At 46.5% G+C, this 463,303-nt stretch overlaps 7 protein-coding genes and 3 pseudogenes across 30 annotated transcripts; 6 read left to right on the plus strand and 4 right to left on the minus strand.

The window, feature by feature from the left end:
* Positions 1-7,617: 7,617 nt before the first annotated feature.
* LOC102141093 (ornithine decarboxylase-like) lies at positions 7,618-49,278 on the minus strand. Of its 7 annotated transcripts, XM_074012904.1 has the most exons (15): positions 49,229-49,278; positions 48,954-49,001; positions 47,795-47,969; positions 46,128-46,301; positions 45,023-45,195; positions 43,762-43,896; positions 42,953-43,118; positions 41,796-41,943; positions 40,400-40,567; positions 39,715-39,778; positions 28,042-28,164; positions 26,898-27,008; positions 20,620-20,675; positions 14,673-14,714; positions 7,618-14,226 (listed from the first exon to the last, which is right to left on the minus strand). In XM_074012904.1, the coding sequence occupies exons 3-11, from the start codon at positions 47,966-47,968 to the stop codon at positions 28,158-28,160; spliced, it is 1,209 nt and encodes a 402-aa protein (XP_073869005.1). In that variant the 5' UTR covers position 47,969; positions 48,954-49,001; positions 49,229-49,278; the 3' UTR covers positions 7,618-14,226; positions 14,673-14,714; positions 20,620-20,675; positions 26,898-27,008; positions 28,042-28,157. The 7 variants fall into 7 exon arrangements, with proteins under 7 accessions (XP_073869005.1, XP_073869012.1, XP_073869016.1 ...); XM_074012911.1 differs by lacking the exons at positions 7,618-14,226; positions 14,673-14,714; positions 20,620-20,675; ... (1 more) ...; positions 28,042-28,164; positions 40,400-40,567 and adding exons at positions 34,432-34,679; positions 40,122-40,339; positions 41,560-41,660; XM_074012915.1 differs by lacking the exons at positions 7,618-14,226; positions 14,673-14,714; positions 20,620-20,675; positions 26,898-27,008; positions 28,042-28,164 and adding exons at positions 34,432-34,679; positions 41,560-41,660 and having other exon boundaries at positions 40,122-40,567.
* Positions 49,279-54,842: 5,564 nt separating this feature from the next.
* LOC102141755 (elongation factor 1-alpha 1-like) lies at positions 54,843-58,221 on the plus strand (annotated as a pseudogene).
* A 4,760-nt stretch (positions 58,222-62,981) lies between these two features.
* Positions 62,982-63,761, minus strand: LOC141408461 (uncharacterized; annotated as a pseudogene).
* A 984-nt stretch (positions 63,762-64,745) lies between these two features.
* On the minus strand, positions 64,746-233,189 carry ZCCHC17 (zinc finger CCHC-type containing 17). 6 transcript variants are annotated; one of them, XM_065526051.1, is made up of 9 exons: positions 233,112-233,189; positions 221,597-221,717; positions 211,703-211,760; positions 194,314-194,431; positions 193,275-193,375; positions 191,487-191,578; positions 183,785-183,885; positions 181,528-181,673; positions 64,746-64,829 (listed from the first exon to the last, which is right to left on the minus strand). In XM_065526051.1, exons 3-9 carry the CDS (start codon positions 211,739-211,741, stop codon positions 64,761-64,763), a joined length of 666 nt encoding a protein of 221 aa, XP_065382123.1. In that variant the 5' UTR covers positions 211,742-211,760; positions 221,597-221,717; positions 233,112-233,189; the 3' UTR covers positions 64,746-64,760. The 6 variants fall into 6 exon arrangements, with proteins under 6 accessions (XP_065382123.1, XP_065382113.1, XP_073870059.1 ...); XM_065526041.1 differs by lacking the exon at positions 64,746-64,829 and adding an exon at positions 164,745-165,650; XM_074013958.1 differs by lacking the exon at positions 64,746-64,829 and adding an exon at positions 164,745-165,650 and having other exon boundaries at positions 232,973-233,189.
* SERINC2 (serine incorporator 2) lies at positions 89,782-113,642 on the minus strand. Of its 8 annotated transcripts, none has more exons than XM_065526012.1 (11): positions 113,551-113,642; positions 110,725-110,759; positions 102,725-102,886; positions 101,388-101,578; positions 100,890-100,969; positions 100,387-100,524; positions 99,467-99,636; positions 97,213-97,303; positions 96,745-96,886; positions 91,268-91,489; positions 89,782-90,397 (listed from the first exon to the last, which is right to left on the minus strand). In XM_065526012.1, exons 3-11 carry the CDS (start codon positions 102,758-102,760, stop codon positions 90,262-90,264), a joined length of 1,206 nt encoding a protein of 401 aa, XP_065382084.1. In that variant the 5' UTR covers positions 102,761-102,886; positions 110,725-110,759; positions 113,551-113,642; the 3' UTR covers positions 89,782-90,261. The 8 variants fall into 8 exon arrangements, with proteins under 8 accessions (XP_065382084.1, XP_065382092.1, XP_045232041.2 ...); XM_065526020.1 differs by having other exon boundaries at positions 110,701-110,759; XM_045376106.2 differs by having other exon boundaries at positions 110,725-110,790.
* FABP3 (fatty acid binding protein 3) lies at positions 156,743-164,020 on the plus strand. Its single transcript, XM_005544157.4, has 4 exons — positions 156,743-156,877; positions 160,199-160,371; positions 162,253-162,354; positions 163,749-164,020. The coding sequence occupies exons 1-4, from the start codon at positions 156,805-156,807 to the stop codon at positions 163,800-163,802; spliced, it is 402 nt and encodes a 133-aa protein (XP_005544214.1). The 5' UTR covers positions 156,743-156,804; the 3' UTR covers positions 163,803-164,020.
* Positions 233,190-233,398: 209 nt separating the features above from the next.
* SNRNP40 (small nuclear ribonucleoprotein U5 subunit 40) lies at positions 233,399-273,104 on the plus strand. Its single transcript, XM_045376119.2, has 10 exons — positions 233,399-233,576; positions 236,829-236,958; positions 238,483-238,576; positions 240,625-240,790; positions 249,355-249,477; positions 260,358-260,478; positions 262,593-262,675; positions 263,921-263,982; positions 270,544-270,647; positions 272,647-273,104. The coding sequence occupies exons 1-10, from the start codon at positions 233,436-233,438 to the stop codon at positions 272,694-272,696; spliced, it is 1,074 nt and encodes a 357-aa protein (XP_045232054.1). The 5' UTR covers positions 233,399-233,435; the 3' UTR covers positions 272,697-273,104.
* LOC102143834 (transcription initiation factor IIA subunit 2-like) lies at positions 268,312-269,099 on the plus strand (annotated as a pseudogene).
* A 20,580-nt stretch (positions 273,105-293,684) lies between the features above and the next one.
* Positions 293,685-354,554, plus strand: NKAIN1 (sodium/potassium transporting ATPase interacting 1). Of its 6 annotated transcripts, XM_045376155.2 has the most exons (8): positions 293,816-294,107; positions 313,413-313,524; positions 346,060-346,197; positions 348,900-348,980; positions 350,230-350,427; positions 351,729-351,789; positions 352,378-352,459; positions 352,607-354,554. In XM_045376155.2, the coding sequence occupies exons 3-8, from the start codon at positions 346,138-346,140 to the stop codon at positions 352,614-352,616; spliced, it is 492 nt and encodes a 163-aa protein (XP_045232090.1). In that variant the 5' UTR covers positions 293,816-294,107; positions 313,413-313,524; positions 346,060-346,137; the 3' UTR covers positions 352,617-354,554. The 6 variants fall into 6 exon arrangements, with proteins under 6 accessions (XP_045232079.1, XP_045232081.1, XP_065382139.1 ...); XM_045376144.2 differs by lacking the exon at positions 313,413-313,524 and having other exon boundaries at positions 293,685-294,107; XM_045376150.2 differs by lacking the exon at positions 313,413-313,524 and having other exon boundaries at positions 293,959-294,107; positions 346,044-346,197.
* A 78,748-nt stretch (positions 354,555-433,302) lies between these two features.
* On the plus strand, positions 433,303-433,939 carry SELENOW (selenoprotein W). Its single transcript, XM_065519655.1, has 2 exons — positions 433,303-433,388; positions 433,726-433,939. The coding sequence occupies exons 1-2, from the start codon at positions 433,303-433,305 to the stop codon at positions 433,895-433,897; spliced, it is 258 nt and encodes an 85-aa protein (XP_065375727.1). The 3' UTR covers positions 433,898-433,939.
* The last annotated feature ends 29,364 nt before the right edge of the window (positions 433,940-463,303 follow it).

A 463,303-nucleotide genomic window follows, 5' to 3' on the forward strand; every position in this document is an offset into this window, starting at 1 on the left:
CTCACTGTCAGCCAGACTGGTCTCAAACTTCTGACCTCAAGTGATATGCCCGCCTTAGCCTCCCAAAGTCCAAAGTGCTGGGATTACAGGTGTGAGGCACCACACCCAGCCAGTTCTTGCATTGTTAAAACCATGGGAAACATTAATTTAATATGACAATATATCTGTAATAGGTCAAAGATGCATATTTAAATATCTAGAGTTAAAACTTTTTGTAAAAATGTATGAATAGAAATAGTGAAAGCAATTTGATTATCCAAAAGAAGAAAATAAGGAAGGAATAAATGAGCAAAGAACAAATGAGACAGAAAAACAAATAGCAAGATGGTAGCTCTAAATCCATCTATATCAGTAATTACATTAAATGTACATGATGTAAACAAACTGAATGACACATATTGTTAGAATGGATTTTTTAAAACCCCAATTACATTTTATTTTTAAGCAACACAATTTTAATGTAAAAACACAGACAGGTGAAACAAAAAGATGAAAAAGTATATGCCATTCAAATACTAATTTTTAGTAAGTTGGTATTACTACATTAATATCAAATAAAACAGGCTTAAGACAAACGGTATTACTAGAGGTAAGATGGACATTAAATAATGGTAACAGATCCTTCCAACAGGAAAATATAACAATTCTAAACTTGTGTGCACCAAATAACACAGCTTAAAAACATCCAAAGTAAGAATTATTGAGACTGAAAGGAAAAAATAGACAAATGTGCAGCCACCGCTGGAGATTTTAACACACTTTTTTTTTTTTTGAGACGGAGTCTTGCCCTGTCGTCCAGGCTGGAGTGCAGCGGCAGTGGTGTGATCTTGGCTCACTGCAACCTCCGTTTCCTGGGTTCAAATGATTCTTCTGCCTCAGCCTCCTGAGTAGCTGGGATTACAGGTGCCCGCCACCACGCCCAGCTAATTGTTGTATTTTTAGTAGAGACAGGGTTTCATCATGTTGGCCGGGCTGGTTTAACACACTTTTTTAAAGAAACTCAAACAAAAAATCAGTGAGGAAATGTATTATTTGAATAAAGTGGTTAGCCAACTTAACTCAATTGATACATATAGAATATATATGGAGAATACACAATTTTTAAGTTCATATGGATGATTTACAAAAATTGACCCTATGCTGGGCCATAAAGCAAGTTTCAACAAATTCCAAAGGATTGAAATCATACAGACTATGTTACTGATCACAATTAAACCAAAAAACAATAAAAGAGAGATACTAAAAAATCACTAAATGCTTGGAAATTAAGGAACATGCTGCTAAATAATCCACAAGTCAATGAAGTCAGAAGAGAAATTGGAAAATGTATTGAATTGAATAAGAGGAAATGTATTAAAATGTATGAATACAGCTAAAACAGAACTTGTAGAGAATTGTTTAGGTTTACATTATATTAGGAAACAATAAATATTTTAAAAATTAACGAAAAGGCTAAAGCAAAGAACAAATTAAAGAACAAATTAAACCCAGCGTAGGTAGTAAAAAGGAAGTAATAAAAATAGAAAACAAACAGTAGAGAATAATAAAAAGTCTAAAGGTGGTTCTTTAAAAAGATTAAGAAAATAAATACACCTCTAACAAGAATGAAGAGAGAGAAAACTATCACCAATATCTGGATGTACAAGAGAACATCACTTCAGATTCTGCACATAAAAAGGATAATAAATATTATGGGCTGGGCATGGTGGCTCATGCCTCTAATCCCATCACTTTGGGAGGCTGAGGTGGGTGGATCACTTGAGGCCAGGAGTTTGAGACCAGTCTGGCCAACATGGTGAAACCCTGTTGCTATTAAAAACACAACAATTAGCCGGGTGTGGTAGCGCATGCCTGTAATCCCAGCTACTTGGGAAACTGAGGCAGGAGACTCGCTTGAACCCAGGAGGTAGAGGTTGCAGTGAGCTGAGATCGTGCTACTGCACTCCAGCTTGGGCAACAAAGCGAGACTCTGTCTAAAAAAAAATAAAATAAAATAAAACAGAAGAAATATTACGAACTACTTTATGTTAACAGTTTCAACAACCTAGATAAAATGACCAAATTCCTTGAAATAAACAATTTAGCAAAACTAATGCAGAAAGAAATAGGAAATCTAAATAGCCCTGTATCAACAACAACAAAAAATCCAGAATATGAAGTAAAAAAAAAAAAAAAAAAAAGTTCTAACAAAGATTATTCCAGTTCAACTCAAATGGCTTTACTGGTAAATACTAGCTAACATTTAAGGAAAAAAATAACAACAGTCTTACACAAACTGTTTCAGGAAAGAAAGAAGAAAGACTTCCCAACATATTTTGTAAGGCGAGCATAAACTTAATACCGAAATCAGATAAAGACATTACCAAAAAACCACAGACCAATTAACATAGTCACAGAAATTCTTAACAAAATATTAGCAAATGGATGTAGCAACATATAAAAAAGATAAAACCTAATGACAAAATGAGGTTTATCCCAGAAATATAAGACTGATTTAACATTCAAAAATAAATTATGATTCACTATGTTAACAAAGAGAACTACAAAAATCACAAAATAACCTCAAGCAAATCCAGAAAAAAAAATTTTACAAAAATTAACACCCATTCTTTATTTCAAAACGAAAACCAAACAACACACACACACACACACACACACACACACAACCTTAGTCATCTAAGAATAGAAGATAACTTATTCATTAAAGGCATTTATTAAAAAAATCTACAGCTCACATCATACTTAATGGAGAAACATTTAATAGGTTTTTGTTAAGATTCTCTACAGCAAATATTTTGCTCTTACCACTTCTATTCAACATTGTACTAGAAAGTTCCAGCCAGTTCCATAAAGCAAGAAAGGGCATAAAGAGTTGGGGGGGGTGGAGGGAGTAAAATTGTCATTGTTCCATACCACATGATTGTGTACATGGTGAACCCTATGGGATCTACCCTCTCCACCTCACCACCCCCTCCAAAATCCTACTAAAATTAAAAGTGAAGTTATCAAGGTTGCAGGCTATAAAATTAATAGGTGAAAGTTCATTTTTGATACATTAGTCACAATCAATTGGAAAATTAAATAAAAATACTATTTACAACAGTAAATATAGAGTCGATTTTTTTTTCTAAGATGCGAAGTTAATTCAATGGAGGAAGAAAAAGATTTTTAATATATGGTGCTGAAACCACTGGCTATCCATATGGAAAACAATGAACCTCAATCCCTGTCCTTTTCCATAAATAGAAATTAATTTGTCATGGATGATAAACCCAAATGAAGAAAACTAGAACCATGAAGTCTAGGAGAAAATAGATAGAATATTTTTATGACAGAATATCTTTATAACCTTGGGGTTAGCAAAAGTTCATTAGAACACAAAAAGCACTACCCACAGAAGAGAAAAATACACATACTGGACTTCATCAAAATTAAACATTTCTTCTCCCAAGAGACACATTTAAGAAAACAAATAGGCAAGACATGGATTTGGAAAAAAAATTTCCACAACACTTGTGTCTAACAAAAGACTTGTATTCAGAGCATAAAGAGCTAAGGAAGGCCGGGTGCAGTAGCTCACGCCTGGAATCCCAACATTTTGGGAGACTGAGGTGGGCGGATCACCTGAGGTCAGGAGTTCAAGACCATCCTGGCCAATGTGGTGAAACACTGTCTCTACTAAAAAATACAAAAATTAGCCAGGCATGGAGGCAGGCTTCTGTAATCCCAGTTACTCAGGAGGCCAAGCCAAGAGAACTGCTTGAACCTGAGAGGCGGAGGTTGCCGTGAGTCGAGATCGTGCCATTACACTCTAGCCTGGGCTTTTTGTCTCAAAAAAAAAAAAAAAAAAAAAAAAAAAAAAAAAAACAGGAAGAGCTAAAGCAATTTGGAAAAGACAGTGCAATTGGAAATGGACAAAAGATTGTGGTAAGCTTATGTGGGTGGTCCGCAATGAGCTATGCCTCCTAGTATTCATGCTTCTGTATGGTCCCTTCCCACCTTGCCTTTGGGCTCAGACATGTGATTTATCTCGGCCTGTGGAGCATTAGCTTGCATGATGCAAGAAGAGAAAGCGTTGCCATTGGGTATCATCCTCTTTGAAGGCTCTATTTTGGAACCCTGCACCACCGTGTAAAGTGACCTGGCTACCTTGATGGGGGACCATGAGGAGAGAGATGCCTGGCCAGCCTCCAGCTGCTTCAGCCATCCCAGCAGAGGCACCAGACGTGTGTGTTAGGCCATCTGGATGCTAAGTCACTGGAGCCACGGACCTTCCAGATGATCACAGTCAATATCACGTGGAGCAAAAGACCTGCCCAGATATGGCCCAGCCAGATCATAGAAGAATGAGCAAATAAATGGTTTTGTCTTAAGTCACTAATTTTTGTGGTGGTGTGTTACATAGTAATGGAGAATTTAAATAAGATATGGAAAACATTTCACAAAAGAAGATATGCAAACGGCCAATAAGCACATGAAAAGGTGTTCGACATCATTAGTTATTAGGAAATTTCAAATTAAATTCAAATTAAAAGCACAATGAAATAGCATTTCATGCCACTAGAATGGCTAAAATTTTTCTAAAAAAAAAGATTAACAATACTAAATGTTGGTGAAGACTTGGAGCAGTTGGAACTTTTCTGCATTGCTGGTGGGAGTGTAAGTAAGTACACCACTCAGAAAACTGTTTAACAGATTCTTAGTAAGTTAAACATTTATCTGCCTTAGGAACTAGCAATTCTACTCCTAGGTATTTCCCCAAGAAATCTGAGCTGATTTTTGATCTGGTTTCACTAACGAATGAATTATAAGAGTGAAAAAGATGGAAAGGGAACCAAAGATAAAACAATATTTAAAGACACATCAAGACAAACAAAAAACAGGCAAAACAAAGCCATATGTAAAAAAACCATACAAAAAATAACAATAATAATAATACAGCCAAGCCTGGTGGCTCATGCCTGTAATCCCAGCACTTTGGGAGGCTGAGGCAGGAGGATTGCTTGAGCCCAGGAGTTTCAGACCAGCCTGGTGAAATCCCGTCTCTACAAAACCCACAAAAATTAGCCAGGCGGGGTGGCATGCACCTGTAGTCCCAGCTACTTGGGAGGCTGAGATGGGAGGATCACCTGAACCCCAGGAGATTGAGGCTGCCATGACCTGTGATTGAGCCACTGCACTCCAGCCTGGACAACAGAGTGAAATCCTTCCTGAACAGAAGGAAAAAAAAAAAAAGCCTAAAAGACACCAATCTTTGGGATTTGAGTACAAGAAATCAGAATCCCAGGAAATTCCAAGAATTCCTAAAAATTACACACTATTCTGTATTTTTCCCAGCAGCTTATGTGTTTTGAAAAGATAATGACTGACCATAAAAACAAATAGTGAACATTTTTCTGTGACAGGGATACACTAAAACTGTCAGAGGTTTTCTGTTTAGTGCATGGTTTTTATTTGTTTTATTATTTTGTTTTAATATACTATGACTCGATGATGTATTTCAAGGACATACAGAAATGAGCTCTACCTTATGCATTTAATAATAGAAAACATTAAAAGAAGGCGACACTAACTCAAAGTAAATGCCAAATAAAAGTTATTTTTAAAAATGGAACAATAGTATCACAAATGTTTACTTTTGTTGTTGTTGTTGTTTTTGAGACGGAGTCTCGCTGTTGTCACCCAGGCTGGAGTGCAATGGCGCGATCTTGGCTCACTGCAACATCCGCCTCCTGGGTTCAAGCGATTCTCCTGCCTCAGCCTCCCGTGTAGCTGGGATTACAGGCACCTGCCACCACATCCGGCTAATATTTCTATTTTTAGTAGGGACAGGGTTTCACCATGTTATCCAGGCTGGTCTCAAACTCCTGACCTCAGGTGATCACCCGCCCTGGCCTCCCAAAGTGCTGGGATTACAGGCGTGAGCCACCGCACCTGGCACTTTTTTTTTTTTTTAAGTTACTCTTTTTTGAACACCTATCAGAAAAAAGTATTATTCTTGCAATGAAAATTTAAAACACTCAAAGTATTAACTGCCCCATCCAATAGTCTTGATCTTTGTTTTTATGACAAATAATTCAAACATAGGCAATTTTATTTCATTTTGCATTGATGTTAGTTGAATTTGTAAGACTGTGTCTAATCACAACTTCAGGGTACATGTTGCTTCATATAACTTTCTCTCTCTCTCTCTCCTTTTATTTTTTTTTGGAGACACGGTCATGCTCTGTTACCCAGGCTGGAGTGCAGTGGAGCAATCATGGCTCCCCCCAACCTCTGAACTTTCAGGATCACGATGTTGCTGCCTCAGCCTCCTGAGTAGTTGGGGTTACAGGCATGCGTGACTATGCCAGGCTAATTTTTTCTTATTTTTTGTACAAATGGGGTCTCACTATGTTGTCCAGGCTTAACTTTCTCCTTTTTAAAGATAAAAATATTTTGCATTACAAAGAACCATAGCCTATAGCAAATATTTACACACTGGAAAATACCAGCTAATTGCATAGCATTTGAGTAACATGTGGGAATTGCCAATGGACTTACTGAATCATAGACTTATTTTACTTTCACAACTTATTTCTTGAACACTACTCATAGGATTTGAACAAAGCATACTCCTACCATATCTATATATCTATATATCTATACACCGTATCTATAAACTTAAAAATAGTCACTTTATTTGCAAGAATGACTCACCACTAGCAGCAGACAGGGCCATCATCACGTTTATAACATGGCGACAGCTGCAAGCAAGACTGACTCTGTCCTGACCTACCTTCCCTGCCCCAGTCTGAGAAATGTTGACTTTGACCTTTGACACTGCATGCCACTGTTTTCTGCTCTAGCCTTTGACACAGTGTCAATGGCTTCCGTCAAATCAGTAACAGCTCTATGTTGATGGTTAAGTTTGAATTTTCACAAGAGAATAATAATAGTTTTTCCTGCCACCGGAGGTTGGTGTTGCACAAGCTGAGAGAGGAGAGAATTTCAAGGAGGGAGTGGTCAGCTGTCTGGGGACTGGCAGGAGGCTGTGGGCTGACTGACAGGTCAGTGGCATGGCCCTCTGAGAGAACGTTCTACACGGATCTACACGGATCGCTCCACGTTCTTCACGGGTAGCTGTGTGTTGAGGTGTGGGCTCCACCTCCCTGGCCGCCTGTGTTCCTGGAACCCGCCCAAACCTTTCAGCTTCTCAAGGCCTTTGTGACGCTGCTCCCTCTTCCCAGGGCGTCTTTCCCCGTTGCTCTCACCCTTCAGGTCTCCTCTCCACTGGCAACTCCTGACCACCCTCTCCAGTAGTTCTCTCCTTGTTCCTTTCCGGCACCCATCGCCATCGTTCATCCTCTCACGGATTTACTTGTTAATGGTGTGTCCCTCCCTCCCACTCCCCCACAGGGCATGTCAGCTATACAGAGCTGTGCTCTCTGCTGTCTCATTCCCTGCAGAGCCCCAGCGCCTAGCACATAGTAGGTTTCCAAGAAATATTTATTGAATGAATGAACAACTGAAGAGATGGCGTAAGCAAGTGCAAAAAAAGCTTAAAAAAAAAAAAGTGCAAAAAAAAAAAAAAAAGCTTAAAAAAAAAGCTTAAAAAAAAGCAAAAAAAAAAAAAAAAAAAAAAAAAAAAAAAAAAAAAAAAAAAAAAAGCTTAAACTCGCCTCTGTGGACCTCTATTTCCTGGTTTGTCTGATTTGTCAAAGAGCTAAGGGCTCCCGTCCTCCCCTTTGAACCATGGTTAGACACAGACCGTGAGCAAATACTACGTGGGTGCAACACTGAGAATGGCCAGTAGGTGGCAGTAAGTCACTGTGGTCGAACCGGGACAAAGCCTGGCCCAACCAGGACGCAAAATACCTAAAGTTTAATCCACCAAAGTTTATTTCCACCACTAGGGATGCAAGTCTTTTTTCTTAAACACAGCACGCGTGCCCCTGCTGCCCTGAATGGAGAACAATGAACCTCCATTTGGATTCAAATCCCAGCTCTGCCACCGACTGCTAGGTGGCCAGGGTACATGGCCTCTATAAAGTGGGATCATTATGAGCACGCAGTGGGTAACGGATATGGAAGGACAGCATGCCGGGGCAGGCGAGGCTCCGAGGACAGCAGGCAGCTGGCCATAGGTAGAGCCTGGGCCCGCAGGGAGCCCACGGCCACCTTATACTCCAAGCCACGCCCCGCGCCCCCGTTGGCTCTTCCCCAAAGCCCTCCACCCACTCTGCTCCTGCACCCACGCAGCTGCATGTGGCTGAGGACAAGGTACATCAGATGACTGGCCTCACTCCAAGGTGACCCCGCAAACCTGGAATGGGCCCCTGTGCTTCCGGCAACCCAACCAGGCTTCACCGGCCCGTTAACTCTCCCACGCCCATGCCTCTTCTTCTCCAGTCATCACCAAGACCCCCTCCTGCCCCGTGGCTATTGGCTGTGATTGGTTCTTATCTCACTGAGAAAAGAGAATCAGACGAAAATGCCGCATTCTGACCATGCCAAATCTTCCACCAGCCAGCATCACTCAGGTACCATAGAGGCACCCACTGAGAGCATGCCCTCCCTCATGCAGAGGGTGCCAAGCCCTCTCACCACTCTGGGTTTTGCCCTGGCAATTCTCACCTCTCTGTTCTGCATCCTTTTTTTTTTTTTTTTAGATGGAGTCTCAATTTGTTGTCCAGGCTGGGATGCAGTGGCACAATCTCAGCTTACTGAAGCCTCCGCCTCCAGGATTCAAGCGATTCTGTTACCTCAGCCTCCTGAGGAGCTGGGGCTACAGGTGCCTGCCACCACACCCGGCTAATTTTTTAATTTTTATTTTTAGTAGAGGCGTGGTTTCACCATGTTGGCCAGGCTGGTCTCGAACTCCTGTCCTCAAATAATCCACCCACCTCGGCCTCCCAAAGTGCTGGGATTACAGGCATGAGCCACCACACCCAGCCTCTCTTCTGCATCTTACTTTCCCCTCTATGGATCATTCCCATCAGCCTAAAAACAAACTGTGATCTCTCTCATTCAGAATAAACTCTCCCTTGGCCCTACGTTCCCTCCCTTTAGCTGCACTCCCGTGTGTCTGCCCTCTTTTACAGCACAACTCTCTGGGAGAGGGGCCCATGCTCCCCCGATCCCCACTGGGCCCCACTGCAGTCCACCTGCCCTTGCCACTGAAACCCTCAGGTTAAGATCACCAGTGACGTCGGTTCTTCCCAATTCCATTCTCAGCCCTCAGCTCACTTCTCAGTAACATTTGAGAGTTGAGTGTTCCCTCCTTCTTGCAACATTTCTTCTCTTAGTTTCTGTGACTTTGTCTCTTCTCTATCCCTGGTCACTTCCTAGCTGTCTCATCGGCCTAGGGAATATAAAGTCCACCCAATGCCAATCACTCCCACGGGTGTCTCTCTCATCCTGACCTCTCTCTGGAAACCAGATTCTTCTATCTGGCCCCAGTTGGAGGTCTAATAGGCTGCTCAAACTTAACTTGAACTCTTGATTTTAATCCCACCTAACCTGCTTCTCGCCCAGTGTCCCTGTCTGTTCTGGCCCCAAATCCTGAAGTTGCCCTTGACTCCTCTCTGCCTTACACCCCACATCTGATTCTGCAGCAAATTCTCTGGGTCCAACCTTTAAAATCTGTGCTGAACCTGACTGCTTTCACCATCTCCACCACAACCAGCCTACTCCTTGCCCCCTTATTTTTGCCAGGAGTGGCATAAGTGGCACAGCCTCCTCCTTGGTCCGGCCACATTCTCTCTCTCTCTCTCTCTTGCATGCACCGCATTCACCTGCTTAGAATAAAGTTCAAGTCCTGACACCACAAGGCTTGACAGGAGCAGCGGGGACCCTTCTCCTGCCTCATCTCCTTACACCTCCCTCTGACTCACTCTGCTCACCCACTCAGGACTCTTGGACTCGCACCCCCCCTTTTTTGGGTACAGTCTCCATTCCAGCCTTGGAACTTGCTGTTTCAATGTCTGTAACTGCGACCCAGCCAACCGCACAGCCCCTCCCTCTTCCCTTCAAGTCTCTGCTCCTCAGAGAAGCCTCCCGGACCCCTCCACCTAAAATAGCCCTGCCCTCTACCATTCACTATCCCCTCATCCTGTTTCATTTCTCTTCACAGCACCAATGCTTCCACTTCATTTCATCATTTTCTTACATGTTTTTTATACCATCTTCTCCCAACTGGAAGGCAAGTTGCACACGTGTGAGTTCTCACCCATCTTGTTCACCATGTGTCACCTGTGTCTGGAACAGTGCCAGGAAGACTAGGACCTCACACTTTTATCGAGTAGATGGATGGATGGATGAATAGATGTATGCATGAATGGATGGATGGATGATGGATGGATTCACGGATGGATGGGTGGATGCATGGATGGATGGATGAATGCATGCATGGATGGATAGATGCATGGATGGATAAATGGATACATGGATGGATGGATGGATGGATGGATGGATGGATGGATGGATGGATAGATGAATGCATGCATGCATAGATGAATGGATAGATAGATGGATGCATGGATATGTGGATGAATGAATGGATGTATGGATGGACAGATAGATGGATGGATGCATGTATGGATGGATTGATGGATGCATGGATATATGTATGAATGGATGGATGGATGGATGGATGCATGGATGGATAAATGGATGCATGAATGCATGGATGGATAAATGGATGCATGGATGGATAAATGAATGGATAGATGGATGGATGGATGGATGGATGGATGGATGGATGAATGGATGGATGGATGTATGCAAAGATGAATGGATGATGCATGGATCCATGGATGGATGCATGGATGTATGTGTGGATGGATAAATGGATGCATGGCTGGCTGGCTGGCTGGATGGATGGATGGATGGATGGATGGATGCATGTGTGGATGGATGAATGGGTGGATGGATGCATGGGTGGATGGATGGATGCATGGATGGATAAATGGATGCATGGGGGTATGTATGTATGTGTGTATGGATGGATGGATGGATGGATGAATGCATGCATGGAGGTATGTATGTATGTGTGTATGGATGGATGGATGAATGCATGCATGCATAGATGAATGGATGGATGGATAAATGGATGGATGGATGGATGGGTGGATGCATGCAGACATGGATGGATGGATGGATGGATGGATGGATGGATGGATGGATAGATGAATGCATGCATGCATAGATGAATGGATAGATGGATGAATGCATGGATACATGGATGGATGAATGGATGCATGGATGGACAGATGGATGGATGGATGCATGTATGGATGGATTGATGGATGCATGGATATATGTATGAATGGATGGATGGATGGATGGATGCATGGATGGATAAATGGATGCATGGATGGATAAATGAATGGATGGATGGATGGATGGATGGATGCATGGATGGATAAATGGATGCATGGATGGATAAATGAATGGATGGATGGATGGATGCATGCATGCAAAGATGAATGGATAATGCATGGATCCATGGATGGATGCATGGATGTATGTGTGGATGGATAAATGGATGCATGGCTGGCTGGCTGGCTGGCTGGATGGATGGATGGATGAATGCATGCATGCATAGATGAATGGATGGATGGATAAATGGATGCATGGATGGATGGGTGGATGGATGGATGGATGGATGAATGAATGGATATCCACAGTCTCATAAGACAGTACCCATAGGGCAAACAAAACACACCAGAATCTCTTGCATCTGAATAAAACATTATGTTTTCCCTTGAGTCCACTCATATCTGTACTTCCAAACACTTCTGAGGGGGTAAGGGTGGATGTTTCTACCTGTAATTTGCAGGCTCTGGGAGGATACAGATGAGTAATTGACCTAAAGGCCCCTCTGGCTTCTATGGGTGGTATCTGCAGTTCACCCCTGCTCCTAAGATGTCTGAGGGAGAATTCTCTTCATCCCAAGGGTGCTGGATGATTCCTTCTGGCCTTGACTCAGCTAAGGAGGTAGCGGCAAGATTGGTGGGGCTGACTCTGGCAGATGGGGAGGACTGCTTGCAGAGGCTGTCATTCAGATAACTCCTTCAGCAGGTGAAGTTTATAAAGGGGACAGGTTGGAGGTGGTCTTGGCCTCCAGGGCCTACTGCCCTCCCCGCACTGCAGGGATGTGGCTGGTCATCCTAATGTGCACCTACCCCCATCTCTGTCAATGTCCATCCTTGTAGGACGTTCTCTTTCTGAGCTCAGAAGTCACCAACATAGTGGTTTTGAAGTTTTAAAGCACCTGGGAGACATACAGTAGCATCTGCTCTATTTTAGAGTTGGCCGGATCCACACCTCATTCATGCCACCTTCCAACCTGGGGACTTCTCAAGGCCAAGGTGAGTTCTGAGGCACACTCTGCACCTGGCCCATTGGCTATGGCCAGATCCTGTGTGTGCTCTCTGAGGACAGCCAGACCATGGGGCAGTGGCGGCCAGGTCAGGCCAGGATCAGGACCAGCCAGAGGCAGGGCCCTGGACACGGACTGACGTTCACCAAGGATTTGCATTATCTGCATTACCCTCTCAACAACCTGGGAGGGGGATACTCACATCATCCTCACTTCATGGGGGGGAAAAGTGAGGCTCTGACTGCACTGCTAGTTTGTGGCAGAGCCTGGATTTATTCCAGGTCTGTCTGACTACCAAAAGCCAGAGCTCTCACCACCAGAACAAGCACTGTTCAACAGATAACATACTTGGCAGAATTCCAGCAGGATCTGCAGACAACTAGAACTCATTCTTGGCACTTGGTGCTTGATATCAGCACAAACTGACTGTGTTCAAATGGACTCCGGAGGAGCCACTGAGTGCACGGCGTGAGTTACCTGGAGTCCAAAGCTCCCTCTCTTCTGTAGAGGTCCAGATCCACTGTATTCTGAGCTGTTTCTAGGACCACAAAAGGGAGAAATAAAGTCTGAGTTTGCTAGATTCTTCCTATGGTTGTTCTTGCCTGTTGTTCTCAACCGCTAGAAAGGAAGGAAAAGGTCAACCAAGCATTGCCATGGTTAGAGCGGTGGTTTCTTTCATCAGCTGAGTGTTTCTCTTTTTAAAAGCTTTTTTTGGGGCCCAGCACGGTGGCTCATGCCTATAATCCCAGCACTTTGGAGGCTGAGGCGGGCGGATCACGAGGTCAGGAGATCGAGACCATCCTGGCTAACATGGTGAAACCCTGTCTCTACTAAAAATACAAAAAAATTAGCCGGGAGTGGGAGGCTGAGGCAGGAGAATGGCGTGAACCTGGGAGGCGGAGCTTGCAGTGAGCCGAGATGGCGCCACTGCACTGCAGCCTGTGCGGCAAAAAAGCTTTTTTGTCTGCAGCAACCCTTGACCTTCTATATGAGGGCAATTGAGATAGAATTGCTCCCTCCAGCCCAAATCTCAGGTATTCTTAGGTGACTCAGAACCTTGTGGAGGTGTTGGAGGAAATCCCTCATGGCTTGCAGCAGTCCCAAAGGACGTCACCATCAACACTCAAATTGCAATAGTTCCTCTGGGAACCTCTCATAAAGGTTAGTCACCTAGTGCTTGGAATAGCACGCGGCTTTAGCAGCAGAGCTTCTCCTGAGACATGCAAGAGAGCAGACCCCCTCGGGGGTAAGAGCCCGACGAGTGAGGCTCATATGCAGCACCCTTTTATTTTTGAGACAGGGTCTCACTCTGCCACTCAGGCTGGAGTGCAGTGGTGTGATCATGGCTCACTCCAGCCTCAACCTCCTGGGCCCAAGTGATCCTCCCACCTCAGCCTCCTGAGTAGCTGGAACTACAAGCACACGCCACCATGCCCGGCTCATTTCTTTCTTCTTTTTTGTAGAGATAGGGTTTCACTATTTGTCTGTCTTCTTTCAGATTGGCCTTGAACTCCTGGGCTCAATTAATTCTCCTGACTCAGCCTCACGATGTGCTGGGATTACAGGCATGAACCACTGCACCCCAGCCCACAGCACACTTTTGACCCTGAATACAACCTTAGTTTGGTGCAGACAAGGGAGAAGTGGGAAGAAACAAGGGAAACAAGACATCTAAAGTTGACAGAGGGTCACCACCTTCCAAGACACCAGTTGGATTTATAATTAAAAGTTATGGTGCCTTATTTTGTAAATTTCTGACTCATTAGACCAACATCACTAAAAACGAAATTAACTTGGCCAAAATGGGGCTCATTCAAGATTCTGAAGTTGGTTTATTTATATGCACAATTGGAAGGAGCCAGCTGAAAAATTAAACAGAAAGAATGAGATAGTTATTTCAAATGGTATTTAGATGCTTCTAAAAGAGGGAATGATAAAGTTGCTTCCTCTCAGGAGGTGAACCACAAGATCTTGGAAACTGTTTCTTGGCTGGAAACATCATCTGAAGTCTCTACCGTCTCACCACCTCCACTTACCACTCCTTCTCCTATTGCCCCAGAACCCTTGTACCCTTTGCTTTCAGAACTGCCTTGCCCAGATCTTCCTTTACTCCTTTCTCCACCACCCACAGAAGTTTTGACAGCATCTTTTTTAAATAAAAAGCCTAACCCAAGGGGAGAACCTTTAGTGGCTTATACTCCTGGACCAAGGCAGAACTTATAGCTCTTACTAAGAAATTTCCAGATCCTACCCAGGATCCTATAGGTTTCACTAAGGGGTTTAGTCTAAATTGTAAGAACTTATGAACCTGGCAATTCAGATGTGTATCAGCTGGTTCACATGTTAGTATCTGAAAAAAAAAAAAAAAGTGAGGGAATCATTATCAAAGGCTGACTGGAAAGAGTCATCAAGCAATTTTCCATAAAGAAAAAGCCAAAGACCAAGAAAGAACTCAGGAACTAGCAAATCGTTTAGCACAAGTAATTTCCCAGATATTTCCTAACACCACTGACTCGTCTAAAGACCAGCAATGTAAACAAAGAGCAAATGAGACTGTGCTGGACTATTCTGAAATATGTGAGAGGGATTTTAAATAATATTTGGGAATGAATAAAGAAGTCTAAGGGATTATCTGAATGATTCTTTCTTAAATTCAATCTTCTTTCATGGACTGGATGAGCAATTGGCCAAGATGATCAAATTGCATCAAATAAATTGGGATTCTGTGCACACTTCAGAACTAGTGAATCTTGCTGATAAGTTGGCCAGAGCTATACAGCAGAAGAAAGATTAGAAAGCCACTAAAATCACGAATTTACAGCATCAACAACTTACCGGTCAATTTATCCGATCTAAACAGAAGTCTCCCTTTCAAAAGGGAGTCCCATAGACCTCTAAAGATGTCTACTATTATTGCAAGAAAATAAGACGTCTAAAGAAAACTTGCAGAAAGTTGAAATGGGTACAGAAACAAAAAGAAAAAGAGAAAGGAGACGAGGAATAGGAGGGCTCTGAGGAGATAAAGAGGGCTTTCCCCTGTCTTTTAAGCAGCACTCTGGGGGAAGTGGAGCTACACGTAAATGGAGAAAAAACAGAGGCATTAGTTGACACAGGATCTACCCTTTCTGTTCTAAACCCTACCTTTGTGAAGAGCCCTCTTCCTTGGAGTAATCAAACCGTTCAAATGATAGGGGTATCTAATCAACCAATGACTATATACGAATAAAAACTTTTCCCTTTCCAATTACGTCATATAGATGGACATTCTTTTCCTTTCTTTCTTTCTTTCTTTTTTTTTTTTTTTTTTGTGACAGAGTCTCACTCTGTGGCCCAGGCTGGAGTGCAGTGGCACAATCTCGGCTCACTGCAAGCTCCGCCTCCCAGGTTTACGTCATTCTCTTGCCTCAGCCTCCCGAGTTAGCTGGGACTACAGGTGCCCGCCACCACGCCCGGCTAATTTTTTGAATTTTTAGTACAGACAGGGTTTCACCTTGTTAGCCAGGACAGTATCAATCTGACCTCGTGATCCACCCGCCTCGGTCTCTCAAAGTGCTGGGATTACAGGCGTGAGCCACTGCACCTGGTTGGACATTCTTTTCTTTTGGTGCCTTCTGCACCAGTACATCTTATAGGGAGAGATTTTCTGGAGCTTTATAATGTTCATATTTCCTTCTCAAAAAGAGGATAAATGTTTTTGAAAATGGCTGAAAGAGCATTGACTGAAAATGATAAATCATGAAGTTTAGATCAAATGATCATCAAAATTCAATAAAGCAGTAAGACAAAAAAGAACTTGATGCTTTATTACACCAAATCCCTGACTGTTTATGATCCCAGCTGTCTACTGACATAGGGAAAAATTTAACAGCGACTCCAATATGGATACAGGTGGATCCGAATAAGCCACTTCCCAATATTAAATCATATTCATTAAAACAGGAAACCATAATAGGAATAAAACCAATAATCAAAGACTTCATTGATTAAAAAATGATTATTCTTTGAACCAGTCCTTCTTTGCACTCCCATCCTTCTAGTGCCAAAACCTAATGGGAAAGGATGGAGATTCATACAAGATTTGAGAGCCATTAAAAATATTGTCATTCCTTGTCACCCAGTAGTTGCAAACCCCCACACTCTTTTATCTAATATATGTGTAAGCAGTAAATATTTCACTGCAATTGATTTATGCAGTGCTTTTAAAAATATCAGTTGATCCTGACAGTCAATATTTTTTTGCCTTTACCTGGGACACCAGTACATCTAGACTGTTATGCCTCAAGGTGATACTAAAAGCCCAACTTACTTTCCACAAATGTTAAGGGCTGGCCTGGATGAGCTAAATGTTTAAGGAAATGCCACTCTCCTTCAGTGTGTGGATAAGCTCTTATTATGCTCCTCTAGTCTGCATGATTGTAAAAACAACTCCCTTCACTCGCTGAAACAATTCGCAAACAGAGAACACAAGGTGTGTACAGAAAAGTTCCACTTGTGCTTAATGGAAGTAAAATGTTTGGGACATTTAATTTCTAAAGAGGGACAACATATAAATCTGGATTGAGTTACTGGAATTCTTGCATACCTCCCTCCAAAAACTAAAAGGTAGCTCTGGGATTCTTAAGCTTAACTGGCTACTGCTGTAGGTGGATCCCCAATTTTTCTCTCATGGCACAGCCTTTGTATACATTGTTAAAAGAAGACCAACTTGATTCTATACAGTGGACATCAGAAGGAGAAATAGCAATTCAAGAAATAAAGGAAAATTTTACAAGGGCCCCTGCTTTGAGCCATCCAAATTATCAGCTGTCATTTTTCCTTTTTGTTTATAAAAAACATGATAGCACCCTGGGTATTCTGACCCCAAAACACAAGATATTCTATCTTGTCTATCTGACAAGATAGACCTATTGACCACTCTAGTCAGCAGTGACACACCTTAGCGCATGTGCTGCCCCCTTGTCTGAGGTCTATTTCCGTAGCTGCCAGCTCCTGAAGGCCACTCAGGCAATTGTAATGCAGGCTCCTTTGACTGTATATGTACCTCATTCTGTAGAACCTCTTTTAAATTCACAATATATGCAACACTTTTCTGTTAACAGGTTAGCTTCTTATAAAGTACTTTTACTCTCTGCTCCACATATTATCCTCCCTTACTGTAATACTCTTAATCTCACAACATTACTTCCTGAAACAACTGATGAGATGCCTCATGACTGTATTTTACTAACAGAATAGCTTTTGATGCCCAGACAGGATTTACAGGAGACACTGCTGTAAAATGCTGATGTTATCTTGTTCACAGATGGATTGTATCTAAAGGATGAATTTGGAAAATAATGAGCAGGCTGGGCCATTGTGTCTCTTGTGGACATTATAGACAGCAATCCCTTGCCTAAAGTAGAATCAGCACAGTTAGCTGAGTTAATAGTGCTTGCCAGAGCTTGTCAAGTGGCCAAAAATCAAATGGCTAATGTTTACATTGACAGCTATTCCGCTTTGGGTGTAGCCCATGATTTTGGAATGTTGTGGAAATAGTAACCTCCTCCAGACATCCATATTAACATGACTCTCAAGTTTCTGATCATTTAGAAGCCATCCAATTAATAACAACAACAAAAATAATGGACTATTATCAAGCCCTTTTACAATAGCCCTGGACATTTCCAACTTCACTCTCCGGAGAGTAAAGGAAATCATTTTGCTGCTTCAACAGCAAGAAAGTCTGCATTAACACTGATATCAAATAAAACTAGAGAGGTGGCTATATTTAAAATGCACTCCATTGAAAAGGAACTCCAAGGGGCTCAAGAAAAGGCTTCAGAGAGGGAAAAGCAAATATAACTAACAAAAATGGGGGTGCCTTTTCTCCACTTGCAAATTATGGTATGGACCCAAGGACAGACCAGTTTTGCCTTTGGGATTTCAGTTTTCTATGTCACAACATGTCTATGAGCTCACTCACTGGGGAACTGAAAACATGATTGCCCAGGAAAAACAATTATCATTGGGAATTCTCACCCACAGTAGCTCATAGACTTTATGGCTGAATGTCCAGTTTATCCTAAACCTAATCCAGGAAAGTGTCCTCACAGATTTCAAGGGCATTTCCCTTTGCCCACTGGCAATACTTGGCAAATGAATTTTATCCAATTACCTCCAGCCCAGGGTTATAAATATGTGCTGGTTATGATTTGTATGTTCACTCATCAGATTGAAGCATTTCCTTGCAGAAGAGTCATGGCACAAGCAGTAGAAAAATATGTGTTGCAGTGGATAATTCCCTCTTGGGAAATTCCTTCCAAATTACATCACAATAGGGGAACTCATTTTACTGGAAAGAGAGTCCACTCCATTTGTAAAATCTGGCTCATTTTTCAACATTTTCATTTTGCATACCCTCCATAGTCTTCTGAATTGGTGGAATGAAGAAATGAAATAATAATAACCCAGATGGCAAAATTAATGAAAGCTTTTCATATTATGTGGCCCAAGGCTCTTCCATTGGTTTCACTCAACCTAAAAGCAACTCCTTTCAGAAAACATCAATTATCTCATAAGATAATTACAGGGTGACCTATGAAATTGGATGGTGGTTTATATAAACCAACTTTACTGAAAGGAGATATACTTCATTATTGTCAAGGCTTAACTAAACGTCTTTTCAAAAAAAAAAAATCAATAAAACTTATTTTAACAGTGTGCTCTCAGGTGCTGAAGATCTCAAATACCACCATCTCCAGCCAGGTGACTCTGTTTATTGAAAAAGACATCAACTAAAAGTCTCACTTCAACCTCATTGGAAAGGAGCTTATCAGGTATTGTTGACTAATCACTGTGAAGCTAAACTTGAAGGAGTTAACTCCTGGATTCACATTTCTCAGTTAAGAAAAGCTCCAACAGCTAAATGGACTTCTAAGTCCACCAGAGACTTCCAATTAAAGATCTCTAAGATTTCCGACTCCTCCAAAGGTGGGAAGGAGACGACATCTGAATAGACAGCATTTCCCAAGATACCAGACCAGGTCTGTGTTCACGATGATTTTCCTCTGCATATACCTTTTGTTTCTGCATTTTCCTGTCATGATGATGAGTATCTAGTAACATCCTCTCCTTTGTTTGATCCCTATTTCTCTTACTGGGAAATCACTCATCTAACTTATATGGAAGTAGAACAAACCTTTCTTTTTTAACATCAGGAGGATATTGGAACGCTGATGTTGACTTCTTGGAATCAGATCCTATAGTCTATGGCACCTTCTTTTCAGGCATAATATACTACTAGGAACCCTATTTAAAGTAATACTTCCAGAAAATTCTTCTCAATTCGATGCCTGGTTGGACAGTTTTTAATACTTTACTAATAGCTCACTGTATGACTATGAATCTAGATGATCAATTACTACCCGATGTCCTTGAGATAATTGAAAACAGCTGCAGCTTGTGTGCCTTGCCGCAGTATCTCTTGCCCTAGAGGTCAGAGGCTTTGTTTTTGTGGCTGTAGGTCTATGAAACATTCTAATGAAACTGGGAATCATACAATGGGAATTACTCGGTGATATGGTTTGGCCTGTGTCCCCACCCCAATCTCATCTTGAACAGTAATCCCCACCTGTGGAGGGAGGGACCTGATGGGAGGTGATTGGATCATGGCGGTGGTTTCCCCATGCTGTTCTCGTGATAGTGAGGGAGTTCTCAAGATTGCTAATGGGTTTAAGTGTGGCACTTCCTCACTCTTTCTCTCTCTCTGTCTCCTACCACCATGTAAGATGTGCCTTGCTTTCCCTTTGGCTTCTGTCATGATTACAAGTTTCCCGAGGCCTCCACAGTCATGTGGAACCATGAGTCAATTAAACCTCTTTTCTTTATAAGTTACCCAGTCTCAGGTATTCTTTATAGCACTGTGGAAATGGTATTCTCCAGTGGTATCCTCACCCAATTGGAGGATAATTTGGGAATTCAACCAGGGAAAATGTGAAAAGCCTTATGGTATATCCAAACTAAACTATATCTAGGGGTAACTGCTACCTATCTCACCCTAACTTGGAACACCCAACATATTTGGGTTCACAACCTGTACCTAAAATGCACTTCTGCTATAATTGTTCCATAGCAACAACATGTTTGGTGGATAAAACAGCACTGGCCAACTAAGGTAAAAGAAACTTAGGTGCAACAGGGGAATGACTTGTGATATTAAGACAAGTTAAAAATGTATTTTATGAAAAAAGATATTCACAAGAAAAGTTGATACTTACCAATCAAAATAGATTAGAAGAAATACTCTTTCATGAGGAAAGTAAGGATCAGGAAGCTGCATGGAAAGATAATGACACTGTTGTTAAGTGGATAAGTCAAACTGCTCAACTAATGAGGGACCACACCAAAAACTAGCGATGAGAAAGAGCATGCATCCAAACTCAGCAAGGTTTATTGACCATGTTAATCCAAATGGAAGCAAAAGCCTCTAAAACATGGCCAACCATTTCGGATACAGAAACACGAGGTGTGCATTTGTGGAAAAAACAAATCCTCTTCTTCCTGGAAAATTACTACCAGGGTGTGTAGCCTAAACTGCTGCACTCTACAGCTTTAGCACCAGATATGGCTTGGCTGTGTCCCCACCCAAATCTCATCCTGAATTGTCATTCCCATAATCCTCACAGGTCCTGAGACGGAGCTAGTGAGAGGTAATTCAATCACGGGTATTGGGGAAACCAGCCCCTGGGTAGGTTTCCCCCGTACTGTTCTCGTGATAGTGAATAAGTCTCATGAGATCTGATGGCTTTATAAATGGGAGTTCCCCTGCACAAGCCCTCTTGCCTGCCACCACGTGAGATGTCACTTTGCTCTTCCTTTGTCTTCTGCCATGATTATGAGGTCTCCCCAGCCATGTGGAACTGTGAGTCCATTAAACCACTTTTTCTTTATAAATTACCCAGTCTTGGGTATGTCTTTATTAGCAATGTGAGAACAGACTAATACAGCACCCCATATATATAGTCACCAGACATATTACATAGTACACCTAGTACGAATAGGGATTATTTTAACAATACTTACATTCTCCCAATGGGCAATTCATGGATCATATTAAATAATAATACTTGGAATCCAATTTCAGTTCTAGATTGTAAACACATTCAGAGAGACTAGTGCTGTCCTGTTAGATTTGGAATCCCTAAATCATGGAAACATGACCTCTAATCTCTACCCCTGATCAAAATAATATATGGAGCCCAGGTGACATAATAAGACCTCATCTCTAAAAAAAAAAAAAAAAAAAAAAAAAAATTAGCTGGGGATGGTGGCCCATGCCTGTAGTCTTAGCTACTCGGGAAGCTGAGACCTGAGGTGGTAGGATCACTTGAGCCTGGGAGGTCGAGGCTGCAGTAAGCTGTGATCACACCACTGCACTCCAGCCTGGGCAACAGAGCAAGACCCTGTCTCAAAAACAAAACAAAATAATATGTGGTATATGGGAAAATAATGCTTTTTTCTGGGAAAGGAAAAAAATGAGATTGTAACCATTCTCATTTTTACCTTAGTTGGCCAGTGCTGTTTTATCCACCAAACACGTTGTTGCCATTAAACAATTATAGCAGGAGTGCAATTTAGGTACAGGTTGTGAATCCAAATATGTTGGGTGTTCCAAGTTAGGGTGAGATAGGTAGCAGCAAATGAGTTTGCAACCAAACAATATTTGATTTAAATTATGCTACCATTTGGTGCAATATGAGGTTCATAGAGAAGTTACTTTTAGGATCATGATGTGTGACATTATTATGATGTTGATAATAAAAAATTTTGAAAATTGAAACTCAGTTCACCTCAAGTTTATTTCCAGCAAAAGAAAAAAAAAAAAGAATGGCTAGAAGAGCAATTAGATAAATCATCAATTAATTACAGTTCTAAGTGAATACACCAAAAAAATCATTAAGTACAAATACAAAAAAACAAAGGGGGGAGGAAAATTATTAGATTAGTCATAAGACTATCAAAATAGAAGTTCCAGGTTTTTTTCTATGATGGATTGTTGCCTTTCTTCATTGTTGTTACCTGAAAGGACTCTCAGTTGTTCACACTATTATTAATTATTTTTCCAGTATGTCTATGTTACAAATGTTATAAATGCTGCAAAAATTGCAAATGTCACTGAAAGAACAGAACTCCAGCCCAAATTAAGTTAGTTCATTGATCTGAACTAATGGCTGTAGCATGTATGTAAGAGTGGTCTTCTGATGACTGTCCAACACATTATTTCCCTTTTTCTGATCAACTGAGGAAGGGCTTTCTATTTTAAATTTTTTCTTTCTTTCTTTCTTTCTTTTTTATTGAGACAGAGTTTCGTTCTTGTTGTGCAGGCTGGAGTGCAGTGGTGTGATCTTGGCCCACTGCAACCTCCACCTCCTGGGTTCAAGTGATTCTCCTGCCTCAGCCTCCTAAGTAACTGGGATTACAGACGCCCACCACCACGCCCAGCTAATTTTTGTATTTTTAGTAGCTACAGGGTTTCACCATATTGACCAGGCTGGTCTTGAACTCCTGACCTCGTGATCCACCCGCCTCTGCCTCCCAAAGTGCTGGGATTACAGGCATGAGCCACTACGCCGGGTCTTATTTTAAATTTTTTCCATCCTGAACTCCCCAGGTTTTAAAAACACATCAAATTGCATATTCTTCCTCCCAACTCCTCAAGGCTCTTCAGCAATATGGTTGACCATGCAACACATCATTGCATCTGAGGAGCATTCTAAGGAAATAATTCTAATTGCAATGATCACCTCTTCTCTCCATAACATGAGGAGATATTAGCATGACAGGAGAGCCTCTCGCATTCTGAAAGGAAATACAGGAATTTTCGCATCCCCACTGACAAACCAAATGACAGAACTTCATATAGGAGTGAAAAACAGAACAAGGGCATTTAAAAATTCCAATTTGATCCCCTATGCTCTAAAATTCCAAGCAAAGGGGACCTGTCCTCTTCAAATCCTTCACATATATTACTTGGTTTTCAAAGTCCTCTTTTGGAGAATTTTAACCAGAAGGGAAACATTGTCAGAAAAAAGAAAATATGAAAGAAAAAGCTTTAAAACACAGCCCAAGATGGCTGCAGGTTGGACAAATGGGTACTAATATAAGGCCTGTGAACTAAAGCTGAAGTCTCATCTGCTAGGGTGGAGTCTGACAAATATTTCACTGGCATTACTGATTGTAACCTTGCCTATCAGATGAAGCACAAAGGCAGGGTAGAATCAATCACCCCTCTCCAGACCCTAAGACCCCTACGTACTCCACAACTTTTTACCCTATATATGTTAACTGCATATTTCTTTATTTATGCATAATGTCACTAAGCACCAATCAGAATTGTGTCACCTTTCCTTCAAGGCCCCTGTGGAGACAGGAAGTGACTCCATCTTGGATGTGAATGTGCCATGTTGTATTCTAATTAGCTCCAGTCTTGCAAATGCCTTCTGATTCTTAAGTTATTTACTATCCCTAGTGTAAGAAGATGACAACCTTGATGTCATCACACAAATCATAGGCTATGATGCATACAACATTCTTGCCTGTTCTGGAGGCTGCCTGTTATTGTCTTGCTGGGCACACACGCCCTTTCCCTACGGTACATAAGCCCTGGGTCTGGGGAGTAGCAGTGTGGAGATCTATCTTTTGTCTTGCAGCTAAAATCCCAAGACCAGGCTTCTGCCTGTAAGTTCTTCCCCCAGTAAAACACACTAAACCAAACTGAATTTGTCTCCCTGCTTTTCTGGTTTCCAGCTCCTTTGGCATTTGGGGGTCGTTTTGGATATAAGGCCCTTTCATGGAACAGACCCTTCTCTCATTTTCTTTCTTTCTTTGTTTTGTTTTGTTTGTTTTGCTTTGTTTTGAGACAGGGTCTCATTCTGTCGCCCAGGCTGGAGTGCAGTGGCACAATCTTGGCTTACTGCAACCTCCGCCTCCCAGTTCAAGCAATTCTCCTGCCTCAGCCTCCTGAGTACCTGTGATTACAGGCATATGCCAATTATCCCAAATAATTTTTTTTTTTTTGTAGGGATGGGGTTTCACCATGTTGGCCAGGCTGGTCTCAAACTCTTGATCTCAGGTGATCTGCCCGCCCCGGCCTCCCAAAGGGATAGGATTACAGGCATGAGCCACCACATCCAGCCTAAATTTTTAAAACATATATTGGGAGAACTGAAAAGAGGAAGCAGGGAGATATAACAGAAACAAGGACCATCCCTCATATGGAAAGTCAATACATGACGTTTGAAGCAAGGGTTGTGAAATCGCATCACAAGCTTGTTATTTGGAACTATTGAGATAAATGCCAGAAGAAATGCCTAACGGAATTCAAAGTATTGGCCTCAGACGTCAGGAGTCTGGGAGCCGGGAGCTGAGGAGACGCACTCGTGAGTCCGTTTCTGAGAAACCTCAACTGTGCCACGCCTCCTTTAAATTTGAAATTTTTGAAAAGTTAAAGGTTAAAACAAATCAAAAGGGCCTTGCGGAGCTGTGTTCTCCTCACCAGTCCCCACGGTAGCCCCTTGGCAATTCACAGATAGGGCTCCCACTACCATGGGTTAGCTCAGGCCACAAGCCCGGGTGCCCCCTCCTTCTCACGTGGGAGGTTATGTAACCCATCCAACATCACAAAGGCAGCGGGTGTCAGTCCACAGTCACGGCTCAGGGCTTCTGTCAGAACAGGGATCTCCTTAGGGTGGGGCCTGTGAGTGCCCTTGTGCTGTGACTCAACCCAGTTCACCGTGTGACTCCACAGGGAGCTCAGAGAAAGTCAGCCCACACTCACTTTCACCTAAGGACACCCCAGTGGGGCAGAGCGGGCCTTCCCTGCTCCACCCCAAGCAGGACTCATGCCCTGGCCTTTCTGGGGCACATTGCTGCATCTTTCAAAATGAGCAAATAAGTACTTTTATGAACATGGCCAGTGGGAGTAAAGATTATTGCCCTCGTTTTGTGGATGAGAAAACTGAAGTTAAAAGAGGGTAATGGGCCGGGTGTGGTGCTCACACCTGTAATCCTAGTGCTTTGGGAGGCGGAGGCAGGTGGATCACCTGAGCTCAGGAGTTCAAGACCAGCCTAGGCAACATGGTGAAACCCCGTCTCTACAAAAACACAAAAATTAGCCGAGCGTGGTGGCATGCACCTGTAGTCCCAGCTACTTGGGAGGCTGAGGCAGGAGGATCACTTGAACCCGGGAGAGAGAGGTTGCTGTGAGCTGAGACTACACCACTGCACTGCAGCCTGGGTGACAGAGTGAGACTCCGTCTCCAAAAAATAAAACAAAAAAGAGGATAACGACTTGTTTAGGGCACACCACTGATCCCAACCCTGATTTGGATGCAGGCCTGACTCTAGCCCCTGGGTTCTTGGGTCACTGACGTAAAGCACACTGACTCAGGTTTGTAAAACGAGGGCCAAATAGCAGCTGAGTCCCTGGGTTGCTGTGAAGGTCAAATGAGGGACTCTCGGGAAGGTTGTTGGTACATCCCAATGACCTCACACTTTCAGCCACTAATGGTGATGATGATGTCAGAGCTGGGAGGGCTGGAGACATGCCCCAAACCTGGGGTTCAGGTGTAGCCTGTTGAGGCTGCCTTGAGAATCTAATGAAAGCAGATGACCCTCTGTTCTGCAGGCAGCCCCAAGACAGTGTTTTGCACGTTAAGCCCCTCCTAGGTGCTCTAACATCTTCCATTTCCACAGATGATAAAATGCAGCCTCGGGCTGATATTTCCTTGGATCTGTTTCCCAGCTCGGGAAGGTGTTCTTGAATCTGAAGCAGACATCTGGAGCCTGCGACTGAGCAGCAGCCCCCCTAGGAAAGGGGAAAGACCTCTGGTTACCTTCCAGAAAGAAGAGAGAAGGTGCCTGTCTCCTCCATGACCTAACTGTACACAGCAGGATAAAGTTACCTCTAGAAGCCACCGAGGAAGCAGAGAGTAAACTGGACATCCATCTGTCCTAAGGCATACAAATATTTGCAGGCACGAAAATACTTGCAGGCACCTCCCCTGTCTGGATTCAGACTGGGCCCCTCTACCACACCAGTCCCCACAGCTAGGTGGAAGCCTAGAGGTCAGGAAAGAGGAGCGCTGGTTGCTTTCAACAGTTTCATGGTGAAACCATGCAGAGAAGCACTTCTCATGTTAATTCATCTCACATACATTCCAAGAGCACCTACTATGTGTAAGGCACACAGTGGAACAAGCAGATGAACAAACAGAATCTCTATCGAAAGTGGTGAGTGATGTTCTAGCAGTTCTCATACGATGCTGCAGGACAGAAAACACACTCTAACTGGGGGAAATGACCAGGAAGGAACACTGGGGCTTGTTGAAACACATGATATTGGAAGTGCCTATATCACGGTGCCCCAAAGTCAACTCATGATTTTTACCACCAACCTGACCTTTCACCGCCCAGCGAAACTTGCCATCATCCGAATCAGTTACATGTCACACTTCCCACACTCTCACTCTCCACAGACACCTCGGGTCTTGCTGACCTTTCCTCCTCTATGTCCCTGCCGTCCACTTCTCTCCATCTTTAACATCTACTTCAGCAGCTTCTCCTTTGGTCCACTCTCCAATCCAACTTCCGGTCTGGATGACCTCATCTAAGAACAGATGTGATCATGGTTAATCCCTTTTGAAAATCTTTCAATGGGCCAGGCACGGTAGCTCACGCCTGCAATCCCAGCACTTTGGGAGGACGAGGTGGGTGGATCACCTGAGGCCAAGAGTTCAAGACCAGCCTGGCCAACATGGTGAAACCCCATCTCTAGAAAAATACAAAAATTAGCTGGGTGTGTTGGCACGCACCTGTAATCCCAGCTACTCAGGAGGCTGAGGCAGGAGAATTGCTTGAACCCAGGAGGCAGAGGTTGCAGTGAGCCAAGACCATGCCATTCCACTCCAGTCTGGGAGAATGAGACTCCGTCTTAAAAAAAAAAAAAAAATATATATATATATATATATATGTATATGATATATATAAATATATATATATGATATATATAAATATAAATATATGATATATATCATATATATATATATATCAATGGCGCTTCTATTGTTATCTGTTTGTTTGTCTGTTTGAGATGGAGTCTCACTCTGTTGCCAGGCTGGAGTGCAGTGGTACGATCTTGGCTCACTGCAAGCTCCACCTCCTGGGTTCAAGCAATTCCCCTGCCTCAGCCTCCTGAGTAGCTGGGACTACAGGCATGCACCACCAAGCTTGGCTAATTTTTTTTTTTTTTTTTTTGTATTTTAGTAGAGACAGGGTTCACCATGTTAGCCAGGATGGTCTCGATCTCCTGACCTTGTGATCCACCCACCCTGGCCTCCCAAAGTGCCGGGATTACAGGCGTGAGCCACCGGGTCTGGCCTATTATCTGTTTTAACAAGTCCCAGTCTTCCTTCCAGGCCTGGTTCAAGAGGAACTTCTCTCCAGTTTCCCAGTACGGTGTGTTCTCTCTCCCGCAGTATTTCATGAGAACTTCAAGAACAGGGCCTAGGATGCCCTGCTTAGTCTGGCCTGGATCTTTCTTTCTGCCTCACCTTGCATCGTAGCCCTCCTCATTATCCACCCCTCTGCAGAGCTGCTCTGCGTGTAATAAGTCATATTCCCCAGGCTCCCTCTCGTCGCACCTTTTTGCATACATTCTTCCCCTCTCTGGCCAAGTCCGTTTTTCTTCCCTCTTTGCCTGGATGATCCCCTTCATTATTTATTTTTTGGCTGCCCAGGTGCTCATTCATAAGAGGTGCTAAAACCTGAGAAAATAAAGGAAGTGTTGGAAGGATTGTTTGATAAGCTACTTGGAACATGAGTGAGTTCTCTAATCGCATGCCTCAATCACAATGGCTGGAAGTCCATTGCCTTCCTAGAAGATTGCCTCTGGGTAAATACTAGGCTCTTGCTTTGCTAGTAATTAGGGTGAGCAAATGTGGGCCACAGCTGAATTGTTTAGGACAGGAAAGAGAAACCAAGGACTGTCAAAAGAAACCTTCCATTTTCTAAACCTTCCTCCACGTAATGCTGTTTCTCCTCCAAATAAATGTTAAACTAGTTTTAGTTGAAATTGAGAGCAAAACCCACAAACAATAAAAAGGAAGTCAGGAGAGGCAGAAAAAATGCACAGAACATAAGAATGTGTCATTAAGAGTTAAATATCATCAGAAAAAGAAGAGATAAGCATGCAACAAGAACACTATGCTATGGAAAAGAAACAATCAGAGAACAAGATAGAGCTCTTAGAAATTAAAAATGTAGGCCGGGCACAGTGGTTCACGTGTAATCTCAGAACTTTGGGAGGCCAAGGCAGGTGGATCACCTGAGGCCAGGAGTTCAAGACTAGCCTGGACAACATGGTGAAACCCCGTCTCTACTAAAAATACAAAAAATTAGTTGGGCTTGGTGGTGGGCGCCTGTAATCCCAGCTATTTGGGAGGCTGAGGCAGAAGAATTGCTTGAACCTGGGAAGCTGAGGTTGCAGTGAGCTGAGATCATACCATTGCACTCCAGCCTGGGCAACAAGAGGGAAACTCTGTCTCAAAAAAAACTAAAAATGTAATAGCTGTTTGGTCAGGATAGGGTCAATGCTGTAACAAACCATCACAATCTCAGTGGGTTGTGACTATGAAAGCTTATTTCTTGTTCCCAGGACAGTCTCATTCTTCCCCAAGTCACAGGAACGAATCAGCTCCATGTAGTCATTCAGGGACCCAGGGAACTTCCTTCATGAGGTCTTACCATCTCCTAGGGTATTAAAGTACCCTGCTTCTAACCAGCAGGTGAAAGAGAGCAGGAAAAGAAAAGAAGATAAAGAGAGAAAACAAAAGTTATTGGGCACCACTGGGGAAGCTGGGGCACCAGCTTATTTCTCTAAAAATAGTTAATTAAAGGAGAATAATTAAGCATTTTTTATCCCTAACTGCATTTTCTGGTAATTAAATAGTCAAAATGAATGAAAGAAAGCTCTTCTATGCAGAGGAATTTCAGCTACTCATGCAGGAAAAAATAGAATTAGAAAATTATCATTTTTTAAGCCCCTAATAAAATAACTGATTCAAGCAATGGTTTTCAATGGATGCCAAAATCACTCAGTGAAAGGTTGATGGAGAACTTTTCAGTGAAGGGTAAGGTTGCCATTGCCTGAAACTAAAGATAGATCTTAGCATCATTAAAAGCAAGATCACCGGACATGATATGCCTCCAGGTGTGATGCACTGGAGACTTACAAGGTACCCCATGAAGTATAAAGAAGCAAGTGACTGTATCCCTAGTGTAAAAACTCTACACGAGAATTGACCCAGTTTCTTCAGGAAGTCAATAGCACTGAGGAAAAATACAGGGAGAAGAATTAATTTATGTTAAAAGAGTTAGAGGCTGGGCACAGTGGCTCATGCCTGTAATCCCAGCACTTTGGGAGGCTAAGACAGCTAGATCATTTGAGGTCAGGAGTTTGAGACCAGCCTGGTCAACATGGTGAAACCCCATCTCTATTAAAAATACAAAAATTAGCCAGGCATGGTAGCCCACACCTGTTGTCCCAGCTACTCAGGAGGCTAAGGGGATAAGGGAACTTTTCCCATTTCACTTGCGCTGTGATTCAGCTCCCTTGGTGACCCTGCAGGGAGGCTGGAGGGAGAGAGTTCTCCCAGAGGGACCATCCCACACCCACTTCCACCTAAGAACACCCCAGTGGAGCAGAGCAGGCCCTCCCTGCTCCACCCCAAGCAGGGCTTGTGCCCTGGCCTTTCTGGGGTGTGCTCCTGCATACTTCAAGCTCAGCCAACATGAGATACTCTGACTCAGGTGTAGGGTCAGGTGAGGAGAAATGAATGAGACCGGATCAAGCCTACCCAAGCCTATGCACCGCGTTAAGGGTATACACACTCACTGGGCAATGGGGCAGGGTATTATCGTCCCCATTTTACAGATGAGGATATTAAAGTTCTCAGAGGGGTTGGGGCCAAGCCCTGAGGCCTTGAATGGCAGAGGGAGGCAGACAGAGTCCTGGGCAGAAGGGAGCAGGTCCCCAGTAAGACCCCACTTTCAGGTCAGGGAAGGCCTGAAGGCTCCGGGCCAGGCTGCCAGTGGGGACTCATGGTGCCTCTTCCAGCCCGCCCATGGCCACCCATGGACCAATTGGCACGGACTTCCTCCCCCATAAAAGGTCCATAAAAGCCCTGGGTTCAGCCAGAGCAGATGAGAGGATGGCCAGAGAATGAGGAGAGCAGAGAGACGATGGGACAACCAGTTTCAGAGAGGCGTACTCTCTGCTGATAGCTGGAGACGATGGGATGGCTAGCTGCAGAGAGGAGCTACCTTCTCCACTGACATCTACAGAGACAACCTGCTGGCAGGGAGAAGCCACCCTCTCCAGGGCCTCCTCTCCACTGAGAACTGAACACTGGACAGATGACCTGCCTACAAAGAGGAGCTACCCACTGCCAGTCTCTGAGCTGTTGTAACACTAAATAAAACTCTTCTTCATCTTGTTCACTCTTCACTTGTCTGCATACCTCGTTCTTCCTGGACACAGGACAAGAACTTGGGCAAAGGTGCTGTGGCCACAGACGCTTCCAGTCAAAAATTTGACACCCCAAAGATCCCATAACACTAGGGCACTTGGACTTTATCCTGCACATATGGGCTGCCACGAATAGTATTACACAGTGGGCAGCAGGTTCAGGAGAGCACGTTGGAAGGGGCTCTGTGGTGGCCAAGTGTGGTGGCTCATGCCTGTAATCCCAGCACTTTGGGAGGCCAAGGCAGGCCGATCACCTGAGGTCAGGAGTTTGAGACTAGCCTGGCTAACATGGTGAAACCCCGTTCTACTAAAAATACAAAAATTAGCCAGGCATGGTGGTGCATGCCTATAGTCCCTGCTACTCAGGAAGCTGAGGCATGAGAATCACTTGAACCCAGGAAGCAGAGGTTGCAGTGAGCCAAGATCATGCCACTGCACTCCAGCCTGGGGAATAGAGCGAGACTGTCTCCAAAAAAAAAGAAAAAAGAAGGGGCTCTGTGAGGTCGTGTGGTCAGTGGATTAGAGAAAATGAGACCACAGCAGGGAAGTCACTAGGCTGTTATGCTGGCTCTGGAGAGAACCAGTGAGGGGCTGGAACCTGGCAGTGACCTGGGAGAGAGGGAAGAAGAGAGGGGCTGTGTGCATGAGACATTCTGGGGGTAGAACAGGAAGGATTAAAAAAAAAAAAAAAAAAAAAAAAACGATGTTAGCACACAGTAGGCTTTCTCTACCATCTCCAGTGTGAATGATGAGGGAGGTGATGAAGAAGTTCAAAATGGAGGACAAAGCCCAGATTTCTAGCTGAGAAGTGAGGTGCACTCTGGCTAAGGGAAGCAGCCCTTCCCCTAGATGGGGGCCCACAGGGGGCTCCCTTTGGGATGTGTTGAATCTGAGTGATCTGTGGTACATCCTTGGGTCAGTGATCAAGAGGCTGTGAGATTTTCAGGTCTGGAGTGTGGGAGAGAGGTCACAGCTGGAGAGAGAACCTGGGAACCACCAGCAGAGGTGTATCCTGCTGCTATGGAAAGTAGACACAGATGACCCTGGGCTGAGAAGTGAGCTCCAGCCTCAAGACTTGGAGGCCATAAGGGCCAAAGGGTGACCTGTGGCAGGGGGTTGGAGGTTGAAGTTAAATCGTGCCCCCACAAAATTTGTGTCCACTGGACGACTGGTGTCCTTATGAGAAGATGAGAGGTCACAGAGACAAAGAGAAGAATGTTGTGAGGCAGAGACTGGAGTTATGCTGCCAGAAGCCAGAAAAGGCCTGGAGCTACTGGAAGATGCAAGAGGCAAGGAAACATTCTTCCCTGAAGCCTTCAGAGGGAGCATGACCTTGCCAACACCTTGACTTCAGACTTCTAACCTCCAAAACTATGAGAGAATACATTTCTGTCATTTTTAAAATTTTATTTTTAAAAATAAGACAGGGTCTTCTATGTTGCCCAGGCTAGCCTTAAACTCCTGGGCTCAAGTGATCCTCCTGTTGGATACAATGAGTTCTAAATTTCTCTTCAAAGAATCAGTAAGTCAATATGTTCAGTTCTTTGTCCTCCATTTTAAAGTTTGACTTCCTTGTAGTTTCAGTAAACAACCTTTCTCACCAGTTTTAATCAGTAGTTCACATCTGTTCCCCTGGTTACCTGCTCTGTGTCCTGACTCATCCTGGTCATCTGCTTTGATCTGAATCACCCCTAGTCACTTGCTCTGACCTAAGTCACCTTTAGTTACCTGTTCCTAACTGTCCTTCCCACAAAACTACTCACCCTGCCACTCTGGCTCATACCCCTGCTCTCTTTAAAATAGCCAATTGGAATTAGCTTAGACTGTGTGGTCCAACCCTAGCCAATAGGGCAATGACACAGCAGTAGGGGGTACCTGTGTCAGGAATAAGAACCCCTTCCCCTCCCTCATTCAGGTGTGCTTTCACCATTACTCCATTCGTGAGTCACACCCTTCTATAGAAGTAAAAATTGCCTTGCTGAGAAAATTAATGTTCGAGTGCTATTTCTCTGTGGCACCAAGGAACAAGCATTTTGTTTCTAACACTCCCACCTCAGCCTCCCAAAGTGCTGGGAATGCAGGCATGAGTTTGTCATTTTTAAGCCACCAGTTTGTGGCAGTTTTTTGCAGAAGCCTTTGGAAACTAACACAGGGTACTTGAAGCTGCAGGTCTCTACCTACAAAATGTACAAGATGTTCTTTCTGTGCTCTGCTTGCTGTGCCATTGTGACACACATCCCATCCCCCACCACCATTCTGACCCAAGCAACCCTCACCTCTCAACTGCACTGCAGCAGTAGCCTCCCCAGCACACAGACCAAGCCAGTTTTTCAGTCATCTTTCTACCACACTCTGTGCTTCTCCTTCACACTTCTGTGCAATTAAATTACTGATTTTTATGCATTCTATTATCTAAGGGTTTCTGCAAGGTTGAGTTGTCTGTATCTTGTCATTTGCATTGCATTGTTTCTGTGTGTTTTGTAATTTGGGATTGTGAGCTCATCTTTATCTGTGGGTTGAGGGTGTGACTATGCAGAGCAGATCTCATTTGCTTCTACCAGGCATCCCTGGGGTATTACCAGCCACAGACCACTTTGTAAATTAATTTCTCAGCTTCACGGTTCCTCAGACTACAAAGAAAATGTAAGCACAAATTCTCAACCTTTGGAAGGGTTGGCCTATAGTTATAAATTCTCAAAGGAGAACTTTTTTCTTTTCCAATCCAAAGCATAAGTCAAGACAAACAAGCTTCACTATTATCTTTCTATGCCAGTGGGCAAGGGGATGGATGTTTTTTCTAGTCCACTCTTTTACTGAAAGTGTAACTTTATAATGGTTTTGGATTTGTGTGTGTTTGGGGTGATTAGATCCAAACACCTATTTCTCTTTTGCCAGGCCTCTCATATCTTGTCCCTAGATGGCTATTTAAAGCCAACCCCCTTAGTTACCCCTAGGACATCCCAAAGATCAGCTCCACACTTACCGTTCCTTTTTGTTTTTGGTTCCTGAATTTTTTTTTTCTTTTTTGAGACGAAGTCTCATTCTGTTGCCCAGGCTAGAGTGCAGTGGCACAATCTCAGCTCACTGCAACCTCTGTGTCCCGGGTTCAAGTGATTCTACTGCCTCAGTCTCCTGAGTAGCTGGATTTACAGGCACCCACCACCAGGCCTGGCTAATTTTTGTATTTTTAGTAGAAACAGGGTTTCACCATGTTGCCCAGGCTGGTCTCAAACTCCTGACCTCAGGTGATCTGCCCACCTTGGCCTCCCAAAGTGCTAGGATTACAGGTGTGAGCCACCGTGCCTGGCCTATTTGTCTTTCTTATGAGTCCAACTATGCATCTAAAAGGAAGTTGGTTATACATTATCTGACAAATCTAGGTGTTTTGTTGAGAAGGTTTTCAGGTTATCTTCTCTGTCATTGTACGGAAACTGTTACCAAAACACTGGGAGTTCTGTTAGATCTTACTGCTCGCTGCACAGAAAGCTAATCACTGAGATGAGTATTGCCAGGGAAGGTTTTAATTGGGTGCTGTAGCCAAGGAGATGGGAGATTAGTATCAAATCAAATAAAATCAGGGGTTTACATAGCAAGGAAGAAATGTAACCATGTGTGGGAAAACAGGAATTTGGAAGGGATAAGGAAGAAAAGTTGGTCAACAGGAAGCAGGTGGTCAGTTAGGCCATCAACAGGTGACAGGTCTGGTCAGTTTCAGCTTCTTGATACTATCTGGGAGCCTGGTTGGTTGGTTTCCTGAGAAAGGAACTCAGATAAGACAACTGTAACCTTCTCATTTCAAGACTGGGAGGGTCAATTTCTATGTTTATTCAAAATAAACCAGAAACATTAGTTCTATGGGACAATTGGGCCAGTTTAAAAACCATGAATCCTAATGATTTCTTTCTTGTCCATCTCCCTCTGCCAGATATTGTCTATTGTATTGAGCCCCACACTCACTCTTGCTTGCCTTTCCTTAACCTCCTCTTTGCCACCAGGCTGGAAGCTTACAAACTACATTTCCCAGATTCCCTTGCCAGTTGGGTTTCTGTGATGGTCTGCCAATGGGAGGTACTCATGCCAGAAAAGAAGATGGGAGGAAGACAGCAGCCATTTAGCTCCTGGCATTGGTTCCTACGGTGGCCATAAAGGAGCTCCTGCGAAGGAGCAGTGGTGGTAGGGGGTGGCCCTGGGCTCCTGTCTGGGAACTGGTGAATCATGCAGAGACAGCAGAGGGGCCAGGCAGCCAGCCATTCTGATAGTGACCGTGTCAGCCTCAGGGGAGTGTATCTTCCCACAGAGTGGTGGCCTTAGGAACAGTTGCATGATAGTGCAGGACAAAGGAATGTAGGCTCAGATGAGCAGCGGTTTCTACAGACAGTAGAGGCTTCCCCTGGTTCCCAATCGCTTCATATCGAGGATGCTCTCAGAGGTCCACCCAGAGCCCTCTGACTTGGTTACTTCAGAGTACACCTGCCCACTTCCAACTGCCAGTATCTGCATCCCTGTTCCTAGGGGCAGACATAGGCTCTGTGCTCAAGGGTGGCCATAAATGCTCACAGAATGAAGCTCCTTCCCCAGGAGATCCCAAGCAGTGACCCCTGAGATTTGGTGTGAAATACTCCAGTTCCCTTACTCCTCATGTGCGGTGACTGAGGCAAATGTTTCATATCCCTGTGTTTCCCAGGGAATGAAGCTCTAGGCAGCCACTGTGGTGAACCAGATGTTTGCCCTTGTTGGGTGCTCTCCCTTCCCAGTCTCCCTTTTCCGTTTTCCCGTTCCCCGCAGCTCCAAAAGTAACAACATGTGCTCAAATCCTTGTCTCAGGGTCAGCTCCTGGGGGAGCTGAAACCCTGAGTAACATCTCTTCCCTACTTCTTTGCACTTCCAGCCTTCTCTTTTTATTTTTGAGACAGCGTCTTGCTCTGTCACCCAGGCTGGAGTTCAGTGGCGGATCTCAACTCACTGCAGCATCGCCTCCTGGGTTCAAGCAATTCTCGTACTTTAGCCACCCCAGTAGCTGGGATTGCAGGCATATGCCATCACGCCCAGCTACATTTTGTATTTTTAGTAGAGATAGGGTTTTGGCATGTTGGCCAGGCTGGTCTCAAACTCCTGACATCAGGTGATCTGCCTGCCTTGGCCTCCCAAAGTGTTGGGATTACAGGTGTGAGCCATCATGCCTGGCCACTTCTAGTCTTCTCTATGCTGACTTCCTCTATTGGATCCCTCACTGTGAAATCCCTGGAGTCCTTTCTCTTTTCCTGATCAGATCCCAACTGATGCACTTCTTAAACAGACTATAAACTGGAAAAGGGAAGCCTTAGTCACCACTCTATCTCAATGCTCAGCACAGGGCCCAGCACACAGTAGGTGCATAATAAACACTAGTTGACTGACATGCATGTGGAATGAAGTGCCTTTTTTTTTTTTTTTTTTTTTTTTGAGACGGAGTCTCACATTGTTGCCCAGGCTGGAGTGCAGTGGCGCGATCTCGGCTCACCGCAACCTCCACCTGGCGAGTTCAAGCAATTCTCCTGCCTCAGCCTCCTGAGTAGCTGAGATTATAGACGCTTGCAACCAGGCCCAGCTAATTTTTGTATTTTTAGTAGAGACGGGGTTTCATTATGTTAGCCAGGATGGTCTCAATCTCTTGACCTCGTGATCCGCACACCTCAGCCTCCCAAAGTACTGGGATTACAGGCATGAGCCACTGCGCTCGGCCGAAGTGCTCTGACGCTTACTGAGTGCTCATTACACTTGCTGTGCATGCTCTCATTTGTTTCTCACGTCCTCCTGATGAGGAAGGAACCGGCATTGCTTTCATTTTGCAGATGAAGAAACAGAAGCTCAGAAAAATTGAGCGCCTTGCCTGCGAAACCTAATGTAAGTTTTCATCTCTATGTTGTAATTCCGTTTATCACCAAACTTTCAGAAAAGGCCTGTGAGACACCATAGTGTGGTCTGAGCATCACTCTGGATATTAGAGAAAGGCTCAGAGTGGTGGAATTCAGGAAACCGGAGCAGCCTGGAGGGAGCAGTTAGGAGATGGGGACTAAGGGATGCCCTTGCAGTGCCTAGAGCCGCAGCAGTCCAGCGGCCGAGGGCTGGCAGAGACAAGAGATGACAATGGATGTGTGACACTGATCCTAGATTCCCAGTATTTTCTAGTTTTTTTTTTTTTTTTTTTTTTAATGTCCCATGATTCAAGTGATGGAGGCTTCTTATGTATCATAAACAGCAAACATCGGCCGGGCGTGGTGACTCATGCCTATAATCCCAGCACTTTAGGAGGCCAAGGTGGGTGAATCACGAGGTCAGGAGTTTGAAACCAGCCTGGCCAACATGGTGAAAGCCCGTCTCTACTAAAGATGCAAAAAATTAGCTGGGCATGGTGGCACGCACCTGTAATCCCAGCTACTCAGGAGGCTGAGGCAGGAGAATCACTTGAACCTGGGAAGCAGAGGTTGCAGTGAGCCAAGATCGTGCCATTGCACCACTCCAACCTGGGTGACAGGGAGAGACTCTATCTCAAAAACAAACAAATAAACAAACCCAGCAAACATCATCTTGTTTATGGTCTGTCACTGATGGGTTAGACCTGGAGACCTGTGCTTACATACCCAGACCCACTCACCCTCTCCCACCCGCCAGGGGCAAAGAAAACTCACTGGAATGTCTTCCATCTGGATAGAGTTCACATTTCCCAAAGCCTGCTCACACCGCTAAGTATCATACCCATAATCCGTGCCTCTTACATCCTGAGTGTTTGGGCATAAGCAAGACCATTTTGCAGGCGGGGAATTTGATATTCTGGGATGCCCGCGTGAGATGCACCTGATTGGATGGGCTGTTGAGCTCCTCTAGCTTCTCTGAGTGGCCTCTGTTACCCCAATCTGCTCTTTGCATCCTACGTGTCAGGGGAAATTCCTCTTCAGCTCCAGGGACTCTGGGATCCCTGAGGACCTGGCTGAGTTGAGTGGTAGCAGAGAGGGTGGGAGAGGTCCTGCTGAAGGCAGGGAGACACTTTCCTTGGCTGAGCCAGAAGCTGAGAAATCAGTGGCTGTACCCACTATAGCTGCAGGAATGTGGCCTTGGGGTATGACGACCTTCTCCCCTCCCTCCCCAACCATCTGGTTTGCCTAAGACTCAGGAGCTTCCTAGGACTCAGGATTTACAGTGCTAGCACCAGGAATGTTCCAGACAAACCCAGGCAAACTGGTCACCCTGTGTCCTGAGGCTCTGCCATCTCTGTTTCTCATCTCCAATCCTGGTCACTCACTGTTCTCTGAGCAGAGGCTCATTCCCATGCCTGGGCCAAGTTGTCCCACACCTGAGCCACGCTTCTTGCCTGCTTTACCTACTGATTCTGCTCTGCCTCCAGGTGCCACCACTCTCCTTCCAAGAAGCCACTCACTCCTCCGAATGGATGGCTTCCACCTGAACTGTCCTCAGAGTATGTCCCATGGTCCTCCCTGTGCTGCAGCCAGCTGCGCCTGCCTTTAGCTTTCCACGGGCCTCAGGACTTCTCAAGGACTGGGTCTGCGCCTGCCTCACCTGTCCCCCTAGCATCAGGCACACACCCTGGCTTGGCCTGAGTGGGACACCCTACCAACACTCTATGAAAAGACCCAGGATGCAAGATGGGGTCTCTGTGACATCTGGACTCCAGGAGGAGAGCCAGCAAGAACAGGGTGGCCGAAGGAAAAGCTGGCCCTAAATGATACATTCATCCCTCTCTTAATCCCATCAACCCTACGGGGAAGTTATTATTCTTACCACCATTTTACAAGGAAAACTAGAGTTCAACTAAGTTAGTTGACCTGCCCAAGTTCACAGCTAGTATCAGTGGTGCCTAAATTTGAGCCCAGTTCTCACTTATTCCAGTGACATGCTCTTAACCACTATGATACGTTGATGCATTTTATAGAAACCCTTTCTGGGACAAGGCAAGGGCATGAGTAAATAAAAAGCAGGGAGGAGCGGCAGGATGAATTTAAGGTTGTAAACTGACACGTTAGGTATGAATTGAGCAGGTGTGTGGGCTGCATTATTTAACATAAAAGGTCAATAGCCCATTTTTTGTAGTCACTCTGAGAAGAAGTAGCTTCTAATGTGTCCCCTTCAGCCACCGTTCAAGAGGGTGGGAAAGGAGGGATGGCGAGGCAGATGACAAGGAGGATGGGCAGGGCAGTCTGCTGCTAAGAAAAGTCAGTGTAAGACCTGACTGAAGACACAGGCATGTGGTGGCTCACACCTGTAATGCCAGCACTTTGGGAGGCTGAGGCAGGCGGATTGCTCGAGCCCAGAAGCTCGAGACTAGCCTGAGCAACATGGCAAAACCCCATCTCTACCAAAAATACAAAAATTAGCTGAGTGTGGTGGTATACACCTATAACCCCAGCTACTCAGGAGGCTGAGATCACCTGAGCCCTGAGAGGTCGAGGCTGCAGTGAGCTGAGATCATGCCACTGCACTCCGCCTGGGGGACAGAGTAAGACTCTGTCTCAAAAAGGAAGGAAAGAAAGAAAAAGGGAAGGAAAGAGAAGGGAGGGAGGAAAGAAAGAAAAGAAAGGAAAATGAAAATGAAAGAAAGAAAAGAAAAAAGAAAAGAAAAGAAAGAGAAGAAAATAAAAGAAAAGAGAAGAAAAGAAAAAAGACAAAAGGAAAGAACTGACCCAAAATGATAGCAAGATGTTTTTGGAAGGTTCGCATAGGATTTCATAGTTACCCAAACCTCTGCCTCCTCCCTGCCATCCCAACTCCCAACAGTTCCCAGGGGCCTACCTACCAGAGTGTTTTAAAGTCCTCCAGCCTAGCCGACTCTGGGTTCAGGCTCTGCCTCCAGAAGGCTCCTGGGGAAAGGGCATGGGATGCAGGGTGGGTATCAAGGCCTTTGTCTACAGCCCTGAGGCTGCACACACAGCAGCAGAGCTGGGGCCTGGAGGCAGAGCTGGGGCAGTGGGCGTCTGAAGCAGGAGTGGGGTCAGACAGTGGCTAGAGGGCCTGGGGATCTCTTTGCAATTCTCCACCTCCCTGGGAGGGGGGCCAGAGGCAGATCAGAGCCCAAAGGTCAGATGGACACTTTGACTTCAGTGAGTCAACAGGGAAAGGGAGATTCCCTGGGACCAGTTCCCACCCCAAACTCAAATGAGTGTGAGGTTTCCTGCTTCCTCTTCAACCCCAACCCCCAGGCACCTGAGCTGGGGGCCCATGGTGTAGCAGATGGTAGCGGGCAGGAAGCCATTGAAGCTGCAGCTCATGGAGGATGTGTAGGCACCCATGGAGGGGAAGACCAGCCAATCGCCTACATCAAGCTCGGGCAGCCGCACATCCTCCAAGAAGAGCCTGTCAGAGGCATCGCATGTGGGACCATAGAGTGTGCAGGGGAAGAGGGGCGGCTCTGAGCAGAACTCCTGTGTGACATAGGAAAGGGGGTCAGAAAAGACAGCAGGCTGGCCTATCCCACCCCTTACCTGGAAGCCACTGAAAGACCCGGAAGGGCACTCCCAGGGGCACACGGATGTACACTGGCTGGGACCCATCCCTCTGTGGCCGCTGCCCAGCCTGGCCAGGTCTGATGTGCCTACAGGTAAGGGCTCGGATTCCTCCTCTGTAAATGGGGCTGTTGTCTTCATTCATTGCTATAAGGCAGCAGTTGAAAACTCAGTTACCTAGAGGTCCAGCAGGTAACACAAATGAGTGAAATGTACCAGGTAAGTCTGACAACAAACTGGAAAGTCACTGTCTGTCTAAAGGGGAAAGCCACTGCTGGAAGTCCGTTCCAGCAGATCACAGCCCCTGACGTGCTAGACTAATTTGTTGAATTATTTGTTGCCTTGTTTTTCTGCAGGCCATGTATCATCAGATCTCTCAAATGTTTGAGAGGAGCTGAGAAAATCCAGGCTTTTATGAAATATGTCTTGATTTTTTAATATGGGCAACTAAAATTGAAAACTATTGTGCGAACCAAACAAACACAGGGTCTCCTACTGATTCCTCCATATCCAGTACTCACTCCACCCAATGGGAAGAGAGGCAAATACACACATGAAGACACACACCCAGAAACACTTCACACTCATACGCACTCGCACATGCATGCAGACACACATCATATACATGACCAAATGTGTGCACACACCAAGACGTTCACTGGCCAGGAGAAACAGTCAAGATATTTACAAAGCAGCGTGGCCCGGATACCAACCCATCACATCAGGAGACAACTGCCCTGGAGCTGGAGGAAGATCCTGTTGGCCCTACAGGGTCAGGTATCCCAGCTTTGTTGCCAGATCATGGGTGGGACTGAGCAGCAAGGGCGTCGGCAGGGAGGCCCCTGGTGGACTCGGGGGAATAGCTCTTTAACCACCAGGGAGAAGAACGTCAATATTTTGGAAAACATCCCACGCCTTTGTGTTCTGGTGACTGTCCCTTTGCCTGACAAGGCCCCCATAGCCAGCTGCTGCCCATGCTCTGACCTGTGAGCACGCATCATGTACGTGTCCATGTGTGCTCTAAGCAGCAGGCCAGGACCTGCCTCAGGGGTCCAGCACAGCCACTGTTCCCAATGGGGGAGGCACAAGGCACCTCAAGGTAAGGGACTAGACTCTTGGGGCTGGAGTGGCCCCCTTACCTTCACCACGATGGGAACCCTTGGGACAGGCTCTCAGTGGCCAAGGCGGAAGGAGCCATAGTGGCCATCATTGAGATAATACATCAGCTTCCGGCTGCCTCCTGGGGAGAGCTCAGTCACTACTCTGACCCCCAGCTCCTGGGACAGAGCCCCAACCCTCTGCCCTTCCTCTCTTCCAGGGCCTGGGGATGCCTGGACAGTGGCCTCCCCACCCAGTGCCATCCTGGCCCACCCACCGGGCTCCAGCACAGCCTTCTTGGCAATGATGTTGACAGCAGCCGTGCAGACAGACTCCATATAGAAGCGGCCTGGCTCTGCGATGACCTTGACACCACGCTCCTCAGGGAAGTCCTGGGCCAGGGCCGCACTGATCACTCTCGCCATCTGGAATGGGGTGGAGGGACAGCAGGAAGAGGTTAACTCATCCAACACTTGTTGATGTGCCAGTGCCTGTGCCAGCGCCTTACCTGCGTCAGTCCTTTCATCCCCAAGGCACCCTGCAGGGTAGGCATTAGAATTATCCCTGTTTACCAAAGAGGAAACAGAAGCTGAGAGACAGGAGGTCACTTGTGTGGGGTTGCTAGCCACCAGGCTCCCTGAGAAGTCCCAAGATGCAGCGATTTAATCCGATGCAAAGAAAGAAGATGAGTGTCTTGTGGACCCAGGGAATGTAAACTCCCAACTATAACTGTATTGGTGATGCTAACAAGAATTCTACAAGGAAACATACACACATACAGACACACAGAGAGGCATAGCCCCCAGAACCCTTGCTGCAGCTGCAGTGGACACCCTGTGCCACCTTCCCGCAGCCTATCTTAGCTCATCTGCCCTGTGCAAGATGATTTCCAGCCTCCAGTGCCTGCCCCCCTTTGCTTCTCGCTCTGTGGGCTTTCTCCAGCACCCTCAGAAACTAGCTGCAATGTGGGGAAATTAACACCCCCAGACCACAGCCTTCAACCAAAGAGGGACAGGAGTTGGTGAATAAAGGACCCAGCCCCTTGTCATCTAGTGGGATGATTCTGAGGTTCTACATTGTCCCCAGGGGGACAGGTGCAGGGGCCCACAGTGGTAACCAGCTCATAGATGAATTCTCTTTGACTTTTCTCCCTTCTGTCTCACTTTCCTGACTTCCTCACTGGCGCTTCCATGGATCATCTCCAAAAAAGCTACTTGTATCTAAGTGTTTGTCTCAGAGTCTGCTTTTGGGGGATATCAAAGCCAAGACATGCACGTACACAGTTACCCACCTGTGCACACAGAGCACACCCAGAGACACACCAGAGAGACCTAAACACAGAGGTACATGGATGAACACAGACTCCCCCACACACACATGCCTGGGCACACACACGGACCTCCCTGAACACCCCCAGCACCCCTGCCAGCTCACCTCCTCAAACTTGGGCCCGGAGTCCTCCGTTCCGGGGAAGCCCCCTCCGATGTCCAGGCAGCTCATATCATGCCCAGCCCCGCGGCCCTTTTCAAACACGCACCGGCAGTCAGCGATGGCCTGTGTGAAGCTCTGGGGTGTCTGGCAGTTGGAGCCCACGTGGAAGCTAGCACAGCCAGTGCATGTGACATGGTGAGAGATACGTACAGAAACACATGAAACACAGTTCCGAACCACAAAGCCACACGGACTGTGGATAACTGCGACAGAGACAGAGAGACACAGTCACACATAAGGCACAAAACCACCGGGGCCAAATGCAGAAACAAACAGCTGGAAACATAACTGATTACACGGGCGTAAGTGTGTGCTTTTAGACACCTGCACACTCAGGCCAACGAGGCACCCACGAAGAGGCACTCACCCGAGTGTTCACATGCACACACACTCAGACACACACTGCCGTGGAGCCCGTGATCCCAGCACTGCCACGTGGGCTCCCCTTCCCCTCATGGATCCTTCACAACAAGACCCCAAACCCCCCAGGGCCTCAGAGCAGGGAGGCCCTGAGTAACCTTCACATTACATCCTGCCCCTTTAGACAGATGGGGTCTCACAGGCCCCAGAGAGGGGCCACAGCTTGCCATGGGCCCCAACTGATGACACTTACGCCAGTGTAATCAGTTATGTTTCCAGCTGTTTGTTTCTGCGTTTGGCCCCAGTGGCTTATGTGTGACTGTGTCTCTCTGTCTCTGTCGTAGTTATCCACAGCAAGGGAAGGGCTCCTGGAGTCCTCAGGCATCGCTCACCTGGCTCCGACCACGGCCAACCCCAGGTCTCTGGCAGACGTTAGCAGGTGCCCACATGCCTCCAGGCTGGCCCCGAACTTGGTACTCAGAGGGAAGGTGCTCTGGCTGTCCTGAGTCCTCAGCCGGAGGAGCAGTCTGGAGGAGGGACACCGAGGATAGGGAAGAGTGAGAGAGCACTCAGCCAGAGACGCCAAGGGCTGCTTATACCACCCCCACCTGTGCCCAGCTGATTCCCAGATCTGGGATGTTTTCCAATGCCACCAAATCCATGTGGCCATCACCCCAGCCCAACACACTTGTGTATACATCTACTTTTCCCTAGGTACACCCAGAGAAGGGAGTGTAGAAAACTGATAGTACTGGTAAGCACCTACTATGTGACAGGCAACATGCCCCCATGTTGTAAATGAAGGAACCAAGTTTTAGAAATGTTAAAAGAGACTTGCCTAGGCTGGACGCAGTGGCTCACGCATGTAATTCCAGAATATTCAGAGGCTGAGGCAGGTGGATCACCTGTGGTCAGGAATTCGAGACCAGCCTGGCCAACACAGTGAAACCCCATCTCTACTAAAAATACAAAAATCAGCCAGATGTGGTTGCGGGCGCCTGTAATCCCAGCTACTCTGGAGGCTGAGACAGGAGAATCACTTGAACTCAGGAGGAAGAGGTTGTGGTGAGTTGAGATTGCACCACTGCGCTCCAGCCTGAGCAACAAGAGCAAAACTCTGTCTCAAAAAAAAAGAGACTTGACTGGGCACGGTGGCTCACACCTGTAATCCCAGTACTTTGGGAGGCCAAGGCAGGCGGATCACAAGGTTAGAGTTCAAGACCAGCCTGACCAACATGGTGAAGCCCTGTCTTTACTAAATACACAAAAATTAGCTGGGCATGGTGGCACGAGCCTGTAATCCCAGTTACTCAGGAGGCTGAGGCAGGAGAATGGTGTGAACCTGGGAGGCAGAGGTTTCAGTGAGCTGAGATCGGGCCACTGCACTCCAGCCTGGGCAACAGAGCAAGACTCCGTCTCAAAAAAAAAAGAGACGTGCCCAATGCATACATCAGGTAAGCAACAATGCCAGGATTTGAACCTGGGTTGTCTCACTCCAAAGGCAGCTGCCAGACCGTCTTAAAATGGCTGGGCTTTGAGGGTCCTCCCCTTCACTTGTCTCAGGCCAGCGTTTGTCAGGGGTGTGCTGTGTTGGGTGATACGTTCTTTACTGCTGACTCTCACCCTACCTGCCTGCACCCCTGCTGGTCTCACCTGGCCCCAGGATGGTGCTGGGCCACCTTGGTGAGCTCCTCCTCGCTGTCGAAGGTCAGGAGTTGCACCCCGTGCCGGGCAGCATACCGGATGTGGGAGGCAGGCTTGCAGGGGTTGGCATAGATGATGCGCAAGGGGGCCACGCCCAGGCCCAGCACCTGCTCCAGTTCCACCTGGAGTGGCCAAGAGCCAGGGTTGGGGGCTGCCTCACTGCCCCCCTCCAACTATGTGGGGACAGGAACTCTGTGCATGAGCCAAAGAGGTTGCCCTGATGGAACCCTTGGTTTGGGTCCCATCTCCGGCTCCCCCACTTTTAGGCAGGAGCCCTGGGTGGGGTTGACAGGGTGCTCATTATGGAGTCCCTGCCAGGCAGGGCAGGGTGGGGCTCATAGTCTCAACGTGCCCTGTGCTCTAGGTGCTCATAGTCTCAGCTTAGAACCAACCCCCCTCCCATCAATTTCAGCCCCATAGAGAGGAGATGGGCTGGCTTCCTAGAGGCAGCTGGTGCACTTAATCCTGCTTAGTGGAGGGTTCCTCAGAAAGGGAGGAAGGGCTGGTCCGAAAGTGGTGAGTTATCTCAATTGATTGTAACAGTCAGTTACAGATGAACTCCTTGTTCTACTCTTCCCCACTTCTCACTACTACATTTGACTAGTCTTAAAAAGAAAGGAAGGAAGGAAAGAGGCTCAGCAAAATACTCCCATCCTGGGTTCTCCCACTTCCCACCCTTGGGCTTTGGCTCTAACCTCCCTCAACGTTGCTGAATCCCCTTCTGCTAAAAACCCCTTGGAATGTTGCACCCCTGGTGTAAGAAAAAAATGCCAGCTTTGGATGGATCATCTCTGTCTCTTACCATATGTTGGCCCATGGGCAAGTGATTCCCCCTAAGGCTGTCTCCTCCTCTATGAAATGCAGATCCCCTGGCTGCCTTGCAGAGCGGATGGGAGGATCAAGGAGAATGCATGTTAGGCCCCCTGCAGTGTGCTTAGCGCATTTCAAGTGCTCCTTGGGACAGGGGACACGTATTCATGACCTCAGCAGCAGCAGCCTGGGACTCCCCCCCTTCCAGCTGGCCTGGCCTAATCCTCGGCGGGCACAGGCTCACCTGGCTGGCACAGTCAAAGCCGGTGCCCAGGGCGGCCAGGACACGCAGCACCCAAGGGCTACTGTTGCACTTCACTGCATAGAAGGGTGAGACCTGTGGCAGGGCTTGGCAGAAGGCCTGATGGCGACTGGCCAGCATGTCCAGGTCAGCCAGCATGAAGGGGTCTTGCTGGTCCTACGGGATAGGGAGACAGGGAGGAAAGGCTGAGGGGGTGGATTATCTCATTTAATCCTCATAACAGCTCTATGAAGTAAGGGCTGCTGTTATCCCCATTTTGGAGATGGGGAAGCAAAGGCTCAAAAAGGTGGTCACTGGCTCAAGGTCCTACAGCAAAAGCATGGCAAAGACAGGGTCTAAACCCAGGTCTCCTAAGTCTAGGGAGACCACCCTTGACACTGTTCCATTCTGCCTTGTGACGTGTGCCACGGTCCTGGGTAGGAGAGAGGAGCCTGCTGGGCTGGGGCAGCTCCAGGCTCTTTGTTCTACAGTCATTCAACAGAGTTCTCCAGCACCTACTCTGTACCAGGCTCTAATCTGGGTACTGGGGAAAGAGCAGTGAAGAAAACAGATCAAAAATCCCTGTCCCTGTGGAGCTTCCATCCAACTGAGCCACAGAGAAAAAGGCGTGGACTCAGGCAGCATGAGCTGATCAATCAACTCTCAGGAGCCACACACTGTGCTGGGGGAAGGGACGGAGATACTCTATAAATAATTCCATTGCACAGATGCAGTCACTGAGGTGCAGAGGACTGGAGTGCCTCACCCACGTTCTTACTGCCAGACAGCAGCACAGTTGACATTCAATCCCAAAAAGAAATGGGTTAAGGGACACCTGTAGGCCAGGATATTTTGAGATATCTATTTTTTTCCCTTCTGATTTTCTCTCTTCTTCTCCCCCTCATTGATGCCAGTGTCTGGCTCTATAATGTCCCTGGGAAGAGATGTGGCCAGGCAGGAGGCGGCTGTAAGACTTTCTGGCCTTCTTAGGGAAGCTTAGCCCTTGGGAGAAAAGGATGCCAGGGCGCAAGAAAAATGTCATAGTGACACCGATAGAAGGCCTTCCCTCAGACCAGGAAAAGGGTCCGCTGACTGGCAGGGATGGGGTGGTGAAGAAGGTAAGAGAGCTGAGACTTTGTGTCCTAAGTGAGTCTGAGGGGAGGTAGGATGGAGTCCCTGGAAGCCAGTGGGGAAATGGTAAGTCACCGGGTGAGTCTAGAGCAGGTCTTCCCAGCCTTCATGTGCAGGCAAATCCCCCAGATCCTGTCAACTCTATGCTCCGTGCAGTCAGTCTAGGGTGGACAAAGAGTCTGCACTGCCAACAGCTTCTCCAGTGATGGTGACAATCAGGTCCAGACGAGATTATGCACGGAGGCAGCATAGCCCTAAAAACCCAGGGAGCTGGGGAAGCCAGGAGGACAAGCAGGCAATCGTCTTTGTAGACCAAAGCTGGAGGACCCCACAGCTTGGCACTGGGTAAAACCCCAAGTGGTGGAAACAGGCATGGCAGGAAGAACAAAAGTCAAGCTTTCCCATTAGCCCCAGCACAAGAGAGCCTTGAGAGAGACGGCCTAACAGCGTTACAGAACGGTGAAACAGAAAGCCTTATTTCTTGCCACTAAGGAAGACCTTAGTCTTCCCAGCTCCCCGTCTTTCCCCTCCCTCCATACCGAATCAGAAAGTTCCTGGATCCTCCGCAGGACCATCTGCTGGGCAGATTCTTCCGGCCCCAGGGCGATGAGCTCCTTTGGCCATGGCCTTCCATGGGCTTCCTTCAGGCCCTCCAGGCAGGTGCTCATCCCTGAAACTCCAACTGAGCCCTCTACCGGGTGTGGTCCTGGCATCCTGGAAAAGACTTGCTCTTGTGACCCAGCCTCCTCCTAGCTCCCAGCTCCCCACTCCCCACAGGCCCTGGGAGCCAGAGCTCCCAAGTAAGTTTTTTTTTGGTGTGTTTTTGTTTGTTTGTTTTTTTGTTTTTGAGATGGAGTCTTGCTCTGTTGCCCAGGCTGGAGTGCAGTGGTGCAATCTCGGCTCACTGCAACCTCCACCTCCTGGGTTCTAGCAATTCTTCTGCCTCAGCCTCCCTCGTAGCTAGGACTACAGGTACCTGCCACCACACCTGGCTAATTTTTATATTTTTACTAGGAACAAGGTTTCGCCATGTTGGCCAGGCTGGTCTCCAACTCCTGACCTCAAGTGATCTGCCCGCCTTGGCCTCCCAAAGTGCTGGGATTATTATAGGCATGAACCACCATGCGCAGCCTGGAGGCCAGTATTCTAAGTGAGGTAACACGGAAGTGGAAAACCCAAAACCGTATGTTCTCACGTGTAAGTGGGAGCTAAGCTATGAATATACAAAGACAAACAGAGTAATATAATGGATTTCAGAGACTTAGAAAGTGGAGGCTGGAGGGGTGCTAGGGATAAAAAAAAAAACTACACATTAGGTACAATTAACCCTACTCAGATGATGGGTGCACTAAAATCTCAGAATTCACCACTGTATAATTCATCCATATAACAAAAAACAAAACAAAACAAAGCAAAAAACAAACAAAAAAAAACACTTGTACACCAAAAGCTAATTTTTTTTTTTAAAGCAGCAGGAGGGAGTCAGCTGTGTTAGATTTCTCTCAGTGTTTTAATTTTGCAAAGGCAGTTTCAGGAGTCAGATCTACGGTGTTCCTGGGCTTCAGGTAAATCCCTATGGGAAGAGCGGAGTCCAGCCCAGATCTTAAGGGATAGGGGAAGTACTTCCCTAGCTGTCCCCTCTAAACCTCGGCCACCCTGGACTGCTCAGCCCAAATCTCCCAAGCCAGGAAAATGTACCTTCTTAGGTCTGTCCGCAGGACAGGTGCACAGAGAGGAGTCCGACCCCTGTTATAAGCGAATGCCGGCAATGATGAGAAGTGGAGGGAACCTAGAAACCTCCCATCCACTCTTTCCACTCTGCAGATGGAAAGCTGTGAGGCCCAGAGGTCTCCAGATCATTCAGCAAACCAGGAGTGAAACTGGGAATAGGACCAAGGCCTCAGACTCCAACAGGGAGCTGGTTCCAGTGCCTCGGAGCACCAGTTGCTGTCTCCTGGGGTCATGTCTCTTACCCTCCACTGCAGATTTAAGCATCTCACTGGAAGTGTCTTCGAATGGAAGTGGGAGCCTGTGTGCGTCACTCAGGGTCTAGTCATCTCCCCTCCCTCTCCCCATCCTCCCTCTCCACGTGGACTGCTGAGGTCTCGCCTGAGCCCCGCCCTCCCTCTCCACGTGGACTGCTGAGGTCTCGCCTGAGCCCCGCCCTCCCTCTCCACGTGGACTGCTGAGGTCTCGCCTGAGCCCCGCCCTCCCTCTCCACGTGGACTGCTGAGGTCTCGCCTGAGCCCCGCCCTCCCTCTCCACGTGGACTGCTGAGGTCTCGCCTGAGCCCCGCCCTCCCTCTCCACGTGGACTGCTGAGGTCTCGCCTGAGCCCCGCCCTCCCTCTCCACGTGGACTGCTGAGGTCTCGCCTGAGCCCCGCCCTCCCTCTCCACGTGGACTGCTGAGGTCTCGCCTGAGCTCCGCCCTCCCTCTCCACGTGGACTGCTGAGGTCTCGCCTGAGCTCCGCCCTCCCTCTCCACGTGGACTGCTGAGGTCTCGCCTGAGCTCCTCTGGCCCTCCCAGGCTGAAGCCACCACCTTGGGGCAGGCCCACCTCAGGGATCAGCTGTAATCTCCTGCAGGCTTACAGCCCACCTCTGTGTTGTGACCCAGAACCTCCTCTGCCTGTTCCAGTGAAGGACAATCAGCAGGGAGTGGGCTGCTCTCCAGGTTTTTGTCTACCAGCCATGCCCAGGGCAGAAGGTGGGAAGGAGGGCAGAGATGGCAGGGCTGTGAACCCCAAATATTTGAGACAGATCTCAGTCAATGTAGAAAGTTTATTTTGCCAAACTTAAGGATGCACCCATCACACAGCCTCAGGAGGTCCGGACGTGTGCCTGAGGTGGTCAGGGCACAGCTTGCTTTTATTCACAGGGAGCCAGGAGACATCAATCAATGTGTGTAAGATGTACATTGGTTCAGTCTGGCAATGTGGGACAACTTGAAGGCAGCAGGGGTGCTTCCAGGTCATAAGAGACAAAAGGTTGATAAGAGATGAAAGATTGCATTGAGTCCTTGATGAGCCTTTCACTGAACACACAATTTAGTCTGACTCAGTGAATCTGCATTTTTACATAAACAATAGGGCAGAGGAAACAATCAGATATGCATGTGTCTCAGGTGAGCAGAAGGATGACTTTCTGTCCGCACCCCTGAAGACCAGTTATTGGTTTACACTGCCAGAGTGAAATTCAACAGAACTCTTTTAGGATAAAGATCTTGAGGCCCACAATGACTTTTCTTGTGGGCAGTTTGTGAGGGAGGTATGTAGCTATTTAGGAATAAAATGGGAGGTAGGTTTGCCTGACATAGTTCCCAGCTTGATTTTTCCCTTGGCTTAGTGATTTGGGGATCCCGAAGTTTTATTTTCCTTTCAAAGGGCCCAAGTCTTCCTCCGCCTGGGGGAAGCAGAGATAGGGGCCTTTCCCCAGAAACGAACCTGCTCTGAGACCTTGGACCAGCTGTTCTTCCTTTCTCTCGGCCTGCCTCTCACTCGCTGGCCCTCCATAGCCCTTTCTCCTTGATATAGCAGAGGGCTTAATCCCAAGGGCTTGACATCGGCCTGATTTGCCACTTACCAAGCCTGGTGTGCCACTTGCAACGAATTTGCTATGGGAAAGTTAGTTGACTGCTTTGAACCTCAGTTTTTTCAACTGGAAAATGGGGCTTTGAGGCCAGTTATAAGATTAAGATATAAAAAGAAAAGATATACAAAGTGCCTCACTCTCACCGCTGCTGTTTATGTCTGTATTTTTATCCATAGGAACTTTCCCTGCCAGATTATGTTGGTCCCTCTGCTTAAAACAGGGACCAAATCTGCATTTCTTGGGTCCCCAGTGCCTAGGATAAGACTTGGGCTAGGGCGTGGTGACTCACACCTGTAATCCCAACACTTCGGGAGGCCAAGGTGGGTGGATAGATTGAGCCCAGCAGTTGGAGACCAGCCTAGGCAACATGACAAAATCCTGTCTCTACGAAAAAATACAAAAGTTAGGCGGCTGTGGTGGCACACACCTGTGGTCCCAGCTACTTGGGAGACTGAGCAGGAGGATGGCTCGAGCCCAGGAGGTTGGGGCTACAGTGAGCTGTGATCATGTTACTTCATTCCAGCACTCCAGCCTGGGCAATAGAGACCCTGTCCAAAAAAAAAAAAAAAAAAAAGACTTGGCACAGAATTCAGTAAATATTTGTAGGATAAATTAATAAATGGATGTCACAGCTAACATATGAGATCTGGGATTTAGATCAGCTCCCATCTGACTTCACATCCTATAGGGATCCTGAACAGAAACATCAATGAGGCAGAATTGAGGGCTCAGAAACAAAGCTGATAGCAAAGACTGGAACATGTCACCAATCACCAAAGAAGGTGAAAGGGACAGAGAAGTGGTGCTGGGACAACAGGTAAACAGTTTGGAAAGTAAAGTCTGTTTGGAACCTCACTTAACAGAATAAAGGTGAAATGGTTTAAAAAATTAAATAAATAAATGTATATATGATCATATGATTCCGTTTATATAAAATATCCAGAACACACAAATCCACACAGATAGAGAATAGATCTGTGGTTGCCTATGGCTGGGGAAAGGGGAGAGAGGAATGGGGAGGGCCTGCTAATGGGGACAGGGTTTCCTTTTGCGTTGGTAAAAATAGTCTGCAATTAGATAGAGATGATGGTTGCTCAACTTGGCAAACATGCTAAAAACCACTGAATTGTATGCTTTGAAAGGTCAAATTTTATGGTATATGAATCATATCTCAACAAAGTTGTTTAAAAAACACAGATTATCCAATCTCTGCATCCATCCAGGGAGGTCCAGGATCACCAGTTATTCTCTTATTAAAAAGTTAAATATATATATTTATATAAAAATATATATGTATTATATACAATATATATAAAACATTAGTTTTATATATATATATATATATATATATATATATATTTTTTTTTTTTTTTTTTCTTTTGAGACAGAGTCTTGCTCAGTCGCCCAGGCTGGAGTGCAATGGCATGATCTCGGCTCACCATAACCTCCGCCTCCTTGGTTCAAGCGATTCTCCTGTCTCAGCCTCCTGAGTACCTGGGATTATAGGCACCCGCCACCACACCCAGCTAATTTTTTGTATTTTAGTAGAGACAGGGTTTCACCGTATTGCCCAGGCTGATCTCGAACTCCTGAGCTCAGGCAATCTACCTACCTCCGCCTCCTGAAGGGCTAGGATTCCAGGCGTGAGCCACTGCACCAGGCCAAAAAGTTAAACATATATATTTTTAAACAAGCCTTTTAAAAATCTTTTAAAAATCAGCCGGGCGCAGTGGCACATGCCTGTAATCCCAGCACCTTGGGAAGCCGAGGAGGGCAGATCACTTGAGGCCAGGAGTTTGAGACCAGCCTGTCCAACATGGCGAAATCCCATCTCTACTAAAAATACAAAAAATTAGCCAGGCATGGTGGCACACGCCTATAGTCCCAACTACTCGAGGAGCTAAGGCAGAAGAATTGCTTGAACCCAGGGAACAGAGGTGGCAGTGAGCAGAGATCACGCCACCACATTCCAGCCTGGGTGACAGAACAAGACATTGTCTCAAAGAAAACAAAAATCTTTAAAAAAGAGAATTGACGGCTGGGCGCGGTGGCTTATGCCTGTAATTCCACCACTTTGGGAGGCCAAGGTGAGTGGATCACATTGTCAGGAGATTGAGACCATCCTGCTAACACAGTGAAACCCCGTCTCTACTAAAAATACAAAAAATTAACCGGGCATAGTGGCACGTGCCTGTAGTCCCAGCTACTCGGGAGGCTGAGGCTGGAGAATTGCTTAAACCCAGGAGGCGGAGGTTGCAGTGAGCCAAGATCCCGCCTGCACTCCAGACTGGGTGACAGAGCAATACTCCGTCTCAAAAAAAGAGAGAATCTACTAAAGTATATTTAAAAGAGTTACTTTCTAAGCTTGGATGTGACACAAGAGATCACACTTGTGAAAGATCAACAGGCTTGGGGGCACCTGATTTATAACTTGTGTATATTCATAAATATAAACCTCAGCTCTTCCTGGGAGTTAAAACACCTGGGGATTAACTAACAGGATAGTGTGGCCTGAATAAGTCATTCAGGTTTTTGTTCCCTTGACTATAAAACCTTAATAAGTAATTTAATGCAGTGATTATGTTCTTCTTCTGAATCCCAGCTTCTAATAAAATTTTGTCACCTTTCCTGATCCTCCATTTCCTTATCTGAAAAATGGAATTAATATATTAGTATTTGATACCAGCATTGTTTTGAGGATTAAATGAGATAATCTAAGTAAACATCTTAGCTTAACCCCTGTTAATTGAAATCCCTGGGGTTAGAGGACTGTTCCTGGCCTCTGATACACATGTTAGCAGGAAGTTCTTAGCAAATGGCTCTGACAGCTGTCTTTCTCAGAGGGCTGTGACCAGCCTGTGCAGAGCTCTGGTGGGTAGCTTTCAGCTCAGTCTTCCTGATTATATTTTCATTTCTTCTGGAACATCACTACAAACAAAGCAACAAGTTTGATCCTATGAACTAAGCATGGAGTTGGAATTCAAGGGTGACTAGCCAACAATGGGGGTTAGACCCTTTAGACCCTGGGATGGCCATGCGAATAAAGTAAAAAATACTTCAGTTTCTCTTTAACTATGCTATTAAAGATATTTATGTGCAATATCTGAAGCTTCACCTTAAGGGAGATATTTCACATAAAGAAGATGCCAATATTATTTTGCCTTAAATGTATAAAAACTATCATCTGTTTTGTAGCAAGAATCAGAAGAAAGATAAACCAAGCCCAAGAAAGATAAACCAAGACAGCAAACATTCTGGCAATAATAAGGTCTATTATACTCCTCCCCCTTGAAATGGGATATGGCCATGTGGCTTGCTTTGGCTGATGAAATGTGAGTAAAGTGATGTTACCGCCAGTAGGAAGCTTTAAGAGCCAGTGTTAATTCACCACACACTCTGTCCCTTTGCAGAAGCAGTCAGCAGCCGGTGGCTACTCTATCAGCCTGGTTCCTAGAGTGAGGATAGCATAGAGCAGGGCCCCCAGCTCTCCCTTCATAGGGATATAGTTTGAGGCAATCACAACCTTATAAGTTTAAGTACTGAAATATGAGGGTTGTTTGTTACTGCAGCATCAGTTAACCCATTCAGCTCAATACATGCCTCCTTTGGAAAAGTTCACTTTACTTACAGAGGACAGTGGGAAGTGATCAGAACTAGACCCAGTAGCCAGGCATGGTGGCGCACACCTGTAATCCCAGCTACTCTGGAGGATGAGGCAGGAGAATCACTTGAACCTGGGAGGTGGAGACTGCAGTGAGCCAAGGTCGCGCGACTACACTCCAGCCTGGGAAATAGAGCAAGACTCCATCTCGAAAAAAATAAATAAATAAAATAACTGGACCCAGGCATTTGTCAGTCAGGAAGCTGCCTGAAGCACTGAGTTTTAAGGAGGATTAAAGCATCATAGGGTGGGGAAAATCTTCAGGACATTATTCTGGGCAAAAATTTCTTGAGCAATACCCCACAAGCCCAGGCAACCAAAGCAAAAATGGGCAAATGGGAAAACAGGTTAAAAAGCTTCTGCACAGCAAAGGATACAATCAGCAAGGTGCAGAGACAACCCACAGAATGGGAAAAATATTTACAAACTATGCATCTGACAAGAGATTAATAACCAGAATACATAAGGATCTCAAACAACTCTATAGGAAAAAAAAATCAAATCTAGTCAAAAAGGGCGAAATATCTGAATAGACATTTCTCAAAAGATGACATACAAATGGCAAACAGACATATGAAAAGGTGCTCAACGTCACTGGTCATCAGAGAAATGCAAATCAAAACTACAATGAGATATCCTCTCACCCCAGTTAAGATGGCTTATATCCAAAAGACAGGCAACAACAAATGCTGACACGGATGTAGAGAAAAGAGAGCCCTGGTACACTGTTGGTGGGAATGTAAACTTATGCAATTACTATGAAGAACAGTTTGGAGGTTCCTCAAAAAACTAAAAATTGAGCTATCACGATCCAGCAATCCCACTGTGGGATATATACCCAAAAGAAAGGAAGTCAGTATATTATTGTATAGCTATCTGCACTCCCACGTTTATTGCAGCATTGTTCACAACAGCCAAGATTTGGAAACAACCTAAGTGTCCAACAGATGAAAGGAAAAAGAAAATGTGGTACATATACACAATGGAGTACTATTTAGCCATAAAAAAGAATGAGATTGTGTCATTTGCAACAACATAGATGGAACTGAAGATCATTATGTTAAGTGAAATAAGCTAGGCACAGAAAGACAAACTCCTCATGTTCTCACTTATTTGTGAGATCTAAACAAAAATAAAAAACAATTGAACTCATGGACATAGAGAGTAAAAGGATGGTTACCAGAGACTGATAAGGGTAATGGAGGACTGGCGGGGGAGGTGGGTATGGTTGATGGGTATAAAAAAATAGTTAGACAAACAACCCCATCAAAAAGTGGGCAAAGGATATGAATGGACGCTTCTCAAAAGAAGACATCTATGCGGCCAAGAAACATGAATAAAAGCTCAACATCACTGATTGTTAGAGAAATGCAAATCAAAACCACAACGAGATACCATCTCACACCAGTCAGAATGGCAATTATTAAAAAGTCAAGAAACAACAGATGCTAGTGAGGCTGTGGAGAAATAGGAATGCTTGTACACTGTTGGTGGGAACGTAAGTTAGTTCAAACATTGAGGAAGATGAATGAGGAGCAAAGTCACATCTTACATGGCGGCAGGCAAGACAGCATGTGCAGGGTAATGCCCCTTTATAAAACCATCAGGTCTCATGAGACTTATTTACTATCATGAGAACAGCATAGGAAAGACCCGCCCCCATGATTCAATTACCTCCCACTGGATCCCTCCCGTGACACGTGGGAATTATGGAATCTATAATTCAAGATGACATTTGGGTGGGGATACAGCCAAATCATATCATAAAGGAAACATTGAAAAGTCACTTGGAGGTAGAGTGGGTCCCTTGAGGGCCTACTTGAGTGATGGCAATGCAGGCTTTCACTCTACTAAATGGGATGTGCAAGGGTGGGGGGGAGCTGGACTGTTCTGAACAGGGGAGGAAGGGCTTCCAGGAACCCCAGAGAAGGCAGAGAACAAGAACACCTAGTGTCACAAATAGTCTCCATGCACTAGATATGTAGAGAACAATAATAAAAGGAAAAAATAAAGACAAAGATCTGCTTCTGAAGTTTTCTCTAAAAGTTTCCTTCAGTTCTAGCCCCATGGAGAGGCTGAAAATACCTGTCTAGCTTTCTTTATCTCAGTCCCACTATTTGAACTACTTGAAGCTTATGTTTATAAATTTCCTTTTAATAATGCCATTATTTATTCTTTTGTTATAAGTCATTTCAGAGGTGAACTCTAGTCTTCTAGAGGCTTCAGAAACACACAATATGCGTTACCTCGGTGTTGTAAAGCCCTACCCACCTGAAACCACTCAAGAATGTCAGAGAAGAACTTTCTTGCAATGGGTGTACTGCCAGAACACAGGTATCATGAAAACCGCTCCTAAAAGCCAAAATGGGAAAGGAAGAAGATGCATGTCAACATTGTCATCATTGGACACACAGATTCAGGGAAGTCCACCACTACTGGCCATCTGATCTCCAAATGTGGCAGAGTTGATAAAAGAACGGTAGAAAAACTTATGTCTTCTCTTGGTCACAGAGGAGGCTGCTGAGATGGAAAAAGGCTCCTTAAAGTAAGCCTGGGTCTTGGACACACTGAAAGCTAAGCAAGAGTGTGATGTCACCATTGATGTCACCATCTCTCCATGGAAAGTTGAGACCAGCGAGTCTACGTGACTACCATTGATGCCCCAAGAGACACAGACTTTATCAAAAATGTCATTACAGGCACATCTTAGGCTGACTGTGCTGTCCTGATTGTTGCTGCCGGTGTTGGTGAATTTGAAGCTGGTGTCTCCAAGAATGAGCAGACTCATGAGTGTGCCCTTCTAACTTACACCCTGGGTGTGAAACAACTAATTGTTGGTGTTAAAACGGATTCCATTGAGCCACCCTACAGCCAGAAAAGACACAAGGAAGTCATTAAGAAAATCAGCACTCACATTAAGAAAATTGACTACAATCCCTATCCCCTAAGTAGTAGCATTTGCGTCAATTTCTGTTTGGAACAGTGAGAGCATGCTGGTGCCAAGGGTTCAGATGCCTGGGTTAAAGGGATGGAAAGTCACCCGTAATGATGGCAATGGCAGTGGAACCATGCTGCCTGAAGCTCTGAATTACATCCTGCCACCAGCTCGTCCTACTGACAAGTCCTTGCATCTGCCTCTCCAGGATGTCTACAGCATTGGTGGTATCGATACCATCCCTAAGGGCTGAGCAGAGGCTGGTGTTCTCAAGCCTGGCACAGTAGTCACCTTTGCTCCAGTCAACAATTGGTTACAATTGAAGGAAAGTTTGTTGAAATGCATCATGAAGCTTTGAGTGAAGCTCTTCCTGAGGACAATGTGGGCTTCAATGTCAAGAATGTGTCTGTCAAAGATGTTCATTGTGGCAATGTTGCTGGTGACAGCATAAATGATCCACCTGTGGAAGCAGTTGACTTCACTGCTCAGGTGATTATCCTGAACCACTCAGGCCAGATCAGTACTGATTGTGGCCCTGTTCTGAATTGTCAGACAGCTCACATTGCTTTTAAGTTTGCTGGACTGAAGAAGACTGATTGCTGTTCTGGTAAGAAGCTGGAAGATTTAAATTCTTAAAATCAGGTGATGCTTCCACCATGGATATGGTTTCTAGCAACTCCATGTGTGTTGAAAGCTTTTCTGACCAGCTCCCCTGAGTCCTTTTGCTGTTTGTTGGTTTCATCAAAGCAGTGGACAAGAAGGGTGCTGGAGGTGGCAAGGTCACCAAGTCTACCCAGAAAGCTTGGAAGGCTAAATGAATATTATCCCTAGTACCTGCCACCCCAGCCTTAATCAGTCATGGAAGAACTGTCTAGAACTGTTTGTTTCAATTGGCCATTTAAGTTTAATAGTACAAGACTAGTTAATGATAATAATGCATCATAAAAGATTCAGAAGGAAAGCAGAATATTTTGTGAATCGTTCTTGTTTTGTATTCGTGTGACAATTTTCAGTAATCAGATGTTTTTGTTTTGGTTTTGGTTTTTTGTTTTGTTCTGTTTTTTGTTTTTTGAGACACAGTTTCACTCTGTTGCCCAGGCTGGAGTACAGTGGCACCATCTCGGCTCACTGCAACCTCCGCCTCCTGGGTTCAAGCAATTCTCCCACCTCAACCTTCTGAGTACCTGGAATTACAGGCACGCCGCTGCACCTGGCAAGTCATTAGTTTTCAAAATCAGTAATTTTTAATGGAGACAACTTGACCAAAAATCTGTCACAGAATTTCGAGACTCATTAAGACAAAGTTTAATGAGAAACCTGTGTCTTATTTTGGTCAACACTGAAACTTTTATAGAAGTGCTTAGGCAAAAGGCTTCATAATCTATTTCTGGTGTTGAGCAGCTGTGAAACCTTATGAGAATATAATTCTGAGTTACCATTTTTTTTCTGGGTTAATTTGAGGATTTTTCCCCCCACCTATTTATTTATTTTTTATTTTTTATTTTTTTGAGACGGAATCTTGCTCTGTTATCCAGGCTGGAGTGCAGTGGTGTGATTGCGGCTCACTGCAACCTCTGCCTGCAAGGTTCAAGCTATTCTTCTCCCTCAGGCTCCTGAGTAGCTGGGATTACAGGCGCACACCAACACGCCCCGCTAATTTTTGTATTTTTAGTAGAAACGGGGTTTTACCATGTTGGCCAAGCTGGTCTCAAACTCCTGACCTCAGGTGATCTGCCCACCTCGACTTCCCAAAGTGCTGGAGTTACAGGCATGAGCCACCATGCCCAGCCTCCACCTATTTCTAAGCAGGAGGAATCTTGCTTCAGGTACCTAGTGAAAAGCTACGGAAGGGCTCTGTTGAATTATGTATTAGTTCGTTGTTATATTGCTATAAAGATTTACAAACAAAGGAGGTTTAATTGACTCACAGTTCCGCATGGCTGAGAAGGCCTCAGGAAACTTACAATCATGGTAGAAGGGGAAGCAGGCACCTTCTTTACAAGACCTCAGGAGAGAGTGTGAGCAGAGAGGAAAGAGCCCCTTATGAAACCATCAGATCTCGTGCAAACTCACTCACTATCATGAGAACGCATGAGGGAACTGCTTCCATTATCCAATCACCTCCCTCTCTCGACACAGATTACAATTGAAGATGAGATTTGGGTGGGAACACAGAGCCAAGCCATATTAGATTGCAACACTGTTGGTTAGTACAGAAATGCAGCATGCTTTTGTTTACCTGTGATTTACTTCAGAAGGCCAAATCCTGTGATACTAAAGGCCATGTGTTACATATAAAATTTCATGTATTTACATCAATATTGAGTAAATTTGTTGAAATCTCAAAAAAAGGAAATGACAGAAAAGAGAGCCAATATTCAAAATTATTTTTAAAATATTGTTATAATGTGATATCACATTATATGATATCAAATTCCACCTTGAAAATTTATGTGAAACTCTTTCTATAGTTTGTCATTTTCACAGTACTACTTGGATGTTATTTAAATATACAATTTTAAAGTCGCCTAGAGCCCTTCTCCTTTTTCTCTTTCAAGATTTCCACATTCTCCAGTAACAATTGTCCTTAGTGTTTTCATTGAAGAATCTCTCATTTTATTTTAGTTTTTGGTGTTGACCTGCTCTAACACCTCAAGGAAAAACCTTTTCTGAAGAAGAACTGTGTAACACAATTCTTACAATACAAAACATGTGATTTTAAAACACTTGCATTTCTAATAACATGAATTATTTGGAGTCATTTTGCATTGTCCTACTTGGGAACCCCCGCCCAGGGCACACAGAGGCGCCACATTCCACTTTTCCAAGGGGTAGTCATGTTTCAAGGTGAAGTTCATCGCCACCCATGGAGTATTTATTCTTGCCAAGGCTGTTCTGCTTAAATCAAATCAAGCTTACAGACATTTATCTCAGTTTGTAGAAGATACGGGAGATGAAGGAACATCAAGTGGAAATAATTAGACCAATTCAGAAAGTGGGATGTTATGCAATTTAACCCTCCCAGCCTCGTAGAAGCAAGCAGAAGGGGAAACCATTCAAGAGAATTCAGACACATGACTAATAACTACAATGTGTGGTTAGTGATTAGAGCATAGTTTGAAAACATCAGCTATACAAGACATTTGGGGGGAAATTGAGGAAATTTGCATTGGAATTTATATGACATTAGGGAATTGCTGTTACTTTTCTGGGGGGGATAATAACCATGTGGTTATGAAGGACAGCGTCCTTTTTTTTAAAGAGATGCTTGCTGAAATAATTAGAGGTTGTGTGACAGGATGTCCTTACTCTGAAATGTTCTTTTTATTTATTTATTTGAGACAAAGTCTCCCCCGTCACCCAGGTTGGAGTGTAATGGTGCGATCTCAGCTCACTGCAACCTTCGCCTTCCGGGTTCAAGCGATTCTCCTGCTTCATCCTCCAGAGTAGCTGGGATTACAGGTACTCACCCCCACACCTGGCTAATTTTTAGTAGAGATGAGGTTTTGCCATGTTGGTGAGGCTGGTCTGGAACTCCTGACCTCACGTGATCCACCCACCTCGGCCTCCCAAAGTGCTGGAATTACAGGCATGAGCCACCACGCCCCAAATAATTCAGACCAGGAGCAGTGGCTCACACCTGTAATCCCAGCACTTTGGGAGGCTGAGGTGGGCGGATCACAAGGTCAGGAGATCGAGACCATCCTGGTGAAACCCCGTCACTACTGAAAATACAAAAAAAAATTAGCTGGGTGTGGTGGCAGGCGCCTGTAGTCCTAGCTACTCGGGAGGCTGAGGCACGAGAATGGCGTGAACCCAGGAGGCGGAGCTTGCAGTGAGCCGAGATCATGCCACTGCACAACAGCCTGGGCGACAGAGCAAGATTCCATCTCAAAAAAAAAAAAAAAAAAAAAAATTCTGTTGATGGGTAGTGGTGATGGGTGCACAACAACATGAATGTACTTAATACCACATAGTAATACACTCAAAAAGGGTTAAAATGGTAAATTTTATGTTATGTATATTTTACCACAGTAAAAAACAAAATACTTGTCCACTTGGGGCTGCTGGGCAGAGACAAGATCTTACTGAGGACAGCCTCTTGTGGACCAGTGACTTGCTGCCTCTGCCTGCCGGACTCTTGGGTTCTTCTTCCCCAACACCAGCCTCAGTTGTTGGTGACAGCAGAAAGGGATTGGGGGAGCCCCATTCCCCATGGATCAAGCCTAGCATGCCATCAAGAATCTGAGTTTGGTGGCTTCCCACCCCATGGTTCAAAATCTCTTGGGATCCCAGATCCAGCAAATCTAATTGCAAATGTTTTGGGGTCAACCAAACAGGGACTGACTCTCCCTCAGTACTAGACCTTACTTTGTTTTCAATTCCAGTGAACCAGAAATCATGAAGCACTTAGAGTCTTTTATTCCCTACTAATTACAATGCAAACTGTTACACACATTTTCTTGCTTTTGTCTGAGGGTGGGATCTGTCAGTTATCAGAGCTGATGTGTAGTCAGTCTGTTTGGCAGTAGGAGCCAACAGGGATTCATTAACCACCACCCATAGCCAACCCCCTACCCTGCAGCAACCAGGCAGCTGGGGAAGATGAGAGTATGGTCACCCCTTTTCATTGTTTCACTCAAGGTAGAAATTCAGAGTCTATGGGGACATTGCAAATTCCTTTAACCTGGACAGGGATACTGATGTGCAAGTTCCTAGAAAGCAGCATGGACATTAACAGAACATTAAGCAAGCATGATGACTAAACCAAAGGGACTTGACGCAGAGCATTTCAACACCACGTAATTAATTACCCAGCAGAAAGACATTTCAGCAAAGGGCCTGGAGACCACATGATTCTACTTCCTCATCATAGGTCTGCAACTGACTTCACAGATGGTGTGCAGCAGCCGTTGCATGAGGTGCTTAAGAATAATCACAATGTTTTAATTCCATCTGCTTCCCCTGGGGAGAGAAATTCTTGACAGTGAAGCCACACAGTACAAGGCAGTCTAGATTATCTTTCCCATTTGCTTCTGACAATGTGAATGTTGACACTGAGTCTGCCATTCTCCAGGGCAAATATCTTTAGTTCGTTTCACAGATGGGTTGACCAAGGTCCAGACATTGTGGGTTGTGCCCAAGATCACAAGCTCAAATTCATGTGTGACGGACAGCAGAGTAAGGGTTGCCTCGGAATCTGATTAACACCCTGTGGCTACTCCCAACTAGGTGTGAAGGAATCTTCCCACTCTCAGTACCCAGTCCTGATTAGGGTTAGAGTGGCATTAGTGGTCCCATGGGCAGGAGTCCTTCCTTTATCCCTTATTCCCCACAGGAAAAATGTTTAATTGATGAGTATCATTGCCATACATGGGTTTGTATTTCTACCACCTATGTAGGTGTCCATAGACAAAGTATTATTTTGTAAAGGGGTGGCCTGCCCCTCCACACCTGTGGGTATATCACGTCAGGTGGTATGAGAGACTGAGAAAAGAAATAAGACACAGAGACAAAGTATAGAGAAACAACAGTGGGCCCAGGAGACTGGTACTCAGCATACCAAGGACCTGCACCGGCACCAGTCTCTGAGTTCCCTCAGTTTTTATTGATTATTATTTTCATTATCTCAGCAAGAGGAATGCGGTAGGAAAGCAGGGTGATAATAGGGAGAAGGTCAGCAAGAAAACATGTGAACAAAATAATCTATGTCATAATTAAGTTCAATGGGAGGTACTATGCCTGGATATACACGTAGGCCAGATTTATGTTTCTCTCCGCCCAAACATCTCAGTGGAGTAAAGAATAACAAAGGAGCATTGCTGCCAACATGTCTCGCCTCTCACCATAGGCAGTTTTTCTCCTGTCTCAGAATTGAACAAATGTACGATCGGGTTTTATACCGAGACATTCAGTTCCCAGGGGCAGGCAGGAGACAGTGGCCTTCCCCTATCTCAGCTGCAAGGGGCTTTCCTCTTTTACTAATCTACCTCAGCACAGACCCTTTACGGGTGTCAGGCTGGGGGATGGTCAGGTCTTTCTCATCCCACAAGGCCATATTTCAGACTACCATATGGGAAGAAACCTCGGACAGTACCCGGATTTCCAAGGAAGAGGTCCCTGCAGCTTTTCACAATGCATTGTGCACCTGGTTTATTGAGACTAGAGAATGGCGATGACTTTTACCAAGCATACTGCTTGTAAACATTTTGTTAACAAGGCATGTCCTGCACAGCCCTAGATCCCTTAAACCTTGATTCCATACAACACATGTTTCTGTAAGCACAAGGTTAGGGCAAAGTGACTGGGGCAAAGTTACAAATTAACAGCATCTCAGCAAAGCAATTTTTCAAGGTACAGGTCAAAATGGAATTTCTTATGTCTTCCCTTTCTACATAGACACAGTAACAGTCTGATCTTTCTTTTCCCTACAATTTTGTGTGTTTTTAAAAATTTAAAATAAATGGTATCATACCATATCATTTTGCAACCTGATTTTTTTTCAGTTTTTAGTGTGTTTAAGTTTTATCCTTATTGGTTCATGTAACTCTACTTAAATTTATTTCAAATATTATAAAGTAGTCCACTGTTTGAATAAACCTCAGGTTATCTACCCATTCTTTTTTTGTATATTATATGTATCATACAGTGAATTCTTACAATAACATGAGCTAGAGAAAAGAAAATGTTATTAAGAAAATCACAAGGAAGAGAATATATATTTACTGTTTATTAAGAGGAAGTGGGGTCATCATAAATGCCTTCATCCTCATTGTGTTCATGCTGCATAGGCTGAGGCGGAGGAGGAAGAGGGAGAAAGAGAGAAGGGTTGGTATTGCCATCTCAGGGGTAGCAGAGGCAGCAGAAAAGTAACATATAAGTGAACCAACAGAGTTCAAACACAAACTCGTGTTGTTCAAAGGTCAATTTTTCTTCTTTTCTTGTATAATGTATTGGATGCAGTGTTCTAAAGATATCTTTTAGGTATAGTTGGTTTATAGTGTTGTTTAAGTCTTCTATTTCGTTGTTGGTCTTCTGCCAACATATTGTATTCATTATTGAAAGTATTCAACTGCTATTGTTGAATTGCCTATTTCTCCCTTCATTTGTCAGTTTTTACTTCACTTATTTTTGGGCTCTGTTGTTAAGTGCATATATGTTTATGATTGTTATATCTTCCTGGCACATTGACCCTTTTATGATTATAAAATGTCTCTCTTTATTAACATTTTTTGTTTTCAAGTCTATTCTGTAATATTAGTAGAGCAACACCAGCTTTCTTGTGATTTCTGTTTGCATGATACATTTTTCCATTTTTTCACTTTCTTCTTCTTCTTCTCCTCCTCCTCTTCCTTCTCCTCTTCCTCCTCCTCCTTTTCTTCTTCTCCTTCTTCCTCTTCCTCTTCTCCTCCTTCCTCTTCCTCTTCTCCTCCTCCTCCATCATCGTCACTGTTGTCGTTTCACTATATCACCCAGGCTGGTCTCAAACTTCTGGGCTCAAGGAATTCTCCTGCCTCAGCCTCTAGAGTAGCTGGGACTACAAGTGCACACCACTGCACTCGGCTCAAATTACCCATCCTTAATTGAGTGCTGATTAGCTTTTTGGACTTTTTGCTATTATGAGCAGAGCTGCAATGTCTCCTTGTGCACATGGGTGAGTTGGGTGAGTTTTCTCCCCGATAAACATCTATCAGTGGAATTGCTGAATCATAGATGTGCTCATCTTAAAATTTCCCAGATAGTGCCACATTTCCTTTCAAAATAATAGCGCTAGATATATATGAATTCCTGTTTTCCCAGGAATCTTGCCAGCACAAAATGTCATTAGCCTTACTAATTTTTTTTTTTAGTAGAGATGAGGTTTCACCATATTGGCTGGTCTCAAACTGCTGACCTCGTGATCCACCTGCCTCAGCCTCCCAAAGTGCTGGGATTACAAGTGTGAGCCACAGCACCCTAGTAGCCTTACTAATTTTTAAGGTTTCTATTTCCCTGTTTCTCTATATGTCATTCACTGTTGAAAATGTCATTCAAATTTCTCTATTGTTACCCATTTTGTCTATTTGATATCATTTACTGAGAGAGGCACATCTAAATTTCTCATTCAAATTGTAGATTTGCTGATTTCTCCTTGTGCATCTGTCAATTTTTGCTCTATATAATTTATCACCAGGGTAAGTGGAAGTTCACATGGATAAAATTCATGAACTCATGGATGCCCAGAGATCACAGAGAAGGCTGTATGACTAGGGAGATGAACTTTCCTGGTTTGCTCAAGACAGATGGGTTTCCTGAGATGTGGGACTTTCACTGCTAAAACAAGGGAAGTACAAATGACCAATTCTAACACTTTCATGAATGACCCACAGAAGTGGAATGTGGGGGAGGAATCCTGCTTTGGGGCCTCCCCAGCATCCATCCTCCATGTTGTTGTTTCTTCCCATACCAGAATTTTCCAGCCATTAGAAGTTGGATAACACTGATCTCACCTCTGGGTGGGCTGGTAATGAATGACTTATATTCTTGACCTGCAGACCACTGGCAGAATTCAAGGAGGTGCATGAACTCATATAGGAAAGTAATTGCATCTTTATTTTCACCAGGGTCCCACTAAAATTTGTCATTTTCTTTGATTATGAATACAAGAAGCATCCACAGTCACATTAGCAATATGACTAATTGTGACCCAGAGGAAATTATGGATATTCATATTACATGACAGTTGTTGCAGACATCTCAGAAGTAAGGTAATTATTACATTTGCTGCTGCATACAGGTGATCAAAGTCTTTTCATCTGATGCCTCTGCAGCGTTGCTAGCCAATATCAGACAATTCTTTGCCATGGGACAACGATGTCTCACATTCTCACACTGGTGACCCAAACATATTAATTGCTTTCGAGGATCCCCTATTCACATTAGTTTATCAATCAGTGGAAGGAGGTGAGTCAAAGAGCACTTCACAGTTTAACACTCTCATTAAAGCTTAGTAATAACCACCCTCACTGATGTGTCATTTTAAAATAAAATTAAAACTTTGACTTGCCTATATTTGTAATATACTGTCTCATTAAGTAATGTATTAATTCAAAAATGTATATTACTCTATTGGAAGTTTGTTTATTCATTATTTTGGTAGCTATATTTTAATATATTTTTTTTCCTCTGTGATTTTTTTCTGAGACAGAGTCCCTCTCTGTCATCCAGGCTGGAGTGCAGCGGCACAATCTCCATCACTGCAACCTTCACCTCCCGAGTTCAAGTGATTCTCCTGCCTCAGCCTCCCTAGTAGCTGGGACTACAGGTGTGTGCCACCATGCTTCGCTTATTTTTGTATTTGGGGTAGAGACAAGGTTTTGCCATATTGGCCAGGCTGGTCTTGAACTCCTGGCCTCAAGTGATTCGTCCATCTCGGCCTCCCAAAGTGCTGGGATTACAGGCATGAGCCACCATACCCAGCCTCCTCTGTGATTTTATACATTTTACTTTGTGCATTTAAAAACATTCTGAGGCCTGGTGTGGTGGCTTATGCCTGAAATCCCAATATTTTAAGAGGCCAAGATGGGAGGATCACTTGAGGCCAGAGGTTCAAGACCACCCTGGGAAATATAGTGAGAACCTAACTCTAATAATAATAATAATAATAACAACAATAATAAATTTTAATTTAATTTAATTCAAAAATAAAAGCACTCTGAGAAGGGATCCTTGGGCTTCCCCAGGTGGCCAGAGGCCTATGGCACAGAAAAGATGAAGAACCACTGGCTCGCTCCAACCCCCAGTTTGTTTTATTTTTATTATTTTTATTTTATTATTTATTATTTTATTGTTTTGTTTATATTTCAAGCATTTTCACCTTTTAATATACTATATAGTCTCATTTTAAAATTATCTGTGCATCTCTACTAGAAAATGAAATCAATGGAAACAGAAATTTTGGTCTGTTTTGTTCACTGCCATACTCCCTCAGACATGGGAAAATGATACGTCGGCATTTAAGAAGTACTTGTTGGTTTTCAAGAACATCATGGCGGACGGCAGGCAGGACCAGATTGCAGCTCCCACTTGGACAGACAGAACAGTGTGTGGAGACTCGCATCATGAACTTTTGCTCCAGAACTACTGCAGGAATAAACCAGAAAAGCTGAGATAACCCACAGACCCTCTGAAGGAAGCAGATTGCTCCTACGTGACCCGGGAGACACTTCAAATACTGTCAGTGCACAAGTTGTGGAACTGGGAACGGGGGATCATCTGGCCCGAACACACACCCTCACTGGGGAACCGGAAGGTCTAGATAACGGGAGAAGCCTCCGACCTTACCCGGGGCTAAGTCAATTTGGAGAGCTCAGCAAAATACAGGGGTAGAGGAAGCAGTGGAAAAGCCCTGTGGGCTCTCTGGGTCCCCTGGGAAGCCATTTCTGCCGTTGTCTCACAGGGGTTCTTGGGGAGGGCTGCCAGAGGTACTAGGAAAAGACTACAGGAAGAAGGAAACCTTCAGCTGAACTTTGTAACAATTCCAACCAAACGCAAAGTCTCCTGGCCAGATCTTGGGGGAGGACATGAATCCGGTGGGCAGACTGCACAGGTTGGGGAGGCAGAAAGCCCTGTTTGCTTTCGCAGCTGGGAATCTGGTAGCCTGGGGCACATTCTCAGCCCTGCTCGCCCACTGCCTGGAAACAGACTCAGTGCTGTTGGGGGTGGAGCATGGTGTGAGTGAGACTGGCCTTTTGGGTTGTGTGGGAGCTGCGTAAGGCCTGTGACTGCTGGCTTTCCCCTACTTCCCTAACAACCTGCAAGACACAGCAGAGGCAGCCATAATCCTCCTGGGAACATAACTCCATTGACCTAGGAACCACACTCCCATCTCCCACAGCAGCCACAGCAAGACCCATCCAAGGAGAATCTGAACCCAGACACGCCTAGCCCTGCCCCTTCGTGATGGTCCTTCCATGCCCACCCTGGCAGTTAAAGACAAAGGGCATATACTCTTGGGAGTTCTAGGGCCCTGCCCACCACCTGATCCTCCCTATACTACCACATCTGATGCTCTCTTGAAAGTACCACCTCCTGGCAGGAGACCAAACAGCACAAAAATAGTACATTAAACAACCAAAACTAAGGAACCTCACAGAGTCCATTTCACCCCCTGCCACTCCACTAGAGCAGGTGCTGGTATCTACAGCTGAGAGAACTACAGATGGTTTACCTCACAGGACTCTGTGCAGACAACCCCCAGTACCAGCCTGGAGCCTGGTAGACCTGCTGGGTGGCTAGATCCAAAAGAGAGATAACAATCACTACATCTCAGCTCTCAGGAAGCCACATCCCTAGGAAAAGAGGGAGTACTACATTAAGGGAACACCCCATGGGACAAAAGAATATGAACAGCAGCCTTGAGCCCCAGATCTTCCCTCTGACATAGCCTACCCAAATGAGAAGGAACCAGAAAAACAACTCTGGTAATATGACAAAGCAAAGTTCTTTAACACCCCCCAAAAAATCACACTTGCTCACCAGCAATGGATCCAAACCAAGAAGAAATCCCTGATTTACCTGAAAAATAATTCAGAAGGTCAGTTACTAAGCTAACCAAGGAGGCACCAGAGAAAGGTGAAGTCCAATTTAAGGAAATCAAAAAAATGATACAAGAAACAACGGGAGAAATCTTCAGTGAAATAGATAGCATAAATGAAAAACAATCAAAACTTCAGGAAATAACAAATGCAGTTAGAGAAAGCAAAATGTTCTGGAAAGTCTCAGGGATAGAATCAAACAAGAAGAAGAAAGAACTTCAGAGCTCAAAGACAAGGTTCTCAAATTAAACCAATCCAACAAAGACAAAGAAAAAAGAATAGGAAAAAATAAAGCCTCCGAGAGTTTGGGATTGTGTCAAACAACCAAACCTAAGAATAATTGGCGTTTCTGAGGAAGAAGAGAAATCTAAAAGTTTGAAAAAAACATATTTGGGGGAATAATCGACGAAAACCCTCAGTCTTGCTAGAGACCTAGACACTCAAATACAAGAAGCTCAAAGAACACCTGGTAAAATTAATCACAAAAAGATCATCACCTGGGCACGTTATCATCAGGTTGTCTAAAGTCAAGACAAAGGAAAGAATCTTAAGGGCTGTGAGGCAAAAGCACCAGGTAACCTATAAAGGAAAACATATCAAATTAACAGCAGATTTCTCAGCAGAAACTCCACAATCCCTATAAGGGACTGGGGGCCTATATTCAGCTCTTAAAGTAATTATTGGTCAAGAATTTTGTATCTAGCAAAAGTAAGCTTCATACATAAAGGAAAGATAAAGTCTTTTTCAGACAAACAAATGCTGAGAGAATTCACCGACTGAGCCAGCACAAGAACTGCTAAAAGGAGCTCTAATTCTTGGAACAAATCCTGGAAACACATCAAAACAGAACCCTTTTACAGCATAAATCTCACAGGACCTATAAAACAAAAATACAATTTAAAAGAAGTATACAGGCAACAAATAGCAAGATGAATGGAATAGTCCCTCACATCACAATACTGACATTGAATGTAAATGGCCTAAATGCTTCACTTAAAAGATACAGAATTGCAGAATGGGTAAGAATTCACCAACCAGCTATCTGCTGCCTTCAAGAGACTCCCCTAACACATAAGGTCTGTTCTTGAACACTTAAGGACTCACATAAACTTAAGTTAAAGGGGTGGAAAATACATTGCATGTAAATTGACACCAAAAGCGAGCAGGAGTAGCTAGCTATTCTTTTATCAGACAAAACAAACTTTAAGACAACAGCAGTTTGAAAAGACAAAGAGGGACATTATATAATGATAAAAGGTCTTGTCCAACAGGAAAATATTACAATCCTAAATATATATACGCCTAACACTGGCGCTTCCAAATTTATAAAACAGCTACTACTATACCTAAGAAATCAGATTGACAGCAACACAATAATAGTAGGGGACTTCAATACTCCACTGACAGCACTAGATAGGTCACCAAGACAGAAAGTCAACAAAGAAACAATGGATTTAAACTATACCCTGGAACAAATGGACTTAACAAGCATTTACAGAACATTCTACCCAACAACCACAGAATATACATTCTATTCATCAGTGCATGGAACTTTCTCCAAGATAGACCCTATGACAGGCCACAAAACAAGTCTCAATAAATTTAAGAAAATTGAAATTATATCAAGTGCTCTCTCAGACCACAGTAGAATAAAACTGGAAACCAACTCCAAAAGGAACCTTCAAAACCATGTAAATTCATGGAAATTAAATAACCTACTCCTGAACATTGGGTCAACAATGAAATCAAAATGGAAATTTAAAAATTCTTCAAACTGAACAATAACAGTGACACAACCTATCAATACCTCTGGGATACAGCAAAGGCAGTTGATATGATTTGGCTGTGACCCCACCGAAAGCTCAACTTGAATTGTATCTCCCAGAATTCTCATGTGTTTTGGGAGGGACCCAGGGGGAGGTAATCAAATCATGGGGGCCAGTCTTTCCCGTGCTATTCTTGTGATAGTGAATAAGTCTCACAAGATCTGATGGGTTTATCAGGGGTTCCTGTGTTTGCTTCTTCCTCATTTTTCTCTTGCTGCTGCCATGTAAGAAGTGCCTTTCACCTCCCACCATGATCACAAGGCCTCCCCAGCCATGTGGAACTGTGTACGTCCAATTAAATCTGTTTTTGTTCCCTGTTTCACGTGTGTCCTTTTTTTTTTTTTTCTCGAGGCAGAGTCTTGCTCTGTGCCTTAGGCTGGAATGCAATGGCATGTTCTCAGCTCACTGCAACTTCTGCCTCCTGGGTTCAAGCGATTCTCCTGCCTGAGCCTCCCGAGTACCTGGGATTACAGGTGCATGCCACCACTCCTAGCTAATTTTTTGAATTTTTAGTAGAGACAGGGTTTCACCATGTTGGCCAGGCTGGTCTCGAACTCCTGACCTCATGATCCACCTGCCTTGGCCTCCCAAAGTGCTGAGATTACAGGTGTAAGCCACCGCACCTGGCTCAGGTGTGTCTTTATCAGCAGCATGAAAATGAACTTACATAGTAAATTGGTACCAGTAGAGTGGGCGTTGTTGAAAAGATATCTGAAAATGTGGAAGCAACTTTGGAACTGGGTAACAGGCAGAGATTGGAACAGTTTTGAGAGCTCAGAAAACAGGAAAATGTGGGAAATGTTGGAATTTCCTAGAGATTTGTTGAATGACTTTGCCCAAAATGCTGATAGCAATATGGACAATAAAATCCAGGCTGAGATGGTCTTAGATGAAAAACTTGCTGGGAACTGGAGTTAATGTGACTTTACTATGTTTTAGCGAAAAGACCGGTGGTATTTTGCCCCTGTCTTAGAGATTTGTGGAACTTTGAACTTGAGAAAGATGATTTAGGGTATCTGGCAGGAGAAACTTATAAGCAGCAAAGCATTCAAGAGGTGACTTGGGTACTGGTAAAGGCATTCAGTTTTATAAGGGAAGCAGAGCATAGAAGTTTGGAAAATTTGCAGACTGACTATGCAATAGAAAAGAAAAACTCATTTTCTGGGGAGAAATTCAAGCCAGCTGCAGAAATTTGCGTAAGTAACAAGGAGCATAATGTTAATCCCTAAGACCATGGGGAAAATGTCTCCAGGCCATGTCAGAGATGGCCCCTCCCATCACAGGCCCAGAAGCCCAGGAAGAAAAGGTGGTTTCATGAGCCACGCCCAGGGTCCCCATGCTGTGTGAAGCATAGGGACTTGGTGCCTTGTGTCCTACCCACTCCAGCCATAGCTGAAGGGGGCCAATGTATAGCTCAAGCTGTGACTTCAGAGGGTGGAAGCCCCAAGTCTTGGCAGCTTCCATGTGGTGTTGAGCCTGTGGGTACACAGAAGTCAAGAATTGAGATTTGAGAACCTCTGCCTAGATTTCAGAAGATGTATGGAAACGCCTGGATGCCCATGCAAAAGTTTGTGGCAGGGGCAGGGCCCTCACGGAGAACCTCTACTAGGGTAGTGCCAGAGGGAAATGTGGGGTCGGAGCCCCCATGAAGAGTTCCTACTGAGACACTGCCTAGTGGAGCTGTCTGCCCTCCAGACCCCAGAATGGTACATCCACCAATAGCTTGCACCATGCACCTGGAAAAGCTGTAGACACTCAATGTCAGCCCTTGAAAGCAGCTGGGAGGGAGGTTGTAACCTACGAAGTCACAGGGGTGGAGCTGCCCAAGACCATGGGAACCCACCTTTTGCATCAGTATGACCTGGATGTGAGACCTGAAGTCAAAGGTGATCACTTTGGAGCTTTAAAATTTGGCCCTCTGGATTTCAGACTTGCATGGGCCCTGTAACCTCTTTGTTTTGGCCAAATTCTCCCATTTGGAACACTTGTATTTACTCAATATCTATACCCACATTGTGTCTAGGAAGTGACTAGTTTGTTTTTTATTTTACAGGCTCATAGGCAGAAGGGACTTGCCTTGTCTCAGATGAGACTTTGGACCATGGACTTTTGGGTTAATGCTGAAATGAGCTAAGGCTTTGGGGGACTGTTGGGAAGGCATGATTGGTTTTGAAATGTGAGGACATGAGATTTGGAGGGGCCAGAGGCAGAATGATATGGTTTGCCTGTGACTCTACCCAAATCTCAACTTGAATTGCATCTCCCAGAATTCTCACATGTTTTGGGAGGGACCCAGGAGGAGGTAATCAAATCGTGGGGGCTGGTCTTTCCCGTGCTATTCTTGTGATAGTGAGTAAGTCTCATGAGATCTGATGGGTTTATCACTTTTGCTTCTTCCTCATTTTTTCTCTTGCCATCACTATGTAAGAAGTGCCTTTTGCCACCCCCCATGATTCTGAGGCCTCCCCAGCCATGTGTAACTGTGTAAGTCCAATTAAACCTCTTTTGGTTCCCAGTTTCAGGTATGTTTTTATCAGCAGCATCAAAACAAACTAATACAGCAGTGCTAAGAGAAAAGTTCAAAGCCCTAAATGCCTAAATCAAAATGCCTGAAAGAACACAAATAGACAATCTAAGGTCACACCTCAAGGAACTAGAGAAACAAGAACAAACCAAACCCAAATCCAGCAAAAGAAAGGAAATAACCAAGATCAGAGCAGAACTAAATGAAATGCAAATAACAACAACAACAAAATACAGAAGATAAATGAAACAAGAAGCTGGTTCTTTGAAAAGATAAATCAAATTGATAGACCATTAGCAAGATTAACCAAGAAAAGAAGAGAAAAATCCAAATAAGCTCAATTAGAAATAAAACAGGAGGTATTACAACTGACACCACAGAAATATAAAAATCATTCAAGGCTGCTATGAACACCTTTACACACATAAACTAGAAAACCTAGTGGAGATGGATAAATTCCTGGAAAGATACAACCCTCCTAGCTTAAATCAGGAAGAACTAGATACCCTTGTTAAAGGTAGTGAACTCCAAGTTTTCTTTTCAAAGAATCAGTATGTCTGTATGTTCAGCTCTCTTATTCTTTGTTCTCCGTTTTAAAGTCTAACTTCCCGGTTCTCTTGCCCCTCTTGCCCCTAGTTTCAGTAAACAACTTTCCTGCCAGTTCTAATCAGTAGTTCACATCTGTTCCACAGGTCACCTGCTCTGACCTGAATCATCCTGAGTCACCTGTTCTGTAACCGCCTTTCCGGCCAAACTACTCACCCCGCCACTCTGGCTCCTACCCTTGCTCTCTTTAAAATAGCCCATTGGAATTAGCTGAGACTGTGCGGTCCAATCCTAGCCAATAGTGGAATGACACAACAGCAGGGGCTACCTGCATCAGGAATAAGAACTGCTTCCCTTACCTTGTTCAGGCATGCTTTCACCATCACTCCATCTGCGAGTCACACCCTTCTATAGAAGTAAAAATTGCCTTGCTGAGAAAATAAAATTTATGTTCAAGTGCTATTTCTTTGTGTCATTGAGGAACAAGCATTTGTTTCTAACACTACCTGAACAGACAATAACAAGCAACAGGATTGAAATGGTAATAAAAAGTTACCTACAAAAAACAGTCTAGGATCAGACAGATTCACAGATGAATTCTACCAGACTTTCAAAGAAGAATTGGTACCAATCTTATTGACACTATTCCACAAGATAATGAGGGAATCCTACCTAAATCATTCTATGAAGCCAGTATCACCCTAATACTAAAACCAAGGAAGGACATAACCAAAAAAGAAAACTACAGACCAATATCCCTGATGAACATAGATGCATAAATCCTTAATGAAATACTAGCTAACTGAATCCAATAACATATCAAAAAGATAATCCACCATGATCAAGTAGGTTTCATACCACAGATGCAGGGATGGTTTAAAATACGCAAGTCAATAAATATGATACACCACATAAACAAAATTTAAAACAAAAATCACATGATCATCTCAATAAATGCAGAAAAAGCATTTAACAAAATCCAGTATCACTTTATGATTAAAACCCTCAGCAAAATCAGCATACAAGAGCCATACCTCAATGTAATAAAAGCCATCTATGACAAACCCACAGCCAACATAATACGGAATGGGGAAAAGTTTAAAGCATTCCTTCTGAGAACTGGAACAAGACAAAATGCCCACTCTCAGCACTTTTCTATTTAACATAGTACTGGAAGTGCTAGCCAGAGCAATCAGACAAGAGAAAGAAATAAAGGGCATCCAAATTGGTAAAGAGGAAGTCAAACTGTGCCTGTTTCCTGATGATATGATTATATACCTAGAAAACCCTAAAGACTCCTCCAAAAAGCTCCTAGATAAATGAATTCAGCAAAGATTCAGGTTACAAAATTAATGTACACAAATCAGTAGTTCTCTTATACACCAACAGCGTCTAAGCTGAGAATGAAATCAATAACTCAACCCCTTTTACAACAGCTGAAAAAAAACTCAGGAATATACCTAACCAAGGAGGTGAAAGACCTCTACAAGGAAAACTACAAAACACTACTGGAAGAAATCATAGATGACACAAACAAATGGAAATACATTCCATGTTCATGGATGGGCAGAATCAATATTGTGAAAATGACCATACTGCCAAAAACCATCTACAAATTCAATGTAATTTTCATCAAAATACCACCATCATTCTTCACAGAACTAGAAAAAAATTTTTTTAATTCACGTGGAACCAAAATTCATTTATAGCCAAAGCAAGACTAAACAAAAAGAACAAATCTGGAGGCATCACATTACCTGATTTTAAACTATTCTATAAGGCCATTGTCACTAAAACAGCATGGTACTAGTATAAAAATAGGCACTTAGACAATAGAACAAAATAGAGAACCCAGAAATAAACCCAAATGCTTACAGCCAACTGATCTTCAACAAAGCAAACAAAATCAAAAAGTGAGGAAAGGACTCTCTATTCAACAAATGATGCTGGGATAATTGGCAAGCCACATGTAGGAAAATGAAACTGGATCCTTATCTCTCACCTTATACAAAAATCAACTCAAGATGGATCAAGGAGTTAAATCTAAAACCTGAAATTATGAAAATTCTAGAAGATAACATCAGAAAAATCTCTGTAGACATTGGCTTAGGCAAAGATTTAATGACCACAAACCCAAAAGCAAATGCTATAAAAACAATGAAAATAGGTTGGACTTAATTGAACTAAAGAGCTTTAGCACAGCAAGAGGAAGAGCCAACAAAGTAAACAGACAACCCACAGAGTGAGAGAAAATCTTTACAATCTATACATCTGACAAAGGACTAACACCCAGAATCTACAACAAACTCAAACAAATTATCAAGAAAAAAACAAACAATCCCATCAAAAAGTGGGCTAAGGACATGAATAGACAATTCTCAAAAGAAGATATACAAATACCCAACAAACATATGAAAAAATGCTCAACAACACTAATGGTCAGAGAAATGCAAATCAAAACCACAATGCAATACCACCTTACTTCTGCAAGAATGGCCATAGTAAAAAAATAATAGATGTTGGTGCGGATGCAGTGAAAAGTAAGCACTTCTACATTGTTGATGATAATGGAAACTAGTACAACCATTATAGAAAACAGTGTGGAGCTTTCTTAAAGAACTAAAAGTAGAACTACCATTTGGTCCAGCAATCCCACAACTGGGTATCTACCCGAGGAAAATAAGTCATTATATGAAAAAGATAACTTGCACATGCATGTTTATAGCAGCACAATTGCAAAAATGTGGAACCTACCCAAATGCCCACCAATCCATGAGTGGATAAAGAAACTGTGGTATATGGTATATATATATATGATGGAATACTACTCAGCCATATAGGAATGAATTAATGGCATTCATAGCAACCTGGATGGGATTGGAGACTATTATTTTAAGTGAAGTAACTCAGGAATGGAAAACCAAACATAGTGTGTTCTCACTCATAAGTGGGAGCTAAGCTATGAGGATGCAAAGGTGGAAGAATGACACAAGGACTTTGGGGACTCAGTGGGAAAGTGTTGGAAGTGGGTGAGGGATAAAAGACTACAAATTAGATTCAGCATATACTGTTCAGGTTATGGGTGCACCAAAATCTCACAAATCACCACTAAAGAACTTGCTCATGTAACCAAATACCACCTGCTCCCCAAAATCCTATGGAAATAAAAAACTAAAAAAAAAAAAAAAAAAAAATACTTGTCAAAAAAATGAATGAGTGAATGAATGAACATGTATAACAGACATATTAGCTCTCCTGGGTAGCTTCCTCTGTAAGGAGGACCTGAAGCCTGATAAAACACTGGCGTTTTGTAATCATGAATATTCTTTAAAGCCTCAGTTCCCTTGCCTATAAAAGAGAAAATTGTATAGTACCTACTTAACAGAATTATGTGAGGATTTAATGAGACATGTCACATAAAGAGATTATCACAGTGTCTGAAACTTAGAAGTTACTCAAATAATGGTATTGATTATTATGTAGAATCATATGTGGTATGTGGTGTTTGTTATAAGTCTATAGATTTAGTCATAAAGTTCCGAATTTGAAATTAAGAAGAAGAAAAATAAAGCCAACATCAGAGATGTCAGAACAGGGAGATGACAAGAAATCAGGCTCTTGGTGACACTGTCAAACAGCTTAATCAAGTCGCATCTGATGCCAGACCTACCTCTGACCTTCTTAGTCATATGAATCCATAAATTGTCTTTATTTTTTAAAGCAGTGTGAATTGGGATTTCTGTTGGCTATACTTCAAGGCGTCCTAAATGATACACAAGGTCATGAGCCAAAACACATGTTTAATCAATCCATACAACAAACATTTACTCAGCACCTACACTATACCAAGTCATTAGACAAACTCAAAGGTTAATAGAGGCCAGATGCAGTAGCTCCTGCCTGTAATCCCAGCACTTTGGGAGGCCAAGGTGGGTAGATCACTTGAGGTCAAGAGTTTGAGACCAGCCTGGCCAACATGGTGAAACTGTCTCTACTAAAAATACAAAAATTAGCCAGGCGTGGTGGTGCATGCCTGTAGTCCCAGCTACTCAGGAGGCTGAGGCAGAATTGCTTGAACCTGGAAAGTGGAGGTTGCAGTGAGCCAAGATCGTGCCACTGCACTCTAGCCTGGGTGACAGAGCGAGACTGTCTTAAAAAAAAAAAAGTTAATATGATAGAACTCTGCCCTCCTGGAACCCACTCCATCCAGTAAGAAAGACAGAAAAGAACATAGTGTCACTCTACTTTGTGTGGTGTGGTGTGATGTGATGGATATATTGAGTCAGAACCTCCTTCCAGCATGCTATGCCACGGTCCCTAGCAGCCAGGACTCTGGCAATTAAGATTCAGCCAATCAGATTCAGTTACACAAGATGTAGAAAATGGAAGGAAGGTGAAGGTCATCTTCCTGTTGCTTTTGCCGTTTCTGCTAACTACACAGTTGTGGAGACATCTGGTTTTTCTGCCGTACAGTTGGTAAAGATGTGGTTTTCCTAGCTTAGTGGACATAAAGAATAAGACAAGAACACCCATTTATTCTGCTGCCAAGGACTGTGGCAGGCACAGTGACGGTGTGGCACATCAGTGGCAGCCTCCTGATAATGGCGGCTCCCTGGTGGTAGCTGTGATGCATTCTGGAGCCAGTGACTTTCTGATTACAGCAGTTATCTTGATGGCCTAGTCCTGGGAGTTGTTCCTGAAACTTCAACTCAAAGTCTGTTTCTTCAGCCTTTGGTGAAGTCTTTATTTTTTAAACCAGTTTGAATTGTGTTTTCTGTTGGCTATACTTCAAAGCATCCTAAATGATACACAAAGCCATGAGCCAAAATACGTGTTTAATCATTTAACACCCTAATAAACTCCTTTCTACTTAAACCAGCTAATATGGATCATGTTGTACGACACCACTATTTTACCTTTCAAAGCCACACTATTGATAAACTGTTGAAACTCCCTTTCACCAGCTTACCTCCACTCATTTCCAATCCATCACCAAGCCCTGTTGATTTCACCTCCATCTTCTCCCTCCACCACCACTACCCTCATCCAGGCCACCATCATCTCCTCTTGGACTGCCAATATTCTCCTACCTATTCACCTAGATCCACTCCACCACCAATCCACTGTCCACAATGCATCCAGAGTGAGCATTTCTGAAGGAAAGTCTGAGGCTTGTTTAAAACCCTCCAATAACCAGAACAGAGAGCCCAGACACAGTAATACGTATACAACCACTTGATTGATGACAGTTCTCCTGTGGGAGGGAAGGGATTGTCTTTTCAATAAGTAGCGCTGGGTCGATATGGAAAAATATGAACTTTGATTTCTACTTTGTCCGGAGCTGCACGCCCCGGCCATAGAGAATAATAATTGAGGATTAAACGCCTGAGCTATATTCATTTCCACCCCACACCTTCTCCCTATCTTTGCCTTTTTTCCCCTGTACTAATACCTTATTAAAGATGGCGCTCTTCCTGCTGCTTCTTCACTCACTTTTCCCGCGCCCGGGAAAATTGTTACTTAATAGCGCAAGCGCAACATGACGTCCGACCGGAGAAACCGAAACTAACCTGGCCACGCCCTCGGCAATGAGATCATTTCCGCCTTAGCCCAACCCCTTCCCTTCCAAGTGTATATAAGGCAGTGCATTACCGCTATTAAACGAGACTTGATCAGAGCACTGTCTTGTGTCCATTACTCGTGTCTCTTGTTCCCCAAATTCCCACCCCCTCTTCCAGGGCCTGCTCTGACTATCCCGCGGGCCGGGATACTACTTCACACTATAACAAGAAGTAATGAGATAGATCATAATCATATCTCTAAATGTAAAAAGCAAAACAATAAAGATTCCAGAAGAAAAAATAAAATAATATCCGACCTTGGAGGGAGGCAAAATTTTCTTAATAAGGGCAAAATAAGCATCATAAAAGAAAAGATTTAGGCTGGGTGTGGTGGCTCACGCCTGTAATCCCAGCACTTCGGGAGGCTGAGGCGGGCAGATCACCTGCGGTCAGAAGTTCAAAATCAGCCTGGCCAACATGGCAAAACCCCGTCTCTACTAAAAATATAAAAATCAGCTGGGCGTGGTGGCACACGCCTCTAATCCCAGCTACTCGGGAGGCTGAGGCTGGAGAATTGCTTGAACCTGGGAGGCAGAGGTTTCAGTGAGCCAAGATCGCGCCGTTGCTCTCCAGCCTGGGCGACAAGAGCAAAACTCCATCTCAAAAAATAATAAATAAATAATTTTAAAAATAAAAGATTTAAAAATTAGACTTCATTGAAATTAAGAATCACTGTTCATCAGAAGACAACATTAAGAGGGTAAAAAGATAAGACAGAGACTAGGAGAAGATATTTGCAAAATATATATACATCAAGGACTCACTTCCCACATATCTGCTACAAATCAGCAGGGAGAAAACCTCCCAATTTAAAAATGGACTAAAGAGTTAAATAGGCACTTTACACACAGCAAAAAAGAATATTCAGTAGTCCAATAAGCATATGAAACAGTGTCCAACGTCAGTGATCATGAAGGAGATGCAAAATAAAATCACAAGATACTTCTATACCCCTGCTTTGGACCCCAGCTCACCTGTTATGCAAGTGCGTAACATTGGCTGTCTTTCTATCATGGCCCTTAACACATTTACAACGTACACGTTTGTGTGGCTACTGGGTCCACACAAACTCCATCATATCTCTAAATGTAAAAAGCATCTCCTCCACCATCTCCTCCACCAGATCTCAGTCCCACAATGGCAGGCGTGACATCTGCTGCAGACCCTTGTGTAAACAAGGCCTGCTGTAGAATAGGTGTGTGACACACAGCTAGTGGATGAATGAACGAATGAAGGAAGGATGAAGGAACGAAAAAGGCACTATCATTGCATTTTACAGGTCAGGAAACTGAGTCTCCTTTGTTTGAGAAATTTGTCCAAAGTCCCATTACTCGCGGGTGGTTACTAATGCACTTCAGGGTTCAGATCTTACTAGGGAGTAGATGAGTTGTCCTGCCTTGGTTACTGAAAGTTCTAAGACTCTCAGTGGGGGAGGCATCTTATTCAGATGTTCCTAGGTGATCTGAACAGAAAAGCCTTGTAAATATAGTAAGATGAGGGCATGGCTCAAGCTGATCTGTCCTAGGCACAAGCCAAGTTAAGATTTTGTTGTTGTGGTCCAATTCAGGAAGAGACCTGCTTAGCGGACATTCTGGTTTTCTGCTCAGGGGAGAGTCAGGGTGAAGGAAGTCACAGTGTCCTCCCTTGCACCTCTCTGAGCAGCCAGTGGCATGGTGTAGCCCGATTTCCATGTGAGACATCCACACATTCACAAACACAATGTTAAATGCCACTTCTAGGTGTACACCCAAGAGATATCAAATAAAAACCTGTGCATGCATGTGTACAGCAGCATTTTTCATAACAGTTAAAAAGTGCAACAACCCAATAATTTATCAATGGATGATGAGTAGACAAACAAAATGTGAATATTCATACAATGGAATATTATGCAGCCATAGAAAGGAATGAAGTAGGCTGGGCACAGTGGCTCACGCCTGTAATCCCAGCACTTTGGGAGGCTGAGGAGGGCAAGTCACGAGGTCAGGAGATCGAGGCCATCCTGGCTAACACGGTGAAACCCTGTCTCTACTAAAAATACAAAAAAAAAAAAAAAAAAATTAGCCTGGTGTGGTGGCGGGCGCCTATAATCTCAGCTACTCAGGAGGCTGAGGCGGGAGAATGGAGTGAACCCAGGAGGCAGAGCTTGCAGTGAGCTGAGATCACACCATTGCACTCCAGCCTGGGCAACAGAGTGAGACTCTGTCTCAAAAAAGAAAGAAAGAAAAACAAAGAAAGAAAGAAAGAGAGAAAAGAAAGAAAGAAAGAAAGAAAGAAAGAAAGAAAGAAAGAAAGAAAGAAAGAAAGAAAGAAAGAAAGAAAGAAAGAAAGAAAGGGAGAGAGAGAGGGAGGGAGGGAAGGAAGGAAGGAAGGAAGGAAGGAAGGAAGGAAGGAAGGAAGGAAGGAAGGAAGGAAGGGAGGGAGGGAGTACAATATGGATGAACCTTAAAAACATTATGCTAAGTGCAAGAAGCCAGACACAAAAGGTCACAGAGTGTATGATTCCATTCGTATAAAATATCCAGAATAGGCAAACCCACAGAAACAGGAAGCAGATTAGTGGCTGCAAAAACTGAGGGGAGGAGGAAAGGGGAGTGATTGCTTCTTGGGTATGAGGTTTCCTTCTGCGGTGATGAGAATGTTTTGGAACTGGATAGAGGCTGTGGTTGCTTAACATTATGAATGTACTCAATACCACTGAATTGTATCTTTAAAATGGTTAATTTTGTTATGTGAGGGGAACCCTGGCTCTAACTGAGAAACCCCTGCAGCACAGGACAAAGGCACAGAAAAGTGGGGTGAATGATATTGAATGTCAGTCTGTTGAATGCATTGCTGTGTGCAAGTATGCTCATGTCCATGTGTGTACATATGCAATGTGCACATGTGTGCATATGTGCATGCATGCATGTGTATGTGAATCTGTGTGTGTGTGTGTGATGGGAGGACACTTGGGCCAGTAATAGGCCATTGAGACCAGACGGAAAGAGGCATTCTCAAAGAGACCACCACAGACTCTTCTGTGAGGACCTGGACCAGAGATCCTAAGGGCCATTGGGCCAAGACAGGAAATAGATGTTAGCTGTCAAATCGCCTAAAACTACCCCTTATTTTACTAATGAAAAAAGCCAGGCCAGAAGAGTTCTACCTCTTTCCCAGGGCCACACTACAAGTCAGTGGCACTGACTTAAACCCCAGCCAGGTCTCCAGGATTAGGGTCCATGTTTTCTACTTGAGGTGTGACGAGGGTCTTAGGTTTTACCTGGGGTATCCTTCTACTTTGGGCACCCAGCCCTGAGGACACCCAAAAGTTCTGGGCCTCCACCACCCCCTGACTGCTCAGCAGTTTCTGGATCCTGGTGGTTCAGGGGCGTGTTCCAATGTACTTCAACAACAGCAAACATTTACAGAAGTCTGCTCTCTGCCAGGCCCTGGGGAGTGGAAGGTGACAGAATGCATCAGTTATGATTCCTCCCCCCAACTTGAGCAATCCCTAGGCTTGTGGGGGCATTAGGTAAACAATCTCAACAGAGTCAGGAGGCCAACAAGGAGGCAAGGGCCCCTGAGAGGGCATCTTGACTGCTATCAAAGAGGAAACTGAGGCTCAGAGGATCCCTGACCTGGCTGAGGCCACCCAACCCAGATGCAGCTAAGCCTAGAATTTGAACCTGATAACCTACAGGTCACATTTGGCAGGCTTCCCAATCCACCTCCAGGGAAAGGTCTTGTGATTCATGGCAATATCCTGTCCCTGAATAAAGAATCTTATCACAAGTCCCTCAAATCTTACGTGACTTCCTCCAACTGTTGACGTGCTGATTAATATGTAACCTACTGACATGGAAAAGGACACTGATTTGTGTCTGAATCATGAAGTTTACTGCCTTACATGTAGAGCATTTTCATCTGTGTGATATAACCTGTGGTCAATGATTGTAACCTCTGTATCGTGCCCTCCAACGAGAAAGGAAAAATCTGAAATGAGGAGCCCCCTGCCCCTTCTCCTAAACTTTCTTATAAAAGCAATCCCACTTGTTACAGACTTGGGAAGATGCCTAATGGTGTTGGTGTGTCTTCCAGGTCAATCCTCACATTTGGTTTCTGACAAACTTTTATCAAATTACTTCTGCCTCAACAGCCTTAATTTTGGTCAACAAACTCAATATATTTGAGTCCGAACCCATGCTTTTAGAATATAGGCCGGGCGCGGTGGCTCAAGCCTGTAATCCCAGCACTTTGGGAGGCCGAGGCGGGCGGATCACAAGGTCAGGAGATCGAGACCACAGTGAAACCCCGTCTCTACTAAAAATACAAAAAATTAGCTGGGCGCGGTGGCGGGCGCCTGTAGTCCCAGCTACTCAGGAGGCTGAGGCAGGAGAATGGTGGGAACCCGGGAGGCGGAGCTTGCAGTGAGCTGAGATCGCGCCACTGCACTCCAGCCTGGGCAACAGCGTGAGACTCCATCTCAAAAAAAAAAAAAAAAAAAGAATATAGAAGGTAGCAGAGCAGAGAGTGTGGACTTAGGTGTCACCTCGACTTGTGTCCAAATCCAAGGCTCAGCACCTTATTGACTATGTGCCTTGGATGACACTTCTCCTTGCCTTAGTTTTCTCATACATGAAATAGAAGCATGAATATGTCTACTTCAGGGAGTGGGTGGGAGAGTTAGTTGACATGATGCATGGAAATGGTGGAGCCACTGTCTGGCACATAACAAGTGCTCAGTAAGTATGAACTGTTTACCTTATGCCCTTAACCTGCCAGCCCCAGACTTTTCAGGCTGTAAGAGAGGGTAGAGGCCAGGTGGCTCCTCTGGGATCTTCCAAGGGGCACAAGTCAGGTCCCTCTTCCAGGCTGACCTTGTGTACAGTAAAGACTTTAAGCTTGCCAAAAAGAGGTCTGGCCTTTGTCCTTGGTAAGTAATCTCTGTTTGTCTGGGGGTCTTGGGCTAGCCAGATAGCAACACTTGGATGTAGCATTGGAAGACCAACCACATGATTTAGGGGAGGAGCTCTGGGTCACACTATCTCAGTTGATCTGGAGACTGAAATCAACCACATGGGCAATCAATCAATGCTGCCTGTGTAATGGAGGCCCAATAAAAACTCTGAACTCCAGAGCTCAGGCGAGCCTCCATGCAATACTCCATGCACATCGTCATATGTGGATGCTGGGAAGTAACACATCCTGGCTTCAGAGAGAGAGGACAGTGGGAACTCCACATCTGATACTTCCCTAGACTCTGCTCTATGCACAGCTTCCCTTAACTGACCTTAATCTTTATCCTTTCCCTGTAATAAACCATAACCCTGAGCCCAATAACTTTCAGTGGATTCTGTGAGTCCTAGTGAATAACAAAATTTAAGGATGGTTTTGGAAATTCCTGGACTTGCAATTGATGTCAGAAGTGAGGGTGGGCCTGGCCAACATGGTGAAACCCCGTCTCTACTAAAGATACAAAAAATTAGCTGGGTGTGGTGGTGGACGCCTGTAATCCCAGCTACTCAGGAGGCTGAGGCAGGAGAATCGCTTGGAACCGGAAGGCAGAGGTTACAGTGAGCTGAGATCACGCCATTGCACTCCAGCCTGGGTGACAGGGTGAGACTCTGTCTCAAAAAAAAAAAAAAAAAAAAAGAAGTGAGGGTGGTTGCCTGGGCACGGTGGCTTATGCCCATAATCCTAGCATTTGGGGAGGCCAAGGCAGGTGGATTGCTTGAGCCCAGGAGTTGGGGACCAGCCTAGGCAACATGGCAGAACTTCATCTCTAGCTAAAAAAAAAAAAAACGAGGAGAAGAAGAAGTGAGGGTGATCTTGTGGACTGTGTTCCATCTCAGCTATAGTTGGCCAAACCCTCACACCCTGGCATGTTAAACAAATGAGAAAGTGATCGAGTTTTCCAGAACAGCTCATAGTCAAAGAAGATGCATCCAAACCCTGCACGGAGTGCTTTAATGCAAAGAGAGGCTGGGCGTGGCGGCTCATGCCTGTAATCCCAGCAGTTTGGGGAGCTGAGGCAGGTGGATTGCTTCAGCTCAGGGGTTTGAGATCAGCCTGGCCAACATGGTGAAACCCTGTCTCTACTAAAAATACAAAAATATTAGCTGAGTGTGGTGGCACATGCCTGTAATCCCCGCTACTCAGGAGGCTGAGGCATAAGAATCGCTTGAACCCGGGAGGCAGAGGTTGCAGTGAGCCAAGATTGCACCATTGCGCCCCAGCCTAGGCAACAAGAGTGAGACTCTGTCTCAAAAAGAAAAAGTAAAAACAAACAAACAAACCATAACCTTGCATTATATCTAAAATTATTTTAGAGTGGATTTGAGGTCTGGTGCAGTGGCTCATGCCTGTAATCCCAGCACTTTGGGAGGCTGATGTGGGCGGATCACTTGAGGTTAGCAGTTTGAGACCAGTACTTTTTTTCCTTTTCCTTTTTTGTTTTTTGAGACAGGGTCCGGCTGTGTTGCCCAGGCTGGAGTGTAATGGTGCCATCTTGGCTCACTGCAAGCTCCACCTCCCGGGTTCACGCCATTCTCCTGCCTCAGCCTCCCGAGTAGCTGGGACTACAGGCGCCCGCCACCACGCCCAGCTAATTTTTTGTATTTTTAGTAGAGACGGGGTTTCACAGTTTTAGCCAGGATGGTCTCGATCTCCTGACCTCGTGATCCACCCACCTTGGCCTCCCAAAGTGCTGGGATTACAAGTGTTTTGTTTGTGTTTGTGTGTGCATGTGTGTGTGTGTGTGGTTTTTTTTTTGAGACGGAGTCTCGCTCTGTTGCCAGGCTAGAGTGCAGTAGCGCAATCTCAGATCACTACAACCTCCGCCTCCTGAGGTAGATTCTCCTACCTCAGCCTCCTGAGTAGCTGGCATTACAGGTGCACACAACCACACCCAGCTAATTTTTGTATTTTTAGTAGAGACGGGGTTTCACCATGTTGGTCAGGCTGGTTTCAAACTCCTGACCTCGTGATCCTCCCGCCTTGGCCTCCCAAAGTGCTGGGATTACAGGCACGAGCCACCGTGACCAGCCCAAATTTTTTATTTTTTGTAGAGATGGGACCTCACAGTTGTCCAGGCTGGTCTTGAACTCCTGAACTCAAGTGATCCTCCTGCCTCTGCCCCGCAAAGTGTTGGGGTTATAGGCATGAGCCACCGCGCCCGGCCAACTTCCTATTTTTCTGAACAGCATCTTCTCCAGGTTGGTTTCTCATCCTCAGACTTGTTGCCTCATTGTCCCAAGACAGCTGCTGCAGCCCCAGGCACTGTGGTTGTGTCCAAAGAGGAGAAGGAAGAAGCAGTGCTGTGTAACAGGAAAGCAAAAACTCCTGGAAATGTCCATGAACATTTCCACTTAGATCTAATTAGCCTGAAGGCTCCTAACTCTGAGGGAAGCTGCAAAGTGACCACCTGGCTTTTCCAGCCTTGGTGATGGAGGCAGAAAAGGGCACAGGGATTGGGAATGGCAGGCTCCTCGCATGCACCACACTGCCTCTGTTCCTGACATGACCTATAAGCTTTGCACTCACTCTGCCCAGATACTCATTCCACAGCCTGGGTCCAAAGATGCGCCAGGACAGGCAGAGCTGCGGCTGCCACTGGTATTTCTGCAGTGATAGCTGCCCAGGCCTGGGGACTGTGGCACAGTGTCCAGGGGCAGAGCATGGGCCCTCAGGGCCGAGGGCGGTGTTTTCCCCATTACCAGTCCAGCAGCGAAGCCCAATGTGTCAGGGGCTGGCAGACAAAAAGAGCAGAATCCTATGGGCCTCTCCCATCTACTGACAAAGGAGGGGAGGTGACAAAGGAGAGTAAGAGGAAAAAGAAGTGACAGAGAGGATGATGGAGAAGAGGAGGTGACTGAGAAAGAAAAGGTGATGGAGAACAGGAGGTGGAGGAAAGATGAGGGTTATGGAGGAGAAGGGAAGACAGGAGGGTATGTGGAAACCACGATGCTGGGCAGCAGGAGACAAGGGGGCACCCAGCAGACAGGCTAGGTGGACGTCCTGGGTCCTAGGTGGGCAGCTGGTCAGGCCTGACATCGACCAGCAGGTTCACGAGCATAGCCAATGCCTGGAGGGAAGAACAGGGGCTGAGGAGACACAGGGGTAAGCCCTACCTGGGGGATTAGAGGTGACTTCCCAAAGGTGGTGACCTCCACACTGGGGACCTGCAGCTCCCTAGCCAGGCTCCTCAGCCTGGCCCCTGCCCCTTCCCAGCCAGTCCCACTCCAGCCCAGCCCAGCAAAGAACTCATGCTCAGTACATTTGTTGAATGAATAATTTAAAACCTATAGAGCAAGCAACAAGGCTACAAAAGCTGGACAAAATTGCCCACTTAAGCCGGGCGTGGTGACTCACGTCTGTAATCCTAGCACTTTGGGAGGCTGAGACAGGTGGCTCACCTGAGGTCAAGAGTTCAAGACCAGCCTGGCCAATATGATGAACCCGTCTCTACTAAAAATACAAATATATATATATATAGCTGGGCGTGGAGGTGTGTGCCTGTAATCCCAGCTGCCCAGGAGGATGAGGCAGGAGAATTACTGAAACGTGGGAGGCGGAGGTTGCAGTGAATTGAGATCGTGCCACCACACTCGGGCCTTGGTGACAGAGTGAGACTCAGTCTCAAAAAAAAAAAAAAAAAAAAAAAAAAGGTCCACTTGCACAAATGCAAAGAAAAGGTTATCAAGAGCACAATGTGGGCTTTTTCTCCCAAGGGTGAAATAAGAAAAGCAGCAAAATCTGTGATTGGGGGAAGGAGGTTCAGGCTGCTCTGAAGAGAGGGGTCTCTGTTAGCTGAAAGGCATCAGGGACAAGAACATCTGCAAGATCCATTCCAGCAGCGACAGAAGCCCTCTCGGCCCCTGCCCCAGCAGGTCCCAACTCCCTCTGCCCTGAGCCCTGGCACCTGCCTCCAGCTGCTGCACTCCCCTCCATCTCATCCAGGAAAACCTTTCTAAAACGGCAATCTTAAAATGACATGCCCCTGCTGTGCTCCAAATCATGTAGGATCTTTCCATGGTCAGCCCACACCTTCACCACTTCTCCCATGCTCTAAAACCCTCCATGGCTCCCCACTACCAGCATGTCTCCCCACCATGACTCTCAAGGGCCTGTGTGATTTGGCCTGGCCCATGTCTCCAAGCTCATACTAACCTCCCCACCTCACCCATCTCTGTGCTCTGGCCACCTTGGCTTCTCCCTGGTCCTTGAACCCCATACCCTCAGCTCCTGTGTTGTCCCCCTGCCCTCAGCGCTGTGGCTCCTCTTGGCCCAGCTGACTCCTACACATCCTCCAGATGCCTGTCCTGCCTCCTCGGTGACCCTACAGGTCCCTGTGCAGCCCCACCAGTGCACTCACCCCAGAACCCAGGAGAGCCTTAGAGGCAGGCTGTGTCCCCAGCACCCATCCCCAGCACCTTCATACCTATTTTTTATCCCCACAAATGGAAGAGATGAATGGCCTGCGGTCCATCGTCGTAACAAGACCAGGCCTTGGGGCCCTAGCCAGGAACCTGTCAGTCGCCCTCACATCTCTCTGCCCTTGCGAGATGGGGGCTGATGTTATTTCTCAAGAACCCGCTGTGCCAGGCAGTTTGCATGGGCTGCTTCCTCTGATCCTCACAACAGCCTAGGAGTGGGTGGCATCGTTCCCAATGAATGGCCCAGGGAAGAGAAGGACCCATCTGGAGCTGGACAGCAGCCCCACGGCTTCCGTGGTACAGAGGGATTGGGGCCAGCCTGGCTGACTCAAGAGCTCCTCCCCACGGCACCCCAAGGCCTGGGGTTTGACTCATCAGGGCAGGTACCAAAGGTGGTAATGATTCCAGGCAGGTCAGAGGTGGGCAGGACCTTGAGGCAGGCCCTGGTGAGAGGGGCCCTGAAGACCACCTTCTGGCCCTGTCATCGCCCCCTCCACGCCCCGTGACTCGCTCTCACTGCTCTTCCTCGGATGATCAGATGGTTGGGCAGCCTCCTGCTGGCCCCACTGCCTCCAGGGTCTCCTTTTCTGACCACCAGACACATCCCTTTCCCAAAACCCTGGTTTGCCCCTCCTTCCTCATTGGCCCCCTCCCCTCAGGCGCTCCATGACCCAGAAGACAGAGCCCAGGCCATTCTGTCTGCCTTTGAGGCTCCTCCTGGTCTGGCCCTGATGTCCCAGCCCCCTCTGCCCTAACATTCCATTCCCAAACCCCACACCGGCCCCCATGCAGTGGGGCTCCATGCTGAGGGTGAGGGGCACAGAACATGGTACATGCACTGGCTTGTTTATTAGACAAAGTCTTAGAGACACAGTAAGGCACGAAGTCCAGGAAGGGGGCAGGGTCCCCTGGGGGATGTGACCAGGAACACCATGGCCTCAGTGCCGGATGCCTCACTGTGGTGGGAGCTCTCTGCCCTCCAGCGGCTCTGAGCGGCTGTCTCCAGCAGCCTGGCTCCCATGGAGCCTGAGGACAAGGGAGCCCTTTCATCCCGAGATGCTGAGTATGGGCAACAGCGGGGAGGGGAAGGAAGAGGCAGCTCCACCACGTGGGTGTGGCAGGGGGATGGGGCTCCTTGGACCCTGAAGGCACTAAGACTAGAGGGCCTGGCTCAGGGGCAGGTCCTGGAGCTGGGGCAGGAGTCGGGGCTCAGCCTGGCTGATTGGTGCAGGGAGGGGGCAGGTTGGCTGTCACTGAGCCAAGAGGCACCAGGTGGCAGGAGGCACCAGGTGGCAGGCTGTGAGGCTGCCTCAACTGAAGTCGCGGTTGCGCAGGAGGAGTGGGGCTACCAGGGTCCACAGGTAGAGGAGCAGCCCCGCCCAGCTGGCACAGATCTTCACCCACACGGCGGTCCACGTGCTGATCATCTTCCGGGTCTCGCCCGGCCTGGAACACACCATCTTCCCCATGAGCCCGGTGCCCAGTCTGGTGACTTCCGTCTTGGCCCCTGGCCTTATGACCCAGTTGTGACCCCGGACTTCAACTCTGGCTCTTCCACTGTAACTCCAATCCGTCTCTGATATTTTTAACACCTGGCCTTGTGACTGTGGACAGAGCTCCTGACCTCGACTCCCATCTTGAGTCCAGTGTTAGTCCGTGAGATCGTGACTTGCCTCCTGGTCTCCAACTTTGTGATCCTAATTCTGGGACCTCAATCCTAGCCTCTGAACTTCAGACCCTGGAGCTCCTGACCTTAGTCCTGACCGTTACCCTTGATTCTGACCTTTGATCCTGTAACTTAAGAGTAGCTCCTGACCTCATTACCGTCATTTAGCTCCTTGACCCTGCCACTTCAATCCTGGCTTTATGGCCTCCTACTATCAATTTTAACTTTAACCAAATGACCAAATTTTTGACACTAAATGACCACAATCCCAGCCCTAGAACCTCATGACTTCTATCCTTGACTTGTAACTTTGGTTCTGAACTCCACATCCTCATCCTAACCTTCCAACCATGAAGCCCAAATCTGACCCCATGACCCCTGATTTTTAAACCCCACCTGCCCTGCACAGGCCCAGCACCAGCTGCTGTGCCTTCCCCGGTTCAGTCTCCTAGTGAAGGTGCGGGAGCTGAGCAGATGAAGGCACTGGTGGGGAAACTGGAGCAGGGAAGGGGCAGGCTCTATGGAGGGTCCTCAATACACACCCCCACCCCCAAGCCTTAAGCAGACATCAGGAAAACCCAGTGAGGAGAGATGTGTAGACCTGCACCCCGCACCCCTGGGTTCTGTCCATGCCCCACCGGGCTACGCACTTGTACCAGTTGGTGAGCGTCATCATGATGTGCAGTGAGGCCAGCACCAGGCAGAAGTGGAAGAAGGAGTAGCTGTAGGTGACGCCATCCTGCTCGTTGTCAAAGGCCCGGCCCTCACAGGCTGCCACCTGCTGCTGCTGCTGCTGTGTGGCCTCTAGCATAGGTGGGCCCTCCTCAGTCTGCATCAGGCTGTTCACCTGCCGGTGGTCTGAGGAGCGCAGACTGCAGGGGAGGGAGGAAGGTGGGCAAATAGATAGCCCTGGCGTTGGTCATAACACTGGACACAAATGGTCCCAGAGCCTCAGAGGCCAGCGACCCGGTTACTGGGCCCGGGAGTTAACAAACTGCTTTGCCTCTCAACTCTACCCCTACCCCCACTCCCATTTTCTGTGTGACCTTGAGCAAAACAATTAACCTCTCTGAGCCTCTGATTCCTTGTCTGTAAAATAAGGGATAATCGTAACTGCTCTAGAGGACTGCTGGGGGGACTAGATGGAATAATGACATAAGGTCTCTAGCATAGTGTTTGGCACAGAATATAAATTCAATCAACAGTCACTGTTGTTAGGATTGTGCCTTTGCCATTTCCATAAACACGTATCGAGTACCTAATACTACAAAGCACCATACCAGGTACTACATCCATTAAGAATGTTAATAATTAATCACACTCGTTTGCCATTAAGTTTCCATTTTATTAGTGTCAGGTGGTTTTACCAATGACCTCCCTTCCCTTCGTGCTTACACTAAAAAGAACAGCAGTAATGATTGTATGTCATGCTTTCTGCGATAAGCCTTGATGTTTTCAACAGAATTTGATAGTTTGAGACATAAAAATTTTTGAAAAACCAACTCCCATTTCCAAAAAAAGTGAAAAGAAGGAGAGCTGGATTCTAGTCCCACCACACCAGCAAATTGAGAAATCACCCCTTGCTGTGCATCAGTGCGTCCCTACCCAACCTACCTACCCTATTCACCCTACCCACCCTACATACCCTCTCCACCCTGCCTACCCTACACACCCTATCCACCCTACCCACCCTATCTACCCTACAACCACCCTATCCACCCTCTCCACCCTGCCTACCCTACATACCCTATCTACCCTACCCACCCTATCCACCCTATTCACCCCACCTACCCTACACATCCTATCCACCCTAACCACCCTACCCACCCTACCCACCCTATCCACCCTCTCCGCCCTACCCACCCTATTCACTCTCTCCACCCTACCTACCCTACATACCCTATCCACCCCACCTACCCTACACACCCTATCCACCCTACCTACCCTATACACCCTATCCACCATATCCACCCTACCTACCCTATACACCCTATCCACCATATCCACCCTACCTACCCTATACACCCTATCCACCATATCCACCCTACCTACCCTACACACCCTACTCACCCTAACCACCCTGCCTACCCTACACACCCTAACCACCCTATCCACCCTACCTACCCTACACACCCTAACCACCCTATCCACCCTACCCACCCTATCCACCCTACCTACCCTACCTACCCTACCCACCCTACCCACCCTACCCACCCTAACCACCCTACCCACCCTACCCACCCTAACCACCCTATCCACCCTACCTACCCTACACACCCTACCCACCCTACCCACCCTATCCACCCTACTACCCTACACACCCTATCCACCCTACCTACCCTACCTACCCTACCCACCCTACCCACCCTAACCACCCTAACCACCCTATCCACCCTACCTACCCTACCTACCCTACCTACCCTACCCACCCTACCCACCCTAACCACCCTATCCACCCTACTACCCTACCCACCCTATCCACCCTACTACCCTACACACCCTATCCACCCTACCTACCCTACCTACCCTACCCACCCTACCCACCCTAACCACCCTAACCACCCTATCCACCCTACCTACCCTACCTACCCTACCTACCCTACCCACCCTACCCACCCTAACCACCCTATCCACCCTACCTACCCTACACACCCTACCCACCCTACCCACCCTATCCACCCTACTACCCTACACACCCTATCCACCCTACCTACCCTACACACCCTATCCACCCTACCCACCCTATCCACCCTATCCACCCTATCCACCCTACCCACCCTAACCACCCTACCCACCCTAACCACCCTATCCACCCTAACCACCCTATCCACCCTACCTACCCTATCCACCCTACCTACCCTACACACCCTATCCACCCTAACCACCCTACCCACCCTATCCACCCTACCCACCCTACCCACCCTAACCACCCTATCCACCCTATCCACCCTACCCACCCTACACACCCTATCCACCCTACCCACCCTACCCACCCTATCCACCCTACCCACCCTATCCACCCTACCTACCCTACACACCCTAACCACCCTACCCACCCTATCCACCCTACCTACCCTACACACCCTAACTACCCTACCCACCCTATCCACCCTACCTACCCTACACACCCTACCCACCCTACCCACCCTATCCACCCTACCTACCCTACACACCCTACCCACCCTACCCACCCTATCCACCCTACCTACCCTACACACCCTAACTACCCTATCCACCCTATCCATCCTACACACCCTATCCACCCTATCCACCCTATCCACCCTACCCACCCTATCCACCCTATCCAACCTAACCACCCTATCCACCCTACCCACCCTATCCACCCTATCCACCCTAACCACCCTATCCACCCTATCCACCCTATCCACCCTATCCAACCTAACCACCCTATCCACCCTACCCACCCTATCCACCCTATCCACCCTAACCACCCTATCCACCCTATCCACCCTATCCACCCTATCCACCCTACCCACCCTATCCACCCTATCCACCCTAACCACCCTATCCACCCTACCCACCCTAACCACCCTATCCACCCTACCCACCCTACCTACCCTATCTACCAAATACCATATGGATATCTCACGCATGAGCCCAGATTGGGTGGTCCTGGCCCTCATGGGTTACATACGCTTCTTTGCTGCCTGTGCTGTAAGAACCATGCTAAGAACAGACCTGTGCCCCAGGCTCTCAGCAGTGCATGTGCCAGGAGCTGTGGGTGTGGAAGCGGCAGGAAAAACAGCTGTGCCAGGTCAGGGAGGGGAAGGGACAAAGAACCAGGGGCAGGGAAAGATTTCCAAGCTCTTCAGCCACCGGCCACTGTGTGCTCATGGCCTCCTCCCTGGGTCTCAGTTTCCCTATCTGTAAAATCAAGGTAATCAGGCCAGGAGTGGTCCACTCCTGTAATCCAAATACTTTGGTAGGCTATGGTAGGAGGATTGCTAGGGCCAGGAGTTAAAGGCCATCCTGGGCAACATAGTGTCTCTACAAAAGAAAAAAAAAAAAAGTTTGTTTTTTTTTTTTTTTTTTTGAGACGGAGTCTCGCTCTGCTGCCCAGGTTGGAGTACAGTGGCCGGATCTCAGCTCACTGCAAGCTCCGCCTCCCAGGTTTACGCCATTCTCCTGCCTCAGTCTCCCGAGTAGCTGGGACTACAGGCGCCCGCCACCTCGCCCGGCTAGTTTTTTCTATTTTTTTAGTAGAGACGGGGTTTCACCGTGTTAACCAGGATGGTCTCGATCTCCTGACCTCGTGATTCGCCCGTCTCTGCCTCCCAAAGTGCTGGGATTACAGGCTTGAGCCACCGCGCCCGGCCAAAAAAAAAGTTTTTTAAGTAGCCAGGCATGGTGGTATGCACCTGTAGTCTCAGAGACTCAGGAGGCTAAGGTGGGAGGATCACTTGAGCCCAGGAGTTTGAGGCGACAGTGAGCTGTGATCGTGCCATTGCACTCCAGCCTGGGTGACAGGAAGACCCTGTCTCAAAAAAGAAAAGGGAGAGGAATGGGGAGGGGAGGGGAGGGGAGGGGAGGGAAAGGTAGAGGAGAGGACACAGAGGTACTTCAAGCCTTTCCAGCTTGAAAAGGAATCAAATGTGACAAAGAAGATACATGTTTATGAACTGTACAGAACTGACTTAGAGAAAATGTTTTGAAAAAGGCCAAAACAGAACAAAATGTGAAAGAGTCTTAAAATGATCTAGCCCAGGGGCCTGGAGGCAGGGGTGCTGTTGGAACTGGGATGGATGGATGGGGAAAGATCAGGGGAGCAGAGCCAAGATTCCCTCTAGAGTTAAGGGCAGATGGAAAGTGGCGCCTGGAGAAATGCAGGGTCACAGGGAAGCAAACTCAGGGTCTGCCAGATGCAGTGTAAACAATAATTAAACCTAATCTTATGATCTAGTGACTCATAAGAACAGCCACCCACAGCTACCTAGTTGTGCAAATGTTCACAATATTATGTTCATACTAATATACAAATGTTAACAATATTATGCAAATGTTCACAATAATATGCAACACTTAATCTGGCAAACTCCTAGGCTCAAGCAATCCTCCCACCTCAGCCTCTTCAGTCACTGGAACTACAAGGTGCACACCACCATGCCTGACTAATTACAAAACTTTTTTTTTCTAGAGACACTATGTTGCCTAGGCTGGCCTTAAACTCCTGGGCCCAAGCAATCCTCCTGCTTCAGCGTGGCAAAGTGTTTGGATTACAAATAACTTACTACTTGCCAAGTTCCTTTCTAAGTGTTTTTGTTTTGTTTTGTTAATTTTTTTAAAAAAGACAGGGTCTCACTATGTTGCCCAGGCTGGTCTCAATCTCCTGGGCCCAAGAGATCCTCCCACTTTGGCCTCCCAAAGTGCTGGGATTACAAGTGTGAGACACCACGCCTGGCCCCTTTATATGTGTTTTACACATACTGATTCATCTATAGCCCTTCAACAATCCAATGAGGGAGGTACTATTTTTATCTCTATTTTACAGACAAGGAAATTGAGGCTAGAGAGGTTAAGTGACTTGCCCAGGATCACATAGCCAGTAAGTGGCAATGCTAGGCTCAAATGCAGGCAGTCTGGCTGCGGAGTCCACACGGATAAACACCTACTAAGATGTTAAGCCCTTTGAAAAGAGCCGCTATGTGACCTTCAGCATGAGCTGCCTTGTCTCAGGGGAGCGTGTTGGGTCACAGACACATCCACTACAATGGAGGTTGTCATCCTCTTCTTACTGAGGAGGAAACAGGAGCTCAGAAAGGTTTAGCCACTTACCCCAAGCCACACAGCAGATGAGAAACAGTCCCTGGATCCACCGACCCCAGTCCATGCTCCTTCCCTGACCCCACAGCTGTCTGTACCGAACTGAACTGGCCCAGTATGCAGGAAAGGGCCATGAGCCAGAAGGCAAGGTCACGCCCACCTCTGTTGCCCATTCAAGCCGTGTCCTCTGAGGGACTCAGTTTCTCCTCCCGCACAATGCAAGAGTGGGACACATTGAATTCGAAGAGCACCTTCCAGCTTGGTATCCTGGCTCCCACACCCTCCCCTCACTCTGGCTCAGGGCCCCGAATCATGATCCTTCCCCAGAATCCAGACCTGGCCATACCTGATGAAGAGGGTGCACAGGAGGAAGATGATGAGGCCCACAATGCTCGGGGCATCCCACCACTGGGTCTCATAGCCCTCAGGGCCTGCCATGACCGTCTCATTGCCCAGCTGGGTTGGCAAGTGGGGGTTGCATTTCTGTTCTGGGGATGAGAGCACAATCACCCTCAGTCCATGTAGGCCAGGCCTAGGTAGCCAAGTGGCCCTGAGGATGGCTAGAGAGCCACCCCAATAGACAGACAGATGCACAGCCAACCACCCCACTCCCAGCAACAGAGTGCTCAGCAGTCACAAGGGCAGAGAGACAACTCAGGAACAGACGGGCCCTCCCATCTCATGGGAGGACTGAGTCTCAGAATGGGCTGGAGCAGGGATGTCCCTGTCACTTGTGAGGGTCCCCAGCCCCACAGCAGGCCGATGCTGACCCAGGAACGAGGCCAGGCCTCCTTGAGCCTGGGCCCATACTCACCAGGGACACTGGATAGGGCTGACCAGGTGACAAACATGGTATAGAGGGTGATGACTGAGGCCTGCAGCAGACCCGAGTTGGGCTGGGCGTCCTGGCAAGAGTCGTTCACTGATAAGATCCCTGCCGGACCAGAGACATCCCACCCCACCCAGCCCACTCACACCAGCCAAGGGACCTCAGAAGCTCCCACCCACCTAGGATACCCCACCACACCCCACTTAGGGAAAACACCAGCCAGGCCACCTACCACCCACCTCACTAACCAAAGGCTGAGTCCTAATTCTTCTTTCTCTTAACACCCCTCAGATTACCCGCCCTCCTCCCCTGCTGAAAACCCATCTCATCACACTCTGAATTCCTTCATCTCTGCCTGGCCCGCTGCCCGGCTCCTCCCTGCTCTCTATCTGGAGAGTCTGCCCAGCCTCTCCCACTGCAGGGCCTTTGCCTTCGCTGTGCCCTCCCTCTGACATATTCCTTCCCAGCATCTCCGCACAGGCAGCCTCTCTTCAGTATGCAGACAGGACTCCCATGGAGCCCTAGGAACCCTGACTACAGCAGCCCTGTACCTGCCAGCCACCTACCTTTCAGCCCACACCCTCTCTCATGTCCACATTGCACATATTACCCAAAATCACCTCACTGGGCCTAGTCCCCTGTTGCCTGTCCTTCCCCACCCCTCACCACACATGCACTTAAAAACATGGACCTAAACTCTGTGATTAAGAGCACAGGCGGCTGGGCATGGCAGCTCATGCCTGTAATCCCAGCGCTTTGGGAGGCTGAGGCGGGCAGATTGTTTGAAACCAGAAGTTCAGAAGTTCAAGACCAGCCTGGCCAACATGGCAAGACCCTGTCTACTAAAAATACAAAAATTAGCTGGGTGTGGTGGCGGGCACCTGTAATCCAAGTTACTTGGGAGGCTGAGGCATGAGAATCACTTGAACCTGGGAGGCGGAGGTTGGTGGCAGTGAGCCAAGATCACACCACTGAACTCCAGCCTAAGTGACAGGCAAGATTCTGTCTCAAAAAACCAAAAACAAAAAAAATTTTAGGCCAGGTGTGGTGGCTCATGCCTGTAATCCCAGCACTTTGGGAGGCTGAGGTGGGCAGATCACTGGTTACTTGGGAGGCTGAAGCACGAGAATAGCTTGAACCTGGGAGGCAGAGGTTGCAGTGAGCCAAGATTACACCACTGCACTCCAGCCTGGGCAACAGAGCCAGACCCTTTCTCCAAAAAAAAAAAAAAGAAAAGAAAAGAAAAAGAAAAAAGAAAACCAGAGCACAGACTCTGGAGCCAGTCCGCCTGGGTTCGAATCCCAGTTCCCCATGTGACCTTGGCTAGGCCTCTTCTCTAAGCCTTCGTTTCCTCACCTGTAAAGTGAGGATGAGGATGGCGTGAGGATCAAATAACAAGTCCGAGGCCACTAACTACTGGCTATCATCATTATTGCTTCCTCCCTTCCTCACAGCCATATCTCCAACATCTAGAAGAGGGCCTGGTACACAGAAGTGCTCGAGAGGTATCTGCTGCATAAATACTGATTGCTGTGTGACCTGGGATACAGATATTACCTTCTCTGGGCTTCAACTTTTCTTACTGGGAAATAAGAGTCTGACCAGAAGGAAGGTTCCTAGCCTTTCTGCTAAAGACCCCCGAAGACTACCTAAGCCCCTTGAAGCTGCTGGTGTGCTGAGATCTCAAACCGCAAAGCACCACTGGACTCACAAGGGGCTCCAGCGGTACTTTCTGAAGAACACGCAGTTCCTCTGGGAGCTCCTGCCCATTATTCCAGATGGTCTTGGATTGGAAATGTGAAATTGCACCTTCCTACGCTACTTCCAGAGGTGTCTAGGAATCATCACCCAGGGACTCCCTGTAATGTTCTACTGATTTGCATAAAAACAAAAATGACAACAATAATAACTACAATAATAGCTAATGTCTGAGGGAAATCTACAGGCCAGGCATGGAGTGTTTACAAATAGGATCTCAATCCTGAGAATAACTCCAACAGTAGGTCTTATTATCTCCATTTTATATTTGAGAGGCAGAGAGAGGTTAGGGCACCTCCTAAAGACACCCAGCATGAAGCCATGAGAGCCTGTCTGTAACCTGGGGAGGCTGACCTGGGAGCCCACACACTCAGGCCGAGCCTCTGTGATGACAGCCCTGGCCCCAGGACCCGGGTTCCTACAAGAAGTCCCACCCACCAAGGGGCTGGGCCTCAAGCCGGGGAGGGACAGGCAGGCTAACCTGGACCTTGGGCAGGACAGCAGCAATGGACACGCAGACACAGAAGGTGAGGTTGAGACTGATGAAGACCTTGCCCTCGTGGCAGCCGCTGGGCTTAGTGTAGTAGATGAACATCAGCACCACGGCCGCGATCGACAGCAAGTAGAAGAGGAGAGTGAAGAAGAGGAGGCCTGGGCCAGAGGGTTAGTGAGAGGGTAGGTGTGGGGTGGGGCAGGAGGAATAAGCACTCCCACTCCTTCAAGGGGCCTTGTTGGCAGCTCTCCCCCTCTCCAGCTCTTGGTTTCCCCATCTGAAGAATGATGTCACTACCTTTCACCAACACCTTTGTGAGTCATTGCCCCACCCTGAGCTAACATGGTTCACCTGCTACCTTGTAATAAGGGAACTGTGACAATAAATACAATGAACTCAAAACAGTCTTGCAAAAACTGAACCAGGTACAGAGCGGTCTGCTGTTGACCCGCCCTCCCTGTCCAAGAGAGACCGGCAAGTTTAGGGAGATGTGGAAACCAAACAGCGCCCAGGTGAGCCTTTCTCCTCGTTGTGTTCAGAACTGAAAGAGAACCAGGGACTCACCCTGCTACTGGGGTTTCAGGGACCAGGTGTCACTTGAAGTTCAGCCTGGGCACTACCAAAAGGGCTTCACACGCTGCTGGCTGTGCATGGCCCACCCTGCAGGAACCCCCAAACAAGACCCCTCCAAGGCCTCTCCAGGTCGGCTCTCCTCGGATCCCCCAGAAGTCACCCGGGATCAGCTGGCTCCCCCCATCTGCCTGAGACAATTAGAATCTTGCCCTAAGGCAGTGGCTGCTGGGGATGCCCCCCAGTTTTATCTAGCTTCAGAGACCCTCAATTTCTCAGGCGGCCCCAGCCCTGTCCAGGCTCGAGTCCCCGTACAGAGGCAGGGTGGCAGCACTGACCTGTGTACCAGGCGCGGGAGTCGCACTCCTCAGCCTTGCCCAGCCACCGCTGGTTCCAGGAGTGTGCAAAGTCGATGAGCAGCACCAGCTGGATGAGGATGAAGAGGAAGGAGCCCACGACGCCAAAGTAGAACCAGACTGGGTGGGGAGAGGCGAGTGAGGCGAGGAGAGTCCCTCTCTCACATCTACTCATTCAACAAGTGTTTCTGCTACGCCCTGCATTGGGGACACTGAGAAGAACAGAGTCCCTGCCCTCAGGGAGCCCCTAGCTATGCACAGAGGGAAGGATATGGGTCACGGCAAGGCAGCTCCCCCTACCCCTGGGTTGCACAAAGGCCGTGTGGCCAGGCACCACAGTGCTGTCTCATGGGTGGGGAGTAAGGACCCAGCCAGCAGCCTGGGGTTCGTGTGTCCCAGCAAAGAGCAGTCCCACCACATTCCTCCAACCTGCTGCCCTGCCTCCCTCCCCAGAGCCCCCCATGCCTCCTGCCAAGCCCGCCTACTGTTGGAGAAGGAGCCGTCAGGGATGTAGAAGGCACCCACGGTGAGGCCCACCAGGATCAGGAACTTAAAGAACCAAAACCTATGGAAAGGGTGGGGGATGGACAAGGAAGCTGAGTGCAGGCAGGGAAACTGGAAGTCAGATTGGGCCTGCCCCAGAGCCCCCTCCCACAAAGAGCAGGTGCTGGGAGGGGTGAGGATAGGCTGTCTGATGGTCTGATGGGCACAGGAAGTCTCTCCTGGCCCTGGAAAAATGCTAAAGGGCAGGAGGAAGGACCAAGCAGCGGTGAGGGTGGTCACCCAGGTCCAGCCCCAGCTGTGTCACTGAAGTGCTGCAGGGCCTGAGGCTTGCTGCCACCCTTTCTGAGCCTTACTCTTCATCTGAGAAATGGATATAACTCAGAGTTGTTCTGCATGCTGTGCAGATCCGTGAACAGGCAGAGGAGCAGGCAAGGCACTGGGGGAAGGTCCCAGGGTGCAGGCAGGGACCCCTCTCTCACCCATTCTGGATGGCAGCCCGGGGGTCCCGGCTGCTGCTCACGCAGAGCATGACCAGGGTGAAAAAGAAGAAGAAGGCTGCCGTGGCGAAGCACATGCGGTAGACAGCGCGGTAGCCAAGCAGGGAGCCACAGTCGATGTGGCCCTGCAGGACGGTGGGGATCCCAGCCCCCTCCTCACACACCCAGGGCAGCTGTGGAGACAGACAGAGCAGCGTCAAGGCCCCACCCCACACAGAACCCTGGCAGCTCCCTTTATAAACCAAAGCCCTGATCTCCCAAGGCTGGCCAGGAAAGAGGCTCTCCCAGCAGGGGCTGGACCAGGCAGGGAGGGGAGCCCCCCACCTCTGTCTCCACTGCCTCCACCTCCATTCCTAGCCCTCTCTGGGGCTGAAGCCCTGGGAGGCAGCTCCCCAATTACATCGTTAATGTTTATTTCCCATAGCCTCAGTAACTATTGCGCTGTCTAAAGCAGGGGTTCCCGCCGGGCATGGTGGCTCACGCCTGTAATCCCAGCACTTTGGGAAGCCGAGGTGGGCAGATCACGAGGTCAGGAAATCGAGACCATCCTGGCTCACATGGTGAAAGCCCATCTCTACCAAAAATTTAAAAAAAAAAAAAAAATTAGCCGGGCTTGGTGGCGGGTGCCTGTAGTCCCAGCTACTTAGGAGGCTGAGGCAGGAGAATGGCGTCAACCCAGGAGGCGGAGCTTCCAGAGAGATCGCGCCAACGCACTCCAGCCTGGGTGATAGAACGAGACTCCACCTCAATCAATCAATCAATCAATAAAGCAGGGGTTCCCAAAGTGTTCTCCACCCACCACCTATATCAGAACCACCTGAGATGCTTGGGAAAACAGAGATTCTGAGGCCCCTCTCCCATGGAATAGAGCCTCAAGGTGGGGTCTGAGAACCTGCATTTCTACAAACTCCTCAGGGAGTCTCATCTTTATATAAACTAAAATGTGTATAAGGCATGCATGGTGATGCCCACGTCCCCCTGGGTCTGTGCTTGGCTGTAAAACACTGAGATGAAGGGAAGAGTTAGGAGCCCCAACCTGGGCTTGAGCACTAAGCGGGAGAAAAGCATCCACTAGGCCAGTGTCCAGGGGGCCAATAATGATCAATAAGACTTTCCAAGGAGACTGTGGCCTAAGAGAAAGAAGAATCCCCACAAGAGGCTCAAGCCCTCCTCCCCTCATTTCCAACCTCAGATCATCAGTGCACCCAAACACCCTGCCTCCTCTTCTGGATGAGCTGTGACCCCAAGCCTGGACCCTCTATCCTGGAGCCACTGAGGCCCCTCACTGGAGGCCGCCCTGCCACCCCTGGGGCACTCACCTTGTAGAGCTGACTCTCCACGCCTGGGCTCAGCATAATGATGCACACCAGCACCCCCAGGAAGAGGAAGAACGTGAAGATGAGGCGGCTCACGGTGGAGTTGCGACTGGCAGGGCAGCAGCTGCACAGGATGCAGGGGGCAGAGCCGCAGAGGCAGGACGCCTGCAAGACAGCACTGTCACTCTCCCCTCTCCTCTTCACTGCCCAAGCGCACACCTCCCACCACCTGCCCAGAGGTCAGCGGATCTGTGCTGCGCTAGGCAGGAGCACACTGTTCCCCAGACACCAGCCCATTGAACTTCAGGTCCGAGAGGGAGGCTGGGTCATATAGGGCTACACAGCCAGTAACCACAGAACCCAGACTCAAACCTGGGTCTATCTCAAGTGATACTGTGGCTTGAGAGAGAGAGCCAGCAGGTCACACTGTTTCTTATGAAGGGAGAGTGGTTTTTAAAAAAAAAAATCACAAAGCCAGCCATCACTGATTACCTTTGTGACCTTATACAAGTCACTCAACCTCTCTGTACCTCAGTGTCCTCTTCCGTAACATAGTGGTATGTACTCCTCACAAAGCAGTTGTGAGAATGAAATGGAAATTCCATATTGTAGCCCCCATGGGCTCCCTTTCCCCTTCCCCACTTAATTTCCCCCCCTACCCCCGGGACTTCCTGCCGTCAGCGAGGCTTTATGTTTTGTCAGCCTCCGCTTTCCAGCAGGGCAGGAATTTTTGTGTTTTGTTCATTGTAATATTCCTAGAAATTGGAACAGTGCCTGTCACACAGCAGGAGCTTACAGGCTATCTGTTGAAGGAACGTGAAGTGTTTAGCATAGTACCAGTCACATGCTAAGACCTCAGAAAACAGCAAGTGCATAATAAACATCAGTCCGATGAATGGAATGATTTTCGGCTCTGAGGCTGTACCAGCACTAGACAGCAGGTGGCGGTCTAACCCTTTCCCTCTCCAGGGTCCTTTGCCCCAGTTGCGGTCAGCCCTTCCCCTGGGCTGGCTGAAATCATTCAGGGGCTGGTGATGCCACACTACACCACACCTGAAATGGAGACTCTCCCTCCTGGGAGCCCAGTCCACAGCCCAGCCTTTGAGGAAACAAGCCCCACATCCAGATACCTCTGATAAACTTTATCTTCCCCTAAACAGCCCCTACTCCTCACTCAGGGATTTAAGAGCCTAGAGAGCAAGAGACATAGGCCCCGCCCTCCTGGAGCCTACACAAGCAGGAAAAACACTAAAATCGTGACTCACATCGTGACAAGTGCTAAGAAGGACGTGTGCCCACTGCCAGAAGAGTGCTAACACGGCCTAGGTTTGATTGAGGGTGGCTTGTCAGGGAAGCCCTCCTTGAAGAAGTGACTTTTAAGCTGAGAGCAGGCCAGGCGCGGTGGCTCACACCTGTAATCCCAGCATTTTGGGAGGCCAAGGCAGGAGGATCGCTTGAGCCCAGGAGTTGGAGAATAGCCTGGGCAGCATAGCGAGACCGGATATTTTAAAAAGAAGGTTTTTCTTGTTTGCTTTTGTTTTGTTGTTGTTGTTGTTTGAGACAGGGTCTTGCCCTGTCACCCAGGCCGGAGTGCAGTGGCACAATCTCAGTTCACTACAACCTCTGCCTCCTGGGCTGAAGCCATCCTCCCACCTCAGCCTCCCGAGTAACTGGGACAACAAGCACCACCATGCCTGGTTAATTTTTGTATTTTTTGTAGAGATGGAGTTTCACCACGTTGCCCAGACTGATCTTAAACTCCTGGGCTCAAGCAATCTGCCCACTCAGCCTCCCAAAGTGCTAGGATTACAGCCGTGAGCCACTGCACCTGGCCTTTTAGAAAGAAATATTTTTAAATAAAATAATAATCTGAGAGCAGAGGGATGAGGAGACACTGCCAGACCAAAGGGAGGAAAGAAAGTTTCAGACAGGTGGCTTTGGGGTGGGTAGGGGCTGGGCATTTGAGGAATAGAAAGAAGGCCCTTGTGGCCAAAGCTTGGTGTGCAGACAGTCAGCGGTGAGTATGAGGTTAGACAGGCTGGCAAGGCCAGACCACATAGGCACCAGCAGTCAGGAACAGGACCCTGGTTTTCATCCTAAGAGCAGTGGGCACCCACTCGAGGGGCTGGAGCCAAGGGTCAGGAATTGAAAGATGAGCTTTGAAGAGAGCAGGCTGGCAGGGGCCCCTTGCTCCTCACAGACCTCCGCCCTTCTTTCTGGACTGGTCACAAGGCACACAGCATGCCCTGCTGGGAGGTATCTGCCTCCCCTCCTACTCTCCCCCAGACTAGAAATGCTCCTAGCCTCTCTCTCGCTCACACAGATGCTAAACAAAATGCTTTGGAAACGAAACTATTCCTCATGGTCTAAATCAAAACAGTCTACCTGTCCAGCAACTTCTGTTTACATCTTGCAGCTGCCACCCCAAGACCTGCCTCCTATCCGTGGCTGTTTTGGTGGGTGAGAGGATAAGAAACGCCTGAAAAATATTTTATAGCCATAAAGCAGTGGTCCCAAACCTTTCTAGCACCAGGAACCAGTTTCAGGGAAGACACTTTTCCACAGATGGCAGCAGGGGTGCTGGCAGGGGGCAAATATGGTTTTGGGATGATATTATTCCACCTCTGATCATCAGGCATTAGATTCTCATAAGGAGCACGCAATTTAGATCCCTAGAATGCACAGTTCACAACCGGGTTCGCACTCCTATAAGAATCTAAAGCTGCCACTGATCTGACAGGAGGCAGAGCTCAGGCAGTAATGCTTGTTCACCTGCTGTTCACTTCCTGCTGTGTGGCCCAGTTCTTAACAGGCCATGGATAGATACTGGTCCATGGCCCAGGGGTTGGGGACCCCTGCTATAAAGAACATTCTGGTTATCAGATAGAGCGGGTTATTAGTCCCATTTTATAGATGTGGAAATTGAGACCAGAGGGGCTAAGAGACTTACCAGAGGCCACACAGCAAGTTGATAACAGCACTGAGATTCAAGTAGTATTAGTGACAGCTGCCATTTACAGAGGGTTACTCAGTCTCAGGCTCTCTAATAAGCACTTTATCTACATTAAGCTTCACTGATGCTATGAATTTTGTGGTAACTTCCCATTTTCAAATGAGAAAACTGAGACAGATAGGTGGCATGACCAAGGTCACATAGCAAGTAGGCTGAGGAGCTGGGATGCAAATTCAGATCTGTGTGCACCAAGGGCCAGGCTCTGCCTATAGGACTACGCTGGTTCCCAGCTTGCTAATTCACTGATGGTCATCTCATTGAATTTAAATACATTCCAGTGATGAAAAAACAAAAAAGCAACACACACACACACACAAAAACCCCAAGACCAGAAAACCAAGGGAGGCCAGTGGGTACTGATCTCAGGAGCCAGGTGCCCGGGTGCCCCGTCAGGTCCTGACTCTGGCTTGTTACCATTTAATTTCAATTTGAGACATCTAAGACACAAGAAAGCTGTTCCGCTTTCAGAGCGCGTGGCCTTTCAGTTCGCTCTGGTTCTTAAAGATCAAACCTCCAGGTGTTCCTGATGCCTGAAACCTCAGGATTTCCAAGGGCCTGATCAGCAGTCAGAGAGACCAGGTCAAAGAGAAAAACACACACTGCTTCCAGAGCATCCTTGGAAATGTTCATCCACCTTGGTGCATTCACTCCACCCCGGAATGGTTCCTACAAGAACCTCTTCCATTTGACCAAAATGTCATTTTATATATATTTAAATCTCTTCCTACAGAAATGCCAGACCATGGGAGTAAGGGTAGATGTGTGCACATAAACACAAACACACGGAAATTCATTGTGGCACTGATCATAATAGGAAAATAATAGGGGAAAAAATTGTTTTTGAGGCAGGGCCGCATTCTGTCACCCAGACTAAAGTGTAGTGGTGCCATCTCAGTTCACTGCAACCTCCACCTCTGGGGCTCGAGCAATCCTCTCACCTCAGCCTCCCGAGTAACTGGGACCATAGGCACCAGCCACCATGCCCAGCTAATTTTTGGTTTTGGTTTCTTGGGTTTTGTTTCAAGAAAGGGTCTGGCTCTGTCACCCAGGCTGGAGTGTAGTGGTGTGATCTCAGCTCACTGAAGCCTCAACCTCCTGGGCTCCAAAGTGGCCCTCCACTTCTGGATATCTATCCTCCGACCTCAGCCTCCCAAGCAGCTGGGACCACAGGCATGCACCACCACACCTGGCTAATTTTTGTATTTTTCGGTAGAGACAGGGTTTTCTCATGTTGACCAGGCTGGTCTCGAACTCCTGGGCTCAAGGGATCCTCCCACTTTGGCCTTCCAAAGTGCTGGGATTATAGGCATGAGCTACCATGCCTGGCCACTAGGGGAAAATTGAAAATAACAAAACACCCATCAATACACCATGGTACGCCATAAAACGGACGTCTCTGCTGAATGGGGCAAATATGTAGGTAAATTAAATGTATATAAATTGTATATAATTAATTGTATATAAATAATACTTGTATATAAATAATACTTCAATTAAGTTAAATTTACAAATATAAAGATTTTATATAAAGAAAAAACTTAAATAAGTTTTAGGTTTTGTGAGCCTATTGGAGTCTCAAGAAACTACAAATAACCTAAATGTCTAACACCTGGGGACAGCTGTGGCCCTTTCACTCCACGGAACGCTACAGAGCCAGAAAGACGGAGTCCCTGGCTCCAGAGCAACATGGAATAATGCTTGTGATGCAGCGTGAAAGGCAGGCAGACTGGAAAACGGTTCCCACACTACGATTCCAACCACTCCCCTCTTCCTGCAGATGCGCTCAAGGGCAGCAACGGAAAAGCCCCAGAACACTTACAGTGGCTGAATCTTAGCACCAGCCCAGGTTCTCAGAACGGAGAACTCAGAATTTAAGAAGCCCCGGGCCTTAGAGTCTTACAGCTGCAAGGTTCCTTGGCATTCAACGAATCCATTCTCTTTCCAATGAAGAACCACACAGAAAGCATCTGGCCATGCTCTGCTGCTTGCACACTGCCAGTGACAAGGAGCTCACTACCTCCCAAGGCAAGGCAGGTAGCTCTGGGGAAGTAAGTGGTTTGGCATTATGTGAACAGTCTGTCACTGAGTCATTCACATTGTCTCCTGATTGTCCTTAGAGTCAGGGACAGAAGTTCTTAGAACCACTCATGGGGCGCTGGGTGGGGAGAAGAGGCAGCTGAGGACTGGATGACAGTTTTGAATTTTTCTATTTAAAACAAACTGGCCGTCTGGGCATGGTGGTTCATGCCTGTAATCCCAGCACTTTGAAAAGCCAACATGGGCAGATTACTTGAGGTCAGGAGTTTGAGACCATCCCGCCAACATGGTGAAACCTTATCTCTACTAAAGACACAAAAATTAGCCAGGCATGGTGACAGGCACTTGTAATCCCAGCTACTCAGGAGGTTGAGGCAGGAGACTTGCTTGAACCCAGGAGGCAGAAGTTGCAGTGAGCTGAATCACACCATTGCACTCCAGCCTGGGTGACAGAGCAAGAACTTGTCTCAAAAAATAAAATAAAATAAAATAAAATATAAAACAAAGTGGCCCTCCACTTCTGGATATATATCCAAAAGAAATGAAGCAGGGACTCACATATTTACACACCCATGTTCATAGCAGAATTATTCACAGTAGCCACAAGGTGAAAACAAGCTAAATGTCCATTGGTGGATGAGATGAATGGATAAACAAAATGTGGTATATCCATACCCATACAATGGAATATTATTTGTTCTTAAAAAAGAATGAGGCTGGCCGTGGAGGCTCACGCCTGCAATCCCAGCACTTCGGGAGGCCAAGGCAGGTGGATCACCTGAGGTCAGGAATTTGAGAGCAGCCTGGCCAACATGGTGAAACCCTATCTCTACTAAAAATATAAAAAAATTAGCCAGGCATGGTGGTGCATGCCTGTAGTCCCAGCTACTCGGGAGGCTGAGGCAAGAGAATTGTCTGAACCCGGGAGGTGGAAGTTGCAGTGAGCCAAGATTGCACCACTGCACTCCAGCCTGGGTAACAGAGCAGGACTCCGTCTCCAAAGAAAAAAAAAAAAAGGGAATGAAATTTTGACACATGCTATAACATGGATAAACCCTCAAGGCATTATGCTAAGTGAAATAAGCCAGACATCAAAGAACAAATATTGTATGACTCCACTTAGATGGAGAGAGTAGCCAAACTCAGAGAGAAAAGCAGTGAGTGAATTGGTGGTTATGAGGGGCTGCGGAGTTACTGTTTAGTGGGAGTTTCAGTCTGGCAATACAAAAAAGTTCTGTAGAAGGATGGTGCTGATGGTTGCAAAACAGTGTCAGTATACTTAACGCTACACTTAAAAATTGTTAAAATGGTACATTTTACATTATGCATCTTTTACCTCAATTTTTTTTAAGGGAGGGGGCAGGGAGTTTTCAAAGAAGAGCAGGAAGAGGGGAAAGGGTATTCCCAGCAAAGAGAATGACACGTGCAGAGCTACAGGGACACTGTATTTTCAGGGCAGCTGAAAGGGTGAGAAAACCTGCAGAGGTCATGGAAGTGGTGGCCAGTGTCCCTGTATGCCATGCCAGGGAGTCTGGACTTCACCCTGAAAGCAACGGGGAATGATTGCGAAAGAAGAGGAATGGCAGCAAATTTGCATTGTAGAAATCTCACTTTGACCACAAAAAGACAGGCCACGGGGTGGTGTGTGGTACCTTTGGGGGAAGGGAAGAGTCAGGGGCTGTTGTCAGTAATCCAGATGAGGGATGACAGTAAGAAGATGTCCTGGAGTTACTGTGTGCCTATTGTGTGCTGGCACTACTCCTTCTGATAATGCCATTCATTCGGGATTTATTTTTATTACGGTTGTATTTATTAGATCTCCATTTTAATATACGAGTCTTCTAAAATAAATTACAAGCCGGGTGTGGTGGCTCATGCCTGTAATCCCAGCACTTTGGGAGGCCAAGGCTGGTGGATAACTTGAGGTCAGGAGTTCGAGACCAGCCTGGCCAACATGGTGAAACCCTGTCTCTATTAAAAACACAAAAATTAGCTGGGCATGGTGGCGCATGCCTGTAATCCCAGCTACTCGGGAGGTTGAGGCAGGAGAATCACTTGAACCTGGAGGCAGAGGTTGCAGTGAACTGGAATGGTGCCACTGCACTCCAGTCTGGACAACAGAGCAAGACTTCATCTCAAAAAAATAAAGTAAAGTAAAATAAAATAACACACAAACTCCTTGAAGACTAAAATAAAAGGTTAAAAGAGTAAATTTTTAAACATATATTTCATCATAATTTAAAAAATGCAAAACTGGCCCCAGCAAGCGTGCACCTTGCCGCTTTCATGAACAACTCCATAACTGGCTGAGCCACCCCAGGGCTAGTCAAAACACAGCAGAGAAGAGGTCAGCTGGAAATGTCCCAAGGTACACTTACTTCCCCTATGCAGTGCCAAGAATGCAGGTCCTAATGCTGGCTCTGCCACAACTTGTAGTCTGACCTCAAGCAAGTCTCTCCTCCCCTCCATGGGACTTAGTTTCCTCGTCTATAAAATGATCTCCTGGGGCAGGAGAGGACAGTGGCTCAGAGCCCAGGCTCTACAGTTAGGCAGCCCTGGGTCTCACTGGCTTCAGCACTTCCTTGCATGTGGTCTTGAGTCATATACCACTGCGGGGTGTTTATGGACTGGCCACTGCACACCAGCTTGGTGCTAACTATGCAGCTGTACTAACCTCAGTCCCATTTAATCCTCACAACAGGCTAAGGGGCAGACACCATTGTTCTCTCCACTTTACAGACAAGCGGATGGGCAAAGTGACTGCCCACAGTCACAGAGATGCGAAGAGGCAAAGCTAGAATCCGAGTCCAGTGGTCTGACCCAAAGGCCTTTCACACTCCCTAGGATGTACAAGACCCTCTTTGCAGACTGGCCAAGTCATCATGTGCTGACTTGCCTGGTGGCCCCATCCCCTGTGGACCCATCTTACCTCCCCATCCAAAGCAGGACCCACCTTCAGCCCAGTTCACCTTCAGCCCAGTTCCAATGCTGAGAAGCACAATCAGAAGATGAGTCACACCTGGGAGGGTACAAAAGTCTTCCCCACTGACCCATGCATGCAAAAAAGTCCCTCCTAAAGTTGCCCAGAAATGCCACATAGAACTTCACTCCTGTGCAGCAAGTCTTCACTGCAACAGGATGGTACTGGTGTCCAGAAGTGCCCAACTGCGCCACTTAATGCTGTGTGGCTGTGAAGAAGTCACCTTCACTCTCTGAGCCAGTTTCCTCATCTGTGAAACAGGAACAATATTAACTGACCCGGTGGGGTTGTTGTGAGGATTAAATGGAGATATATATACACACACACACACACACACACACACACACACACACACATACATACTGCTCACTGCAGTGTGGGGCCTAGGCCACTGCTGGACAGCTCCATGCCACGAGTGTTGGGATAGTTATCTGTAAAATGGGCTAACGATTTCATAGGGTGGAGGAGGTGGGGAGAGCCAATGAGATGGCATGGTGAGGGGCTTGGAACAGTACCTGGCTCAGTAAATGTCAGAAGCCAGAACCTCAGTAAATGACAGAGGCCAGAACCCCAAGGGGATGGCACTGAAGGGAGGGCCAGGTCCCTTGCTGATATTACTCACTAAGTTACCTCCCAATTCTTCCCTGGACCAACCCTATGCCTCAGGCAGCCAGGATGTGGGGAAAGGAGGGAAGGTGTGGGCAGAAGCCTGGACCAGGAATCAGATGTTGACCCTAACTATGCAGTTCTCCATCCTTTCCCTGTGCAACCTTTGGCAAGTCAGCTAACTTCTCTGGGCCACAGCCTTCTCATCTGTAAACAGACGGTTTGAGCCAGCCTATCTGCTCTCAGCATTGTAGAATGCTGTGACTCAGAGACCAGCACTTGGCTTTGCATTGTCTCCAAATGGAAATCTCCACCCACCTTTCCTTGATATTAGCAATAATTCCCACAGGGAGCACTTACGATGTGCCAGGAGCTGTGCCTCATCTCCTAACAGCATTGTGAGAAAGGTCCTGTTACTGTCAACTGCCAGATGGGGTGACCAAGGCACACAGGGCTGGCAGGCTGCCCCTCAACATCTCCACCGCCAGCCCAGCCCAGCAGGGCCTGTGCCTCACCAGGTGCAATCATAGCTCACTGCATCCTCCATCTCCTGGGCTCAAGTGATCCTCCTGCCTCAGGCTCCTGAGTAGCTGGGACTACAGGGTGCATGCCACTATGCCCACCTACTGCTTCTTCTAAGACCCCAGCCTCTCACTCTAAACCCATCCTCCCTTCTCTCCATCTGTTCTTCAAACTCCACTGACTCCCAACAGCCTGCTGGGAGCAACAGATGGAAATCAGGTCCACTGTGGAAGCTCTGCCTCCCTCACCAGGAAGCAAACCTTTGTGGGCAGAGACCTGGCCCAAACCTTGAATTCTTTGGGCTGGGAGGGATTTCAGGCACCAGCTTGATTCCTTCTCCCGCACACGCACACGCACGCACACACACACACGAAAAATGGAGGCCTAGTGAGGCAAGAGGCTCTCTTGCCTCTCTGTCCTGTCTATGCTGATCTCATTCTCAGAAAATGGCTGTGAAGTAAATCTCTAGACCCCCAGCTCTCCCCTACATCCCCTCCTCTCTCTCTCTCTGTCTCTCTCTCTCTCTCTCTCTCACACACACACACACACACACACACACACACACACACCCGTCAGGGACAAAGGAAAGCGAGTCCCGAGATTCAGCAGCCGCTGGAGCCCCTTCTCCCTCTCAGGGCCTCTTTGTGTGGGGCCAGAGGGGGAGGGGGCTGCCTGAATGAACCTCAGATTTAATGAGGGGAAGAGGGAAGGAGGGGGCCGGGGAAAGGGAGGGGAGAACGGGCCTCCCAGCCGGGGTCTTGCTGGAGCCCCTCCCCTCTGTGGCTGCAGCCACAGAACAGAGGCTGGCCTCCCCCCAGGTCCCGAACCCGCGACCGGGCACTCCCCGCGCACACCTGAACCTCCCTCGATTCCTGCTGTCCCAACCCAGAGTTCTGCCCGGTGGTCCGTGACGACCTGCACCCTCCTCACTCGAGGGCAGCTAAGAAAGTCCGGGGCTCCCTCCCCTCCCATCCCAGTCTCCGCGCTGGGGCCCAGAGGGTCCGCGGCGAGCTGGGGAAGTGCCTGGGAGGCAGCGCGAGCCAGACTGAGGACGGCGGACGGGACCGCAGAGACTGAGGGACGGACGGACTGACGGACAGAAGACAGTAGACGGACAAAGACAGTCGGAGGAACGACGGACAGAGACACGAACCAGACAAGTACGAAAGGACAGGCGGAGCCCGAGCGACAGGAACAGAATGACTGGCAGGCGGCCAGAGGGGCAGGGCAGGGCACTCGCCAGGAGGGACGGGGCCCGGCCGACCCACACACAGAACCAGGGGGTCGGGGACGGGGACAGAGGCCACCCCGAGGACCGTCCCAAGTGGGGCGACGAGGGCCCACAGAGCTGCCCAGACCCCGGGCTCCAGACTCAATCTCTCCAGGTCCCAGGAGGGCGCCCGCCGAGGGCACTCGCCTCCTGCCCGCGGAAACCCGAGCCGGGACCGCAGCTGCCCGGCGCCTGCCGGTCGGGACTGAGCAGGGGGACGCGGGCAGCGGGATCGGGGTGCCGAGTGAGGGTCCGGAGGGCGAGCAGGCGGGGCACCGGCCCAGAAAGACAAGTTTGCAGGAAGGAAAAAGAAGAAACTACTCGAAGCACAACAGAAGAAAGTGAGGGCCCGCAGCAGGAACGGGCGGCGCGCGCGGGCGGGCGCCGGGGTTGGGACTCACGCAGCTGAGCAGGGAGCAGGCTCCCAGGCAGGCCCCCATGGCGGCGGCTCCAGGCTCCGGGCGCCCGGCGCTAGGCGCGGGGCGCGGACCTCGGGATCCGGGTGCCGGGCCAGGCCCCTCCTCGGTCCCGGCCCCGCCCCGGCCCCGCCCCAGCTACCGAAGCCGCTCGACGCTTTCCGGCGGCGCTCGGGGCCTCCCCAGACTCACCTGGGGCAGGTGCCCGGGAGGAGGGACCCTAGACAAAGGGGGCGGTCGGGGATTCCCGCGGCCACGCGAGCCGCGCAACCTGACCCAACCCTGGCCCGAGCTCGCATCCTGCTCCAAAGCGAGCATTCGCAAAGCGACCTCGGTTTGAGCCCGTGTGACCTCAGGCCACTGTCACTCTTGGGGACAGAAGCCAAGAGGTGGTCACCGCTGACTCCTCAGTGCTTGGTGCAGAGCCTCTGCTCAATAAATAAGTGCTGAGGTTGAATGCTGAATGACTGGAAAAAGAAACTTCGGCAAGTCACTGCACCTCTCTGAGCCTCAGTTTCCTGGTCTGTAAAGTGAGGATACATACCTCATAGGATGGTTACAACACATGGTAGGTGCTTGACAAATGTAAGCCCCCATCGTCACTGTTTTCTTCTTCTTCTTTTTTAAGTGACAGGGTCTTGCTGTGTCACCCAGGCTGGAGTGCAGTGGTGCAATCATAGCACCTGGGCTCAAGTGATCCTCCTGCCTGAGGCTCCTGAGTAGCTAGGACAACAGGTGCATGCCACCATGCCCACCTACCGCTTCTTCTAAGACCCCAGCCTCTCACTCTAAACCCATCCTCCCTTCTCTCCATCTGCTCTTCAAACTCCACTGACTCCCAACAGCCTGCCGGGAGCTACACACTCCCTACAGCCACCCCTGCTTGGTGGCTTATCACTCCCTAGGGATGCCCAAACTCTGGTCCCTAGCTAAGGGGGTCAGAAGGCCGGGAGGGGCAGCCACATTCCTGGCAGATGACTCTCCAGGGGTAGGTGTGAGAGACCCAGAAGTAGAGCTCTGTAATTACTCTCCCTTCACCCTTAGCCCTGTCCTCAGCCACCTCTGGACGAGACAATGTTAGGGAAAGAAGTCTCTGGGCCTCAAAGCTGGCCCCAGGGCCAAGGAGCTGGTTGACTGCATCCTTGGGTGATTCACTGGATGCCAGGCTTAGCCATTAATTGCACCAGGACTGTTCCACAAACACACCCTACACTTTCCCTCCTCCGCACTTTTGCCCACACAATGCCCTCCTCTTTTTTTTTTTTTTTTTTTTTTTTTTTTTGGAGACAGGGTCTCACTCTGTCACCCAGACTGGAACACAGTGGCCCAATCATGGCTCACTGCAGCTTCAACCTCCTGGACCCAAGTGATCCTCCCACCTCAGCCTCCCAAGTAGCTGGGACCAGCAGTGTGTACTACCACGACCAGCTAATTTTTTTAAAATTTTTTGTAGAGGTGAGGTCTCCTTACATTGCCCAGGCTGGTCTCAAACTCCTGGGCTTAAGCAATCCTCCTGCCTTGGCCTCCCAAATTGCTGGTACTACAGATGTGAGGCACTGCACCTGGCAGATGCCCTCCTCTTGAAGATCCTTCTCCTTATCCCTCTTTCTCCCTTTTGAAGCTTGCTCACATGCCATACCTCTCAGTGAAGAGAGCCACCACCATCACCCCCCCAACCCACTACCTGGCTCCATTAGGAATGTACATTCTCCTGATTTCCCCAAGCTTCCAAACAATATGGACCTCCCTTATGGCCTCACAAACAACCTGAGCACATGCTCAACTTTCCCCATGGTACCATTTGAGCCCCACAACAGCCCTGAGAAGTTGATTAATTCCCCACCCACTCCAATTTACAGATGAGGAAACCGAGGAACAAAGAAGTAGTGACATGCTAAATGTAAACCAAGCATTGAATAAACGTTGACTGTGATCACAGTGGTGGTTGTCACTGTTGCTCAAGGCCACACGGCTCAGAAGAAGCAGAGCTGGAAGGCCACCTGGCCTGGCTTTCACCCTGATGTCCTACTGCTTCCCTTGAAAAAGTAGAGGTGACAATATCTAGTCTTCCTATTTTTCTGTCCAGTAATATTTCAGTGCTTCCCTAACCGAAGGCCTTTAGGAGACTGTGAGCCACCCAACAACAGTCTGCTATCTAGCCATCCCCTCTCCTACCCAGAGCACAGTACAGGGCCTGGCAGTGAACGCTTGCTGGATGAATGTCTGACCTTTTACCTTAAGTCCACTTTCCTCCTTCTGCTGTGACTGACAGTCTGATCCAAAAACAGCCCTACACAGTCATCTTCTGCACAGAAATCCTTTAGGCTGAAATGCCACCAAGCAGTCTCAAGTGAGCCCCCCTCACTCCCATCCCAGGGTCAGCTCCCTTGGACACTTCTGCTCCAAGAGCTGAATTTTTCATCCCACAACCCCTCCCTATCCATGACCTAGAACAGTAGAAAGCACCCAAGACCAAGAGGAACGACCCCTGGGATTCTTGTTCTGCCACAGATGACCATGCCCTATGCCATCCTTGGGGGGCCACTTCACCCCACAAGGGGTGTCCGTCCATCCCTTTCCCTGAAATAGGGAGGGTTGTTCTGTTTAACCTCATCGAACAAGTGTGAGCATCTGAGAAAGCATTCTCAGAAATAAGCAGTTATCTGCAAGGAACGAGGGATTAAGATGACTGTATGTGTAAAGGGACAGCCACTCTGGCTTCAGGCTAAAATTTTCCAGAGCAAGGTAATGTGCTGCCACTGTCCTGGCCTCCCGCCTGCCCAAGACCAAGGCCAGCTGGGCTCTCACATGCCCGGCATGGAGGGCATAACTCACTGTGTGGCTGGGTCCCGGTGACTCCTCCTCTCTCAGCCTCATGCTTCTCATCTGGAAAATAAAGATATGGTTTTTTTTGCCCCAGCTATCTCAGGGGACTACTGAGGAGATGAAATGAGGACATAGATAAAGAGCTTCATTTCTTGGTGTCCTGGCCAGCCCATCAGCCTTTACTCCCAGCTTTGAACCTCCTGCATGGGGCCAGAATAGCTCTGTCTCTTGCACCCCCAAAAGCACGGTCACAGTCAGCAGCTATGTGATACTGGCAAATCACCCAACCACTCGGAGCCTCACTGAAGGGCTGGAATTCAGGATTCAGCTTCTCCACCCAATGCCATGTAAACCATGTCCCTTGAAATAAACATGTAGGGGTCATTTGGTCCATTGCCCTGTGCCCATCACCCAGCCCAGACAGATGCTCAACTCCAGTTCCCAAAGGAAGCAGGCTCTGACTTCTTGGACCACCCATCCCAAGGTTCCCTAATCTGATCTCACTGGGCCTGAGTTTTTAAGTCTGCAACATAGGAACGAACTCCTGCCCCGGCCCCAGTGCCCCCAATTCATTCTCACCCCATCCCTTCTTACCATCCTCCCATCCATGAGGACTCAGATGTGTGCCGGCTTTGAGGCCTCCTATCCCTTGGGCTTCACTGTCTGTACTGGCCTCTATTTCCTGCTTCTGACCCATTTACAGAGCAGGGCTGAGGCCATCCCTTATGAATATGCATATAGGATAATGAGAGCTTGGGATTGGGGGAGCATCTGGGGAGAGGTATTCACGTAGGCACCATCCACTCTGCTCTCCCCATAAACACCCCCCAGCCAAGGCTGTCCTTCCTCACAAAGTGTGCATGGGATTTTGGAGCAAAGGCTAAAGTAACAATAATCATATTCACAGCATGCATTTTTAAGAGCTTACAACATGCCAGGCACTCTGCTGGGATTATCTCCTTTAAGATGCATTTAAGGTAGGAACTATTGCCCCCATTTAGCAAATAAGGAAATTGATGCTCCAAGCAGTTAGGTAACTTGTACATAAATCATATGGGGAACATGCACAGTAATCATGTGCCGAGCCAGGGTGGAACCCAGGTTTTCTCAGGAGAATGGAATTCCAAAGTTGGTGCTCTAAACCCCTGCTGCCCAGATGTTCAGGGCCAAGCCAGGAGCCCTGAGCTGTCATGGGGCCACATCTGGATCTCACATGCCAGCAGATGAGCCCCCAGTGGTCTTAGGTGATCTTGTGAAAGGACCCAGGTCCTGGCAGGGACTCTATCTGGAAAGTATGGAGACAGGCAGACACAATGTGTGTTCACACACGTGCAGGCACACAGTGATGCAAACTTGAGCATGCACACACACACACAGGGTGTTCTGTGTGCATGGATGTAACTGTGTGGGGTGGGAGTACCCCTGTGGCTGCCCAGTGTATGTGCCTCTGTGCTGCTCTGGTGACTTTTTTCCAATCAACACTTAGAGAGGGCCACAGTGGGCCAGGAGCTGGGAATACAGTGTGAATAGGGCAGACACAGTCCCAGCCTGTGTGGAGTGGATGGTCTGTGGGATCTGCTTCCCATGCGCAGTAACACTCTGGAAGGAATCCGTTTCCTTCGTGGGAAGCTACTAGGGGTTGAGAGAGAAGATGGGTAAGAGTGGAAAAGGTAGGACATCTGAGGTAGGTAGCTCAAGGGAGCCTCTGGCACTTGCCAGAAATGTGTGGAGGAGAGAGCCAGGGCCTGGCACCAGCTCCACGAGAGTCACAGGTCTGAGGATTCCCAAAGGTCTCCAGACGCTTTCCTTACAGATGTCCAGGGTCTTCTGTGAAAGCACATGTGGGCTGTGTGTGTGTTGGGGAGCGGGGGTGTTTAGGTATATGTGCACAGGTGAGCGTGTGTGGTTATGTGGATATGTGCATGGAATGTACATGTATAAATGTGGGGACATGGGTAAGTCATATGTGGTGTGTACACATGTAGGGTTTACATGTAGAGGTAGGGGTATGCCTATGTGTGTGGCAGGGCCTGTTACTGCAAAGGAGAGAAGAGAGGGCCATTTGGCCCAGGTCTCACATTCAGAAGCCTCAAAAATGCATCCAAAAATGAGATGGAATGAAAGAAGGGAGAGAGGGATGGATAGCTAGGTAGATGGATAGGCAGAGGGCTGGCTGTGCAGAAAGATGGATAGAGGGTTGGACAGGGGAATGGATATGTGATAAAGCAGATGCTGCAAAATGTTCATTGTAGCCCCCAGGTGCTGAGTGTACGGGTGCTCACTGTACCATTCTTTCAACCCTTCTGGAGGCTTGACACTTTTCATAATACAAGGTGCACCCAAAGTGGGCTGGATGTCTAGCCCCGGAGAATCATGGATGAGATGGGAAAAACAGAATGCTCTTCATGCCATTTGAAACTTACATCTAATCACTGGACCACACAGCAATGTGAAATCACATTTTTTATAATTCTTGTGATGATCTTGTGAGTGCCAATTGCATTGCATTGGATGTGTGTGGGTGCATGTGAGTGTTAAAAAACATTAATTTGCTAAATAAAAACATACCACATTGTGAACATCCTATTTAGGCATTTCTTCATTTTTAAATTACCAGGAGACTTAAAAGACAGAAGTGGTCTGGCTCGGCCAGGCGTGGTGGCTCATGCCTGTAATCCCAGAACTTTGGGAGGCCAAGGTGGGCAGATCACCTGAGGTTGGGAGTTCAAGACCAGCCTGACCAACATGGAGAAACCCCACCTCTACTAAAAAATACAAAATTAGCCAGGCATGGTGGCACATGCCTGTAATGCCAGCTACTCGGGAGGCTGAGGCAGGAGAATAGCTTGAACCCAGGAGGTGGAGGTTGCAGTGAGCTGAGATCGGACTATTGCACTTTAGCCTGGGCAACAACAGCGAAACTCCATCTCAAAAAAAAAAAAAAAAGGAAGTGGCCTGGCTCTTTCCGTCTGTGAGCTCCTGCTATGTAGCATGTGTGTATGGGTTTGCATGTATGTGCACGTGTCAGGGATGTGAGCACACGTGGGTGGGTCAGACTGACACCCATGTGAGTGCCCACACAGAGAGCTCAGCCTCCTCCAAGCCCCACTGGGGCCAGCACCACTCTGAGGTGAGGAGGATGTCTTAGGACTGAAGAAGGGCAGCCACTAGCCCCAGGGCAGCATAGGGGACCAGGAACTCTGTCATCTGAGGCTTGGACACGCTCAGGCCAAGCGGCGTCCTCCGGCCAGCAGCGAGAGTGTGGGAGGTTGTTTCCTGGAGGAGGAGGATGGGGCAAAGGCAGGATGTCCATAGCCCTCCTGGGCCCAGTGACTCCTTTCTTCCTCCCCATACATTTATATCTCCTGTCGAGACCATTCATCCTCCCCTGCTCAGTGCCTGTGGGCCCAAGCGGTCAATACCCCGTCATTGGATAGATGGAGAAATGGAGGCCTGGAGATAATGCAGCCACTCAGGCCACACAGCAAGTCAGCCCAGAGCCAGCCTGAGATCCAGCCTGGGTCCTAATCTCTGCCCCTACTCCCTGCCATCTCTGCATCTCCCTCCTTCAGTCATTTGTCCACCAGCCAAGGCCTACAGGGGTCCTACAGAATGGGCTCCAGGCCCAGCAGACCTAGCAGGGGAGGCCCCAGAGTGCCCTCCTGCCTGAGGAGGTCACATACAAAATCCAGGAAGACAGATGGGCACCAAAAACAGCAGGTGGCTGAGAGGTAGGTCCTGGCTCAGCCACCAACCCTGTTAGAGTGACCCTAGATAGCCCCCTGCCCCTCTCTAGGCCTCAGTTTCTCCATCTGTAAATAAATGGGTTGAGGCCGGGAGCAGTGTCTCACACCTGAAATCCCAGCACTTTGGGAGGCCTAGGTAGGCAGATCACTTGAGCTCAGGAGTTGGAGACCAGACTGGGCAACATGGCAAGACTCCCATCTCTATTAAAAACACAAAGAAATAGTCAGGCATGGTGGTGCACACCTGTGGTCTCGGCTACTCAGAAGGCTGAAGTGGGAGCATCGCTTGAGCCTGGGGAGTAGAGGTTGCAGTGCGCCAAGATTGCACCACTGCACTCCAGCCTGGGCAACAGAGTGACACCCTATCTCACACACACAAAAAAGATACATAAATTAAAAAAAATTGGTTGAACTACTAACAGTGGCTTTCAAATAATGTTTTGAAGCAGAATCCCTAAGTAGCTATAAGAGGAGCTCTCCTGGCCCACATGGGGAAGGCAGGTGGATCTTGGCCCCTCACCCACTCTCCACTAAGAAGCTGGCCAAAGAATGTCCCACCAAATCACAGAAGGAGTGGACAAAAAACCAGCCTTCAGCACATAACCAGGGCCCAATTCCAGATGGGCTATTTACCAACTGCATAGACCTAGGCAAGGCTCTCCAAGCCTCAGCTTGCTCATCTGTAAAATGGGGGCAACGATACCAACGTCCTACAGCTGTGTGACAATTAACTGAGATAATTCATGCCCAGTGCTTGGTATGTGGTGAACATATTAAAACTTGAAGCAACAGTGACAGTTACTACTAGTTAGCCCTCAGATGAGAACCAGCGTGAACTCGCCGACTTCACCATGAGTTGTATCTCTTGTGCCAGACCCCAAAGCCAGTGTATTTTGGCAGCTACTATCCCAAATTCCTCAGCTCTGCCTACCTCTGCAGCTGCTCCAGAACAGCTGGGCATGCAGGGGCTGCTGCAAGGCCAGGCCTGGGCCCTGGGGAGGGCAAGCACAGGGTTCCCTGTAATCAGGCCAGGCCTCAGAGCAAGGCCCGTTTCATCTGGACAACCAAGCCCCTGGCAGGCCATCATTAACTCCCCGCCTCCCTTGCTCAGCACTCAACCCTGACCCAGCTGCTGAAGCCTCAGAGAGAAGGCAGCAGGCGTTTAGCCAAAGCCTTTCATTCCTAGGATCCCTCCCCAGGGTCTCCCAGGACCACTGGACTCAGGGAAGGTTCTGGTGACATAAGCAGGAAGGAAAGTCTGTCTGAAGCCAGGACCTCCACTCGCCCTACAGGCAGCAGTCCACCCTGAGGAACAACGGAGACCTGGCATTGAGACTCCTACAACCTCAAAGCTGAAGAAAGCTCTAAAGCCATCTCACGTATATATGTACAATACTATACTATTCAGCCTTAAAAAGACAGGAAACTCTGACATATGCTGCAACATGGCTGAACTTTGAGGATGTTATGCTAAGTAAATAAGCCAGACACAAAAGGACAAAAACTGTATGATTTCACTTATACAAGGTACCCAGAGTACTCTAATTTGTAGAGACAGAAAGTACAGTGGTAGTTGCAGGGACTGGGAAGACAGCAGAATGGAGAGTTATTTTTTTAAAAAAAAAAGCAAGATGGGCCGGGCACGGTGGCTCAAGCCTGTAATCCCAGCACTTTGGGAGGCCGAGACGGGTGGATCATGAGGTCAGGAGATCGAGACCATCCTGGCTAACACGGTGAAACCCCGTCTCTACTAAAAAATACAAAAAAAACTAGCCGGGTGAGGTGGCGGGCGCCTGTAGTCCCAGCTACTCGGGAGGCTGAGGCAGGAGAATGGCGTGAACCCGGGAGGCGGAGCTTGCAGTGAGCTGAGATCCAGCCACTGCACTCCAGCCTGGGAGACAGAGCGAGACTCCGTCTCAAAAAAAAAAAGCAAGATGGGCCGGGCGCAGTGGCTCATGCCTGTAATCCCAGGTACTCTGGAGGCTGAGGCAGGAGAATTGCTTGAACCCAGGAGGCAGAGGTTGCAGTGAGTTGAGGTCTCGCCATTGCACTCCAGCCTAGGCAACAAGAGTGAAACTCCATCTCAAAAAAAAAAAAGAAAAAGAAAAGAAAAGATGAAAGACAAGTGTTGGCTGGGTGTAGTGGCTCATGCCTGTAACCCTAGCACTTTGGGAGGCTGAGGCAGGAGGACTGCTTGAGCCCAGGAGTTCAAGACCAGCCTGGACAACATGGCGAGGCCTCTATCTCTACAAAACATATATATATTTTTTTGTTTTGTTTTGTTTTGTTTTGAGATGGAGTTTCACTCCTGTCACCCAGACTGGAGTGCAATGGCACAATCTTGGCTCACTGCAACCTCCATCTCTGAGGTTCAAGCAACTCTTCTGCCTCAACTTCCCGAGTAGCTGGGATTACAGGCACCCGTCATCATGCCCGGCCAATTTTTGTATTTTTAGTAGAGATGGGGTTTCACCATGTTGGCCAGGCTGGTCTTGAACTCCTGATCTGAGGTGATCCACCTGCCTCAGCCTCCCAAAATGCTGGGATTACAGGTATGAAAACACCACACCCAGCCTCATAAAAAGTAATTTTTTAAAAAAATGTTTAAAAAGAAAGACAAATGTTGGTGAGGATGTAGAGAAAAGAAAACACTTGTACACTTCTGGTGGGACTGTGAACTGGTACAACCATTATGGAAAATGGTATGAAAGTTCCTAAAAAAACTAAAAATAGAACTACCACATGATCCAGCAATCCCACTTTTGGTTATACATCCAAAATAAATGAAATCAGTAAGTCAAAGAAGTATCTGCACTCCCATGTTCACTGCAGTATTATCCACAATAGCCAAGATATGGAAACAGCCTAACTGTCCATCACGGGATGAATGGATAAAGAAATTGTGATGCCAGACACGGTGGCATCACATCACGCCTATAATCCCAGCACTCTGGGAGGCCGAGGTGGGTGGATCACCTCAGGTCAGGAGTTCAAGACCAGCCTGGCCAACATGGTGAAACCCTGTCTCTACTAAAAACACAAAAATTAGCCGAGCATGGTGGCAGATGTCTGTAATCCCCGCTACTTGGGAGGCTGAGAGAGAAGGACTGCTTGAACCCGGGAAGTGGAGGTTGCAGTGAGCCAAGACCACACCATTGCGCTTCAGCCTGGGGAACAAGAGCAAAACTCTGTCTCAAACAAAGAACAACAACAAAAAATTGTGATATACACACAATAGAATACTATACAGCCTTTAAAAAGAAGGACATCCTGTCATTTGCGACAACATAGATGAACCTGGAGAACATTATGTAAAGTGAAGTAAGCCAGTCACAGGGAGATTAATACTGCATGATCTCACTTATGTGAAATTTAAGAAGTTGGACTCATAGAAGCAGAGAGCACAACAGTGGTTAACAGGGGCTGGGGCCAGGCCCAGGAGAAGGGATTGAGGAGATGTCAGTCAATGGATACAAAATTTCAGTTAGACAGGAGGAATAAATTCAAGATATTTATTGTACAACATAGTCACTATAGTTATTAACAATGTATTATATACTTCAAAATCACTAAGTAAATTTTAACTGTTCTCTTTGCAAAAAAATTAGTATGTGAGGTAATGCAACTTAGCCCAATTAGCCATTCCACAATGTATACATATTTATTTTTTTTTATTTTTTTATTTTTGACAGGGTCTTACTCTGTCACCTAGAATGTAGTGGTGTGATCCCAGCTAACTTCAACCTCCGCCTCCTGGGCTCAAGCCATCCTCCCACCTCAGCCTCCCGAGTAGCTGGGACTACAGGTGTGCACCACCACACCCAGATAATCTTTGTATTTTTTGTAGAGAGGGGGTCGCATCATGTTGCCCAGGCTGGTCTCGAACTCCTGGGCTCACGTGATCTGCCCACGTCAGCCTCACAAAGTGCTGCGATTACAGGCATGCACTGCCGTGCCTGGCCAATATATACATATTTCAAAACATTATATTGCACACTATAAATGTATAAATTTGTATTTGTCAATTAAATTTTTTAAAGTTCTCTGATTTGAATAATAAAGAAATAAACACACACATCTAGTGCCTTCTCTCAGTTAACAGATGGAGAAACTGAGGCCAAGACAGAAGAAGGGACTTACCAGAGCACACACAATGGGTGTGCGTTGAGAGGCATTCTCTGGCTTCCTGCTTCTTCCTAAACAAGCCCTCACCCCCACACCCCAGTCTGCCCTGCCGCTGGAACAGCCCCTAACTACAAGCTTCCAGCTGGTTCTTCAGCACATCCAGAATTTCATCAGTCTTTTTAAAAAGTAACTTTGCTCCTTTACTCTGGGTTTCATTCCCTCCAGTTATAAAATCCTACCTGTTCCACGATAGCAGGGATCTTGTCTGCCTGGTTCACCACAGGATCTCAACTCCCAGAATTGCATCTGGCAGGGCATCGCAGAGGCTGAATAAAAAATGAATTTTAGGCCAGGTGTGGTGGCTCACACCTGTAATTCCAGCACTTTGGGAGGCTGAGGTGGGTGAATCACTTGAGGTCAGGAGTTCCAGACCAGCCTGGCCAACATGGTGAAATGCTGCCTCTACTAAAAATGAAAAAATTAGCCTGACATGGTGGTGCACACCTATTAGCCCAGCTCCTTGGGAAGCTGAGGTGGGAGAACCGTATGAACCCAGGAGGTGGAAGTTGCAGTGAGCTGAGATCACGCCATTGCACTCCAGCCTGGGCAACAAAGCGAGACTACATCTCACAAAAAAAAAAAAGAAAAGAATTTAAAAATTCAAAAGAATTCACCAATGGATTCCCACCCTCGACATACTTTGATATGTCCCATTCTCGTCTATTCTAATGCTTAAACGCTTTTTAAATAAAAATCAATTTAAAAAATTTTTTTCGAGACAGAATCTTGCTCTGTCAACCAGGCCAGAGTACAGTGAGACGATCTAGGCTCACTGCAACCTCCGCCTCCCAGGGTTCAAGCGATTCTCACGCCTCAGCCTCCTGAGTAGTGGGGATTACAGGTGTGTACCACCAACCCAAGCTTCTTTTTGTGTTTTTAGTAGAGACGGGGGTTTCACCATGTTGGCCAGGCTGGTGTTGAACTCCTGACCTCAAGTGATCCACCCACCTCGGCCTCCCAACATGCTGAGATTACAGGTGTGAGCCACAGTGCCTGGCCACTTAAACACTATTAAACAATCTGGACTCACACTACCTACATAATTTCATGTCCTGTCTTTTTCACATAACATTCCATCATGAGCATTTTTCCTTGCCATTAAAATATTTTCTTAACAGCACTGAGATGGCTCCATACTCGCTGTCAGTAGATGTCCTCCACCCAGAAGCCACTTTTTTAGCCAGACTTCTGGGAACACTCAGGATGAGGCAGTTAAGAACAATGTACTGCTCACTTCCAGAACACAGTCCCCCTCCACAAACATCTACAGAATATCTGATGTGCCAGGCACAATTCTAGGCCCTGGGAGGACAGCAGTGAAACAAACAGACAAAAGTCCTTGCTTTCACAGAGCTTGCACTATAATGGGGAGTGAATGAATGAATGAACCAACGAAACTACTTCCTGTGGTTGGACATTGAGGTCAGTGCTCCTTAAACGTTCCCTCTGCAATAGCACTAGTGAACTGTAAGCAAGAAATCCCTTTTAAGTCTTATATGTTGTTGTTGTTGTTATTATTATTATTATTATTATTATTATTTTGAGATGGAGTCTCGCTCTGTCACCCAGGCTGGAGTGCAGTGGACGGATCTCAGCTCACTGCAAGCTCTGCCTCCCGAGTTTATGCCATTCTCCTGCCTCAGCCTCCCGAGTAGCTGGGACTACAGGCGCCCGCCACCTCGCCCAGCTAGTTTTTTGTATTTTTTAGTAGAGATGGGGTTTCACCGTGTTAGCCAGGATGGTCTCGATCTCCTGACCTCGTGATCCGCCCGTCTCGGCCTCCCAAAGTGCTGGGATTACAGGCTTGAGCCACTGCGCCCGGCCTATATGTTATTATTAACATGAATGTAAAGTCTGCATTCTATGTGGGGTGGCCAACTCATCCTGCTTTGTCTGGGACCTTTCTTGTTTGGGTACTGAAAGTCTCATGTCCTGGAAAAACTTTTTTTTTGAAATCAAGTTTCGTTCTTGTTGCCCAGGCTGGAGTGCAACAGCACTATCTCAGCTCACTGCAACCTCTGCCTCACAAGTTCAGGTGATTCTCCCACCTCAGCCTCCCAAGTAGCTGGGACTGCAGACATGCACCACCATGCCCAGCTAATTTTGCATTTTTAGTAAAGACAGGGTTTCACCATGTTGGCCTCTGCCTCCCAGGTTCAGGTGATTCTCCTGCCTCAGCCTCCCAAGTAACTGGGACTGCAGGCATTCACCACCATGCCCGGCTAATTTTGTATTTTTAGTAGAGACAGGGTTTGGCCATGTTGGTCTTGAACCCCTGATCTCAGGTGATCCAGCCACCTCGGCCTCCCAAAGTGCTGGGATTACACGCATGAGCCATCATGCCTGGCCCCTGGGAAAACTTTTAGTACTGGGCAAACTAGAACAATTGGTCACCCTAATTCTATGCCATATCATATCCATTTAAAAAAAAAAAACAGCTTTATTGAAATATATTTCATATACCATAAAATCCACCTATGTTAAGAAACCATTCAGTGGTTTTTAGTACATTCACAAGGTTGTGCAATCGCCACCACTAATTCCAGAACATTTTCATCACCCCAGAAGGAAACCCCATGCTCGTTTAGCAGTCACCCCTCAATCACACTCCTCCTAGGTTCCAGCAACCACTCATCTACTTCCTGTCTCTATGGATTTGCCTATTCTAGCCATTTCTTTTATGACCGTCTCCTTCACTTAACATAATGTTTTCAAGGCTCATCCATGTTGCAGCAGGTATCACTGTATCAGTGCCCCATTCTTTTTACTTGCCAAACAAGACTCCATTGTACAAATGCAAATCATACTTTGTTTATCTACTCATCAATTGTTAGACATTTAGGTTGCTTCCACTTTTTGACTCTTAGGAATAATGCTGCTATGAACATTCATATGCAAGTTTTTATATGAACATCTATTTTCATTTCTCTTGGGTATATACCTTGGAGTTTAATTACTGGGTCATATGGTAATTCAATGTTTAACTTTTTGAGGAACTCCCAAACTGTTTTCCAAAGTAACCACACCATTTTACATTCTTACCAGCAATGTAAGAGGGCTTCAATTTCTCCACATCCTTAGCTATACTTGCTATCATCTGTCTTTTTTATTTTGGTCATTCTAGTGGTGTGACCTGCTATATTGGTTTTAATACAAAGTTTCTGTTCTAAATTAGTCACCATCAAGTAAAACCAACTTCCTTTGAATGTGCACCATGTCTACCATATTGCTTAGAGCACCCTAACACACGACTCAGTACCTCTGAGGGCAAGGGTGCCAGCCTGAAGTATGTGGATTAAAGTCATTTGTAATGTTTTTATATTATAAACGACACTGTGATAACCAGCCTTGTACAGATTTGTGCACCTGTTATTTTTTTCCTTAAGAAAAATGCATAGAGATGGAACGATTTGGTTGAAGGATACACATTGAAAATGTAAACACGTTGCACAAAATTTCAAAGGGTGTACAGAGAAAAGTAAAGTTTATTTCTTCCCCTGCCCTCAGGTCCCCTCCCCAGAAACAACCACAGGCACCAGTTTCTTAAGTATCCTTCCCAAAACATCTTAGGGTGCATATTTTTGAGGTTTTCCAAACAAATCGCCACCAGAAATTTGCACTATGATACACCCACTGCTGGTGGGAAAGTTTTCTTTTCACCATTTTGCCTACATTTTTTTTTCTCTTGAGACGAAGTCTCGCTCTTGTTGCTCAGGCTGGAGTGCAGTGGCATGATCTCAGCTCACTGCAGCCTCTGCCTCCCAAGTTCAATTGATTCTCCTGCCTCAGCCTCCTGAGTAGCTGGGATTACAGGCACACACCACCATGCCCAGCTAATTTTTATATTTTTAGTAGAGATAGGGTTTCACCATGTTGATCAGGCTGGTCTCGAATCCATGACCTCAAGTGATCCACCCACCTTGGCCTCCCAGAGTGCTGGGATTACAGGTGTGAGCCACCGCACCCGGCCTTGCCTACATTGTTCTTATGTTTTTCTTCTTGCCACATTATTCTTTAATTTTTTTAATTGTTAATGAAGTTGAACTTCTTTCCATTGTATTTTATTTGTTGTATTATTCATATATATTATTTGTATTTTTCATATGCTTATTATTTGTAATTCATATCTGGTGCCAGAATGATCTTTAAAAAAAAAAATCTGGCCAGGCACGGTGGCTCACATCTGTAATCCCAGCACTCTGGGAGGCCGAGGAGGGTGGATCACTTGAGGTCAGGGGTTCGAGACCAGCCTGGCCAACATGGTGAAACCCCGTTTCTACTAAAAATACAAAAATTAGCCGGGCATGGTAGCATACACCTGTAGTCCCAGCTACTCGGGAGGGTGAGGCAGGAGAATTGCTTGAACCTGGGAGGCAGAGGTTGCAGTGAGCCTAAATCGCGCCACTCCACTCCAGTCTGGGCAACAGAGAGAGACTCGGTCTCAATAAATAAATAAATAAATAAATAAATAAAATTTTTAAAAATATCTAATCATGCTCTTGGTTAACACTTTTAGAGCTTCTCCACTGCCTGAGAATAAAGACCCAGCTCCCTAACTGGTCCACAAAGTCCCACACAGTCTGACTCCAGCTGCTTCTGGCCCTTTTGTTTGGACAACTCAGTTTCCAGAAACAGCCATGTGACTTCTCTCCTCCTGGCTCTGGCAGTTATAAACATCACCTCCTCTCTGATGACTTTCAGGCTCACCTCCACCACGCATCCCTCATGAAATCACTTGCTTATAGGGCCAGCTTTGTGGGTGTATGACCTTGCAGAGGAACCCTACGGTTAAGAAGGGCCTGGACTGGTTTGATGCTCTGCTGTCACTGTTTTGAAATTCATATTAAATTTTGGACAAGGGGTTCTGCATTTTCATCTGCACTGGGACCTGCCAATTATGTAGCAGGTCCTGCTGGTTTACCTTGTGCTTCTCACAGAGGATGAGACACCCCTTGACCTCAGGGTCAGTCCCACCCCCTCTTGTATCCCCAGTGCCTGGCAGGAACCACGTGAAAGCCTAAATTTTATGAATGAAATGAATGAATGAATGAAAACAAAGAAAGAATGATGGCATGAATTAAAGGGAGGAGTCTGTTATTCCTTGAAGAGTAAGGTAGGTGGAATTGCCAATGTAAACAAAAGTCAAAAAGGCATTCCAAGTAGAAGGAACGGCACCCATGGGCAAGAATTCACTGTGGGCAGGGCTAGGAGGCCCTGGGATTGTGGTTGTACCAGCCTCAGTGGAACAGCCAGAATCTGGAGGAAGTGGGAGGGGTGGGGCCATGACTGATCTCTGGAAGGAGCTGTTTCCCTGACCCCTGTCAGGGAGAAAGCCCTGGAATCTAGAAGAGGAAGTTCTAATTAGTGCCCTCAAAGGGACTTCTCCTGTCACTGGGGGTAGCAAGCAGTCAGGCCAGGAAGTTAAGGGGGGTCAACGGGACGGCTTGACTCAGGGTTGGGGCATCAAAGCTTGGTGATCTTAATGACCCCAATTAAAGTGCCTTTGCACTACCTGGCCTCTGACTTGGGGTCAATGCCTCCTGCCCACCCCGCATTTAGTTTAAAGGGTTTCGCTGGGCCCTAGGCCCTTCCTTGGTGTCCTCCCCAACATTCCAGAAAGTGGATGGTCATCAGGGTCCCAGGACCAGTGAGACTAGTGGGAGATTAGAGGCAGCCCCTCAATGGGTGCCCTAGCCACCCATGGAGATAGAAAGATAATGACCCCTTGGGGTTTATGGGCATAGGGCTTGGCCTTCCCCAAGCAAGGGAAGAAGCCCAATGGCTGCAAACCCCTTAAGGGGTTTTAGATTGCCAACCTGGGTCCATCCACCCTTCCCCTCACCTCCTTCCACTCTCTCCTCTTCATTCCTGCCCTCCTAGCCATAGAGGCTTCCTTTCCATCTCTTGACCACATCAAGTTCATTCTTGTCTCAGCCTTTGCACATGCTGTTTCTTACTGCTTGCAACACTCATCCCCCAGATCTAGGCATGGCTGCTTCTCATTAGGCAGGTCTCAGCTAGAAGACCAATTCCTCCCTGAAGAAGTCAACCCTTCTGCACCCCACGGCCTTGCTTAATTTTCAGACTGAGTTGGAATCCTACCTCTATTAGCTACTAGCTTGGGCAAGTTACAGAGCCTCCCTGTGCCTCTGTTTCGTCACCTATATAATGACAATAACAGCAGCATTTATATCATTATGCTGTTGGAAGTACTAAATGAGATGACACAGGGCCTGGCACATAGTAGGGCTCCATGCATATTAAGTACTATGACAATCACTGTCTGCCCCCTGGAGGTCACTTTGGGAGAAGAGACTGTGTCAGCCTGCACAGAGCTATAACCCCAGGGCCTAAAACAGTACTACATAAAAGGCACTCCAGAAATAGGTATCTAAATCATTGATGCATTTGTTTCTCTCTCGGTATTTTCCCTTTTGCTACTCTCTCTCGCCCAATTCAAGCAGATTGTCTGTTAGGCAAACAAGAGGCTTCCCAGGCTGGAAGGGGAGGAAAGATGGAGTGAATGGTAACTGCAGACACACCTCTGGCTCTGCAGATGGTGGCCAGAGCCCAGTGACCAAATGACCCTGAGCTGTACTGTGAACCCAACTCCGCAGAACAATTCCTGCCTTTCTAGTAATGCCCAGAAGAAGCAGAGAGAGAGAGATGTCAGCCCCAGAAGAGCCACTCAGAGCAAAAAGGACAATGGGTGTTGCAAGGTGACCCATTTAGAAAACATGCCTGAGAACACATATGGACCTACCAAGCCTTAGCTGCACACAAATTTATCTCTCATCCCAGCTTAGACACAGCTCCGGATTGAAAAGAAAGAAAGTTCTACCTCTTATACCCATAAGTCAATCACACCTGGCGCTCAAATAAAAAGTTCCCATATGGCTCCTCACTGAGAGCCTCTCAGAGCCTCAGTTCTGCCAGTGTAAGGTGAAGGCAGTTCCATCTCTCTCCTACGATGCTTGTGCAGGTTTCAATCATGAAAAAAGTTCCCAAGGGCCAGGCGAGTAGGCTCACACCTGTAATCCCAGCACTTTGGGAGGATGAGATGGGAGGATCGCTTGAGCCCAGGAGTTGGAGACCAGCCTGGGTAACAAAGTAAAACCCTGCCTCTATAAAACAATAAAAAATTAGCCATTATGGAGCCGCATGTGGTCCCAGCTACTTGGAGGCTGACGCAGGAGGATTGCTTGAAGCCAGGAAGTGGAGGCTGTAGTGAGCAACGATCGCGGTACTGCACTTCAGCCTGGGACACAGAGCAAGGCCCTGTCTCAAAAAGAAAAGTTCCCAAGGACTTGCTGTGCTACCTTTTTTAATCCTTTCAACAACCCTGTGAAATAAGAACTATGATCTCTGCTTTAAAATAAGGAAACCAAGGCACAAAGTGATTGTGTAACCAGGTGAGTTTGAGTAGCTGGTCCAAGACTGAAGCTCAGGTCTAACCCCAGGCCGCGCCACCCTTCCTCTCTACGCAGAAAAAGAGGGTAATCAGATGTGTGACGATGTTTGGTAAATGGCAAAGACGCTGATATGGGGTGACAGAAGGCCGGGCAGGCACGGTGGCTCACGCCTGTAATCCCAGCACTTTGAGAGGCCGAGGCAGGCGGATCACTTGAGGTCAGGAGTTCAAGACCAGCCTGGCCAACATCGTGAAAACCCATCTCTAATAAAAATACAAAAATTAGCTGGGCGTGGTGGCGGGAGCCTGTAATCCCAGGTACTCTCGAGAGGCTGAGGCAGGAGAATGGCTTGAATCCCGGAGGCAGAGGTTGCGGTGAGCCGAGGTCGCACCACTGCACTCCAGCCTGGGTAAGACAGCGAGACAGCGAGACTTTTTTTTAAGACAGCGAGACTCCGTCTTACAAAAAAAAAAAAAAAGAAGAAAGAAAGGAGGAGAAGGAGGAGAAGGAGGAGAAGGAGGAGAAGGAGGAGAAGGAGAAGGAGAAGGAGAAGGAGAAGGAGAAGGAGAAGGAGAAGGAGAAGGAGAAGGAGAAGGAGAAGGAGAAGGAGAAGGAGAAGGAGAAGGAGAAGGAGAAGGAGAAGGAGAAGGAGAAGGAGAAGGAGAAGGAGAAGGAGAAGGAGAAGAAGAAGAAGAAGAAGAAGAAGAAGAAGAAGAAGAAGAAGAAGAAGAAGAAGAAGAAGAAGAAGAAAAGAAGAAGAAGAAGAAGAAGTAGTAGTCAGGGCGGGGAGCGGCCCTGGACAGAGAGGGAATTAAGCATGTGTTGCTCAGCACCGGCCACCGTCCAGTGGAGGTGCAATGCCATGCCAGACAGAGCTGTGGCTCTGCACAGCCTGGCTCAGGGGGGCCTTCGCTGACACCAGTTGACAGGAAAAGAAGGAGGAGCCCGGCCCCCAGAGGTGGGGGAGGGACGCGCTCAGACGCCGGAAGAGTGCACATGACTGGTGTCAGGAGGTCTGCGTCAAGTGCCAGCTCTGTTTCTAGTTCTCAGGGTGACCTCCGGCTAGTTCCTCTCCTCTCGGGACACCTGTTTTCCCATCTCAAGTGCGGATGAATCAGGGCTGGGAGACTCCGGGAGCCCGCGCTCTCTCCTAGCTCGGCTCCGTAGTGCCCCCCGGTGGACAAACTAGTGCGTGCCAACCTCAGCTCCGAGAAGAAGACCCGCAGGAATTGCCCCTTCCGTCTTCACGCCTGGAAATGCCTCATTTCCAGGGCCCAAGAGGAAGGTGAAGGTTCCGAGGAGATCTGGGCGGGCGAGGAGAATCCCCAGGCTCTGGCTCTGACGCTTGTTTGCTGTGTGAATTTGCACTCACCTTCCTCTCTCTGGGCCGGCTTCCTTATCCCTAAGAAAGGAGTTAATAGGATGAGTCCTGACCTGGGAGCCATAAGACTTGGTTTTCAACCAAGTGAGTGAGCTTGTTAGTGAGCTTAAGCAAGTCCCTGCCCTACCCCGGGCCTTGGTTTCCCCATGTTCACAAGTTGAAGGCACCAAATGGCCTCAGGACCCTTCTGGCTCTGACATTCAGTAGTCCAAATGGGAACAATGTGTTTAGAGGATAAGAGGAGGTGCAAGGGACCCCAAGAAGAGTTTCTTGAGGTCTGGGAGATGATTTTGACTGGGTCAAAAATTATTAATATTTATAATTATAAATATTATATCATGGGGCCTCTGCTGTTGACAATGCCCCATGGGATGCCTTTGGCTGGGGACAAGTCCATCAGTGTATAACAGCCGTTCGCACCAGCTAGCAAGAACAAATTGCTAAAGTTTCAGGCATTTTGCAAGTGGGCTGTTGAACAGTCATTGTTAAAATTAAATTGTAGGCCGGGCGTGGTGGCTCACGCCTGTAATCCCAGCACTTTGGGAGGCCGAGGTGGGCGGATCACAAGGTCAGGAGATCGAGACCATGGTGAAACCCCGTCTCCACTAAAAATAGAAAAAATTAGCCGGGCGCAGGGGCGGGCGCCTGTAGTCCCAGCTACTCGGGAGGCTGAGGCAGGAGAATGGCGTGAACCCGGGAGGCGGAGCTTGCAGTGAGCCGAGATTGCGACACTGCACTCCAGCCTGGGCGACAGAGCAAGACTCCGTCTCAAAAAAAAAAAAAAAAAAAAAAAAAAAAAAAAAAAAATTAAATTGTATACTGGGCACAGCAGCTCACGCCAGTAATCCCAGCACTTTGGGAGGCTGAGGTGAGAGGAGGATCACTTGAGGCCAGGAGTTCCAGACCAGCCTGGGCAAAATAGCAAGACTTCCACTCTATTAAAAAATCATAATACCAGGTTGGGCAACATAGTGAGACCCTGTCTCTACAAAAAATTTTAAACATTAACAGGGTGTGGTGGTGCATGCCTATATTCTCAGCTACTCAGGAGGCTGAAGTGGGAGGATTGCTTGAGCCCAGGAGGTCAAGGCTGCAGTGAGCTGTGATCATGCCACTGCACTCCAGCCTGGATGACAAAGTGAGACCCTGTCCCCAAAAAATATATATCATAATAAAAATTTTTAAATTAAATTGCATACATTTATAATTAAATGAATTATATTAAAACAAAGATATTAAAAATCATCACTTCCTAATTATTTTACTATATTTCACTATCATCTATTCTCTTGAGGTTACCTACATCTTTTTTTTTTTCATTTTTATTTATTTATTTATTTTTGAGACAGAGTCTTGCTATTATACAGGCTGGAGTACAGTGGCACCATCTCAACTCACTGCAACCTCTGCCTCCCAGGTTCAAGCAATTCTCCTACCTCAGCTTCCCGAGTAGCTGGGATTACAGGTGCACACCACCACGCTGGGTTAATTTTTGTATTTTTAGTAGAGAAGGGGTGTCACCATGTTGGCCAGGCTGGTCTCGAACTCCTGACCTCAAGTGATCTACCCGCCTCAGCCTCCTAAGGTGCTGGGATTACAGGCATGAGCCCCTGCGCCCAGCCCTACATCTGTCGTTATCTGTATAGTGGAACTATGACATAATGATGTGCTTCTGCACATCTCTTCCTAACTTTTGGCTCCATGACATCATCACAGCAGCCTGAATCAGCCAAGTGGGGGTATTTACAACACAGAAATTGGTAAACAGTATATGGGGGCCAGGGGAAAATTTTCCCCTTTGCCCTCTGAAGGTTCATGGAAAAATCAGCTCACAAAAGGCAGAAAATTGGAGACAAGGCATACAAAAGTAATTATTAACATGTACATGGGAGCCTGCAGCATGAAGACCTGAAGAAAAACAGAAAATTGTTTGTTTTTATGCTTAGGTTCAACAAAGTCTAGACAGCCATGTAGAAATATGAGTGGATGAAAAGGCTACGATCAAATGCTAATAGACTGAGTGAGGAAGCCCGGCAAGAACTTCTGCCTAGATTCTTCCTGGCCTCTCTAAGTGTTCATTCCTTCCTTCTGAATACGGGGCAGGATCCACTGTGGAATAAGGATCTTACCAGCTACAGTCAAGGTAGGTAAGATAACTTCTTTTCACACAGAAAGGTGGAGGAAAATCCAGAGTAATGTTTTTAGGTTTTATGGCTGGCTTTGGGGGAAAAGGGTTTTGTTTTCCATGAACTGTCTTGGGGAAAAGGGATACTAGCCTTGGGGAAAAGGGATTCTAGTTTCTACGGCTAGCCTTGAGGGAGAATGGGACAGAAAGACAAGAGGACAGGAGAAGGTCAAAGAAAAACTTTTGCTTCTGAGGCCTTCATTTTGGAGTATTGTTGTCTGAGTCCTGATAGGTACAAATAAGGAACTGATTTGTTGTTTTGCTGACTTGCAAGACTAAAGAAAGTGATAGACAAAATGTTAAAAGTGCAAATTAAACTTAATAGTTTGTCAAGTCTGGTGCTACAGCTGAAAGAAGTTTCTGTTTAATGAATATATTTATAGAAGGGTGAAAAATATTATAACAGTAGGTTGGGTGCAGTGGCTCATGCCTGTAATCCCAACATTTTGGGAGGACGAGGCGGGTGGATCACTTGAGTTCAGGAGTTTGAGAGCAGCCTGGTCAAGATGGTGAAACCCTATCTCTACTAAAAATACAAAAAAATTAGCCAGGCATGGTGATGCGCGCCTATAATCCCAGCTACTTGGGAGGCTGAGGCATGAGAATCACTTGAACCCAGGAGGCGGAGATTGCAGTGAGCCGAGATAAAGCCATTGCATTCCAGCCTGGGCAACAGAGCGAGACTCCTCTCAAAAAAACAAAAGGAAAAGAAAAATATTATAACAGTAGATCCTGTAGCACATTTAATGACAATAAATTTATTAGGAAAATAATTAGCAGATTGGTATGCAATTCAATTTCAAATTCTGGTTGAATTGCAACCATAGGTTGGCTACAGATATGAGTTCAGCAAAAATTAATGAAAGCATTCTGCAAGAATCAATTGGCTGTATGGAATTTACTATCAAGTGTTTGTATATGGACCAGCATGGTACCTCCCATTCATAATGCTAGTGCTTTGGGAGACCCATGCGAGAGGTTTGCTTGGGGTTAGGAGTTTGAGGACAGCCTGGGCAACATAGCAAGACCTTGTCTAAAAAAAAACCAAAACAAACAAACAAACAAAAACTGTTTAAGTGATCTGGGTGTCATGGTATGAGCCTACAGTCCCAGCACTCAAGAGGCTGAGGCCTGCTTGGATCAGGTAGGCATTCCTGGATCAGTCGGTCTCAGTTGCTTCTGAGGCCTTCATTTTGGGGTATCCCCTCCCGGAAGCTGGAGGGGCAGGAGTCAAAGCATACAAACATGGCCTCAGGGGCCACACCTAGTGGGGAGCAGCAACCCTCAGAGAAGGAGGGTGGGGCTCCCGAAGGTTTGTAATATTGAACTAAGTCATAAATGAGGCCCGCTGCATGCCCAGAACACACTGGCAGAGCAGGTTTCCTTGCATTCCCATCATTGAGAAAGCCCTCTGTCTAGGTTGGGTAACCAGCCGCCATGTGGACTGTCCATTATCTGACGGCGTACGCTATCAGTGGAAATGCCTTTATTACATATTTGACAATTTTGTTTGTAAAAAGGTAAAAAAGACTATGTCTCTCATGCAGACATCTTCCAAATATTGTGACTGTAGTGAAAGAAAATCATCTGTGTTCCTCCAGCCAAGTGACCATCCTGGGGACTCCTGGGACTCACCATGGACCCCAGTCAAAAAGACGCTGCATCATAATCATCTTTTTTCATCATTTCACAGAGGACCTGAGCTCCTCAGGGGCAGACCCTGGAACCACTGGGTTCACAGTGCCTGACATGCCCAGTACAGTCACATCAACAACTGACAGAGCATGCTGTCTGTAGCAGGTTAAAATCCCAGCTTCCTCTCCTACTAGCTGTGATCTTGCTCAAGTTACTTAACTTTTCTGTGCCTCAGCTTCCTTACCTATAAAATGGGGATAAAAAAATATTACCTACTTCAGGGCCGGGCGCGATGGTTCACGCCTATAATCCCAGCACTTTGGGAAGCCAAGGAGGGTGGATCGCCTGAGGTCAGGAGTTCGAGACCAGCCTGGCCAACATAATGAAACCCTGTCTCTACTAAAAATACATAAAATTAGCCAGGCATGGTGGCAGGCACCTGTAATTCCAGCTACTCTGGAGGCTGAGGCAGGAGAATCGCTTGAACCTGAGAGATGGAAGTTGCAGTGAGCCGAGATCGTGCCACTGCACTCCAGCCTGGGCAACAAGAGCAAAACTCTGTCTCAAAAAAAAATAAAAATTACCTACTTCATAGGGTTGTGGGATTAAATGAGTTAGTATTTATAAAGTGTTGGAACAGTGCCTGGCACATGGTAAATGTTCAACAAGTGTTAGGTGTTTTTTTTTGTTGTTGTTTGTTTTGAGACAGAGTTTCACTCTTATTGCCCAGGCTGGAGTGCAATGGCGTGATTTTGGCTCACTGCAACCTCCCTGCCTCCCAAGTTCAAGCAATTCTCCTGCCTCAGCCTCCTCAGTAGCTGGGATTACAGGCACCCACCACCACGCCTGGCTAATTTTTGTATTTTTAGTAGAGATGGGGTTTCACCATGTTGGTCAGGCTGGTCTCAAACTCCCGACCTCGGGTAATCCACCCACCTCGGCCTCCCAAAGTGTTGGGATTACAGGTGTGAGCCACTGCGCCCAGCCAGGTATTATTATTGGCATCTTATCCTCAGCTGGGTCCCTGCACACACCCGGCCAGGTATTATTATTGGCATCTTATCCTCAGCTGGGTCCCTGCAGGCTGACTGGGTGGGTGGAAGAGCTGGCATTCCCCTCTCCTCTGTCCTCCATGGCCAGCCCAGCAGGTAGGCTAATGTGCATTTGGGGGAGGGACTGTTTGGAGCAGGAGAGTGGAGGAGACCCCGGCAGCCCGAGGGAGGAGCGAGTGAAACAGCCCTGTGCCCTGGTGGGATGCCTGGACCCATGCAGCCGGGAGGAACTCTGGCTCTAGGTGAGGCTCCGTGGTACTGGAGCTGATGTGAATGTATGTGTCTGGGGTGGAGAGGTGGGTGTGCCCTCAGTGGTGATGGGTCTAGGGGAGTGAATATTTGTCCCTGGGTGAGTGTGTCTCTCTAGCAGGATGGTGTCTGTGGGACTGTGAGTCTCCAGGGGAATGGTTGGAATGTGTTAGGAGCAGAGCTAGCATCATTGGTGTGAAACCAACCTGTGTGGTCAAACAGAGCCCTCAGAATGGCCCTGCTCTTGGTTTAATAATCTGCTGTCATCATCTTGAAATTTTTTTTTTTTTTGAGATGGAGTCTTGCTCTGTAGCCCAGGCTGGAGTGCAGTGGCGTGATCTCAGTTCACTGCAAGCTCCGCCTCCCAGGTTCAAGCAATTCTTCTGCCTCAGCCTCCCGACTAGCTGGGATTACAGGCTCAGCGCTATGCCCGGCTAATTTGTGTATTTTTAGTAGAGACGGGGTTTCACCATGTTGGCCGGGCTGGTTTCGAACTCCTGACCTCAAGTGATCCACCGACCTCAGCTTCCCAAAGTGCTGGGATTACAGGTGTGGGCCACGGCCCCCGGCCTTATCTTGAAATTCTTAATAATTGTTGAACAGGGGCTCGCATTTTCACTTTGCACTGGATCCTGCCAATTTTGTAGCCAGTTTTGTGTAGGGGCTGTGTGTGGATGGTCCACCCTGGGCCAGCTGCAGGCCTCTGCCCCAGTCTCTAATGCCAGGTATGTGGTGAGGGTATGTGGGTGAGGTCGTCCGTGTGGATGGTGTCTGGAGGTGTCTGGAGGTCTGTGTGGATGTGCCTGGGGGTGTGGGTGAGGTCATCTGTGTGGATGTATCTGGGGGTGTGCATGGTGAGGTCGTCTGTGTAGATGTGTCTGGGGCTGTGGATGGTGAGGCATCTGTGTAGATGTGTCTGGGGCTGTGGATGGTGAGGTCGTCTGTGTGGATGTGTCTGGGGCTGTGGGTGAGGTCGTCTGTGTGGATGTGTCTGGGGGGGTGTGGGTGAGGTCGTCTGTGTGGATGTGTCTGGGGCTGTGGGTGAGGTCGTCTGTGTGGATGTGTCTGGGGGGGTGTGGGTGAGGTCGTCTGTGTGGATGTGTCTGGGGGGGTGTGGGTGAGGTCGTCTGTGTGGATGTGTCTGGGGCTGTGGGTGAGGTCGTCTGTGTGGATGTGTCTGGGGGGGTGTGGGTGAGGTCGTCTGTGTGGATGTGTCTGGGGCTGTGGGTGAGGTCGTCTGTGTGGATGTGTCTGGGGGGGTGTGGGTGAGGTCGTCTGTGTGGATGTGTCTGGGGGGGTGTGGGTGAGGTCGTCTGTGTGGATGTGTCTGGGGCTGTGGGTGAGGTCGTCTGTGTGGATGTGTCTGGGGGGGTGTGGGTGAGGTCGTCTGTGTGGATGTGTCTGGGGCTGTGGGTGAGGTCGTCTGTGTAGATGTGTCTGGGGGTGTGGATGGTGAGGTCGTCTGTGTGGATGTGTCTGGGGGTGTGGATGGTGAGGTCGTCTGTGTGGATGTGTCTGGGGCTGTGGATGGTGAGGTCATCTGTGTGGATGTATCTGGGGGTGTGCATGGTGAGGTCGTCTGTGTAGATGTGTCTGGGGCTGTGGATGGTGAGGCATCTGTGTAGATGTGTCTGGGGCTGTGGATGGTGAGGCATCTGTGTAGATGTGTCTGGGGCTGTGGATGGTGAGGTCGTCTGTGTGGATGTGTCTGGGGCTGTGGGTGAGGTCGTCTGTGTAGATGTGTCTGGGGCTGTGGATGGTGAGGTCGTCTGTGTGGATGTGTCTGGGGGTGTGGGTGGTGAGGTCGTCTGTGTAGATGTGTCTGGGGCTGTGGGTGAGGTCGTCTGTGTAGATGTGTCTGGGGGTGTGGATGGTGAGGTCGTCTGTGTGGATGTGTCTGGGGGTGTGGATGGTGAGGTCATCTGTGTGGATGTGTCTGGGGCTGTGGGTGAGGTCGTCTGTGTGGATGTGTCTGGGGGTGTGGGTGAGGTCGTCTGTGTGGATGTGTCTGGGGCTGTGGATGGTGAGGTCGTCTGTGTGGATGTGTCTGGGGGTGTGGATGGTGAGGTCGTCTGTGTGGATGTGTCTGGGGGTGTGGATGGTGAGGTCGTCTGTGCGGATGTGTCTGGGGGGGTGGATGGTGAGGTCGTCTGTGTGGATGTGTCTGGGGGTGTGGATGGTGAGGTCGTCTGTGTGGATGTGTCTGGGGGGGTGTGGGTGAGGTCGTCTGTGTGGATGTGTCTGGGGGTGTGGGTGAGGTCGTCTGTGTGGATGTGTCTGGGGGGGTGTGGGTGAGGTCGTCTGTGTGGATGTGTCTGGGGGTGTGGGTGAGGTCGTCTGTGTGGATGTGTCTGGGGGTGTGGGAGAGGTCATCTGTGTGGATGTGTCTGGGGGGGTGGATGGTGAGGTCGTCTGTGTGGATGTGTCTGGGGGGGTGTGGGTGAGGTCGTCTGTGTGGATGTGTCTGGGGGTATGGGTGAGGTCGTCTGTGTGGATGTGTCTGGGGGTGTGGGTGAGGTCGTCTGTGTGGATGTGTCTGGGGGGGTGGATGGTGAGGTCGTCTGTGTGGATGTGTCTGGGGGTGTAGGTGAGGTCGTCTGTGTGGATGTGTCTGGGGGGGGTAGATGGTGAGGTCGTCTGTGTGGATGTGTCTGGGGGGGGTAGATGGTGAGGTCGTCTGTGTGGATGTGTCTGGGCGGGTGGATGGTGAGGTCGTCTGTGTGGATGTGTCTGGGGGTGTGGGTGAGGTCGTCTGTGTGGATGTGTCTGGGGGTGTGGGTGAGGTCGTCTGTGTGGATGTGTCTGGGGGGGTGGATGGTGAGGTCGTCTGTGTGGATGTGTCTGGGGGTGTGGGTGAGGTCGTCTGTGTAGATGTGTCTGGGGGTGTGGATGGTGAGGTCGTCTGTGTGGATGTGTCTGGGGGTGTGGATGGTGAGGTCGTCTGTGTGGATGTGTCTGGGGCTGTGGGTGAGGTCGTCTGTGTGGATGTGTCTGGGGGTGTGGGTGAGGTCGTCTGTGTGGATGTGTCTGGGGCTGTGGATGGTGAGGTCGTCTGTGTGGATGTGTCTGGGGGTGTGGATGGTGAGGTCGTCTGTGTGGATGTGTCTGGGGGTGTGGATGGTGAGGTCGTCTGTGCGGATGTGTCTGGGGGGGTGGATGGTGAGGTCGTCTGTGTGGATGTGTCTGGGGGTGTGGATGGTGAGGTCGTCTGTGTGGATGTGTCTGGGGGGGTGTGGGTGAGGTCGTCTGTGTGGATGTGTCTGGGGCTGTGGGTGAGGTCGTCTGTGTGGATGTGTCTGGGGGGGTGTGGGTGAGGTCGTCTGTGTGGATGTGTCTGGGGGTGTGGGTGAGGTCGTCTGTGTGGATGTGTCTGGGGGTGTGGGAGAGGTCATCTGTGTGGATGTGTCTGGGGGGGTGGATGGTGAGGTCGTCTGTGTGGATGTGTCTGGGGGGGTGTGGGTGAGGTCGTCTGTGTGGATGTGTCTGGGGGTGTGGGTGAGGTCGTCTGTGTGGATGTGTCTGGGGGTGTGGGTGAGGTCGTCTGTGTGGATGTGTCTGGGGGGGTGGATGGTGAGGTCGTCTGTGTGGATGTGTCTGGGGGTGTAGGTGAGGTCGTCTGTGTGGATGTGTCTGGTGGGGGTAGATGGTGAGGTCGTCTGTGTGGATGTGTCTGGGGGTGTGGGTGAGGTCGTCTGTGTGGATGTGTCTGGGGGTGTGGGAGAGGTCGTCTGTGTGGATGTGTCTGGGGGTGTGGGTGAGGTCGTCTGTGTGGATGTGTCTGGGGGTGTGGGTGAGGTCGTCTGTGTGGATGTGTCTGGGGGTGTGGGTGAGGTCGTCTGTGTGGATGTGTCTGGGGGTGTGGGTGAGGTCGTCTGTGTGGATGTGTCTGGGGGTGTGGGAGAGGTCATCTGTGTGGATGTGCCTGGGTGTGTGCATGTCTGAGATGTCTCTTCTGGACTTGGGAACCAGAAAACCATGGTCTCTGAAGGGGTTCCCGAAATCATTAGAGAAACCTTACCTCACCCCCGCCGCTCCAGACACAGGGGAAAGCTCTGTGCTCAGTTCCTCCCTGCACACCCTAACCTAATCTCATGCCCCTACTGCTGGACCTCTTTGTTACTGCGGAATTCCAACCCCCTTATCTGCTGCTCCTGTCCGACTGCACCCCTATCCTGTGTGGAAAAGATGGAATGGTTAACTGGAGACTTCTGAGATTAACAAATCCTGAGCAGAGCGCAAGATAAGCAGAGAGAAAAAAGGAAAGGGAATACAAGCTGGCTAAGCTCCCATTGTGTTATCTGTTTCCACACCTTGCAGGGATGTGGAAGGGCCATCTCCCTGCTCCCCAGACAAAGCTACTCCCTGTACCTTCTATTAGAGCTTCCTGTGAGGAGAAGCTGGAATAGATGGTCAGCAGTCCCAGTTTTCATCCCGTCTGTGTCCCCAACCCATTCTGGGACCCTGGACAACTATTTCCCCATCTATAAACCAAAAAAGTTGGAGGTTCCTTCAGCACTCCCACCTGACTTTTGGTTTTCTACACCATCTTTGACAACCACTCCTGGCTCTGCACAACAGGACTGTGACCCTCACCCTGGGCCAGCTGCAGGCCTCTGCCCCAGTCTCTGATGCCAGGTGCAGTCACTGACTCCTGGGTCTGGGAGCATTTAGTCCCATTAGACAGATGGAGAAAATGTGGCCCCAGGAGGGGACCACACGCAGTAACTTAGTGGCAGGGCCCAGGTTCAACCAATCTTCCTACCAACCCTCCCTCCAAGGCTTGGCTGCTGCGGCCACCATCACTGGCTCTGAACTATAAGCAAGATGCTGTCTCTTGGGAAACTCAGCACCCACAACACAATCTCTGCCCCTATGCCCACTCCTATCATTCTACTAGTCACAAATGAGAAAGGGCATTCATCCCTCACTGTACTGATGGAGAGACTGAGATCCGAATGGAGAAACTGAGATCCAGAGAGATGCAGTGGCTACTCTAGATCATTTAGCCAGGAGCCTCCTGGCTCCAATCTCGTGGCTCCCCAGAAACGCATTTCTTCTTTTCCCAACCCCCTACTAAAGACCTCAATCCCTGCTAAGCATCCAGAGGCTCTGGAATCTGAGGGCTCTCTCTGGGCCCCTCCCCCATCCCAAGGGATCCAGGGCGAGACCACTGTGTCTGTGTGGGGTGGGGCTGGGGTGAGTGGTGCTATTTCCCAGGGATTGAAAGAAAACCTCAAGAGGGGCACTGCTTGCTCTTTGCAAGTTGACTGGACACCCATTCCCACCCAGGCTGCAGAAAGGACATGCGGAGGTAGTGGGGACGGGACAGCAGGCAAGGGAGGGATAGCCAAACCTGCTTGAGGCCCAGAGAGCAGGGCTTCCATTCTTTAAATTGGCCTCCCCAGACCCTCCAGGACCATATAAGTGGGTTCCAGCACCCTTCCTGGCTTCCACCAGTGAAGATCCCTTTTATTTCCTGGACTTCCACCTAAGAATTTGGGTTTGTTTTTTTTTTTTTTTTGAGATGGAATCTCGCTTTGTCGCCCAGGCTGAAGCGCAGTGGCACGATCTCGGCTCACTGCAAGCTCCGCCTCCCCGGTTCACACCATTCTCCTGCCTCAGCCTCCCGAATAGCTGGGACTACAGGCGCCTGCCACCATGTCCGGCTAATTTTTTTGTATTTTTTTAGTAGAGACGGGGTTTCACTGTGTTAGCTAGGATGGTCTCAGTCTCCTGACCTCATGATCTGTCCGCCTCGGCCTCCCAAAGTGCTGGGATTACAGATATGAGCCACTGTGCCCGGCCAGAATTTGTGGTTTTTTGAGACAGAGTCTCACTCTGCTGCCCAGGCTGGAGTGCAGTGGCATGATCATGGTTCACTGCAACCTCGACCTGGGCTCAAGTGATCCTCCCACTCAGCCTCCCAAGTAGCTACAACTACAGGCACGTGCCACCATGCCCAGCTAATTACTTAACTTTTTTTTTGTAGAGATGAGGGTCTCACTTTGTTGCCCAGGTGGGTCTCAAACTCCTGGGCTCAAGCGATCCTCCCACCTCAGCCTTCCAAAGTGTTGGAAATACAGCCATCAGCCACCACACCTGGCCTAAGAATTTGTTTGAAGATAGGGTTTAATGGAGTAAAAATAGCCCTCAAACCACAGCCATGAACTCATTTTACTCAGATGGGGAAAGAGTTTTAGAGGATAAGTGGTTTGTCCCAGGTAGCACAGCAAGGCACTGAGGGAGCCCTAATGGGACCCACACTCCTGTCTCCCAGCTGCCCCTCCTTCTTCTCAAGGCTGCCTTTCAGATCCTCCTGTAAGCAGGGCCTGGGTGGGGAGGCTTCATGAAGGCTCAGTGGGGGACCAAGTCTGGGGTTCAGACAACAAACTGACAGCAGACCTGTTTTCGGTGGAGGCTTACACTGTGGTCTGCCCTGAGAAGAGGACAGAGAGATGAATAAGGCACAGCACCTACCCTCAGCAAGCTCCCCATCTGCGCCTGAATATGGGGAGAGTGGGTTCCCACAAAGCTAATTCTAGACACCTCCCCTTTCACTCTAAGTTTTCATTTTCCTTAGCCATGAGCCCTCAATCTTACCATTCTGCCTTTCTCCTGATGTCGCTATCCTCCTCCCTCTTGTTTCCTTCCACCCGTCCTTTACCTCCCACATTACTCTCTTATCCCACCCTGTTTTACAACCAGTAGCCTGGGGAAAAGAGCATAGCTCAAATGAGGAAGAAGGCAGAACAGTCAGTCATGGCTCAGCTGGACTGAGCTGCAGTGCTTCTCCTTCTGGGGAAGGGGTGCACTGTCATCTGTTACTGACACATCCCTCCAAGGCACTCAGCCCTGCAGGGAGCAACCTGATTCTATGACTGACATCTAATCTTCACACTCACTTTGCAGGAAGGCAAGGAGAAGTAATCCCAGCCTCCAGATGGAAAGATCAAAGTCCAGAGAAGGTCAGTGGTGGTTGGAGGCCTGAGATCACACAGCAGCCAAGTCTGGAGTCACTAGTCAAGGCGACCTTGACTAGTCACCCAATCTCCCCTTCCCTTCTCTTCCAAGTGACCTTGACTAGCCACCCCACCTCCCCTTCCCTGCCCCACCATGGCCCTGGGAGATCTGTTGTCCTGTGAGGGAAAGGGGCTCCAGGCTGGGCTGCATCTGAAGCCCCTAGATCCAGAGACATCATTTCTTGGGCCATCTATCCTTGAATTATCTCTAAAATCCACCTTCCTTTCTTTTCCCAGGACCCCCATACCCTGCTCCCAGCATTCTCTGCCTCAGCTAGCCATGGGGATTGAGAGAATTGGGCTAAAGGGCACAGCTCATAGTCCTGGATGCCCTAGCCAGACATCTGCCCCACTGTGGATACCTTAGTGATTCCTGGGGAGTCAGGCAACACCTGTTCCCAGAGCCCCCACTTCTCTTAGAAACAGAAACCAGCTCTGGGCCTCACTATGTGCCAGGATCTATGTAAGCACTTGCTGTGTGTTAGCTCACTGTACCCTCAGAGGAGGCAACTGAGGCACGAGAGAGGGCGAGTAATCTGCCTGAACAGATGGTAAGTGGTTAAGGCAGGACTTAAACTCAGAAATCTGATTTCAGAGACTTTTTTTTTTTTTTTTTTTTTTTTGAGACAGAGTCTTGCTCTGTCACCCAGACTGGAGTGCAGTGGTGCGATCTTAGCTCACTGTATAGCCTCTGCCCTCTGGGTTCAAGTGATTCTCCTGCCTTAGCCTCTCAAGTAGCTGGGATTACAGGCATGCACCACCATGCCCAGCTAATTTTTGTATTTTTAGTAGAGACGGGGTTTCACCACGTTGGCCAGGCTGGTCTCGAACTCCTAATCTCAAGTGATCCACCTGCCTCGGCCTCCCAAATTGCTGGGATTACAGGTGTGAGTCACCACGCCTGGCTCAGAAACTTTTAACCACTGTATCAGAGACCTCCAGTACCCTGATATCTACTCTCTCCCTTTTCTAGAGTAAAAAGCAGTCCAGAATAATCACTGTATTTCCTAGTCTCACTTGCATCTAGATGTAGCCGAGAGAGAAGAGATGTGTGCAGTGGCCAGGCCATGCCTTTAATTAGGAGTGTGTCCTCTTCCCTTTCCCCCTCTCTCTAGTTGCAGTGTGGGCATGGGTGAGCCCTGCTGGACCGTGCAGTCTGGATAGCTGCCACAGCCTCCTAACCGAAATCTTCCATGCAGCCTCCACACAGCAGACAGGGAACTCTTCCCATAATACAAATCAGATCATGAAGGTCCCCTGCCCGAAACCCTCCATTACTCTCAACTGCTTTCCGAAGGAAGGCCAGACTCCTGGATGATGAGCAAGATCTTCTCCTGTGTGACCTACATTATCTTTCCATTCTCATCACTTGCTATTTTTATCTTCTGCCGTCACCCCAGGGCAATCATCAGGAAAATCTCATCCTCTCTCAACAAATCCTTCTCCTCTGCCTTCCCAATTCCCCTCCCCACATGTGGTGGACGCCTATGTGCCTATCCTTCAAGACCCAGTCCAAAGAGTGCCTCCTGTATGAAGCCTTTCCTGACTTTCCTGGCAGAGTGGGGGGCTCCCTCCTCTGGTATTCCATGGTATAGAGACAGCCCCATGTGATAGTAATAGCCTTTCTGTATTGTCACAGTCTGTAGAAAAGTCCATCTCTCCCATGGGCGGGGACCAAGTCTAGGTCATCTGTCGGTTATCCTCCGTACTCACCATGAGGCCAGGCATCAGACTAGTGACAGTCAAGTTCAATGAGTGACTGACAGAGAGAGAAAATGTGTGTGAATGACCCAATCTGGCTAGAGACCCAGGCCAAGGAGACAGAGGACATCTATAAATAGTCCCATCCCCGGGCCCCAGATCAGGCCTGGTGCCCAGATAAACTGATCCTGGGTGAGGGGACAGGGGCCCAGAATGGGCGGGTACAGACTGAAGACTGAAGAAGAGTCCTCTGGAGTCTGTTAGGAGGAGGAGATGGGCCTTGCCTGACTATTGGCAGGCGGACCTGGTGGTCAGACCTCAGTGATCCTCAGGGACCAGTGAATATTCCAGGCTGGGGCTGAGCATCACCTGCTCCCTTGGCCCCACTTATAGGGCAAAGGGGAGCCTGCCAGCCTACTCACTGATGAAAAGGCAGAGACACTGGAAAAGTTTATCCTCTCTCTGCTCTGGTCCCACCTCACCCTCTCCCCTACTTGGAAGTTCCTTTCCTGAACCAGCAACTGCCAAAGCTTGAGGGATTAAATAGATCATCTGGCCCAACCTCGTAACATAGAGTTGGGAACACTGAAGAAAAGAGACTGGCCCAAGGTCACAGAGAAGGCAGGGTGAACACTGTCACAGGGAGAGCCAGTGTAGAATAATGGTTAAGCCATGAGCTCTAGAGCCAGTCTACCTGAGTCCAAATCCTGGCTGTCACCTGTACATCAGGGATGAGAATAGTACCTGCCTCACTAGGTTTTATTGTCAGGGTGACGCGAGTTGAAAGACAAAAAGCTGCTAAGTCCGGTGCAGTGCTCAGGGAGTGATGCACCAATGTTAGCCACAATTTTCTGCACCACGCTCATAGCACACAAAGCTTCTCTATACCCACAATCTCGTTTATTCTCTTGAAAGGTTAGACATTACTATCCTTATCACACAGAGGAGGAAACAGGCACAGAGAGACTGACTTGCCCAAGTTCACTCAGGTGTCATGTCTCCCAATTTTCCTTGGTGGTCTTTAAACCTCCTCCCCATTTCCTCTAACAGATCATAAACTGGCTCACCAGTGGTGGGAGAAGAATTGGTAGCCAGACCTATACCAGCCTATGATTCCTGGTGCTGTCTGGGCTTTTTTTTTTTTTTTTTTTTTTGAGACAGAGTCTTGCTCTGTCGCCTAGGCTGGAGTATAGTGTCATGATCTTGGCTCACTGCAACCTCCGCCTCTCGGATTCAAGTGATTCTCCTGCCTCAGCCTCCCGAGTAGCTGGGATTACAGGTGCCCGCCACCACGCCTGGCTAATTTTTTTGTATTTTTAGTAGAGTCAGGGTTTCACCATGTTAGCCAGACTGGTCTTGAACTCCTGACCTCAACTGATCTGCCCCCCTTGGCCTCCCAAAGTGCTAGGATTACAGGCGTGACCTGGACTATGTTTACTCCTGCACAGGGTGATCCCATGCTAAGAAGGACAGCCTTCTCCATCTGACTTTATCTCTTCCTGACTCTGATCCTATCCCTCTAACCTCATGGTCCTCCCATTGCCAACCTTTACAAGGAGAAATCTTTCACCCTGGGCTCCAGTCCTGGTCACCCCCAGCCCACCCAGTCCTTCCTGCAAATGGGCTCCTTCCTTTTCCTGTCCGGTGTCTTTGTTTACTACAGAGTCCTGGGTTGCTGCCCCATCAACCAACCCGGACAACTCCCAAGATCTCAGCCCACGCCAGGCTGACAGTATTGGCTTTGTACTTGCTTCCTGGAACACATCTGGCCTCAGACTCCTGAGGCCAAGATAACACTCTCTGCCAGCCACTCTGCCATGGCTTGCCAGCTCTCCTCACCCAGGGACAACAGTGGTCATCTGTCCACACCAGCCAGGCTCGTCAGGCCTCTGGGAGCTGCTTGAATCCTTCCACAATCTTGGGTAAGCTGTTCCTGAATATAATGCACTATGAGGCATGACTACTGGTCCATCTGTTTGGTGCCAAAAGAGGAGATGGAGGCCAGGCCACATGGCACATAAGCATGCTTGAGACCTCATGGTGATGTGAGGTGCCATTTTATAAACCTAAGGTTTACCTTTCTAATTATACTTTACCTAATCCAATATTAGAGACTATTTAGATTTTTGCAGAGGCAACCTTTTTTCATTTGAGAGAAAAGGAAACTGAAGTTTGAGGAGGGAGCCAGGATCAGCCCCAGGTATGGGGCCTGGTTTAATGACTCTCTGGGAATAGCCCTAGCCCTGTGCCTGCAAAAAAGCTGCTGTTGAGATCCAGACTACACTCATGCTTTCCAAAGCGCAATTCTCACTTGGGAGTACTTGGGGCCCCACCACACACAGGAAATGTCCCAGGCTACTAGCCCTCAGGGATGGAGTGAGAAAGAGGACACAAAACAGGATACTTTGGCAGGAGGAAAGTTGAGAGTAGTAGAGAAGGAGATGGTGATGGTGTCAGAATTTCAAAACAGAGAACACTGCAAGAACAAGTGACTTTCTTTTCTCCGGAGAGACTGTTTGTCCACTCCACAAATACGTACCAGGTCCTGTGCACAGCAGGGAGCAACACAGACTGGGTCTCAGCCCTCTAAGGGCCTCCGGTGTAATCGCAAAGACAGACTCTGAAACAAACATCAAAGCAGGATAGGAAAGGTCAGGGAAGATGGGGCTACCCAGAAGCAGGATAGTTACGCTGAAAGCTGAAAAATGAGTAGGAGTTGACCGGGCATGGTGGTTCATGCCTGTAAACCTAGCACTTTGGGAGGCTGAGGCAGGTGGATCACTTGAGGTCAGGAGTTGGAGACCACACTGGTTAACATGGTGAAACCCCATCTCTACTAAAAATACAAAAATTAGCTGGGTGTGGTGGCAGGTGCCTGTAATCCCAGCTACTCAGGGGACTGAGGCATGAGCATCGCTTGAACCTGGGAGGCACAGGTTGCAATGAGCTGAGATTGCACCATAGAACTCCAGCCTGGGTGACAGAGCGAGACTGTCTAAAAAAAAAAAAATTATTTTAAAAAGATTTTTTGAAAAAGAAAAAAGGAGTTAATGAAAAGACTGTAGGGGTGAGGAAGAGCACTGTTGGCAAACATAAAGAGAGAAACATGGTGCCCCCTCAATGTACAAAAAGGTCAGAGTGGCTGCAGTGTGTGTGGAAAGCTGGGAGAGCCAGGTAGGGGCTAGAGTATGTGGGCTGTGAGGCTGTGGGTTTTGGCTATGGGTTTTGGCTATGGCATCATGTCAAAGAAAGTGGGTCTGGTGCCAAGGACCACAGGCAGCCAAGGAAGGAGGCTGGAAGAGAGAAAACATAAACCAGGTACACCTGTCCCAGCTACTGGAGAGGCTGAGGCAGGAGGATCACTTGAGGCCAGGAGTTGGAGAAACATCCTTTGTGCTGCATTCCTCAATTTGTCTTTCCCTAGCTTCACAGAGTCCTTGGGAGGCTGGCTAGGTAAGGATAGTGATAATGCTCTTTGCAGATTCAGAAACTGAGACCCAGTGAGATCACGACTTGCCCAAGGTCACACAGCTGTTGTATACATATGGCAAGATTGGAACCCAAGTCTCACTCCAGAGCCGCTAAAGCTAGAGGGGTAGATTCTCTCCTTCACTCACTCATTTGTTCATTCATTCAATATACTGTACCTGTCTACAGCCATAGCACCCTGAATGCGCCCCATCGTGTCAATATACTATACCTTAGTCTCCGCCAGGAACTTTTCTTAAAAAGGATTCAGTAACAAATTAGACCAAGGAAATAGATGAGACCAGCTATAGAGTCTCGTCTTCCTTCTGTCAGCAACAGGGAGAGGCTGGTTTCTGAGAAGACAGATTGCCCCTCCCCACTGAGGTACCCCCCTCTCCCCCAGGGCAGGAAGGGTCATTGTTCTCATTTCAGAGAGCATTCTGCCACAGGCAGCAGTTTCTTAGAAGCAAATTGGTGTTGAGTAAACCTCTGCCATCATTTGTTCTCTCCAGCCCACAGTATCTAGAACTCTTGGGGAACAAGGAAGCAGATTTCCTAGTGGCAGAAAGAACACTCCACTCCACCCACTGTGGCTCCAGCCCTCCTGCACTGTGAGCTAAGTGAGAGCAGGGCGCTCTCCTGTTCACCCTGGATCCCCACTGAGCCCAGCACAGTGCCTGGCCATAGGAGGTGCTCAATTAAGATTGGTAGAATGAATGAATATTTAAAGAGCGAGAAAGGGTAATATGAGGAAACTCATGTCCAAGATCTGAAGGCCACTCTGTGACCTCAATGAGGAGGAGTTGGCCATATACTTGAATCCTATCCTACTGATTCAGGGTCTCAAAGGGCCTTGGCTTACTCATATATCCTAGGGAAAAGAACTGGAAGAAGGAAAGGAGAAAGGAGTTACCATTCCTTCAATATTAGTGCATGGTAAGCTTTCCATTTGTTATCTCTTTTAATCCTCCTGACAACGCTGAGAAGTTGATGGCCTTCCTCTATTTGGGAGAAAACGAGACTCAGAAGGGGGAAAGGGAGCTTGTTCTAGGTCTCTAGCTAGTAAGTGCAGCCCCTGGAATTTAGAATCAGGGCTCCTTCCAAAGACATTGAATCTGAAGATGTCAGAGGCATTCTTCCTTTTTTTTTTTTTTTTGAGATGGAGTCTTGCTCTGCTGCCCAGGATGGAGTGCAGTGGCGCTATCTCGGCTCACTGAAAGCTCCGCCTCCTGGGTTCACACCATTCTCCTGCCTCAGCCTCCCGAGTAGCTGGAACTACAGGCGCCCACCACCACACCCGGCTAATTTTTGTATTTTTTTTTTTTAAGGAGAGACGGGGTTTCACCATGTTAGCCAGGATGGTCTCAATCTCCTGACCTCGTGATCCACCCACCTCGGCCTCCCAAAGTGCTGGGATTACAGGCGTGAGCCACCATGTTTGGCCTATGTCAGAGGCATTCTAACCAGAGTGACTCCATCTTGAATAGAGGCTGGGTAAAATGAAGCTGAGACCTGGTTGGGATGCATTCCCACATGGTGAAACATTCTTAGTCACAAAATGTTTACAGTTAAGGGAACAGGTTAATAATGTTTACTAAACAGACATTTCTTTGCTTCTCTAATAAACTTGCTTTTACTTTATTCTGTGGATTTGCCCCAAATTCTTTCTTGTGTGAGATGCAAGAACTCTCTCTTGGGGTCTGGATTGGGACCCCTTTCTGGTAAACAAAGACACATGGACCAAGGGCATAAAAAGAAGGGATGTCTAAGACTTGCTGGTCCCATGGCAGGCAGAGGCAGAAAGAGCCCTACCATCATTACCAGCAAATGGGAAAAGTTCCCAGTTGCAGATACTAGGGGTGGGATGGGGCGGGGGTAGTCAGCATCCATAGACTTAGACCCTGAAGAGGCAAAAAAGGAGGGCCATGTGCTTGGGTCAGCAAAGCTTCTAGCTCAGCTTCTTCAGCCTCTAGCTCTTTCCTGGTGCCAGTAGCACATTCTCTAGTGGAGGCATCCAGATGGCAGGAGGGTCCAGGAAACAGCTGAACATGCTGAGCAGGCCTCCCTTGTGCCCGCTCCCCATGGCCCCATGGATCATCCGGTGCTGCAGCTCATCTCATTGGCTGGCTTCTGGTTACTCATCTCTCCTCTTCTCCATCTTCCCAGCCTGTGGTTGCCGTGGAAACATAGAACAGTGACCTCACTATAGGATGAGGGCTGGGGAGATGCTGCTTTTGGCAGGCACTGGTCTTGCTGCCTGCCAGATGTTATATCCACATCTGAATCTGCTGAGGGCAAGACAGAGGAGCACAAAAAGGGACAAGGCTCACATTCTCCCCCAAATGTAGTCAGCATAACAGAGGAAGAGGATGCAGGTAACTCAGAGGGATGAGGAGAGAACTGTACATACTTAGAAGGGAGAAGGATGTAAACCAGGAGGAAAGGAGATGGGGTGTGGCTTATGGGTTAACTTGGGTGACCCAGGTCTGAGCACGGAGGTGAGGTGGGGGAAGGGTAGTGAGGGTAGTTGGTCTGAGGCTTGTCTGGTAGAGCTCCTCAAAGCCCCATGCTGCTCAATTTGGACAGGCCCAAGAGAGGGAGCAAATGGATTTTCGGGCAGTGCCTCCCACCCCAACCCATCCTGAAAAACGTCTATAGCCCCTTTTTCACAGTTGCAGCAGTTTCCAATCCTGTCCCAGAAATAAGAAAACTGAGGATTAAAGAAGCAAAGCAATCTGCCTTGGGTAAGTAACTCAGCAGGTAGTGGCAGAGCTCAGACTAGGTCTTAGGTGTCTGCACCATCCCTGGAGACAATAAGAATAGCAGCAAGAGGAGCAGCAGCAGTGAACTTTAGTAAGTCAACCATGTTCAGCATTTAAATGTATTATCTTGGGCCAGGTGTCATGGCTCACACCTGTAGTCTCAGCACTTTGGAAGCCAAGGCAAGCAGATTGCTTGAGGCCAGGAGTCCAAGACCAGCCTGGGCAACATGGCAAAACCCTGTCTCTACCAAAAAAACACACAAAAAATTAGCCAGGTGTGGAGCCATGTGCCTGTAGTCCTAACTACTCAGGAGGCTGAGGTGGGAGGATCCCTTGAGTCTGGGAGGTCAAGGCTGCCATGAGCTGAGATCATGCCATTGCACTCCAGCCTGAGTGACAGAGTGAGACTCTCTCCAAATAAATAAATAGGCCGGGCGCAGTGGCTCATGCCTGTAATCCCAGCACTTTGGGAGGCCGAGGCAGGCGGATCACTTGAGGTCAGGAGTTCAAGGCCAGCCTGGTCAATATGGTGAAACCCCATCTTTACTAAAAATACAAAAATTAGCCAGGCGTGGTGGCCCGCGCCTGTAGTCCCAGCTACTTGGGAGGCTGAGGCAGAAGAATCACTTGAACCCGGGAGGCAGAGGTTGCAGCGAGCTGAGATAATGCCATTGCACTCCAGCCTGGGCAACAGAGTGCAAGACTCCATCTCCAAAAAAAATCCTTCTTTTTTTTTTTGTTTTTTTTTTGTTTTTGAGACGTAGTCTTGCTCTGTCACCCAGGCTGGATTGCAGTGGCGGGATCTCAGCTCACTGCAAGCTCCGCCTCCCGGGTTTACGCCATTCTCCTGCCTCAGCCTCCGGAGTAGCTGGGACTACAGGCGCCCGCCACCTCGCCCGGCTAAGTTTTTGTATTTTTAGTAGAGACGGGGTTTCACTGTGTTAGCCAGGATGGTCTCGATCTCCTGACCTCGTGATCCGCCCGTCTCGGCCTCCCAAAGTGCTGGGATTACAGGCTTGAGCCACCGCGCCCGGCCAAAAAATCCTTCATTTTAAAGATGAAACTGAAGCCGGCGTGGTAGGGCACACCTGTAATTCCAGAACTTTAGGAGGCCGAGGCAGGCAGATCACCTGAGGTCAGGAGTTTAAGACCAGCCTGGCCAACGTGGTGAAACCCCGTCTCTACTAAAAATACAAATATTATCCGGGGTGGTGGCAGTTGCCTGTAATCCCAGCTACTCGGCAGGCTGAGGCAGGAGAATTACTTGAACCCAGGAGGTGGAGATTGCAGTGAGCCAAAACAGGTCATTGCACTTAAGCCTGGGCGATGAGAATCCTTCTTAAAATAAAAAAAAGAAAGAAAGAAAAAAAAGAATTGGAGACTCAGAGTGGCTTAAGTGAATTGCCCAAGGCCACACAGCTAGTACCCAACAAATTTCAGATCAGAACGCAGATCTGCCAGCAGTCATTAGCCCAGCCCCAGCTCTCCATCATTGCATTATATGGGCCACGTAAAGAGACAGTTCTGGTTCCTGGCCACACAGTCCTTGAGAGGAGGCCCTGTGTGTGAAGGCTGTGACCTTGAGTCAGAAATCATCTTTTCCCCCTCCTTCTCTCCTGGCACCTGTTCCAACAGTGAGATCACCAAGGTTCCATGCCCAGCCCTGAGGCCTGTCCCTATAGCTTTGGCAGAAATAAGCCTCTGAGTCTTCTGGCAACCGGACTGTCCAAAGGAATCAAGATCTTAGGGTGGGGAGAGGGCTCTTCCTCCCTGGCCTTGTTCCCAGAACAGTCCAGGGAAGGGAGGCAGGGTTTGCACATGGAGAAACAGAGTCCCAGGAAGAAGGGCCTGCCATACTATACGCACGTGGCAGGCTTAGGGCTCCTGTGTTGGCTTCTGCAGGCCCACCCTGGACAGGCTGCTGCTGGCTGAAATTCAGTTCGGCACTACTCCTTGATGTGCAGAGCCTCCTGCCATCCCTCAGAAACTCATTTATTCCTCACTTCCTCCGAGAGGCCTACATTGGGCCCCCAGGTCAGGACAGGACAGGATTCCCTTTAGAACCACCACACTAGTTTTGTGTCTGGCTGCCCAGAGGTGTGTGTCTTGTTCCCTGTTGTCTCTCTCCAAAGCAGGGCCTGACACAAAGTAGATGCTTTATTAACTGCTGAATTAATGAGTGAGCTCCTCAGAGATTCAACATGTTCATCTTTTTAAAAAGAGAAAATAACACAGTAACACCTACATCATGGATTTTGCTTTAAAAGTTCAATGAGGCCAGGTGTGGTGGCGTGTGCCTATAGTCCCAGCTACTGGGGAGGCTAAGGTGGGAGGATCCCTTGAGCCCAGGAGTTTGAGGCTGCAGTGACCTATGATGGCGTCACAGCACTCCAGCCTAGGGGACACAGCGAGAGACCTTGTTTCTAAAAAATAATAATAAAATTAAAAGTTCAATGAAATAATACACCTAAAGCCCTCAGCATGCAATAAAGAGCAATACAAGGCGGGTCTTATTTTTACTGAAAGTGCTTAGTAAACTATACAGTGACAAACCACGCACAGCAGGCTCTCAAAAGGAGGCAGCAAATTACCCAAAAGTGCAGGCGGCTTGCTAGTGTGCACAGGTCAAAGAAAGGGCGGCAGGTGGGGAAGGCAGCCGTGGGCCCTGAAGAGCTGACCGAATTGGCAGAATTTCTGAAGGAGGGGAACTGGGAACGACCTGAGCTAAAGCTCGGAGCTGTGAGAAGAAACCGGAAAAGCCCGGAGCACTTGCAGGGGCGGGTGGGGAGTTGGATGGTGGTGTGGGGTAGGGTGGGGAGGGAGGAGGGCTAGTAGGAGACATTCCGCAGGGAGGGGCAAGCACGTGTGAGGCGGGCGGGGCGCGAAGGGTCAGGCTTTTGCTCAAAACAGGCGGAGGACAAGGTCAGCTCAGCCGCAGACCGAGCCCCTGCTGATTGTCTCCGCCACCGGGCAGTGAGAGTGAAGGGAGAGCGCGAGCTCTGAAGCCTGCTAGACCAAGCTTGCAATCTGAGCCCCATTCACCCCCTCCTATTTCTTGAGACCATGTCAGTTCCCCTCTCAGCCTCGGGCTCCTCACTTGTAAAACGAGGAGAGATGCCTGTGCCAGAAGTCAACCAGAGTTTTTCTCGGCATGGGCACCAGCCCAAGGGCGTTTTCCTTTTCTAGTCTCATCTCTGCTCTGAACCCAAGCTCAAAGAGGGACTGGGGGACGGAAGATATCCATGCCATGCGCCCTAGCTCTCGGGCTGGTGCCGGCTGCTGCCTTCTCAGATTCCAGAGTGCCTAGAGGCCAGGAAAGGGAGAAGGTCCTGCCAGACTAGGGTAGGGACTCGGGGGCCAGGCACTGGCGCTGACGCAGGCAAGCAGGGCGCCACTGGCTGGTCCCCACCCACCTCAGTGGGTTGGGGGATGGGCGGACCAGCCCCTCCTGGGTGAGCCCTAGCCTGGGGCTTCCTATTTCGGGAGCTGGGGGCGTGGGCCACGTCTCCTCATGTGATGCGAGGGCTATTTAAAGCGGCAGCCCGGCCAGGGAGCCGCCGTCGGAGCCCTTGCACGCCTGCTCTCTTGTAGCTTTTCTCAGCCTAGCCCAGCATCACTATGGTGGACGCTTTCCTGGGCACCTGGAAGCTAGTGGACAGCAAGAATTTCGATGACTACATGAAGTCAATCGGTGAGCAAGCCGCGGGGCTCAGGATGCTGGCTTGGGCTGGTAGCATGCCTAGCCCCATGCAGCACTCCTGCTGCATCCCTCCTGGTTAAGACTGGGGAATACGGGAGCGCGGAGATGGCAGCCTGGGCTAGGGCAGATAGGGCCTGTAGGGAGGGGGCTTTGGTGGTCCAAATCTGGTTAGAGACCACGGTAGGGAGGTGGAGGAAGGAGGCAGCTGTGTGGGAGGCTCTTTCTAGGAAGAGGGATATATGAATTGGAGGAAGGAGGACGGTTTGGAAAAAGAACACTGATCACAGGAAGGGGAGTCTAGCCAGGGGAGAAAAAGAACACGGGCATGGGTAGTTTAGAAATTGGAGGAGACTGAACCCAGAAAGGGAATGGGGCAGCTAGGGCGTGTACTATGACCTTAAACAAGTAGGAAATACCTAGGAGGAAAAAGATTAGTGGGGAAAAAACCGTGGATCAGTGAATCAGATATGAGAAGGACATAAGACAGGAACCTGCAGTAAGCAGCAATCCCCATCTCTCCATGTTGGATTTGGGGAAAGAATTGTTGTAGGAGAATGCCCTCTTTTCTCACCAGCCAGTCTGACCTTGCCCTGCAGTCTATGTAACCAGGCCTTAATCACTGTCTGCGAGCCTTGGGGTAGGGTGGGGCAAGAGGCCCATCACCAGCTGGGCCTTTCCTGCAACCCAAAGCTCACCCACCTGTGCAAGGGGTAGGCAGAGAAAGCCGTTGGACTTCTGATGTGCAGTAGAGGGTCCCAGAGCAAGGTCAAGACCTGGGAGGGAGGGTCACTGGTTTAGGAGGATGTGGAAAACTGCTGTGGTGTTGGGATGGAGAAGAATAAGGATTTAAAGAATCTTACAGGTGAGGAATTTGGAGATTCCCATACTATCTAGTTCAGCAGGGAAACTGAAACCAGGAGAGTAGAAATGTATAACAATTCCACAGCAGAGCCAATATGAAAACCTAAGGTTTCTAGATCTGTAACTCAGAGCTCTTCCCACTACCCTACAGGCCCTGGGAGTGGGAAAAGTAGGAACTGCTTAGCTAATTATTGACCTCAGCCCTTCTTCTACTGCTTTGGGCTTAGATGGAGAGGTCAAAGCTCTCAACAGCCCCTACCCTATCCTGGGCGCTATGCCCAGTAATTCCAGGTAGGCAGTCATTCTTAGAGGACCACCCCCCAACCCCCACGAACACAGCCCAGCAGCTACTGGGAAGTTGGAATGACCAGATTTAGTTCCTCCTTCTAAAGCTGGGCCAGAGCTGAGTCCTTGAACTGAGCTGCAACAACTTTACCATTCTTGTTCTCTTATTCTGCCCTAAGTTGGGTAGGCAGGCTGGTCTCCCTGAAGTCCTGTTACCTTTCAGAAGCTTCTGTTAAGGCAGCCTGCATTCTTATCGTAGGAATGGAAAGCCTGGGAAAATACCCTCCTCAGCTCTCAGTAAATAGTGCTGGCTTCATTTCTAAGTAGAACCCAGATCTCCCTGAGTCTCCTAAATTCTGTCAGCTCAATATTCTTAGTTTCTCTTGGTTCAGACCCTCACTCATACCGCAGTGGTTTCCTTTTCAAACACTCCATACCTCTGGGTAGGTCCTAAGTGAACAGAGCTCCCAGTGCTGTGACAAGGTCCTGCTCTATGCAGGGGAGCGTGATTGGCCTGACTCATCCTGATACCAAGGGGCAAGGCCAAGTTCCTCATTGGCCAAACAAAGGTGGGCTGATAGCATAATGGCAGAGGCAGCCCCTGCCCCTCCTGCTATAGACCTAGGGCTCTCAAGGGGCAAAGAGGTCCCGTCTAGTACCAGTGACCACAGGCACAACTGGTGGCCTGGACTGAGTATGTGCTGGGCAGAGTCGCCCAGTGAAAATAGTCAACAGTTTTGGAGCCTAGATTCAAATCTATGTCAGTTTATTCTGTTTGAATTTAGACAAGACACTTCACTCTCTTCATTGTAAATTGGGGATAATCTACGCTTCTGGGCTGTTACAAGCATTAAGTAAAACCCATGTAGGGCATGTGCAGAGTACCTAGCTTCCAGCAAGCACTATGTAGCCAGGTACATTTGGAGACTTTACACACACCACTTCACTACACTGGGCTGCCTCCTGCCTCACCTCTGCCTTGGAGGACAGCTCAGTGTAAACTGCTGTGGGGAGAGGGGGCAGTCATGATTAGTTCTTTGTTCTTTACTTGTTTGCAGGGCACTTAGGACTTTGCCCAGTACCCAGGGAAGCCATGCTTGGGTCAGGAAGAGAGTCTCCGTAGAGCCTTAGACAGGGAGTCAGGAGACGGGTTTGAGTCTAACTCATTGTTGCTACCGCTTTAGGCTCCTCCTCAATCTGTACAATAGTACAAATACTTCCTTTGTACCTAACTCCTAGATCATAGATAACAGGCTTTGAAAATGATGGGTTGCCATATATAAGGGACAAGAGCACTAACACTTCTTAGTTTCAGGATAAAAACTTCCAAAGTTGGAAAACTCTTATGCCTAAGGCTTTGGAAGGGAAAGTCTACGTTTCTCTTCTTTCCTCAGCCTTATGCTCTAGCCTTGGGAGGTAGTATAGCTGAGCACTTAAGCAAGCTCTGGAGTCAGACAATTCTGGGCTTCAATATCAGATTTGTGACCCTGGGCTTTACCTCTCTTTTTGCATCTGTAACGTGGAAATAGTCTTCAGAGGAACAGGAAGAACTAAATGAGATAACATGTACAGTTCTTACTACACAAAAAGTTCATAGTACTTTTTTTTTTTTTTGAGATGGAGTCTCACTCTGTCGGCCAGGCTGGAGTGCAGTGGCACAATCTCGACTCACTGCAACCTCCACCTCCTAGGTTCACGCAGTTCTCAGCCTCAACCTCCTGAGTAGCTGGAATTACAGGCACATACCACCACATCTGGCTAATTTTTTGCATTTTCAGTGGAGACAGGGTTTCACCATATTGGCCAGACTGGTCTTGAACTCCTGGCCTCATGTGATTCACCTGCCTTGGCTTCCCAAAGTGTTGTGATTACAGGCGTGAGCCACCACGCTCAGCCCAATAGTAACTTATTCTAATCCCAGCTCTCCCACTGACTTGCTATGGCACCGCTGTTCCTTAAGTATCTCATCTGTCTAATGGGATCAGTAATCTGTGTTCACCAAACAGAACAAAGGGCAAGACTGAATTTTAAAATTCCCATGCAAAGGCTTTGAAAGATACAGTCCTCCACTTCCCCATACCCAGGCCTGAGAGTTATGCATTGAGTTTCTTGTACACTGCTTCTCTACCCGAGCTCATATACTCCCAATCTTCCCCCTACCCTCAGGAGTGGGTTTTGCTACCAGGCAGGTGGCCAACATGACCAAGCCTACCACGATCATCGAAAAGAATGGGGACATTCTCACCCTAAAAACACACAGCACCTTCAAGAACACAGAGATCAACTTCAAGCTGGGGGTGGAGTTTGATGAGACAACAGCAGATGACAGGAAGGTCAAGGTAAGTCACGGAAACAGGGGTTGGGAATGAAGAGTGCTGAGACTCTAAAAGAGAATAGGCTGGTAGTCTTGGCTCCCTGGTATTGCACCCTGAGGGGCAGACTATCATGGGGAATTTAAATGAAACAAGGTTCATAAAGCCTGTGTAGTGCTAGAATGCCACTGCTGCTAAATACATGTCAGTTCTGTCCTCTTGTTTTCTTCCCTCCCTTCTTGGGATTCATCTATTGTCTGCCTCAGAATGGGCAGCACAGAGCCAGGATGTTCTTCTGACCTCAGTATCTACTCCAGCTCCAGCTGGGTGACCCTGTGCAAGGTATGCAGTAGCTCTAGGTTTCTTTCCCCTTCCATAGATGGCGGAGTTATGTGGCCATGGCTGTGACCTGAAGTGCTTTAGGAATGATGCCCAGAAGTCAGGGCCCTCCACTGAGTGAGGTCATTGTAGCCTCCAGCAGCAAAAAAGGCAGCCAGGAACAAGAAGCCACCTACTCAGATGCCACTTCAACTTCTAATTCTCAGACATGGCCAATGACCCTGACAAACTATTTCCGATGTTGCCAGCGGACAGGCAGGAAGAGCTATGTTCCATGATAGGGCATTCACCTTGTCATGAATGTGTTTGCAGTGTCTTTCCACCAAACCTTAGCCCCCTCTCCCAGGGTTCTGTCACCCTGCAGTGACTGTCTTGGCAGCTTGCCTCAGCCTTCCAGGCCAGGCACGGGAGTGAGAGAACTTAGGGGCTTTGATCTCTATAGGGTGTCCCTATAGCAGTGTTCTATCATGACACTATCATTCAGCCCCGTCAGCTATTTCCTCTTCCTCATAGCTGTCCCCAGAAAGCACAGCTGGGGATGGTGCCCAAAGATGGCAGTCTACTTGGGATAAAGGTGGCTGCCCCACCACATGCCCCTGCCTCCTTGGACTTGCCTACTTTCTCAAGGGGCAAGAACCCCAATTAAACACAATAGCCCTCTGGAATGCCTAGGGCAAAAATATCTACTCTGAGTAGGCAAAAAAAAAAAAAAACAAAAAAAAACCTAGGGGAATGAGAACAAGGAGTAAGGTAAGGATAAAAAAGAGCACACTAAGAGACAGGCCCCATACTCCTTATCACCCAAACAATACACAGAACCTTCTCAGATTCTCCTACTGAACCACCTTGCTCATCAGGATCCCTTAGCCTGGCCTTGTGGCCCCCAAACTCCTAGGAAAGAGAGACCTGGAAGAGCTGCCAAATGAGAACCAGCTGATGTATGTATGGCAGCACCCAGAGCTAAGGAACACTTCAAGGGCATCCAGTCACAGGACTCTGTGGTTGCTGCCCTCTTGTCAGCTAAAGAGATTACATGATATGGACCAAGAAAAGGTGTAGGAATACAGGCCAGGAAGTCTAATTATCCAATACTTCCTATTGCTAAGGGTCTTTTAGACATTATGTAGACTAACCACAAGGCTGGAAAAAGATTCTCAGGACTATTCCTCCTCCTCAGTCAGTCTTTCCCAGGGGTAGACTAGTAAATCCCACCTGTATCTGAGGGGACTAGGCTGCGGGCGTCACCTAGAGTACAGATAACTGTCTTTCTTGAAGGCTTGTGGTGCCTCTCAGAGCCAGGCTCTCTGGCTCCACCATACTGCCTGCCTCTCCCTCCTTGCCTAGTATCTGAAGGCCTCTTCCCTAGCAAGGCAGTAGTGGAGCAGAGGCTGGAGGTGAACTAGATGTCCTGCGGGGTTAGCTGGGAGGTGGATTGCCTGAGCTCTCATCCTCACACCATCACTAGTTTGGGTCAAAGGCTGTGTCCTCTGGGGCCCCAGTGTCCAGACCCCACCCTGCCAATCAATCCTGACTAAGATCACAGCTCAGGCCTATACTCTCTTTCCGCAGTCCATTGTGACACTGGATGGAGGGAAACTCATTCACCTGCAGAAATGGGATGGGCAAGAGACGACACTTGTGCGGGAGCTAATTGATGGAAAACTCATACTGGTAAGATGGGCAACTTTGGAGCCATATCTGATTGGTTATTACTACTGCTCTTTCAGCCAAGCCTGTTCTAAAAAGCCAAGTCCTCCCCTGAGAGCCATAGAAGCTGGGACAAGAGAGTGGTTGCAGGGTCAGGGTGGTATAAGGTGGGAATTTTCTGTGTAGTGGTTTTGGACTCACACTGGCTGGGACTCAAATCTTACCTTATAGGCTACATGACTGTGGGCAAATCACCTTCTCCAAGTGCAACTGTAAAATGGGTATAATACCAACCTTGTAGGGCTGCTGGAAGCCTGTAAGAGACAGTGTATGCACAGCACAAAGCATCACTGATTGAGGAACACAGCACGTGCTCCATGTCCTTTGTTTGCTCTTCCTGTGTTTCTACCTTGACTCGCCTCAGGAAGAAGTAGAAAACAGGGCCAAACCTGATCCCAGGCCCTCTAGGAGGGGCTCCCATTGCCTATCTCAGCATTCCCTTTCCTCTCCTCCCTAGGACTGCATTGTCACTTGCAGGGACAGGCTCGTGACTGGTGGGGAAACTGAATGACAGTACAGTCCTTTCTTCCCCATTCTAGTCCTACCCCATTTTCATGCTTTCTATGTCTGGCCTACTGCAACTACTTCACTACTGCCTGGGTAGGAAGTACCACAGCCAGGCTGGCAGATCTGTTCAAGCCTTGACTGAATTCCCCCCAGACCCAGGGAGAACAGCCAACTGTAGATTCTGCCTAACTGCAGGGCCTCAGGTTTTTCACCTAGGCATCTTCACTGCACACCTTCTTGGGTCAGCATAACCTCTTAACTGCATTCTTGCACTCACGTGGGACAGGGGTCCCCTTGAAGTTTGGAATGAGGTGCCTAGTTTTGGTGGGGATGTGATATGCAGGACCAAATTCTCAGGGGGCAACTGAACTATGGTGAGGCCATGGGTCTGGCTCTATGATGCCAGACTGGACAGTGGGAGGTACAGGGCTCTGGCCCTGGCACTACTCTAAGTTAGGGAAGGAATGGAGTTGGTAGCCAAATACGGTCCTTTCCTGAGTCTCTGGATATTTTTCCTATTTGTCGACTACAAGCCAGGCACCATCTTAGACACTAAGGATGAAGGAAGCCAAATGGTATAAGGGAAGGAGAAACACTCAGGATCTTGACCAAATTACTTCCTCTCTAAAGGCTCGTTTTTTCCAAGTCTCTAAAATAACAATTACAATGCCTGTCTTAAGGATTTGCTGTACATTATCAGAAAAAAAATTTACACACACACACACACACACACACGTACAACCGGCACATAGTAGGTACTCAAGTGACAATTATCAGCAGGAAGGGAGGGTAGAATGCTGGCAATGGCCTTCCTGGCTCCACCCCCCATCTCACTCTGTCTTTCCTTCCAGACACTCACCCACGGCACTGCAGTTTGCACTCGCACTTATGAGAAAGAGGCATGACCCGACTGCACTGTTGCTGACTACTCTGCCAATCGGCTACCCCTCGACTCAGCACCACATTGCCTCATTTCTTCCTCTGCATTTTGTACAAATCCACGAATTCTTCTGAGGTCAGGTGCCACTGGCCGGGATCCAGTTCCCATTGTGTATGTGTGTGTTTTTTTTTTTTAACTGCACTCACAGGGTGCTCTGAGGTCAATAAAGCAGAGCCAAGACCACCTGGTTGCCTTTTTGCCTTTGGTAACGTAACTCTGAGAGTCTTGGTTTATCCTGTGTGTCAGAGAGTGGGCAGAAATAACTGCCTGAAGGTTACTCAGGAAGAAGCACTGGATGGGAGACTGAAATGGACAATCTTGGAGCCTGTTAATCAGCTGATCACCTTACACATTCAATAATAAAACAGCTGTACCTACACTTTGCCTTTACACTGCCCCCCCTCAACATGGTCAAATGACCTAGTTCAGTCAGTGATGGGGCTTCCCCAGGTTTGGCTACTGAACTGTCACTTCAGGCCCATCCTACACTGAAAGCTCCTGGGTCTGGCTGTTCTCTGTGAAACGCTGTAGTCTCTCCCTTTCCAGAATTCAGTTTCAGGGCACAGAACCCAGGCTTGTACCATGGTGGTGGGAGAAAATGACCACTGGCCAAGAGGAATGCTGACCTCTGCACCAGGCTAGTACTCATGACTACAAATTCTTACTGCTTCTCTAATCAACTCTGAGGGAAGAGGGCATCTGATCATTACAAAAGGGAGGGCTTATAAGTGATCTCCCAAGAAGGCTGTGATCTGCTAGTGCCTTTGGCTCTGTACCTCTGCTGGGCATCTCTCCAAGGTCTAAGGTAACATATTAAATGTTTTTGTCAGCTAATGCAGGCTCAGTGACTTTAAGTCTGTAAGTTACCCAGGAAGAAGGATTATAGGAAAAATAACTTTCGGTAAGCTTAAAACCAAACACATTTCCATTTAGTGACAGGAATTTAAGCAAGGACCTGAAGTAGAATCAACTGATTCACACAGTAGTAAATACAAAGTAGAACAATGATCTTGGCTTCGCTGTCTGGTTCAGTCATCTGCTGGAATGCAATACACAAGTTAAGTCACACTGCAGACTTTTCTAGCTGTGGCCGCTGGGTGCCACTTCTAGCATAGAACTATGTTAGGAGGAATGGGAAAAGTGAGCACCACTTCTCACCATGTTCCCCCTCCTGCTGCCAGTCTCTCTCTGCTCCCATGTTGGATGCAGGAGAGATCACCCACCAATCGGCCCAGGACAGACCAATAGGAAGGGTCCAATCACTCTTCTCTAACTACAGTCGAACTCACCTCCACAACAGTCTCTGTGGCTCTAGCCTGGACTCCTTTACAGGAATCCAGCTCTGGCAGTGGCAGCTGGAGAGGGTAATAGGACCTCCTGCTGAATGAAGAAGTTGGGCAAATGAATGGGTGAGCTGCAGGGTTCACTTGCAAAGGGACCAGGAGTGACAAGGAAACAACAACTCATTCAGGCAGCTGCTTTTGACCTCTAACTCCCAAACCTGCCTGTTGCATGAGGGGAAGCCATCTCCCATGGAAGCAAAGTTAATGGGGTGGGAGGCTATATTCTCACTATTGAGTCTTTCCAGGAGTCTCAAGGAACAAGGCTCCTGGTTCCTTACTCTCAACCACCCCCTACACTCTTTCTGCTCTCACTCCTTGTGCTTCTTCTTGTGCTTCTTCTTCTTTTTCTTCTTCTTTGCTGCCTTGCTGTCTTTTGATGTGTGCCTTGCCCTCTTGCCTGTATCACTCTCAGAGTCTGAGCTGTCAGAGTCAGATGACTTCCTATCTCTATGTTTCTTTTTCTTCTTCTCCTGAAAAGAAAATTTTAAAAATCAACATTGTAGTGTATATTTGCTTTAAACAATCATAGCACATAATTAGGTGCAATGGCTCACACCTGCAATCCTAGCACTTTGGGAGGCCGAGGTGGGAGGAATGCTTGAGGCCAGGAGTTCAAGATCAACCTGGCTAACATAGTGAGATCTCATCTCTAAAAAAGGAAAAATTATAGCACATAATCAACAGGGGACCACTTGATTTTCTTTTAGACAGTCTCGCTCTGTTGCCCAGGCTGGAGTGCAGTGCAGTGGCACAATCACAGCTCACTGCAACCTCAATCTCTTGGGCTCAAGCAATCCTCCCACCTCAGCCTCCCAAGTAGCTGGGAGGGACCACAGGTGTGCATCACCACACCCTGCTAATTTTTATGGAGATGGGGTTTCTCTATGTTGCCCAGGCTGGCCTCAAACTCCTAAACTCAAGCAATCTGCCCACCTTGGCCTCCCAAAGTGCTGGGATTACAGGTGTGAGATACCATGCCCAGCCAACACTTAATAAAGTATAAGACATTGAAAACAATAAAGTAAATCTTTAAGTACCAACAAGAAAAAAATAGCTAAAACATGTTAAGTAAAAGAACCAAGACATAATATGTATTGTAGGTTCCAGTGTGTGTAACACATACATGTGTATTTATATATACATGCATATGATATAAAGTGTGTATGTTACACATACTTGTGTATATTTAGTGTACACAGAGAACACTGAAAAGGATACATCAAACTGGTAATAAGAGTTACATGTTGGGAATGAATTGAATGGGGGAAAGGATATGGGTCTTTCACTATTTCCTTCAAATACTTCTGTCCAATTTGATTTTTTTTAAAACAAGCATCTTATTACTTTTATTTTTTAAAGTGCAGGATATTAAAGCTGAAAGGGGTCCCTAAAGACTAGCCAGTCTATCTAGAAACAGTGACTCACATATCCAAGGTCAAAGAATAGGAGTAAAAAATTTAGAACTCCTGACTCCTATTCTGGTTTCTATTAGATCCTGGTGCCAGGGGAAATAACTGCCATCAAATAATAAGCCTGTACTTTCTACCCTTGAATATTCATCATCTCTAACTTTATAGCCACCTCGCAAGATTATATTCATAAAGAAAAGAGCTGAGAAAGAACTTTCCCAAAACTATACCCACCACACCATGCTACCAAAGTAACAGTACAAACCCATACAAAGGACGAGAGGCAGATTCCCAGGTGTCTAATGGGGCAGCATGAGCAGATTTTAAGCACAGCATAAATCTCTTCTTTGAATTTCAAATACCTATATTGCCTCTGTAAGGTTTCTAAGAAGCGGGAGAAAGTGTGGGAGGAGAAAGAGCAGAAAAGGATGCCAGCTTCCAACCAGCACACTCAGAGCTATAAATCTAGCTGAATGATACACCAGGTCTTAGGAGCTGGCTGTGAAGAATGGTGGAAAGAACACTGAAGCAGATGTCAGACAGACCTGGACCTGAGTTCTGGCTCTGCCATTTACTATTCTGCATCCGTGGGCAAGTCATCTCAACTCACTGAGGCCTGTTCCCTTCAAATGTAAATTGGAGATAAGAATAACATCTATTGGCCAGGCGCGGTGGCTCATGCCTGTAATCCCAGCACTTTGGGAGGCCAACGCAGGTGGATCATGAGGTCAGGAGATTGAGACGATCCTGGCCAACATGGTGAAACCCTGTCTCTACTAAAAATACAAAAATTGGCCGGGTGTGGTCCCGCAAGCCTGTAGTCCCAGCTACTCAGGAAGCTGAGGTAGGAGGATCGCTTGAGCCCGAGAGCTGGAAGTTGCAGCTAATCCCACCACTGCACTCCAGCTTGGGCAACTGAGCAAGACCCTGCCTCAAATAAATAAATAACCCCCTGCCAAAAAAAACAAACAAACAAACAAGCAAAAAAAAAAAAAAAAAACCACCTATGGTGACAAGTTAATGAGATAGTATCTAAGGCTTGGAAAAGTTGAAAGCCGCTTGTCCCAGATCGCATAGGTACAGTTGGGATCTTCATGTAGATCATATGAATGGAAATCTCCTGAGTTTTCCTATGTAGTACGTGGCCCCTCTTTCTGTATAGCAACAGGAGGCCTCATGGTATGGTCATTAGAACAACAAATTTTGGAATAAGATAGAATTAAGTTCAAATTCTAGCTCTGCAACTTAACTCACTATGTGACCTAGAACAAGAGATTTAACTTTTTTGAACCTCAGTTTTCTTTTCAGTAAACTGGAAATAGTAAGTACCTATTTCAAAGGATGCTATCAGGTTTAAACAAGATAAGCACTAACTATAGTGCCTGACACATTATAGTCACTTAGTGGGAGCTATATGTATTTTTCTCTCATTAACTCCCAGGATGTTCTGACAGCCTGGCCAAGCATCTACAGGAGATAAGTCAATGTTTTTTCTTTTTGTTTTTTTTTTTTTGTTTTTTTTTTTTGAGACGGAGTCTCGCTCTGTCACCCAGGCTGGAGTCCAGTGGCCGGATCTCAGCTCACTGCAAGCTCCGCCTCCCGGGTTCACGCCATTCTCATGCCTCAGCCTCCTGAGTAGCTGGGACTACAGGCGCCCGCCACCTCGCCCGGCTAGTTTTTTGTATCTAGTAGAGACGGGGTTTCACCGTGTTAACCAGGATGGTCTCCATCTCCCGACCTCGTGATCCGCCCGTCTCGGCCTCCCAAAGTGCTGGGACCACAGGCTTGAGCCACCGCGCCCGGCCTAGTCAATGTTTTAAGAGGAGATGAAATAACAATTCTTCCTTGGCATCTCCAATGGAGTAGAGAGAAGGGAACAAAGCTTCTCAGACCCACATTACCAAGCTATAACCAACCATGGCTCGGGGGAGCTGAGAGTTGGCAAATCAAGTTTAGCTATGTTGCTGAACCTTCCTGGATGGCAAGACCATGGAAGTCCACGGTCTTGGATATTATGGGGTCAGGAGCCTCACTGGGTTCTGCCCCTTACATAGGGGAAGATACTGGGAAAGTAAAAATGAAAATACAGAGTCTGGCACCAGTTCCCTGCAAGCCTGGTCCAGTCTGGATAAAGAAGTGAGGAGAGTAATAATATTGCCTTACACCTAAACAGTGCTTTAGTTTATCAAGCTTTTTGCATCCTTATCTTACACTAATAGTCTGTAGAGTCAAAATTCATGAGTTATTATTCCCATTTTACAGATGGAAAAACTGCAACTCAGAAATGTAAAGTGAGTCGACCAAGGTTAAAGCGGCAAAACCACTATACTTTCTAACACAAGAGTTTGGCACTATTTCCACTTTGTTCTTTCTCAACGAGGAAGGCTCAGGAGGAGGGAAGATAAAAAACAAATCACTACAGAGTCCTGGCATGCTGGAACATGTACTCTAGCTAGCACGAAGGGCTCAAGGAGATGGCCTTCTCTAGACCTCAACTTTGATGCAAAAGCTGGTTTGCAGCCTGAACAAAGACAATCCAATCCTCCAGCAAATGGTGTCATTCTCCCTGTGTGTCTAGCCTTGAGCTACAGAACAAAAGAACAATCACATCCGAAGTTATAATTCGGCTGGTTGCCATGGCTCATGCCTGTAATCCCACCACTTTGGGAGGCCAAGGTGGGTGGATCACCTGAGGTCAGGAGGTCGAGACCAGCCTGACCAACATAGAGAAACCCTGTCTCTACTAAAAATACAAAATTAGCTGGGTGTGGTGGCGCATGCCTGTAATCCCAGCTACTCGGGAGGCTGAGGCAGGAGAATCGCTTGAGCCTCGGAGGCGGAGGCTGCAGTGAGCCGAGATCACGCCACTGCACTCCAGCCTGGGCAAGAAGAGCGAAACTCTGTCTCAAAACAAAAAACAAAACACACACACACACAAAAACAAAATTAGCCGGGTGTGGTGGCGCATGCCTGTAATCCCAGCTACTCGGGAGGCTGAGGCAGGAGAATCGCTTGAACCCAGGAGGCAGAGGTTGGGGTGAGCTGAGATTGTGCCATTGCACTCCAGCCTGGGCAACAAGATCGAAACTCCGTCTCAAAAAAAAAAAAAAAAAAAAACCCAAAAAGTTATAGTTCAAAAGCAAAGTTGGGAGTTGGGGTGGTGGAACACAGAGCCAGAAGATGAACCAAGCTTCTGCTCTCTCAACTTCATTCACGTGAGAAGGGAAACAGAAGACAATGGGTAAAAAAATGACATGGATTCAAGTATCAGATGGAAATAGAAAATTAAAAATAAAAAAATTTTTAAATGGCATAGGGGTATGAGCCCATGTTGCAGGTCAAGAGGGTCACTGGGAAGAAGCCACTGCTCAAACATCTCAAAGACTGCTCTCTAGGAAAAGCATATATCCCTTGCTAGGGCAGCTAATCTACCCATTTTCACCATATTTCTAAAACAGGATAGCAGCAGCTCAGTGTGAGAGAAAAACAAAAATAAAAGCAAAAACTAAAAAAAGAATATAGCAGTGAACATTTACTGAGTACTTAATTTTCTATTTTATTTATTTACTTATTTTTAGGATGGAGTCTTGCTTTGTCACTCAGGCTGGAGTGCAGTAGTGTCATCTCGGCTCACTGCAGCATCTGGCTCCTGGGTTCAGGCAATTCTCCTTGAATCACTTGTCATCCCAAGTAGCTCGGACTATAGGCGCATGCCACCACACCCGGCTAAGTTTTGTATTTTTTTTTTTTTTTTAAATACAGTTGGGGTTTCACCATGTTAGCCAGGCTGGTCTCAAACTCCTGACCTCAAGTGATCCACCTGCCTCAGCCTCCCAAAGTGCTGGGATTACAGGCATGAGCCATCACACCCAGCCAGTACTTAATTTTCTAAAGGCATGTGCATCTCTTGAGCCCAGGAGTTTGAGACCAGCCTGGAAAACATAGTGAGACCCTGTCTCTACAAAAACAAACAAACAAACAAAATGACCAATAACCTCCACGTGGCTGAATCTAGTGGTCAATTATTGGGTCTTATTTACTTGGTCAGTCAAGATGGATACAGACCATCTTACCTAGAACACATTCCTCATGTTATTTCTACCACACTCTCTTACTTTTCTACAAACTTCCTTGGCTATTCCTTTCCAGTCTTCTTTGCTAGTTCTTTGCTAGTTCATCCTCATCTCAATAACCTCTAAGTGTTGAGCCCTCTGGGGCTCGGTCCTTTAATCCCTTCTCTTCCCTATATTTACTATGCAGGTGATCTCATGACCATAAATACCATCTATGTGTAGATGACTCCCAAATTTATATATCTTACCTGGGCCTCTCCCTTGAACTCCAAACTATATATCCATTGTCTACTCTACGGTCTACTTGAATATCTGATAGGCATCTCAATTTCTATGCCCCGCCCCCTCCCAAACCTAGACTCTCCCAGCTTTCTTTCCATCTGTGTAGATAGCAACTCAAACTAAACTCCTGACTGCTCCCTACTCCGACACTTACTTCTCCTGCATTTCTTCTCTTAACTCAAATCTTCCAGTTACTCAGTCCAAAAATTTTGATGCCATCCTCACTCGCTCTTGTATCTTCAAAATATATACACACTTCAACTCCTTTCTCATCATTTTTACCACTGTCATTCTAGTCCAAGTCACCATCATCTCTCACCTGGATTATTATCTATCAACTCACTGCTTCTACTCTTGCTTTCTGAGCATCTAAGTTTCCACACAGCAGCCAGAATAATTCTCTTAAAAAGAAGTCAGATCATGTCATTCCTCTGCTCAAAACCTCTAATAATATCCATCTCACTCAAGTGAAAGATGAAATCCTCCCAATCACCTATAAGACCCCAATGACCTGGGTTCCTTCTGATCTAACTTCCTCTCCTACCACTCTCTTTTCATTCATTACACTGTAGCCACACTGGCATCCTTAATGTTCCTTAATCATGCCATACTCTTTCCCAACATCAGCTGTTACATTTGCTGAAATGCTCTCTCTCCACTTACCTGAATAGCCTGTGTCCTCACTTCCTTCTGATATCCACTCAAACAACACGAGAAAGACCTGGCCTAGGCCGGGCACAGTGGCTCACGCCTGTAATCCCAGCACTTTGGGAGGCCGAGGCAGGTGGATCACCTGAGGTCGGGAGTTCAAGACCAGCCTGAACAACATGGAGAAACCCTGTCTCTACTAAAAATACAAAATTAGCTGGGCACAGTGGCGCATGCCTGTAATCCCAGCTACTCGGGAGGCTGAGGCAGGAGAATCACTTGAACCCAGGAGGCAGAGGTTGCGGTGAGCCGAGATCGCACCATTAATTGCACTCCAGCCTGGGCAACGAGAGCAAAACTCCATCTCAAATGAAAAAAGAAAAAAAAAAAGGAAAGAAAGGCCTGGCCTTACCATCCTATCGAAAATGAAAGTCACCTGCTCCCCACATCCTCATTCTAGGACTCCCTATCTCCCATAATCAAATTAATTTTTCTCTATAGCACTTATCACTACTTGATACATTATTTTTACTATTTTGTATTTGCTTACCAGTTTATTATCTGTATCAGTCGACTCCATCCATTAGAATCTAAGTGCCATGAAGATAGGGATTTTACCTGTTTTGCTCAGTACTTTACCTGCAGTGGCCAGAACAGAGCTTAGCACACAGTAGAAGCTCTATTAATGAATGAAGCTGGAGTATAGTGTGTGGGAAGAAATTGGTGGGAAACAATGCTAGGAAGCTGGGCAGACTGTGAAGAGTCTTAAAGGAACTTAGACTTTATGCCATAGAAGAAAGGGAACCACTGAAGGCTTCTGAGTAGGCAACACTGGGCAACGCTCTCTACTCTATCTGAATAGGCAGAGAACGTGTCCCTGAGTGGGCTCAGGACTGGCAACCTTTCTCTGTATAGGCACCACAAGAAGTTCTCTGGACAGCAGGACAGAGCTAACACTGCAGCCAAAGAATGACATTCCTATTTCTTGTTCTTCTATATATGATACAGCAGAAAACCATATAGTAAAATCAAAAGAAAATTATATTCTGAATCAAATAAATCTAAAGTTTACTATAATCAGTGGGCAGCTTGGTCCCCAAGGCATATGCTTCCTCATAACATAACACTGATACAGAAAGACCTACGATGGCATATGATTAATGAAAGACGCCAGTAAAGCACAGACCACAAGTTCATCGGAAGATTATCCAGGGATTTACTACAAAACCTCCATTTCTATTTTACCAACCACTTCATAGCCCATTTCCAATTGCAACACACAGTTTCCTTTTATTCTAATTATGCCCAAGAAAAATTACTTATAACATTCAGTCCCTGGGACAAAAATTGTTCATGATGCCAGATGCACACAACTAAACCAATGCATCCTGGACTTTGGGAAAAGGCATTCAATACACGTACGTTTTAATGAAAACAGGTGGGAAGGCTCAAGTTTAGGAAGATGTGCTATTCTTACTCCTGCCCCTGCTCCCTTCACTATCGCTCACTGCCAGCAGCAGGAGTCAATACCTAATTGACTCTGCAATCTGAGGGCAGGTCTCACTGAGTGAAGACACCCAAGGAATGACAGAGAGCACAGATTATGAAGTCTATCTATTCACAGGTAGTTAGTGCATGTATTCCTATTAAGTACCAGGCATTATTTGTAAAAGGTGACATCCTTTCCTTATCCTCGGCTATTTCTGGTGGTTCCTCAACAGGTCTACCATTTTCTGTCTTAGAGGCTTTGCACTGTCTTCCACCAGACTACAAAAAGTGAGGCAATGAAACAGACTTGTGAAGAAACAGAGATGAGAACCTAATGAGACTTTCCAGGTCTAGTCCTAGGTGGCCTGACTACACTGCATTTCCTGTCCTTGGATGTCCATAAGATCAAATAACCTCCTTGGAATGTGTTTCTATCCTTTACCACCACACATACCTTGGCTGCTTATCTTTCTCCTTATGTGATTAGCTGCTTGAGTGTAGGTACTATATGATCTTTATTTCATGAGTTACTTTTTTGACTGTTAGAAATGCATTAACTGAACTTCACGAGTTACTATTATATATGCTCTTCCACATGCCAGGCATTCCTCCTCTCCACTGTCCAACTCAGGATCATGGACTGCTAAAGGCATGTTCCTTCACAAATCTACTCAGTTCCATATTTGGCTCCCAGAGCTGACTAGCCCTGAAACAAGTGTACAAATCTGCCACTTACACACCAAAAAAGCTATCTCAGGCAGAAGATTTTACTGGTAAGGAAAACCAACCTCCTACTGGAATCCAATATTTAGAAGGTAAAAGGAAACAGTCAGGAGGGCTGGAATCTTGATTTACAGTTGTGAACAGAAACAAATCAATAGATAACATCACATGGCTGCTAACGGTAGCTGGGAACAAAACAAAAATGCACCAAAAACTGACCTGATGAATCCTGATATGTCAAGTACCTAACATAATGCTAGATACCTATGAAGCAGATAATACATATTTGTTCAGTAAATGAATAACTGAAGAGTTAAATAAATGGCTGAAGTGTGATACACAGAAAAGAATATTGTTAGTAATCTGAAGACATGGTTCTTTTTACAGCATTATCTCTTATATTTGTGTGACTTCCGGTGAGTTACGTCAATTTCTCTGAAGCTCCATTTTACTCATGTGTAAAATGGTGGCCAACATGGCCAACAATAATACCTGTTCTGGCTATCTCATAGGATTGTATAATGATAAAAAGAAACAAAAAATGAAGGTATTTTATAAACTGTAAGTACTAAACAAATATGAGGCATAAAAGATAATGACAGGATTAACAATGAGGTGAAAGGACAATGATGCTAGATGCTATCTTGGTAGAAATAGTGGGCATCAAGAGGAAAATTATACCCTTCTAAACTCCCTAGGAAACTTTTTAAACAAAGAGGGCTCATGAGTTAGAAGTTCATATACACAAATATACTTTTTTTTGAGATGGAGTCTCACTCTGTCGCCCAGGCTGGAGTACAGTGGCGCAATCCCGGCTCACTGCAACCTCCGCCTCCTGGGTTCAAGCAATTCTCCTGCCTCAGCCTCCCAAGTAGCTAGGATTACAGGCCCTCACCACCACGCCTAGCTAATTTCTGTATTTTTAGTAGAGACGGGGTTTTGCCACATTGGTCAGGCTGGTCTCAAACTCCTGACCTCAAGTGATCCATCGCCTTGGCCTCCCAAAGTGCTGGGATTACAGGCATAAGCCACCGTGCCCAGCCAAAGATACTTTTACAAAATAATAATGTATAATGATTATTACTGTCATTGTTCATCAGACAATTCCTCTACTAAGTGAAAGGCAATGGAGGGCTGGGTAGTAGATTGACTAAGCAGGTCGTAAAGAGCCTCATACCTAGCAGATCCTCAATAATTGGCTTGGTGAACTGAAATACATCTTTCAAAGCAGCTTTAGAAACAAAGGAATAAAAAATTGTACTCAATATATTCAGCAAAAATAACTCAACCAAACACCCACAGAAGTGAGATATCCATATAACCACTTTAGGAATGTAACAAGTACCATTTACCTCTAAAAGGTTAAAAGAGAAAGAATAATGTTTGGAACCTCTAAAAGGTTAAAAGAGAAAGAATAATGCTTAGAACATACAAATAGAATCACAGTTAAAAATCTAGATCTGGGCCGGGCGCGGTGGCTCACATCTGTAATCTCAGCACTTTGGGAGGCTGAGGTGGGCGGATCACAAGGTCAGGAGGTTGAGATCATCCTGGCTAACACGGTGAAACCCCGTCTCTACTAAAAATACAAAAAAATTAGCCGGGTGTGGTGGTGGGCGCCTGTAGTCCCAGCTACGTGGGAGGCTGAGGCAGGAGAATGGTGTGAATCCAGGAGGCAGAGCTTGCAGTGAGCCAAGATCCCACCACTGCACTCCAACCTGGGTGACAGGGCGAGACTCTAACTCAAAAAAAAAAAAAAAAAAAAAATCTAGATCTGGCTTGAGCCCAGGACATCAAGGCAGCAGTGAGCCACGATCATGTGACTGTACTCCAGCCTGGGCGATACAGCAAGACTCTGCCTCAAAAGAAAAAAAAAAAACTAAATCTGCAAGAAAATTCTCTCTGTTTACAGATGACATGATCTTCTATGTAGAAAACCCTAAAAATTCCACAAAAAAATCCTGTTAGAATGAATAAATGAATTTAGCAAAGTTGCAGAATACAAAACCAACATGCTAAAATCAGTTGTTTCTTACAGTAACAAGGAGCAATCAGAAAAAAAATTAAGAAAACAATTCATGCAGTAGCATCAAAAAGAATAAAATACTTAGGAAGAAACTTAACCAAGGAGATGAAAGACATGTATACAGAAAATTACAAAATGTTGCTGAAATTAAAGAAGATATAAATCAACAGAAAGATATCCAATTTTCATGGATTGGAAGATTTAGTACAGTTGAAATGTCCATACTATCCAAAGCAATCTACAGATTAAATGCAATCACTATCAAAATTTGCAAAAATATAAAAATCTATCTTAAAATTCATAAGAAATCTTTCAAAGGACCCCAAGTAGCCTAAACAATCTTGAAAAAGAACAAAGCTGGAGGATCCACAATTCCCAACTTCAAAGTGTACTAAAAAGCTACAGTAATCAAAAGTGTGGTACTGACACAAAGACAGACATATAGACTAGTGATAGAATAAATCCTCACTTATTTGGTCAAATGATTTTCAACAGGGTGCCAAGACCATTCAGTGGGGAAAAGCACAGTCTTTTCAACCTATGGTGTTTTAAAAACTAGAGATCTACGTGCAAAGTGTTTCTGTACATACATACAAAAATAAACTCAAAATGGATCAAAGGCCTAAACATAAGAGCTAAAGCTACAAAACTCTTAGAAAAAATATAAGGGAAAAGCTTCATGACATTGGATTTGGCAATGATTTCTTGAATATGACACTAAGAGCATCAGCAAAGAGGGAAAAAAGGTAAGTTTAACTTAACCAAGATTAAATTTTTTTTGTGCAATGAATACTATCATGAATATACTCAACATTACTGAACCGTACACTTAAAAATAGTTAAGATGGTAAATGTTATATGTTCTTTACCACTATTTTAAAAAATCTAAATCTGATGGGGTAAAAAGGGACACTATCAACAGAGTAAAAAGACAATCCACAGACTAGGAGAAAATATTTGCAAACCATGTATCTCTGATGGGATTGATATCCAGAACATATAAAAATTCCTACATATCGGCCGGGCGCGGTGGCTCAAGCCTGTAATCCCAGCACTTTGGGAGGCCGAGACGGGCGGATCACGAGGTCAGGAGATCGAGACCATCCTGGCGAACACGGTGAAACCCCGTCTCTACTAAAAAAATACAAAAAACTAGCCGGGCAAGGTGGCGGGCGCCTGTAGTCCCAGCTACACAGGAGGCTGAGGCAGGAGAATGGCGTAAACCCGGGAGGCGGAGCTTGCAGTGAGCTGAGATCCGGCCACTGCGCTCCAGCCCCGGCGACAGAGCGAGACTCCGTCTCAAAAAAAAAAAAAAAAAAAAAAAAAATTCCTACATATCAACAACAAAAAAATAAACAACCTTATGCAAAATAGGCAAAGAACTTAAATAGCCATTTTTCCAAAGAAAATAAACATATGGCCAATAAGCACATGAAAAGATATTCAATATCACTAATCATTAGGGAAATGCAAATAAAAACGATAATGAGATGTCACTTTACACGCATTAGGATGGCTACTCTCCAAAACACAAAACCCAGAAAATAAGTGTTGGCAAGGATGTAGAGACACTGGAACCCTTGTGCATTATTGATGGGAATGTACAATGGGAAATAGAGGGGTTCCTCAAAATATTAAAAACAGAATATATGATCCAGTAATTCTACTACTGGGTATATACCAAAAAGAAAGAAGAGTCGGGTCTCAGAGATATTTATATATCCATGTTCACAGCAGCATTATTTACAATAGCCAGAATATGGAAGCAGCCCAAGTGTTCACCACAAATAAATGGATAAGCAAAACGTGGTATATACATAAAATGTGGCCGGATGTGGTGGCTCATGCCTGTAATCCCCGCACTTTGGGAGGCCAAGGTGGGAAGACTGCTTGAGGCCAGGAGTTGAAGATCAGCCTGAGCAATACAGCAAGACCCCATCTCTACAAAAACTAAATTAGCTGGGTGTGGTGGCACACTCCTGGATCACTTGAGCCCGGGAAGTTGAGGCTGCAGTGAGACATGATTGTGCCACTGCACTCCAACCTGGGCAACAGCACAAGATCCTGCTTCAAAAAATAAATATACAGAGCAGAATATTATTTGGGCTTAAAAAGGAAGAAAATTCTGACATACGCTACGACGCAAATGAACTTTAAGGACATTATGCTAAGTAAAATATTCCAGTCACAAAAAGACAAATACCATATGGTTCCGAGACAGAAAGTAGAACAGTGGTTGCAGGTGCAGGGAGGAGGGGTAAATGGGGGGACGTTACTGTTTAATGATTATAGAGAGGTCTTGAGATGAAAGACGGTGATGGCTGTACAAGAATATGAATGTATTTAATGCCAATGAACAGTACACTTCTATAATGGCAAATTTTATGTTGTGTCTATTTTACCACAAAAACAAACAAAAAACTCTATACAAAAAGGCTGCAGATTTTGGCTTATCAAATGGGTCAATGAGTTCCAATCACTGAGACAGGGCCAAATGTGAAAAGAGCAGCTTTGGCTAGGAAAACTAAGTTTTGCGGGTGTGTTAAGCTTAATGCTAACTAGACAACCAGATGTAGACATCAAGTAGGTAGTCTATTAACTAAATTTGGAGTTCCAGAGAAAAAGTCAAGAATAGCAATGCAGATTTGGATAAAATACAGATACAAGCACTTAATTTGGGGGTTATGAGTATAGGGATGATATTTAAAACCATAGGATAGGATGAGATTACTTTGGAACACTCCAACATTCAGAGTTAAAGCATAAGGTGAGAAATCAACAATGAATGGAAGTGGGCAGTGACATAAAGTAGGTGGTTTTGTTGTTGTTGTTTTGAGGCAGAGTCTCGTTCTATTGCCCAGGCAGAGTACAGTGGCATAATCACAGCTCACTGCTGCCTTATCCCCTGGGTCCAAGCGATCCTCCCCTCTCAGCCTCCTGAGTAGCTGAGACCACAGGCCATGCCCCACCACGCCCAGCTAATTTTCTCTATGTTTTATAGAGACATGGTCTCCCTATGTTGCCTAGGTTGGTCTCAAACTCCTGGACTCGGGCTATCCTCCAGCCTCAGCTGGGATTACAGGCATGAGCCACCATGCCCAGCCAAAATAGGTGCTTCAAAAAAAAAAAAAAAAAAAAAAAAAAAAAAGCCCAGACCTAGGCCCTGTAAACATGGTACCTAAGAGGTAGAGGTAAAATACAAATATGTATTTTAAATACATATTTTAAAATATTTAGAATATTTAAAATATTCTAAAATACATATTTTAAATAAATATTTACAAACACAAATATGTATTTGTAAAAAAAAATAAAAATATGTATTTTTTTAAACTCCCTAGGCTACAGCATTCAATAGTCTGAATGTAAGAGAAGTGAGGGGATAAACTGTACAGTAGCACTGGGAATGCGAATGGGATAAAGAATTTTGAGATATGTACTAAAAAGGCACCACTGCCAGGACTTGGTGACTGACTAGATGTGGGATGGAAAAGGAGAAGAAAATAAATGACATTAGTTTCTTTTTTGGGAGACTGGAAGAGTATTTCTGCCATTAATAGGTAATATATGATAGAAAGATAGAAACAAGGGTTTTGGTGGTAGTGGTGATGGTGGTAGTGTGTATGTGTATGTTTAGGAAGGAGGACTAAAAAAGATAATTAGGGCTGTCACAACAGCCAACGCTAATTAGGTACTTACTTGTCAGTGCTTTATATCTATTTTTGGGAGCCGGGCATCCCTCTGCAAGAATTGAAAATGAAAAAACGGGTTTGCTGGGCATGGTGGCTCACACCTGTAATCCCAACACTTTGGGAAGTCAAGGCAGGCGGATCACTTGAGGTCAGGATTTTGAGACCAGCCTGGCCAACATGGTGAAACCCTGTCTCTACTAAAAAAAATACAAAAATTAGCCAGGCATGGTGGCTTGCGCCTGTAGTCCCAGCTACTCAGGAGGCTGAGGCAGGAGAATTGCTGGAACCTGGGAGGCGGAAGCTGCAGTGAGCTGACATCACACCACTGCACTCCAACCTGGGAGACAGAGTGACACTTCATCTCAAAAAAGAAAAAAAAATCAAAAATAAAGGCCCAAATTAATAGCTAGTAAATAGCACAGAAGAGCCTCAAGTCTGGATTTGACTGACTCCAGCCAAAGTTTGAGGTACCCATGGCATCCTAGTTAAGGATGTGGAAGTCAGTAATGCAGCTAAAGTCTCAGTAAGGAGAGGGTCACCCAGAAAGAGAATATATAAATTGGGAAATTATTATTCATGCACTTGGCTAATTCTTGTAATGGTATAATGAGACCTTTTCCTCACCCAGAAAATTAAGATAATACTTAATCTATAGATAATAACCACTGAGGGCAAGAACCTCATCACAGTTTTTGTATTCCTAGAGTTACAATGCCTGGTACAAAATGACCCCTCAACAAAAGTTTGCCAAAGATTTAAAAACGAAACAAGTTAATATACTGGCCATAGTTAGAAAAATCCTGCGTGATAGAAGAAATATTTCCTGATCAACCTACAGAATAGTTTTTATTTCCTGTGTAGCATGTTACAAATGCACTCTTTCTTTCTGGACACAATAGTATCTGTTTTATGAATTGCTCTGCCAAAAGTAGTAGATATAGGAGATGGAATTCAGTGAGACAGGTGCTCTGATATACTGCTGGGGACAGATAAGTATCTTCTGGGAAGGCAATCTGATAAAATGTATCAAGAGCCTTAAAGCCCTAACTCAGTAATCTTACTTAGGAATTTATCCAAGAAAACAATAAGAGATGTGGCCAAAACTTTAGGTTGGAAGTAATAAAAAATATCCAGTAATAGGAAAATAATTTAAAATATCATCACACAGCCATAGGGTAGAATATTATGTTGCTCTTAAATCAAGTTTTTGAATACTTAAGGATACTAGGAAATTCTTTTGATAAGTGAAATGAAAAAAAGGTATAAACTATACCTAGTATGACCACAATTTTGTATTTACATGTATGTGTAGCTATATATATCTCCATTTATTATTACCTAGAAAAAAGTGGATGGGTGTCGTGGCTCATGCCTGTAATCCCAGCACTTTCAGAGGCCAAGGCGGGTGGGTCACTTGAGGCCAGAAGTTTGAGATCAGCCTGGCCCACAAGGCAAAACTCTCATCTCTACTAAAAATACAAAAATTAGCCGGGCATGGTGGCGCATGCCTGTAGTCCAGCTACTCAGGTGGCTGAGGCATGAGAATCACTTGAACCTGGGAGGCAGAGGTTACAGTGAGCCAAGATCGTGCCACTGCAAGATACCCTGTCTCAAAAAAAGAAAAAAGATTAGAATATACCACAAAATGCTATAAGAGTTTCTTTGGGTGGAAAGATTAAAGAAGATCTTGGTTTGCTTCATCATGTTTTTCAGTATTTCTAAAATTTCTGCAAAAAGCACATTTTCATTTTTCATTTTTTTTAAATAAAAAAAAAATTATTCTTAGAGATTAGGTCTCACTACGCTGCTCAGAGTGGAACGCAGTGGCTATTCACAGGCATAATCATAGCTCACTGCAGCCTTAAACTTCTGGCCTCCAGCAATCCTCCCACCTTATCCTCCCAAGTAGCTGGGACTACAGGTGTGTACTGCTGCATGAGGCTTTTCAGATTTTCCTCTTAAAACCTGAAAAAGACAAGATAAAACAAAAGCAAAGTAGAATTCACCTTCTTCCTTTTTCTAGAAGGATTCCTTGTGGGGACAGGCTTCTCAAATTCTGCTGACTTTGCCTCTTCCTTTTCCTCTTCCTCATCAGGTATCAGAGAGTATTTGGTCCCACCTGGTTGCATGAAACAATCTTTTGCAAAGTGGCCTGTAGCAGAGAAGTAGAAAAGGTATAGAAGAAGTAAGTAGTCTCTCCTCTCAGCAAGTGAATCTTCCCCCAAGGCTCCTGAAATGGGCTAGCTGGCTCAGGAAATATTGTTGGGTTCATTCAAAGCAGCTGTTTGATTCAGAGTAGACTTTCCACTACCTCAACATGGCACTGCTCACTCAACCACAGTCACACTAGCAGCTGTTCTTAGGGCTGTGGGGAACACTGGTACTGTTCTCAAAATGGCAGGGGATATGAGGATGCAGGTTTGTACTGCCCTCCATTGGCAATGGGGCTTATTAATTTCCTAAGATCTATTTTGGAACATATTCCTGACAATCAAAGACTGCTCCAGAGAGCAGGATGCTTAGCAGAGGGAGCTGAGTGGCAGGCCAAGCCCTAAAGGAAGATAGCTTGTAGGTAGCTGGCAGCAAGTGGGCACTGACATCTAAGCTAACACACAGAGAAATAGGCACAGTCACCTAGGGGCACTGAACATTTACAGACTGTCAGGTCTGGCAAGCACCTTAGAGATCATCAAATCCATCCTACATTTGTGGAAGATGAAAGCCCAGAGTTGAGAAGTAGCTCAAGGTCACATAGACAGAAGCAGAGTTCAAACTTACCTTGGGTCTCATGCCTCCCTGCCCTGTGCTTTCTGTTGCACCAAAACCAACTACCTTTGACCTGACCTTTAGTAACTGGGACAAATTCCACCTCTCATTATTCTTCTCTTCTTTATGTAATGCCTGTTGGATATGGTTAAGGTTAAAGGACCCTCACCTTCCCTGAGCCTATAGTGGTATTGAGGGGCCCTTTAACAGACACTATGCTCTACACTGCTAGTTGTGTCTGAGTTTGTGGTAGATCCTGTCTTAGGGGCACAGAGGAATTGTATGAGATAATCAAAAAGCTATGCGTGGGCTGGGCACAGTGGCTTATGCCTGTAATCTCAGTACTTTGGCAGGCTGAGACAGGAGGACCATTGGAGCCCAGGGAGACAAGCCTGGGCAACACAGGGAAACCCTGTCTCTACAAAAAATTTTTTAAAAATTAGCTGGACATGGTGGTATACACCTGTGGTCCCAGCTACTCAGGAGGCTGAGATAGGACTGCTTGAGCCCAGGAGGTCAAAGATGCAGTGAGCCATGATCATACCACTACACTTCAGGCTGGGTCACCCTATCTTTTAAAAAAAAAAAAAAAAAGAAAGAAAAGAAAAGCTATGTGTAAAGTACTCTGTACCTCTGGGTCCAGCAGCTGGGTGGCACCTGGAAGGGAAATATAGCAGAGTTTTCCAAATACCTGGAATGTTCCCACAGTTTTCCTGAGGAGGTATTCTTTCTCTCAATTTTATTTTTTCCTTCTCCCCTCTACGCTAATGATAAGCAGGGGTTTAAAACCCCACAACTTCAACCAGGGCACAAATCTGCTACCAGTTATTGTAGAAAAATCAACACAGCAGGATACATGGAAGTCTAGGGAGAAAGGATGACAACTGAGGTCACCCTGAAAATGAGAAGCTGGCAATCTCTCTCATTATAGCTCCAACTAGGGAAATCAGGCCAAAAGACCTTTTAATATTTGAGTAAGAGTAGAGGAAACCTGAGGAAACAGAGCTAAAAAGAAGTGAGTATCCTGTATTCCCTATTCAATATTCTGTAAAAGGGTATTGTATTCAGAACTCTGACATTAAAGAGATAAAAAGGTAAAAGTCTGATGTGGTTCTTTAAGTTATATATTTCCAAGTTGCTTAATTTTTGCAGAATCATCATCCTTGGAGATAAAATTAGAATGTTAATCATAATCCAACACTCTTACCCCTCCTGGCATAGTTCATGGGGGTCTTGCCCAGACAAGGCATAAGCTGTGGGTGGGATGGGAGGAGTAGTGGTAGTGGTATAGTATCTGATAGGGCCAGCACTCAGAAAAGAAAACAGGAAATGCATCACCCCATGAACTCTGATGTGAGTCTGATGGAAATAACAGCAAAGGCCATCACTTGGCTAAAAAACGGGGTGAACTAAACTCACACTGAGCTGCCTCCTTCTTCCAGAAAAGGGTCCATCCACAAGGAGAGAAACGTGGAAAAGGCAGAGGCTTCACCCTACCTTTACAGCCACACTTCTTGCAGGTAGTGTTCAAGACAGCCTCAAGGGTGATCTTCTGCCCAGTGTAATCCTGGAAGGATCGCCTCCGCCTCTCTTCTTGCCTATAATGAAAAAGATACTGACTGCTGGCCCCCTTAAGAGATATGGCCAGAGACACTACAAGGTAAGGTTGTATGTTGGTTTTTTGTTTTTGGCAGGGAAAGTGGAGAAAGAAAGAAAGTTTTCGGCAGAACAAGACAGGCAGTAAATGCAGTTATGTGAAATAGCCCTAAATTAACAATTATAAATGAGACTAACCCTCATCTCACTAATGCACAGAGGGTGAAAATATATAATTACTCACTATGCTAAACACCCTACAACCTTTACCAGGTCACTCATAGCTTTAAAAGACCTTCAAAGGCTTTCTAGAAAATCAGCTCCAAATTCTTTACCCTGGCATTCAAGGCCTTTCAGAGTCTGTCTCTAAACTACTTTTCCAACCTTATCTTTACTTACACAATATGCTCTGGCCAAAGAAGTCTATTTTCTCTTCTCCATATGGTTCAGTGCTTTTGCTCAAGCAGTTCTCTCTCTCTCTGAAATGCTGTTTCCCCACTTGACTCCCACCTCACCACTTCACTATACCTAGACATCTCACAGCTCAGTTGTTACTAGCTCTCCTTCTATCAAGTCTTTTCCTCTGAGACCCCCAGACAGAATTAATCTCTTTGTTGCCTTTCTCATAGCCTTTTAAAAATTATTTAAACTTCTCACCAAAACATAATATACATGTTGATATGGTTTGGCCCTGTGTTCCCGCACACACAAAAATCTCATGTTAAATTGTAATTCCCAGTGTTGGGGGAGGGACCTTGTGGGAGGTGATTGGATAATGGGGTCGGATTTCCCCCACGTGATAGTGAGGGAGTTCTCACGAGATCTGATGGTTTAAAAGTGTGTAGCACTTTCCCCCTTGCTCTCTCTTTCTCTCCTGCTGCCATATGAAGATATACTTGCTTCCCCTTCACCCTTCTGCCATGATTGTAAGTTTCCTGAGGCCTCCCCAGCCATGCCTCCTATACAGCCAGTGGAACTATAAGTCAATTAAACCTCTTTTCTTTATAAATTACCCAGTCTCAGGTAGTTCTTTATAGCAGTGTGAGAACAAACTAATATATATATATATAGAAAAATGTTTATCATAAATATATAGCTCACTTGATTTTTCACAATTTGAACATACCAAAGTACCCAGTACTCAGATAAAAAAACAGAACATTAAAGCCAGGCACGGAGGCTCACGCCTGTAATCCCAGCACTTTGCGAGGCCGAGGTGGGTGGATCACGAGGTCAGGAGATTGAGACCCTACTGGCTAACACGGTGAAACCCCGTCTCTACTAAAAAGACAAAAAATTAGCCAGGTGAGGTGGCCGGTGCCTTTAGTCCAGCTACTTGGGAAGCTGAGGCAGGAGAATGGCGTGAACCCAGGAAGCAGAGCTAGTAGTGAGCCAAGATTGCACCACTGCACTCCAGCCTGGGCAACAGAGTGAGACAGAGTCAAAGAAAAAGACCAAAAAAAACCAGAACATTGCCAGCATCTCAGAAGCCCATCTTATGCTCCTTTCTAGTCACCTGCCTCCCCCAAGGGTAATCACTATTCTAATTTCTAACAGTACAGATTCCTTTCACTTAAAAAAAAAAAAAAAAAAAATTAGCCAGGCATGGTGGCTTGTGTTTGTAGCCCCAGCAACCCAAGAGGGTGAGGCAGGAGGATCACTTGAGCCTGCAGATCGAGGTTGCAGTGAGCGGATTGCACCACTGTACTCCAGCCTGGGTGACAGAGCAAGAGACCCTGTCTCCAAAAACAAGCAAACAAACAACAACAACAAAAAACCATTATGAAGCTTGAGTAACAAAAACCAAGGCAGAAACTTGAGAACATAACTCAAGCAACTCACAAATGTGGTTTTCGCTTTCACATATCTTTATGTGTAGAGATGAGTTTCAAGTGGCTGTGAGTTGCAGCTTAAGCAACCTCCATCACAATCAATTCCAATACTCTGTGCCTTCTAACAGACTACAAACCAAATCATACTTCCCACTTAACACTCAATTCAACAAATGTGCCACTCACCCACGTCTCTCTTTTTGTCCTCATTGCCATCATTCTAGTTTAGTTAGGCTCCCATCATGTTCCATCTAGAGTAATAACTCCCTGCCTCCAGTTTTCTTCCTCCAATCCATCCCAGCACAGATTCTGAGATTAATCTCATTTTTTCAGTACAGCTAGTAAGTGGATAGTGCCAGTACTAATACTAGTGATAGTAGTAAGTATGTACACCAAAAAGAACAAAACATGATTCTTGTCTGGAAGGAACTAACACTCTGGCAATGGAGGGAGATATACAAATGAATAATTTTAACATAGTCAAATCATATGTGCTTTTTCTAAAGACTACCCTATGGGTCAGGAGTTGTGGCTCACACCTATAATCTCTCAGCAATTTGTAAGGCCAAGGTGGGAGTATCACTTGAGACCAGGAGTTCAAGATCAGCCTGGGCAACACAGCAAGATGTCATCTCTACAAAAAATTTAAAAATTAGGCCAGGCGTGGTGGCTCACGTCTGTAATCCCAGCACTTTGGGAGGCCGAGACAGGCAGATCACCTGAAGTCAGGAGTTCAAGACCAACCTGACCAACATGGAGAAACCCCGTCTCTACTAAAAATACAAAAATTAGCCGGGCATGGTGGTACATGCCTGTAATCCCAGCTACTCGGGAGGCTGAGGCAGGAGAATTGCTTGAACCCGGGAGCTGGAGGTTGCAGTGAGCTGAGATCGTGCCACCACCTCCAGCCTGGGCAACAAGAGTGAAACTCTGTCTCAAAAAAAAAAAAATAAAAAAAATAAAAAATCAGTGGGGCATGGTGGCATGGACATATAGTCTTAGCTACTTGGGAGGCTGAGGGAGGAGGATCACTTGAGCCCAGGAATTTGAGGTTGCAGTGAGCTATGATCACTATACTCCATCCTGGGAAAGAAAGACCCTCTCTGAAAAATAAAAATAAAAATAAAAATTCTATACTACTCTCAATTCTGATCTTGATCGTAATAAAAAAAAAAAAAGACTATACTTTGCGGGCTATGCCTAATTGGAAACTGCTTTTAGCCCCTTTCCATTTACAGAGTCACTTATTAGATTATTTCATTAACACTTTGGGACCTGAGGGGATGACTATAAGAGTTAGATTTTTATGAAAAATGAAAGGTGGCTAACAAACTGTGTGTGGCTGAAGACAGGATGAGAATACTGAGCATAATAGGGCAAGGCCAGACAATGGGATTCCTGGGGAGGTTAATCTGACCACAAGCCTCTCTGTTCAAAGGCTTTTTTAAAAAAATTCATGGGCTGGGTGCTTTGGCTCATGCCTGTAATCCTAGCACTTTGGGAGGCCAAGGCAGGAGGATCACTTAAGGCCAGGAGTTCAAGACCAGCCTGGCCAACATGGTGAAACCCCATCTCTACTAAAAATACAAAAATTAGCTGGGCGCAGTGGTGGGTGCCTGTAATCCCAGCTACTCAGGAGGCTGAGGCAGGAGAATTGCTTGAACCTGGGAGGTGGAGGTTGCAGTGAGCAGAGATCATGCCACTGCACTCTAGCCTGGGTGACAGAGCGAGAGTCCATCTCAAAAAATAAATAAATAAAAATTCATATTCTTTAACTGATATTCATGGCTCTCCACAATGTGACCCTAACTTATCTTTCAAGTCTTCCATTCTAGTACTTGACCATATCCTCTTCTTTCCTTAAACAACGTTCCCAAATGTACTATGTGCTTTCCTGCCTCATTCCTTTCCTCAAACCATTTCTTTCACCTGAAATACCATTCCTTCTCCTGCTGTCTGACAAGATCTTATCTGTTTTTCAAAACCTAGCTCAAATACCACCTACTCTCTGACCATGAAGGCCTGAAGTAAACTATTCCTCTTCAAGTGAATTCCTAGAACCCTTTCTTTAAACACAGAGTCCCTAATCCCCAGGCCACAGACTGCTATTGGTCCACAGCCTGTTAGGAACCAAGCTGCACAGCAGGAGATGAGCAGCAGGTGAAGGAGCATTACCACCCGAGCTCCGCCTCCTATCAGCTCAGTGGCAGCATTAGATTCTCATAGGATTGCAAACCCTATTGTGACCTGCACATGTGAGGGATCCAGGTTGTGAACTCCCTATGAGAATTTAATGCCTGATGATCTAAGGTGGAACAGTTTCATCCCAAAACCATTCCAGCCCCTAATCCATGGAAAAATTGTCTTCTACAAAACTAGTCCTTGGTGACAAAAAGTTTGGGGACCACTGCTTTAAACTACTCTTTTAGTATTTATTACATGTTGCCTTATATTTGTTGAATAAATGAGTAAATGAAGGTACTAACTAGGGCCAGGCAGCAGTGGCTCATGCCTGTAATCCCGGAACTTTGGGAGGCCGAGGCGGGGGATCACTTGAGGTCAGGAGTTTGACACCTGCCTGGTCAACATGGTGAAACCCCGTCTCTACTAAAAATACAAAAATTAGCCAGGCATGGTGGTCGACGCCTGTAATCCCAGCTACTCTGGAGGCTGAGGCATGAGAATTGCTTGAACCCAGGAGGCAGAGGTTCCAGTGAGCCAAGACTGTACCACTATGCTCCAGCCTGGGTGACAGGGCAAGCTCCATCTCAAAAAAACTAAATGAATACTATGAATGCTATACATCAGGCATGACGGCAGACAAGTCATGGTCTCTGTTTTTGCGGGTCTTACACATTCTTTCAAAAGCAAAGGTGTAGTTCTGCACACCATAGTATGAGGAAAAAAGAAAAGGTGCTATGATCTCAGATATTAGAGGAAAAAACAAAGCGGCATTTAAAATAACTACAAGTAGCTACATAAATGTCTACCATAGACTAGACATGAAGCTGGCTCCTTACAAATAAGATTTTACTTAAATCACTCAAGCATTCCTGAGATATATGTTACTATCTCCTTTTTATAGCAAAGAAGCTAAGATTCAGAGAGACTAATCTGCTCCAAGTCATATACTAGTTTGGAGCAGAACTAGTACTCTTTCTGATTCAAGTCTAGCTCTAAATCCTCTAATCATTCCATTATGTCATGCTTCTTTCCTGGATGCAGCTATAGACATAATTTACAACAAAAGTTACTGTTTCAGCCACTTGATTGTCACTAAAAATAGTTTTACACAGAGACAGCCCAAAACTAGGGAGCCCTTTCCCTTCCCTACCCTTTTTCTGAGAAACAGGGTTAGCTCTTTTATCTTACATGTTCTATATTTTATCATTGTAAGGGTGGCTTCGGGAAATTTCACTACTTTTTAATGAGTCCGTATAGCATCGGATTCTTTCGAGCAGAAGCAATTTATTACAATGCAATCATCAGAATTTTTTCTTTTTTCTTTTCCAAACACTAACTTGAACCACAGCCAGATTTAAACACTTCTGCACTCTGAGTTATAAAAGATTTCTACTATTACTGACAGTGTTGTGTCAGTAATCAGCCTTACAAACATGTTAGTATTTAGCAACCTACAGAAATATGAAAAGTTCTGTAAGTCACACGCAAGAGTGAGAAGCATTATGTGGTGAAAAGGGCATTAGCTTTAAGGTCAGAGAGTCCCTGATAATTTGCTATGCATCCACAGGTAAGTTACTTATCACCAGGCACCAAGCTATAAAGTAGGAATACAAGGTAAAATGGAGATAATGTCCACTTTGCAGGTTGTTATGTACACAAGAATGTACATAAAATGCCTGGCACTGCCATATGTATTCAATATCATTTCCCTTACTTCCAGATAAGATTCCTTCAAATTCAAAGTGATTTTGCTCAGAACTGTAAACATAAGACTTTCCAAACTTTTCACCAATAAGATCCCACTCAAATAACATTCTATCATTTTTCTTGTCTTTTAAATTCATCAATGACATAATTGCCATTGAGAGTACCTAATTAACATAAGACAAACAATGTGATATTTTATCATCAAAAGCAACAAAATAACAGCATGGTTAACCTGAGGATACACACACAATTTTGGATAGCTTTCTAAGACACTAAAAACAGTTAATAAACCCTCCAACGGTGGTGGTGGCTCCCGCCTGTAATCCCAGCACTTTGGGAGGCTGAGACAGGCAGATCACCTAAGGTGAGGAGTTCAAGATCAGTCTGACCAATGTGGAGAAACCCGGTCTCTACTAAAAGTACAAAATTAGCCAGGCGTGGTTGCACATGCCTGTAATCCCAGCTACTATGGAAGCTGAGGTAGGAGAATCACTTGAATCTGGGAGGCGGAGGTTACGGTGAGCCGAGATTGTGCCATTGCACTCCAACCTAGGCAATAAGAGTAAAACTCGTCTCAAAAAAAAAAAAAAAACAAAAAAAAAAACCCTCCAAGATCCCCCTTTAAGGGACTTTAGGGATCCAAGAACCTCCAACGAGAAATTTAAGAAAGAAGCCTAGGCATTGTGGCTCACACTTGTAATCCCAGCACTTTGGAGACCAAAGTGGGAGGATCGCTTGAATCTAGGTGTCCAAGAACAACCTGGGCAACATAAGGAGACCCTGTCTCTACAAAATAAAAATTAGGTGTGGTGGCACATGCCTGTAGTCCCAGCTACTCGGTAGGCTGAGGTGGGAGGATAGCTTAGGCTCGGGAGGTCAAGGCTGCAGTGAGCTGTGATCACGGCACTGCACTCCAACCTGGGCGACCCCGTCTCAAAAAAAAAAAAAAAAAAAGAAAAGAAAATAAATTCAAGAAAGACTTGAGACAAACAGAAAATTCCTTGTATTGCCAGATGTTATCCTACATAGATAATTTCCCATTCCTAAATGAAAGGTAAGAAGAGCCAATGAAAGTAAGATGTTGTTTTCAGAGCACAGTGTATCCCAAGATATGGGAGTCTAAACCCTGCTGGAGTTGCTCCTGGATTACTCTACCCTTACACATGGTCTCTATATGGAAGAGACCCACGTAACCCCAATGCAGAAATCACTGGGAGACAGATAAAGAATAGTTCTTCATGAATGCTTATTAGCTAACTTGTTAAACGGCAGAAACAGAAAGAGATTAAGGGAAAGGAAACAAAACCATGAATGGAGCACTCCAATGCCAGGAGTTTGGTATGTTAGCATTTCATCTTAGAATGCTATGCAGCAAGGTGTTAACTATTTTATTTTTATTTTATTACTTTATTTTATTTTTTGAGACTGAGTCTTACTCTGTCACTCAGGCTGGAGTGCAGTGGCACGATCTCAGCTCACTGCAACCTCTGCCTCCTGGGTTCAAGAGATTCTCATGCATGCCTCAGTCTCCCGAGTAACTGGGACTAGAGGTGCGCACTACCACACCCAGCAAATTTCTAATTTTGTATTTTTAGTAGAGACAGGGTTTTGCCATGTTGGCCAGGCTGGTCTCAAACTCCTGACCTCTCAGGTGATCTGCCTGCCTCAGCTTCCCAAAGTGTTGGGATTACAGGCGTGAGCCACCGTGCCTGGTCTAACTTCATTTTACATTTCTAAAACCCAAAGATTGCAAAGGTTATGTAACTCATCAATATCACAAAGTCCATAAATGGTAGAGTTACCAGTTCAGTCTGATTTACTAAAGCATTTTATGCTTTGGGAGGCAGAAGAATTTTCACCTTTCCAAACCTTTTACTTACTCAATGATAACATTGTTGGGATCAAGGTCTTTCCCAGTCCCTTGGTTGACAACTTTCATGGAGAGGGATACTTTTATCCTATCATTTTTCATCTGAAAGAGACGAAAAAAAGTCACCAAAAACTTCAGATACATCATTTAGATGGCCAGTCTAAAATTAAGAGTCAATGTTTTCATCATCATAATATTGAGCTTCTTTAATGGACCAGGTACTGTGCGAGGAACACTGCGGATACAAATAAGCATAACAGGTAGACCCTATGGCAGAAGAATTTTAGGAAACCGTCTTAATCTCATTCCTCTCCCTCTGGGGAAAGACAAAAATGGTAGCTCAAAAAATCCAAGGCCTGTGGAAGTAACCAGGCAGAAAATAAAAGCTTTTCCTCCAGGTAAGTTCAGCATAGTGATTTGTTCAGAGATCCCTAAGTCCAGAATAGGTTTTTGAACATTTCAGGAGACTAGATCTTCTTCTGGACTTGGTCTAGAGCTTCTTTAAGCATGAAGACATTTGTCACATTGGTCTTCTTTTGCTTCCCACAGCAAATGAAGCATTTCTTCACTTCAGGGTCTTTGCATCAGTTATTCTCTCTGCCTGAAATGTTCCTATCCCAAGTCTTCCATGACTAGTTCCTTTTCTTTAAGGTCTCAGCTCATATACTATCTCCTCAAAGAGTCCTTTCCTGACAACTAGAAATCTTCCTGCAATAGTGTTTGAACCCCATATAGCACTTAATATAACTTACAATTATTTTATGTATATTTGTCTCGGCCAGGCATGGAAATTCATGCCTGCAATTCCAGCACTTTGGGAGGCAAAGGCAGGAGGATCACTTGAGCCCAGGAGTTTGAACCAGCCTGGGTAGTAACACAGTGAGATCCCGTCTTGAAAAAAAAAATTAAAAAAAAAAAAAAAAAAAAAAAAAAGCCAGGTTTAGTGGTGTGTGCCTGTAGTCCCAGATACTCAGGAGGCTGAGGTGGGAGGATCAGTTGAGCCCAGGAGGCTGAGGTTGCAGTGAGCCGTGATGGCGCCACTCTACTCCAGCCTGGGTGACAAAGAGAGACCCTGTCTCAAAAAAGAAAGAAAAATTGTGTCTTCTACTTATATTCTATATAAGCTCCATAATAGCTGGGATCATTTATGTCTGGTTCGCTCTTATATCTCCCAAACCTAGCACATATTAAGCACTTAATTATTATTGAATAATAGCTCTTTCATGCCTATCTCCCATGCCTTGCTCTGGTAGAAGAACAGGACTCAGTGTATACTCTTACTTCTCCTGTGGTCTGCCCACACCCACAGCCCTCATACCCTCAAGTGAGTAACAGGGTCCTTCAGATTTTTTTCACTTTCTGCACATTGAATGGTGCCAGATATTAGGGAAAATGACTGTAAACTATCTGCGTTCTTTTTGTTTTGTCCCAAATTGAAGTGTATCTGGCAGGTATTCTTTGAAGTTTGTTATAAACACTTGTCCCATAGATCAAATTTCCTTCTCTCTTTTTGGTTCTTTTTTTTCTCCTCCTGCCCACCCTCTGGGTAAACTTCAGGGAGGGAAGTTTTACAAACATGCACTTATTGCACCACACTTTTATAGCTCATATCGTTCCTTCTGAGTTTGCAGGACAGTCTGCCAGAAGGTTTGAATTCCAAATAGATTCTAGTGGCAGGATTTAAAAATAAGATTATCAGCCACAATTAACAAAATTTACACACTCACTATCATAAAATACAAAAATCCCAGCTCTTCTTAAACCTTTCTAACCACATGGGAGCCGCACAGAACTTTACCTCTCGGCCAATAAGCTTCACCCACACTTTATCTCCAACATCTACTATCTCAGAGGGCTTATCCACCCGACAGGATGACATATGAGTTCGATGGACCAGACCTGGGCACAAGAAGAAGAAATAACATAAAGCAGAGGGCACATCTGGTATTTATACTCTAAACTGGGTAAGAAGGTAAGAGTTGGGGAATGCAAGTAGAAAATGAAATTTTTCACTGAAAAGTGTGAAACTTAAAACTGCACATTGAGACTGCTTTTTATAAAACCCAATCAACCAACAAACATTATTAAGATAATGCTCAAAGTGGCTGGGCACAGTGGCTCATGCCTGTAATCACAGCACTTTGGGAGGCTGAGCTCAGGAGTTCAAGACCAGCCTGGGCAACACGGCAAAACCCAGTCTCTACAAAAAATACAAAAAAAAAAAAAAAAAAAAAAAAAAAAAACCTGGCTGGGTATGGTGGCACATGCCTGTAGCTCCAGCTACTCAGGAGGCTGAGATGGGAGGATCGCATGAGCCCAGGAGGTTGAAACTGCAGTGAGCTGCAACTGCGCCACTGCACTCCAGCCCAGGTGACAGAGCAAGACCTTGGCTCAAAAAAATAAGTAAATAAAATAGGCTGGGCGCAGTGGCTCATGCCTGTAATCCCAACACTTTGTGAGGCCAAGATGGGAGAATACCTTGAGGTAAGGAGTTTGAGACCAGCCTGGTCAACATAACGAGACCCTATCTCTATTTTTTAAATATTATAAATCTTATTTTAAAAATAAAAAATTAAAAAAATTTAATGCTCCATATTAGTAAAGATGTGATAAAATAACTGTAGTTACACAATACTGATAGAAATGTAAGCTGGTAAAATTATTTGAAAGTAAAAAGATAAAGATGTTTACATCTTTGATGCAAGAATATCGTCAATAGAATTTTTCTCCAAAGGAAAAACTCAAAAGAGCCAAAAAATTGACAGAGCTGAAATAACTTGCAGTCTAGCCTGGGCAACATGGAAAAGCCCCATTTTTACCCAAAATACAAAAATTACCTGGCCGTGGTGGTGCGAACCTGTGATCCCAGCTACTCAAGAGGTTGAGGTGGGAGGACTGCTTGAGCCCAGGAGGCAGAGGTTGCAGTGAGCTGAGATTGCGCCACTGCACTCCAGCCTGGGTGACAGAGCAAGACCCCTGTCTCACAAATAAATACATACATACATACATACATACCTACCTACCTACCTTGCAGTATTATTACCTACAGAGGTTAAAAAATATGTAAGAATCATAAAACAACCGTAATGAATAATAAGTGGAAAATAGCATGGCAAACATGGTAAATCTGTTGAATAAAAGAGTAAACAGCCATTTAAATTAATTACAAAAAATAATTATGATAGACATTAAGTTAAAAAAGGAAATATAAGCATGCTACTATTTTTAATCCATTAAATTAGCAAAATATTTAGAAAATAATATTCAATGTGCTGAAAGGATAGTAAAATAAGAACTATTACTAAGGCTAGAATAAACTTTTGGAAGTCACTATCAATGGCTATCAAGAATGATAAAATACTCATAAACTATTACACATTTAATAAAAATAATTTAAAATCAAATAATTGCTGGGCATGGAAGCTCAGGCCTGTAATCCCAGCACTTTGGGAGGATTGCTCGAGCCTAGGTATTCAAGACTAGGCTGGGCAATATAGTGAGACCCCATCTCTACAAAAATTACAGAAAAATTAATAGGATGTGGTGGTGCATGCTTGTAGTTCTAGATACTCAGGAGGCTGAGGTGGGAGGATGGCTTGAGCCCAGGAAGTCAAGGCTACAGTAAGCTGTGATGATGCCACTGCACTCCAGCCTAGGTGACAGGGCGAGACTCTGTCTCAAAAATAAATCAAATCAAATAATAATTTAAAAACATTTAATAAAACACTTATAGCAGATATCCTTTTCCTGTCTGTCCAAAATCCTTTGCTTGGGAGAACCACCTTGCTTATTACATTTTACATATACAAATCAGGATTATAAACTACAAAAAGTTGCCAATGCCAATCTTTACCACCAGATGGCAAGAGTCTGCCAGAGAAAAGCAAAGAAGAGCACTGGTAAACAAGAAACAAAGCCCTGGGAGTGTAAACTGAGCAACCAATACAGCAAAGGCTGAAGTCTCAGTAATAGAGGAAAGAGATGCAAGGGGTAGAAACATAATTGAGAAACCTAACTGAGATTTATCCTGGAAGTCTCTGACAAGATTGGCCAAAATGTTTCCCAATTAAGTTTCTGCCCCTTGCAACCAAGAGTTCTAATACTTTATTTGACCCCTAATTGCTTCTGGGAACCTGTCCTAAGAAAATAACTTTATACATAGGAAAAACTATATGCTTCAGGAAAAGTGATATACATCAAAATACGCAAAGTATTTTTAAGACAGGAAAATTTAGAAACAACCCAATTTCCAACAAAAGGGTAACAATTAGGTCAATTATGGTATAGTCGCTTGACGGTCCATTCAAAAGATATTTAAACAAGTCAATAATTCTTTCTTTAGTAAATATTTATTGAGTGCCTATTATGTATCAAGTACTGTAGATATCTAGCATTTTCCCATGCTAAATAACAAAAGTATAATGCAAAATTATACAGTATGATTACAAATGCTTTAAAAACATTTTAAAAATTAGAAAGAAATGGCTTGAAATGCTAACAATGGTTATAGTATTATGTTAATCTTTTCATTTATTTTTGATAAGAAATAATAAAGAGGATTACTTCAATTCTGGAGGAAATTAACATAAATAATTACTCTGAATGAATACAAATCAGGCATCCTGTCTGAAATAACTGCCCTCCCTAAAGTTGCTTGGGAAATTTACCCACCTCCATTCTCATTCTCCCACTCTCTCTTTCACACACACACACACACACACACACACACACACAGAGAGAGAGAGAGACAGAGAGAGAGAGAGAGAAGAAAGAGAGAAAGACGGAGATGCACATGGATGCCTGCACATGCCTGCAACTCAAAGTACCTGCCCTTTCTGTTTAGAGCTCCTCCTGGGAGCCACTACTTTCTCTATCCATCATCACTACATCTCTCATACCTACATAAGCTGATTCTGGAGGCTGATAGCCTACCTATCTAAACAATTCTGGGGCCTCTAAAACGTTTTATATACATTATGTTTTTAATTTTAGATCAACACATAATCTCCAAATTGGGTGAAATTCATGCAAATGGGGTTTTTACTTTTTTTCCCCTATGATGTAATGAGCCGACTAGCCTAATTTTAAAGTTTGAAGAGGAAATTCAGATCCCATAAAGGGGAAACCCTTCACTTTGACTTGTTTTGGGCTGCAACCGTCCTCTACTGGTTAAAATTCATCTTTTTCCTCTATTGCTAATGAAAGTTATGAAGCAAATTAATGTTGAACCTAATATACTTGAGGGAACACTATCCTTCTTCCCTAAAACAGAAAGTCTATTTACTAGAGTACCACACAGAAATAATGGCATCAAAACTTGTCCTTCTCTCACTTGATTCCAAAGTGTGTATGTATGTGTATGTATGTTATGTGGTTTTTCACATAACCAGTGAAAAAATGACAAAATATTTCAAATGAACTTTGTCTTTAAGTAGTTTAAGCAAGTTAATTTGAAATATTTTGCTCTTTTATGCTATAAATGTGTTTTATGCTACAACTGAATTTTCATGGGTGTTCAGAGTACATGTAAGTTAGTGAGAGTAAACTATATACACACACATACACACATACATATGTATTTTATTTTATTATTTATCTTTTTGAGATGGAGTCTCACTCTGTCGCCCAGGCTGGAGTGCAATGGCGCAATCTCTGCTCACTGCAACCTCCACCCCCCGGGTTCAAGTGATTCTCCTGCCTCAGCCTCCCGAGTAGCTGGGATTACAGGTGCCTGTCACCACACCTGGTTAATTTTTTGTATTTTTAGTAGAGATGGGGTTTCACTGTGTTGGTCAGGCTGGTCTTGTATTCCTGACCTCATGATCCATCCATCTCGGCCTCCCAAAGTGCTGGGATTACAGGCATGAGCCACTGCGCCCGGCATTTTATTTTTTTATTCTACTTTATTATTTTATTTTTTATTTTATTTTACTTATTTTATTTTTGGTACTGGTAGCTGTCTCCTGGATAAACATGACAAGTCTAGAAGCACTAACAGTGAAAAACTGGGAACAACTTAAAACGATTATGTGGTACATCTGAATGACAGAATAAAGCTATTAAATGTTCATAGAAAATATTTTTTTAATGGGGAAATGTTTAAGGTCCATTACGTGCAAAAAACTACAAATTTTAAATATACAGTATAATCTTAATCTCAACACATTAAATTGTGTACACATATGTAAATACACAGAAATACAACAAAATGTTGGCCAGGCATGGTGGCTCATGCTTGTGATCCCAGCACTTTCGGAGGCTGAGCCAGGCAGATCACTTGAGGTCAGGAGTGACCAGCCTGGCCAACATGGTGAAACCCCATCTCTACTAAAAATACAAAAATTAGCCAGGTGTGGTGGCAGGCACCTGTAGTCTCAGCTACTTGGGAGGCTAAGGCAGGAGAATAACTTGAACTCAGGATCGTGCTACTACACTCCAGTGTGGGTGACAAAGCAAGACTCCATCTCAAAAAAAAAAAAAAGAGAAATACACCAAAATGTTAACAGTGCCTATCTCCATACGGTAGTAATAGCACATAATGATCATTTTCTGTTGTATTTTTTTCCCTCTATTTTTCTATGGTGAGCATGCATTATTTCTGACCATAAAAATTATAATTAAATAATACATACACTATGAAATAATGTGAAACTATGTCTCATATGGACATAGACCAAAAGGAAACATAAAAATAGTTACAACAGGGTACAGGATTATTAAAGATGAGACATTAATGGCTTATTACCAAAAGGCCTTAGCTTATACAGCTTTATACAGAATTAAACAAAAGACACAGTCTAGCCCTCGCCCTCGATCTTGAATGCAAATGTCAGGTAGGCAGTTGCATATCCAAGTCTGTAGCTCAGGGGAAGGGTATGAACTGTAGATATAAGTGCAGGAGTCTTTAGCATGCAGATGCTTATATACTAAAATACATTAACCAGATTTGTCAGTTTAGTAACTGGTTCAGAGAGAGACACATACCAGCTTATTAATTTACAATACAAGATATAGTTTCCTTATACCTGGAAGGTTCTCAGTTCTCATCTAGGTAAACCAGCTGCTGCCTTCAGTATTAAATACCTGAACAATTACATTAGTGATCAGAAATTGCTTCCACATGGAATCAGAACAAAAGGGAGACAACTATCTTGAGATACTTTTTTTGTCCATGAAGGTTTAGTGGACACTCACTTCCTAAAAAAAAAAAAAAAAAAAATCCATCTCAGCTGGGCGTCGTGGCTCACACTTGTAATCCCAGCACTTTGGGAGGCTGAGGCAGGCAGATCATGAGGTCAAGAGATCGAGACCATCCTGCCCAACATGGTGAAACCCCATCTCTACTAAGAATACAAAAATTAGCTGGGCATGGTGGCGGGCACCTGTAGTCCCAGCTATTTGGGAGGCTGAGGCAGGAGAATTGCCTGAAGCCGGGAGGCAGAGGTTACAGTGAGCCAAGATCGAGCCATTGCACTCCAGCCTGGCGACAGAGCAAGACTCTGTCTCAAAGAAAAAAAAAAAATCTGTACAGTTCATATCATCAGATTCATTTCTGCCCTCAGTAAGGCAAGATAAACTCTGCCAACTTCAAGCACTCAGTCTTTCTTTTACTATGTTTACTACATTTTAAGCTGACAACCCCCTGCTTATTCCTGTAATCTCTCCCTCAGTAGAATATTATGATACAGAACGGGCACGGTGGCTCACACCTGTAATCCCAGCACTTTGGGAGGCTGAGGTGGGTGAATCACTTAAAGTCAGGAGTTCAAGACCAGTCTGACCAACATGGTGAAACCCTGTCTCTACTAAAAAAATACAAAAATTAGCCAGGTGTTGGTGGCACTTGTCTGTAGTCCCAGCTACTCAGGAGGCTGAGGCACGAGAATCACTTGAACCCAGGAGACGGAGACTGCAGTGAGCTGAGATCGTGCAATTGCACCCCAGCCAGGGTGACAGAACGAGGAAAAAAAAAAAAAAAGAATATTATGATACAATCAACTAGATTTCAGTCTCCTAAATTACAATTTCGTTCCAATCCCTTTTCCCTGGAATTACACCCAGATTGTCTTAAGTCTTGAGTGCTCCCATCTCTTCAGTCAGTTTTATAGGCAATTACCTGGTTTATTTCTATCTATGGCTGAAACGATACTCTGTATGGGGGGATTCATGACTAGATTCATTCTCAGAAAGCAGTCTGAATTCTTGGGAGAGACTTCATTGTTAACATGGACACACCACCAAAAGTCAGATGATGTGTATGTGGTAGAGGACACCATATAAAATATTTGAGGCCCCTTCCCTTTGTGCTGAATACCTCACTATATATACTACATCTATCCATTCATTTAATCCTCTTTGACAAAGGTTCATAGGAAAAAATAGTCTAGAAATCATATAAATTATCCAGGATCACAAGGCTGATAACAGAAGTGCAATTCAAATATGAGTTTATCAGGTCTCCTACATCATACCAATATTTTCCCCATTTTTTCTTTATTATTAATCTGTATTATCCTTTCAATTAAAAAAAAAGGAGAAAGATGAACTTACCTACAAATAGAGGAAAGCACATCTAATTCTATTCCAGCATATGCTCCAAAATCAAACAGAAACAAACAAAAATGCTTTGCTTGCCATGCCACACCAAAGGGAGCTCTTCAGAGCAGTCTGTGCTTGGATTTCTCACATCAAGCCATAAATAAATGCCCAAGAGGCATATCAAGTCCATTATCAAGTTCAATAAACCCAACATGACACTTAAAGACAATGAGTCCCATCTGAATGCCTACTGGTAAAAACAGAAAAAAACCCAAACCTGACAACTTGGAAAGGGCTAGCTCCTCAATCACCATATGAGAGTAGCAGAGAGAGCCCATTATAGTCCCCTTAAAACCGCTGCCCCAACTGCGTTAGGTTCAACATTAATTTCTTTCACAACTCCCACTGGCAATAAAGGAAAGAAGTGAAAATCTCAAATTAGAGGACAGCTACAGCCCGAACAATGTCAAAACAAAAGGTCATTGTTACCTTTGGGGAATCTTAATTCCCTCTCCACATTTTTCAAGTCAATTCATCTCCCAATCAATGGTATATGACAATAACATAAGCACATTAGTGAAAGTGTTTTAACATCCTTTATCTTGTTGGGATTAAGGAGTCACTAAAACATTTACTAAACGCTTACTATATTATAGGCAAAAATATATCCAAGGGTTAATGAAACATGGTTCTCCCAGTCGAAAAACTCAAGACCCTAAAATATGCATATCATTCCCATTTCAGAGATAAGGAAATTAAGGCTCAAAGACTAGGCGACTTGCCAAGAAGCCAGTTAATGGTAGAGCTGAGGCTATAATTCATTCATTCATTCATTCAGTGAGTTTTACTGAACACCCACCCACTATACCTCAGGTATTGTACTATGCCCTGACTCATCCAAACAGCCTAACCATTCCACAATTCCATGGACTAAGTGCAACAACACTCATTTTTATTACACGCCACTCTAATTCATTTACATCACTAGACTATAAGCAATCTGAGGGCAGCAAGGGATTATGTTTCTCTTACCTCTGTGTTCCCACCAAAAAAGCTAATCAGAAAATAGAACTCAATAATTATTTGCTAAACTGAATCCACTGCTAAATATATTTGAACGTCTATCATAAGCAAGAAACTCTGAAAGTATAATGTTGAAAAATGTCTATTCTCAAAATTTCACAGTTTAGTGCTGGAGGGCAGAAGACAGTAGAAAAAAAAAAGAACTTTATAATTGTATAGGGTTGCACTGCCTAATCACTAGTCATGTAGCTGTTTTAACTTTCAACTTCAATTAGTTGAAATAAATAAAATGAAAAAGTCATTTATCAGCACAGATATAGTATAATACAAAAATACATTTGTCCCCCTTCCTGGCAAAGAACTTCTAAAACTCCTGGGATTTACTAAGTGATAGGAGTGTATTCTGTTATTCATAATAAGCCCCTTTGATTACACCTGCGTTTACGTTAATGAGGTGACAGAGTGGGATCCCTAGATAGCCTTAGGATGGACTAGTCACCAGAAAGACCAAGTGATTAGAAGGCTGGAACTTTCTTTTTCTGTTTTGAGACAGGATCTTGCTATGTTGCCCAGGCTAGACTCAAACTCCTGGAGGGCTCAACTTCCCCGTCTCAGTCTCCCGAGTAGCTGGAACTATAGGTGCTCACCACCACGCTGGCTTAGAGGACTGGAATTTTCAGTCCCACCCACCAATGTTTTACTTCTAGGAAGAGGAGGGTTGGGAGCTAGAGACTGAGTTCTATAAAAACTCCCATACATGAGATTTGTAGAGTTTCTGGGTTGGTGAACACATCCTAGTGCTGGGAGGGTGGCATACAAGAGAGCATGAAAGCTCCCCACCACACCTTACCTGACCCCACTCCACTCCAGCCATACCCTGCCCTATGTATCTCTTCAATTATTTGGCTGTTCCTAAGTTGTATCCCTTATAATAAACTGGCAAAGAATAGTATCGAATCCTATATATACTATGGTTTTCCTGTACATACACAACTAAGATAAAGTTTAATTTTTTTTTTCTTTTTCTTGAGACAGGGTTTGTTCTGTCACCCAGGCTGGAGTGCAATGGCATGATCTCGGCTCACTGTAACCTCTGCCTCCCAGGCTCAAACAATCCTACCCCCTCAAGTCGCCTGGACTATAGGCACACACCACCATGACCAGTAAATTTTTGTATTTTTGTAGAGATGGGGTTTCACCATGTTACCCAGGCTGGTCTCGAACTCCTGAGCTCAAGCGATCTGCCCACCTTGCCTCCCAAAGTGCTGAAATTACATGTGTGAGCCACCATGCCTGGCTGTGAAGTTTAATTTATAAATTAAGCACAGAAATAGATTAACAATAATAATAACAGCATAATGTAATAACAGTTATCACACACTGTTGCTGTAACTTCTGCAGTTAGAAATTCGACAGCAAAACTAGTATGAATTTTTCCTTCTTCACAATTTCACACATAGAAGATTCATTCTTAGGATAGATCTTAGCAACCACAGGATAGGATTACGTTTTCTTTCCTTAATTTTAGATTCCAGGGGTACATGTTCAAGTTTGTTATCTGTGTATACTACATGATGCTGAGGTTTGGGATATGAATCATCACGTTACAGAAGTACTGAGCATAGTACTCAAAGTTAAATTTTTCAACTGTTGTACTCCCCCTTCCCTCAGTTTCCCCTCTAGGGGTCCCCGTTTTTTCCTTATTAAGTTGAGAACTTTTACCTTTTGACTTAAAGGAAGCACTTTATGGCTTCTCTCAGGCATATCAAAATTGCCAGCGTCACTATTACACTTTGGGGCCATTAAGTAAAATAAGGGTAACCTGGAACACAAGCACTGCAAGAGCAGACAGTCGATGTGATCACTGAGAAAGCTACTAAGTGACTAATGGGCGGGTAGCATAACACAGTGTGGATAAACAAAGGGACGATTCATGTACCAGATGGAATGGGGCAGGACAGCGCAAGATTTCATCACACTGCAACTGCAACTTAAAGCTTATGAATTGTTTCTAGAATTCTCTCTTCAATATTTTCAAACCTCAGTTGACCTAAGGTAACTGAAACCGTGGAAAGTAAAGGCACAGATGAAGGGGGACTACTGTAAAGTGTTTTCCTGACTTCTGTAAGCCATTCTGGCAAAGTCTCAAATCTAAGGAGGTGGTCATGGAACCCCTGTTTACAGCTGATTGGTCAGAAGTACAAGTGGCCCAGGACTTGCAGCTGGCATCTGAAGAGGGGCAATTTTGTGGGACTGAGTCCCTTTAATTTGAGAGATCTAACACAAGCTCCAGATAAATAATGTCAGAATTGAACTGAGTCGTTGGATACCCAGTTGGTGTCCAGAGAATTGGGGAGTTGGTTGGTGTCAGAAAACAAATCAGAGAACATAAAGAATATTTTCATCATCACAGAAAGTTATCTTGGAATGAGAGGGGAAAGAAAATCTAGCTTAGGTTTGAATATTAGGAAGGGCTCTTCAACTCAGTGGTGGCTGAAGTATTCTGAGAACAGGACATCTGGGAAACTAGCTCAAATTAGAATCTACCTACCTGAGCCAAAGATGTTAAGATCTGATCAGACCAGAGTTATTTTCTAACTCAGTCCTTTCAGGCTGAGACTTAATGATCTTCCCTCTTTATGGGCAGAGAAACTAAGATACACTGTAAGGAAGTCAATTGCTCAGTTATACAATAAACCTATAGATCTCAGGATTAAAACTCACAGTTTCCACCTAATTGTTTGGCTCCCTGAGCTTTCCCTCTGAGGCTTGTCTCAGCCCAGCTGTCAGACTGACAGATTCACTTGTAAGCTGTCAGTCACAATCAGAGGCATCACCTGACAGGGTATGGATAAAGTGAGTTAAAGATTGACTGCTGGAAGGTCACAGGCCTTTAATTCCACACAGTCCCCAAAGTGTCACATACGCCCAAGTTAGAATGGGACTTTCAGGCACTGGCAGCTATGGTAAGTATATTAACAAGAAAACCTGTGCTCAGACAGAAAGAGGTGAATGTCCTATGGGGTGAGGAAGAGTTCGATGTCATTCAATCCAAACCAACATAAAATGAGAAACTTAATTACAGACTGCTGACTGCCAGCTTGAAAACTGCTGGTAAACCATTTCTAAAGCAAAGATGCAATTTGCAGAAGAGTAGTCTACAAGGTTAGAGGCAAGGATTTATTATCCAAAGATCACCTCTTGGATTTTAATAGAAAACACTTTAAAAAAAAAAATTCCAAAACTCAAAGTCCTTCTTCCATGTACATCCCTTCCTTAGCAAAACCAACTCCCCAGAGGTGACCAGTGTTAATCTGTTAAATATTCCTCCTGCCTTTCTTCTAAACATAGGCAATAATTTAAAATATATAAAGAAAAAAAGATATATAAAGTACACTTGCTTTAAAAGGGTAGGGAAGGGAGATGCTACACAAAGTCTTCTGGAACATGTTTTCAAATTTTATTATCTTGGACTTCGTTCCATGTCAGTAATTTTTTTTTTTTTTTTTTTTTAAGGGACAGGGTCTCACTCTGTTACCCAGGGCTAGGGTGCAGTGGCACAATCATAGCTCACTGCAGCCTCTAACTTCTGGGCCCAAGTGATCCTCCTGCTGCCACACCCAGCTAACTTTTTTGTAAAGATGGTGTCACAAGATTCTTCAGGTGTCATTTTTCCAGCCAGAAGCTGCTGTGGCCAGCAGCACCTTTGCCCGAGTTTTTGCTTGGGCCTGCCGGGCTCGTTCGGCCCACTTGGCCCGGCAGGCTGCACTCAGTTTTGCTTGGGGCCACTAGGCCTGTTCCATCCACTTGGTCTAGCGGGCTGCGCTCTGTTCATGCTACTGTCCCAGATCCCACTCCTGCCAAGGGCGAGCCAGGCTCGGAGTGGCAAGGGGTGCATAAGTGAGTGAGCACGGGGTCCAGCCACTGCGCACAGCCAGGCACGCTGGCTGCTGTGGCTGGGCAGGCAGCTCCAGATGCTGGCACAGGCACCAGCTCCATTTGAGGCTGTGGCTGGACCAGGCATACTACAAGCGGCTTCCACTGTGGACTATGGGGAACATGGTGGTGCCCAGAAGTGTGGAGATGCCAGGAACCGCAAAGCCCCAAAGAGGGTGTCACAGCTCTGGCTCAGGGAGCCCTTGGGTCTGTTATAGCTCTTCAGTCCCGCCATTCAGCGAGTCCCAAGTTCTTGTCTTGCATCCAGGAAGAATGAGGTACGCAGACAACTGGAGGGTGAGCAAGGCAAAGAGTTGCTTTATTACGTGATGGTACAGCTCTCAGGAGACCCAAAGTAGGTAGCTCCTTTCCACAGGCAGGTCAACCTGTTGAGTGCAGCTCTCAGCAGAGAGGAGACCCAGAATGGGCAGCTCTTATCTGCAGGCAGGTCATCCCAACATCTGCAGCCCTCGACAGAGAGGAGACCCATTGTGGGTAACCCATTTCCACAGGCAGTTTCTCCCAGTGTCTGCCCAAGTCTGGCTAAGTCCAGGGTTTTTACAGTCTTCAGAAGTGTATGCTGACTGGTCCATGGGCTCCCTGGGCAGGCCCAGAAAAAGCACCTTAAGTTCTCACTCTGGGCCACAGACTCCACCTGGAACTGAGAGCCTGGCCCCTATGCTTCAGGCCATCCCTGGCTTGAAGGTGGGGCTTCACCGAAAGAGACCTGCCCCTTTCCACCCAGGAGCCTGTCTGCCAGGGGCACCTGCAGGCCCATGATGAGTCACCCTCATAACCCCTTTGGCCTCCCTCTTGTGCTCACTGGCACCCAAAGTCTGGAGGGGGTCGAGGTGGTAGGAAGCTGGCATGTCAGCACTACCCCAAGGCACGCAAACCCAGCCAGGCTGCAATAGTGCCCACGCTAGGCTTCAACTTTGCTCCAAAATCAGAGCAGGAGCCAGGAACTGGAAGAGGCCAGGCAGTGGGAGCAGGCACTTCTGAGCCTGTGGGGGAAAGGGGTCTTCCCGGACCTCCAAGAGCGCAGGGATGCCTGGGTCTGCAGCTAGGGCTGAGTGATTGCAGATGCACCCGTGAGGGTGGGCTCCCACCCCACTAACTCATAAGGGGGCAGGGATCCCGCTGTTCCTGGCTCCTGCCAGCTCCATGGAACATGCAGCCCTGGCTGCACGGCCCCCACTATGGCTGGCATTTTTGAAGCAGCTGCTCTAGACAGGCCTCCATTGCCATCAATGGGGTCTTGCTATGTTGCCCAGTCTGGCCTTGAACTCTTGGCCTCAAGTGATCTTACTGCTTCAGCCTCCCAAGTAGCTGGGATTACAGGTGCATGCCACCACTCCCGGCTCATGTCAGTAAACTGACATCTATTCTGTTTCATTGATTATAAGAGGCACTAAATTGGAGTGCTTCTTATAATCAATGATGTTTTACAACTGTTATCAGTCAGGTAGCAGTGTGATGGAATTGTGTGAAAACCTTCCATTGCATCTTTCTGGTAAGATGAGGCGTAAGGGTGTCTTAGAAATACAGTCATTCTTTTAATCATCTGCATAGTCTACAGAACAGATGCACATAATTTATGTAATTCTCCACTCACACTAAATTATCTAAAGAATTTCTGGATTAAAGGGTAATAAGCACACTAAAAATGTTAATAGGCGGCCGGGCGCGGTGGCTCAAGCCTGTAATCCCAGCACTTTGGGAGGCCAAGACGGGCGGATCACGAGGTCAGGAGATCGAGAGCACCCTGGCTAACGTGGTGAAACCTCATCTCTACTAAAAAAAATACAAAAAACTAGCCGGGCGAGGTAGCGGGCACCTGTAGTCCCAGCTACTCGGGAGGCTGAGGCAGGAGAATGGCGTGAACCCAGGAGGTGGAGCTTGCAGTGAGCCGAGATCGCGCCACTGCACTCCAGCCTGGGCCACAGAGCGAGACTTCGTCTCAAAAAAAAAAAAAAAAAAAAAATGTTAATAGGCATTGCCAAAGTCTGTGAAATTATGCTCCTGATAGTGAGTAAAAGTGTCCATGTCTAACACTGGGTATTAACAGCAATCTTTTAAAATATTTGTTAATCTCAAAGATTTCAGGAGTGTTTTAAATCATTTTTTAAAAACATTTGATAACTTTGCTGCCCTATGTGAAAAAAAATTTTTTGAGATAATTGTACATTCATCTGCACTCAAAAGAAATAATACAGAGGTGAGGCCGGGTGCAGTGGCTCAGGCACGTAATCCCAGCTGACTTCGGGAGGCCGAGGCAGGTGGATCACGAAGTCAGAAGATTGAGACCATCCTGGCTAACATGGTGAAACCCCGTCTCTACTAAAAATACAAAAAATTAGCCGGGCGTGGTGGTAGGTGCCTGTAGTCCCAGTTACTAGGGAGGCTGAGGCAGGAGAATGGTGTGAACCCGGGAGGCGGAGCTTGCAGTGAGCTGAGATTGTGCCACTGCCCACTCCAGCCTGGGCAACAGAGCAAGACTCCGTCTCAAAAAAAAAAGAATACAGAGGTTTTATGTACACTTTATCCAGTTTTCTCTAATGGTGACATTTTGGAAAACTATAGTACACTATCACAACCAAGATGCTGGCATTGATACTGTGGTATAAGAAATACATATACGATCTTTGTCCCTAGTTCCTGGCAGAGTTCCTAAAACCCTTGGACTACTCCGAGTGATAGAAGTGTCTTTTGTTATTCATTAAGTCCCTTAATGAGGTGACTATTGGTGGGTCCCTAGATAGCTTCAGAAACAGAGGAATCAAGGATGTGATTAGATAGGGTTATCCCAGCTACTTGGGAGGCTGAGGCAGGAGAAATGCTGGAACCCAGGAGGCAGACATTGCGGTGAGCTGGTATCGCACCACTGCATTCCAGCCTGGGCAACAGAGCTAGATTCCCTCTCAAAAGAAAAAAAGAAATTTCAGCCCTACCCTCTGACTTCTGGGAAGGGGAGAGGGGCTGGAGACTGAGCTCTATCACTGAAGGCCAATAATTTAATCAACCATGTCTATGTAACAGATCCTCCATATAAACCCCTAAGCAATGGAGTTTGGAGAGTTGGTGAATACATCCCTGTGCCAAGAGGGTGACACACCCCAACTCCATGGGGACAAAAGCTTTGTATTCGGAACGCTTTGGGTCTCACCCTGTGTACTTCCTCATCTGACTGTTCATTTTTATCCTTTAAAATAAACTAATAGTAACTATAGCTTTTTTTTTAGTTCTGTGAGTCACTCTAGCAAATTACCAACTTTGGGGTGAAGTACTGGGAATCCCAAAAATTGTAGCCAAGTGAGACAAAAGTGTAGGTAATCTGAGGATCCAATGTTGGGGTTGGCATCTGAAGTGAGGACAGTCATGTGGGACTGAGGCCTTAACCATGTGGAATCTGACACTAACTCCCAGGTAATTAGTGTCAGAATTGAATTGAATTGTTGGACATCCAGTTGATGTTAGAGAATCAGAGAACCGGAGAATTGGTTGGTGTAGGAAAAAACATCTCAGATAAAATCGACTGGCTCTTGTTCAGATTTCCCCAGTTTTACCTGTACTCATTTGTGTTTGTGTATGTGTATGTACTTAGTTCCACGTAATTTTACCACATGTGCAGATTCATGTATACACTGCCACAGTTAAGATACAGAACAGGTCCCTCACCACAAGGATCCTTCCTATTGCTACTTCCTTCCCCTCCTTAATCCTTGTCAACCATTAAATAATTTGTTCTCCACTTAGATAATTTTGTCATTTCAAGTATGTTACATAAAAATCTTTGCAAATCATATATTTGATATGGTACTAGTATCCAGAATATATGAGAAACACCTAACTCAACAATAAAAACAAAAATAACCAGGCAGGTGTGGTGGCTCCCACCTTTAATCCCAGCACTCTGGGAGGCTGAGGAGAGCAGATCACTGGAGGACAGGAGTTCAAGACCAGTCTGGCCAACATGGCAAAACCCTGTCTCTACTAAAATGTAGCGGGGAGTGGTGGCACATGCTTGTAATCCCAGCTACTCAAGAAGCTGAGGCATGAAAATCACTTGAACTCAGGAGGCAGAGGTTGCAGTGAGCCAAGACTGCACCATTACACTCTAGCCTGGGCAATAGAGCGAGACTCTGTCTCAAAAAGAGAAAAGGATTTTGTATTAGTCTGTTCTTACACTGCTAATAAAGACATACGAGACTGGGTAATTTATCAAGGAAAGAGATTTAACTGACTCACAGTTCCGCATGGCTAGGGAAGTCTCAAGAAACTTAACGACCACAGAGAAAGGGGAAGCAAACACGTCACAGGGCAGCAGGAAGGAGAATAAGTGCCCAGCGAATGATGGTTTTATGTCACTATGATGAGAACAGGATGGGGCAAACCACCCCCATGATTCAATTCTCTCCACCTGGTCCCTCCCACAACACATGGGGATTACGGGAACTACAATTCAAGATGAGATTCGGGTGGGGACACGGTCAAAATGTATCAGATTTGAATAGACATTTTCCCAGAAAAGATATACAAATGGCCAATAAACCCAAGAAAGAGACTTAACATCATTAGCCATTAGGGAAATTCAAACCACAATGAGATGTCCCTGCACATCCATTAGGATGGCCATACCCAAAAAGATAATAACAAGTGTTAACAAAGATGTAAAGAAAGTAGAACTCTCATACATTGCTGGTAGGAATGTAAAATGGTGTGGTCACTTTGGAAAAACAGTTTGGCAGTTTCTCAAAAAGTTGAACACAGAGTTACCATATGACCCAGTATTTCTACTCCTAGGAATATATCCAATGAAAGCAAATATCCACACAAAAAGTTGTACACAAATATTTATAGAAACATTATTCATAATACTAAAGAAGTGGAAACAACCCAAATATCCATCAACTGATGGAATTGCAACAAATTAATTTGTAATGGCAATAAAAAAGAATGAAGTACCTATTATAAAACAGATGAACCTTGAAAACACGCTAAGTAAAAGAAGTCAGTCACGAAAGACTATATACTGCATTATTCCATTTATAAGAAATGTACAAAATAAGCAAATATACAGAGATAAAATAGAATAATGGTTGCCTAAAGCTGGGGGCATACAGAGAATCTGGAGTGATGGCTAATGGGTACAGGGTTTTTTTTTATGGTGACAACAATGTTCTCAAAGTAGATCGTGGTGATGGTCACAAAACTCTGAATATACCAAAAAACCACTGAATTGTACACTTTAAGCAGGTGAAATGTGTGGTATGTGAATCATATCTCAAGTAAAACATAAGAATGCTATATAAATGGAATCATAAAGTGTATAACCTTTTGAAAGTAGCTTTTTTCACTCAGTATAATTTCTGGAGATTGATTCAGGTTGTTGCATGTATGAATATTTTATTCTCATTCCTTTGTATTGTTGAGTAATATCGCATTATATGAATCTACTAAAGTTACTTTTTAATCATACTGAGAATGAGTATCTTTTACTATAGTACCAAGTAATATTCTTTTCTCCTGCGAGTTGTTTTTTCATATCCTTGGCACCTTTTCCTAATACCCCCTTTGTATTAGTTCTTTATCATATGTACTACAAATTCTTTTTCCCAACTTAACTCTGCTTACAATGATTTTTGCAATTAAGTTTTTAATTTTTATGTAGTGAAATATTCTTCTAGATTTTCTTCTAGTACTCTTAATGGCTTTTAAAAAAATTAAAATCTTTAATTAAATCTTAACTTATTTTAGCATAAGAAGTTAGCAAGTAGAATCTTTGGATCCACCAGCAGTGTGATATAGTAGAAAGATCCAGGGGCTAGGAATCAGAAGGATTGGGTTCTAGTCTTGGCTATGCCACTACCTAGCCCACTCTGGGCAGACAACCAGTCTGTGGAACCTGCCTTTTATGCTTACCATAGTTTTGGTAAATAAATAAGATTATAGACTTATAACAGGATTCTCAAAAAATGTTCAACAGATGCCTCTTTATGAAAAAAACTTAAAACATTATATATATATATGCTTGTATCACTTACAATACTATTCTCATTTCATGCGCTATCTACTAGAAAACTCACACTGTCAGCCTCAGACAGAGGTAGCTTGCCCTCCCGCAAATCCTGTGTCTAAAGAAGTCAAGTGGGCCGGGCATGGTGGCTCAAGCCTGTAATCCCAGCACTTTGGGAGGCCGAGACGGGTGGATCACGAGGTCAGGAGATCGAGACCATCCTGGCTAACCCGGTGAAACCCCGTCTCTACTAAAAAATACAAAAAACTAGCCGGGCGAGGTGGCGGGCGCCTGTAGTCCCAGCTACTAGGGAGACTGAGGCAGGAGAACGGCATAAACCCGGGAGGCGGAGCTTGCAGTGAGCTAAGATCCGGCCACTGCACTCCAGCCTGGGCGACAGAGCGAGACTCCGTCTCAAAAAAAAAAAAAAAAAAAAGAAGTGATTTGCCTAGGGTCACAGGTGAAGTCTAAAGAGAAGCTGGTTTCAGAAGTAAACCCAATTAGCTATACCCCAGCCTTCCTCCTGAGTCAGAGACCACCATTCTTCTGCCCGCTAAAAATGAACTGTCATCTTGTATTCATATCTATATTAAAAAGAAAACAAATGAATGAAAAACTACTGTCTGAAAAATGTACAGCCTATAATTAGGAGGTGGTGGGGTGTTAGCAGAGAGTAGAATCAGAGGGCTGAATTTCAAGTTATAGGCTCCTACCTTGCTTCCGACAGCCTGGGATTTTGATAAAGGCCCCATAGTCTGTCACCATAGCAACCTATAAAGATGGGGGAAAAAATCAATGTCACATAAATAAGAATCTTTCTTTTGTAGCATTTAACCTAATCTCCCCAAATTTGTACTTCATATTGACTGCCTCTGTATGCTACAAAACTGCCTAAAAATGATGCTCTGTCAAACATTCTTTCTGGGTTTTTTTGAAATTTAGACTGACAGGTATGTGTGTACACATTAAATACACTGGTGAGATTAGAGTGTTGTCACATGGTGTGATGATACTGAGGAATACCCAAATCTTATACCCAGTAAAATCAACAACGGAGTTTCATGAACAAAGGGAACATACTGATATTACCAAAGGAGTTTCATGAACAAAAGGAACAAAAAGCAAAAAACCAGGTAATAAAGTTATGCTTTATATTAGCTAGGACTGAGGCCTCCAAACCCAATACAGAGAACTTTAACAAATTTGGGATGGATCACGCAGGGCATTCTTCCCCTCATACCTGAACTTCAAATCAAACTACAGCATACAATCTGTTATATTTAACTCCAAGTCTGAGTCTTGGGTTTCATCAAGACAACTAGATAAAAAGTCAATACATACACATCTGACAGAACCTGATCTAATCAGAGAGAAAGAGTTGTCCCCCCAGTCTTCTGCAGAGTTGTCTAAGATGAAGAAGTTAGAGGCTTGATGGGTCGATGTAACAGGCAACCAATAAATGTTCGTGATGAAAGGCCCAGAACCCTTGCCAGATAAATCATTAACCCAAGCTCTAGCTCTCTCTTCCCTCTGTAGCCTACCCCATCCCCCCACCTGTGGATTGAGGGTAATATTGTCACTATATACTGAATTTAACACTAAATGTTTATTTGTAAAATATTCAATATAATCTTACATATATAAACTTTATTCTTTTCAGTGGCTTTAATTAGCTGCTTCATCTTGAGCACTGTTTCAGCTTCACCATAACTAAAACAAGGGGAGTAAATAAAACAATCCCAACTACACTGCTATTTACTAATATAAACTGAATACTCACTATATGCAAAATAATATTAAAAATGCTTTGCATAGTCCTCATGTCATTGTGTGGAGTTGGTACTATTATTCCCATTCAATAGATGACAAAAAGATGCATGAAGAGATTAAGTAACTTATCGGAGGTCCAAAGCTAAATAAGTAGCAGAGCTGAGATTTGAATCCGGAATCTTAAATACACTAGAGTTGCTCACGGGTTCTCTCTAACTATAAAATTCTAATGGCCAAAAGCAATGTGGTATCTGATATCCAATCTGTTCCTAGCAACAATCCTAGAAAGCATATACAGTAGATCTTATGCTGCAAATGAAGTGGAATAGTATAGGTGTATCTGGGTGCTATGCCATGTGCCTATAGTCCCAGCTACTCCAGAGGTTGAGGCCAGAGGGTGGCCTGAGCCCAGGAGTTAAGTCCAGCCTGGATAACATAGCAAGACTCCATCTCCAAAAAAGCATTTAAAAAAATAAAAGAAAAAATAACAGTATAGGTAAAGAAAGTGAACAGGCTTTGGAGTGAAAGATGTGGCTTCTAATCCTAGCTCTGCCATTTCCCACCTGTGGGATCTTGCACATGACTTTCCTTTCAGGGCCTAAGTTCCCATTTGTTCTCACTTTGCTGCTGCAGGTAACAAATGATGTACATAAAGTGATTGACATAGGTATATGGCACATAATGGACATTCAACAAAGTGTAGCTTTTCAATAATTTACAGTCTAAGACACTGAAGCACAAAAAGATTAGTGACTGGTAGGAAGGCACACAACTACTTAAGAGTTAGGGAGGCCAGGCACGGTGGCTCATGCCTGTAATCCTAGCACTTTGAAAGGGCGAGGCAGGTGGATCACCTGAGGTCAGGAGCTCGAGACCAGCCTGGCCAACATGGTGAAACCCCGTCTCTACTGAAAAAATACAAAAATTAGCTGGGTCTGGTGGTGGTGTCTGTAATCCCAGCTACTTGGGAGGCTGAGGCAGAAGAATCACTTGAACCTGGGAAGCAGAGGTTGCAGTGAGCCAAGATGGCGCCACTGTACTCCAGCCTGGGCAAGAAGAACAATACTTCATCTCAAAAAAAAAAAAGTTAGGAATAGAACCTAGAACCTCGGTCCCTTGACTACCTAGTCCAGTGCCTTATACTTCACCAAATATCATCATTACCCACTTCAATGTTAGGATGGAAATAGATAAAAACTTTCATTCTCATTTTTTAATGGAGACATTGGGACTGAGCACTTGAATTAACTCTCCAAGACACAACATGAAGAATGGGTTACGAACCAAAAGTTCTAAACTCATGTTTTATACTGATGAACATGTTATGCTGGGTTAAGAACCAGAGAGTCCCAAAGAAACAGTACAATCACACAGACACTTAAAATCAAGGCAAGGTACAGCCAATGAAATGACTTTAGAGATTAGCTGGTCCAGTTCTACCATGTTTCAAATGAGGAACGTAGAGATCAGAGATACAAAGTGCTTACCTGAGTTTACAAAGCAATTTGTTCTTTGTAAGAGAGGGCCACATAATAAAGAGAAGTCTCCCAATTTTTAATTGAAATAAAAGCAAATCCCTTCTTTCTGGACCAAATGAAGGCACTTTGGTTTTTGTTCCACAGTTCTAGAAAGCGGACTGAAAAGTCTCATACTGTGTAACAACATTATTAAAGAACATAATCATCCAACAAACTTAAAAATAGCATCTGAGTCAGGCACAGTGGCTCACACCTATAATCCCAGCACTGTGAGAGGCTGAGGCAGGTGGATTACTTGATGCAAGGAGTTCAAGACCAGCCTGGCCAACATGGCAAAACCCCATCTCTACTAAAAATACAAAATTTAGCTGGGCATGGTGGCACATGCCTGTAATCCCAGCTACTTGGGTAGTTGAGGCACAAGAATCGTTTGAACCCAGGATGTCACGGTTGCAGTGAGCCAAGATCATGCTACTGCACTTCAGCCTGGGTGATAGAGCAAGACTCTGTCAATAAATAAATAAATAAGTGAATAAATAAATAAATAAATCTGGAAGTTAGAGCCAAAATCCCCTCGTTGCTGTAAATTAAGACAATCTCACTTTTCAATCCTGAAGCTCCAGTGTCACATTACGGTCTTTAGAGGTAATGTAACAGACCTTAATTTGGCCTCTCCCAAAAGGAAAGGTTAATATGCTCCAGAATGGATGCACTCAACTGTTCAGGCATTGTTTCAGATTTCTAGCGCCAGGTGTTTTCATCACTGTGTCTCCTAGAGTGCAGTCACACCTGCCATAGATGATCATGCAGTCTGCCTGGTGTCCCAACAATAATTAGTCAAATAGCTCAGGGGAAAAAATTCAATAACTATCTCAACTGAACTCATCAGAGCTTGGGTAAAATAAATTTCCCATCTTCAGATTATAGGTGGCAAACGGCCTTGAAACTTGTTATCACCATAATCTAAATGAAGAATTTGAGGCTCAGGGGCATAAGTTACTTGTCAAAAGTCACTAAGTTAAATAGTAGCACAGCCAACTACAACACAGACTTTTTTTTTTTTTACTTGTAGTCCAATGCTATTTCGACCCTATCAACATGAATCTCCCCTCAGCATTTCTTTGGCTATGGGAAGCCTAAGCCAAATCCCAAGTCTCACTGTTATGCTTGTACCCCCTACCATGTATTAATATAATGCACTCTGCTACCAACATGCTTCTCAGAGAATGAGAGGATGAATATTGGCTTCTCAGCTACTTAATTACTAGGTCCCAAATCCCTGCTGAGTTCACCAAGAGAAGTGCTGGGACATGGGCTGAAACACCACCTTCTTCAAGGACAACTAGTCCTATGAGGCTTGGGCTCCACTTTAAGCACCTACCTACTATGTACAAGACACCATGTCAGGTACTGTGAAATAAAGACAACTTTAAAAAAGGGATGCCCAGTCATTTTAAATGAATTTGAAGTAGTTACCAAGACATATGAGACAATCATGGCCTCTGCTCTACAGTAACTCACAATATAGTAGTGGTGAGAGACACATACAAGTAATAATAATACAAGACAAACTAGGATAAATGCTGTAACAGAAGTGTACAAACAAATGACCGTAGAACCACCAAATTTATCTATATTCCTCCTATAACTCAATTCAGTCAAAAGAATTCTCTTGGTTGGGTGCGGTGCCTCATGCCTATAATCCCAGCACTCTGGGAGGCCAAGGCAGATGGATCACTTGAGGTCAGGAGTTCGAGACCAGCCTGGTCAACATGGTGAAAACCCATCTCTACTAAAAATACAAAAATTAGCTAGATGTGGTGGCATGCGCCTGTAATTCCAGCACTTTGCGAGGCCGAGGTGGACGGATCACGAGGTCAGGAGATTGAGACCATCCTGGCTAACACGGTGAAACCCCGTCTCTACTAAAAAATGCAAAAAATTAGCTTGGCATGGCGGCGGGCGCCTGTAGTCCCAGCTACTTGGGAGGCTGAGGCAGGAGAATGGAGTGAACCCGGGAGGCGGAGCTTGCAGTGAGCCGAGATCGCACCACTGCACTCCAGCCTGGGCGACTGAGACTCCATCTCAAAAAAAAAAAAAAAAAAAAAGAATTATCTCATGGGTCTTTTTGGTTCCTCCATACATTTATGTAAAATTGGACAACCCCAGCTGCAGTTTAGCAGAAAGTAAACTTGGAAAGAGGATCTGATTTAGAATCCTAGCTTTGCCATTTATTAATCAATGGACGATTACTTAACTTCTGAGAACAGTCTCTTTATCTATCAAACAGAGTTAACAATTTCTTTAGGGAGATTCAATAACACAGAATGTGTGAAAGTGCTAGCATAGATTAGGCTTACACATTTTTTTTTTCAATTTTAATGTAACTCCTCTTCTTTGTAAATATTGGATACTCATTAAATGTTCATTGGATGAATATTCTGAAAAGTTTCTTCATTCCAATTTATCATATTTCTCTTTCCCTAACTCCAAGTCACTTCTAAACCATCCCTTTTCAAAATATGCTACTGAAATAGTAAGTTAGAACTATAAAGTTCTCTCTGAACATTCCTAAAGACCATCCAACCTTGATAGTAATATATAAAACCTACACTAATTCAAGCTCCATCTCATATAAGAAAAAGCTGTAGGTGGCCGGGCACAGTGGCTCACACCTGTAATCCCAGCACTTTGGAAGGCTGAGGTGGGCAGATCATCTGAGGTCAGGAGTTTGAAATCAGCCTGGCCAATATGGCAAAACTCTAAAATACAAAAAATTAGCTGGGCGTGGTGGCTGATGCCTGTAGTCCCAGCTACTCTGGAGGCTGAGGCAGGAGAATCACTTGAACCCGGGAGGTGGAGGTTGCAGTGAGCCAAGATTGCATCACGCCACTGCACTCCAGCCTGGGCAACAGGGCGAGACTCTATCAAAAAAAAAAAAAAAAAAAAAAGGGAGGGAGGGAGGAGAGGAAAGGAAGGAAGAAAGGGAGGGAAGGGAGGGGAGGGGAGGGAAGGGAGGGGAGGGGAGGGGAGGGGAGGGGAGGAGGGAGGGGAGGGGAGGAGGGAAGGGAGGGGAGGGGAGGAGGGAAGGAAGGGGAGGGGAGGAGGGAAGGGCGAGCTGTACGTTAGGATCCACTTTAGAAATCCGAGTTATTCTGTGGAGAGCAGAGTGTTCTTCCCCTTCTTTTGTGCAGCACCTGATGAGTGAGGGCTTCATGATCAGAAAAATCAGTTTCACCTCCAGTGCTACACTTCCTTCTTCTGAGCTCTGGTACCTTACTAACCTCTGGGGATACCATGAGCCATAAAGAAAAAGGACAGCGGCTTTAAAGAGCAGAGTTGTTTGCTATTTGTTAAAATGGTATTATCCTTTGTATCTTGACTATTATATTACAAGTTGGGATCAACTTAACAGAAGTCAAGAGCCACAATTATCTATAACTGACTGACAGTTACAAAGTCTATCCTCCAAGACCTCACATTATTAGGAGGTAAAACTTCTGTCAACCATACAAAGCAAGTATGAATGCAAAGTATGAATATCAAGCACAAATGATACCATTAAAATACTACCGGCTCAGGCCAGTTGTGATGGCTTACGCCTGATCCCAGCACTTTGGGAGGCTGAGGCGGGCAGATCGCTTGAGCTCAGTTCAAGACCAGCCTGGACAACATAGTGAGACCTTGTCTCTACAGAAAAATTAGCCAGGTGTGGTGGTGTGTACCTGTAGTCCCAGCTACCTCGGGGGCTGAGTGGGAGGATCACTTAAAACCCAGGAGGGGGAGGTTGCAGTGAGCCAAATCACACCACTGCAGTCCAGTCTGGGCAACGAAGTGAGACCTTGTCTTAAAAAAAAAAAAAAAAAAAAAAGAGGCCCAGTGGCTCACATCTGTAATCTCAGCACTTTGGGAGGCCGAGGAGGGTGGATCACCTGAGCTCAGGAGACTCGCCTGGCCAACATGGTGAAACCCTATCTCTAATAAAAGTACAAAATTTAGCTGGGTGTGGTGGCGGGCGCCTGTAATCCCAGCTACTTAGGAGGCTGAGGCAGGAGAACTGCTTGAACCCGGGAGGCAGAGGCTGCAGTGAGCAGTTGCAGTGAGCCAAGATCGCACCATTGCACTTCAACCTGGGCAACAAGAGCAAAACTCCCTCTCAAAAAAAAAAAAACTACATGCTCTTATAAGACACTGAAAACAATTTTTTGGCTTTACTTTCACTTCAAGAGGAGGGAGCCAACATTAATTAATTCCTACTATGTCTCAGGCATTGTATTTTTATAGATGATAGCTTATTTAACCATCACAGTAATTCTATGGAAGAGAATTACTGTGAATAAATGGAATCTCCATTTAACAAACAAGAAAACTGAGGCTCAAAGACATCAAGTGACACCTTAAAGGCTCACATAGTAAGCAAAAGAGCTGGGACTAGAATCCTGATTTTGTCTGGTTTCAAAGCCTCTGCTCTTGAAACAAATATAATGCCTTCTCTACCAAAGGTTGATAATTCATTCAGTCATCAAAGATGTATCAAACACTTAGTATTTTCTACCCATCCACCTAAGACTGAGATATACAACAAAACAGACAGAACTCTGCCCTCACGGAGCTTAGCGTCTTGTGAGGAAGATAGACATTAAACAAGTATATAATTAAATACAGTGTGAACCTATTTATTTACGATGGGTAAAAAAATTTCTGAGGAGACAATATTAGGGCTGAGACCTAAAGGATGAATACAAGATGATGGAAAAGTGGGTAGTTAAAAGGAAGAATGTCTTAGTCTGTTTGTGCTGCTATAACAAAATACCATAGAAATTTATTTCTCACAGTTCTGGAGGCTGGGAAGTTCAAGATCAAGGTGCCAGCAGATTCTGTGTTTGATAAGGGCTCACTGTCTGCTTCCAAGATGGCACCTTATCCCTGTGTCCTTTGGAGGTGATAAATGTTGTCTTCCCACAGTAGAAGGAATGGAGGGGCCAGGCAGCTCTCTGTAGCCTCTTCTATAAGGGCATTAATCACATTTACAAGCGCAGAGCCTTCATGACTTAACCACTTCCCAAGTGATTAATACTTCTTAATACCACCTCTTAATACCCTCACGCTGGGGACTAAAGTTCAATATGAACTTTGCTATTTCTCCAATATTCACTTTGAAGCCTAATCCCCAAATTCAATGGTATCAAGAGGTGGGGCCTTTAGGCTCTGCCCTCATGAATGGATGAATGCCTCATAAAAGGGCTCAAAAGGGTGAGTTCACTCCTTCTGTCCCTTCCGTCATGTGAGGACACAGCATTTCTTCCCTCCAGAGGATACAGCAGAAAGATGCCATTTTGGAAACAGAGAGTAGTCTTCATTAGACACCAAATCTGCTGAGAACTTGATCTTAGATTTCCCAGCCTCCAGAACCGTGAGAAATAAATTTCTGTTCTTTATAAATTACCCGATCTCAGGTATTTTGTTATAGCAGCACAGACTAAAAAAAAAAAAAAGAAAAAAAACAGCATGTGCAAAAATCCTAAAGAGACAGCAAGAATTCAGACTGTTCAAAGCTATTAAGGAGGCCAGTGTGTCTTGACTATGAGCAGGGTAGCACAAACGACATTGTGAGAGCACGCAGTGGTAAGCTGTGGAAGGTCCATGTCTGTATTCAATTGTAATGAGAAGCTTCTGAAGGGCTGTGAGAAAGCAAAATGTCCAACCTACTTTAAAAATCTTATTCTAGGCCAAGCACAGTGGCTCATGCGTATAACCCCAGGACTTTGGGAGGCTGAAGTGGGAGTATCACTTAAGCCCAGGAGTTTGAGACCAGCCTGGGCAACATAGTGAGACCCCATCTCAATTTTTTCTTTTTTGAGACAGAGTCTCACTGTGTCGCCCAGGCTGGAGTGCAGGGGCACAATCTCGGCTCACAGCAAGCTCCGCCTCCCGGGTTCATGCCATTCTCCTGCCTCAGCCTCCCGAGTAGCTGGGACTACAGGCGCCCACCACCTCGCCCGGCTAATTTTTTTGTATATTTAGTAGAGACGGGGTTTCACTATGTTAGCCAGGATGGTCTCAATCTCCTGACCTCGTGATCCGCCCACCTCGGCCTCCCAAAGTGCTGGGATTACAGGCGTGAGCCACCGTGCCCCATCTCAATTTTTTAAAAAGAATTAAAAAAAAAAAAAAATCTTATGCTAGCTGCAATGTGAAGAACAGATTGGAGAGGAGCTACAATGAAGCAGGGATCCTAGTAAAGATGAGGCAAAAGACGGAGAGTTTTAACTAATAGGGTGCCAAGGGGATAAAGAAGTACACAGACCACAGATATAATTAGGACTTGCAAACAGACTAGAGTGGGAGGGAAAATCAAAATCAAATCAAGAAGAGAACTCAAGGATGATGGCCATATGTGTAGTCTGGGAACCTGCAGGATAGTGGTTCTATTTGTTGAAGTGAAAACGTCTAGAAGAGAAACAATTTGTTGAGTGTCTTGGTATGTTCTGTGTTACTTTAACAGAATACCAGAGACTTGATAATTTATAAAGAACTGAAATTTATTTGGCTCATAGTTCTGAAGGTTGGAAAGTCCAAGAGCAAGGTGCCAGCATCTGGCAAGAATCTTCTTGTTGTGTCATCCTATGGTGGAAGGTAAGAGGGTAAGGAGAGAAAGAAATCCCAGCACTTTGGGAGGCCGAGAAGGGTGGATCACGAGGTCAGGAGATTGAGACCATCCTGGCCAACACGGTGAAACCCCGTCTCTACTAAAAAATACAAAAAACTAGCCGGGCAAGGTGGCGGGCGCCTGTAGTCCCAGCTACTCGGGAGGCTGAGGCAGGAGAATGGTGTGAACCCAGGAGGCGGAGTTGCAGTGAGCTGACATCCGGCCACTGCACTCCAGCCTGGGCGACAGAGCGAGACTCCATCTCAAAAAAAAAAAAAAAAAAAGGAGAGAAAGAGATCAAACTCACAGCCTCACGTCTTTCAATAATTGGCATTAATCCATTCAGGAGGTGGAGCCCTCATGACCTAAATACCTCCTACTAGGCCCTACCTCCCAAAGTTGATGCACTGGAGATTAAGTTTCCAAAACATGCTTTTTAGGGTACACATCCAAACCACAGCAGTGAAAAAATAAATTAATTTTAAAACATAAATTAGACATGCTGGTATTCCACTGACGATGTCAACTACACACTTAAATATCTGGAGCTTAGAGAAGGCACATGTGATTGCCACATGTTCCATTGGCCCTTCCCATTTAAGCTGTAATACTCGAGACAGACTTAAGTGGACAGGAACATCAAACCCAGTTGTCACCCTCAATCTATTCTTAACATAAATGGTGAGTTTTCAAAGCACAAAAGAATATACCTCTCCTTGGAAAATAGTGTAGAGAGCAGGCAAGTTTTCCATGGTCTCAGGCCTTCCCGAATTCATCCTTAATATTCTATGGCTCCTCCATTTCTCTTCTATTAAAGCTAACACAAGTGTCCTGTCATAAAGAAATTAGACACCAATTAGATATCTGCGTTAAAGAAATGAATATGCACATAATCCACAGCTATTCTCTACAGAATAATACCACTAGGTTTAATACCATACACTTTTATCCAAATCTCTTTTGTTTATTCTAATTGTGGGGAATTTTGGAAACCTTGATCCTATTTCTTAACAATTTATTACTTACCCAAGGCTATTAGGCTACTAATTTTGCTGTGTTTGTTTTTTTAAATTGCTATTTTTGCTATTTTTTTGCCAGGGGAAGAATTTTGGGGGAGGGTGGGAAAAGAAGGTAAGTATGTTTGACCAGATCTCAAAAAAATGGAATAACAGAAATAAAAACATTAATGGAGCACTTACTATGTCCAGGCACTGTGCTAAGCACTAGACATGCAATCTCATTTAATTCTCAAAACTCAGGCTGGGTATGGTGGCTCACACCTGTAATCCCAGCACTGTGAGAGCTGAGGTGGGAGGATCCCCTGAGGTCAGCAGTTCCAGACCAGCCTGGCCAACATGGCAAAATCCCATCTCTACTAAAAATACAAAAATTAGCCAGGCATGGTGGTGGGTGCCTGTAGTCCCAGCTACTTGGGAGGCTGAGGCAGGAGAATCACTTAAACTGGGGAGGCGGAAGCTGCAGTGAGCTGAGATCACGCCACGGCACTCCAGCCTGGGGAATAGAGTGAACTCCATCTCAAAAACAAAACAAAACAAAACAAAAAAATTCTCAAAACTCTTAAAATGTAGGTTATATTACTATTATATTATACAGATGAGAGAACAAAGGCTCCAAAAGTCAAATTACTAAGCATGTCAAAAAGCCAGGAAATGGGGAGTCAAACTGGCTGACACCAGAGTCCACTCTCTTAACTACTATGCTAGGTGTTAAATCTGAAATGACTTCAAAGAGAAAAGGTCTTAAATTTTTTTCTTGATAAAATTGAAACACACATACACACTGTAAAACTTCAGATAATAAAAAAAATTCAGCTAATACATTAATAATAAAGAAAATGAAAGAAAATTAAATCATCTGTAATTCAATTTGATTTATATTCTTAGTTTTTTTTAATATGTAGAAGTGGTTTTTTAATGGAATCATGAAATCATTAACATTTTCTTATGGCAATTCATATACATCCACAACTTTTTGTTAACACCTACCTAATAATCCATTGTTAGATGTACCAAATTTATTTAACTATATCTAAATTATGTGAAAATGCAGATCGCAGTTCAGTCTGAGGTGTTACCTGAGATAATGCATTTTCAACCAGCTACTAGGTGATGCTGATGCTGCCTAAGTAGCAAAACTTATAGCTTTGGATACTTACCTTAGAGATAATCTTGCTCAGTCTCCTGATTTTAAACAGAGAGGAAACCAGCAATCTAGTAGCTCTTAAACATGCCTCTTTACTCTGTTGGATAAATCACTGCCAAGATAAATCTAATGGTACTATCCTAAGTTCTCTTTCCTCCCAATTACACTTGACACCAGTAAAACCTGAAATTATTTTTCTTGTGTTTTCACAGGTAAATACTTTCTTCTCTCCTCAACCCTCACTGCTTCCTTTCACTTTCAGAGGATGACTTGATGTGCTGCTTTTGGTAAGTATTCCTGATTGACAATGACCATCCATTAAGTAGACAGCTTCACTTGAAACAGAAATGAAAGAAAATCCTGTCAGGACATCCAAACCCTTGTTCTAGTATTATTCCATAGCTCAGGAACACCCTTGTCCTCAAGTTCCATAAGACAATCTTATATCCTTATAATAAACTTGCCCTTTTCTGCTTAGGTCAGCCAAAGTGTCTTTTTATTACTTTACTAAAGTACACAGAGATAATACAGGCAGATTCGTCAGTTCTTGAGAAATAGCTCATGAACAGGTTAATTCCAAGTTTTACATTCTGGTTAAATCCTGCCTCTTCCATTTCATAGCAATACAATCTCATCTCTAGCCTGTCCCTTCCCTCTGTCCAGTATCCCTTATCTCACATGCTAGAATAGGAGTTATTAATCTATCAGGTTCTATTAGGAGATGTTTATTATCCCTCCAATACTTGAAACATACAGAATCCACAGGGGCACCAGCAGCTGAAACATCTAAATTAACTTCAAACATCTTAATCTATCATCTGTTCCTTTGCACACAAAGGTCATAGGCCAGATGCAGTGGCTCACGCCTGTAATCCCAGCACTTTGGGAGGCCAAGGCAAGTGGATCATCTGAGGTCAGGAGTTCGAGACCAGCCTAGCCAACATGGTGAAACCCCATCTCTACTAAAACACAAAAAATGAGCCAGGTATGGTGGTGCACACCTGTGGTCCCAGCTACTTGGGAGGCTGAGGCAGGGGAATTGCTTGAACCTGGGTGGCAGACGTTGCAGTGAGCCGAGATTGCGCCACTGCACTCCAGCCTGGTGACACAGTGAGACTCCATCTCAAAAAAATAAATAAATAAATAAAAATTAGCCAGGCATGATGGCGGGCACCTGTAATCCCAGCTACGCTGGAGGCTGAGGCAGGAGAATCGCTTGAACCGGGGAGGCGGACGCTGCAGTGAGCCAAGATTGGGCCACTGCACTCCAGCCTAGGCAACAGAGCAAGATTCCGTCTCAAAAAAAAAAAAGAAAAAAGAAAGGTCAAAAGCAGAAATGAATTTACATTGTTGCTTACAGACTTCTGCTGTGATCAGTATATAAAAAGCGAGACGGGCGGATCACAAGGTCAGGAGATCGAGACCATCCTGGCTAACACGGTTAAACCCCTGTGTTTCACACAAAAAACTAGCCGGGCGAGGTGGCGGGCGCCTGTAGTCCCAGCTACTCAGGAGGCTGAGGCAGGAGAATGGCGTGAACCCGGGAGGCGGAGCTTGCAGTGAGCTGAGATCGTGCCACTGCACTCCAGCCTGGGCGACAGAGGGAGACTCCGTCTCAAAAAAAAAAAAAAAAAAAGCTAGGTTTAGTGCTCCCAGATTTGCACCTCCTGCAGAACAGTGGCCTAAGAAACCCTGTGCAATTCTTCAAGAAGGAAACTGGGGCCAGGTGCAGTGGCTCAGGCGTGTAATCCCAGCACTTTGGGAGGCTAAGGCAGGAGGATCACTTGAGGCCAGGAGTTCAAGACCAGCCTGGACAACATGGCGAGATTTTATCTCCACTTTAAAAAAGAAAAAATCAGCCAGGCATGGTGGCTCATGCCTGTAATCCCAGTACTTTGGGAGGCCAAGGTGGGTGGATCACAAGGTCAAGAGATCGAGACCAACCATGGTGAAACTCCGTCTCTACTAAAAATACAAAAATTAGCTGGGTGTAGTGGCACGCGCCTGTAGTCTCAGGTACTTGGGAAGCTGAGGCAGGAGAATTGCTTGAACCCAGGAGGCAGAGACTGCAATGAGCGAAGATCGTGCCAAGATCGTGCCAAGATCGTGCCAAGATCGTCCGGCCTGGCGACAAAGCGAGACTCCGTCTCCAAAAAGAAAAAAAAGAAAAAAATCAGCCAGGTGTGGTGACATCAGCCTAAAATCCCAGCTACTTTGGAAGCTGAAGCAAGAGGATCACTTGAGCCAAGGAGATCAAGGCTGCAGTGAGGTACGATTATGCCAATGCAATCCAGCCTGGGCGACACAGTGAGACCTTATCTCAAAAAAACTGGCATGCATTTTTGAGGGAAAGCCTGAAATACAACAGTACAGTACTCCCCCCATCCACAGCTGTACTTTCCACAGTTGCCGTTACTCACAGTCTACCACGGTCCAAAAACACCAAATGAAAAATTCCAGAAATAAACAATTCATAAGTTTAATACTATTATGTTGCTCTTATTAGTGTGATGAAATCTTGTGCCATCCCACTCTGTTCCATCTGGGATTTGAATCATCCCCTTTGTCCAGCGTATCCATGCTGCATACACTAGTCACTTAGTGTATATTAAGTGCCCATTAGTCACATAGTAGCTATCTTGGTTATCAGACTGTTGAAGTATCTCTGCTTGTGTTCAAATAATCCTTTCTTTACTTAATAATGGCCACAAAGCAGAGTAGTAATGCTGGCAATTTCGGTATGCCAAAGAGAAGCTGTAAAGTGATTCCTTTAAGTGAAAAAGTGAAAGTTCTCAAGGAGAAAAAAATTGTATGCTAAGGTTGCTAAGATCTATAGTAACAATGAATCCTCCATGTCTGAAATTGTGAGGAAGAAAAAAACATTCATGTTAGTTTTGCTGTTACACCTTAAACTGCTAAAGTTACAGCCACAGTGTATGATAAATGCTTAGTTAAGATGGAGAGGCATTAAATTTGTGGGTAGAAAATACAAACAGAAACGTCTTCCAATTGATAGCAACTGGGTTCAGCAGTGGCCACAATTTCAGGGATCCAATGAGGGTCTTAGAATGTATCCCCCATGAACAAGGGGGTATAACTATAACAGGTGTACAATTTCAGGAAAGTAAATGGTTGTCATTTTTTAAACATGGAATATAAAACTTTTTTTCAAATTCTGTAGAAACCTAGGGTTCTACCGTGGTTACCCAGAGGCTCCTTAGTTAATCCAAATTTATTCTAAAAAAGTCAACTTCCAGGCTAGGCACAGTAACTCACGCCTGTAATCCCAGCACTTTCGAAGGCCAAGGTGGAAGGAATGCTTGAGCCCAGAAGTTTGAGGCCAGCCTGGTCAACATAGCTACACCCCATCTACACAAATTTTTTTTAAAAAAAAAATTATGGCTGGGCATGGTGGCTCACGCCTGTATTCCAGCACTTTGGAAGGCCAAGGTGGGTGGATCACTTGAGGTCATGAGTTCAAGACCAGCCTGGACAACACGGTGAAACCCTATCTCTACTAAAAATACAAAAAATAAAATAAATTAGCTCAGCATGGTGGCACATGCCTATAGTCCCAGCTACTCAGGAGGCTGAGGCAGGAGGATCACTTGAGCCCAAGAGATGGAGGCCGCACTGAGCAGTGATCATACCACTGTACTCTAGCCTAGACGACAAAATGAAACCCTGTCTCAAAAAGATTTAAAAAAAAAAAAAAAGTCAACTCTGAGGTATCTAGGTCACCACAAGGTCCGAGACCAATGAGGCTGGCTCTAAGTCAACCAACCAGAGGTGAGCCTCCATACCAAAGGCTGGGGGAGTAGAACCCCTAAAGAAACTAGAGCTGGGGGAAGTCCCACTCAGAGCAGTTGGGTAGAAGCTTCTCCTCAGTAATTAGGCAAAGGCCAATTATTACTGATTCACAGTTAATATCCCAGCCTTTTGGTGGGCGACAGTGAAAGGGGGAGTGAGTGAGAATTACTGGAAGGGTGCCTGCTGTAACAATGTATTCTGCTTTGATCCAGTTTACACATTAAAATGCTGTGTAAGATTTCACTTGGAAAAAAAAAGAGTTCTGCTATTTTTTTTAAAGAGTATACAGCCGGGCATGGTGGATCATGCCTGTAATCCTAGCACTTTGGGAGGCCAAGGCAGGTGGATCACAAGGTCAGGAGATCGAGACCATCCTGACTAACATAGTGAAACCCCATCTCTACTAAAAATGCAAAAAATTAGCTGGGCATTGTGACAAGCGCCTGTAATCCCAGCTACTCGGGAGGCTGAGGCAGGAGAATGGCATGAACCCAGGAGGCGGAGCTTGCAGTGAGCCGAGATGGCACCACTGCACTCCAGCCTGGGCGAAAGAGCGAGACTCTGTCTCAAAAAAAAAAAAAAAGAGTATATAACATTAAGTCAGGCATGGTGGCTCACACCTGTTAATACCAGTACTTTGGGAGGCCAAGGCAGGTAGATCACTAGAGCCCAGGAGTTCAAGAACAGCCTGGGCAACATGATGAAACCCCATCTGTATTAAAAAATACAAAAATTAGCCGGGCATTGTGGTGGGCACCTGTAATCCCAGCCACTCGGGAGGCTGAGGCAGGAGAACCGCTTGAACATGGGAGGTGGAGGTTGCAGTGAGTCGAAATTATAAATTATAAATTTCCTTTATAATTACCCAGTCTCAGGGAGTTCTTTAGAGCAGTGTAAAAATGGGCTAATACACGGTCTAAATCTAAATTTTGTAGAATATAGCTCTAACACTAACTAGGTCCCAACATTAGAGGAATCAATGTGGATATCATTCATGGAAGAGGCTAGGATGAGCAAGGTCCGGATCCATTCATTCAAACATGAAACTAAGGACCATTTCTTATTTGATTTTGTGTTCCTGATATACTACAAGTACTCAGTTTTTCTAAATGAGTGAAATGAGCCTTACTATATGCCAAGCACAGGTAGAGAAAGAGGGGGGAACACTTTATGGTCTAAAGGATATAGAAGGAGAAGGAGCTAGGTCCCATTTAATATGTTGGACAGATCAACAGATGGAACACTTTCTTTTTTATTTTTTTAAGACACAGTCTTGCTCTGTTGCCCAGGCTGGAGTGCAGTGGTGCAATCTTGACTCACTGCAACCTCCACCTCCCGGGTTCAAGTGATTCTCTCACCTCTGCCTCCTGAGTAGCAGGGACTACAGGCATGTACCACCATGCCCGGCTAATCTGTGTACTTTTAGTAGAGACGGGGTTTCACCATGTTGGCCAGGCTGGTCTCAAACTCCTGACCTCAAGTGATCCGCTAGCCTCAGCCTCCCAAAGTGTTAGGATTACAGGTGTGAGCCACCGCGCCCGACCGGGACACTTCCAAATGTCAAACTGGTGGTCCAAGTTTTCTCCCTCCCACCAAACTCTAGAGTGACCATGTAAGATAGATGCTTCTTCCTTTCAAATTCCAGTTATGGACCTGTTGAGAAAATAGCCAAAAGCAGGAAAGAGGAATAGTAAAATGCTAGGAAATACACAAAAGATGAACTCAGAAAATGTAAAAGCTTAAAGGAATTACGGAAATAATTAAATCTACTACTCTTATGCAACTGAAAATGAAGCCAAGTGATGTGACAAAGGCTGCTCACAGTTAGCAACATTGGTACAAGACCCCAGGATCAGCACTTATTCTACCACCCAACACTACTCTTTCAGTCAATTATTCCTAAGATCTCTTCAAAGCCTTATAATAGCTAATATTTGAGTGCGTCATATCTGCCATGTATTAATCTAAGAGCTTTACTTCTCTTAATTTTCTTTTTAAAATTTTATCTTCATGACATTCAATAATTCTCTTCTTGACTATCCCATAAAACAGGCAATTATCATTGCCATTTTAAAAATGAGGACACAAGAGAAGCTAAGTAAACTTGTTCAAGATTGCAAAATATGAATGATGGAGATGGGATTCAAATCATTTTTAGGGACATTTTTTTCCTCCCTTTGCAGAATGTGGAATTCTTGTAAGCATGCCCTTGTCTTGCACATCATATCCTTCCTCCCCAAATCTCCAGTGCCTAGCACAGTGTAAGATATGGAAATTGTCTACTGAAATAGTGAAGTATTTAATTTTACCCCATTTAAATTGTTAATTGATCAATTCAGTATGCTATTGATTGTTGTTTATATATAAGATACTTTATAAACGTGCTTTCAATCCTTAAAACTCCTCTACAAAGCAAGTAATTCTACTTTATAGGAATGAAATAACTTGTCCAAAACCACATAGCAAGAAAGAGACAAATCTTAGGCCATTCCAAGAGCCACACACACCTGCCACTAAACCACCCTTTTATTCTTTTTTTTTTTTTTTTTTTGAGATGGAGTTTCACTCTTGTCACCCAGGCTGGAGTGCAATGGTGCGATCTTAGCTCACTGCAACCTCCTCCCAGGTTCAAGCAATTCTCCTGCTTCAGCCTCCCAAGTAGCTGGGATTATAGGCACACACCACCATGCTCAGCTAATTTTTGTATTTTTAGTAGAAACAGGGTTTCACCATGTTGGTCAGGATGTCTTAAACTTCTGACCTCAGGTGATCCACCTGCCTCGGCCTCCCAAAGTGCTGGGATTACAGGAGTGAGCCACCGCACCCGGCCTAAACCACCCTTTTCAACACCGTCCCTGTTCTCAAAGACCTCTTAGTCTGATAGGGATAATGGTGACCAATTATACTGCAATGTGATAAGTGCTAAAGCAGAAGCTCGGAGGCCAGGCATGGCGGCTTATGCCTATAATCGTAGCACTATTGGGAGACCAAGGCGGCAAGATCGCTTGAGGCCAGAAGTTTGAGACCGGCCTGGACAACATGGCAAGACCTTATCTCTACAAAAAATACAACAATTAGCCAGGCATGGTGGTGCATACCTGTAGTCCCACCTACTGGAGAGGCTGAGGTGGGAGGATCACTGGAGCCTGGGAGGTCAAGGCTACAGTGAGCCATAATCACGCCACTGTAATCAGCCTGGACAACAGAGTGAGACCCTGTCTCAAAACAAACAAACAAAAGTAGTAGCTAGGAAGAAAAAGAGGGTCTGGGGGAAATAGGGAAGTTAAACAGATAACTGAGTAAGCCTTTTAGGATAAACAGAAATCCTCTAGCAGAGAATACTGTTCTTTGACCTCATTAGAACCTGATTTATTGGCCTCTATTTTCTTCCAATCTATCAGCCCTCCCCTTTTTCTTCAGTTTTCTTCCAAACCAGCTTAGATTCCATAGCCCATCATTTGAACAACACCCTAAACTCCCTTTAACTCTGTCTTTATAGTTAACTGTCTGGCAGTACCTCTAACCTGGTCAGGGACAGTTGCAGACAACAGAACCCATTTAAGCAGAAAGGGATGTACTGCAATAACAGACTTTGGCAGAACTTCCAGGAACAACACCTAACCCACAAAATAACACCACCTTTGCCACAATCCAAGAAAGTTATGGCTATTACTGCAGCAAGTCACCAAACCAGGGAGCTGTTGACTGGAGAACTTACTGCCATGACTGGCAGCAAAACTGGATGACTCATACCCTCCTTCTCTCCACATTTAACTCGGTTCCAAACTCAATTTTCACCTTAGATGCAAAGGAGTCTAGAAAATGGTTTTTAGTTTTCCAGATTTTTCAGTAAGAGAAGACATATTAGAGGTTAGAATGTGTCTTGAGCAAGCGATGTCCTTGCCATACCCAGACAGGTTTTCTCCATGTATGCACTAAACCACTGAATATGCTGGAAAAAAGTTTTTAATTTTTTTTTCCTTGCATCCTACTATTTCTCTAGTAACCTCATTCTCCCACACTCCACAATGACTTTCAAATCTTCTACAATATTCTCAAATTTCTCACAATTGTATCCTCAATTGGATCCTGGATAATCCCTTATCTCCATCGGTTAGCGCATCCTCTCCTCCTCTTTACAATCATATCTATGAAACATACTGTGTAGGTTCACTACCTACATTTTCTTGTCCAAATCCTTGCCTCATATCTGGCTTTTTGCCCAATCACACCAACAAAATAACTCTTGCTAACGTTACCATGACCTCCACAATGATAAAAGCCAAAATATATTTTTCAATCTTCATGTTATTTAAATTCTAGAAGTTTCTATCACAAATCATTCTTTTGCTTCTGAAACATTCCTCCAGTCTTCCTTCCTTCCTTCTGTATCTCCTGTAGGTTGATCCACCTGTTCTTCACCATTAAATGTTGGAACTAGTCAAGGTTCTGACTTAGGTGACCTTATCCACACCTATGGCTCAATTCACATACATACAAATTATCCCCAATTTTATATTCCCAACACAAATCTCTCTTCTGAGCACAAAGCTGTGTTTCAAACTGCCTCCTGGATATCATGAATGACCCCACACAATCAATCAATCAGTCAAAACTGGTCTCAGCTGGGAGCAGTGGCTCAAGCCTGTAACCCCAGAATTTTGGGAGGCCGAGGCATGTGGATACTTGAGGCCAGGAGTTGGAGACCAGCCTGGCCAATACGGTGGAACCCCATCTCCAATAAAAATACAAAAATTGGCCGGGCATAGCGGTGGCGACTGTAATCCCAGCTACTGGGGAGGCTAAGGCAGGAGAATTGCTTGAACCTGGGAGGTGGAGGTTGCAGTGAGCCGAGATTGTGCCACCGCACTCCAGCCTGGGCGACAGAGCAAGAACCTGTCCCCCACAAAAAAAAAAAAAAAAAAAAAAAAAAACACAAAAAAAACTGGTCTCTAGTCGTCTTCTAGTGTTCCCTATCCAGCTTGGGGGATTCCGTGATAGTGAGTAAATGGTACCACCATCTATCTATTCAACTACATTAGCCAGAAACCTATGAGTTACCTTTGATTCCTGTCTTCACTCACTAAAATCAACCCTTCACCAAGTTCCGCCCATTTTACCTCCTACATACCTCTAGAATCTGTCCAATTCTCTGCAGTTCCACCCACTTCTCAGTCCTCACTGACATCTCTGACCAGGATTACTGTATATCCTAAGTGGTCCACATGTATCGACTAGGGCTTCCCCAGCCCCAATCTGTTCACACCACTGAGCCTGAGAAATCAAGCCCCCTCCTCCACCACACCCCACCGGGGGAAGACGGCTCAGTGGTATCCCATCCGTTTTAAAATAAAGCTACAAATTCCTGCAAGGTCTGACCGCTATCACGTACAGCTTCATCTTGTACCATACTCCCCTTCATTCTCTTTGTATCAGTCACACTGGCTCTTTGTGCTTTTAGTCATTTTTCCTCCCAAGTGCCTCAGGGCTCTGAACAAGTAGTTCTCTACGGAAGGTTCTGCCTTTACCTCTTCACTTAATTAATTACAATTCTTCCTGCAGCTACCAGAGCAGGCATCTTTTCCTCTGAAAAACCTTCCTGCTTATTTCAGGCACTCAGCATCAAACAGCACTAGGAGGCATTTCCATGTATTAGTGAGGTCATTGTTTAACGTTTTCCCCACCAGACTTAAACGCCCTGAGAGTAGGGACCGTGTCTGGTTCACGACGTACCCCCAACGCGCTGCTAAATAAATATCAGCTGGACGACTGACGCAATGACCACGTTCATGGGCATGAGTCTCAAATTTCTCAACAAGACTGCGCTCTGGAGAAGGAGTCGGACATTTCCTTCATCATTGTCTCTCTCAGGGGGGCAGAGACTAGGCCCTAATCAAAAACTGCAAAATCAGTGGCAGAAACAAGTCAGCCTCCTCGGCCAAACGGGGCGCCGGAGGAAGTTGGAACACAGGCCTTTCTCCCTGGGAATGCCCGGCACAGGACTGGCCACGACGGGCGCTCTTGAAGAAGGGAGCCGCAGGGACTGGGTCTTGCCGCCAGAGACCCCCAAGGCTCCGCTCCCGCCCGGAAAGGGAGCCCATGCTACTACTTACCACAGCTGGGGACTCGGGGCCCCGCCTCCCACCCCTTGCTATCGGCACCCTCAGCTGAGAAGGGCAGCTTCAGACTGCACAACCGAGGCGTCGCCTTCAGACTCAGGCTGCCACCCACCCAGCTCTTCCTCATACGTACTAGGCGTCAGCTCCAGGCCCCCGAGTCCCGGCGCTGAACTAAACGCCGAGCCCAGTCAGCCAGCGCGTTTCCACCCACAAGACCCAGCGCGCCTAGGGAGGTCGCCAGCTCCGTCCACCAATCCTGGAATCGCACTCTCATGACGTCAGAAAGATATGCCCAATAACAAGAGACTATCCGAGGGCAGTGCAAATGGGTATATTGAAAACCGATTGGTTCTTCCAAGCTGGAAGTTGTGGAGGAAGGACTAAGCTGGAACCAATTGCGTGGCGCCTGAGGGGGGCAGCGCGGTCAGTGGCGGCGCTGAAGAGACCGGTTGCCGCCATGATAGAACAACAGAAGCGTAAGGGCCCAGAGTTGCCGCTGGTTCCAGTCAAGCGGCAGCGGCATGAGTTGCTACTGGGAGCGGGGTCGGGCCCGGGAGCCGGGCAGCAGCAGGCGACGCCGGGAGCTTTGCTGCAAGCGGTAAGTGAAGAAGCAGGCGGCCTTTGGCCCTCAGCTCATCTTCCTCCCCTCAGAGCGCTGTATCTGGTGACCCGGCACCGACCCTTCCCGCATTGCGGGGGGCAGAACGAGAGTTTCTACCTAGAGTTAAAGCACACCAACATTGTAAAAGCGCCTCATAGCCTGCGGATGCTCAGTACTTGTTCGCCCGTTTGGCGCTGGTTTTCAGCCTCTCGACTGCCTTGTGAGGTAGCGTTAGAATTAGCGTTGAGAACCTTGGGCTCACAACCCGGACCCGGGCTTAAGCATCCTGACTCTAACATGGATCTAGCGTAGAACAGAAATTCCGAAGACTTTGTAGAATGAATGAATGAGGGAGGGAGGAAAAGAGGGAAATGATTGGTGTTGGCTCGTTTTGGGACTTTGGGCAAGTTGCTTTTCCCTTTATTTCTCTGCACTAGTATTATTAACAACTGAATAGCAGCTAACATTCGTTGACTCTTGTACTAAGGTGTTTCGTATATGAAATTTCCATTGATCTTGGTAGCAGCCTGTTAGGAACGTTATTAACCCATTTTGCAGATGGAAAAGCAGACTTATCAAGCACGTGATAGAAACAGATGTTGAACTGAGAAACCATGCTCCTAACTATATTTTTTGTAAGATGGAAATAGTGATCACACTTCTAATGCCCTGTTTAGGCTCAGACGAGGAAATACGAGTGTCCTCTCATCTCCTCAATAAATCCTGCTGGCACCGTTCTCAAAATAGATCTAGAATTGCTACTTCTACCATTTCCATCACTGCCTCATGGCCTAAGCCGTTATTATCTCATCTGGCATTTTTGTAGTGGGACCCTAACTGGTCTTCCACTTTCTGCCTTTGTAGCAGCACCTGTTACCAAGCCAATAACCAAAGGAATCCTTCTAAACAACGGATCACATTACATTCTGCAGAAAACTTTCTGGTGGCTTTCTACTTCATCCAGAGTAAAAACCAAAATTCTTATAATTATTTGTCCTCTTTCCCTTTACCTCTCTGACCAATTTCTCATTGCTCACCCGGCTTCAGTTACACTCTCTTCCAAACCTCTGCCTCTGGACCTTTGCATTTGCTGTCCTCCCTATGGGATTGCTCTTCCCAAATGTTCACATGGTTTATTATTCAGCTCCTGCGAATATTTGCCCAAATGTAATTTTTTCAGTGAGGGTTTTCCTGACCACCCTGTTTTAAATTGCAGTGCCACATAATGTGGAACCCACATTGCTTCTCTCTCTCTCTCTCTCTCTCTCTCTTTTTTCTTTTGAGATAGAATCTCTCTGTGTTGACCACTGGCTCGCTGCATCCTCCGCCACCAGGGATCAAGTAATCCTTCTGCCTCAGCCTCCTGAATAGCTAGGACCACAGACACATACCACCACACCTAATTGTATTGTATTTTTTTGTAGAGACAGGATTTCACTCCTGAGCTCAAGCAATCTGCACACCTTGGCCTCCCAAAGTGCTGAGATTACAGGCATGAGCCACCTTGCCCATCCCTTCTTTTTTTCTATAGCACATGACACCAAGTATATATTTTGCTTGTTTTCTCTCACCTTCTCTCCTCCCTTCCCCCTTTCCCACTGGAACAGCAAGCTCCATTGTTTATTTTGTTCATAGCTGTTTGCCCAGTGCCTAGCACATAACTTTTTATTTTTAAGATGGGATTTTGCTTTTGTCACCCAGGCTGGAGTGGAATGGCGCGATCTCAGCGCACTACAACCTCCGCCTCCAGGGTTCAAACGATTCTCCTGCCTCAGCCTCCCGAGTGGCTGGAATTACAGGCGCCCACCACCACGCCTGGCTAGTTTTTGTGTTTTTTTTTAAGTACAGATGGGGTTTCACCATGTTGGTCAGGCTGGTCTCAAACTCTTAACCTCAAGTGATCTGCCCACCTCAGCCTCCCCAAGTGCTGGGATTATAGGTGTGAGCCACCGTGCCCAGCCTGCACATAACATTTTTTAAAACTAAATGAATGTGGCGGGGCTTGGTGGCGGGCACCTGTAATCCCAGCCACTCAGGAGGCTGATGCAGGAGAATCGCCTGAACCCAGGAGGCAGAGTTTGCAATGAGATGAGATCATGCCATTGTACTCCAGCCTGGGCAACAGAGCAAGACTCCTTCCCAATAAATAAATAAGTAAGAATGTGCTGGAAAGTGCTGAAGAGATTTGGGGATTATGGGTAGTATACTTCTCCCATTTGACAAGTGAGCATATCAGCCCATGTTTAGATGAATTGCCCAAGTGTCATCTTAGTGTCCAAGACCATAATCAAAACTACTTCACCCGTGCTGAGGATCCCTTCGCTATGAAAAAAATAAGAAAAATAGGCCATGTGCAGTGGCTCATGCCTGTAATCTCAGCACTCTGGGAGGCCAAGGCAGGCAGATCACTTGAGGCTGGGAGTTTGAGACCAGCCTGGCCAACATGGTGAAACCCCATCTCTACTAAAAATGCAAAAACTAGCTGGGCATGGTTGTGCATGCCTGTAATCTTGGCTGCTCGGGAGGCTGAGGCACCAGATCCCTTGAACCCAGAAAGCAGAGGTTGCAGTGAGCCGAGATCACGCCACTGCATGCCAACCTGGGTGACAGAGCAAGACTGTGTCTCAAAACACACACACAAAAAATAAAACAAAACTATTTCACCCAGTACTCCGTACCATGCAGGGTTGTTGGGAAAGTCAGTTCTGTCATTCATTAAATGAGCCAGGCCAAATGTGGTGGCTCATTCCTATAATCTTAGTGCTTTGGGAGGCCAAGGAGGGAGGCCAGGAGTTTGAAACCAGCCTGGGCAATGTAGCAAGACCTCATCTCCACAAAAACTAAAAAAATTAGCACATTATGCTAGTGCATGCCTGTAGACCTAGATCCTCAGGAGGCTGAGGCAGGAGGATCACTTGAGCCAAGGAGTTTGAAGCTGCAGTGAACCATGATCACACCAATGCAGTCCAGCCTAGGTGACAGAATGAGACCCTATCTCCAAAAAAAAGTTCGTCATACAACAAGAGCCGAGAGAGTGAACAAAAGAGTCATTATAACAGGTAGATGATGGAAAGTTTCAGGGAGTATCAAGTTAGAGGCATTCATGTGAGAAGAGGTACCATTCTCTGAGTCAGATGAAACCCACCTAATCATTGTTTTCCTGGTCTTTTCCTTCCACTCCCCACCCCCTAATTTTGTAGTCTCCTTTGCCTGTATGCAGTAGTTACCTTGTGCTTCTCTTTTGTTTAGGGACCTCCAAGGTGTTCCTCCCTTCAAGCCCCAATCATGCTGCTCTCTGGACATGAAGGGGAAGTATACTGCTGCAAGTTCCACCCCAACGGATCCACCTTAGCATCTGCAGGATTTGACCGACTGATACGTGAGGCATAGTTTTTGAATCTGGAATAATTGTTCCTGCCAGAGAGTGATATTTTTTTTTAAATCTTGGGTGCCACAGAAGGTATCACTCTATGTTGGCAACATAACAGGCCACATGGCTAATATGCTAAAATTGGGGCGTGAACATGCTGAATGATCTTGGGTGTAGAACTTGGAGTCCATGGGGTAAATACAGAAGCCATTATTTTACTAGTTGGAAAGTGAGTTCTGGTTTGAGAATATCTTCCTCATAGAGGCAAATCTCCAGCTAATTTACCAAGACACTTAGCAATCTAGACATAACAGGTTAATGGCAGTAATGAAGAGAGAAATAACTTTTATTTTCCCAAAGGTATAAGGTCCTCTTAATTCACACCCAGAATCCTAGCTAGCATATGGGAAAGAAGGAATCCTAAAGTGGTAACTCCCTTAAATAATCTATGTACATCATTAGGATCTACGACCAGATTTCCGTTTTTGAGAAATAAGTAGAACTTCTCATACCCATTTAGAAAAAGTCATTTTATTTATATTCTAGCAAATGAAGCCAAAGGGCAAAAAAAAATTAGATGCTTCTGTTAGCTACTCTCTTGCCAGATTATGAGATGAAATGAGTTCTTTGGCTCTTTTCTTTTTTTTTTCTTTTTTTTTTTTTTTTTTTTTTTTTGAGACGGAGTCTCACTCTGTCGCCCAGACTGGAGTGCAGTGGCGCGATCTCGGCTCACTGCAAGCTCCGCCTCCCGGGTTCATGCCATTCTCCTGCCTCAGCCTCCGGAGTAGCTGGGACTACAGGCGCCCGCCACCACGCCCGGCTAATTTCTTTTTGTATTTTTAGTAGAGACGGGGTTTCACCGTGTTAGCCAGGATGGTCTCGATCTCCTGACCTCGTGATCCACCCGCCTCGGCCTCCTAAAGTGCTGGGATTACAGGCTTGAGCCACCGCGCCCGGCCATTTTGGCCCTTTTCTGTTAACTCTTTGCCTCGGTGGCGAGTGGATGATACCCATCTTCACTGCCCATTTTGATTTGGATGTTCTGGCTCTGTGATCCTTAAGCTTACTGGTAGCCAAACGTCTGGATGGCTTAGGGATCTTTGCAGAACATATACGAATTATTGATATGCTTAATTTCATCAGACAAACTACATAGTTTTTTTTTGTTTGGTTGGTCGGTTGGTTTTTTAGAAACGGAGTCTCACTCTGTCACCCAGGTTGGAGTGTGGTGGTGCGATCTCAGCTCACTGCATCCTCCGTCTCCCAGGTTCAAGTGATTCTCCTGCCTCAGCATCCCGAGAGCTGGGATTATAGGCGTCTGCCACCACACCCGGCTAATTTCTGTATTTTTAGTAGAGACGGGGTTTCGCTGGTCTCGGACTCCTGACCTCAAGTGATCCACCCGCCTTGGCCTCCCAAAGTGCTGGGATTACAGGCGTAAGCCACCATGCCCAGCCTGAGATCTGTTGTTTTGATAAATTTATAAGTACCCTTTGCCTGGTAATGCTCACAGAACCCCCGTCTCCCTAACAGTATTGTGGAATGTCTATGGTGACTGTGATAACTATGCCACACTGAAAGGACACAGTGGAGCAGTGATGGAATTGCATTACAACACAGATGGCAGGTGAGTATTCTGCATAATGGAATGACAGCTTCTCATACTAATTCTTCTTGGTGTCCTTTCACCTTTCATCTTTTCTCAGGAGACCCTGCCATCAAAAAGTACTAATTTTGGGTAGCTACTTTAGTATCTGATTTATCACTGTCACCCCAAGTGAGGTGTTTATTGTCTGTGTATGCGAATATAAAGATGTTATATCTGTCATTTCAACAACCCAGACAAATTTGTTTTCTCTTTTTAAGACATAAAGTGAATGTGATTTTTGTATGTAGGCTGGAGTGCAGTGACACAAACATAGCTCACTGCAGCCTCAACCTCCTGCTCGAGGGATCCTCCCACTTCAGCCTCCCAAATAGCTGGGGCCACAAGTCCATGCCTCCATGCCCAGATAATTTTTAAAATTCATTCTTGCTATATTACTCCTGAGCTCAAGCAGTCCACCTGCCTCAGTCTGCCAGAAATGCTGTGATTATAAGCATTAACCACCATGCCTGGTCTGAAATCAGCTATTTTTATTATAAATATCATTTCTTTTGAGAAACCAAAAAAAGCAGAAAGATGAAAAAATAGTCTATATTTCTACCACTCCAAAGATAATCACTTAATTTTTTTTTTTTTTAATCTGAGACAGAATCTTGCTCTGTTGCCCAGGCTGGAGTGCAGTGGCGCAATCTTGGCTCATTGCAAACTCCGTCTCCTGGGTTCACACCATTCTCCTGCCTCAGCTTCCTGAGTAGCTGGGATTACAGGTGCCTGCCACCACAACTGGCTAATTTTTTTGTATTTTTAGTAGAGATGGGGTTTCACTGTGTTAGCCAGGATGATCTCGATCTCCTGACCTTGTCATCTGCCTGCCTCGGCCTCCCACAGTGCTGGGATTACAGGCATGAGCCACCGCACCCGGCCAGAACTATGTGTGCAATCTTACTTGCTGCTTTTTTCTCTTAACATTGCTCAGCCAACATCTGATGTCATAAACATTATTTTAATGACTATATTATTTTATAATATATTATAGATAATATGGAAATCTGGCTATGCAAATTTAATTCCATTGTTAGATAGTCTGGTAAACATTCATTGTTTTACATTTCTGACCTCTAAAATCTTAGGGTGCTCCATAGCATTGTATACATTTTAAATAAAGCATTAGAAAGCTGGGCCCAGTGGCATGTGCTTATAATCCCAGCTATTTGGGATCCTAAGGCAGGAGGATTCCTGGAGCCCAAGAGTTCAAAACCAGCCTGGGCAACACAGTGAGACTCCATCTCAAAAAAAATGAAAAAAGAAAGCATTATAAGATCAGTTATAACTTAGAAATCATCCTCAGAGGCTGGGCGTGGTTGCTTACGCCTGTAACCCTATCACTGTAGGAGGCTGAGACAGGAAGATTGCTTGAGCCCAGTTGAAGACCAGCCTGGGCAACATAGTGAGACCTTGCCTCTACAAATGATTTTTAAAAATTAGCTGGGCATAGTGGCACCGACCTGTGGTCTCAGCTACTCAGGAGGCTGAATTGGGAGGATCACTTGAGCCCAGGAGGTCGAGGCTGCAGTGAGCCATGATTCCAGCCTGGGTGACAGAGCAAGATCTCATCTCAAAATAAAAAAAAAAAGAAAGAAAGAAATTGTCCTCAGAGACAAAAGAAAAAGTTTGGTAAAGAGAGAAGATTGGAGTAACTCAGCTGTCGGGTCCAGAGTACCACAGTCTCTCTGATCTCTGCAGCACCAGGGAGTTATTAAACATTTCCAAGTGAGAGGGTGTCTTGTGTTTAAAATGTTACCTATCACAAAAGTGGAAAAGACAGAGCGAACTGCTACATTAGATGTATGTCATGGGGACTCAAAGAAGGGTCCCCCTTTTTTAAACTTCACAGGGTCAGATCTTATATCTGGACCTGAAGCACAAATAGGATTTTGGTAGGGTGAGGCATTTCAGCATCATGGGCAAACTGGCAAATCTTGAAAAATTTGGCACCTTTTGGCAAGTAGGAAAGATAGATTGTTACTGTTTATCTTCACTTCTTTTGTGTTCTTTCTCTTACTTTCTAGTATGCTCTTCTCAGCATCCACAGATAAAACTGTGGCTGTGTGGGATAGTGAAACAGGCGAGAGGGTTAAAAGGCTAAAGGGACATACCTCCTTTGTGAATTCCTGTTATCCAGCCAGGAGAGGCCCTCAGCTTGTCTGCACTGGCAGTGACGATGGCACAGTTAAGGTGGGTATTGTCTGTCTGTGTTCCAGTTTCTGAGGTGATGTAGTGTGAACCTTATCTTGCCTTTCCACTTATACTCTACCTTCCTCTGCAAAACTTAATTTTAGCAGTCATTTCCCATAACAGACACTTGAAATTTTTCCCCATTTAAAATAAAACATTTAATACGTGTTTTAATTACCCTACAGAATAATAATAGACCCATAGAATAAATTGTTACTCGAAATAGGCCTGGCGCGGTGTCTCACACCTGTAATCCCAGCACTTCGGGAGGCCGAGGCAAGCGAATCATGAGGTCAGGAGGTCGAGACCATCCTGGCTAACATGGTGAAACCCCGTCTCTACTAAAAATACAAAAAATAAGCCAGGCGCGATGGCGGGCGTCTGTAGTCCCAGCTACTCGGAAGACTGAGGCAGGAGAATGGTGTGAACCCAGGAGGCTGAACTTGCAGTGAGCCGAGATTACACCACTGCATTCCAGCGTGAGCGACAGAGCGAGACTCCGTCTCAAAAAAAAAAAGAACAGCGACAGTAATATGCGTGTCTTTTCAAGGCTGTTGTGAGTATCCCCACCAACAGGGAGGCAGCAAAAAAAAGAAAAAAAAAAAAAAGGCTGTTGTGAGATTACAGACAATATATAAAAAGTTCAGTGAATGGTTTTAGTATAGCAGAAGATGGGAACTTAAGCATCATTTAGTCAGATGGTTTCCAGCCTCTCTTTGTATGGTCATCACCTGAAGAACCTGTTAAAAATACCCAAAGAATCTAGTTCAGTGGATCTGCAATGGGAATCAGATATTTTAATGTGTCCTTCAAGTGATTCAGTGTAGCCAGTCTGACATTCTGGGAGCCACTGATCTCACTGAGCATCCTCATTTTATAAATAAGGAAACTGAGACCTAGAAATAATAACTTATCTCAGAGGCACACAAGGACACAGTACATCATAGTACCAACCATTTGATTATTTCTTTGACACGAATTTTGGACTCTGGTTGACATTTTAATTATTAAACAGTGAGGGACTTCAAAAGAGTACATCTGGGAGGCTGCAGCCCCATACTTATTGCTTTTTAAATGAATTAATGAATTTGCTTTTTTTTTTTCTTTGAGACAGGGTCTCGCTCTGTCGCCCAGGCTGGAGTACAGTGGCACGATCTTGGCTCACTGTAGCCTCTACCTCCCAGGTTCAAGTGATTCCCCAGCCTCAGCCTCTTGAGTAGCTGGGATTACAGGTGTGCACCACCATACCTGCCTAATTTTTGTATTTTCAGTAGAGATAGGGTTTCAGCATATTGCCCAGGCTCATCTCGAACTCCTGAGTCAGAGCAATCACCTGCCTAGGTCTCCCAAAGTGCTGAGATTACAGGTGTAAGCCACCACACCCAGCCAAATTGCTTTTTTTTTTTTTTTTTTCCTTTGGAGATGGAGTCTTGCTCTGTCGACCAGTACAGTGGCGCAATCTCGGCTCACTGCAACTTCTGCTTCCCGGGTTCAAGCAGTTCCCCTTCCTCAGCCTCCTTAGTAGCTGGGACTACAGGCACCACACCACGCCCGGCTAATTTTTGTATTTTTAGTAGGGATGGGTTCACCATATTGGCCAGGCTGGTCTCGAACTCCTCACCTTGTGATCTGCCGCCCCACCCTCTCCCCGGCCTCCCAAAGTGCTGGGATTACAGGTGTGAGCCACGACACTTGGCCGAGATGTTTTTCTACTGAGTGATTTTCTTATACCTAATCACTTGGGCCCCTTGATGGTTGCATGGGAGGAGAGTCTGTGGTTTAAGATTGGTTTCTAAACCAGAGCTCTTACCTAGATGTCACTGTAGTTGGAGAGTCTTAACAGTAGCTGATTTGCTAATTGTCATTTCAGAAGATAGTAAGAGGTGGAAATGCCCGAGTGAATTTTGTTAACATTATTATTGAGGGCCTGCTATAATAAACATCTAGGAACTATTTAGGGAGTAGAAAAAGAGTGTATGTCCTTCCTGTCTTCCTTCTTTTGGTTTTTTGCTTCTCTTCTGCCTTAATTAAACATGATTTGGAATAGTTATTTTTACCGTGTTACTCAAGTTAATACTTTTTTTAATGAGCAATATGTCACATCACCTAAAGATGACTGCTTTTTAACCAGCTCCTATTTTTAATGTCAGTATATTTAAGACATCATTTAACAGCTTTTTGCAATGTACTTTTCAGTTACTTGTGAAGTTGGAATGCTTTGTGTTACTGTTTTTTTTTGTTACTAGGTTGCAAGTACAGGAATTGAATAACTTCATTTTAAGAGAAAGAAAAGTCATGTTGCTTTTTACATGTCAGAGTGCTTAACAGAAAGCAAAGGTTTCCAACAGCACTTGCATTTTTAGTCTAAAAGTAGCGGTCTGGGCATTATTCATACAGATCGTTTTCAAACTTCTTATCAAGTACATTCTTCTAATAAAGTTAAGTGAAATACTGTGTGTATGTGTGTATGTACTCATATATATATATATATATATATATTTCCCTTTCATGAGCAGTTCAGTCCTAAAGCCAGTTATGTAGGCCAAAGCAGGGAAGGTGCTCTGGTTAGAGATGGGCCAAGGTGGCTCAGAGTGGAGTGTCAGAGCACAAGTGTGGTAAGGAGAGCATCCACACAGGGCAGGGCAGTACATTGTAGGGAGTAGTTAGAGAGTGAGGAAGGCATCCATACAACACAGGGTAGGTAACCAGTGTGGAGAATTTGAGGGTGAGGGAGGGACAGCAGCCCAACATGGAGAGTCAGTGCCCTAATTGGGTGAAAGGGTCGTCAGTACATCAAGCAGTACAGGGAGAGTGTGGATGTCAAAGCCTGAATTGAGGGCATCCACACAGGGTAGAAATGATTTGGTGTAGGGAGTCTGAGACTGAGCAAGATGACGACAGCATTCCTGGAGAAGTGCAGACTGGAAAGGAGCCGTAGCAGAGTGATGAGGGTGTTCACACAGAGGAATGACCCAAGTTGGGTAAAGAAGGGTCCCACATGGGTTCAACCAAGAATTGGAATCACAATTCAAGTAGGGAAAGGAGGATAATTATGCAGGAGAAGGGTGGAAGAGAATATGAGAAATTGGTTGCATGCAGGAAGCGTAATCAAATAAGTGAATATATTGAGTTTAATGGGAGGCTGTCCAAGAATGGAGTTACCAGTACAAAAGAGAAGACTAAACTGAATGTTGTGTGAGGTATAAGTGTGAACTCACAACATTCAATATAGAAACAGATACATATAGAAAAAAATAAATATAAATGTGTGAGTGTGTAGTTGTGTGTGTACCTAAATATATATTGCCTGACTGTCCACTGAAAAGGTTTAGGAGCAACAAGACCCCAATAGCATGAGCACCCCTTATTGCACAGGTCTTGGCCTTTAAATACTGTTTTCCACTAAAAGGAACCAGGGCTCCTATTTCAGCCCCGAGGCAGTGAAAGTACAAGATAAGCCCTATGCTTGTCAAGGCTTATCTTGTCAAAAGAAAATTCTAACTAAATTATCAAATCGACCTAATTAGTAATGGGACAAGTCAAAATCATGAGCCATTTGCTAGGATACAACAAAGATGTAGCATCATTTCTGTGATATTCCTACCAAAGATGTATAACTTAAGTCTAATCAAGAGGAAACAAGATAAACCTAAATCGGGGATGATAACTATCCTGTAGCTTTCAGAAGTGTTGAGTTCATAAAACTCAAGAAAAGTTTGAGAGAGTCTTCCAGGCTGGAGTCTAAATTTAACACGATTCCAGACTGAATCCTTGTGTAATAAGACATTTGGGATAACTGGGATAAAACTTGAGTGGGATTTGAGGATAAAATGGTGATAGTGTATCTGTATTTTTTGATTTTGATGGTTATGTTGAGATGATGTAGGAGAACATCTTTGTAGGACAAACACTATTTAGGAGTGATAAGGGGCCAGGCGCAGTGGCTCATGCCTGTAATCCTAGCACTTTGGGAGGCCTAGGCAGGTGGATCACTTGAGGTCAGGAGTTCGAAACCAGCCTGGCCAACATGATGAAACCCTGTCTCTACTAAAAATACAAAAAAGCTGGGCGTGGTGGCAGATGCCTGTAATACCAGCTACTTGGGAGGCTGAGGCAGGAGAACTGCTTGAACCCGGGAGGTGGAGGTTGCAGTGATTGGAGATCACGCCACTGCTCTCCAGCCTGAGCAACAGAGCGAGACTCCATCTCCAAAAAAAAAAAAAAAAAAAAAGTGATAAGGCATTGGGTAAGCAACTTACTCTCAAATTATTTAAACCAAAAAAAGTGCTCTTTTTACTCCCAAGTTTTCTATAAATTTATGATTGTTTCAAAATAAAATATTAAAAGTGGTAGTTATGTGGAAGTAAAATTCTAAATTATTTTAGACAAACTTTGACTACCATGACTTTTAGGAGAAAGACAAAGATAGATTTGACTTGAGTGAAAGATCTATTGAGACAAAGATTGTAATACAGTTTATAAAATATATAGGATCTAAATTATTAAGGCCCTGAATTCTGAGTTAAGAAGTTTGGACTTGGACCACAGGAGTTGGGGGAGGGGGAGATGTTGGGCATGTAGGACAGGAGTAAAGCATTGTTTTTGGACCATTTATCTGAGTAATGAACTGATTTTTAGTTCATATTTACGTGAACAAAGAAGAAACTACTTTCCATCCTAAACCATGAAAATTGGGAGGAAGAGGCATCTTGGCACAGATCCTACTCAAGACTGTCCTTGTTGACTACAGGATTGAATTTAAGCCTGTGACCTTCACTAAGGTTCCATGGCTGATTCCTTTGTTTTTGATGCCAGCCCTTTAAAACTTGGAACAGTCACCCCAAAGTCTCTTTCTGCTGAATGAAATGACCCATACTCTTAAACATTTATTGTGGTTCATCTTCAGAAGTGTGTCATTCATTTATTGAAACATCTCTGAGCCCTCTCTGTGTTATCCACGCTTTAAAAATGTAGAGCTATAAGGGTTTGTTTGTTTAAAAGATGGGGTCTTGGCCGGGTGCAGTGGCTCACACCTGTAATCCCACCACTTTGGGAGGCCGGGGCAGGCATATCACCTGAGGTCAGGAGTTTGAGACCAGCCTGGCCGACATGGTGAAACCCGTCTCTACTAAAAATACAAAAATTAGCTGGGCGTGGTGGCGCATACCTGTAATCCCAGTTACCCAGGAGGCTGAAGCAGGAGAATTGCTGGAACATGGAAGCAGAGGTTTCAGTGGCCAAGATCCCGCCAGTCTCACCCAAGCTGGAGTACAGAGCCGCAATCACAGCTCACTGCAGCCTCAACCTCCCTGGCCCAAGTGGTCCTCCCATCTCAGCCTCCCAAGTAGCTGGGACTACAGGCATATACAACCACACGCAACTTTTTGTTTTTATTGTGTAGAAACGAGGAATCACCATGTTGCTCAGGCTGGTCACTAACTCCTGGGCTAAAGCCATCCTCCTGTCTCGGCCTCCGAAAGTGCTGGGGTTACAGGCATGAGCCACCACACCTGGCCCTCTAAGAATTTTACAGTTTTAGCTCTTACATTTAGGTCCTTGATCCATGTTGAATTAATTTTTGTGTATCATGTTAGGCAGGGGCTTACCTTCATTCTTTGGCATGTGGTTAGCCAGTTGTCTTAGCACAATTTGTTGAGAAGACTACTTTTTCCTTCTATGTGGACCATAGTTACTTGCTTCTTTGCATGCCTTATATTTTTTGAAAACTAGGTATTTAAGTATTATAGCGTGGCAACTCTGGAAATTAGGTCCCCAGAGCTGCTTGTTGTAGTTGTTTGTTTAGTGACTTTCTATGGGTTGGGGCAGGGTGAGGGTGGTTGGTTGGTTGGTTGGTTGGTTGGTTTTTGAGACGAAGTCTCGCTCTGTAGCTCTGAGTGCAGTGGTGTGATCTCAGCTCACTGCAGCCTCCACTCTCTGGGTTCAAGTGATTCTTGTGCCTCAGCTTCCTGAGTAGCTGGGGTTACAGGGGCACACCACCATGACCAGCTAATTTTTGTATTTTTAGTAGAAATAGGGTTTTATCATGTTGGCCACGCTGGTCTCAAACTCCTGACCTCAAGTGATCCATCCACCTCGGCCTCCCAAAATGCTGGGATTACAGGTGTGAGCTGTCACACCTGGCCTGTTTAGTGAATTTTTGAACTAATTTTGTAAAGTTTGTATTCTTTGTCCTGTGTTACCACTGAATTCTTTTTTTTTGTTAGCTTAGTGGTCAGCTAGTGAATGACAGAAGTTTCCTAAATTACCTACAACAACAAGAACAAAAGCTCTCCCAGTCTTTGCAGATTGTCTTTTGGTATGTTGGAGCCTGCCTTCAACTCCTTGCTGTGCAGTTTACATCTCTCCTTAGCTTTCACTTCCTGCTTGTGCAGAGCCTGAAGGTCAACCAGAGAGCTTATGGCCTTCTCAGATCTTTTCTAAGTATGTGCCCAGCCCTGGACATGCAAGTGGTCTAGATTGCCAGGGATGGGCCAGGCATGGTGGCTCATGCCTGTAATCTTAGCACTTTGGGAGGGCGAGGCAGACAGATCACTTGAGGCCAGGAGTGTGAGACCAGCCTGGTCAACATGGCGAAACCCTGTCTCTACTAAAAATACAAAAATTAGCTGGGTATAGTGGCACGCGCCTATAATCCCACCTACTCGGGAGGCTGAGACAGGAGAATTGCTTGAGCCTGTGAGGTGGAGGTTGCAGTGAGCCGAGATCGCACCACTGCACTCCGGCCTGGGTGACAGAGGGAGACTCTGTAGGTAGGTAGGTAGGTAGGTAGATAGATAGATAGATAGGTAGGTAGGTAGGTAGGTAGGTAGGTAGGTAGGTAGGTAGGTAGATAGATAGATAGATAGATAGATAGATAGATAGATAGATAGATAGATAAGATAAGATAGATAGATAAGATAGATAGCCAGGAATATGTCAGTGCTTTTCAAAACTCTTACTCCCCAAATTGTCTCCTTCCCCAGCCCTTCCTCCCAAGGTTTTTGGTTTGTATTTTTGCCCCAACTGTTTTTCCTTGCCCCCAGGCACCAGAGGCTAATAATATCCTTTCCTTTAAATGTTTTCTTTTTTTTTTTTTTTTTTTTTTTTTTTTTTTGAGACGGAGTCTTGCTCTGTCACCCAGGCTGGAGTGCTGTGGCCGGATCTCAGCTCACTGCAAGCTCCGCCTCCCGGGTTCCCGCCATTCTCCTGCCTCAGCCTCCCGAGTAGCTGGGACTACAGGCGCCCGCCACCTCGCCCGGCTAGTTTTTTTTTTTTTTTTTTTTTTTTGTATTTTTTAGTAGAGATGGGGTTTCACCGTGTTAGTCAGGATGGTCTCGATCTCCTGACCTCGTGATCCGCCCGTCTCGGCCTCCCAAAGTGCTGGGATTACAGGCTTGAGCCACCGCGCCCGGCCTAAATGTTTTCAAGGAAAGTTCCAAGTTAGACAAAATAAATGTAAGTCCTGGCCGGGCGCGGTGGCTCACGCCTGTAATCCCAGCACTTTGGGAGGCCGAGACAGGCGGATCACGAGGTCTGGAGATCGAGACCATCTTGGCTAACACGGTGAAACCCCGTCTCTACTAAAAGTACAAAAAACCAGCCGGGCGAGGTGGCGGGTGCCTGTAGTCCCAGCTACTCGGGAGGCTGAGGCAGGAGAATGGCGTAAACCCAGGAGGCGGAGCTTGTAGTGAGCCGAGTTGGCGCCACTGCACTCCAGCCTGGGCGACAGAGCAAAGACTCCGTCTCAAAAAAATAAATAAATAAATAAATAAATGTAAGTCCTTTGAGCTTATCCTTCAGGGAGCCACCAGACAAGTAAAAATAAACAATTTTTATTGTTTATTCTTTGACAATAAGAAATAGGCCCCCCTTTGCTTCCTCAGTACTAGGAAACCATACTGGGAATATGGGTTATCTTCAAAGCTGTTGCTGAGCGGGAGACAGAGCCAGCACAAGTTAAAACACTACAAAACCCTTTTACTGGGACTCAGGGGTTTTTTTGTTTCCTTTTTCCTCATTAAGGGTTTGCCTGGTTACTATAAACTTTTGATTAGTTATGAGAGTTCCGACAGTTGATTCTGACAGGTTTTTGCTGGTTCATTTGTTGTTTTGTGGAAGGACAAGCTTTTGTCATTGTTTATTATACTATTTTCACTGACGTACCCGCTCTCTATTTTTTTAAATGTGGGTTGCAGCCCACTAATGAATTAGTATCTACAGTTTGAAAAAATTGTCTGATATCCTTGTTGTCCTAAAAAATATATGAACCAAGTAATTAGTGGAATTCCATTCTAAGAGTATGTTGATTTAACTCTGTTTATTCACTTTAACAAAGAAGTCTGAAAATATAACTGAAGTTTTGTTTCACCAGCCTTCAAATGTCTTAGCAAAATTGAGGACACTGCTTACCATGTGTGTTATTAGGATATCCAGGAGTTAGTGAAATGGGATCCCAATTATAGATGTGTTCATGTTCACAAAGTCCTTGTACTTAGGGATATTTGTACTGTGCAGTTACTTCTTAGAATGATATTAATGATAGACCCTGTTGTCCTTTGCTTCAGCTTTGGGACATCCGGAAGAAAGCAGCCATCCAGACATTTCAGAACACGTACCAGGTGTTAGCTGTGACCTTCAATGACACAAGTGATCAGATTATTTCTGGTGGAATAGACAATGATATCAAGGTATGTTTGATGTTTATGATATATTTCCATTTCACCCATCTGCACTTAGAAACAAATTTTTTCAAACTTCTGAAATTGTGGTAGCTTTGCACTTAATACCAACTGAAAGGAAAATAGTAATTTGGAACTTATTTTCTTTTTCTCCTGTCTTCATTGACTTCCTAAATTAAAGGTTGCACTGCAGATCTTATAAATGCTGTCAGGGACCAGGCACTTAATGTGAAGTGTGAAGTCTCTGTAGGGGGACTATGTAAAAAATAAAGAGTGCATTTCCTTTTAAAGACATTCAGAATCTTTTTTTAACCATCTTAGTTTAATGGGAGCAGTGAATCAGTTTGTGATTCTGTATCCTCATCTCTCACTGTGTTTTTCTTTTTGACACTATGGAAAGGGAGTTTTCTAAGTTTCTCTAAGAATGAGAGAAGGTAATGATATTAAAGAGGCAATAGACCATATGGCAGTACAGTGTAGCTCAAACTTTCAAGTAATTGACTTGAGTTCTAATCCCAGTTTCACCATTTTCTAGTTTTGTGACTTCAACACCTTCTTTAAGCCTCTTTTTCTTGTGTGAATGCTGAGGGGGTAGTGATAACAAAAACTACCACATGGCATCTACCACATACCATTGTAGCGATTAAATGAGCCTGATTAGAGCACTTAGCAGAATTCCTGGACATAACAAGTGCCAGGAAATGTGTTATTTTGGTCCTGCACGGCTTCTGTCTTCCTTTCCTATTGGCTTCCTTGGGGATCTTAACGACTTTGACCTTACCTTCTGCTTTATAGTGAGAATAGTAACTGTCAGATAAATACTCAACTTTCTGTGTTGTCCTTTCCTAGAAGTTGTACTGTATTTCCATCCCTCGTTGTTTCCTTTGCTGTTACTTTGGATGAAATATCCTTGCTTTTGGCCAGGTGCGGTGGCTCACACCTGTAATCCCAACACTTCGGGAGGCTGAGGCAGGAGGATCACAGGGTCGGGAGACCAAGACCATCCTGGCCAACATGGTGAAACCCCGTCTCTACTAAAAATACAAAAATTAGCCGAGTGTGGTGGTGTGTGCCTGTAATCCCAGCTACTCGGGAGGCTGAGGCAGGAGAATTACTTGAACCTGGGAGTCGGAGGTTGCAGTGAGCAGAGATCACGCCACTGCGCTCCAGCCTGGCCACGGAGCAAGACTCCATCTCCAGAAATAAAGATAGTTTTTTTTGTTGTTGTTGTTGTTTTGAGTCTGTAGGCCAGGCTGGAGTGCAGTGGGGCTATCTCAGTTCGCTGCAACCTCTGCCTCCTGTGTCCCAGTTCAAGCAATTCTCCTTCCTCAGCCTCCTGAGTAGCTGGGATTACAGGCATGTGCCACCATGTCCAGCTAATTTTTGTATTTTTAGTAGAGACAGGGTTTTACCATGTTGGCCAGGCTTATCTTGAACTCCTGACCTCGTGATCCACCTGCCTCAGCCTCCCAAAGTGCTGGAATTACAGGTGTGAGCCACTGCTCCCGGCCTAAAGGTAGTCCTTTAAATGTGAGGGTTTCAATCATTCGTCCCTTCTTTCAACCTCTTCTACTTTTCTTTTTTTTGAGACAGAGTCTCACTCTGTCACCCAGGCTTGAATGCAGTGGCGTAATCTCGGCTCACTGCAACTTCCGCCTCCTGGGTTCAAGCAGTTCTCTTGCCTCAGCCTCCTGAGTAGCTGGGACTACAGGCGTGTGCTACCACACCTGGCTAATTTTTTGTATTTTTAGTAGAGACGTGGTTTCACCAAGTTAGCCAGGATCGTCTCGATCTCCTGACCTCGTGATCCACCCGCCTCGGCGTCCCAAAGTGCTGGGATTACAGGCATGAGCTACTGCATCCGGCCTTTCTTTTCTACTTTTCTACTTTCTTATGAGTATTTCATCATGCTTAGGTGTCTTCTCTGGGTGGCAAAAAAAAAAAAAATTCTTCCTTTGATCCCACATCCCCTCCTCATATTGCCCTGTGAATCTTTCCCTTCACAACCAAACTATTTTATTTATTTATTTAAGATAGAGTTTCACTCTTGTTGCCCAGGCTGAAGTGCGATGGCACGATCTCGGCTTACCGCATCCTCCGCCTCCTGGGTTCAAGTGATTATCCTGCCTTAGCCTCCTGTAGTTGGGATTACAGGCATGCGCCACCATGCCTGGCTAATTTTGTATTTTTGGTAGAGACAGGGTTTCTCCATGTTGGTCAGGCTGGTCTGGAACTCCTGACCTCAGGTGATCCACCCGCCTCAGCTTCCCGAAATGCTGGGATTACAGGCGTGAGCCACCCTGCCTGGCCCAAAACTTCTTAAAAAGGATGATGATGGTGGTGGTGATAATATTGCTATCACCATCATCTAACACATAGTGCTTACTTTCTGCCAGTTGTTGTTCTCAGAGCTTTACATCATTAATTCATTTAAGCTTCACTATTGGCCTCCTCATGGATCTTAAAGACTTTGATCTTACAACCTCATGAAATAAATCCTACTGATGCGATTGTACAGATGAGGAAACTAAGTTAAAGAGGCACAACAGCTTAACCCCAGGTTACACAGCTAGTAAGTGATGGAACCTCAGTTCAAATTCCAGAGTTTCTTTCTAGAGTTATGCTCTTTTTTTTTTTTTTTTTTTTTTTGAGACGGAGTCTCGCTCTGCCGCCCAGGCTGGAGTGCAGTGGCCGGATCTCAGCTCACTGCAAGCTCCGCCTCCCGGGTTCACGCCATTCTCCTGCCTCAGCCTCCCGAGTAGCTGGGACTACAGGCGCCGCCACCTCGCCCGGCTAGTTTTTTGTATTTTTAAAGTAGAGACGGGGTTTCACCGTGTCAGCCAGGATGGTCTCGATCTCCTGACCTCGTGATCCGCCCGTCTCGGCCTCCCAAAGTGCTGGGATTACAGGCTTGAGCCACCGCGCCCGGCCGAGTTATACTCTTAAATACTTAGAGGAATCCCCTGGAGATGTTTCTGCACTCACTGTCTTCAGTTCCTCACATACCATTCATTCTTCATTCCTAATAGTCTGGGTTTTTTTGTTTGTGTGTGTGTGTGTGTGTGTGTTTTAACATAATCGCTCTGTACCATAGACCTGGTCTTCTCTCTTCCCTGAGTTCTGTGACAACAAACTGTCCTATCCATCTGGTAGGTCCTTCTCCTTCTCTACATACCATTATGAGCACTCTGTCTGTGGAGTCTTGAAACATCATTATTCGCCAAGGGCCCTTTGCTTTTCTCACTGTGTACATTCCCCAAGACAAATCTCATCTACTTCCATGACTCCATACCTCTGCCGATGACAGTTTTCCCACCCCAGATCTTAAGCTTCAGGTCCCTGTGTACAACTAGCTGTTCAGTATCCCCCACTTGAATGTCTCATAGGTACCTAAGAATTTAGGTTTTCCAAAATTGAACTTCCCATCCCTTTTCCATCATATAAATATTTGGAGAATGAAGAATCAGAACATGGAAACTTAGATCAACTTTAATAGCTATGCACAATATTTCCCAGAATGGAGATGGGAGCTCATTGGCATCAGAATCACTAGAAGAAGGCTTCTTGTGCACATGAAAATAGGTTAGTGTCATCAAGCTATGATAACTTTTATACTTTTCAAGATATGTAAATTTACATACAGTGAAATAAACATTTTTGGTGTACAGTTATAAGAATTTTAATGTTTGCATAGATTCACTATCACCAACAGAGTACCAAATTTGATTGATGCCCACTGTGGGGATACACTAACCTAACAATAATACTCTTGTGCTAGTAAAGTCTTCCTGCTACCAATAGTATGGCTTACTTTGGACTCTTTATCTGGACTGTTCCTGGACCTTCTAAAGACAATAGTGCTATATAGCACAAATTCTCACAGCTTAAATAAAAGAAGCTAGCCTCAAAAGGTTATATATATATAGGATTTCTTATATGATATTCTCAAAAAAAAATTATAGGTCAAAGAAGAGATCAGTAATCAGCAAGTGTTAGGGATGAAGAGGTTTGACACAAAGGAGAGTAGTTAGGAAATTCTTGGGGTGATGAAAATTGTTTGGTACTCTGTTGGTGATAGTAAACTAAAAAGTGTTTGCTGGGCGTGCTGGCTCACGCCTGTAATCCCAACATTTTGAGAGGCCAAGGCAGGCGGATCACTTAAGGTCAGGAGTTCTAGACCAGCCTGGCTAACATGGCGACACCCTGTCTCTACTAAAAATACGAACATTAGCCAGGCATGGTGGCATACGCCTGTAATCCCAGCTACTCAAGAGGCTGAGGGACGGGACTGGCTTGAACCAGGGAGGCAGGGGTTGTGATGAGCCAAGATTGCACCACTGCACTGCAGCCTGGGCGACAGAGAGAGACCCTGTCTCAAAAAATAAAAATTTTTTAAAAAGCTAAAAAGCATTTAATCTGTCCACAAACATTCAAATTTTTCTGCCAATGCTTCATTTTTGGGAAAATTTTTAAATTAGAAGTGCACCTAGCACTGAGAGTCCCCTTGTTTGTGTACTGCATATATTATATTCTCTTTTTTTTTTTTTTTTTTTTTTTTGAGGCGGAGTCTCACTCTGTCGCCCAGGCTGGAGTGCAGTGGGACGATCTCGGCTCACTGCAAACTCTGCCTCCCAGGTTTACGCCATTCTCCTGCCTCGGCCTCCCGAGTAGCTGGGACCACAAGCTGCGCCATCACACCTGGCTAATTTTTTTGTATTTTTTAGTGGAGACGGGGTTTCACCGTTTTAGCCAGGATGGTCTCCATCTCCTGACCTCGTGATCCACCCACCTTGGCCTCCCAAAGTGCTGGGCTTACAGTGTGAGCCACCGCGCCTGGCCTGCATTCTCTTTTCTAAACAAAAAATCATTATAGACTTTTCCTAATTTGTCTTCTTATTTACCTTAAATGTTTTATGGAGATACAAAAATTGCATTCAAATATATGTTTAACAAATCAACTTTATTGGGAATAACATTATTAAAAACTAATTACAAGTATAATAGATTTAGTAATAAAAGTGATACTTTGTATATTAAAGTGCAGAAAATGTAAAAAGAAAAATTGTAAAAATAGGTAAGTCACTAGTTTCATCATCCAAATTCAGTCACTGTTACTATTTCACAGTGTACTTCCTTCAAGTCTTTTCTGTAACACAATGTTTTGTGTGTAAACATCATGATATTCACTCTTTAGATAATGCTTTTTTTTTTTTTTCCCGAGAGAGAGTCTTGCTCTGCCGCGGCTGGAGTGCAGTGGTGCAGTCATGGCTCACTGCTGCCATGACCTTCTGGGCTCAAGCAATTCTCTCACCTCAGCCTCCCAAGTAGCTGGGACTAAATGTGTATGCCACTATGCCCAGCTAAATTTTTTTTTTTTTTTGAGACAGAGTTTCACTCTTGTTGCCCAGGCTGGAGTGCAATGGCACGACAGCTCACTGCAACCTCCACCTCCTGGACTCAAGTGATTCTCCTGCCTCAGCTTCCCGAGTAGCTGGAATTACAGGCACCCGCCACCACGTCCAGCTAATATTTTGTATTTTTAGTAGAGACGTGGTTTCACCATGTTGACCAGTCTGTTCTAGAACTGCTGACCTCAGGTGATCCGCCTGCCTCGGCCTCCCAAAGTGCTGAGATTACAGGCATGAGCCACCATGCCTGGCCAGCTTGGTTTGTTTTCGTTTTTGTTTTTTTAGAAATGGGATCTCAACACATTGCCCAGGCTGGTCTCGAACTCCTGGCCTCAAGCAGTCCTCCCTCCTTGGCCTCCCAAAGTGTTGGGATTACAGGCATGAGCCACTGTGCCCAACCATGATCTCTTTTCACTTATTATCACATAGCTGATCCTTTGTAAGGAATCCCCCACCCCCATCTTTGATGCATTGCTGTGACTTGCTCTCTTACCTTCAGATCACAGCATAGATATCTCTTCTAGAAAGTATTTCCTAAACTAAGCCCGCCTCTAGTTGCTGTCTATCAAATCATTCTTATTTTCTTGGAATTGTAGTTAGAATCATTTTCCTTTCCATTTTTTGGTTTTATTTTGAGGTCTCACTCACGTTGCCCAGGCTGCAATGTGGTGGTAGAATCATAGCTCACTGTAACCTTGAATTCCTGTGCTTAAGCGAACTTGGGATCATTTTTTGATTTGCCACTTAATTGCTAGCTTTGTGATCTTAAAGTTGTTTTAACCTCATCATCTCCATTACTTATCTCTGAGTGGGAATTGTCAGCTCACCTCATGTAATTGTTACATTAATTAAATGAAGTAAGGATATGATATTCCTAGCACCATGGCAGGGACATAGTGTGTTCAGTATATGTCAGTTGCCATTATCATCATCATTTTTATTTTTGTTATTACAATATTAAATAATTTAGTGACAACCATGTCATTGGACATTTAGGCTGTGTCATGTGAATCACTATCACAGATTATGCTGCTCTGGACATATTTGTGCGTGAAAGTTTTTCTGTATTTGTTTTCTTAGAATAGATTTCCAGGTGAAAAATTAATGTGTTTTAACAAGTATAAGGATGTTTCATATTTGGGATACAGGCTGCCATATTGTTTTCGGGCAGCAGCAGTTAATACAATATTTGAAACCAAGTTGCTAGAATTATTTCTTTATTTTTGCTCTTGTATAACAGAGATGGACTGGAGAGAGTTGTGTGTGTGTTAGAATTTAGTTAGAAGGTAGTCTTCTCCCTATTAAAAATACCCTGCTGATGGCCAGGCACGGTGGGTCATGCCTGTAATCCCAGCACTCTGGGAGGCCAAGGCGGGCAGATCACTTGAGGCTAGGAGTTCCAGACCAGCCTGGCCAACATGGCAAAACCCTGTCTCTACTAAAAATACAAAAATTAGCCGGGCGTGGTGGCACGTGCCTGTAGTCCCAGCTACTCGGGAACCTGAGGCACGAGAATCGCTTGAACCTGGGAGGGGGAGGTTGCAGCTAGCCAAGATAGCACCACTGCCCTCCAGCCTGGACGACAGAGTGAGACTCTATCCTGATTTAAAAAAAAAAAAAAGCCTTTTGTTAGATGCAGAGGGGAGAGTAATTGCTCTCTCAAACTCAGGAAGATTCTTAGTTGTCCTAAAGACCTCATACATTTCTTTAAACGTGCAAAAGAGAGGCTCCTTTTCAATCAGAAGGACTCAGGAAATGTCAAACCTGAAAAGAACCTTAGACATCACCTCCATCCCTCACTTTATAGGTGACTGAAGTGAGTCCCTAAGAGGTTAAGTGATCTGGCCAAGATCAAATAGTCATCACTTAGTCAGTGGTAGAGACAGGACCAGAGCTCTATCTCTACAGGGCTAATAGTCTTACCACTCTGTCTTGTTACCTGTAGTCGATTAACAAGTACCTTTTAAGCACCTAGAGGCTTGCCGGTCTTGAGCCCTAGCACGACAAATGACCACACTGCCTCACTACATTAGGAGATGCTTCTCAGAGAGCCTGGTTTTTGTTTGTTTCTCAGTCTATCTTAGGTAGCACTGCCTGTTCTAAGAAAGAGAAACACATAAGGAATGGGAACCCTTTTTAAAATCTGAGGTGAACAAATTCTGTGTATATTTATGAGCAGATAGACTGTTCCCACCAATCTCTTGGAACTTCCTACCTGGTGATAGGATTGGGGAGTAAGAGGAAAATGAAGAAAGAAGAAAATGTGTCACTTGAGAGCCTGATGGTCTGGCTGGCAATCTGGCATTTCTTATAACCCTGAGCTCTAGTTAGGATGGGAGTTCAGTTTGTAATTTTTTTTTTTTAATGTAATGGTTAAAAGGATAGATTAGGCCAGGCATAGTGGCTCATGTTTGTAATCCCTGCACTTTATGAGGTTTCATCCCTTCAGTTATTAAATATATGGGCCAGGCCAGGCGCAGTGACTCACGCCTGTAATCCCAGCACTTTGGGAGGCTGAGGTGGACAGATCACAAGGTCAGTAGATCGAGACCATCCTGGCCATGGCCAACATGGTGAAACCCGTCTCTGCTGAAAACACAAAAATTAGCTGGGTGTGGCAGTGCGCACCTGTAGTTCCAGCTACTTGGGAGGCTGAGGCAGGAGAATCACTTGAACCCAGGAGGCAGAGGTTGCAGTGAGCCAAGATTGCACCATTGCACTCCAACCTGGCGACAGAGGGAGATTCGGTCTCAATCAATCAGTGGGCCAGAAGGATCTTTCCAGAATATACATCTGAATGACTCATTTTTCTATTTTGAACCCTTCTGTGACTCCCCAGTGAAGGAAATAAAGTGCAAGCCAGGCATTCAAAACCTTTCATGAGCTGGCCTCTGCTTGTCTACCTCATCATCTGCTGCCTCTGGGTGCCTAATTTCCTACAATCCAGCAGTTTTTTTCATGCCCCTCTACTTCCACAAATTATCTTCTCCTAGTAAATACCCTTCCACTTTGTCTAAGTTAAAAAAAAAAAAAACTTTCAGACCCTGCTCAGGCACTTCATTTTCTGTGAAAGCTTCCCTTTCTCACTCTCGTCTCTGTTCCACCAGGGTTAACCCCTCTGCCCACTTTGCAACTGTACCTTGCATAGGCCTCTCGTTACTTGCTTAAACGTCTTAAGTTTTCCTTGTTATACTGAACACTCCTTGAGAGCAGGGGCCATGTCTTTTTTTGTCATCTCCAGCAGTACCTGCCACTAATCAGATGCACAGATTTTCATTGAACAGCTGATTAGGATACTTGCAAAATGTTTTGCTTAAATTCTTGCTGTAGATTTTTTTTTTTTTTTTTTTTTTTTTTTGAGACAGAGTTTTGTTCTTGTTGCCCAGGCTGGAGTGCAGTTGTGCAATCTCAGGTCACTGCAGCCTCCGCCTCCCGGTTCAAGTGATTCTTCTGCCTCATCCTCCCAAGTAGCTGGGATTACAGGTGTGCACCACAATGCCCGGCTAATTTTTTGTATTTTTAGTAGAGAAGGGGTTTCACCATGGCCAGGCTGGTCTTGAACTCCTGACCTCAGGTGATCCACCCACCTTGGCCTCCCAAAGTGCTGGGATTACAGGAATGAGCCACCCCTGCTGTAGATTTTTTTTGGTGGCAAATCCTGGATACTTTTTGGCCCTGCACAAACAAGGTGTACAGGCCTCAAAGAGGAAGTTTGGAAATAACACACAAGTTCTGTGAGGGGTTGGCAAAGTGCATTCTCTCCTAGTTGTTACAAAGCTAGATTTCAACAGTGCCTTCTCAGAAGAGAAGGAACAACAGCTTGAACAAAATGTCAGACATTTCAGGCTTTCCTGATTACTGAAGCAGCAAACATCTTGATATAAAAAAGATCGTATGGAAAATGTGTTGGGCTCCACACATAGTGAGTTACTGATGGAGAAAGTGGAGTTGTCTGCCCTATGTATTGCTCTGCTATGTAACACCTAACTCATTTCTAGATAAGGAAAAGTGTCTTGATTTAAGGAACAGCAAAAGTTTTATGTACTTAGAAAAAAACTTTTGCAATATGAAATAAAATTGGGGAGAAATTTGTATTTTATGTAATACCAGTGACCTTAACAAAATTACTGTTCTTTTTGCCATGTGACTTTCCAGACTATTTCTGTTAGCTTGAAAATAATGTATGTCTGTGTAAGGACAAATACTGTTTTGTATTTTCCTTTTTTGCTTAACAGCTTATTATGTAAATATTTTTACATTTGGTCTTCTGAGTTATTTTTAGGAACTGCTTAATAATAGCTACACATTATTGAGGACCTGTGATGTGCCAGGCATATGCAAGCATTCTTATAATCCTTACAACAGCCATGAGAAGTAGCTAATCTTACAGACCAGGAAACAGGCCCAGAAAGAGTTAGTGACACAATGATACATAACTCTTAAGTGGCAAGGACCAGTTTATTCCTACCCTAAGTCACCACTCTTTCTACTCTGTCATGCTATCTCCTATATGAGAATTCAGTTTTGCAACGTGCTTATGAGACATAATTTAGTAAACCACCTGTTTTTCCTGCTTGACATTTAGGTTATTTTCTGTGTCTTACCTTTCCTATGCAAGCAATAATGAATCTGTTATTTATTTTTCTTTTAATAAATGTGCTTATCCATAGTGTGTGTTCATGTACGTACCCATACATGTACATATATATACATTTATTGTCACATATTGTTACATTAAATGAAAAATTTTAAGTATCTATATTTTTCATATTGTTAACACAAATTAAACATGTAATCATAATGGCTTTTTAAATGATAAACTTATTTGTTTTATGTATTTATAATAATTTGTAATGGCTAAGAATCATAGTTTAAGCATTTTAAGCACTCTTTAGTTTTTTTCTATAGTAGTTTTTATTTTGCTATGATTTGAAAATAACCTTTCTGAATTCTGTTTTTTTTTTTGTTTAATACTTTATCTTAACATTTGATATGCATTCATTTATATTTATTGAGTCAGACATGGTAACCTTAACTACCTTTTTAGAAAGACAGAGGTTGGCCAGGCATAGTGGCTCATGTCTGTAATCTGAACACTAAGAGGACGAGGTGGGAGGATCGCTTGAGCCTGGGAGTTCAAGACTAGCCTGGGCAACATGGTGAAACCCTGTCTCTTCAAAAAAAATTAGCTGGGTATAGTAGCATGCTCCTGTAGCCCCAGCTACTGGGGAGGCTTAGATGGGAGAATCACCTGAGCCTGGGAAGTCAAGGCTACAGTGAGCCATGATAATGCTACTGCACTGGGCAACAGAGTGAGACCTGACTCAAAAAAAAAAAAAGGGTGTTTTTCTCTTTGACAGAAATCCTGTAGAGTAATATCAGTAATATCAGTGTCTCTGGACAATTGACTCTTGTCTCTTGTCATTCTCTTTCTCTGCTTTTATTAATTTGATTTCTGGGGGCACTTTTTTGTTTTTGCAGGTCTGGGACCTGCGCCAGAACAAGCTAACCTACACCATGAGAGGCCATGCAGATTCAGTGACTGGCCTGAGTTTAAGTTCTGAAGGCTCTTATCTTTTGTCCAATGCAATGGACAATACAGGTAACTTTGGAGAGGAAATCTCTCCCAGGATCCAAGGAAAGTCAAAGATTGCTCACAGATTCCATCAGATGATTAGAACGTGTTGTAATGGTGAAAGCTTTAGGTGAGATAGTTAAGAATCTAGGACTGTAGTCTCAGATCTCTGTCTTGTCCCTGAACGACTTTGCACACAGCATTTCTTCTCTCTGGGCATCAGTTTCTAACATTGATAAGAGGACTGGACTTAACCTTTAAGACCCATCTCAGCTCTGGTATTCTGTGTATCCAACAGAATATTAGAAACTCTAGGTGATGAGTTTAATGAAAAAGATGTGAATCTAGAGGTCTATTCAAGGCAGTTCTTGTGCGTTTTCAGAGAGCACCAAGCTTGGATGATCTCTTTTGCTCTTTCCTGACAGTCTGTCTTCCCTCCCCACTCTGAAAGCATTGGTGTGGGAAGAAGTCTTCATTAAAACATTCTGTATTTACACAAACACACACTTGCTTTTTCTCTTTACTTGTTTTTGAGTTGTAGGGTGGGAGGATGGGTCACTATAGAAAAAAAGTAAGGTGACTTGCTGGATTATATGCTTAATGTTGAGGGAGTTTGGAAATGGCCCTGGTATACAAATTTATAGGCTTGTCAGGAACTAAAATGTACTCCCTGATATTTTGTAACAAAAACAATACCTGACATTCGTTGGCTACTTAATAAATATTTGTTGAATGAATGGAAATCTTTATCTTTTGACTGTATTCTCAATAGCAAACGTTCATTCATAGCTTTGCCTTTTTATGCCTGCCTGACTCTAAGGATTGATAATACTTTTTTCATACTCAAATAAAATGACATCACTGAAATTCCACTACAGGTATAGCGTCAGTTACGACAGCTATAGCTACTGCTTACAATAGATGTTTATACACACATAATCTAGCATTAAAAAATTTTTTTCCCTTAATTTTTTTTATAAGACAGGATCTTGCTGTGTTGCCCAGGCTGGTCTCAAACTCCTAGGCCCAAGCAAGCCTCCCAAGTACCATGCCTAGCTAATTCTAGCATTCTTTATAATGAGGAACAATGAGGTTTCCTAAATTGATATTAAAATAAGGAAAAAATAATAGAATAATTTCTTATGGCTGCATAATAAAATTATAAATTCTTTATTTTTGTTTGTTGCCTACAAATTTTCTTTAAAATAGTGTTATTGGCTGGGCGGAGGAGATCACCTGAGGTCAGGAGTTCGAGACCAGCCTGGCCAACGTGGTGAAACCCCGTCTTTACTAAAAATACAAAAATTAGCCAGGTGTGGTGGTGGGCGCCTGTAATCCCAGCTACTTGGGAGGCTGAGGCAGGAGAATCACTTGAATCCAGGAGGCGGAGGTTACAGTGAGCCAAGATTGTGCCCCTGTACTCCAGGCTGAGCAAGAAGAGCGAAACTCCATCTCAATCAATCAGTCAATAGTATTATTTAAAAAAGAAGACAGATAATTTTCTCTTCATTTTACGGAACAGGAAAACCAAGACACAAACAATCTCACTGTTTACCTGACATCACCCAAATATGCAACAGAGCTAGAATTAGAATCAATGTTTACTTTTTCTGATTTTTGGTATGGTACAGTGCTCTTGATTTATTTAACCTTTTATATATTTTATATATATATCTGACCTTGTTCAGTTTTAGACTCTCAGGTGCCTATATGAGGGAAATTAGGAAAGGGCAATGTAAGGTTGGTTTTTATAAGTTCATTGTCACAGTAGTTCATGGTATTTAGTTTGTCACATTGAAGCTTTGCTGGATGTGACTCTAAGCTGGCAGAGAAATCTTGCAAAGTATCTTTTTGAAATTAGTATCACACCCAGCTGCATTCTGTTGTAAATTACCAACATTGAGTGTGACATTTTTCCTTCCTGCCTCCTCAGCTAGCCCCAGTTATTGGGATTTAGATGTATTTTCCTGCTTGAAAAAGAGAAGAGCCTTAACAGGTAGCAGTGTGTCGTGTTGGACTTCGCCTATCCAGGAAACAGCATCTGTCATTGATTGACGTGATACTAATTTCAGCTGGGTGCCCACGAGGCCTCTGACCGATAGTTGTTTTGGTTGGTTTGTTTATTTGGATTTGTTTTGCAGTTCGTGTCTGGGATGTCCGGCCATTTGCCCCCAAAGAGAGGTGTGTAAAGATATTTCAAGGAAATGTGCACAACTTTGAAAAGGTGAGTTCTGCTTGGCAGAGGAGTTTTACTGTTCATTTACTTCAGAGAAACATTTAAGGTGGTACTAAGGATAGAGAGCAGTAGCTCTGCTAAGAATGGACTTCATTCCTGTAACACTGCTCTTAATCAAAACTTGTTGCCAAAAATAAAGCTAATAGAAATAATAGTGACTGGGGAGAAGCCAGTCACATAGCCCAAAAGGAATGGAGCCAGCCCTCAAACTGAGGGCATCTGACTTGACACCACCCTCAACAGGACACTCCTGGCCTTTTAATTACTTGTAAATTTTACCCTCCTAAATCAGTTTTCCATATGGAACCCAAGCTCCCATAGCTGTTACCCGGATGGTCTCCCTACCTGCCTCCCCATCCTGTGACCACGTGTTTTAGAATCCTAAGAATACATCTCTCCCCTCAGTAACTACCACGGCCCAAGTTCTGAGAGAGAAAATTTTTTTCAAACCCTCAAATTTCAAGGTCAGCTCTATTGAAAGAAGCTTTTCCCCTGAGAGAATTTGTTAATAGAGATTAATTTTTTTTTTTTAAGAGCTCATTGAGATTCAGTTTCACTGTATAAATCAAATTTTATTTTTTGGACCTGGCACAGTGGCTCACAGCTGTAATCCCAGCACTTTGTGAAGTCAAGGTGGGAGGTCAGGAGCTAGAGACCAGTCAGGGCGACATAGTGAGACCCTGTCTCTACAAAATATAAAAAATCTGGTTGTGGTGGCATGTGCCTGCAGTCTCAGCTGCTTGGGAGGCTGAAATGGGAGGATCACTTGGGCCCAGGAGGTCAAAACTACAGTGAGCTATGATTGTGCCACTGTACTCCAGCTTGGACAACAGAGCAAGACCCTATCTCAAAAAAAAAAAAACAAAAAAACCCCAAAATTTATTATTTGTTGGGTTTGTGTGTATTTTTCTTAAAGATAGTTAGGGAAAAAAAAAAGAATAATGAGTATCAAGATAAATGGAGCAAAGGGAACCTCCATTTATAAGTAGAACAAAATTTTGTTGTCAGGTTCAATCTAATTAACTGTAAGTTAAGCATTTTCTACAGTTTTTATATGGTGTAAAATAACAAAGTATGCTATTTTGAGCATAGAATATAAGATAATTACTGACCATCTTCCTGAGAAGAATAATTAAAACTCTACTTAGGAAATGTAAAGCCTCTCAGTGATTCTGCAGCCTTGCAAAGAGGAGTTTGGTATATTACTATTCAGTGGATTCTTATTTATTATAGAACCTTCTGAGATGTTCTTGGTCACCTGATGGAAGCAAAATAGCAGCTGGCTCAGCCGACAGGTAAGGATTACTGGGTGCAAAGTAAAGAATGATGTAGCTGGCCAGATGTGGTGGCTCGCGCCTGCAATTCCAGCACTTTGGGAGGCCGAGGCGGGCGGATCTCCTGAGGTTAGGAGTTCGAGACCAGCCTGACTAACATGGAGAAACCCCATCTCTACTAAAAATACAAAATTACCTGGGCGTGGTGGCACATGCCTGTAATCCCAGCTACTTGGGAGGCTCAGGCAGGAGAATCACTTGAACCCGGGAGGCAGAGGTTGTGGTGAGCCGAGATCGCACCATTGCACTACTCCAGCCCGGGCAGCAAGAGCGAGACTCCATCTCCAAAAAAAAAAGAATGATGTAGCTATGCAGGATGTCTTCTTGTGTTTGATACATAAAGCGTGGATATGGAGCTAGAGCAGACATAGAGTTATGACCGTACTTGAAGATGAAACTCTGTGCAGTATGAAGGGTTTCAAAACCGTGTTGGACAAACATAATTTCTGCCCACTTTGGAGACATTTTAGACCTACAGGATCAACGATTTGTTTGATTCTGTTGGGTTCTCTTTGCCATCAAAATAAATTTCAGTCTCATAATCTGTCTCTAGTCTCCCTCACCACCTCCTTCTTCCATGCTTCAGTTCATTTGAATACATATTAAGTACCCACCTCGCCCACCATCACAGTGCTGCTCACGTGGAATTTTCATATTCTAACGTCCTTTTGTGTTCTCGCCTCCAGGTTCTCTCTCACATTCCCTCTTCATTATCCAAACTCCTATATCTCTCTAGGAACCACCTCTATGTTACATCCGTAAACTGTCCCTGGCGCCCTCTCTCTATTACCTCTTGGACATAACTAATTGTTCTTTGTGCTGTAATCCCATTTCATACATCTAACCTTTATTAGCATTTATTACATCTTACAATCAGACAGACAAAGTGAGGTACCCCCACTGAGTTACTTTCTCATAGAGATTAGGGAATGAATCTTAGTCATTTCTATGAACCCATGGCACTGTTGTCAGTGCTTGAGCTTTTTTTTGTCAGTGCTTAAGCAATTCGTTTATATTACATGAATGAATTCCTAGCTGAAGAATGGCAGTCCAGTTTTACCCTGCATAGCAGCTCAGCTATTGGTAATGCCTGTCTGTGTTGGAGATGATTCAGAGCGGTGTCTGGGTTAGTGGGAAGTGCAATGATTGCTAGGTGCAGGGTGTAACAAAATGCGGACTAGGTATTTTCCACCCCATGCTGAATTAATCAGCTAAGGCTTTATGAAATATGAATCTAAACTGGCTCAGGCATTATGTGCTGAATGAGAAACAGAAGGGAGAGAATTTTTCTGTTAGATGCTGTTGTATTTGGCATGTCTGTGGTAACCCGTGTTTGGAGGAGAATCAGAGGTTGAATAGGGATGTCCAGGTGTCAAGTCTGATGGGCTGCAAATGAGGCCTGGTAAAGAATGATGAGACCCTCTGACAGCAAATCCTGTGTTTAGCTCCCATTGGGCAGTGTCTTGACCCTTTTTAGCTTAATCCTATCCTCCCCTTTAGAGTTTCTCTTCCAACCTTACGGAAACAAGCACCATCCTATAAATAGGAAGCCTTTCTTGGGCTAGCCAGGGCTTTCAGCATATTCTAGGATTTTCCCCTATTTGGGGCCCTAACACTGCCACACAGAAGCTGCACTGTGGTCTGTCCCATACCTTTCTATTAATGAATCATACTGAACATATTTAAATTCCAGAGTCTGCTTTTTTTTTTCTCCTGACAAGTTTAATGCCAAGAAAAATGGACAAGTATTCAGGTATTTTCTAGAGGAAAAAGAAAGAGTCCAGGTGAAAGTATCACATTGATTATTTGTGTGCAAGTGGTTTAGAGAGCTGCCTAGAGGGGGAAAGCTGAAGAATTTTAAGTTGTCAAGTTACTAGAGAAGACTTTAAGAAACAGACTAAGGTGTCTCATATTCTGATATAGTAAGAACTATCCTAATATTTTTACATAATTTTCAGCAGAAAGAGTGTATCTTTCTTTTGTAATTAAATTTTCTTGTTTGTTTTTGAGACATAGTCTCGCTCTGTCGCCCAGGCTGGAGTACAGTGGTGCAATCTCCACTCACTGCAAGCTCTGCCTCCCGGGTTCACGCCATTCTCCTGCCTCATCCTTCCGAGTAGCTGGGACTACAGGCACCCACCGCCACACCCAGCTAATTTTTTGTATTTTTAGTAGAGACGGGGTTTCACTGGGTTAACCAGGATGATCTCGATCTCCTGACCTCGTGATCCGCCCGCCTCGGCCTCCCAAAGTGCTGGGATTATAGGCGTGAACCACCACGCCTGGCTGTAATTAAATTTTTTAATTATATATACATACTTTTTTTTCTCTGATGAGCAGTTTATTTCTGGCATTGGCCCTTTCTGAATTGCAGTATCCTCTTTTTCCTCTTTCCCTCTCCACTGTACTTTTAAACTTTACATGTGGTCGATGATGCACACCTTTAATCCCAACACTCTGAGAGGCCAAGGTGGAAGGATGGCTTGAACCCAAGAGTTCAAGACGAGCCTGGGCAAGATGGCAGGATCCTGTCTCTATAAAAAAAAAATCTTAAAAATTAGCCAGGCATAGTAGTGTGCACCTGTAGTCCCAGCTACTTAGTAGGCTGAGGCAGAAGGATCCCTTGAGCCCAGTAGTTTGAGGATATAGTGAGCTGCAATCATACCACTGCTCTCCAGCCTCGGCAACAGAGCAAGACACCATCTCTTTAAAAAAAAAAAAAAAAAAAACTTCACATGTGGAAGCGTGGTCTGAGGAAAGCCTACCCTTTCTACCTGCTGGGGGTTGGCCAGATTTGACAGGCCACCTCGCCAATTAGCCCCAAGTCAACAAGCAGCTCTGTTACATAAGGCTCCTAGTTCCTGCCAAATGTTGCCATGCCAGAGTAAGGAGAGGGCAAGGAACTCCTCCAAATTTAGCATCTAATTGGCAGCCATCAAGAGTGAGGCCTTGAAGTGTAAACCCTTGGAGATCTGAGATTCTGTCTTTTATGTGCCTGGGAAATGTATCCTCAGAAAACTGCTTTTCAGCTTGGCCTGAATTTGGCAAATCTCTCCTTTCTACTAACTAATAACTTACAGATCACCTCCTCTTATTCAAACTTGAAACTATATATAGTCCTGTAGACTACAGGAAGGCTGGCCAGTCTCTTGGCCAAGAGTGATTTATTCAGCCCATTGACTTCATGAGATTCTGTTTTGATGATGAGTATACTTGTAATAACAATAGCTATAATTAATTCTGTGTGCCAGGCACTTTGCGTATATTACCTCATTATTTTTCTCAACAAAATTATGAGATCAATATTTTCTCCATCATTGTAACTAAGAAGCTTAGAGAAGTTAAATGATCTGCAATTATTTAACTTCTCTGAGCTAAGCTTACTTAGCTAGTATATAGCTGCACTGAGACTTGAACCCCAGTCTTTCTGACTCCAGAGCTCATACTCTTTTACTGTGCCACACTGCCAATAATTGAATTAATGAGGACCACCTTTTTGTGCGTGACAGGAAAGAAGACAGTAGGAAGGGTATGAGTATCAGAGCCAAGGAGTCTAGACTGATGGAGTTCCTGCTTCTCCTCCATCTTGCTCAGAACTTAGTTTCTATGGAGCCTAGCTGATGACAGCTAAATAGTATAATTAAGAAGCTCTTGTTTATTTGCATTTTAGACCAAAAGTGTAATGTTGGATTAGAACTAGGCATTTTATAATCCAGTACTGGTGAATGTACCATTTTTATGATCAAGTACTGGTGAGTTGTTGATTGCACAAAACAAAATATGTAAATAATTTTAAATACCTGCTTCAAAACCACCAGCCCTTTATATTTACCAACAGATGAATTTTACTTCATCAGATTAAGATAATAGACCCTTAGCCGGGCGCGGTGGCTCAAGCCTGTAATCCCAGCACTTTGGGAGGCCGAGACGGGCGGATCACGAGGTCAGGAGATCGAGACCATCCTGGCTAACACGGTGAAACCCCGTCTCTACTAAAAATACAAAAAACTAGCCGGGCGAGGTGGCGGGCGCCTGTAGTCCCAGCTACTCAGGAGGCTGAGGCAGGAGAATGGCGCAAACCCGGGAGGCGGAGCTTGCAGTGAGCTGAGATCCGGCCACTGCACTCCAGCCCGGGCTACAGGCAAGACTCCGTCTCAAAAAAAAAAAAAAAAAAAAAAAAAAAAGATAATAGACCCTTTATTTTTAGCCAGTATATTTATGGATGGTTAAGTGAAAGTAAAATACGGGAGTATATTAAGAGCTCCAGAGTCTTGGGTTCAGCTCTGTAGTTTCTGTGGCTGCTGAAGAGGTGGTCAGGAATATAGGAACCCCCTGCTGGGCTCCTGGTCACTTCTGTCTGCTCCATGGCAGGAAGCCTTCAGCACAAGACATGAAGGCAAGCTTGAATAAGAAAAACAATTTCTTCTTCCTAAGCCATGTCATATCAGTTATACAGAAGTACTACTTTGGGAAACAGTCTTCAGGAGAGCCTAGATGAGCTCATACAATCTCAGCAGTTCACTCAACTTGCCCTTCAAGTTTTACTTCAGTTTGATAAGGCTATAAACGCATCATTTTGGCTCAGAGGGTTAGGAACAGAGTTGATTTCAGTGGCTCTCTAAATACATACAGATTCTGCCATATGCCATGCATGGTGGCTCATGCCTGTCATCCCAGCACTTTGGGAGGTGAAAGCGGGAGGATCGCTTGAGGCGAGGAGTTCAAGACCAGCCTCGACAACATAGGAAGACACTGTCTCTACAAAAAAAAAAAAAGAAAAATTAATTTAGAAAAACAAAAAGATTCTGTGATAATATGTAGACTTTTATATTCAATGATATTGAATTACAAAAGGTGATAGAACTTATTAAAGTGGATAAAGTGAAAATTATGGCCTGTGATGATAAAAATACTGGCTGTAATACTACCGAATGAATAGGAAAAAAATCACGTTTTTATGACATCTTCTGTTACTATTCATCACTTTTGAAGAGAAATGTAAAAATTTTTTTATTCTAGCATTGCAGAAATTACATTGTGTTATTTTGGTATTTCAGTAGTTTTCAGTAGTATTCAGAGTATTTCAGTAGAAAGAAATTTAAAACTCTATAGCCTCTTATATTACCTTTATTATACAGCATGAAAAGAACATGAGACAGGATCTCACTCTGTCACCCAGGCTGGAGTGCAGTAGTGCCATCTCAGCGCACTGCAGCCTCTACCTGCTGGACTCAGTCAGTCCTCCCACCTTGGCCTCCCGAGTAGCTGGGACCACAGGCATGCACCACCACACCTGGCTAATTTTTTTTGTAGAGACGGGGTTTTACCGTGTTGTCTAAGCTGGTCTCAAGCGCCTGAGCTCAAGCAGTCTATCAGCCTTGGCGCCCCAAAGTGCTAGGATTACAGACGTGAGCCACCATGCCCAGCCTCATAATTTTTTTTAATGACAAATAAAAATTTTGTCTTCCTAAGAACATTCTCTAATAAGCTTTTTTTTTTTTTTAAGAGTTCTAATTTTAGTTTTGCCATTGATGAACTGTATTGCCTTGGAAACGTCACTGTGCCCCAGTTTTCTTATCTCTAAAATAGGGAGTTTAGAAAAGCTGATATCTTTTTTCTCCTTTTTTTTTTTTGGAGACGGAGTCTTACTCCGTCACCCAGGCTAGAGGACAGTGCCACGGTCTTGGCTCACTACAACCTCTGCCTCCCAGGTTCAAGCAATTCTCCTACTTCAGCCTCCCAAGTAGTTGGGATTACAGGCACACGCTACCACACCTGGCTAATTTTTTGTATTTTTAGTAGAGACTGGGTTTCACCTTGTTGGCCAGGCTGGTCTCAAACTCCTGACCTCAGACGATCCACCCACCTCAGCCTCCCAAAGTGCTGGGATTATAGGCATGAGCCACCATACCCAACCTAGACAAGCTGATTTCTATTGGCCCCTTCCCATTCTATAATTCAGTATTCCTTCTGCCTGATAATTCAATGGAAAATTTGACTCAAGTGAGTATTAGGTTAGCAAATAGTATAAATATTTTATATACCAGACACTTCCTGTCCTTTCTCGGGGCTCTGTTTGAATACAGTACGAAAAAGTTCACCCGGATCTGCAGCCTAGGCTCCCACCCTGCCATGAGTTGTGTTACCTTTTAGACTTCCTGGATGAGTATGAAGTTAACTGTAGCCTAATTATACTAGACACTCTGAAAAAGGTTTTTGTGTGATGTCTGCAGGAAAACCTTTCTCTTCTTCCCTGTGGTGTTTCCCATTTCAGAAGCTTGTATTCAAACATGCCAGTAATGCTTATATTTTTAGTTATTCTTATTTCTCCACCCCATTGCTCAAGAGCTGAGTTCATGTCTTATTCAAACTCTGTATTCCTAGTTTCTAAAAGCCAGAACACGGTTCAGTAAATGTAAGGTAAGTAAATAATTGTTGCTTCCATTTCCTTTAAAAAGCCATGCCTCTGCCTTACCCCCAGCTCTAGGAGGCCTTACCCTTGCTTTTCATGATACCTTACAGGTTTGTGTATGTGTGGGATACCACAAGCAGGAGAATATTATATAAGCTGCCCGGCCATGCTGGCTCCATCAATGAAGTTGCTTTCCACCCTGACGAGCCCATCAGTAAGTCTTTCCCAACAAGGGGGAAAGGGAAACTGGAAATCTCCCCGTAGGGATCCTGGGAATACAGAGGCAAAAGTGGGTATCTGTTTTATGCGAATTTCCATGCAAACAGCCTTTGGTGTTTTGTGTGGTTTTTTTTGTTTTTTTGTGTGGTTTTTTTTTTTTTTGAGACAGAGTCTCGCTGTTTCGCCCAGGTTGGAGCAATGGTGCAATCTCAGCTCACCGCAACCTCTGCCTCCTGGGTTCAAGCAGTTCTCCTGCCTCAGCCTCCCAAGTAGCTGGCATTACAGGCACACCACCATGCCCAGCTAATTTGTTTTTTTTGTCTTTTTTTTTTTTTTTGGTATTTTTAGTAGAGACAGGGTTTCACCATATTGGTCAGGCTGGTCACGAACTCCTGACCTCAAGTAATCCACCCACCTCAGCCTCCCAAAGTGCTGGGATTACAGGCGTGAGTCACTGTGCCCAGCTGCAAACAGTCTTTTTTTTTTTTTTTTTTTTTTTTTTTTTGAGACGGAGTCTCGCTCTGTCGCCCGGGCTGGAGTGCAGTGGCCGGATCTCAGCTCACTGCAAGCTCCGCCTCCCGGGTTTACGCCATTCTCCTGCCTCAGCCTCCCGAATAGCTGGGACTACAGGCGCCCGCCACCTCGCCCGGCTAGTTTTTTGTATTTTTTTTAGTAGAGACGGGGTTTCACCGTGTTAGCCAGGATGGTCTCGATCTCCTGACCTCGTGATCCGCCTGCCTCGGCCTCCCAGAGTGCTGGGATTACAGGCTTGAGCCACCGCGCCCGGCCTGCAAACAGTCTTTATGTGGGTATCAATGACACTCTCACCACCTCATAAGTGGTAAGGGTAAGAGCAATGCTCTATTTTCTTCTTGATTTCAAAAGGAAGTTGGTAAGTCTAATTTTTTTTTTTTAAATTTACTTCCATCAAGTCTGTTTCAATGATGTATTTGGATAAAAGAACGATACTTTTTTTTTCTTTTTTTTTAAGACGGAGTCTCACTCTTGTTGCCCAGGCTAGGATGCAGTGGCAAGATCTCGGCTCACTGCAACCTCTGCCTTCCCAGGTTCAAGTGATTCTCCTGCCTTAGCCTCCCAAGTAGCTGGGACTACAGGCACCCACCATCACACCTGCCTAATTTTTGTATTTTTAGTAGAGACGAGGTTTCACCATGTTGGCCAGGCCTGGTCTGGCCTCCCAAAGTGCTGGGATTACAGGTGTGAGCCACCATGCCCAACCAAGAATGATTCTTCTTAATATTTGGATATAGGCCGGGCGCGGTGGCTCAAGCCTGTAATCCCAGCACTTTGGGAGGCCGAGACGGGTGGATCACGAGGTCAGGAGATCGAGACCATCCTGGTTAACACGGTGAAACCCCGTCTCTACTAAAAAATACAAAAAACTAGCCGGGCGAGGTGGCGGGCGCCTGTAGTCCCAGCTACTTGGGAGGCTGAGGCAGGAGAATGGCATGAAGCCGGGAGGCGGCGCTTGCAGTGAGCCAAGATCGTGCCACTGCACTCCAGCCTGGGTGACAGAGCGAGACTCCGTCTCAAAAAAAAAAAAAAAAAAAAATTTGGATATACATTTCAGCTTAAAATTTTGTGGCTGGCTAAACCAAATAATTTAAGCCTTGAATTAAAGGAGAAACTGTAACTTTCTCCAGGACTAAGTATAACAAGCAGAAGCACATTTACAAAATGACTGGCACAGCCATAGATTCCTCTTTTCTACAATGATTGGGAAAGTCTTTTTCTTGGGGTTTGACTGACAAAAGACATCAGTATTTAGTGTCTGATAATGTATTTCCCATAGTACAGTCATCCTCATGATATTAGAGGATTTGGATTGAAAAGCCAGGCTACAATTTCCTGTGAATGGTGTTTAGGAGGGGAATTTAAGCTAAGTCCAACTGCTCTTTTATACCAAAATTGGGCACCAAGTCTCCTTGAGCCTTCATTATTTCTAGGTATCTTCTCTGTTCTTTTTACCTCAGTTATCTCAGCATCGAGTGACAAGAGACTGTATATGGGAGAGATTCAGTGAAGATACGGAATGGAAGACTCCAAGACCGCTTGTCTTTGAGACCTCAGACTGCATAACTGACATCAAATGTTGGATGCCCAGGCTAGCACCCTCCCTTCAGATGACCATTGCTAGCAAGAAACAGGAGGCGGTGGCCATATTCCAAAAACCACTTCTGTCCGATTTCACCAGGATGACTAAGGCAAGCTCCCCAAGCTCCCCGTGGCCTCTAAAAACCACCTGCCAGATTTCAGGGACTGTTTTATTTTTTTTCTTTTTCTTTTTTCCTGTTTTCTAATGCAGGCCCAATGTGACAAATTTGTTGGTTGGGATTTTTTTTTTTTTTGTGAGACTGGCTTGTATGATATTTTCTTTCTGTATTTCTCTAAGTCCTTTTGTATTAAAAACCAAATAGATGCCTTTATACAAGAGCCATGTGGATTGGAATTATTGTCTTTTTTTTTTTTTTTTTTGAGGCTTGATTGCTATAAATCAGAGTAGAGCTTGATGTGGCCACGGAATACAGTTCATTTAAACTTCCAAGAAGCTGTTCACTTGTTTCCCCCCCCCCCTTTTATGTGTTTCTGGGTTTACTCACTTCCATGAAAATGACAGAGAATAATTATTTATCAGTAACAATATTTTTTTCCTACTAGAAGCAGAGCAGCCAAGATGTGATAAATAAGTTCCAAAAGAACCTGGTTTTGCCAGACGCGGTGGCTCACGCCTGTAATCCCAACACTTGGGGAGGCCAAGGCGAGCGAATCACCTGAGGTCGGGAGTTTTAGACCAGCCTGGCTAACATGTGAAACCTGATCTCTATTAAAAATACAACAATTAGCCAGGTGTGGTGACGCATATCTGTAATCGCAGCTACTCGGGAAGCTGAGGCAAGAGAATCTCTTGAACCTGGGAGGTGGAGGTTTCAGTAAGCCGAGATTGTGCCATTGCACTCCAGCCTGGGTGACAGAGCAAGACTTTGTCTCAAAAAAAAAAAAAAGAACTTGGTTTTGTGTACTTGCGCCTGATCTTTAATGAGCAGAGCCTGTGTTTACTCTGCCTCCTGCCAAATGAACTTTTCTGAGCAGCATTCTCTATACTCAGGCTCTTGAAAGTGGGCAGATTTGGGGCAGTCTCAGCTGGTAGAAATGACATTGGTCAGAATGCTGCATCAAATTCAACTCAAATGGAATATGAGAATGTTTGAGTGCAACTTAACCATGACATTATCTGAGACACCTTTATGATTCTGTTTACTTGTCTGGCTTTGCATAAACAGACAGGATGTTAAGAAATTCTATTACTTGCCTTCTACCACTAAGGTTACCATCTCCCTGGATCACTGGGTGACTACACCCAGCACACAGATAGACACTAGTGAATCTCATCTGGCACTGGGGAGTAGAGTGTGTTTTTTCTGAATCTCTTATCTCAGAACAAAGAGATCTTCACAGTTCTAACCTGTTCTGAGCCTGTTTGGTTTTATACTTTTGGCTCACAAACCTGAATCATCTATTTATCTTAAGTTAGAGAGAGGCTGTCTGCCCTGGGTTTGGGGCATCATCATTCAACAAACAACCCCTGTTATATGGCAGGCATAATCATTGTTGCTGAAGACAGAGATAGATAAGGTACTGTCCTTGCCATCTTGAGAAGTGCACACACCAGTAGAAAAAACTATCTCAGAAAAAAACATCACTTACTTTTTTGAGTGAGCACATGCCAGAGATTTATACAACTCATTAATGAAGGAACCAGCAGGATGGTAAAGCTTTCAAACCAATTACTTTTAATACAGTGAATAAAGTTTGAATGAAGTGCACTGGAAACACAGGAGGAAACAACTTTGCCTTGGAGCATTTAGGAAGTTTCACAGATTATGTGATTATGCTTAGATTGGGACTTGGAGGATGAGTAGGGCTTGCCAGATGGACAAAGAACATGTGCGTTTCAGGAAAAAACAGGCACAAGCTTGAAAGTGTGGCACATTTTATAAACCAAAAAGAACTTGAGAATGGTTAGAGTTGGGGAGCAGCAAACAGTAAAGTTACAGAATTAAAAGCCAAATCCTAGAAAGCTTGTACTTCATATACGTGATCCATAGGTTGAGGTTTCCTAAAGTGCATTGCACAGAACACTGTTTTTCAGATAGTTTGTTAGATATTTTGGTGCATAAAAATCCCATGCTCAAGACCAGGTTAAATAAAGTGAAGCCAGTTTATTTACTGCAGGACTGTTTAGAGCCTTTAATATACATAGTATGGTAGAATCTCCAAAGGGAATAGTGACTTTCAGATTTCTGGTCTGAGCAATATATATATATGTATATGGTTACACCTTTAACCAGGAGAGATTTGGACAAAGATAGTATGCAAGCTGATTTTCACACTGCCAGCAGTATCACCAAACACTCTCTAATAATCCCTTTTAAGCACCAGGTCCACATACAGGTAGAACATCTGTCTTGGTTCATTTTGCATTGCTACAAAGAAACACCTGAGGCTGAGTAACTTATAAAGATAAGTTTATTAAGCTCACAGTTCTGCAGGTTGAATAAGAAGGGTGGCACTAGCATAGGATCTGTTTCTGGTGAGGACCTCAGGAAGTTTCCAATCATAGTGGAAGGCAGAGGGGGAGCAGGTGTATCGCATGGCAAGAGAAGGAGCAAGAGAGGAGGAGATGTGCCATGTACTTATAAATAGCCCATGAAAACTCTACCACAAAGAGGGTACCAAGCCATTCATGAGGAATACACCCCCTTGACCCAAATACCTCCACCTAGGCCCTGCCGCCAACATTGGGCATCAAATTTCAGCATGAGATTTGGAGGGAACAGCTATCCAAACTATATCAGCATTCCTAATCCAAAATCCTAAATGCTCCAAAATTTAAACTTTGAGGGCCTATATGATGCCACAAGTGGAATATCCCACACTTAATCTCTGGTCTGATTTGACAGGTCGCAGTCAAAAGTTTATTCCAGCTGGACACTGGCTCATACCTGTAATCCCAACACTTCGGAAGGCTGAGGTGGGAGGTTCACTTGAGCCCAGGAGTTCAAGACCAGCCTGGGCAATATAGCAAGACCTCATCTCTACAAATAATTTAAAAGTTATCCAGGTGTGGTGGTACACACCTATGGTCCCAGCTACTTGGAAGATTGGGGTGAGAATCGCTTGACCCCAGGGGGTCAAGGCTGCAGTGAGCTATGTCCATGCCAAAACACTCCAGCATGGGTGACAGAGTGAGACCCCATCTCCAAAAAGTAATAATAATAATAACTGTTTCATGCACAAACTATTTAAAATGTTTTACAAAATTATCAGGCTATGTGTATAAGGTGTATATACAACAAAAGGATTTTTATTTAGACTTGGGTCCCAAGATACCTCATTATATATATGCAGGTATTCAGAAATTGGGTCATGCCTATAATCCCAGCACTTTGGGATGCCAAAGTGAGAAGATTCCTTGAGCCCAGGATTGCTTGAGATCAGCCTGGACAACATGGCAAAACCCTGTCTTTACAAAAAATACAAAAATTAGCCAGGCGTGGTGGCATGCACCTATAGTCTCAGCTACCTGGGAGGCTGAGGTGGGAAGATCGCTTGAGCCCAGTGGGTGGAGGCTGCAGTGACCCAAGATCCTGCCATTGCACTCCAGCCTGGGTGAGAGTAAGATCCTGTCTCAAAAAAAGTAATAAAATCCAAAATCTGTAACACTTCTGGTCTCAAGTATTTTGGATAAGGGGTATTCAACCTGTACTTGAAAACTGGTCCAGTCCCTTCCACCCACCCTCATCTTTTCTTGGGTTGGAATAAAACAGTGCTTCGACCTGGACACTGCCCTTTTAAAAGCCTACCAATCCCTTGAGAAGTTGGCAGTGATTGGGAAGAGCCAAGACCCTGGAGACTGCAAGGGCTTTCCTCTAACCTCACCTTCAGTCCCCTCCCAGGTGCCTTCCTCAAAGACTGGGTAGAAGCCATTAGCAGGAAATAGCAGCACCATTTAGAATTTGAAGAAAATAGAAGCCCCAGCCTGGGGAATAAAGATTTGAGTATAAAAGATCCCCAGAGGGTGCAGATTGTATTCTCACTTTGGGAGAGATAGATTGCTCCCGATTGAGTAATGGCATCTCTGGTTTTCAGTTAATTTCCCTTTATGACTTCTACAATCTCTAGCACTTAATCCTGTTGGCACTTAAAGAGCCAAATTTCTTTTTTGCTGCGTGGCTGAGTTTTGTGGGTTGAATTTTCAGGGAGGTGGATTTTCGGGTTATTTTTCCTTTTTTTTTTTTTTTTTTGGCCTCCCTGATATAATTACTTTTTCTCCTAGTCAGTAGCCCTAATCCCATTCAGTCCTAACCCCTTAAACAGTTTATTTACAAGCCAGCCCATCAAAACAAAAATTGGTCCTGTCTTCCCTCACCTACTTTCCCTGGTTGTTCAGGGATGGTCGATCCCTTTTCAGGTTATAGAAGCTAATCCCTGGAGACCTTCATGGGCCTAGTGAAGTTATGCAAGTGTGAGTCCTGTAGGGAAGCAGATCCAAGCCTCCAGACGTTGTCTTCTATTTCAAGTAAATAGATAATAGGCAGAGTTGCTGGTTTCAAAGACAAGAACAATCTTTTTCAGGGATTGGATCTAGTTAGTAGCTAGAAAGAAGAGGTCTAAAGGCTTATCAGAGTTGCTTCTTCACAGCAAAACTAGAGTATTTGCTTCTTACTAATAGACTAATCTGCCGCTTATTAACATCTCAAAGTAGAAGAATGGGAAACTGAGGTAAAAGAGAGCTCTGAGCAATTTGGAGCCATAGGCAATTGAGCCTTAAAGAAAGGTTGTCAGGCCATTTGGGTTAGGACAGGATTGCTTTTTCCAAGAGTCTTTGGGGCTTGACAGCTGATGTCCCAGGACAGAGGGAGGGACCTGACTTAAAATGGACAGCCCTGTTCCTGTGGAACCAATTGATGCCAGGTCTGAGCTCTTAGCCTGCCCTTTGATCAGTTGTCTCTGAACCCCAGACACATAGTGATGCTTCTCTGAAAGAAGCCTGCATGGATTCCCATCCTCTGCATTAAGCCCTGGGTTGTCCCAAACTCTTTCTTCTAGGCTTCAACTTATTTTCTTCAATTGACACTGCAACCCACCTAGATTCTTGCATTATTTTTTAACTTAGATCTTCTAGAGCAGTGCTGCTCAACTTTAGGCAATTTTGCCTCCCAGGGAACAATTTGACAATGTCTGGAGCTATCTAGAGGGGTGCTACAGACATATAATGGGTAGAGGCCAGAGATGCTCAAAGAATTAACCGCTTTAGAACGTCATGAGTGATACTTTTGAGAAATCCTGCTCTAGAGCAGTGATTCTCAAAGTGGGATTCCTGGACCAACAGCATCTGCAATTTGAGAACTTCTTGGAAGTACAGTTTCTAGTGCCCCACCAAGGCCTGCCAATTAAATCAGAATCTCTGGCCGGGCACAGTGGCTCACGCCTGTAATCCCAGCACTTTGGGAGGCCGAGGTGGGCGGATCACAAGGTCAGGAGATCAAGACCATCCTGGCTAACATGGTGAAACCCTGTCTCTACTAAAAATACAAAAAAATTCACAGAGTGTGGTGGCTGATGCCTGTAATCCCAGCTACTCGGGAGGCTGAGGCAGGAGAATGGTGTGAACCCGGGAGTGGAGCTTGCAGTGAGCCGAGATCGCGCCACTGCACTCCAGCCTGGGCGACAGAGTGAGACTCCATCTCAAAAAAAAAAAAAATTAAAATAAATAAATCAGAATCTCTGAGGTTGACATCAAGTTTTAAAGCTTCCTTAGGTGATTCCAGTGTGCAGTCAAGGCTGAGAACACTGGTGCTGGCCATGGCTAGAACTAGAATCAGGGCTGGGCGCGGTGGCTCAAGCCTGTAATCCCAGCACTTTGGGAGGCCGAGACAGGCGGATCACGAGGTCAGGAGATCAAGACCATCCTGGCTAACACGGTGAAATCCCGTCTCTACTAAAAGTACAAAAAACTAGCCGGGCGAGGTGGCAGGCGCCTGTAATCCCAGCTACTCGGGAGGCTGAGGCAGGAGAATGGCGGGAACCCGGGAGGCAGAGCTTGCAGTGAGCTGAGATCCGGCCACTGCACTCCAGCCTGGGCGACAGAGCGAGACTTCGTCTCAAAAAAAAAAAAAAAAAAAAAAAAGAACTAGAGTCAGGAGGGCAGCATAAAGCCAAGTTAACTTCTCCTTCAAGAAATTTTGGGGGAGTATTCAGTAGTCTTGTGTTTTAGCAAGCCATCTGGGTGATTCTGGTGCAAGTTTGAGAACCACTGTTCTACAGGCTCGGAAAGTTTTAATCTTTCCTAGTGGAGTGCCAGAGCCTTGTCCTGTTTACTTATTAATAGTTGTCCTTGGCCGGGCATGGTGGCTCACGCCTATAATCCTAGCACTTTGGGAGGCTGAGGTGGGCAGATCACCTGAGGTGAGGAGTTTGAGACCACCCTGACCAACATGGAGAAACCCCATCTCAACTAAAAATACAAAATTAGCCAGGCATGGTGGCAGATGCCTATAATCCCAGCTACTTGAGAGGCTGAGGCAGGAGAATTGCTTGAACTGGGAGGCAAAGGTTGCAGTGAACTGAGATCATGCCATTGCACTCCAGCCTGGGCAACAAGAGTGAAACTCTGTGTCAAAAAAAAAAAAAAAAAAAATTGTCCTTGGCCAGGCCTGGTGGCTCACACCTGTAATCCTACTACTTTGCAAGGCCAAAGTGGGAGGATCTCGTGAGCCCAGGAGTTCAAGACCAGCCTGGGCAACAAAGCGAGACCACCCCCCGCTGCCACCCATCTCTACAAAAAAATTTTTTTAAAAATTGGCTGAACGTGGTGGCATGTACCTGTAGCCCCAGCTGCTTGGGAGCTGAGGTGGGAGAATCACTTGAGCCCAGGAGGTTGAGGTTGTAGTGACCCGTGTTTGCGCTACTGCACTCCAGCCTGGATGACAGAACGAGACCCTGTCTCAAAAAAAAAATTTTTTTTAATAAATTTTACCTTGAATCTGTGATCCTCCAACTTTTTACTTTAAAATTTTTCAAATATAGGCTAGGCTTGGTGGCTCAGGCCTGTAATCCCAGCACTTTGGGAGACTGAGGCGGGCGGATCACGAGGTCAGGAGATCGAGACCACGGTGAAACCCTGTCTCCCTAAAAATACAAAAATTAGCCGGGCGTGGGGGCAGGCGCCTATAGTCCCAGCTACTCGGGAGGCTCAGGCAGGAGAATGGCGTGAACCCAGGAGGCGGAGCTTGCAGTGAGCCGAGATCGCACCACTGCACTCCAGCCTGGGTGACAGAGCGAGACTCCGTCTCAAAAGAAAATTTTTTTTCAAACATAAAAATTGAAAGATTAATATACTGAACATCTGTATGCCATCTAGATTCAATAATTCAAAATCTTTGCACTGTCACACACATGTACATACACACATACATATTTGACTTTCACTGGCCATTGAAAGTAAGATGCAGACATCCTCCATAATTAGTTTCTTTTCTTTTTCTTTCTTTTTTTTTTTTTTTTTTTTGAGACAGAGTCTTTCTCTGTCACCAGGCTGGAGTGCAGTGGCACAATCTTGGCTCGTTGCAACCTCCGCCTCCCAGGTTCAAGCGATTTCCCTGCCTCAGCCTCCCAAGTAGATGGGACTACAGGCATGTGCCACCATGCCCAGCTAATTTTTTGTATTTTAGTAGAGATGGGGTTTCACCATGTTGGCCAGAACAGTCTTGATCTTCTGATATCGTGATCCGTCCACCTCAGCCTCCCAAAGTGCTGGGATTACAGGTGTAAGCCACCACACCCGACCCTAATTTTCATTTTTTTAAAGATGGGGTCTTGCTTTGTTGCCCAGACTGGACTTGACCTCTTGAGATCAAGCAAGTCTCCCGTCTCAACCTCCTTAGTCCTGAGGCTACAGGTGAACACCACCACACTGAGCTCAAACATCATAATTCTTTACTCCCAAATATTCTTAAATTAATATATATTATATATTTTTTATATATATATATTCCAGTAATCATCTCCTAGGAATGTTCTCCATTACCATACCTCAGAAGATTAAAAACTATTTCCTAATACCATCTAATGATCATACCAGCACCAAAAATGTCTTTTAGCTATTTTTCAATCAAGGATAATCAAGTTTTATATTTTGGCTATTCTTTCTAGTGTCTCAATCTAGAACAGTCTTACCTTTTTTCCCAGTGAAATTGACTATTTAAAGGTATGTGGGCTGGGCGTGGTGGCTCACGCCTGTAATCCTAGCACTTTGGGAGGCCAAGGCAGGTGGATCATTTGAGGTCAGGAGTTCGTGACCAGCCTGGCCAACATGGTGAAACCCCGTCTCTACTAAAAATACAAAAATTAGACAGGCATGGTGGCGTGCACCTGTAATCCCAGCTACTCGGGAGGCTGAGGCAGGAGAATCACTTGCGCCTGGAAGGCGGAGGTTGCTGTGAGCCAAGATCATGCCACTGCACTCTGGTGGGGGAGAGAGTAAGACTCTGTCTCAAAAAATAAATAAAATTTAAAATGTATGTGGTTTTGTATGTTGCTTCATAATATTGTTGTGCTTGTTTTATGTTGATAATTTTATTTTTCTTTTTTTTTTTTTTTTTTTTTTTTTTGAGACAGAGTCTCACGTTGTTGCCCAGGCTGGAGTGCAGTGGCGCGATCTCGGCTCACTGCAAGCTCCGCCTCCTGGGTTCACGCCATTCTCCTGCCTCAGCCTCCTGAGTAGCTGGGACTACAGGCGCCCGCCACCGCGCCCGGCTAATTTTTTGTATTTTTAGTAGAGACGGGGTTTCACTGTGGTCTCGATCTCCTGACCTTGTGATCCGCCTGCCTCGGCCTCCCAAAGTGCTGGGATTACAGGCTTGAGCCACCGCGCCCGGCCGATAATTTTATTTTTCTGAGACAGAGTCTTACTGTGTTGCCCAGGCTGGAGTGCAGTGGTGGGATCGTGGCTCACTGCAGCCTCTACATCTTGGGCTCAAGTGATCCTCCCACCTCAGCCTCCCAAGCAGCTAGGACTACAGGCACATGCCACGACACCTGGCCAATTTTTCATTTATTTTTTGTAGTAACAGGGTCTCCAGATGTTGCCCAGGTTGGCCTCAAACCCTGGGGCTCAAGCAGTCCACCCACCCCAGCCTCCCAAAGTGCTGGCATTACAGGCATGAGTGACCATGCCCAGCCAATAAATGTTTTAAATGACTTAGCACCAACTAAAATGGACACTCCAGGAAGATTTACTATCTACATTTATCCTATGCTTTGTGTCTTCTCACGTACTTTTTAGACCAGTTATCAATTCAAATACAATCTAATACATGCGGTCAAAGGCATACCTGCAAAGGAGGCAATGCGTAGGGAGGAGTTAGGAGCAATCCTCCTGCCTCAGCCTCCTGAGTAGCTGGGACTACAGGTGTGCATTACCACACCCAGGTAATTTTTGTATTTTTAGTAAAAACAGAGTTTTGCCATGTTGCATGGGCTGGTCTCGAACTCCTGACCTCAAATGATCCGCCCACCTCAGCCTCCCAAGATGCTGGGATTACAGGTGTGAGCCACTGCGTCCAGCCTAGGTGAATTGTAAAGGAGGATCAGAAACTGTGGAGAAGGGAGGGAGCTGGGAGTGTGGGTAGGGGCCATCTAGATAGTGGAATAAACATGGACAACACCACAGATTTACAAATCTGGTGTGTTCAAAAAAAAGCGTATGTGGTGACAGCATGTTGGGGGAGTAACAGATGAGTAGGAGCCTTGGACAGTGATGGAGCCAAATTACGAAAGGCCTGGAAAGCCAAGTTGGCAGCTTTGGCTTCGTCCTATGGAAAGGGAGCCACCAGAGGCTTCTTGGTATTCTGCACAAGAAGTCAACCACACTTGGCCGGGCGCGGTGGCTCAAGCCTGTAATCCCAGCACTTTGGGAGGCCGAGGCGGGCGGATCACAAGGTCAGGAGATCGAGACCACAGTCTCTACTAAAAATACAAAAAATACAAAAAATTAGCCGGGCGCGGTGGCGGGCGCCTGTAGTCCCAGCTACTCAGGAGGCTGAGGCAGGAGAATGGCGGGAACCCGGGAGGCGGAGCTTGCAGTGAGCCGAGATCGCGCCACTGCACTCCAGCCTGGGCAACAGCGTGAGACTCCGTCTCAAAAAAAAAAAAAAAAAGAAGTCAGCCACGCCTAAGGATGCCTTTGGTTCTGGGTGTGCTCTTAGGAAGTCATTGTGGGGAACAGTTGTAGGAATTAGGGAAGAAGACAGGTAAGATCACTGCCTTAAACAGCAAAAGCTGCCTTGGAAAAGAGAGGAAACACTCTTATTCTGGGATGCCTCAAAGTGCAGAGCCAAGATAAAGTGAATCATAAGAAGGCAGATTTATACTGAACAAAGAAAGAGCAAGAGGCCAGGAATGGTGGCTCACGCCTGTAATCCCAACACTTTGGGAGGCCTAGGCGGGCGGATCACCTGAGGTCAGGAGTTCAAGACCAGCCCGGCCAACATGGTGAAACCCCGTCTCTACTAAAAATACAAAAATTAGCCGGGCATGGTGGCATATGCCTGTAATCCCAGATACTTGAGAGGCTGAGGCAGGAAAATCGCTTAAACTCAGGAGGCGGAGGTTGCAGTGAGCCAAGATCGGGCCACTGCACTCCAGGCTGGGTGACAGGATGAGACTGTCTCAAAAATAACAACCAAAAAAAAGAAGGAGCAACCATCAGAGCTGTTCCCAGAATGGTAGGGAGTTCCTGATCTCTGGAGGTATGCAGGCAGAAGCTGGGTGACCATTAGACAGGAATTCCTGTCAGATCGATTCAGAGGATTAGAGTAACTCATCAGAATCCCTGGGGAGTATATTAAAAACACCCATAACCAGGTCCCACCTCCACAGATTTTGTTTGAGGTGGGCTGGTGTGGAGCCCTGATTCAGATGCAGGTGGTCTGTACACTAACATTTGGGAACTGCTCCATTTAGAAGTCCTTCCAGTTTAGCCAGGCACGGTGGCTCACGCATGTGATTCCAGCACTCTGGGAGATTGATGCAGGCAGATCACTTGAAGCCAGAAGTTCGTGACCAGCCTGGCCAACATGACAAAACCCCATCTCCACTAAAAATTCAAAAAAAATCAGCCGGGTGTGGTGGTACATGCCTGTAATCCTAGCCACTCGGGAGACTGAAGCACAAGAATGGCTCGAACCCAGGAGGCAGAGGTTGCAGTGAGCTGAGATCACGCCACTGCACACTGCACTCCAGCCTGGGCAACAGAGTGAGACCCTGTCTCAAAAAAAAAAAAAAAAATAGTCCCTCCAGCTCTACTGTTCTGTGATTTTAAGATGACAATTTTCCTCAGACTTGAAGATGGTAATCTTAGGATCCTAAGAACTGTTGGCTGAGAAGAGACACCTGGATGAGGCCCTATGGAAAATGACAAGGAGTGGGGAGCAGCAGGGAGTTGAGAACCTCATCAGGGCATTTGGGATGTGCTAGAGGGGCCAGGCTTGAGCTGACTCCATCTGTCTTCCTATCCTAGTTGGTCCCTAGACAACCCCAGTGCAGCATAATGACTCAACACAGTAAGGGGCCAATCAGAGAGAAGGCCTCTAGCCATCTCTCCTTGTCCCCAGCTCAATTGGCCTGAGGGCAGGCTTGTACTGAAAACCCACATGGTTTCCAAAGGCTGGTGGAAAGGGAGATTTGTCTTGGCTGTCAAGAGATTCTATGCTAAAGACTGGACCCCACAGCCCAGACAAGAAGAGTAAATTTTCACTGGGCACGGTAGCTCATGCCTGTAATCCCAGCACTTTGGGAGGCCAAGATGGGTGGATCACCTGAGGTCAGGAGTTCGAGACCAGCCTGGCCAACATGGAGAAACCCCGCCTCTACTAAAAGTACAAAAATTAGGCCAGTGCAGTGGCTCACATCTCTAATCCCAGCACTTTGGGAGGCCTCGGCGGGCGGATCACAAGGTCAAGAGTTCAAGACCAGCCTGGACAACATGGTAAAACCCCATCTCTACTAAAAATCCAAAGAATTAGCTGGGCGCTCACCTGTAGTCCCAGCTATTTGGGAGGCTGAGGCTGAGGCAGGAAAATCACTTGAACCTGGGAGGTGGAGGTTGCGGTGACCCGAGATCGCTCCACTGTACTCCAGCCTGGGCAACATGCGAGACTCCATCTCAAAAAATATATATACAAAAATTAGCTGGGAGTGGTGGCTGATGCCTGTAATCCCAGTTACTCAGGAGGCTGAGGCAGGAGAATCGCTTGAACCCGGGAGGTGGAGGTTGTGGTGAGCCGAGATCACACCATGGCACTCCAGCCTGGGCGACAAGAGCAAAACTCCATCTCAAAAAAAACAAAAACAAAAAAAAAGAGTAAATTTTCTACAAGCTTTACTGCCTTCAGAACTGTTTAGGATTTCCTGCCCTAGATCCCTAGATGCTGCCCATTCATGTACACCCTGTCGTAACCCCTAACCTCTTCCCTTTATCTTGACCATGCTTTTTGATTAGATATTTTGTTTCTCCTTTTTTTTTTTTTTTTTTGAGGCGGAGTCTCACTCTGTCACCCAGGCTGATGCTATCTCGGCTCACCACAACTCCACCTCCTGGGTTCGAGTGATTCTCCTGCTGTGTAGCCTCCCGAGTAGCTGGGATTACAGGCATGCACGACCACGCCCAGCTCATTTTTGTATTTTTTAGTAGAGATGGGGTTTCACCATATTGGACAGGCTAGTCTCAAACTCTTGACCTTGTGATCCACCTGCCTCGGCCTCCCAAAGTGCTGGGATTACAGGAGTGAACCTCCACGCCTGGCCTGTTTTTCCTTTTAGTATTTGCTCTGGAGGTGAGATTTGGAAGATAATAGAAAGTAACTTACAATAATGGCAGTAAGGAGGCAAGAAGAAGTAAAAAGTGTGGGCAGAAGTTGAAGAAAAGAGGGGTCATAGTTCCTGAAAAAGTATGGGCAGAAGTTAGACACTTCTGCCATGCAAGGTGGCTCACATCAGTAATCCCAGCACTTTGCGAGGCCAATGCAGATGGATGGCTTGAGCCCAAGAGTTCTGAGACCAGCCTGGGCAACATGGTAAGACCCCGTATCTATTAAAAAAAAAAAAAAAAAAAAAAAAAAAAAAAAAAAGAAGAAGGAGAAGACAGAAGAAGAAGGAGGAGGAGGAGGAGAAGACGACGAAGAAGTTAGACACTTGTGTGTCTGCACATCTTTTCCTGTTTGTCAACCTATATTTCAGGCATCATCTTTTCTCTGAAATTTTTCATTACTGCCTAATCCCAAGCAAAGTTAATCATTTCTTCCACTATTCTGTTTATGTACCTCATAGACACTATTACAATCTATGTATTGCTTATAACTCTGTTTATATGTTTTGCCTCTCCAACAGGCCTAAGAGTCACAGACTCAGATGCCAGTAGGGACCAGAGAGGAAAAACAACTGGTGAAGCTGCTGAGTTTAAGACAGTGATCGGTGGGCAATGCCACACTGTTGGCCACTGTACTAACCTCAGGTTTTCTTCCCAGGGTTTTCTTGGGCACACCTGTGCTATTCATCTTTGCTTCCGAAGCTCCTAACACAATACCTGGCACAGTAACCAAACTTAAGTGACCCAGAAGTGTTGAAATCCAGCTCTGCCCCTAAGGTGCTATGTAACTGTAAAGAACTCACTCAGCATCTCTGCCCTTCAGGTTCTCCCTTTCTTTCTCTCTCCCCTCTTCAAAAAAAGGCACCTTGAAGATCATCTAGGCCAATGGATTTTCTACTTTGTTCATTAGAGACCTTGGACTGAGGAGCTGATTTTGGAGGCCTTCACAGGAGGCAAGGGCACATTGAGAGAACAGGTTGCTAGTCCTCTTTCCTTATACAATCAGACAAGTTCTACTTTCTTCTGTTTTAGAAATGTATGCTTTCTTTTGAAGAAAAGGGTCTACTGTTAAAAAAGAAAAGTTTGAAAATATAAGGAATGGTATAGGCAAAGTAGTTCTGCCTGGGATCAAATCCTATTCTATGACTTCCTTGTTATACGACCCTGGGCAAGTGATCTAACCTCAGTTTCCTTATCTAGAAAATGGAGATGATGATAATACCACCTCCCTCAAAGGATTGTAGTGAGGTTTAATGAGTTAATACATAGAAATTGTGCCTGGCACATCGTTTTTGTTTTGGGGGTTTTTTTTTAGGCAGTGTCTTGCTCTGTCACCCAGGCTGGAGTATAGTGCCACAGTCATGGCTCATTGCAGCCTCAAACCCCTGGGTTCAAGTGATCCTCCCACCTTAGCCTCCCAAGTAGTTGGAACTAAAGCATGCACCACCACACCTGACTAATTTTTTTAATGATTTTTTTGTAGACAGGGTCTTGCTACATTGCTCAGGCTGATCTCGAACTCCTGGGCTCAAGCAATCCTCCCACCTCAGCCTCTCAAAGTGTTGAGATTACAGGCATGAGCCAGCACACCGGCCTGGCACATAGTTCTTGATAAGTGTTGGCTACAGAGGTATAATACAAAAACGTATTTGGTCTTTGTCCCTGGATCTTGGCACAGAATTCCTAAAACTCTGGGAATTCCCTGAGCAATAGGAGTGTTTTTTGTTATTCATAAGTCCCTTTCTATCACACTTGAGTTTACCCTAATGAGATGACTTAGGGAGAGCCACTAGATCTAGGGATGGGACTAGTCACCCGAAAGACCAAGTGATGAGAAGGTTGGAAATTTCAGTCCCACCGACTGACCTCTGGGAATGGGGGGTGGTGCTGAAGATTGAGCTATATGAAAACTCTTGAACAGTGAGATTCAGAGAGCTCCTGGGTTGGTGAATGCAACCACAGGCCAGGAGGGTGGCGCTCACTGACTCTGCAGGGACAGAAACTCCTGCACTTGGGACTCTTCTGGACCTCACCCTGTGTACTACTTCATCTGGCTGCTCATTAGAATCCTTTATAATAAAACCACAAACGTAAATAAAATGCCTTCCTGAATCCTGTGAGCCATTCTAGCAAACTATTAGAACTGAGGAGGGGATCGCGGGGACCCCCAATTTATACCCAGTTTATCAGCAGTATAGGTGGGTGGCCAGAGACTTGTGACTGGCATCTGAAGTAGGAGCAGTCTTGAAGAACTAAGTCCTTAACCTGTGGGGTCTACACCAACCCCTAACAGCTAGTGTCAGAATTGAACTGGATTGCTGGCCACCCAGTTGGTGTGAAGAATTTGGCTGATGTCAGAAAACATCCCAGAGGCTGTAATTAGTGAGCATGTTCAGTCCTCTAACTTGAAAGCAGGGGAAATTATTAGGTTTAACAACTCAGCTATCTTATAATTGAACTTTCTCAGAAGCCTTTAGTGTTTTAACCCACAGAGAGACTAATGGTGGAAGACTGAAACACTGACAAGCCTTGGTTTAGGGCAGGGGAGAAACTTCTAAATCCCCTAGAAATCTGATCACCTCAGCAGAACCTACCATGCTTCTCTCGGGACTGACCATGCCTCTGTCTTCTCGCTCAGGAAGTGAGGGTATATTCTGAATCATCTCTCTTCTTTATTTCCAAATCCTGCTTCATTCTCCCCACAGCATTTCCTTGGCCCAAGGGTTAGACATCCTTCAAGGTGAATATTGATGTCATCCCCAGCTCCTAGCCCCTCCAACTTCTTGCCAAAGATGTCTCTATCTGTTCCTACAGTTAGGCTACCTTCCTCCGTAGAACCTTGACTTCCAGGTGGTAAAGAGGGCACAAGATATGCTGGACACTGAAGCAGGAACGACAGGAGTGCTGGGTGTGCAATCAGTCATTCGCTGCACATTTGCTGATTCCTGCCCTGATCCTAGCCCTGTAGGATGTAGAGATAATTTATGATGTAGTTGTTTAAGAGTAGAAGTATGAGAGGGCATCCTGTGTGCGTGAATTTATCAGGGCAGCACTTGCAGGAATGAGCCAGGGGCAGAGGTTAGTTCTACTGAGTTCAGACAGGCCATCCCCAGTCCCATAGGACAGACTTATGAGTGAGTCAACGAGGCCTTGGAATAGAGGGTTACAGGCATGACATGATATAGTCAAGAGCTGACAGGGGTGGTCAGAGCCCCAGTGGAATCCATTGGTACTATAGGGATTAAATGAGATAATGTATGTAGAAACTTGGCTCAGAGTAAGCACTCAATAAATGGTAGCTATTATTGTTTTTTGTTATTGAGGTTTTGTTTTGTTTTTTTTTGAGACGAAGTCTCGCTATGTCGCCCAGGCTGGAGTGCAGTGGCATGATCTTGGCTCACTGCAAGCTCCACCTCCTGGGTTCACGCCATTCTCCTGCCTCAGCCTCCCAAGTAGCTGGGACTATAGGCGCCCGCCACCATGCCAGGCTAATTTTTTGTATTTTCAGTAGAGTCGGGGTTTCACTGTGTTAGCCAGGATGGTCTTGATCTACTGACCTTGTGATCCGCCCGCCTCGGCCTCCCGTTGCATTGTTAGCCTCACAGAGGCAACTGGCAGAGATTATATCTGGAAGAGGCCCAGCAGAAGATCCGGTAGAGAACGTTACATCTGGGCTGAGCCTTTGTGGAGGTGGTTCTATTCTTTTGTGGGAAATGGACTCTTTGGAGAACCTGACGAAAGCTGTGCCTCTCCCCAGAAAAAGACACAGCTGCTCACATGATGCTTTGCATATTATTTCAGGGACTTAACAGACTCCTGGAAGCCTGTCTAGTCACGGAACCTGGTTGGACACAGCTGTTATTTGCCAAGCACGGCTGAGAAAATTTCCTGCTGTTCTGCCGGGCACTGTGGCTCACACCTGTAATCCCAGCACTTTGGGAGGCCAAGGCAGGGGGATCGCTTGAGCCCAGGAGTTTGAGACCAGCCTGGGCAACATGGTGAAACCCTGTCTCTACAAAAAATTCAAAAATTAGCCAGACATGGTGGTACATGCCTGTAGTCCCAGCTCCTCGTGAGGCTGAGGTGGGAAGATCAAATGAGCCTGGGAGGTCAAGGCTGCACTGAGTTGTGATCCAGCCATTGCACTCCAGCCTGGGCGACAGAGCGAGACCCTGTCTCAAAAAAAGAAAAAGAAAAAAAGTTCCCACCGTTATCTTAGCTTATTGATCCAAGTGAAAACCTCAGCACACATAGTATATTCAACTGTGGGAATATCCTGTGTCTTTTAAAATACAAAGTGGTATCCTGCAGAATGGGTGGAAGAGGGAGACCTGTGAAGAGACCCATCTTTTTTTTTTTTTTTAAAGCAGAGTTTTGCTGTTGTCACCCAGGCTGAAATGCAGTGGCGCGATCTCGGCTCAGTGCAACCTCCGCCTCCTGTGTTCAAGTGATTTCTCCTGCCTCAGCCTCCTGAGTAGCTGGGACTACAGGTGCCCGCCACCACATCCAGCTAATTTTTTGTATTTTTGGTAGAGACAGGGTTTCGTCATGTTGGCCAGGCTGGTCTCAAACTCCTGACCTCAGGTGATACACCCGACTCAGCCTCCCAAAGTGCAGGGATTGCAGGTGTGAGCCACCACACCCGGCCAAAGAGACCCATCTTAAAGTCCAGAGAGAAGACACAACTGGCTTCATGGACATGCTACCTCTGCAGTCACACAGGACCCTGCCTGTTTTTTTTTTTTGTTCTTTGTTTTTTTGAAACAGTTTCACTCTGTCACCCAGGCTGGAGTGTAGTGGCACAATCTCAGCTCACTGCAACCTCCACCTCCTGGGTTCAAGCAATTCTCATGCCTCAACCTCCTGAGTAGCTGGGATTGCAGGTGCATGTCACCATGCCCAGCTAATTTTTGTATTTTTTTTTAATTTTTATTTTTTATTTTTTGTTTTGTTTTGTTTTGTTTTTTTGAGATGGAGTCTCGCTCTGTCGCCCAGGCTGGAGTGCAGTGGCCGGATCTCAGCTCACTACAAGCTCCGCCTCCCGGGTTCACGCCATTCTCCTGCCTCAGCCTCCCTTGTAGCTGGGACTGCAGGCGCCCGCCACCTTGCCTGGCTAGTTTTTTGTATTTTTTAGTAGAGATGGGGTTTCACCTTGTTAGCCAGGATGGTCTCGATCTCCTGACCTTGTGATCCACCCGTCTCGGACTCCCAAAGTGCTGGGATTACAGGCTTGAGCCACCGTGCCCCGCCTAATTTTTATTTTTTGAGATGGAGTCTCACTCTGTCACCAGGCTTGAGTGCAATGGGGTGATCTCAGCTCACTGCAATCTCCGTGTTCTGGGTTCAAGTGATTCCCCTGCCTCAACCTCCCCAATAGTTGGGATTACTGGCACGCACCACCATGCCTGGCTAATTTTTTGTATTTTAGTACAGACAGGGTTTCACCATGTTGGACAGGATGATCTTGATCTCTTGACCTCATGATCTGCCCGCCTTGGCCTCCCAAAGTGCTGGGATTACAGGTGTAAACCACCGTGCCTGGCCTAATTTTTGTATTTTTAGTAGAGATGGGGTTTTGCCATGTTGGCTAGGTTGATCTTGAACTCCTGACATTAAGTGATCTGCCCACCTCGGCCTCCCAAAGTCCTGGGATTATAGGGTAAGCCACAGCGCCCGGCGCCCTGCATGTTCTTGATTTCATGCTCTGCTGTGTTGCCATCTTGAAATTCTTATTTATTTATGTATTTATTTAGATGAAGTTTTGCCCTTGTTGCCCAGGCTGGAGTGCAGTGGCGCGATCTCAGCTCACCGCAACCTCTGCCTTCTAGGTTCAAGCGATTCTCCCACTTCAGCCTCCCGAGTAACTGGCAATTACAGGCATATGCCACCAGGCCTGGCTAATTTTTTTTTGTATGTTTAATAGAGACAGGGTTTTTCCATGTTGGTCAGGCTGGTCTTGAACACCTGACCTCGTGATCCGCCTGTCTCGGCCTCCCAAAGTGCTGGGATTACAGGCATGAGCCACTGCGTCTGGCCAAAATTCTTAATTTTTTTTGTCTTTTTTTTTTTTTTTTTCCTTTTTGTGGAGAACGGGGTTTCGCTGTATTACCCAGGCAGGTCTCGAACTCCTGGGCTCAAGCTATCCTCCCGTCTCTGCCTCCCTGAGAGCTGGGATTACAGGCGTGAGCCACCACGCCCGGCGAAATTCTTAATTTTTAAACAAGAAGTCCTGCATCTTCATTTTGCACTGGGCCCCCCAAACTATATAGCCAGTCCTGGAAGAAAACAGTGACACATTTATTTGCATGCTTACTATGTGAGCAGCAAACAAGTGACAACTGGAACTGGGACCCAGGCCGTTTGGGTCCAAAACCATGGGTCCTAACCTACATCTTACCGTACTTCCTGTCTCTTGAATCAAGAGGGCTGGTGAGAGTGGAGAGGAAGGGAAAGAATAAGAACCTTCTGTTTCTCCCACCAGAACACTCTTCACGCCCCTGCCTCGCCTTCCTTCCTATTGTCCTGTCAGTATCAGTGTCATTTCCTCAAAGAGGTGTTTCCTGGTCCCCAAACCTAAATTATGCCCCTCTCATTCTCTCTTTTCTCCCTTAGTATTTTATTTATTTGTGTATTTATTATTTTTTTAGACAGAGTTTCACTTTTGTCGCCCAGGCTAGAGTGCAATAGCATGGTCTTGGCTCACTGCAACCTCCGCCTCCCAGGTTCAAGCGATTCTCCTGCCTCAACCTCCTGAGTAGCTGGGATTACAGGTGCCTGGATAATTTTTGTATTCTAGTAGAGACGGAGTTTCACCACGTTGGCCAGGCTGGTCTCAAACTCCTGACTTCAGGTGATCCACTCACTTTTGGGAGGCCGATCTCCACTCAGGTGGAGGTTGCAGTGAGCTGATTCGGCCTCCCAAAGTGCTGAAATTACAGGTGTGAGCCACCGTGCCCGTCTCTTCTGTAATATTCTTTAGAGCATCAGAACTTTGTGTACTTATTTGTATATTTCCTTGTTTTAATGACAATCCCTCACTAAACTGTGTGCTCAATGAGGGCAGAAATTTTGTTGGGTTTTATTCCCTTACCCCAGCAGAGAACTTGGCACATAGTGGGTATTTCATAAATGTTAGTTGGAAAGTACAGTTTATAGAATGTAATGACAGATCAGATGAAATTGTAGGGAAGCCTGGAGGATGACCTAGGAAATTCCACTTGGGTGATGCTAATTGCCAAGGTGAATATAGGAAGTTAGGAGTGGGACAGGAATGATTATGTGGATTTGAGATGTGTCCAGTTCAATGGCTTTTGGGGGTGGCTTGGAGAAGGCAATATTCTGCTGGGAAACTTCTGACTCTCTCCTTACTCCAGCCCAGGGTAGGGGCTCCCTACCACCTCCTGGGCAGATCTGTGCCATCACTGGCGTGCTCTTGGGAGCTTATCTGTTCCCTAGGCAGTGAAGCTCTACGGGATCTGGAACAGTGCTGCAGGTCTCATCTCTGGCTCGCAGGGCCCCCAGGAGTGTGTATGCAGTCAGGGCTCAATAAATGCCAGTAGAAGGAAAGAGGGAAGGTGGAAAATGTGGCCAGGCACTCAGGGGAGAGGCTGGGGTGAGGAGCAGATCTGGGAACGGAAATAGAACTGGAAGTCCAAGTTGGAACCCTGGAGCCCTAGAGACAGGGTGGACAGAAAAGTGCTCCAAGCCAGAAGGCCAGGCACAGGGCTAAGCGCTTTATTCACAGGACTGCATTTCCTCTTCATATCTACACTAAGGAGGCATAATCATTCCTACTTTGTTCACGAGAAAACAGGTCCAGAGAGGTGACGTGATTTGCCCAAGGTCACACAGCGAGTGAGCAGCAACCTCTGGATTTGACTCAGGACTGTCCTCCCCTAAGCCCGCACGCACTCTTCCACTTCACTCCCTGCCTCTCCAACCCTCCACCTCCCTATCCCTCTCCCCTCCCTTCCCGCGGCTGCCCCGCCCCACCCCTCCAGTGCCGTCCCCCACCACCCCCACCCCCTCCCAGTCTGTGGCGGTGGCTGAGCCACGTGGTGGGGCAGGGAAGCCGCGGCCGACGAGAGCCCGGGCGGCTGCCCCAGCTGGGCAGTGCTGCTCTGCGCTGCGCCGCGCTCGGGCCCCGCTCTCCTTTCTCCGCGCTCCCCGCCAGCCGCCCCGGGGCAAGAGGCGCGCCTGACAGACTGCCCGCCAGACAAAGGAGGCGCGGCTCGGCGGAGCCAGCGCGCGGGCGGACGGACCATGGACTCGGAGCACGGGCGGCCGGCCCCAGCCCTGGGGACCCGACACTCCCGGGCCCGGCCCTAGGCTCCCGGCCCCGCCGCCCGGCGCGCCCAGCTGGGAGGACGCGGAGCCCGCGCGGCGCAAGCAGGCGGCGGCCGCGGAGCAAGAGGGGCGCCGCGGCGGGCGGCCCGCGCAGCCCCCGGAGCCATGGGCAAGTGCAGCGGGCGCTGCACGCTGGTCGCCTTCTGCTGCCTGCAGCTGGTAAGCGCCGCGCGCCCAGGCAGTCGGGGCAGGGTGGGGCGCGGCGGGGCGCGGTCCCAGGGCGTGCGGGTGGGGTTGCGTGTGTCTCTGTGTGTGTGTCTGGTGCGTGTGCCCGGGCGGGGGGTGGTCTGGAGTCTCGGAGCGGTCGGGTGGAGCCTGCTCCCGCTGGCCGGGCTGTCTCTTTGTGTGCGCTTCTCGCTGCTGTGCCCGGCGCTCCTCGGGTCCCTAAGTGCGTACTGTGCGCGAGTCCCCGGCCCGCCCGCACTGTACAAGTGGCCTCCTGTTGGGGGATGCACTGTGGGACTGTGGCTCTCTGGGACTGGGGGTGTGTCTGAGGCTGATCTGTGGATCTGTTGAAGTCCTGCTGTGTGTTTCCCTCTAGATCCCTCGTTTGCATGGGTCTCCCTTCCTCTGGGTCTCTGCCTCTGATCACCAACCCTATGTGAGCGTTTCTCACAAAGTCTCTGCTCCCGCGTGTGTCTCTCTGGGCTTCTCTTTGGTGTGTCTCTAGATCGCTGACCATTTCTGGTCCATGTTCATCTGTGTTCTGGGATCTTAGACTCCAAGAACTCTCCAATCCTTTGTGCTGTTTCTGCCTCCCTTCACCTTCCTGACCAGGCGGTCCTGGGAATGGAGAGCCACCTCCCTGGAGAGGGTCACCAGGAGCTGTCAGATCCTGGGCCAGCCTGACCCAGCCTGGACCACACTTCCTGCTTTGGTCTGGCCACTGTGGCCATGGGGGTTCCATCAGTCATCAGTTCCACCCACCAGAGCAACTCCTCTGCCGGGGACAGCATCAGGGGGGTGGGGGCACTTGGGTGCTCCAGGGAGGACCAGAATATCGGAGGACACTGTGCCTAGCCCCAGCATAGGGAACTCGGGTTCTTGTCTCAGGGAGCAGTGACTGTAGTGGACTAGAAGAAACAGCCTTGCCCTTCAAATCAGGCCCTGGCAGGGGAATTTGGGAGGGTGGTTACGGAGAGGCAGGGGTCTCCTACCTACCCTAGAGCTGAGGTTGAACAACTAGGGAGGTTGAAGCTGTGCTTCTTCTCTAGGCAGAGGTGCATGGTCTGAGAGTGAGCATGGAGCAGCCTGAGCCCCCCTCATGCTGGACTGCTTGTTCTGGGTTTCCACTCTTGCCTGCATCCATCACACCCTCCCCACCACAGGAGCCAATGATAATGTAGAGTGAAGCTTTGAGCCTGGACATGCAGACCTCATTAGTCTTGCTTCTCTCTTCCTGGGGACACCAGCTTCAAACATGCCATCTACAGACCTGGCCTGGGCAGTGGTAGAAACAGCCCTAGCTCTGGAGATTGTAGCCCTGCTCCCAGCTGTGGGAGACTGGACAAGTGACTTCCCCGCACTGGCCGGCCTCAGTCTTCCTATCTGTAAAATGATTATCCCTGAGGATTGCAGAGGGGATTAATTAAGATCAGGTGGAATGGAGACTCCAGAAGGGCAGAGATTGTCTGTTTTTCTTTATCTACTTTGAGGAACATGAAATGCCAAGAAATGTTTAAACCTCTCAGAGGATTCTTCTGTGTTTGTTAATTTTTAAATTTTAAACTAGGGTTTTTTTAATTAGAAAAGTAATATACATATATTGTAAACATAAATAAATAAATACATAAACAGGACAGAAGATAAAAGTAAGTTTTCTAGGCCAGGCACCGTGGCTCATGCCTGTAACCCCAGCACTTTGGGAGGGTGAGGTGGGCAGATCACCTGAGGTCAGGAGTTTGAGACCAGCCTGGCCAACTTGACGAAACCCCATCTCTGCTAAAAATACAAAAATTAGTCGGGTATGGTGGCACGCATCTGTAATGCCAGCTACTCGAGAGGCTGAGACACAAGAATCACTTGAACCCGGGAGGCGGAGGTTGCAGTGAGATGAGATCACGCCGCTGCACTCCAGCCTGGACAACAGAGTGAAACGGTATCTCAAAAAAAAAGTTTTCTTCTCTCTGTAACTAGACCCCTCCCCAAAGGTGAACCTGTTAACAGTTTGTCCCGTGCTCATTCTCTGTTGGCAATGATAACAACGGTTAGCTTTGGAGAGCCCTTGACTAAGTGTCAGGTACTCTTGGAAGCACTTTTCCATGTATTAACTCATTTAATCATAACAGCCCTATGAAGTAACTTGTCCAGAATTCTACAGGAACTAGGATCCAGGCTTTGTTTTGGGGGTTTTGTTTTTGTTTTTGTTGGAGACATGGGCTCGCTCTGTCATCCAGGCCAGAGTGCAATGGTGCAATCATAGCTCACTACAGCCTCGACCTCCCAGTCTCAAACAATCCTCCCACCTCAGCCTCCCGAGTACCTGGGACTACAGGCGCATACCACCATGCCTAGCTAATTTTTTTGTTTTTTAGAGACAGGTCTCCCTCTGTTGCCCAGGCTGGTCTCGAACTCCTGTGGTCAAGCCATCCTCCCACCTCAGCCTCCCAAGTGCTGGGATCATAGGCATGAGCCACCACATCCAGCCAGGATTCAGGCTTTGAATCCAGGCAGTTGGCCAGGTCCTCTGTTGCCTTCTTAATTATAAAATAGGTAGTCTGGCCCTGGTAAGTCTGGGGCCCCATGGGAGGAGCTCATGGCTCTAGAGAGAAATGAAGGTGGTAGACAGTCTCTCCCTCCCACTTCCCTTCCTCCGTGGTTCTCCCTTGCTAAGCTAACCCCACTCTTCCACTTAGAGGATCTCACCAGCACTAGAGGCTTGAGTTAGATGAGACCTGGGTGGAATTCCGGTTCTCCCATGTCCCAGCTGGGTGGCGTTGGGCAGCTTGTGAAGGTTGCGCAAGATCATTTGCGGGAGGGACTTGAAAATTGCTCTCTTGGCTCTGTTGCACTATCTGGGCTGATTGCAGAGTGGGCCCTCCGGTTGTCACTAACCCCCAGGAGCCCCTAACTGCCTGACAGCTTCCATAATGTACCCCAGGAAGTTGGAATTCACCAGCCTGACGGGAGAAGGGAATCTTGGTTTTCTCATCCAAGGGACTGAGGAAAACATAGAGGCTGTTAAATATCTTTCAGCTGAAAACTTAGGAGGAACTGTGTCATTTTTCTTTTTCAAATGGAGTTTAATCGTTACAATGAATCAGGCCAATCTGAAACACTCTTCCTCAGTTGGGATAGATGTGATTTGGAGCAGGTAGAGACTCTGCCTTTCAGATGGGTAAGTGTAGGATAGTAGTTAAGGCTCTGTCGTTTGACAGGACAGACATGGCTTCTAGATCTGGTTCTGTCACTTCCTGGCTGTGCAATTTTGGGCAAGTTACTTACCCTTTCTGAGCCATAGTTTTGTCATCTGCTAAATAGAGAGAATATAAAACAGTTCCTAATCCTTAGGGTTGTTGTGAGGATTCAATCCACGTAATGAATTTAGTACTGTGCCAGGTACAGAGTGAGTACTCATTAAACTGTAGCTTATTGTTATTATCTTAATGATTCGTATCATGGGATGTGTCTGTGGTATTGTAGCCCAAACGTATCCAGGTGGCCCCCTGCACTGTCCTTTGTGGACTATCCTTTGTGGGAAGTAGCAGGTAGTTGGACACTGAGCTGAGAGGCAAAAGACCTGGATTCAAGCCCGGCTCTGCTTCTGACATCCTGCGGTTTTGCACAAGTCTCTTCCCCACTCTAGGCTTTGGTTTTTTCCATCTGTAAAATGGTAGGAATTATTGGTCTGGCTCACTGGGATCCTGCCAGCTCTACTTGTCAGGAACTCAGGGTGATGCCTGGACTGTCATGTTTTGTTTATTTATTTTTTATTTTTTAGAGATAGGAGTCTCGCTGTGTTGTCCAGGCTGGAGTGCAGTGGCAATCATAACCCACTGCAGCCTCAAATTCCGGAGCTTAAGTGATCCTCCCACCTCAGCCTCTCAAATAGCTGCAGCCTCAAATTCCTCAGCTTAAGTGATCCTCCCACCTCAGCCTCTCAGATAGCTGGGACTACAATGCATGTCACTGTACCCGGCTTTGGCATGGCAGCTTTGTTGCATCTTGGTCTGGTTCCTTTCTGTACAACATCTTGGGTCCCTTGCTTTCCAGAATTCTTTTTGGTGTATCATCTTGACAACATTATTAACATATTCACCCTTTAATTTTTAATCTTGTGCCTTTTCTCTCTCCTGTCCAAACCCAGCTCTGCCTAGTTCACCTCCTTCCTGAAACCTTACAGGCCACTCTGTTCTTCCTGCAAGGGGATGAACTAGTGAGATTTGCCCAGGGAATCACCATCAATTTCTTCATCATCATCATTATCGTTCCCATGTCAGGAGTCCTGTGCTAAGCACTTTATATGCATTACCTCGTTTAACCAAATGAGCATACATATGTAAAGTGCTTGGCGAAGTGCCTGGGACATGTTAAACGGTCAATAAACGTTAGCTCTTTTACTGTTTTCATCCTTCTTATTGCAGTTCCACACAGTGCGATAGATGTGTTTATTATCCCGTTTTTCAGGTGAGGAAATTGAGGTTCGAAGGGGTGTGACGTTTGCCCAAGCTCACTAAGCTAGTCAGTGACAGAACCAAGATATGAGGACTCTTCTGCCTGAACAGAGAGCCATCCTGTCAGTCCCGTGCTACTCTGCTGCTCACGTTTAACCAGTGCAGACACTTGGACCAGACAGGTCCAAGCCTCAGTTTCCTCATCTGAAGATGAAAATGATCATATTTCAGTAAGCTCATGCGTAGTGCCTGCACTGTGAGCCAGTGAGTACCCAATAATAGATCACTGCCATGGTTGCTTCTGTGCCAGCTCTGTGTGACCTTGGACACATGCATTCACTCCTCTGGCTGCAGTTTCTTCCTTTGTAAAAGAGAAAGAGTCGTCCCTACCTCACAGAGGTGTAGAAAGTGCTTCCTTGGCTGGGTGCCAGACACATAGTAGGTACTCAGAAAAATGTTGGTTTCATTCTTTTCCCTTCTAGAAAGCTCTTTGCTTTCTGGAAGGTGGGGGCAGGGAGCGGGATGTAGCTTCCAGCTGAGCTGCGAGTAATGGTGTGAAACATGGTCAACCTGATTGATGTAGTTATTAACAATAGTGATGGCGAAGACCAGAGGGAGATGGGCTCCAGCAGGGGCCTGCGCTCTGGAGCAGCTGCAGCTGCAAGCTCATGGCTTCCTTGGGAGGGTCTGGCTCTGCTTTGGGTGCCTGAGGTCCTTGGGCCAAGTATCAGAGTCAGGAGCATGAAATTATGCAGGCCACTGGCCCCTTCTGTTCCTCAAACCCCTTTGTACAGAGTTGGCAGGGGTGATCAACTCCCTTTTGTGAATGAACAGAGTGAGGCCAAACTGCCCTCAAGGCCCTTATAAGATGGGCGGAGCAAGGTAGAATGGAGAAGAGGGCCTCCAGGGGACCTAGGGATGGCCCTGGTTCTGCTCCTTTGTAAGGGTAGGTGAGTGGATGTTTTTTAAATAAGCAACCCATAATTGGCAGCTTCTCTGAGATCTGGCACAGGGGCTAGGAGCACTACATCTGGGATCAGGTCTTGCTTTGTGACTCCCAGGAAGTCCCGCACCCTCTCTGAGCCTCTGCCTTCTTACTTACAAAGTAGTCCGAACAACAGCTTCTACCCCAGGAGGCCATGGCAGTTTGGGGAATTTGCAAGCTGATGCTGGGATAACCAAGTACGGTCCCTGGCCTAGGAAAGTGCTCTCCAGGGCTAGCTATTATTTGCCTTGAGACTTGGACAAGTCACATCAGCCCCATCTCTGCCTGTATTAGAGGATTTCGTGAGCAGGGTCACTCCCGCAAACACTCCAGCTCTTCTTTATATGGAAAATACGGGGCTGAGTGGGAAATTAAAATGATGAGAATTTCTTTTTGTTTGGTGTCTGTTATGAGCCAGGCATTGTACTAGGCATTTTATATATGTCTCTTGCTACTGTGTGGCTTATCCATGGCCACATAAATGGTAGGTACAGAATGAGTATTCAGACTCAGATCTGGGACTCCACAGCTTCTTCCTGCATGCCCCATTGCCCCCTGCTAGTATTGTGGGATGCTGGAGTGGAAGCAGGTGGAGAAATCCAAACCTTTCCTCAGCCACAGGGCTTGTTACCAGATGCCAGATCTAACTGCTTACACAGATGCCCCCTCTCCCCATTCTACCGATCCCCAAGCTCTGTGCCGGACTTAAAAGAGCTGTGATGCATGGCTGGGTGCAGTGGCTCACACCTGTAATCCCAGCACTCTGGGAGGCCGAGGTGGGTGGATCACCTGAGGTCGGGGGTTCGAGACCAGCCTGACCCACATGGTGAAACCCTGTCTCACTAAAAATACAAAACTAGCCAGGCATGGTAGCTCATGCCTGTAATCCCAGCTAGTCAGGAGGCTGAAGCAGGAGAATTGCTTGAACCCAGGAGGCAGAGGTTGTGGTGAGCTGAGATCATGCCATGGCACTCCAGCCTGGCAAAAAAAGAAAAAAAAAAAGTAAAAAATTAGCTGGGCACGGTAGCGTGCACCTGCCATCCCAGCTACCGAAGCAGAGGGGAGGATTGCTTTTGCCCCAGAGGTTGAGGCTGCAGTGAGCCATGATTGTACCACTGCACTATAGCCTGGGCAACACAGTGAGACCCTATCTCAAAAAAAGTAATAAAAATAATAATAAAAAAAATAAGCTAGTTCCAGCCAGGCACAGAGAGACAAACTTCAGATGTTCTTACTTATTTGTGTGAGCTGAACGTTAAAATAATTGAACTCATGGAAGTAGAGAGTAGAATGAGGAGGCTGGGTACGGTGGGTCATGCCTATAATCCCAGCACTTTGGGAGGCCAAGGTGGGTGGATTGCTTGAGCTCAGGAGTTGGAGACCAGCGTGGGTAACATGGCAAGACCCTACCTCTATTTAAAAAAAAAAATCTTAAAAAAAAAAAAGAAAAAAGTAGAATAAGGATTACCAGAGGCTGGGAAAAGTAGTGGGGTAGTGGGGAGGTTGTCTAAAAACATAGTTAGATAGGATGAATAAATCTAGTATTTGATAGCACAACAGTGTGACTACAGTCAAGGAAATTTATTGTACATTTAAAAATAACTAGACGGGCTCAGTGGCTCACACCTGTAATCCCAGCACTCTGGGAGGCCGAGGTGGGTGGATCACTTGAGGTCAGGGGTTTGAGACCAGCCTGGCCAACATGGTGAAACCCCATCTCTACTAAAAATACAAAAACTTAGCTGGGCATGGTGGTGGGCACCTGTAATCCCAGCTACTCAAGAGGCTGAGACAGGAGAATCATTGGAACCCAGGAGGCGGAGGTGGCAGTGAGCCGAGATCGTGCCACTATACTCCAGCCTGGGCAACAAGAACAAAACTCTGTCTCAAAAAATAATAATAATAAATAAATAAATAAAAATAAAAATAACCCAAAGAGTATGATTGGATTATTTGTAACACAAAGAAAGGATAAACGCTTGATTTACCCTGATGTGACTATTGCACAGTGGATGCCTGTATCAAAATATCTCATATGCCCCATAAATATATATACCTACTATGTACCCACAAAAATTAAACACTAGATCCAGGCCATGGGGGTGGAGCTGGCTTTAGGCCTAGGAAGCCACGTCCCAGTGCTTTGCCTGCCTTTCCCTGCCCTGGCCTGGAGAGGGATGTTGACTGATTCCGAGACAAGGGAGAGCTTCGGACAGCAAAGCAAACTTCCCCCAGAGGTGCTGAATGAGCACTAAGGTTTCAGAGAGCTGTTAACTGTGGCTGCAGGTTCTCCTGATTTACATTGGCCTCCTGGCCCCTCTCAAAGCAGCTGACAAATCCAGAGACAAGGAGGTGGACTGGGAACTGGGAAGAACCCGGGCTTTGGGGTCAGGCTGGGATGTGAGTTCCAGCTTTGCCTCTTTGTAGCTGGATGACCTTGGGCAGGAAGACACCTAACCTGTCTGAGCTTCCACTTGCACTTCTCTCAATCAGGATGATAATCATCTGCTTCAGAGAGTTGTTGGGAGGCTCCTTTGAAATAAAACGTGCAGAGTGGGAGCTCACAAAGAGGGCACACTCTTGAATACCCAGGAAATGAGGCTGCAGGTTCTGCAAATCCGAGTACTGTGGGGTAGGAAATGAGATGACTCCCCTTTCTCAACGAGTGAAAGGCTCAAGCTGGAGCCGCGGTTCTTCTCCATCTGTGTGGTCTTGGCATTGCTGGACTGTGGACTTCTCTTCTGTAAAATAGGCATCATAATAGCACCCCCCTCACAGGACTGTAAAGAGGACAACCTGAGATAGTGTAGGGAGAGCCATGGGCACAGGCTGCCACTCACTAAGAAGGATTCCAAGACGAAGGCGTGGCCTCTCTGGGCCTCTCTCCCGCTCTGTATGGGGAAAAGGTTGGACTCATCATCTTAAAGGACACTTCCAGCTCTGAGTCAGCAGTGAGCTCCCTCTCTTCGCAGGTGGAGGTCAGAGGTGCTGCCTGGCCCACCTTGTTGCAGGCGGTGGTGACTGACGGGGTTATCAGGGCCTGGGGGCAGGAGGAGACGTCTGCCTCTGATGGCTTGCTTAAAACTTTACACCTGGGTGTCAGGTTGTCAGGGATTCTGGTGACCTCATCTTTCTTCTCTCTTGTCTGTCTGGATGTCTGCACTGCTCCCACCCCAAATGCCCATGTAGCATATTTTGGTTGTAAGATCAAGTCTCAGACTACAGAGATGCAGAGCTGGGAGGCTTGCGGCCCATCACTCACCTCCAGCTCACTGCAGGTGAGCTTCTTGAACTACAGAAAGACTGATACTCTTGGGTTAGAGAGTAAGAACTGCCTCCAGCTAACTACCTGGAGTTGAATCCAGCAAATATTTATCAAGCACACACAAACTGCCAGGCATGATTCTAGGCGCTGAGTCACCTTAGGGTATGAAACATGCCCTCAACTGCAAGACAGAATCCCTGGGTTCTGGTACTCACTGCTGTGCAACTGTGAGTTGGGCCTGGCCTTCTCTGGGCCTCATTTATCACAGCCTATGAAGTGGGAAATGAGAGGAGAGGACTGAACTCTGTTAGCAGCTTTCAGACTCTCCAGAGGCTCTGCAAGGGTGGGGGCTGATAACCAGGTGGTGAGTTTCCTGTCCCAGGCAGTGGAATTTATGTGTGGCCAGGCGTGGTGGTTCACACCTATAATCCCAGCACTTTGGGAGGCTGAGACCGAAGGATGACTTCAGGCCAGGAGTTCAAGACCAGCCTGGGCAACATAGTAAGATCCCATCTCTACAATAATTTTTTTTTTTAATTAGCTGGGCATGGTGGTGCTTGCCTGTAGCCCTAGCTACGAGGTGGCTGTGGTAGGACGATCACTTGAGCCCAGGAGGTCAAGTGTGCAGTGAGCCGAGATCATACCGCTGCACTCCAACCTGGGCAAGTGAGCAAGACCTGTCTGGAAGGAAGGAAGGAAGGAAGGAAGGAAGGAAGGAAGGAAGGAAGGAAGGAAGGAAGGAAGGGAGGAAGAGAGGGAGGGAGGGAGGGAAAGAATTTATGTGTAGGTTGGATGACAGCTTGGACATGTAATGGATCTAGTGATGACCCAGATCCCTTGGAACCACTTGATGCTGGTTCTAGGTCCTGAGAGGACAGTGCTAACAGCACACAATGATATCTATAATTATGAACATTTCTGTGAGCTTACCATGTCCCCTCTCCTTAGCATACTCCTTCCCACCCCCTACCTCTAATCACAGGGCCTGGTGAGCTCCTGGTACAGGCAGTAGGGGAAATGGAAATCTATAGGCATTTTATCCCTTGGCCTGCTCTGGCCACCCCTTGCCCTAGAAGGGCAAAAATTCTGAGATTTTCAAGGTAAGGATTGGTTCCTAAGCCTGTTTTTTTGGGGGAGGTGGGCATGTTCTGCAGCCCCAACCTGAACCAGAGATGTGGGTTTTCAATTACACAATTAAATGCACAATTAGGCATAATTACCAGTGCTCAGAGCCCGAGACTGCTCATAATAGGCGTGTAATCTACTGCAGCCTCTGTTTATACTACTCAGCGCGCTCCCTAATGATGCCAGGATGCCTTCACACTGCACTGTTGCCATGGAGACAAGCCCGCCACCACCATGCAAAGCTGACAAATGGTGTTCTGGTCCTGGGCCTTTGGATTGTTTCTGAGGCTTCTAACAACCAGCACTGGAGTGGAGGGGCTGGCCGGGGGGCAGGAAGGTGGGGCAGCCCTCCCTGGTCTCTGACACACCCCGCTGATTCAGGCCAGTCTTGGAGCCACCAGGGAAGACAGGGGAGGAGAGCATCAGCCACCTCTCACCCCCAGAGTCCTCAGGCCATGAGCAGGATGGCCCGGGGCCGTGAAAGGTCTTATGCTTATCCATTCACACATCTCACACTATCATGGAATCAAAGGTCTGGGCAGGGGGTACTGCCTACACCAGGTTTGTAGATAGGCCTGGCTCTGCTGTGAACTGGCTCTGTGACCTTGGGCAAGTCCTTGGCCCTCTTGGGGGCTCTGCTTCCCCATATATAAAATGGACTGCAGGGTCTCTGCACATGGCATAGTCTAATAGAGAAGATTTACTGAGCACTTATGACCCACCTCATTCTGCTGTAACTGCTTTACTTGGAGTGGCTCATTCATCCTCAAGACACCCTGTGGGGTGGGCACAGCTACTACCTCTATTTCACCGAAGCAGAATCTGAGGCGGAGGGCAGTCACATCCAGCAGTGCAGAGCTGGGATACAAACCCAGGTCTCGCCCTTAACCCCAGTGCCACATGGCTTCACACGTGCCACCTGAGGTCATCCTCACAACAGCCCTAGAGGTGGAACTTTGTCACACCCATTTCTGTTTCCTAGATGAGGACTCTGAGGCTCAAAGAACTGAAGTCACTCGGCCAAAGTCACGCAATGAGGCAGCAGCAGAGCAGAGTCTGGTCGATGCTGACAGCCAGGGTTCCTACCTTTGGCTTCTTAGTGGAACTCATAAAGGGGTAAAAAGATTTCCTTTGGCTGGGCACCATGGTTCACACCTGTAATCCTAGCAATTTGGGAGGCCAGGGTGGGCAGATCACTTGAGGCCAGGAGTTTGAGAACAGCCTGGCCAACATGATGAAATCCCGTCTCTACTAAAAATACAAAAATTAGCTGGATGTGGTGGTGTGCACCTGTAATCCCAGCTATTTGGGAGGCTGAGGCACAGGAATCACTTGAACCCGCGAGGCGGAGGTTGCAGTGAGTTGAGATTGCACCACTGCACTCCAGCCTGGGCAACAGAGCAAGACCATATCTCAAAAAAAAAGATTTTCTTCAGCAAGCACATGCCATGGAGCCCGGATATCCCCATCCGGCCTGGCCCCAGCCACCAAGGAGTCAAGGGTCCCAGGGTCCCTCAGACCCGGCACTTCACTTTGATCTTGAAGGAAATTTTGGTCTAGTTCTTCCTCTATCAGTTCACCCCCACCTTGGTCACTAGAAGCAGGGCCTGGTTTTACACGATTTTTTTTTTTTTTTGCTCCATTTCTCTGTAATTCAGCACATTATTATTTTTTTTTCAAGTAATGGTATGTTTTATTTTTTATTTTTATTTATTTATTTTATTATTATACTTTAAGTTCTAGGGTACATGTGCATAACATGCAGGTTTGTTACATATGTATACTTGTGCTATGTTGGTGTGCTGCACCCATCAACTCGTCAGCACCCATCAACTCGTCATTTACATCAGGTATAACTCCCAATGCAATCCCTCCCCCCTCCCTGTGATAGGCCCTGGTGTGTGATGTTCCCCTTCCCGAGTCCAAGTGATCTCATTGTTCAGTTCCCACCTATGAGTGAGAACATGCGGTATTTGGTTTTCTGTTCTTGCGATAGTTTGCTGAGAATGATGGTTTCCAGCTGTATCCATGTCCCTACAAAGGACACAAACTCGTCCTTTTTTATGGCTGCATAGTATTCCATGGTGTATATGTGCCACATTTTCTTAATCCAGTCTATCACTGATGGACATTAGGGTTGATTCCAAGTCTTTGCTATTGTGTATAGTGCCGCAATAAACATATGTGTGCATGTGTCTTTATAGCAGCATGATTTATAATCCTTTGGGTATATACCCAGTAATGGGATGGCTGGGTCTTCTGGTACTTCTAGTTCTAGATCCTTGAGGAATCGCCATACTGTTTTCCATAATGGTTGAACTAGTTTACAATCCCACCAACAGTGTAAAAGTGTTCCTATTTCTCCACATCCTCTCCAGCACCTGTTGTTTCCTGACTTTTTAATGATTGCCATTCTAACTGGTGTGAGATGGTATCTCATTGTGGTTTTGATTTGCATTTCCCTGATGGCCAGAGATGATGAGCATTTTTTCATGTGTCTGTTGGCTGTATGAGTGTCTTCTTTTGAGAAATGTCTGTTCATATCCTTTGCCCACTTTTTGATGGGGTTGTTTGTTTTTTTCTTGTAAATTTGTTTGAGTTCTTTGTAGGTTCTGGATATTAGCCCTTTGTCAGATGAGTAGATTGCAAAAATTTTCTCCCATTCTGTAGGTTGCCTGTTCACTCTGATGGTAGTTTATTTTGCTGTGCAGAAGCTCTTTAGTTTAATTAGATCCCATTTGTCAATTTTGGCTTTTGTTGCCGTTGCTTTTGGTGTTTTAGACATGAAGTCCTTGCCCATGCCTATGTCCTGAATGGTATTACCTAGGTTTTCTTCTAGGGTTTTTATGGTATTAGGTCTAACATTTAAGTCTCTAATCCATCTTGAATTAATTTTCATATAAGGAGTAAGGAAAGGATCCAGTTTCAGCTTTCTACTTATGGCTAGCCAATTTTCCCAGCACCATTTGTTAAATAAGGAATCCTTTCCCCATTTCTTGTTTTTCTCAGGTTTGTCAAAGATCAGATGGCTGTAGATGTGTGGTATTATTTCTGAGGACTCTGTTCCGTTCCATTGGTCTATATCTCTGTTTTGGTACCAGTACCATGCTGTTTTGGTTACTGTAGCCTTGTAGTATAGTTTGAAGTCAGGTAGCGTGATGCCTCCAGCTTTGTTCTTTTGACTTAAGATTGTCTTGGCAATGCGGGCTCTTTTTTGGTTCCATATGAACTTTAAAGCAGTTTTTTCCAATTCTGTGAAGAAACTCATTGGTAGCTTGATGGGGATGGCATTGAATCTATAAATTACCTTGGGCAGTATGGCCATTTTCATGATATTGATTCTTCCTATCCATGAGCATGGTATGTTCTTCCATTTGTTTGTGTCCTCTTTTATTTCACTGAGCAGTGGTTTGTAGTTCTCCTTGAAGAGGTCCTTTACATCCCTTGTAAGTTGGATTCCTAGGCATTTCATTCTCTTTGAAGCAATTGTGAATGGAAGTTCATTCATGATTTGGCTCTCTGTTTGTCTGTTACTGGTGTGTAAGAATGCTTGTGATTTTTGCACATTTATTTTGTATCCTGAGACTTTGGTGAAGTTTATCATCAGCTTAGGGAGATTTTGGGCTGAGACAATGGGGTTTTCTAAATATACAATCATGTCATCTGCAAACAGGGACAATTTGACTTCTTCTTTTCCTAACTGAATACCCTTTATTTCTTTCTCCTGCCTGATTGCCCTAGCCAGAACTTCCAACACTATGTTGAATAAGAGTAGTGAGAGAGGGCATCCCTGTCTTGTGCCAGTTTTCAAAGGGAATTGTTCCAGTTTTTGCCCATTCAGTATGATATTGGCTGTGGGTTTGTCATAAATAGCTCTTATTATTTTGAAATACGTTCCATCAATACCGATTTTATTGAGCGTTTTTAGCATGAAGGGCTATTGAATTTTGTCAAAGGCCTTTTCTGCGTCTATTGAGATAATCATGTGGTTTTTGTCTTTGGTTCTGTTTATATGCTGGATTACGTTTATTGATTTGCGTATGTTGAACCAGCCTTGCATCCCAGGGATGAAGCCCACTTGATCATGGTGGATAAGCTTTTTGATGATTCAGCACATTATTTATAGATACCTACTATGTGCCAGCCCCTGGGAACACAGATGGATCAGACAGTGGGTTCAAATCCTGGCGCTTAACTTGGGATGCTGCACAAGTTGCTTGACCTCTCTATACCTTGGTTTCTTCATCTGTAATGAAGGCAACAGCCTGTTCCTTGCAGGGTTGTTGGCAATGTTAGCAGTAACAACTACCACTTATCAAACACTATGTGCCAGGCAGTCAGCTAAACCTCTTATATTCCCTGGGTGAAACTTTATAATATAATCGGTCATTCCCATTTAACAGATGAAGCAACTTGAGGCTCAAGATGCATAAGTTAAGTGAGGTAAGTGGCAGAGCAGGCACCTGAATCCAGAGCCCTTGCTCTTCCCCACCCGGTGTCCCACCAGCATGGAGGTGGCAGTCACCCAAATGTGAATTTCTCCCGCCTCTTCCCTAGCGCCTCCAGCCAGCTTCTCCTGGAGGAGTGAGGTATTTGAATGGAGGGATAATCTGAGGGGGGCAGTGGCCACCTGAGAGGGGCATAGCCTAAGACTCTGTCTAGCTGAATGAGTCCCCCGCTGGACATCTGAAATTCTAGGTTTTCTGAGAAGGGACTCTCACACATCACCTCCACCTTCACACTATGTAGCTGGGGAAACTGAAGCCCAAAAATGGACTATGGTGGCTTACACCTGTAATCTCAACATTTTGGGAGGCCAAGGTGGGTGGATCACTTGAGGCCAGGAGTTCAAGACCAGCCTGGCCAAGAGTGCAAACCCCATCTCTACTGAAAATACAGAAATTAGCCAGGCATGTTGGTGGGTATCTATAGCTACTTGGGTGGGTGAGACATGAGAATCACTTGAACCCAGGAGGCAGAGGTTGCAGTGAGCCGAGATTGCAGCACTGCACTCCAGCCTGGGCAACAGAGTAAGACTCTGTCTTAGAAAAAAAAAAAGGCCGGGCGCGGTGGTTTACGCCCGTAATCCCAACACTTTGGGAGGCTGAGGCAGGCAGATCACCAGGTCAGAAGATCAAGATCATCCTGGCCAACATGGTGAAACCCCGTCTGTACTAAAAATACAAAAATTAGCCAGGCGTGGTGGCAGGCGCCTGTAGTCCCAGCTACTCGGGAGATTGAGGCAGGAGGATCGCTTGAAGCCAGGAGGCGGAGGTTGCAGTGAGCCGAGATCACACCACTGCACTCCAACCTGGCAACGAAGTGAGACTCCGTCTCCAAAAAAAAAAGAAATGGGCTATGGCTTGCTCAAGACCACAGTCTAAGTCAAGGGTATTTGATCCACAAATCTCTACATGCAGTGTCTGCTGGCTTCGGGTCCCACTCTCAACTCTACCCTTATCAGGTGGGCACTGCCCCCCTCAGGTTGCCCCTCCATCCAAATGCCTCATCCTCCAAGAAAAGCTGGCCACCCTCCAAGAGAGGAGGCACTAGGGAAGAGGCAGGAGGAACCCACATTTGTGTGACTGTCACCTCCATGCTGGTGGGACACCGGGTGGGGAAGAGCAAGGGCTCTGGATCCAGGTGCCTTCGCTGCCACTCACTGGCTCCGAGGCCCTGGGCAGGGCACTTACGCTTCATGAGCCCCAAGTTGCTTCATCTATTAGGAAACTTCTTGTTAACTTCCTTTTATCCCCCACCAGTCTGTTGGAGAGGGACCTTTGGGGGCTGTGGTATGTTTCTGTGTTTGTATGTACAGCTAGCTGGTCCCCAACTTACAGTGGTTCAACATAGTTTTTTGACTTACAATGGGTTTATTGGGGTGTGGAATGCATTTTCGATTTAGGATGGGTTGATTGGGACGTGGCCCTATCGCAAGTCAAGGAGCATCTGTGTTTGAAACTGCACGCTGCTGCATGCCCCAGCATTTGTGGGGGTGGACACTGGCACGTAGAGATTTGTGGATCAATAAACATCCCTTCCCGCTTCCTCTCTCTTCATTTATTCATGAACTCTGAACTCCTTGGCTACAGAGAAACTGCCTGGAAGAAAGCAATTAGAGCGTAATTAGAACCACTCCTATCATCGGCTCTCAGAGGGAGGGAAGGGAGGCTGCTGGGGCATCGGGGGAAGTCCCCAACCTCTGTAGCTGCCCATTCAGCTCCTACTTACCCTGTGGAGCTCAGCCTCCCCAGAGTCCTGGACACTGGAAACCGCTCTACAGGGAGATGCCTCATCCCTAGAGGCATTCAAGCAATTGATAAGGCTAGGGAGAAGAGCTGTCTGTCTTGCATACTGAGTTAGAGTAGATGATCTCCAAGTCCCTTCCTTGCTGAGCTTCTTGGGTGCTCCCTGCCAGGGACCGGGACAGGCATTGCAAGAAAACTAAAAAGTACAACATGGCTCCTGCTTTCTAGAAAACATTCGTTCAGCAGATTGTAGTGAATTAAGACTACAAGGACAATGGGAAATGCAAATTACCTGGAGGAAGCAATTTACCAGGCAGGGTTCCGTTCATTGCCAGGTGATTAATAGTAATAATAACAGTACCAGCAGTCGGCCGGGCATGGTGGCTCACGCCTGTAATCCCAGCACTTTGGGAGGCTGAGGCAGGCGGATCACGAGGTCAGGAGATCGAGACCATCCTGTCTAACATGGTGAAACCCCGTCTCTACTAAAAATACGAAAAATTAGCCAGGTGTGATGGCGGGCACCTGTAGTCCCAGCTACTCGGGAGGCTGAGGCAGGAGAATGGCGTGAACCCAGGAGGTGGAGCTTGCAGTGAGCTGAGATCGCACCACTGCACTCCATCCAGCCTGGGCAACAGAGGGAGACTCCGTCTCAAAAAAAAAAAAAGTACCAGCAGTCAAATGTTTATGGAGCATTTCTTTTTTTTGAAATGTCTTGCTCCGTCTCCCAGGCTTGAGTGTAGTGGAGCAATCTCAGTTCATGGCAACCTCAGCCTCCCGAGCAGTTGGGATTAGAAGCACCCGTCACCATGCCCAGCTAATATTTGTATTTTAGTAGAGATGGGATTTTGCCATGTTGGCCAGGCAGGTCTTGAACTCCTGACCTCAGGTGATCCGTCCGCCTTGGCCTCCCAAAGTGCTGGGATTACAGGCATTAGCCACCATGCCTGGCTGTTTATGGAGCATTTCTGATTCCAGAGCCACTGCTTTTCCCCAGCAAGTGTCCCAGCATCAAGAAGTAGCCGCCTGAGAGCAGGTGTTCCTCCCTCCCTGAGGAAAGGAGGACAAGACACAGGGAGGTGCCAGACACTATGCGTCTCACTTCAGATGCATTTCCTCAGTTGGTCCTGCAGTAACCCTTAGAGGTAGATACTATTATATGGATACTACCTCCCATGTACAGATGAGGAAACTGAGGCTCAGGGAGTGACAGAACCTGCCCAACATCACACAGTATTAGTTCAGGACTGTAACCCAGGCCTTTTGGATTCCAGACTCCTTGAACTTTGCACTCTACCAGGTTTGAGGGTGCAGTTTGCTCTCTCCTCCTTGCCCCTCTCCTGAGCTTCAGTTTGGGCCTCAGTTGTTCTGAGCTTCCTTATTGGGGAGCCTTGAAAAGCTGTTTAATATGGTCCTCTGCATCCATCTCCTGGTTGAAGGGGATGCATTGAGTCCTCCTCTTCCTCTTCCTCTCACCCTGCACCAGCTGAAGAAAGAATGGGAGAGCCCCACCACTGGTGACGGGTTACCACCCCCAGATGGGTCCATACCCTGCCTTGGCAAAGGAAAGTGAAGGTCTGGCAGATGACAGTCTCTGGCCTCTTGAGTGAAGGTCCCCGTGGATGCAGAAGCCTGGGCTGTAGCCAAGGAGACAGCCCCCCCAGCCCTTAGGCTGTGACAAGGAGGGTGTAGCTTCATGATGGGAAGGGGAAGAAACTGCCTCCTGGGGCCCAAATGGACAGAGGAGGGGAGGATGGGCTAGATGGGGTCAGGGAGGAACTTAAGGGTTGGGATCAATGGTGGTCCCTCCAGGGAATGGGGGTGAGGTACCTGGGGACATCCAGGCTTCCTTCTTTCCCTACCTGAGGGGAGGTTGCCATGACAACCAGCTCCCCAACTTGAACCTCTGTAGGACTGTGCCCCCTTTATCTGAGTGACAGGTGGTCACCCTGGCAACAGGCCCTGTGCCCAGCAGGGGTCCCTGACTTCCCAGTAGCCACTTCCCTTTCACGTGTGAAGATACATTGTTCTGCAACCGCAGCAGCTTTGTCCAGCTGGAGGGAGGCTCCATGTCAGGCCAGCTTTCTGATGTGGGTTTTTACCAGCCCCTCACCAGACTGCCCTGGACCCAGCCTGTGCAAGCGATCTTAATAAAGTGCAGTTCTGCCAGGCACAGTGGCTGACGCCTGTAATCCCAACACTTTGGGAGGCCGAGGCGGGTGGATCACCTATAGTCTGGCCAATATGGCGAAACCCTATCTCTACTAAAAATACAAAAATTAGCCAGGCGTGGTGGTGGGTGCCTGTAATTCCAGCTTCTCAGGAGGCTGAGGCAGGAGGATCGCTTGAACCCGGGAGGTAGAAGTTGCAGTGAGCCAAGATCGCACCACTGCACTCCAGTCTGGGTGACAGAGAGAGACTCTGTCTCAAAAACAAAAAAAACAAAAAAAAGAGCGGTTCTGATACTGCCTTGCCTCTGTTTAAAGCCTACCCCGGGCCCTCATTGCCTTCACGATAAAGTCTAAAGCTGTGTTTCTCAAACTTTAGCGGGCATCAGAAGCACTTGGAGGGTTTGTTGAAATATGGATTTCCAGGCCGGGAGTGGTGGCTCATGCCTATAATCCCAGCACTTTGGGAGGCCGAGGTGGGTGGATCATGAGGTCAAGAGATTGAAACCATCTTGGCCAACATGGTGAAACCCTGTCTCTACTAAAAACACAAAAATTAGCTGGGCTTGGTGGCGCATGCCTGTAGTCCCAGCTACTTGGGAGGCTGAGGCAGGAGAATCGCTTGAATCCAGGAGTCGGATGTTGCAGTGAGCCGAGACTGCACCACTGCACTCCAGCCTGGCAACAGAGCGAGACTCCGTCTCAAAAAAAAAAAAAAAAAAAAAAATATATATATATATATATATATATATGGAGTTCCAGGCTTCACCCCCAGAGTTTCTGATTTAGGAGGTCTGGGATGGGGGCCAAGAATGTGCATCCCTAACAAGTTCCAACGTGATGCGGATGCTGCTAGTCCAGGGACCACACAATGAGAATTATTCATCTAGACCAGAGAGACACTGAAAGCCTGCCCAGGCTTGCCTGCTAAACTCACCACTTCCGTGTCCCTAAACTCAGGTCACATGGACCTAAACACCCTGGGTTGTTTCACACCTCAGAGCCTTTGCCATTTGCTGTGCCTGCCTCTCTGGAAGCTCTTTCCTTCTTTATCTCCTAGGCCTGCTAAACCATCATTTCCTCCTGGGAGCATCTCTGTACTCGCGCATCCTCACCACACTGACTTCTTCCTCTGGGCCCTGACACCTTGCCCCCTGCCTCCATCACAGCAGGTACTATGCTGTTGTAATTCTGCTGTATTTCCACATCAAATCCCTCTCCCTAGACTGGGAGCTCCTTGAGGCCTAGAAGTGTCCATTGAGTGTGGACATGGAGTGTGGTCCTCAGAAGGAACTCAGTGAATGTGTGATGCTTGAATGAACCCCAAGAGCAGATGGAAGGCCCGGGTGAATAATCACAAATCACAAAGTTTCATAGTTTATCCAGGCAGTCAGATATTCACTGGATGCTTTTTTTTTTTTTTTTTTTTTTTGGAGTCAGAGTCTCACTCTGTCACAAGGCTGGAGTGCAGTGGCACTATCTTGGCTAACTGCAACCTCTGTCTCCCAGGTTCAAGTGACTCTCCTGCCTCAGCCTCCCAAGTAGCTTGGATTATAGGTGCATGCCACCACCCCTGGCTAATTTTTATATTTTTAGTGGAGACAGGGTTTTGCCGTGTTGGCCAGGTTGGTCTCAAACTCCTGACCTCAGGTGGTCCACTGGCCTCAGCTTCCCAAAGTGCTGGGATTACAGGCGCGAGCCACCACGCCCGGCCACTGTGTGCTTATTCTGCACTAGGGAGGTGCTGGGGATACAGTAGTATGGGAGGCAATGTCCCTGCCCATGTGGACTCAAATGCTATCAGTGATCATGTCGGGACACAGATGGTGAGCGTTATACAGGAAAAGAAGATTGAAAAGATCTGAATGTTACCAGGTGCGATGCCTCACGCCTGTAATCCCAGCACGTTGGGAGCCCAAGGTGGGCAGATCACCTGAGGTCAGGAGTTTGAGACTAGCCTGACCCACATGGAGAAACCCCGTCTCTACTAAAAAAAAAAAAATACAAAATTAGCCGGGTGTGGTGGCACATGTCTGTAATCCCAGCTACTCAGGAGGCTGAGGCATGAGAATTGCTTGAACCCAGGAGGCAGAGGTTGCGGCGAGCCAAGATTGCACCATTGCACTCCAGCCTGGGCAACAAGAGCAAAACTCCATCTCAAAAAAAAAAAAAAAAAAAAAAAAAATCTGAGTGTTCTGGAGCGGGTTTAGCAGCAGTGGCCAGGGTGGAGTTGCCTGTGCAAGCAAGGTACGAACATTTCACAGATCTTACTGCACTCATTTGCTCCTTCCTACAACCCTGCTAGGCAGAAACTGTCATCCCTGTTTTACAGATGAGCAAATGGGACCCAAGAGGGGAATTTGCTGGGCCACAGTCACAGCCAGCACATAGCAGAGCTAGGACTTGAACCTGGATTTCCTGATCCCAAGCTCTCCAAACCCCTGGGCTACCCCTGGGCTACCCCTGGAGTCCAGGCACCTGTGTGGCCTGAGACCCTCCTGTGGGAATGTGTCTCCAGTGTTGATTTACGAGTTTGCTCACAACAGACACCACAGCCCCACTACAGGGAACCTGGGCGGTGCTGGAGGCATTAGGGAGCCTTCTGTGGCCCTCCTCTGGCCACGCCCCTTGCCCCAGGGCAGGGAGTCCACAAGATCAGGGGGACATGCTCACTGGAAACCTATGCCTGCGCTCCCACCCTAGGCTCCACCCCAGATCCTCAGGACCCAGAGTCCCCCATCCAGTCAGCCCCAAGCCCCCTCTCAGGGCCTGCCGGGGTTTCTCCAGAGGACAGCCTGTGCTGCCAGTGTGTGTATCTCCACCCATAGACAGGGCCAGCTGCTTGGAAGGAGGGGCGGGTGTGGACGTAGCTTACACATGTGTTCTAGGATCCAGACCTGTGTATGAGACCCCAGCCAGAAACGGGAATGCTAGCTGGGGCTGGCTCTCCCATATGCTGAAACATGCTACTACCTTCTGGCTCAGAACTCCAAGAAGTCAGAGGAATTGAAATTCACAGCCTGGCCTTGCAGACCATTAAGTCTATTAGAAGACAGAATGTATATTTAGGAGTTTGTTAGTTTGGTTTGTAACTTAGATATTTAGGCATGTGAGGTGTCGACCCGCATTGGTGCTCCCGCCCTGGTCCACGAGGCCCCCAAATGTTAGAGAAGGGTCTGGACTTGAGGGTGGAATGCAGGCCAGGGCTCCCCTGGGTGTCTCATCAGCCTCGGGTGACGCCAGCTGCTCAACCTGTCACTGCCTGTCTGCTGGTCAGCAGCCTCACGAGTCATCTGAGCACACTGCCATCCCCAGGCTGCCACTAGCTGTCATCCTCAAGACAGGCCACCAGAGACAGGGATCATCCACCGAACTGAGAGGCTGTCTGGGGCCCAGCCTGGGAATCACACTGTGGTTGTCGATTATGACAGGCTGGACTGGTTGGTATCAGGGACAAATAGGACAGGAAGTGGGGACACGGGAAGGAGGGTACAGGGGCACAGTTTATCAAGGCCTGCTATGGCCAAATGCTTGATGCACCTGATCAACTCTCACTCTCCCAGCAGCAAGAGGTGATGGTACAATTTCCTCCCATTTTGCAGAAGAGGAAGCTGAGGGGGTGGAAATCCTGCATCTGTTACTTCCTAAAAGTGTGAACGAAGGCAAGTTGCCCAGCCTCTCTGAGCTCAGTTTCAAGTTTCTTCATCAGTAAAGCAGAGATGAGTGTACCTGCCTCTTAGAGCCACCCAGCAAATTCAGTGAGAGAATCCATGAAATGCACTCAGCACAGCACCTAGCACTTAGTTAAGGCTTAGAAAATGGTAGCTGCGGCCAGGTGCAGTGGCTCACGCCAGTAATCCCAGCATTTTGGAAGGCTGAGGCGGGAGGATCACGAGGTCAGGAGATCGAGACCATCCTGGCCAACATGGTGAAACTTCATCTGTACTAAAAATACAAAAATTAGCCTGGCGTGACAGTGTGCACCTGTAGTCCCAGCTACCCGGGAGACTGAGGCAGGAGAATTGCTTGAACCTGGGAGGCGGAGGCTGCAGTGAGCCAAGATTGTGCCACTGCACTCTAGCCTAGGTGACAGAGCAAGACTCCATCAGGAAGGAAGGAAGGAGGGAGGGACGGAGGGAGGGAAGGAAGGAAAGAAGGAAGGAAGGAAGGAAGGAAGGAAGGAAGGAAGGAAGGAAGGAAGGAAGGAAGGAAGGAAGAAAATGGTAGCTGCTAGGAAGGAAGGAAGGAAGGAAATGGTAGCTGCTGTAATTATGGCCAATACGAATCATTATTAGGTGCTTAGAGGACAGGTGTGTCTATGAAGCATAAATCATGATTGTTTGCTGAATGGAGTCCTCCCAGGCACAGAATCCTGGAATCCAGGTGCCAAGGGGGTCCCCAGAGAACATTCCTGCAGCTCTTTGTTTATACAGATGGGTACACAGAACCCCAGAGACACAGTGGAGCCTGTTAGGTCCAACTCCTGTCTCCTTTTCTCACTGCCCCAGGAGAAGACAGGGAGCCTGGCATTGAGGCCCTTCGTGTGCTGTTCCAGGAAGCGGGCTGATGCCACTTCTGGGAGGGATGGAGACTGGGTGTGTAATTCCAGACAAAAATACCCAGAACAAGAATAAGATCCCCCAGTGGGTGGAAGCAGTCAGCTACTCTCTGCCCAGTTCTGGGCAAGAGTCTGCCGCCAGAGCCTTTCCCCGTGGTCTCGATGTTTCCGGGTGGGGGTTGGTGGGGAGCAGTGGCGAGGGTGCCCATCAGTCTAGGAGGTGCCACTGAATAAATCATAATGCAAGATTACATGGTGGCTCACACCTGTAATTTCAGCATTTTGGGAGGCCAAGGGCAGGAGGGTCTCTTGAGGCCAGGAGTTTGAGACCAGTTTGGGCAACATAGTGAGACCCCTATCTCTACAAAAAATACAAAAATTAGCTGGGCGTGTTGGCACACACTTGTAGCCCTAGCTACTTGGGAGGCTGAGGCGAGAGGATCACTTGAGTCCAGGAGTTGGAGGCTGCAGTAAGCTGTGACTGTGCTGCCACACTCCAACCTGGGCAACAAAGACCCTGTCTCTAAAAAAAAAAAAAAAGTCAGTGCCACAGTGAAGTGGCTCATGCCTGTAATCCCAGAGCTCTGGGAGGCCGAAGTGGGCAGATCACTTGAGGCCAGGAGTTCGAGACCAGCCTGTCAGCATGGTAAAACCCTGTCTCTACTAAAAATACAAAAATTACCCAGGTGTGGTGGCATGCGCCTGTAGTCCCAGCTACTCAGGAGGCTGAGGCAGGAGAATTGCTTGAACCCAGGAGGCAGAGGTTGCAGTGAGTCAAGATTGCACCATTGCACTCCAGCCTGGGCAACACAGATAGACTCCATCTCAAAAAAAAAAGAAAAAAAAAGAGAGAGAAAACAAAAATTCGCTAGATGTGGTGGCAGGCACCTGTAATCCCAGCTACTCGGGAGTCTGAGGGAGGAGAATCACTTGAACCCGGGAGGTGGAGGTTGCAGTGAGACAAGATCGTGCCACTGGACTCCAGCCATCTCAATAAATAAATAAAAGTCAATGCCACGGGCGTTCCCAGGAGATCAAACCCCACTGATGATGGCCTCACCCCTCCTCTGAAAGAAAAGTCCTCCAGCTCTCCTAGCAGGGCAGCCAGTCTGTTAAACTCATGGGCATGAGCCAGGGGACCTGGTCCAAATCTTAATCTGCCGGTGACCTTGGGCAAGTTACTTTTTGGTGTGCTTCAGTGCTTTCATATGCAAAGTGGGCTTGACCTTAGGCTCTACCTGGTGTGTTTCTTTGAAGATTAAATGAATCAAAGCGTTCTAAGCTTGGAGAGACGCTTGACATAGGGTAAGCATTAGCTGTGATTCCCTCGCAGTATCATTCTGGGGATGAAAGGAAATGCCACTTGTGAAGAGCAGCGCTTGGCATATGCACATTCAGACTAGGCCGTGAGAACCAGGCCTTCCTTGCCCGCCTCCCTCCACTCCTGCTCCCACGTGCAGACAGCAACCGCTTCCTCCAGCAGGTCCAACCAGCCGCCTCTGGCCCAGGGCCAGGAAATAATTGTTCCATTCCATTCCCCCGTGCTCCTCTGCCCTCCCCTTTAATCTTCCCAGCCTGCCTGCGAGATAGAGGGGGAGAAAGTCTCCTCCCAAAGCTGCAGTGGGGCCTGCAGGTATCTGCTTAAGAGCTCAGGCTCTGGGACCAGACCACCTGGGTTTACTGCAGCTGCGCCCCATCTCCAGCTCTGAGATCGTGTCCCCTTCATAGAATGAGGGGACGGTGGCCCATCCCTCATTTGTAGTTGTGAGAGCTGAATGACATGGGGCACAAAAAGTGCTGGCCCAGGGTCCATGTGCACATCTTAGCCATTGTTATTAATGCTTGTATTAAAGGTCAGAACCAGGTATTCTGAAGGGAAACCCTTCTAGCCCAGTCACTGGGGGTAACCTGTCAGAGAGGCACCACTCATGGCCTCCGCCATGATTCCTTCTTACTGCTCCAGCACTAACAGGCCCCAGGCAATCCCTCCCAGGGCCTTCAGTTGGGCCAGACACCCCCATCCCTCATATACGATGGATTACCAGGAAAGGGACTGAGGGGAGGGGTGGAGGAGGTGTCATTTATTCCTTTATGCTGCAGGAATCAGAGCAGGAGGCCCGTGCCGATAAGCAGAGCCTCAGCATAGGGATGAGTAGTGCGGCACCAGGGAAGGACACCAGCCTGGCAGACCCCCTCCACCTGTCTGAGCCTCAGCGTCCCGGGTGGTCGGATGGGGATAACAGTCCCACATCACGGGCAGCATAAATCACAATCTGAGCGGTGAAGCGCTGTCCAGATGTTGGTGCCTGCTGTGATTCTCCACTGGAAAGAGAAGTGGGAAGCTGGGATCCGAGCCAAGACTGGGACAGAAAGTAGGTAAGGGGGATCCTGAAGCCCTGGGTTGGCAGGGGACTGATCTGCAACTTTGCCTGAGGGACTCCTGACACCCACTGCTGTTGCTAGGCAGACTTCCCCACCTGGCTTTTAGTCGGAAGGAGAAGTCAGAAGTGGTTGCTCTTGCCATAGCAGTGAGACTCTGGCTTTCATCAGAATTTCCTTCCTGGGAGAATCAGTACAAGGAGCTGCCACTAAATAAGTCAGGGAATTGGATTTTTTTTTTCTCCTCCCACGAGGTTACATGAAGAGTGGCCTCAGCCAGGGCAAATGACCTCCCGGCTCCCTCCAGATGCTGACAGGTTCCCTGACTCCCCACCGTAGGTGCTTAACGCCCCTAGCATGATGTTTGACCCTAGGGGGCACCTGGAGGGCTTAGTGTCCCCTCCCCAGCCCCAGGCTGCTTTCTCTGTTCAGGCCACAGGGCACAACGGTCCCTCCAGCCCTTCCCTTTGGTGTCGCTCCCTCTCATTCCCCCAACTCTAGCCACCTGGATCCTTTCCAGCCCCTCCTATTATGCCCACCTCCCTCCCTCCACAGGACCTTTGCACAGGCTCACCTCTGCCTGATTGTCCCTCCCTTTCCTCCTTATCCTATTATCTCTTCCTTCAGGTCACTTCCTCTCGGAAGTCTTCCTTGACCACTCTCATCATAGCTCTTGTCCTTGGCGCCCTTCCTTCAGAGCAGTAAGCACAACAGAGATTTTGTGCTGCACAGGTGTGCGTGCACACACATGCACAAACGCGCACACACACACATGCACACGCACACATACACATGCACACATATACTGAATCTAAGCTCTGTGAGGCCAAGATCTGCTTCTGGTTTTTTCTTTTTTTAAAATTTTATTGAGATATAATTCACATACCATAAAATTGTGCCATTTTAAAGTGTACAATTCAGTGGCTTTCAGTGTATTCATAAAGTTGTGCAGCCATCACCACTCTCTGATTCCTGAATATTTTCATCACCTTAAAAAGAGACCCCCAAACCCATTAGCAGTCACCCCCACTCCCCCTTGCCACTAGCCACTGGCAACCACTAATCCACTTTCTATCTTTCTGGATTTGCCTACTCTGGACATTTTGTATAAGTGGAATCGTACAATAGGTGATCCTTTGTGACTAGCATCCTTCGCCTAGCATAATGTTTTCAAGGGCCATCCGTGTTGTACCAGGTGATACTTCATTCCTTCTTATGGCTTAATAATATTCCATTGTATGGATATAACACTCCTTAAATTTTTCTTTTGGTTTATTAATTTTATTTATTTCGTTTTGTTTTGTTTTGAGACAGGGGCTCACTCTGTGGTCCAAGCTGGAGTGCAGTGGCGTGATCACTGCTCACTGCAGCCTCAATCTCCTGGGCTCAAGCAATCCCCATGCCTCAGCCTTCCAAGTAGCTGGGACTACAGGTGGGCACCACCACACCCAGCTAATTTTTAAATTTTTTTGTAGAGACAGTATCTCCCTGTATTGCCCAGGCTGGTTTTACATTCCTGGGCTCAAAGGATCCTCCCACCTCACCCTCCCAAAGTGCTGGGATTACAGGTGTGAGCCACTGCACCCGACTTGTGTTGCAATTTTTTATCCATTCATCAGATGATGGACATTGGGTTGTTCCACTTTTTGGCTGCCATGAATAATGCCGCTATGAGCATTTGCGTACAAGCTTTGTGTTAACTTTGTTTTCACTTCTCAGGTGTATATACCTAGGAGTAGAAATGCAGGGCCGCATAACTCTGTGTCCAACCGTTTGAAGAACTAGCCCATTTTCCACAGCAGTCGCACCATTTTACATTTTCACCAGCAATGCATGAGAGTTCCAGTTTCTCTGCATCATCATCAACACTTGTTGTTATCTGCCTTTTTTATTAGAGCCATCCTAGTGGGTGTGAAGTATGTCATGCTTTTGATTTGCATTTCCCAAATGACTATTTTGAGCATATTTTTATGTGATTTTTAGCCACTTGTATACCTTCTTTGGAGAAATTCTATTCAAATCCTTTTTCCATTTTTAGTTGGGTTATTTCTCTATTTACTGGTGAATTGCAAAAGTTCTTTATATATCCTGGATTTTGGACACTTGTTAGGTATATGATTTGCAAACACTGTCTCACATTGTAGGAGTTGACTTCTCACTTTTTTTTTTTAACCTCAACAACTTTATCTGTACAAATTTTCACTTTCTTGATAGTACCCTTTTGAAAAACATATACTAATGTTTTTCAAAAAAAAGAAAAGAAAAAGAATGCTTTTTATTTTGTGTATTTATTTATTTTTTGAGACAGAGTCTCTCTCTGTCGCCCAGGGTGGAGTGCAGTGGTGCAATCTCGGCTCACCGCGAGCTCCACCTCCCGGCTTCATGCCATTCTCCTGCCTCAGCCTCCCGAGTAGCTGGGACTACAGGCGCCCGCCACCATGCCCCGCTCATTTTTTGTATTTTTAGTAGAGACGGGGTTTCACCGTAGCCGGGATGGTCTTGATCACCTGACCTCGTGATCCACCCACCTCAGCCTCTGAAAGTGCTGGGATTACAGGCGTGAGCCACCGCACCCGGCCAAGCTTTTTATTTTTATGGCTGAGTGCGGTGGCTCACGTCTGTAATTCCAAAGCTTTGGGAGGGAGGCCGAGGTGGGCAAATTGCTTGAGCTCAGGAGTTCAAGACCAGCGTAGGCAACATGGCGAGACCCCCGTCTCTACCAAAAATCCAAAAAGTAGCCAGGTTTGGTGGTGTGTGCCTGTGGTCCCAGCCACTCTACAGGCTGAGGTGGGAGGATCGCTTGAGCCTAGAAGGTGGAGGTTGCAGTGAGCTGGGATTGTGCCACTGCACTCCAGCCTGGGTGACAGAATGAGACCTTGTCTCAAAAAAAAAAAAAGAAAAAAGAAACTGTTACCTAATTCAAAGTAATACAGATTTATACCTATGGTTCCTCCCAAGGCTTTTATAGTTTTAGCTCTTACATTTAGGTTTTTGACCCATTTTCAGTTAATTTTTTATATGGTGCGAGGAAGGAGTGCACCTTTATTCTTTTGCATGTGAGTATTCATTCAGTTGTCCCAGCACCATTTGTTGAAAAAACTATGCTCTCTCCATTGAATGGTCTTGGCACCCTTGTTGAAAATCAATTGACAATAGATGTATGGATTTGGTTTGGGACTAGTCTGTTCCATTTATCTATATGTCTGTCCTTATGCTAGTACCACACTGTCTTGGTAACTGTAACCTTGTCATTGTAAGTTTTGAAATCAGGAAGTGTGAGTCCTCAAACTTTGTTCTTTTTCAAGATTATTTTGTTATTTGAACTCCATATTTTTTTTCTTTCTTTTTTTGAGACAGAGTCTCGCTCTGTCACCCAGACTTGAGTGCAGTGGCGCGATCTCGGCTCACTGCAACCTCCGCCTCCTGGGTTCAAGCGATTCTCCTACCTCAGCCTCCTGAGTAGCTGGGACTACCGACGTGTGTCACCATGCCTGGTTAATGTTTTGTATTTTTCGTAGAGGCGAGATTTCACCATGTTAGCAAGGCTGGTCTCGAACTCCTGACCTCAAGCAATCCACCCCCCTCGGCCTCCCAAAGTGCTGGGATTACAGGCATGAGCCACCATGCCCAGCCAAGATTCCACATATTTCCATATGAATTTTAAGGCCAACTTACACATTCCCGGAAAAAAAAAAAAAAAAAAAAAGGTAGTTTGGAATTTTGATAGAGTGCACTGAATCTGTAGACCAGTTTGGGGAGTGTTACCATTTTAACAATATCAAGGCTCCCAATCCATAAATTGGGGTCTTCTTTAATTTCTTCAATAATGTATTGTTTTCAGTGTACAGGTCTTGCACTTCCTTGGTTAAATTTATGTTGGCTGGGAGTGGTGGCTCACGCCTGTAATCCCAGCACTTTGGGAGGCCAAGGCGGGTGGATCACGAGATCAGGAGATCGAGACCATCCTGGCTAACACGGTGAAACCCTGTCTGTATGCAAAAAATTAGCTGGGCGTGGTGGTGGGCGCCTGTAGTCCCAGCTACTCGGGAGACTGAGGCAGGAGAATGACGTGAACCCGGGAGGCGGAGCTTGCAGTGAGCCGAGATCGCGCCACTGCACTCCAGCCTGGGAGACAGAGACTCCGTCTCAAAAAAAAAAAAAAATTATGCTAAATATTTTCTTCTTTTTGATGTTATTGTGAATGAAATTGTTTTGTTGATTTTATGTTTAGATTGTTCCTTGCTAATGTGTAGAAGTTCAAGTGATTTTTGTATATTGATCTTGGACTCTGCAGCCTTGCTGACCTAAATTAGTAGCTCTAGTAGTTTTTTGGGGATTCTTTAGGTTATTCTACATATCAGATCATATCATCTGCAATTAGCAAATAGTTTTACTTCTTCTTTTCCAATGTGGATGCCTTTGATTACTTTTTCTTGCCTAATTGTCCTGGCTAGAACCTCCAGCACAGTGTTGAATAGAAGTGATGAGAGCGGACATCTGTCTTGTTTCTGATCTTAGGGGAAAGCTCTCAGTCTTTTACCATTACGTATGATGTCAGCTGTGGCTTTTCTGTAGATGCCCTTCACCAAGTTGAGGAAGTTCCTTTCTCTTTCTATCTTATTGAGTGTTTCTGTCAAGACAGGGGCTATGTCTGCTTTTGCCTTTGTCCACCACTTTGTCTCCGCTGTCTAGTGTTATGTTTGACATCCGATAAATACTTATTGGTTGAACAAATCACATGAGAATGAAGAGGACTCACAACAGCTGATGGAGCCCAGCCTCCCCAGGCCCTTCCTTCAGGGATTCTAAATGTCCACGTCCCTAACTTCAAGGTTGGACCCTTTCTCTTTACTCAACCCTGTCAACCTTTCCCTGGCCTGACGCACAGACGTGGGTTCTATTAGAAATGATCTCCATTTCAGATGAGGAAACAGGCTCAGCTGTGTTGAGTGACCTACTGTTAGGTTTGGTGCAAAAGCAATTGCGTTTTTTGCCATTGAAAGTAATGGCAAGCCGGGCGTGGGGGCTGACGCCTGTAATCCCAGCACTTTGGGAGGCCAAGGCGGGTGGATCCCCTGAGATCAAGAGTCGAGACCAGCCTGGCCAACATGGCGAAACCCTGTCTCTACTAAAGATATAAAAATTAGCTGGGCATGGTGGTGGGCACCTGTAATCCCAGCTGCTCGGGAGGCTAAGGCAGGAGAATTGCCTGAACCCAGGAGATAGAGGTTGCCGTGAGCTAACATGGTGCCACTGCACTCCAGCCTGGGCGACAGAGTGAGATTCCATCTCAAAAAAAAAAAAAAAAAAAAAAAGGAATGGCAAAAACCACAATTACTTTTGCACCAAACCTAATATCTATGTGGCCTGTGGGTATGGCTGGCTTCTCAGGTTGCAGTTCTTGTACCTGCTGGCTTGGGAGAAGGAGGGCGCTAAGCCCTAAGAGATATATTACTAAGACATAATGCTTTTTTGCAAAGCATCATTCTACCCTGAATTTGGTGGGCAAGAACTAAGAAGGAGGCTCTATTTCAGAGTAGAATGCTGGATGATGCTGGATCAGCCATTGTGAGTCCTCTTCATTCTTATCTCTTTTTTTTTGTTTGTTTTTTAATAAGACAGGGTCATGCGTGGCCCAACAGTATCTCACTGCAGCCTGGACCTCCTGGGCTCAAGGGATCCTCCCACCTCAGCCTCCTGAGTAGCTGGGAGCGCCACCACACCTGGCTAACTTTTTTTTTTTTTCTTTTCAGAGACAGGGTCTCACTCTGTCACCTAGACTGGAGGGGAGTGATGTGATCACAGCTCACTGCAGCCTTGACCTCCTAGGCTCAAGTGGTCTTCCCACCTCAGCCTCCAGAGTAGCTGGGACTACAGGCACACACCACTATGTCTGGCTACTTTTAAAAAAATTTTTGTAGAGAAAGGGGTCTCGCTGTATTGCCCAGGCTGGTCTCAAACTCCTGGGCTCAAGCCATGCTGCATCAGCTTCCTAAAACATTGGGATTACAGGCGTGAGCCATCATGCCTGGCTATACATATTCTTTTAGGATAAAACAGAGTTCCAGGAGACTCCCTTTTTGCAGGAGGCTCCCTGGAGATGGACTCTGCTGTTGGGGTTCTCAACTGGGAGAGGGGTAGAGGCTGCACTCTGCTGGGATGCTGGTTGTTTTTTTGTTTTGTTTTGTTTTGCTTGAGACGGAGTTTCGCTCTTGTTACCCAGGCTGGAATGCAAAGGCACAATCTCGGCTCACTGCAACCTCCGTCTCCCAGGTTCAAGCGATTCTCGTGCCTCAGCCTCCCAAGTAGCTGGGACTACAGGTGCCCACCACCACGCCCAGCTAATTTTTGTGTTGTTAGTAGAGACCGGGTTTCACCGTGTTGGTCAGGCTTGTCATGATCTCCTGACTTCAGGTGATCCACCTGCCTCGGCCTCCCAAAGTGCTGGAATTACAGGTGTGAGTCACTGCTCCAGGCCTGGGCTGCTTTTCTTGGCCCAGTCTTGGCCCACTGGGATGATCTTCCTGTTAAAGCCACAGAGGGCATCTTCCCTGTGAGGGGAGAGCTTGATGGCTCCCAGGATGTCAGTTACCCCACTGGATCCACTCCCACCCCCTGGGAGGTGAGAAGGGTAGGAGTTATATTACCCATTTTACAGATGAGGAAACTGAGGCCCTGGAACATCAAGTGTGATTTGCCCAAGGCCTCAGTATCATAACTGGCAGAGTCCAACAACATGTTATAAACCCACCCCAGAGTGTGGCACGGAACAGGAAGAGCCAGAGTTCCTGAAAGTCAGGAGGTTGGTGTAATGCCTCTGCTGTAGACAAGGGCTGACCGCTCTCAAAGGCGGGAGCAGCTTCAAGGGAGCATTTTGAGGGAACCTTGTGGCCCAGCAAACTGTGCACTTACATCAGAGGTTTCCAGCCCCCACCCCCCTCCCCGCCACTGTGTTGGGGCCACACAGACCTTGGATTAATTGCAGGGTCCTGTGAACTTTGGTGTCTCTGTGTCCGGGATACCCACCCCCAAGGGGTGCTGTGAAGGCAGGTAGGTTTCCCTGCTTGATAGGATAGCAAAGGCCTGTGGGTAGGACTTCTGCATTTTCTCTTATTAGCAAGGAAGAAAGGTTTCTGGAAAGAATGAAAGAAACCTTCACGAAAGGAAGCCGGGAACGAGAAAGCTGCAGCAGAGGCAGAGCTCCTTCAGAACACAAGTTTCCGTAAGTGGGGGGTGGAAGAAAGAATTGGACTCAGAGGAGACGAAAGAATGGCATTTGTTGGGGGCTGCTTCTGTACCATGCATTATGCTTTGCGTCCTTTAATGTCACAGTGACTCTGAGGTTTTATTCTTTTCCTTTTTATAGATGAGGAAACGGGCTTAGGGAGATTTAAACACTTGCCAGAGGTCACACGGCTAGTAAATGATGGAGTGGGGTTTGAACAGAACACATCTCAGCCATCATCGGTGGCATGAGCGGATCCATTGGGAGGGGTTTCCAGTTCCAGTAGTGCAGGGAATCAGGCCACAGCGGTGATGCTTTGGGGGCCCAGTGGCCATCTGTGGACCAGGAGACCTAGTGGGGAAACCTGGGGTGGTGGCAGACAGGCTCTAGAGCCTGCAGATCTGTGTTCCTGCCTCTACCGCTTCCTGACTGTGTAACCTGGGATCTGTTACTTCACCTCTCTGGGCCTCAGTATCCATGTATGTAAAATGACACTTCTCCAAGGGTTGAGAGGAGTACATGATATGGACATCAAGCAGCGTGTACAGGGCAGGCTCAGTGCATGTCCGCAGAGGGTAGGAAGCATCATTTTCAGTCCTTGCCCTCTTCCTTGGGCTTGTATAATTTGGCACTTGAAGTTTATCTGTGTCACCATAGACTTGGCACAGCTCGCAGCCAGGGCAGGGCTGTTCCTCTTTGCACCCAGGGTCAGTGCCCATGAATGCTTCATAGGCAAAGGAGAACAAGAGTGGGGCAGGGGGTCAGGCAGCTGCTGGGCTGCCTGGGGATGAGTGGGGGAAAATACCAGCTGACCTCAAAGCGACCTGCACGTTAGGACAACTGTGATCCCTTCTCCTTTAGTACATGAGTGCTCTGTGTGAGCAACCCAGGCACACAGTCTGCAGTACAGGGAACAATCATGGTAGCCAACACTTCTACGGCTATGAACCAGGCAGTGTTCTGAACATTTGACACATATTCCCTACCTAAGCCTCAGAACATCCGCTTGAAATAGGTACTGTTGTCATCATCCCCATTTTACAGATGGCTAGTACATGACAGAGTCGGTATTTGAAATTAAAGAACAGAGAGGTTAAGTGACTTACTGAAGGTCACACAGCTAGTAAGTGTTAAAGATAGGATTCAAACCCAGATAGTGTGGCTCCTAGGCCACACTTTTAACCTCTACGGTGTACAGCTTCTTGGGGAACAAGCAGCAAGAATCTGACCTTGGTATGAAACCAAGGATTTAAAAATTATCCTAAGAATGGCACATGTGGGCACAGCACTTTACAGTTTAAAAAGCATATACAGCTGGGTGCAGTGGCTCACACCTGTAATCCCAGCACTTTGGGAGGCTGAGGCGGGCGGATCTCTTGAGACCAGGAGTTCAAGATCAGCCTGGCCAACATGGCGAAACCCCATCTCTACAAAAATACAAAAATTAGCTGAGCGTGGTGGTGCATGCCTGTAGTCCTAGCTACTCAGGAGGCTGAGGTAGGAGGATCTCGTGAGGCTCAGAGGTTGGGGCTTCAGTGAGCCATGATCATGCCACTGCACTCGAGCCTGAGCAACAGAGTGAGACCCTGTGTCAGAAAAATAAAAATAGGCCAGGCACAGTGGCTCATGCCTGTAATCCTTGCACTTTGGAAGGCTCAGATGGGCAAATCACTTGAGCACAAGACTTTGAGACCAACCTGAGAAACATGGTGAAACCCCATCTCCACCAAAAATACAAAAAATTAGCCAGGTGTAGTGCTGTGCACCTGTGGTCCTAGTTCCTCAGGAGGCTGAGGCGGGAGGATCGCTTGAGCCCAGGAGGCAGAGGTTGCAGTGAGCCGAGATCATGCCACTGCATTCCAGCTTGGGCTACACAGTGAGACCCTGTCTCAAAAAACTAAATACATAAAATAAATAAAAATTTTAAAAATGAAATAAAAATAACCACATGCTACTATATAACTTGCTTTCATGGTTGTGATTTACTCGATTCTCTAACTTCTCAATGAAGAACATAGGGCTTTATTGGCTTCTTTTTAAAAATGTTTATTTCTCTTTTAAACCAGAGTTTGTTTATTTTTTATTTATTTATTTATTTATTTATTTTTGAGATGGAGTTTTGCTCTCATTGCCCAGGCTGGAGTGCAGTGGCACGATCTCGGCTCACTGCAACCTCCCTGTCCCGGGTTCAAGCGATTCTCCTGCCTCAGCCTCCCAAGTAGCAGGGATTACAGGCGCAGACCACCACGCCCAGCTAATTTTTGTATTTTTAGTAGAGATAGGGTTTCATCATATTGGTCAGGCTGATCTCGAACTCCTGACCTCAGGTGATCCACCCGCCTTGGCCTCCCAAAGTGCTGAGATTAAAGGCATGAGCCACCACACCTGGCCCGGACAAGCATTTTAAACTCTCCAGTTTAGGCCAGGTGAGGCTGAGGAGCCGAGATTGCGACACTGCACTCCAGCCTAGGCAACACAGCCAGACTCCGTCTCAAAAAACAAACAAACAAAAAATTAGCTGGGTGTGGTGGCGGGTGCCTGTAATCCCCGCTACTTGGGAGGCTGGGGCAGGAGAATCTCATGAACCCGGGAGACAGAGGTTGCAGTGAGTCGAGATCAAGCCATTGTACCCCAGCCCGGGTGAGACTCCGTCTCAAAAAAAAAAAAAAAATTGCTTGTCCAATCCATGATAATTTATTGAGCACTTACGTGCAAAGTCATTCATTCACATTACCTCATTGAATCCTCCCACAAATCCAGGAGGTAGATATTATTATCGTTCCCATTTTACAGTTGAGGAAACTGAGGCACCGGGAGGTGACTTTCCCAGATCCTACAACTTGTGAGAGCTGGGACTCACTTCCAGGCCTACCTGAGCCCAGAGACTGAGCTGATAATTACCGGGCTCTCCAGCAGCCTCAGTCCCGTGCTGGGCGGATGTTACCTCCTGCTTGTTTTCATCCTGGCCTTCCCCCCATCACTTCCATCCCTCTAGCCACTCCTGAAATTCCGAACACTGCCTTAATTAATTCTCTCTACCTAAGTGCCCGCTTCATTAAGGTGCTTTCTGCCATGAGTTTTTGGCTTAATTATGTGGTGTTGTTCATTGTACTTAGTCGGGGAATCTGATTAATCACCATTTTATTTATCCAAATGTTCATTTATCTGCAGCCGGCGTCTCCTGGAAGAGCCTTGTTTTTGCTGAGCTTGCCCTGCCTGGATTGTCTTTCCCTTCACCCCTGTCTTAAGTGCTCCTCTTTGGAGGGCACCTTCTTTCCAGGCCTTGGCTGCCCACTCCAGAGTCTGCCGGTGTCCTGGCATCTGGGAGATGGGACTGGGAATGCCTCAGTAGTTCAGATGTGGGAACATGGGCAGAAATAGAGTAGGAATTGACAAGAAGATGGGAGTCCTGGGAGAGTGGGGCCTCAGGCATGGAGGATTCTGGGCCCTGTCCTCAGCTTGCCAAGAAAGGCCTCAGCATCTCCACCTGGTCTCCCACTTCCAGTCCATCCTCTTCCTGTAGCCAGACAGCACTGTGCCCAGAGCACCCAGCTTCCATGTCTCTATGCTCAGACCTTCCCTGCCTCCAAGGAACCAACAGAATAAAGCCCAGGGTCCAAGGTCCAGCCCCGTCTTTTCCCCACCCTGCCACCCCTCATTTCATTCATCCAGAGCCACCCCAGGCCTCCAAGCTGTCCATACCCTCTCCATATCATGTGGCCAGCTTGTCCCAGTTTGCCCAGGACTTTTAGAACTTGTCTCTGAAAGTACTGTGCTCTGAGAAACCCCATGGTCTCAGGAACACTGGGATGGTTGGTCACCCACAGCTCAGGGTCACCCACAGTCTCAGGCAGACTCGTGAGGACATGCTCATTTGTCCCCATCAGTTTTGTCTTTGAATGTCTTTGTTTTCTTATAAAAATATTACTCCTTGGCTGGGCGCAGTGGCTCACGCCTGTAATCCCAGCACTTTGGGGGGCCGAGGCGGGGTGATCACCTGAGGTCAGAAATTCAAGACTAGCCTAGCCAGCAGAGTGAAACCCCATCTCTACTAAAAACACAAAAATTAGCCGGGCGTGGTGGTGGGTGCCTGTAATCCCAGCTACTCAGGAGGCTGAGGCAGGAGAATTGCTTGAACCCGGGAGGTAGAGGTTGCGGTGAACTGAGATAGTGCCACTGCGCTCCAGCCTGGGCGACAGAGTGAGACTCCATCTGAAAAAAAAAAAAAAATATTTTCTCCTCGATGTAAAAACCTTGCAGAAATATATCTGGGTGAATCTCAAAGGCCCCCAAAATCCCATTCCCTAGAGTTAACAAATTAACAATTTGATGATTCTTTGTTTTGTTGTTATGCACAAAAACAGAATTGTTCTACTCAAGTGGCTCTGCAGCTCGGTTTCACACGTGGCAGCTTGGCCCTCTTCCCACACTCCATCGTAATGGCTGCATTGTGTTCCATCGTGTGGAGGCACCATCATTGACTGTGACCCCTTCTGAGGGACAGCCACAGTGTTTTCATTATTTTTTATTTATTTTATTTTATTTTTTACTTTTTTGAGATAGAATCTCACTCTGTCACCTAGGCTGGAGTGCAGTGGCGCAATCTCGGCTCACTGCAACCTCTGCCTCCCGGGTACAAACGATTCTCCTGCCTCAGCCTCCCAAGTAGCTGGGATTACAGGCAAGTGTCACCACGCCTGGCTAATTTTTGTATTTTTTGTAGAGATGGGGTTTCACCATGTTGGCCAGGCTGGTCTTGAACTCCTGACCTCAGGAGTCCGCCCACCTTGGCTTCCCAAAGTGCGGGAATTACAGGTATGAGCCACCGTCCCCGGCCTTTTTTCTTTTTTCTTTTTTTTAGGTGGAATCTTGCTCTGTTGCCAGGCTAGAGTGCAGTGGTGTGATCTTGGTTCACTGCAACCTCCGCCTCCTGGGTTCAAGTGATTCTCTTGCCTTAGCCTCCCACGTAGCTGGGACTACAGGCACACACCACCACGCCCAGCTAATTTTTATATTTTTAGTAGAGATGGGGTTTCACCATGTTGGCCAGGATGGTCTCCGTCTCTTGACCTCGTGATCCACCCACCTTGGCCTCCCAAAGTGCTGGGATTACAGGGGTGAGCCATTGTGCCCAGCCTGGCTTTTTTTTTTTTTTTTTTTGATGGGGTCACGCTCTGTTGCCCAGGCTGGAGTGCAGTGCCACAATCTTGGCTCACTGCAAGCTCCGCCTCCCGAGTTCACACCATCCTCCTGCCTCAGCCTCCCAAGTAGCTGGGACTACAGCTACAGGTGCCCACCACCACACCTGGCTAATTTTTTGTATTTTTAGTAGAGACAGGGTTTCACTGTATTAGCCAGGATGGTCTCGATCTCCTGACCCCGTGATCCGCCCGTCTGGGCCTCCCAAAGTGCTGGGATTACAGGCGTGAGCCACCCTGCCTGGTCCCTGGCCTGACTTTTTTTTAAGACTTCCCCTTGGTAGCACCCTGGGCCGCTTGGCCCCAGATTTATGCAAATTAATGTAGATATATGCTAATTAGACCACTGCCAGGCACTTTGTTCTAATGGAACTGCCAGCTCAGAGGTGTACTGGGTTGGATCTGCCCAGAAGGGGCTTGTAGAGCCCCCGAGCTGGGGAAAGGGTGGGGATGGGTCAGCGGTCACTGAGATGAGGGGATGGGGTTACCATGGAGACAGAGGCCAGGCCCCTGCTGCTGCCTCCTGACAAGACCAAGGCTGGCCCAATCAGTCGCATACTGGGCCTCCCTAGCAGCTCCAAGCTGTCTCTGAGGGCTAATGATGCAGAAGGTGAGCAGATGCTCTCTGGCTCCCCAGGCCCAGCAGAGGTAGAGGGCTGGGTCGCAGCAGGAGGGCGTGCAGACGGGCAGATGGCAGTCAGGGGACTGGGGGTCCAGGACCTGTCCCGAGTAGGAGGAAGATTACCCCTCCAGGGTGGAAGGCACCTCCAGCAGCGCCATAAGGGGTGAGATTCCCAAATGCTGGGACCTGCAAACAGGCTGGGCAGCCAAATCTCAAAGAGCACCACGGTAAGAAGTGGTAGAAAAGAGCAAGGGCTTGGACCCAGACTGGTTGGAGTCAGCTCTTCTGCGTCCCCTTAGGCAAGCCTGCCACTGCTCTGGGGCTCTGTTTCCTCATTTATTTTTATTTTTATTTTTATTTTTTTGAGATAGAGTCTGGCTCTGTCACCCAGGCTGGAGTGCAGTGACCAGATCTCAGCTCACTGCAAGCTCCGCCTCCCAGGTTCACGCCATTCTCCTACCTCAGCCTCCCGAGTAGCTGGGACTACAGGCGCCCGCCACCTTGCCCGGCTAGTTTTTTGTATTTTTCAGTAGAGACGGGGTTTCACCGTGTTAGCCAGGATGGTCTCGATCTCCTGACCTCGTGATCCGCCCGTCTCGGCCTCCCAAAGTGCTGGGATTTGTTTCCTCATTTATAAAAAGGGGTAGGATTAAAAGGTGTGACATGAACATGAGGTTTATAGACAGTGAATGTTCCATAAAGTTTCCTAAGGTAGACCCCTTGAGAGAGGTTGCTGATATTCTGGGAGATTCAGTTTGTTTTGTTTCCTAATGGGACAGATGTAGCTGGTGTCTGCTCTGAGGAGGGAAAGGGCAGGACTGTCATCCTGGGTGCACTGTATTCACCATTGTGTTCTCAGGATTTAGCACACAAGAGGCACTCGAACTCCTGACCTCATGATCCACCCGCCTCAGCCTCCCAAATTGCTGGGATTACAGGCGTGAGCCACCGCGACCAGCCTGGCCAAGATGGCGAAACCCCGTCTCTACTAAAAATACAAAAATTAGCCGGGCGTGGTGACAGGCACCTGTAATCCCAGCTACTCAGGAGGCTGAGGCAGAGAATTGCTTGAACCAGGGAGACGGAGGTTGCAGTGAGCTGAGATCGCACCACTGCACTCCAGCCTGGGTGACAGAACAAGACTCTGTCAAAAAAAAAAAAAAAGGCACTTGAGAAATGTTTATAAGATGAATACTTGTTATGTACTCAGAATACTGTCTAGATCAAATAGGAGATAAATAAATGTGGCTGGGCGCAGTGGTTCACACCTGTAATCCCAACATCTTGAGAGGCCAAGGCAGGGGAGGATCACTTGAACTCAGGAGTTCGAGACCAGCCTGGGCAATATAGTGAGACCCTTGTCTCTACAAAAAAGTTTTAAAAATAGCTAAGTGTGGGTGGCAGATGCCTGTAGTCCCAACTACTCAGGAGGTTGAGGCGGGAAGATCACTTGAGCCCAGGAGGCTGAGGCTGCAGTGGGCCCTGATCTTGCCACTGCACTCCAGCATGAACAACAGCGAAACCCTGTCTCAACAAAAAAAAAAAAAAGAGAGAGAAGGAGACTTCTGGTCCAACTCTGTTGTAAGAAATTCCAGAACTACTATAGAAGTGCATATAGTTAAGATTCAAAGTCTCCCCATCTCCCCACTCCCTAGAAATAACGTCTCATAACTGTTTATTGGGTCTCTCCCTGGCTCTTGGTTCTGCGTTTACAGTCCCACGTGTTTGGTGCCTTTTGGGGGAGGTGTTTACACGAATGGAATCATGTTGCTCTGCAGCTTGCTTTTTTCACCTAACAGTGATGGCCTTGGCCATTTCCCAGTGGGATCCGGCCTGGGATAGAGAGGCAGAAAGCCTGCAAAAGCCCTAGAAGAAAGAGAAGAGAGAGGGGTGTGTGTGCGTGCGTGTGTGTGTGTGTGCGTGTGTGCGTGCGTCTGTGCGCATGCGTGTATGCGCTTGCGCATGTGTGCGCGTGTGTGCGTGTGTGTGTGTTGGGGGATGAGGGAGGCATCTTCACAGGTCCCTAGGCACAGTGGAGGGGAACCTGTCAGAGAAGCCCCCATCATCAGTTCATCAGCTCCCAGAGGACGGTGGTCTTTGTCTCCAGATGAGCTCTCTGAGGCAGGATCCACGCCATCTTGTTCACTGCCATATGCCCAGGGCCCAGCATATAGTAGGTGCTCAAGAAATATTTGCTCAATGAATTGAGTCCCTACTGGGCCCATCTTCTTTGGCAGGGTCAAAGACCACTTGGTCTCTGTGACTGTTCCTTTTAATCTTATGTTGAGTTGAATCTCATTTCAACTCATGCTCAGATGGCAATGTCCCCAGATGGACCCCCGGAGATGGGGAGGTGGGGGCAGAGCTCAGGGAGAGAGAGGAGCCCCTCCCCTCAGGCACATCACTGCCCCCTCTGCTGTCGGTTTGCTCACCTCCCTAATTAGGGGGTTGGACCAGCAGATCTCAGGGGTCCTTCCAGCTCTGTTGTCTGCGACTTTCGTCCCACTCCCTCATTTCACGGATGAGGGGTTGAGTCGAGTTTAATTTTGTCAGCTGCCTCAGAAATCCACTGGGAAAAGGGGGGTCTGAAAAGCTGTTGCCATATACTCAGCACCAACTGTGTGCCAGACACCCGGCTGGCTGCGAGCTTTATGGGCCCTGTCTGAATCCTCAGGACATTTCACTAATGAGAAAACTGAGGCTCAGAGAGGGGGATAACTTGCCCAAGGTCACACAGTGAGTCGATGAGAACTAGGGCTGGAACTCAGGCCTCCATGTCCTTAAATGGAGAGCTCGTCCCTCAGTGGACTGAAGTCAGTGAGAGAGACAGAACCAGACTGGAACAAAGTTTTCTCTAGAAACTTCAAGGGCCCATCCCTCATCTTTCCCCAGACAGGCTGACTTCTGTGTCTCAGGCCTGTGGTGCCATGTCTGGAATTTTGGCCAGGAAAGTAGTGGACTTGCAGAATTGGCTGGCAAGGTTGGGCACGAGAGACTTCTGATGGGTTCAGTGGCCCTGAGCCTGGGCCCTACCCTACCTTCTCTCCCAGCCAGCTTCCTGGGGCTAGGGTGGGCGCATCTGCATTATTCAGCCCTTATCCCTCACCCCCCACCTCGTGTGGGCTCCTGGGGTTGGCGTCTAGACAGACAAGAGCATCCTACTGAGAACAGAGGCAGCCCTGACTCGGGGCTGAAGGTTCCCATGGCAACAGCATCCCCCTTCGGCTGGCAGCTACCCGATAAATAAATAATTAGGGGTGGGGGTGGGGAGCGAAGGGCAGGGGGAGGGGCAGCAGGGAGCCTCCGGGGAGGCCCTACTCTGGAGAGCAGAGGGGCCAGTTAGGTTTGAAGTAAGCTGGAGGGCAGGGGGGTTGGCATGGCCAGGTGAGAGAAAGTGGACGGAAAAAAGTGGCCAGATGTGAGAGATTTGGAAGATCCGAGAGCCAGGGCTTGAGGACAGGCTGCAGGAGGTGGGGGACGTGGAACAAATGGGGAGCATGAGGGAGACTGAAACCTAAAGTTTAGGTTCCTAGCTCAAGCAGCTGGACACCTCGTGGAGCCCAAAACACTGGACATGGACCAGGTTTGGGCATGTGGAGTTCACAGTGAGCTGTTCACTGAGTCACTGGTTAGAATGCAGCTGGGGGCTGCACGCAAGCAGGTGGTCACCGGAGCTTGGGTGGGCGTGCATTTCCTGGGTAAGTGTGGCATGAGAGGGCCTGGGATGTAGCCCTGGGGCACTCTAATAGTTAGGGGCCTGGCTGCTCTGGAATGGGGTAGTAGCCGAGGAAGATGGAGAATTTGGTTTTAGCACCTGGAGTGTGCCAAGCACTGCCCTCACCACTGAAAATGTGGCAGTGAAGCACACAAGCAGAAATTCCTGCCCTCACAGAGCTTGCCATCCACTGCAGGAGACAGACCATAACTAAATAGTGTGTAAATAGTGTGTTTGCCAATGATAAGCACAGGCCAGCATGATGGCGCGTGCTTGCAGTCCTAGCTACTCAGGGGGCTGAGGTGGGAGGATCGCTTGAGCCAAGGAGTTCAAGGCTGCAGTGAGCCGTGATCACACCACTGCACTCCAGCTGGGTGATGAAGCGAGAATCCCATCTCAAAAAAATAAAAATAGAAAGTAAAAAACCACCGGGGCACAGTGGCTCACGCCTGTAATCCCAACACTTTGGGAGGCCAAGGTGGGCAGATCACTTGAGGTCAGGAGTTCGAGACCAGCTTGGCCAACATAGTGAAACCCCATCTCTACTAAAAATATAAAAATTAGCCAGGCTTGGTGGCAGGCACCTGTAATCCCAGCTACTCCGGAGGCTGAGGCAGGAAAATCGCTTGAACCCGGGAGGCAGAGGTTGCAGTGAGCCGAGGTCGCGTCACTGCACTCCAGCCTGGGCGACAAAGCTAGACTCCATCTCAGAAAAAAAAAAAAAAAAAGGCCAGGCACGGTGGCTCACACCTGTAATCCCAGCACTTTGGGAGGCCGAGGCGGGCAGATCACGAGGTCAGGAGATCGAGACCATCCTGGCTAACATAATGAAACCCCATCTCTACTAAAAATACAAAAAATTAGCTGGGCGTGGTGGTGGGCACCTGTAATCCCAACTACTCAGGAGGCTGAGGCAGGAGAATAGCATGAACCCGGGAGGTGGAGCTTGCAGTGAGCTGAGATTATGCCACTGCACTCCAGCCTGGGTGGCAGAGTGAGACTGTCTCAAAAAAAAAAAAATCGGCCGGGCGCGGTGGCTCAAGCCTGTAATCCCAGCACTTTGGGAGGCCGAGACGGGCGGATCACAAGGTCAGCAGATCGAGACCATCCTGGTTAACACGGTGAAACCCCGTCTCTACTAAAAAATATAAAAAACTAGCCAGGCGAGGTGGCGGCGCCTGTAATCCCAGCTACTCGGGAGGCTGAGCCAGGAGAATGGTGTAAACCCGGGAGGCGGAGCTTGCAGTGAGCTGAGATCTGGCCACTGCACTCCAGCCTGGGCAACACAGCTAGACTCCGTCTCAAAAAAAAAAAAAAAAAGTAAAAATCCAATCATAAGCACTGTGGAAAAAATTAAGGAAGGAGGGAGGTAGGGAGTTTTGCGAAAAATATAATTTTAAATAATACTGACTCTTCTCGCAGCCCTATGCGGAAGATACTGTAAATCATACCCATTTTGTTGACCAAAAAACAGGCAGAGGTTGGTTAGTGCCATGCCAAGAGTTGTATAATAACCAGCGCACCAGGATTCTGACCTAGGCTTTGCACCTAACCACTAGGTCATCCTGCCTCTGGGACAGTGCCATGGGGCAAAAGCCAGAGAAGAGTGCTGCTGGCAGGAGAGAGGGCAACTGAGGTCAGGTAAGATGAGGACTGAAATTCATCTGCTGAATTTATTATTTATTTATTTTCAACTGCTGAATTTATTATTTATTTATTTATTTATTTATTTATTTTTGAGACAGAGTCTCACTCTGTCACCCAGGCTGGAGTGCAGTGCTGCGATCTTGGCTCACTGCAACTTCCACCTCCCAGGTTCAAGTGATTCTCCTGCCTCAGCCTCCTGAGTAGCTGGGATTACAGGCTCCCACCACCAAGCCTGGCTAATTTTTGTATTTTTAGTAGAGACAGGGTTTCACCATGTTGGCCAGGCTGGTCTCAAACTCCTGACCTCAAGTGATCCACCCACCTTGGCTTTCCAAAGTGCTGGGATTACAGGCACCCCGCCTTATCTGCTGAATTTAATAACAAGGAGGTCGCCAGTGACCTCAGTAAGAACTCTTTCAGTGGCCAAGCAGAAAGTCACTCTGGGAGATAGAGTGGCAGGGAAGGCCATGGAGACCTTTTAGGTAGTTTTAGATGTGAGAATGTTGAGATAGATAAGGCTGATGTCAGCTGGAACGTGGTAAGGAGCTTTTTTCTTTTCTTCTTTTTTGAGACAGGTGGGCTATCACAGCTCACTCTAGCCTCAGCCTGCTGGGCTCAAGCGATCCTCCCACCTCAGCCTCTCAAGTAGCTGGGACCACAGATGTGCACCACCATGCCCGGCTGAATTTTTGTATTTTTTTAATAGAGGTGGGGCTTTTGCCATGTTGCCCAGGCTGGTCTCAAACTCCTGAGCTCAAGCAATCTACCCCCCTGGGCCTCCCAAAGTACTGGAATTATAGGTGTGAGCTATTATACCCAGACACTATTTTTTTTTTTAATGGGAGAGGCTTTGAGCTTGTTTAAGAGCCAGTGAGAAGGATCTGGGGAGAGGGAGAAGCTATGTTTACAAGAGAGAAGGGACTGTGAATGGTGTGGGCTCCTGAGAAGACAAGAGGAGCTGGATCCAGAGTGCAGGTGGCCGGGCTGGGTGCCGTGGCAGGGTAGGGCAAGGCAAGGTGGAAAGAAAGAAAGGCCAGGTGCAGTGGCTCATGTCTGTAATCCCAGCACTTTGGGAGGCTGAGGCAGGTGGATTACCTGAGGTCGGGAGTTCAAGACCAGCCTGGCCAACATGGCGAAACCCCGTCTCTACTAAAAAATACAAAAAATTAAGCCGGGCGTGGTGGTGGGTGCCTGTAATTGCAGCTACTGGAAAGGCTGAAGCAAGAGAATAGCTTGAACCCAGGAGGCGGAGGTTGCAAGTTGGCCTAGATCGCACCACTGCACTCTAGCCTGGGCGACAGAGTGAGACTCAAAAAAAAAAAAAGGAGGAAGGAAGGAATAGAGAGAGAGAGAAAGAAAAGAAAAGAGCTGGGCAGCGCGGTGGCTCACACCTGTAATCCCAGCACTTTGGGAGGCTGAGGTGGGCAGCTCATGAGGTCAGGAGTTCGAGACAAGCCTTGACTAACATGGTGAAACCCCATCTCTACTAAAAATACAAGAGTTAGCCAGGCATGGTGGCAGGGGCTTGTAATCCCAACTACTTGGGAGGCTGAGGCAGGAGAATCGCTTGAACCTGGGAGGCAGGGGTTGTGGTGAGCTGAGATTGCGCCACTGCACCCCAGCCTGGGTGACAGAATGGGACTCTGACTCAAAAAAAAAAAGAGAGAGAGAGAGAAAAGGAAGGAAAAGGAAAGGAAAGGAAAAAAGAAAAGAAAGGAAAGGAAAAAAGAAAAGAAAGGAAAGGAAAAGAGAAAAGAAACAAAAGAAAAGAAGAGAAAAAAGAAAGAAAAGAAAGCAGGCCAGGTGCAGGGGCTCAGGCCTATAATCCCAGCACTTTCGGAGGCCGAGGCGGGCAGATCACCTGAGGTCGGGAGTTTGAGACCAGCCTGACCAATGTGGAGAAACCCCGTCTCTACTAAAAATACAAGAATTAGCAGAGCATGGTGGCATGCACTTGTAATCCCAGCTACTTGGGAGGCTGAGGCAGGAGAATCGCTTGAACCCAGGAGGTGGAGGTTGCAGTGAGCTGAGATTGCGCCATTGCACTCCAGCCTGGGTGACAAGAGCGAAACTCCATGGAAGAAAAAAAAAAAAAGGAAGGAAGGAGGGAGGGAGGGAGGGAAGGAAGGGAAGAAAGAAAAATAAAGAGAAAGAAAAGAAAGAATGAAGGAAAGAAAAAGGGAAGGGAAGGGAAAGAAAAGAAAAAAAGAGAGAGCTGGGTCAGGGGAGAACAGAGATCAAAGGCAGAGAGGACTGATGGGCAGGAACGTGGGGCTTCCTCTGTGAGCACTGGCAGGTGAAGACAGGGATGTGAGGCCTGGGTGACACGTTCTCATCTGTCACTCTGGGACGACAGTCAGGGGGCTCTTTCTGTGTGGCTGGGATGAGATTTGTATTTTAGAAACAGTAACTGAGTGGGGTGGTGGCCATCCTTCCCCTGGCAGGAGATCAGGGAGAAGTCTGTATCCACTGCCCCCAGGAACGTTCACCCCAGCTCACTTAGGAGAGGGATTCAAGAAGCTACCTTGGCTCGGCTTGCAGCTGACCAGGTAAAAATCTCTCCGAAGTCAATTTTTCCCCCAGCGCACATGCATTTGCAATTTTTGCAAAGGAGTAGATTGCTGTTGCGTCTGCACAGTTCCTCCCTTCTAAGTAACAAAGACACAGCAAAGCCAGTTATGATTTACAATCACTGCAGCCCTCAGATTCGTGTTTCGGAGCTGATGCAACCAGGTGGGAAAGGTATTCCTCTTATTTTGTTCCTATTGTTATTTGTTAATTAGCTGCATGTAACTGCTACACAAGCAGAAGTTCTGGAATATTTGACTTGGTTTTCTTTTTCTTTTCTTTTCTTTTTTTTTTTTTTTTTTTGAGACCGAATTTCGCACTGTCACCTGGGCTGGAGTGCAAGGGTGCGATCTCGGCTCACTGCAACCTCCACCTCCCAGGTTCAAGTAATTCTCCTGCTTCAGCCTCCTGAGTAGCTGGGACTACAGGCACCTGCCCCCATACCCAGCTAATTTTTGTATTTTTAGTAGAGGCAGAGTTTCACCGTGTTGGCCAGGCTGGTCTCGAACTCCTGACCTTGTAATCCACCCACCTTGGCCTCCCAAAGTGCTGGTATTACAAGTGTGAGCCACTGCGCCGGCCTTGACTTGGTTTTCTAATAAAAAATAATAACTTTAAGATTGTTTATAAGACACTGAATCTAATTTTTTTTTTTTTAATAGAGATGGGATCTCACTATGTTGCCAAGGCTGGTCCAGAACTCCTGGCCTCAAGCCATCCTCTGGCCTTGGCCTCCCAAAGTGTTGAGATTACAGGTGTGAGTGACTATACCCAGCCTACATCTAAATTTTTAAAATATATATTTAGGACAGGCATGGTGGCTCATGCCTGTAATCCCAGCACTTTGGGAGGCCAAGGTGGGTGGATCACATGAGCCCAGGAGAGTATGAGACTAGGCTGGGCAACAGGGCGAGATCCTGTTCTCTACAAAAAATACAAAAATCAACTGGGGCCGGGCGCGGTGGCTCACGCCTGTAATTCCAGCACTTTGGAAGGCCGAGGCGGGCGAATCACGAGGTCAGGAGATAGAGACCATCCTGACTAACACAGTGAAACCCTGCCTGTACTAAAAATACAAAAAATTAGCCGGGCGTGGTGGCAGGCGCCTGTAGTCCCAGCTACTGGGGAGGCTGAGGCAGGAGAATGGCCTGAACCCAGGCGGCAGAGCTTGCAGTGAGCCCAGATCGAGCCACTGCACTCCAGCCTGGGCGACAGGGCGAGACTCCATCTCAAAAAAAAAAAAAAAATCAACTGGGTATGGTGGGATGCGCCTGTAGTCCCAGCTACTTGGGAGGCTGAGGCAGGAGAATGGTGTGAACCCAGGAAGCGGAGCTTGCATTGAGCTGATAGCATGCCACTGCACTCCAGCCTGGGCGACAGAGCGAGATTCCATCTCAAAAAAAAAAAAAAAAAAAAAGATTTGTTTAAATCTGCACTCACCATCAGAGGAAGAGATGGCCTTTTTCAGGCCTGGGTCATAGCCCTGACTCCCCGGTTTGTACTGATTTCCTGTCCCCCTCCTCTACTAAGTAGGTCCTGAGTTTCAAAGGGGCAGGGACCACAACTTCTTCACTCCTACATCCGGGAGTTAGCACAAAGCCTGCCATAGACTAAATGTTCTGTGAATAAATAAGTGATGAACCCTGGCTGGGTGAGGGCATGTCAGATGTCGGATGGATGGATAAATGGGTCTGGCTGGTTATAGATAAATGAGTGAATGGTTGCTGGGCGTGAGGATGAAGGAAGGCCAGAGCCATGCCGAGAGTGGGAAGAACAGCCTCCACTCCATGTCAAGTGGAGAGAGCAGTCCCTGTGGGCCAGTCAGGGAGGCCTTCCTACCAAAAGAGGGAACTGAGCTACACCGTGAAAACTAAGGAGGACTTGGATAAAGGCAAAGGGAGGCCCGGAGCAGTGGCTTATGTCTGTAATCCCAGCATTTTGGGAGGCCAGGGCAGGAAGATCACTTGAGGCCAGGAGTTCAAGACTACCCCAGGCAACATGGTGAGACCCAATCTCTACAAAATATTTTAAAATTACCCAGATGCAGTGGCACCTGCCTGTAGTCCCAGCTACTAAGGAGGCTGAGGCAGGAGGATGCCTTGAGCCCAGGAAATTGAGGTTGCAGTGGGCTGTAATCACCACATTGCACCCCAACCTGGGCAAAAGTGCAAGACTCTTTCTCAAAATAAAATATAAAATAAAAAATAAGGCAAAGACGAATGAAGGTAGGTCTTCAACTGTTGTTACAGCCTCTTGGGGGCAGGAGCTGATGGGAAATACAGGACTGAGCCAGATCCTAGTGGGCCCTCAGTGCCAAACTAAGAAGCTTAGACTGTTAAGCCTTCTATTAATTAGCTGCTATATATTAAGTCTAATTGTCTGTTAGTTTATGTGATATCTCTATATCCCCACAACAACTTCTCAAGAGAGGGATTATCTTCTCTATTTATAGTTGAATAAATAGATTCAGAGAGGGAAAGTGACTTGCTCTAAGTCACACAGCAGAGCCGGAATTTGAATCTGAGTTTAAGTGACTACCAATCTGCTACTGCTTTAAAAAACAAAACAAACAAACAAAACAAACTATCCCTCTCTGTTTTCTATCAATAAGGTCACAGAGAACAGAGGGGTTTTGAGTAGGTGCCAGTTTGGGTGGAGATGATATCATCTTTTAGGTGGACTTTTTTTTTTCCTTTTTTTTGAGACAGAGTCTCACTCTGTCACCCAGGCTGGAGTACAGTGGCGCAATCTCAACTCACTGCAGCCTCTGCCTCCACACCCAGGCAATTGTTCAAGCAATTCTCCTCCCCTAGCCTCCACACCCAGCTAACTTTCGTATTTTCAGTAGAGATGGAGTTTCACCATGTTGGCCAGGCTGGCCTCAAACTCCTGACCTCAAGTGATCCGCCCACCTTGGCCTCCCAAAGTGCTGGGATTACAGACGTGAGTCACCGCGCCCAGCCTTAGGTGGACGTATTTGGCAGGGTGCCTCAGCTGCACCGTGAGCCTGGATAGCTCTGTCACAGCCTCCTCCTCCATCCTCTGACGGAGACCTTCTCCCTTAGGGCCAGGTAACAGCTGAGTCAAGAACATTGAGCTGGACCCCAGACCACCAAGGCTCCCAAGGCCAGGCAGAGTCAGGGTGGAAAGAGGAAGAGTGGACTAGAGGAAGAGTGGCATAGGAGCAGCAGACAGAGACTGTGACCGTGACAGAGGCCCCTGAACAAGCTTGGGGAGTTTCTCCCCCAAGGCCAGCAGACGATGGAAGTCAAGGCTGGAAGGGCCCTTGGAGATTACCTAGTCCAGTGACTTCCATGCATGGAAGAGGAGCCCCAAACCCAGCGGGGAAAGTGGGCTGCCCAAAGTCACCCAGGAGTCAGAGGCAGACTTCCCACCACAATTTACACTTCTTGACTCCCTTACCCATGCCAAGATGGGAAAGGTGGTGCCAAGATAGGACAGGTGGCTGAGAAAGGCCTATTCTGCCACCAACCTGCTGTGTGACCTTGGACAAGTCACTTCCCCTCTCTGAACCTCATCTTCCCTTTCCTCAAAATGAAATAATGATTCCAGCTCTGCCGTTCTGCCAAGGAGCATCCAGTGAGAGATGAGCTTTACAATCTGCAGATCCCTGGGAGGGGAGTCACCATCAAGAGGCAGGCTGGTGCCAGGTGGGTAAATGCCAAGGTTGGGCCTGGCACCACCAGGCTTCCCTCACCACCTTGCCCAAGCCTGCAGCTTCCTTGGTCTCTGCCCAAGCCTTGCCATCTGTGTGGTAGCATCAGCTCCACCTCCTCCTGCCTCCCTGCCTGGAAAAAGGCTTCTTATATCTCCTCACTTTATCTGAATCTTCCCTCCCCCTCCCCAGCCAGACCCTCTTCTCTCCTCTTCTGTTGTAGTTAGGGCTCTTCGTTGCAAATGACAAAAATCGGCAGGACAAGGAGGGAGAACCAGCTTTAGGCATGGCTGTATTCAGAGGCCTGAAAGATGGCACAGGACATTCCCTTGTGTGTGTTCAGTCTTCCTCCCACACACACTCTCTCTGTACCTTAGCTATGGCTTTGTCCTCAGGCAGGCCATCCACCTGAGGTGGCCAAGGCAGCCACCAACAGCTCCAAGCTCACACCACACCCATTCAGGTATCCTGGCAGGAGAGCAGCTCTTCCCGATTGTTCTAGCAAATATCCAGGGTGATTCTCAGGGGCAGAGCACAAGGTGAGCGCCTATCCCTAAATTCATCGTTGTCTTTGATTATTTGGCTAGACTTGGCTCACCTGCCCACCCCAGAAACTAGAAATGAGTGAGCCCCACTCAAGCCATGTGGACAGAATGGTAGGAGGTGGTTCTTTAAAGCAAAATTTGGCTGGGCCTGGTGGCTCACGCCTATAATCCCAGCACTTTGGGAGGCTGAGGTGGGTGGATCATTTGAGGTCAGGAGTTCGAGACCAGCCTGGCCAACATGGTGAAACTCTGCCTCTACTAAAAATACAAAAATTAGCTGAGTATGAGGGCAGGTGCCTGTGGTCCCAGCTACTCAAGAGGCTGAGGCAGGAGAATTGCTTGAACCCATGAGGCGGAGGTTGCAGTGAGCTGAGATAGCCCCACTGCACTGCAGCCTGGGTGACAGAGCAAGACTCTGTTTAAAAATAATGATAATAAATATTTAGAAATAAAAAATAAACGACCATTTTATTTAGTTCATGATTCTGTGGGAAAGCTGGGAGATTCTTCTGGTCTGGGCTATGTGTCTCTGGTCAGCTAGTGATCCAGGGTGATCTAGCATGGCCTTGCTCACATGGCTGATGACTGATGGGCTGTCAGCTGGGGTGCCTTCACTCTCCTCCCCGCGGCCTCTCATCCTCCAGCGGGTCAGCTGGGGCTTGTTCACAAGGTGGTCTTGTTACAAGTGAAGCAAGTGGGCAAGCTCCAAAGCACACCCATTTTTTTTCTTTTCTTTTTTTTTTTTTTTTTTTTGAGACAGGGTCTCACTCTGTCGCCCAGGCTGGAGTGCAGTGACATGATCTTGGCTCACTGCAACCTCTGCTTTCTGGGCTCAAGCAATTCTCTCACCTAAGCCTCCCGAGTAGCTGGGACTACAGGCGCACACCACCACACCTGGCAATGGTTTGTATTTTTTGTCGAGACGGGGTTTCACCATGATGCCCAGACTGGACTCATGCATTTTTCAAGCCTTTTTCAAACACGTTTGCATCGTGTTTGACAAAGTCCCTTTAGGCAAAGCAAGTCGCGTGGCCAAGCACAGCATTAGTGTATAAGGGCACTACGGAAGAGCATGGAAACAGGAAGAGGAGGATTTGAGGCCAATTTTGCAATATATTCCAACTCCCTCAGGGAAAGGGAGTGAAAAGCATTTTCTTCTCTGTAGCCCATGGATGTCATGGGCCAGGGCAAGCTGCAGATAGGGATCCTTGGAAGAGGTAACTGTGGCTCCAGGACTTCCCTGCCCTCCAAGGCTTGGAGTGACAGTCTGGATTCTGACCCCACTGTCTTCCCCACACGGAGTAGATGCAGGAGCTTGAGCTGCTAGAGGGAAGGGCCTCTTGTTGGGAGGAAGGTATTCTGCATCCTGGCTCCTATCACCTTTCAGCCCATCCCAAAGTAATGACCAGGCTTAAGGACCCCCAGCATCCCTTTGGTAGTGAAGGACTGGATGGTTCTGAGACTTACGCCTCATCACCATGGTAACTGGTGCCACCTGCTCCCCAAGGTCAAGCAGGAATCCCTGTCCTTCCCTTTCAGGGGATGACTGTGGCCTCAGCCTGTCTCTTCCACAGGTGGCTGCGCTGGAGCGGCAGATCTTTGACTTCCTGGGCTACCAGTGGGCTCCCATCCTAGCCAACTTCCTGCACATCATGGCAGTCATCCTGGGCATCTTTGGCACCGTGCAGTACCGATCCCGGTACCTCATCCTGGTACGGCTCACCTAGCCCCTTCCCAAGCCAACTCCTCTCCTCACCCCTGCCCACTCCACCCCTCCCTGCTCCTCAAAACCAGAACTGCCTCCCAACACTGGGGCACTGGTCTTGGCTCCACCCAAAGCAAGATGGGGTGAATGTGCACAGCCCAGTGCTTCTTTGCTCAGAGGAGACAGGGTTGTTTTTTTTTTTTTCCTGAAGAATTTTTTAGGGAAATAATCCAAATATAAACAAAATGGATCATGTAGTGAGTGCCTGGCATGTGCCAGGCACGCTGCTAAATTTCACGTGCTTCATCTCATGTCTGCAGTAGCCCTGTGAGGCAGACCTTACCAGCTCCGTTTTCCAGATGAGGAAACTGAAGCTCAGAAAGGTTGTGAGTCTTCCTAAGGTCACACAGCTAATGAAAGCAAGGCAGGATTAGAACATCAGATCTACAGTGAAGGCTCCTGCCACGGCACTACACGCCCTCACTAAACCGAGGGACGGGCGCAGGGACACAGGAGGGGTGGGTTTCATCTTATTTAGTTTCTCAGGAAGCTTCAGGAAGGCTTGGCATTTGTCTGTCCTGCCCAGTGTACATCAAGGATGTGGTCTGGAGCAGCTAGTGTGGCTTTGAGGTCAGTGCCTCCCTGCGCTCCAGTCCCAGGAGTCTGGGTCTCTCTCCTCCTCCCCGACAGCCTCTTCCCAAGTCCTGGTCCCTAATGGTCTCTGTCAAACTCCTGCTTTCAGCTAGATTCACCCATATCGCCTGCTGTTCCTCAGTGACCTCTTCACATGGCCCTCTTGAGCGAAAAGGCTTTTCACTAGATTTACTGCATACATGCTTGACACCTACAATCACAATGACATGCAATGTCATGCTGCCTCCAGAGCCCACGCACACTCATTCTAGGACTTCTTTCCCCACCTCCGCAGGCTCAGCTCCCAGAAGCCAGGTGAACAGGACCCTAACAAGGCTCTCTCTCATCTGACGTAAGAGAACCCTTCTCTCCAGTTCTCAGGGAAGCCCCAGGCACCACTGTCAACAACACTGTCTGCCAGCTGACAGCCACTAGAATTGCAGGCACAGGACTTGGGTAGCAGCATCCAGCTCTCAAATCTACCCTAACCTCCTTTCCAGCTCACTGCCGTGGGTGGAATGCTGTTCTCCCCAGAGGTGGCCACATTCGGGATGTGGGAGAACTGAGGGGCCCAGGGGCCTCGGTGTTGCCCTAGCAATGCAGCTCCCAGTCCCTCCCATCCCAGCCCTCTCCCTCCAGACAGATGGAAAGATTGCCGGAGCAGGGCAGATCCACCTGTGTCATTCAGGTACAATTTACAGAGCAAGGAGGGGAAGGAGGAAAGTGACAGAGTGAGGGCATCCAGGGCCCAGGCTGGACTCCCTTTCTATGCTTGGGGCCTCACTGTCGTCTGCTCACCCCAGCCTTTCTCCAGGCCCCATCCATGATCCTGCCTCCACCTCCCCTGGTTCCCTTATATCCAGACTCCAGCCACAGCCATGTGAGAAGATGTCACACTCATACTCAGGAAAAAGGCTGCAGGATAACCTCCTGTCTCTTTTGGTCTGAAGTTCCCAGCATCCACTGCCCTCCAGCCTGGGTGACAGACTGAGATTTTGCCTAAAAAAAATAATAATAATAATTAAGACTTTTTTTTTTTTTTGAGACGGAGTTTCACTCTTGTTGCCCAGGCTGGAGTCCAGTGGTGTGATCTCAGCTCACCACAACCTCCACCTCCCAGGTTCAAGCGATTCTCCTGCCTCAGCCTCCTGAGTAGTTGGGACTACAGGCATGCGCCACCACGCCTGGCTAATTTTGTATTTTTAGTAGAGACAGGATTTCTCCATGTTGGTCAGGCTGGTCTCAGACTACCGAACTCAGATGACCTGCCCACCTCGGCCTTCCAAAGTGCTGGGATTACAAGCGTGAGCCACTGTGCCTGGCCTCTTTTTTTTTTTTAAGAGATGGGTTTTCTCCATGTTGCCCAGGCTGGTCTTGAACTCCTGGGCTCAAGTGATCTGCCCACCTCAGCCTCCCAAAGTGCTGGGATTACAGGTATGAGCCACTGCACCTGGCCCATTTCCTATAGTCTTAACGGGTTCATCCAGCTATTCTGTGCTAGGCATTGGCATTGCAGTGGTGAGCCAGGCAGGCAAAGTCCTCGCCCTCTAGTGGCTTACCACCTGGAACATGTTTCTGAAAGGGTCATCCGAGTTACAATCCCCTAGGGATTGCTTAAACAGCTTTTAAACAGCATCCCTAGAAATTCGGAATCAGTAGGTCTAGAGGTAGGACCCCAGAATCTGCATTTTTGACAAACATCCTTGAATGATTCCAGTATTCTAGAGACAGCTGGTCTAGAGGATGTTGTTAGCAGAGTGGATGGGATTAGCTAGCAGAGAACTTGGATTTGAGTGGCAGCCCTACCTCCTCCTAGCTGTGTGATCTTGGAAAGCTTAAACTTCCTTTCAGCTTTAAATTAGTTTTCTCTAAAGAGAGGGCAGTGCTAACCTTGCAGGGCTGTTGTAAGGCCTGATGGGTGTGTAAATGATTTGTAGGCTACACTGTGCTCTCTGAGTGAGGTATTCTCATAATTTCCCCTGCCCAGATCTCCTCATCCCTGAGCTCTGTCTCCACTGACACTCCCCCTACCCCACTCCCCAGGCCCCACCCTGATCCCACCTCTGCTTTCCCCAGTATGCAGCCTGGCTGGTGCTCTGGGTTGGCTGGAATGCGTTTATCATCTGCTTCTACTTGGAGGTTGGACAGCTGTCCCAGGTAAGCCTCAGGCCTGGCAGTGCCATAGGGCAGAACCTGACCATTCCCATCCCCTGCCCCAAGGGTATTGTGTTATAGGACCAGAGCATCATGTCTTGAAGAAGCCTCCCTCTCCTTACACGCCCAAATAATCTGTGTGCCCCATTTTCCACCTACCAATCCATTTCTGGCTACCTCAAACACAATGATGGAGCAGATAAGGCTGAAGAGCAGCCCATGTGAAGATGAGCCAGGGGTCCCAGTTGATCACAAGCTCAGTAAAAACCAACAGTATGTGGTAGCCCAGAAAGCTACTCTTAGGCCCCACTAATAGAGGTAGAGTATTCAGAGCAAGGGAGGTGAAAATGCCACATGCTTTGTACTGCTTAGATCACAAAGATTTGGCTCTAATTCTGATCAATATTTTTCAGAAGGGAAAGAGACTAGAGTTTGTTTAGGGAAGATTGAGCAGACCATGTCACACGAAGAACTGCTGAAGAAAGTAGGACTGTTTCACTTGAATAAGAGCAAGCCCAGAGAGACACGACTTCTATTTTTAGATATAAAGGAGACAAAATATGTGAATTTAAGAGCATTGGCTTTGTAGTTTGACCCTGCTAGGTTCCAATCCCAGCTCTGAAAGCTTCTAGCTATATTGCCCTGGGCAAGGGGCCGATCCTGTCTGAGCCCCAGTTTCCTCATCTAGTAAGTGGACATAAAGCAACTGCAACTTCATGTGGTTGCTGAGGGGATAAAATAAGATCGCACATCTGAGTGCTTGGCCCCTGGTCGGCAGGCAGTGAGTATTTACCTGCTGAATGAGTGACTGCATGGATGGGCACCTGGGTGCACACCCTGAGTAAGAACTTCCAATCTAGGCCAGCCCTTCTCCATTTAACAAATGCGGAGACTGAGGCCCCAAAGGAGAGGTTCGCCCAGGGTCGCACACAGTGGGAGCAGCGGAGAGACTGAATGGGCTGTGAAGGGGCCTGTACTGAGGATTTCACCTGTGGCTGGGAAATTGTTAATGTTCCTTCCAGCTCTGAAAATTCTGAGGCCCCTGTGAGTCCACACAAACCCCTTTCCATCTCAATGAGAAAAGAGTGAGGCCTGTGTGGTCATCAAGTGCCACCTGTTGGCCAAATATGGACTTGCAGGTGCAGACTCCCTGAATCCCTTTACCCATCAATATGAAGTCTCCCTGGGCTGGGGGAGTAGCTCCCCCCTCCCTCTCCCTCACATTCGGTATCCCAGGCTCCTTTGCCCCCAGGACCGGGACTTCATCATGACCTTCAACACATCCCTGCACCGCTCCTGGTGGATGGAGAATGGACCAGGCTGCCTGGTGACACCTGTTCTGAACTCCCGCCTGGCTCTGGAGGACCACCATGTCATCTCTGTCACTGGCTGCTTGCTTGACTATCCCTACATTGAAGCCCTCAGCAGCGCCCTGCAGATCTTCCTGGCAGTGAGTCCTTCTGTCTCCCACCCTACACACACTTCCCGATCCCTTTCTTTAGCTCTAGTTAAGAGGGGATGATGGGTCGGGCGCAGTGGCTCACACCTGCAATCCCAGCACTTTGGGAGGCCGAGGCGGGCGGATCACCTAAGGTCAGGAGTTCAAGACCAGCCTGACCAACATGGAGAAACCCCATCTCTACTAAAAATACAAAATTAGCCAGGTGTGGTGGCACATGCCTGTAATCCCGCTTACTCGGGAGGCTGAGGCAGGAGAATCGCTTGAACCCGGGAGGTGGAGGTTGCAGTGAGCCAAAATTGCACCATTGCACTCCAGCCTGGGCAACAAGAGGGAAACTCCTTAAAAAAAAAAAAAAAGGGGGGGATAAACCTAGGTTTTCCACCTGTCTGTCCTTTTGTCTGCATCTGTTTCCATATCCTGTACCACCTTCCCTCACCCCTGCCCCAGCGCCTATGCAGGGAGTGAACAGGTTTAGTGAATAGGATGAGGCATCAGACTAGGAATCAATCCTGGGTTTAAATGCTCAATACACCCACTGCGTGACTTTGGACAAGTCACCTGCCTTCTTGGAGCTTGTTTCCTTATTCACAAAAAGGAATGACAATACCAGCCTCAGAGTTGTGAGAATAAAAAAGTAACCCCAGTGAGCGTGGTGCCTCAGGCCTACAAAGCCAGCTACTTGAGAGGCTGAGGCAGGAGGATCGCTTGAGCCCAGGAGGTTGAAGCTGAAGTGAGCCATGATTGCATCACTGCACTCCAACCTGGGTGATAGAGTGAGACCCTGTCTGAAAGAAAGAAGGAAGGAAGGAAGGAAGGAAGGAAGGAAGGAAGGGAGGGAGGGAGGGAGGGAGGGAAAGAAGGAAGAAACAAGAAAAAGAAAAAGAAAGAAGGAAAGAAAGAAAGAAAGAAAGAAAGAAAGAAAGAAAGAAAGAAGAAACTAACTAAGATAGGAGTAGTTCCTGTTTCTAGAAGGGCCAGCCCTGTCCTAGGCACTTTGTACCCACAAAGTCACATAATCCTCTTTCTTCTTAACACACCATAAGTCCAACTGGGAAAACTGAGGCTCAAAGAGGTAAAATGATTATTTGCCTCAAGTCACACTTTCAGAAGAGTTAAACCATGTATGTTTGACTTTAAGGTGAAAACATTTAACTGGAAGTTGTTACGGGTTTGCCTTCATCCTGGCATGCCTCCTCCCTTGCCAGTCAGGGCGTACAGGGCCCTGCAGGGGGTGGAGGAAGAGGTTCCCACTCCTCCTTCCCTCCCTGACGTGTCACCTCCACTCCCAGCTGTTCGGCTTCGTGTTCGCCTGCTACGTGAGCAAAGTGTTCCTGGAGGAGGAGGACAGCTGTGAGTAAGGCGCCCCTAGGGAAGAGGGGAATCTTGCCCCGTACCTTCAGCACCCTGGACAGAGGCCTGTGACGGGCCGTGGCGGGAGGGAGCCCAAGTCACTGGCCCCTTTCGAGGGGAAGAGGCGGCTGGTGTGGAAGGCTCTGAATACCAGCCCGTTCCGGGCTGGGGTCCAGACGTCCAGGTGCCCAGTCCCTGGCCCCAGCACCGCCTTTCCCCAATCTCGCTCCACGGGGACCTCATCAGAGGTCTTGTCCCCTTTAGAGGCTCGAGCCCCGCCCCCAAGAGCCTTCTCTCCCATAGGACCGCCCGGCCTCCCAGGCCCAAGCCTTAAGGATTGGGGCCTGACCCTCCGCTGGCCCGGCCCCGCTGCCTCCAGACCGCCAGAGGCCCATCCCTCAGGGTCCAGCCGAAGCCCCGCCCCAGGCCCTGCACGGGGTCTGACCCTCGCTCCTCCCCTCCTCACGGCTTCTCTGGCTCCGCTTCCTCGGGTGGGGGTCCTGCCCTCAGATTCCCCACCTTCAGGACCCAGTCTCCCTCTCCTCACCCCGCCGCTGAACTCTAACACGCGCCGCCCCCCTTCCGCAGTTGACTTCATCGGCGGCTTTGACTCCTACGGATACCAGGCGCCCCAGAAGACGTCGCATTTACAGCTGCAGCCTCTGTACACGTGGGTCACGGCGCCCTGCTGGCTTGGGGAGGCCCGGGCGTCAGGGTTGCGAAAAGGAGGGGACGGAGGAGTGGGCAGGGCAACCGGGTCTCTCCGACCCCATACTTTTGAGGTCCACTGTCCCTAACCTGCCTTTGTTTCCCGCAGGTCGGGGTAGCCTCTGCCCCGCGCCCACCTCGGCGCCTCGCCTTGGGCCCCTGGACTGACCCCAGCTGCCTTGGGCTCAGGCCAAGGCGCAGGCGCGCCCCCTGGTGGCCCGCGCGCTCACTGCAGCCTGCGCCCGCCCCCGGGTCTGCAGCCGGAGACGCGGATTTGGACTTGGACTTGGCCTTGGCTCTTCGCAGCCCGGACTTCGGAGGAGTGGGGCGGGGCGGGGGAGGGGCACCGCGGGTTTTTTGTTTGTTTATTTGTTTTTAATCTCAGCCTTGGCGTGAGCTGGGACCTTCCTCTCTTCTCCAGCCTCTCTTTCACCCTTCACCCAGCATCCTGCCCCCCTGTCCAAAAACAGCAGGACATCACACCCATCCCATCCCACCACACTCACTCACCAGCTCTGGGGAAAGCTACTCTGAACTAGGAGCAGGAGTCCTGGGTTCTAATCGCAGGTCCAACACTGACTGTGATGTCTGGCTAAGCCCTTGCCATCTCTGGGCCTCGGTTTCCCCTCCTCAAGTGATTAATTCCTTAGCAAATGGACTCTTTTAGACTTCTCATTTAACTCAATTCCCTGAGCTAGACTGGGATTAAAATTCCCATTTTGCAGTACATTAAAACTGAGGCCCAGAGATGCAATTTGCTTGAGGCCACACAGCTAGATTTTTGGTGGAAGTGGGCCTTGAACACAGTGTACTTTCTGCAGTTTCTGACTGTAAAACCCACGTCTGCTCTCTGAGTTCAATTTCAAGCCCCCCTCCAGCTTGGACCCATGTGGTCTCCACCATATTCACACACCACCGCCACCACTTGCCAATGCCTCTCTTAAAGCAATATACCCATTCGTTCTCTTATTGGGAACCGGATGGACAGAGCCCTAAATTCAGCCCCACCCACAGAGAAGCCTTCCTACGCTCAGCCTCTGTCCACCCTTGGCAAATCTTTCAAGCTCTCTCCTCCAGGAAAGTGGGGCCCCAACTCAGTCACCCCACCCCCTTCCAGGTCCCTGAGGCTGGTTCTACTGTATCCCCATCCCCTCCACAACTCCACTCACCCCTGATGGCTCCATCCACCTCACCAGTTGGAAGGCTTGTGGTTCCAGAGGGGAGCAATGCTGGTCAGCGCTGCCCAGACTCCAGTGTTTACAGATCACCAGCGTTTACAACCAATTCAATGGCCAGAAGCCTCCTCTAACAAGCCCACAAGGAGTTCTGAAGGGGCAGATAGGGGTGTGAGTAGTGGGGGAGTCAGGATTGCCAGCACCCTCACCCTTCCTTGGGGGCAAGTAGAGGCGAGAACACTTTCCCCACCTCCCTCCACAGACACTCCTGAGGACCCTGCATCCCACACACTGCCTGGTGTGTCCATAGATGAGAGGATCAGGCCTCAGCATTTCATCTGTGAAAGAGGTGTGGCCCTGGGTTAGAAAGGAGGGCAGGAGGCATGGAGGAACTGGGGGGACACCCAGATGGTACGTATGGTTTGCACACCTGAGCCTGTCTGGTGACCACTTCGCTCCTCGCCCACTACCCTCCAATCTATCATTCCCTACTCTCTACGGCCAAAATATCCTGAGCAAGGCTGACAACCCCACCCCACCATCCCAACTGCAAGCAGCCAGCCCCAGGAGTTCCTCTGGCCCCCACAGGCATGGAGCTCCTAGCTGCTGGGTACAGCTCAAGAGGGGGGCAGCTCCCTCAGGCTAAGCTGCTGCCGTTCACTGGGCCAGCCCTGCTTCCAGCCCCCACTTCTCTCAACCCCACTCTCCCAGGCCCCTTTCTACTCAACGGGTGCAGCCACTGGTGCTTTGAAGCCTTTTGTTTTTATAAGATGGTTTTTGCAAGGGGACCAGGTTCTCTTTTCACTGGGACCTTGCAAGGAGGGGAGTGCTCTCCTGGTTTCTGTGCAGGTGGGTTGATTAAAGATGGTGTTTTCTTCTCTATCTTCCTGTCCTGCCCGTTGGGTCTGTAGAACTTTCTAAGTGAGAAGTCCCTACACGAGGGCAGGCAGGGATGATTTGATGTTGACGCTATCAAATATTCCTGGGGTGGCCAGGCACGGTGGCTCATGCCTGTAATCCCAACACTTTTGAAGGCTGAGGTGGGCAGATCACAGAAGGTCGGGAGTTCGAGACCAGCCTGGCCAACATGATGAAACCCTGTCTCTACTACAAATACACAAATTAGGCAGGGGTGGTAGCGGGCGCTTGTAATCCCAGCTACCCAGGAGGCTGACGAACAAGAATCACTTGAACTCGGGAAGCAGAGATGCGGAGAGCTCAGATGGCGCCACTCTACCCCAACCTGGGTGATAGAGCGAGACTCCGTCTCAAAAAAAGAAAGAAGAAAGAAATCCTGGGGCACTGGCCTGTGACTCTGAGTGGGTGTGTGGGTATGCAGCTTTAGGCAACTCACTCTCCCTCTCTATCCTTATCCGGAAAAAAAAAAAAAAAAAAAAAGCAGAGGTCAAACAAAATCAGTGGGTTCCCAAATGTGGCTTCATAATCCCTTAGAGATCTTCCTACTTATTTTCCTGATAAAATGCATTTAAAGTTTATGCTTCCAAATATCCTTTGCATCTTGGCTCTTCCTGAGAATTCAGTTCCGGGTGTGGAATGAACTGACACACAGTGCTTTAGACTCAGGTTCCTGCATCCAACCTTTGATATCCTGGATACTTTTCTGGGGATACAGCCCAAGAATCAGTATTTAGAATGTTTTAATTTGTGTGTCGGGGGGTATGTGGGTGAACAGGTAATATGTATATAAGGTCCGGGAGTCAGAAGGTCCCAGTGGGATTATATACTCATACCTTTTTTCATATCTTTCCAAGGATAGGCCTTTTTTTTTTTTTTTGAGACAGAGTTCGCTTTGTCACCCAGGCTGGAGTGCAGTGGCGCGATCTCGGCTCACTGCAAGCTCCACCTCCCGGGTTCACGCCATTCTCCTGCCTTAGCCTCCGAATAGCTGGGACTACAGGCGCCGCCACCATGCCCGGCTAATTTTTTGTATTTTTAGTAGAGACGGGGTTTCACCGTGTTAGCCAGGATGGTCTCGATCTCCTGATCTCGTGATCCACCCGCCTCGGCCTCCCAAAGTGCTGGGATTACAGGCGTGAGCCACCGCGCCCGGCAGCCTTTTTTAAATTATACAATTTTTGGTCAGGCATGATGACTCATGCTTGTAATCCCAGCACTTTCGGAGGCAGAAGCAGGAGGACTGCTTAAGCCCAGGAGTTCCAGACTCACCTTGAGCAACACAGGGAGACTTCATTTCTTAAAAAAAAAAAAAAAAGTAAAAATTAGCCGAGCATGGAGTGGCACATGCCTTTAGTCCCAGCTGCTCAGGAGGCTGAGGCAGGAGGATCACTTGAGCCCAAGAAGTTGAGGTTGCAGTAAGAGCTGAGATTGTGCTGCTGCACTACAGCCTGAGAAACAGAGTAAGACTGTCTCAAAAACAAACAAAATTACACATTTTTTTTTTCTTTTTCACACAAATGGCAACGTATTCTACTTACTCTTTGACCCTCTGCTTCTTTTTTTCCCCCCTTGAGATAGTCTCACTCTGTCGCCCAGGCTGGAATGCAGTAGTGCAATCTGAACTCACTGCAACCTCCACATCCCGGGTTCAAGCGATTCTCCTGCCTCAGCCTAATGAGTAGCTGGGATTACAGGTGCCTGCCATCACCCCTGGCTAATGTTTGTATTTTTATTTTATTTATTTCTTCATTTATTTTTAAGATGGTGTCTCACTCTGTTGCCCAGGCTGGAGTGCTGTATTTTTAGTAGAGATGGGGTTTCGCCATGTTGGCCAGGCTAGTCTCGAACTCCTGACTTCAAGTGATCTACCTGCCTTGGCCTCCTACAATGCTGGGATTACAGGAGTAAGCCACCACACCTGGCCTCTTTCACTTAATCTTGGAACTCTTCCCCCAATAATTTCTGTGGAGCTTCCTCTTTTTCTTCCATGGTGACAGGTCTTGATGCAGCTGGCAAGTAAGAATCAGAAGTCCTTACATAACGGCGCCCCAGGTCAGTTATGCAAACACCTGTGGACCACTCCTGACCATGGGGTCCAGAGGAAAACAAGTCACAGACACAGAACCTCCAAGGAGCTTCTGATCTGCTGATAGTCAATGCTGAGGGCACAGAGTAGAGTGAAAGGCAATCGTTAACAGGAGCTCAGGAGAGAGATCTGAGTGCCCCAGCAGAGGCAACAGCATGAGCAAAAGGGTGGAAGTAGGAAAATACATAGTGGCCAGGGTAAGAATAGTTGGAGATGAATTGGTTGGAGAAGGCTTCAGTGGATAACATATTCGTTTCCTATTTCTGTTTTTCTTTCTTTCTTTCTTTCTTTTTTTTTTTTTTTTTTTGAGATGAGAGACAGGGTCTTGCTCTATCACCCAGGCTGGAGTGCAGTAGCATAATCATGGCTCATCGCAGCCTTGCCTTTCTAGGCTCAAGTGATCTTCCCTCTTCAGCCTCCTGAGTAGCTGGGACCACAGGTGTGTGCTCAGGAGGATAGCTTGAGCCCATGAGTTTAAGGCTGCAGTGAGCTCTTATACCACTGCACTCCAGCCTGGGTGACAGAGCAAGACCCCAACTCTCCCATCTCTCTCTCTTTTTTTTTTTTTTTTTTTTTGAGACAGTCTCACTCTGTCACCCCAGGCTGGAGCGTAGTAGCTCGATCTTGGCTCACCGCAACCTCTGCCTCCCGGATTCAAATAATTCTCATGCCTCAGTCTCCCCAGTAGCTGGACTACTGGCACATGCCACCACATCCAGCTAATTTTTGTATTTTTAGTAGAGACGGGGTTTCACCATGTTGGCCCAGGCTGGTTTTGAACTCCTGGCCTCAAGTGATCTGCCCACCTCAGCCTCCCAATGTGCTGCGATTACAGGCGTGAGCCACTGCACTTGGTAGAGACCCAATCTCAAAAAAAAGGGAGTTGTATCTCGGTTACCACAGTCCTGAATGTTGAATCAATGCATCAGCCTGACGTGATAGCAATGGGGACCTATTGAAGGATTTCCATCACAAGTTAATCAGTTAGAGCCATACTTTAGAGAGGGTGGGCAGGGCTGGAAGGTTAGGCTAGAGGAGGAAAGCAGGAAGCAATGTTCTGTCTGCAAGAGACCTCGTGTGTCTCACTTCTGCAGGTAGGCGTGTGTCTCAGGGTTATGTGTGTGATGATGAGCACTCTGTGTATTAACTTGGGAGAGCTACTACGGTAATGATCAGCATGAACTGCAGCAGTCAAGCAGACCTGGATCCAAATATTAAATTCCCCACTCTGGAACCAGTCGAACTGGTCTTCCCAGGCAGTCCAGTGGAGTTTCCCCAGCTCCTGCCATCCTGAGGCCATCTTCCAATAACCTCTGCATATTAAAATAATCCAGGTAGGGCTGACCATCTTCCAATAACTGCTGAGTCATAAAGGTGCCCATGGCATTCTTTGAAGCAATGAAATGTGAATTGACCCACAGTGCATTTGACAAGCACAACAGTCTACTGGGACTTAGGGACATAATCATGTTTTCTTCAGTGCATTGGAATGTGGGTCTTGCAACTTCTAAACAGATTAGGGATGAAGTAGGTCCGGACACCAAGGCCTCATTCCTTTCTAAGAAGATTCATTCCAAAGGGCCTGGGCAGTGGTTATCAATCTTGCAGAATTTTTTTTTTCTTTTTTGCAGATGGAGTCTCACTCTGTCACCCAGGCTGGAGTACAACGGCGTGATCTCAGCTCACTACAACCTCCACCTCCTGGGTTCAAGTGATTCTCTTGCTTCAGCCTCCCAAGTAGCTGGGATTATTGGCATGCGCCACCACGCCCAGCTAATTTTTGTAATTTTAGTAGAGATGAGGTTTCGCCATGTTGACCAGGCTGGTCTTGAACTCCTGACTTCAGGCGATTCACCCGCCTAGGCCTCCCAAAGTGCTAGGATTACAGGCATGAGCCACCACGCCTGGCCCAGTCTTGGAGAATTTAAGAATCCCTTAAAATCCAGATTCCTGAGCCCCAATTACTCTGAGACACACTGAATCCAACATCTCCAAGGCAGTGATGAGAATCTGTGCTTTTCACCAGTGCCCCAGGTGATCCAGGTTTGGGAAATCTTAGGCCCTAGTAAAGAGGCATTCAAGGCCGGGCGCGGTGGCTCAAGCCTGTAATCCCAGCACTTTGGGAGGCCGAGACGGGCGGATCACGAGGTCAGGAGTTCGAGACCATCCTGGCTAACACGGTGAAACCCCGTCTCTACTAAAAAATACAAAAAACTAGCCGGGCGAGGTGGCGGGCGCCTGTAGTCCCGGCTACTCGGGAGGCTGAGGCAGGAGAATGGCGTAAAAACCCGGGAGGCAGAGCTTGCAGTGAGCTGAGATCCGGCCACTGCACTCCAGCCTGGGCAACACAGCGAGACTCCGTCTCAAAAAAAAAAAAAAAAAAAAAAAGAGGCATTCAAACAGTTTTGAAACTCCACCTATGTCACTGTCTTCAAGGCCCTGTCAAATTATGCCTGCCACCTCCCTCATATCAAGAGCTAGGCTTTAAGAATATTTTCTCAAGCTGGGTGCAGTAGCTCACACCTGTAATCCCAGCACTTGGGAGGCCGATTTGGGTGGATCACAAAGTTAGGAGTTTGAGACCAACCTGGCCAATATGGTGAAACCCCATCTATACTAAAAATACAAAAATTAGCCAGGTGTGGTGGCAGGCACCTGTAATCCCAGTTACCTGGGAGGCTGAGGCAGAAGAATCACTTGAACCCAAGAGGCGGAGTTTGCAGTGAGCCGAGATCATGCCACTGCACTCCAGCCTGGGTGACAGAGTGAGACTCCATCTCAAAAAAAAAAAAAAAAAAAAAAAAGAATATTTACTAAAAACTGGCCGGTGCAATGGCTCATTCCTCCCCCAGCACTTTGGGAGGCCAAGGCAGGCAGATCACCTGAGGTAAGGAATTCGAGACCAGCCTGCCCAATATGGTGAAACCCAATCTTTACTGAATATACAAAAATTAGCCGGGTGTGGTGGCATGCACCTGTAGTCCCAGCTACTCGGGAAGCTAAGGCAGGAGACTCACTAGAATCCGGGAGGTGGAGGTTGCAGTGAGCCCAGCTCACGCCACTGAACTCCAGCCTGGGTAACAGAGCGAGACTCTGTCTCACAATATAAAAATAAAATAAGAATACTTTCTCAAAGCTGAATTACATGTAAGCTTAGTTTTATTTATTACTGACAATCTTAAAATTTTTAAAAATGGATTAGCCATTTCAAAGGCTATAACCAATTCCTGAAATTGAGCATTGGTTTAACTTCACCACTAAATTAGTTTGGTTAAAGGTTGGGGTCCTGGTGTAAATGCCCAATGAATTCTCCTTACCCGCTGCCTAGACAGTGCTGATTTATCAGGACAGGAGAATTGCAATAGAGAAAGAGTAATTCATGCAGAGCTGGCTGTACAGGAGAACGGAGTTTTGCTACTCAAATAAGCCTCCCTGAAAATTCAGGGATGGGAGTTTTTAAGTTAATTTAGTGGGTAGGGGCTCAGGAAGTGGGGAGTGCTAATTGGTCAGGTTGGGGATAAAACCAACAGGAACCATGAGGTTGAGGTGAGTTTTTCTTTCTTTTTTTTGAGACAGAGTCTCATTCTGTCGCCCAGGCTGGAGTGCAGTGGCGCGATCTCGGCTCACTGCATCCTCTGCCTCTCGGGGTCAAGCAATTCTGCTGCCTCAGCCTCCCGAGTGTCTGGGATTACAGGTATGCGCCACCAAGCCCGCCTAATTTTTGTGTATTTTTTGTAGAGATGGGGTTTCACCTTGTGATCCGCCTGCCTCAGCTTCCCAAAGTGCTGGGATTATAGGCGTGAGCCACCGCGCCAAGCCCCTATGAAGTGAGTTTTTCATGCTGTCTACTGTTTCAGGGTGAGATCGAAGAACTGGTCGAGCCAGATTATGGGTCTGGATGGCGTCAGCTGGGAACAGCAAGGTCTGCAAAATATCTCAAGCACTTATCTTAGGTTTTGCAACAGTGATGTTATTCCCAGGAGCAATTTGAGGAGGTTCAGGCTCTTGCAGCCAGAGCCTGCATGGTTCCTAAACCGTTTTTTTTTTTTTTTTTTTTTTTTTTGAGACTGAGTCTTGCTCTGTCACCCAGGCTGGAGTGCAGTGACAGGATCTTGGCTCACTGCAACCTCTACCTCCTGGGTTCAAGTGATTCTCCTGCCTTAGCCTCCTGAGTAGCTGGGATTATAGGCGCCCACCATCACACACCCAGCTAACTTTTGTAGTTTTAGTAGAGATGGGGTTTCACCATGTTGGCCAGGCTGGTCTTGAACTCCTGACCTTAGGTGATCTGCCCACCTTGGCCTCCCAATAAACTGTAATTTCCTTTTTTTTTTTTTTTTTTTGAGACGGAGTCTCGCCCTGTCGCCCAGGCTGGAGTGCAGTGGTATGATTTCAGCTCACTGCAAGCTCCGCCTTCCAGGTTCGAGCGATTCTCCTGCCCCAGCCTCCCAAGTAGCTGGGATTACAGGTGCGCGCCACTACGCCCAGCTAACTTTTGTATTTTTAGTAGAGACGGGGTTTCACTATATTGGTCAGGCTGGTCTTGAACTCTTGACCTCGTGATTCACCCGCCTTGGCCTCCCAAAGTGCTGGGATTACAGGCGTGAGCCACCACGCTCAGCCTAAACTGTAATTTCTAATCATGTAATTTCTTAGTCCTATGAAGGCGGATTCGTCCCCAGGCAAGAAAGGGATTTATTTCGGCCGGGTGCAGTGGCTCACGCCTATAATCCCAGCACTTTGGGAGGCCAAGGCGGGCAGATCACGAGGTCAGGAGATCAAGACCATCCTGGCTAACACGGTGAAACTCCATCTCTACTAAAAAAATACCAAAAAAATTAGCCAGGCATGCTGGCGGGTGCCTGCAGTCCCAGCTACTGGGGAGGCTGAGGCAGGAGAATGACGTGAACCTAGGAGGCAGAGCTTGCAGTGAGCTGAGATCGCGCCACTGCACTCCAGCCTGGGCGACAGAGCGAGACTCAGTCTCAAAAAAAAAAAAAAAGAAAAAAAAGAAGGGGATTTATTTCGGGAAAGGGCTATTATAATTTTTGTTTCAAAGTTAAAGTATAAACTAAATTATTTCCCAAGGTTAGTTTGGCCTACACCCAAGAATGAACAAGGGCAGCTTAGAGGTTAGAAGCAAGATGGTGTCGGTTAGGTCAGATCCCTTTCACTCTCATAATTTCCTCAGTTGTAATCTTTGCAAAGGTGGTTTCACTTGAAGGGAGGGGTCCTGTGAATGGGGAGCCAGTCTGAGCTCTCTGCCTGTCCCTCTTCCAGCCTCAGCCTCAGTCACCTGGAGGAGGTGGGAGCAGTCCCACTCTGCCCCACCCCTACCCAGGAGATGCAGGCCACACCCTGCCTTGGGCCTCAGTTCCAGTGACTCAGCAGTTCCCCTCTGTCCGCCCTGGAATGAGACTGAGCAGGCCCAGGCCAGCTGGAGCTCCAGGGAGCCTTGCGCTGGGTATCCGACCCTACTGTTGGCACTCGTTCTTTCTCTGTCAACAACCTGTGACCTTGGGGAACTACTCCCGCTCTGGTCTTGGTGATGTCATCTGTGAAATGAGAGGGCTAGATTTTGCTTGCGTGATATTCGCTGGCTGCTTTACTGCTGACGTTCTGGGATAGAGCTTCTCAACCTTCACTATACTTGGGATGCCTTTTTTTTTTTTTGAGACGGAGTCTCTTTCTGCCGTCCAGGCTGGAGTGCAGTGGCGCGATGTCGGTTCACTGCAAGCTCTGCCTCCTGGGTTCACGCCATTCTCCTGTCTCAGCCTCCAGAATAGCTGGGACTACAGGTGCCCGCCACCATGCCCAGCTAATTTTTTTTTTTTTTGTATTTTTAATAGAGACAGGGTTTCACTGCGTTAGCCAGGATGGTCTCGATCTCCTGACCTCGTGATCTGCCCGCCTCGGCCTCCCAAAGTTCTGGGATTACAGGCGTGAGCCACTGCGCCTTGCCTACTTGGGATGCCTTTCTAAAATACAGATACAGCCAGGCACAGTGTCTCATGCCTGTAATCCCAACACTTTGGGAGGCTGAGGTCGGCAGATCACTTGAGGCCAGGAGTTCAAGACCAGCCTGGCCAACATGGCAAAACCCTGTCTGTACTAAAAATACAAACACCTGTAATCCCAGCTACAGGGGAGGCTAGAGCATAATTGCTTGGACCTGGGAGGCAGAAGTTGCAGTGAGCTAAGACTGCACCACTGCACTCCAGCCTGGGCAACAAAGCAAGACTCTGTCTCAAAAATAATAATAATATTAATAAAATAAAATATAGATTCCACTAGGCTCAGTGGGGTGCACCTGTAGTCCTAGCTACTTGGGAGTCTGAGACAAGAGGATCCCTTGAGACCAGGAGTTTGAGCCTACCCTGGGCAACATAGTGAAATCCTGTCTCCTAAAATAAAGTTCATAAACATATATATGTATAAATTTTTAAAATAAAATACAGATTCCTGGGTTCCACCTGCATAACAGGTTATAATTCATTGGAACCTGGAGCCCATGCATCTGAATTCATCCTTCAAATGTTTATTAAGTACCTAGTATGTGCCAGGAATTGGGAATAAGCAGGGAACTAAACAGAGAGTAATCTCTGCTCTTGGTGAGGATGTCTACTGGGAGGACGCATACAATACATAAACAAGGGGCCTGGGGAAGTGACTCACACTTGTAATCCCAGCACTCTGGAGGCCAAAGTGGGAGGATTGCTTGAGCCCAGAAGTTCAAGGCCAGTCTAGACAACATAGCAAGACACTGTGTCTACAAAAAATTAAAAAATTAACCAGCTGTGGTGACACATGCCTGTAGTTCCAGCTACTCAGGAGGCTGAGGCAGGAGAATCACTTGAACCCAGCAGTCAGAGGTTGCAGTGAGCCGAGGTCATGCCACTGCACTCCAGCCTGGGCAAGAGAGTGAGACTCTGTCTCAAAAAAAGAAAGAAAAGAAAAGAAAGAAAGAAAGGAGGAAGGAAGGAAGGAAGGAAGGAAGGAAGGAAGGAAGGAAGGAAGGAAGGAAGGAAGGAAGGAAGGAGAAAAAGAAAGAAAAAGAAAAAGAAAAAATGTTTAATGAATACCTACTATGTTCCAGGCACTGTCCTAGATACTGGGCTACAGCAGTGAACAGAACAGACAAGGCCCTAGATTTCTTTCTTACAGCTTACCTAATGGACACAATCAACATAAATGTTCTTGTTTAGTCTTCCTAACAATCCTAAGAAAGTAGGTTCTATTACCACCAGCTTATAGACGGAGAAACGAAAGCTGGCATAAATAAAGTCACTTACCCAAGTCTACACAGCTAGTAAGTGGCAGGATCTGCAATTCAAGTCCAACCTCTCTGACTCCTGAGCTCAGTCTCTAATCACTGAACATATACTGTTTCACAGGAAATTCCTTTTCATTTTTTTCTTAACATTCATAGGGAATTCTGAAGCCTAGCCAGGGCCATGAACCACTACCCTAAAACTTGGGGGACTCTTAATTTTTTATTGCTTGCACAGCAAATCACCCCAAAACAGTGACTAAAACCAACAAATATTACCTCCCACAGTTTTTGTGGGTCAGAAATTCGGGAGCAGCTTAACTGAGTGGTGCTGGCCAGAATCTTTCATGAGATTGCAGTTAAGACTTAGGAAGCTGGGTGTGGTAAATCACACTTGTAATCCCAGCAATTCAGAAGGCTTGAAGTGGGAGGATCGCTTGAGTCTAGGAGTTCAAGGCTAAAGTGAGCTACGATTGTACCACTGCCTCCCAACCTAAGTGACAGAGTAAGACCCCATCTCTAAAAAATGAATTTTAAATGTTAAAAAAGGGACAGGAGTGGTGGCTCATGCCTGTAATCCTAGCACTTGGGGAGGCTGTGGTGGGCAGATTACTTGAGGTCAGGAGTTCAAGACTAGCCTGGCCAACATGGTGGAACCCCATCTCTACTAAAAATACAAACATTAGGCTGGGCGCAGTGGCTCCCGCCTTTAATCTCAGCACTTTGGGAGGCTGAGGCAGGTGGATCACAAGGTCAGGAGATCGAGACCATCCTGGCCAATATGGTGAAACCCCATCTCTAGTAAAATACAAAAAAAAAAAAAAAAAAAAAAATTAGCCGGGCATGGTGGTGGGTGCCTGTAATCCCAGTTACTTGGGAGGCTGAGGCAGGAGAATCGCTTGAACCTGGGAGATGGAGGTTGCAGTGAGCTGAGATCATGCCACTGCACTCCAGCCTGGGCGACAGACACACTGTTTCAAAAATAATAATAATAAAATAAAAAATTTTTAAAGCTGGGCGCGGTGGCTCATGCCTGTAATCTCAGCACTTTGAGAAGCCAAGACGGGTGGATCACTTGAGGCCTGGAGTTCGAGACCAGCCTGGCCAACATGGTGAAACCCCATCTCTACTAAAAATATAAAAATAATTATCCGGCCGGGCGCGGTGGCTCAAGCCTGTAATCCCAGCACTTTGGGAGGCCGAGACGGGCGGATCACGAGGTCAGGAGATCGAGACCAGCCTGGCTAACACGGTGAAACCCCGTCTCTACTAAAAAATACAAAAAACTAGCCGGGCGAGGTGGCGGGCGCCTGTAGTCCCAGCTACTCGGGAGGCTGAGGCAGGAGAATGGTCTAAACCCGGGAGGCGGAGCTTGCAGTGAGCTGAGATCCGGCCACTGCACCCCAGCCTGGGCGACAGAGCAAGAGTCTGTCTCAAAAAAAAAAAAAATAATAATAATAATAATAATTATCCAGGATTGGTGGCAGGTGCCTATAATCCCAGCTACTCGGAGGCTAAGGCATGAGAATTGCTTGAACCCAAGAGGTGGAGGTTGCAGTGAGTGGAGATCACACCACTGCACTCCAGCCTGGGCAACAGAGTGAGACTCTGTCTCTGTTTTGTTGTTGTTGTTGTTGTTTGAGACAGAGTTTCCCTCTGTAGCCCAGGCTGGAGTGCAGTGGTGCCATCTCGGCTCATTGCAACCTCCGCCTCCCAGGTTCAAGTGATTCTCCCACCTCAGTAACCCCTGGGGTAGCGGAGATTACACGTGCCGGCTAAATTTTGTATTTTTAGTAGAGACGGGGTTTCTCCATGTTGGCCAGTCCTTATTCCTAGGGAGAGCCCTCAGACTGGATGGGGAGAAACTTAATACAAAAAAAAACAAGCCGCGCGCGGTGGCTCACGCCTGTAATCCCAGCACTTTGGGAGGCCGAGGCGGGCGGATCACAAGGTCAGGAGATCGAGACCACGGTGAAACCCCATCTCTACTAAAAATACAAAAAATTAGCCGGGCGCGGTTGTGGGCGCCTGTAGTCCCAGCTACTCGGGAGGCTGAGGCAGGAGAATGGCGTGAACCCGGGAGGCGGAGCTTGCAGTGAGCCGAGATCGCGCCACTGCACTCCAGCCTGGGCGACAGAGCGAGACTCCGTCTCAAAAAAAAAAAAAAAAACAGAATCAGTGCTCTAATGGCAGTAGGATTCCGGGGCGGGTGGAGGCTCATGCTGGAAGCACAGAAGAGGACAATCAATGGAGTCTTCACAGACGACGTGGCACCTGAACTGAGACTTGAAGGATGAAGAGGAGTATATCTGGAAGACACACGTGGGGAGAACAGCATTCTAAGCCACAGTACAGCTTGTTCAAAGAGGTCAAACAGCACAGGGGTGTGAGACAGCCTAGCATGTTTCGGGAATTTCAGAGTGAGAAGGAACCTGATATCATTGAGTGAAAACCCCAGGGCGTCTCCTAATAATAGTAATGGCCAGCATCTTCAGAATGCTGAAATTGCCAGCACTGTGCTAAGCACTATGGATGGAATGCCCAATTCAATCCTCACAATGACCCAACAAGGTAGATACTATTATTATTTGTAGTTCATAACTGAGGAAACTGAGACTCTGAGAGGTTAAGTACCATGTCCAAGGTCACACAGTAAGTTGTAGGGCTAGGACCTCAATCAAGATCTTTCTGACATACAATCTTGTGCTTTTAACCTCTGCACTGTACTACATCTACATTGGTAAGTGATCCTATGGCCTCAATTTGCACAACTGAAGTGACAGAAAGCCTGCCACTTCTCTGGCAAGGATACAGAGGCTGTGGGTCTTTCACAAACATCCCAGTCCTGGAAAAGCCACCAGCCTAATTGAGGCAAGAAGTCAAATAGATGAAAGACACTAACTGTGATTTTTGGTTTACTTTTTGTTTGTTTGATTTGTTTTTTGAGATGGAGTTTCGCTTTCGTTGCTTAGGCTGGAGTGCAATGGTGCGATCTCAGCTCACTGCAACCTCCACCTTCCAGGTTCAGGGTATTCTCCTGCCTCAGCCTCCCCAGTAGCTGGGATTACAGGCACATACCACTATGCCCAGCTAATTTTTGTATTTTTAGTAGAGACGGGGTTTCATCATGTTGTCCAGGCTGGTCTCAAACTCCTGACCTTAGGTGATCTACCTGCCTCAGCCTCCCAAAGTGCTGGGGTTACAGGCGTGAGCCACCGCACCCAGCCCTAACTGTGTTTTAAGCCAATAAGCATTTACTGAATATACCTTCAATACCATTTACTCAAAGAGCTCTGGTTAGAGACAGCACAACCAGCCCTGTTAACAGCATAGCTGGTGGCTGCTGGGGCTACAGGGAGGAGCAACTTCTCCTGGGTGGGGAGTCAGGAGAGGCTTCTCAGGGTGACCCAGAGGGAAGGTCGTGCATTATTTTAGATCAGAGCTTCACAAGCTCAGCAGTGCTGCCATTTGGGGCTGGATAATTCCTGGTTGTGGGAGGCCGTCCTGTGCACTGTAGGATGTTGAGCAGCATCCCTAGGCTCTAGCCACAACAGGCACCCCCCACTCCCAGTTGTGACAACCAAAAATGTCTCCAGACATTGCCAAATGACCCTGGAGGACAACACCCCCACTTGAGAACCACTGTTCTAGGCAGAGGAAAGAAAGTAAAGTTACCATGAAGGAAAAGTGAGCCTTTAGATCTTGAGCTTCATTTTTCTACTCTGTAAAATGGCATATCTCAGAGTTATTATGATAATTAAGGAGAATGCTTATAAACCACCTGACACGTAGTATGTTGCCAGTAAACATTAGTTCTTTTCTACTACAGGACAGTGACAATCCCTGACCCCTGGTCTTAACAAAAACTAGACTGTGACGTTGGAGCTTCAAACTAGGGCCTCAGTGTCTCTGCCTGTAAAATGGTGCTTGAGTTAAAGTGGTGAATGTAAACTGGATCAGCATTCCCACTTTTTTTTTTTTTTTTCTGAGATGGAGTCTGGCTCTGTTACTCAGGCTGGAGTGCAGTGATGCAATCGCAGCTGACTGCAACCTCCGCCTCCCGGGTTCAAGATATTCTCCTGCCTCAGCCTCCCCAGTAGCTGAGATTACAGGTGCCTGCCACCAGGCCCAGCTAATTTTTGTATTTTTAGAAGAGACAGGGTTTCGCTATGTTGGCCAGGCTAGTCTTGAATGCCTCCTAACTTTAGATGATCCACCCGCCTTGGCCTCCCAAAGTGCTGGGATTACAGGCATGAACTACCGCACCCGGCCACTCCCACCTTTTTTTGTTGTTGTTGAGATAGGATTTTGCTCACTTGCCCAGGTTGGAATGCAGTGGCACGATCACAGCTCACTGCAGCCTCGACCTCCTGGGCTCAAGTGATCTACCTCAGCCTCCCGAGTACCTGGAACTACAAGCGTGCACCACCATACCCAGTTAACTTTTTTCTTTTTGTAGAGATGGGGTTTCACCATGTTGTCCAGGCTGATCTTGAACTCCTGGGTTCAAGCAATCTTCCCACCTCGGCCTTGTTGTGCTGGGATTACAGGCGTGAGCCATCCCCCTCAGCTGCTCCCCACTTTCTAACGTCCACAACCAGGTCCCATTTTTAAAAACAGAGTACTGGTTAACAGTTAATTAGTTTCCCATTTGCTAACAACAGCTGTCCCAGAAGCTCTGCTGGGCAGGACACACTACGTGGCCCCAAACAGAGATTCTTCTGTGAGCCTGAGCAACCTCTTCCCACTTAACTATGGGATAGTTCTCTGGATATCGGAAACATCGCACTGGCATGAGGACCCCAGTCTGCCATTACAGGTTACCAAATATTAGATTAAGAATTACAGCTTTGGCCGGGCACAGTGGCTCACACCTGTAATCCCAGTACTTTAGGAGGCTGAGAGGGGTGGATCACGAGGTCAGGAGATCGAGACCATCCTGGCTAACACAGTGAAATCCTGTCTCTACTAAAAATACAAAAAATTAGCTGGGCATGGTGGCACTTGCCTGTAGTCCCATCTACTCCGGAGGCTGAGTCAGGAGAATCACTTGAACCCAGGAGGCGGAAGTTGCAGTGAGCTGAGATCACACCACTGCACTCCAGCCTGGGAGACAGAGCAAGACTCTGTCTCCAAAAAAAAAAAAAAAAAAAAAAAAAAAAATCACAGCTTTGGTGGCCGGGTGCAGTGGCTCATGCCTGTAATCCCAGCACTTTGAGAGGCCAAGGTGGGCAGATGACCTGAGGCCAGGAGTTCAAGACCAGCCTCGCTAACATGGCGAAACCCTGTCTCTACTAAAAATACAAAAATTAGCTGGGCATAGTGGCAGGCACCTGTAATTCCAGCTACTTGGGAGGTTGAGGCACAAGAATCACTTGAACTCGGGAGGCAGAGGTTTCAGTGAGCTGAGATTGTGCCACTGCACTCCAGCCTGAGCAACAAGAGCAAGACGCTGTCTCAAAAAAAAAGCTGGGCGCGGTGGCTCACGCCTGTAATCCCAGTAGTTTGGGAGGCCAAGGCTGGTGGATCACCTGAGGTTAGGAGTTCAAGATCAGCCTGGCCAACATGGAGAAACCCTGTCTCTACTAAAAGTACGAAATTAGCAGGCGTGGTGGCACATGCCTGTAATCCCAGCTACTCAGGAGACTGAGATAGGAGAATAGTGTGAACCTGGGAGACAGAGGTTGCAGTGAGCCAAAATCATGGCATTGCGCTCCAGCCTGAGCAACATGAGCAAAACTCTGTCTCAACAACGACAACAAAAACACCACTTGGGCTGGGGGCTGGGGGGAGGGGGTGGCTCACACCTATAATCCCAGCACTTTGGGAGGCTGAGGCAGGCAGATTGCTTAAGTCCAGGAATTCAAGACCAGCTTGGGCAACATGGTGAAGCCCCGTCTCTACAAAAAAATACCAAAAAATTAGCTGGGTATGGTGACACACCCCTGTAGTTGGAGCTACTCACGAGGCTGAGGTGGGAGAATCACCTAAGCCCAGGAGACTGAGGCCGAAGTGAGCTGAGGTGGTGCCACTGCACTCCAGCCTGGGCAACTGGAGTGAGACCCTGTCTCAAAAAATAAAATAACCACAGCTTGGTTGGTGATCTGTGATGAGACAGCAGGGGTCCCAAGCCCCCAGCACCAGTGCCAACAAGCGCTGCAGCTACTGCTATTTGAATGCCCACTCTGTACCAGACACTAGGCTGGAGTTTCACATTAGCCGCTGGCCCTTTCACTGATATCCATTTCATAGACAGGAAAACTGAGTTGTGGCGATGATGTCACCTGCCAGTGGACACCGGCTTTTTTTTTTTTTTGAGACAGTCTTGCTTTGTTGCCCAGGCTGGAGTGTAGTGGCGCCATCTCGGCTCACTGCAACCTCCATACAGGCGTGTGCCACCACACCCACCTTATTTTTGTATTTTTAGTAGAGACGGGGTTTCACCGTGTTGGCTGGCTGGTCTCAAACTCCTGACCTCAGGCGATCCACTCGCCTAGGCTTCTCAGAGTTCTGGGGTTACAGGCATGAGCCACCGCGCCTGGCTGAAACTGACTTTCACACTCTCTCACTGTCCAGAGTGAACACACCCTGAACACATCTCCGCCCCCTCAGTATCCTGCCCTTGGTGTGACAAGAGGTCTTCACAGGTGGGGGGAAATAAAACTCTGGGAGCCCAGCAAGGCAGGCTGCTGCTGATAGGAGGAAAAGAATCAACATTAAACCCTTACCAAGTCCTTACAACATGCCAGACATGAATCTTCACAGCATCCTATTTTATAGATGAGGAAACGGGGGCACAGAGAAATTAAGAAAAATAAGGCCAGGCACAGTCGTAATCCCAGCATTTTGGGAGGCTGAGGCAGGAGATCACTTGAGCCCAGGAACTTGAGACTCGCCTGGGCAACACTGCAAAAACCCATCTCTACAAAAAATACAAAAATTAGCACCTGCCTGTAGTTTCAGCTACAGGGGAGCCTAAGGTGGGAGGATCACCTGAGCTCAGGGAAGTCGAGGCTGCAGTGAGCTGTGATCGTGCCGCTGCATTCCAGCCTGGGCAACTGAGTGAGATCCTGTCTCACTCAGTGAGAAAAGAAAAATGACACACACACACACAGAGAGAAAGAGAGAGAGAGAGAGAGAGAGAGGAAAAAGAAAAATGACACAGGTGGTAAAGTTCCTAGAAAATCTCTTCTGTTTGTTGAGCACCTGGCTGGGCATTTTTCCTAAGTGATATCATTCAACCTCCCCACTGTCTCCAGCAGAGGTACAGCCCCTGTTTACCATCGCTATCTCTTCCCTGTCTACACAATCTTAATCCGATTTAAGTATCTTACTCTGCTCTTTCCATCAGAACACCAAGGAGAACGACTGTCACAGCGACACCTGCTGGCTGGCGCTATATCTCCACTGCCCCTGGACTTTCCTCCCCGCCCACCGCCCAGACAGAGTTTCGCTCTTGTTGCCCAGGCTGGAGTACAATGGCACGCGATCTCGGCTCACTGCAACCTCCGCCTCCCAAGTTCAAGCGATTATCCTGCCTCAGCCTCCCGTAGCTGGGATTATAGGCACCCGCCACCATGCCCAGCTAATTTTTGTATTTTTAGTAGAGACAGGATTTCACAATGTTGGCCAGGTTGGCCTCGAACTCCTGCCCTCAGGTGATCTGCCCACCTCTGCCTCCCAAAGTGCTGGGGTTATAGGTGTGAGCCACCTCACCTGGCCTTTTTTTTTTTTTTTTTTTTTTTTTTTTTTTTTTTTGAGACGGAGTCTCACTCTGTTGGCTGGGCTGGAGTGCAGTGGTGCAATCAACTAATTTTTTAAATTATCTTTTGTAGAGATGGGGTCTCGCTGTGTTGCCCAGGCTGATCTCAAACTCTCAGCCTCAAGTGATTCCCCCGCCTTAGCCTCCCAAAATGCTGGTACCACAGGTGTAAACCACTACACCTGGCCCTAGAATAGCTAGTAGCCATCTTGCTTGGCTGCCAATAAGAGAGAACTGAGGGTTAACAAGAGAAATGGAGCCGTGAAACCTTCTCTCCTGAGCCCCTGGGATCCAGCCATACTTAACATACTTAAAAACATACTTCCAGAGTTTGTCAGTCAGTCTTCCCCTCTCTGCTCCAATTCCCTCACTTCAGCCTCCCAGTAGCTGGGACTACAGGCATGTAATGTTACCTCTCACCCCGGCTTTTTTTTTTCTTTTTTTGGCAGAGATGAGGGGTCTCGCCATGTTGCCCAGGCTGCTTCTTCAACTTCTGGGCTCAAGCTATCCCTGTAGGCCTCCCAAAGCCTGGAATAACAGGGAAATTTACTACAACAAGCCTGTGTTATGTTTCTGTTATTTGCAACTGCTAGAATCCTGGTTGATACAATGTTTGAATAAGTCTGATCTAGATCTTAGGTGGGCTGGAGAACAGAGCCAAATCTTAAATGGTTTAGCATAGAACCTGGCACATAATAAGCACTGGCTGCTCAGAAAACACTGCTCCTGTAGTTCCCCATACTTCTCCACTAAGGTGCATATGAGTTTTTTTTTAGACGGAGTTTCACTCTGTCACCCAGGCTGGAATGCAGTGGCACGATCTCAGCTCACTGCAACCTCTGCCTCCCGGGTTCAAGCGATTCTCCTGCCCTCAACCTCCTGAGTAGCTGGGATTACAGGCACCCGCCACTAAGCCCAGCTAATTTTTTGTATTTTTTTGGTAGAGACAGGGTTTCACCATGTTGGCCAGGCTGGTTTCAAGCTCCTGACCTCGTGATTTGCCCACCTCTGCCTCCCAGAGTGCTGGGATTACAGGCATGAGCCACCGCGCCTGGCCGCATGTCACAATTTTAATTGAATAACAATTCATATTGTTAATTGTTCAGTCTTCAACCAGCCTGCAAGCTTATTTGTGTAGGAACTGTAACTTGTTCACTGTATTCCTCAGCACATGACCTAGCAGAGTGGGTGCTTCACCATGTCGGCCAAGCTGGTCTTGAACTCCTGACCTCAGGTGATCCACCTCCCAAAGTGCTGGGATTACAGGCGTGAGCTACCACATCTGGCCAAGAGACAAAATTATAAATTTAGTATAAAAATCTCAATTGGCTTTATTTGCGATTCCACAATTGGGCAGCACCTCATTCTATAAAACAGAATAAGTATGTCAATGATCTGAGCAGATGAGCTTGGCTTTATAGACACAGAAGGGCTAAAGAAAGCATCAGCAAAGAACAAAGAGTATATTAGGCCCAGAACCCTGGATCACACCTGCAATCTCAGTGATTCAGGAGGCTGGGATGGGAGGATCCCTTGGGCCCAGGAGTTTCAGGCCAGCCTGGCCAACATGGTGATACCCCATCTCTACAAAAATTTTAAAATGGGCCAGGTAAGGTGGTTCACGCCTGTAATCCTAGCACTTTCGGAGGCCGAGGCGAGCGGACCACCTGAAGTGAGGAGTTTGAGACCAGTCTGGCCAACATGAAGAGACTGTGACTCTACTAAAAATACAAAAATTAGCTGGGTATGGTGGTGCACGCCTGTAATCCCAGCTACTCGGATGGGATGAGGATGAGGCACAAGAATCACTTGAACCTGGGAAACAGAGGTTGTAGTGAGCCAAGATCGCACCACTGCACTCCAACTCCAGCCTAGGCAACAGAGTGAGAGTCCATTTCAAAAAAAGGCTCGGCGCGGTGGCTCACACTTGTAATCCTAGCACTTTGGGAGGCCGAAGCAGGCGGATCACCTGAGGTCAGGAGTTCAAGACCAGCCTGGCCAACATGGCGAAACTGACTCTATTAAAAATACAAAGAAATAGCCGGGCGCGGTGGCTCACGCCTGTAATCCCAGCACTTTGGGAGGCCGAGACGGGCGGATCACGAGTTCAGGAGATCGAGACCATCCTGGCTAACACGGTGAAACCCCGTCTCTACTAAAAAATACAAAAAACTAGCCGGGCGAGGTGGCAGGCGCCTATAGTCCCAGCTACACGGGAGGCTGAGGCAGGAGAATGGCATGAACCCGGGAGGCGGAGCTTGCAGTGAGCTGAGATCTGGCCACTGCACTCCAGCCTGGGCGACAGAGCGAGACTCCGTCTCAAAAAAAAAAAAAAAAAAAATACAAAGAAATTAGCCAGGCGTGGTGGCATGTGCCTGTAATCCCAGCTACTCTGGAGGCTGAGACAGGAGAATCTCTTGAACCCAGGAGGCAGAGGTTGCAGTGAGCTGAGATGGCGCCATTGCACTCTAGCCTGGGTGACAGAGCAAGACTCCATCTCAAAAAAAAAAATAAAAATTAAAAATAAAAAATAAGCAGAGCGTGGAGGTGTGCACCTGTGGTCTCAGGTACTCATGAGGCTGAGGCAGGAGGATCGCTTGAGCCAAGGAGGTCAAAGCATCAGTGAGCTGGGTTTATGCCACTATGCCACTCCACTCCAGCCTTGGTGACAAAGCTAGACCCTGTATCTTAGGGAAAAAAAAAAAAAGGCCGGACACAGTAGGTTTTGCCTGTAATCCTAGCACCTTGTGACACCACTTGAGCTCAGGAGTTCAAGACCAGCCTGGCCAAAATGGTGAAACCCTGTCTCTACTAAAAATAAAAAAATTTTAAAAAAGTAACTGGGCGTGGTGGTGTGCGCCTGTGGTCCCAATTACTTGGGAGGTCAAGCAGAAGAATCGTTTGAACCCGGGAAGCAGAGGTTGCAGTGAGGCGAGATCGCACCACTACACTCCAGTCTGGGCGACAGAGCGAGACTCCGTCTCAAAAAAAAAAAAAAAAAAAAAAAAAGTATATTAGTTATTTTTCAAAGTTACTTTTACTTTTCTTGTAAGGCAGGAAAGACCAATAGAATAATAACCGATTGGTTACCATCAGGTCCTTTCAGGCCACCTTTTGTTGCGTAGAATTAAAGCAGGGAAATGCTGTGATGTTGATTGAGGATTTAAACAGGCCTGTTTGGGAAATTGGCTGTTGACTCTTGATTTCTCCCCAGGTCAGATGGCAACTCAGTTTCCATTTGTTAATGTGGAACTTTAGCATGGGTGACTGCCTCTATTTTTATTTTTAGTCTGGTCGGCTGGGGCCTGGTACAGAAACTTAGTCCAAAACAATGGCCTCCTATAATTTTTATTTAACGGTAGGAAACACATGTTAGTTAAGGTGATGGTGAAGCCTTCCTCTTCACTTCCATTCTCTCAACCCACCCTCCCAGGGCCCTGCAAAACAAGAAGGGCCATCGTCATTTCACAGAAGCAGAAACAAGACCCACGCAGGGAAGGACTTGCTCCAGGGCTCGGCGGGGAGCTGCACAGCCTGGGACCTGAGCGTCGTCAAGACAGACATGCAGCGGGGCCAACAGTGTGGCAGCTCGCGGGGTGCGGCCCAAAGCGGGTGGGACGCGCAGACTCCACGTGGCCCCGGCACCGTCCTCTGCGCCCCCTCCCGGCCTCTCCCGGGCCACCTGCTGATTCCCCCAGATAGGATCGCGCCCTGACCCCGCCGCCCCCGGCTCCTATGGCCAGGCCTCGCCTCCAGTCCTGCCCCGCGCCCTCCCCTTCTCCGGGGTTAGGGGGCCCTCCAAGCCTCCTGGTCTCCAGCCCCACAAAAGGTCTGGCTCCCCCCCCGCCTCTCCCGGGGCTCGGGTCCCGCCTCCAGCACCCACTTTAGCCCCCCAGATAAGTCCCGCCAGACCCCACACCCCCAGCCCCTTCCCCACCCTTCGTCAACTCCCCTCGTCCCCACCTCCGGCCCCGCCCCCGCCCGATCCCTCACGGACTAGTTCCAGAGATCCAGCCTCGCCCTTCCCCGCCCAGGGCCCGCCCGCTCTCCGTCCTCGTCCCCCGGCCCAGGCTCCGCCCCTCCCTCGACTCCGACTCCGCCCCTCCCCCCGCTCCTTCCCGTCCCCGGATCGGGCCCCGCCCCGCCCCCGCCCCGCCCCCGCCCCAAGGACTCTCTTTGTTCCGGAGTCAACCCGCCCCGGTCTTGGGAGCGTTGACTCTACGGAGGGTAACCAGACCTGGGCTCTTCCACCCCCGCCCCACTGTCTCTGGAGACCGAGGCCGGCGCCGGGGGAGGCGGGTGTGCGGGCGCGCGAGCCGAGCCCTTTGTTCCGGAGAACATTCCTCAGCGCCAGCCTCCCCACCTGGAAAGCCTGTGGTTCCTGTTCCAGGCTGTGCGTTGAAGAAGCTCTCGCCGAGTATGCAGGTCTCAAGCCTGGCTTCTGGCGCATCCTACCTCTTGGCCTTCAACGGGTCCTTTGACCGTCCTGAACCTCAGTTTTCTCACCTGTAGAATGGGAGCCAAAATTCTGAAGTCGAAGGATCGCTGTGAAATTAAATTAAATGCCAAAACACAAATGTAGAGTATCTGTAGGCATAAGCTGAATGTTAGATACTTGTGTTTGGAAGACCTTCACCGAAAGAAGCTAACATTTTTGTACTGAGTTCACCCTACTCCCCCATCCCGCTGTATGGGCAATTTGTAGTCTTCCCAAATCTTTGAAATCTCACTTTCTTAGTAAAGACTTTCCTTGATTTCTCGGGCACACCCTCATGGAGTCACCCTCTGGCATATTTCCATAGCATGCTGTAACGTCTATTAAAATATTTGCAATTACTGTTTTTTAAATTGAGACTTAATTTGCATTCAGTGAAATACACACAACTTGGCCCGGCGCAGTGGCTCACGCCTGTAATCCCAGTGCTTTGGGATGCTGAGGCAGGCAGATTACTTGAGGTCAGGAGTTCGAGACCAGCCTGGCCAACATGGCGAAACCCCATCTATACTAAAAATACAAAAATTAGCCGGGCCTGGTGGTGCGTACCTGTAATCCCAGCTACTCAGGAGGCTGAGACAGGAGAATCACTTGAACCCAGGAGGCGGAGGTTGCAGTGAGCCGAGATTGGGTCATTGTACTCCAGCCTGGAGGAGAGAGCAAGACCCCGTCTCACAAAAAAAAAGAAAAAAGAAAAAAAGAAACTGCCAAACAGCCCTCTCAAGTTTTATAGTTATATACTTTTACTTTTCATTCCATTCTTTACATTCTTTCTTTTCTTTTTTTTTCTTTCTTTCTTTTTTTTTTTTTTTGAAACAAAGCCTCACTCTGTCACCCAGGCTGGAGTGCAGTAGTGTTATCATAGCTCACTGCAACCTTGACCTCCCGTGCTCAAGCCATTCTCCTGCCTCAGCTTCCCAAAGTCCTGGGATTACTGGCTTGAGCCACTGTGCCCAGGCCCATTTTCCATTCTCACCAAAAATTATAAGCGTTCCAGTTGCTCCACATCCACTTGAGCATTTTACATTGCCAACATTTTACTTTTAGTCATTGGAATGGGTGTAGTGTATCTCATTATGACATTACTTTTTGAAAATGATTAATACCAGTACTCAGTTCTAAAGGTACAAAAGCCTATTAGTCTGTTTAATTTTTCTCCCTGAAAAGTATGTTTCATGAGTGGCTTGTGTCTCCATTTACATTGACATTTCTTTTTGACTATCTTCTTTTTTCCACTAGAATATAAGCCCCAGGAGGAGAGGGACTGCCTGTGGCAATCACAGCTGTCATCTCAGTTTCTTTCTGAAGCTAGTAAAAGCCTATTAAAGATTGGTGAATGAATGTCCAGCACTATTCTTCTAGACAAGTCACATACTCTATTACATTATCACATTTTGATTCAAGAGAGTAGCAGATTCCTTTGGGACTAAGTGTGGAACTGAGTGATATCAATACAGAGTTGTGGCCGGGCACGGTGGTTCATGCCTGTAATCCTAGCACTTTGGGAGGCTGAGGTGGGCAGATCACAAGGTCAGGAGATGGAGACCATCCTGGCCAATATGATGAAACCCCATCTCTACCAAAAATACAAAAATTAGCTGGGCGTGGTGGCATGTGCCTGTAATCCCAGCTACTCGGGAGGCTGAAGCAGGAGAATCGCTTGAACTGGGGAGTCAGAGGTTGCGGTGAGCCGAGATCGCGCCACTGCACTCCAGCCTGGTGACAGAGCGAGACTCCATCTCAAAAAAAAAAAAAAAAAGTTGTAAAATGAATGAATATTGATGAAGGACCTCTCAGGGTGCAAGCTGGCTTTTTTGAAAACCACAGCATCTCCTATATGTCAAGTGCTACGCAAACATTGAAAATAAACACCTGTTACTTCTACTGCCCAGCATTACTTCACCCTTCTGGTAACAGGACACCAATTTTTTCTCTGGGAAATTGTCCTCCTCCACTCAGTCCACACCTCCATCAGCTTCAGGGCATGTGACTCAACCCCAACTAATCAGAGCATCTCAGCCCCTTGACAACTGTGATTGGTTCCAGGATGTGCCCACCCAATTTGGACCAATGAAAGCCAGCCCTGTCTTGTTGGACAAGAAAGCTCTTTTTCCTGCAGGACTTGCAATTGTGGTGATGAAAGACTAGGAGAAACGAGATCAAGGGGAATTGAGCTATTGATGAGGTGATGGAGGGAACATCCCTGGTATTAGGAAGAACAGGAAGAAGGCACTGCAGGACAGGGAAAAAGGAGGGAGGTAGAGGATGAGAGGATGAGTTCAGGCGCAGGCAGAGGCCAGATTTTTTTTTTTTTTTTTTTTTTTTTAGACAGAGTCTTGCTCTGTTCCCCGGGCTGGCTTGCAGTGGTGTGATCTCAGCTCACTGCAACCTCCGCCTCCTGTGTTCAAGCGTTTCTCCTGCCTCAGCCTCCCAAGTAGCTGGGATTACAGGCACGTACCACCATGCCCAGGTAATTTTTGTATTTTTAGTAGAAACGGGGTTTTGTCATGGTGGCCAGACTGGTCTCAAAATCCTGGAGAGGCCAGATTTTGAGAGGCCTCAAGGAGGATCCTCAAGGATCATGGGAAGGATTTGGAGTTTACCTTTTTTTTTTTTTTTGAGATAGAGTCTTGCGCTGTCACCCAGGCTGGAGTCAGTGAGGCAATCTCAGCTCACTGAAACCTTCACCTTGACAGGCCAAGACGGGCAAATCACCTGAGGTCAGGAGTTCCAGACCAGCCTGGCCAACATGGAGAAACCCCGTCTCTACTGAAAAAATAAATTAGCCGGGCATGGTGGCGGATGCCTGTAATCCCAGCTACTCGGCAGGCTGAGGCAAGAGAATCACTTGAACCCGGGAGACAGAGGTTGCAGTGAGCCGAGATCGCACCACTACACTCTAGCCTGGGCAACAGAGAGAGACTCTGTCTCAAAAATAAAAAAATTTAAAAAATAAAAGGTACACATTGGGAATTGAACTACTATGTTTTTTCTTCTTCCTAGAGATGTTTTCTGGTAAGTAACATTCTACCAAACATCGTCTTAAACCAAAGCAGAGAGATGACCAGTGAAGCTTCTTACTACCCCTATTTACTAAGGTAGGAGGATTGCTTGAGCCCAAGAGTTCAAGGCTGCAGTGAGCAGAGATGGTGCCACTGCACTCCAGCCTGGCCATCACAGTGAGACCCTGCCTCAGAAAAAACCCAGGATACTTTTTAGGCTATTTCTAGCACACAGTATACATGCACTGATGCCCAGTAAAATAGGAACAATCACCAATGTAGAAGGCACTTTTGCCTTCATAACACTAACAACTAAAAAGTACAGGGCATGTGATACTTTGATTTTTTTTTTTGAGACAGAGTCTCGTTCTGTTGCCCAGGCTGGAGTACAGTGGTGCGATCTCGGCTCACTGCAACCTCAGCCTTCCCCTGCCTCACCCTCCCAAGTAGCTGGGATTACAGGCATGCACCACCACGCCTGGCTAATTTTGTATGTTTAGTAGAGACGGCGTTTCTCCATGTTGGTCAGGCTGGTCTTAAACTCCCAACCTCAGGTGATCCACCTGCCTCGGCCTCCCAAAGTGCTGGGATTACAGGCATGAGCCACTGCCCCAGCCTGATACTTTGATCTTTAAGTGGGTAATCATGGGTGTTTCCAGATTATATCCACCAGGTTAGCTGGAGTATTCATCTATAATATATATTCTCAAATATAATGCTTACAACCAGATGCTGTGGCTCATGCCCATAATCCCAGGGTTTTGGGAGACCAAGGCAGAAGGACAACTTGAGACTAGGAGTTCAAGACCAGCCTGTGCAACACAGGGAGACCCCATCTCTATTTATAATTTTTTAAAATTAAAATTAAAGTTAAAAATAATAATAGTTAAAAGAGACTTCTAGGGTTCGGGTGCAGTGGCTCATGCCTGTAATGCCTGGCGTGGTGGTGGGCGCCTGTAATCCCAGCTGCTCGGGAGGCTGCAGCAGGAGAATTGCTTGAACCTGGGAGGCAGAGGTTGCAGTGAGCTAAGATGGCGGCACCATTGCACTCCAGCCTGGGCAACAAGAGTGAAACTCCATCTCAAAAAAAAAAAAAAAAAAAAGAGAGACTTCTAGAAAGAGTGGAACCAGCAGAAAACATACAAAGACTGCAAATGTTTTTTTGTTTGTTTGTTTGTTTGTTTGTTTTTTTGAGACGGAGTCTCGCTCTGTCGTCCAGGCTGGAGTGCAGTGGCGGGACCTCAGCTCACTGCAAGCTCCGCCTCCCGGGTTCCCGCCATTCTCCTGCCTCAGCCTGCCGAGTAGCTGGGACTACAGGCGCCCGCCACCTCGCCCGGCTAGTTTTTTGTATTTTTTAGTAGAGATGGGGTTTCACCGTGTTAGCCAGGATGGTCTCGATCTCCTGACCTCGTGATCCGCCCGTCTCGGCCTCCCAAAGTGCTGGGATTACAGGCTTGAGCCACCGCGCCCGGCCAAGGACTGCAAATGTTAAACTAGGAGTGGGAGTTTCACATGTAGCTTTTAGGTAAAGGACATCTTTTTCAGTTAATTCCTACAGCCAAGACAAGCTGTGATCATAGGAGATTCAGAAACCTCAAGATAGGAAGCTGGTTTGAGGAACACCCTAGATAAATATCAAAAACCCCATTGAGGCTAGGTGTGGTGGCTCACGCTTGTAATCTCAGCACTTTGGGAGGCCAAGGCGGGAGGATCACCTGAGATCAGGAGCTCAAGACCAGCCTGGCCAACATGGTGAAACCCCATCTCTACTAAAAATACAAAAATTAGCCAGGCTTGGTGGCGGACGCCTGTAATCCCAGCTACTCGGGAGGCTGAGGCAGGAGAATCACTTGAACCCGGGAGGCAGAGTTTGTAGTGAGCCAAGATCATGCCACTGCACTCCAATCTGGGTGACAGAATGAGACTCTGTCTCAAAAAAAAAAAAAAAAAAATTAATTTTATATAACCTTGGATCAAATAATTCTACTATAAATCTGACTTACCAGATATACTTGTACATGTACACAAACATATACAAAGAATATTCATTGCAATCTTGTTTATTAGAGTACAGACTGGATACAATTAAACTGTTCTTCAATAAGGGAATGCTTAAATAAGGTCAAGCCTATCCATGTAATATAATATTATGCAATCACTGAAAAGAATGAGGTTTATCTAAATATACCGCCATGGTACCATCTCCAGGATGGGAAATAAGGAAGGTAAGAAACAATGCACATAGTATGCTACTAATTGTTTTGTTTTGTTTTTTAGAGAAGATAGGAAATAATATGTACAAACTTTTTTTTTTTCTTTTCTTTCTTTCCTCTTTTTAAGACAAGATCTCTCTCTGTCACCAGACTGGAGTGCAGTGGCACAAACACGGCTCACTTTCCAGGCTCAAGCCTTGACTTCCCAGGTTCAACTGCTCCTCCTACTTCAGCCTCCTGAGAAACTGGGACTAAAGGCCGATACTACTAGGCCCAACTAATTTTTAAATTTTTTGTGGAGACGCCATCTCACTGTATTGCCCAGGTTGTTTTCAAACTCCTGGGCTCGGGTGATTCTCCTGCCCCAACCTCCCAAAGTGTTGGGATTGCAGGCATGAGCCACTGTGCCCAGCCTATACATGATTTTTTTTTTTTTTTTTTAGTCAGAGTTTCTCTCTTGTTGCCCAGGCTGGAGTATAATAGTACGATCTCAGCTCACTGTAACCTCTGCCTCCTGGGTTCGAGCTATTCTCCTTCCTCAGCCTCCCGAGTAGCTGGGATTACAGGCATTTGCCACCATGCCTGGCTAATTTTGTATTTTTAGTAGAGATGGGGGTTTCTCCATGTTGGTCACGCTGGTCTTGAACTCCCGACCTCAGGTGATCTGCCTGCCTCGGCCTCCCAAAATGCTAGGATTACAGATGTGAGCCACCATGCCTGGGCTCATACATACTTTTACAGGCATAGACTATCTCTGGAAACCTAGTTCTTCTGAGGCAAAGCAACAAGGGCTAGGAGAGAATATCCATTTTTGTATTAATTGAATTTTTTGGTTTCAAACATGGCACATATTACCTTTTTTTTTTTTTTTATTTCTTTGAAACAGGGTCTCACTCTGTCATCCAGGCTGGAGTGGAGTTGCAGGATCACGGATCATCACAGCCTTGATCTCCCGGGTTCAGGTGATCCTCCCACCTCAGTATCCTGAGTAGCTGAGACCACAGGTGCATGCCAACACACCTGGCTAATTTTTGTATTTTTCATAGAGATGAGGTTTCATCACTATATTGCCCAGGCTGGTCTCGAACTCCTGGGCTCAAGTGATCCGCCCACCTGGGCCTCCCAAAGTGCTGGGATTACAGGCATGAGCCACCATGGTAATATAAATTACCTATATTTAATAGATAATTTTTTTTTTTTTTTGAGACGGAGTCTCATTCTGTTGCCAGGCTGGAATGCAGTGGCGTGATCTCAGCTCACTGCAACCTCCGCCTCCCAGGTTCAAGCGATTCTCCTGCCTCAGCTTCTGAGTAACTGAGACCACAGGTGCGCACCACTACACCCAGCTAACTTTTTTGTATTTTTAGTAGAGACGGGGTTTCACTATGTTGGCCAGGATGTTTTTTTTTTTTTTTTTTGAGACGGAGTCTTGCTGTGTCGCCCAGGCTGGAGTGCAGTGGCCAGATCTCAGCTCACTGCAAGCTCCGCCTCCCAGGTTTTTACGCCATTCTCCTGCCTCAGCCTCCCGAGTAGCTGGGACTACAGGCGCCCACCACCTCGCCCGGCTAGTTTTTTGTATTTTTTAGTAGAGACGGGGTTTCACCGTGTTAGCCAGGATGGTCTCGAACTCCTGACGTCGTGATCCGCCCGTCTCGGCCTCCCAAAGTGCTGGGATTACAGGCTTGAGCCACCGCGCCCGGCCCAGGATGTTTTTGATCTCTGGATCTCGTGATCCATTCGCCTCGGCCTCCCAAAGTGCTGGGATTAAAGGTGTGAGGTATTGCACCTGGTTGCTTAATAGGCAATTTGACATACTACCTATTACTTTGTTTTTGATTTTGTTTTTGCTTTTTAGCCAACCAGCAGCCCTTGTGGCAGCTCTACCTATGGAGTAGCCATTCTTTTTTTTTTTTTTTTTCTGAGACGAAGTCTTGCTCTGTCGCCAAGCCTAGAGTACAGTGTGCTATCTCGGCTCACTGCAAGCTCCACCTCCTGGATTCAAGCAATTCTCCTGCCTCAGCCTCCTAAGTAGCTGGGATTACAGGCATGTGCCACCGTGCCCAGCTAATTTTTGTATTTTTAGTAGAGACAGGGTTTCACTATGTTGGTCAGGTTGGTCTCAAAATCCTGACCTCATGATCCACCCGCCTCGGCCTCCCAAAGTGGAGACTGTTGATGCTCAGTCCAGATTCCCTTGGATCTCTTTTTATCATTTCTGTGTGCTCCTGTCCTAGTTTCAGAGCTGGTGCCTTAGTTTTCAGTGGATCACGTGGACCTTGTTCAGAAGACTGTGTTCAGCTACTGGAGCTGCCCTGTCCTGGCAATAGTACTTAGAAGTACCTGGGAGTTTTGCTCTCTCCTCTCACCCACGTCCCGCCCTCTGGATATACTGTGGCCAATGATTGAGCAGAATAGAAATGAACACCAGCAGTCTTGCCTCAGGGCAGGCAGTAGTTCCCCTGGCCTCGCCACCCAACCCAGAATTGCCAGGTTGGGTCAGGCTGGTAATGAACCCTGCTGGGAATTTTGTCTGAAATTACACCCTTGTTTGTCTTCTTCCCCTTCACGTTCCTGCTTCCCCACTGCCTTACCTGTTTCTCCATAGAGCCCTCCTCAATTAAGCACTTGTGCAAGGATTCTCATGTTGGGGTCTGCTTTTGAAAAACCAACCTATGGACCAGGGGTGGTGGCTCACACCTGTAATCCTAGCACTTCGGGAGGCTGAGGCAGGTGGATCACCTGAGGTCAGGAGTTCAAGACCAACCTGGCCAACATAGTGAAACCCCATCTCTACTAACAACACAAAAAATTAGTTGGGCATGGTGGCAGACACCTGTAATCCCAGCTACTCGGGAGGCTGAGGCCGGAGAATCACTTGAACCCGGGAGGCGGAGGTTGTAGTGAGCCGAGATCGCGCCACTGCACTCCAGCCTGGCAACAATAGCAAAACCTTGTTTCAAAAAAAGAAAAAGAAAAGAAAACAAAAAGGAAGAAGAAAAAACCAACCTATTTGTTTATTCAATTTTATTAAAACAGAATTTATGTATTTATTTGGTCATTTATTTAATTACGCAAGTAATACAGGCATTTACTATCATTGCAAAATCCAACCAAAATTCAGCACAAAGCAATGTTAAATTTCACAAATTCCAAGTCCTCTGCTCCTCAAGAGGGTAAATTGTGTTATTAGTTATCTGTATGTCCTTTTAGACCTTTGGCTGTGTGTTTTCACTCAGACCTGTATTTTGTTTGCTTGCTTGTGTTTTCATAACCGGGATAGCTCTGTGTTTCACTTGGCAACCAGCCTCTTTTCTTTAAGAATCTGTCTTGAGTGTTTTTCCATGTCAGCACATACGGACCTGCCTCCAGGGTGACCTTCCTAAACTGTTTGTGACATCGGGCTGCTCCCCTCCTTAAAGGCCTTGAAGTTGAGAAAAGAAAAATGCGCAGAGCAGCCTGAGCTCAGTGAGATATGCAAAATGTGTCAAGCCCAGAGAAGCATAAGCATGGGACTTCAGTCATGCCTCTCCACTCCTGTCCAGGGGCAATTGTTTAAAAGCATTTCGTTTTTTGTTTCTGACTAGCTACCTCACCCATTATCTTCATGTTCCAGGAATTTGTGATACAAAGAACAATGTATAGCCAATCAATAGCTTATGTTGTTTTCATGTAAATTCTTGGTAAACAGCTTAGGAATTGTCATCTCTTTTCCTTTATTTATTTATTTATTTATTTATTTATTATTTTTTATTTATTTTTTCTTTTTTCTTTTTTCTTTTTCTTTTTCTTTTTTTTGAGACGGAGTCTTGCTCTGTTGCCCAGGCTGGAGTGCAGTGGCCAGATCTCAGCTCACTGCAAGCTCCGCCTCCCGGGTTTACGCCATTCTCCTGCCTCAGCCTCCCGAGTAGCTGGGACTACAGGCGCCCGCCACCGCACCCGGCTAGTTTTTTTGTATTTTTTAGTAGACACGGGGTTTCACCGTGTTAGCCAGGCTGGTCTCGATCTCCTGACCTCGTGATCCGCCCATCTCGGCCCCCAAAGTGCTGGGATTACAGGCTTGAGCCACCGCGCCCAGCCTTTTATTTATTTTTTTGAGACAGAGTCTTGCTCTGTCGCCCAGGCTGGAGTGCAATGGCATCATCTGGGCTCACTGCAACCTCTGCCCCCTGAGTTCAAGTGATTCTTGTGCCTCAGCCTCCCAAGTAACTGGAATTACACGTGCGCACCAACACGCCCTGTTAATTTCTTTCTTTTTTTTTTTTGGTTGCTGTTGTTTTTGAGACAGTCTTGCTCTGTCTCCCAGGCTGGAGTGCAATAGCATAATCTCAGCTCACTGCAACCTCTGCCTCCCAGGTTCAAGTGATTCTCCTGCCTCAGCCTCCTGAGTAGCTAGGATTACAGGCATGAGCCACCATGCCCATCTAATTTTTGTATTTTTAGTAGAGACAAGGTTTCACCATGTTGGTCAGACTGGTCTCGAACCCCTGACCTTGTGATCCACCCACCTCAGCCTCCCAAAGTGCTGGGATTACAGGCGTGAGCCACCACGCCCAGCCTGTATTTTTAATAGAGATGGGGTTTCAACATCTTGGCCAGTCTGGTCTCGAACTCCTGAGTTCAGGCAATCCGCCTGCCTCACCCTCGCAAAGTGCTAGGAATTACAGGCATCAGCCACTATGCCCGGCCTCTTTTCCTTTAAAAACCTCATTTGTAACTGTCACTAATCGGAGTGTATATTCGGGACAACTTGAATCTATGCTGTTGTGTTGCAGCCCTCAAATCTGGCCAAAATAAACTCTCTACTTCTAAGTTTGCCTCATTTTTTTCCTTTAGGTTGACATAGTGGTGCTCCTCATTACATTTGGAATAAAATCCAAATGCTTTCTCGGTGCTGCAAGAGTGGCTTAATCTGGTCCTGCCCAGTGGCTTATGTCTTATCTCCTCTTGTTCACTCCAGCCACACCAGCCTTCCCCCAGTTACTGGAATGTGCCATACTGTTTATTACCCCAGGGCCTTTGCACACCCTATTTCTGATTCTTCTTTTTTTTTTTTTTTTTTTTTTTGAGACGGAGCCTCGCTCTGTCACCTAGGCGGGAATGCAGTGGCAAGATCTCAGTTCACTGCAACCTCTGCCTCCTGGGTTCAAGTGATTCTAATGCCTCAGTCCCCCAAAGAGCTGGGATTACAGGTGTGAGCCACCACACTCGGCCCCTATTTCTTCTTTCTACAATATTCTTGTACCATGTACACAAAGATATACAAAGAATATTCATTGTAATACCCTTGCTCTTTGTCTGGCTAACTCCTACTTATCCTGGGGGTCCCAGCAGAAAATTATTCCCTGAGGCCCCAGGCTGGGTGACATCCCATGTAATATATCTTTTCAATTTGTTATAAGTCTTTATTTTATTTATTTATTTATTTAGAGTCTCACTCTGTTGCCCAGGCTGGAGTGCAGTGGCATGATTACAGCTCACTGCAGCCTTGAACTCCCAGGTTCAAGTGGTCCTCCTAACTCAGCCTCCCAAGTTGCTGGGACTACAGAGTTTCCCTCTTGTTGCCCAGGCTAGAGTGCAATGGTGCGATCTCGGCTCACTGCAACCTCCACCTCCCAGGTTCAAGCAATTCTCCTGCCTCAGCCTCCTGAGTAGCTGGGACTACAGTTGCCCACCACCACGCCCGGCTAATTTTTTGTATTTTTTTTAGTAGATACGAGGTTTCACCATGTTAGCCAGGATTGTCTCAATCTCCTGACCTCGTGATCTGCCCGCCTCGGCCTCCCAAAGTGCTGGGATTACAGGTGTGAGCCACCTGGCTCTGTCTATATTTTTAAATCATGGAGTTTTTTTGTTTTGTTTTGTTTTGTATTGAGACTGAGTCTTGCTCTGTTGCCCAGGCTGCAGTGCAGTGGCACAATCTTGGCTCACTGCAACCTCCACCTCCTGGGTTCAAGTGATTCTCCTGCTTCAGCCTCCTGAGTAGCTGGGATTACAGGCACATACCACCACGCCCAGCTAATTTTTTGTATTTTTAGTAGAGATGGGGTTTCCCCATGTTGGCCATGCTGGTCTCAAACTCCTGGCCTCATGATCTGCCCACCTCGGCCTCCACACCCAGCACAAAAGTTCTTTTTAAGTAAAAGCATGATTTACAACTGGTGGCTCACGTCTGTAATCCCAGTGCTTTGGGAGGCTAAGGTGGGTGGATCACCTGAGGTTGGAAGTTCAAGACCAGCCTGACCAACATGGAGAAACCCTGTCTGTACTAAAAACACAAAATCAGCCAGTGTGGTGGCGCATGCGTGTAATCCCAGCTATTTGGGAGGCTGAGGCAGGAAAATAACTTGAACCTGGGAGGTGGAGGTTGTGGTGAGTTGAGATTGAGCCATTGCACTCCAGCCTGGGCAGCAAGAGCAAAACTCCATCTCAAAGAAAAAAAAAGAAACAACATTTGGCTGGGTGTGGTGGCTCACTCTTGTAATCCCAACACTTTGGAAGGCCAAGGCAGGAGGATCTTGGAGACCAGCCTGGGCAACATGGCGAATCCTTGTCTCTACAAAAGATACAAAAATTAGCAGGGCATGGTGGTGTCAGAAGCATTTGAACCAGAACAACTCCATCTTGAATAGGGGCTGGGTAAAATAAGGCAGAGACCTACCGTGCTGCATTCCTGGACAGTTAAGGCATTCTAAGTCACAGGGTGAGACAGGAGGTCAGCACAAGATACAGGTCATAAAGACCTTAATGATAAAACAGGTTGCGGTAAAGAAGTTGGCTAGGCCGGGCGCGGTGGCTCAAGCCTGTAATCCCAGCACTTTGGGAGGCCGAGACGGGCGGATCATGAGGTCAGGAGATCGAGACCATCCTGGCTAATACGGTGAAACCCCGTCTCTACTAAAAAATACAAAAAACTAGCCGGGCGAAGTGGCGGGTGCCTGTAGTCCCAGCTACTCGGGAGGCTGAGGCAGGAGAATGGCGTGAACCCGAGAGGAGGAGCTTGCAGTGAGCTGAGATCCGGCCACTGCACTCCAGCCTGGGTGACAGAGCAAGACTCCGTCTCAAAAAAAAAAAAAAAAAAAAAAAGAAGTTGGCTAAATCCCACAAAAACCAAGAAGGCGACAAGAGTGACCTCTGGTCGTCCTCACTGCTACACTCCCACCAGGGCCATGACAGTTTACAAATGCCATGGCAACAGCAGGAAGTTACCCGATATGGAGTAACCATTTTTTATTACTTTACTTTCTTAATAAACTTGCTTTCGGCCAGGCGCGGTGGCTCATGCCTGTAGTCCCAGCACTTTGGGAGGCCGAGGTGGGCGGATCACGAGGTCAGGAGATCAAGACCATCCTGGCTAACACGGTGAGACCCCGTCTCTACTAAAAATACAAAAAATTAGCTGAGCATGGTGGCACATGCCTGTAGTCTCAGCTACTCCAGAGGCTGAGGCAAGAGAATCACTTGAACCCATGAGGCAGAGGTTGCAGTGAGCCGAGATCGTGCCACTGGCACTCCAGCCTGGGCAAGAGAGCAAGACTTCATCTCAAAAAGTAATAATGATAATAATAATAATAATCATCATCATCATCATCTTGCTTTCACTTTATGAAGTCTCCTCATATTCTTTCTTGCATGAGATCCAAGAACCCTCACTTTCGGTCTGGATTAGGACCCTTTTCCAGTAACAGTGGCACATGTCTATAGTCCCAGCTACTAGAGAGGATGAGGTGGGAGGATCACTTGAACCCAGGAGAGCAAGGCTGGTGAGCTATGATAAGGCCACTGCACTCCAGCCTGGGCAACACAGTGAGATCCTATCTTAAATAAAAATCTTAAAACTTTATTTATTTTTAAAATTTAATTTATTTTTTATTTTATTATTATTATTTTTTTTTTGAGACGGAGTCTCGCCCTGTCGCCCAGGCTGGAGTGCAGTGGCGCGATCTCGGCTCACTGCAAGCTCCGCCTCCTGGATTCACGCCATTCTCCTGCCTCAGCCTCCTGAGTAGCTGGGACTACAGGTGCCCGCCACCACGCCCGGCTAATTTTTTGTATTTTTAGTAGAGACGAGGTTTCACCGTGGTCTCGATCTCCTGACCTTGTGATCCACCCGCCTCGGCCTCCCAAAGTGCCGGGATTACAGGCTTGAGCCACTGCGCCTGGCCTTAATTTATTATTTTGAGACAGAGTCTCGCTCTGTTATCCAGGTTGGAGTGCAGTGGCAAAATCTCAGCTCACTGCAATCTCCCCTTCCTGGGTTCAAGCAACTCTCGTGCCTCAGCCTCCTGAGTAGCTGAAATTACAGGAGTACACTAACACGCATGGCTGATTTTTGTATTTTTAGTAGAGACAGGGTTACGCCATGTTGGCCAGGCTGGTTTTGAACTCCTGGCTTCAAGTGATCCACCCACCTCGGCCTTCCAAACTGCTGGGATTAAAGGTGTCAGCCACCATGCCTGGCCTATTATTGTTTTTTTTGTAAAGCCGGGTTTCTCCATGTTGCCCCAGCTGGTCTTGAACTCCTCCTCTCAAGCGATCAGCCTCCTGAAGTTCTGGGATTATAGGCATGAGACGCCATGCTAGGCCAAAAAAACCTTTTTTATTTTTGTTTTTTGTTTTTTTGTTTTTGTTTTTGTTTTTTTTTTGAATCGCCCAGGCTGGAGTACAATGGTGTGATCTTGGCTCACTGCAACTTCTGCCTACCGGGTTAAAGTGATTCTCCTGCCTCAGCCTCCTGAGTAGCTGGAACTACAAGTGGGCACCATCATGCCTGACTAATTTTTCTATTTTTAGTAGAAACGGGGTTTCACCATGTTGGCCATGGTGAAACATGGGGTGGGCTCATATACTCACCCCAAAGCTCTCAACCCCTCACAGGAGGGGGAACATGCAGGCGAGTAGGTGCAGGGTCCAGATGAGTGTTTTTGGGCACTGGCAGGAGTAGAACTCCACGTGTCCCTGCAGCAGTTTGTGCTCACAATCCCCAGAACCCCAGAGGGCTTGTGTTACAGTGTGTTCTTTTAGCTTTGCTATCCACAGATGGCTTAAGTGTTTTTGTTTTGTTTTGTTTGAGATAAAGTCTCACTCTGTGGCACAGGGTGGAGTTCAGTGGCGTAATCTCAGCTCATTGCAAACTCCATTTTCTGGGTTCAAGCAATTCTTGTGCCTCAGCCTCCCAACAAGCTGGGATTACAGGCATGTGCCACCAAGCCCAGCTAATTTTTGTAATTTTAATAGACATGGGGTTTCACCATGTTGGCCAGGCTGGTTTTGAACTCCTGGCCTCAAGCAATCCACCCACCTCAGCCTCCCAAAGTGCTGGGATTACATGTATGAGCCACTGTGCCTGACTGACTTAAATGTTTAACAGCTCAGTGGAGGTTCAGGGTGACAGTCTTTTGCACCCACCCTCTTGGTACCTGAGTTCTTGTCTGGCATCCAGGAAGAATCAGGTCACATGAATGAATTGAAGGGTGGTGAAAGTGGAGGATTTTATTGAGCAGTGGAAGTGGCTCTCAGTGGGATGGGGAGCAGGAAGGGGGATGGAGTGGGAAGGTGGCCAAAGTCCCATTGTCAAGCCATCCCACTGAAGTCACACTGCTTCTCTTCAATGGTCTGGCTGCTGCTTCTCTTCTCTCCTTCTCTGCCACTCCACTCTTCCACTCAGCTGCTCTGCTGCTCTGCTGCCCCTCTGCCATTGGAGCCTGGGATTTTTATGGGTATAGGAGGGGGGGTGGGGCAGGCCAAAAACAACATATGAACAGGAAAACAGGAATGCATGTTCTCACTTTGGGCTCCTGTCCCAGGCTTGAGGGTGTGGCCCTCACCGGTGACTGCCCTCTTTTACCCAGTACTTCCCTGCCTCCTGTCCATATCAATCCTATCTCAGCCTCCCAAGTAGCTAGGGCTATAGGCACAATTCCCGAGCTGGGATCTCTTCTCTCTATAGACCAACTTACTACACTCAAAGTTAGTTGCTGCTCTCCCAACACTTTGTCCTCCCCAAAGTTCGGACTTGCCCCTGGGCCGTCTGTGGTCCTGACTGTACATGAGGGCCTTTCTGCTCTACAGCCAGCTGCCAACTGACCACATCCTTTGGGTGTCTTCACTTAAATTCTTAGAAAAGCCTGGGCATGGTGGCTCACGCCTGTAATCCAAACACTTTGGGAGGCCGAGGCAGGCGGATCACCTGGGATTCAGAGTTTGAGACCAGCCTGGCCAATATGGCGAAACCTCATCTTTACTAAAAATACAAAAATTAGCCTGGCATGGCGGCACGTGCCAGTAATCCCAGCTTCTTGGGAGGCGGAGGCCAGAGAATTGCTTGAACCTGGGAGGCAGAGGTTGCAGTGAGCCAATATCACGTCATTGCACTCCAGCCTGGGCAACAGAGTGAGACTCTGTCTCAAAAGAAAAAAAAAATTCTTGGGAAAGAGTCTCCATTGCCTCAATCCAACAAAAGGATTAGTTTCTCCTGGGCCAGGAATCCACCCTGGCCATTTCTCTCTGGCAAGGATAATAGCAGGAAAGAGTGAGGGAGCTGGGCTAGGTCAAGCCAGGAGGGGAAATTGAATGTGGCTAGAAATCTGACTGGCATCTTTGCCACAAATGTAAAAGGAACCAATACATAGTACTTTTTATGTTTCTTTTCTTTTCTTTTTTTGAGATGGAGTCTTGCTCTGTTGCCCAGGCTATAGTGCAGTGGCATGGTCTCGGCTCACTATAAACTCTGCCTCCCGGGTTCAAGCCATTCTCCTGTCTCAGCCTCCTGAGTAGCTGGGATTACAGGCACCTGCCACCATGCGTGGCTAATTTTTTGTTTTTGTTTCTGTTTTTGAGATGGAGTCTCACTCTGTCACCCAGGCTGGAGTACAGTGACGTGATCTCAGCTCACTGCAACCTCCGCCTCCCAGGTTCAAGCGATTTTCCTGCCTCTGCCTCCCAAGTAGCTGGGATTACAGGCGCACGACACTAAACCTGGCTAATTTTTGTACTTTTAGTAGAGACATGGTTTTGCCATGTTGGCCAGGCTGGTCTTGAACTCCTGACCTCAGGTGATCCACCTGCCTCAGTCTCCCAAAGTGCTGGGATTATAGGTGTGAGCCACAGTGCCCAGCCGTACTTTTTTTCTGGCTTAAAAAAGTTGAAGCTGGGCATAGTAGTGTGTGCCTGTAATCCCAGCTAGTTGGGAAACTAAGGTGGGAGGATCACTTGAGCCCACAAGTTAGAGGCTTCAGTGAACCATGATTGGGCCACTGCACCTAAGCCTGGGCAACAGTGTGAGACCTCATCTCTAAAAATAATAGATAGATAGATAGATAGATAGATAGATAGATAGATAGATAGATAAATTTTAAGTCGCTTCTTCACACCCGTAGAGCCATTTTAAGGTATCTGTCCAGCCCTGATTCTCTGGGAACTAACCTCTCTCACAGTAAAGGGTGGGCATATGATCATAGCTGATTGGTCCAGGGGTGAACACCTAACTTAAGCTGGGCCAATCAGCATCTTTGTACTGAGAATTTGGAATTTACCATAAAGCTCCAGAACCAACTCAGTAATTTACTACCAAATGCTCAGAAAGGCAAGAAGAAGAAAAAAAGCAGACTACAAAGATAATTATTCATTAAATAAATATTCAATATATATATATTTTTAGACAAGATCTTGCTCTGTCACCCAGGTTGGAATGCAGTGGTATGATCTCAGGTCACTGCAATCTGTCTCTCAGGTTCAAGCAATTCTCGTGCCTCAGCCTCCTGAGTAACTGGGACTACAGGCATACGCCACCAGGCCTGGCTAATTTTTATATTATTAGTACAGATGCAGTTTCATCATGTTGGCCAGGCTGGTCTCAAACTCATGACCTCAAGTGATTCACCGCCTTGGCCTCCCAAAGTGCTGGAATTACAGGCGTGCGCCACCGCGCCTGGCCTGAAGAAATACATTTTGAAAACCAGTGATGGGTCAGGTACTGTTCTGTGTGTTGGGGACGCATCAGTGAACCATGAAAGTAGAAACCCCCGCCCAACGTAGGTTACATTTTATTAGAGGGGAGACAATAAGCAAGATAAACTTAAAGAAAAATAAAAGTTAGATGATGATATGAGCTAAGGAGAGGGGAAAAAATGTTGAGATGGAGGATAGGAAGTATCTGGGCAGGAGAAGTCAAGTATTGAAATGTTGGTTAAGGTGTTCAGAGAAGTCTTCACTGAGAAGGTGACATTTGGGTAAAGATCTGAAGGAACAGAGGAAGCAAGCCATTTGGTCCTTGGGGAAAGAACAATCAAGGGAAAGGGACTAGCTAGAGCAGAGGCCCTTAAGTGGGAGAGCGCCTGGCGAGCATTGCCGTTGAAGAATACTGGGCAAAGGGGAGATGGTAGGAGATAAAGTCAGAAAAACCATAGAGGCTGGTTCTGCAGGGCCTTGTGGATAAGAAAGCGATTAGGAAGGCTTTTGTTTTTTTTTTTCTTTTTGCAGTGACAGTCTTGCTCAGTCGCCCACGCTGGGGTGGAGTGGCGCGATCTCGACTCACTGCAACCTCTGCCTCCCAGGTTCAAGCGATTCTCCTGCCTCAGTCTCCCAAGTAGCTGGGATTATAGGCACACGTCACCATGCCCAGCTAATTCTTGTATTTTTTTGTAGAGACAGGGTTTCATCACATTGGCCAGACTGGTCTGGGACTCCTGGACTCAAGTGATCTGCCCACCTCGGCCTCCCAACATGCTGGAATTACAGATGTGAGCTACCACACCCTTCCTTGTTTTTTGTTTTTTGTTTTTGTTTTTGTTTTTTAAGATGAGGTCTCCCTGTCACCTAGGTTGGAGTGCAGTGGTGAGATCATAGCTCCCTGCAGCCCCAAACTTCTGGGCTCAGGTGATCCTCTTGCCTTAGCCTCCAAGGTAGCTGGGACTACAGGTGTGCCCTATCATTCCTAGCTCCTTGGGAAGTTTTTTTTTTGAGACAGAGTTTCACTCTTATCACCCAGGCTGGAGTGCGATGGCGTGATCTTGGTTCACTGCAACCTCTGCCTCCCAGGTTCAAGTGATTCTCCTGCTTCAGCCTCCCAAGTAGCTGGGATTACAGACATGCACCACCCACACCAGGCTAATTTTGTATTTTTAGTAGAGACTGGGTTTCTCCATGTTGGTCAGGCTGGTCTCCAACTCCCGACCTCAGGTGATCTGCCCACCTCAGCCTCCCAAAGTGCTGGGGTTACAGGCGTGAGCCACCACACCCGGCTGCATCTTTGCAATTTTTGATTAAGCACAACCAGATTCTCAAAAAAAAAATTATTATTATTATTTTTATTACTGAGATAGAGTCTCTCACTCTTGTCACCCAGGCTGCAGTGCAGTGGAGCGATCTCGGCTCACTGCAACCTCCATCTCCTGGGTTCAAGAGATACTCGTGCCTCTGACTCTCGAGTAGCTGAGACTACAGGCACGTGCTACCACCCCCGACTAATTTTTGTACTTTTAGTAGAGACAGGGTTTCACCATGTTCTTCAGGCTGGTCTCAAACTCTTGGTCTTTTTTTTTTTTTTTTTTTTTTTTTTTGAGATGGAATCTTGCTCTGCCACTCAGGCTGGAGTGCAGTGGTGTGATCTTGGCTCACTGCAACCTCTGCCTCCCGGGTTCAAATCCCAGCCTCCTGGATAGCTGGGATTACAGACGTTTGCCACCATGCCTGGCTAATTTTTATATTTTTAGTAGAGACAGGGTTTCACCATGATGGCTAGGCTGGTGTTGAACTCCCGCCTCAGGTGATTCACCTACCTTGGCCTCCCAAAGTGCTGGAATTTATAGGCATGAGCCACCTAACGTGGCTAATGTGTGTGTGTGTGTGTGTGTGTGTGTGTGTGTGTGTGTGACAGGATCTCACTCTGTCACCCAGGCTGGAGTGCAGTGGTGCCAACTCGGCTTACTGCAGCCTCTGCCTCCTGGGCACAAGTGATTCTCCCACCTCATTCTCCTGAGAAATTGGGATTATAGGCGTGCACCACCATGCCCAGCTAGTCTTTGTATTTTTAAAATATTTTTAGTAGAGACAGGGTTTTGCCATGTTGCCCAGGCTGGTCTTGAACTCTTGAGTTCAGATGATCAACCTGCCTCGGCCTCCTAAAAAATGCTGAGATTACAGGCATGAGCCACTGCACCCCGCTAATTATGTTCTTTTTAAAAAAATTTATGGGCCGGGTGCGGCGGCTCACGCCTGTAACTTCAGCACTTTGGGAGGCCGAAGTGGGTGGATCACCTGAGGTTAGGAGTTCGAGACCAGCCTATCCAACATAGTGAAATCCCATCTCTACTAAAAACACAAAAATTAGCCAGGAGTGGTGGCGTGTGCCTAATAGTCACAGCTACTCTGGAGGCTGAAGCTGTAGAATCGCTTGAACCTGGGAGGCAGAGGTTGCAGTGAGCTGAGAAAGCACTGCTGCACTCCAGCCTAGGCGACAGAGCAAGACTCTGTCTCAAAAAAAAAAAAAAAAAAAAAAAAAAAAAAAAAAAAAAATTTAACTGGGCTGGGCATAGTGGCTGGATTCAAGCAATTCTCTGGGTTCAAATTCTCTGGAGTCAAAGAAGTTTGTTCTTTGTTTTGCATGTAGAGATGCTTTTAAAAAGCTAAAAAAATACTGGGCAAGGTGGCTTACATCTGCAATCTAAGCACTTTGTGAGGCTGAGGCGGGCAGACCTGAGGTCAGGAGTTTGACACCAGCCTGGCCAACATGGTGAAACCTGTCCTACTAAAAATACGAAAATTAGCTGGGCATGGTGGCAGGCACCTGTAATCCCAGCTACTTGGGAGGCTGAGGCAGGAGAATCGCTTGAACCCAGGAGGCGGAGGTTGCGGTGAGCCAAGATCATGCCACTGCACTCCAGCCTAGGCGACAGAGCAAAACTCCGTGTCAAAAAAACAAAACCTAAAACAGTTTTCTGTGTAAAATCATGTTTGACACACATATAAAACAGGTATTGAAATAAAAATAGCAATAGCAATGAAAATTAGAATAGAAGAGTTGGAGTTAAGTTACGGGAAGATCACAGAAAATAGTACAAAACAATATCGATAGAAAATAGGGCCAGGTACAGTGGCTCGCACCTGTAATCCCAGCACTTTAGGAGGCCAAGATAGACTGACTGTTTGAGTCCATAAGTTCAAGACCAGCCTGGGCATCATGGTGAAACTCTGTGTCTACAAAAAGTACAAAAATTAGCTGGGCATGGTGGCATATGTCTGTAGTTTCAGCTACTTGGGAGACTGAGGCAGAAGAATTGCTTGAACTCGGAAGGTGGTGGTTGCAGTGAGCCGAGATCATGCCACTGTGCTTCAGCCTGGGCGACAAAATGAGACCATGTCTCAAAATAAATAAAATAAAATAAAATAAAATAAAATAAATAAAATAAGGCAGAAATGAGAAAGTCAGAGGGCCAGTCTAGAAAGTATAGTATCTGAGTTTCAAGAGTTCCAGAAAAAACAGAGGAAACAGAGGGAAGGAAATCCTCAAAGAAAACTCAAGAAGTTTAAAGAACATTGGTTTCCACAGGGTCTACCAAGTTCCTAGAAAATTGGATGAAAATCGGTTCATGCCAAGTTAACTTGGCATAAAATTTCAGAACAACAGAGACAAAAAGAAGATGTTACAAGATTCCAGAGAGAAAAACAAGTTTTCCAATCTTGTGTACAGAAGAAAATATGCTGATGTAAACCGCACAAGCGTGAACACACAGTCTGGCCATTGATGTTAAATATTTGTAAACAAAAGATACTCATTCTGTTACCAGACAAAAAACAGTATGGGCAAGGAATTTTTTTTTTTTTTTTTTTTTATGTAAGTGAAGTTACAGTGAACTCTATTGTTTTATCTGCCCAGAAACTACACCTCACTCTTCTGGGTAATGTTCCTATCCTTCTTTCCCCCACATACACCATGTGTTCCAAATGGGTGCCCCCAAGTCTTACAGGTGCCCCCACCTCCCTGGTCATGTCATGTCAAAGTGTATTTAACCCCAAGATTGCTTAAACCTGGAACGAGAGAGAATGACTCTGACTTCCAGTTCAGTGGTGAAGATGGGAGACTCTATGGCCACTGGCCACCATCACTCCAATGTCGGTTTGGAACAGTAGAGTTCAGGTGGAGAGAAGCAGAGATGAGAGACTGGGCAGTGTTTGAGATCCTGGATCTAGCCATCCCTGAAACAAACACAACCTGGACCCTTGCACTTTCCATGGTGATGTGATGCAAGTCTTCCAAAAGAAAACAAAATAAAAACATCTGTCTGATCTGGGTTTCTGTCACTTGAAATAAGTCATGGCTGATACAGAAATGTGAGAGGGCAACTACTCTTGCTTGTATCAAAACTAATTATAACGAACATACTGAGAATTAGGATGCACTAGGCACTGTTGGAGCACTTTCATCTCAGGTACTCTGAACAGAAAATAAACTGAGGAGGATAGGCGCGGTGGCTCACGCCTGTAATCTCAGCACTTTGGGAGGCCAAGGCAGGTGGATCACAAGGTCAGGAGTTCTCGACCAGCCTGGCCAACACAGTGAAACCCCGTGTCTACTGAAAATACAAAAATTAGCCGGGAATGGTGGCATGTGCCTGTAGTCCCAGCTCCTCAGGAGGCTGAGGCAGGAGAATTGCTTGAACCTGGAGGTGGAGGTTGTGATGAGCCGAGATCATGCCACTGCATTCCAGCCTGGGCAACAGAGTGAGACTCTGTCTCAAAAAAAAAAAAAGAAAGAAAAAGAAAGGAAGAAAGGAAGAAAGAAAAGAAAGAAAGAAAGAAAGAAAGAAAGAAAGAAAGAAAGAAAGAAAGAAAGAAAGAAAGAAAGAAGAAAGAAAGAAAGAAAGAAAGAAAGAAAGAAAGAAAGAAAGAAAGAAAGAAAGAAAGAAGAAACTGAGGACAGAGCAGGTAGGTCACTCATTCATAGTCTGGGATTTAAGCTCAGGTACAGAAGAGACCATCAGAGACCTCTCCTCAGTAGGACACTCGCCTCCTGCTCACATCTACTCCTTCTACTCCCCCCAGGCCACATCCAGTCCTGCCACTTTGCTCATGAGTTATCTTCTGTGGGACTGTCCTTTCTCCCAGCTCTGGCAAAATCCTATTTGCCCTTCAAGGACCACTCAAATGTCTCCTGCTCCTCCCTGGGTCCCTCATCCACAAATGCAAATTAGCCCCTCGCCTCCTCTGTGTTCTCACTGCATTTGCAAAATATGAAATTGAGAGCAGGCTGGGTGCAGTGGCTCACACCTGTAATCCCAGAACTTTGGGAGGCTGAGGTGGGCGAATCACCTGAGGTCAGGAGTTCGAGACCAGCCTGGCCAATGTGGCGAAACCCCATCTCTACCAAAAATGTAAAAATTAACCAGGTGTGCTGGTGTGTGCTGGTCCCAGCTACTTGGGAGGCTGAGGCAGAAGAATCGCTTGAACTCGGGAGACAGAGGTTGCAGTGAGCCGAGATCATGCCACTGTACTCCAGCCTGGGAGACAGAGCAAGACTCCCTCTCAAAAATTAATTAATTAATTAAGAGCACAAGCTCTGATTTATTTATTTATGTATTTATTAATTTATTTGAAACAGGGTCTCACTCTGTCATCCAGGCTGGAGTGCAGTGGCGCGATCACAGCTCACTGCAACCGCGATTTCCCAGGCTCAAGAGATCCTCTCACCTCAGCCTTCCGAGAAGCTGGGACCACAAACACGTACCACCATGCCAGGCTAATTTTTGTATTTTTTGTGTAAACTGGGTTTCCCCATGTTGACCAGGCTGGTTTCCAACTTCTAGGGTATATCATTCACCCACTTTGGCCTCTAAAAGAGCTGGGATTATAGGCATGAGCCACCATACCTGGCCACCTTACTTTTTCTAAGCCTCAGATTTTTTTTTTTTTTTTGCAGGGGGAACGGAGTTTCGCTCTTGTCACCCAGGCTGGAGTGCAATGGTACAGTCTTGGCTCTCTGCAACCTCTGCCTCCTGGGTTCAAGCAATTCTCCTGTCTCAGCCTCCCAAGTAACTGAGACTACAGGCACGTGTCACCATGTCCAGCTAATTTTTGTATTTTTGGTAGAGACGGGTTTTCACCATGTTGGCCAGGCCGGTCTCAAACTCCTGACCTCAAGTGATCCGCCTGCCTTGGTTTCCCAAAGTGCTGGGATTACAGGTGTGAGCCACCGCGCCCAGCCTCAGATTCTTTATAATGTGGAAATAATGATAGCCCAGCCTTGTAGGATTGCCATGAAGTTTAGATCAGCTACTGTTTATTAGGCACATGACATATCATCAACAGGGGCTGGTGGTGCCAGCAATTATCACCATCTATATTGGGAGTTTTCCCAGTATATTTCTCTGGGGCTCTGTCTCCTCCCCTAGGCTGTGGCTCTTCTAGGGCAGATATCCTACGTGATGATTCAAGCGGCCACTCACTCAAGACGTCTCTCCCTGGCTTCCAAGTGATTAGCTTTCCAGTTAGGAATTCAACGTTTAAGTCTGGTTAGGTTGTTTTAAAAATAGTTCCTGACTGCATAGGAAACACACTGATTCAGTCTCCTTATAAAAAATGTATAAATTCCAGCTAAGGCTAAGATCTCCTATGAGCATCAAACCAATCCCAACCCTTTTAGAGGCTACCACAGCTATCAGTTTGATGTGTTTGATGACTTATTTTTATTGAAGCTACTCAGTACTTGAGTACTTTTAATCTGAAGGCTCATGTCTTTCTTCTATTCTGGAAAAATCCTCAGATCTTATTTCTTAAAGTATTTGCCATCCACCCCATTCTCAACTCCTAGACTGTATGTTAGATGCTCTCAGAATGGACTCCCTATTTCTTATTTTCTCCCTCTTTTCCTTTTCCTTCCCTTTTCCTTCTGGGTCAATTTCTTAGTACTACACTTTTTCCTGCAATTTATAATAATAATTATTATTATTATTTTGAGACAGAGTTCCACTTTTCTCACCCAGGCTGGAGTGCAATGGCACAATCTCGGCTCACTGCAACCTCTGCCTCCTAGGATAAAGTGATTCTCCTGCCTCAGCCCCCTCAGTAGCTGGGATTACAGGCGCCTGCCACCATGCCCGGCTAATTTTTATATTTTTAGTGGAGATGGGGTTTCACCATGTTGGCCAGGCTAGTCTCGAACTCCTGACCTCACATGATCCACCCACCTTGGCCTCCCAAAGTGCTGGGATTACAGGCATGAGCTGCCGTGCCTGGCTGCAATTTAATTATATTATAATAAAGCAATAAAGAATGTTTTAGAGCCTAGATTTAGTCTAATATCTCATAACAACTTTGAAAAGCACAAGGTATCAATTTGTTTTGTTTTGTTTTTGAGATGAAGTTTCACTCTTGTTGTCCAGGCTGGAGTGCAGCGGCACGATCTTGGCTCATTGCAATCTCTGCCTCCTAGGTTCAAGTGATTCTCCTGCCTCAGCCCCCCAAGTAGCTGGGATTACAAGTATGCACCACCATGCCTGGCTAATTTTGTATTTTCAGTAGAGATGAGGTTTCACCATGTTGGCCAGGCTGGTCTCGAACTCGTGACCTCAGGTGATCCACCTGCCTCGGCCTCCGAAAGTGCTAGGATTACAGGCATGAGCCACCGCACCCAGCTGATATCAATGGTAAAATTGTGGCATATAGAAAGTTTAATAAAGAAGGAAATGTGGAGAGTAAAATGTAGTTGTAATCCTATTAAAGGCCTTGTCCATTTTCTTTTTTCGTCTGCCAAGAACAAGCAGAGAGTCTTGTCCACGGTGAAAGACTGACAGTGTATTAAAATTTTTAAAGTATTAGGAGGTGGAACAAATTTTCAAAGGCAGTCAATAACATTCGCCATATGAATAGTCATTTGATTTCGCACAGTAATCTTCGAGTGAAATGTGTAATTTTGCACATAACTGAGTGGACCCTCCATCTCTGCTACACAGCTCACAGCTCCCTAACCTATCCCGCCCCAAGTCTGACCATCGTAAATGCACGGCCTCTTTACCTCACTCAGGAATCCAAGTCCCGTAATGATTACAGAATGGCTGCTCAGATTATACTCAATAGCCCTGAGATGGGAGAGCCTGAAAGCTAGCCAGTATCAATGACTTTCACGAGGAACAAAGAACTTAATGATCATTCTCCGGCAAACTAATTTACTTTCCAATACCTCCTTAACCCGGGACCTAACTATGTGTGGTCTCCTTATTGCTGCTATTCTTGTTTGCTAATTATGACTGCAAGAGATATTTTAACCCAGATATGTTCAATGTATTTCTATTTCCTAATAACAAAGAAGGCTTGATGTACCCAGTGCCACGGGTTATCTTTTGTTCCTTTTACTGTGCTCTGATTTGTTACCCATTAAGGCATATTTGGGCAGAAAAAAAAAAAACTGGGAAGTGGATTGCAAAACACACATTTCTTTCCTTTTTTTTTTTGAGACAGAGTCTTGCTTTGTCACACAGGCTGTAGTGTAGTGGCGTGATCTCAGCTCACTGCAATCTCTGCCTCCCAGGTTCAAGTGATTCCCCTGCCTCAGCCTCCCGAGTAGCTGGGATTATAGATGCCTGCCACCTCGCCCAGCTAATTTTTGTATTTTTGGTAGAGACGGGGTTTTGCCATGTTGAACAGGCTGGTCTTGAACTCCTGACCTCAGGTGATCCACCCGCCTCAGCATCCCAAAGTGCTGGAGTGAGCGAGCCACTGCACCCGGCCAACACACACTTCTCTTCCTTCCTTCCTTCCTTCCTTCCTTCCTTCCTTCCTTCCTTCCTTCCTTCCTTCCTTCCTTCCTTCCTTCCTTTATTTCTTTCCTTCTTCCTTCCTTCCTCTTTCCTTCCTTCCTTCGTTCCTTTCTCTCTCTCTCTGTCTCTTTTTTCTTTCTTTCTTTCTTTTTTTTTAGATGGAGTCTCGCTCTGTCACCCAGGCTGGAGTACAGTAGTACACAATCTTGGCTCACTGCAACCTCCGCCTCCTGGGTTCAAGCGGTTCTCCTGCCTCAGCCACCCGAAAGCTGGGATTACAGATGTGTGCCACCACACCCAGCTACTTTTTGTATTTTTAGTAGAGATGGTGTTTCATCATGTGGGCCAGCTGGTCTCAAACTCCTGACCTCAGGTGATCCACCCGCCTCAGCCTCCCAAAGCGCTGGGATTACAGGCATGAGCTACCGTGCCCAGCCAACACACACATTCCTTAAACTGAGAAACCTCTGAAAATATGTGATCTAATTCAGCTTTTCCCTAGAAAAAAATTAAAGAGGCTGGATGTGGTGGCTCATACCTGTAATCCTAGCACTTTGGGAGGCTGAGGCGGGTGGATCGTTTGAGCCCAGGAGCTCAAGACCAGCCTCGGCAATGTGGCAAAACCCCATTTCTTAAAAAAATACAAACATTAGCCAGGCATGGTGGCAAACACCTGTAGTCCCAGCTACTCAGGAGGCTGAGGTGACAGGATCACCTGAGCCCAGAAGGTCGTGGTTGCAGTAAGCCGAAATCGTGCCACTGTCTCCAGCCCAGGTGACAGTGAAATCTTTTCTCAAAAACAAAAAGAAAGAAAAAAAATTTAAGCAACTTTGGTGTTTGTTCAAGCACTCATATCATGATGTCAAATTCTAGCATAAATTGTAACACTCAAAACATATGTACTTTTAAAAGAAAAATAAAAGCAAGCCATTTAAAAATAATATTTTTGGCCAGGCATAGTGGCTTGTCCCTGTAATCCAGGCACTTTCTGAGGCCAAGGTGAGCGGATTGCTTGAGTCAGGAGTTTGAGACCAACCCAGGCAACATAGGGAGATTCCATTTCTACAGAAAAATTTAAAAAAATTAATCAGGCATGATGGCACACACCCATAATTCCAGCTACTTGGGAGGCTGAGGTGGGAGGATCCCTTGAGCCCAGGAGTTAGAGGCTGCAGTGAGCTATGATCATACCACTGCACTTCAGCCTGGATGATAGAGCAAGACCCTGTCTCAAAAAACGAAACAAAACACAAAAACCAGAAAAAACTATATATGTATTTTTCTAAATGTCACTTGATGGTTTTTGTTTTTGTTTTTTGAGACAGAGTTTTCGCTCTGTCACCCAGGCTGAAGTGCAGTGGCATGATCTCGGCTCACTGCAACCTCCGCCTTCCGGTTCAAGTAATTCTCCTGCCTCAGCCTCCCGAGTAGCTGGGATTACAAGTGTGCACCACCACACCCGGCTAATTTTTTTCTTTTTTTGTATTTTTAGTAGAGACAGGGTTTCACCATGTTGTCCCGGCTGGTCTCGAACTCCTGACTTCATGCTATCTGTCTGCCTTGGCCTCCCAAAGTGTTGGAATTACAGGCGTGAGCCACCGTGCCCAGCCTAAAAACTAAATCTTACTATTGGGCTATTTTGCACATCTTTTGGTATTCAGATTAAAATTAGTGGAAGTGAAGTGGAAATATAATCTAAAAAAAAAATTCTGTCTGCTGGATTCTTAGGCCCAGAATCTTCTGAATGGCAGGGAAAGGAGGTTCTGCTCATCTTACTAATTATTCCTTTTTTATCTGGAAGTAACTGCTGCTTTCTGGCTGGTTTATTTGTGCCACTTTCTTTTTCTTTGTAGGAAAGGGTATAAATGGGGGTAGATCTTCTTGGTGTATGTTCAGGAGAATGTTTCTGACCTTTTTTTTTTTCCTATTAATATTGCAAAACAGCTTTCCTTGGGGCTTCCCAAGCTTTGGTCTCTTGGCAACAGACTTCGGTCAGAGCACAGTTACTAATAGGCTGGGGAGGGTCGAATTCAGCACGACACACACAGCACTGGCTGTGGGGATCCAGGAAGTGGGAATGCTGTGCTTAGTGGTCTTCCAAGGCAGGCTGGGGTTGATTATTGTGCCTGTCAGATAAACCTCATCCATCAGCCACTCTGGTAGGTGTGGCTTTTCAGCTGCATCATTTTGTGGAGTATCCCATGGACAATGGAAGGCTTTTTTTTTTTTTTTTTTTTTTTTTTGAGACAGGGTCTCTGTTAACTAGGCTGGAGTGCAGTGGTGTAATCACAGCTTACTGCAGCCTTGACTTCCTGGGCTCAATTGATCCTCCTGCTTCCTCCTGGGACTACAAGCACGCAACACCATGCCTGGCTAATTTTAAATTTTTCGTAGAGATGGGGTCTAGCTATGTTGCCCACGTTGGTCTCCAATTCCTGAGCTCAAACAGTCTTCCTACCTCAGCTTCCCAAAGTTGCTGGGATTACAGGCATGAGCCACCACACCCACCCAACAATGCACATCTCCACTGAATGCCGACTTCTAGTTCCTTCAGCACATGGTCTTGGAGCAGGTGCCTACTGGAGACATGTTTCAACTGGAGTGCGATGATGCTGGACAACAGAGTGTTCTTGCCAAAGCCTAGGGCCCCCCAGGCTCACTGTGAACAGCAGCTGCTTGCAGGCATCTGTGCTGGAGAGAAAATCAGGCTGCCTCCAGGCAGACCGGGAGGAGAGTTTTGGCCTGCCTGGCCTGCTCACCCAGCCTTTTCTCATCTTCACTTGCTAATTCGCTTGCCTTTTTTGGAGGGCCGGGGGGCAGAGTTGGTACGTCTTTAAGTCACTTGCACATTTGTCATCTATAATCATGCTTCCCTACTTCTTAAAATCTTTTAACAGGGGTATAATTTTCTTAGAATGAAATTCTTAAATTTTAAGTGGAGTTGGTTGAGTCTTGACAGAAGCATACACTTGTGTAACCTACACCGTTCTCAAGATACAAACACCTCCACTGCCCTGGGAAGGCACTCCCTGTCCTTCTCTGTTCATCTCTCACACCCCCATCCCAGGACAATAAGCCATAGGAAGAGTTTGCTGTCCTGATTTTTTCTTTTCTTTTTCTTTCTTTTTCTTTCTTTCTTTCTTTTTTTTTTTTTTTTTTTTTTTTTTTGAGACAGAGTCTTACTCTGTCATGCAGGCTGTCATGCAGTGGCGTGATCTCAGCTCACTGCAACCTCCATCTCCCAGGTTCAAGTAATTGATTCTCGTGCCTCAGCCTCCCAAGTAGTTGGGATTACAGGCGTGCACCATCACGTCTGGCTAGTTTTTGTATTTTAGTAGAGACAAGGTTTCACCATGTTGCCCAGGCTGGTCTCGAACTCCTGACCACAAACGATCCACCTACCTTAGCCTCCCAAAATGCTGAGATCACAGGCATGAGCTATTGTACCTGGCCACATTATGATTTTTTTTTTTTTTTTTTTTTTGAGACAGAGTCCTGCTCAGTTGCCCAGGCTGGCGTGCAGTGGCACGATCTCAGCTCACTGCAACCTCAACCTCCCGAGTTCAAGCAATTCTCCTGTCTCAGCCTCCCCGAGTAGCTGGGATTACAGGCACCTGCCACCATGCCCGGCTAATTTTTTTTTTTTTTTTTTTGTATTTTTGGTAGATACAGGGTTTCACCATGTTGGCCAGGCTGGTGTCAAACTCCTGACCTCAGATGATCTGCCCACCTCGGCCTCCCAAAGTGCTGGGATTACAGGCATGAGCCACTGCGCCCGACCCACATTATGATTTTTAATCATTATGTTATATTGTAAGCAATTGTTCATGGTAATACACAGAAGGAAGCCATATTGACTGACTGTCAAGTACTTTGTGAATATTATCTCACTTATTTCTCACAACAACTTTCTCAGGTATCATTATTCCAATTTTACAGATGAGGCAGCTGAGACCCGGAAAGGTGGAGCTGCTTAGCTAGGTAGCATGGGCCTCATATGGTGGGGCTATTATTGGGAACCAAGCCTGTGCAACTCCCCAGTTCCTGCCCCACCCTGTCCACATTGCCTCAATAAAAACCCTTACGAGTGACAGTCTTTGAAATACCAGGGTCCTGTGGAGGTGGGACAGAGGCAAGACTTGATCTAGAAGGTGTCAAAACCCTGGGTCTGTACGTCCTTGGGAAGGGCCTTGAGTTGACCGTAATGTGCTAGAGTCTGCACACCTCGGCCCCTGAGTGCTGACTGCTTAATTTTCAGGTTGATGTCAAGTTGGTAGCTTGAAATCAGCCTCAGTGAAAGACTTCACACCAAGGAAACTGACAAGTGCTACAAACCAGGGCTGCCTTTGCACCCCAGAGAGCTGGTGGTTAAACACGTACCAGCATGCCACTGGGGATACGCACCATGCTGACTACGGTTTCCTTAGTGGAATCATCCACAATCTGATAAGCCTTCTTACATGGTTGAGTGAAATGGCACAGGAGCCTAGGGTCTGATCTGAGTTTGGGAGCCCACTGGGCATGCAACTGTGAGCGTGGTGCTCCTACTCTGGAGTTTCAGGTTGGTTTTCTGCAATGAAAAGAAGAACAGCCAAGGCACATGGAGTGAGGGTCCTAATAGCGTGTCTGGCTCCGGCTTTCTGCTTCTCCCAGGCTATGGGGTGGAGTTACAGAAGGGCAGGACCAGGCAGGTTTTAATAGTCTCTTAGCCATTAATAATGTAGAAAGCTGCCTGGAGAGACGGATCTTAATTTTGGTTTGGCAAGAGAAGCTGCTATTTAAAAGTTGCTGGTTGTTTCTCAGCCTGGAAGGACACGGAAAGTCACTTAGGGACTGAGCTATCCAGGGCTGCTTTGCTCCCAATCTCTCTCTCTCTCTCTGTGTGTGTGTGTGTGTGTGTGTGTGTGTTTGTGAAAGTATCCTTTGCACACTGACAGAAGCTGCCTCTTGAAACTGGTGTCTGTGAAGACAGGAGCAAGGAAAAAAATTGCCTCCTTTTTTTTTTTTTCAGACAGGATCTCATTCTGTTGCCCAGGCTGGAGTACAGTGGTGTGATCTCTGATCATTGCAAACTCCACTTCCGCGGCTCAAGCAATCCTCCCATGTCAGCCTCCCTAGTAGCTGAAACTACAGGCATGTGCCACCACACCCAGCTAATTTTTTTTTTTTTTTTTTGAGACTGAGTCTTGCTCTGTCACCCAAGCTAGAGTTGCAGTGGCATGATCTTGGCTCACTGCAAAGTCTGCCTCCCAGGTTCAAGTAATTCTCCTGCCTCAGTCTCCCAAGTAGTTGAGACTACAGGCATGCACCACCGCGCCCAGCTAAATGTTTTTGTATTTTCAGCAGAGATGGGGTTTCACCATGTTCACCAGGCTGGTCTTGAACTCTTGACTTCAGGTGATGTGTCCAACTCAGTCTCCCAAAATGCTGGGATTATAGGTGTGAGCCACTGCGCCTGGCCCTCTGGCTAATTTTTGTACTTTTTGTAGAGACAGGATCTCACCATGTGGGCCAAGCTGATCTTTTTTTCTTTTTTTTTTTTTTTTTGAGATGGAGTCTCGCTCTGTCTGTCACCCAGGCTGGAGTGCAGTGGCCCGATCTCGGCTCACTGCAACCTCTGCCTCCCGGGTTCAAGTGATTCTCCTGCCTCAGCCTCCCAAGTAGCTGGGATTACAGGTGCCCAACACCACGCCCGGTTAATTTTTGTATTTTTAGTAGAGACAGGGGTTTCGCCGTGTTGGCCAGGCTGGTCTGGAACTCCTGACTTCAGGTGATCTGCCCGCCTCGGCCTCCTAAATTGCTGGGATTACAGGTGTGAGCCACCTTGCCCAGCCCAAGCTGGTCTTAAACTACTGGGTTTAAGCAATCTGTCTTCCTCAGCCTCCCAAAGTGCTGGGATTACAGGCATGAGCCACCAAGCCCGCCCAAAATTTGCATTCTAGGAATGATCAGCTAGAGATGCTAACCCCTTCCCTTTGGAGGGCTGTGTAGTTTGACTATCTGTGAAGCACTACAATGCCTTTTCTCTTTCTATTCTCTCTGGTATTCCTATTAGATCTTATCCCTCCTTCTGAATGTATTTATCCCTTATCTTTCCTTTCAGATTTGAAATTAATTTGAAAAAAAAATAGAAAATACAGGTAAACAAAATTAAGGTGGGCAAAGCAGGCATGATGGAGATGATCACTCCGAATTCACAAGCACATATACCACCATGAACTCCTTGCCCATATCCATTCAGGCCGTCTTTCAGTTACATGCAAATATGGATGTAGAAGAGGACTTACTGAAGATGTGCTGTGTGTAGCCTGTTATTTTCCCTTGACAATGTATATCTTAGACACTTTCAGGTTATATATATACATGAGGAGAGATCATCATGAATAAATAAATATAAAATATGTTAGGGGATGATAACTGCCATAAAAAATAGTAAAGCAGGCTTAGGTGTAGGAAGTGATCAGAAACACAATCTTAGATACATTCGCTCTGATCAGGTGACATTGGAGCAGTGATTTGAATCATGTGAATCACTGGAAGAACATTCTTGGCAAGAGTGAAGGGCTGGAGGTGAGCATGTGATGATGTGCTTTGTGGATTAGGGATTAAGTACAGAAGGGACAAGTTTTCAAAGGTCACTCTGGCTGCTGAGTGGAGAATAGACTATAGGTGGGCAACGGTGAAAATAGTTAAGAGCCAAATTAAATAATTGGGAGGGAGATGAGGGCGGCTTCCCTAGGGTGTTGATTGTGGAGGTACCAGATATATATGTGTGTGTGTGTATAGCTACATTATATATTATACACATATATCATACACACATACATATATTGTGATGTACATATATTTTATATACATATAAAATACATATATTATATGTGTATATACATATATAATGTATGTTATACATGTTATATATAATATAAACTACATGTATATATTATATATAAATGCAATATATGTATGTTTATGTATATATGTATAATATATGTATGCATGCATAATACGTATGCATCTATAATATGTCTTATACCTCCACAGTCACCACCCTAGTGCAAGCCACCCTCATCTCTCTCCGGGATTATTTAATTTGACTCTTAACTATTTTCACTTTTGCTCACCTACACACATACATACATATTTATATACATAATATATATTATATGTAATATGTAGTACATTATATTATTTTATATATATATATATTTTGAGATGGAGTCTCACTCTATCACCCAGGTTGGAGTGCAGTGGTATGATCTCAGCTCACTGCAACCTCCGCTTCCTGGGTTCAAGCAATTCTCCTGCCTCAGTCTCCTAGGTAGCTGTGTTCCAGGCACCCGCCACCACACCCAGCTAATTTTTGTATTTTTAGTAGAGATGGGGTTTCACCATGTTGGCCAGATTGGTCTCAAACTCCTGACCTCAGGTAACCACCTGCCTTGGCCTCCCAAAGTGCTGGGATTACGGGCATGCACCATCTTGCTTGGCCTTATATTATATATATTTATACTTTATATATATAGTATATATTTAATATATAATATATAATTAGTATATATTTAATATATAATATATAATTTATATATATTATATAGTATTTAATATATAATATTATATAATATATATATTTTTGAGATGGAGTCTCGCTCTGTCTTACCCCAGGCTGGAGTGCAGTGGCATGATCTCAGCTCACTGCAGCCTCCGCCTCCTGGGTTCAAGTGATTCTCCTGCCTCAGCCTCCTGAGTAGCTGGGAATATAGGCGTGCCTAGGTAATTTTTGTATTTTTAGTAGAGACAGGGTTTCACCATGTTGGCCAGGCTGGTTTCAAACTCCTGACCTCAGGTGATCTACCCGCCTCAGCTTCCCAAAGTGCTGGGATTACAAGTGTGAGCCACCACGCCCAGCGTATATTTATATTATATATATTATATAGTATACATTTCTACAAATACATAATATATAGTATATATGCATATTATATATACATATATTTATATATAATATATTATGTATCTATATTATCTATTTTATATGCATATTATACATATTATATATATGTATACAGGATATTCACTATGTTGCCCATGCTGATCTCAAACTCCTGGGTTCAAGTAATCCTCCTGCCTTAGCCTCCTGAGTAGCTGGGATTATAGAAATGTGCCTGTGCACCCTGCTAGAGATCTATTTTGAAGACAGCTGACAGCATTGCTGATGGATAGAGAAGGGAAATATGAGAGAAGAATCAAGAAGGACGCAGTATTTTTGGCCTGAACAATCAGATGAATAGAGTTTCACTAATGAGATGGGAGAAGGGTGGGAGAGGAACAGGATTTGCAGGGAAAGTTAAGATTTAATTCTGGTTATATTAAGTTTGAACCGCCATGACTGACTTTTTTTTTTCTTTTTTTAATTGACAGGGTTTTTATATCACCAAGTGGAAAAGGTTACCAGGCAGTGAGATTCTTTGCCTGGAGGTCAGGGGAGAGGTGAGAGTTGGTGACACAAATCTGGGGTTGCTGGAATAGCAATGGGATTGAAAATCATGGAATTGGATGACAGTGCCTCCAAAAGGAATATAGGTAAGAAGAAGTCCAAGGGCTATATCTTGGGGACTGTCGCCATTTAGAGGTTGAAAAGTGAGGAGGTGGTGGCTTACACTTGTAATCCTAGCATTTTGAGAAGCTGAGGTGGGAAGATCACTGGAGCCCAGGAGTTCGACACTAGACTGGGCAACTTAGTGAGACCCCATCTCTACAAAAAATAAACAAAATTAGTAGGGTGTAGTGGTGAGTGCCTGTAGTCCTAGCGACTTGGCAGACTGAGACAAGAGAATCGCTTGAGCTATGATCTCACCACTGCACTCCATCCTTGGTGACAGAGCAAGACAAGAAGAAAAAAAGAAAGAGAGAGAGAAAGAGAGAGGGAGGGAGGGAGGGAGGAAGGAAGGAAGGAAGGAAGGAAGGAAGGAAGGAAGGAAGGAAGGAAGGAAGGAAGGGGAAGGAAAAGGAAGGAAAAGGAAGGAAAAGGAAGGAAGGAAGGAAGAAAGAAAGAAAGAAAGAAAGAAAGAAAGAGAAAGAGAGAGAGAGAGTCCAGGCGCGGTGGCTCAGGCCTGTAATCCCAGCACTTTGGGAGGCCAAAGTGGGCGGATCACGAGGTCAGGAGTTCAAGACCAGCCTGACCAACTTGGTGAAACACCGTCTTTACTAAAAAGACAAAAATTAGCCAGGCATGGTGGTGGGCGCCTGTAATCCCAGCTACTCAGGAGGCTGAGCCAGGAGAATCGCTGAACCTGGGAGGCAGAGGTTGCAGTGAGCCGAGATCATGCTATTACGCTCCAGCCTGGGTGACAGAGTGACACTCCATCTTAAAAAAAAAAAAAAAGGCCTGGTGCAGTGGCTCACGCCTGTAATCCCAGTACTTTGGGAGGCCGAGGCGGGCAGATCACGAGGTCAGGAGATCAAGACCATCCTGTCTAACACGGTGAAACCTCGTCTCTACTAAAAATGCAAAAAACTAGCCGGGCGTGGCGGCGGACACCTGTAGTCCCAGCTACTCGGGAGGCTGAGGCAGGAGAATGGCATGAACCCTGGAGGCGGAGTTTGCAGTGAGCCGAGATTGTGCCACTGGACTCCAGCCTGGGCGACTGAGCGAGACTCCGTCTCAAAAAAAAAAAAAAAAGAAGAAGAAGAAAATAAATCATATTTAGCCAGGCATTGTGACTCACATCTATAGTCCCAGCACTTAGGGAGATCGACAGAGGAGAACAGGTTAGCCCAGGAGTATGAGACCATCCTGGGCAACATGATGAAAGCTTATCTCTACAAAAAAATTAAAAATTTAGCAGGATGTGGTGGCATGTGCCTGTGGTCCCAGCGACATGGAAGGCTGAGACAGGAGGATCGCTGATGCCCAGGAGTTTGAGGCTGCAGGGAGCTATGATAGTGTCAGTGCACTCAGTATGGGCAATAGAGAGACCCTGTCTTTCAAAACTACAATACCAAGGGTGGGTGCAATGGCTCACGCCTGTAATCTCAGAACTTTGGGAGGCTGAGGTGGGTGGAACACTTGAGGTCAGGAGTTTTGAGACCAGACTGGTCAAAAGAGTGAAACCCTGTCTCTACTAAAAATACAAAAATTAGCCAGGTGTCACGGCAGGCACTTGTAGTCCTAACTACTTGAGAGGCTGAGGCAGGAGGATCGCTTGAACCCAGGTCACTTGAACCTGGGAGGCAGAGGTTGCAGTGAGCCAAGATTGCACCACTGCACTCAAGCCTGGGCTACAAGAGAGAGACAAAATCTCAAAAAAAAGAAAGGAAAAGAATAGGCCGGGCACAGTGGCTCATGCCTGTAATCCCAGCACTTTGGGAGGCGAATGCAGGAGGACCACCTGAGGTCAGGAGTTCTAGACCAGCCTGACCAACATGGAGAAACTCCATCTCTACTAAAAATACAAAATTAGCCGGGTGTGGTTGCTCACACCTGTAATCCCAGCTACTTGGGGAGCTAAGGCAGGAGAATTGCTTGAACCCGAGAGGTGGAGGTTTACAGTGAGCTGAGATCCCACCATTGCACTCCTGCCTGGGCAAAAAGAGTGAAACTCCATCTAAAAAAAAAAAAAAGAAGAAGAAGAAGAAGAAGAAGAAAATAACAGCACTTTAGTCACTTTCCAATCTCTATTTCTTCCTCCTCCTCCCCCTCTTCCTCCTCCTCCTCTTCCTCCTCCTCCTTCTTCTCGGGTTGTGACTTGGACAAATCTCTTCTTGATGGTTGGTCTTTTCAAGTTTTCTATTTATTTTGAGGTCAGTTCTCAAATGTCCTGCATTCTGAGAAATTTTATCACCTTTTATTTCAAATCCTTCAACTACATTTTTTTTTTAAATTTTAGCAATCAGATTTTTAGTTCAGGAGGACTTTCTTGTTCTCTATTCATTTTTCAAAGCACACTGTTGTTGTTTAATGGATGTTAAACAACCATTTAGGGAAATGTGTTGTTCACATTTCCCTAAAAATACTAACTAGGATCTCTTATATGATCTCTGCTACCTCTGAAATCCTTTTTAATGCTTGTTTATATTGGTCTTCTTTCACATAGCAAGCTCTCCTCAAATGCCTGGAAAGTCTTGTTTGGTGTTTGTTTGGGGTTTTGTTTTGTTTTGAGATAGGGTCTCATTTTCTCACCCAGGCTGTAGTACAGTGGCATGAACGGCCTCCACCTCTCAGACTTAAGCAGTCCTCCCACCTCAGCTTCCTGAATAGCTGGGACTACAGGCGTGTGCCATCACACCCAGCTAATGTTTGTAGTTTGTTTTTTTTTTTTTTTTTTTGAGACGGAGTCTCGCTCTGTCGCCCAGCCCAGGCTGGAGTGCAGTGGCGCGATCTCGGCTCACTGCAAGCTCCGCCTCCCGGGTTCACGCCATTCTCCTGCCTCAGCCTCCCGAGTAGCTGGGACTACAGGTGCCCACAACCGCGCCCGGCTAATTTTTTGTATTTTTAGTAGAGACAGGGTTTCACCGTGGTCTCGATCTCCTGACCTTGTGATCCGCCCGCCTCGGCCTCCCAAAGTGCTGGGATTACAGGCGTGAGCCACCGCGCCCGGCCTGTGGTTTTTTTTTATAGAGACAGAGTCTATGTTGCCCAGGCTGGTCTTTTATTATTATATTTGAGACAGAGTCTCACTCTGTCACCCAGGCTGGAGTGCAGTGGTGCGATCTTGGCTCACTGCATCCTCCGCCTGCCAGGTTCAAGCAATTCTCCTGCCTCAGCCTCCCAAGTAGCTGGGACTACAGGCGTGTGCCACCACACCCAGCTAATTTGTGTATTTTTAATAGAGACAGGGTTTCGCCATGTTGGCCAGGCTAGTCTCGAACTCCTGAACTGAAGTGATCCACCTGCCTCGGCCTCCCAAAGTGCTGGGATTACAGGCATGAGCCACCGTGCATGGCCCCAGGCTGGTCTTGAGCTCCTGAGGTCAAGCATTCTGCCTGTCCCAACCTCCCAAAGTTCTGGGATTATAGGCGTGAGCCACAGCACCTGGCCTGATGTACTTTTTTGGGTTTTTTTGAGACTGAATCTCACTCTGTCGCCCAGGCTGGAGTGCAGTGGCACAATCTCAACTCACTGCAACCTCCACCTCCCAGGTTCACACCATTCTCCTGCCTCAGCCTCCGGAGTAGCTGGAACTACAGGCGTCCACCACCACACCCGGCTAAGTTTTTATAATTTTAGTAGAGACAGGGTTTCACCGTGTTAACCAGGGTAGTCTTTATCTCCTGATCTTGTGATCCACCCACTTCGGGCTCCCAAAGTGCTGGGATTACAGGTGTGAACCACTGTGCCCTGCTAGCCTGATGTACATTTTTAACAAAGAGTGAATGCAGCCAGTCCCAGTGGCTCATGCCTGTAATCCCAGCACTCTGGGAGGCCGAGGCAGGTGGATCATTTGAGGTTGAGACCAGCCTGGCCAACATGGTGAAACCCTGTCTCTACTAAAAATACCAAAGTTAAGGCTGGGCGCGGTGGCTCACTCCTGTAATCCTGGGAGGTAGAAGTTGCAGTGAGCTGAGATAGCGCTACTGCACTCTAGCCTGGGCGAAACAGCGAGACTCCATCTCAAAAAAAAAAAAGAAAGAAAAAAAGAGTGAATGCAATGAATGTAAAGGCTCTCCAGGCTTTCGTGTGCACTTGCTAGATTTCTGACCGAAGGCTTCATTTTTGGAGGAGTGGGAGGGGCCATGACGGTGAAAGGGTACCTCTAAAGGAAGAATTTATTTGGGACGGTAGTTCCCGCTTCAAATGTCTTCATTATCTTCAGAGTGTGTTCAGTTTCTCTCTCCCACCCCACTGCCTGACAAGGTCAATTTCTTTAGAAAAGAACCCTCCCATTATAGTCTGCTGTGCTGTGTGGTGGAGGGTTGTTTGAGTGGAGCATTCAATTAGCTATTCCCCTGCCTCAGCCTCCGGAGTGCTGGGACTATAGGCGCCCGCCACGCCCGGCTAATTTGTTGTATTTTTAGTAGAGATGGGGTTTCACCGTGTTAGCCAGGATAGTCTCCATCTCCCGACCTCGTGATCCACCTGCCTCGGCCTTACAGCTCATTTATTACTTCGACTCTTTATCTCAGTTCTTATTTCCCAGTCAGAAACTTCTCTAGAATTTTACCAGTAAAGGAGACCCTCTTTTCCAACCTCCTCCCCACTCCCATTTTCTACTTTGTTGCTTTCTCCAATATTGTTCATTATTAACTTGTACCCATTCGGTTTCCATCACCCTGACATTTGTTAAAACTCCTAGTTTGGCCGGGTGCAGTGGCTCATGTCTATTATCCCTGCACTTTGGGAGGCCAAGGTGGGTGGATCGCCTGACGTCAGCAGTTTGAAACCAGCCTGACCAGCATGGCGAAACCCCGTCTCTACTGAAAATACAAAAAAATCAGCTGGGCATGGTGGCGCATGCCTATAATTCCAGCAACTTGGGAGGCTGAGGCAGGAGAAGCGCTTGAACCCAGCAGGGAGAGGTTGCAGAGAGCCAAGATTGTGCTACTACACTCTAGCCTGGGCAACGAGAACCAAACTCTGTTTCAAAAAACAAAACAAAACAAAAAAAACCCACCTTTGGTTCACTGGTGAATGAATTGCCTCCTCTTCTTCTTTTAGGTGTAGGTATCGTATCTCATTTTATTTTTAAAATTTATTTATTTGAGACAGGGTCCCAAAATGTCACCCAGCTGAAATGCAGTGGCACAATCTTGGCTCACAGCAACCTCTGCCTTCCAGGTCCAAGCGATCCTCCCACCTCAGCCTCCTGAGTAGCTGGGACCACAGGAGTACACAACCACACTCGGCTCATTTTTGTAATTTTTTTTTTTTTGTAAAGATGGGTTTTGCCATGTTGCCCAGGCTGGTCTTGAACTCCTGGGCTCAAGTCTGGTCTTGAACTCCTGGCTTCAAGCGACCTGCCCGCCTTGACCTCCCAAGGTGCTGGGATTACAGGTGTGAGCCACCATGCCCAGCCACAGCTGTTACTTCTGATTTACTCCCTCAGGTGTCTAATCAAAATCTGATTTATGGGTCACTTTTCTTACTACTGCTTCTGATGACAATTTTACTGTGTATCACTATGAGGCATTGTCCTCAGTGGTTCATAAACATAATTTTATTTCATTGCCACAGCAACACTGGGAAGTAGGTATTATTTCCATTTTATAGGTGAGTTGTCTGCCTAGCCAGGTTTTAAGAGCTTTTGAAACACAGCTCTTAAAACCCCAAGTCCTTTCATAGCTTGCTTTCTTTTTTCTTTTCTTTTCTTTTTTTTTTTTTTTTTGAGGCAGCATCTTACTTTGTCACACAGACTGGAGTGCAGTCGTGCAATCTTGGCTCATGGCAACCTCCGCCTCCTGGGTTCAAGCGATTCTCCTTGCCTCAGCCTCCTGAGTAACTGGGACTACAGGCACATACCACTATACTCAGCTAATTTTTGTATTTTTGGTAAAGATGGGATTTTGCCATGTTGGCCAGGCTGGTTTCAAACTCCTGACCTCAAGTGATCCGCCCGCCTCGACCTTGCAAAGTGCTGGAATTACAGGCGTGAGCCACTATGCCTGACCCTTTCATAGCTTTCTGTTGCCCTCAGAATAAAAATCGAAGTAAAAATTTCTTAACTTGGTTTACAAGAAACTCATCGCCTGGCACCTGCAGCTCTGAACTCACCTCACACACTGTGGGCTCCAGCAACACTGATGTTTTCTCAGTTCCTTTCAACACAGTAATCCTGTTCTTGCCACCGGTTTTCTTCACCTGAACACTCTCCTGTTCCTACCACCAGTTCCCATTCACCCTTCAGATCTCAGCCTCCGTATCACTCTCCTCTCCCCTCATATTTCCATCCCCACCCTGAATTAGGTTAGGCACTCATAGAATGAGTTATCACAGCACTTATTCCATTTCACTGTTATTGCTGGTCAAACAAACATGGTAATTAAATATTTCTTCCATCTTCTCCCTTTACTCTGGGTAATAGAGTCTTCTGAGGTCAGACAAGATCAGGTGCGTTCTGGGTGGCATGGCCGCAAACAGTAATAGAGTCTTTAATGACATCTAGATCAGATTCCATAACTTCTCAATCCCTTTCAGCTTTTAAAGATGTGTCCAGTTTGGCATATTACAGCAGACTACTGCAAAGATCAGCAAACTGTGGCCTATGGGCCAAATCCGCTCACTCGGATTTTGTATATAAAATTTTATTGCAATAGTCACACCTCACTCATTCCATACTGTCTATGGCTGCTTCCACACTACATCACTAGAATTGAGTAACTGCTGGCTGGGCGCGGTGGCTCACGCCTGTAATCCCAGCACTTTGGGAGGCTAAGGCAGGCAGATCACCTGAGGTCAGGAGTTCAAGATCAGCCTGGCCAACATGGTGAAACCCCCTATCTACTAAAGATACAAAAATTAGCTGGGTGTGGTGGTGGGCACCTGTAATCCCAGCTATTCGGGAGGCTGAGGCAGGAGAATCGCTTGAACCCAGGAGGCAGAGGTTGCGGGGAGCCAAGAGGCTGCAGAGCGCCACTGCACTCCAGCCTGGGGGACAGAGTGAGACTCCATCTCAAAAATAAGTAAATAAATAAATAAAATTATGCAGCTAACCTGGGTGCAGTGACTCATGCCTGTAATTCCAGCACTTTGGGAGGCTGATGCAGGCAGATCGCTTGAGTCCAGGAGTTCAAGACCAACCTGGGCGATATGGCAAAACCCCATCTCTACAAAATACAAAAATTAGCTGGGTGTGGTGGTGCATGCCTGTGGTCCCAGCTACTCAGGAGGCTTAGGTGGGAGGATCCCTTGAGCCCGGGAGGTGGAGGCTGCAGTGAGCCATGACGGCACCACTGCACTCCAGCCTGGGTGACAGAGTGAGACCCAGTCAAAAACATACAAACATACAAACAAACAAACAAAACAGACGCAGCAACTTTGGAAAACAGGTGAGCATTTCCTAAAAATGTTCAACATAGAGTTACCACGTGACCCAGTAATTCCACTCCTAAGAATATACTGAAGAGAATTGAAGATATATGTCCATATAAAAACTTGTGCACAAATGTTTATAAATGTAGTGTTCATGATAACATCTAAAAAACAACTGGAAAAAAAGGCCAGGCACCGTGGCTCATGCCTGTAATCCCAGAACTTTGGGAGGCCAAGGTGGGTGGATCACCTGAGGTTACGAGTTTGAGACCAGCCTGGCCAACATGGAGAAACCCCATCTCTACTAAAAATACAAATTAGCTGGGTGTGGTGGTGCATGCCTGTAATCCCAGCTACTCGGGAGGCTGAGGCAGGAGAATGACTTGAACCCATGAGGCAGAGGTTGTGGTGAGTCAAGATCGAGCCATTGCACTCCAGCCTGGGCAACAAGAGCGAAACTCTGTCTCAAAAAAAAAAAAAAAAAATTATTCTGAACTTGATTGTGGTGGTGGTTGCACAACTCCAAGTATACCAAAAACCAATGAATTGTACACTTCAGATATGTGAATTATATGAATGTGAGTTATAGCTCAATACATCTGTGAAAGAAAGAACAAGCAGAAGGAAGAAATGGAAGGAAGGAGGGAAGAGACGGGGGAAGGAAAGGAAAGGAAAGAAAGAAAGGAAAGGAAGAGTGTCCAGTTTAAAAGTCCAATTTCTTCCCCCCAACCCTCCACACCCCCAGAAGGAGGCTTCCTCTGTCACCCAGGCTGGAGTTGAGTGGCATGATCTCGGCTCACTGAAACCTCTGCCTCCCGGGTTCAAGCAATTCTCCTGCCTCAGCCTCCCGAGTAGCTGGTATTATAGGCACCTGCCACCAAACCCGGCTAATTTTTGTATTTTTAGTAGAGACGAGGTTTCACCATGTTGGCCAGGCTGGTCTCTAATTCCTGACATCATGATCTGCCTGTCTCCGCCTCCCAAAGTGCTGGGATTATAGGCGTGAGCCACCGTGCCCAGCCCAGACCCCCCCCTTTTTTTTTTTTGACACATAGCCTAACTCTGTTGCCCAGAGTGGGGTGCAGTGGTATACTCACGGCTCACTATAGCCTTGACCTCCTGGGCTCAAGTGATCTTCCCACCTCAGCTTCCCGAGTAGCTGGGATTACAGGTGTGCACCACCACATCCACTTTTTTTTTTTTTTTTTCAGATGGAGTTTCACTCTTGTTGCCCAGGCTGAAGTGCAATGGCACGATCTCAGCTCACTGCAACCTCTGCCTCCTGGGTTCCAGCGATTCTCCTGCCTCAGCCTCCTGAGTAGCTGGGATTACAGGCATGCATCACCACACCTGGCTAATTTTGTATTTTTAGTGGAGACGGGGTTTCTCCTTGTTGGTCAAGCTGGTCTCAAACTCCCGACCTCAGGTGATTCGCCCGCCTCGGCTTCCCAAAGTGCTGGGGTTACAGGAATAAGCCACCGCACCCAGCCCACATCCACTAATATTTTTAACTTTTTGCAGAAAAAATTAAAAATACTATGTTGCCCAGGTTGATCTTGAATTCATGGGATGAAGTGGTTCTCCTGCCTTGGACTCTCATCGTGCTGGGATTACAGGTGTGAGCCTGATTGAAAATCCAATTTCAAACTTGAATTTTTTTTTTTTTTTTTGAGACAGTCTCACTCTGTTGCCCAGGCTAGAGTGCAATGGCGTGATCTCGGTTCACTGCAACCTCTGTCTCCCAGGTTCAAGTGATTCTCCTGCCTCAGCCTCCTGAGTAGCTGGGATCACAGGCACCCGCCACCACGTATTTTTGTACTTTTAGTAGAGATGGCTTTCACCACAGTGGTCAGGCTGGTCTTAAACTCCTGACCTCAGGTGATCTGCCCGCCTCAGCCTCCCAAAATGCTGGGATTATGAATGTAAACACTGTAGAATAATTTTGCTCATGAAAAATGCTCAAAGTTGAAACAGGTTTAGGAGAAATGAGAAGAAAAATGGAAAAAAAAAAGATACATGCAGATGAAAATAGAGGTGGGTGAGAAATGAAAATAGAGTCTTTTGGCCAGAACTGCTGTCTTCCAGTAATTTGCCAAAATGACGAACACAAAGGGAAAGAGGAGAGGCAACTGGTATATGTTCTTTAGGCCTTTTAGAAAACATGGAGTTGTTCCTTTGGCCACATATATGCAAACCTATAAGAAAGGTGATAGTGTAGACATCAAGAGAATGGGTACTGTTCAAAAAGGAATGCTCCCCAGTGTTCCCATGTCTAAACTAGAAGAGTCTACAATGTTCCTCAGCATGCTGTTGGCATTGTTGTAAACAAACAAGTTAAGGGCAAGATTCTTGCCAAGAGAATTAATGTGCATATTGAACATATTAAGCATTCTAAGAGCCAAGATAGCTTCCTGAAGCAAATGAAGGAAAATGATAGGAAAAAGAAAGAAGCCAAAGAGAAAGGTTCCTAGGTTCAACTGAAGCACCAACCTGTTCCACCCAGAGAAACGCACTTTGTGAGAACCAGTGGGAAGGAGCCTGAGCTGCTGGAACCTACTCCCCATGAATTCATGGAATAGGTGTTAAAAAAAAAAATAGGCCAGGCGTGGTAGCTCACGCCTGTAATCCCAGCACTTTGGGAGGCCGAGGTGGGCGGATCACGAGGTCAGGAGATCGAGACCATTGTGGCTAACACGGTGAAACCCCGTCTCTACTAAAAATACAAAAAAAATTAGCCAGGCGTGGTGGCGGGTGCCTGTAGTCCCAGCTACTTGGGAGGCTGAGGCAGGAGAATGGCATGAACCTGGGAGGCAGAGCTTGCAGTGAGACGAGATCGTGCCACTGCACTCCAGCCTGGGTGACAGAGCAAGACTCTGTCTCAAAAATAAAAAATAAAAAATAAAAATAAAAATAAAAAGACCTCTGGGCTGTTAAAAAGAAAAAAAAAGAAATGAAAATAGAGGTTGGTAAATAGTGAGAAATGCTATTATAATAAGCAAATACAATTCAGCCGAAATGTCTGATCCCAGGAGTTTAGAGTTTGCAAGCGTAACTACTTTCCTGTGAAACAAATCTCATGCAAACACAGGACGTGGCATTTGTATATGTCACTTTTGTTTGTTTTCCCTAGTCACCATTTTAAGTATATATTTCTTTACATAGATTGCTTCCCTTTCTTCTTTTAAAGGTACCAAACTGGTAATGAGTTATTTCCAATACAACAGAATGATAAATACAAAGAGTATACAAAATTATATACATATACAAAAATTAGCCAGGTGTGGTGGTGCACGCCTGTAGTCCCAGCTACTCCAGAGGCTGAGACAGGAGAATTGCTTGACTTGGGAGGTGGAGGTTGCAGTGAGCCAAGATCGCACCACTGCACTCCAGCCTGGGTGATACAGCACGGCTCTGTCTAAAAAAAAAAAAAATTAGCTGAGGCAAGGTGTAGCAGGTGCTACAGGGAAGGCGGAGGCACGAGAATTGCTTGAACTCGGGAGGCAGAGGTTGCAGTGAGCAGAGATCATGCCACTGCACTCCAGTCTGGGAGAGTGAGACTCCGTCTCAAAATAAATAAATAAATAAATAAATAAATAAATAAATAAATAAAACATACGAACCAAGGAGAAAAACTTAGCAGACTGCCTAAATCACCAGAGTCTAATTTTGTTTTCCTATTCCCTACTTCTCTCCTTTTCCCCCAGTGTTCTCCTCTTCTTCCTCTTCTCCTTCTTCTTCCTCTTCCTCTTCTTTTTTTTTTTTTTTTTTTTTTTTATTTTATTTTGAGACAGAGTCTTGCTCTTGTTGCCCAGGTTGGAGTGCAATGGCACGATCTTGGCCCACTGCCTCCGCCTCCCAGGTTCAAGTGATTCTGCTGCCTCAGCCTCTCAAGTAGCTGGGATTACAAATGCCAGCCACCACACCCGGCTAATTTTTGTATTTTTAGTAGCGATGGGGTTTCACCATGTTGGCCAGGCTTGTCTTGAACTTCTGACCTCATGATCTGCCTGCCTCAGCCTCCCAAAGTGCTGGGATTACAGGCGTAAGCCACTGCTCCTGGCCTTTGTTTTTTTTTTTTTTTTTAATACAGTACAATTTTTTTTTTTTTTTTGAGACAGGGTGTTTCTCTGTTGCCCAGGCTGGAGGGCAATGGCATGAGCTCGGCTCACTGCAACCTTCGCCTCCCGGGTTTAAGCAATTCTCCTGCCTCAGCCTCCCAAGTAGCTGGGATTACAGGTGCCCGCCACCACGCCTGGTAAATTTTTTGTATATTTAGTAGAGACAGGGTTTCACCGCTTTAGCCAGACTGGTCTTGAACTCCTGACCTCAGGTGATCCACTCCCCTCAGCCTCCCAAAGTGTTGGGATTATAGGCGTGAGCCACTGTGCCTGGCCTGGTACAATTTTTTTAAGCATATAAGAGCCCCACCATCTTTGTGTAGCCAAGGCCAGGAGTGTGACTGCTTTGGAATTCTGACTGGGGCAAGTGTGGTATAATCCTAGCACTTTGGGAGGCTGGGGTGGGAGAATCGCTTGAGGTCAGGAGTTTGAGGCTGCAGTGAGCTATGAACATGTCACTGCACTCCAGCCTCAGCAACAGAGTGAGATTCTGTCTCAAAAAGAAACATAAAACAAAAACCAAAAACCTAACCTTTGTTCTGAGAGCCTGCTTCTCTCAGTGTTTATATCACACCTCTACTTTTGTTTGGTTTTTTTTGAGACAGGGTCTCTCACTTTGTCGCCCAGACTGGAGTGCTGTGGTGCTTCCACAGTTCACCATAGCCTGGACCTCCTGGGTTCAAGCGATCTTCCCATCTCAGCTCCACAAATAGCTGGGACCATGGCACGAGTCACCATGCCTGACTAATTTTTGTATTTTGTGTAGAGATGAGGTTTTGCCATGTTGCCCAGGCTGGTCTTCAACTCCTGAGCTCAAGCAATCCACCCACCTTGGCTTCCTAAAGTGCTGGGATTATAGGTGTGAGCTACCGCACTCAGCCTCTTCTATCACACTTAATGGGGAATTAGAGGTTCATATTCCAGGCCTGGCCTGTCACCTACACACAGCCCTCTGTTCCTACCATAGCACATAGAAGATTGTTCCCACCCCATCTGGTGAATCTCACTGGGAACTTCTTCAGGGTTCTGACCCTACATAGCAGTTCCTGTGGCCAAGGCCTGGTAGCCAATAGATGCTCCATAAATGGTGAATAGAAACATACATGGGCTGGCCGCAGTGGCTTATGCCTGTAATCCCAGAACTTCGGGAGTGTGAAGTGGGTGATCACCTGAGGTCAGGAGTTTGAGACAAGCCTGGCCAACGTGGCAAAACCCCGTCTCTTCTAAAAATACAAAAAATTATCCGGGCATAGTGGTGGGTACCTGTAATCCCAGCTACTCAGGACGCTGAGGCAAGAGAATCACTTGAACCCGGGATGCAGAGGTTGCAGTGAGCCGAGATCCTACCACTGCACTCCAGCCTGGGCAACAAGAGCAAAACTCTGTCTCAAAAAAAAAAAAAAAAAAAAAAAAGAGAGAGAGAGAGAAACATACATGAACAAGCCAGGCTTGGTGGCTCACACCTATAATCCCAGAATTTTGGGAGGCCAAGGCCGGTGAACCACTTGAGGCCAGGAGTTTGAGAACAGCCTGGCCAACATGGCAAAATCCTCTCAATTAAAAATACAAAAAAAAGAAAAAAAAAAGAATAAAAAGAGGGGAAGAGGGGCTGGGTGCAGTGGCTCATGCCTGTAATCCCAGCAGTTTGGGAGGCCAAGGCAGGCAGATCACCTGAGGTCAAGAATTCAAGATCAGCCTGGCCAACGTGGTAAAAACTCGTCTGTATTAACAAACAAACAAACAAACAAACAAACAAACTAGTTGGGCAAGGTGGCGGGCACCTGTGATCCCAGCTATTCAGGAGGTTGAGGCAGAAGGATTGTTTGAACCTGGGAGGCGGAGGTTGTAGTGAGCTGAGATCTTGCCACTGCATTCCAGCCTGGGCGACAGAGCGAGGCTCTGTCTCAAAAAAAAAAGAAAAGAAAGAAACATACACAAATAACTGAACTGAGTGCTCATGACCTGCACTTGGCATTTATATATTATGTCTTCACCTATGCATATTTTTATTTTTTCTTTTTCTTTCTTTTTTTTTTTTTTTTTTTTTTGAGATGGAGTCTCGCTCTGTCGCCCAGGCTGGAGTGCAGTGGCCGGATCTCAGCTCACTGCAAGCTCCGCCTCCCGGGTTCACGCCATTCTCCGGCCTCAGCCTCCCAAGTAGCTGGAACTACAGGCACCCGCCACCTCGCCCGGCTAGTTTTTTGTATTTCTTAATAGAGACGGGGTTTCACCGTGTTAGCCAGGATGGTCTCGATCTCCTGACCTCGTGATCCGCCCGTCTCGGCCTCCCAAAGTGCTGGGATTACAGGCTTGAGCCACCGCGCCCGGCCTCTTTTTTTTTTTTAGACAGAGTCTCGCTTTGTCGCTAGAGTACAATGGCAGGATCTCACTGCAACCTCCGCCTCCTGGGTTCAAGTGATTCTCCTGCCTCAGCCTCCCGAGTAGCTGGGATTACAGGCACATACCACCACACCCTGCTAATTTTTGTATTTTTAGTAGAGAAGGGGTTTCACCATGTTGGCCAGGCTGGTCTTGAACTCCTGAACTCAAGTGATCTGCCTGCCTTGGCCTCTCAAAGTGCTAGGATTATAGGCATGAGCCACTGCACCTGGCCTATCTATGCATATTTTTCTAATTACAAAATAATACATGATTACTCTATAAAATAGTTATGATTATAGAGGTCTATGAAACATGAGTTTCCCCCACAATCCCGCTTGGCAATAATCACTAAAAGCTATTTGGTTTTTTTTGTTTTGATTTTTTTTGAGACGGAGTCTCATTTTGTCGCCAAGGCTGGAGTGCAGCGGCGTGATCTCAGGTCACTGCAGCTTCTGCCTCCCGGGTTCAAGCGATTCTCCTGCCTCAGCTCCCAAGTAGCTGGGATTACAGGTGCCTGCCACCGTGCCTGGCTTAATTTTGTGTTTTTAGCAGAGACAGAGTTTCACCATGGGATTATAGGAGTGAGCCACCGTGCCTGACCCCAGTACAATTTTTTTTTTAAGCATGTAAGGTTTCCACCATGTTTGTGCAGCCAGGACCAGGAGTGCGACTGCTTCAGAATTCTGACTGGGCCAGGTTTGGTGTAATCCTAGCACTTTGGGGTGCTGGGGTGGGAGGAAATCTTGAGCTCAGGAATTTGAGGCTGCAGTGAGCTATGAACATGCCACTGCACTCCAGTCTGGGTGACACAGTGAGACCCCTTCTATAACAATAGTAATAATAAAGAATTCTGAATAGATAAGATAACTGATGACGATGATGACGTCAGACTTGTGTTTACTGAGAGTACTAAGTCCCAGGCTCTGTTCAGAGCACCTTACATGCGTTTTCGCCTTTAATTAGAAGAGATTCTCTGAGACAGGTAGAGGTAAGTGTGTGCTCCTCATAGGAGCGGTAGAGCCTAGTGGTGCCTGGTTGCCTGGTCTCAAATTTCAGGTACATGTATGGGATATATGACCTTAGTAACACTTTTTTTCTTTTGAGACAGGGTCTCACTCTCACTGGGGCTGGAGTGCAGTGGCACCATCATGGCTCACTGCAGCCTCTACCTCCTGGGCTCAAGTGATCCTCATCCTCCTGTTCAGCCTCCCAAGTGGCTGGGACCACAGGCTTGTGCAACACGCCCAGCTAATTTTTCTACTTTTTGTAGAAACAAGGGTCTCACTATGTGAAGCTGGTCTCGAACTCCTGGGCTCAAGCAATACTCCAGCCTCAGCCTCCCAAAGTGCTAGGATTACAGGCATGAACCACTGTACCTGGCCCAGTAACATTCTTACCCTCTCTGTGCCTTAGGTTTCTCGGTAAAACAAAGATGATAATAACACCTCCCTCATAGGGTTGTGGCCCAGATGCAATGAATGAATATGTACCAAGCATGTGACGTGCCTGGCATTTTACAGATGAGGACTTGGAGGTGATCCAGCCTAGATTCAGAGCTGCATTCACTGGCCTGGTTCCCGAGCATGAGCGGTCAGTGCCTGCTCAGTTCTTCCAGGCAGCCCTTTCTGGGGGACAGCCTGTTCCTGGGTCTCTGAGGCAGTATGGGGAGGTGGAGTTGGGGAAAGTTCACTTCTTGATCCTTCCTGTGTTTCCTCAGCTGTTGAGCACAGCAGTGGCTTTCGTAATTAAACAGTAGACAGTCTTAGGAGAACTAGGAGCAAGCCCTTCCCACTCTAAAACACTCAGAATTGCTATGCTGATTATAAAATGAATTTGTGCAACTCCCTGGGAAGGTCTCAGGGTCATGTGTTTTGTGGCAGAATCATTTCCTGCTTGGCCTGAGGGAAGAGCTGCTTCTTCCTGCTGAGATTCAGGCCAGTGGAGGCAAGCCTGCTTGCAGACGCCACAGCCCATCCCTGACCCTCCTGCCCCCACGTGGGACTCTGTTGGGGATGGTCAGGCAGAAAATGAAGGGAAAGGGGGCTCTGTTCACAAAGTTGCTGTGCAAATCATTTATTTTTTTTTTTTAGTTTTAAATTCTTTTTTTTTTTTTTTTGGATACAGGATCTCACTCTGTCGCCAGGCAGGAGTGCAGCTGCGCGATCTCGGCTCACTGCAAACTCCACCTCCAGGTTCGAGCGATTCTCCTGCCTTAGCCTCCCGAGTAGCTGGGATTACAGGCGTGCACCACCACACCCAGCTAATTTTTGTATTTTTAGTAGAGATGAGCTTTCATCATGTTGGCCAGGCTGGTCTCAAACTCCTATCCTCTCACCTCCACCTCCCAAAGTACTGCCTTTTTTTTTTCTTAGACAGAGTTTCACTCTTGTTGCCCAGGCTGGAGTGCAATGGCGTGATCTTGGCTCACCTCCCGGATTCAAGAGATTCTTCTGCCTCAGCCTCTCAAGTAGCTGGGATTACAGGTGCCCGCCACCATGCCCAGCTAATTTTGTATTTTTAGTAGAGACGGGATTTCTCCATGTTAGTCAGACTCTTCTCGAACTCCTAACCTCAGGTGATCCTCCCGCCTCGTCCTCCCAAAGTGCTGAGATTATAGGCGTGAGACACCACTCCCCGCCTGGAAAAAAGTTTTAAAAGATGCTTATAGAGGCCGGGCGCGGTGGCTCACGCCTGTAATCCCAGCACTTTGGGAGGCCGAGACGGGCGGATCACGAGGTCAGGAGATCGAGACCATCCTGGCTAACACGGTGAAACCCTGTCTCTACTAAAAAATACAAAAAAAAAAAAAAAAAAAAACTAGCCGGGCGAGGTGGCGGGCGCCTGTAGTCCCAGCTACTCGGGAGGCTGAGGCAGGAGAACGGCGTAAACCCGGGAGGCGGAGCTTGCAGTGAGCTGAGATCCGGCCACTGCACTCCAGCCTGGGCGACAGAGCAAGACTCCGTCTCAAAAAAAAAAAAAAAAAAAAAAAGATGCTTATAGAAAAATGACAAAAATTATTCCTTGGTTTTTTTTTTTTTTTTTTGAGACAGGGTCTCCCTCTGTCTCCCTGGCTGGAGTGCAGTGGCCTGATCTCAGCTCACTGCAGTCCGAACCTCCCAGGCTCAAGCAATTCTCCCACCTCAGCCTCCCAAGTAGAAACACATTTGGGATTACAGGCGCATGCCACCACACCTGGTTAATTTTAGAATTTTTTTTTTTTTCTTTTAAACTGAGGTAAGGGGGAATGTGAGAAAAAGAGGGCTGCTCATCTGTTCTCCCCCCACTCCTGAAGCCCCTCACTAGCAGAGGGCAAGCTCACAGGCCTGAGGGTGGGAGCTGGCTCTGGGAGTAACAGAGCAGAGGACACTTGGCCAATGGCCCTGTCCCTATTCCTATCCAGAGGCCTTTGCACACCCTGACCTCTCCTGGACCTTTCCCCCTGGTCAGGGGAAAAGGCCTCCTCCCTCCCCCTTCCTACACTCTCCACCCCACCCCCGTCTTCCTACTTATCATTTTGGAGAGTCATTTAATTCCTGAGGTTTCTGTGTGTGCTGAGTCTGTGCATGTGTTGGGAGAAAGGAGCTGGCTTCCACCCAACTGAAAAGAAAGAGGAATAAAACACAAAACAAAAACACACCAACAAAGACAACTTGGAAGGCAATATTTATTCTGATTTTGCTTTTGCTTTAATACATAATATGTATACATGTTCCAGGCAACATGTTTGGGAACACAAAATAAAAATAAGGTTACTTATGACCCCAGGAGCTAGCTAACCTTTGCTGACAATTTCTGTCTTCTCTTTGGGTTTCAGGACATCTGTGATGTTGGCGCTTTCTGCACCCTCTGGCTGGGGAAGAGACCTCATCTGTCACCTCACATCTTCAGTCTCTCCCCACTCTAGGATTTAGAGGGTGTAGTCAAGGCAGAAGACCTGGGAGAGGTTAAACCAGAGGGGTGGCTGGTGCAGAGGACTGGGCAAGGACCATGAATTTGTCCTTCAGTTGCTGTGGGAAAGGACTTCGTGAACAATGAGTTGACCAGAGAGTAGGGCTTCATCCTACTGCCCAGAGAAGCCACTGTGACTCAGCAGAAAGGTCCCCGGGGACAGAGCATAGTTCCCCAATTTCCTTCATACTTTTTATCTTTTTCCTTTTTTTTTCTGAGACACGGTCTTGCTCTGTCACCCAGGCTGGAGTATAGTGGCACAATCATGGCTCACTGCAGCCTCAACTTCCAAGGCTCAAGCAATCCTCCTGCCTCAGCCTCCCAAGTAGCTAGGAGTAGAGGTATGTGCCACTATATCCGGCTAATTTTTAAAAATTATTTGGGCCAGGCACGGTGGCTCACGCCTGTAATCCCAGCACTTTGGGAGGCCAAGGCCGGCGGATCATGAGGTCAGGAGTTCAAGACCAGTCTAGCCAACATAGTAAAACCCTGTATCTACTAAAAATGCAAAAAAAAAAAAATTAGCCAGGTGTCGGGAGGCGGGGCTTGCAGTGAGCCGAGATCACGCCACTGCACTCCAGCCTGGGCGACAGAGTGAGACTGTCGCAAAAAAAAAAAAAAAAAATGAGCCGGGTGTGGTAGCGTTCGCCTGTAATCCCAGCTACTTGGGACGCTGAGGCAGGAGAAACACTTGAACCTGGGAGGCAGAGGTTGCAGTGAGCTGAGATCGTGCCATCGCACTCCAGCCGGGCAACCGTGCAAGATTCCGTCTCAAAAAAAAAAAAAAATTAGCTGTGGAGTCAGGGGGTCTCCCTGTGCCGCCCAGGCTGGTCTTGAACTCCTAGGCTCAAGTGATCTGCCCACCTGGGCCTCCCGAAGTGTTGGGATTACAGGCGTGAGCCATCAGGCCTGGCCTTCGTACCTTTTAAAATGTATTAATTCACTCACTCATTAAACATTAACTGCTCTCCACCCTGGGCAGGCTCTGGGGCCTCTCAGGTGGGGAAGTTGCCAACTGGGCCCTCCAGCAGACTGCTTCTGACCTGGGGAAAGTAAAATACAATAAATGTGCCCAAGGAATGCAGGGGAAGGGAGGAGGTAAAGGGGAGAGAAGGAAGGGCGTGTAGCAGTATCCCACGCATGTGTGGGCCATTTGTAAAAGAATATTACGTACTACAACAGCATTTTTCTTTGGAAAATGCAAAACAAAACTCTAACTTTGTTCTTAATGCTGACTATGGAAAGTAAATTGTGAGGAAATCTTGATCCTTGGGGGTTATCATGGGTCTCTTCAGCTAAGCCTGTGGGGAAGGCAGGGAGTAGGACAGGCCTTGCCATTCTCCAGAGGCCTCTCAGTAGAATGTGACCTGTTTCTATTTACCAGAATGGCAAGGGCAGGGGTGCAGGAATAGGAAGAGAACATACCTGACTGGAGGATTGGAGAGCCAAGAATCTGGGCCCTGAGAGTCAAAGGGAGAGGCTGGCAAATTCAAGGACACATAGCTGTGTGCAGTGGCTCTCTCCTATAATCCCAGCATTCTGTGAGGCCAAGGCAGGAGGATCACTTAAGCCTTGGAGTTCAAGACCAGCCTGGGCAACAAAGTGAGATCCAGCCTCTACAAAAAAATTTAAAAATTGTCTGGGCACTGTGGCGTGTGCCTGTGGTCCCAGCTACACAGGAGACTGAAGCAGGAGGATCAAAGGTGGGAGTTCAAGGTTGCAGTGAACTATGATCCAGCCTCTGTCACACAGGCTTGAAAGCACGGCCATCATGTTGGCCAGGCTGGTCTCAAACTCCTGGCCTCAACTGGTCTGCCTACCTCGGCCTCCCAAAGGCTTTGTAGGCCATATGGTCAGGGTGGTACCTACTCAACTCAGCTGGGAGGCACAAAAGGAGCCACAAGCACTATTTAATCAACTGGATCTGACTGTGTTCCAACAAAACTTTATTTATGGACACTGAAATTTGAATTTCATATCATCTGTAGACAGATGTCAAGAAATAGTACTCTTAAAGTTTTTTCCCCACCTTTAAAAATGTCACAATCATTCTTGGCTTGCAGGGGTCCTACAAAACAGGGAGTCAGGTAGTAATGATGTGTCAGTGTAGATTCATCAGTTGTCACAAATGTACCCAAATGTACCACTCTGATGGGGGATATATTGGAAAACGGAGGAGGCTATTTATGTGCAAGGGTAGGAAGTATACAGGAAATATGGTATCTTCTGCTCAACTTTGCCACAAACCTAAAACTGATCTTCAAAAATAAAGCCTGTCTGCCAGGTGCGGTAGTTCATGCCTGTAATCCCAGCACTTTGGGAGGCCAAGATTGGGGGGATCACCTAAGGTAAGGAGTTTGAGACCAGTCTGGCCAACATGCTGAAACCCATCTCTATTAAAAAAATACAAAATTAGCCAGGCATGGTGGCACACGCCTGTAATCCCAGCTACTCAGGAGGCTGCAGCAAGAGAATTGCTTGAACCCAGGAGGCAGAGTTTGCAGTGAGTGGAGATTGCACCATTGCACTCCAGCCTGGGCAACAAGAGCAAAACTCCATCTCAAAAAATAAATAGGCCAGGCATGGTGGCTCATGCCTGTAATCCCAGCATTTTGAGAGGCCGAGGTGGACGGATCACTTGAGGTCAGGAGTTCAAGACCAGCCTGGCCAACATGGTGAAACCCCGTCTCTACTAAAAATACAAAAATTAGCCGGGCGTGGTGGCAGGTGCCTGTAAACCAAGCTACTCAGGGGGCCAAGGCAGGAGAATCGCTTGAACCCAGGAGGTGGAGATTGCAGTGAGCCGAGATCATGCCACTGCACTCCAGCCTGGGCGACAGAGTGAGACTTCATCTCAAAAAAAATTAAATAAATAAATAAATCCTATTTAAAAAAGAAGAAGAGAGAAAGAAAAGAAAACAGGGAGCAAGTTGAGAATTTAGCCTATGGCCTGTACTTGCTGATCCCTGTTTTAGAGAATTACAAAAAGTTGCTCCATCCTCCAGTAAGACGCTATATAAGTTAGCTTATTATTTCTCGGGAATAACAATTATAGGACTGGGCATACCTACCTGGGCATAGAACTGGCTCACATCTATAATCCTAACACTTTGGAAGGGTGAGGCAGGAGGATCACTTGAGGACAGGAGTTCCAGACCAGCCTCAGCAACATAGTAAGATTCTATCTCTACCAAAAAAAAAAAAAAAAAATTTAAAGAATAACAATTATGACAAGCATTAAATCATTCTGTATAAATTATACAAATCAAATACTGAATATAAGATAATTGAAAATTATCATTGTTGCAAATATATTGTAATTATTCAACAGTTCTCATATTAGATTCTAGAAAATAACAAGACATTTGGCATCCTGGTCAATCAAGATTTTGAGACCAGCCTGGCCAATATGGCAAGACCACATATCTACAAATTTTTTTTTTTTTTTTGAGATGGAGTCTCACTCTGTCGCCCAGGCTAGAGTGCAATGGCACCATCTCGGCTCAATGTAACCTCTGACTCCCGGGTTCAAGCGATTTTCTTGCCTCAGCCTCCTGAGTACCTGGGACTACATGCATGTGCCACCACGCCCAGCTAATTTTTTGTATTTTTAGTAGAGATGGGTTTTCACCGTGTTAGCCAGGATGGTCTCTATCTCCTGATCTCATGATCTGCCCACTTCGGCCTCCCAAAGTGCTGTGATTATAGGCATGATCCACCACGCCCGGCCCAAAAAAATTTTTTTTCAATCAGCCTGCGTGGTGGCACATGCTTGTAGTCCTAGGTACTGGGGAGGCAGAAGCAGGAAGGTTGCCTGAGTTCAGGAGTTCCAGGCTTCAGTAAGCCGTGATCAGACCACTGCACACCAGCTTGGGCAATTAAGCAAAACTCCATTTCATATTAAAAAAAAAAAAAAAGGCCGGGTACAGTGGCTCATGCCTGTAATCCCAGCACTTTGAGAGACTGGGGCAGGAGGATTGTTTGAGCCCAGGAGTTCAAGACCAGCCTGGGCAACACAGGGAGAACCTGTCACTACACAAAGTATCATGATTAGCTAGATGTGGTGGCACATGCCTGTGGACCCAGCTACTGGGGAGGCTGAGGTGGGAGGATCACTTGAGCCTGGGAGGGCAAGCATCGGTGTGCCATGATCGCACCACAGCACTCCAGCCTAGGTGAGAGAGTGAGACTCTGCCTCTAAATACATACAGACAGACAGACAGACAGACTAAAAAGAAAAAGATTCTTATCTGAGATAGATAATTTTAACTACAGTTGCTGTTTAATATGCAAAATTGTGTGGTCAAGTAGATGAATAGCCAAGAAATTTGGTTTAATGGATTCTTTATCAATGTTTTTCCCCAGTTTTTCTCAAAATCCATCAGTTACAGAGTGTGGAAGTTGAAGGTAAATCCACATCCTGCTCCATCTGCAATGTATTAATGCCATGTTTTGCTAAAACTAGTATCTAAAGTATTTCCTTTTCTTCTGGCAGTGCATCTACTTTCTCCTGAAATCTGGTGATGTAGATGAGTCATTTAGTATGACTGGTGGAAACAAATACTGAAGACAGTGCCTAGATTATAGTAAGCAACTGTATGCACATATTTTAAATGAATAAAATTCCTTTTTCAAAGAAATTTGCGGCACAGACCTCATGCATCCAGGCAGGAGATGGCTGTGACCCGGGCCTCTGCTCCCCAATGGGTGTGGCAGCCCAGAGCCATGGCTCTCGTGAGTTGTTTATGTGGCGCTTGAGGCTACAAGTCCAAGTATCTTCAGCTCAAGAAGCAGTTAGAAGAAGAGATCCCCCTTCCCCCCACCACGCGGTGGCTCACACCTGTAATCCTAGCACTTTGGAAGGCCAAGGCGGGCAGATCACGAGGTCAGGAGTTCGAGACGATTCTGGCCAACATAGTGAAACCCCGTCTCTACTAAAAATACAAAAAAATCAGCCGGGCATGGTGGCGGGCGCCTGTAGTCCCAGCTACTTGGGAGCCTGAGGCAGGAGAATCGCTTGAACCTAGGAGGCGGAGCTTGCAGTGAGCCAAGATTGCACCACTGCACTCCAGCCTGGGCAACAGAACTAGACTCTGTCTCAAAGGAAGAAAAAAAAAAAGAAAAAAAGAAAGAAGAAGATGAGGTCCTCTGGGCTTTGGATATCTGCAGTGAGAGAACTCCCCAGGTCACTGGGTTCTTTGAAGTAATGGTAGCCGGGAAGTTGATTCACTCTAAGAAGCAAGATGATGGCTACGTGGACACAGAAAACAAGTTTCTGAAGCTGGTGGCCGCCATCAAAGCCACCTTGACTCAGGGCTAATGTGCCCTGAAGGCAGAGTCCAAGGACCTTGACCTGGCTCCTCTCAGCAGACACTTCATGACAGGAAGGACTGAAATGTCTCGAGGACGCCTGGTCTCCCCCTGTTCTTGCAGCTGCTGTTGGGGGCAGAGGTTGATGCCCCTGGTCTTTGCCTCTGTGTGGGAGAGTCTGTTAGTATGTGTCTTCCCCAGAATCCACACCGCCCTACCCTTGTTCCCTGATTTCATCAGATCTCTGTGCATACCCCATGTTTCCCCGGTTGTCTACCAGAGTTTGTGGGATGTCCCACCTCAGGCTTCCTTCTCAAAGGGAAGCCAAAAGAGGCGTCAGCATAGGTGAGTCTCTGATTGCGGCAACGTTTGCAACTGTTCACGATTCAATAAATATTGGACGAATTTAACCGAAAAAAAAGAAGAAGAAATTTGCCCTGCTGTCTGGAGAAAAATAAGTTTACTTTATGTATTTATGTATTTATTTATTTTTGAGACAGGGTTCACCCTGTCACCCAGGCAGGAATGTAGTGGCACCATCTAGGCTCACTGCAACCTCTGCCTCCCAGGCTCAAGTGATCCGTTCCTACCTCAGCCTCTTGAGTACCTGGGACCACAGATGAATGCCCCTACACCCCGCTAATTTTCTTCTCCTTTTTCTTTTTCTTTTCTTTTTTGTTTTAGTAGAAATGGGGTTTCGCCATGTTGCCCAGGCTGGTCTCAAACCCCTGAACTCAAGCAATCCGTCCACCTCAGCCTCCCAAGCTGCTGGGATTACAGGTGTGAGCCATCATTCCTGGCCCTCCTTTTTAAATAGTAGAGATGGAGTCTTGCTATGTTGCTCAAGCTGGTCTTAAACTCCTGGCCTCCAGCAATCCTCCTACCTGAGCCTCTCAAAGTGCTAGGATTACAGGTGTGAGCCACTATGCCCGGCCAACAAAATTTTTTTAACAGGCTTTTTTTTTTTTCCCTGGATCTCATGATTTAAATTTTTTTTTTGGCTGCGCACTATGGCTCATGCCTGTAATCCCAGCACTTTGGAAGGCCAAAGGAGGGAGGATCGCTTAAGGCCAGGACCTTAAGATCAGCCAGGGTAGCATGGCAAGACCTCATCTCTACAAAAGAAAAAAAATTTAAATTAGCCAAGTGTGGTGGCGTGTGCTTGCAGTCCTTGCTACTCAGGATGCTGAGGCAAGAGGATTGCTGGAGCCCAGGAGTTCAAGGCAGCAAAGAGCGATGATTGCACCACTCTACTCCAGCCTGGGAGACACGGCAAGACTGCCTCAAAATTAAAAAAAAAAAAAGTTTCGCGGTGGCTCAAGCCTGTAATCCCAGCACTCTGGGAGGCCGAGGCGGGCGGATCACGAGGTCAGGAGATCAAGACCATCCTGGCTAACACGGTGAAACCCCGTCTCTACTAAAAAAAAAAAATACAAAAAACTAGCCGGGCGAGGTGGCGGGCGCCTGTAGTCCCAGCTATTCGGGAGGCTGAGGCAGGAGAATGGCGTGAACCCGGGAGGCGGAGCTTGCAGTGAGCTGAGATCGTGCCACTGCACTCCAGCCCGGGCGACAGAGCAAGACTCCGTCTCAAAAAATAAAATAAAATAAAATAAAATAAACATTTTTTTTTCTGATGTCTGGGGAGAAATTATTTCATGGTTTAGGATTTTATTATTTACAACGTTCTAAAATAGTATCAGTGTCCTCACACCCATTAGAATGGCTACTTTCAAAAAACAGAAAATAAGTGTTGGTGACAATGTGGCGAAAGTGGAACCCTGGTGCACTTCTGGTGAAAATGTAAAATGGTGCAGCTGCTGTGGAAAACAGTATGATGGTTCCTTAGAAAAATTAAAAATAGAAGTTTAAGGCTGGAAGCGGTGGCTCACGCCTGTAATCCCAGCACTTTGGGAGGCTGATGCGGGTGGATTCATGAGGTCAGGAGATCGAGGCCATCCTGGCTAACATGGTGAAACACCATGTCTACTAAAAATACAAAAAATTAGCTGGGCGTGGTGGTGGCAGGCGCCTGTAGTCCCAGCTACTTGGGAGGCTGAGGCAGGAGAATGGCATGAACGCAGGTGGCGGAGCTTGCACTGATCGGGCCACTGCACTCTAGCCTGGGCAACAGAGCGAGACTCCATCTCACAAAAAAAAAAAAAAATAGAAGTTTAACTCTATGATTCAGCAATTCCACTTCTAGGTATACACCCAGAAGAATTGAAAGCAGAGTCTCCAAGATATATTTGTATACCCATGTTCATAGTAGCATTATTTGAAATAGCTAACATGTGGAAATAATCCAAGTGTCCATCTAGAGATGAATGAACAAGCAAAATGTGGTAGATACACACAATGAACTATTATGATTCAGGCTTAAAAAGGAAGGAGATTTCGTAGTATGCTACAACATGGATGAAACTTTAGGACATTATGCTAAATGAAATAAGCCAATCACAAAACGACAAATACTGTATGACTCTACTTATATAAGTTAATGATAATAGTCAAAATCATAGAGACAGAAAGTAGAATGGTGGTTGCCAGGGACTAAAGGAAGGGGTAAATGAGGAATAATTGTTTAACTGGTATAGAGTTTCAGTTTTACAAGGAGAAAATAATAAGATATATGGTGGTGATGGTTGAACACTATAAATGTGTTCAGTGCAATTGAACTGTACACTTAGCCATGGTTCATTTCATCAATTTTATTTTATGTTCTGTTTTTTGTTTTTTAGAGACAGTGTCTTATTCTGTCACCCATGCTGGAGTGTAGTGGTGTGACTGTAGCTCACTGGAGCCTTGACCTCCTGGGCTCAAATGATCCTCCCATCTCAGCCTCCCAAGCAGCACCAAGGGCTGGGTTGGTGGCTCACCCCTGTAATCCCAGCACTTTGGAAGGCCAAGGCGGGCAGATCACTTGAGGTCAGGAGTTCAAGACCAGCCTGGCCAATATGGCCAAACCCTGTCTCTACTAGAAATATGAAAAAAGTAGCTGGGCATAGTAGCGTGCGCCTGTAGTCCCAGCTACTCAGGAGGCTGAAGCAGGAGAATCACTTTAAGCCAGGAGGCAGAGGTTACAGTAAGCTGGGATTGCGCCACTGCACTCCAGCCTGGGTGACACAGCGAGACTCCATCTCAAAGCAAACAAGCAAACAAGCAGAAAAACCAAGTAGCACCAAGCAGGTGTGAGCCACCATGCCTGACTAATTTTTTTTTTTGTTAAGAGAGAGAGATGGGGTCTTGCTATGTTACCCAGGCTGGTTTCAAACTCCTGGGCTCAAGCAGTCTTCCCACCTCAGCCTCCCAAAGTGCTAGGGTTACAGGGATGAGCCACCATGCCCAGCTCATGTATTTTATTTTATTTATTTATTTTTTGAGACAGAATCTTGCTCTGTTGCCCAGCCTGGAGTGCAGTGGTGCAATCTCAGCTCACCATACCCTCTGACTTCCAGGTTCAAGTGATTCTCGTGCCTCAGCCTCCCAAGTAGCTGGGATTACAGGCATACGCCACCACACTCAGCTAATTTTTGTATTTTTAGTAGAGACAGGGTTTCACCATGTTGGTCAGGCTAGTCTCGAGTTCCTGGCCTCATGTGATTCACCTGCCTTGGCCTCCCAAAGTGCTTGGCTTACAGGTATAAGCCACCATGCCCAGCCCATGTATTTTAACATAATAAAAAAAATAGGAAGAAATCATGTCAATGTTATATGCTAATAAACTTTAGCAGTACTTAATATTTGTAGTAATAAAGTTTCTTTCTTTCTTTCTTTCTTTTTTTTTTTTAGACTGAGTCTCTCTGTTACCCAGGCTGAAATACAGTGGCACAATGTTGGCTCACTGTAACCTCCACCTCCTGGGTTCAAGCGATTCTCCTGTCTCAGCCTCCCGAGTAGCTGGGATTACAGGTGTGTGCCACCACACCTGGCTAATTTTTGTATTTTTAGTAGAGACGGGGTTTTGCCACGTTGGCCAGGCTGATCTTGAACTCCTGGCCTCCATCTCCCAAAGTGCTGGGATTACAGGCGTGAGCCACCTTGCTGGCCATAAAGTTTTATAATAATAAACAGTTGGCCGGGCGCGGTGGCTCAAGCCTGTAATCCCAGCACTTTGGGAGGCCGAGATGGGTGGATCACGAGGTCAGGAGATCGAGACCATCCTGGCTAACACGGTGAAACCCCATCTCTACTAAAAAATACAAAAAACTAGCCGGGCGAGGTGGCGGGCACCTGTAGTCCCAGCTACTCAGGAGGCTGAGGCAGGAGAATGGCGTGAACCCAGGAGGCGGAGCTTGCAGTGAGCTGAGATCCGGCCACTGCACTCCAGCCTGGGCGACAGAGCGAGACTCTGTCTCAAAAAAAAAAAAAAAAAAAATAGTAAACAGTTGACATGATACAATTAGCAGGTCCTTACATAGTAATTGCGAAGCTATGTCTGTGTAATTCTCATTTTGCAGATTCTTTTAAATTACATATTTATTTATTTATATTTTGAGACAAGAGTCTCACTCTGTCACCCAGGCTGGAGTGCAATGGTACGATCTCGGCTCACTTCAACTTCTGCCTCCCAGACTGAAGCAATTCTCCTGCCTCAGCCTCCTGAGTAGCTGGGATTACAGGTGCCTGCTACCATGCCCAGCTTCTTTTTGTATTTTTACTGGAGATGAGGTTTCACCATGTTGGCCAAGCTGGTCTCAAACTCCTGACCTGAAGTGATCCATTTGCCTTGGCCTCCCAACGTGCGGGGATTACAGGTGTGAACCACCATGCCTGACCTTTTTAAATTTTTATTTTATCTATTTTATTTTATTATTCTATCTTTATCCCATGACCATTGCTTCCAAGAGGGGACAGAAAGAGAGATGTGGGCTACAGGGTGAGCCTGAAATGACGCCCTGCAAGGAGTGCCCCCAATCATTCTACAGAGTGGCTTCTTTCTACTCTCATTTTCTCTGTCTCTTGAAGTACAGAACCCTATTGGCAGTCTTGTTTTTTCCCAAGGTCACACTGTCTTGGCTTCCTGAAATGCAGTACTATCTTGTTTCATCTATTCCCTTCCTCAAAGCTTTTTTTATTGGTTCTTTTTCCTCTCTTCCTCAACACTACTGCAATGTATCTTTGAATAGCTTCTCTAGTCTATCTTCTTCCACCATCTCATTATTCATTCATTCATTCAATAAGGATACCAGAGGTTTTCTGTTTTTGTTTTTGTTTTTTCGAGAGGAAGTCTTACTCTGTAGCCCAGGCTGGAGTGCAATGGCGCAATCTCAGCTCACTGCAACCTCTGCCTCCCGGGTCCCAGTTCAAGCAATTCTTCTGCCTCAGCCTACCAAGTCGCTGGGATTACAGGCACGCGCCACCATGCCCAGCTAATTTTTGTATTTTTAGTAGAAACGGGGTTTCACCATGTTGGCCAGGCTGATCTTGAACTCCTGACCTTGTGATCCTCCTGCCTCGGCCTCCCAGAGTGCTGGGATTACAGGTGTGAGCCACCATGCCCAGCCTGGATACCAGAGATTTAAAGATGGACCACTCATAGCCCCTTGCCCCTGGCCTAATGGAAGACATAGAAAGGTAAACTTACTATGTTTCAGAACTTATTCTAAATGCTTTCTATGGATTAGCTCATTTAATCCTTACCACACTCAGTGGTGACTTGGAGGAAGGAAATACAATACCTGAGATTTCTGGGATCACTGGGTGAGAGAGAGAAGTCAAATATAATTTTCTTGGCAACTGTGTGTGTCTGGTGTCACTCACAGACATGGGGATTAACAGTAGGTTTGGCGGCCAGGTGTGGTGGCTCACGTCTGTAATCCTAGAACTTTGGAAGACCGAGGAGGTTGGATCACCTGAGGTCAGGAGTTCGAGACCAGCCTGGCCAACATGACGAAACCCAATCTCTACTAAAAATACAAAAATTAGCTGGGCGTGGTGGTGCCTGCCTGTAGTCTTGTCTACTTGGGCAGCTGAAGCAGGAGAATCACTTGAATCCGGGAAGCGGAGGTTGCAGTGAGACAAGATCAGGCCATCGCACTTCAGCTGGGGCGACAGATCGAGACTCTGTCTCAAAACAAACAAACAAACAAACAAACAAAAACAACAGTACATTTGGAGAGGAGGCAAAGATGATATGTGAATGTTTAGATATGTTGGATTTTTGATATCTGTTGGATATTCATGTATGGAAAAGTCTAATAAGCAGTTGGTGGCTGTAGGAGCTGGGGGCTGGGCAGAGAAGTCTGCACTAGTGATTCAAATAGAGCACCATTAGTATATAAATTATAGCTGCATGGATGGAATCTTTTTCATGGATGAAAAAGAAAAGAATCCAGGATAAAAACACAAATAACAGCAATATATAAGATGCAGACTAGGCCGGGCGCAGTGGCTCACGCCTGTAATCCCAGCACTTCAGAAGGCTGAGTTGGGTGGATCACGAGGTCAGGAGATCCAGACCATTCTGGCTAACATAGTGAAACCCCATCTCTAATAAAAATATAAAAAAATTAGCCGGGCACAGTGGTGGGCGCCTGTAGTCCCAGCTATTCAGGAGGCTGAGGCAGGAGAATGGTGTGAACCCGGGAGGCAGAGCTTGCAGTGAGCCGAGATCAGGCCACTGCACTCCAGCCTGGACGACAGAGCGAGACTCCGTCTCAAAAAAAAAAAAAAAAAAAAAAAAAGATGCAGACTAAGGGCCTGGTGCCGTGGCTCACACCTGTAATCCCAGCACTTTGGGAGACCAAGGTGGGTGGATCATGAAGTCAGGAGTTCAAGACCAACCTGACCAACATGGTGAAACCCTGTCTCTACTAAAAATACAAAAATTAGCCAGGCGTGGTGGCAAGCGCCTGTAATCTCAGCTACTCAGGAAGCTGAGGCAGGAGAATCACTTGAACATGGGAGGCAGAGGTTGCAGTGAGCTGAGATCACACCACTGCACTTCAGCCTGGGTGACACAGCGACATGCCATCTCAAAAAAAAAAAAAAAAAGTGCAGACTAAGGCCAGGCACCATGGCTCATGTCTGTAATCCCAGCACTTTGGGAGGCCGAGGTGGGTGGATCACTTCAGGCCAAGAGTTCAAGACCAGCCTGGCCAACGTGGCCAAACCCCATCCCTACTAAAAATGCAAAAATTAGCCAGGTGTGGTAGCACATGTCTGTAATCCCAACTACTCGGGAGGCTGAGATAGGAGAATCATTTGAACCTGGGAAGTAGAGGCTGTAGTGAGCTGAGATTGTGCCATTGCACTCCAGCTTGGGCAACAGAGCAAGACTCCGTCTGAATACCAAAAAAAAAAAAAAAAAAAAAAAAAAAAAGTGCAGACTAGCCAGGTTTGATGACACATGCCTGGAATCCCAGCTACTAGGGATGCTGAGGAAGGAGGATGCCTCGAGCCCAGGAGTTTGAGTCTGCAGTGAGCTATGATCGCTACCTGTGATCAGCTGTAAATGACAGAAACCTAACTGAAACTGACATAAGCAAAAGCAAAACAAAACAAAAGAATCTACTGACTCAGGTGATAGAACTAGCTTTTGGGCATGGCTAGAACCCTACCTCAGTGTCATTAGGTCACCACCTGTCACCATGTCTCGGCTTTGTTTCCCTCTGGGTTAGCTTTGCTCTCAGGCAGAATCTTCCTATGAGGTGGCAAAAATGGGAACCAGCAGATCTAGGCTTTTCTTTCTTTCTCTTCTTATTTATTTATTTATTTATTTATTTATTTTTTAATTTATCTGAGGCAAGATCTCACTCTGTCACCCAGGTTGGAGTGCAGTGATGCAATTTCAGCTCACGGTAGCCTCTACTTCCTGGGCTTAAGTGACCCTCCCACCTCAACCTCCTGAGTAGGTGGGACTACAGGCGTGCACCATCACACATGGCTAATTTTTTTTTTTTTTTTTTTTTTTTTGAGACGGAGTCTCGCTGTGTCTCCCAGGCTGGAGTGCAGTGGCGCGATCTCGGCTCACTGCAAGCTCCGCCTCCCCGGTTCACGCCATTCTCCCGCCTCAGCCTCCGAGTAGCTGGGACTACAGGCGCCCGCCACCACGCCCGGCTAATTTTTTGTATTTTTAGTAGAGACGGGGTTTCACCGTGTTAGCCAGGATGGTCTTGATCTCCTGACCTCGTGATTCGCCCGTCTCGGCCTCCCAAAGTGCTGGGATTACAGGCTTGAGCCACCGCGCCCGGCCAATTTTTTTTTTTTTTTTTGTAAAGGCAAGCTTGCCATGTTGCCCAGGCTGGTTTCAAACTCCTGGGTTTAAGAGATCCTCCTGCCTTGGCTCCCCCAAAGTCCTGGGAGTACAGCCATGAGCCACCATGCCAGACCAATTTTTAAAAATTTGTTTGTAGAGAGGAGATCTCACTACATTGCCCAGGTTGGTCTCAAACACCTAGGCTCAAATGATCCTCCCACCTCAGCCTCCCAAAGTGCTAGGATTACAGGCATGAGCCATCACGGCAGACCAGTTTCTATCTCTCTCTCTTTTCTTTCTTTCTCTCTCTCTTTCTTTCTTTCTCTATTTTTTTTTTTTTTTTTTTTTTTTGAGATGGAGTTTTGCTCTTGTCGCCCAAGCTGGAGTACAATGGTGAAATCTTGGCTCACTGCAACCTCCACCATGTCTGACCCCAGTTCTTTCTTAATAGTTCCAGCAGAAGTCCTGGGGATGATCCTTAATGATCCATATTGAGTCATCAGACATTTCCTGAACAGTGACTAATTGACCAGGCCCAGACCATATATTTATTCCTGTGTGTGGTGGATTTGGTGTTCCCTAAACCAAGAGGATTGAGAGCTGTGGAAGAATTATTCCCCACAGGAAAAAAAAAGACATGCTTAGGAGTTGGAGGGGTTATGGAGCCTTGGTATACAAAAGCCACCAATGCCCATCACACAGACAATGGAGATAACCCAAGTAAAGAGATGAAAAAGGAGGAAGTTGAGGTATAGAAGGTGCTCCCCACAAGGGAGTGGTATTGTTGGAGGCAAAGAGACAGAAACCAGTGCAGTAGCTCATTCCTATAATCCCAGCACTTTGGGAGCCCGAGGTGGGCAGATCGCCTAAGGTCAGGAGTTCAAGACCATCCTGGCCAATGTGGTGAAACTCCGTCTCTACTAAAAATACAAAAATTATCTAGGGTGGTGGCACGCGCCTGTAGTCCCAGCTACTCAGGAAGCTGAGGCAGGAGAATCGCTTGAACCTGGCAGGCAGAGGTTGCAGTGAGCCAAGGTTGCGCCATTGCACTCCAGCCTGGGCAACAGGAGCGAAACTCCATCTCAAAAAAAAAAAAGGCTGGGAATGGTGGCGCATGCCTGTAATCCCAGCACTTTGGGAGGCTGAGGCCAGCGGAACACCTGAGGTCGGGAGTTGGAGACCAGCCTGGCCAACATGGTGAAATGCCGTCTCTACTAAAAATACAAAATTAGCAGGGTGTAGTGGCGCATGCCTGTAATCCCAGCTACTTGGGAGGCTGAGGCAGGAAAATCCCTTGAACCCCAGGGGGCAAAGGTTGTGGTGAGCCGAGATCATGCCTCTGCACTCCAGCCAGGGCAACAAGAGCAAAATTCTGTCTCAAAAAAAAGAAAAGAAAAGGAAAGAAAAGAAAAAAAAAAAAATATATATATATATATAAAATATATACATTAGCCTGGTGTAGTGGTGATCACCTGTAGTCCCAGCTTATTGGGAGGCTGAGGCAGGAGAATCACTTGAACCTGGGAGGCAGAGGTTGCAGTGAGCTGAGATCACACCCCTGCACTCCAGCCTGGGCAACAGAGCAAGACTTCATCTCAGGGCAAAAAAAAAGAAAACTTAGCTGGGTGTCATGGGACACCTGTGGTTCCAGCTACTCAGGAGGCTAAGGTAGGAGGATCACTTGGGCCCAGGAGACAGAGACTGCAGTGAGCAGTGATTGTACCATTGTATTACAGCCTTGGTGACAGAGAGAAAACTTGCCTCAAAAAAAAAAAAAAAAAAAAAAAGAAAAGAAAAGACAAGAAAAAAATAAAAAGTTTCAAGTAGGACATAGTCATCAGGATCAGATGAGAGATCAGAGAGGATGAACACAGAGCCATGTTCACTGGATCTAGCATTGAGAGGTTTTATTTGGAGTAGTGAGAGTGAAGCAAGATTTCAATAGTTGAAGAGTGAGTGATAAGCAAAGAAGTAGAAACAGTGTGTGTAGACAGCTGTTTAAAGTATACTGGCTGTGAAGGGGAAGAGAGAGATTGGCTGGTTGCTAATGGGCAGAGACTTGAGCCTAATGAAAACAAAGAACTAGGGAGGATAATATTATTATATCTATCATTTATTGAGCACTTACTATATGCCCAACATTTTGCTATGTTCTGTCATCACAAAACTTTGGCCCATGTGTTTTGACTTTGGAGTGGAGATTTGGTTAATGAAATGGTCTAGCAAACAATGGGAATTTCAAAATCTGCACCCACATACAGGAGCCTTCCTACTAGCTATCAGAGATATGCTTTCTTTGTTCCTTTCTAAAGCGTTATCTCCTCGGAGCCATCAGACTCAAGGACAGAGCTCTAGCAACCCTTCTCTCTGCAATATCATCAACTTTTTGCTCTCTTACTGGATCATTCCCATCAGTTTACAAACATTCTAATTCTCCCATCTTAAAAAAAACCTCAGTCAGACATGGTGGCTCATACCTGTAATCCCACTCCCCCCTTGGGAGGCCAAGGCAGGCACATCACGAAGGCAGGAGATCAAGACCATTCTGGCCAAAATGGTGAAACCCTGTCCCTACTAAAATACAAAAAAATTAGCCGGGCGTGGTGGCTTGGGCCTGTAATCCCAGCTACTCAGGAGCCTGAGGCAGGAGAATCGCTTGAACCCGGGAGGCAGAGGTTGCAGCGAGCCAAGATTGCGCCACTGCACTCCAGCATGGCAATAGAGCGAGAGTCCGTCTCAAAACAAAACAAAACAAAAACACTTCTCATCTTCCTACCAGTTACAACTTATTTGAAACGCACATCGTCCAACACACTGTGTCCATCCGCTATCTCTAATTCCTGTCCTCTCTTTTTTTTCTTCTTTTTTTTGAGACAGAGTCTCGCTCTGTTGCCCAGGCTGGAGTGCAGTGGCGGGATCTCGGCTCACTGCAAGCTCCGCCTCCCGGGTTCACACCATTCTGCCTCAGCCTCCCAAGTAGCTGGGACTACAGGTGCCCGCCACCTTGCCCAGCTAATTTTTTTGTATTTTCAGTAGAGACGGGGTTTCATTGTGTTAGCCAGGATGGTCTCAATCTCCTGACCTCATGATCCGCCCGCCTCTACTTCCCAAAGTGCTGGGATTACATACGTGAGCCACCGCGCCCAGCCTGTCCTCTCATTCTCTTTCAGTCCTGCTCCAATCTGGTTTTTGCCCCAGAAACTGTTCTGCCCAAGGTCACCAATGGCCTCTGCTTTGTTAAATTCAGTGGTTAATTTTCGATCTTTCCCTTGTTTGACACACTTGCTCACTCCTCTGTGAATGCACTTCTTTGGTTTCCAGGACACCACATCATCTGCTTCCTTCACTGTCTCTCTGGGTCCTTTCCCTTCTCCCAGAACTCTCAGTGAGGAGTGCTCCAGGACTCCATGTTCTGTCCCATTCCCTTCTCTGTCTTTACACTTCTGCTAATCTCATCCAATTTCATGGTTTAAATACTATTTGTGGCCAGGCGTGGTGGCTCACGCCTGTAATCCCAGCACTTTGGGAGGCCGGGGCAGGTGGATCACCTGAGGTTGGGAGTTCAAGACCAGCCTGACCAACATAGAGAGACTCCGTCTCTACCAAAAATACAAAAAATTACCTGGGCGTGGTGGTGCATGCCTGTAATCCCAGCTACTCGGGAGGCTGAGGCAGAAGAATCCCTTGAACCTGGGAGGCAGAGGTTGCAGTGAGCTGACATTGTGTCATTGCACTCCAGCCTGTGTAACAAGAGCTAAACTCCGTCTCAAAAAATAATAATAGGCCAGGTGCGGTGGCTCAGGCCTGTAATCCCAGCACCTTGGAAGGCTGAGACGGGCGGATCACGAGGTCAGGAGATCAAGACCATCCTGGCTAACATGGTGAAACCCCGTCTCTACTAAAAAAAATACAAAAATTAGCCGGGCGCGGTGGCGGGCGTCTGTAGTCCCAGCTATACAGGAGGCTGAGGCAGGAGAATGGTGTGAACCTGGGAGGCGGAGCTTGCAGTGAGTGGAGATCACGCCATTGCACTCCAGCCTGGGCGACAGAGCGAGACTCCATCTCAAAAATAAATAAATAAATACAAATAATAATAACAAATAAAAATAAATAAATAAATACCATTTGTGGCTGAGTGCCCTGGCACATACCTGTAATCCTGGCTCTTTGGGAGGCAAAGGCAGGCAGATGACTTGAGTCCAGGGGGTAGAGACCAGCCTGGGAAATATGGCAAAACCCCAACTCTACAAAAAATACAAGAATTGCATCATCTCTGTCTCAGATAAGAATGATGAAAAAAAGTGGCCGGGCACGGTGGCTCAAGCCTGTAATCCCAGCACTTTGGGAGGCCGAGACGGGTGGATCACGAGGTTAGGAGATCGAGACCATCCTGGCTAGCGTGGTGAAACCCCGTCTCTACTAAAAAATACAAAAAAGACTAGCCGGGCAAGGTGGCAGGCGCCTGTAGTCCCAGCTACTTGGGAGGCTGAGGCAGGGGAATGGCATAAACCCAGGAGGCAGAGCTTGCAGTGAGCTGAGATCTGGCCACTGCATTCCAGCCTGGGCGACAGAGCGAGACTCCGTCTCAAAAAAAAAAAAGAAAAAAAGAAAAGAAAAAAAAAAGATAAAAAAAAATTTTAAAATACAAAAATTAGGTGGGTATGGGGGCCCAGGCCTGTAATCCCAGCCCTTTGGGAGGCCGAGGCAGGCAGATTGCTTGAGCTCAGACATTCAAGGCCAGACCAGGCAACATAGCAAGACCCTGTCAATACAAAAAATACAAAAATTAACTGAGTGTGGTGGTGTGTGCCTGTGGTGCCAGCTACTTAGGAGGCTGAGGTGGAAGGATTGTTTGAATCCTGGAGGCAGAGATTGCACTGAGCCAAGATCACGCCACTGCACTCCAGCCTGGGCACTAGAGTTAAGACCCTGTTTCAAAAACAAACAAACAAACAAACAAAAAACCAAAAAACCCAACCGTTTGTATGCCAGCAACTTCCAAATGTACATTTCTAACCCAGATCTTTTCCCTAAACTCCAGACTTACTTATTCTACCCAACAACGCTGCTTGAACTGCTTGAATGTTGAGTAAGTATCTCAAATTTAAAATGTTCAGAACTGAACTCCCAGTCTCACCTGCGCCCCTCCCCTCCCCTAAAACCTGCTCTGATCGTAGCCTTTCCCAACAAAATTCAGAACAACTTTTGGTTTTTTTTTTTTTTTGAGACAGAGTCTCACTTTGTCACCGAGGCTGGAGTGTAGTGGTGCAGTCTTGGCTCACTGCAACCTCTCCTGGGTTAAAGTGATTCTCCTGCCTCAGTCTCCCACGTAGCTGAGACTACAGGTGCCCACCACCATGCCCAGCTAATTTTTGTATTTGCAGTAGAGACGGGGTTTCACCATATTGGCCAGGGTGGTCTCAAACTCCTGACCTTGTGATCCCTGCCTCGGCCTCCTGTAGTGCTGGGATTACAGGTGTGAGCCACCTTGCCTGGCCCTCAGCAAAACTTTCTAGTACTCTAGTCCTCAAATCCTTAAGTCACCTTAGGGCACACCAAGGTTGATGGGAATAAGCAGTAGGAGTGGTCTGCTAAGGTGGGGAGAAATTTTTTTTTTTTTGAGACAGAGTTGCACTTGGTTGCCTGGGCTACAGTGCAATGGCGTGATCTCGGCTCACTGCAACCTCCGCTTCCTGGGTTCAAGTGATTCTCCTGCCTTCAGCCTCTTGAGTAGCTGGGATTACAGGCATGGATCCCCACGCCCGGATAATTTTGTATTTTTAGTAGAGACAGAGTTTCTTCATGTTGGTCAGGCTGGTCTCAAACTCCTGACCTCAGGTGATCTGCCTGCCTCAGCCTCCCAAAGTGCTGGGATTACAGGCGTGAGCCACCGTGCCTGGCCGAGAAATATTTTATAACTTTTAGACATTGTTTAAAATTGCTGGTACATGATGATAATGAATAGCAGAGTAGCATTTAGTCTATTTTAGAATTCTTTACTGACAATGCACATCTTTATTTCTTGTTGTCTAAACCCAGTGAAGACCACCTTATCACCACAACTAACTCTCTTGGTATGCTATTGTCTTTGATTCCTTTATTTTCTTTTTTTATTTTTATTTTTATTTTTTGAGACCAAGTCTCGCTTTGTTGCCCAGGCTGGAGTGCGGTGGTATGGTCTTGGCTCACTGCAACCGCCACCTCCCGGGTTCAAGCGATTCTCCTGCCTCAGCCTCCTAAGTAGCTGGGATTACAGGCACCTGCCACCATGCCTGGCTAATTTTTGTATTTCTAGTAGAGATGGGGTTTCAGAATGTTGGCCAGGCTGGTCTCGAACTCCTGACCTCAGGTGATCCACCCAGCTCGGCATCCCAAAGTGCTGGGATTACAGGCGTGAGCCACCGTATCTGGCCTGATTCTTTTATTTTCTTTTACCTTCTCCATGACTCCTTCATTTAGGAAATCTTATTTACTCTGCCTTCAAAAATATCCAGAATCCAGACTCTTTTTTTTTTTTTTTTTTTTTTTTTTTTTTTTGAGGCGGAGTTTCGCTCTGTCCCCCAGGCTGGAGTGCAGTGGCGCGATCTCGGCTCACTGCAAGCTCCGCCTCCCGGGTTCCCGCCATTCTCCTGCCTCAGCCTCCCGAGTAGCTGGGACTACAGGCGCCCGCCACCACGCCCGGCTAATTTTTTTGTATTTTTAGTGGAGACGGGGTTTCATTGTGTTAGCCAGGATGGTCTCGATCTCCTGACCTCGTGATCCGCCCGCCTCGGCCTCCCAAAGTGCTGGGATTACAGGCTTGAGCCACCGCGCCCAGCCAGAATCCAGACTCTTCTTACCAGCCCCACTCATACCACTTTTGTCTGAGCTGTCATTATCTTTTTTCCAGGTTTACTGTAAATAGCCTCTAAACAAGTCTCTGTGCTTCCACCTTGGCCTGCCACAGTCTATTCCTGATGCAGCATACAGAGCGATTTTTGAGAAACCCAAGTCAGATTGCATTATGCAGCCCTGATCAATATCCTGTTGGCTAGTCTTGCAGTGGCCCCCGAGGCCTGACCTCCTCTCCTACTCTTCCTTCTCACTCCTTTGTTCTTTCTGCTCCCACCATTTGCATCGCCTTCCCCCCTACCACTCCCCTCAAAGACAATCATTTAACATATGGAATTGTAATTAAGTATATGACAGATTAAAATAATATATATATATTTTGAGACAGGGTATCACTGTGCCACCCAGGCTGGAGTGCAGTGGCACAATCATAGCTCACTGCAGTATTAAATTCCTAGGCTCAAGTTATCTTCCTGTCTCAGCCTCCTGAGCAGCTAGGACCATAGGAGTATACCACCACACTGGCTAATTTTTGTATATATACATATCTCTCTCTCTCTTTTTTTTTTTTTGAGACGAAGTTTTGCTCTTGTTACTCAGGCTGGAGTACAAAGGCACAATCTGATCTCGGCTCACTGCAACCTCTGCCTCTTGGGTTCAAGCGATTCTCCTGCCTCAGCCTCCCAAGTACCTGGGTTTATAGGCATGTGTCACCTTGCCTGGCTAATTTTGTAGTTTTAATAGAGATGGGATTTCACCATGTTGGTCAGGCTGGTCTTGAACTCTTGACCCCAAGTGATCCGTCCTTCTCGGCCTCCCAAAATGCTGAAATCACAGGCATGAGCCACCATGCCCAGCCCCTACTTTTTGTATTTTTTGTAGAGACGACGTCTCACTGTGTTGCCTAAGCTGGTCTTGAACTCCTGGACTCAAGCGATCCTCCCACCTAGGCCTCCCAAAGTGTTGAGATTACAGGTGTGAGCCACTGTGCCTGGTCAACAAATTATAAATTTAGAAAGCAGAGCTTTACTTTTTACATAGGTTATAGCCTGAAAGGGGGCCTTTCTGATAGGCTGGGAAATGTGGCCTCCATTACAGACTGAAAGGCAGGCACTTTGAGCGAGTGGAGAGTGGAACAGGGATTTATGTTGAACAGGTTGGCCGCCTATACATATTCAACAGGTTATAGGAGGATCTATGAATATTTATGAAGGGAGTCCTGATACATGTATATTAAATGAACACATGTGTTACATACATCTCATGTTTACTTTAGAGTGGAGACTTAACATTTAAATGCATTACAATCTGGCCCTATATGACATAGGGTAAAACAGGGACACGAAGGCACTCAAAGTGCACAGCCTCTGTAAAGCACCAGAGTCGCTCCACAGTTGGTGGTCTCTTATCAGGAGAAAGTCACTGAACTAGCCCAGTTAAAGCTGTAGTTACAGTTTGTGGTACGGGGGTCAGTTTGTCAGCATCTGGTGTTGGATGCGTTGTAATTGTTTTAAGGTTGTTTATCTCCAGGTCAGTGCTTGTTTGGCTGTTAGAGAAAAAGAAAAATCTTGTGGCTGGGCACAGTGGCTCAAACCCGTAATCCCAGCACTTTGGGAGGCCAAGGCGGGCAGATCACCTCAGGTCAGGAGTTCAAGGCCAGCCTGGCCAACATGGTGAAATCTTATCTCTACTAAAAATACAAAAATTAGCTGAGAGTGGTGGTACATGCCTGTGATCCCAGCTACTCGGGAGACTGAGGCAGGAGAATCGCTTGAACCTCGGAAGCGGAGGTTGCAGTGAGCCGAGGTCATACCACTGTACTCCAGCCTGGCCAATAGAGCAAGAGTCCGTCTCAAAAAAAAAAAAAAAAAAAAAAAGAAGAAGAAAAGAAAAGAAAAAGAAAAGAAAGAAAGAAAAACCTGTGGCAGTTAGAACAGTTTGTTCTTTAAGTGTAGGGGTGGATGGCTTAACCCTTGCCTAGCATGGCCTTGAGTATTGTTTTTCTGTTTTTTGTTTTTAGTAGAGACGGGGTTTTGCCATGTTTCAAGGCTGGTTTCGAACTCCTGACCTCAGGTGATTCGCCCGCTTTGGCCTCCAAAAGTGCTGGGATTACAGGCATGAGCCACCGTGCCTGGTCGAGTATTGTTTATAATTTGGTATCTTATTGTCACTAAGAGTCTGTTTCATCAGTCTTATCATTTCTGTTTTAGCATTAATGCTGGCCACTTGGGTCTAAACCACAAAAAGGAGGGGATATAATGAGGTGTGTCTAACCTCTCTTGCCAGTTTTTAAGGTTTCTCTTGGATCCTCTAGGCCAAGAGGGAGTCTGGTTGGTTTTAAAATTTTTATTTTTAGTCCTCACAGTACATTGTTATAATTGTTCCATTTTATTATTTGCTGTTAATCTCCTACTGTGCCTAGTTCATAAATTAAATTTTGTGATAGGTATATACACGTAGGAAAAAACAGTTTATAGAGGATTTGGTACTATCTGAAGTTTCAGGCATTCACTGGGAGATGCTGCTTGTGTCACCTGTGGTTAAGTCGGGGGACTACAGTATTTTCTTTGATTAACTGGCGACTTTTGCCTTTCACATTTATGCCTTTATTCCATTTGGAGTCTACTTTTGTATGTTGTGTTAAGCAGTCACGAGGTTTATTGTGAGCCAATTTTGCCAGCACCATCTCCTAAATAAGCCATCCCTTCCCCAGTGATTGTGGTGTCGCCTTTCTTGTATATGAAGTTCTCATAGCTACGTGGGCTTGACTCCAAGCTTTCTAGTTTATTCCATTGGTCTATTTGTCTGTTCTTGAACAATGCCACAATGAATTTTGTTGCTGTGGTTTTGTAGTATGCCCTAATATCTAGGAAGCCCAATCCTCCCTGTTCATTCAGGCTTTTTTTTTTTTTTTTTTTTTTTTTTTGAGACTGAGTCTTACTCTGTCGCCCAGGCTGGAGTACAGTGGTGTGATCTCAGATCACCACAAGCTCCACCTCCCAGGTTCACGCCATTCTCCTGCCTCAGCCTCCCAAGTAGCTGGGACTACAGGCACCCACCACCATGTCCAACTAATTTTTTTTTTTTTTTTTGTATTTTTAGTAGAGATGAGGTTTCACCATCTTGGCCAGGCTGGTCTTGATCTCCTGACCTTGTGATCCACCCGCCTTGGCCTCCCAAAGTGCTGGGATTACAGGCATGTGAAACCTCACCTGGCCCATTCAGGTTTTCCATGATGGAACTTTATTTGTGGACCTTTAATCTGGAATTATTGTCGTTAAGACTGCAATTAATTTATGGAATATTAGGGAGTGATGACATGTATATGTTTGGTTATTTCGTCTAAGACTAGTCTCTTTGTTTATATAGATTATCATCTATGTTCATCACTATGCTTTTTTTTTTTTAAATTTTTTTTGTAGGGACGAGTTCTTGCTATTATTTCCCAGTCTGGTCCCCAACTCCTGGGTTCAAGGAGTCCTCCCACCTCTGCCCCCCAAAGTGCTGGAATTATAGGTATGAACCACTGCATCCAGCCTTTCAATATAATCTTTAAGTTTTTTCTGTATATGTCTGCATGATTTTGTTCAGTTCTTAAACACATTAAAGTTTCTGTTGGTATTCTGACATTTTTATTTCTTTCTGTTGTCTAGGCTAGAGTGCAGAGGCAAGATCAGTTTACTGCAACCTTGACCTCCCAGGTTCAAGCCATCTTATCATCTTAGCCTCTCAAACAGCTGGGACCACAGGCATGCCCCACAACACTGGCTAATTTGTTTTTATTTTTATTTATTTTATTGCATTTTATTTTATTTTTTGAGATGGAGTTTCGCTTTTGTTGCCCAGGCTGGAGTTCAGTAGCGCAATCTTGGCTTACCGCAACCTCTGCATCCCAGGTTTAAGTGATTCTCCTGCCTAAGCCTCCTGAGTAGCCAGGTGCCTGCCACCATACCTGACTAATTTTTTTGTATTTTTAGTAGAGACAGGGTTTCACCATGTTGGCCAGGCTGGTCTCTAACTCCTGACCTCAGGTGAGCCACCCACCTCGGCCTCCCTAAGTGCTGGGATTACAGGAGTGAACCACCACGCCCAGTCTTATTTTTATTTTTTGTAGAGGGGAGGTCTCCCTATGTTGCCTAAGCTGATCTCACACTCAGGGCCTCAGATGATCCTCCTGCCTCAGTCTCGTAAAGTTCTGGGATTATAGGTGTGAGCCACCGCACCCAGACTCTTATTTTTTGAATTGTATTTTCTCTGGTTATTGCTGGTAGAGAAATTTTCTTGGTGTTAGTGGTTTGATAATATATTCAGCAACATTGCTCAGCCTTTCCATAGTTTGTAATAGTTTTTCTGATGATTCTGTTGGCTTTTCCCAGCAGATAGATATATGCAAGCAGTGATAATTTCAGCTCTTTCCTTTGAATCCTTATCTTTTTTTTTTTTTTTTTGGACAGAGTCTCACTCTGTCACTGAGGCTGGAGTGCAGTGGCATGATTTTGGCTCACTGCAACCTCCACCTTCCTCGTTCAAGCAATTCTCCTGCCTTAGCCTCCCTAGTAGCTAGGATTACAGGCACACACCACCACATCCGGCTCATTTTTGTAGTTTTAGTAGAATTGGAGTTTCAGGGTTTTACCATGTTGGCCAGGCTGGTCTTGAACTTCTGATCTCAGGTGATCCACCTGCCTCAGCCTCCCAAAGTGCTGGGATTACAGGCATGAGCCACCGTGCCTGGCCCCCTATCCTTTTTTTTTTTCTGTGAGACAGAGTCTCACTCTGTCACCCTGGCTGGAGTGCAGTGGCCCAATCTTGGTTTACCTTGGCTCACTGAAACCTCCGCCTCCCAGGTTCAAGCAATTCTCATGCCTCAGCCTCCCTAGTAGCTGGGACTGCAGGCACACACCACCACGCTCAGCTAATTTTTGTATTTTTTGTAGAGATGGGGTTTTGCCATGTTGCCCAGACTAGTCTCAAACTCCTGGCCTCAAGTGATCTACCCACCTCAGCCTCCCAAAGTGCTGGGATTACAGTTGTGAGCCACCACGTTTGCGCTGAAACCTTATCTGTTTTAAGTCCTTTGTCTTTCCTCACAGCATTGCCCAGATCTGTAGTCATGTGGTAAACAAGAGTGGTGATTGGGCATCCTGGTTATTTTCTTTATTATTATTGTCACTTAAAAAAAATTTGCAGGTTGGCCGGGCGCGGTGGCTCACGCCTGTAATCCCAGCACTTTGGGAGGCCGAGGCGGGCGGATCACAAGGACAGGAGATCGAGACCACGGTGAAACCCCGTCTCTACTAAAAATACAAAAAATTAGCCGGGCGCGGTTGTGGGCGCCTGTAGTCCCAGCTACTCGGGAGGCTGAGGCAGGAGAATGGCGTGAACCCGGGAGGCGGAGCTTGCAGTGAGCCGAGATCGCGCCACTGCACTCCAGCCTGGGCGACAGAGCGAGACTCCGTCTCAAAAAAAAAAAAAAAAAAAAAATATTTGCAGGCCAGGCGTGGTGGCTCACACCTGTAATCCCAACACTTTTGGAGGCTGAGGCAGGTGGATTACCTGAGGTCAGGAGTTTGAGACCAGCCTGAAAAACATGTTGAAACCCTGTCTCTACTAAAAATGCAAAAATTAGCCAGGTGTTATGGTGGGTGCCTATAATCCCAGCTACTCTGGAAGCTGAGGCATAAGAATCACTTGAACCCAGGAGGCGGAGGTTGCAGTGAGCCAAGATCTGAGATCGTGCCATTGCATGCCAGCCTGGTCAACAGAGGGAGACTCTGTTTAAAAAAAACAAAAAACAAAACAAAACAAACAAAAAAAAGTTGCAAAGATATGGCCCCTCTCTGTCTCCCAGGCTGGAGTGCAGTGCCACAATCTTGGCTCAATGCACCCTCGACCTCCTGAGCTCAAGCGATCCTCCCACCTCAGCCTCATGAGTTTCTAGGACCGTAAGCCGGCACCATTATGCTGGGCCTCTGGCCTTTGTTTTCGGTTTTAAAAGAAATGTGCCAAAAAAGTCTCCATTAAATGTAATATTTGCTGTAGATTTTTGGTAAAAAACATTTTTATACCAAACATTTTATACCATGGTATAAAAAACAAGTTAAGATTCTACTCTCAGTTTTCTGAGCTTAAAAAATATAGCCAGGCACAGTGGCTCACACCTGTAATCCCAGCACTTTGGGAGGCCGGGGTGGGCAGATCATGAGGTCAGGAGTTTGAGATCAGCCTGACCAACATGGAGAAACCCCATGTCTACTAAAAATACAAAATTATCCGGGTGTGGAGGCGTGTACCTGTAATCCCAGCTACTCAGGAGGCTGAGGCAGGAGAAACGCTTGAACCCAGGAGGCAGAGGTTGCAGTGAGCCGAGATTGTGCCATTGCACTCCAGCCTGGGCAACAGAGTGAGACTCCATCTCAAAAAACAAAACAAAACAAAACATTTATATATATATATAAAATACGTCTGAGCTACACAGAGGATTGCTTGAGCACAGGAGGTCGTGGCTGCAGTGAACTGTGATCTTGGGCCTGCATTCCAGCCTGGGCCACAGAGCCAGATGCTATCTCAAATAATAATAATAATAATAATAATAATAGGTTGACCAGCCTGTGCCAATTAGTGAGACCCCATCTTTACAAAAAAACAATTGGCCAGCTACGGTGGCTCATACCTGTAATCCCAACACTTGGGGAGGCCGAGGCAGGTGAATCATTTGAGCCTGGTCTTGAATTCCTGGGCTCAACCAATCCACCTGCCTCGGCCTCCCCAAGTGCTGGGATTACAGGTGTGAGCCAACGCACCCAGTCTGGATAATATATCTTTAATATCACAAACAGAGTCACAGTGTCCACTGAATAATCGTGCTTATATACATATTTTCGCTAAACAGATGTGTCTAGTAATTTTCTACACTTTAAAAAATATTCTGCAAGATCATATAATTGACCAGGGGCATCTCCACAGAGAATAACAGCCAACGAATATTTTGCAGTTTTAATTCTTGTGTTAATATTCTCTTGGCTTTTGCTTATAAGAATCCACATGGGTTTCCTTGCTTTTTCCTTTAGGCTGGCTCTGTAACTTTTTATTTCTTTTTTTTTTTTTTTTTTTTTTTTTTTTTTTGAGACGGAGTCTGGCTCTGTCGCCCGGGCTAGAGTGCAGTGGCCGGATCTCAGCTCACTGCAAGCTCCGCCCCCCGGGTTTACGCCATTCTCCTGCCTCAGCCTCCCGAGTAGCTGGGACTACAGGCGCCCGCCACCTCGCCCGGCTAGTTTTTTGTATTTTTTTTTAGTAGAGACGGGGTTTCACCGTGTTCGCCAGGATGGTCTCGATCTCCTGACCTCGTGATCCGCCCGTCTCGGCCTCCCAAAGTGCTGGGATTACAGGCTTGAGCCACCGCGCCCGGCCAACTTTTTATTTCTTGATTGAAGTCCTTAGCCTGTTCATTCTGAACAATTTTGTCTCCTAAAAAATGTATTTAAATTTCATATTTTCCCCCAAATTCTGTTTTTGCTCTGTCCCACAAATTTTGACATGTAGTGTTTTCATTATTCATTTCTAAGCAATTTCTTCTACAATTGTCTTTTTTTTTTTTTTTTAGAGGAGTCTAGCTCTGTCACCCAGGCTGAAGTGCAGTGGCATAATCTCAGCTCACTGCAACCTCTGCCTCCTGGGTTCAAGCAATTCTCATGCCTCAGCCTCCCAAGTAACTGGGATTACAGGTGTGTGCCACCACGACCAGCTAATTTTTGTATTTTAGTAGAGACAAGATTTCACCATGTTGGCTAGGCTGGTCGCAAACTCCTGACCTCAAGTGATTCGCCCACCTCTGCCTATCAAAGTGCTGAAATTACAGGCACGATCTGCCATGCCCAGCCTCCTGTATAATTATCTTAACTCAATAGTTTTTTAATAACGTTGTTTAGTTTCAAGTACAGGATTTGTGGTTTTCTTTCTTTCTTCTTTTCTTTTTTTTTTTTGAGGCAGAGTCTTGCTCTGTTGCCCAAGCTGGAGTGCAATGGCACCATCTCAGCTCACTGCAAGCTCCACCTCCTGAGTTCACACCATTCTCCTGCCTCAGCCTCCAGAGTAGCTGGGACTACAGGCGCCTGCCACCACATCTGGTTAATTTTTTGTATTTTTAGTAGAGACAGGGTTTCACCGTGTTAGCCAGGATGGTCTCGATGTCCTGACCTCGTGATCTGCCCACCTCAGCCTTCCAAAGTGCTGGGATTACAGGCGTGAGCCACTGCACCTGGCTCAGGCTGTGTTATTGATACATATAGTTTATCATGAACAGCTGGGCACCGTAACTCACACCTGTAATCCCAGCACTTTGGGAGGCCAAGGCAGGAGGAATGCTTGAGCCCAAGATTTGAGACCAGACTGGGTACTATGGCAAGACCCCCATCTCTACCGAAAAAAAAAAAAAAAGACAAGCTAGTTGAAAAATAATGAGATAAATAGAAAAGGGAAAAAAAGAAAAAAAAAAAAACCCACAATAACCCCAGAGACAGAAACATAGACTGAAGTATATAATAACCAAAATGATTGAGAGAGGGCTGTGCACTTTGGGAGGCCAACAGATCACTTGAGCCCAGGAGTTTGTGATCAGTCTGGGTAACATAGTGAGACTCTCCTACTCCCCTGCTCCAAAAAAAAAAAAAAAAAAATTAGCCAGGCATCTGCCAGGTGCAGTGGCTCATGCCTGTAATCCCAGCACTTTAAGAGGCCAAGGCGCAGATCATCTGACGCCAGGAGTCAGAGACCAGCCTGGCCAACATGGTGAAACCCTGTTTCTTCTAAAAAGACAAAAATTGGCGAGGCGCGGTGGCTCATGCCTGTAATCCCAGCACTTTGGGAGGCCGAGGCAGATGGATCACGAGGTCAAGAGATCGAGACCATCCTGGCCAACATGGTGAAACCCTGTCTCTACTAAAAATAAAAAAAATTAGCCAGGAGTGGTGGCGGGTGCCTGTAGTCCCAGCTACTCGGGAGGCTGAGGCAGGAGAATCACTTAAACCCAGGAGGCAGAGGTTGCAGTGAGCCGAGAGTGCAACTCTGTACTCTAGCCTGGTGACAGAGTGAGACTCTGTCTAAAAAAAAAAAAATTCGCCAGGCATGGTGGTGTACACCTGTGGTCCCAGCTACTTAGGAGGCTGAGATGGGAGGATTGATTGAGCTCAGGAGGGTGAGGCTGCAGTGAGCTATGATCACATCACTGCACTCCAGCCTGAGTGACAGAGCAAGATCTTGTTTGTAAAAAAGTAAATAAAGTTTATGATGGCCATATACTCTATCTTTTTTTTTTTTTTTTTAGACGAAGTCTTTCTCCGTTGCCCAAGCTGGAGTGCAGTGGTGCGATCTCAGCTCACTGCAACCTTTGCCTCCTGGGTTCAAGCAATTCTCCTGCCTCAGCCTCCCAAGTACATGGGATTACAGGCACCTGCCACCACACCTGGCTAATTTTTGTATTTTTAGTAGAGATGGGTTTTTGCCATGTTGGCCAGGCTGGTCTCCAACTCCTGACCTCAGGTGATCCACCTGCCTCGGCCTCCCAAAGTGCTAGGATTATAGGGGTGAGCCACCGTGCCCGGCCCATATATTCATTTTATCAATATATAACATACTTATTTACCCTTTACCCTTATTATATATATGTGTGTGTGTACATACATATATACACACATATATACACACACACACACACACACACACACACATATATACACATAGTTTTTTTTTTTTTTGAGGTGGAGTTTTGCTCTCATTGCCCAGGCTGGAGTGCAACGGCACAATCTCAGCTCACCACAACCTCCGCCTCCCGGGTTCAAGCAATTCTCCTGCCTCAGCCTCCTGAGTAGCTGGGATGACAGGCATGTGCCACCACGCCCGGCTAATTTTGTGTTTTTAGTAGAGATGGGACTTCTCCATGTTGGTCAGGTTGGTCTCAAACTCCCAACCTTAGGTGATCCGCCTGCCTTGGCCTCCCAAAGTGCTGAGATTACAGGCGTGAACCACCGTGCTGGGCCTACCCCATATATTTTTTAAATAGAGTCCATTTTCTATGGCAGTTTTAGGCTCACAGCAAATTGAGCAGAAAGTACAGAAAGTTCCCATGCACCCCTTGCCTTTCCAAATGCACAGCCTCCACCACTATCAACATCTAGCACCAAAATGGTACATTTTGTTACAATCAATGAACCTACATTGACACATCATCACCACCCCAAGTCCATATTTACATTAGAGTTCACAATTGGTGTTGCACATTTTATGAGCTTTGACAAATTGTATAATGACATGTATACATTTTTTTATTCTTTTTTTTGAGACAGAGTGTCTCTCTGTCACCCAGGCTGGAGTACAGTGGTGTGATCTCAGCTCACTGTAGCCTCTGTCTCATGGGTTCCAGCAGTTCTCCTACCTCAGTCTCCCAGGTAAATGGGATTACAGGCAAGTGCCACCACACCTGGGTATTACTATTATTATTATTATTTTTAATAGAGACGGGGTTTCACCATGTTGGCTATGCTGGTCTTGAACTCCTGACCTCAGGTGATCCGCCTGCGTCTGCCTCCCAAAGTGCTGGGATTACAGGCGTGAGCCACTGTGCCCAGCCATATGCACTTGTATGCTATCATACAGAGTAGCCCTTATTGGTATTTTTAAACTTAAGTTTATTATATTACATATTTACATTTTTATACTAGCTTTCTTTAGGTTCATATTTAGGTGGTATTTATTTTTAACCATCCCTCTTATAATCTTACCCAATCATAGTTTTTTTTTTGTTTGTTTGTTTTGTTTGAGACGGAGTCTTGCTCTGTCTCCCAAGCTGGAGTGCAGTGGTGTGATCTCGGCTCACTGCACCTCCACCTCCCGGGTTCTCTCACCTCAGCCTCCAAAGTAGCTGCGATTATAGGTGTGTGCCACCACACCCAGGCTAATTTTTGTATTTTTAGTGGAGATGGGGTTTCACTGTGTTGGCCAGGCTTGTCTCCAACTCTTGACCTCAAGTGATCCACCTGCCTTGGCCTCCCAAAATGTTGGGATTACAGGAGTGCGCCACTGCACCCAGCCAGCCCCATCATAGCATTCTTGTATTTAGTGGTAAGTTTAACCCTTCTATATTTATTGGAATTACTCTTAAGACTTTTTTCTGCTATATTTTATATCTCCTATTTACTGTACATTGTTTTTGTTCTTTTCACAACAAAGCTTTCTTCTTCTGGTTTAAAAGTTATAAACACTTTTAAAGTGGCTTTAAGATGCCGTGGCTTATGCTATAATAGCACTTTGGGAGGCTGAACCAGGCGAATCACCTGAGGTCAGGAGTTTGAGACCAGCCTGGCCGACATGGCAAAATCCCATCTCTACTAAAAATACAAAAATTAGGCTGGGCCTGGTGGCTCACATCTGTAATCCCAGGACTTTGGGAGGCCAAGGCTGGCGGATCACGAGGTCAAGAAATCAAGACCATCCTGGCCAACATAGTGAAACCCTATCTCTACTAAAAATAGAAAAATTAGCTGGGCATGGTGGTGCACACCTGTAGTCCCAACTACTCAGGAGGCTGAGGCAGGAGAATCCCTTGATCCCAGGAGGCAGAGGTTGCAGTGAGCCGAGATCATGCCACTGCACTCCAGCTTGGTGAGAGTGCGATACTCCATCTCAAAAAAAAAAAAAAAAAAAAAGGCCTGGCGCAGTGACTCATGCCTGTAATCCCAGCACTTTGGGAGGCCAAGGTGGGTGGATCACCTGAGGTCAGGAGTTCAAGACCAGCCTGACCAAGATGGAGAAACCCCATCTCTACTAAAAACACAAAAAATTAGCTGGGCGTGGTCGCGGGCACCTGTAGTCCCAGCTACTTGGGAGGCTGAGGCAGGAGAATGGTGTGAACCTGGAAGGCTGAGCCAAGATTGTGTCACTGCACTGCAGCCTGGGCCACAGAGCGAGTCGCTGTCTAAAATAAAAATAATAATAATAATAAAGGCCAGGCGTGGTGGCTCACACCTGTAATCCCAGCACTTTGGGAGGCCGAGACGGGCGGATCATGAGGTCAGGAGATCGAGACCATCCTGGTGAACACGGTGAAACCCCGTCTCTACTAAAAAATACAAAAAACTAGCCGGGCGTGGTGGCGGGTGCTTGTAGTCCCAGCTACTCGGGAAGGCTGAGGCAGGAGAATGGCGTAAACCCAGGAGGCAGAGCTTGCAGTGAGCTGAGATCCGGCCACTGCACTCCAGCCTGGGCGACAGAGCGAGACTCCGTCTCCAGTTTTACCAGGGTTGGTCAGAATTACATAGTTACCAATACCAGAAGTCCAAATTCTTCCTCACTCCTACTTTCCTATGGGAAAAGCACTCTAATAATCATGACTAGCTAAGAAACAAAATGACAGTGGAAATGCTAACAGTGTAACAATTACCTAAGCACCAAAACAATGAACTGAAGTGCCATCCAAGGGAGATTCTACAAATAGAAAAACACAAGTGTAACATAGTTGAAAAAGCAACTCAAACATTGATAGGAAAATATCCACCTCCCCCAAAGAGAAAAATCCTTCCTGAAAATTGAGGGATATAAACTTTACTCGAGAATGCTTTTTTTTTTTTTTTTTTTTTTTTTTTTTTTATGAGATGGAGTCTCACTCTGTTGCCCAGGCTGGAGTGCAGTGGCGTGATCTCCCCTCACTGCAGGCTGTGCCTCCTGAGTTCACGCCATTCTCCTGCCTCAGCCTCCGTAGTAGCTGGGACCACAGGTGCCTACCACCACGCTCGGCTAATTTTTTGTATTTTTAGTAGAGACGGGGTTTCACCGTGTTAGCCAGGATGGTCTCGATTTCCTGATCTCATGATCCGCCCGCCTCGGCCTCCCAAAGTTCTGGGATTACAGGCATGAGCCACCACGCCCGGCCGAGAATGCTTTCCATTCAGTTTACAAATACTGGATGATAGGAACATACTAGCCAAATACAGGTGGTTGTAAGAGAATGAAAATCTGTGGAATTGTATCACAGTTGTCTATTGTGGACTTTGTTCTCAGTGGTCAGCAGGGCCAGGTTGGCTGATACACCACTAAGCCTCTGAGCACACCTTGAGAACCGCTACCCTATGAAGAAGTAGCATTGAAAATTTCTGAACCCAGGCTTTCTAGAATGACCTTCACTACAAGTTTCTATTTTGAGATTTCTATCTTTCTCTGATTAGGTTACAATGGAATGGATTAGGTTTTAATGATTAGATTAACAAAATACACTTCTCAAATCCACCTTAATCCTCTCCCTGGGTCAGCTTGATTAGATTTTTAGGTTTCACAACCCCCCAAAGTTTGACGATATTATCTATTATGTATCCGCTTAACCAGATGAATTGAGAAGATTGCCAAGTTTTAGACATAATTTCCACATTGTCTTGATCAGACAACACTCAGAAAACAGCCTTAGACAATGTTTGGATAAATACGAATCTGTTTCCTTTACCTCTTCAAGTTTTGGTTTTCTCATCTTCTTTAAAATTAGTTTTTAATTTTTTAAATTATTATTTTTTTAGAGACACAGTCTCACTCTGTTGCACAGGCTGGCAAGCAGTGGTGTCATCATGGCTCACTGCATCCTTGACCTCCCGGGCCTAAGCCAGTGAGAGTGGCAGGAGGCCGACAAATGCCTCCGCAGATAAAGGTGAGTCCCGGGTGAAACCCCAGCTCCAAGCTGAAGAGCGTTTAAAGCCTGAAGGCCAAGCTACAAGTTAAATCCTCCAACTGGATTGAGAACTTTCTTCCTATTTGGTGCACTTTCCTCCGATTGGGCCCCAGCCTTCACCTTTTTTACATATACCTACCCTTTCCTAATTGGTTTTTCTGCACTGTTGTGCCCACCTTTGAGTGGTGTCTTTACTTGAACCTGTTTTGCATACTCACAAACCAATCAGCACACAATCTCCATTCTGAGTCCATAAAGGGCCCCCGGACCCAACCACCTGGGGGACTTTCCTGCTTTCAAGTAGGGTAGGAGAACCACCCCTCATATCCTCTCTTTGCTGAGAGCTTTCCTTTTGCTTAGTAAATTCTACTCCACTCACTCTCCAGTGTCCATATTCCTAATTTTTCCTTTTTCTGGGTAAAGAACTCGGACCTAGCTGAGCTAAGGAGCAGAAAGACTGCAACACCATCCTCCCACCTCAGCCTCCTGAGTAGCTGGGACCACAGGTGTGCATCACCATGCCTGGCTAATTTTTTTAATTTATAAATTTTTTTTTTTTTTTTTTTTGTAGAGATGGGGGTCTCACTATGCTGCCCAAGCTGGTCTTGAACTCCTGAGCTCAAGCAATTGGGGATTTCAGGCCATAAGCCACCATGCCCAGCCAGTATTCTCATGGGAAATGG

The sequence above is a fragment of the Macaca fascicularis genome, chromosome 1 (assembly GCF_037993035.2).
Source record: "Macaca fascicularis isolate 582-1 chromosome 1, T2T-MFA8v1.1".
In the NCBI taxonomy this organism is placed as follows: Eukaryota; Metazoa; Chordata; class Mammalia; order Primates; family Cercopithecidae; genus Macaca; species Macaca fascicularis.

Excerpts from the sequence above, each read along its gene's own strand:
- ZCCHC17 (XM_065526041.1), bottom strand. The coding sequence starts at position 211,741 with ATGGGGCCTTTATCAAAATCCCAGGCTGTCGGAAGCAAG. Across the intron at positions 191,579-193,274 it reads TGAAGCTTATTGGCCGAGAG|ATGAAAAATGATAGGATAAA; the intron begins GTAAAGTTCTGT and ends CGTCTCTTTCAG. Across the intron at positions 165,651-181,527 it reads CTTCTAGAAAAAGGAAGAAG|GAGAAGAAGAAAAAGAAACA; the intron begins GTGAATTCTACT and ends TTTTCTTTTCAG.
- NKAIN1 (XM_045376144.2), top strand. The coding sequence starts at position 294,054 with ATGGGCAAGTGCAGCGGGCGCTGCACGCTGGTCGCCTTCTGCTGCCTG. Across the intron at positions 348,981-350,229 it reads AGGTTGGACAGCTGTCCCAG|GACCGGGACTTCATCATGAC; the intron begins GTAAGCCTCAGG and ends CTTTGCCCCCAG. Across the intron at positions 350,428-351,728 it reads CCCTGCAGATCTTCCTGGCA|CTGTTCGGCTTCGTGTTCGC; the intron begins GTGAGTCCTTCT and ends CTCCACTCCCAG.
- SNRNP40 (XM_045376119.2), top strand. The coding sequence starts at position 233,436 with ATGATAGAACAACAGAAGCGTAAGGGCCCAGAGTTGCCGCTGGTTCCA. Across the intron at positions 236,959-238,482 it reads AGGATTTGACCGACTGATAC|TATTGTGGAATGTCTATGGT; the intron begins GTGAGGCATAGT and ends TCTCCCTAACAG. Across the intron at positions 270,648-272,646 it reads CCACCCTGACGAGCCCATCA|TTATCTCAGCATCGAGTGAC; the intron begins GTAAGTCTTTCC and ends TTTTTACCTCAG.
- FABP3 (XM_005544157.4), top strand. The coding sequence starts at position 156,805 with ATGGTGGACGCTTTCCTGGGCACCTGGAAGCTAGTGGACAGCAAGAAT. Across the intron at positions 160,372-162,252 it reads CAGATGACAGGAAGGTCAAG|TCCATTGTGACACTGGATGG; the intron begins GTAAGTCACGGA and ends CTCTTTCCGCAG. Across the intron at positions 162,355-163,748 it reads TTGATGGAAAACTCATACTG|ACACTCACCCACGGCACTGC; the intron begins GTAAGATGGGCA and ends CTTTCCTTCCAG.
- LOC102141093 (XM_074012901.1), bottom strand. The coding sequence starts at position 47,968 with ATGCCAGGACCACACCCGGTAGAGGGCTCAGTTGGAGTTTCAGGGATG. Across the intron at positions 43,119-43,761 it reads TTGGCCGTGGTCGGAGCCAG|CTTCCACGTGGGCTCCAACT; the intron begins GTGAGCGATGCC and ends TGGCTGTGCTAG. Across the intron at positions 40,568-41,795 it reads GAAGGCTGTGCTGGAGCCCG|CAATGAATGAAGACAACAGC; the intron begins GTGGGTGGGCCA and ends GCTGCCTTATAG.
- SERINC2 (XM_005544155.4), bottom strand. The coding sequence starts at position 113,589 with ATGGGGGCCTGCCTGGGAGCCTGCTCCCTGCTCAGCTGC. Across the intron at positions 101,579-102,724 it reads TGGAGAGTCAGCTCTACAAG|CTGCCCTGGGTGTGTGAGGA; the intron begins GTGAGTGCCCCA and ends CTGTCTCCACAG. Across the intron at positions 100,525-100,889 it reads TGACGGCTCCTTCTCCAACA|TCTGGTTCTACTTTGGCGTC; the intron begins GTAGGCGGGCTT and ends CTCCCCACCCAG.